This window comes from Rhinolophus sinicus, chromosome 16 (genome assembly GCF_057876585.1).
Source record: "Rhinolophus sinicus isolate RSI-liver-muscle chromosome 16, RSI-T2T, whole genome shotgun sequence".
Classification (NCBI taxonomy): domain Eukaryota; kingdom Metazoa; phylum Chordata; class Mammalia; order Chiroptera; family Rhinolophidae; genus Rhinolophus; species Rhinolophus sinicus.
Genome location: NC_142516.1, coordinates 135,553,019 through 136,129,734, shown reverse-complemented (window position 1 = coordinate 136,129,734; position 576,716 = coordinate 135,553,019). Strand labels below are relative to the sequence as shown.

At 40.4% G+C, this 576,716-nt stretch overlaps 6 protein-coding genes, 1 long non-coding RNA gene and 1 pseudogene across 32 annotated transcripts; 3 read left to right on the top strand and 5 right to left on the bottom strand.

Moving 5' to 3' along the window:
* The first annotated feature begins 42,415 nt into the window (after positions 1–42,415).
* On the top strand, positions 42,416–100,699 carry SH2D4A (SH2 domain containing 4A). Of its 2 annotated transcripts, none has more exons than XM_088793619.1 (11): positions 42,416–42,434; positions 42,926–42,995; positions 47,866–48,242; positions 58,960–59,119; positions 60,615–60,786; positions 77,299–77,379; positions 85,115–85,226; positions 86,897–87,089; positions 89,675–89,805; positions 98,079–98,299; positions 98,778–100,699. In XM_088793619.1, exons 3-11 carry the CDS (start codon positions 48,062–48,064, stop codon positions 98,868–98,870), a joined length of 1,344 nt encoding a protein of 447 aa, XP_088649745.1. In that variant the 5' UTR covers positions 42,416–42,434; positions 42,926–42,995; positions 47,866–48,061; the 3' UTR covers positions 98,871–100,699. The 2 variants fall into 2 exon arrangements, with proteins under 2 accessions (XP_088649745.1, XP_019597582.3); XM_019742023.3 differs by lacking the exon at positions 42,416–42,434 and adding an exon at positions 42,531–42,605.
* Positions 100,700–107,786: 7,087 nt separating this feature from the next.
* On the bottom strand, positions 107,787–406,913 carry CSGALNACT1 (chondroitin sulfate N-acetylgalactosaminyltransferase 1). Of its 10 annotated transcripts, none has more exons than XM_074329587.2 (10): positions 406,574–406,887; positions 263,424–263,518; positions 234,655–234,746; positions 187,692–188,622; positions 147,859–148,075; positions 139,674–139,775; positions 122,494–122,672; positions 121,456–121,550; positions 113,190–113,271; positions 107,787–109,762 (listed from the first exon to the last, which is right to left on the bottom strand). In XM_074329587.2, the coding sequence occupies exons 4-10, from the start codon at positions 188,323–188,325 to the stop codon at positions 109,473–109,475; spliced, it is 1,599 nt and encodes a 532-aa protein (XP_074185688.1). In that variant the 5' UTR covers positions 188,326–188,622; positions 234,655–234,746; positions 263,424–263,518; positions 406,574–406,887; the 3' UTR covers positions 107,787–109,472. The 10 variants fall into 10 exon arrangements, with proteins under 10 accessions (XP_074185688.1, XP_074185684.1, XP_074185683.1 ...); XM_074329583.2 differs by having other exon boundaries at positions 234,655–234,723; XM_074329582.2 differs by lacking the exon at positions 406,574–406,887 and adding an exon at positions 359,590–359,740.
* Positions 406,914–430,066: 23,153 nt separating this feature from the next.
* Positions 430,067–430,623, top strand: LOC148755112 (large ribosomal subunit protein eL21 pseudogene; annotated as a pseudogene).
* A 1,826-nt stretch (positions 430,624–432,449) lies between these two features.
* LOC109452841 (uncharacterized) lies at positions 432,450–455,039 on the bottom strand. Of its 2 annotated transcripts, none has more exons than XR_016019494.1 (7): positions 453,729–454,067; positions 446,705–446,812; positions 446,041–446,254; positions 437,904–438,001; positions 437,208–437,313; positions 434,867–434,925; positions 432,450–434,322 (listed from the first exon to the last, which is right to left on the bottom strand). It is a non-coding gene; the product is annotated as an uncharacterized LOC109452841 (long non-coding RNA). The 2 variants fall into 2 exon arrangements; XR_016019493.1 differs by lacking the exon at positions 453,729–454,067 and adding an exon at positions 454,836–455,039 and having other exon boundaries at positions 432,452–434,322.
* On the top strand, positions 454,083–484,338 carry INTS10 (integrator complex subunit 10). 6 transcript variants are annotated; one of them, XM_019742094.3, is made up of 18 exons: positions 454,083–454,394; positions 454,969–455,036; positions 456,864–456,967; positions 457,665–457,804; positions 459,318–459,399; positions 459,899–460,039; positions 460,465–460,636; positions 461,094–461,263; positions 462,595–462,728; positions 466,913–467,066; positions 468,401–468,483; positions 469,123–469,275; positions 472,040–472,148; positions 476,322–476,401; positions 477,526–477,688; positions 478,597–478,690; positions 481,711–481,788; positions 483,934–484,338. In XM_019742094.3, the coding sequence occupies exons 1-18, from the start codon at positions 454,266–454,268 to the stop codon at positions 484,088–484,090; spliced, it is 2,211 nt and encodes a 736-aa protein (XP_019597653.3). In that variant the 5' UTR covers positions 454,083–454,265; the 3' UTR covers positions 484,091–484,338. The 6 variants fall into 6 exon arrangements, 5 of the variants coding, with proteins under 5 accessions (XP_019597653.3, XP_019597655.3, XP_088649740.1 ...); XR_012495498.2 differs by lacking the exon at positions 481,711–481,788 and having other exon boundaries at positions 478,554–478,690; positions 483,934–483,986; XM_019742096.3 differs by lacking the exon at positions 481,711–481,788.
* A 6,866-nt stretch (positions 484,339–491,204) lies between these two features.
* Positions 491,205–522,734, bottom strand: HGSNAT (heparan-alpha-glucosaminide N-acetyltransferase). The gene is made up of 18 exons (XM_074329589.2): positions 522,465–522,734; positions 518,825–518,940; positions 514,353–514,489; positions 514,013–514,134; positions 511,607–511,676; positions 508,809–508,878; positions 507,981–508,090; positions 506,319–506,395; positions 505,128–505,158; positions 503,754–503,914; positions 501,687–501,802; positions 499,761–499,882; positions 499,238–499,364; positions 497,884–497,970; positions 495,673–495,750; positions 494,961–495,031; positions 494,767–494,879; positions 491,205–493,642 (listed from the first exon to the last, which is right to left on the bottom strand). Exons 1-18 carry the CDS (start codon positions 522,712–522,714, stop codon positions 493,461–493,463), a joined length of 2,040 nt encoding a protein of 679 aa, XP_074185690.2. The 5' UTR covers positions 522,715–522,734; the 3' UTR covers positions 491,205–493,460.
* A 997-nt stretch (positions 522,735–523,731) lies between these two features.
* POMK (protein O-mannose kinase) lies at positions 523,732–552,892 on the bottom strand. 10 transcript variants are annotated; one of them, XM_088793608.1, is made up of 6 exons: positions 552,335–552,351; positions 551,882–551,974; positions 551,350–551,439; positions 546,529–546,626; positions 545,216–545,515; positions 526,254–527,912 (listed from the first exon to the last, which is right to left on the bottom strand). In XM_088793608.1, exons 5-6 carry the CDS (start codon positions 545,495–545,497, stop codon positions 527,142–527,144), a joined length of 1,053 nt encoding a protein of 350 aa, XP_088649734.1. In that variant the 5' UTR covers positions 545,498–545,515; positions 546,529–546,626; positions 551,350–551,439; positions 551,882–551,974; positions 552,335–552,351; the 3' UTR covers positions 526,254–527,141. The 10 variants fall into 10 exon arrangements, with proteins under 10 accessions (XP_019597688.3, XP_019597687.3, XP_074185693.2 ...); XM_088793611.1 differs by lacking the exons at positions 551,882–551,974; positions 552,335–552,351 and adding exons at positions 547,230–547,295; positions 552,837–552,851 and having other exon boundaries at positions 527,002–527,912; XM_019742133.3 differs by lacking the exons at positions 551,882–551,974; positions 552,335–552,351 and adding exons at positions 547,230–547,295; positions 552,463–552,590 and having other exon boundaries at positions 527,002–527,912.
* A 2,610-nt stretch (positions 552,893–555,502) lies between these two features.
* On the bottom strand, positions 555,503–575,254 carry FNTA (farnesyltransferase, CAAX box, subunit alpha). The gene is made up of 9 exons (XM_019742115.3): positions 574,964–575,254; positions 572,407–572,492; positions 569,317–569,431; positions 567,827–567,931; positions 565,011–565,137; positions 563,307–563,455; positions 559,267–559,329; positions 558,151–558,322; positions 555,503–557,865 (listed from the first exon to the last, which is right to left on the bottom strand). Exons 1-9 carry the CDS (start codon positions 575,173–575,175, stop codon positions 557,743–557,745), a joined length of 1,152 nt encoding a protein of 383 aa, XP_019597674.3. The 5' UTR covers positions 575,176–575,254; the 3' UTR covers positions 555,503–557,742.
* Positions 575,255–576,716: the final 1,462 nt, after the last annotated feature.

Below are 576,716 nucleotides of genomic sequence, written 5' to 3'. Positions count from 1 at the left end.
CAAGTCTTTTTACTCCATGAAATATAGAATGAGCTTCCCATTGTATTTGAAGTTGGCCAACTTGAGTTCAAAACTCTCCTTTTCTGCTTTTGCTGAGGGAATGGAGAAGAAATAATTAACTCCTCTGAGCCTGTTTCTGTATCTGCAAATATGAATGATTATACTAATACTTGCCCTATATTAACCTCCTCTGATCCTAGGAAGTTTGAATGTGTGTTACAAAGTTATCATAAGCTACTAAGTACTAGACAAGTGAGAGAAAATATTGTCCACACTTTGGACCAGTTCCGTATCCAAGTCTGTACCACATAACATAGCAGTAACTTACATTCTATCCCATCATACTTTCTCATTGTTTTATACATTTCAATAATTTTTCCTCAGCTTGGCTGTAAAGCCTCCGAATGCAATATAGTATCTCATATTACTTCCATAAGCCCCCGAGCCCAACAACGAACATTGTCTTAATGACTGCTAATCAAATCTAGATGTGTTCTGGCTGGTAAGGTCTGGATTTGGGTCACGCTGGATTTAGATATATGAGCAAACGGAAGAGTCCCAGCCTTCTGTAAGTCTTCTGGAACAGGAAGGTCTTATACTTTTGGAAATCCTAGAAGACTGGGATCAAGGTTAGCATATACCTTCATGAAGTCTATGAAAATGGACCCTCAATTTGGATCTCACCTCTCAGAGCTATCCACTGAATTTTCACAGCATCCATTACTAGGTACACTTACTGAAATTGGAGAGCAGAAGCAAGGATGTCTTACAGACATCCAGAAATAATACCCAGAACTTTGGATATCTTTATCAGAAAGGTTAGGCTACCTAATCGTGATACGTTGTTAAAGATGGTCTGCTACTGATCTGCTTCTAAATTACTCACTTAATCTGAAATTCATTTCTCAGTTTTGTTTACTAGTTGGAGACCTAAAGAACATTTTTGCCTCATAGGTCTACCCCTAAAAAAGTCAGTTGAAGGGTTAAGGTTAGGGTTAGTGACAAGAAATAGGGTTAAGGCTAGGGTTAGTGTTCGTGCTACATTTAGGTTTAGAGTTAGGATTACAAGTAGGTTTGTGGTTCATGTTAGAGTTAAGATTCAGCTTAAGACGAGGTATGGATTTGGGCGTGTAGATTTGTGCTAGAATTAGTGTTAGTGTTACACTTAGTTTAGGATTGGGGCTAGCGTTAGTGTTAAGGCTACAGTTTAGGGTTAGAGTTAAGGTTAGGGTTAGGTTAGATTCCTAGATACAAAGAACAACTTTAAAAGAAGGTATTCTCGAAAACTCCACTTTTTATGGTAAAAGACGACAGGCCTTTCACATTTTTACCAACTACCCAGGAACTAGCAAAGCACTGTTGGGAAAGAAACTTCATTTCACAGCATTCCAAGATTAAATGCAATTATACAGTTTTCCATAGTTTATCAGAGTGTCTTTTAAATCTCGAATTCTGAAAGGGCAAGCAACACTACTAATGTCGATGTTAAGACCCTAAAGTTCAATGTGCAGACTGTATTCAGTTTGTACTGCTCTCTTCTCCTTCTGCTATAACTGATCCCTAACATAAAAGCTGATACTATTAAAGAAAAAAAGCCACGATCTAGAATCCACTTACATGTTACCTAAAAACTATATCTTAAAATAAGCACTATATACTTTTGAAGCACTAGTCATTTGTCAAGCACCTTAAACAGAAAACACATTCTACTTTTAATAGAATCATGCTTCCAGATTGTTAGATGTTGCTGTATCTCCAGCCCAGACCTGTTTCTCAAACTACAAAGTTGGATTTCCAATGAACAATTCTCTCAAATCTCCTCTGCATCCCCACTCTGTCTTCAATTAGGCCCTTATCGTCTCTTACCTATATCATTGCAACAGCCTCTTAAATAAGCTTCAAATAATTTTTCTGCTTTCAAGCTCTTCCTTGTCCAATCTGTCCCCCACATTGTCAACAAACTGTAACATTTTTGTCATGTCATCCACCCATTGAAAAATGTTCCCAGGTTCCCTTCTAGAGCCTCTTCTGTGAAAACTTCCTCACTCCTCTTTTCCCCTAGAATTTTCCAGTTCCTACTTTGTGTCCCACCATTCTTTGCACATCTATGGCTATACTTACCACACTTTATGACACTTGTCTTCCTGGAGTAGATGGTAAACTTCTGGAAGTTGAGACTATCTCACTTATTCTTGTACCACGAGTGCACTAAACAGTGCTGGCACATAGTAAGTGCCCACAAAATTTTGCTGAATAAAAAGCCTATGTACGGGCCTAAGTAAATGTAACTGTCACAGGTCCTCTTTATATATTTGTATGGCCAATCCCAAAATAAAACTTATGCTGTGTAAGGTTTCTTTAAAAAGCACACCCTGCATCTTAACAGGAAGTTTCAGACTAATAAACAGCTGACAGCACAAACTAAATAGCGTACAGTGAATCACCAGTTGACCGATTTCAATTGCTGCTGACTAGATGCAGGGAGAGAGTCAGGATGGAGACAAAAGATCATTCTTTATCAATAGAAGATTTTGCAGATGCTTGAAAGCGCTGAGTATCAGGACATTGCATGTTTCCCTCCACTGTGGTGAAAATTCAGTCATAGAGAAAGGTCATGACAAAAATGAATTTGGGAGTCTATGTGAATACAGAAACTGGATTAATACCAAATTTGTGGCCACAGACTGTCTACCACACCCTACTTCATCCACTTGTGTAATACAGAGCTTTCGTGTGGTGTTTTTAGTTGCTATTCATGAGGATATGATTAAAATATAATATAATATAATATATATATATATATATATACATACATATATATATATATATATATATATATATATATATATATATATATATATATATATATATTAACCACTGGCTGTCTGTACTACAATAGAACTGAAAACTAAGGGGTCGCAATTATAAAACGAAGGAGCTCAGCTGCCCATCTGCATTACAGAGCTGAAGACCTAGAAGCCACGCCCTGGGCACAGGCTGCATGTGCCAGATGCTTACCACTTGAAGCTTTTTCCCTCAGGAAAAAAATCTAAAAGCCCAGTACCTTGGAAGTTTGGATCTCCCAATGACAGCTTTCTCTTGAAAGGTGTATGTGGTCAGAGGAAGCAGAAGGGGATGAGAGGTGGGGACAATATACAAAGGGATCATGGCCTGACCATATATAAAAATAGAACTCTGACCCCAGTCTCTGCAGCAACCTGTTCCAAATGGCCAAGATTTGATCAATAAACACAAACTTCCCTAATGTTTCCCTGTCACCCCTATGCTTCCAACTCAGGACCAACCAGAGGAAGCCAAGCAAACTTCCCCCATCAATCATGCAGAAAGCTTGCCTCCTTTCCAAGTCAACTGCCTCCAATCAGCGCCTACCTGTAGCCTTCCCTGTTTTCCACTACAAAGCTTGCGTTGAAGTCTCTGTCCAGCACATGTGATGGTGGCTGACTCCTGTGCCCTCGCTAGTCTGAATAAATAGCCTTTGCTTGTTCTCATTTGGGTGGTCTTCGTGGTTTCCATCCTGGGTGTCTTTGAAGCATTCTGAGAGGCTGCTACATGTGACAGAAGGACGACTTGGTGTTGCCTGGAGGGGTAGAGGGTGAAAAGCTGGGATCTGGAATTGGAAGAAGGGGCGCTTTCGAGTTTGGTGGGAGTAGCTGGTGGTGCATGTAAAAGGCACAGGGTGATTTCTCTGACTGGGGACTGGAGGCCTGTGGAGAAATGGGGAAGGAGACCAAATGGGGAAGGAGACCTTGGGAAAGGAGTGTACTAGGCTTGTGCGGGAGCCTTGTGGCCTCGCGGGAGCAGACTGGCTCAGGGAGAATGTGGAACCTCAGCCGCCCCTGCAGCTCGACCCCACCATCCGAGCCCACCAGATCCTGGAGCTGGAGTGTGAGCTCATCCTCCTGCTGACGGCCGCCCATCCTGCCCTAGGAGCCTGAGCCCCACAGGGGAACCAGGCTTGCCAGCTGCTCCAGAGCACAGAGGTCGAGGTGGAGCCACGGCCCAGGTGAAGGGTGCAGCCCTGCTGCTGCTGAGGGTGGCGTTAGTGGTGCCAGTGACAGCCTCCGCCCGCCACTGGAGCAAGGAAGAGCAGCTCCGCAGCCTGGAGCAACTCATCAATAAGGTCTCCAGGTGAAGGAGGGCCCCGTGGTGGACCTCTTGGTGGGCGACATGGTAAGATCCCCTGGGGCAATATGCTCGGATCCTGGGGCACCACCGGGAAATGTAGGAGTGCGCCCTCATCTGGCAGTCAGAGATGCTGAAGAAGGCACAGACCCGCGACCCCATCCCGCTGTCTGGGTCCTAGGTAATTGGTGACTACACGTCCACCTTAACTCGCAAGCGGGCCTCTTCGGAAAGAAAACAGGACAAAACAAGAGAGTGAAGGCAAAATGCACTGATTCAGACGTTGCTAAGGCCAAAGAAAAGTCGATTCTACAAGTCAGTTATCCACCCGGTGCCAAGTTCGATTTGCTAATGGCTATGCTCACTTTGTCTTCTTAATGACAAACTCTTCATACTCATATATTCATAACTCCCATCAGTAATTAGTTCAGGGCTGATCCCAAGAGGCAGGCGTTAATTCCTCCAATATTTAGGCCTAAGCTCATGTACGCAGATCAGTTGTGCTCCAGCAATCAGAGAAAGACCTCAGGCTTTCTGTTCCAAGCAACTGAGTCATGGAGCATCAGGATGGTGGATACCTAGGAAATATGGATGGAGCACCTGCGAATCTATTACCAAGTATCCCTTGCACCACCCACATCTGCTGGGACCCCACATTAAGTTCACTCTGTCTGGCATTGTAGTGGCCAGTCACAATATTTAAATACATAAATAAATAGATTTTCTTCCCAGGAGAGTTAGTGGGACATGCTACAGACCCTGCTGTTCAGTTGCTACTAAAGCCATAATTTATATTTGACTCTTTCCTCTAACACACACTTTAGACTCGTCTCATTCTTGGCCTGCAGTTTTCTGGTGTACGTTGTTTGCCCATTAGGATAACCCAGACCTTCATCTCTGAGGAGTTTGAGACCCCAGTTACCATGCCTTTGTCATGGTACGGGGACTGCAGTTGTTCATTCATTTCTTTATTTAGAGCATTATGAATGCAGGGATCAAAATGCATCCAGGTGCATTCTTGAGTTTCAAATGTACTTCTTCCTGCTCCATTACACAGCAGCCATTCTATCTCCTCATGATAATCACAGGAAATTACACCTGTCTCTATAGCAATTCCTTTCTTTGCCAGATGGTCTACTGGCATGAGCAAGCTGAAATGATTAGGTTTAGGTTATAGCTTAGGTTTAGAGAAACTTTACAATGTCCCATGTTAGAAGTACCTCACTGGCTTTCACCTCCCTTCAGGCAACGAGGACCCAAGAGAGGTAAACATTTTAGGGACAGGATGTACAAATTCCCCAAGCTAGTTAGTCACCAGGAGTGATGGTGAGAGGGGCTATGCCTATTCTGCCTTTTGGTTCTCAGAGATCCATGCATTTGAACTCACTATGAAGCAATAACACATTATAATGGCTTTTGGTTAAAAACGTATCATACCTCATCTAGGAGGACAGCTCCCCAAACCCAAGCTGATGCCTCGGGCACACCCTAGCACATCCTAACACTTTCTTTGGCCAGCAGCTTCTACGCCGTGTGGTATATGACAGGCCCAGTGGATTGCATTGTCATGTACACATTGTCACAACTTATTTGCCATAAAGTGGGTCCCTTGCTCTGAGGCAATGTCAGGTAGGACCTACTGTATTAAATCAGACCCTCTGTGAGACCTCAGAGAGTGGTGCAGGCCAAGATACTGATGTATTTCTGTTTTGCTCTTACTCCTAAGGGATCACTCTTTTTCTTAGAGTATAGTCTTTGCTCTAGGAAAGGGAAACTCATCAATAGAAAACATATCAATGATAATAAGGATGGATTAAGGAGGAGGAGATAGTCCAATATAATAATCTGCCATTAAATGGCTGATTGGTGACCTTGAGGGATGAAACTATATACTACGGGCACTGTGGTACAAGCATATTGAATATGTAACTGGTGTATCAGACTTCCAGCCACAGTGTTAGCTAGCTCAGCTTTGGTGAGAGGGTGTCCATGCTTTTGGTCACGTGTATTGCCCTCATTTTTGCAACAATGGCTAGTCCTTTTATGGGTTGAACTCAATAGTATCTATATTCATAACAACCTTCAAAAAATGTTGAAGTGTCTGTAGTGATTTCCCCTTTTCATTATGTACCTTGTCTATTTCATCTTCTCACTTTTCCCCTTCGTATACTTTATTTAATCTTTTTCTCAAAACAGCTACTGGTTTTATTAATCTCTGTTGGCATTTTTCCTCTTCTATCTCATTAATTTTTGTCCTTATTCTTGTTTCCTTTCCTGATGTTTGTGTTTGTTCCATTGCTCTTTCTTCTAAGTTGTTTAGTTGAAGAGTTTACTGGTAATTTTTAACTTTTTTTTTTTATTTCCTGTAAAACATATTTCAGGTTATAATTTTACCTAAAAGTAATTCTTTAGCTGTTACACACATTTTAACCTGTAGTGTTTTCATTATCCCTTAATTTAAAGCCTGTAATGATTTATTTTCTCTTAAAATCAAAGCTTACTCAGTAATGTGTTACTATATTTCCAAACATAGAGGATTTTTTTAAGTTATACCTTGCTATTTATTTCCAATTTTACTGAATATACAATTCCTACTTGAATAAATCCTAAACTGCAAGTTCTCAGGGCTACTTTCTATCCCGAGCCTCGGCAGTCACAGCAGCATTTCCTTGTTCACTTCCTGTGTGGGTTCAGCCTTCGCAGCCTGGCTTATGAGAGGGGCTCACTCATACCTCTGCAGGCTGTGGGCCAACAGCTTCACCTCCTGTCTCCCCAGGGCAGCAGTGGCATCAGGCAAAGCTGCCCTGGTTGTCAGCACCCCTTTCATTCTTAGCACCTGAGCATGGCACTTCCTTTTCTGCAAGCTTAGTCCTGTTTTGCAAGGGCCATTTGCAATTTGCAATACAGCATTGTAAAAAGTTTGAAGTAGGAAGGTTTTCAGGTAATTTAGTCTGCTGTGTTGCTTATAATTGCAATGAATTCAAACAATACAGATGTGCATAAAATGAAATTCTATGTTGATATTATTAGTCTCTAGAGCTCACCACTGTGAACAGTGTGGTCTCTTTCCCACAGCACTTTTCTCTAAGCTTACACAGCCCTATGTGTTTGGGAGCGTAGTGACAGTGGGCCCAGATTCCTAGGCTCAGCTCTGTCACAAACTACCTGCGTGACTTGGAGAAAAATCATTCACATTTGTTGATCTGGTTTTCTCCTTTAGGAAATGAAGAGGCCAAGGAGATACTGAGATGCAATGTTAGTAAGCTCATGTTTTTCTCTGACTTCTTATTTAGTCTGTCCCTTTTTAGGTTTCTTTTTTTTTTTTTCATGGAAGTAGACTTTGGTTAGTAATGTATAACTTTTCTGTAATTAAAAATAAAATAAATAAAAGGATTCATGCTATGTTGAAGGTTGTTTTAAGCACTAAAAAAAACCCCTCTATGATGATCTGTATGAACAGTCCCGTTAACCTGGACAGGTAATTCCCAACCCTGCTGTACATTAGAATCACCTGGGAGTACTTGTTAAAAATGCAAATCCATGTTAAAAATATAATCCCGCTGGTTTTGAAACTAAGAGCCCTAGAGGATTTCAGTGAGCAGCAGGTGGCATGTGGAGCCGAGCTCTGGCCTCGGAATGTGGCCTCGCCAGCCGCAGCGGCACTGCACAAGGACACTGCTTACGTCACTGTTGAAACCGTGTGACATGTGAACTGTGAAGTCCTCACGCTGACCTTGGGCAAGATCCTGTCTGTCCCTGGGCCTCAGCTGCTGCTTCTCTGAAATGAAGGTTTGGATTCTCTTCCAACTCAGATATCCTACTCATTCATAATCCAGCTGCAGTGCTTCTTTGTACACAAACCTGTCCATAGTAGTCGGACATCCCTTTGCCCAGAGCTGGTCCTCTGCAGAACCTGATGTGACACTTGTCTCTCATATCCTGTGCTCCCAGGGCACAGTTCCATGACCCACCCTCAACCTTTGTCCTGCCTGAAAGGAAAAGATTTGGTAATCATACCTATTCCAAGGGGGTGGTGCCGTCTTCCCAGGGATGTTTATATTCCCAAAAAGGCCCTCGGGCATGGGCAATGTTTAACCCAAAGAAATAAATTATTGGTAAAAGTAAATTCCTGCTTGGCTGACATATGGGATACTGGAAAGTGGGTGGGGGGTTGCTTCTCTTTTTTAGATGTACCCCTTAAATGACCATATTCCCTGCAGATAAGGAAAGCCCTACTTGTGTATTAATCTAACATCATTAATTAATCCATTTTACTTTGAATGAGTCACAGCCCCTGTGCTCAGCACATTTAACCTACTGCTGTTCAGTAGGTTAAGTGTGTGAAATGCATTTTCAACTTACGATGGGTTTATTAGGACATAACCCCATTGGAAGTCGAGGACCACCTGTATTATTTTCCTCCTACTGTGAATAGATTTAGTTATTCCTTTGAAGAGTCTCTGAATCCCAAGTCATTAAATAATTAGGGACCCGAATGAGCACTGTTTTAAGACTCACTTGCTGCTTCTTAGACTAGAAAATGAAAGAGGCTCAGTTTCCTAATGCTTACCAGCCTTAGGGAAAGGACCAAGTTAATCCTTTTAATGACATCACTATGTTATAATTGATTACTGAGGAAGGCAAGGATCTCAGCAGTGATGTCTCTCCACTCATCACGTTACGTTCCCAGTGCTTTTTATTTGGGCGGGGGGTGGGGGGAATGTGAGGAGGGCTGGACACCTGATCAAAGCTGAAGTCTAGTCTCTGGGTTTGAGGAACTAGTCCATCTCTGCCATTTGGCTCCTTTTAAAGATGAGCAAACTGATTCAGATAAGTGAAAGCTCACTAGATATGACCTATTCTTCCCCTTCTATCACACTAACTGGAGGGTCAAGAATAATACAACGGCCTTTGACGTGTTATACTAGGAGTATACACTGGAATCGTCTATGGAACTTAAGAAAACACAGATGCCCAGATCCCACCCAGGCTCACCAATCAGAGCATTCAGGGGTGAGATCAAGGAATGTTTATTTTGTGTCAAGCCCTAAGGGTGGTTCTGAAGAGTACCTCTGATTAAGGACCACAGCATTGTCCTACACTCTACTTATACTTAGCTTGTTTAATTTACTTGGTTCATTTATTTGTTTCCCCCTTTTAGTTAGTCCAGTTTCTGTTAACACAGCATATCTGAAGCCAACATTTTGGTGCTTCACCAGGATTATTCTCCATGCTTACTTTGGCTAACTTACCCTGTGTTTCTTCACGATTGCAGTAGTGAGGAAGGCCGTATGCACTGATTTCCCACATGGCCTCTATTGACTGCCTCGTCTGTAAAAGGATCACATGACAACGCTGTTGGATTCCAGGATGAAATCCAAGGCTTGCGACTCTGTCCTTGAACAAACCCAGAAAGCAAGGTTTCTTTGGGGACAGTAGCATGTGCACTTGGTCCTGGAGTCAGCGACTTCCAGAGCCTCTGTGAGCCTCCAGTGCCGCCTGCTGGAAGTAGTTTTTATTTCATGCAGTTTTAGTCAGTTGAATGTGGTTAACCCAGAAAAAGACAAAAAATACGTAAGTGGTCAGCCAACCCCACTCATGCCCATATATTGTAGGCAAATAGAGGGCCACCTTATAAAAGGAAATTGTGCTAAAAGGCTAGAGGGGTGAAGGGGAAGAGAGAAGGAGGTATGAGAAAGGAGAATGGGTTATTACACTTCAGTTAGGCAGTCACTATGTTAGCCATCCTATGTATGCTAGCTCTAAAGCCAATGCACATTTAGCCAGCTTTGTGAGTTGCCCAGGAGTAGCAGTACCAATATTATATAGAAAACATATGCCCATTAAACAAAAACAGGAAAAGCAAGATATCAAAACCCGTGGACCTACTCTACAATCAATAAATATTACATTTTATGCCAACAAGAGGCTCTAAGCCAATCAAAACAGCTCTCTGCTCAATAAGTCTTTCAAAAATAACTACAAGGAAGTTACACCGCCCTAGGAACGACTCCAGCTACAAGCAAAACTGATGGGCTCGGACAGGTTCTGAGGAGGGGGATAAAAAGGCACTATTTCAGAGGAGTAGTCGTCTGGCAAGGAATGAAAACAGCTATTTTACACCTAGGAAAAATTTAATCTTGGGATAAGCCAGAAACCTTAAATAAAACACAAATAAAGATCCTGAGAATTTTAAGCTGGGATTTTTCAGTTCTATGACTATAAGTAGTTAAAGCAGCCCCTTGTGTGGGGTGCCATCATTACCGCCACTGTCACTCACAGCAGTGACTTTTTTGACAATGCCACTGCCGTGTCTAAGTATAGGTATAGGAATGTAAAACCTAGTTTTAAAAAGCGAAAATGCTTTACTTCTTCATTCCACGTCTAGTAAAGTCACTCATTCTGTTTATTCTTTTCGGTAGCATAGATTTCCCAAGTAAAACAATAACAGCCTTACTAGTAAAGACAAGGCTGACAATACCTTGAGAATAAACAGGCTGGGTTGGGGAGGGGAAAAATCTCAGAATTTTTCAAAACAAAGAATTTGGGACTCTTTAATGCACACGATGAAAGTCTAACGTCTGTCAATGGTTATTTAAAGTTTCTACAGAGACTCTGATTGCTGTGCAGCCCTTTTGTCTCTATAGCTTCCTCTGCCTCTCAGACTGGGCTGCTTCATTGTTCAGAAGGATCTGGAACCCTCCTCAGGTTCTTCAGCATTACTTAATAACTTAGGATGTGAGCTATTGCTGGTGGCCTCGTAATTCTAACCTTGAAAGGAAAGGAAAGGGAAGACATTGGAAATAACTTTAAAGGTTAAATCAATGTATTTCTTTTCTTCCTTGGCCACTCTCAGCCTAAATGGTTTTAAATGTCAGTGTGAATTAATATGAAGAAAATGAGCTTTGAAGACAGGGCGATGGGTTCAAATCCCATCCGGGTGGGATTTATGAGCTGGGTGACTTAGGCAAATGTAGTTCCTCTTTCTGAATATATTCATTCCTCCTATGTAAAATGGGAACAATGTGGTGCGTACCTAATGAGTTCTGCCTAACAAGTTATAGAAAGTAAATGAGAAAATATGATATGCTCAGCGAGTTCCAGGCTCATAGAATGGTCCTGAGGATAAGGGGTTGATGCAGGAGAGAGGGGAAGAAATTGTCAATACTCTGCTCCTACTTCATAGGGCAGATGTGGCCAAGGAACCAAGAGAGAGCAAAACGCATGCTGGGACCAGAGGACCTACACAAACCTGAAGTGCCATTCACAATTTTTTTAAATTATTTAATTAATTAAATTTATTAGTTTCAGGTGTACAAAGCAATCTAATAGTTAGACTTTTACAACCCTGACTAAGTGATAACGCTCCCTAGCTACTACCCCTCTGACTTCGTAGATAGCTGTTATAATACCATTGACTATATTACCTATGGTGTACTTTACATCCTGTGAACATACATATATATATAATATACATACATATAATATATATATTATGTATACATATATAATATATATAATACGCATATATTATATACATATAATTATAGTTGACATTCAATACTATTCTACTTTAGTCTCAGGTGTACAGCGCAGTGGTCAGGCATCTACACAGTACCCATCTGGCACCCTACATAATCTTTGCAACATTATTGATTATATTCCCCTTACTGTATTTCATATCCCTGTGACTATATTGTGACCACTAATTTGTACTTTCTAATCCTTTCACCTTCTCCCTCATCCCTATTTCCCTCCTATCTGGCAACCATCAGTTTTTTTCTCTATATCTCTGAGTCTGTTTCTGCTTTGCTTGCTTGTTTATTTGGTTCTTTACAACTCAACACCAAAGAAACAATTTAAAAATGGGTAGAGTGTGATGGCTCCCCACAGTAGAGGACCTGAACAGACATTTCTCCAAAGAGGACATACAAATGGCAAATAGACATATGAAAAAATGCTCAACATCACTACTTATCAGAGAAATGCAAACAAAAACCACAATGAGATATCACCTCACCCCAGTCAGAATGGCTATCATCAACAAGACAAATAGTAACAAGTGTTGGAGAGGCTGTGGAGAAAAAGGAACCCTCATACACTGTTGGTGGGAATGCAGATTGGTGCAGCCGTTATGGAAGGCAGTGTAGAGGTTCCTCAAAAAATTACGAATAGAATTGCCATATGACCCAGCAATCCCTCTCCTGGGTATCTACCAAAAAATCTGAAAACATTTATCCATCAAGATACATGTGCTTCAATGTTCATTGCAGCTTTATTTACAGTGGCCAAGACATGAAAACCACCCAAGGATCCCTCGATAGATGATTGGATAAAGATGTGGCATATATACACAATCGAATACTATTCTGCCATAAGAAAAGATGAAATAGTACCATTTAGGACAACATGGATGGATCTTGAGATTATTATGCTAAGCAAAATAAGTCAGACAGAAAAAGTCAAGAACCATATGATTTCACTGATACGTGGGATATAAAACTGAAAGCGACAAAGAAACAAAAACTCATAGACACAGACAATAGTTTAGTGGTTACTAGAGGGTAAGGGGCAGAGGGATGGTAGATGAGGGTAAAGGGGATCAAATATATAGTCATGTAAGGAGAACTGACTCTGGGTGGTGAACACACAATGTGATATATAGATGATGTATTACAGAATTATACACTTGAAACCTATGTAACTTTACTAACCATTGTTATCCCAATAAACTTTAAATAAAAAATAGATTAAAAAATAAAATAAATTTACAGTACAAAAAAGGAAAAAAATGGATTTATACTAATTATGTTTATGGATTTTTAAAGGGAACACACATGTGATAAATAATAATATTGAAGTTTAATAACAACAAATTAAGAAAAAAAATATTTAAACAGAGGAAAACATTTTAACTTTGCAGATGTTATTCAGATTCAGGGTACTAGCTTCCTAAGGCCACCATAACAAAGTACCAGAAACTGGGTGGATTAAAACAACAGAAATGTATTCTCTTGCAGTTCTGGAGGCTAGAAGTCCAGAAGCAATGTGGCAGCAGGGCCAGGCTCCTTCTGAAAACTGTAGGGAAATATCCCTCCTTGCCTTTCCCTAGCTTCTGGTGGGGTTCGTCAATCCTTGGTGTTCCTTGCCCTGTGATTTCATCACTCCATTCTTTGCCTTCACTGTCACATGGCATTCTCTCTGTGTGTCTGTGTCTTCACATGGCCTTTCCCCCCATGTGTACATCTCTTTTTCCTCTTCTCATAAGGACACCCTGTCATGTTGGACTAAGGACCCACCCCTACTCTCGTACAATCTCATCTTAACTAATTATATCAACAACAACACCATTTAGAAAAATTAAAGTCACATTCTAAGATACTGGGGTTTAGGACATCAATATATCTTTTTGGGGAACACAGTTCAACTCATAACATTTAGTAAAATATTTCATGTGTCATGGGAACTTATATTTGCACTTACCAAACAAAAGTATTGTACCTTGAAGTTCACACTCTGTTTACTCATAATTTTTGAAAACATCTAAAAACTCCAAGTGGCCACATGGGATGACAGAATTGAAGGACTCACATTCTGTTTCTTTGTTTTTACCATTTCTGTGCTATCTTTACTTGAAATCTATTGTTTAGATGAAGTGTGTGTATAACTGCCAGGGTTGGAGACACAGCTGTGACCCAAGTACGTTCAAATCATTCAAAACCATTATGAATTTATTCTCTGAGTAGAAAGCATGTAGATGCTTCCTCATGTATAACTGATAGGCTTGCCAGACAAAATACAGGATGCCTGGTTAAATTTGAATTTCAAGTAAGCAGTAATTTTTTCTTAGTGTGTCCCAAATAAGCTTGAGTCATAGCTATACTAAAAAATTATTCACTGTTATTTGAAATTCAAATTTAAATGGTGCCCTATATTTTTATGTAATCAATCTGGCAACCCTACACTGGGAAACCTCTGAATTAATTTTCATGTTGAATACAAGGTTTATTAAAGAGTAAGAAACAAAAATGTGGTAAGTTAAAGCTTTCATATGTATTATTAAAATTCAATAGAAACCACAACAATTATTTGGAATTTAGACTTACAAAAAGAATTTTTCAGGAAAAACAAAATTAGACATTATTTAGAATTGCTAAACACAGTGATAACAAAAAGCAATGTAAATTTTAGTTGGTTTCATCATTGTTTTTAAATTCTCTACAGACAATGCACCTTCTTAATGTCTGCTCACGAGGCTGGCCTTGGTACCCCACTGGCCTTGGTACCCCACTGACTGGGCATAATAAAAATCTTACATTGATAGGATGCTTTACAGTCTCTAAAACCCTCTTTCATACCCATTGTTTAATTTGGTCCTTGCAACAGCCCCTTGGAGAGGCAGAGGTGGTTAGAACAATTATGAAATGAACAAATATATGTGACTGACTTACCCTGAGCCATGCACTTCCTACGAGGCAGAGCTAGGACTTAGTCCTGTCTTCTGAAAGCCCTTTCTCCTGTACGCCTTGGTTCCAGTACTGGTATTGCCATTCACTAACCTGAGTCAAGTCACTGTACTTCTCTTGGACTCACTTTTCTCATCTATCTAAAAGGAAAGTGTTGGACCAGGTGATTTTGGGTGGGGGCCATGTAAAGGCATTCACTTGCCATCGGCTGGGAGCAAGAGAGGAGTCAGGACACAGGCAAGGGGAAGTGAGCTGGTGTGGAAGCATCACAAATGTCACCTCCTTCATTATTCGGCCTCAGAGCAGTAAATTGCCTTCCTGCACATAGAACACAATCTGCTTCTAAGACTGGAGAGTGGTGCTAAGGAAGCTGCTGAGAACTGCCCTTCATCAGTTCACACCCATGTATGCAGGCATGTGTACACACACATACAGAGAGAGAGAGAGAGAGAGAGAGAGAGAGAGATGCACAGTTCTCAGCACCAGTGCGCTGTGGATCTGAAGCTCCTGCCATCTAATTCCAGTGGTGTGTGGCCTAATCAACATGTGTGATCCAGTTACTTGGCCTCTATCATGGAGCTCTGCCATGCCTGCATCAATAGGTGTCTGTGCCATTGAGTTATTGAGCTTTAGTTATTGCCTTGTAAAGTGTTACGACACTATGTTGGTGTGCGTGCCAAGGAGGTATGGAGGGTGCGCTATGCAGAAAGAAGACAGGAGGATAGTAAGGGAGCACATGGAAGGCAAGCAGACGGGAAATAGTGCTTGGTCCAGGGAACCCTCTTATTGTCTTTATCTGATTCCATATGTTTGTTCAGGTGGGAGAGCCCAGGCCCCATCAAACAGGCCCAGAGGGACTATGGCCAGAGCAAGAGCCACCTGCACTACAACCCAGCACACAGTCTCCCTGGATCTGCCCCTAAGTCTAGGTAGGGATAGGCCAGATGATAGGCAGAGACTTCTGGGGGGACACATCACATTGCCAAGATAGCCCACTAGGCAGAAGTAGCCCCTGTCCTCTGAGGTCCTCAGGTCCAGGATACCTGAGGGCAGGAGGTGCACAGAAACAAAACAGTGCATGTGCCAGCTGCGGTGACTCACAATCCAGGTTCCCTGAGATTGGTCCTCAAATCTGGGTCACAGATGGGGACTTATGCGGGACACACTGGGCTGTCAGCATCCACCCTGCTCTTAACAGAGTAGCTAATTCCCCTTGATGCCAGATATCAAGGTATCTCCAAACCCGAGCTCCCAGAATCTAAGAAATCATTCTGTGCCTGACCAGGACTACTTGGGATGGCAGACACCTGGAAATCATGATTGCCAGCCAGGCCCCTATTCCTATTACGATGGCAAGGACATACGGGGCTTGGCAGTAATCACCATTCAAGCATCCTCATCAATGGTGCGGTGCTGGGGAAGGATGGTTGACTGAGTACAAATGAATCAGGGGCATCACTAGAATTAAATGACAAACTTTCTTCAAGGGTCTTAAAATATACAAATCGAAAACTCTACCAGGTAACACCCAGACTGTTCTGCAGAAAGGAGAAAAGTTGAAAGTTCCTACAGTACAAAAAAAAAAAAAAAAAAAAAAAAGAGAGAGAGAGCATTGTTGAGAAGAATCAATCCTGCATTCTTAGCCTCTGGATTGGTCCAAGATGGTAATCTTCCAGATGCCCAGTGGTCTGGATAACCATGTCAGATGGTCTGGACATGTGAACATTCTTTCCTAAGTTCTTCAGAGGGTTATCTATCAGATTTATATATACCTGCAGGCATTGATGCATAACTGAAAAGTTCAAAGTCTAAAGTCCTCAGGCTAGTTAAAGTAAAATAAAATTGATTCCTCATGTTGCTGCTTATTCTGATTTAGGTAATTTTGTTAGCTTGGTTATGGTGACTTCATTTTGTTTCTTCACTCTTTCCTCAGGCTGCTTCAAAAAGATGGCCTACTAATCACTGTGTTGTACACCTGAAACTAAGAGAACATGTCAACTGTAATTGAAAAATAAAAAATTATTAAAAAATAAAAAGACGGACTGGTGGGCGAGGGCAGGCCCTATTCAACAGGCCAAGAGTCTGATGTCTGGGGAGCCAAGTGCATGTTGGCAACCCTCTGTGTCAGCCTCCAGGTACCCTGGGATCAGTCCCCCAGTTTGGCACTTGTGGGGATAGACTGGGCCCCAGTGAGGATTCTGAGGGACTCACAGCAATGCCAAGGTCCATCCTGGTTCCAAAGCAGAGTTGCTTGTCTCCCTGAAGCCAGATGTCAGAGGAACACCTTAACATTGCCATCCTGGGCATGGCCAGGAAGTAGGCTGATGAGAGATGCCTGGGAGCCCGAAGCCCCACGGAGGCCCTGTGCATCCTCCCAGCACAGGTCCATAACGGGTCTGACTCAAACAACCTTTCCCATTCCCCATCAGGACTGCAGTGCAGGGAACCCTAGCTCCAGGAAGGTGGCCTACAGGACTGGGACCACCCCTATTCACACAGGTCTAGAGGTTCCCAGTGCTGGCAAGGGTAATGACAGACTGGGAAACAAGCAGGAACGTGTGGGGGACACACCAGGCTGCCAGGGTCCACCCTGCTCCAAAACAGAGTAGCTCATTCCCTTGATATTCAAGTAGAATGGGTGTGTGTGTGTGCGTGCGTGTGTGTGTGTGTGTATACACACCACATATGTATATATGTGTATACAGTTGACCCTTGAACAATGAGGGGGCTGGGGGGCTGGCCCCCATGCAGTCAAAAACCTGTATATAACTTTTGATTCCTCCAAAACTTATTTTTCCCTTGCTCTCTGCAGTGGATAGGTTCCAGGACTCTTGTGGATATCAAAATCCTCGAATGCTCAAGTCCTCAATATAAAATGGCTTAGATCAATGCATACAGTTGGCCCGCTGCATCTGCAGACTCCCAGCTGCCATTCGAAAACAGTACAGGTGTTTATTGAAAGAAATCTGCATATATATGTACCGCAATTCAAACCTGTGTTGTTCAAAGGTCAACTGTATATGGATATAAGAACTGCACAATAACAAATATAGCCAGTAGATACACTTCTTAATTCAAGACTGAATTGAGTAATATATTTTATCTCCCCTAGTTTACAGATTAAATCCCTACAATTCCAAAGCTGGCAGGGTACCATGAAGCTGACTACCTCCTATGTCAATGGTGGCTTTGTAAAACTGTGCAATCCTTTGGAAAGCAATTTGGCAATATGCGTAAAGAATCATAAAAATATTAAAGCCCTTTGGCCCATAATTCTACTTCTGGGAATCTATCCTAAGGAAATAATCCAAACTATAAGAAAAACCACATGTTCATAGATGCTCACTGCAGTACTTATAATGAAAAATTGGAAGCAGTTTAAATGCTAACTAATAAAGAATGATTATGGTACACCATAGAAAGAATATTATGCAGATATTAAAATTATTGCACAGGAAATAACATTAAGGAACAAAGCACAATACAAGGCTCTATTGTTATAACTAGTAAAAAGCTTAGAAGCAGATGTTTAAAAAATTACATTTTATTAAATTCAAAATGCATTAAAGACTGAAATGTAAGATCCAAAACCATGAAATTTCTAGAAGAAAATATAGGAAGTAAATTTGCAGACATTACCCTTAGTAATATTTTTATTGATATATCCCCTCGGGCAAGGGAAGTAAGAGAAAAAATAAGCATATGGGATTACATCAAACTAAAAAGTTTTTTCACAACAAAGGAAACCATCAATAAAACAAAAAGGCATCCTCCTGAATGGGAGAAGGTATCTGTCAATGATACATCTGATAAAGGGTTAATATCCAAAATTTATAAAAAACAAAAAAAACCCATTCAACTCAACACCAAAAAAACAAAGAACCCAATTTAAAAATGGGCAGAGGATATGAAGAGACCTTTTTTAAAGAGGACATACTGATGGCCAACAGACGTGAAAAAATGTTCCACCTCACTAATCATCAGAGAAATGCAAATAAAAACCACAATGAGATACCACCTCACCCCAGTCAAAATGGCTATCATCAGTAAATCAAAAAACAACAATGCTGGCGCGGATGTGGAGAAAAGGGAACCCTCGTGCACTGTTGACAGGATTGCAGACTGGTACAGCCACTATGGAAATCAGTATACAGCTTTCTCAAAAAACTGAACTGGAACTACCTTATGACTCAGCAATTCCACTCTTATGTATCTATCCAGAGAAATCCAAAATGCTAATTCAAAAAAATATATGCTCCCCTATGTTTATTGCAGCACTATTCACAGTAGCCGAGACATGGAAACCGAAGTGCCCATCAGTAGATGACTGGATTAAGAAATTGTGGTACACTTATACAATGGAGTATTACTTGGCCATAAAGTAGAATGAAATCTTACCATTTGCAACAGTATGGATGGACCTAGAGAACATTATGCTAAGTGAACTAAGTCAGACCGAGAAAGGCAAATAACATATGGTCTCACTTATATGTGGAATCTAAAGAATAGAATAAACAAGCAAACCAAACAGAAATAGTCTCAGAGATATAGAGATAAAAACTGATGGTTGCTAGATGGGGATGAGGAAGAAGGTGAAGGGATTAGAAAGCACAAGTTGGTAACCACAATATTTCCATGGGGATATGAAAGACAATTTGGGGAATATAATCAATAACACTGTAAAGATTTTGTAGGGTGTCAGATGGGCATTTGTCTTATTAGGGAGCACACTTCAGGGATGATGTAGATGCCTGATCACTGAAGCTGAAGCTGAATTGTATTGAATGTCAACTATAATTTAATATATATAGTCACAAGATGTGGAGTACAGCATAGGGAATATAGTCAATGGAACTGTAACAGCTGTATACGATGTCAGAGGGGTAGTAGATTGGGGGAGGGGGTTATCACTTTGTGAGGGGTGTAAATGTCGATTACATTTTTTTGTACACCTGAAACTAATAATAATAATAATATAAAAGAAAATTACATTTTATGAGTTAGGAGACTAGGTGACTTTCTTCTTATTAAATGTTCTACAATTTTCCTGCTATAATAAAAGTAAAATCAGAGCATAATCGAGTTAGAAAAGTGTACTTTGTTCTTTGCGATTCAACTAACCACATCAAAATGAAAGGCAAAATGTTTTGGCCTGCCTAATATCATTATTCACTTGTTAGTTTTTTTTTCCTTAATTGTTGACACAACAATTAAAGTATTAACAATTGTTGACACAACAATTAGCAGAAAAGAAAAACAAAACAAAACATTTGTTGAATGTCTTGGAAACCAAGCTGATTAAATGATAGCTAACATTCTGTCTCAAAATGGCCACTGCATAGAGCAGGCCAGGCCACACTCACACATACTCCACACAAGTGAAGCCCCAGGTCTGGGCTGTCTCCCCACCTGGGGTCTATTCAGGGGAGGTCAGTGTTCATGGGGAAACCTTTCTCATGGGATGCAAGGTCTTGCATCATGCAGAGGTATGGGACGGGCCCAAAGAAGAATCATAAATGGGATGAACACCAGTGTTTTCAACCTCTCGCTACCACGTCCTGATGAAAAATATCCTACTGAACTGTGTGTATTTCTACAACCCATCTCAAATTCCTCCTGGAACAAGATGATTATTTACATAAATAACATCTAGATTTTAAAAAACAACAAGAATTTACTCTATATCCAGCGCTATCAAAGGCATTCTGGTAGGGGGGTGGGTAGTAGAACCCTTAACAAGGGGCCTGCCTTCACTGGGGCCTAACATCTGGTAGGTGAGACGGGGCAGTGGAAAGGGGTATGAGAGCAGAGATATGACATTAAACCAAGAGATGAACAAATGAAGACCAGAGTCCTACTAGAGCAAGGAGAAAAAGGAAATGACAAGAAACGAGAAAGGACAGGGAACTGCAAGGCTGGGAGAGATACTAAAATAAAAAAAATGATATACTAGTGAGACAGGCTGCCTGTGGACCACAGAACCTAAGAGACATAACAGTACCGCTACAAAATAAATGGAGTTTTGGTTGGCTTTGTATTCCTGCTTTCTATTTGAGATACTAGGAAACTCCATCTTGATTCAAGTGTAAACACATCTTGTTCATTTTGATGTATTTGAGAAATTTCAATCAAGCTTCTTTGCACAGCACAGCATCCAGGTTGTCATTTATTTGGAAGAGACAGGTGATGGATAAGTGCAGCTGACTCAGGGCCTTCTGCATGCTGAGTTCTGAGGCTGCCCTGCCAGCGTGCGAGCCCATCAATCTTGGCCGTTGGCTGGCGCTTGCAGCCTCTATTGTTAGGTTGCCCAATATGGCTTTGGTCCTGGTCACAAGATCATTTGAAAGCTTAAACAGACACATCTAATAATTCCATATTCTGTTGTTTTTGTTAAGTGCTTGAATGATGAGTTAAGATATCATCCTTGAAGGCTATGGCCTGGGTTTTTAATGCAGATAAACTAAGGTTACTTCACTCAGCTGGCAAATTTAAAAGCTCTGCTATCTTTTCAAAAGTTCATATGGCACGGGGACAAGGATGTCAGTGACTTTTTTGCAGCAAATCGAAGACTACCTGGGAATCTCTGCATCAGTCAGTCAGCATCCATTGGGCATAAAGTCGACAGGAGGCACGTTGCTGGACAAGGCCAGTTACATCTGCTATTTACATATGGCAGGAACCCTGCTTTCAGAATGCTCAGGCTGGGCACCTTAATGAGATTGGACAGAACATTAAGTAACAACAGAAGAGTTCAATAACAGTGTGAGAAATGTGTGGCTGTTGAGTAGGAAAGTCACTAATACAGGTGAATCGCAAGGCCCATGTGACCATCCAACTACCATCACTCTGACCTGTCTCTCCAGTTCTCCCTTTTCCTCCCTCCGCTGCAACCATTCTGGTCACCTCCTGTTCTCTGTTACCTCCCACCTAAGGGCCTCTGTACAGTCTCTCTCCACTCTCTGAAATGCTCTTCCAGATGTCTAGGTCTTGCTCCTTCCCATTCTTTAGGCTTTACCCACGTTTCACTCTCTGAGGAAGGCTTTCTCTGGCCACCCTATCTATATTTGCAACCCCTTTTCTTATATTCTCTATTCCTTGCTTTTTTTTTGTCCTCAGCACTTACTACTGTTTAACCTAATATATGGTTTATTTATCTACATTGCTTACTATCCTTATCCCCCACTAAAATGTAAGCTCCATGAGGGCAGGAAATGTTGCCATTTTGTTATTGCTACATCTCCAGAGCCTAGAACATGTGTTGGGATACATGGCATGCATTCATAAATATTGATCAAATGAATGAACAAATGGTCTCTGTGTTCCTTGCTTTGTGCTAGGTACTTTACATGAGTCATGTATTGGAACCCTCTCAGCAACTCCATGAGGCAGATGTCATTTGTAGGAACCAAAATGTTTGTCCTTAAGGCCATGGTAATGTTTTGGAATCCTCATTAGGGCGAGGCCAACTGGATGTTTCCCCCAAGGCTTCATAGGGTGGGGCTCATCACCTCGGTAAATTTACTCTGGTATAAGGCCTTTGGCCTTGCATACTCAGAAACACTTGGCGAAATTTTCCAAACTGCCAATATATTCACTTACAGTGAGAGAGAAAACTGCTCTATGATCAGACGTGAGCACCACACGCCGTGGATATCCTTTCCTCTATAAGCCAGACCCACGCGGAACCAAACGATCTACCAATCACTACAGCCCTCCTGCATCCATCTCTACATTAGGACTGCCCCACCAGAAGCCCCACCTGAAGCTCACACCACTCTACACCAGGCCAAATCTCCTTCTGCCCTGGATAGCATTTGGAGGGAGGGCTGATCCCCTTCCTTTGCCCCTCTGTTTCCATTCTCTACCTTCTCTGTTCTCTTCTCTGCCTTCTTCTGTGGCCCAGGAGGCTGCCTTGGCAGCCTATATCCCCAGGTTCTCCTCCAATCAGATGCCAGTGGGAGGCACCAGAAAGACAACTGAAGGGCAGGAAGAGAATGAGTTAGGGTATTTCCCAAAATTGCCCATTGAAGGGTTATCAATTTGTCAGTGGCTATTAGGTCTAGTGATAGCATTCTTCTCTCAGGCCCCCCATCACCAGGATGGTAATAGCTCCCCACTGTGCAGTCTCCAGATACATCACCATCTCTTGTTGGTTCACTTAGCCCTATCCACACCTTTATAAATAATTGTTTATTAAATTCTCTTTAATTAATCCTTTAAGTGTGTCATCCGTTTTCTCTCAGGACCCAGACTGATGCTTACTGCCAAGGTTTGACTTGAAGTCTCTCCGTTGTCTGTACTTCAAAGGTTAGTAAACTGACCAACTCTCTTACCAACAGGAGCTTTTCTAGATCAGCACTGTCCAATAGAACTTTCTGTACTTATGGAAATGTCCCCGACTTGCACTGCCCAACATAATAGCCACTAGCTACATTATCTATTGAGCTCTTGAAATGTGACTAGTGGGGAACTGAATTTTTTATTTTATTTAATTTTATTAATTTAAATTTAAATAGCCATATGTAGTTACCATATTGGACAGCATGGGCCTAGCCACTTAGTCAAGAACTGCTGGCCTGGTTAGTTATTCATCCTTCAAATGACATATCTGTGTCTTTTCTGGTAGCAATCTTCCTAACCTCCAAGTTTTTGATGGAAAACTCACCATAGCCCCCAAGACTTACATCAATATTGTCTAAAGAGGGTTTGCAGTAGTAGTTATGAGAGGGAACCTTGGACTTCCTGTAGTCTGGGGCAAGTATAACAGGGCTACACAGGAATCGTTTCATGGGGTCCCAGTCTCTGCTCTGTTTCTGTTGGGGAAATGAAACAAAAATGTTCCCCTTTATCCAGATAGAAAAGAATTCAGCAAATAGATAATAATATAACAATGGCGAGTAAGTTCAGGGAGGAGTGAGTTACTGACTGAATTGGGGACAGGAACTGGACATGTAGAAGCCAGATTTTCTCCGCCTCTTAGGAATTAGCTGCCTGCAGGAAGCACACATTCTGCTCTCTCTTCCGTCAGGAAACCACACAGGGCAGGCTGCCAGGTGGAGAGATTGAACTGATCCATTGGGTATGTGTGTCTAATTCTAGAGCTCAGTGTCAGAGAGGGTTCTTCACAGCAGATAGAAACTGTGCCCTAGTATTTATCGGTAAGTAAGGAGTCATTTAGGTTCCCCATCTGTCTTACTCTTGTCTTATTTTTTAAGCGGTTCAGAACTTGGGAAAGAAAGAATGGTATTATTGAGACCATCCAAACACTCCAATTTAAGAGTCTGGTAAATGTTTTGTGATGTTGACAGTGCCATCGTTATGGCAGGCAGAGCTAGCAAAGGGGTAACACAGCCTTAAGAAGGGGCTCTGTGAAAGGAAGCGTGTACATGAAATGCAGGAGCAAGAAGACAAGGTAAGATATTATCACTATATATCTGAATTCAACATTGTTTTGATTGTTACTATTATCAATTAGGTATGTAGCTCCGTGACGGAACGCACTTTGTTCTGTTCATTGCTGAGTCTTTAGCACTTAGCGTCTGCCTGGCACATAATAGTTGCTGAATAAATTTTGTTGAATGAATAAATAAAACACAATTGCCAGTGGTAGAATTATTGACTTCTTTTACAGGTGACTACACTAAGGCCAAGGGAACTTGATTACCCAAGGAGAAACTGCTAATTCGTGGCAAAATTCAGGCTCTCTGGCTCCCACTCCAATGTTCTTTGTATGACAACATGTCTTCCTTTCCTACAAGCTGTCTCCCAACTTCAGGCCCTTGAAAAATTATCTCACCTTTAACCCAAATTACTTTAATGCTCTTTAATCTCTGACTTCAATTCTTTGAAGTAGTCAAAGCAGTACCTCTCCCCAAAACATGACTTGTTCACTCTTGTCTCTGAATCTCTATGCTTCCTCTTCTTACGATCTAAAATAGGCATGTCCTTGCCAAACCTGGCCCCTTTAAACCACCATTCAATCAGAGAAGATCCAAGATGTTGGAGTAGAAAAACACTGTGCCTGCTTCCTCCAAATAAACACATTAAAATTACAACTAAATTATAGATCAACCTGGAGAACCATCTGAAGTCTGGCTGAACAAAAGTTTTATAACTAAGTTTATAAAGAAGCCACATGGAGACTAGTAGAAGACATAGAGATATGAAATGGGCCCCAAACCTCGGCATGGTGGTTGAGAACCAGGAGGGATATATAGGCCATTCAAGTTTCCCCTGGAGGAGCAAGAGACCCCAGCCCCACACCGGCATCCCCTGCCCAGAGTACTGGTGCCAGGAAGAGGAGCGCCTACATCTGACTATGAAAAACAGTGAGGATTTCGACCATCCAGGTGGGACTGAAAGCTGTGGGGAAACCCAGACGTCCTTTTAAATGGCCCTCTCACAGACTCTTTCACTCACAGGCACTCACCTTGGTCTCCGGTGGAGACACAGTAACTCGGGGGGCATCAGAGGCATACAGGGGATAAACTGACATGTGTGGCTTTGAAGCAAGGGCTAGATGATGGTCACCATTTCCCCATGCAGCTGGGAGGTGGTGCCATCTTTAATGTGCTGAGCCCTCCCCCACAGGCCAAATCTGAATCTGATTGGCCAGGCGAGCTCCACTGTTCCACCCTGCTGACTCACTGGGAGTCAGCCCTACCCAACTCACCCAACACCAAAGGAACTTTCTCTGAGAGCAGCCAGCCCCACCTGCAGTGCACTCTTTCTTGAAAACTATCAGAGTCTGCAGGACCTAGACAGGCAGCAGCTGGCCTCCATGTGCTCTGAGACTTTTGCTAACTAGCTACAGGCTCAGCATTGGTACCAAACCAGAGTTTACATTAACCTGTTAACCACAACTATTCCCACTCTAGTAGCTCCCTGAGATCTGCCTCACCCAACTTGGGTACCCCACAAGAACTTATCAGGGGCTGAATCTTAGGGGAGGCAGAAGGTGGCAGCAGGCCTCAGGCTGTCCTAGCATTTTGAGAAGCTAACCCAGGCCTGGTACTGGTGGCAGCTGTCCTCAGTTTATAACAGGGCCTCTCCCATGTGTCTCCAGTGTTAACAAAGGCAGCAAACAACTGCAGATTGCTTTGTAGCTCCTACCAGGTAGTCCCTGGCAGGTCAGAGGCAGTGGGTGACCTGGGCCTTCATTGGAGCCCCTCGCAAGAGGCCCCAGAACCAACATACTTGGATGTTGGCTTCAGACCACAATAGAGCACCACCCAATTAGCCCCACAAGAGGCACACTCAAAGGGTGGTCTCAATAGGTACTAGAGCCCACTGGGGTGAATACCACTCAGTGGGGTAAGCTCCCACACACAGCTGTCTATCAGGGCAGAACTTTTTCCTGATAATTATGCCATTAAAGCACTTATTTTACCTATTTATATAAATATTCTTGTGAACTATGATTGTTTAAGTAGAACTTTATGTAGAACTGAAAGAAACTGATATGGCCATCCAGCTCTCATGGATGGGAATAGAAACTGTCCTTTTTATAAAAGTAATAAAATAAATTAAAATTGAAATTCTATTTTATTTATTTATTTTAAATTCTGTTGTGAGGAAAACTAATACATTTGTTTATAGGACATTAACTCTTTCAGAAACACACATTATTCTTTGACCTTTTAAAAGATGCTTTTTACAATAACTACTCCATTATATTCACAAAGATGGGCTACTTGATTCTAACTTTAAAACAGAAGTAAAAAGAGAAGACTTGTGGTTGCTTGGAGAATAAAAGAGAATATTTTCAAAATTAGTTTTGAAGTTTTGTTTACCATTTAAAGCTTAATTTTTAGCACCTAATGATAATTTCATACCTGTATATTGTCTACTCAACTTTGCAGTGATAGTTATTAGGTATTGTACTTATTGTGTCCCCAGCTGTCTTGGTGTGTCCTTAAGGAGTTTAAAATCAGGATGTAGAGATAAGACTTAGACATATGAAACAATCAAATAACAACCTAAGACAGAATAGATTTACATCCCATGGAGGTCAAGAAGCAGGAGATAACTATATAAATATGTTTATGATTTTCAGAGAACGGTTTCCCTCTCAAAGCATTGTACTGGTTGACCATTCAACAATCCAAATTATAAAGCACACTTAATGAGGGAAGACATTATGCAATGACTCTAAATACTGACATGCTTCATTAACTGCATCTTTTATGGGGGACTGTCGATTTTTTTCAATTGCTAGGTCTTTATTCCCTTGACTCTTTAGTTGTTTTTTTTTAATTTATTTTCCAAATATAGTTGACATACAATATTATATTAATTTCAGGTGTACAACATAGAGATTAGACATTTGTATACCTTACAAAGTGACCCCCCGATAAGTCTAGTATTCATCTGACACCATACATAGTTATTACAATATTATTGACTCTATTGTCTATGCTGTACTTTATACCCCCCTAACTATTTTTATAACTGGTAATTTGTTCTTAATCGCTTTCACTTTTTTTGCGCATCACCCAAACCCCCTCCCATCTAGCAACCATCAGTTTATTCTCTGCATCCACGAATTTGTTTGTTTATTTTGTTTTTTAGATTCAACATATAAATGAAATCATATGGTATTTGTCTTTCTCTGCCTGCCTTATTTCACTTAGCATAATATCCTTTAGGTACATCCATGTTGTCGCAAATGGTAAGAAGATTTTATTCTTTTATTATGGCTAAGTAATAGTCCATTGTATACATGTACCACATCTTCTTTATCCATTCATTTATCTATGGATACCTAGGTTGCTTCCATATCTTGGCTATTGTAAATAGTGCTGCAATAACATAGGTGTGCATATATCTTTTCAAATTAATGGTGTTGAGTCACATGGTAGTTCTATTTTTTATTTTTTGAGGAACCTCCATACCATTTCCATAGTGGCTGCACCAATTTATAACTCCACCAACAGTGCGCCAGGGTTCCCTTTTCTCCACGTCTCGCCAACACTTGTTTGCTGACTTTTTGATAATAGCCATTCCAACATGTATGAGGTGATAGCTCTTTGTGGTTTTGATTTGTAAATTAATTATATTTTTAAGTATTTAAATCAAAGAGAATAATTTTCAAGCCATGTTTCACAACCACTTAAATAACACCATTATTCAAGGAAGTTAGAAAAGTACAGAGGCACCTTAAAAAATTATTTCCCTTTGTGATGTCAGTTGAAAAGCCAGTTAGACAGCTTTACTTCCAGGCAGGTATGCTGGCTTGGGAAGCATAAGCTCCAGCCAGATGCTCACATACTGAGTGACTCAGGGATATTCTTGTCGCTTCGTGGCAGGGGAGGCCAGCACTACAGATAGATTATTGTCTGTGGACTCCGAGCATACTTTAGAATTGCAAATTGGTTGATGCAAATTCAAGAGGAATGTGAAATATGACAAAGAAAATTCCCAATCTATTTTTCACTCCAGGATTGCCAAATGTATAATGGTTATGGACACAAAGTTGGTAGTCCATTGGCCTGGGTTGGTATCCTAGCTCTACCACGCATTAGCTATGTGATCTTGAGGAAGTAACGTCTCTGCCTTAGTTTCCTCATCTGTAACATGGAGATAACAACAGGTTTACTATGACAGTTAAATGAATTGAAACATGTAAAATATGTGCCTGGCACACAGTAAACACTAAATCAATGTAAGCCATGTTTTTATTGAGGGCTGTTTCAATTGTTTACTAAGAGAGACACCAGTCTACACAGGGCAGTGGGCTCTGGACCCTTTTCCAGGACTACATCCAGTTGCATAAATCAGCAGAAGAAAAGAAAAGGTGAGCAATGACAAAATCAATGTGACTCTTTGCTGCATCCACTGTACATATCATTTCTGTCTACACATGTACTTACATTTTGTTGTCTATTCATGCTATGTGATCTACAGTCATGGAATTCTCAAGGTAGATAGCCTCCAGGAAGGAGGTAATAAACTGTGATTATTTAGTCAACTTCCCCCCCACCCCCCATTTCAAAGTATATGATAGGTAGAGGACAAAAATAGAGCCAAACAAAGAAAGAAAGGGGAGGGCATAGGAGCCTCTTAGAGAAATGAGAAAAGATGCTACCTCATCAGTGTTTTGAGTACTTAAATTAATCCTGTGACAGTTCAGTTGCCAATTGGACTTTTTACAAAAATAGATGGTGATTGGGACATTTAAGGTTCGCGTAATCTTTTTGCCCAAATAATCCTAGTCTTCTTCTATAGGATCCTAGTAGAAATCTACTTGAAGTCTTTGCTATGTCAATCTGAAGAAACCTTTTCTATCTTGCCTTTTTACATATTCCCCTACCTATCACTATTCTGAGACCACACTAACACTCAGCATTTTATGTTTTGACTGCTGGATTGGATCCTGGAAAATTATAACTAATTCAGCTCCTTCAGTTTAACGTGGACTTCCATGCATTTGTACCACTCCCTTTGGAAGTGCTGAGAGACAAGCTGGGGGACATGAAATGGATTGGAAAGGCTATCTGAATGTCAGAAAGGATTCTAGTCTCTAAAACTTCCTATGTTATATGTTATCAGCCCTTCACTAATCACTGTATAATGGGACCTGGATCTGATGTCATTTGACCTTCGGCAGACGGCAGAGTAGTTTTGAAATTCATCTAGGTGTATCATCATGAGAAACACCAGAAGGAACCTTTATATCTTCCCAGACCTTTGTTCTTAATGAGGCTCCAGCTACTTCCATCACTGATAAACGTGTATTTGACACATGGATACTACATATAACTGGCCTGCGTTTGGATTTTAGATTGATCTTTAAGAATGAAAAATAAGTTAAATTATTATAGGAATACATGTCTAGTCCTACTGACACAAAAGAATTTCTAGTCTTGAATCATTCCACACTTAAACCTCAAACCATTAGGTGCCTAGTTTATGAAAGGAAAAAGAAATTGACTGACAACTGGATAAATTTTGTCATGGACTGGAAAAAAAACAGACTACTGGCATTTCAAAATCTTCCCCATTTATTCTTTATTATAAATAGGTATAGAATAATTGTCAGAACTTGGAAATTTACTGCATATGTTTTTAATTCCATTTAACTCAGAATCTAGGCTAATTCATTGTCTACTTCTCAAGATTCATGAAACCGTAGAATTTTTTACCTTTAGTCTCCTTTCCTTGTAAGTTTTCCATTATGTAGATGAGGAAACTGGGGCTGGAGAAAGGAGTGACTGAGTCCTGGTCTCCCCATTTGTTCTGTTATAGCCAAGATAAGCCTCCAAGTATCCCCACTCCTCTTTCCATTCTTCAATTGGTCTTTATTCTACTACAAACTGTCATCTCTCTTGTAATCATGGGTCATTTCTACAAGAAAATAGTGTTCAGTTTATAGGGACTCATTTCCAAAAGTATAGGTGTTGTAGTTAATGACTAACTCATTACTTCCAAAACTTGAGCTACAAAACATTTCTTTTGTCTTCTAATGAAGTTAGTTTCTTACCAAAGAACACAACCACACCAGATGTAGGAAAGCAGAAGCCAGTCCCAGTGCTGAGGATTGTCACACTGAGAACCACTTGAGGAAGAAGGGAGCCTCCAAGCCACAGTGAATACAGCTCCCACCATGCCAAGCAGAGGGCAGCACATGGAAACAGTGCAGGAGAGAGGGGATGGTGGCCTCAGGCCAATAGATGGCACATCCCCAGGGAGGGGAAGGAAGCGGTTCCATTAGAGCTTCCACTAAGTTTAACAGAACAGTAGGAACCAGAGTGTACGTCACTCCATAGACTGAGAACCAAACGACTCCCGCCATCATGGAGCTAATAGTTCTTATTGAGAATGGCCTGTTACTCAGGAGCTACATGCCTCATAAATAAAAATAATCCTTTCAAATTACCTTAGTAAAACCCAATTAATTATATGCTTGCAATTCAAACATAAGATTTGTGCTTAAAAAACTTTATATTACTGCACTGCAACACGTTTGTCGTCTTTATTGTACTATAGTATTTACAGGCCGTAGCCCGTAGAGGGGACAGTTTATTAAATAAAGAGTCCAGATTCCACTGGTAGAGGGATTTCCTTTAGGGACCCATAACAAATCCAATGATTAATGAAAATAAAGAACATCTTTAGAGTTGTCAGAATCAAAGAGTCTTGGACTTATGACCTAACACTGAAAAAGAAAGTGCAAGATGAACAGTCCATGAAAGAGCAGAGAAGGACTGATGAGAACGTCCGGGGAGACCAGGAGCATGGGCACTCACAGAAGATAAAGGAGGAGTGAGTTTCAAGAAGGATGAGACAGCTCCAAGGTCAAAAGCAGTAGCTAGGCACTGTGAGTTGGGGATTAATTTGTGTTCATGGGATTTGATGAATTGGTGGACATTTGTTTGCCATAATAAAGGCAGTTTTAGTGAGAGGACGTGGTTGGGAGCACTGAGGGTGGGCCAGAGTCTGAGAGCAAAAGGTTGGGGGTGAATAGCTGATGAAATGGAAGCGCTTCATTTAATTTATTATTTCAAGAAGTTAGCATGAGAAGCAGGGGAGAGCAAATTGAGGGAGTTAAGGAAGGGATTTTTAGGATGCGAGAAGGTTGAGTATATTCATTGACTTAAGATAATTGTCAAAATAGAGAAAGACTCAGAATACAGAAAGGAGAGGCTATGATAGAAGATATGGGAGAAGCAGAAAGACGTGGAGTTTAGTGTGGAGATGAAGAGGATGACCTTCAAAAATAGGAGGTACTGTGATAGGAAGAAGATATGAATGGATATGGAGGTCGATACATTTTTAGGCAGGGGGATGAGATAGAAAGAGATTATAGGGGATGTTTACAACGTTTATAGCTGTCAAGTATCTTTTGATCATGTTAGGAATTCTCTACATATGAATCCTGCCTCCACAAGTAGAAACCAGGTCTCATTCCCCTGCTGCGAAGGTGCAGGCATGTCATCTAGCTTCTACCAGTCAGATGTTTCTTCATGAGATGTTGACTTGGAGGGGAATACCGTAAGGAGGTAGGTATGTGTAGATTCCATATTGCGGTAAGTGAGGTAAAGTGTTTATCTCTTCAAAAGTCATCAAAACAGAATTTCTGATGTCCACTCCTGAGCATCATCAGTGCATGGGGCAAGCTCAAGTTTGGACTTTGACAGTCGTGTTTGCTACAACCACCCCTATGGCATGGTGGAGGCCGGGTGGCTTCTAAGCTAGGTCTCTGGTCCTTCCAGAGACTCTCTGAACTACAAAATAACTTTATAACAAATGTGACATTCAACCAGTAGATTGGATTCTGTCGTTTGTAACGAATAACCTTGACTGATACACCCAGCATGTCTAAAAGCATCAATTTTCTCAAGAGAGGAGGTCATTTGCTGAAATCAGGAGGTGAGGGCTTGAAGAGTGCAATAATGGTTTAGAGTAGTGCACGAGAACACCTGGAGAAGAAGCTGACCCAAGACTAGCACAACGATTGATGGGAAGCCTGAGGGTCCAGCTGAAGTTAGGGCCATGACTCATAGTAGCCCTTATCTTCATTACTGTTTAATTTTCTTTCTCCAGCAAAGTAGGAGAGAGAGTAAGATAATTGAAAGCAATGACAAGAAATCAACCAAAGAAGATAAGGCTGGAGAGAGAAGAAGGAAAGGGCAGAATTTGGCTGATAAGCCCATAAAATTGGGAAATCAAGGGAATTAAAGTTTCTTTGAGTTAAAAGAGCAGTATAGTATGAGTGAATTCATGAGAAAGCTGGGAGATTAGTAGGTTGTGGACAGAAGTCACTATATTTAAATATTAGGTTTTAGAGATAGAGAAGATCCAGGTCAAGGACAGATCCAAAGGAGTAGAAGATGTCTCTGGAATTAAAGAGACCCAGGAATGTGTGACCTATGCTGTAGGATGAATCATCCACCTCTGTAGATGGTGAAATTTCCTAGAATGATGGCAGGAATTGGAGTGGAGAAAAAGACTGTATCAAGTGTCAACGTCTATGAATGAGATGTGGTGCTTGGGAGCTGAGTAGGTGACAGTGGTGAAAGGGATGAAATGGTATAGCCTAATGTAATAGTCTAAAGCTGTGGAATGAGCTCTAATACAAAAAGGAGGTAATAGACTAGAAACAGCAGTGGTGGGTGACAATATTTAGAAAGGAGACAAAGCCAGAACTAAGGATTATAAAACAGAAAAGTTGACATAAATGGGCAAAATAAGCTTTGGACTGGGGCAAAGCAACTTTGTCATACAAACAACTGTTTGTAAAACTAACAAGAAAGCAGGCATTCTAACCATAAAGTCTGTTGATTGTGGACACACTTTCTGAAGATAGACTCAGGAATCGGCCATGTATAGCTAAAGAATAATTCAACTTGTTAGCACCAATAGAAATTTCTTTCTCCTATCCATGTAATCATTTCCTTTTGTTTTCTCATAAAAACCCCTTGCCTTCACTCTGTGCTAGAAACATATTTGGGTTTCTGCCTGAATCTGTACCCCTGAATTGCAATTCTGTGATCACAGATAAATGCAGGTTGTCTCTCACTTTGGCTTTTCATTTTTATGTTAACAAAACCCAGTTTAGCAATAAATAAGGAAACAGACCAGGAGAGGGTGAAGGTTGTAGTAAGGTTCTGATTGTCCTTCATTTGGTAAATGATATTACCACAAAGAGATGAGATGTCCCATGAGCAATAACTGATCTCAAATTTTAAATGGTCTAATTTTGTCTAAGGTATTTCTAGGACTAATGTTCAGAACTCACTAAGCCACACCTGAGACCACATGAGACTCCTTCAGACATCTGAAGATGTTCCTACGTACCCCAAAGCATTCTTTTGTTTAGACTAATCATCCCAATTCCTTCCACTATCCTTCACTTAACTTATTCATACTTCTCTGTAAAAACTACACTTGGGTGTGATTGATGTCATCTTGAAATGTGGCACTGAAATCAAACAAAAATTTCCAAAGGCAATCTGACCAAAGGAGAATATAGTGGAACTATCTCACCTTCCCTCCCTACATCCTAATAGCTTCATGGAGTCAAATGAGAGACTTTGACATTATTTTCTGTGATGTCCTCATTCTTCCCTCCATTCCCTTCAAATGTACTTGTGCCTGAACATCAATTTGCTCATTGATAACAAGTGAGGAGAACAATATGAGTATAATGTTGGTGAGGAAGTTCAAAGGCAATGCATGGGTGATAGGTGTCTCATGGAACTTGCAGTAGCACTCAGGAGGCAGGTCATGAATATTCAGATTTTGTTTTGTTTGTTTAACCTGAACCTTATGTATAAAACAAGGAATATGTGACTTGCTCAGGAAACTGCTATCCTAATGCCCAAATTACTTCCTGGTTTAAATCAGATTAGCATAAGCTGAGAGCGTTAATGTGGCTTCCAGAGATGCCTAACCTATCTCCGTACAACAATTACACACTGGGAAATTATGATTCATACGAAAGGCACAACCAAAAGAAGTACTCAATATCCTGCTTCTATTTGGCACTCTATTATTTGTTAAATTATACCCTTAGGCTTAATAAAAAATAAAATCTATTAAAAATGTACTCTGAAGTCACTTATAGTTAACAAGTTGAGGTTTGTTTGATGTGAAACGATCACCTCTTTTCTAAAAAACAACCCAAGTTATCGTATATCAGACCATAGTCTCATCGTCAAAATACCAGATAAAACAAGGTAAATTGAAGTTAATAATAAACAGGAGGTAACATAGTTTTGGGAATGTAAGTTTCCAGGCTGCAAGATCTGGTTTGGGGCCATTCCTCCTAAATGTCTCTGCTAGTTAATGTCAAACACAGTGAAAATAAAATTAGAAATGAGAAATTATGAAGTGATGAGGAGTCATTCATAACATTAAAAAGTAAAGGAAATTTTAAATAAATTAATTATAAACATTGAACATCATATAAAATGTTAGATAAGAAGTCCTCAAAGGTATATTTTAAAGTAAATGAAACTGGAGAAAACATATCCACAGAAGATAGAGAGGGAGGCAGGCTGTTTGTACAAACATCATTAGATTGAGACCTGAATTCTAGTCTTTAATGTCCCCCTAAGTTTCCATGGGCAAGTCATTGTCCGTCTTGGGAGGGAGGAAGGGAGGAAGAAAGAAAGGAAGGTCTTTGTAGCAAGTACTACAGTGGTTTATTCTAATTTATAAGTTGTTCAGACACTCCACGTCAGACTTCTGCACAGAAACAAGCCATGCCAGGACACAGGGGAATAAACTCCGAGCTTCCCTGGACACACTGTTCATATTCCAGAGAGTTCTGTATTAGATTCTGTGGCAGACTGTTACACTAATGGTTCTCATTGAGTTACACCTTCCATATCCATGCCACTGTATAGTCCCTCCTGTTTGGCTCTGGATTGGGCCATGTGGCCTGCCTCAGCCAGCAGAACATCAACACATGTGCTATAACGCATTGGAACTCTCCAGTCCTCTTAGAATGCTGCCACTGCCATGTGAACAAATGGGTTTAGGCTCCTGGAGAGTGAAAGGCCACATGCAGGGAGTGGCCCAGATATTTCACCCTGTCCCAGGTTCCAGCCGACCCACATGAGTGAGCCCAGGCAAGACCAGCAGAAGAACCATCCAGCCGACCCACAGATCCATGAAAAATATTAAAGCGTTATTGTTTAATGTTGCGAAGTTTTGGGGGTGGTTATTATGCAGCAAAAGATAACTGATACAGCTGGAAAGATCAGGCCAGAGGACTAAAAATTTCTAATTAAGAAAATGTACCTAAAATCCTAGAGCCTTACAATCCTATTATGTGTTAAGCCTCACTGACAATCCCAAGAGCTTCTGGGACTGCCCCATGAATTTCCACCAGTTCCTTACAAATAAGCTATAGGAAGATGGAGGGAATATGAGATAAATTTTACCATAACTATCAGAGTTTGTCATAGATAGGACGCAGGTCCCTGCAAGTCGATGTAACATATTTTCTCCTGAACACTCACAGTTTTGTCTCTGTGGCCATTGTGGTATTTATACTTTCTACTCCTTTATTAAAAACATTGTAATTGTTTTTATTCGTGGCATTTTCCCCCTTTATATATTGTGCTCATTGCCATCAGGGACTGTTTCTTTTCTTTACCTCCCCTCCCCCAGCAATCACAGGAATTTACTACATTTGATAAATAAGCAGAAGCAATCATTGATTTCCTTTTCACTTTAGCAATGGAAACCACAGACCTATAGATTTTAAACATGTTATTTGAGTAGGAAAAGAAGGAAAAGCAGGAAAAGACGGAAGAGGAGAGCCACGTGTGGCTTCTGTTCTTAACTCAACTATCCCAGAAGTGGCTCTCCCCATTCTGTCTGTATTTTTTGCCTTACCAACAAAAAGTTTCATGATACAAATATGTAACTCTTAGGAAATACTAGGAGGAGCTGAAGAAAACAGAATTCCATTCTAACTATAATATCTAAGTAGAATCAAGATGAACATTTAAAAAACAAGTATTCTCTCGTGAGCATTTTCAGACCACAGTAAGAGTACCATCAGGGGAATGCTACACTCTTTGCCTCGATCTGTGTACTCAGAAATCCATCTCTGTGCAGTTAGTCCTTCATTAGGGATGACGGGGGATATACAATAAATAAAATGCACAAGTCAATCTGGAGGAATACGTAATCTAGTTGGAGAACAAAAAATAATGAACCTGTTGAAGACTAATTCAAGATGGTACATTACTAACATTGTAAGACAAATCATGTAAATAATGATCCTTCTGTGTCAGAGTTCTAGAAATGCTACGTATTTTAAAATAATACAAAGGGTGCCAAAAAAATGTACACCCATTTTAAGAAAGGAAAAAATTGTATTAAAATTATACTGATGGTAACCACTTTGAGCACCTCTTATAATTGCAGAAATCAAATGTGACTTGTATTCATCTTTTGTTATCAGTATATATTGAGTATTACAATTTTAATATGGTTTTTTCCTGTCTTAAAAATTGGTATACATTTTTTTGGGCCCCCTCTGTAGTTACTTGACGTGTGTCATTCACATCCTAGGGATAAAAGATTTATATCATTGCATATAATGAATGATAATTTGAAAATTAAGAAAATTTCAAGGGAGAATAAAAATAGAGGCATATGATCCTGTGGCAAGATAATAATATAATCCCCATGAGACTGTCCTTTCCATTCCTACAGAATAGCATCTCATCTCATAACGTTCAAGTTACAAGAGCCATTCCTAGGGTTAAGATCGTTCCACAAAACATATTGATAATTTCTTAGGTTACAAAGCTACTTAACCTTAATTTCCAAAAATGAGTTTACCCAGACTATTCAGGGAGGCACTGATTGTCCCTGGGCGAGCCCAAATTTAGATTCATTCATTTCTTCAACAAACATGTATTAAGTACCTACACTGTCATGTACTGGGCTAGGCTCTGGGGATACAAACATAATGAGACAAAGTTCCAGCCTTCCTAGGTAAGTAGGGGGAATGACAGAGTGCCAGAGGCAGTAGGGTGTAGGGGAAAGAGGCTTAGTTGTTAGAAGTCCTGCGTCTCAGGCCTGGTCCCACCACTACCCAAGCTACTGTGTAAACTGGTCAAATTATCGAATAGGTGTCCTCATTTGTCAGTTAAGATCAAAAGACCTGTCTCACCAAACATGTTGTGAGGATTGAATGAAATAATAGCTTAAAAGTGTTCTGGAATGTTGATCTGTACAGATTTATGGTGTCATTGTCATGAATAGCACACTCAGAGGACTAGAAACTATCTCTATCTGACCAGTAAGTGTCATCTCTTTAGTGACATACACTATTTTCTTGGAGTCTAACTAGGAAATAGTATTTTTTTAAAAAACAGTAAGACTAGAGCCTGTTCTTCCTGGGCATTTAATTAGACGTATTATTTAGCCAGGTTAGGAGGGTTACTCACCATGTAGCAAAACAAACAATACAATTCATGCTTTTAAGACAGCATGGAGCAGAAATTCCTCTTCTTCCATGAAAGACTCTCCAAATCATTTCTGAATGCCAGATGCATTCTTCCTTCCTCTCTTGTGTAAACCATGCCCCTATAAGAAAGGTGTGGATTCGAGGCTTCACAGGAAAGCACCAAAGGAAAGTAAAACTCACTTAAGAAATCAACGGGGTCATGTGTTCATTTAAGAAATCACCTGCATTCTCATTACACTCCTGGTATTGATTCCTCAGTTCCTTCTGCTGTTCTTCTTCCTTCTCCTAATGCTTCTTCATCTGGTCAGGATTTGACCTAAGGGAACACTCGGAACTGACTGATTGTTCCATCAATACCTGCTTATTATACTTAGTTGAGTCACAGCCTCAGCTTTGTTTCCTCCAGAGGGGCCTTGAAAGCTTAATGTGGTCTCTGAAGGTTTCCTACTGTGATCCAAGTGCTGTGAGTAAACTGGAGTGGAGTCCTGCACACCCCACATCTGGCCTTGAACTAGTGCAGCCGTGAAGGCAGCATCTGTCTGCCTCTTCAGCAAGAAACAGGTATTTTATGTTAGCAGAGAACACAGGTAATGGTTCTCTTCACTCTTACTCCTGAATTTGGTATAAGGTAAATGAGCTAGTTCATTTAACGTAATATAATAACTGTAAAGATTATGTGTCAGAAACTCCTTGTTTTAATTCTGGATATACCACTAACTAGCTCTGTGAAGGTTAACCTTGCTTTCCCCCCCCTTTTTTTTTTCAGCTGTAGAATGAGGTACAAATAATGTCCAGATTCCTTCTAGTCTAGATTTATTGTCTTTCAATGAGGACTTGCAAAGATGTAGTGTTCATTCTCAATGAGGGGCAGGTGTGGTTATATAAATTCTGAATAGATATAGACTCCTTTCTCTAAAGGGAGATTGCCTTCTTTCATATTTCCCTATTTGTATAGCATGATCTGTCATTTATTGGCCATAAGTTTCCACTATACTGGATACTGTACAAATTTCCTTGTCATTGAAATACTAACATGCCAATAAAAACCAACTCTCTGTGTCAAACTTAAATAATGGCATGCACTGTTGAGGCCATAACCTGACTCTTATTTAAACATACACCTAGAGGAAGATACAAAGTGTCCTATTTAACCCAAGGGTAGAATGAACTTCAACTTCCAGTTAGTGAAGAGTCTTCAAGCAAAGACTATAACTGAAGGAAGTGGGGAGGGCAGGAGTTCTAGGGGGCAGAACTAAGGCCACCTCCAGAAGAGACAAGGAAGTAACAAAGATCACCTGGAGCTATGTGGTGTGGGCAGGGAATCTTTGGGCCACAGAGGGAAGTGCCCTCTTCAACTAGAAGGCCAGAGGGAACATCTGAGTTTCATAACTCAGTTATGAAATTTTTCAACACACATGGGATTTATAGATGATGTAATACAGAATTGTACACCTGAAATCTATGTAATTTTACTAACAATTGTTACCCCAATAAACTTTAATTTAAAAAAAAAAAAAAAAGAAAGTTTTCAGGTAGCAGTAAAAGGAAGGAAAGTAGCAAATCTTAGATATATTGGGCAGCCATAGTGAGCCAAACACTGTCATCTCATGCATTACATTTAATTCCCACCCGATTAAATGATAGTCTGGGTTTGGTGGAACATCTATCTCTGGACAAGGTTATGGGACTTACTTCAAGACCAGAACCAAGAAGATGAACATCTAGTTTCATGCTTATTTTAGTAAAGTCTAGGGGCTGCTATTACTATGCCTTCAAAATTTCCCATCACCAATTAACTTTGTTTCCACACACTTAGTGGTTCCCAACCTTGGCCACACATTGGAACCTCCTAGGATGCTTTGAAAAAATGCTGATGTCTGTGCTCCATCCTATTCCAATCAAATAAGAACCTCTTGGGGAAAGGGGCAAAGGGACAAACATTAAATCTTCCTAGGTTATTTTAATATGCACTTGAGAACTACTTCTTTGCTCACTGGCGATAAACGCTTATAAAACTAAAATAAATTTGTGTACTTTTTGCAAAGATTGCACATAAGAGAGAAGTTAGGAAATCAAAACCTGATTCTGAAAGTGGTAACAAGGAAGAGATGAGATTTTGGTTTTATTAGCGTTAGGAGGCCTACTCAAAGCTGCCCCTGGGAATATCCAAGGAATGCCAGAATTCTAGAAAGAGCTTGCTTCTGCTCCTTTCTCAGAGCTTTGATGGGTAAAAAAGTAATGGCTACCACAGGCTTTGCACAGATGTCCCATGTCACTTAATGTAGGGGTTGCCCAATTCTATCCACAAGCCTCGGGTCAGCAGTTCCTGTGGGCTACAGGCTGCTTACCACTGCATTACAGAAACACAAAAAAACAAGGGATGTCTTCTCAGCAACCCAGACCATGGATTTGAGGAAATAATTCCATAAAAGTAATTCAAGGAAAAACATCACGAATTAGAGTAATCTAATTAATTCAAAGATGAATGTAAAGACCAATAATTTATCTTGATATTTATGAAGATGAAAAAAATAAAAGCCTGTAGGGAGTCACAAAGAAATGAAAATAGCTCAAAATCAATTCTAACTGCTGGCACAAAAGTGAAAACATCGAAGACTTTCAGTAAATGTTTTTTTATGAATGATGACTTGACAGATTTATTTTGAAACTTGATCAATTTTTAATAAAGTTGAAATATTTAGTCTTTTTCTTTCACATCTACTTCATATTCACTGTGAAACAAATATATAACATTAACTCTTTAAGAATTAAAAAAATGTGGCTCGGGTTTCTGATGCTGAAGATAAAATATGGCAAGAAAAATATTATTTGTGTTTATCCTATTTTCTTTTATAAGAATAAAACCTGAAGGTAACTTTCATTTTCTGTAGGACCTGAATACAAATCAACCTTATGAAAAGTAAAATGACAACGTTAAAAAATTAGTATATAGCATATAGTATATAGAGATTTAGCCTTTCTCTTGCAATGCTGGCTCTGGATGGGTATTCGGGCACCCCAAGAACACATGTACTGCTGACGCCCATCATATATGACACCCATCATACATGGCCAGTGGCCAGCCAACAGTAGATACTTAGCACCTGTGCCTGCCAAGACTTGGTTGCCCCGACCTCACATTCTATCAGGTGTGTTGTTGCCACTATGTGAAGGCAGCAATCCTCCTCACAATGCATCCTAGACCATGGAGCGGAGAAAGTTTATCTACTAAGAGCACTGGGCCAAAAGGAGTGAAAGAGCTATGAGGGCCTCATAAGTCGTAACAGAGCCACTTGATGATTTTTAAAGCAATATAAAACATTTTAATGTCTATTTTTGAAATTAAGAAAAAAATACATTTTCTGTTCCAGATTATGCCAGTAGAAAGAGGAAATACCAGGAGATGGAAAAGGGAACAAAAAGGGAAGGTGGTAGTGGAGAGGGGAGACAAAGTGAAGAGGATGCAGAAAGAATTACACAAATAAAAGGAAAAGAAGGGAGATATTTACAGATAGAGGAAAGAAGCATGGGAAGGAAACATGAGAGGAAAGGAAAGCGATACTGGGCTCCAAGTTGAGTGAATGATTGTACTATGCGTGTACAGTCTGAATTCATTTGGGCTGTTAACAGCCATTCAACTAACATGCACTGCATACCTACTGTATTGGTGTTGGAATGGATCCCCCTCAGATAAGGGGGGACTACTATACTAGGAGGTGAGGATCACTGAGGCTGACTTGGAGCTTAGGTAGCAGAAGAGGCAAAATCCATAACATAGGTATAAAGTGGTAACTTGAAATTACAGTATCTGATGTGAAATAATATAAGCTAATATGTTTAAACACTTACTGCCTCCAGGAACTGTTATGAGCATTTCACATGTATTATCTCATTTAACCCTCACAACAAATTAATGACGTAGGCACTGCTATTATCCAGAGGGGAAAACCAAAGGACAGAGAGATTAGTAGCTGTTATAGGGACTTGTCAGGACACGGAAGAAGACTGAGTGTGGAGAAAGTGGCTGTTATCAGTGTCCTTTGAAATTTTTACTGGCTGATGAACCACCCTTTATAGTTTTACAACTGTTCACTCCACGAAGTGTTAGAATTCATTTTCAGCTGGCTAACCAGATGCAAATGACACTCCAGCCAAAAAACACCCCAGAGGCCATCCATTTGACAAGCAATGGGAACCAAACCAAAACTAGAAATTCTCCCGATAGGATCCCTAGATTGATTCCTAAACAGTTAGATTTCTACGATTGATCTCTGCCCCAAGGCTCTTTCTAACAGCTTGGGCGGCCCAATATGAGTGTCTTCTGAAGTTTGGAGAGGCTAGGAATGAGAAAATTTCATTTTTGAACAGAGCAAGTCAGGCTCCTGAATTTATAGGGAGGCTGTGGAGAGCAGGACTGAATGCTCAATGTTCATTGCATCTCTTCTCAACCCGTGCGATCTGGGGTTCACCAAATCAAGTTGCTTTTCTCCAAATTAAGCTGTTTCTCTCCACTCATTCTGAATGTCCCTCTTCAATGGGAAATGCCCTTCAGTGTCTCTACTCTGCTTCTTCTCCACTTTTCCAAGACTTCCTTTTCCTATCCTCAGTCACCTTCTACCTTCATGCACCACCCCAACCTGTTCTTGCTGCAATTTACAAGATTCTTGACCTTCTTAACCCTTCCTCCAGATTTCTTTGATTTTCTTTCCCTGACGCTTTTGTTTTCTGTTTCCATCTTTCCAGCCTTTCTCCTCCTTGATCAAGTGCTACAAAGCCACACAGGTACTGGCAAGTACCTGCGCCTGAGAGTTTGATCATTTACTTAATGGCAACAAAAGAAAAAGAAAAAAAAAGTAAGCTCCAAGAGACGAAGGAGCAGAACCTGAGAGGTGAGCAGACTTGGCCCGCGGGACTCAGTGTAACTGAGAAGGGCCTGCCCGCCTCCGCAGGCTCCACCTTGCAAGAAACCTTGAGCTCTGTGGTGCAGATGGGGTAGGGCCGCTGATATTAATAAGTTCCACAGGACCCGAGATGGCAGGACGAGCCATCGCAGACTGCAGGTGGTTGTTTTTTGGGGGAGCGGTGGGGGACGCTGGCCTGCGACCACCGCCCCTTAGGCCAGGGTGAGTCCAGGACAGCAGGCCTGGGATGCAGCAGGCCGCCGGGCCCCGCCGCCGCCCGGCCCTGGAGCGTGTCCAGGGGCTCGGGTGGGGCCGCGAGCACCCAGTCAGTCACCCCGGCATGTGGGCCGCGGGTGGGGCGGAGCGGGCGGGCGGGGGCTGAGAGACGCTGTTTGCCAACATCTCACCGGAGTGTTTGTCCAGCCAGCCTGTGCGGCTCACGGGCGCCTCTCCCCGTTCCTCCTTCTCTTCCCCGACAGCTTGGGCGGCCCAACTGGACGTGGCGGGTGCGCGGGTCGCCTTGGCAGGCGAGCCCAGGGACCTTCACAGGTATGTGCCAGGGTGGAAGGGGAGGCCCAGAGAAGATTTTCTTTTTTTGGGGAGGGGGGGGAGAGGCGGGGGTCCCCGAAGGGGAGAGTGGAGGATGCGGGGCTGGGGGAGGCGGGCGGCGAGGCCCGGATCCCCACGGCCCGCGCCCCTCCCGCGACCCCTCTGCCACGCCCGGAGCAGGCTCAGGTGCGAGGCTGGTCGGCGAGCCCGGCCGCAGCAGGCGGGCGGCCGGTGTCCGGTGTCTGGTGTCCGGTGTCTGGAGCCGCCGGCAAGTGATCGGTGGCGCGGGAGGGCCGGGGGCTTACCGTGACGGTACGGGGGAGCCCCGAGGGGGACGGCCGCAGGGTGCAGGAGAGGCCTAGGGTCAGTTCTGGGCTGCGGGCGGGGCTCCAGGTCCCCGAGGGGCGTGTGCGCGCAGGTCAGGCGAGGTTCCGCCCGGGAGGGAGCTGGGGCGGCCGGGTGGTGGCCGCGTGGGAGGGTCTGGGCTGGTCTACATTTTCTGGACTCCTGTCGAATAACCCCCGGCGCCCCGCGTCTCCCCCCAGCTGCCCTGGCCTCCCGCGGCCCCGCGACGGCGCCCCAAGCCGTGGCGCGGCAGGGACTGCCCTGCTGACGAGCATACGCGCGCTTGTGGGTAGCGCCCTGGCGGCCTCCTTCGCCCCAGACCTTCCAGTAGAGTCCGGGGAAACGGTATCACCGCTCCAGCACCGAGGGTGCCCGGTGGGGTTGGGGAGCCGAGGGCGGAGGCCTGCTACAGACTCAGACTGTGACCCCCAGGCAGCTCGGTACCGATGACCTACCTCCACCAAGTGGGCACCCCGGCCGGCTCCTGCCCTCCGTTTTCCCGCTGGCGCCCCAAAGGGGTGGACGTGGAGACGACGGGACAAGTTACAGAATTTTTCAGTTTTCTCAGAGTTGTCTTTCCTTCCCCAAGAGTCACAGGGAAGAAACAAGCACGGCACCTTTCTCTAAACTTAGTCTCCTCACCTCCTAAAAGGCTCTTATTTGATTGCCTGTTTAATAGAAACGACTTAGATACAATATTTTTGAAGTGAATGATTAAGTGGAAGCATATGTGGGCATAGATTTGGCATGTGAGTGGAATTTTCTAGATAAATCCGTGTGTACAGTAATTTCAACTTTCTGAAGAATGGTATATATTTACAAAACTCACCAAATTGTTCTCACCTCTGGTAATTCACTTTATCCTCAAAAATGGCCCCTTTGCTGATAAGATTAATAAGGTAAAGTTGAGTCAGATAACTGAAAATCTGAAAACAGAGCTGAGGGTACTGAAATAATTAAAATTCAAACTATATTTTAAACATTAAAGTTATACTGTCCAGAGTACAATCTTTTTATGATTTAGGCTGTATCTCAGGTTGGGTTTTTATTTTTATTTTATTATTATTATTATTATTTTATCTCAGAGTCACTAAAAACACAATTTTTGTTTTGTAAAACAGGACTGTGAACGGTGTGAGTCAGGCCAAATCTATTATCCTGGAAAACAGCTGATCCTATGACCCTTTAGAAATTTATTTTTGGAATAAATAGCAGATGTGGGCTTGTGGCTTGTCATTTCTCTCTTAAGAAAAAAGTGCTGTAGAAGAAAACCAGTTAGCTGAGCTTTTTCCTTTTATTGGATCTTGAATAACTGGAAGTTTGCTGCACTCAATATATTAGTGGAAAGTCATTGGAATTTGAATCAGTGTCAGCAATGATCGTCCTATCAGGGAGTGAAAGTGAGAAAAACAATGATTGATTGATTTTCTCATTTCTATTTCCTCTACCCTGGCTCCAGTTGTCTCTGTAACTTCACATAGATTATCTGGCATAGTCCTCAAATTATAAAGATTCACAATGCAGGCCCTCATTTCATAGATGAGGAAACTGAATTCAGAGAAATGAAGTAACAGCCAAAAGTCACACAGCTCATGAGAACAAAGCTGGGAGTCCGGGCTGGGGTCCCTTGCTGGTTGTCCTGTGAGCTCCCTGTGCTCCTTTGAGTTTTCCATCTCCTCGCATAGGGGAGGAAAGAATTCATTCACACCAGTAGGAATCAACAGGCTTAGAATGGCGTGCATATTATTCAGCAGCCTGACCACCACCATTGTCAACTGAGTCCCCAAGTGTTCTAGGACACAGGGAGCCAGTGTCTCTCCCTCAAGATTCACTAGTTAACTTTAATGCTAAAAATCCATGTTTGCTACAAAAGGCAAACAAAACATTTAAACCATGAAAACTCTTGAGCATCACAGAGTTGCTGTGGAACTCTTCACACTTGTGCCATTTGTGCTACTCCTCGTGGTTATGTGAGTGGGGAAACGGAGAAAAAAGTGAGCAAACGACATCCACACCTGGGCCAATAGGACAGTCAGTTCCTTGCTGTCCTTCCCACGTGGGGTCTTTTCAACACCTAGACTCCCCTAAACTTAATCTACAATTACCGGGATGAGGCTTCTGCCAGAGAGGCATACCGTGTCATGCACCTTCAGTTAAGCGTTTCCATTGCTGCAAGAATTTGCTGGTCTTCCTTTGGAAATTTCAAGGATGGTACCACATCCTGATGATGCTCTGATTCTGGGCTCACACTGAAACTCCACTGTACTGTTGAAATATAGTCAAGCCGACTTACAGCCAGACTGCCAGGCTCCGTCACTGCCCATCTTCATCTGTGAAATGGGTCTAGTGAGGGATTGAACTCCAAGGGCTATTGTGAAGATTAAATGCGTTAATACATATAAAGTGCTGAAGGTAGCGGCTGGCACTGTGAATATAGGAGCTCTTATTACCAGGAATATTCTGGGTGAGGGAGAGGGGAAGATTGTGAATTTTGTACTTCCAGGATCTTAGTTTTTAGGTTCTGCCCATGTCATCACTGTTGCTAGGATTCACCTCATTCAAAATGGGGGACAGAGCAGAAGCCTCAGGCTTCATTGGGCTCCTCATTTTCTACCATGTTTTATTTCTGTGAAAGTCAACCATTCTGGAGTCATGGAATGGGCCAGCAGAAAGACGTTCATCGGAATGTCAAGGAGTCATTTATTTCGGTTTCTTACTACTTCATCTCAGCACTGGAATGAAGTATGCTGAGGAAACCAATTCTTCCTTTGGTTCCCATCATGTGTAGACGAGAGTGCAGCATCTGGAAACTTCTCCTTTAGTGTAAAGTTAGTGGGCCCCACTCTTCAAGAAGCTGTTAGAATGCAAAGGTTGAGAAAGCATCACAGGACATCAATTCTGTGGCTCTGATAGCCTTTGAAGCAAAATACAAAGGTTGGAAGGGGGCCTGGGGATAGGTTTGCCTGACTGAATTGGAGCCAGACTCTGCTTTTAATTCTTTTTACATTTTCTCTTAATATTTGTGTTCCGTTTGCGTTCTGGTAGTTAACTGCCGCAGGAGATTATAGGATACAGTTAGCAAGAATAGTTGTAGCCTCAATAAAGGTCCCTGCTACACAATGAATAGTTAGCGAATGGAACTATGTGCAGTGTATGCAAACCACTCTGGGGTTTAGCTATTGAACGTGCCTATCTCAAAACACTGGTGTAAATGGAGAAATCGTTTGCAAGGAAGAGGAGGAAGAGGGGGAGACCAAGGACACTCCCAAGGGGTTGGAGGACTATCACAATCTGACTGTGTGGATGACAAAGTGAAGGAACTAGGAGGCTAGGTGACTAGTCTGAAGTTCAAGTGCATTTTAACTTAGTTTGGAGACATGAGATCTGAGCGGGCATGGGTAGATGGTGAGATTACTGAAACGTTATTAACATCAAATTATTAGTTCATTTCTTAAGATTTTAGGTGATCCTGAAAAGTCTCAGTAAGCAAGCTTTGTCATGTATTCTATCATATTGAAACAAATTAAGTCTTTATCTTCCCCAGAATGGAAATGTAAACATGTAAACATAATTTCCTTCTGATTCCAAAAGTATGAAGGTTTGCTATTAAAAAAAAAAATCAACCAAACAGAAATGTGGAGAGTAGAATGAAACCTTAGTGAAATTGCCACCACCTCTTTCAAACAGAACCATTGTGAAACCACTTGTGCATGTACCAGTCCATGGCTGCTTTTTAAAGGAGTCCCTAATAAACTATAAAGCAAGGATCCTTTGTGATGAACCTAAAATTTACAGACCAGATCACCTCTCCATTCCCCCAGTTTATCTGGTGTGTAAATTTAGATTTTATTATATTAAGTTACCTGGCGAACTTCCACAATATACGTGAATGTTTTCTCCTGCACCTGCATTGTTTTCATGGTTCTAGTGGGTTGTCTGGAAATTGCATTATCTTTCTGTGTGGATGAAAGTACATAATTGTACTTATTCAGTGCTGCTTTTAAGGGAAAATGGGAAAATTGCATTGTGGTCTAATTTTTATTTCTTCTTTTTCCCTTCCTTGAGCATGGTTCTGTTTTAGTTTGGTTTGAGGTGGGTAATTCTGTGTAATCTCAAAAACAGTATGTTGTTTTGAAATAAGTTGTTTGGGAAGAGTCTTTTAAGTTCTTCCTGTGCCTTTTTTTCTTACTTCTTTTCTCAGCCATACAGTTGGTGGTTTGTTAGGCTCTGAAGTAATAATATGTTTGCTTGGTTGGGGGAAGGCCAAACCTCTTAATTTTTTTGTTTCCCTGAGATTGACCTGTATAAAGTTAGGGTTTGTTTTGTTTTGTTGATAAAGTATCTCTGGAAATTACGGGATAGAGGTTACACAAATGTTTAACAAAGCGTGCCTCGGCTTTTCTTCTCTTTTCCCCTGAACTGAAAAGCGATACTATATTTCCTCCAAGCTTTATTCATAAGCCTGTTCTTGCCCAGCGTTTACACATTTTAATACTGCCTGGTTTTTGGTTGTCGCTCTCTGCAGGTTTGTGAACGGCATTTTGGACAGGATGTTTGGTGCAGGGGACCAAGAGCCAGTTTGCTGAAATACTGTTCCTGTCATTCGGGACTGCAGGGAGTCTCTGAGAAGGGCCATCCAAGTGCCCGCCAGGTGCAGGCACACCGGGAGGCCATTTTCAAGAACTTTTGCCACAGGTGTAAAAGACTCCAGACCTGCAAAGATGCTGAAACAGATACTATCAGAGATGTACATAGATCCTGATCTACTGGCAGAGCTCAGCGAAGAACAGAAACAGATCCTGTTCTTCAAGATGAGGGAGGAACAGATCCGCCGATGGAAAGAAAGAGAAGCAGCAATGGAAAAAAAGGAGTCCTTGCCAGTGAAATCCAGACCAAAGAAAGGTAAACTTAGCTACGTCTCTTCTGTGACTGTGTGAGGAGAATGGCTCCCGGCTTGTTTTAACATTTCACATTAGTCAGAAGCAAGCTAGGTGTGAGTTCCAATTTGGTAGATTCACCCTAAATGTTACTGAGATTCGAATAGTGCAATTTATCAACTTGAAGTCTACACTTGCGTGCGCATACACACACACACACACACACACACACACACACACACACACAGCAACTACCCTGGGGTTGTGTAAGTAGATCTTTTACTCGAAACCAGACTGACCTTAAGCTGAAGTAAAAAGTCAACTGTAGAGTTTGATGTGAGGGGTTTTAAGGAAGGTTTCTCTCCCCCTTATTGTAACAAATACCTGGTGTTCTATTTATGAGCATACAAGGTCCTTGCTTCAGCATCTTTATAGAATTGTGTTTGCATTTCTTAGATTTTAAGAGATTTTTCTTTGAGTTATCTTTTTTTTTTAAAGGAAACTCCCTCTTAAAATACAAATACTGCTGTAAGGAAAAAATCCTAATACTAATTTTTCAGTGTGAGCTAATTTTTCAGATATATTTTTTTCCTGATGCAAGGAATCCCTTGGTCGCTTAAGAGGGCCTTTTGAGACCATGGGGGAGGAATTCTTTGTACATCAAGACTTAAAGTACATACATGCACAGTCATAGGAAAGCACACATTAAACACTCCCGCCCTCTCTCCCCACCACCATCGAATTCTGTCATGGATGAATACCTAACTTGTTTTTTAAAAACCCACAGCTTCCAAGGTCACTTACACAGGTATTCAAGACCAGTCTCTTCTCATTTTTTTTTTTACTAAGCTAAGGAAAATAAAATCATTTGGAGTTTCAAAGATTGAGAAAATGAATCTTACTCGCATGCTGGTATATATTCGCACACAGACTCAAAAAGGAAGTCAGTTTAGTAACCCTTACCTTATACTGCTTTTTGTGAAAGACCTTTTCCAATTTAGCCTTTATAATGACATGGAAATAAATATGAGTATCTCGTCTATTATTGTTACTGTCAATAGCAGCTATTCGCTCAATACCTGTTTTGTCTGACACTATGCAAAGCACTTTTACACACATTATATCTTGTCTTCACAAAACTTCTGCAGAAAAAAACTAGAATCAGAGAAGTGAGATATGCAAGGTCACACCTCCAGGAAGTGCCCAGAGCCATTGGATTTCATGGTACTCTACAATATCCAAAATAGAAGTTTTCCTTCAACAACTAACATGTGCAAACTGAAGCATAACCCCTTTAACTTTCTGAACTGGTCTCCATGCTTTATTTAGTCAGAGTTTATCAGATATAACTGGGCCTCCTTGGGCACCATGTTCACTGTGGACATAACACTGACGTGATGGGTGATTTGGGGGATAGGTGGAGAGCTGAAGGGTCCTTCCCCCTAGACTTAATGGCCCAGACTCTTTGTAAGACTGTAGGCTTCTTATGTTTGCTGAACTGATCACCTCGTGGTGACTTAGGATGGCTATTTCCGTGTCTTTGCTTAAATCCTTTCTTTGAAGAGTTCTGAATCTACCTCTCAGCAAACCGATATTACTTTATTAGTTAAATGATCATGAAAACAGTATACTAATACACACAGTGAAAGTTCTATCAGTAATTCATGGAAAAAGTTTATTACGCCCTTAAATGTAACCCTTGGAAAAACATATTTTGCACTAAGCTAGTTCCTCTTCTCTCTACAAAAAAGGAAAGTTTTTGAGATCTATCCCTGTTTCCCCTAAAAAGACAACACTTCTCCATATTCCTTCTTGTTCTGTCTCTGAAGATAAAGCCACAGATGGTACCAGCAGTGTTATCATGGCAGGTGCGCCCCAGAGGTATGTCTGGGCTGCAGACCTACTAGCCCCTGGCTCTTGTTTGTTGAGACACCTCACTGTGTGCTCTGCTCCTTTCAGGCCTGTGCTCCCTGCCTCTCCTGCCCCTGCCCCCACCCAACTTGTACTGGGCTCACTTAAGGGCTGCTTTTTCTTCAAACACTTTCTTCTTTACCTATTCTGTGCTCGATTTCCTAGCCAGGCTGAGACTTTGGAGACCGTCATTTTCTTGGCTCTTTAAATATCTGTTTGAGTTTGTTTGGTTTTGTTAGTTCAGTTGTTAGTCCAATACATTTCATTTTAAACATTTAAATCAATATATCTTATGTCTACCCTTCTACTCCTTTACACCGTTCTGGCTTACCACTTAACAGTGCTTTCATTGTCATCTGCTCATTTTGCCTCTACAGTCCACTGTGGTGATTTTTCAAAGCACATCACTAAAATGTTTGGTACTGTGCATCCCAGGTGTCTGTCCACCTCTTAGTAATCTTAAGTCTAAAGTAGGAGGGGGCTGAAAAACAATCAGAAGTATGGATTTAATTCAATAATAGATCAGAAAAGCACTTCAAAATGTGATTCTTAGGGAAAGAATTATAGTCCTCCTCTTCCTGCTGCGGTATAACTAGGGGTCTAGGGCTGTGTTGTCCAGTGTGGTAGCCACTTGCCATATGTGGCTGTGAGCACGTGAAATGAGGCTCGTCTGGATGGAGGTGTGCTAGGAGCATAAACGACCAGATTTCAAAGAATTGGTAGGAAGGAAATAATGTAAAATACCACATTAATAATTTTATATTCATTACAATATTGACATGATAATATTTGGGGTATCTTGGGTAAAATAAAATACATTAAAATTAATTTCACCTGTTCTTTGGGTGTTGTAATGGGGCTACTAGAAAATGTATAATTACTGACATTTGGACAGCGCTACTCTGTAAAAGTAGCACCAGCCAGCACTTACTGAGCTGATGGTATATCAGAGCCTGAGTTAACTATATTATCTCCTTAAATAATCACAGCCAACCTGAAGCAGAGTTACTTTTCACACTTTAGAGATGACGAAAGTGAGGCTGGGGGACATTAACTAACTTGGGCAGGGCAACAGCTAGTAGGTAATGGAGCTGGAATGGACCCTGAGTCTGACTCTGCCAAAGCTGGAGCTGTTGACAAATATACTGCATGTTGAGCTTACCTGGAGCTTCATAACAGTTACCGTTGTTTGCAGGTACCTTGCGCACATCTAAAACACATGCGTGCATTGGGGCTCTGCCATGGAGCCTTTATTCTGTGTGACTTTTTCTGGTAACACGAACAGGGCAGGCCTTTACTTAGTAAGAGGGTTGCCCAGCACTTGTTTCATTGGGTCTCTGGATTATCTCCCTGGGGCACCTCTTCTACCTCTTAGGGTTAAATACCACCTATACACCGTGACTCTCAAACCGATATTGCCAAGCCAGACCTCACTTGAGCTTCTGTCTCAGGGTTGTTTGCCCAATGAACGTCTCCACTTAGAAGATCCATAAGCCCTGCAAGACTGAGGTGCCACCAAGTTCATCAGCATCACCCCAATTCTCCCTACCACCCCTAGGCCCGACTCGGCCTCTCATTCTCTGTCATGATCAGGGCCACTGCTCTCTCCCTAGTCACCGAAGCTGGAAACCTGGAAGCCGCCCGGTGACTCCCTGACTTCACCGCACACCTAGATTTTACTTCATCTGCTCCATTCCACACAGCTGCCCCGACCCACCACACTGGCATTGTATTTGTTATTTCATTGAACCTTCACAAGAGTCCAGTGAGATAAACACTGTCCTTCTCATTCTCACAAGTAAGAAAACAAACTTAGAGAAAGTAATTTGTGTGGATCACTGGTGAATGCAGGATTTGAAGTCAGGTTCAGATCTACTCCAAGCCTGTTGTGAACCCTGGTCCTGGCCTTCGTCTGTCCCCCTAACTAGGAGCTTGAGAGTTTAACTGGGCTTGGTGTCTTGTGTGCACAGCAGCCAGGTGTGGATAATAACAGCTGTGCTTGCCTTTCACCTCCTGAGCTGGACTCCTCTCCTGACGAGTTCCCACTTATGTCTGCCACCACCCCTGCCCCAGACGGCAGCCCTGCAGGTTCCTCCACATCCACTCTGTCCTTTTGCCTTTGAAATAAACAAACAAATGTATTAAAGTTTTAAAAGATGGACTTGAGCATCAGTAACTACAGGATTATTACCCAGGTTAACAAGTCTAGCAAACAAGGAGGAAACGGACAGTCGTGCGTAATGTCAGGAAGTCCAGATAGGTCTCTCCTTGGTCTTCACTAAAATGCACGTGGGGTTGGATCTCGATTTCTTCTGGCCCATCCTGCTGTGTGAAGCCCTGGGGTGAATATGTTGGTGACCCCACACCCCAACTTGTCCAGCTGACTTCTGTTTATGTTCGTTATCCCGGCATTCCTTTGGGGGGTTCACCTTTTAGACTCCGAAGTGTTTCAGTTTGGACGATACAGTCCGAGGCTGTACACACCACAGGTTTTGCAGTCATGCAGACCAGTTTTGAATTCTGGTTTCTATTTCCCTAGCTCTATGACCTGGGGCAAGTTGTTTACCTCCCTAAGCCTCAATTTTCTTTCGGTAAAATAGGGTTATGATAGCCTCAGGTGATACTCTAAATATTTAATGGCAGACGTGGCACAAGCATCAATCAGAAGGAACATAGCAAGAGCACCCGAGTCCCAGGCGCCCCTGCCAGCCAGGCATTCCTCTTTTACTTTCTGAATCAAGGAGGGAGGTATCCAAGAGGAGCGGCCAGAATGGTGGAGATACTTGGGAGGGTGGGAGTTTAGAGAAATATATCAATATTTTAACAACCTGCTTTTCTCAGCCCTGATGATACCCCCATTGCATTTAAATTTGTTAGGGGTCCCCCTGGTGTTGATACTCTTCTGTCTTCTGTTAATTCAGTCCTTGACCTTCTCTTTGTGGGGATAGGGTATATAGCAGTCCCCCTCCCATCCATGGTTTTGCTTTCTGAGATTTCAGTTACCCTCAGTCAACTGCAGCCAGAAAACATTAAGTGGAAAATTCCAGAAAAAAACAATTCAGAAGTTTTAAGTTGTGCACTGTTCTGAGTAGCATGATGAAATCTCGTGCTGTCCTGCTGTGTCTTGCCTGGGACGTGAATCATCCCTTTGTCCAGAGTCTCCATGCTGTATATGCTCCCTGCTTATGAGTCACTTAGTAGCCCTTCCGATTATCAGATAGACTGTCTCAGTATCACAGTGTCGTGTTCTAGTAATTTTTTTACTTCATAATGGCCCCAAAGCCATTCACATAACTTTTATTACAGTATATAGTTATAATTTTTCCATTTTATTATTAGTTATTGTTGTTAATCTCTTACTGTGCCCAATTTATAAATTAAATTTTATTATAGGTATGTGTATATAGGGAAAAAAAATGTATATATAGGGTTCGGTACTATCCCTGGCTTCAGACATCCACTGGGGGTCTTGGAATGAATCCCCCATAGATGGAGGGGACCTACTGTCTAATTCTTCTCTCTCCCTTTCACACCCTCGCCTGTTGCTGTGGTAGGTAGTCCTTCTGAGTTGGGTCCAGTCAGGGTGGAGACCAGGTGCTGACTCTCTGAAGCACAGTCATAGCCCTGGGGTCCCTGGGGGTGGTGTTGACCTTCACCTGAGGGGATGATTCACACTGACACCCCCAGTCTCTCCCTCCTGCTCCCCTGCTGGGCCCACCACAGGGGAGAAACCAGACACAATGAGAGGTGAGCAACGTCTTGCTGTGACATAAGACTGGAATAAGCCTGGCCATTTCCTTGCCAAGGACAGGTGTCACCCCACTTCAAGTGATATTTTACAACACTGCCTAGTTAGAGGTTTTCTATGAGGAAGGAAGTGTGGATGTGAGTCTCTGCACAGCGGTTCTTTGTGCTGGGGTACCGAGCAAGACTGACCTACTGTTCTAGAAAAGTTGGTTTTAGAAGAAAGTCTCAAAGATCCCCAAGATAGCAAACAGGAAGAGCACAGCAGTATCTAGACATGATTCAAGGAGTGGGAGAAAAACTTATAATTAAATATAAGTGCTATGGAAAAGTCACTCTCTCAGTGTCCTCTAATTAAAGAGTGTATGTAATTTCAAGGTGAAGTAGACAAAATCCAGAATACCCGGATAGCATTAACTATTGACAAGAAGCAGTGCCTGCCCCCTTAGGATCCTTTGAGTTTATACCTTTTCCTTAAGGAAATACTTTGGGGGCAGAAATGTGGTTCTATGCATATCTGTTTTTAACTCTTATTAGACTGGAGCTTTTCTCCTCTCCTTGTCAACACTTTCTTCTTTACCTAGTCTCTGCACGTCCCTCTATCCATCCTTCCCCTAGCCTGGCCGTTGGCCCCCTTCCTCTCTCCCCTCCCAACAACCCAGGTGTAAAAGCTGTCATGTCTCCCCTATTTAAAGCAATCTCTCAACCATCTTTGCTCCTGAGCTGCTCTTTCTGTCCCATAGGCCTGTGTGCAGTGCCTGAAGCACAGCAGATGCTCGGTCAATGTTTGGTGAACAAATGACTGAACCCTCCTTTTCTTCTTCATGACGGAACTTCTCCAGAGCATATACTTATAGTCTCTGCCTCTTACCATCCCTTTCTGTCCCACTTCTGTAGCCTGTCCCCGACCTATCTCCCCAAAATTACCCTCCCTGAGGTCAGAGACTTTCGAAGACCTTGCTCAGTCTTCATCGCCCCTGCCCCTCATCTCAGCAGCGTGGAACTCTGTCCTCTCCCTTCTCCTCTCGTAGCTGCATGGCAGCGTGTTTTCCCCTTCTCCCTCTACATTATTTAGTTATTTGGGAATCAAAATCGTCTATTTTTTTCTTTTGAATCGAGACTCTCTTTTTCCTCCCTTGTCTTTTGCCTCCCGAATGCAGCACATGCTTTTCCAAGGTTCTTTTCTAGGCTTCGTTCTCTTTATGCCAGTGGCTTCGACGATGTTGTCTACAAAACAATTCCCAAATTCACATGGTCAATCTCCACCTTACGTCGAAACTCCAGTTCCATAGTTCAGATATCTACTGAAACTCTCCATGTAGATTTCTAGTAAAATTAAAAATAATTCTACATTTCCAAAACAGCTCATTACCTTACCCCTGAATCAAATGTATTTTCTTGATGTCACTGTTTCTGCTGACCTCCCACCGTCCTCCAGTCAGTAAGTTTCAAACTGTTGGCATCGTCTTTGAGTCCTTCCTTGATTCAGCCACTGGACCTTACTGTCCTGTGTGACACTGTCCTTTCCCTCATTCAGGCCCGGTTACCTCCGTCCTGGTCTTTTACCCCTCGTCTCTCCCCATTTTCTCTACCACTCACTCACTGATCACCCACCTCATGCCACCCTGCTCCACCCTGCATGCTAACGTGCCCTAGCGCTTCCTAAATCACTGCTCTGATCCCGGCACCGACAGCACAGATAGTCATGGACTCTGCACTGGCCGCTCAATCAAGAGCATGGAGCTAATACTTTTTGAGCATTTACCATGTGACAGGCCTGTGAGGTCGGACTTATTACCTCTGTTTTTATCAAAGAGGGAACTCAGATTCAGAGAAGTGAAGTGACATAAACATGTCACGTAAAAAGTTGGTGGAAACATTGGGATTTTAATACCACCTTCTGGCTTTATGCAGTGCAGGGCTAAAGTTGAAATCCTTTAGCCAGGTGTCTGGACCTGTGCCATGTGGCCCTCTGCTCCCTTGCATGATTCTCAGCCCATGGCCAGTGAATTCGAAAACACTCTTGCTCTGGTTGGAAACCTGCTTCCCCACAGCCTCCCATTGATCCCCTTGTCTGATCTTTGATTATGCTGTTATTTGAGTCGGGCACCAAACCCACTCCTTCTCTCTGTCTAAGTCCAAAATTCAACACAAAGAACTTTTCTTCTTATTTCTTCTCTGTCCTTCCAAAACAATTTCTCCATCCTCTGAATCCTCCCTGGACTTAAAGTCTAAGGTGGTTGTGAAGTATGTCCCCCTGGCCCTCCAAACGGTTAGTTCCTCTTCTTAAGCATTTCCATAGCACCCCTTAACACCCCCTCCCCAAGTGTATTACTTTTATAATGAATTAATTGTTCAATGTCTGCCTCCTCCAACTAGAATGGAAGTCCCCTGAGGGCAGGGGCTGGTCTGTCTTGTTCAGAAGTATCTGCACGCATCTGCCTCAGTCCCTGTCACATAGTAGGTATGCAATAAAATCCATTAAGTAACTAACCTGATGTCTTGTGCTTTCTCTCACAGACTCGAGGTGACTTGTGGGAGAATGGCCACAGGTGTTTTATCCCTGTCTCCCCTGTAGCATCTCGCTCTGTCTACATTGTGCTCAGAGTTAGGAACTCAGTAGGTTTGGGGGGAACGAACTACACGGAGGCCTTCATAGTGTTCCCTCGCCTTGGTATGAAGCGGAGTGTATGAGAACTAACCCTCATTCTACTACAGTGACTTCCCCACCCTCCCCTGAGGTTTCAGTGCGTGTGTAGGGCCGCTTGAAGCCTCTCCATTCTCTGCTTTCAGGCCCATGTCAGAGCTCCTGAGGGTCAGAAGTAGTCAGAACAGACGATCACTGTGTCATGAGCCCATTTTTCGCATCTGGCTCAATCTGACCTTTTGTGTCTAATTCTCTTTCTGCTTGGCCCAGGATTTCTTTATCTTTACGATACTCTCACCACCCGCCCCTTTTTAACAGTTCAAGACTCTGGTCCTCTCCTTTGGCTTTCTTCTCTCCATTTAGTAGTTTCTAAGCATTGTCCTCTGTTCACAACAGCTCTGGATTTCTCTTCCCCACCCTCTAAAGCAGTGCCTTATTCTGCTGCCTGCAGCCTGCTGGGCTCTCCGTGGACGTTTTTTACGGGGAGCGTGGGCTGTGCTGTACTGAGCAGAGCTGCTAGAATCCCTGAGTTCCCCCGTTTCCCTCTCCTGGCACTCTGCCAATCTCCTCTCAGGGCATCTTTCCCTGCTGCCCACAGTATTGGTAGAGAGTTCTTAGGTGAAGATTGAGAGATGGACATAATGAAAAATATTATTAGCTGTCCTGAGAGAGTGTAATAAAGGGAGTTTTATGAGGTACGGCAGCTTTCTAAAGTTAATGAGCCGTTTGGCATTTCCTGAAACAGAGCCTGAGCTGGCCAGGGCCCATCCCCAGAAGGGCACAGTCGAAATGGGTCTTCCCTTCCCTGGTTTTTTCCACTTGTGAAGCAGTGTGAGGTCAGCTTTCTTCAGAATGATAGCAACATTTGACTCCTTTTATAGTGAAGACTGTGATTCTAGTCCCCCACCCCGAGTATCCTATTTAAAACTTTATGATCCTGCAGAAAGTCTCCACTGCGCTGCACAGAGTGGAAAGCACCAAAATAAAGAACAGAGCTGACTTTGAGAAGGCTGCTTTTTTAACATAGCCTCAGGCAACAGTAGGAAGTTGGTCAAAAATACATGGGACAGAAGACGCTTTAATTGGAAACCTTCTTCTACTTAATGTAAGGAGACAAGACACAATCCCCATGTGGATTTCTAACCTGTAAGTATGGCCTGGCCTATGTTCCAGTCAGGTGCCCTTTTCACATACTCAACACCTCCGGCTGTCTTGGGGGCCTCAGCATGCAGGGATCTTGACTGGAACCAACTGTGGACGATAATGCCCTGGGTAGGTCAGCGCTGGGGCCTTTAGATTTAGGGACTGCAGCTCTTGGCCTTTCCCAGGTATGTTCCACCTTCCCTAGGTTTCAGGGAGCGTGACCTGTGTGGCTGTAAGGGAACTAGAATGTAATACAATCCCTGTGACCAGTTGTAAACAAGAGTTATTCAAGTAGCTTCACCAAGTATCACGCTACCAGTAATTATCTTCTCACAAGCTGGTGTGAATCTCTGAGCAGCCATATAAGTAAACAATAGGGGAGTGGTGATAGCAGTTAACCTCTCTTGAACTCCTACTATGTGGCAGGCAGGGCAAATACCTGGCATGTCTAGTCAACCTCCTCCCCACAGCAGGCCTATGTAGGAGATACATGTATTCCAGTTTTGCAGAGGAGGAAATAGAAGCATTAAGAGATTAAAAAATTTGTCCAAGTCACACAGCTAGTAAGTGGCAAGGCTAGGATTTACACGAAAGCCAGTCTAACTCTAAAATGCATTTTTTTTACCCAACAATGAAGCCTATAAAGATAGTGGAAACACCAAATCCTGGTGTAATTCTGACTCATGGGGGACGCCTAGACTTTAGAGGTTCTGGTATCTGATGGCACCGTGTTTCCCCAAAAATAAGACCTAGCCAGACCATCAGCTCTAATGAGTCTTTTGGAACAAAAATTAATATAAGACCTGGTTTTATTTTACTATAACATAAGACTAGGTCTTTAATGTAATATAATATAATATAATATAATATAATATAATATAATATAATATAATATAATACTGGGTCTTACATTAATTTTTGCTCCAAAAGACACATTAGAGCTGATGGTCCAGCTAGGTCTTATTTTCCGGGAAATGTGATAACTCTGTTAGCTTAAAGTTTGATGCAAACAATGCATGCTTTCCTCCCATCTCTCCTTCTCAATTTATAAAATGGGCATGTTCAAAAACCATATTCATCATATTTTAAAACAAACATTACTGTAGCCGCCACCCACTGCCACAACTTCCGTTGCTCCCTGGACAGGCTGCTTGTTCCTGGGCAGGTAGGAAGTGCTTTGCGTCATCTAATTTTTTTTTTTTTTTTTTCCTGAAGACCCTACATACTGTAATGATGGGAAACATAATAACCCCTGGCTAAAGATATTTGTTCAATCCAAATTTTGTTTTGCTTGCAGAGAACAGCAAATCTGTTCATTGGAAACTGGGAGCCGATAAGGAAGTCTGGGTCTGGGTGATGGGCGAACACCATCTAGACACACCCTACGATGTGCTCTGTAATGAAATTGCTGCTGAGAAGATCAAGCTAAAAGCAGAGCAGGAAACAGAAGAGCCCAGGTACGAGATCTGCAAACCAGTGGGAGACAATGCAGAGATGCCTCTGCTCACAGTGTCCGGTGGGAGTGTGGGCTGCGATTTCAGGGTCACAAAAGTAACTTAGATCTCTGTGGAAAGTTTCTTTAGACTTTTGGTGATTCCCTTTCTTCCCACATGCTATCAAATCAGCGGTCTCCTTTCCTCACTTGTCATTCCCATTTTGATCTGGATATGGTTTCCCCAGGGATCACAGGTTTCACTAGAACCGTGCTAGAGTAATGCAGGCCGATATACCTGAGCATCAGGAATATAAGCGAGAAATACAGCGACTCTTCTAGCTTCAGGCTTCCAAAGATGGCTTAGATCTGAGCAGCTGAGTAAGCAGGACCTAATAGGTGCTTACACCGAGCCGGGCACTGGGAATTCAAAGATAAACAAGGAGCTTCCAGTCTAAGATGAGAAACAGGCAGATACACCCCTACCTGCAGCCAACACAGACTGTATAATGCTATAATCAAGTTGTAAACAGAGCACAAACTGAGCCTGTCATTCTGATGCACAGAAGAGGTGAAATCTGAATTGAACCTTGAAAGATAAGTAGAGTTTTCCAGCTGCAGAAGGTCAGGAAGGAAATTGCAGGCAGAGGGCGTAATTAAAACCCCTAGACTTGACTATGTAGGATCCTTTGGGTCATGATGAGTTCTTCTGAGCATCTGGGGTACATACAGGAAAGTAATAGGAGACTGGGGCCATGCTCTGAAGTGCCTTGAAGGCTAGATTTAGTAGAGTTTGGACCTCATTCTGTGGGAAGTGAAGAAGTTTTTGAATAAGGAAGTGACATGAGCAACTGGAGATAGAGGAAGGTAAGTTGGGTGGTAGCAGTGAGGCAGATGAGGGATCCCCTCAGCGGGGTCCCCAGGGTGGCCTCTGCAAAGCCTGCTTTCCCTTGAGTGTTGACAGTCCTATCTGAGCTGGTGAGATGGAAACACACTCATGGACCTCACTTCAGTTCCCAAGGGCTGGCGAAGCTGCCCACCAACTCCTGTCACTTTAAAACTATCAATGGGCATACAGAGATAATGATTGGCTGCGTATCAGAGGACGGCATTAGGCTCAAGCAGTTTAGCTTCTGAATCAGAAGTTTGGGCAGACCGGGGTTCAAGTCCTGGCTGTGCCACTATGTGGCCTTAGATTATATAATTATGTGTATACGATATATACATACATAATATATAACATGTAATTATTATATATTATAACTACATATAATATACAATAATTATATAATTATTTTGAGCCTCTTATCGTAAAGTGAGGATAACAATGCCTTTCTCATGGGATTGTTGTGAATATTAAATTAATGCCTTTAAAATACCTAGCAAAGGGCTTGGCACCTGATAAGCACTCAGTAAAAGGTATCTATTACTGTTTTTCACGTTATTTGAATGTAGACATCTGTTTTGGAAAAGCTATGTTGAAGAAAGCTTTTGCTAAGTCTACGTTTGTTTCTCTTCAGCAAAACGAAGTCCAAAGAATTTTCCAATAGCTTAACAACAAAGCCACGCTACTGCGATACACAAGCACCAGATACCTGCGAGTCTCAGAACGTCTGTAAGAAAGCAGCAGAAGAGGAGAAGTCAGGGCCTGGCTCTAGACCAGCACTACCCCTTAAAGAAGAGAAGACAGCGGTGAGTCTTTTCTATCTGTAAATATGCAGTTTTATCCCTGGGGGAGATAAAGACATTAGGGCCACTGAGGTGAATATAGCTGAGTATCAGGATTTTAAACTGGTGTTTCTGGGGAAAATCCCTCTCAAATTAAAGGACCTGCTGTTCATTTCATTTTGGGGGGTGGGGGATTTGGCTCACCTGCTACTTTCCAAAAAAGTAAATAAAACTAAACAAAACAGAAAAACCTTTTTTTGGGAGGACTGAAGGTGCGAAGAAAGAACTTTAGGAATAAAATTTTGCATTTGAAGACATTTTCAAGATGTATTTTTCTCTGTCATGTGTCTTCTGTAACAGGAGTTTCCAGCTTTTTCTGTGAAGGGCCAGATAGTAAACACTTGACACTCTGTGAGCCATACGGTCTCTTTCACAACTGTGCACAAGAGAATGGGCATGCCTGTTCCAGTGAAACTTTGCTCCCCGAGACAGGCAAAAGGCTGGGTCCGGTCTGCAGGCTGCTGTGTGCTGACCCCTGGTCTCTGCCGGCCCATTGGTGATCTGGGTTGTATTCAGTTGAGTCTCCCCTTTTGGTTGAGGACAAACATCAGTACCTCTTTGGCTTCTTAGATTCTGCCCGTGGCTGTGGGCAGAACTATTTCCTCAACACAACAGGATTGTATACTCAGAACTGGTAGGAATTCTCTTATGTTTCAGGTGGTTTAAAAAGCTCAAACATAATTTGCTGCTTGGATTATAGTTTCGGAGAATAATACTACTGTATTATGAAGTAACTTCTTCTGCCAGGAATTCCATTACACTGAGAATTAACAGAGGATTTGCAGTTGTTTGACTTCCGTTCAGGTCCCCAGCTCTATGACACTGGTTATATGTCCTCTTGATATTTTTGAGGCTATCAGTGGGGGTACAGTGACCAGTCTTGCCTACTTCACAGGCTTATCACATGGCAAAGCATGCTGCTGAGTGTGTCATCTAATCCTCACAATGACATTATGACCTAGGGACTATTTGTATTTGTACACTTGATAGGTGAGGAAACTGAGGTTAAGTGTGGTTACTCCATTTGCCCAAGGTCTTACAGGTGATAAATGACTGAGCCAGGATTCAAACCTAGGCTTTAAAAAGGGCTATAAATATGAGGCTCAAAATATTTAGGGGTATAAAATTCTAAAATTTCGTTTACTGCCAGTGTCAGGCCTGGGTACTTCCCTCACATCTGCAATGAAGCACCCAGGCTACTCAAAGTAGTAATGCTAGATATGAATTTATTTTATACATAATAATAAAATACATGCAAATTGACTTAGAGTTTGCAAAGCTTTTACTCACATAGTTATTTCATTTCACAATACTCCTATGAAGTGGACCATGCAAGTATTATTTCTTTTGTACAGATGAAGAAATGAATGCTCACACAGATTAAATGATTTGCCCCCAAATCACAGAAAGCCCTCGTTTTTGTATATCGACTTTAACTGCCACTCTCATCATAACCTTGATGAATTTAAAACAGAATTCATCACCTTCCCAGATCTGCTCCTTTAGATAAAAACTCTGGTGAGAAACCAAGACTAGAGCTTTGGGAGTCATCCAGTATATGCTTCCAAAATGCAATTCAGGTTTGCACAGTAAAGATTCCCATGTGTCAACCATAATTTATTTTAACTATAACATCTAGAAGGATATTGTCATGTCTTTAAAATTTCATTGTCTACACAAGGCCTAAAATTTATTATAAAAAGAAAAATTATCAAGCAGTTTTTACTGAGCTTAGTGACCATGATACTTATCTGAATAATGATGGAAGGATTTAGAGAGCAATCAGTCTTCCAAAATTATAAACAATACTCAAGAAAAATCAGTCATAGGTTTACTAAAATAAAATGGTCTTGTTAGATTTGTAATAAATTTCCACGTGACAGATCATCGCCAGAAAATGTGCCCCAGGGGAATTCAACCTAAATCTTGATCAGCGCTGTAGAAGCTCTTTTGTCAGAGTCAGTTACTTAGAGGATGTAGTATTTCTAGTTAGTGATCACCCCTTATATTTGTACTGAGGCATAAGAGAAAGCTGGACTTCTGCATTTGTATCTGCCAGTGTCCCCCAGCAAAGTTTGAAACAATAGTTTGTAATCAGTTGCTATAAATACTGAACCCTGTGTTCGTTCAAGTCAGGTTTTTCCCCTCCATATAAATTATATATTTTCACAGCTTTCTGGATTTCAGAATTGTTAATAAGGGATCGTGGATCTGTAGTAGCTTTTTGAGCGATGGTAATATAATGAGAGCAAGTATGGTAAAATGTAGTCAGAAGAAGTGGGTTTTCATTCTGACTGTGTCTCTGCAAGATTTCGTTTTCCTTGCCTATAAAATGAGAGCCTTTTAAATGGCTTGCAGCCACAGAGCATACGTGCAGTTACCACCCATGCCTGCACCTATGGCAGACATCAGTAACCGATCACAGCACTCCTCCCTCTCAGCCAGGGCTTGCCCTCACACCCCTGCCCACGGACTGCCTCGGGCAGCCATACTGAGTCTGAGAAGTTAGCTGTAGACATAGGAGCTGTTTGCTGAGATGATTCCTCATAAGTATCCTTCCAGCTCTGAACATTCGTGATCCTGAACAACACCCATGCTTACATAACCTGAAGTAAAATATTTTCTCATATCTATGGTTGTTAGGTAGGGTTTCCATATTGTTTCAATGGGTAAGCCACACCATAAGTCTGGACTTTCCATATTCAAGCAGAAGTTAGACAAGGGTATGAAGTCCAAGCCCAGTAATACAGCGCCAAGGTTAACCCAATCTCATTTCTGGAAATAAGGCACAAATTATGTCTTCCTCAGTCAATTGGCAGTCCTATCCTGAGCTCTTCACCACAGCCTGCCACCCCCAGACTCAAAACTCTATCTCTTGGCCCACCTAGGACATAGCTAATCTTCTCACATATTAAAAATTAGAGCGCTATACCCTTCCCTCCATGGAACCAGAACACTAAAAACCCCAATTTATAGGTTTGCATTAGATTATTTTATACCAGTGTAACAGTGATTTATTTTATATCTTCATTAGCAGATGGCTTCATCCAAGGAACCCTCTTCTAGAACAATGAATTTGCCCCAATTCTAAAAGGTGAAGAATTTCTGATTCCCCCTTAGAGCCACAAGAAGCAAATCTGGGGATCTTGAGAAGAGTTGTTTGATCCCTGATTCAGTGTTTAGAAAATCTGTGGTTCTGTCTCAGAGCATCTTTCCACACACTCACGATAATCTTTACAAAATATTTTTTAAGAATATATTTATGTTAAAATTTTCATTTTAACAAAAAGATAGTCAAAAGTAAGATTGCCCGATTAAGTCCCAGATGCCTTGAAATCATACTGCTGACACAGTAGGTGACCTCCAGCCTGGGAATGGAAGTTTCAGCCCTTAGAGCCAGCTCTGTGACTTGGGGCAGTATTCTGGAAGGAATTTGTTCCCTCTATAAAATAGGGATTAAATTAGCAGCATTGTTTCTTTACAAAGGAAGCTGAGAAATTTATAAATGTGAGGATTCCTGCCCAATACCATCTCATGGAAGCGGCAAGACTTGTCCCCCGAATTCCTTCAATTATAAATGCTATTTTTATCATGAGCCCAGCCTTGGGCCTTTCCAATTTTCACATGTAGAGTTGGAAGCAAAGGGAGGCTGGGTGGTTAGTGAAAGCTGAGGAGGAGGCTGAAATAACGTTAAGGTTAGAGCTGTATGTGTGGTTTCTATTCTGAAAAGCTGTTGCCCTCTGCAAAATTACCTGCCTTGTCCTTATTTTTGACAATGGTGATAGCACTTGGGAAACTCAGACATGATGCTCTGCTTAATGTTTAGTGAGAGCGTTGTGGTTCTGAGCGGATCACAGTGAACACTCAGCGTTACTGGGTGCCTGTCACGGAACTGGAGGTGATGGTATGTGTTGGGATTTAGCTGTCACTCAGCCAGGTTCTGAACATGCAGGTTGGGAAGCAGATGCCATTTCCAGGCAAAGACAAGTCTGATGGGGAGTTAATAGGAGCCAGAAAAATGACAGGCAATGCACTGTGTGAGCAGACTCCCCCATTCCCAGGAGTTGGGATAAGAACTTGGAGTTCTCATCTGAATGGAGATCCTTAGTGACCCCCAGTGTGGACAGCCCTCTGAATGCAGCCAGTTTTTCCCCCCTTTTCTGCAAGAGAATTTGGGAGAGAACAGCTGTTTTTAGTGTGGTTGGGAGAATGGCAGAGAATGCTAATTCAAAGATAAGCCCCTTTGTGTTTCTCTGTTATATGTAATTTGTAGGCTGGGAACTCATTAATCAGAGGTTGCACTATCCTTGCCCCAAAGGGGACCTTGAATAAAACTATGTCTACTTACTTTTAGATTTTATCTCCAGAGAATTAGTCATTATTTTTACAGAAATGGCCTTCAGAGTGGACCACACTACAAAATGGGAGATTAAAAAAAAAAAAAAAAAAAAATAGAACACACACATCTAGGATTCAAAGCATTCCAAAAAAATAAAAATAAATAAAAGACCTTGAAGCTAGCAGATTAAAAAGTCTTGACCAAGATGCTTCCCCTTCATATCATCTTTAACCAAATGGAGTTAGAATTGAGACCTCTTGCCTCTTCACCTCTGCCATGTGCACACAGACACACACATGTTACACAACACACACACACACACACTTCTCACACTGCTACAAGGCTTTGATACTAGCTCATAAATCTGTCATTTCACTATAATAACTGATAACAAAAACTTGCCATCAAAATGTACATTTTGCTTGTAAACTTTACATAGAAACCGTCGTGGCTTTCAGTTATATTTTTAAGTGTTATTCTAATTCATAGCATTATGTTCCCATTAGTGGATGGCAGTGAGGGAACAACCCATAAAATGAGTTTCACACACAATGAAAGACTTCCACTTAGGTTTTCCTTCTTCCCTATCCCTGCCAAACCAAAGTTAAGCTTACTGTCTACTCAGAAACCAGCAGTTCTCTAAAACCGGATTTTGGTTGTTTGCCTTTATAAAGGAGAGATTCAGAAACAAGATACAAAGATCAGACCACTTCTTTAAAAGAATAGAAAATAATATGCTGAATTGTTTGGGGTTTTTTTTTGTTTTGCTTTCTGATCCTTATTCATCTCCAGGTGTTCTTGCATAGCAATCAAAGTTTGGGGTTTTATGTGGTTTGGGCATTCTATAAAGGATGACAAGCGGTATTTGAGCACAGTCCCTTCGGTGATTTAATCAGAAGTGAATACCAAAGCTTGATGAGTAGGCAGGGTGGAGAAGCCTGCACCCCGCCCCAGAGTAGATGCTCTGTGTCTGGACTTGGGGAAATCATCTTGGGACTGCCTGGCTCTTGTCTGCAGACAGCCATATTTCCAATCCCTGAAAGGGAGTTGGGTTCACACTTACAATAAGGAATCCCACTGTAAAGAGGATGGGAATGTGTTCCTGAGATGCAAGTTAGAATTTGGAGGATTGAGGTAGATGTGAAGAAAAAAGGGATAATCCCAAACCAATAATTGTTTCCCTTGTGTATACTCCCTTCTACTATACATGCAGGAAGCATTTCAATATTATTTTTGTAAGAGGTAAAGCATTGGGTATACCAACTGAAAAAAAATGAAGCATTAATTTTGGTTATTTTATTAATTCAAGGGTAGAACCATAATCAGAGAGTTACACAATTATCCAAGCAGTTCTATCTAACTGTAATAGAATTTCATGGTAGTTTGTAGAATAAAAATCTATATATGATAGATTCAGAAATCCTGCGCCTTAAAAGCCATTTAAGCTATTGTATTTTTAAAAATAGTATGTTACATGAAAAGCTTAATATAAAGTAAGTTACAAGAGAGGAAAACATTTCTAGTCCTGAGAGTTGTACATTATGAAGTTAGGAACACAACTTTATTTTGTATGCTTGCAAGTGATAATTGCAATAATTCACTTATCCAACTTACTAGAAGTAGTGTGCTGAGAAGAAAACTATGGAATCCTAAATTAGGAAATGTGGGTCCCTGTTGATCACTTAGAGTCAGTCATTTAACCTTTCTGGGGTTCAGTTTCCTTATCTAAAAAAATGGAGGTTACAAGGTCCAAGATGGCAGAGTAGATAAACGCTGTGCTTGCTTCATCCTGTGAACACATCAAAATTACAACTAAATTATAGAACAATCAACCTAGAAAACCATCTGAAGTCTAGCTAAACAGAAGTTTTATAATTAAGGGTATAAAGAAGCCACGTCGAGACTTGTAGGAGGGGCGGAGAATGCGAAACGGGATGGTCCCACACCCATGTGTGACGGATGAAAATTGGGAGAGCTATCTTGGCCACAGAGGTTCTCCAGGAAGGAGAGAGGGACCCCAACCCACAACACCAGGCTCCCAGCCCAGAGGACTAGTGAGTGGAAGAGAAGCTCCTACAACTTCTGGCTGTGAAAATCAGTGGGGATTCCAATCATCCAGGTGGGATGGAAGGCTGTGGAGAAACCCAGACATGCTTTTAAAGGGTGTTCGCAGGAACTCACCCTGGGTTCCACTGGAGGGACGGTGATTCTGGGGGTGTTGGAGACGTATGGGGAGAGACTGAGTGTGTAACTTCGGGGTAAGGACTAGAGGGACAGTCCCCATTTTCCTTGTGTGGGGCCCTTCTCCTGTGCAGCTGGCAAGTGGGTACCATGTTTCCTGTTGAGCCCGCCCCCATGGGCCAAATCTGAATCTGGCCTGCTGAACTCCACTCCTCCACCCTGCTGACTCATTGAGACCCTGCCTTGCCCAATGTGCATACAGCAGGAGGCTTTATCAGTGGCTGAACCTTAAGGCAGCCGCAGGTGGCAGGAGGACTTGGAGTGTCCTGGCCTTTTGGGGAGCTACCCCAGGCCCAGTACTGGTGGCAGCCATTCTCAGTTCACAGTGTGGCCTCTCCCACACACCTCCACGTACAGCACAGGAAGCAATCAACCATGGATAGCTTTGTAGCTCCTACCAAGTACCCCTCAACCAGTCAAAGGCAGTGGCTGACCTGGGCCTACACTGGAGCCCCTCCCAAGAGGCCCAGACCAACATACTTAGATGTTGGCTTCAGACCACAGCAGAGTACCACCCAATTTCCCCCACAAGTGGCACACACAAAGGGTAGTCTCAACAAGCACCAGAGCCCAATGGGGCGAATCCCATTCAGTGGGGTAAGCCCCCCGCACAGTAGCCCTTAAGTTGTGAACATGGCCGCACCCCATAGCCAGTCAGCTTGAGGGTCAGTACCACCCGCTGCCATGCCAACAGCAATGAAGGCTCAACTATAACAGGAAGGCACACACAAGGGATACTCCTGGAGCACCCGGCACAAGTGACCAGGGAGACTGTGCCACTGGGCCTCACAGGACACCTATGACAAAAGGCCACCTGGCAAGACTGGGAGACATAGGGCCCTACCTGATGCATAGAAACAAACAGAGAGGCAGCCAAAATGAGGAAACAAAGAAATATTTTCTAAATGGAACAGAAGAAAACTCCAGAAAAAGAACCAAACAAAATGGAGGCAAGCAACTTACCAGATACAGAGTTCAAAACAATGGTTATAAGGATGCTCAAGGAACTGAGTGAGAACTTCTACAAAGAGATAGCAAGCATTAAAAAATAAAGACATTGAAACCATAAAAAAGGAAACAGTCAGAAGTAAAGAGTATAATAACTGAAATGAGGAATGCACTAAAAGGAATCATGAGCAGACTAGATGAAGCAGAAGTTTGAATCAGCATTTTGGAAGACAAGGTAGCAGAAGACACCCAATTGGAACAGCAAAAAGAATCCAAAAAAAAAAAAAACTAAAAATGAGGTGAGTTTAAGAGACCTCTGGGACAACATCAAGCATAACAACATTCACAGCATAGGGGTACCAGCAGGTGAAGAGAGAAAACAAGGGATAGAGAATCTATTTGAAGAAATAATAACTGAAAACTTTCCTAACCTGGAGAAGGAAATAGACATACAAACCCAGGAAGTGCAGAGAGTCTCAAAAAAGATGAACCCAAACAGGCCCACACCAAGACACATTGTAATTAAAATGGCAAAGGAAAGACAAAGACAGAATCCTAAAAGCAGCAAGAGAAAAGCAGTTAGTTACCTACAAGGGAACTCCAATAAGACTGTCAGCTGATTTCTCAACAGTAACTTTGCAGGCCAGAAGTGATTGGCACAAAATATTCAAAGTGATGAAAAGCAAGGACCTACAATGAAGAAAGACCCCTCGATCCAGCAAGGCTATCATTTAAAATCTAAGAACAGATAAAGAGCTTCCCAGACAAGAAAAAGCTAAAGGAGTTCATCACCACCAAACCAGTATTACAAGGAATCTTAGAGGGACTCTTTAAGATGGGGTGGAGGTGGAGATAAAAAGTATGAATAATAAAATGGCAGTAACTATATATCTATCAACAGTTGTTTTCAATGTAAGTGGATTAAATGCTCCAATCAAAAACAGGGTAGCTGAATGGATAAGAGAACAAAACCCTTACATATGCTCCCTATAAGAGACTCACTTCAGATTGAAAGACACATACAGACTGAAAGTAAAGGGATGGGGAAAGTTATTTCATGAAAAAGGAGATTAAAAAATAAAAAAAGCTGGGGTAGCAATACTAACACCAGGTACAATAGACTTTAAAACAAGAGACAAAGAAGGACCAACTAATCTCACTTCATGGTATTTATTTGAAGAAACCAAAACATGCAACTTCAAGGGGACATGTGCATCCATGTATTCATTGCTGTATTGTTTACATTGGCCAAGATGTGGAGGCAGCCTGGGTGTCCATCAATGGATGAATAGATAAGGAGGATGTGGTACCTACATGAAATGGAATATTGCTTGGCCACGGAAGGGAATAGGTTCTTGCCATCTGCAGCAACATTGACGGACCCGGAGGGAATTGTGCTGAGTGGAGTATGTCAGACAGTGAAGGATAGATGCAATGTGATTTCACTTACATGTGGAATCTAAAGAACAAAATAAACAAAACAGAAACAGACTTATAGATACAGAGAACATTTTGATGGTTGCCAGGTGGGAGAGGGCTTGGGGGGGTTGGTTGAAAAGGGGGAAGGGATTAAGAAGTACAAATTGGTTGTTACAAAGTAGTTATGGGATGTAGGGTATAGCATAAGGATTATAGTCAATCATATTGTAATAACTGTGTATCGTGTCAAATGGGCACTAGATTTATCAGGGTGATAGATGAGAGGGGGTTGGGGGCAGGGTGAAAAAGGTGAAGGGATTAAGAAGTAGAAATTGGTAGTTACAAAACAGTCGTGGGGATGTAAAGTAAAGCATAGGGAATATAGTCAATAATATGGTAAGAGCTATGTATAGTGCCAGGTGGGTACTAGACTAGTCAGGGGGACCACTTCTTAAATTATATAAATATCTAACCACTATGCTGTACCCCTGGAATGAATATAAAATAATACTGAATGTTAACTTTAATTGATAAATTTAAAAAGGGGGGGAAGGGGAATAAGAGGTCCAAATTTCTAGATATAAAATAAATAAGTCATGGCGATGTAATGTACAGCATAGGGAATATAGTCAATAATATTGTGATAGTGTGGTACGGTGTCAGATGGTTGCTGGACTTATCATGGTGATCACTTCTTTAGGTATATAAATGTTGAATAACTATTGTGTACACCTGAAATTAATATAATATTGTATGCTAACTACAGTTTTAATAAAAATATTTAAGCAATGGAGGTTGCAGTAGCTATATATCCACTGGGTTGAATGTCAGAATCTAAATAATATACATAAATTATGCAAAGTAGTATGTATGACATAAATATTATTTTCTACTATTATTTATAGTTAGGTTCCTGTTTTCCATTGTGTCAAGCCTTTCCAAATTTTTAAGACTCTTTATCTATTCACTTAACAATCTTTTATTACTACTTTATACTTATATACCTTATATTTAATCATTACTTTATTCCCTCTGTTCATTTTTTTTTTTCCCATGGGTTATATGTCAGGTATCTCTCTGTTGAGAATGTAAGAGCAGCCTTTGAAACTCTTTCCTGTCTGAAATGCCTTGCCCTAACAGTCCTTACCAGTTCTGCATTATGGCATTTTCTGGGGATGTTACTATTCAGTTCTGCTGTTTGCACATTGCTTTGAGGGGCTGTTGGAAGAAGGTGTGATGAAAGTGGACAGATGTTTATCTAATATGGCAGTTCTATGCTTTAATATGCTCAGAATAAACTCAGACACTAAAGACAATGTATTATTTAAAGTTGTGCCTTAAAATTACACATCATATTCGAGTGGGCCATACTTTTAAGTCAGGATATCCAGTAGTCCCTATGCATAGATTTTGCTACAAACATTATTAGAGAAACAGGGAAAGGATTCCCCAAGGTATCTGTTGTCCTAACTCATGTTTCAGTAAAATCATTCCACAGGGACTGTGTACTGTATTTTCAACAGTAAAATTGATTGTTCCATTTTTCATTTTATTACTCTAGTTGGCCTTAGGAAAATATCTCCACTCTGTCTCTATTTTTATTCTTTGCAACTTTTATCAAAGCACAGTTCCATTATTCTGACTCTCTCATTGTTTTATAAAGAAAAAGCTAAATCCCAGTATATTGAAAACCTGAATATTATAGCCGTCATTGGGGAAAATCCCCTTTTATTTACAATGGCTGCAAATAGAAAGACCTAATTATTCCAGTAACCTGGTTAGCAAAATGGGTGAGTTATAGGCCATCTATTTTCAGAGAATTCAATTCAGTCTACCTTGATTAATATTAAAACTAGCCTGAATATGTTTTAATTGAAGAGAAAGTGCTGCATGAATTTATAATGTGTTCATTCATTCACCAAATATTTATTGAGGCTTTACTAAATGCCAGTGCCTCTTGTGTTTGCTGAGACTCCAGATACCAGTGAATTAAGCAGACATGGTCTTTGCCCTCAGGGAGGTTATTATTCTATCAGTCTATTAAGGAACACTATGGATTTAAGAGGTGTCAGAACAGGATAAGTAAATACTTAACCTAGTAGTTTGTTTTCAAAAGTAAACTCTTGATTTTAGCTCATTAATTCATGATTTTCATCTTCACCATAAAAATTGAGTGCTAAAAATGTTCCGTTTATTGGAACTTTCTGGTTTACTTGGAGTTAAAGTTGCTTGGCATTTGTTTGATTGCATAGCCCTACTTTTAAACAGAGTGAATATTAACTTAGATGCCAGAATAAACTGTTTTTCAAACTAGTTTTAAAAATGTAATTAGAATAATTCTCGTATGATACAGACTCTCTGGGGGAAATATAATTTGTAACCATGTAATATCAATGTTGCTAGCAGCATCTTTTGATAACCCAATTGCTTATGTAGATTTGAATTGCCATGCTTCTAAGTGTAATGGTAATTTAAAAAAATATATATGTATGTACAGAGGGTACCAAAAATGTATACACATTTTAAGAAAGGAAAATATTGTATTAAGATTGTAATACTCAATCTATACTGATAACAAAAGATGACTACAAGTCATGTTTGACTTCTGCAATTACAAGAGGTGCTCAAAATGGTTACCATTGGCTTATTTTAATAGTTTTCTCCTTTCTTAAAATGTGTATACATTTTTTTGGCACCCTCTGTGTGTGTGTGTGTGTGTGTGTGTGTGTATACATGTATGTGTATATATGTGTGTATATATGTGTATATGTATATGTACAAACACGCTCACATACCTACATACTATCCTTCGGTCAACATTGGGTGGGCTCCACTCCCAGATCTAGTTGGGTCTGCGCTGATTAGAGAGGACTTGGTGTCCACAGGAAGCCCACTAGGTTTCTATGCCATTGGCTTTCAATTTTTCCTTTTATTTTTTGGATCTTTTGCATAAATAGTACATGGCAGTTTTTATTTTATGTGTTTTACTAAGTTTGGGGATAACATTAGTTAATAACATTATGTAAGTTTCAGGTGTACAACTTTATAATGTATCTGTATACTCTATTGTGTGCTCACCACCCCGCAAGCTTAGTCTCCTTTCGTCATCACGTATTTGATCTCCTTTCCCCTCTTCATCCCTTGCCCCACTGCCTTCCCCTCCAGTAACCACCATTCTGTTGTCTGTATCTGTGAATTTGGTTTTTTTGTGTTTTGTTTGTTCATTTGTTGCTTTTTGTTTTATATATCTCGCACATGAATAAAATCATATGGTTCTCGTCCTTTTCCCTCTGAATTATTTCACTTATAACAATACTCAAGATCCACGATGTTGTCACAAATGGCAATATTTCATCTTTTTATGGCTGAGTAGTATTCCATTGTGTATATAGTATGTACCACATCTTCTTTATCCAGTCCTCCATCCTAGGACACTTAGCTTGCTTGGCTATTGTGAATAATGCCTATGTTCATTGTAGCATTAGTCACAGTTTTTATTTTTAAATAAAGCAAATATGAAGCAGATAAGATTGCTTTAACTCTGCCCATAGTTTCAACAGCTGCAGCAGTCTCTGTAATATAGCAGATGGGAGGTGACTGCAGGGGCTTGCATGCATGAGAGCAGAACTGTGTTTTCTTTGGGACACCTCACTGAAAGAGCAAGGTATAGACACGGAGAAGCCATGGCTTTCAGTGTCTGCTTTCCTATTAACAGGTCACCTTACTTTGGTAAAGCGACAGTACCTACTTTGACTCCTCCATGGGGTTGATATGAATGTCAAATGACATATTGGACTTGAAAGCGCTTCGTAAGCAAAAATTATGAAGGTAGATAGGCAGTTTCCATCCGTTTCTTGTGTTACAGATAGGAATAACTAAAGATCCCTGGAACACAGCCTCATAGGGATGCTTCAGAGAGGGCACGGTACCCTCTCCAAGAAGCCTCTTCATCCTTGCTGCCCAGTGTGGCCACAGTACTCCTGAGGTTGTCCCCCTCTGGTATTGGTGTCATAAATGATCACTTTTGAGCCACTAATCTGACTATGTTTAATAAGGAAAGCTCTTGTAGATCACACTATTTTGAGCCTATTTATGACTTTGCACTTGGTATATTTCATGGATTTGTAGAACATGTACATGCACCTGAATGAAACTGTTCTACACAAGTCTTAATGTAGTTTTTCATGTTATTTTAACACTTTGAAATAATAGCAAATTTTGGTTCATTTTGAAAGTATTTTTTAAAATGTGATTCCTTGTATGTGTGAATAGTTTTAGAGTTTACAATATGTTATAGACATATAGAAGGACTTGAAGAGAAGTATTAATTTGGGGGCTGGCTGTGAAACTAATCAATACCTATGCTAAAACTCTTATACTCAAGAACCAACTCTGAGTGTTGGTAACTGAAAACAAAACCTAAACCTTCAGGGAAAGATGTCAACTCTGACTGCACCAGTAGGTGGGGCTAAAGGTTACAGTCGTCCCTTAGTCCCTGGCATCACATCCTTTTCATCGTCCAGTTCATGTGTCGGTGCTTAGTGTTGACTTACTTTAAGAATATTATTAACCCATCATACCTCACAGGTGCAAAAGCAATGAGTATATTGAAAGTGCTAGTAAGAAAAGGAATACGGCAATGATAGAAAAATTAAGACTTAAAAAAACAAGTGTTGAGGAGACAATGTTGTATATGTATATAGATGAATAGTCGAGTTGAAAGAATAATTCTAAGAATAACTCATACAACATAGTGAAAGTTTTGTACCCATGCAAATGACAGTAATAGGCAAAGGATAGGGGAAGAAATGTTTGACAAAGTAGACAACACTTTGGAAAACATGGGTTAGAAGAGCAGTGTCAGATGCCTATTAGCCTGGTGCTAATTCAGGAAGCAACTAACAGTTTGTTCAGGAGTGTGAAGGCTGAGCGTGGTGGACGTGCTGCTGACAAAACCTTGGTCCACAGCTCTGCTAGTTGCCCAGGTCCTGGTCCTTCTGAAACAAACAAGTGGAGAGGCTGGGAGTGCAGCTAGCAGGGTTGGAGCCTTATCTCCTGTACTTGAGGAGGTTTCCTGCCCTGAATTTTCAACATAGAAGAAACTGATGCCCTATAGATCTTATATCAATGAGGAAAGGGAGAGTGAGCTTGGTTTTAAAGCTCACACCCCTTATAGTGGAAATGCATTCAGAGTCTGCAAGCCCAGTACTTTCAAAGTCATCTTGGATTTCTGAACAGACGAACTTACACCAAACCTGTTAGAACAGTTCTAACTTGTTCAGAAATAGAGGAACTGGTTACTGGTCTGTTCTATTTTAGATGCATAGCAGCTATATATCTTTTGATAATATTAAAATAAGAAAAAAAAGAGACAAAATATGGTAAGTAGCAAATGTGAAACCTACGGGATTCATGACTTTGCCAAGTAATAAGCATAAGAAATCTTTGACCTGCAATTCATTTTCTTTTCAGTATTACAATATTGACTTAATAGAAAAAGCATAAACTCTGGTTCAAGCAGCTGTGTGATGCAAGTAAGCTATACAACTCCTCTGAGATTCACTTTCTTCATCTGAAAGTTGGGCATTATGTTGCCCGTCCATCAGAGATGTTGTCAGGAATAAAAATAATACTGTCACTAACACAGTGCCTGGTGGTAGCAGGCCATTAGTGGAATTAGCGTTAATAGCACTCCCTGTGATTAGTGAAAATATCTCAGCAGAGAACTTGATACCCACAGCAACTGTTGTGACCAGCTTTATCAGCTAAGATAGTCTAAACTTTTGCAACAAACAGACCACAATGGCAATGGTTAAGACACAATAGAAGTTCATCTTTCTCCCTTATAACATCCAGGTTGAGTGTTCTGGTTCAGGAGCACTCAGGTCCACACAGCCATTCAGGGACTCAGGCTTTTGGTGGCTCTGCTGTCTCTAGTAGTAGCGTGAGTGCTATCATGATTCCAGCCCAAAGGAAGGGGACGTGGCCTGGAGGCATGTGTGAACGAGGTTTCAACGGGATAGAAGTGGCAAATACCTGTTATCACCTGCATTATATTGGAGAAAACTTATTCATATAGGCACACCTAACTGCTAGGGCAGCTGGGAAATGCAGCTTACATGTGTAGCCACTGTGAAAAAAAGGGGGGGGGGCAAAATTGAGGTAGCCATACTGGTTTATTACATAGCATAGTAATGATCCAAAGGTCCCTCTGTGCTCCATGCTGAACCTTGGTACCAAGCTTTTGCTGAAAATTTATAGAAAACTTCTGATCTATGCCATAATTCAGGAATGAGTCCTTAGGCACAAGGCATAAAATCATGGTAATGTGGAGTGGGTGGTTATATCAGGCTATACAGGGCATGTGTCTGCCCATGCTGGGACTTGGGCCAGACTCTGCACTCAAGCCAGGGACAGGGTGACAGGGGCCCGTGTAACTGACCTGGTTTTAAGAGGTACCTGGTGTGAAATGCCAGCTCTGTCACAGTGCCAGAAGGGTTGGCATGTGGCAGGCAGGAATGACACCAGGGAATCCAGGCAGTGGATCTGGGAACCCCACTGGCAGGAATGGCCTCTTGGGAAATCCATCTAGAGTAGCAGAAATCCAGATACTGGGCTGGATAACGGGGTCAGAGGAAGGAGAGGGGAGCAATATGATCAGGCAGGGAAAGTGGGCAGAGTGCCCAGGCACCAAACTGGTATTCTAGGCATGCCTCCAGTCCTAGATGGGGAGCAAGGCTAATGTAGTCAAATGGCAGGGACTAAGCGTTTCTCTTGTCTCACCTGAAACGGGATGGGTGGAGCAAATACCGTGTTTCCCCGAAAATAAGTTCTAGCTGGACAATCAGCTTTAATGCATCTTTTGGAGCAAAATATAATATAAGACCCCATCTTATTTTACTATAAGACCCCGTCTTATTTTACTATATGTAATATAAGACCAGGTATAATAATAATATAATATAATATAATATAATATAATATAATATAATGTAATATAATACAATACAATATACTATAATATAATAATATAATATAATACTGGTATAATATAATATAATACTGGGTATAATATACTACCAGGTCTTATATTAATTTTTGCCCCAACAGTCGCATTAGAGCTGATTGCCCTGCTAAGTCTTATTTTCGGAGAAACACGGTATTAAGAGAGGAAGAAGAGAATTTAGATTAAGGAGTAATATTGACATCTAGAAGTCATCCCAGGGGCCCTGGGACGTGCTGGGAGCAAGATGCCCAAACCCACTTGTCATGAGCAAGCCACCAGTCCTTGGCTCTGGGGCAGTAATTCATTTCTAAGCCCCCCTGAGGGGAGGCTGAGGCTTCACACCCTGTTTCCTCACTTGGGATCGGCTCTGGAACTCAGTTGCTGGTGGGAAACTTTGGTGACCCAGTTGTGAGGGTGGCGGCAGCATTAGACGACGTTGAAAGGAGGGAAGCATTAACAGATTATTTTCTGAAATTTCATTGCAGCTCTAAATGGTATAAAATGTGTTTCATTTAATTTTTAGTCACCCTCCAGTTCCTCAAGAAATATTCAACAAATGCTGGCAGATTCTATCAATCGTATGAAGTCGTATGGATTTCACCAGGTAAAAGATTTACATTCTGTCTTCGGGGGGCTAAATGCATAGTCATTCCCACTAATGGTTCACAAATTGGTATATTAATCTCATGCAGAAATGAAATTAAGCAGCACAACGTGAATCTATTTTTAAAAGCTTGTGGACATAGCTATTCATCTTTGCCTGTTTATCTGGAGTTGAAAAAGTCTTGAGTATCATGAAAAGAACAGATGCCAAGACGTGTCTGCTAGCCTCCTTACCAAAGATCTAAAACAGAGATGATATCCTGGGTGGTTGCAAATACTGAGGGCAGACTGATTTCAGAGAGTGATAAAGGAAGCACTAAACTTGGTGGAAATAGTGATTTCAGACTAAGTTGCTTATGTGTCCATTTTTTCTGTGAGCCTGTCCCTTTACAATGGGCAGCCTCTTGTGTCACCCATGTCCACTGTGCCAGAGCTCCTCCGGGCACTCAGATCTCTCTCTCGTCCATCCAGACGAGAGATTCTTTCTACAGGCCAAGCCCACTTCCTCCATCATGCTTGGCTGTCATTGCATCATGCTCAATTGTCATTGCATCATCCATTGCTCACAGTCAATAAGGCATAGTTTAGCACTTGGAAACAGTAATAGGATTTGACCTGCAGAGTGCTGAAAAGTACGAGGCTGTACAGAGAGGTTGTGACTGACCAGAGGCCTGAGATGGGGGCTGGGGTGGAGGCTGGCCCCGAGGCCTGCTGTTCTGTGGACAGTGCAGTTGATTCCCTGATTTATCTGTAGGGACACGCATGGATTGGGATAACTCGCGTGTCTGACACTTCAAAAAATCATGATGAAGCTGTGGAGCTGTAGTCCTGAATACTGCCAATGTAATACCTACGTACCTCTTTCTAAAACAGCAGCAATAGAGTATCGAAAGGAAATTTTCAGTGATGCTGCCTGGAGTACATTATGTCATTGTAAATGAAGACAGGTGAGAAAGACAAAGGATCTGTGTGTTCATTCAACCACTGTGCACTGAGTGTCTCCCATGTGCTAGGCACTGTTATGGGCACTGGAGACACAGTGAACAAAACAGGTAAAAGCCCTGCCCTCAGGAAGCTTCTATTCCAGTTAGGTGAGACAGATAATCAACAGTTCTATGAAGTCAGGTGGTCATAATTGCTATGGAAGAAAACAATTCAGGATAAGGGAGCTGAGGAATGCTAGAAGGGTGGGAATTGGTTCCTTAGAGAGGTGGTCAGAGAAGGCTGATCTCAGACGGTGATGTTGGAGTAGAGACCTGAAGGAACGAAGAGGGAGCTATGTGGATGGCGTTCGGCGGGGGTGGAGGAGGAAGTATTCTCCTGGCAGAGGGAATAGCAAGTATGAAGGCACAGAGGCAAGAGCTCACTTGACATTGTCAAGGAGTGGCAGGGAGGTCAGCACATGAGAAGGGATATAAGGGCTGAGAATCATATACATTCTTATAAGGAACTTGGTATCTAGGTGTTATTTCAAGCCATGATGAAAGCTGAGGTCATCTAGAGAATGAGTTTAGATGGAAAAGAGAAGTGGTCTGAAGTCTGAAGCACATCACTGTTTAGAATAGGCCTGAGGTTTCTTGTCTCAACTGGGGTGGGGAGTGGACTAGATCAGTAGTTCTCAAACATTTTTGGATGCAAGAGAGCCAGATTTGCACAGTTTTCACACCCTCTCACAAGAATGCCGAGGGTCATGTGCCATTTCTTCCTTTCTCTAAGAAAAGGATAATTTCTTATCCTTCTAATAAGAAATGATATCAGAATTCAAGAGAATGAACGAGCAGATAACTTAGCAAGCTTCTCTGTAGAACAAAGGTAACAAAATAGAGTCTTCCTACTTGAGGGGCACTGGGGAGGATCTAATGAGGAATGACCGGGAAGTACTTCCATCAACGGGCCAGATGAGAATGCTTTCTGTAGGAGACCTTGTGACAGTTCAAGCTGCTACCCCCGTCTCCATACCTCGGCACCTCGGCATCTGGTCTAGTGTCCAGCTTCAGCCCTGCTGCCTCTTCACTCCCCAGCCTTCACCTTGCCTTTCCCATGCCTGGCTCACAGTCCCCATCTTGGACCCATCTGCTTCCAGCAAAACATTTCTAAAGAGGAAATGATGGTTTTCTAAGTAGAAAAAGTAAAGATCAAGTTTTCTAGATGATTTGAATAAATACAGTGGTCAGGGCCAGATTTCATCTGCTATTACTCTGTGAAACTCATTGATTTTTGTCTCCTTTCCCACTGCGCCCATATATGATTACACTGAAGATTAAAAAGGAATATAATTTACTAAATATAGCACTCTCAGACATTTGAGTATTGTCTGCATTATTTTTTACTTAGATAGACTCGCTTTTGTAAACTTCTTGCTTTTCCTAAGCAACAATATCCATGGTGTCATAGTTTAATGTTATAACTATATTTTTCTAATCAATTTAAACCATTTTAAAATATGCATATGGAAGATGAACAAAGCTCCACTTTTTAAGTTTTTCTTATGTTTAAGCTTAAAAATTGCTAGCAGCATTTTTTCTGTATTTCAAGCTTCTAAACAGCTTCAGTAAGGGGATGGCAAATTTTAGCAGTCATCTCAAACACCAAAAGCTGTTTTTTGGTTTTTATAATATTGACAAGCCAAGGGGGCTTAGCTCTAGGCAGGGAAAGAAGGTAAGGGAAAAATGAAGCTTTTCAGGGAGGAAACCCAAGATGGCTGAGTAGACAAACGCTGTGCCTCCTTCATTCCAGGAACACATTAAAATTACAACTAAATTATAGAACAATCAACCTGGAGAACCATCTGAAGTTTGGCTGCTCAGAAGTTCTATAACTACAGATATAAAGAAGCCATGAGGAAACTGGGAGGAGGGGTGAAGACACAAACGGGCTGATCCCATACCTTTGTGTGGCGGGTGAAACTGGGAGGGATACCTTGGCTGCAAAAGTTCCCCCTGCAGGAACGAAGGACCCCAGCCCCACTCCATACTCCCCAGCCCAGAGAACTGGTGCTGTACTGGCGTTGGGAAGAGGAGCCCCTACAACATCTGCCTGTGAAAAACAGTGGGGATTCCAACCATCCAGGTGGGATGGAAGGTGGCAGGAGACCCAGTATCCTCTTAAACTGCCCTCACACAGACTCACTCGCTCGCAGGCACTCACCTTGGGCTCCATCGGAGGGTCGGTGATTCGGGGGGCATCAGAAGCATACAGGGAGCAGACTGAGGTGTATGGCTTTGAGGCAGGGCTGGAGGAGAGCTCCATTTTCCCTGGGAGGGGTCCTTTTCCCGTGCAGCTGGCAGGCGGCAGCCATCTTTAATGTATCGAGCCCGCCCCCTATGCTTACGGCCAAATCTGAATCTCATTGGTCTGGTGAGTTCCAGAACTCCACTCTGCTGACTCGCTGGGACCCCGTCCCACCCAACTCCCCCAGCACCAGAAGCACTTTCTCCGCTAGCAGCCAGCCCTGCCCACATTACACTGTTTCCTGGAAAACTATCAGAATCCACAGGCCCCAGGTGGGTGACAACTGGCCTCATTGTGCTCTGAGACTTTTGCTGAGTAGCTCCAGGCTCAGTACTAGCACCAAACCAGAGTCTACATTAACCTGGTGACCACAATGCTTCCCATGGTACTGACTCCCTGAGACCCTGCCTCACCCAACTTGCATAGCACATGAGGTTTTGTCAGCAGCTGAACTTTAAGGGAGCCGGCAGGTGGCAGCAGAACTCTGGGCGTCCTGGGGTTTTGCAGAGCTACCCCAGGCCTGGTACTGGTGGCAGCCATTCTCAGTTCGCAGTGTGGCTTCTCCCATGTGCCTCCAGGTTTAGCACCGGCATAAAAAAACCATGGATCACTTTATACCTCCTATCAGGTAGTCCCTGGCTGGTCACAAGCAGTGGGTGACCTGGGCCTGCATCAGAACCTCTCCCAAGAGGCCCCAGAACCAACATACCTGGAGGTTGGCTTCAGACCACATCAGAGCACTACCCAATTAGCCCCACAAGTGGCATACACAAAGGGCAGTCTCAACAGGCATCAGTGCCTGCTGAGCGAATCCCATTCCATGGGATAAGCTCCCCACACAGCAGCACATAAGCTGTGGGTGTGGCCAAACCCCACAGCCAATCAGCCTGAGGGTCAATCCCACCCACTGATGTGCCAGTAGCACTCAACGTTCAGCTATAACGTGAGGGCACACACAAGGGACACTCCTGGAGCACCCGGAGCAGGTAACCAGGGAGACTGTGCCAGGGCCCTATAGGGCACCTAGTACAAAGGCCACCTGGCCAAGACTGGGAGACATAGCAGATCTACATAATACATAGAAACGAACACAGGGAGGCAGCCAAAATGAGGGAACAAAGAAATATGTCCCAAATGAAAGAATAGGAGAAAACTCCAGAAACTCAACTAAATGAAATAGAGGCAAGCAACTACCAGATACAGAGTTCAAAACAATAGTTATAAGGATGCTCCAGAAACTCAGTGAGAACTTCAACAAAGAGATAGCAAACATAAAAAAGAACATATAAACTATATATATATATAAAAGCAGTCAGAAATGAAGAATACAGTAACTGAAACAAAGAATTCACTGGAAGGAATCACCAGCAGACTAGATGAAGCAGAGGACTGAATCAGCAATTTGGAAGACAAGGTGGCAGAAAACACCCAATCAGAACAGCAAAAAGGAAAAAAGAATCCAAAAATATGAGGATAGTTTAAAAGACTTACGGTACAACATAAGCGTAACAACGTTCCCATCATAGGAGTATCAGAAGGAGAAGAGAGAAGGGATTGAGAAGCTATTTGAAGAAATAATGACTGAAACTTTCCTAACCTGGTAAAGGAAATAGACATACAAGCCCAGTAAGTGCAGAGAGTCCAAAACAAGATGAACCGAAACAGCATTTCAAGACACATCATAATTAAAATGGCAAAGGTTAAAGACAAAGAGAGAATCCTAAAAGGAACAAGAGAAAGGCAACTAGTAACTTATAAGGGAGCTCCCAGAAGATTGTCAGCTGATTTATCAACAGAAATTTTGCAGGACAGAAGGGAATGGCACAAAATATTCAACATGATGTAAAGCAAGGACCTACAACCAAGGGTATGCTACCTAGCAAGGCTATCATTTAAGATCAAGGGACAGATAAAGTACTTCCCAGACAAGAAAAAGCTAAAGGAATTCATCACCACCAAACCAGTATTTAGTATTACAAGGAATGTTGGAAGTACTTTTTTAACCCAAATGGCAATAGCTACGCATCTATCAACAATTACTTTCAATGTAAATGGATTAAATGTTCCAATCAAAAGACATAGGATAGCTGAATAGATAAAAAACAAAACCCTTACATATACTGCCCACAAGAGAATCACTCAGATTTAAAGACACACACACAGATGGACAGTAGAGAGATGGAAAAAGATACTTCATGAAAATGGAAACAAAACAAAACCAAAAAAAAAAAAGCTGGGGTAAAGAGGGACCCAGTAATCCCACTTCTGGGTATTTATCCAAAGAAACCCAAAACGCTACTTGGAGGGGATATGTGCATCCATATGTTCAGTGCAGCATTGTTTACAATGGCCAATATGTGAAGGCAGCCTGGGTGTCTGTTGATGGAAGAATGGATAAAGAGGAGGGGTACATATATACAATGGAATATTGCTTGGCCAGGGAAGGGAATAGGTTCTTGCTATCTGTGGCTGCATGGATGGACCTGAAGGGTATTGTGCTGAGTGGAGTATGTCAGACAGAGAAAAACCGATGTAATGTGATTTCACTTATATATGGAATTAAAGAACTAAACAAACAAACAAATCAGAAACAAACTCATAGATACAAGAACATTTTGATGGTTGCCAGATGGGAGTGTGGGTGAAAAAAGGGGAAGGGATTAAGAAGTACAAATTGATTGTTACAAAGTAGTCATGGGGGTGTAGAATATAGCATAAGAAATATAATCAATAATATTGTAGTAACTATGTATGGTGTCAGATGGGTACTAGATTTATCGTTGTGATACATGGGAGAGGGTTTGTGGGGCAGGGTGAAAAAGATGAAGGGATTAACTAGTACAAATTGGTAGTTATCAAATAGTTGTGGGGATGTAAAGCATAGGGAATGTAGTCAATGATATAGCAATAACTATGTATTAGTTTGGTGCAAAAGTAATTGCAGTTTAAAGGGCTAAAAATAACTACAAAAATTGCAATTACTTTTGCACCAATCTAATATAATGCCAGCTAGGTACTAGACTAATGAGGGGATCTCTTCTTAAATTATATAAATATCTAATCACTATGCTGTACATGTGAAATTAATATAAAATAGGGGACATAAGAGGTCCAAATTTCCAGGTATAAAACAAATAAGTCATAGGGAATCTAACATACAGCATGGGGAATATAGTCAATAATATTGTGCTAGTGTGGTATTATGTCAGACGGTCGCTGGACTTATCACGGTGATCACTTCTTCAGGTATATGAATGTTGAACAACTATGGTGTACCCCTGAAACTCATATAATATTGTATGTTAGCTATATTTTTTAAAAGTCTTTTAAAAAATGAAAATACACAAAAGTTTAGTTACATCTGAAGTGAAGTACAGTTTACAAATTATCCCCATTTACATTAACTATGATTTCTATGATTTTAAAAAAAGTTTCACATCAAGGTTTGTATTTTAGTTGTGGTGAAATAATTTAACATCAAGAAAGTCTTTATCTTTCTAGGAAAACACAAAAGAAAAAAAATTCTCGTTTTTGAGATGGAGAATGAAATGAAGCACAGCCAGTCTTTCCTGACCCTCTCAGCGTGTTTCATTACTTATCTACCCAAGGCTTTTACTTAGTTCACCAAGTTGCAAGTTCAGTTTTCTTATGCTCAGAAGGCTGTACCAAATAACCAAAGTACTTTTTAGGTCTAAATGATTTGATGTGTTAGTTTCTCATTGGTTGAAAACTAATTCCCTGGAATGTTCTTAATGTTACAGAACTGTACACTTAAAAATGGATAGGATGGTAAACTTTAGGTTATGTATATTTTACCACAAAAATACCACCAAATTCCTTTTTAGAGGAAGACTCATGTTTCTTTTCTTATATTTTCCTTCTAAAGAGCGTGCTTTAAAAAAAAAATTTTTTTTTTTCTGTTTTCTCTTTTTAAAACAAACAGAAATTCCTTTCTGAACCACCTAAAATCATGTATAAGTACCACATTTTCAGACACGTGCTTCGAGGGCATGTGGAGATACAGCTGAGATTGCTCTAGGAATGTACTGTTATTCTGTGGAACCTGGCAGGTACTGTCGTGTTTACACTGGTACCATGCAACAGAGTTTACACACTACATCAGAGGATTCAATTTAAAGCAGATAAGTGCTATGTCTGAGGAAAATGAACATCTATTGAATTCTTACTATCTGTGACACACTGTAGTAGGCACTTTGAAAAAATTATTTCGTCCTCATTATAACCCTATGAAATAGTCTTAATTTCATAATTTTACTTAGAGGGAACCAGCCTGAGAGAGGTTTAGTAACCAGCCATGGAGCTGCAACCAGGTAGCGGTGGAGCTGGCTTCAAGTATGGCGGACACCAGGCTTTTCCCGCGACACCAACGTGCCTCCGCAGGGGCCAGAGGGAGTTAGATAGAAACCAGGTGTGCCTAGAGCCCTCCTCATCCAAGAAAACTGCCAGGGTCACTCAGTAGCGTTTGTTTCTGATTTTTTTAACAGAAGAAAGAATCCACAAAGAAAACACAAGATGAAGAAATAAAACAAATTGATGAAGAGAAAACCAAGCAGATTTATAAGAGCTGGAAAGAAGATTCAGAGTGGCAGGCATCATGTGAGTACCCAGAGGCCTCTCAAAGCAGATTGATTCATGTAATAAAATGAGCAATCTAGAAAGTACTTAAAGTGGTCGCTGAGTGATGTTTTAACACTGAATTATTACCCAAAGGCTTACGAACCACTTGTTGAATAGAAAGAGTCTCAACTCATCACCATCAAGAAAGGTTCTCAATTCATGTACCATCAAAGTTATGATATATCTATATGATGGAGTGGTATATAGCTATGAAAAAAACATGTTTCAGAAGAGTGTCTTACGACCTTGGAATATGTTACATCTTTTTAGCTTGCAGAGAAAAAAACATTATAAAATAGTATAAAAAATATCCTTCTTTCCAAATGTCTAAGTATATGAAGGAAAAGAACTGGAAGGCTATTAACATGTTAACATTAGTTTTCTTGGAGAGGTGGGATTCAAGATGACTTATGTGAATTCTTCTTGTTATTCTGTAGTTGTCTGAATTTTGAATAGGGAACACATTTTACTTTGTAATCAGAAGAACACAGGAATAACAGGCTGGATATATTAGCATCTCTCCCATGCCTGTGATCCAAACCCGACTCCTTTTGGAGTTAGCACTGCCAGAGATAAACCCCTCGGAAAGAAGTCAGTGCAGACGAAGGCCGAGCAGAGCATGCTCGAAGATGCTAAGTGAATTCAGGTTTGAAATAGGACAAGGGTTTCCATCTGACTGAGACAAAGAATGCTTAACTGCCACATCAGCCCTTGAGGAGTAGCAATGTTTGCAGGACGTTAAGAATCCTGAATTGATCTTCAGTTCCATTACAAGGACAATTTTTGTGAAATGAAAATATTTGCAAGATCCAATCACTTCTGTGCAGTGAAATCCTAACATCATGGAGCATCTCTGGCATCTCTTTGGAGTCAAACATAATAGGATTTGACCAATAATGCCTGAAGTGTAAATGCACTTAATAAAAATGATTCTTACATCCTGCATTAGAGTCCTTTAATAGTATGTTGCTAAAACAAAAGCAAAATAAAACAATAAACCCTCTATTTTATAAGGCAATGTTAAAAGGCAGCCTTGGGGTGTTGTTATGTGTACCAGCATGTTCTAGGATTGTCTGTGATAAGAATCACTTTACTTTTTGGTTTGTCAGCCGATTTACGATGGGTTCAGCTGCCAGTGGGTTCTGAGTGGGACATGCAGTGAGCCTCACTGCTTGTTCACCCTGTGCACAGGCTGAGCCACTGAGGAAGGAGTTCCAGACAGCCTGATCTCTGCTCGTGATTCACGGCATGTGACATCTGGAACTCGAGTGTGTGAAGGATATGACATCACCTCTTATTATTCAAAGACCCCCTTCCAACTGGCATCCTCACTCAGGCTGTGACTCATCACTTGGTTTTACCAACTGCAGGAAATTCTCAAATAATTCCACGTTTCTATCTTGTCCCTTCTTCCTCCTCTTCCTCCTCCCTCCCTCTCAGAAAGTCCCCAAACTCCCTTATAAAGAGGAATTCTGCAGGGAACGCTGGGCAGTTGTGCAAGCCCCAACCATCTGAATAATAGGTGTTGATGGTGATTGCTCATTGTTATCATCAGATGACAGGATCTGTTCACCAGCTGCAGTGTTGATTCTCCTGACCATCTCTGTGGGCTGATGAGGGCCTGTCTCAAACCTTTTTTGTTTTTCTAGTGCGAAAATCCAAAGCAGCTGATGAGAGGAGACGCTCTTTGGCTAAACAAGCCCGGGAAGACTACAAGAGGTTATGCCAAAAAGGAAGAAGTTGGGACGGACTGCAAAGTGTCCCACAAAAACCAAAAAGACCTCCCCTTCCACCCAAGCCTAAGTTCCTAAACCCAGCGGGATACCCTCAAACGCCTCTTAGGTAAGAAGTCACGGAGGTGGCTTTAAGAACAAGGATTGAAATGAGCTGAGTAAGGACAAATTGCATGACAGGCCTCAGCAAGCGGAGGGCGAGCTGGCTGGCTGTGTAACTAAATTCAGCCTCACCTCTAAGCCCGTCTTCCTGAGACACCTGGTCTAACACTGATCCTCTTCTTACCTGTAAAATGTCCACAGCGGTTATAATTAATATATCCAACAATATCTTAGTGAACATGAGCATTGAGTTCACTAATTTCCTGTGCCACTATCCCACCTTCACCTGGTGGCAGCAGGTGAGCTAATGAAGGGACAAGGGGACACAATTCCCAATATTTTCACTGCTCAGGATTAAAGGTTTGATGGTAACTCTCACTCTGGGCTACACAGACACACTCACATGTTGAGAATTTGGAAATGTTCCTTTTTGGAATGAACTTATTTGGTGATGATGGAACCTTTGCTTCCTGTGTGTGGGTAATTAGACAAAACAATTTGTTTTGGAAAATCCCTGAAGAAAAGCGCTATAATGTCATAGCAGACAACCCCTATCCCTTATGTTAACTGATTATAAAATTCTTTTCTCCTGGTTATAGATATGGGATGTTTTTCATGTTTTAATATATAGGAAGGCAATATTTAAAATAACCAGGAGAAGCCAGATATTGATTAGATGAAACAGAACTGTCTAAAGCCTTGCCTTCTGAAAGAAAAACTGAAAATACTTCTCTGTTATGAGAATGGGGAAATAAAAAACCAAACAAAAATTTCCCTTTGCTTGGAGTCAGTAGTTATCTTCAAGGTTTTTTCCTAATGGGGATTATGACCTCAGAGGAAACATGAAGGTGGACCTTTTCCTCTACTATAATTATTTCTATTTACTCAGCAGAAAGATTCCATTTTGGGATTTGGGGACCAACACTAAATGACCATGTTCTACAAAGTGACAGTTCGGGGAATGATTTTTATGGACAACAAAACAAGAAAGGTAGTCAGGAAACGGGTTTCCTTGCAGTTTTGTGACCAGGTCACAAAGGTGTGAGCTTCTGCACAGGGCCCTGTCAGGTACTCGAGCGTGTCTGCGTGCATTGGCCATGGACCTGGCAAGGGGGTTTGTGTACCCACTCCCATTCTCCAGGCTCTTCTGAGGGTGGGAGTCTGACTCGTAATGTGCCGTGGCCTGCAATATTTTTAGAGTACACTGTATGTATGTGACTGACAGCAGTGAAGGTGGCCTTATAAGGGCAATTCTTGTTCTAAGCTGTGCTTAGTTAGCTCATTTTTTCCGACTTAAGACACTTGCATGAAGTGCTTCTCGTGAGGCAGCCAGACTGGATGGTTTTAGGGCTGGCACTTTAAAGAGGGATGACCGAGGTCAGGTACGAGCCAGCCCAGGAAAACACAGAGACTAGCTGTCCTTGGGAGTTTTTGCTTGATCTCTAAAGACTTCCCAAGGGAAAAATACGTAATTTGAAAACTAGTAAGAGAATTTATTATATAATCTCATGTGTGTGTGGTGTCTCCTCCCCAGGAAAGTCAAATATTATAGGCTATTTTCTCCAAAACGTTATGTATGTGTGTATATATGTATATGTGTGTATACATGTATATCTGTCCATCTGATATGTATGTCACCTGTAACTCGTGGTAGCATGTTACCATAAAAACATAAAGAGCTATACTGTTGGTTTACATGACAGGACATTCCACTAGCTCATTCAGACTCACTTTTGTGTTTACATTGAATTCTGCTCAAAATTAATGGGCTGTTGTGTAGGACTTGGAAATCTGTTTATTACCTTGGCAGTGGTACTTTTTATAATGGAAATTGACTTAATCCCAGAACTGAATTGATTTCCAAATGCTTCTGCTGCATATATCTTTTTCTTACCTATCTTGAAACACTCTTCTTTAACTTTATATTTCTCAGACAGTCTTTTAACAGAACTAACCCTCTTCAAAGTGTGGGAAAGAAGAAACCAAGTCAGGGAGGTTAGTGGACAGAGAAAGAAGAGAAAATTGAATAATGAAAATGTTAGGAAAGAAGTTTATTTTATTGCATTTGATTTATTGTGTTTGCAAGTACATGCTCTCCGGGAAAATAGTGCTGGAGGTGGATTTCACTTTTTAATGCTTATTTTCTCAGATTTTAATTGGGAGTTAATGAAGCTTCTAATTCATACTAAAAATAAATTAAAATCTATGTGTTAACACAGCAGTAGCTCATACCCAAGACGAGCCCTATAGGACTGGAAGGACAAATGACAGATTTATCTTCCTGTCTATGCTCTGCTCTTGAGGAGTTGTATGTCAGTGTGTAAGGGGCCCACCTCCCATTAGCTCAGCGCATGTAATTAGATTTTCAAGCGTCTGTAGTTCTCATGCTCTCTCTCTCTCTTGCTCTCTCTCTCTCTCTCTGTGTCTTTCTCTCTAGATAGATAGATAGATGTGTATATGTATATGTGTATATATGTATATATATATATATATACACACATGTATGTATACACATATATATTTAAAGATTTTTGAAGGCATTGTTTTCAAATTAGTTAAATCTAACTTGAAAAATGGTTTTATAAACAACAGAAATCAAGGAGTGACAAGGACAGCATCCAGCTTTGCCCAGGAGGACATCATCCAATGGTTTAAAGAGGAGCAGCTACCTCTGCGAGCCTGCTATGAGAAAACCTCTGACACCATAGCCCCCTGGTTCCACGGTGAGTGCAGAGGTTCCCTCAATGGGACCTCATCTGATGGTGGGTGAAACTGCTAATCACCAGGAGAGCAAAAAGAATAAAGGCTTCCTTTTATTTGGGCTGCTCAAGAGGAGTCTTTGAAATGCTGTTCACACAGCAGTTCTTCAAAGGTTTCTCAGTGAGCCGCGTTCTCATGGTGCATTCAGAAAGCAGTCACAAGGACTGCATGCCCTGTGGGTTAACTTCCCACCACAAATAAGACACCCTCGGGTGGATAGGGAAAGCAGTGCCTCCTGTTTCCCTACCGTAGGGCACTTGATTGCATCAAATGGCACCGCCTTCGGTCCACGGTCCTTCGAGGGAGAGTCAGATATGGCCATTGGGTGTGGTGGGCAGGGCATCGGTCAAGCAGTTGAAAGGTTAGTGCTCCCATAACTAGTTGAGTGACCTGGAGCAAATCATCTTCTTTCTCTGTAGCAGATCAATTTATCTGAGCATCATTTTCAGCTATTAAATGAAGGAGTAGAACTTGCGGCCTTTAACTTAAAAATTCTGTGTTTTTGATCTTTATTTCCAGGACATAGTTAAGGCTACAAAGTGAGTTTGTTGGAACCTAATCAGATATCAGCTAATAAACCATTTCTTTATTTGACCCTAGAAACCTGATTAATTCAAGCCCTCTACCCAGCTCACATTTCACTGACTTCTCAATTTCTTGGACTTCCAAGTAAAGGGAAGTGGATTTTTGCTTCAATTGGCTTCTGTAAAGTCTGTGGCTAAATTGGACTAATTGGTTCTATGTACAACAAAAGTACTTTAAACAAAAAATAAAGTTTTCGCACAGAGGACACTTGTCCTAAAGGGTATCTTGGTTTGAATTATGTTTCAGTTTCTCTCTTTTAAGTAGTATCATCTGACACATAAATATATCCACAAAAGTAGGCTCCCAAACACATAACATAGCAAACTCTTTAAAAAAAAATTTATTTGGGGATAGGCTTTCTGGTAAAGGGCTGCTTTTGCAGTCAGAACATTACTGCAGAACTGTCTAGTTTTCCTTGAAAATATGTGTGCTTTGGCAATTCAGGCTTTAGTAAGTGTCCATTCCTAGAAGAACTCCCTCTCTCCTAGCACCAAGTTTCATGCCTCCTTCCTTTCCATTTTGTTCTGAAGACATAGGCAGAAAGAGTGATAAGAGGGTCAAAAGATGAACAGAACATGCGTCAATTACACGTTAGTCCTGGCTATCACTGCTTGTCTCATATTGCCTTTTCTGTTTTCTTTTTTAAGATAAGAACTGAGGAAATCAGTCACTTTGTAGTTTCTGTGTCATTGGGCAGAAGGTGCTGTCATCCCTGATTATAAAGGTGGCAGTTTATTTTAACGGCAAGGAGTAAGAAATTGAAAATATTAGTGGATGTTATTAAAAACCCTGGTACTTTAACAGGCAGTTCTGTTGTAAACAGTTGCTAAAAGCTCGGAAGACACAGTTGGACTAAAAATCAAGTTGGAACTTTGATTTAAAAATAAGACTCTTGAGTTTTACATATAGTAACTTATTAATTGCTTTGTTATTAGTTTATTTTCATTTATACAAATATTTGTCATAGTCATAAGCAAAATAATTAACATACAATATAACAATGTAATTAATAAATACATAGCCATGTTGTCAATATGAATCAATGTCTTCAATTTTAAGAAAACAAAATTTCACGTATTTCTATCCTAAAGAGAAGATGGATTACATATCATCTTGAAGTATAATTGTTTAATTTATCTGGGACCCTGTTTTGAAAGATTGGGGAGGAAATTCTTCCTTTCATTGTCATATACTCCATAAATTACCCTTCTTAAGTGACTGCTTTAGTCGCCTAACTCTTCACCCCACAGAAGTTCATACTTTTACTTTTCTCTTAATTAGCTTTACATAAGGATGGGCATGGGTAGGAGAGGACAAGGGAATGAAGACTACTGGGTCTCTGGTTTGTGGGGCTGGGTGGAAGGTGGCGTGCTGTCAATTGAGAGAAGCAACATAGGAAGAGGCGGAGACAGGAAAGGGGAGAAGAAGAAAGATAATGAGCTCATTTGGGATAAGTTGAGTTGGAAATATCTTTGAGGCAGTCATGTGCACTATCCATTTGGCAAGGATTAATGGATCAGTGCTAGAGATAACAGACTGGAGTCATCAGCAGATAATTAAAGGCATGAAGGGATGAGATTTTCCAGGAGTGAGTGGGGAAGAATGGTAAGAGAAGACCAGGGACAAAACCCTAGGGAACCCCAACATTCAGTTCAATGGCAGAGAAGAGTGGAGACTCCAGATCTGTGTCAGGTCTCTTTTCCCACTTGGGGTCAAAATGAAGCAAAATGGTATACAGCTTTGAAACATCCTTCCATGGGTGCATGCTCTGTGATGCCAGTTTTATAATTGGTGAAATAGGATGTTGCCTCTGAACTCCTAGATGGAGGAGCTTGATGAAACATCCCAAATGCAAGAGAGATCCTGAAATGAAGTACGGAACTCTACTTCCTGAGCATCTTTTCATGATCTTGAGCAAATCTAGATGTACAAAGTCTCCCCACATCTACTCTCTCAACCAGAATTTAAAGCTTTTTTTCACAGAGACCATGGGTCTCAATTTTCACTGGACTTTTGGTCCCACTGGTTATGTGGGGCTTGTGGGAGAAGACACTGAAAATATCCTCACATTCTTTTTCATGTTTTGCTAGTTTTCCCGAGAGCCAAAGCACATTTCTAGCTTCATGGATCAATTTGGTGTTAGGACCCGGATGGAATGATGCAGAAACTTGCCGGCCATCTCTTGGCTGCTTCCCGTATTTCTAGTGGGTTGGAGACCAGGGATCTAATTCCAGGTCACATGCACTCGTTTGACCCCAGGATACTTTCCACTTGCTCCCTGGGAAGGACCTCCCTGCAAATTCGTGGCCCACCTCGCTACACTGTACAATGACAGAATCATGCAGTCTCCATGGAATCCCCAACAGTTTTGGCAGAAGGCCTCGTGAAGGAATTTTGTAGTTGGTATTTTTCAAATTTTTTAATAATATGCAAATTAATGTCAGTTAATTTGGAAAATGTTTTACTCACAGTCATTTGGGAGGACTGTTGAAAATACTTCAATGTATGTCTTAGAGCATCTTGCCCTGCTAAGCCCCTTCAATGGGAAAAAATTCTGGACTTTATCATAATGTGAATAACCCATATCACCTATGTCAATCCCTTGTCTGGCCTCCTGTATCAGCCTCCTAACTGGTCTCCATCTTTCCTCTGCTGTCCCCTGTCCTCAACATAATCAAACTGCAACGAGCGTAAAACCCAAACTCCTCCCTGTGGCCACAAGAACCAACTTGTTCTGCCCCAGACATTGCTCATCTCAACCACATGCCCTACCTTGTTCACTGCTCTCCACCTCCTGTCTCCCTTCTGTCCCTGACACACACTTGTCCCTTCCTTAGGGCCTTTGCAGTTACTGTTCCTGAAATCACTCTCCTTATGGCCAACGTCTTAAGGAACTGGCTTACCTGACTGCAGAGGCTTGGTGGGTCCAAAATCTGCTGGGTTGTTTGCTAGATTGGAGACTCAGGGAAGACTGGCAGCTCAAGGGCAAAGGCTGTCTGCTTGCAGAATTCCTTCTTGCTCATTCGTCTCCTCGTCTGTGATTTGCCTTTTCACTTTTTGGCATATTTTGAGGCATAGACGTTTTTCATTTCAATGAGGTTGAGTTTAGCTACTTTTCCTTTTTGGCTTTTACTTATATAATACATAGTCCACCTATAATTTATTTTTGTGTATGATATGCAATATAGAAACCTAATTTATTCTTTTTCATGTGAGTGACCAGTTGTCCCAATATCATGCATTTAATAGTCCTACCTTTCTCCGCTGAGTTGTATTGCTACCTCTGTTGTATGCCAAGATCCTGTAGATGGGGATTACTATATATTTGTAATAATTCGTTATATCTAAGAGGGCAATTTCTCCCTCCTCTGACTTCTTAGAAATTGTCTGAACTCATTTTGGCCCCCTTATATGCTCACATAGCTTGTAGGGGCAACATGTCAAGTTTTATAACTTTTGTTGGGATTTTTGGTGGAAATGCATTGAATTTGTAGATTCATTTGGAGAGATAATTGCCATATTTATGTTATTGTATCTTTCCGTCCATGAACATGATAAATTTCTCCTTATATTTCTTTTTAAATCATTAAATAAATTCCCCATACAGAACGTGCACTTTTACCAAAAAAAAAATCAAAAAAAAAAAATCAAACTATATTTAGTCCCATGCATTTACAGTGTTTTGTTTTTGTTTCTATTTGGAAAAGGGTTTTTTAAATTATATAAGTAGTTGTTGGTAGTGTGAAGAAATTATCTTTTTATATAGTGATCTTGAATCCAGTGACACAGTTCAAGTCGCTTATTAATTCTAATTGTCAGAAGATTCTGTTGGAGTGGTAATTTTTTGAGGGCCTACTATGTGCCAAGCATTAGCTTGAGCACTTTAAAGGAAGTAATTTTTATTCCCACTTTATAGAATAAGAACCTAGGAACTAAGATGTTAAGTTCTTTCCCAGGCTTCTACTATAGTGGTGGCCGAGCCATCATTCAGGCCCGGGTCTACTTAACTCTAATGCCACCGCGTATCTGACAACTAACATACTGGGAATGCTCGTATCGTGCTTTTTATTTTACTTGTGAGATTTAATTTAGTGAACAATATACCACTGAGATTTGTTTGTCCAATAAATGAATTAGTTCACTAAATCTCACAGTCTGGTGAAGTAGAAATGTCAAGGAGACTTCACTCCGTACACATTTTGTCCTGTCCCCACCTGGGAGAATAAGGAAAAAGCACGCTTTTGTCTGGGTGTTGTTTTGCTCACTCCCAAATAGAATTCCAAAAAGCAGATATTTACTATTCTAATCTTTAATAAAATACCTCAAGGCCACAGGCATTTGGGGTAATAGAAATGCAATCTATATTACGATTGTGGTGGTAGTTACCCAACTGTACATTTGTCAAAACCAATCAAATCGTACTTAATATTGCTGAATTTTATTGTATGGAAATTGTCTCTCAAGCTGCTTTAAAAAAAAAAATCTGCTTAAAGCAAAAAGAACAAAGCCTAGCTTCAATAGCACTTACCTTCTGAACCCGCTGTCAGTGCCACTGTGTGCAAGGTGTCTCCGTTATGACCTGTGATTTGCCACAAAATCATTTTATCATGTTCTGGTGTCTCTGGAGATTAGATGGTGCCAAGATCCGGTGTCATGGGTAATAATTACAGATTGACAGGCTTCAGGCAGTTTGATTTACAGCTACTATATGACCTGATTTTAAAAGGAATTTGACCTTAACCCCGGTTTGGTTATAATTTCCCAGAATAGCTGTCATTTTAGGAATCCAAATCCATCTGGATAACATCCAGATGTTATAAAGTATAACATCTGCCCCATCTGTTGAAGTCACTTGGGATTTCAGAGTCAGACTGTTAGTAAGTCTGGGAAGGGAGAGAAACCTTTTTCCAGAATGCTGCTTCTCCTTCACTCCTGGTTTATCAGCCCCTCGGCTCTGAAGGGGACTTTTCAGTGTCAGTGGAAGATATCCTAGGTTTCACAGACAGTCAAGTCCAGAGTCTTCACGCCTTGGTCATGTGCAGTCCCTGGGCCGGCTGGTTACCTGTTGCCTTGTTTCAGCTTACAGTTGTTGTCTGTAATTTATCAGTGGGACCAGATGTGTTTAGAAAGATAAAACAGGCAAACAGAAGCCTCAGCCTGTATCTATCGGAGCATCTACCAATATCATTTGAGCACCTAAGCAGACAGTGCAGCTGACCCAACAGACTAGCTCAGCATCCACGGTGCCCGCAGTTTCCAGCGGCTCGGTCTCATCAGGGAAAGGGCAGAAAGGTGACCAGATGTGACGGAGCTCACGCGTAGGCACCACTAACCCTGCTGGGAGTGAATGCAGTAGAGATGGTAGCCCTAGAAGGGAGGCCATAAGTCGTTCTTATATTTCAGGGACAAGTCCTGCCTGTGAGTGGGGGGAACTGCCAAGCCTTTTCACCAGCCCCAGTTCTTACCCCTGCGACTCTCTGGGGTTGAACCTCATGCACTGCAACTTTAAGTTGCAGACGCTGGGGCCCCCCACTGGTGCATGGGAGAAGAGAAGGCAGGAGAAGGACGGGTTGTGGGTCTTGGCTGGGGGAGAACAGGTGACGTTTTTCAAATCCTGCCTTTATTAAAGGGCTACTTACAAAAGAGAAAATAGAAATGATTTTACTTTATGTTTTACTCTGGATAGTTAGGGTTCAATCTCAATTAACTATACTAATAAGACTAAAGGGCTATGATAAGCCATTGCCTTTTCAGCAGGAGGCTCTTTTTGTTCCTAATAATAAGATACTAAGTATCAGTTGTGGGAGAAGGCAGGGGCTTCTGTCTGCTGAAATGAAAAAGAACAGGAGGAGAATGCTGCTCCTCCCTCCCAAATCACAGCTCACTGAATAATTCCACACCTTCCCCATCTTCCCAGGATGTGTTTGTGCACTTTCTATATGTTTTGTAACATTGCTCATTCATCTGAAGAATCACAATAGGAATAAGAAGGGAAATCTGGAATATGAACCAAACCTAATGAGTTTTGACTAATTGGGGGAAAGTCTGGTCTGGATTAGCGTGAATTTATGAGGCACCTAAACCATACACACACACACACACACACACACACACATATGTGAAGAGATATCTATATATGAAGATATATAGCTCCACAAATATCTGTGTGTGTGTGTGTGTGTGTGTGTGTGTGTGTGTGTGTATACCAGGGGTGCCAAAAAAATGTATGCACATGATTTATATTCATCTTTTGTTAACAGTATATATTGAATATTACAATTTTAATATAGTTTTTCCTTTAAAATGTATACACTTTTTTTAATCCTATTAAATTTATTGGGGTGACAATTGTTAGTAAAATTACATAGATTTCAGGTGTACAATTCTGTATTACATCATCTATAAATCCCATTGTGTGTTCACCACCCAGAGTCAGTTCTTCCATCACCATATATTTGATCCCCCTTACCCGCATCTCCCACCCCCCACCCCCCTTACCCTCTGGTAACCACTAAACTATTGTTTGTTAGACACGTTTTTTGACACCCTCTGTATACACATAGACACAAATGTGCAGTCCCTGGGTGTGTGTGTGTGTGTGTGTGTGTGTGTGTGTGTGTGTGTGTGTGTATCAAGAGTTTAATTCTTTTGAATATATATGAAGATATATGTATATATACAGAGCATGCCAAAAAAATGTATACACTTGTTAAGAAAGAAAAAAACATTAAAATTGTAATACTCAATATATACTGATAACAAAAGATGAATGCAAGTCACGCTTGACCCCCACCCCAACCACAAGAGGTGCTCAAAGTGGTTACCATTAGTGTCCAGACACTTCTGATTACAGCAAACTACTGCATGAGCAACGTTAACCAAAGTGTCCACTTGTACACATTATTTTGGCACCCCCAGTATATAAAGAGACACACACTTTCCTTATTTTATGCCAATGAACATTCTTTAGGAGTAGACACAGTGGAGGGTACTTTGAAGAACCTGCATCCATCCTGGTTCTGTTACTAACTTGCTGACTCCTAGACCAGAGTTTCTCAACTCCAGCACTATTAACATTTTGGGTTGGATAATTCTCTGTAGTGTGAGGCTGTCCTGTGCACTGTAGGGTGTTTAGCAGCATCCCTGGCCTCTACGTACTGGATGTTAATAGCACTGACGCCCCCCTCCCACCCATAACACCCTAAAATGTCTCTCAGACATCGCCCTGGTTGAGAACCACTGTTCTAGACCAAGTAGGATCATTCCCTAGGCCATGCAGTTCTCGTGAGTAAACTGAGGGCATCTTCAAGTCCCCTTCCAGATCGAATACTCCCAGGATAACTGTCAAGGGTCCAACCAGACTGAGAAGCCATCTAACCCCTGTGTTGTTATAACTGGGTAATACATGGAAATGTGTTCTCCTGAGGGTTAAACATTTATGCTCTCGTTTATACTATCCATTTGCTTATGTAACTTCCCCTGCCCAGTCACCAAATACCAGAGGATGAATGATATTTTACTGTAGTCCTAAGAAGTCCCAAATGGACATAAAGTTACACTTATTTTTCCTAAACTTTATTCACACAGCTATGTTTAACAGAGAGAGTTTTGGAAATGATTTGGCTGAAATACCTGCTTTTCTTTTGCACAGGGATTCTCACAGTAAAGAGAGCAAATGACCTTCTGAGCACATGTGTGCCGGGCAGTTTTCTGATCCGAGTCAGTGAAAAGATCAAAGGCTATGCCCTGTCCTACCTGTCTGAGGAGGGCTGCAAACATTTCCTCATAGATGCTTCTACAGACTCCTACAGCTTCTTGGGTGTGGACCAGCTGCAGCACGCCACCCTGGCCGAGCTGGTGCAATATCACAAGGTGAGAGGAAGCACTCTCTGAATTTGCTCTGTGACCTGTTGTCCTGCAGCAGTTCTAACCATGAGAGGCAATTACAAGAAAAATGATTGAGACACGCAATGGGGGGTTCATCTTTGATAATTCCAATTGATAATCAAGATTATTAATTGCATTTCCTTTATCATTGAGCCCAGTTCCTCCTCAAATACTCAGGGAGACCCCACTGGGGCAGAGCATATAGGAGATGCTAAAAAACGTGTGCATATGTGGATCACGTCTGAGAACACTCTTAAGGTAGAATGCAAGCATGGGGGAGAGCATACATGACAGTTTGTGGATGAGGAATATCTTTTTTAAAATTGTCATAAACCAATAAAGCTTTGTGTCAATCAAGGGGAGGCAGGAAGCTATGTCGTCTGAGGAGGTAAGAAGGGCACGACATCATTATGTGTACATCTTACCAGCCTGCCCAGAATGACCTGTGCTGTCTGATTCACAGGAGGAACCCATCACTTCCCTCGGGAAAGAGCTCCTTCTGTACCCCTGTGGGCAGCAGGACCAGCCTCCCGACTACCTGGAGCTCTTCGAGTGACAGCCGCACTGTAGCATCCCGCAGCCTCCAGCTGGGCTTTCCTCTAGACAAACACTGCGGAAATGGACATTTGCATGTGAAGCCAAAAATCACCCTGCAGCAGAGCCAATACTGATCAATGGAAAGTATCCTTGGGATCCTACGGAAATCTCTCTTCTGCACAAATACTGGAGTCTAATGCTAAGAGGAAATTACCTCTGCGTTGTACGCATTCCAAAAGTAAAGGGAGATGAGTCCTAATTTCAGCAACTGCCTAAAATGAAGGACACAACCTTAATAATGTATGTAAGATAAAATGGACAAAGAAGAAATTGAACCCTTTTAGGAATGAAGGTGTACTTCAGAAACCAGTAGCTCATGGGAACTATTTCATGACCTTTACACTCCCTGTTGGCATCATCTCAAAAGCCTCAGGGGCCTGTTTACATGAAGTTCCATGCTGGCTTTGTGAAGCTGGAGAAAAGCTTTTACTGATGGCTGAGATGACCCTCCAAACACACTTCACTTACTATGCATGTTGGAGCCAGGATGTTAAGAGACGTACAAAAACAAAGTTGGGAATGTAAATTGAATGAGTTTTAAAATGTAAGATGAGACGCTTAACATGTACAAAAATACTATGGATTGCAAGAGAGTGAGAAAGCATCGATGAGCTTGTTTCCTCATTCTGGAGAAGCAGAACCCCGCTTGCCCTGTCTACTTTGGCCCTACCAGGGGCACCCCAAGGAGGGAGCTCATGCTCTCATGAGGTGTTACTTATTAGCGGTGACAGACAAGAACAGAATAGTGAGCTGTGTGGATACTACTTCTTGTGGGTAGAATTGTGTCCCCAAAAAAGATGTTGAAGTCCTAATCCCCATACCTGGGAATGTGACCTTATTTGGAAATTGAGTCTTTGCAGATGTAACAAGTTAAGATGAGGTCATACTTGAGTGTGTGTGTGTGGGGAGGGGCTTAATCTGTGACTGGCATCCTTATAAGGACAAAGGGATTTGAAAACAGAGACACATGCGGAGGGGAGAAGACCATGGGACGGCAGAACAGAGATTGGGGCGATACAGCTGCAAGACAGGGAACGCCAAGGGTCGCTGGCAGCCACAAGAAACCCAGAGAGCGGATTGTTACAGATTCTCCCCAGGGCCATAGAAGGGGACGTGGCCCCGCTGACACCTGGTTTTCAGACTTCTAGCTTCCAGAACTATGAGAAAATAAATTTATGTTGTCTTAAGCCACTGAGTTTATGGTAATTTGTTACAGCAGCTGTAGGAAACTAATACAGAAGTTTATGTAATTATAGAACCTGATGTGCATTATATACAATTAGTTTATGTATATTCCACCCTCCTCATAATGAAGGAAAAATCAGGAATAAGAATAACCTTCCACTGGCTCCATTCATCTCTGGGGTGAAGATTTGCTCAGTCAGGAATCTTATGCTCCACTGTACCCCAAATCCAATCTCTAGCCCCAGTAAGGGGGATAGCCTGACCAAGGAGGCATTGAGATCACTCTTCTGGAAAGATGGAGATTTACTCACACTTCAGGCCTAACTCCCTGTGCTAGCATTCTTTTAAAGGAAGCAGAAGGTGGCAGCAGTTTGTTCATGAGGTTGTTGGTTGTGTAAAATACTCATTGATAGTATAAAATGGAGCCAGGGCAGAGGGCAGGGTTCATGTGTGCACATGTATGTATGTGAGTGTTCATGGGTGTGTATGTGTGCATTAATGGGAAAGTTTTTCAACACAGATCACTGTTATGTATTTCTTGAAATGTTCCAGGTGGTTTTTATTGTCTGAGGGACAACGGTCAATTACAATTTTCTAAGGGAATCTGTCTCTCAGCTTTTGTTTCAACAGTCGTGTGATTCAACAGTCATGACATAGAATTGCACAGATAGCACAAGTCAGGAAGTCAGAAGCTTCTAGTCTGTTCCCATTTCTTCCCACCATTAGCTATGTGACTTTGGACAGGTCCCTTTACCTCTGTGAACCTCATTTTTCACTTATAATAAAATATGGTATTTTAATTAGGTGATCTTTACTATTTTCCTCTAGCTCTGAAATCGTAAGGTTTTGGAATGAATAGAAAAGTACCATATAGTCACTAATAATTATGAAGACCCAGCATCCACCCTCTGCCTAAAATTATTTTGGAGTAAATAAGTACAGTTACATCCAGATATAACCACACTGAGTGACATTCTACTGGAGGAAGACTTAGAAAACAGGAAATGGCCTGACTGAATTATCCTACCAGTACAAGGAAAAGCCGATTTGAGTTCTATACCATTTTATCCTATTGGTTATTGACACTCAGAAGAATAAACTGTTCAGTGTTTGATGATATGATGGCGAGGAGTAATACTTGAAAGTCTTAGGGAAGCAGAATGGGTTACAGGATTCAGACATTGGTTACAGCTAAATGGTGTTGAAGAGGCCTGAATTCTCATCCTTGCTCTGCTCCTAGACTCAGTCTCTCTGTATCTGACCCCAGTTATGGCCTAAGGCAATGCTGTCCAAACCCTGACCCTGGTGCCCCCTTCTGTTGCCTCAACAAGCCCAGAACCATGAGCTGCCTGCCCAAGGCGTCTTGGTCTGGGAAGTTCCCCTCATGCTATGTCGTGTTCCCCAATCCCAGGAACTCCTTTGGGACTGTGAGCAAATGCCACTCCCCGATCATATTGATTCTTCTCTCCCTCAGCTCCCTCAGTGAGATTCTGAAATCTCCTCTTACACACATCCCAGACTCTCTGGCTGCCATCTCCCAACTGCAAGACCCTCACATACCCATCAAACCTCCATCAGGTCACCTGTAAGGCCCCTGGTTCTGGTCTTCCGGCTTACCCTCCTGCAGTAGGATGCACAAAAAATTCCCTTGGTCCCTCAGTGTCACCAGCTGTGCTAAGCAATGTCAAAAAGTATTAGTAGGCTGAAACCTTACACTAAGAAGAGGAAAAACATAGGGGCAGATAAGAAGAAAAAGGAGAAAAAGTGAAAATGGGGCACCGACAGGGCACTCAAATATCTCAATGCCATTTATACCAAAAATTGCCTATCTAAACCAACACTTTGGAATAAGCCATAGTTTTAGTGTAAAGTAATGGCATGTGCTAATGTGGCATGAAATCTGTTTTTAGATTAAGAAAAGAAAAACATTCATGGCCTAAATTTTTGCAATTACAACTTTCTGTAGAGGCAGCTTTCTTCATGCACTAGAGTCCAAACAGATGTTATGGCCCTCACACATACATACCTTGGGACTCCTGCCATTTGGTGTGTAGAGAAGACACACCAGGTAGGGAGGGTATGCTTGAAAGTGTCTCTGTGGGGCCTTTTTGCTTTCATTTTTGTCAAGAATATGATAAACGCTTTCAGACTGCATTGCTTAGGTCTTCTTTTAGAACACAAGTTTTCTACAATTGTATCTTTAAATAATGATTCTGTCTGAACTGTGCTTTTCCTTCCTTCAAGAGTAGCTATAAGTCTTACTTAGATTTCCCTTCTTTGCCTTCCATTTCTGTAATCACATCCTCATTGCTTTCATCTCTCCATCATTTTCCATTGTATTCAGGAGAACTTCTCATCTCTCTCTTTTCCATTGTCACAGATCACATTTTCTGCAGTGTCAATTCTGCCCTCACTGCATCCTGTATGCATTTTAGTACAGTTGACCTTTGAACAGTGTGGGGGTTAGAGGTACTGACCCCCTATGTAGTCAAAAATCATGTATAACTTCTGACTCCACCCAAAAATTACTAATATCCTGTGGGCTAGAAGCCTTACCAATAACAGAAACGGTCAATTAACACATATTTTGTATGTTATAAATATATTATATACTGTATTCTTAAAGTAAGTTAGAGAAAAGAAACAAGAAAACCATAAGGGAAAATAAATTTACAGTATTTATTGAAAAAAAATCCACGTATAAGTGGACCCATGCAACTCAAAATGTGTTGTTCAAGGGTCAAGTGCACTTCTATTTCCAGTTCACTTGCTATGCTTCCCTATCTTCCTATGCAGAGATCTTTAGACTTCCTACTGCTGCCCCAGATTAAAAAAACTATCAGGAGGCTTAAATGATAAAAGCACCCTCTTTTTATTGTGTGGTAAAAACACATGGTTTGATAATGAGAGAGCCCATCAGATTTGGGGTGAGATCCTGGTTACGTCATTAACCAGCTGTGTGGAATCTTACCAACAACAGAAATACTAAGCCTGTCTGAGTGTCAGCCTCTTTAGCTCTGAAACGGGAGTTACTAAAGTTACCCATTGGGTTCTGGAGCTTAGAAAAGAAATATGTGAAGTTCCTGACATATATAAAGTTCACCACAAATGGGAGTTATTCCTACTGCATCGTGGGTTCAACAAAGCCAGGATCCACGCTCCCCATGCTCTCTCTTTATCAACTCAGTTTACGTAACCAATGACCCATGTAGCCTAATGGCCCCTTTGTTAAGAGTTTCCGGGATGAATTTTAAGGGGGAAAGGGAAACTTTTAAAGAGTAAAGGATATAATGATGAATCACACAATATATTAGCCAGTTGACTTGCAGAGAAATGGCTCACTAGGTTGGGATTTGAAATGACATGGCGAGGGCATTCTTAATGTCTGATTTTGACAGCCGCGAAGTTAGCAGTGGCCAGTCTTTACCCCCACATTGGCCATTGACAAACTGTTTCAGTTGCTCTGGGATTCCTGATCTCAAAACCCCAAGTATTTTCCTCCCTTTTTGACAAGAAGACTTATTACGAACCCAGGTCTTTTTTGGATTAACTCTGCCTTGTCTCCCAAATAGGTCAGGAAGTGCCAATGCTAAGCCAGATTGCCACGGGTGGGGCAAGCTCTGTCAGTCTAAGTCAGCTTTTACTTTTCTCCAGTTGAAAGGATGCTCCTTCATGTCGTCTTCCCACCAACTGATCACGGGCGCCCTCCACGCACGGTCCCCAACAACCAAACATCATGACCAGCACCATATCTTCTGGGGGTGCTCTCAGCGGTACGCAGGAACTGCAGGAAAGCCTTCCCCACCAAGCCACTCCCTGCCATTCCTGACCGCCCCACACGCTATGGGTGTCATTTTGTCATGGCTCTGTGTGAGGCTAATAATTAGAAGAACAAGTAGTTATACACATTTTTTCCTTCAGCCTTTCTTTGAATTTGAGGCTTTTACCACTTGTTTTTAATTTTTACTTATTTATTTTTAAACTTTTGTTTATCTTCCTTAATCTTTTCAAATGGGGTTTAACATCTTAGCAGGCCAGGTGATGTTTATTGTTGGCATTCTTGAAACGCTGGAGTTGGAGGGGGTTTTGTAGTGGGCCGGTGGTGGGGTTGGAAACTACTCTATTCCCCTCATTTTAAGCTCAGGCGTCTGACTTTCAGGTGGATGAAGAGTCAGGCCAGTTCACCAAGTATCTCGCCTGGGGACTTGGTAGCTGGCAGGCCAGGTGCACAGCTAGCCGCCAGGCCAAAGGACATCTGGTGAGTCCTGGACAGAGGCTGCTGAAGGTGGCCTGGCTCTCCTTGAACCTCTGGGTGACTGTAGGCAGAGACGGCCCTGAGTCAGCACAACACCCACTTCTCTGCCCCGGCAGCCACCTGTGCCCCGTCCCTTAGAAGATCAGACAAGGCAGACATACCCCAGGGCACTGGGGTTGACTGCTCCAGAGGGCGTGTGCAAAGGATCAGTAACGCAGAGACATTTTGAAAAGCACCTCTGCTGACTGAAAGCTTTTCTGTGTTGAAAAAACCAACACCCAAACCCCCCAACCAAATGGCACAGTCCCCATAGATTTTGGCAGCAATAACAAAGCACTGAGTCCTGCCAGGAGAAACAGCTTTGAATTCCAATATAAAGCTAATCAGAATATGGATCATACAAAGCTGCCAGTTATTTGATGGGTGTTGGGAGTAAAACACTGAGGGGGGAGTCCCTTAGATGGGTGGGTTTTACTCCCAACAATGTCAAATCTTTTTCAAAAAGCAAATATTCGCACCTGTCTCCCTCCAACTCAAGGCAGCTTCTATGTCTAAAGCCTTGGGATCTTGCTGGAGAGCCAGCTTCCAAGGCTTCAGATCCCTAACCCGCTGGCAGTTACACAGCAGCTGGGGGGCGGCAGTGGCCAGCTCGCCTCAGTGTTCCCGGATCACTGTGTTAACAAGTTTTCATTCCTTGTCAGCAGATTCCTCTGGTGGGGCTGGACAGCAGGGAAACAGTGGGAAACAGAGGCTCAAGAGGACAGGCTCTGGGCCCACCCCAGGCCAAAGCTCCTGCCCCTTCACCCACCATAACCTTCAAGGCCCCTGGAGGTGGCGGGGATGGGACAATGACGCCTGAGCCCAGAGCCAGCGGCTTTCATGCCGGGCCTCTGGGCCAGTTCCTTACCATTTCTGACTCGGTTTCTGCACCTGGAAAATGGAAGAAACGATATTACTTACCTCAGAAGATTGGTGTTCTGTGCATAAGGTATCTGGCTATGAGCCTTACTTCAGAAACCTCTAACGCCTCTCCATTTCCCAGGGGGTCATCAGCTCCAAATTACTTAGCATGGAATATAAGGGAGAAATTATCCATTATATTTTACATTCTTCATAACCCTTCTTTAGATAGATTGAAATTGTTTTCAGAATGACAGACATAAAGGCCAACAGTGCACACATGATGGGTTCACAATCTCTAGTGTGTGACCCACGATAGCCTTCTGGTTATACACCAGTGGTGCTGCGCGTGGGGACTTGCGTTGACATGAACACCTGCCACGTGCCTGACGTGTCCTAAGGACTTCACACTATTCACTCATTTAATCTTCACAACAACCATATGATATAGATGTGGTAGCATTCCTCACCCTGACTGAAGAAAGGGGGTACAGCGACACTGAGTGCCTGGTGTAAGACTATAGAGGTTGCGAGGGAAACAAGTGGAATTTGAACCCAGCAGTCTGGCTGGAAAAGCCATATTTTCTACCACACAGAACTGAACCCTGATAACATCGGAAGATTTTCCTTGAAAAAAAAAAGTGTTAAAATTAGGTTCTCGGGAACTATTTTCTTACTTTTCAGGATTGTGTATTATATCTATTTGGTTGAGGCAAAATCTTAAAAATAGGGCTGTGTGAAGTTCTGTGTACCTGCTGAAAATTCTGAGGGCTGATTTCATCTTCATCATTGATGTGTAGAGAGAAGCAAGTTGGCCACATTTATGAATACAAAGGAGGGGCTAGAAAGGAGATGACTGGAGAGAAAACTGGCCCAAGGGAACAGGTATGTGGCTCGGAGGCAGTGCTGGTAAATAGTTAACCGTAGGCTGGAACTGGGTTGGGGGGTGGAGGGTGAGAGGGGTGAGTCCTGGTGTGTAGCCTTTGCCAACGGCCAATTTCCATGGTGTAAATACTCCCACCATGGTTGACTTCAAGCTCCCAACCTGCCCTTCCTTAGTCAGGAGTCGGAAGAGGGGCTAACAATTGGCTCTTACAAGGCTGCGTCAGCTCCAGTGAGATGACTGGGGCTATTTACTAGGCAATTTATACACAGTAAGAACAGCAGGAGGCTGCAGAGAGTTGGAAGGGGCCTAACACAAGCCTAAGACTCAGTGCTTCCCTGGCAGCATCCTCCCTTCAGAAGATGCAATGTGATGGCTCCTTCAAGCTGCAGCTTCATTACAGCTGCCCTTTGCTGGCTAAGGTTAAACTCCAAGCCCCTAATTCTGTTTTAGTGGGGCCTTCGCCAGTCCTTCTTTTGTATATGTCTTGGGGCACACAAAAAAATGCTATGGACTGAATGTGCTCTTGCAAAATTCTATGTTGAAGCCCAAATGTGATGGTATTAGGGGTTGGGGCCTTTGGGAGGTAATTATAGCATTCGCGTGGAGCCCCCATGATGAGATTTATTTCCTTTTAAGATCAGGAGGAAAGTAGCCTCTGTTTTCTCCCAGCCGTTTAAGATAGAGGGAGAAGGGCCCTCACCAGACACTGGATCTGCCGGAGCCTTGACCTTGGTTTTCCCAGCCTCCAGAACTTTAGGAAACCAATGTTTGTTGTGTATGCCACCCAGTCTATGGTAGAGCGGCCCAAACTAAGACAGATTCCCTCTTGCATGGCTTTAATAAGGCACTTACCTTTTGATAGAACTGTTTTGTCTGGCTAAGGTTTAAAAAGAAATAAATGCGATTAATATTGCACTATTTCCTCTTCTTTTCAGCTACCCTCAGCAATGTATAAAACCCAATTCTTAACCACTGTCTCAGGCATCTGTGTTACACCATTTAAACAAGCACAAATGACCCGCTAGCCCACAGAGTGCAGCCTGGGACTGCGTCACCCGTGGGATGCTTAGACCTGCTTAACTCCGTGGTCAAAACAGCTGCTCCCTGCTGCCAGCCTTGTTGGAAATGCATTCTCCTGACATTGGGAGAATACGGGCAGAAGTGTGCAGGTCAGTCCCACAGAGACATCATAACCAGTAGAAAGACCAGACATGTGCCCTGAATCTCTGAATCACCATTGAATGTGAAAATATGAAACAATTAGATTTGAAAGGGGGCTTAGAAATAATTTTTTAACTTCTAACTTAAAAGGACAAGTAAATTGTATTAATGGCCAGGTTTATCTTTATGGTTCTCTCCTCCCTCTAGACCAGTGGTTCTCAACCAGGGGTGTCGTTGCCCTCCAGAGGACATTTGGCAATGACTGGGGACATTTTGGTTGTCAGCTTGGGTGAGAGACATTCATGGCATCTAGTGGGTAGAGGCCAGCGATGGGGCTAAATATCCTACAGTGCACAGGTCAGCCCACAACAAAGAATGAGCCAGCCCAACATGTACATAGTACCGAGGCCGAGAACCCCTGGTTTATACACAAAAGACTGTTTTCCAAACACTAAAGAAATAGAGAAATGGCATTCTTACTCGAGGAAGAAATCATAACCACAAATCATATTTTATTAGCTGTCCAATGCCACCTTCCATTCATGTCTGTGTTTTAATTAAATTGTATGAACTACCAGTACAAATCAATACAAATGCATTCTTCTTTTTTTTTTTACACACCAACAGCTTGAATGTTCTTGAAGCCTTTAAACAATGAGCTGACTGTGGGCAAACAGAAGACAAGGAATCGGAGAGATAATTAGCTCATGCATCTGGTGCTGGCTAATAAATAAATTTTCATATGAATGTAGAAACCACTCAATATTAACTGCATTTATTATTTTTTTAAATAGCTGGAAACTTTAATAAAATGCAATTTTCAGAAGCATCGTGGTGGCTGAGTAGAACTGCTTCATTTAAAAAAATAATAAAGTTACTTCCCCCTAGACTGGGGTGGGTGAACATGTAGCAAAATCTCCCGTCCCACTAGCCTCTGGCAGATGGAGTGAGCTCTCACAAGACACATTTTCCTGCAATTCTTCTCATGGAAGCCAGAGACAGGAAGAGCACCCTGCTTTGAAAAGCGGTTGTTTGCTTCATACAGTATACTTTGGTTTTTTTAAACAGGTAAGAAAGTGGTCCCCGGTTCTCCTGAGGAGAGAATGTGTTTTCTGACTTTTGAATTAACGACGATACCACCAGTCTGAATGAGTTCCTTTTTCTGTTAAGGTGAAAAGTATATTTTCCTTTCCCTCCAGTGATCAGTTGCTCCTCTTTGGAAATATTCTTCAGATAAGTATGTTTATGTCTTGACCTATCAGTAGCCCCTCACCACGCCTTCCATATGATGGAGTGCTGACATTCGGTGCCTGACAGGATCAGCATTTGGCACGTCCTGGGGATGGGTGTCGTCGGATATGGTATCAGTCTGATGCTCTGAACTGATAGTTCTCATAAAGTATCTGAAAGTATCTTCTTTAGAAGTGTAAAAATATATGCTAACTTGTGCTCTCTTAATGAGACTTGCAAATTGGTCATCAAATAAGCAAAATATAACTCATAAGCAAAAAAAAAGTGTGTTTTTAAATAAAATTAACAAATGAAGATGGTTAAAACTACAACCAAAACGATGAACAGATTATTTTTGGTTAATCATAAGAAGACATGACACACTAGTTATAGTTTTCTTTCTTTTTCAGTCCGTTTGGTTCTGCTTAATATACTCACAAGGATCGCAGTGAGGGTATCTTTGAATTTCACACGATCTCCTTGTCTGCCATCTGATGTTTCCGCATTCCAGGACACTAGAGCCCTACTGATTTATGTAATCACTCGTATGAGGAGAAATTGGCTTGCCTTTCATTCCAATGAACCTTCTATATAACTGGCCTTCTTTCATGAAGATTTCAGTGAGCGTAGAAAACAACAGATCTCACTTTGCTGCAAACACAGTAAAACCTTCCTGCCATTAGGCTTAGAGTCTCACAATCATTCAACCTTTGTCAGACACTGCATGGGAGGCGTTTGGGGTTCTCTGCAGGGAAAGTGGGGAATTTTAATTCCTGCTGCATAGAAGCCCAATAGGCAGAAATTGGAGGCTCTCTCCAACTTCTTACTAATCAGTCAAATTCTTTTTTTGCCCTTTATGGAAATCTTTTCCTTGTTGCAGCCACTTGTCTGGTAATTGCAAAAGGAGAAAACTGAAACATCTCCCCCAACCTGTCCTGGGGAGTTCATGTTTTTTTGCTGCCTGTCTTCTGTTTCTGTTTGCGAAGGTGAGCCTCTATCTCGTGCCTGAAGACCAGCATCCCCAGCTGCCCGTGGGAGGCCTCGTTCATGGCCTTGGACTGCATGCACATCTTGTACTGCTCAGGGGTCAGCTCGTCCACGCAGCGCTTCTCGTGCCACAGGTGGAAGAGTCCCCGCACGGGTGTCCGGACCACTATGAGGTTGCTGTGGAGATACTTGCGATAGAGATGCACGTCCTCTCCGCCCCAGCCTTTGATGTCCAAATCAAAGCCACCTGTCAGGAGAGAACACGCTGCTGAATCATGCTGTGCCTGCACCTCCTGATCTATACTTGGTTTCCTTCCCGCACCAGCACTAAACTTCGCATGAGGAGAAGCTTGTAGGGGAGATGTGTTTCAGCACCCCTCCAGATTATGAATGTCCGCCCGGGTCAGGGCACTCAAAATTCTCACAGGGGACCTCCATGGCAACCTGCACTACCTCCTGGAGATAACAAGACTGCAGACAGAATCCCCGACATTTGCCTGCCTTCAAGAGCTATCAGCAAAGCTAATGACCAGCCCTAGTCTCAGATTAAGAGCTGCAACAGCATCCCGACTTTTCAACCTGAAACCTCCAAGTGAAAATTCATGTGTTTCGGTTTCAATGGGGCCTCCCCCTGCCATTCCAAATGGAATAAACCAGAGGCTTGCAGCGTGAAAGAGTAAAACAGAATCTCAGCATGAAAAAAACAATATCCCCTAAAAGCACTCTTCCTTTCAGAGACTAAAGTAGCCCCGAAAGGCTGTGTGTCCACAGGCTGGCGAAATGAGTCATGTTAAAGGGACTGGCCTCACAGCCAGTTCTGAAGTTCTACTCAGAACATCTGTGCCACTTTACAATGGACTCCTTCACAGAGTGAGGAATGGCCCCCTAAACTCTCACCTTTGTAAACTGAGATGCCCCATGTGTGGGGACAGAGCCCCAGAAAGCAGTTTCCAGGCTCTAGGCCTCACATAGACAGGTGCTAGCTCAGGTAGTAAATGGCCATCAACTGTGATTGGATGGCCATCAGCTGTGGCTAGTTGGCCGTCAACTGTAACCAGTGAGCCATTGGCCACTAATACAACTGCTGTGGCTATGCTAGCAGAAAAATGGGGGCTAGCAAGAAGATGGTGGCTGAGTTAGCAAGAGCGGATTGCAGTTAGGATGGCGGGTTGCGGACAGTATGGATCCAGCCTCCAGTGAGAGTATAGTGCCGCCAGTGAGAATATACTAGTATGACTCCACTATCTATGTCTCCGTGGGTGTTCTTTTTTGGCCTCGCCATATCCTGCGTTCTCTTGTGGGGAGCGGGAGCAGAGACCCTGCCTGGCACCCTGCACAACAAATGGCACAGCGAGCAGGGTCTCCCGCACGACAAATGGAGCAATGAGCAGGGTCCCCTGCACGACACTATGTCTTTTCCTAACCGAAAGCCCACCGTGTCCATGTAGAACCAAAGAAACACTGGTCTCTTTTTGTCATTGTTCCTTCCTCACCTAGGCGATTTATCAAACCCTTACAAGAAACAGTGAAGTGATTCTCAACATCTTTTCTGAGTTACCACCTAGCCAGCCCCTCTGTCCTCTGCAGCCCCCAAGCTACACTGCTCTGATGGAGGCTAGGGACAGGAAGGGGGGTTCACACATGGGGAAACCCATACCCTACCCACTGGCTATGTGTATGAGTGATCTGTGGCCCCTCAGTCGCGTGCAGGTGAAGAAAGCTGTACCATTCTGAATCAAGGGTCTAGAATTTAAGTCTCGGTTCTCTTACCTCTCTTGAGTTTTGGTTTCTTTATCCAGAAATGAAGTAGGTATCATAACCAAATGAGATAGTAGTGTAACTTGGTTAGCTGTACTTGATTTCAGCTAAGTAGCATTATGATTAATTAAACAGAAGGTGCTCAAGAAAACGCTTACAAATAAATACAAGATTGCAAAGAATGACTGGGGTACAAGGTGACCCAAAGATTCATTCTGATGTCATGGCAAGAGCTTACTGAGGAAGAGCATGCTTCCCAGCCTGCCTTTCCCACGTTTGTCAATTATAGCTGTGTTCTGTCTTTAGAAAAAAATATTGTAAATTTGATAAACATACATCATCACAAAATAATCTTTCTCTGTACATAGAGCAAGGAAACAGAGTTCCTTGAAATGGAAATTTCCTTTAGAAATTTTTTTAAAATATGTCATTTTGGGAAATTTGATATGCACATAATCATTTAAGATTATTTCTTAGAGAAATCAAAGAACATCCATCGTTCACTGCCAAGTATCTGAGGGAGGGCACCCACCACTGAGAGCCCGATGTCCTGGGTACTCTGCTGCTTCTTATGAGAAATCACTTCAAGTTTTTGTTTGTTTGTTTGTCTGTTTTTTCTTAATCTGGTGATTTCTGTGAGGGTTCTCTAGTCCCTGTAGACCACCACCTTACCTCTGAACAAAAACCTGGGGATGCTCAGCTAGACTCACTGATCTTAGAAACAGAAGCTTTAGGCCTCAGGCCGGAGTGGGAGGAGATAGACCAGGAGAGAGCAGGGTGAGCAGGCTCTGGGAGGCCCACAGGGAGATGGGAGTCTCCATGCTGTGGGCGGGTAGCTTCCCCAACCCTATCCTGGTGCACGGTCCACCCTGAGTCCTAAGCCCAGATCAAGGTTTCTGACCTGTTCATTCATAACTGTGGCTCATGTAGAAGCCATAATTCTAGTCCCTCCAGAGACATATGAGTAAGTACCACCATGAAAGGTGGTGTGGAATTTCCAAGGGGGACAGAAGACACTCTGTTCTCATCCTGACCATGTCCCCCACTTACTGTGAGATCCCTTTGCCTCTCAGAGCCTTGGTCTCAACTGCATCCTAAGGACCTTTCCTCTCTGTGCACTGGGGACCCGTGTGTGTGTGTGTATGTGTGTGTGTTTGTGTGTGTGCATGTATGTACATGTGCATGTTAACAGTGATTGTACACTTAGAGCTTGACACTTCAAGCATCTCAAATTTTCAAAGGTTCAGCTGAGAAATCTGCATCATTTCTGATATGTGATTTTCCAAAATTCCCCATGTTGTCCTTATTTCTTTAATGTATCCTCCTATTGTGGAGGCCCACGGTGTTCTACACGAGAGGGTGCAGGAGCCAGACCAGGTTGGAAGAAGGCAGCACTGGAGGGCTTGCTTAGAAGCTGCCTTTATGTAACAAGCTGCCTTTTCCTCTCAGATTATATGCCTTATTTGGGGTGACTGAGTGGCACTGGTGGAGATTATAGGGGCTAATGTGCCGCACATTCTCAAACCCCCTCTTCGTCCAGCCTCAAGTCCATGATGAGAGGAACGGCCTTTTCTTTTCTTTTCTTTTTTTTAAATTTATTGGGGTGACAATTGTTAGTAAAATTACATAGATTTCAGGTGTACAATTCTGTATTACATCATCTATAAATCCCATTGTGTGTTCACCACCCAGAGTCCGTTCTCTTTCCATCACCATGTATTTGATCCCCTTTACCCTCTTCTCCCATCCCCCACCCCCCTTACCCTCTGGTAACCACTAAACTTGGCCTTTTCTTAGGAAGTAGCACCACCTTTGCCACCAGACTTCTTGGGACCTGATGCGCTTCCCTCATGGCCTCTCACTGCCCTCTAGGTGGCAGTAGAGATGCAGACTTGTTGCAAGTCCGTTGGTCTTACCTATATTGATGAAGTCTGACCGATACTGACATGTCATCCCAAATCCAAAGTCTCTCCAAAATCCAGTTTCCTTCTTTATGACCTGCAAGGAAATCACTGTCATTTGATGAGGAAGGGCAAAATGGATAACAATAAATAGAGAGTATTCACAACCTCGTCTGAGCAATGTGAAATAGGAAGCCCATCCCAGCACTGATGCATAGCCACAGCCCTGTGTGGGAAATGAAGATGTATTTGAGTCCTTTCTGACGGTTAGGAATAGTCAACTCACCAGTCCCAAAACGGGACTTGTGATTTTTGGCACCTCTGGCTGGAATGTTTCTAGGGTGTAGGCATGAAAACACACACACACACACACACACACACACACACGCGCACGCGCGCACACACACACACACACACACACACAGGCAAACCGGAGAGCAAGGTTTTGAGCAGTACCATGGAAAAGCCACCTACGTGTCTGGCCCAACACCAGTGCCAGCGAGAATTGGAGGCCTCGGCCCCTCACACAGGGCCGGGCAGGGAGCCAGCAAAGGGCTCAGGAAGTTGAGAAAAGGGATAGAGAACAACTCAGAATTCAGCTGCCCTGGCACAGTGCACAAACAGGACTCCCTCAGGGAATAAAAGGAAAACCTGAGACTTTAGTGTGTGACTCTGGCTCCGCAAATTCTCGCTTGCTGAGGATAAGGGCACTAAGAGTCCAGGCTCTGAAGAAAGACTCTGTCCATTCATCTTTAAACTATTTTAAAACCAAACTGCTCCAAAAAGCATCAGCAGAGGTGCCAGGCGGCAGGGCTGCTGAGAGGCCATCCAAGCAGTGACTGTCTTTAAAAAGCAAAACCTGGCCCTGCTCAATCTCTCACTTTGCAAGTAAATTTCCAATGTACTTGCTGAAGCAGCAAGACTTTCTTTTCTTTTCTTTTTTAAATTGCTTATATATTTTTGGCTGAAGTAATTCTGGGAATGGTTTGGGGACCTACTTTAATAGTTATTTTTCATGATTCATTCTTGTAGTTAACATAGGTGCCTCGACGAAAGCAGGGGAGGGGAGGCTGCAGAGGTCCCCGTCCACTCGGATTTCTGCGTTTTCTGTCTGGGCCATCTGGTGCGCTAATTAGAAACAGTGTGTGTGGGTGGGAACACCAGCGTCTTGTCCCAACTTGACCACTGGCTGGCCTTTTTGCCTTAGGCAGGTCCCTCACTTCTTAGAGCCTCTATTTCCTTTCCTATAAATGAGGAGTTTGAGCTAAATCATCCCTAAGGTCTCTTCCAGCTCTAACATCCAAACATTTATCCTATTACTGCTATTCTACCTCCCTGATGTTTGCCTTTATCTATACCACACTAAATTGCACTTGACAAATGGCTTGCAACAGGGCTGATGAACTTAAAAACTCTTTTACCCTGTAACTTATGAAAGCATCTTATTTTCACTCCAACCTACATATAGATGTCGCCTGTACTACTGTTGGCACACATCAGGACTGCCTAAGGGAAAGAAAGATCAAAAGAGGTTTTGTGGTTTACTATGGTGCCCAGCACAATGCCCTCCAATTCTTCTATAGAACAATATCTCCCAAGTGACAAGACAATTTCATCAGAATCAACTGGAAAGGTTTTTCAGGGCAGGAAGATCTGGGAAAATCTCCACTGAGTCATCTTTTAAAAAATGGTTTGTTTTGTCCCTGTCGTACCAGGTACACTGTTTCTGGTGCAGCTAGTGGTTTAATATCCTTTCTGCTGGCCAGGACACAGACAAGTACTCGAAGCTCCTGAATAAAAATGGAGTCAAAGAGAAGTGTCAATATCCAAAACTTCAAACATTTGGCTAAGGTATATACGGAATCTGAAAGAGAAAGCTCCAAACAGGAAAAACAATGGGTTGGGGTTTAGGAAGAAAGACAAGAGGTAGCTGTCCCAGGACTGGGCTAAGTGAATGTACTGCCTAGCAAGGCTGAACAAAGTGAAGAGTGACCTTCAGCTGAGGACAGTGTGACAGAAACAAACTGATTTGTGAGCTGGAGAATGAGCTATATAAACACTTATTAACATCGGCTTTAAAGTTGGCAAGCCACGGAAAGCCACTATCTGAAGAGCTCATTGAAATTTAGCCCTTGGTGGGAACTGATTTGGTCATGCGCACAGCATGTGATGTCGGGGCAAGATGGAGTGCACTTATTAGAGTTCACTTATTAGAGGTTCTACCACCCCCTCCCCAACCCCGTGCTGAGTCACTAACTGGAGTGGTGCTCTCAACGAGCAGCCTAGCTGGGAGTGAGCAGTCTCAAGTGTACATCAGATCACAGCATGTTGCCATTTAAAGCCCTGCAGTGGTTTTAACTGCATTCTCCCTAATGCAATTAGAGTAAAATCCACAAGGAAACCTCTAGCCAGCAAAGGCCCTACATGACCTGGCCCCTGCCTGCCTCGCCAATCTCATATGCCCTTATATACAGACCCCTTATATTCTGCCCTTCCCCATGCACCAGACTCACAGGTCTCCACAGCTGGACAACTGCAGTTCCCCCTTTCTGGGTCACCCTTTCCGGGCTCACTACTGGATTCTGCTCCAATGCCATTTCTCAGCGCCATTGTCCTGGCCCTCCCGGCCCATGTCAGCACTCCCCACCCCTGTCACTCTCTACTCTGTCATCTGGTTTATTTTCTCTATAAACCAGACTCTCTGAAATTATCCTGTTGCATTTGTTTCTCTGTTTGCTGACTGTCTTCACCAACCACCACTGGTAAATGTAAGCTTGGGGCCTTGGTCTTGTTCACAGCTGTGTCTGCAGCACCCAGGCCACTGCTTAGCACACAGCAGCACTCAATAGGTTCTGAGCCTTTAAGCAAAACAACACATAACAAAACCAATTTTACCACAGGCTGATTGATATAAACAGGAGTTGAGTTCCTACAGCATCTCATCAACATTATAATAAAACAATGTTGAACAAAACGATGTTATCTGAGGACCTGCTGTCCCTGTTCAAGGAACAATGAGGAGCAGTCAGAGGGCAGACACAGCATGAAGCCAGTGGAAATAGTCGTGGTTCCTATAGGGAATTCCTGTCAGCGAGTGGTTCAAGGAAGTCCTGGCAGTACCAGTGGGGAAACCCTGAGAATTGTGTGGCTCTGGACCAACAGACAAAAACATTCTCACTTCCAGGGGTCTAAGCAGAGGGCTTCACTTCTTAGAACCTTTGCCCAAGCATAAGGAGCTCCCCCATTCTGTTCAAACATTGAAAAGATACACACCAATGATGTCTAGAGGAGGAAGAAACCCTGACATACCTGAAGAAACCCTGAGATAAAGATTAAACTTTCAAAGAAAAATAACTCCTCCTCTTGTCCTGAATTTCACCGATCAGTTTTCAAGTGCTATCTTCATTTTTAAAAATGTCTTTTAAGGGCTGGCCTCCTCTCAACTCTCCCCAACACCCTTCCCCTCCCCTCCTTAGATTCAGCAGAGCACTGCAGGGCATAAATACACCACAAAAGGATAGTTGTCAGGCCTGCTCTCTCACAGGAAATTTCCAGACCTGCAGCTCTGTGGGCGATTCACGTGATGGGGGAGGGGGGATTATTTTCTATTAGGACCAAAACTCAAAGCACAAATCAGTGTCTCTCCCCCAAAGACGTGGGAAGGCGGCCATCATGCAGCTGCATGGTTTAATGGCGCTGACTTTGGACAACTTCCCATGAAGCAATCTGGGCCCTAAAATAAAATACTCAGGCAGAGTATTTACTCTAAATCAAAGAGAGTCTCCCAAGCACCGAGGTTGTGTCTGAGCAGCCTCACGTTCACCAGAAACACCAGTGGTGTGCATGCAACCCATGCAGTCCACACGCCCCACGCTGAAAAGGCTTTAGGCCTGGTTTAATGCTCTGCTGTTGCCATCTTGAAATTCTTCATAATTTTTGAACAAGGACTCTGAGTTTTCATTGTGCACTGGGCCATGTCGTGTATGTAGCCAGCCCTGTCCGTGAGGGGCAGTCACCCTGAACTCCAGAGATTTCTGTGGCTGGGCTGGGTGCCTCCTGACCCCATGCTGTACGTTCCTTGTTATCTGGGCCCTTAGGGCTCCGTGATCACACCACACAGGATTCCAGGGGGCTGCATGTGGTACGCATGTGCCCTGAGGTAAGGCACAGTGCTGTGACAGTTTCTAGTTCTTGAGAAATAAAGTATTCTAGAGCCACAGCTTTCAAAGAATTGGTTTAAGAATGGACACAAATGCCACCTATTCCAAGATTTGTACTAACCCACATTTCTCTACAAGTCTTCCTTTATCTGCATAAAAAAATGAAGTGCCTTCTGAAGAGTATCATGCTAGGCAAGGAATCATCCAGGTGCCCTCTGTTCTAGGAATCCGTACTTAAAGCTAGACTCCGTGCCCTCCGGGAAGCACTCTGAGGCCAAAGGGTGTGTCCCCTCAGCATCTCAGCCCAGTCTCCATCATGTGGTGGCACTTGTGTGCCCAACCCTGCCACTTAGCAGTCTGGGCAAGCGACTTATGCCTGCGTGCTTTAAGTTCCTCACCTGTGAAATGAGCATAATGATGCCTCTTCACCTTCCTTAGTCATGCGTGAGGTGACGTGGGCACAGTGTGGCTTATGAAAGGCGGATGGATGGCATCTGTTAATGTTACTTTTGGTACTCAGTTACTTTTTGGTCTGCTTCCCGAATAAACAAAAACAGACAAAAAAAGGATGGACTATGTCTGGTCAGCAATTTTTAGAAGTTTAAACATAAATTCAGATTATTGGTAAAATACCTTGGAGGCAGGTAGAGAGGTAAGGCTTTAATCAGAGAGGGGGTTATAACAGCTATATGTGATGTCAGAGGGATAGTACTCTTGGGGGGGTTATCACTTTGTGAGGAGGGCTAATGTCTAATCATTATGTTGGGTTGTACACCTGAAACTAATGCAAAAACATAAAAGTAAATTTAAAAAAAAGTCAGAGAGGGAGGGAGGATAGAAGGCAGCATACCATCCGCACAATGAACAGAGTAGCACAAGGTCACCAGACTGAAACAATGGGTGGAACAAACAGCAGACTGAGATGTCAGGCACTTCAGGCAGTGGAATCGGTGAGGAGATGGACCTGAGGTGGAAGGAGACGAGGACACACTGGGCAACGTGCTCCTGGCAGAGCGGCGGGCTGGGGTGTCTATCGAGCTGGAATCATGCGCCAGGTGCTGGTGTTTGCAAACATTTTCTCTGTAATCTGGTTTAGAGTCAGTTTGTGGAGGGCAGAGAATCCCAGCAAGGAATCAGGGTCGCAGTGCTGTGCTGAGCCGGCCAGGACAGCTCAGCAGGACTGTGCAAGTCTCTTGCCAACTCTGTGTTCAGTGACATCACATCGATAGCCTGAAATAGGCCACAGTGGGAGTATTGACACCACTGAAAATGGCAAACGCTATGAATCAGGGCTTTCCTCCGCCCCCTTTCAGAGAGTGGGTTGTTAAACATTTACTAGCACACCACTGGCTTTACGCCATAAGACTTTCTTTTAATGGAATTAATCTGCATTTTGGAAATGCATCTATGGCAGAGGGTGAAGGAAAGACTGAAGTATAGGGGAGGGAAGGAATCTATAAGAAGCAGTAAGAGGCTCCTGCCGTGGCCCCAGCAAGAACCGACAAGGCTTGAACCAGGAAAGTGGAATGTCCAAAGATAACAATTATTGAAATTAGAGTCATTCCGCTCTCAGAGAGCTACTTCTACATGAAAGCATCAGAAAGTTTTATTTCCGGTTTAAAACTCAAAAAATTAAATAGTAGGTAAAAGCCCACGATTTCACGTACTACTTATTAATAATGGTCTGTACTCAAAAGTAAAGAAACAAGTAATCTGAACACACACACACACACACACACACACATACACATACACACACAAATCATAAGTTTGGTTCCTTCCTTTTGTCTGCAGGCAAAATGTTACCAAATGACAGTGGCAGTAGCCAGGAGAAATAATAACTAGCACATTGACTGTGAGGTCATATTTGCAGGGCTGCTGGAAAAGGTTGTCTACTGTTTGCATACATAAATAACTTCTGTTATAGCTACATTCTGGATCTATGTTCTCCCTTACCTCTGACACTGATGTACTCCAGGGAAGGCTATCAAGAATGTATAAACATATATGCATCATATCTTTCTAGACTGAGCCAAAATGAACCCTTGGTAGGAAGTCTTTCCTAATTTACCCCTCTCTGATCATTACTTTTTATTTTATGCCTTCTCAGCTCCTATGCAGTCTATCTCCAGTATATTAGTTACTGTGGTTTGATGTTCTCCAGTGGAATTTCTGTCAGGTCATTTCCTTTATATTTCAGCTCTCACTTAGACCCTAAGCAAATCTATTTCTACTACACTAGAGTAAGGAGATCCTAGTTTTGGCCTGAGCTCTGCTACTAGCTGGCTATGTGATCTTGGGCAAGTCTATAAAAAAAGAAGAGAGTAGGTGAGATGATCTCGCAATCACCTGAGCATATGAAACTGTTTCAGTTCTTCTGACCCCTCCACTAGCACCTAGATTAGTTCTCTGGAGGCAGCAAGTGCTCAAGAAATGGCTCATCCAGTAAAGACCATAATCAGCACTTTTCTTTTTTAGATGAAGACCCGTTCATGTCAGAGACAACTGCTGTGTTTCTCTGGACTAAATAGTCATATACTAAACCCTAAAAGATCAGACTTATGTGGTCTAGGAAAGGTCTAAGGTATATTTAGAAGTCAATGTAAAAGGTTGCGGCATAATTCAGAAGTTCTAGCTGTGGACACAGCCATGTGAGTTCTGGTTCTGGTTTGCCCGCACCATCCTCTGGCTTCCCTTTGCACCTGCTTCCCTGCAGGAATGGTAACAAAAGGATAAAACGTTTAAACTGGGAAATGGAAAGAATTCCTTGCAAACAAATAAGGTCTTTATGAGTTTGAAATCAAAACATTAATCATATTTGATGCCAAATGTAAAGTGGTATTTTATTTAAAATCAAAGGAACTTTTATTCTGATTGGTTGAAAGAAAATAAATGCTGTATCCCATTTCCCCTTCAAACCCTAATAGAAGCTGGTATTAGAATTTCATTGGTGGAAGAGGAAACTATATTATTACTGCACTGTATGGCTTGGGTCCCAAGTGAAACCATGTGAGGACATGGATGAGGAATAAACCTTGTCCAACCTGAAGAAACTCAAGCTGAAACTTTCTGGAACAGATCATTAGATCAACTGCCAGAGGTTAATTGGAGAGGGGCACAGGATATGGTTGGAGAAACAGGTTTTGCTACTCTGGAAGCTTAAACACAGAATCTGTCCTCCAAAAGAATTTCATTAAACACATATTTTCATGAAAACCAGCTTACTCTCCCATTGCACAGAATCATGAGAGACTTGGTCCTATCCCATCTTCATGTTCACATGGCAGATTTCCTTTCCCAGGCCTATGAGGTTCTCAATGGGAAGAAACATGACTTTGCCTCAACAGGAGACAGAGCTACTCAAGGCAGTGAAGAACAGACAGCCCCCAATTTAGACACTCCTCTGAGATTCAGCCTGAGTTAGAACACAGCTTCAGATGAGCCCAGCGGATCTCTCTGCAGGAAAAGATCACAGCCCAACTTGGGGACTGACAACAATAATGGAATAGTCTTGGAGAGGCATGCCTACATGTGGTACAGAGACCCTCTTCGGGCTTGTCTCTTCTTCCTGTTCCCGGCCCTGCTCGCTGCTGAATGGAGTAACTACTGCCACGACCAAGGAGACATCTCAGTGCACAGAGATCCTTGGTGGTTGTGTGGTTCCACTATCTGTGGTGGCATGATGGGAAGGGCATTGGATTTAGTCCCTGTTCCCCCAATGAGTCACTCACTGTGTGCCCTGGGGTGAGCCACCCCTTTCTGACTTCTGTCAAATGGGAACAGAAATCTCACCTTTCTTACCTTGCAGGATTTGTTTAACAATAAAGAGAAAATGTGTTGCATCCATAATACAATAATACTAGTTTCCAGAAGGAAACTATGAAGGTGTGAAATTACCTTTCTGTAAGGTACTGTTCCGATTTATTTTCCACTTTTAAATATTACAAGCACTTTTAATCAACAAGGCAGTGGGAGCAAAGGCCAGAACATCTGCCAAACTTAAAAATTACTCCGGGGATCAATTCACAGATCTCCACTCACCTTTACTCATGGTCAGGTGCCCTGGTAATGAAAGACATGAAACACAGTCACACAAAGGCACCTGCGGGGTAATTACTCACCAGCTGCTGTTCTAAGGGAGGGACGGCATCGTGGTGGCTATATATTATGCCAGGATTGTACTGACTGAAAAGGACTGGATAAAATACTTTCTTCCCTGCAAACCGGAAAACAAACATCTCCTTACAGCAACAGATAAAAAACTATTAGGTTTGTTCATTTATATTCAGTCTTCTGAAACATCCCACATATTTGCATGCACTTTCTGCTTCCGTTCACTCAAGTCTAAAACAGGTCTTAGAAGTCCTGTAGCAGGTAGACCAGATGGACAGACTGTCAAATATTTCTGACCTGTTAGCACAAGAGTGATGTTCAAAATGTTGAGGGTCAGTGGCTCTGGCACAGGGCATCCACCAATTGGAGTGGGTGTGAAAGAGAGTCCTGGCACTCTCTGCCCTGCCAGACATTAACTCTTTAACTGCTGGCTCGTGGGGCAGTCCTAAGAGTTGCCAGAGGCCGGGGTGACTTAGGGCAGCAGTAGACTGAGGGAGCCCGGGCAGTTGCTCTTTACCAATTTACATGAAGAGTTTCAATATTTTAACAACTGGAATGCCCATTCCACTAGTTATCAGCTGAATATCAGTCTTGCCTGTGAGTCAAACTCTGTGAAAATTGTTTTCAAACTGGGTTATTTCTGCTCAGAGCCCTTCCTCCTTTGGCAATTGCCCACCACTGTTCTTTTCCCATTGGTTTCAGGAGGTTTTCCAGGTCTTGTCTTCTCCCCCACCACACTTTCTCCTGCAGATGTTCACTAAAGCTGACCACCCAGATAAAAATGGAATAGAGGTTATAAACATGAACTTGAGACAAAGAGTCCCAGAATCATGATGGCCAAAAGGCCTATACTGGGACACCAAAGGAGAAATCAAACCAAGTGATTTTTTTTTTTTTTTTCCTTTTCTTGGTCATTGGGGTAAAGCAAGGCTGATTCAGAAGCATGACATCAGAGTGAACTGTGAAGAGAATGATGCATGAGTGTGAGAAAGCTAAATGCCACCCTGAGGGAGAAAAAGATAACTGCCAACTCCACAGATCCTTACCTGGCTGTGTATTCAGCCTACACGTATTGAGGAATTCCGAGGTGAAGTAGATGTCAACATCACAGAAAAAGAGAAGGACATTGCTGCCCTTCCAGAAGCGGGCTCCAACATCAAGTCCTTTTCCGCGGGAAAACTCTCCATTCAGTTGGATGAAGGTAAAGTTCCTGAAGTTGGCGGCTCTAAAAGGAAGACCAGACATAGTTACTCATGCAGCCTTGCTTCCCAGGCCTACAGAATCCCCTGGCAAATATGTGGCCAAGGTCCATCCACATCTCGCCATGTTTCTTTTGTAACCCTGAGGGCACTGAGACTACCCAGCATTTATAGAATGATCCAGACTCATCGGAAACTCATTGGGATTAAAGGTCCCGAGAACAAACACCTAGTGAAGTTTTAACACCAGTTTATTTCTTGCTTCTCTAGTAATTTCCCCCAATGGACAATTGTACTGTCATGATTAATGAATATTTCTTGTGATGGAAAAAACTTGAACCAGTGACGATGGAAAGTCTCCTAGAAAATTTCCATGCCTCCTGAGCCACCCGAATGAAACCACGGGGCCAAGGAAATAAAATCCCATTGTAACGACCCCACCCAGCATCTTCTCACCTGTATTCAACTCCAGGAGCCAGACATGATGGTCTTGATATATATCTATCCTCAAAGAGATTTAAACCTGGATTCCTTCCCCACCCTCAGGTAAAGCAGCATTACAGAGAAAATGACAGACTTGGATTCAGAAGGCTAGGAGTGTCTTAGGCCAGGCTCTCCTGCAGATGAACTCTGTGATCTAGGCAAGCCCATTCATCTCCCAGAACCTCAGTTGCCTCATCCGCAAAATGGGAATAATAATACCTTCCTTAACTGTCTCACACAGTTATTAGCTAGATAGACACTGCCAAGAATATAAAGTACTATGTAAGCATCAGCTATTGCTGTTATTAGCACAGGCAAAGATTCCCAGGCCAGTGGTAGTGAAGTCAAGCTGTTTCTTCACTTGGCTGTTTTTTCCCAGGAACAGCAGAACCTTCTGAAAGGGGGCATGTCCTAAGCAAAAGATCCAGGAATTCGTTCAGTACCTAGTGGGACAGGGGTGGTCCTGCTGACATCACCCTTCTTTTCATATTCTGAGCCCTCCCTCCCTTCTACCTGGCCCATCCCCATCCCCCAACTTCTCACTAATCTTCATGTATTCAAAACAAGCAAAAAACCCATTTCCATTTTTTAAGCTTTGTGTTCCCAGTAATAGCTTGGGTAAAAGTCAACACAACTATAGAGTCATAAACTCTTCAAACGCTAAGATGTATTTGTATCTGGTAATTTAATCAGTGGAACTAGTTCTGCTACCCCTTCCTTCCTTGTCTTAGCATTTTTCAGATCCATGAGTGAGCTTGGTTTTTCAGCTTTGGAATCCGTGGGCCTAACCTTGTCTGAGTTCAATGCCAGACATGGTTTTTCAGATTTAGATCAAGGCTGGAGGCCTGGTGATGGGAAGGGCACTGGCGTATGAGTCAGGAAACCTGGACCCAGGGCCTAGAACCACGCCTGGCCCGCATGAGGCACTCGATAGATGTTTGTGAATAAATGTGTAAACAGATGAATGACTCTAATCCTACCTCAGCCTCTGATTTATTGGAGGCAGGTCACTTCACTTCTCTGGTCTGTTTCCTCATTGTAAAATCTGATGGTCACAAAGCTCCAAGGCCCTTTACACTCTAAAATTCTATTTTCTGCACTTTTGCATTCCATTCAGTACTGCTCTCCATTTGGAGGGATTTTCCTCCTCTCTCAGAACTTGATCATGACCCCTTTCTCTGGCAAGGTGGCCCCAGTTCCTATTTTCTGTGGGCAGCATGGAGGCGATGCCCCACAGCCTACTCAGTCCTTGGTCTGGCCCTCATGTAGACAGCTACCTGCCTGTCTCCAAAGATGCTCAGGTGCAGTCATCGTCATCTGCTCCGGAGGGATCTACAACCCAGCTCCTGGAAGGCAGGCTCAACCCACTTCTCTATTCGCTCAGTTTTTAGGCAAGTTTTACCCTTGGAGATGCCTGGATTTTTGCCTGTTCATCTAAGGGAGTCTCTAGCCACGTCTCACAGGACTCACCCACCATCCTGGAGCCCGTCTTTTTTTCCCCAGGCAGAGGCAGGTCTCTTTCTTCACTTATCTCAGGGTTCGTGTTCTTTGAGACCCTCTCAGACTGCAGGGAGACCTGTTAGCTATTTTTCAGAGCAGGGAGGACTAACATGCCCAAATACAATGAAGGAGCAAGGCCTTCCTCAGTCAGGCTGTATCTGACTCATAATATCGGGACCTCCTCTAAGATGTCTTACAGGATCTATCATTCAAGAGCTGAAATATAAAAATGCTTTATATTTGAACAACAGCAAGCAACTTTCATCAAAGAAGAGGAATGCAGTTCCCTAATGCGTTGTGTTAAACGAACTGCTGGATTTTCTCCTTTGAACATCCTACAGTCCATTTGTGTAGATATATGAAATATTTACAAAAGTCAAGTCATGTTGACTACTTAAATAAGACTGTAAGGCAGCATTAGAAACTGGAGTAATAGCATTAAAGATATGACAAGCCTGTAGGTGATCAATATTTGAGTGCATGGGAGAAAGTTGAGTGCTACAAATTTAGAGGGGAGAGTGGTCATTTGGCATATACACTTACCCAACATGTAATTTAATCTAGCTTGTTCTGTCCACAAATTTCCCAAACCCTGGCTCAAGCTGCTCTTCTCTGCTCTGCCACAGCAGGGGGTGGAGAGGGGCACAGGGCTTGTCTGTCAGTCAATGTCACTGGGAAACGGGTGGGGAGAACACTGTGCCTGGAGTCTGAGATGACCTCTATTTGGAAGACTTTTTTTTAAAAGTGATAAAACATTAACCTCTATACTTCAATGTGTAGCCCTTAGGGAAAGAGAATTCAGGAAAACGGATGCTGGGGGACTCTCCATAAGGCCTAATGCAAAAGGCAATCTGCTTCCTTTCTCTACATCCAACCTCTCTGCAAGGATGAGATGCTCCATCTTATATCTGTGGCACTACGCAGTCTGGATATGCATTTCAAACCCCTTCTTCAATTTGTCCGCAGGCCATACAGGAAGCCCCAGGACACAGTACCCAGTTCTGTCCATTCACTGTCCACACAGCAGCCCCTACACCCCATGGAGCCAGTGCACACATGGCACCAGTGGCCTCTACGTCCCCCCCTCACCTGTACATAACCCTGCCCGGCCCAGCGCTGCATGGCTTCTCATCTACCTTGACCAACTCTGGCCAGCAGGAAACATCCATTGTTACTGGCCTGGCAGCACACATATGTGTTGGCTCTGTGCTGATGGCCTAATTAGGGAGCTGGACATCAGTGCACACAGAAGCAGGGTGGGGACAGAATTACTGCTGGCCTGGGAAGCACCATCAGCCGGTCATGGGCTCTGGAGAAGGCCCAGGGCTAACTGCGTCGTCCACCTGTGGTTCCCAGTGTGGCTGCCAGGTCACCCTGCTCAGTTAGGAGTCCATCCACAGATGGATAATGGTACTGCCGTCCCTCCTGACAACTGAACCCCAGCACGTCTTATAGTTAACCACTACCTGGGAGAACCCCTCTTCCTCCTCTCTTGCCATCAGGAAGGGCCTCTGATCATGAACAAGTGTTCTCCACAAAGAAAGAGGGCTGAGCTGAAAACACCAGAAAAAGAATCGGAACAACTTCACTTCCCCTCTTTTCCAGAACACAGAGATGAATACATGTCAAATACCTGGGCCTGGAAGTGGGATGCCCTCCTCTCATCTCAAACTCATCAGCACCAGCTCCAGGACACAGGATGCAAAGGGAAGAAGAGAAATTGGCTTCTGCGAGACAGCTAGGCCGCTTCCCTCAACACGTCCCACATCTTCACTCAGAAACACTTCGCGTTGGGCAGGGGATTCGCTCACTAGGCCAGAGCACCTCCTGCTCAACAGTACACTAAACAGTGTATTAAGAGGCAGCCACACCATGCAAAGCAAGGACACATTTGAATGCAAAACACTGATTTGCCCTACAGCGGTTTGACAGTTTGGGATTCAAAAATGTGTGCAACGTGGGCATGAGGCTACAACCCCAAAATGCAGACCATAGAAGTACACAGGCAGGGACCTTGTTTTATCCTCTGTCTATTCCCCCATCCCACAGTGACCAGCCAAAAGATGGTGACCGATGGCATGGACATGGCTGGCACCTCCTGTCTCTGCTCGCCAATCCCTCCCGGGAATTCATTTTCTCCAACCTCTACAGTAAAAGTCCCACTTCGTGGCCCATGTCATGTTACTGCTTCTCATGCCTTGCTGCCAACTGAAGTCCCTGTCTGGGCTCCCAGGCGTTTTGCCCAGTCCTCCTGTGCCCGCTGCCCTCTTGTGCCCTTGCTTGTGTAGACATGCACAGGACGATGTGGCACACTGTAAACCTTTAGGACAGGGGCTGCCTTACTTGATTTTCTAACTTCAGAGGCTACCGGGAAGGTCGTTGCACACACAGGGACAGAGTGGATGATCCATAAACACTGGATGAATCCAGAGATGAATCAATGGGAAACCCTGAGGCACATCTCAGATCTGTCATTATTGAGGACGATGTCCCAAGATGCTACCTTCTTCCCTCAGATGGGCACTGGAGAAGCGTCCCACATCAGAAAGAGTCTCAACCAACAGATTCCGCAGGACCACAGCACAGGCACAAACCCAAGCTTTTAAGAAGTTGATAAATATATAAATAACAGAAAAGAAGAGAGCTGAGAAAAATAAGATGCAATTTGGTTAGAAATATTTAATTCCCCCCATTCAAAGAAATGTAATATTTAGTGGCATGCCTAAAGAAATGGACTAGTAAGGAATGGGCATTTTTCATGACAGAATGAGAGCAATACATCCTATACTGTGTGATTTCCTATTATGAATCAGAGTTTGCAGTTTCAAAAGGCCACATGATTACTCATAATTATTTCTTCTTCTTTTCTTCTTGAATTGTATTATTTGCTGATGAAACGCTTGAATTTCTCATTCAATTCCTTTCTTTTATATAAAAAGTCTGGTGCATGGGGACTTCTCTAAGTTATATATAATCATTCTGATAAAGGTTTTAATGACCTGAGAAAGCTACTGTTTCCGCTAGAGATTTAATTTCTCTAATTGACTTACATTTCCCAAAATTGCTGGATTAAAAATGATAAAAGGTCTTGCTGTCTAATATGATTTACTCTAGTACAGACTTCTTCCCACCACTGCAAGGAAATTCTCTTAATATGACATTTCCCACAATAGCCCTTCACTTTTAAAAAAAAGCACTTAAAAATTTACATAGAAACCAGTATTATATTCAATGTATAATTTATAGTTTTAAATCTAACAGCCATAAATGTTGAAACTGCTTATGAGTTCTACTTACTGAAGACATTTGAATACAGTAAAGAATTTAAAGTAAGCACTTTAAATAATTAATTTAGAAGTTTCTAGAGTCTGAGCTTATACAAGCCTGTTTATACAATTCTGTTTTAGCCAATACACACACACGCGCACGCAGAAGGTGCCCAAAAAAGTATACACATTTTACAAAAGGAAACAGTATTAAAATTGTAATACTCAATATATACTGGTAACAAAAGATGAATACAAGTCACATTTTACTTGTGTAATTACAAGAGGTGCTTAAAGTGGTTACCGTCAGTGTAATTTTAATAGTTTATTCCTTTCTTAAAAAGTGTATATATTTTTTGGTGTGTATGTCTGTATTCCTAAAGACTCTACCAAAAAACTGCTAGAACTAATCGAGGAATTGAGTAAAGTTGTAGGATACAAAATAACAATGAAAAGCAGTTGTGTTTCTATACACAAACAATAAATTATCTGAAAGAGAAATTAAGAAAGCGATTCATTTATAATGGCATCAAAAACAATAAAATAAAAAGAAGTATCGGTACACGCTACAATGTGGATGAACCTCGAAACATTATGCTAAGTGAAGAAGCCAGACACAAAAGGTCATATGTTGCATGATTCCATTTATATGAAATACCCAGCATAGCTAAATCCATATTTTTTTCAAATGTTTTTCCTGTATGTATGGAGCGGGTCATGTGTTTTTGCGTATCACATTGATTTTTGTTGAGTAAATCTTACATTCATAGGATAAATCTCCCTTGGTCATGGTGTATAATCCTTTTTATATGTTGCCAGATTCAGTTGGCTAGTGTTTTACTGAGGACTTTTGCATCTAATATTCATAAAGGATATCGGTCTATAGTTCTTTTTCCTTGTGATGCCTTTTTAAAATTTAGTTTTTAATTATAGTCGACTTACAATATTATATTAATTTCAGATGTACAACACAGTGATTAGATATCTATATATCTTACAAAGTGATCACCATAGTAAGTCTAGTGAACATCTAACACCATACATAGCTATTATGCTATGTATATGTTGACTATATTCCCTACGCTTGTGCAGTCTTCATCTGGGTTAGAGTATCAGGGTAATGGCCTCATAGAATGAAGTGGGACGCGTTCCCTATTCTATATTTTGAAAACTTGTGAAGCATTAGTATTAATTAGTCTTTAATGATTGGTAGAAATCAGCAGTGAATCCATTTGGACGTGGGCTCTTCTTTGTGAACAGTTTTTTTATTACTATTTCAATCCATTTACTTGTTATAGGTCTAGTCAGATTTTTTATTTCTTCTTGCAGAAAAAATTTCAATAGTGTACAAAAATTTGTTCCTCCATTCCCTCTCCTCACCTTTGTATTGTTATTTTATTAAAGTATCTTTATGTAAGTACACATCAATCCAGATTTGTAATTATTGCTTTATGCAGTTGTCTTTTAAATCATACAGGAGAAAAGAGTTATAAACAAAAATACATTTATACTGTATTTTATATCCCCCTACGTAGTTACTTTTACTTGCACTCTATTTCTTCACCTGGATTTAAGTTTGTATCCGGTGTCCTTTCATTTCAGCCTCAAGGACTCCTTTTCATATTTCTTGTAAGGCAGGTTTGCTAGTGATGAAGTTTCTCAGTTCTTGTTTATCTGGGGATTTCTTAATTTCTCCTCCATTGCTGATGGATGGTGTTGCTGAATATAGAATTCCTGGATGAGCATTTTCCTTTCAGCATTTTGAATATGCCATCCCACTTCTGGCCCCCCTGGTTTCTGATGAGAAGTCAGCTATTGATCTTGTTAAGGAACCCTTGGACCTGATGAGTTGCTTCACTCTTTTTTTTTCTTTTTTGTTTTTATTAGTTTCAGGTGCACAAAATAATGTAATAGTTAGACATTTATCATTTATATCCCTCACACAGTGACAACCCCCCGCCCCCTATCTACTACCCCTCTGACATCGCACGCAGCCATTACATTTCCACTGTCTCTATTCCTAATGCTGTAGTCCACTTCTTGTAACCATGTGTGTGTGTGTGTGTGTGTGTGTGTGCGTGTGTGTGTGTGTGTGTGTGTATATATATATATATATATATATATATATATATATATATATATAAAATTATAGTTGACATTCATTATTGTTCAGCTTCAGCTTTAGGTGTACAGTGCAGTGATCAGGCATCTACATCATCCCTGAGGTGGTCTCCCTAATGGGACAAGTGTCCACTGGATACCCTACCAAATCTTTACATTATTGATTTGAGTTGCTTCATTCTTGCTGCTCACAAGATTCTTTTTCTCTTTGTTTTTGTCGTTCAACCATTTGATTATCATATGCTAGTGTGGGTTTTTTTGAATTTTCCTACTTGGAGTTTGTTGAGTTTCCTAGATGTGTAAGGTTTTCATCCAATTTAGGAGTTCGGGGCTATTATTTCTTAAATACTTTTTCTGCCCCTTTCTCTCTCCCCTCTCCTCTGGGACTCCCATTATGTCTATGCTGGCACGTGTGATGGTATATACCACAAGTCTCTGAGGTTTGTTCATTTGCTTCATTCTTCTTTAGTTTTGTTTCTCCAACTGGATCACATCGCTGACCTATCTTTAACTTCACTGATGTTTTCTCCTGCCTGTTTAAACCTGAGGTTGAGCCCTCTCCCCACTAAGTGAATTTTTCATTTTTGTTATTTTACTTTTCAACTCCAGAATTTCTATTTGTTTTTTATAACTTCTATCTCTTTATATGATGAGACATGGTTCTCATACTTTTCTCTAGTGCTTTAAATATGGTTGGTTTCTTTTAATTCTTTGAACATTTTTAATACAGCTGTTTTAAAGTCTTTGTGTAGTAAGCCCAATACCTGGGCTTCCTCGGAGACAATTTCTAATGATTTTTTTTCCCGTACATGAGCCATTTTTTTCTTTTTATGGATACCTCATAATTTTTTTTTAACTAAACATTTTAAATAATATAATGTGGCAACCCTGGAAATCAGAATCTCCCCCAGGGTTTGATGCTGTAATTTGTTTTTTGTTTGTTTAGTGACTTTCATGAACTAATTCTGTAGTCTGTAATCTTTGTTGTGTGTGACCCCTTAGTGGTAAGCAAATGATTAAACAGAGATTCCTAATTTCCTGGAACCAATGAGTCTCTAAGTCTTTGCCAACGGACTCCGTGTGCATGTTGGGGCATGCCACCAAAACTCAGACAGGCAGTTAACAACCTACCTGAGCCTTACACAGCCCCTCAAAGTCACCTTCTTGCACAGCCCCTCAAAGTCACCGAGAGGTGAGATGTCAGGGCCTGCTCAGGTCTTTCCTAAGTATGAGCACAGCCCTCAACATGTGCCTGCCCTTCTAGATCTCCAGGATTGTCCTGGAGCTTTTCAAAGCCGCTGTAGAGATCTCACTCCCCAGCTTCACCTTTTAAGCTTTTTGGTTAGTCTACTGTTTGCCCCAAATCTTACCTACCACTTTAGGCAGCCACAGTTACAGACTTTCTATAATTGTTTTTTTTTTTTTTTGACAAATACCCCATGCAGAAAGGGCTTTTTCCACTGGGAGAGTTCTGAGTCAGGTGAAATAAAGACAACTTTGTCAGTGGAGTCTTCCAGGGAACCCCCAGACAGGTCAGATAAGGACAGTTCTCTGGGAAGGGTGCTTTAAAGGAGCTCTAGCCCCATTTGGCCCCTGGTGGCTGCCAGGCTGTGGTTCTTGCTGTGCTCCTGGGCTGCTGGGTTTCAAGGCTACTGAAGAGCTGAAGAGGGTGGTGATAATAGGGCAAGTTAAAGCTCCACATGGCTCCCGGCTCACAACAAAAATTCCATCATTTTTCTAGGATACACACTTTGCAGATTGTTGCAAGTTTTGTTTAATTTCCAGAGTTCTTAAAAGGCTGACTCTGACCATTTTAAACAACTTTCTCATTGCTTTTATAGAGGAGAGTGTTTGCAGAGGTCTTTATTTCACCATTTTTGCTGACAACATGTTTTTTTTTCTTTTAACTGTTGCCATTATATTCTATTGTGTGATCTTAATATCATTTAATGTTTTCCTAATACGTATATTTTCCCAACGTATTTATATGGAAAAATTTTAAATCTTCAGAAACGTCAGAATAGTATAAGTACTCACCTAGATTCACCAAGTGCTAGCATTTGCCATACATTCTTTCTTCCCCTGAACCATTTGAGAGTTAGTTGCAGACATCATGACAACTTCACCCTCAAAGGTAAGTATCTCTCAAGAAACAGGACATCCTCCTTTACAGCGTTATAACAATATAATAATCACACTCAGAAAACTTTACACTGTCACACTGCTATAATCTATATATTATGTTCGAATTCTAAACGATTTAGAATGCCTAAAAACACAGGCCCATCGCAGTAAAGAGCTGGAACACCAACCAGAAGCACGTTTAGCCTCTGGCAAATACTGGTGAGATGTCACAGGCCTGAGATGCTGCCTTAATGTGCGAGGTGCTTCCCAGGATGCAAGACTCCTTATCTGCTTAGGAGAGATTCACTATGTGGCTTTTTTCATTTTAGCAGATGAGATTATCTAAAAGTTCCTCATTTAAGAAAAAAATTAAAACAAAGCAACAATTCTGCTCAAATTTCAGAAATAAATCAAAACAGAACAGAATGGAAAGAAACCTCACCCACCACCCCCGCCACCCCAATTTTCTTTTGGGATATCCTGATAAAATCTTCCTGATGGTATAGTGCATGTCAAACAAATCACTTCAAAGAGGTGTCACATGCTGACACATACCATGGCAAGGTAGGTCTCTGACAACACACAAAAAAATCCTCTCTTATGTCACATACTTGTGATGGCAGGGCAGTGTCTCATTTCTAGTACTTCAATCTCAGAGCTAATTCCTCTGAAAGATGCTTTTGTGTCCTCATGACTAGACAAAGATAGATTTGCCATGTAGTAAATGTCAACTGATGCTAATTCATCTACCAGTTACAATGTTTTGTAAATTTTCTAATACAGCAGGTCCTCAGTGCCATTCCACTGTAATGCGGATGAAACGCCATAGAAAGTTAACACTTATTTATATCAATTAGCCTGTGATAACGTTAGTTTCATTATACATTGTTTCGCTTAACGTCACTGAACCTATCGATGACATTAAGTGAGGACTCGTTGTACACAGCTCCAAGCAAACGTCAACCTAAGCCAGGATTCCTCAAACTGTGAGCCATGGGCCACCCACATCAGCATCACACGTGGAACTTATTCTAAGTGTTGGTTCCCAAGCGTCATCTCAGGCCTACTGACTCAGAATTCCTGGAGCTGAATCCCAGGAATGTACATTTTAAAAAGCAACATTTTTAAAAGGTTATCCAGAGCACATCTGTATTTGAGAGCCACTGAGTTAGGCTTTAATCTGGAATTAACTGAAGCTTAATATGCAAGAGTCTGTATAATAAAAATCAGATATTGAGAACTGATTTGTACTGTTTTCAATGGCAGTGGCTTTTAAATATTTTGACCACAACCCTTACAAGAGAATATATTATACAGTACACACACATTCGAGGTCCAACAATTAAGTTCACAAACTTGTTGCAATGATGTTGCTAACCTTTTTTGACATCAGAGGGGTTATTCATTATGAATTTGTACCAACTGGACAGTTAACCAAGTTTACTATTTGGATGTGCTGAAAAGGCTGCATGAAAAAGTTAGACAACCTGACCTTTTCGCCAACAATTCATGGCTCTTGCTTCACGACAAGGCATCGGCTCACATGGCACTGTCTGTGAGGGAGTTTCTAGCCAATAAACAAATAACTGTACTGGAACACCCTCCCTACTCACCTGATCTGGACCCAAATGATTTCTTTCTTTACCCAAAGATAAAGGAAATACTGAAAAGAAGACATTTTGATGACATTCAGGACATCAAGGTAATACAATGACAACTCTGATAGCCATTCCAGAAAAAGAGTTCCAAAATTGCTTTGAAGGGTGGAGTAGGCACTGGCATTGGTGCATAGCTTCCCAAGGGGAGTACTTCAAAGGTAACACTACTGACATTCAGCAATGAGGTATGTAGCACTTTTTCTAGGGTGAGTTCATGAACTTAATTGTTAGACCTCGTGCACACACACACACACACACACACACAGAAATTTCAGTTTCATGAAACAATATATATCCTTACTACTTGTGAAGCACTCTGATATCTTCTATCCTATTCTATTTCTATTTTTAAAACACTGAACATAACCCACTAAATCTATTTCACAACCTTCTAATGAATCACAAACTGCAGCTCGCAAAACACTGATCTATAGCAATCAACTGAAAAGTAAATCTCAATTGAGGAAGCATAAACTGAGAGAATAAAACACTGCATAGTCGTTAAACTAGATTTTTAAAAGATGTGGTTAATATATATATACATTTAGCTGGATCTAGAACCATTTAATCACAATACTGATACCCAAAGGAAATAAATTTCATTTAGACTGATTTCAAATCTTATTACTTTCAATTAACAATTATGCATTTTAGAAGAGAGTTTATTGGAGTGAAAATTGGGTGCAGTTTTAAGACTGGGCGTCCTGGAAGTTCACAGACAAGGTTCACATCCTAGTCTCCCACGTGTAGGAGATGACAACCTCAGTTAAATCTTGCTAAGCCTCATTTTCTTTATCTATGAAATGGGGCTAATAACAGCATCTATCTCATTAGTTGCTATGAGTATTAAATAAGATAATCCATGTAAATGATTATTTGTATTCAAAGATAAGATGCATTTACACAAAAGTTTTATCATCCTAAAAGAAGGTAAAAATGACATTTAAATAAAACTTCTTACATAAGTTTTCATAAAGATTACTATGGGTACCAGGCTGAGATGATAGGTAATTGGGAAGGTTCATCTGGAAGGTGGAGTGGCAGTGCCGCAGTGTGGAGTCAAGTCAGGCTGGCTGCAGAGGGGGTGCATTCCTAGGAGAGGTGGGCCGATCAATGTAACACCATGGACAGGGCAGGACACACCCCAAGGCATTGGGGACATCAACACTGCAGTTGTCACCAGTTAACAGAATGAGGACATCAACACAGAAAAAAAAAAATGCAATTCCAATTAATTTTGTCAAAGTTTCTGTAGCGCTGCTTTAAAACACTGATCGATTCAGTCTCTAGCATGAAGTAAGCCCTACCATTCAAATGATTTTACTTTTCTTGTTTAGATTCTATTCATTCTTTGCTCACCAAGCAACCTTCTGATTGAGAATTCAGCTTGCCAGGTAATTTGATATGGAGAAGAATGCCTTGATAATAAGAGTCCTTCAACATTCTAGTCAGTAAAAAGGGCATTTCCCACAACAATGCCTAAACTAGCCTTCCATTTATCCATCAGACTTGTGTAAATGTGGTCATATGTATCTATCAGCAAATGTCTGATCATCCTTTGATGTGCTCAGAAGGTGCCAAACCCAAGAGGACTGAGGTTCTCAACCCTCGCTGCATTTTAGGGTCACCTGGATAGCTACTCAAAAGCACCTTGGCATGGACAGCTGCCTGCTGTCCTCTCATGGGAAATCCCTGGGGTGGACCACCACTTTCTCAGACAATGGCTCTCAATCCTGGCTGTATGCTAGAATCATCTGCGAAAATTTTTAAAGATCCATGCCCACGGATGGACACTTTCAGAGATGTTAAAACCTATCCACTGTGCAGAGGACGTGAATTCTAATAATGCATGCTCCTCATTCCTAAGCAGAAATGAAAAGGATATTGCAATGTACTGCAGTCAGGAGATTTCTGTTTCACTTACATTTAGGATATTCAACTACTTTATTCTCTTTGGTCTGCCTTTGACAGGATCCATAGCTTTAAGCTGTTACTAGTTTTAAACTTTTAATTCCTTATTGACTGAGAACAGAGGTCAGCAAACTTTTTCTGTAAAGGACCAGACAGTAAAGTTTAGTCTTTGTGACTCATACAGTCTCTGTCACAACTATCCAACTCTGAAGTTACACCACAAAAGCAGCCATAAACAATATGTAAACAAATGAGCGTGCCCACATTCCAAGAAAATTTTGTTTACAAAAACAAGTGATGGACGAAATTTGGCCAGCGGACTGCTTCAGAATGTTTGAATAATTGTAATTAGTATTCTGATCATGTGCCCATTAATACAAAATTAGTAAAAAAGCATCAAACTAAATGCAGAAAGCACACTCAATCTTGGAATCTTCTCCTTTGACTGACTATCGTCCTATTACCATTTACCAGAAGCTCAAAACAGAGGCCCTGTTTATATTTAGACCGTACGGACCTATTCAGACTATTTCTGCCACTGAGTATTATTGACAGCCCTCCAAACCTTCACTTACCGAGAAACTACCTCCCCAGTTACTTGACTGAAACCCTGCAAACCTCCATAGCAAGCAGAGGGGAGCATGCCGGTACCATTCCAGCTTCCTCACTAGTAGAAAACACCATAGATATTTACTTACTAAATAAATACTTGTATACTTATTGTGGTAGGAAAAGAAATCCATCTCTGCTGCTTTTGAATATATTTATTCCCCCATGCAACCAATCAACAAGGTATAAATACAAAACCTTAAGTCTAAAGTTTTTAAATATTTTCTGTTCACTCTTCCAAAAAATTGAAGAAGAGACAGTACTCCCTAACTCATTTTATGAGGCCAACATTACACTGATACCAAAACCTGGTAAGGACAACACAAAAAGAGAAAACTACAGACCAATATATCTGATGAATACAGATGCAAAAATCCTAAGCAAAATTCTAGCAAACAGAATACAACAATGTATTAAAAAGATTATTCATCACGACCAAGTGGGGTTCATCCCCGGGGCACAAGGATGGTTCATCATCCTCAAATCCATCAATGTGATACATCATGTAAACAAAATAAAGGACAAAAATCATATGATTATATCAATTGATGCACAAAAAGCATTTGGGAAGATACAACATCCATTTATGATTAAAACACTTAACAAAATAGGTATAGAAGGAAAATACCTTAACATAATAAAGGCCATATATGACAAGCCCTCAGCTAATATCATAATTAATGGTGAAAAACTGAAGCCCTTTGCTCTATGTTGAGGAACACAACAGGGCTGTCCCCTATCACCTCTGCTTTTCAACATAGTGTAGGAAGTCCTTGCCAGAGCAATCAGGCAAGAGAAAGAAATAAGAGGCATCCAAATTGGGAATGAAGAAATTAAATTGTCACTCTTTGCAGATGAAATGATGCTATGATGCTATATATAGAAAACTCCACCAAAAAGCTATTAGAAACAATTAACGAACACAGTAAAGTTGCCGGCTACAAAATCAACGTACAAAAGTCCACTGCAATCCTATATACTAACAATGAAATCTCAGAAAAAGAAAAAAAAAATTCCTTTTGCAATTGCAACAAAAAGAATAAAATACCTAGGAATAAACTTAACCAAGGATGTGAAAGACCTATATGCTGAAAACTATAAGACATTTTTCAAAGAAACTGAAGAAGACACAAAGAAATGGAAAGACATTCCGTGCTCATGGATTTGAAGAATCAACATTGTTAAAATGGCCATATTACCCAAAGCAATGTACAGATTTAATGCAATCCCCATCAAAATCCCATAGTCATTTTTTAAAGAAATAGAACAAAAAAATCATCAGATTTGTATGGAACCATATTTGTATGGAATACCCAAAGCAATCCTAAGAAAAAAGAACAATGCCGGAGGTATCACACTCCCTTATTTCAGCTTGTACTACAGGGCAACAATAATCAAAACAGCATGGTATTGGCAGAAAAACAGACACACAGACCAATGGGATAGAATTGAGAACCCAGAAATAAACCCACATAAATATGGACAGATAATTTTTGACAAAAAAAGCAAAAAACATACAATGGAGAAAAGACAGCTTTTTCAATAAATGGTGCTGGGAGAATTGGAAAGCTACATGCAAAAGAATGAAACCGGACTGCTATCTGTCACCTTGTACCAAAATTAATTCCAAATGGATCAAAGACCTAAGCATAAGACCTGAAACAATAAACTGCATAGAAGAAAACATAGGTACTAAACTTATGGACCTTGGGTTCAAAGAGCATTTTATGAGTTTGACTCCCAAGGCCAGGGAAGTAAAAGCTAAAATAAATGAATGGGGCTATATCAAACTTAAAAGCTTCTGCACAGCAAAAGAAACCATCAACAAAATAAAAAGGCAACCAACTGAATGGGAGAAGATTTTTGCAAACAGTGCCTCCGATAAGGGGCTAATATCCAAAATATACAACTCAACAACAGAAAAACAACCCAACTGAAAAATGGGCAGAGGACCTGAAGAGACATTTCTCCAAAGAGGACATACAAATGGGAAATAAATGTATGAAAAAATGCTCAACATCACTAATCATCAAAGAAATGCAAATAAAAACCACAATGAGATATCACCTCACCCCAGTTAGAATGGCTATCATCAATAAGACAAATAGTAACAAGTGTTGGAGAGGCTGTGGAGAAAAAGAAACCCTCATACACTGTTCGTGGGAATGCAAATTGGTGCAGCCACTATGGAAGGCAGTGTGGAGATTCCTCAAAAAATTAAGAATAGAATTACCATATGACCCAGCAATCCCTCTCCTGGGTATCTACCCCAAAAAATCTGAAAACATTTATCCATAAAGACATGTGTTCCAATGTTCATTGCAGCTTTATTTACGGTGGCCAAGACATGGAAACAATCAAAATGTCCTTCGATAGATGAATGGATAAAGAAGTTGTGGTATATATACACAATGGAATACTATTCGGTGGTAAGAAAAGATGAAATAGGACCATTTGTGACAATGTGGATGGATCTTGAGATTATAATGCTAAGAGAAATAAGTCAGATAGAAAAAGTAGAGAACCATATGATTTCATTGATATGCGGTATATAAAACTGAAAACAACAACAGAACAAGACAAATAAATGAAGGAATAAAAACTCATAGACACAGACAATAGTTTAGGGATTACCAGAGGGTAAGGGGGGAGGAGGCATCTAGAAGAAGGTAAACGGGGTCTAATATATAGTGAGGGAAAGAGAACTGACTCTGGGTGGTGAGCACACAATGTGAAATATAGATAATGTATTACAGAATTGTACACCTGAAATCTATGTAACTTGACTAACAATTGTCACCCCAAAAAACTTTAATTTAAAAAAAAATTTTTTTCTGTTCAACTGAGTACAGTTCATCAAAGATCCTGCCCCAACCATCACTCTGGCTCCACCCCAATCTCTCAAAATGCACAAGGAATGAAAAATCAGAAGAGTGAGACCATTTGCTAAGTGGATGAGATCCAAGTATGGATATCACTCTGAGCCTTACAAGCTGTGGCTGAGATAGAGCTCACTGCACAGCTGTGCCTTCCCTAATTCCCATTCTGCAACATAAAAGCCCCGCATCTGCAGTTCTGAGAATGATGACATCCAGTCACATGGAAGCCCAAAAAAGCCGGTGCTTCCCACCCTTGCTGCTCATGGCAGTTTATCCTAAAATCAACACACTGCACAGCGAGGACTAGTGTCAGGCAGGGAGGGTGCAGAATTCCCCCTACACGCGGACAGAGACCAACCAATCCCCTAGTTCACCCACAGTATTAAAGAAACTAAAACGAAAGCAGAAGTTTCAGGCTTGGATGCGTACAAGCTCAGTTACCATGCCTCCCGATTACGGCTCCACAACGTACTTACTTGGAAGTGTTTTCAAGTATTCCTTTGACCTCATTCATTTCTTCTTTCCCAAAGTAAACAACGGTTAGATGAATTCTCCCATCCTGCTGGATACATGTCTCCCTAGAAAACAAAAGACACGTATGTCTGGAGCTATTTGCACAGTAACAGGCAAGGCCCAAACAAATGCCTGTTTTGTAAAGTACAAAAGGGTCTTGAAGAAAACTGAGTGCAGAGATAGGACAGTGAGACATTTATGGCTGACCGTCACAGTTACCTGTATTTGTATTGATTTTACCAAGAAAACAATGAAATTTAAATGTGTAGATCTGGTAAATGAAAACTCAGATGCAAGAGGCCGTAAGTCCAATCTGCCATAGGCCTAGCCCACTGGGGCCATCCAGTGTCATGGAAAGGGCACTGGATCCGACCTTTCTCTGCCATAAGAAGTCTACGAAATATAGAAGACATAAATTCCATTTTACAGGTGAGAAAGCTAAAGCCCAGAGAGGGTGAGACCAGAATCCTTGTCTATGGCTTTTCTTGCGTGTGCCAAAGACAAATAGTCTTAAAGCCTGAATGAGCACAGGCAAAAAGACATTCTTTTGTTTACGACTCTAGAAACCCTTGGTAACACCTGGTGGCATGACTGTCTGAAGCAATGAAAAGAGAGGAGGCACAGTTGCTGTGTCTCACCTTCCCACGCAGACACAATTACTGTTACTAGTTCTCCATTTCTCCTCTGTGGAACTCTGACCGTCCCAGGTACCTGGCACTTGATGTTCTAGGGCCCCGACAGCCCTCTCAGGGCCAGGCCTCTGGCTCACGGCTATCTAGAACTGCATTCCCCACCAAAGCTTACCTATTATTTGCCCATGACCTGTTCTCTCAATGGTTACACCTAGCTAACCTAGTAAGATCCTCTGCTGAGGGTTTACTTCATATATAGATGTGTCATATGTGTGCGAATGTATGTGGAGATATGTGTATGTGAATGTATGTGTGCAAATATACGTGTATGTAAATATGTATTTATGCATACACGTATGTGTGTACACATAATTTTAACAGTTTTCTGGAAGCAAGTTAATGGAAAGATTCTACTAGTGGGATGATATTTTGTGATATATTAATATGCTGCATATCCTTCCATTTTATTCCTTTTGTCCCTGTGTTAGCTACTTTCTTTAATGCCCAGACCACAATCCACATCATAGCTTCTCAGAAATTGGCAGAGGCCAATTTATGACACTGAAAAGGGGTGACTATCTAGCTGAGGTGGCTGGGAGAAATCCAAAGAAATAGAAGGCATGGTTCCTGTTCTCAAAAAAAATCTTATGTAAGGAACAAAATAAAATAAGCTCAAATAAAATAAGGACACCTCATGGCACTGATAAAAAGTAGAGAGAATTCAGAAAAACGGCAAACCCTGTGGGCTACAATGGCGGGGGCCTTGAAGGATGGGCGGGGTTTAAAACGGTAGAGAGGAGGAAGACGAGAATTCCTGGTGGAAGAAAAATCAGGAAAAATTACATTGACCCTGGGCAAGAGGCACACTGGGGTCACCCTGGTCACAGGTATGGCTTTGAGAATTCTGTTTACTTCCTGTGGAAGTAAGGTAAGAGCTACCTCTGAAACCCAGACTGATGGCAGAGCTCTTAGAAACAGGCAAAGGACCAGAAACAGACGCCCGGGATGTGACAACGTGCTTCAAAACTGAGAGCTCCCTCACAGCCCCGGTCCCTGCTGACTGAATCACCACCCACCGACAATAAAATTCTCGGTACATAAAAGATCCCTTCTGCAAACTTGCAAGATAATGCTTTAACTTCCTTTGCCAGGACAGAATAAAAGTACACACACACAGTGCCAAGCACCCAAAAAACCGTGCTTTAAAATTGTGTGTGCTGTTGGAAAAAATCCATCCCAGAATCAGGAGAAAGTCATTGTGGAGCCTGAATAAAAAGGGTTTTCGTTTTTCTAGTAACATCTTTGCTGGCGTCGTAAAAAAGCACTTCCTGTTTCCAAGGAATAAAACAGACACCTTGGACCTTTACTTTTCATTCAGCAGCTGAGACTTCCCAAAAAGGCAAAGCAGAATCTGTGTGAGGTCCACCTCCAGGGGCCCATTCCATTGATTCATTTATTCCTTCCTTCATTCAGCAAACACTAACCAAACTAACACACCAGGTGCCAGATACTCTACCAGGAGATCTTAAAAAATGAGTAAGATATATAATATTTCTGCCCTTGAGAAGTTCCATGAAAACATCACTACCTGCCTGAATTACCTCGTCATTTTTGTATTTTTCAAAAGAATTCTCACTAGACTCTCTCCCAAACGTATGTGAGAAAGAGTGTGTATGTGGGTGACCGTGTACATGAAGGTGTCTGTATTTTGGTATAATTATTTGTACATGGACACAAGCTGCCTAGATCCCTGGAGACAACTTTGTTTGCAATGTATTATTCTTGTTGGAGTAAGATTTTAAAAGAATCATCATTTATGGTCCCTGTTGGGGCCCCAACCATCCAGTTTGCCTGGGATTCTCCAGGTCTTAGCCCTGAAAGTCCACTTCCCAGGAAATCCCTCAGTCCCAAGCAAACTGGGACAACTGGTCACCCTACCTGCCTCAGGGACTTTACAGTGTATTAGAAGGAATGGACAGTTGAAGAGCTATAATGTAAGGCAGGATGGAATAACTGCAGTAATAGCTGGGTGGTTTACATTTTAAAGGAGACACACTGGAAGGATGTTTCCATTAAATCAATTTCAAATAGTGACCATCACAAACCATGTACCCAAAATAGTGGGAAACAGCAAAAGTCTTGACCAGTAAAAGGGACATAATCTTCTGTCTTAAACATCACAAAGAGGATGCCAAAGAAAGAAATGAAGGATTCTATTCTAGCCTCACGGAGCTCCCAGCTCCAGCAACGTCCTCCAGAAGAGGAGCTGGAGAAGCAGCTGGGTGGCGAGAAGGCAGCCCAGGGGAATGGCTGGTCTGGGGAGAGGCAGGAACCCCAACTCCTACTTTGGGATCTCAGTACAGGAAGAGCCGCAGCAGAGTATTTGGTCTCTCCACATCATGTAGAAAATAGAGAAGGAAGGTAGAACTAACCTAATTGTGTTTTGTGAACTAACTTCTGCAAGAGGAGGACTTGGCAGAACCAAAGGATAAAAGATCATCATTAGCCAACATCCCTCATAAGAGTGGGAAGAGGGGAAGGGATGAGAGACGCTGACAGCTGGAAGCAGTACTTTACATATGTCCCCCCATGACACACGCACACCATTAAATAGAAGGCCAAAACCTTATCTCTTTTCCTCTTTTCCACTTGTGGGAGTTTTGGAAAGAGCCTCTGAAGACAGCAGGTAAATGAGGTAATAGAAGTAAATAAATAGGGCTGAGTCTCTTGGATGTTCCAGGCCTCAGGCCTTAACCGATGGCCTGTTCTGAGAGCAAAATACTCTGCCCCTCAGGGAAAAGATCCACCCACAACTAGGGAGAATGAGCTTGGTACAGCTCACAGATCCATTCCAAGGCTCAGAAGAGCCACAGGAATTGGGAACCTCCGACAACGGCTGCACAAAGCCTCAGCTGAGTTCTTTCTCACCGCTACCCATTCCTTCAGACTACAAATGAAGTGACTAGAACAATAAATACCCTGTCCTCAGAATATAGCTAGGAGTCGGACACAAACAGTTCTCAGTCAAGACGTGGAGGTAGCCAAGGAGAATCTGCCCCTACGTCAGAGCAAACAGTCTGGGTGGCCGTCTGTATGCAATGCAGAAAAAGGATAAAGAGAAACATCATAACTACCACATTTTAAGAGTAACAACAAAATTAAAGGGAGAGAGAATTAAGAAAGCAATAGTGTTCAAAAAGCCAATGAAAACATAGTCTGAAAGAAAATAGAACTCAAACAGAAGAAAATGTCTTACAAAAAGTGTTTCACACTTTCTTTAAAAAAATGTGAATTTAATAAAAAAAAAAAAAGGTTCAAAGAGGAAATGACGAAAACAACAGATGAAGGTTAACAGGCACATTCTGTGCTCAGAAGAATACATTGGTAAACAAAGCAAACAGAAGTATTATAATAAAATAAAAATAGCAAGGCACAGAATAGAAACATGTGAAAACCAAATTCATCATGTAAAGGAAAGTCTTATGTGAAAGCAGATAAAAGAGAAAGGCCTTAAAAAATAGAGAAGCTAATAAGTGGAGAAGACCTAAGAATATACAATAGTGTCTGAAAAGCAGAGAACCCAACAAAGCAGAAATATGAGGTGTGATCAAAAAATACGGTGAATATTTAAATACCCAATATTAGAACACCCATAAAAGCTCCCTGAAATGAAAGAATCCGCATAACTAAAAAGAAAACTGAATTACAGGAAAATCTGAGAGAGACTAGACACTCAGATGAGACATATCCTGATGAAGTTATTATAATTCAAGACTAACAAAGGACTTTTTCGGGCATTAAGCAAAAGTTAAAGTAAGTCATTTTCAGGGCTGACAAAAATCAAGTTGTCCTAACACTTCTCCATGGTATCATTAGATCCATGAAGAATGTCTACAGAGTCTTAAGGAAAGAGTCTCCTATGTCTGGCAAAGTTATACTTAAACTATAAAGATAATAAGTAGACATTCTATTCTCAAGCACTTAAGACCCTTCATGAAATAATTTCTTGACCATGAAGTCTAGCCAACCAAGACTTTACGAATGAACAAGCTGTGGTGGGAGGACAGCTAATAAACACACTAAATCCTCTTTAATATAGGAACTGTGGTGCAAAACAGGATGTAAAGGTTCCAAACCATGACAGGGTAAAAATAATAGATAGTTAACAAAATTGGAAGATGAGACGTAGCAGGGAGAGAAAGTATAACCATGTTGATTTCCTCCTCTTATTGCAATGTTTCAATCAATCCAATCTGAAATTAAAATGTGCAGTAAAAATACATAATAATTCCAATCTTTTCGGTTTTGGAAAATCACTTTTTTAACTTCAGAGGGCTCTCTTAGGAACTAGTATCTCTTACAGCAGAGAAACATTTTCTTAAAGATCAGCAATTTCTTCGGTTATATGTCAGATTATCTTTTACACATTTAAGTAAAATAAATTTTAATTTTTAACTTAAAAATAGAACATATAGTATATCTCATGTGATAGTAAATTATTCCTAGCTAGCAAGTTATTCTTCTATCTTCATATATACAAAGAACGGTGCCGAGAATGGTGTTCAATTAATATTAAAAATGGTTAATTTGGGGAAGCAGGGCCAATAGTGAATTTTTAAATAATTGATTCCTTGGTGTGTTGTATATTGTTTAAATATCTTTTAATATCTATATATCACTTTTACAAACTAAAAAGTCATGTTTAAATTATAAAAGCCCAAAATAACTTTCGTTGAATATTTAATGAAACATAAAATATATGTTAACTATATAGAAACTTACAAAATAGAGAGAATCTGAAAGAAGGAAATAAAAATCACTCATTGTGCCATCTTCAATGCCAACCACAGTTAGCAGTTTCCAACCTTGGGTTGGATGGGACTTCATAACCACAACATCAAATATTTAATAAATAGCCCCTTATATTTTCTCCCAATACTTTTTATGGTCATATTAATTGCACTTAAATATTTAATTGACCAGCATTTACTTTGGGTTTGGTGTGAAGTAAGAGTTAAACCTTTTCTGCTTTGTTTGGTTAGTTGTGCTAAAGCCAGGCACTGAGCAGTCCATTCTCTGCTGGCTGATTTGAAATGCCACTTTTACTGAATTCTGACATAGAATTAAACACCCTCAGGTTTGAGTATTCTCTCTCATCTCATTTTTTTCAGATACCTCAACACACTCAAAATCCCCTAGACTACAGAACAAACTCCCCACTCAGCCTTCTGCTCAAACATCTTGTCATGGGAAGACTTGCTTATGTCCCACTGTCCCTCATGTCTCTTTCTGCTGTAGCTTCTAGCTCTGTACGTATGACTCGATCCTACTCTCCCTGAAGGCAAACACTGCATTTCCAACTCGTCTTCTTAGCCTTCCATTTAGTCAAGTGCCCAACACACACACAGGCCCTCTAAACAGCCCACCCACCAACAAGTCTCCCCACCCACCCTCCCCTGCCTATGGGCAACAATCCCAAGAGTGAAAGTCAAGAAAAAGGCCCCAGGATTTTTGTTTGTTTTTAAAACATCATTTCACCATCTCAATTTTGGAGACTTGTAAGCTACTAGATTTACTTTTTTCACCAATATTTCCCTTCTAGTTTTATTCCTATTGTTAATTATTTGCAATCCTCATGATAGTAAGACAATAAATGGCCAGTCATCTATACTGAAGAGAATCCTGCTATTCCAGGCCCCAGAGTCCCATGCAGAGAACTTGGCCCTTCACTGAGCAGACATTCCTTAAGGGCAAGCACCACCTTACCAAGCCAAACACACTCAGAGACTGGCCTACGTGCTGAAGCAAATCTCAGGGCCCTTAATCTGGCAAGCTCTGGGCAGCCTCCCAGCCAAAGGAACTTACTATAAACTAGTCCTAGAAATGGGCACACCAGCTGCTTGGAGTAATGATTTGACTTAATGCCCAGTGGCAACCACAGGCTCCATCCCTCTTAGGATGTACTGCTTAATCCACCAGTGGCACTCTGCCATTCCAAAGAGAAGACAGAGAGAGAACATAGCAACATCAGAGAAAGGCTGAGAGAAGCCAAAGTGACACAGACACTTCAATACTGGAGCCAGAAGAATACAGCCTACAGTCAAGTGATTGTATCCACAGGGGTATTCTACAAACTGGGAACAAATGGAAAGACTGGCCTACCCTATTCTGCATGATATCACCACTAAGGGCACAACTCCTGAACCTGGAACAGAAAAGACAAAGGGAGTTGTGCTCCCTTTCTTCACATACTTGAAAGGCTATGATGTTTAAAAGAAAATGGATGTGTTCAGTCATTTCTTCAGAGGCTGGAACTAGACAACTTGGGTAGAAATTTCAGGGCGGTGGACATCAGGTCATAATAAAAGTGGGCTTTCTGTCTAGAGCTGGTCAACATAGAGGCAGCCTACCTTGTGAAGGAGGTAGTTATCTAGTACACGCACACACCACACACACAACACACACACACACACCATAGAGAACTGTGTATCAGGAATGCTATCAAGGGATTCTGAACTAAGGGAGAATTAGACCAAATGAGTTCCAAAGGTCTCTTCTAAGACTACTGGATCCTGACCTTAAAATTTAATTAGAAAAGGGTTACTCTTCAAATGTAAACATTTTAAAAAGAGTATGTTTGTTATCCAGAATTTTGAGAAGTATCAACTACACCCTTACACTGCACATTCCTGGCTTTTAATAATGTGAATTCAATGATAAAAAATTAAAAATAAGTTCAATCTTCCAAGATTTATAATTAGACGCATATGACTTTCTATCTTTAAAACCAGCTATCTAAGCAAGTTAGCTGATTAACCTCAACCAGTAAGTGAATATTAGCCATAATAGCTTATAAGATCCAACATTGCACAAGAGCTTAAAGACACACATACTAAAATAACAACTACATTACTGCATCTGAAAATAAAACCCTACTTAGTTTTTTTGAGTAGCTACAAAAACGAGTGCTTGGAAACTTCTTGGCACAATTCTTAATTTAATATCTGAAGAGACATGGGTTAAAATAAAAAAATACATTCGGATTCAATCCACTCCAGCTGCTGCTAGAGCAGGACAGCAAACGAAGCCAGTCCAGAGTTGAGGGAGTACATCCTCTAGCACAAGTCCCTGGCCACGTGGGCGCTCACCTCTGACAATCTGGGGGACGACCCAGTCCACTGATGAAATAGCACGGCCCCTACTGTCCTCAAACCTGAGCCCAAACTCAATTAAAACTGAACACAGCAGGCAGGAGGCCATCTATGCAGGTCCTGAGGAAAAGCCAGTCCTTCCTACTTTTCACTTCTGAAGGTAAATGTGCTTATCTGGCAGCTTTCTAATTGCTTTAGGGAAAGGCAAACGCAAGTGATAAACTTTATATGAAGAAAACAGAGTTAAACAAGAAGAGAAAGGGGCCTTTGTACTTGGCCCCGGGAAATGAGAGAGATGACGGGAAATGATATCAGCATTTAACACACAGCACATTGGGGAAGATAAACAGGTACAACAAACAGACCTGAAATTCTGCATGAACTGTCGGAACTTGTCCACCCTCTTTGCCAGTGGCACAATAACGTTGATAAGCATGTTGGCCATGTTGAGTTTTTCATTTTTTACTTTCATGATAGGTCCAAAGGGTCGAAACAAGACAAGTCGTCTGAATTCGTGCTTGTGGTCCCCTTTGAACGTGAGCTCATACAAAGTGCCTTTATCCTTTTCTGTGCGGTAAATCCCTGTTAACAGAAACGCAAGAAGAGAGAGTTGTAAAAATTAGCCTTAACAACAACAAAAACATAGTTTTCCAATGATTAATGAAACATTTGTATATGTAGCTCCATTTAATTTCTCATTAAAAATGTTATTAAAAGAGAAAAAAATAAAAATGAGAATAAAGATTGAATTGATCAGTTGAAAAAATAATTAGCCTTGTCTGCTGAGGGTTTTAATAGCTAAGATCTAGCACAAAAAGCCTTTTTTAAAAAAATTGAATTAAGATTAAATCCCTACAACTAATAATTATTAGAAAACTCCAAACGCTCCCACTTTAAAATTCCGAAAGAAATCAAAGTACCATTCATTTAAAAATCACAGCTATGAAGACTTCATAAAAACATGGGGAAAAGTTTGTAACATTGGGTACAAAACTGTATTTAGAGGCATCAAAGAAAGGACTATAAGAAAATATGTCAAAATAAGACTGGTGATGTGGAGTCGAGTTATATATTTTTTCTTTTCTGCTATTATATACATTTTCTGCAATATGATTAAATAATCATTATAATTATTACATTTATTTAATTTAAAAAATGTGTCAAAATTATCATAGAAATTATAGCCATTTCAGATGACCTGTCTATACTAATCTATTCAGGGCCAGTCCCATGGGTCATGTAGCCCTCTGGAAGCTTCCGGAAGCATTAAAGAGGAAAACACATAAAATACCCAGCACAGTAGCAGGCACACATTTTATTTAATTTCATATCACCTTCCTGCCTCTGAGAAGCAGCAGAGCTCAGCGCCTCACAGCCAGACTAGTCTATTTATGACTCCAAACTGTGCTATACTCCATGGCACTGTTACTGAAACGCCACACACTGTCACTTGTCAGGTTGAAGATGTGACCCAGCATCTCAGCTCAACTCTCAGGGTGAGCCTCCCGAGGACGTGACCCGACAGAACTTCCCTACACAATCCTCAGGCACTTATGCTCTAATGCCTTCCCTGTAGCACCAGTTATTGTTGGTGTTTTTTCTATAATCAGAACCAAAAAAAAAAAAAAAAAAAAAAACCCATAAAATTCAACAAATCACCAGATAAACGTCCTCATCTCTTATCTCTGGTCTGCCATGTTTTCTATCCCATGTCTCTTCCTTCCTTTTAATCCCCAGGTTAGCTGGAATGCACCTCCCAGTCTTTGAGAAGCTACAAAAGTAAATTTCCAGGGGAAATATCTGCCTATAGTCAGATACACTTTCTGAGGTGTCTCACAAACCACTTCTCTTTTTTTCCTCATCCTCCCTCCTCTTGTGTGGGAACTACAGGTCTTCTTTACAAACACTGCCAAGTTCTTTTCTCTGCTCTTTACCTCACAGGAGCTCTTCATCCTATAGCCCCGGTTTGACAGCTTCTTTGATCCTGTTCAGTTTGGATCTCCTTCAGGTGCCACAAAGAGGAGATTGGTACTGCAAATTTTCACAGTGTCATTTCTCACTGCTGTCTCACGGGCCTGCCTAGAGATTCAAAATGAGCCAGCCGCTGGCAGTGGGCACGGATGATTGAAGGGCTTGAAGGAGAGAGTTACAAGGACCAAGTCCTCCTCTGAAGCCTCATCACTTCCCTGGGTGACAGGGCATACTGCTCAACAGCCCTCAAAGTCAGGGAAGTTGACAGAAGTTTTGCTGAGCTCGTGTTGGAACAAAATTCAGAGTCCCTGCAGGGGCCATTCATAGAAGAAAGGAGGGGGTTCATTTCTTAAGAAGCTCAAAGGATGTGTGTGAAAATGTGAAGTGGTTCCCTTCAAAGCCTGTTAATTCTTTCAGGCAACTAGTACTCATTGAGGAAACAGGCTCTTCCCCACCTCTAATGTGTTTACAGCAGCAGCGGGGTTAAACCACCAACGCCCAGCGTCCACATAAGGTTGTGCTGAGTCACAAAGGAGTCGCATTTGGTAACAGCATTATCTGACCAACCGAAATAGGCCTGCTGGGGTCCTTGGCTGCACCTTGTCAAGTTTCTGTTATTCAGAGTCAGCAAGCATACCCTCTCCGCGCAGCAATAAACATGGAAATGGCTGCTGACAGTTTAACGTGCAGATAAAAATGTACGTGGGCTGGGGATTGTTTTTTTTTCCAAGGGAGTCATTTTCTTTCACAGCACCAAGATAAGCATCATTAAGTTTTTAAAATCTAAATCCATCGATTTGAAAACACAGATGGAAATATACACAAAGCCATCTCAAGAGATGGACATGTATTTATCAGGAGCCCAGAGAATGTTATCATTCTTATTAATAATGATTCTTATAACCACGTAAGAATAGCTATCTCTGTGGAGCAGGCGTCATCAGCCCAGTGTGACAGGGAGCAGCCTTTGTTAGGTTCCCAGGCATGGCATCCTTACTGTCAGGAAGGCCAGGACACCCAGGCCGATGCATACACCACAATTTCTGCTGCTTTCTCATTGTCTCCACATCCTATGCCTTGAAACAGCTGTTATGCAACTTTTTAGCATATTTCCCCATCCTCTGCCTAATTAAATTAATTATGTCTTAGAAATCTGATTTTAGATCCCTTCATTCCATCTATTTTAAGTAAATTATTTAAAACTCTCTTGCAACCTATGTCCACTAAAACCCACACCCAGCCATCCGCGCACCACACCCACAGGCACATGCTCCCACACCTGCACACACACAGCACTCTGTCTTCTTCTAACACAAAGGACAACAACTTAAACGGACCCTGTGCCTCCTGGAAACCTTTCATGGTAGAAACACAAAAGGACTGACAGAAAGGGGGGTGAAGCATGCTGAGGCAGGAATGGCTTCCAGCCTGTAAGCTGGCAGGCACAAGCAAATGCAAAGCAAATCAGCCACACAAACACCTTCCTTGTAATGTTTTATAGGATGGTATTATTTTTAGGCACTGTGCAAATCAAAGATCAAAATAGGAACTTTGAAGCTGGCTTACACTTTGGTTTAGACACCCTAACTGGCATCCTCTTTTCTCTTCTTTCCATACTTACTTTGAGTTTTGTGTTTCCGCTCTCTGGGCAGGCATCCTAACGTTCGTCTTACCCTCCTCAAGGGGGCCAGGGCCTAGGATGACCAACTAGGTGGGGACACCTTCAGGTAGCCAAGATACGGCTCCATGATCTGCTTGCTGCAAATGTCTATTCCTTTGGGAGACAGGGAGCTAACCAGATGCAGTTGTCCACTCTACATACTGTCTTCAACGTAAGACCTCACAAATCATGATGCCGAGGGTCAAGGAGGTACCACTCTTTACCCTCACATCCTCACCCTCACTCAGTATGTGTGGACACAGGTTGTGGCCAGCGCTGCACTGCTGAGCCCAGAAGTGCCTCCACTTTCATCCCTGCCTTTCCTACTTCCAACATGGAGCTAGGTCTCCTAGTCGGATAACTGCAGTCTTCTGCTGACCCATGTCCCACCTCCAGGGCCCAATCCATCCTGCAGATACCCTGTGACCCTTAGCAGTACTGCTTTAATCCTGCTTTCCCGCTAGCTCGGGAGCCCTCACCAGCTTCCCAAAGCCTACAGAATAAAGTATCAATACCATGGCCAGGCTTTAAGACCCTCCATAATCTGGCCCCAATCTACTGTCCTAATTGCAGGTCTTGCTTCTGCCTCATGTGAAATCTGGGCTCTAGTCAAGCTGATTTACACTGAGCACATACAACTACTTTTCCCCCAGGAGAAACGGGAATGCTCCTACAATGCTGGTCAGGAATGTAAATGGTGCCGCTGCTGTGGAAAACAGTGGCAGTTTCTCAAAAAGTTAAACATAGAATTATCATATGATCCAGCATTTCCACTTCTGGATGTATACCCAAAAGAAATGCAAACGGAGACTCAAATAAGGACTTGTACATACATGTTCATGCAGCATTATTTGCAGTAGCCAAAATATGGAAACAACCTCAATCCTCCATCAAAAGATGAATGCATAAACAAAACATAGTAGATATATACAATGGAATATTACTCAGCCTTAAAAAGGCATAAAATCCTGATATATGCTACAACATGGATGAACCTTGAAAACATGCTAAGTGCCAGTCACACGAGGACAAATGTTATAGGATTCCACTTACATGAGGTACATAGAATAGCCAAGTTCATAGAGATAGAAAGTAGACTGGTGGTTACCAGGGGCTGAGGGAGCAGGGAATGGGGCCTTAATGTATAATGGGTACAGAGTTTCTGTTTGACATGATAAAAAAAGTTCTAGAAATGGGTAGTAGTGACGGTTACACAACAATGTGAATGTACTTTATCCTACAGAACTGTATACATAAAAATGGTTAAAATTGTAAATTTTATGTTATGTGTATTTTACCACAATAATTGCTCTCCTCTGAAAAGGCCTTTGTCGAGATACTTTCCCACCATTCTACCTTTCCTCCTTCCACCCCTTCTAAATCTGACCCTCCTCCTTTGGGAAGATTCCACGACACTCTCAATCCAAAGTGATTGTTCAATCCTCCAGACACTTCGGCCTGAGAGCTTTCAAATTCTTCTCTGCTGACCTGCTTTTGTGGTACATGAGAACATGAAAGGACTTTAGCAATCATTCTTCCCATTTTACAGATGAGCAAACTGAGACACAGAGAAGTTGTGATTTTCCTGTGTTCACCAAACGTGTTAATGAACGACTAGAACATACCCTCTGTGTAAGGGTTTACTCCCTTTCATATGCAACATGAGTAACTCGGAGCATAGAAAAGAAGCAGGAACATGAAAAACAGAAGTCAAAATACACGATAGAAAGTCTGTAGTAAAGACCACTGCTCTTAGCTCATTTAACCACAGATAATCCTCACATCCACCCTTAGCGCTTTTCTTTTACTTTAACACACAATAGTAACAATTGTTAAATAACAATCATCTGAATTGATAGTCTGTAACACATTAAATTAGTAAATTTTGAAAGGGGGAATTATCATGAAAAATAAAAATTTCTAACAAGAAAAAAAAGAGTATATAGGAAAAAAAAGTCTATAACAGACAGAAATACTGACAGTAGTAAATAGTGACAGGTCACCTCCTGTCAGCAGAGGAGGAGGCAAAACATTATTTTTAAAAGAAATTTAAATATCTGAGATCATTTAATATAAAGAAAAAACACTCCACCCATGTAAATTGCCTTTGAAGACATCACTGTAAGAGTACATACTTATTTACTCTGTTATACTCCAAGAGCACATTCTTCTTAACTCTGTTCAAGAAGAGAAGCAGAGAAATACTGAGAAAGATTTTACTCCAAAATAGTAATTTTACTATTTTGCTGTTTCAGTTATCTAGAAAATTCTGTTCAGGTGGAATATCTCATTCCCAGACCACATGAGATAAATGAGACTTCATTACAGTGCCATCCGTTCTCAGCTCTATTTTTTTAGAGAAAGAATGGTGTTTCCCCGAAAATATGATCGGGTCTTATATTAATTTTTGCTCCAAAAAATGCATTAGGGTTTAATGGTCAGGGGATGTCATCCTGAAAAATCATGCTAGGACTTATTTTCGGGGAAACACAGTAGTAGACATTGACATTTGTGAAAGTGATGTCCTAAGATTGCCATGAATCCCCAAATGCTCACGTGCTATAATGTCCATAATTTCTTTCCATTAAAAAAAACACAAAAACAAAGTAACCACTTTAAAGCTTTTCCTCATCTGCTGGGCTATAGAAATGTCTGTATGCAGCTTTCTCCTGCATCAAAGTGCATCAGTTCATAGAAGCTTCTGGACACGTCCTGACTCAAATTTATCACCATTGCCAACTTCCACTAAACCTTTCTTTAATTTGATAAAAAATGGTTACACGGACTGATGTCCTTGCTGAAACAATTCACGAGTCACCTTTACTTATTTCTACTTTTTGCATTTGGTGTATATTTATTTATGCCATAGATCCAGGCAGACTAATTCAATACTTGTTTCTCAATCACAAATTTCTAAGAGAAGACCCTCACTCACTTAGAGTTCCTCCTTATTACATCACTAGTACTAGCTGTCGACTTTCTTTTCAGAGCCATTTTCCCCCCCACAAAACTATAACTTACCTATCACTCCATGAAAGCTTTCAGTACTGAACAAAAAGGAGGGTGTGAGGCGTTATGATTCCTGAGCAGCAGTGGGCTGGGCTCCTCACCAGGCGACCCTCCAACCTCACACGACTCCTATTCACTTGACATGGGTTTTTTTTGTCCTTATTGATTTTTCTTGTGGCTATTACTTACCGTGGATTGTGTTTTATATTACAGAGATAAAGATGAACATGATAAAAATCACTGTGCTTTCAGAATTCACATTCTATAGAGCAAGGCAGGAAGGTAAACAAAAAGGCATCAATAATATGAGAACTGCCTAAGAGAGTCTGCCCAAGGTGTAAGGGAAGAGAGAGGAGGGCGTCTCCACCTGCTGGAGGGTGAGGACAGTTTGATCTTGAAGATATGTCAGCAGCACTGAAGACTGAGTGGGTGTCTGCCAAAACTACAACAGCGAGAGGGCATTCTCCAGGAAGATAACAGCACAAGGAAAGATACCGAGAAAACAAAACAAACAAAAACCAACCTGTTACGTTTGGCAAACTTGAGCCAGTTCAGCAAGGATGGGGTGCAGAAGGTGGGTGTGGGAGAGAGGTGGGAGCTGGAGCTGGAAAGTCAGGTAGAGCACCACACCGGCCCACAGCCAAACTGTCCTAGAGAGCAAACTGCCCCGGAGCTGGGGGAGCGTGGTAGGTGTTTAACAGGGGACAGAGGAGATCATTCCAGCACCATTACCTCTCAGTGATGTGAAGCGTGGATGGATGACAGGGAATGAGATCAGAGAGCAAGGAAAGAACCATAATGATTCAGCAAGAAATGATAAGGCAGGAGAGCTGATGAGAAGTGGAAAGAGCTCGAGAGAACTTGCTTAGAAATAGGATGGCAGGTGAGGGCGAAGAAGAAATTAGTGTGACCCTAGTTACAGGTGAGAAAGGGGTTTCACGTTAAGCTTTGGATGTGCTAATTTGAGGAGCAGCACGAGGAGGTCTGCACCTCAGCAGACAGGCCTTTTTTAGACAGAGTAAGGCGCCCCCAGCCTATAATAAAATGAAGCTGTGGGTGCGGGTCAGACCAGCCAGGAAGACTGCAGAATGAGAAGAGGGAGCCCAGGATGCAGACGTGGGCTATCCCAACCCCGAGGGTGCAGAGTGTGTAGATCCTCAAAGGAGACCGGGAGGTCTCTGGCAATGAGAGAAGCACAGAGAAAGGCAGGAGGGAGCAGCAGGGAGGCCACCGGTGAGGAGGGGTTGCGACACTGCAGCTGTTCCATCAAGGTTAAGTATGACGAGGACAAAACGGGCCACTGGATGGCAAGCAGGAGATCACGGGTGAGCTTACAAATAATGGTTTCAGAGAAGTGACAGGCATGAAGCCAGCTTCAAAAGATGATGGGAGATGAAGTGGCAGGAGTGAGCTGAGTGAGACCTTCTATTTCCTTGAAGTCAAGTTTATTCCTCCCTCAGGACCTCTGTTTGCCCTTACTTTCCCTTTGCCTGGAATGCTTTCCCCTCAGGCCCTGGCATGGCTGATCCACCTCCCCTTTTAGGCCTCAACCCAAAGGCCACCTCCTCCAAGAGGCCTTCCTAGTCTCACTCTCTGAAGCTGCCCCCTCCACCCCACCCCAGTCACTCTCGGTCACCTCTTTCACATTTAGTCTTTTCATCACACGTTATCTGAAAGTGTTTACTTATCCACCTATGTATGACTGCTCCCACCACTAGAAGGTAAGCTCCATGGAAACCAGAACTCTGTTTCTCCAGGCCTAGTGAGTATCTGCTTCACAACAGGAAGGGTGGGAGGGACGGAAGGAAGGTGCTCCGCTAAGAAGGGAATGAATGCAACAGAGGAACTTACAGAGTTAACAGTGTTTTCTTTAAAAAAAAAAAAAAATAGGAAGAAGACACAAGTCCTTCATACACTGAGAGGCAGGAACAAATAGAAATAGATAATGAAGATATAGGGATGGAATGAGAAAGTGAGAGGTGAGTGGAATCTACACTCAGGGAAGGACTTGGTGTTGGACAGAGAAGGGTCCCCTATTTCCCAAAACAGGACAGAAGGAGGAGCACAGCCGTACAGATTGTGCAGGATTGAGGCAAGGAACCAAAGGAACACACGAGACCAAACGCTGGTTAATTTCTCAGTGAAGCAAGAGAAAGGCAGCGCTGAGAGTGAGGGGCTTCAGGGTGGGGTACAGGCTTTGAGAGGAGCGATGAAGGGCTGGGATGGTGGCAGTGGAGAATGGGAGATGGAGTGGGGTAAGGACGTGGAAAGGAGGTACAAAACAGCACGAAGGCACTGCTGGTCTACACAGCAAACGTGTACTCACCTCAACATGTACATTCACAGGGACTTTCCACCAGCAGCATGAGAGCAGGGAAGGGAGGAGAAAAGACAGTGACTCACTGATCTAGGGCTGGGCTCTGCAGGGAAGCTGTGGAGCGCGAGGAAGTCGGAGCTTGGGAAGAAAGTGGCTGAAGGGAGACACAGTGGGGTCCAGGAGAGGGAGGAGTAAAGCCTAAGGAAAGGCAGGGTCAAAGGACTCGAAATGGGTCAAAAGGAGAATAAGCAACAAAGAGACTGAAGTCAGAAACAATAACAGAAGGCACAGGGGGGGAAATTTCAGAGGATGTCTAAGGTTAATGAAAAAATGGGGCTCTTCCAGGAGACGAAAGGTCCAGAATGTGGCTGCCCTGGAAATCAGGCGTCTGCACTTTCTTTCCCTCAGTGCTCTCGTGTGGGCCAGACCAGATGATATGCTGCTCCAGACCCCAACTACACAGATACCTTTTTCAGCCCGAGTTGTTATTCTTCAAGGATAGCGGGCTTCTACGAAGAAATGGCAGCTCTCTCTCTTTCCATACATTTACTTTAAGAAACCGATGGTGAAAAACTAAACAGACTAGACACCTACCTGCACTAACTAGAGTTTAAGAGTGTAGACAGCAGTGGAGGAGACGGAGATAGAGAATTCTGTAGAGATTCCAGAACAAACATCTGAGGAAGGGAAGTCAGAGCAGCCATTATCAGGGTATGTTTCTGAACAGCTGTGAAACTTCCTCTCAAAACACTGTGGGACAGAACATCCAGGATGTTGTGGGAAAGCAGAAAATTTAAGATATAGGCAACAGCAATGAGTAGGAGTTAAAAGGTCAAAGACCAAGAAACGTGTGTCCATACTATTGTCTTTGGTTAACTGTTGAGCTTGTCTGTGTATAACAACTTAGCATCTTATTGCCAAAATAGAGGACACACCGCCTAACTGTGTTTACATTTCCCCGACCCAGGTCTACTTCGCAAATAGCATCTTAATTCTAAAAAGCCTTCCAAAAAGGTAAGTCATCTACCCATTTCCTTTTACAGATGGGTGAATTGAAGCTTTTATAGAAGTGAAACAAGTAACTTGTTCAAGGTGACGAGTGGTCGCTCCCCGAGTGATGGGCATAATGACTGAATGTAAGAGCATGTCACGGTCACGCTCTTCAAAGCCAACTTAACTTTACCATCCAAAGGATGTTTATGGCTGCTTTCCTTTCTGATCTTCCTTTCTTTTTGAGATTGAGTTTTGAAGACAGAAGAACATCAATAAATATACCTCAGAAAGCTGATCAACTTTCCAAAGTGTATCAGAAGTCAGCCTTAAAACTCACCTTAGAAGACTAAGAGATTATTGATTGATTCATTGACATCAGTTTCCTCAACTTTAAAAACATTGCAATTAATACCTATTCTTCATAGGGCTGTGGTGAAGATTAATACATGTAAATATGCAAACCTGGTACATAGGAAATACTCAGTGATGACAGCAACAGCTATAATGATAACAACTGTCATTCCTGTTATTATTATGACATCCCACTTTGCTCCATGAGCCATTTAATGTATTACTGCTTTTGGTCACACAGGTCAGGACTCAGGGGCAAGCCCTCCTCCCACTGCACTATGTATGCACTGGCATTAAATATGCGAGGAAGCTGAATCCAATCACTCATTTTTTAAAGTTGCCACAGTGGATCTAGAGATGTGAGGATTCTTGACATTCTGGTAGAAAGCCTGATGACAGACAAATTAGCACATATAATGTTTGAGTCCAGGTAATTTTTTAGCAATATTACAATAGGATTTTTTTTAGCTGTTGCTTGAGTAACCCATTTCTAATGTATAATATCAACTGGAATTCTCCAATCATCGAGTCCATAGCCCTGTATCAGATACCATATCCTTTTATCTGACTAACTGCCCCTTCATACTGGTTAGCACTACCCTGCACCTGATCACACCTATACTGCCCCCAATCATTAACATAATCAGAATAGCCTCCTTCCCGCTGCCAGACATGCCCAGTCTCCTGGCTTTTCCAGACAGCCTCTGTGCTTGGCCAACACTTATGTCAGAAACTCAGGTGTAACCCTGACTATACCACTGACTTTGTACCACCTTAAGCAAGATATTGAATGACTCTGGGGTCCTACTTCCTGGTCTTAAAAATCGAATCACAGTATACGTTGAAAGCACCAACATAACTACTTTGTGCTTCAAGGAAAATCATAAGTTGCATCTCTTATAGGCATTTATTTCATTTGACTAACTCACCTAATTAGTCAGTGGTAAGAACTCATTTTAGCTTTACGAATAGACTATAAGATTGAATCACTGGACATCTGAAGGGGAAATGTGTATTAGTGTGGAACTTTTGAACTACAAAGCAACCACAGCAGACAGAAAAGCAAGAGAAGACTCTGAAGGCCTAGAATATAGGTCACATTTTTCTACCATCATATACACTAACATGTGTATTTGTGTATGCCCATACGAACAGCCAAGCTTTAGAAAATACAGATTCTTGGGCCTCCCACAACCCTCTTAAATTAGGTCTGAGAACTAACTTTTGGTAGTTCTCAGTAAGCTTACTGGCTTACTCCAAACTGGTGCAAATGTTAGTAAAAATGAAAAATTAGCCATTGTAATAAGTAATAATGATCCAGATCAATCAAGTTTCTGATGAGAGATAAGCTGCAACCAAATGCCTGCTAAACACACACTATGACAAGGCTGGATCTGTTCTCCCTGTTGCTTCTGTTGTGGTCACAAAAGGGAGAGGAACTGGTGCTATCACCAACCAGGAAAAAATCGCATGAAAAATACACTTTTAGACCCCAATCCTTTTTTTTTTTTTTTTTTTTTGGTCTTTGAACACCTATGTCATACTATAGAGAAAGTTTGGTGCTATGGCCTAAACCCTGACAGTATTTCACATGAAATCAGAATAATGTATCATTTCTTGCAAACACTCAAGGACCGCAAGGGCAGCAAGTAAAGGCGGGATGATAGTGAATGATGGGCTACGCTTCTGTTCACCTCTTAATCCACTCACTCATTCACTCAACAATCCCTCAATAAGCATCTTCCATTGTTGGTAATAGACTTCAGTATATACAAATAAATAAAACATGGACCTGCCCTGGAGGACACAGAAACAAAAATGAGCAGCTGTAGCACTGAGGTCAGGGTCAGGGCTGCTGATCAGGAACCCCTAACTCTGCCTGGGAGATTTAGGGTAGGCCACCCAAGAGACGCAAGTCACAGAGATGAGTTGAGGGAGAGGAGCTTGCAGCAGGCAAAGGCAAGAACTCTCCAGGCAGCTTGACCAACATATGAAATAGTGCACGACAGTACAGAGGAAGAGCATGGTACATTCAGAAAACTACAGAAGTTCAGGAAGGCTTGGAGAGGGGCCCGGTGAAGGACATGGCAAGACATGACGGTCCAGGCAGGTTCTACATCTCAGAAGGCCTTGTTAGTCTTGCTAAGGAGTTTTACATCACATAGGTTTTTGTTTTGTTTGGATGTTGGTTGGTAGATTTTCTTTCTGACAATCACCATAGCTAAAATATAATAATCTGAATCTTAAACTATAAAAAAGGATGTTATAACCACCATAAAGTTTTGGGGGGAAAAAACCCAGAGATTAGCTTTCAATTGGAAAAATAAATCCTATGCCACACTTTCTTTGTGTCCTTTGAAACACAGCCTTGAACATGGACGCACACCTCAACCTGATCCTTAAGGGAAAGCAGAACATATAATAAGAGTGTAAACAGTGTTTTTCCTTTGGGGTGAAAAGCACACCAGGAAACAACTTTAATACTGACTATTGGGGGGTATGAGGTTTGTCAACCCAACAGGAACTTCTTTTTAATATAATAATCTTCTCAGAACACCGAGCTGTTTTGGTCATGCTAAACCGCTGTAAAGTGGCAAGTCATACAGTGACACCTGTGTAACAAAGCTAGGGAAAGGTATTGTAAAGACAGTCTGGCTCAGGAGAAAGAGAGACCTGAATTTCAACTCCATTCAACCATTAACTTGCTCTATTACGTTCGACAAAGTCAATTCTCAAAGCATCAGTTTCTCCAACTGTACAACACAGGCACTAAACAATACAAACTCACTATGTCCATGAAATAACAATAAAGAAGAAGAAACACAATTGTAATCTTCAGATGATGAGAGCAACTGTCTCTGTAAAATTCTTCCAGTAACTTCAGTAACACCCTAAAACTGAGGGTGTACTGCTAAAGTATAAAAACAATTCCACAAGATATCAAAACAATGTGGTCTATGAGAAATGCAGTTTTCAGATGACAGTTCAATATAAGGAATTTTTCAAACTTAGAGAATTATATGAATAGGTAATAGTTAACCTATTTAGGTAGAACTCCCTAAATTTTTTTTTCAAGTAAATCATGACCCCCAAAATTATTTGACAAGGTTCCCTTCAAGGGGAAGAATCTATATCCCCTCCCCTCAAACACGCATAAGTGGGCTTGTCACTGCTTTTCCTAAAAGAGTACAGCAAAGTGATGCAGCACCCACTGTGTTTGCTGGAACATTTCCTCTTGGAGCCCAGACTGCCATGTGGGAAGAAGAATGCTGTGAAGAAGCCATGCTCCAGGGACGGGCCACATGTAGCACTCCAGTTAGCCGTCCTGATCCTCACATCATCACAGCCCAGCTGCCAGATCTGCGAGGAAATGAGCTTTCAAATGATTCTAGCTTCCAGCTGTCGAGTCATCCCTAGCCTTTTAGCCTTCCCAGATAAGGCCCCACACGTGCTGGAACAGGGACAAGCCATCCCCACTGTGACCTTCCTGAATTCCTGGCCCACAGAATCTGTCAGCATATGAAAATAGTGATCTCAAGGATCTAAATTCTGGAATAATTTGTAATGCAGCAATAATAACTGGGATATAAGTAACTGATAATGGCATGTAAATATGCAATGCTGTTCATTAAGAGTAGATGCAAACATTCATAGTCAGTTACTGTACTTGTGGCATTATCTGTATCCTCTTATGACACACTAGACATGTGCCAGAACATAAGGCTACCCAACCTCTGCATGGAGTTGGGCAAAGGGAGTTCCTCAGATAGAACTAAAAGTTTCCTCAGAAAAAGGTTCTCGGTCCACCAAACACATGGACAGATGGGCAGCTGAGACCCCAAAATCCCACTCAGTTGAGCATGGCTGCAATAAATTTAGCCTAGAAAACTTTTCAAGTAAATGATATTAAACTCTTATTTTGGCCATAAAGTCACACAAATAAACAAATACCCCTTGGTAAAGTACCCACTAATAGTCATTTTAATTTAATCTCATGATGAACTCTTTAAAATAAAAATGTAGCCTGGGTATGTAAATAGTTAATTTGGGAGACATAAACTCTAACATACCAATAATTACCTTAAGTACAAATGCTCTAAATACACCACTTAAAAGGAAGAGATTGGCAGAGTAGATTAAAAACAATAATAACAACACAACTATTGACTATTTACCAAAAAAACCTCCCTTTGATCCAACAAATGACATAGGTATGTTGAAAGAAAGGGGATGGAGAAAGATAGACAATACAAACATTAATTTTTAAAAAGAGTTGGCTATTTAAGATAAAGTAGACTGCAGAACAAAAAAAATTTACTAAAGACAAGGAAGTACGTTACACAATGGTAAAAGGATCAACCCACCAGGAAGACACAATGATCCTAAACGTTTAGGCACCAACAAACAGAGCCTCAAAATACATAGAACAAAAATTGATGAAACTGAAAGGGCAACTCCACAACCATAGTTGGGGACTTCAATCCTCTTGTCAGAAACTGATACAACTACTAGACATAAAACCAGGGAGGATGTAGAAGATGAAAACAACACAATCAACCAACAGAATCTAGTCAACATGCACAGAATACTCCACCTACCAATAGCATAATACACATATTTTTTAAGCACCCGTAATATTTTGTGATATGAAACAAACCAACAATTTTAAAATAATTGAAACTATAGAGTGTCCTCTGATCATACTGGATTCAAAGTAGAAACCAATAACAGAAAAAGAAGAAAATCTCTAAACACATGGACGTTAAACAAGATACTTCTAAATAATCCATGTGGTCAAAAAGGAAGTCTCAAAGAAAATTTTTAAAAAATACATTCTACTAAATAGATAACTTGCTATATAAGGTTGTTAGATATAGAAGAGTTGGTATTATCGGACATTGAGTATTTATCATTTTGAAACCATTGATTTTAAGTCATGTTTCTGACAGTGATACACAGATCTGTTATCTGTTAAGCCATTCACAACAAAAGTATGAGTAACTGTGCTTAAACATTCTAGAGTGGTGCCTGGCACGGTACAGGCGCTCAGTAAATATTTGTTGAATGAATCAATGTTTGACTTTCTCTCTGTGTGGACTCTCTGTGAGGCAGTAGATAGGAGAACATAATCCACAGCCAGGGTGCACGGGCTCAAGTTCCAGCTGTGGAATCTTGGGCAAGTGACCGAACCTTTCTTGCCTCTGTGTCCTCACTCATAAAATAAGAACGAGAATAATAAAAGACCTATGTCAGAAGACTGTCGTGAGAATTGAAGTATATATATATATCGCACTTAATACACAAAATATTTTAAGCACTCAGTAAGTGTTAGCTATCATATTATTTGGCGGTATGGGAAAAAAATTCAGTCCTCCCCAAAGAAGGTCATGCACTCATTAAAGAGAGAGGGGCAAATATATTTCACAATGCTCCACAAAGAGTGTCACCATTCTCAGGGACGAGCCCCCTGAATAGGTATAGGCCTGAGAAGCGTTACTTGTGAGGCTATACTAGCTCTAGATCTTGGTTCCCTTAAAGCCATGGTTTACAACTGTGGCTGCACACTGGAATCCCTTGGGGAGCTTTAAAAATACTGATGCCCTATTCTGATTTAATTAGTCTGTAGTGCAGCCTGGACTCCCCCAAGAGATTGTAATGTGCAGCCAAGGTTGAAAAGCACTGCTGTAGGGAACACGATTTCAGTGCTTCCACAATCTAGCGATTCCCAAATGGAGGCAAAGTCATTCACAGGCAGTCAAGGGGCACTGGTCCTCTGCAGAATGATTCTAGGAGTTAAGTAATGACAAAAGTAATGCCTCCCCTTTCTCCACCACTGAACAGCTCCATGGCACTAAATTGCATCAGTAAAGGAGCATTAATGTAGCAGATACCTAATGTGACAGAGGTTTTTATCCCTTGGAAACCAAATAATCAAATAAAACAGGAGTGAACAACATAGAAATCAAAAGAGCTTCCAGCCCTCTGTGCTTGTTACTCTCCTTAAAATGACCTTAAGTACACTGTGCATCTTTGCCACGTGTGTCACAGTAATGGTCCTGATAAGCCCTGGTTTTCCCTGTTATATAAAATCCATTTCAGGTTAGTGTTTGGATGGTGGACATTTCTATAAGAACATGGAGAGAAAATACTGGGAGCATGCGGAAACCCTGAATACCCAGAGAACGGCTTATCTGACCGTGTTAAAAACATGGACCACAAAGAGAAAAACCCAAATGGCAAATGGTCTTATGAATGACTGCTGTTATGAGATGTGGATTGTTATGATGGAAAGAGATGGGATTGGGAAGAGATATGAGGAAATATTATGCTTCGTGACAGAGTCCCCTCTGGGAAACTTGCATGAAAGTTCTCTTCGGGGTCCAGGGTCCCATCCATTACAATAAAGCTCGTAGCCCTCACAGCTGCCACTGACACAGAATAAGATGCCTCAAGGGTCACAGCTACAAAGAAAAAGACTTGAGACTCTGTCCTCTTTTGTAGGAGAGTCTATTCTCCAGGTACACCAGTGGGAAAGGTCTCAGAGAACTGAAAGACTCAATCCATGGTGAGAAGCAGGGTTCTCAAAGTGTCATTCGTGAGCCAGGGGTCCAAGTGCCCTGCAGACTGGCCTTTGGTTTTATCAATGTTAGTAATTTGATATAGCTGGATTTCTTCTTCTTTTTCTTTCATTGTTGTCGTATGTACATTCTAGATACTTCATGCATCATTTTTCTCACTAATTCTGTCTTACTCTCGTTTATATGCTTATGACATCTTAGCTGTAGTACTTAAGGCTTATGAAGAAATCTGGTGCCACACCAAAGGAATACCATCCAAAAGCTGTTAAGAAGCGCTGCTGTAAGCAGGCAAATATCCAGAATTAAGGGACATCTGTGCAGATGCAGATACAGAAAACATGAACAGTTAGTGTTACTCATTAAGTACCCTCAGAAGCCGTGAGATTTATCCAGGACCTGAGGGAAAGCCACATTACCCGACTTAGGTTAAAAAGATTCCTGTCCGTGAATAAGATCAATGCCTACCTTCAGGAAAGAACTTTTCCCTGCATGCTGGGACTCTGAAGAAACCAGGTGATGTAAACAATGGGATGACAGACACCTCTTTGCAGCAGAGCCCTAAAAAAATCATTCTCAATATGGTAGGTAGGCTATTTTCAGTTTGCATTATAAATAACTACATGAATGCATATTTTAGTGGCCTCCTTCATAAATCCAATTAGGAAACAAGTAGTGTATTTTATACAAACGTAGCAAAGTGCACAGACGCAGAGGCATCCTGGGAATCTAATTTTCTGAGCAATGTAATGATTTGGAGTGTCTAGCGCTGAGGAGTAAAATGAGGATGTATAAAGAATGGCTCACCTCTCTGTGCTTCACACCCCCACCAAGCCTACCCCAGCAGTGAGTGATCTGTGAAACAAGGAGCAACAATGACAACACTGGGAGGAGAGAAGAGGAATCTTTAATTCCTCTTAAATGGGGAGACTGAAGTTTTCACAGAGTGCCAAGCCCAGGCAAGATCAATGCATTCCACCCCGCTCTCTGCTGCTCTGATCTCCCAGGCGAGTGACGGACGCCAGGTCCATGCGCTTAGTAGGTCCCCTGCATCAGATCATGTCCCTGCACAAGTCCCTAAAATGTTCCTCACTGCTGGAAACATCAAGTTAAAATTCTTTTTTCCAAGGTTTAAAGGCTGTCATTCATGGAAACCACCAAAGTGTCCTTCCATAGATGATCAGACAAAGAAAATATGGTACATATATACAAGGAATACCACTCAGCCATAAGAAAAGACGAAATAGTGCCATTTGCGACAGCATGGATGGATCTTGAGATACCATGCTAAGCAAAATAAGTCAGACAGAAAAAGTCGAGAACCATATGACTTCACTTACATGTGGGGTATAAAACTGAAAGCAACAAATGAACAAGACAAACAAAAACTCATAGACAAAGACAACAGTTAAGTGGTTACCAGAAGGGAAGGAGGAAGAGGAGGGTAGAAGAGGGGAAAGGGGGTAAAATATATAGTGATGGAAGGAGAACTGCTTCTGGATGGAGAACGCACAATGCAATATATAGGTGATGTATTATAAAAATGCACACTTGAAACCTATAATTTGACTAACCAATGTCACCCCAATAAATTTCATAAAGATAAAAAAAGTAATAAAAAAATAAACAAAAGCTGTCATTAATCAGACACTAGCCTTAAAAGGTGACAGGTTCTCATGTGCAGTTAATAAAATCACCCACTTTACAGTCACATCTTTCTCCTATGCAGCCTTGTTGACCACTGCTCCAGGCCGCTGGGCCCCTCTGGGCCCTGGATTTTTGCCCTCTCAGTCTGCCCCACATGCCCGGATGGCACTTCCTAATCATTGCCCAGTTTTTATCTTCATGCGTTTACAATGTCTCATTTTCCTGACTAGAATAGGGATTTGATCTTTTCAAATCTTTACTACCCATTATGAGCTAACAAATGGGTAGACACTTAGCAGGAGCTAATTGAATACACGTGGACAGGTGTGACCTTAGGGGTTGTAATGTAGTCGGGGATACAATGTCACAGTTCTCCAGCTAACCACCCTGCTGAGGACTTCAGCAAGGCCACCTAAGCTCCCCTTGACCCCCAAATCACAGTACGGGGCAACATCCAAGTAGACTTTAATACCACTCTGGGAGAAGAGTGTGCAAAACGGGGGATGCAAATACATTTTTATAGTCAAAACTCATTTCTGTACCATCAGTGCACAGCACAGCAGCTGGATCACAGAACGTGCTCAGTGCATGTCTGCTGTGTGATTACGCACCTGTTACCTCACTAGACCATAGATGCCCTAACAGCAATTCAGAGTTTAAGTCAACAAACATGTGCTAACACTTTATGTGCAAAGCTAAAAATTATGGAGATATGGGGATAAAACAATATTTTCTCTTCCTAAGTAAAGTTTTTTAACACACCTAGAAGGATTCAAAATAATTTTTGAGGATATCAAAATGGAATGGCAGGAATGGTGGGGATCTTTCTTTTATATACACTACAGCTACCTGATCAGACACAGGCAAACACACTCATTCACCATGAGCTCTTTCCCATATGTCTTCTATCTCTCTCATTAAACACACACACACACACACACACACACACACACACACACACACACCCTGACCACATACACACAAAGCTCAGAAAGCTACTGCTTTTGCTTTCCTCTCCTTCACTGCTAAGCACCTAGACCAGTACTGTCAAATACAATTTCCTGCCATGATGGAAATGTTCTCCATCTGTGTTGTCAAATGGCTAGTGAAAGTGAAAAACTGAATTTTTAATTTTATGTAATTTTAATTAATTTTAAATAGCCACAAATAATGAGTGGCTACATGTTAGACAGAGCAGCTGTAGGTCATGTGGTCTATATTCAAAGGCTCCACTTCCTCTCCTTACTTTCCTTGACTCATTGCAATCTTATTTCTGCCCTGCCATACCACTGAAAATGTTTTCGCCAACCCAGCAGCCAATGATACCCATCGTTAGTTATAAAGGAGTCTACCTCCCAAGAACAAATCGTGTGTGTGTGTGTGTGTGTGTGTGTGTGTGTCACACACACACAATCTCTCTCTCTCTCTCTCTCTCTCTCTCTCTCTCTCTCTCTCTCTCTCTCCCCCCCCCCCCCCAGAGTCTTCCCATCTCTAATAATAACAATCTACCCTTCCAGTTACATGGGCTAAAATCCCCAGAGTCATCTCTGACTCCTCTCTCCCTCTCATCAATCCATGAGCAAACCACGCTGGTTCTACCCTCAAAATGTTCCCCAAACCCGACTACTGCTAAGCACCTCCACTGTCACCATCCTGGTCCAAGCCACTACCATCTGCTGCCTGGTGACTGTGATAGTCACCTAATGGTCTCCCTGCTTCTACCCTGCCTTCCCACAATCTACTCTCAACACAGCATCCAAAATAATCCTTTTGAAATGTGAGTCAGATCATGTTACCCATCTGCTTAAAAATGGCCAGGGTCTTTTCCATTCACTGAGGGTAAAATCCAAAATCCCCACAATGGTCCCCACAATGTGTCCCCTCCCCTGTCTGACCTCATCTCCTCCTCCTCTCTCACCCCCTCCGCCCAGCACGCTGGCCTCTCACATGTCCCTCCACAGGCCAGTCAGCACACCAGCTGCTCCTTCTCTCCGGAACCCTCACCCTCCAGATGTATGAATGATTTGCTCCCTCACCTTTAAGATTCTGTTAGTTGTCACCTCTCAACAAGGCTTCGTCTGACTGTCTTTTTCAAGATTGTAGTATTGTCCCCAGCAGCCCCCACTGCCCTTAAACTCCTTTATTTTTCCCCTATAAAGGGAATAGCCTTTTCTCTTACCATCTAATTTGCTTATTTGGGTTCATGTTTATACTCTTCCCCAACTAGAATGTAAACTCCACACACTAGGCTTTGTGTCTGGGTTTTTACTTCTGGATCCCCAATCCTCTAGAACAGTGCCTGGCACTTAGTGGACATTCAGTAATGTTGTTGATTGAATGGGAACTAAAAAGGCTATCTACTATTTAATGCCTGTGTGAATGGGTCTCAGGATTTACTGCATGTCCTCCTAGGAAGGCAACACAAAGAGATATCCACTAACCATTATTTTTGGGGGAAGAAAGTTAACCTACATTCAGATGCCAACTCACACCTTTATATGATGCTTCTCTTCTGAAAAATGACCTCAATTTTTTCTCAAACTGACAACTCTAAAGGGCTTAAATTTTAATCCTGAGAGCTTGTGCTTTAACACTTACTCACGTTCTGCCCCAAAGACTTATCCATCATGTTAACATTTTAAAAACAGTATGAAATCAAGCAGGTCCTAAAACACAGTCTTCCTTTGAAAAGACAAACAATTTCACAAAAGACAACCAACACCCAAAAGAGATCACCAGTTCACCTCCCAGCAGTAGCTATAGTATCTGGGAATAAAAGGGTGAGTTTCTTTTAGTGCTGCTCTTACTTAGTCAAACCAGTGCCAGATCCAAAGAGCAAGGGATGCCCTGTCTCCCTAACAAGGATGTCTCAGACACAGCTTGCCACAGGAGGAAGGGGCCGCCACAGGTCAGGACCATCGAGGAGTCTTCACCGAGTGCAATGGTCAAAACAAATGAGCCCTGGGCTAGAGAAACTAGAATCTAATAGCAATTAACATGATGACTGGAAAGTCAATGAGAATAATGGGTAAAATTCAAGACAAGAATATGCTGGGACTTTGAAAGACTCAGCTCTTTTTTCAAACTCCTTTAGGCGAGAGGCCACAGCCCTAAGAAATTTACCTGCAGCTTTGGCTAAGGGATTTGGTGCTCGTCAGCTGTTCACAGTTCTCGGCTCAGAAGTGTCTTTCCACATGCCAACTGTGCTATCCTGCCAATGCCATCCATCTAATAGGATTCTAATTAGGAAAATATTGTAGGAATCATGAAATCATGGCACTCTCCAGCCAAAGAAGGCTTGGGGCTTTAGAATGGAACAGCAGCCCAAAGAACGAAACGAAGAATGAAAACCCACCTTCCAAGGCACACGGAGATAAATGTGAGTAAATACTGATATTCATCCCAGATCTAAAATTCTCCACATCATACACTTCCCAAGAGATACCCTGTCACTTCAACTGACACCATATGCACAAAAACTGTGATGACTATACTACAGATATTTTAAATACGACCACTGATAACCATAAAATTAACATTGGGTTAGATCACAATTCTAACTTTGTGGGAAAAAAACCTCAAAGCTGCTTCACTGAAAAACTTGTAATTCTGTTTATATGAAATGGTATGTTGATGAGTCAAGAAAGGAAAATGTACCTATCACTATCTCAATGGTATCTTAGAAGAAAAACAAATCAACTATAATTCAAGAGGGTCTGAGGAGCCAGGGAAGGGGTCTAAAAACTTTCTGGGGCTATGAAAATGCTTTCCCCAAGCCTACCAACAAATAACAAGAACAGTAATAATAATTATTAACATGTATTGTGCCAGGCACTGTTATAAAAGCATTGTGTATATTAACCCATATATTCCTTGCAACAACTCCATGAGGTATTAATACTGTCCATTGTACAAACAGAGAAACTGAGGGGCAGAAGGGTTGAGTACCCTGTCCACATGACACAACGGGTTAAATGGTTCAAATGAGATTTAAATCCAGGAAGCCAGATTCCAAAGCCAAACTGATGAGAGAAGACAGCACAGGGATGGGAGAGTCTAATAAATGTTTCCTGATATGTTGGTGTCTGCCCGGTTCCTGGTACAGAGTTCCTGAAACCCTTGTACTTTCCTGGGTAATAGGTGCGTCTTCTGTTTTAACGAGGCAGCTCTGGATGGGCTCCTGGATGGCTCCTGAGTGAGAGCTGGTCACCAGAAAGACCAAAAGACCAAGTCATGATTAGAAGCTTGGAATTCTCAGCCTAACCCCCCGCCCCCCACTTTCTTGAGAAGGGAGAAGGGCTGAAAATGGAGTTAATGATTGATCATGCCTGTGAGATGAAGCCTCCATAAAATCCCAAAACAATGGGGTTCGGAGAGCTTCCAGGTTGGTGACCAGATGCAAATCAGAGAGAGTGGCCAATGTGGCGAGGACATGGGCGCTGCACATCCTTCCCACATACCTCACCCTACGCACCTTTTCCATAAAGATGTTCATCTGCATCCTTTGTCATATCCTTTTATAATAAACCAGCAGTCTAGTAAGTAAATGTTTCTCTGAGTTTTGTGAGTTGCTCTAGGAAGTTAATCAAACCCAAGGAGCGGGGTTATGGGAACCTCCAATCTGTAGCCAGACGGTCAGAAGCACAGGTGACAACCTGATCTTGCTGCTGGCATCTGAAGTGGCGGGGGGGGGGGGGGGGCGTCGTTTTGTGGGACTAGGCCCTGAACCTGTGGAGTCTGATGCAATCCCCAGGCAGACAGTGCCAGAATTGAACCGAGTTGTAGGACACCCATCTGCGTCAGAGAATTGCTTGTTGGATGAGTGAGGAAGCCCCCCTCCACCCCAATACACAGATACACTGAAAGAGAAGTCAGTGGGGTCTGCACCATCAAGTGTCCCATCTTGTATTTTCAGTGGCTCCCTTGACGATAACATCTTTCCCTTGCCCCATGAAACAGAGTGGAGGATGTACCTCCAATTTTGAATAAAAACAAACATAAAAACTCTCCTTCCATTTTTTTGCTAGGAACCTTTTGACTAGAGAAGCCAAGCTGAGCTGCTATCTATAAGCTGTAACAATTCACGTACACACATTTCCTAGCCCTACGAGTTCTAACCGAAGCCTCTGTCCACAACTTGAATGGCATAAACAGAAGTGAAATTCTGCTCCAAGCTCAGAAAATGACCAATTGCTTCCATGGACTAATTACCACATGGGCCAGCTGCCTTCACAGATCATCTGTTCACTTGATGTCCCCAAAATATCTCTAACTTCTGGGATTCGAGGACAAGAGCCAACACCATTCTGAAAAACGCCAATTCTGATCAATCGTCCTGCTATTCCATCCGACTTTCCAGCTCGTCTTTAAATAGCACACGGAACGCTACTAATTTAGGCATTCTAAATATATGGCACATAATACACACCAAGCTACAGATGGAAGGCCACGTATGAGAGGCTGCTGCAGCTCACGCCAGTTTTCACAAACTGTGAAACATATTTGAAGGAAAGAAGGGAAAAGGGAGAGACAAGCTAAAAGAAAAAAAAAGTCACTGTGACAGTAGGGTCTTTTTTAAAGAGAAGAAGAAGAGATGTTTTGTTCTCTTTCCTCTTGACATTTAAAACTCCTATCCCTCTCATAGGACTACTAGGAGGGCTTGTAAACAGGTTAGAACGCGGTGTAAGATGCCACAAGGAAAGAAACCCAGACGGAGAACACCACAGCTGCTGGCAATGTCAGTTGAACAGTTTCTGTCAAACTGTTGTTTGGGGTCATGCGGACCAGGAGCCACCCTCCTTCAGAGCTAAGAGATGAGGGTAAACCTCTACCCACTTGGAGCTTTAAGTTGAGTTGTTCCCTCCGGCCTGGATACCTGCAATCGATCACAATGAAGGCAGAAGTGGGACTTAGGGCACAAACAAGCTGTGTTCCGACCTTGCAAGAGGCTTATAATCACTTTCCTAAAAACAGTCCTCTCTTTGCGGGCTTACTGCCTCTTTCAGTCTTCATATTTAGGATAAGGATTAGTTAAGACTTAGAAAGTGACCTACCATTTTTTTTTCTTTGTAATTCTCCGGAAGGACTAGGAAGCAGGAAGGAAGTACACTAACACCACCACCTGGAATTCGGTGTCTGTTTCAACCACTAGACTTTGTCACTTTGAGGAGGTCAAACAAAGTTTATTTTTTAATCACGTCTACCTGATTCAAGCACTGTTATATCTTTTTGCAAAGTATAAGAGCAACAGATTTCAAAGTAGAATGTCTGGTAAACATAGCATCACCTATAATTCCACCGAGGAATAAAACTACAAATGCTTTGATATAGTATTTTCATGCTCTCAATCTTTCTTGTTTACATAGGTAGATATAAACTTCATAATTATTTTCACAATTAAAAGTATAGTTTTTCTCATGGCATAGGCTTTCCTCATTTTACTTAAGAGTTACTGAGTAAATGATTTTTAGTTGCTACACAATATTCCACTACATAGATACTACATAAGGTTACCAGTCTCCTATTGTCAGACATTTGGGTTGTTTCTATTTATTCACTATTATAAATACTTCTATAATGAACATTCTTGATATAAATATTCATGGACATTTCTGAGAATAAATTTTCAGAAATGAAAATACTAGGAAAAGGTATGAACATTTTAAAGGCTCTTGATACAAATTACCTTACACAATAGTTGCACCAATTTATACTCTTCATTACTCAGTATAAAGGTTCACTTCACCTCACCCTCACCAAGGCTATGTATTATCATTGTCTAAACAATGGCAATTTAACATTCTACTTTTGTTTTAACTTTCATCTATTTCTCACTATATATCAGGCACTTGTGATCTCTTCATATTTTGTGATCTATTCATATCTTTTGCCCATTTATCCTGCGTGGTGTTTGCCTAGATTTAAGTTTAAGCCAGTACTTGTATCATGCTCATGTGTATCTTTAACCAAATAAAGTAAGGACTTTTTAGATTTCACTCTTAGCATCTCCTGTGTGTCTCTCTGTTGTCCAGTAAATTGCAAAGGACATGACTGATTCGGAAGGGTACTGAGACATACTTTATAGCCATACCCTTTATATTAGGCTAGATAGTCTGCTGTATTTCATGAATTCCAGTGTAATGTAGTTTGCGGGTAGAGGTTAAAGAGATTAATAATTTCATTGAACATGGAGGAAAGTCCAAAGTACACTCTGTACTATTAATAAACTCTCTTTACTTATTGACTATAAACATATTCATGATTTGAGGAGGTTCAGCCATGAACTTGAAAATGAATAACGTGTTTATAAACTATAGCCTTATAGGAACATTGGGAACTTCTAAGAATCCTTTAGAAAATGTCTAGAAATTCATAAGATTTAAATAACAAAACATTAACTACATGAGAATCATGAAGGCTCCTTTTCAGAGAAGCATACAGCCCTCGTTCTGAGATCAACAAACATACCGTTGGGCTATGCCTGACATGCAGTGAACATTCAATAAATCTTTGGATGATAAATTCACCAGCCTCTGCAGGTTCTAGCGCAGTACTCCTGATCTCCTGATTCAGATCTAATCTCCTGCCTGTTTCATGGTGTCTCGTTGAACCCCAAACCTGTATCCATGTCCAACCCTTGAACTCTGTGCCATCTGCTTGGGCCAGCCTGCCAACGGGGGCCAAACCTTGCCTGTGTAGGGCCTGATGCCCCCGTCTGACTTGGTTTTGCCCTAAAGGCTTTCATAGTAATGGCATATTCCACTTCAACACCAGCTGGAGGCCCAGCTGTGTTTTGGTCTCGTGGCTGTTCTATCCTGCCAGCCCACGGACAGCCACCCACCCAGCCGTGGCATACATGCCTTCGGTTATTATGCTTGAATGTTTAGCCTCAAAGTAATGATAGCACGTTTAGAAAATTATTTCCAAATTGGAAATTCATTTTTAAGGCAATCAGTTGACTATAGTCAGAAACATGTAAACAGAGGTTTTTCATATTTCTGTCTGTTGAACTAATCTTATACTAAAAGCAAGATTTAGGTCTTCTTTCTTTCAGCCTCAGCCCCAGCTCCCCTGCCCAGGGTCTGCCCATATTTGTGTCTTGTATAAGAAGGGTATGATTTAGCACTTACATAAGTGGTAAAGAGATTTGACATCAATAAATACCATAGCTGCCTTAAATTCTTTTGTGAGAAAGCCAGGATATAAATAAACATGTTCATAGTAGCTTATTCATTAAACACTCCTGAGAAATGTCTGTGGAAAACCCTATGTCTATGGCTAGAGCTAAAGAATTACCATCTCCTGCACAAATCTTGCATCTCTCCTATCCTCCTATCCCACTGACAGAGCCTCAGCTCAGCAGCCTTCATCACCTCACTATTCTTAAAGTCTTTCCATGCTTCTCCCAGCCTTCAGTCTCTCTTGTTTGTTTGTTTGTTTGCTTGTTTGAAGGACAGAGTTTGTGTCATATTTATTTTTATCTATTTATAAGTGGCTTTATTGAGATATAATTCACAAACCAATGTACCATTTTAAAGTACAACTTTTTTTACTATATTCACAGAGTTATGCAACCACAATCTAATTTTAGAGCATTTCATCTCCTTAAAAAAGAAACCTTATACCTATTAGTAGTCACTCCTCATCCCCACCCACCTGGAGTCCTAGGCAACCAGTAATCTACTTTCTGTTTCTATAGATTTGCCTCTCTGGACATTTCATATAAATGGAATTATACAATATGTGGTCTTTTGTATCTGAATACTTTCAGTCACCATAATATTTTCAAGGCACATATATGTTGTAGTGTATATCAGTACTTCATTTATTTCTATGGTGAATAATTTTCTGTTGTATAGATATGTCACATTTTGTTTGTCAATCCATGCATTGATTTGGGTGTTTCCACCACTTGGCTATTATGAACAATGCTACGATAAACATTTGTGTATAAGTTTTTGTGTGAATATATGTTCTCATTTCTCTTGGGTATATACCTAGGAGAATTATTGGGTCATACAGTAACTCTATGTTTAACATTTTTCCCTGTAGAATAAACTATAAATCCTTAGACAGCATATAAAGCCCTTGATAATTTCTGACCATGCCACCTTACAGATAATTCTCTCCCCTCTGTCACTTATTTAAGATATGACTCTGGTCTGTAATAAACCTGTATACGTGGGTGTCCCTGTATATGTGGGTGTCCCTCCCACTAGGCTCTGGGGCTTATAAGGGGGTAGGGACGATGCATGTAACTCTGTCCATACCCAGCACTGACAATGCCTATTACACAGGGCACATCCAATGAATGAATAGACCACTGAATATCCAAGTCTTTAAAAAATCTCAAAGCATAAGTCTCACTGTCTCCCATTATCCATCTATTCTTACATTTAACAAGCTGCGAAGTTTCAAGTAGTTCTTAACCTAATTACCTACTCCTGCAATTTAATTTCCTCTTGGCTCTGTTTTCTACCATCAGTATCCTCGCTACTAAAACCTCCAGATGAAGTCACCTCTCAGAATTGCATTACCCATACCAATTGAAAAACCAAATAGAACTCTCCAAGGTTGGAAAGGTCTATTCCTTCCCTTCATCCATGCCCACAGTAAAAACCAGAGGCTGGGAGCAAAAGGAGAGCAGGGTAGGATTCAGGTAAGCATTTCCACGGTGGAGCCTCTCTTCTCCTGCCTCAGCTGCTACAGGTCCTATAATGAGAATGAAATCATCTGGGCAAAAGGCTCAGCAGAACATTCGCTCTGAAGAACAAGCCCACATCTCCCTGTGGATGCCGACTTCTGATCAGCAACCTCAATGGAAACAGATGGGAAGAGAGAGGAAAGACGCTCCACATACCCTGTGTCTTGCTTACAGTCAGGATAATCTCAGCACTGCCATCCATCTGCTCCCTCTCCCTGGGTAAATCATGGATTCTGACTTGCGATGCAGAGAAATGCTGGCTGCGCTACAACGACATTTACGATGCAAAGGAAATAGCAGGGAGTAGTCCTCTGTTTACAAATGGGTTGTGTTCAAATGTTTACCTGTAACTCAGAAGAAACAATATGATCTATTGTGGCGAAATCTTCAGATCAGCCCACAAAAAACTCTTGAATCCACTATGTGCCTGCGGCACAGCATTTACAGTGCTATATATAAATCAACCCAAGCATCTAACTGTGAAATACACTCACAGTTATAATTTCCAAAGTCAGAATGACATTTTGAATGAGAGAAGGGACTAACCCTCCCCCACAGGACAGGTGGCAGACTGCGGATGAGGGAACTCTAAGTCCCTGGTGATAGCTCCTTAGGGCAGAGGTTCCAGACCAGGCGAATGGGTGCAAGAACAGAAGGAAGCAGAGGTGACTGCCTGGGACAGGGCCCAGAGGAAGGAGCACAACAGAATTAGAAGGGAGTGTAGAGTCTCCGGGGTTGTAAAGTCTTGGCTTTATTTTCTAACCAAGGGTTTGTAGGATGGGGATAAGGAGATAAGGCAGCAGGTGTAGACACTGCAGCCACCAATGTGTCCCCAGGAATGCAGGGGGAGGCGAAATGCAGGAAAAAGTGGATATTTGAGGCAGGAACAAGATAGTACCTTTTCCCTTCCCCCTCCTACCCTTTTAACTCCCCTCATCCAGCTAACATAGGGCTTGTAGCAACACTGGCATGAAGGATACAGGGTTTGTAGGTAGATTAAGGTGGAAGGAAAAAAGGAATGGAAAATAATAACCTCAGATTCTGGAATTGAAGAAGACAGGGATGGCTTAATACCTCCAGTTTGGGGAAGTATGCTTGTGAATGATAAATTGTGACAAGAAGAATACTTTTACTTTTTATGATAATACGGCATTTGAAAGAAGAAATCCAAGTGCCCAACATGTCGACATTAAAACTCAAATAAAGAAGAGAGAGATGATACAAACGTAGAGTTTAAGGCAACAATTAGGCCATTTCTTTGATTCATGGCCACAGAAGAGAGATCACGGGGATTGATGTTCTTGCTAAAAGTAAGTCTAATAATGGTTTGCGAAGTTACCGCAAGATTCCCACTCATAAGGAAAATCAATGCAATTCAGTTCTTTTACACTGTTGCATTGTGCATGATGGTTGAAACTAGACTGTGAGAAGAGATTATCGCCTTGTAGAGAAATGGAAGTAGACAACATAACAACAGGGTTTAAATTATTACTTTAAAAAGTGGTTTCACACTTCTGCTTCCACTCCAGGACATAATGAGCCTGAAGAAGCATCCCTTAAAATGAAAAAGAACCAGACTAATTTCAAATGCAAGACTTTTTTGAGCTTAATGGAGAGCTGAGGTCACAGAATAAATAGCTGGCCCCAAATCTGAGATGAGACAGGAATCTTCAGCACAAGGAGAGACATGTGAGCGCTTGTTTACTGGCGTAAGTGTAAGTGGACAATGGTAAGGAAAAAATTAACAAAATGCTGAAGGCCAAGTACAGGCTGGCAGGACAGGGAAGCCTCTGGGGTTCCAAAAAAGTAAAGGAGTCTGGACTCTCTTGCAGGATCTTTCTCCAGGAACCTCACTGGGTACTTGCAGAAAATTCAGAAAGAGCCATAAAAAAGTGTCCATACAGTACAGCGCCCAGGGAAGGGGACAGCAACCATGGGGGGGGGGGGGGGGGGCCAGAAACTCCTCCCAGACCCTTCTCTCCTGTGTCCCCATGGAACAAACATCCTCACCCTCAGGGAACTGGTGACAACACACTGCAGCTAGGGGAAAGGAGGAATAACAAAGCCTTATTCCTGGGACAGGAAAACTCCCTAAGACCCAGTGACACAGCGACTGCATAGGACTGAGATAACAAGTCACAGCAGAACTGCTGGGATGGGACAGGAGAGAAGCACAAGAAGAGGTCCTTGGAGGTGCAGTGCAAAGGGAAGCCCCAAACTGCAGGGCTGAGCAGACAGCTCTCAAAGACACCTCCACCCTAAACACAAAGTATCACTAAAGGAATTTGAAGCCTGGGGTGTACTGAGGGTAACCATAGCAACAACAAAGCTCAACCCTAGTCCAACTCCTGACTAGATTAACTTGCCCCCGCATCCACACAAACATTAAAAACCTAGGAAAAAGAAAAGAGAGCCATTTCCTGGCATAAACCCTATTTATCTTAGTCTCTACTAACTACACATAATGTCCAGCTTTCAGCAAAAAATTATGAGGCATAAGAAAAGGCAAGAAAAAAAATCTGAGACACAAAATAATCATTAGAACCAGACTCAGATATGACACAGATGCAGGAATTATCTGACATGGAATTTAAAATAAGATCAATATATTAAAAGCTCTAGTGGAAAAAAGTGGACATGTGTGATCAGATGGGCAACTCCAGCAGAGAGACAGAAATTACAAGAATCGAATGGAAGTGTTAGAAATTAAAAATACAGTAATAGAGATCAAGAATGACATGGGGGGTGGCTGGGTGGCTCAGTTGGTTAGAGCACGAGCTCTCAACAACAAGGTTGCTGGTTCAATTCCCTCCATGGGAGGGTGGGCTGCGCCCCTGCAACTAAAGATTGAAAATAGCAACTTGAAGCTGAGCTGCGCCCTCCACAACTAGACTGAAGGACAACGACTTGGAGCTGGTGGGCCCTAGAGAAACACACTGTTCCCCGATATTCCCCAATAAAATTTATTTTAAAAGAATGACTTGGATGGGGTCATCAGTAGCCTTCTGTCTGCTGAGGAAATAATCAGTTAAATTGAGGTGGGTCAATAAAAGTTACTCGAACTGAAACAGAAAGAGAAAAAAATGTGAAAAAAAAGAAACAAGGCATCTAAGAGCTGTGAGGCTATGTCAAGCAGTGTGACATACACATAATTGGAATTCCAGCAAAAGAGAGAAGGAACAGGGCACAGAAATATTTGAAGATGTACTGGCTCAGAATTTCCCAGAATGAATGACAAACACCAAACCATAGATGTAAGAAGTACAGAGATATACAAAAACAAAACAAAGCCTTGGCATAATTTAGTTAATAGTATTACACTAATTTTATCTTCCTCGTTTGGATAATTGTACCATGATTATATAAAATGTTGTCAGTACAGAAGGCTGGGTGAAGGGTATACAGCAACTCTCTCTGCTATTTTTGCAATTCTTCTATAATTCTAAAATATTTCAAAATAAAAAAGTTTTTAAAAATGGTTTTAGTGTTAGGTACTACATTGAGAATGTCTCAGTTATACCTAGGACAGAAAATGAAAATAACTTTCCAAAGAAGCTACTCTCCTTATCCACTTACTCCCAACTGCTGGCATTTGTGTTCTTAAGTTTGAAGTAATTCAAATTTGTGGTCTGTCCCAGGAACACAAGCATTATTTATGGTATTACCTCAATGGAAAAAAAATTGTCCAATACAAATGACTAATTTACAGTGGAACTTTAAGAACAGAGCAGGGGCCGGGCCCCATGGCTCAGGCGGTTAGAGATCCATGCTCCTAACTCCGAAGGCTGCCGGTTCAATTCCCACATGGGCCAGTGGGCTCTCAACCATAAGGCTGCCGGTTCAACTCCTTGAGTCCCGCAAGGGATGGTGGGCAGCGCCCCCTGCAACTAGCAATGGCAACTGGACCTGGAGCTGAGCTGCGCCCTCCACAACTAAGACTAAAAAGACAACAACTTGAAGCTGAACAGCACCCTCCACAGCTAAGATTGAAAGGACAACAACTTGACTTGGAAAAAAAAAAAAGTCCTGGAAGTACACACTGTTCCCCAATAAAGTCCTGTTCCCCTTCCCCAATAAAATCTTTTAAAAAAAAAAAAGGAACAGAGCAGATTTGTAAGGTGAGTATTATATATACCTTGGATTTTATGTAAACTTTTCTTCCAAAAGGTTTCAAGCAATTTCTTTCACACACATTGATTGTGCAGTGTATACAACGGGTATGGGAGCAGAGAGCTGAATGAGATGTGGATCCAGCCCTCTGGGCGTGCACTGCATACAAGGGGCAGTAAGAGGGTGGGGAGGCCAGGGAGCTCCCCGTGCTGGCAGGAGAACCCTCGTGGAGTGAGACTTCTCTAAGGCTCACTTAACTGGTTCCCAAATGGGAGAGACTGCTATGAAGGCTGTGCAATTAATGAATAAGAAAACCTACTGTGTACAGATTACTGTTGCTGGAAGTTGTTCTCAAAGACTGGATGAATATAAATGAAGAAGATAAGCCCAGTTGGGGAATGAGAAGTACCCTCAAGCACAATACACTACTTTGGAAAGAATGAGAGAGAACTTCCAGCTGGAAGAACCAGAAAAGATTTCTGAGCGGGATGTCTTACCGAATGTAGGACACTGGGTAGAGAGGTGAGGAGCCCCTGCTTTTTGAGTGAAGAAATGTGCTCAGGGGAAGAATGTCAGCATACAAAAAGGGAGTAGGAATTCAGCTGCAGGAGGGGAAAGGCCGGAGGGAGCAGTAAGAAATGAAGTTGAAAAGGTAGGTTGGGATCAGATCGTGGAGTCCTCCAGGATTGCCTACACTGTGGGTTTATATAAAATCCAAATCTAGGAAAGTAGGATATTTTGGAGAATATAACAGAAATGCAAACACTATTTCTTCCCTTAAGGAACAGACAAGCATGCCAAACAGCTCCTTAAGGGGTCTCAACTAGAAATTTTGAATTCAATATTCTCTCCTGACTCTTTCAACCCCCCTGGCCCTTTCCATAATGCCATAATGATTCTGAGAAGAAACACATGTCTGAGCAGGTTAAATAAAGCTTTTTGTGTTAAAGGCTCCTACATGCCACATGCTCTTTTCTTAGTTAAGTGAACAATTTGTCTTCCACTGCTTCTTCCTGTGTTTCTGCTTGTCTCCCCCAGGATCTCATGTTTTTCCTTCTCTTCCTATCAGACTTTCTTCCCAAGAAAATTTATACAACTCACCAGTGTAGCACCTCCCCCAAAGGTGTTGGCAACCATGGATGTGCTTTTAAAAGAAGACTTTTGCACATCAGTCTGAAACCAGAGAAGCGTGTGTGTTGGGTCAGAGACCCTGGGAGGTGAGAGGCTGCACAGTGAGGAACTAAGGTCTAAAGTTCTGGCATCTTGGCCCTATTGCTCACCAGCTGAGTGACTTTGAGGATTAATTAACCTCTTTGTGTTTCAGATTCCATATTGACAAAATGAAGATAATGAGTGTGTCTACATCACTAGTGGAAGAGGGGATTAAATTAATTAGTGTTTGTGAAACGTCAAAGGTAGTGCTCAGTGCACAGACATATGGCAGCTAGAAAAACTGATGGCAGTCCCCATCTCTGACCACTGGGACCTCCAAGATCCTGCAATTGTTTGAGCATTTGCAAACCACAACAAGTGGGAGGAGTAGGAGGGATATTTGGGACCTAAGAGCTGAGCTCCCTGCCTCCTGGAAGGAAGAATCTTCTAATTCAAGATGTAGACAATCCCTGCGAGCTGAACTTCTACACCCAGCCCTCAGGGTCTTTGTGAGCTACATTCCTAGTGACTCTTGGGTCCTGTTTACTGGTCTCCACCCTAACCCTAGCGCCCAATCCTATTCCTGAGTAAGTTGGCTTTCTGATATCCCACCCTGTGCTGCCAATCTGTTCCCCACCTCATTCCCGTTCTAGTAACCTCTTCTTACTCTTTGACACTGGCTCTGGTCCCACTTCCCAACATCTTCCTCGACCATCTACTTGCATCCAGCCACCAGTTGTGAAGCCCGCAGATCCAACAGTCAGTTCGTCCCACCAAACCCTCATTCATTCAGTTTTGTATCCCCACATAGGTAATCAGGTCCTTCAGGCCCGAGACTGAGCTTTATCCCCCTTTCCCAGCCCCCAAAGCATCTGGGGACGTTCTGCACACATAGCAGATGTCCCATCCATATATGTTGACTAAGCCTTGATGCAGGAGCTCATCCATGACTCTAACCAACTGGAGGTCTAGCTAAAAATTACATATTCTTTCTGTGAATATCACTTCCTACCCAACATGGCTGGACAGGCTGAAGTCTGAGCAGCAACCCCCACCACACCATCGGGGCTGCACCATTCATGTGAAGGTGACCCCTTGCCTGCCTATCTTCCCCCACCCCATCCACTCACATGCATCCTTCTAATTTGTGTGAGGCCCTGTTCAGGTCCTCTCTCCATCAAGCCTTTGCTCACTACTCCCAAGAAAGCCCAGTTCCTCCATCTTGGACAACTCAGAGCATCACGGCACTCTTCTATAGCATATTCTTAATAGGAAACAGAAGGCAGGAAGAACAATGATACCTCAAGTTTTTAAAAAAAAAAAATCTCCTGGGAACAAAATTGCTTTGAATGAATACAATAAAAATAATAACAAAAGCATCATTAGAAAAAGTCAGACTTGCCAGCTTCTGCAGCCTTGCACCAAAATACCCAGTACACATAGGTGTATGTCAAACACAGATTCCATTTGTCCCAGCCCAGTGAAGGTCAATACAGCTGACCTTCAGATAGGTGTCAGGACTGCAGAGTTATCTTCTGGTTCTACCTCCCTCTTTCTTTACCTTTCCCTCCTGTCCTCCTGGCTACTTAGTTTGCAGGACTCAGTGCAAAATGGCAATGTAGGCACAATGTTCAAAAATTATTAAAAATTTCAAAGTATTCAGCAAGAGCAGAGCATTTATTCTAGCATGGGGCTCTTCTGCTCGTCTTGATGGCAGGTTGGGTTCCTGCTCACTGGCAGAAATCCAAGGCTGGTTGACTTCCTTTCTTACTATCACCACAGAAAGAATTCTATGAAGCATCGCTTCACACAATTTATTTGAATTTAAGTCTCTTATCTCTGATTTCGGGAAAACAAGCATTTTTCCCTCCTTCAAGGAACGTAAAGCAACAGCAAACACATGAGGAGAATTGTGGGCGGAAGTGACACAGAGGAGACAGGGTGAGGTCACATACATGCAGGCCTGCTGGGAACTTAACAGTAAACCAATGTGTTCATTCCAGGGCACAGTGGAGTGAGGGATGCTCGAAGGACTGTCCTGATTTCTAACGCCCTCGCTTCCCGGAGATGCTGGCTGAGAATGGAGACCCAACTCAGGACCTGAAGTCCTTTTGCTGTCCTTCCTGCCAGTTAGTCTCCCCATACCATTTTCTCTTCCATCCACACCCCAAACACAGGTTAGGCCCACTCACTGTGCCGAATCCCCACTCTCCCTTATTTCTTCACCAAGACCCCCAGATCCTCCCCCAAATGCCCAGAAATGCATCTGAATGCCTGCCTAACCTTTTCTACCCCAAGTCACAAAGTTTCTAACAAAGAAGCATATCACTGAAATGTACACTGAGGAAACGGCCGTTTCCTCTCCTCAGAGTCCCAAGCACCTTGCTCTCAAACCCCAGGACCTGGAACTGGATTTGACTTGTCTAAAAAAGCTTTAGCAAAGTGGTCACAGGGTGTCTGTTAGAGGTTATGGTGAGACACAGACAATGGAAGTCAAGAGCTCAGGACCTTCACACCTTGCCTTAGCTCCCCAGAAAGCCTGAGGGCTTGGCTATAGAGCACAGGAGGTTGGGATTATTGGGCAGACAGCTACTAAGGTTTTAGAGCTCTTTCCATATCCCCTTGTTTTAAAATATATCACAGGGTGCCCTCAAAACCTTCAGCTTCCTGTGGATGATGGCTTGGCTCCCTCTCACTCCAAAAATCAGTCTTTTAGTATCTGACCCACTCTTGCCACACTAACCATTCAAAGCTGGAGGAGTGTGCGCTGCACAGGCTGGTGACAGAAGAGCAACCCCATGGAGACAGTTGTCACAAATGTCTCACACAGGATTCATTTATCAGATGTTCAGATTGTAAAAGAGGAATAATTCAGAAAGCAAAACTGTTTTATGGAATGACATCAAATTTATGTCTAAGAGCTCTACTTAAAAATGTTAAATCAAAGCCAAAAGTTGTGCGACTCAGAGTCTGTATATCCCACACTGAAGTAATAACTAACCCACAAACATAAAGATTTTCTATTTACTTGAGGAGATACACAGTTAGGCATCCTAAGGCACAGAATCTGATCACGTTTTTCTACTTTTACTTCTTTTCCCAGACAGTTGTAAAAAAATTTATGTGAGAATGTAGTAAAGATCATGTGAAGTGCCACATGGGCACTGGACGTATCAGGGGGATCACTTCATAGACTGCGACAGTCAGGAAGATGCCTGACCACTGTGCTATCCTCCTGAAGCTGAACTAGCATAATATTGTATGTCAACTGTAATTAAATATATATATACAGAGGGTGCCAAAACAATGTATACACATTTTAGGAAAGGAAAACTGTATCAAAATTGCAATAATATGTACCGATAACAAAAGATGACTACAAGTCACGTTTGATTTCTGCAATTACAAGAGGTGCTCACAGTGGTTACCCTGAGTGTAATTTTAATATAGTTTTTTCTTTCTTAAAATGTGTATACACTTTTTTGGCACCCTCTGTACATATGTAGTCACGGGATATGGAGTACAACATAGGGAATAGAGTCAATGGGATTGTAACAGGTATATAAGATGTCAGAAGGGTAATAGATTGGGCGAGAGGGGTTATCACTTTGTAAGAGGGGTAAACTATTACATTGCTTTGTACACCTGAAACTAATAAAAAAAATTCATGTGAGAATCCAACGCAAAAATCAGTGCCAAGAAAACATCTGGGGAAATTGAAAAGGAGACAAATGTTGTTCCCTGTGTGCTTTAGAGATAGATCAGAATTAAATCAATATAGGTAATAAATTAGGTAGTTGTCCATGTGGTGCTCTCCCCCTGCAAGCTTCACAGAATTGTAGAAAGGGGCCACAGTAAGACCAGAGTGTGTAAATAATCTATCTGAATTGCTCCTTTTATAGAGGAGGATCCCAAAGGGTAGATGGCATTTCTTGGGTCAACCGGCAGCGTAGCTGGCAGAGCATCCCTCAGGAATGGTTGCTTGACAAAGCTAAGAAGGAAGGAAATTGAAGCAGTGCTTTGTATTTGGCACGAGGCCGGAGCTGGGTAGAGCTTTGGAGGACACTGAGGTCCAGTCTCTTATTGACAGGTGAGGAAACTGAGTCTCAAGGAGTTTAAGGGTCTTTGTCAAAGTCACATACCTCCCCATGTTTGTGTCATCATGCGACCTGTGTCACAGTTAGCTTTAAGTTTTACATAACTATTACCATCTGGAAGCATTCCACGGTCTTTTATTACTATTTCTTTAAACACAAAGAATCCCCATTTTTATCCTACTCATTCAAGGTTCAGTAAATCTGTCACCCTTGTTTAGAACTCTGAGAGTCTCACACACCCTCCACTTGTAACCTAAAATTTTTCCATGGACTTCTACTAAATCGCTCCAACTTTTAGACTACTGACACCCCAAACACAAAATCAGTCTCTCTAAGGTTATGTTTAAAAACCCAAATAAGTTATTTTAAAGATACACTTCACACTTACAAGGTCCCATCCCTCGCTTTAACTCATAGAAAACATTTCAAATCAGACCCTTTCTATTCCCTCCTTTCTCCTAAATAAGGTGTAGATCAAAGAATCATGAACCAGGATTGAAAACATCCTCAAATGTAATTCTGTCCAACCACCTCTCTGAGGCAAGAATTGTGAATTGTAACTGCCGTGCCAAGTACCCATCAGTAGGTGACAGAATTCTTAGGGCGACAGGAGTCCCACTTTCCTTGGCAACATCACTATATGAAAGTTACTCCTTATGTTGAATTTATCTCTACCTTCCTGCAGCTTCCTCTGACTCGTGGAATCTTTCATAACGCCCTGTTTCCTGAGGATATAAAAGATTGTCTCCACCATCGTTTGTGACAAGAAAGAAACACATGAAATAAACTGTCCTTCTCATGACAGTCAAATGTGTATAAATATATTTCAAGTGTGTGTGCCTATTTACTCATCACATGAAAAAAACTGTCTAGACTGTCACCAAATTTGGTGGACTGATCTGCCTTAAAACACAGGCCGTGTGTGGCACGTGGAAGCAACATGGTGTAGCTATGATTACGGTGCCTCTGACAGGAAGTCAGTCATATCTCAGAGCAAATAAACTCAGGGCCAAGAGGCCGGTGTCACTGCTGATGGAGAATGAGAGGTCTTATGTATTAAGATACTGTACTCAGGAAAGCAGACAGAAATTTCAAATATGAATGCACATGAAAAATCACAAGGGCAAGCATTCCAAACTGCAGGTATTGGTTTGTAATCAAGTTCTTTTGAAACTGCTTTGTAAGTGGGCAGCTTTTGTAGCGCTCCAGGGTGGGCGGCAAGCAGGATTCAGTTTTTAAGGATGTTTAACAATTTTTCCCTGGGGATCAGCTAGTAAGATAATATATGTGGAAATGTTTCATAAACTCTAAAGCACTATAAAAACGGATGCTGCATCATCACATATTTCAAACTCTTACCCGGTGGGCACAATGTGCTTATACTTGCTAGCTGCCAAATGTGCTGGGCATTTTTAATGCCTCATATAAATGAGTAAAAAGAAAAATCCTGACACCAAAAGCTTGATCTTGTAAAAGATTTCTTTACCTGGCTTTAGGGATATGAAAAATGATACTGTAGCAAAATTGCATGCATTTGGGCGCACATATAAAGTGGGGAAAAATCCTAAGACAGGAAAATGTCCAAAGAGAACAGGCATACCGAGCAGTGAGAGGGTTTTTGATATGACTGAAGAGAGTCTGTCCTGCGTGTAGGCTGATGAGATGGTGGTTATAGCACCGAAGTGGGGAGTGGAGCAATATGAACACAGCTACGTGTCTGGGAAGCTGGATTAGATTCTACCCAGAAATGGGAAAGAACTGGATGCTCTAGAAGGCAGTTCCTCTCTCAAATTATTAGCTGATTTGTGAACCAGTAACAGTGGGAAAATTGATAAGAAGACGATACTAATGAGTCTTGCGAGAGACTAGACAAGGCTGCTTTCTCCTAAAGTTAGACACAATCAAACACAATGTAATACTAGGTTGTGCTGTGCCTATGAAAAAAGCCGAGCCATTCGCCTCACTAGGTTCCAGGTTCTCTGGTGATCTGTGTAATACACGCTAGTGGCTAAGGATACAGACTCTGGAATCAGACGTCCCTGGTTCAAATCCTGCCTCTGTCACTTGCTAACTGAGCAACCTTCAGTAAATTGACTTACTTAACTTGAGCCTCCGTTTCCTTATGCCCTAATGAGAAGAAAGTGCATTAGTAAGTGTAAAGTTCCTAGAACAGCGTGTGGCAGGTGTACAGGTAAGTGTCTGCTATTCTCCTGTTCATGGGCCTGATAGCTGGGCCCAATCTCTAGAAGTGCCTCTGAGAAGGGATCGAGTAAAACTGCTTGTCATACTCTATTTGGGTTGCAGTTTTATGTTTACATTTTGTTTTATTTCATTTTTATTTTTTAAATGAAAGCAAGAAGTACTACTTTCTTCTGCCAAGGGACAATGAATCTGTCCACTCAATGACTGTGGTTTCCATGAGAAAATAAGTAGAAACAGATGTTTCTGAAAAATGAAAACCTATGCTACATATTTTTAGTGTCACTCACATAAAACTTTCTACCAGCCATCCCCAGAGCCAACCGCCAGCCTCGTGCAGCTGTGACCTGCCTGGGTGCCTGGACCCAGATGCCTTTTCTTCTACTTTCCACCCCAATTCACAAACTTGCCAACCTTCTATGAAATCCGAGGCCGTGTAAGGACGCTGATTTGGGCTGCTCTCTGCAGGGCTGTTCAGCGTCTCCAAGGCAGATTCAATAGCTTCTACCAACTCATCCCGCTTGTCTTTCCTCACAGGTTTCTCTTCGGGGTGGCGGGTCAGGCCCGTCTCCAGCTGGTACACTTTCTGCAGGGTGAAACTATCGAAAGGCACAGCGGCATACTCAGTGGCCAGCTTGACACCAGCGTGCACCTCCGCCTTGTCCACCTGGGAGAGCAGGAAGGCCAGCAGGTCAGCCTGGTTTTTCTCAGGGGGGCCCCGGTCCCGTCCCAGGCCCACAGCATCACTGGTGTGAAACTGCGCATTCTTGAGCTGCTCGCTCCTCTCCTGCAGCTCCTCTTTGAGCTGTGCTATCTGTCTCTTGAGGCTGTTGATATAGTTCCGGTGCTGTTCCTCCCACTCCTGCAGGACAGCCTGGTACCCTTCTTTCCCCGTAGGGCTATTGGCCCTGGGCAGCCCCAGCTGTTCCTCATTGCCTTTCGGAGTGCAGGCCAACATGTAGAGGACGGAGATGGCACAGCAGAGAAGCACAAGCAAAATGACCACCCGAGAGATCCACGCAAGCAACCCCCGACGAACCATCATCATTCAGGAATCAGCCATGCGCCCAGAACTGGCGACATCCCAGAATGCCAGGGCGGGGCGCCACGGAAGGGCTTCCCTGGACTAGACCACAGGAGGCATGCGTCTGGGCCCCCCTGAGCTGCTTTCATCCATGTCTTTCTACAACACGTCTTGTCCCATGGACTCAACCACCATGTGAAGCAGTTTTCCTCCTTCTGAAGGATGACCTTCCCGGCAGAAGCAATGAGTTAACTGAAACCTCCAAGTTTTCACATGTATACCCATCATAGCCTTCCAGATGTGCAGCAGATGACAAGGGACCTGGGAAGAGACCAAATGACAATAACACTTAATCAAGATAATAACACTCTTATGTTCACTAGGGCAATCAATACTCAACAGACCTCCCATAAGGTTTATAAAAAATGCTTATGACAGGTGGTAAAATATTGTTAATTGTAAATCAGAGTAGCACATATAAAGAACAAAGGATACAGAAAAAAGATTGGAAGGAAATGTTGCAAAATGTGAATTCTCTTTGGGTGGAAGTATAATGGGGATTTTTCTGCTTTCCTGTATTTTTCTGTATCCTGCAAATTTTCTACAATGGCACTTATTATTTTGATGGTTAAAAGGGAAAAAGCAAAAGTTTAACGACTTGGAGATTGCTGGCAAGGACTTCTCCAGCCTGCCCAGCAAGTGTGGCTGCAAAATATGAGGCCTGTGTGGGCCCACCTGTGTGCCCTCATTCAGGGCAGGGCTAAAAGCTGGCTCAAAATGGTCTTCAAGCTTACTGATGACGAGGTGGGGAAGCAGCTGAAGGTTCAAATAGGGCAATAATAAAAGTGGAGGATAACACATTCATGAGTCAAGGGGACAGTTGTTCCAGCTAACTCTCCAATTCTGCTTGCAGACAAGGGATGATGAGTTTACCATAGAAAGAGGTGGAGTTGGGATTTGAACAGTGACCATAAATATTGTCTTATCAGGACTCAAATCCCAGGCATGTCTCTGCTCCAGCCTCTAGGAGGAATTCTGTGTCCTGACCGCCCATCAGGAATACCCAGACAGATCTCGGGGCCTTTCATACGAATACATGCTCTGCACCTCAGCTCCAAACCCCTGTAACAAATGAGTCAACCTGACTCGCCTTTCCCATTTCCCCAGGCATCCCCGCTCCCTGCTCCACCCCTGATGGACCCACAACACACTGCCTCCTGTGCTCTCCCTTCCTTCATCCTTTTCCTCGTCTCCCCTTATCCATCTGAGCTAGAAAAAAATGAAAGAATGATAAATGGAAAATAGATCAAATAAAGTTTCTTGTCTAGAGAGATTTTATAAAAGCTTCCCAGATGCATCTTTTTCTATCACTTCTCTTAAAAACAAGCTCCCTGAAGGTACTGTATCCTGGCCTTTCTATAGAAATTTGACATTTTCAATAAGCCATGTGAAAACTAAATTATTCTTTACGTAGTTTTCTCCCGACCCAAAAATTCAGATCCTGGGGCAATAATCATCTCATTTACTGGTGATCTATCCCATTTAGTGACTGGAAGGATTCCAGTCAATTAGCAACTTCAGGACCCCTGGGAGAAGAGAGAGATGTTCCTTCTAGATTCTCTCTGTGCTGATAATACAATAAACAAGGAAAGCTCACTGACTCTGTGATAATTCACCTGCTATGGACCATCGCCTCATATGCAAGGTCCTCTGCCATTACCCTGGTGATGCACTTCTTACAGATACCATTCTCTTTTCAAAGTAGTTTATTTCATAATTTTCCTTAAAAATGCAACACATAACATTCTCTCCACTAGTTCCCTGGGCCTAAGGATTCTCTCTCCTATAATTTAGAACAATACACAGTTATTAGTGCTAAGTTTAAAGTGCATGTTTAGCCCTGGAAGCCTTTTCTGTCTGATGAAAATCTTGGGATTTGTATAATTACTATAATTCTGTGATTAAAACCATCTCAGCTTTGGTATTCAGGCACCTTGCTGTTTTTAATGAAATCTTCCAGATGAACTCATTATATCCAAGTATTAAATTACCAGTGAAGACATGTTATCACATTATTCTGCCACTTTAAAGACTTTTACTTTAAATGGATTGTCATTAAAGACAAAATAAGCAAATCAAAAAACAAAAATGGAACATTCAACACAATTTATTGTGCTGCAGAAACAAAGTATGCAATCTTTCTAACAGATATTTTTAATGGAACAATTGTCACATTTGCGTAATAAATTAAAATCATGTTGGTTAACTGAAGCAATGTATTAAAGCTACGGCTAAAGAAACTTATAACTGCATAATATTTATTTTGTTCTGTTCCGTAAGTCTCTTTAAAGTTTAGTCTGACTTTTGAAATTCACTAGAATAAATTTCAACATTATTTAATATTCCATTCTCTAGGATATAAAAGGAGGAAAAAAATGGATTTTAGGAAGAAATGACTTTTTAAAAAATATTTATTGGGGTGACAATTGTTAGTGAAATTACATAGATTTCAGGTGTACAATTCTGTATTACATCATCTATAAATCCCATTGTGTGTTCACCACCCAGAGTCAGTTCTCCTTCCATCACCATAGATTTGATCCCCCTTACCCTCATCTTCCACCCACCACCCCCCTTACCCCCTGGTAACCACTAAACTATTGGGTGTGTCTATGAGTTTTTGTTTCTCATTTGTTTGTCTTGTTCTTTTGTTGTTTTTGGTTTATATAAACCAGAAGAAATGACTTTTAAAAGACATAATTAAAAACTACTGCCGAAGAAACAGTAATGAATTTCTCTTTTTAAATGTCAGGAGCAGATAATGTATGTCAGAAACAAAATTCTGCATCCATTAACAGACAAAATGTTTTCTAATGATTCTAGTAATCTAATCTGTAATCAATAGTAACAACTGGCCAAACTACGGAGGCTGGGAGTATCTGCTTGCTGAAGTCAGGAGGCTTATCCTCCAGATTCTTGCTTCAATGAAGACTCCGGGTTTTTCATTTGGCAGCACAGAATGTCATTCTTAAGAGCAGATGGTACTTTCCCAGCTCTATCGCATACAGGAAAGAACACCTCTGCAAGATGTAACCAGACCAAACGTACAGCTAAGCTACAAAGGCACTGCACAATCTCTCCCTCTCTCTGCAGAGGTATTCGGAGAATTAAAGAGTTAATGTGTATAATGTGTTTACAGACTTGCAGATGGAAAGCACCATGTAATTACCAAGCACTATTACAAGTTAGAGATGACAGTGAAAATATAGCTTTATGGGCTCATGGCACATTGTGCTACTATTTTGAAACCTTAGAAAAGGCACGTAGACTTTAGACTAGCTTGGCCTTTGGGGTAGTTGGGGACAGGGAGGGAATGCAGAGCAAGAGGAAGCCCTGTCAATAACCAATCTTAGGACCTCTATGAGAAGAGAGACACATATTCTTTTTTCTTTCTTTTTGTTTTTTAACTATAGAAAACCTTTTGTGCTGATGAGGTTTCTTGTCACTTTAATTTTTGAATGTCCATCCTTGCTAATTGTGTTCCCCAACATTTCCTGTCCCTGGCTAACTCCTCGAGGACGGTTCTGTGACTGTGGTGCACCTTGTCCAAAACACTGGATTCAGATCAGACTGAAGGGAACAGCATGCAGGCACAGTGGCGTTGCTGCCATGCTTACAATTTCTACTTTGCAATCTTTGTTTTGAACAAAATGGTGGGAAGAAGGCTTCTTCATTGTCCACTGTGAAGCCAAAACAGTGTTGCAGAGCAATGCTTTCCCATCTGCACCCACGTCTGAGACCACCTTAGGCAAGGTTACTCCAAAAGCTCTTTGACTGGAAAAAGAGTTCTCAGTGCAGACTGGTGTTCCATCACCCTCCAGCCAGAATCACCCTTCCCTGGGGTGTACAGGTAGGGGGTTGCTTAAGGAAGTTACAGCACTTTCTGTACATTTAAGGCAGAGAGTCTGAAAGGCAAGTGGACTGATGCTGAGGGGTCCAGAAATGGAGTGGGTTCCTCAGACTCCAGGTGCAACTTGTCTGATATCTCTGACATCCAGCCCAGACCTGGACATCCTCCAGGTCTCCGAATAACACAGCGATGACCCAACGATGGGTCAAAGGCACAGTCTGCTCTATCTAAGATACTGTCATCATTCATCCTTTTCACAAGTGATTATGAAGCACCTACTATCTTCAGTGCACTGTGCAAGAAGGTACAAGAGATGAAAACATAAGCCAAGCACAAATTCCAACCTCAGCAAGTTTATAAGCCTGCAGAAGAAGGAATTAAGGCCTTCTCAAATAACTATTATGAGCCTCAAAGAGACAAATGACATTAAAATAGATATAGTGTTAATGTCATGGTCTTACCTATCAAACGTATGTGTATTGAGGAGGGGGTGGAGGGTTTGAAAACAGAAGCATAAATAAATAAATTTTAAAATGACTAAAGTTTAAATGCTAGGAATCAACAACACTCGTTACGACTCGATAGGCAACTGGCTACAAAAACTGTTCCCCATCTCATCTTAGAATGGAAGCTTTTAGAGGGTGAAACCAAGATAGGTCTAAGTTTGGTCCAGAATCTAACACTTAGCCAAACTGCGGACAGTGAAAATTAAAATTTCTATGGCTAGGACAGAAGCAGCTATTAGGATGGGTGTATGGATTTCACTCTACGATCCTGGTGAACATTTTGGTAAGGAGAACTGTGTACTATGACAGAGACTTGCCAAGACGTGTCTATTAATGTCCACAAGAAGCTCATTAATCATGAAGGGCTCTGGGAGAAGCTCCGCTGATGACCTGCTGTCAGGGTCAACAGCAGGCAGAAGGGACGGTGGCTTCATGGTGAGACCAGGTCAGGCAGCTACTACAATGACAGGCCTTGCGAGTGATAAAACTATTCAAAGAATGGCAATTAATTCTATAAGACACCTCCACACAATGTGTAGACACAGCCAAAGGGGCCGATAGGGGGAAAAAAACAAGCAGTGTCTACTGAGCCAGGAAGTGGCAGACCAAAGCCCAGCAATGCCATGTGAGTCTATCCCACTTTGGCACACACAATCAGCTCTTTGATGGCAAGAGCACCGGCTAACAACCTTCAGTCAAAGAATTACCTGTACTAACAGAACATAAATTGAGGTCATAGCTCTTGAATAAACAGACCATCCTGAATGTGTGTGGAAAAGGCGTCATGCAAGGATTCTTATTCAAAGAGTTCTTAAATGCTTTTAAAAATGTACATAAAGCTAACACTGTAAACTTGACTCAAATACGTGGCTTCGTTTAGAATACCCAGTACCACAGGTTAACTGCTGTATGCAGGGTGCGGTAGGCAGCTTCCAAAGTAGCCCTCAAGGATTCTGGCTTCCTGGCTTTCACACCACGGTGTTTGCCTCCCACACTGTCCTGCAGGGTGGATGTCAGTGAGCACCAACTTATGGCAGAAGTGGAGAGAAGTTCTGCACCATTCAACAGCAGACAGACAAAAGCCAAGATAAGAGCTGAAAGACCCTGAACCTCCCAGCCCTGCTCTCAGTTATATATTCTGTTTACAGACTTTTCTTTCTGGTTTTTTCCCTCACCTGCGTTCTCTTAAAGGAAGTGAGTATATACAACCAACTCCAACTGCGTTGTCGAGTCCACAGTAATCTGCCTCTTGTACACACTTAAGTAGTTTAGTGCTGAGGTACTTGCAAAGAAGTTTAAAAGGCCCGAAAATGAGCATAATAAGATTTCATAAGCTCCCTGAACCATATCCACCTGGAAGCTTTAGGGCAGGGTTTCTCAGATGTCACAGGTCTTTCTAGAACTTAGGTTCTTTTCTATTATTAGTATTATTTTATTTGATTGGAGTAACACTGGTTAAGAACATTATATAAATTTCAGGTGTACAACTTCATAACACAACATCTATATACTCTATTGTCAGGTTTCTTCTTTCCAGTGAGTCTTAAGTTAGCATCTACTCATGTGCCAAGGGCTTTATCCTCAGGTGTATTCTTGGTAGCAACTGAAAAGCTGAAGCAAGGAGGAAAGCAGATCAGTGTTACTGTCTGTACATGAAGAGGTGCGGAAGCCACACCCCTGAGAAAGGACGGGCTGCCACACGAAGTCAGCAATGAAACATCCAGAGTGTGGAATTAGCCTGGAAGAGTCAGAAGCATTTCTCCTGACCCCCTCCAGCCCTGACACCAGGCTACCTGGCCTGGACCCAAGGCTCCCCCCTCACACAGAACGGAATCTCCAAGGGTGGGGTGCAGCATGGCTCAGACCCAGCAGTTTACACTGACCTTGGCATTCCTCTGACCTTGGCACTCAAGATCATCTGTCTCTAAACTTATTAAACATAAATAGCACATTCCAGGAAGTAAATAACTTTTGAACAAGTACATATATGTAATTTATTCACTTATAAGTTATATACAAGTTTTACAGTAGTGGTGTATTATGTAGTCACACAAAAAATGCCCTTAAAAGAATGAAGTGTAAACTGTTTTTAACGTTTTCTCACCCTGATGGGCCATCCTGAGCACCCCAGGGACCCTGCTCCAGGTTCCTACAAAACTGATCCCGATTGTGCTTCAAGTTTCCACGGGACAGAGCGCCTGCCACAAGTGATTCCAGTGCTGGGCTCCTCAGGGTGACTTTCCTTCCTCTGGACCCCACTGACTCCATACCAGGGTCCCCACCACCTGCTGCCAGGCCTGTGCAGCAACACACTTCCCTCCCTTCCTAACCTGGAACACTTGGACTCACCCCTAAGATGGCCCTCAAAGGTCTTCTCTATAACCCAGCTCTGAGCTCCAGGGACCAGCACAGAGAGCCCAAAGGGATGGCCTGATTCCTTCTCACTCAGAAATTTCCTAGTTGGGAGGTATCCCTCCATTCCCTCAACTCCACTTTGACCTCCTGGAAGAATCATTCTGATTCCTTTTTCTTTCCTTGGAAGCAGGAAATGGGAAATGTAACAAAAAGGAATTGGCCTCTGCTCATTAGAAAATGAAGGCACAGAGATGAATTACAACCCCATGTGGCAAAAAGGCAGGAACCAGGTGCAAACCCTTTTTGCCATTCTCCTTTGTTTTCATTTTGGTTTTTAATTTGCTGGGAACCTTCGTAGAGAAGACTTAATAGAGACGGTCTTCCTGAATATGCGTAGGTTTTTTCCATTCCCCCTACGCCCCTGTGCCACCTCCAACCTTGTTTCAGTGAGGATGAAGGCAGTTAGTCAGCACAGGAGGTGGCCATGGGGGTGGAGAGACAAGAGAAGGCACAAGAAGGCACTTCAAGCAACTTCAGAGTAAGGAGAATAAACTTGGCAGGAAGCTGTCTCAGGGATACATGCCGGCTGGGTCAGCTGTCAAAACCCTACAAAGAGACCTGGACCTCAGTCCTGCAGGGCTTCTGGTGGCTGGTGGAGCCGCCCTGCCCCACAGTAACCAACCCTCGAAACCAGGCTCATAATTACAACCACTTTGTGAGTATTTACTGTGGGTCAGGCATCATACGAAGTACTTTATAAACATTATCTCATTTAATCCTCCAAACAATCCCATGAGCTAAGTCTCATTATTCCCACTAAAGAAAAGGAAACTGAGGCTTAGAACAGTGAAGTAACTTGCCCCAGGCTCACAGCTGGCAAGTGGCCAGACCCAGTTTTTAAATCCAGCTCAGTCTGATGCTAAAACTCTGCTCTTGCTATACTGTTCATCACCCTTAATAATCCTGAATAAAGCTGACATGTCGTTCTGCACCCAATGTGTCCAATTTTTCTTGCTTCTGAACTCATCATGAGTCTTCCTATTTATGAGCTTGTGCGGCTCTTCAGATGTGGTACTGAGCATTGTTTCTCTCTATGTAAGTTTTTGCCTCCCCAGTTAGTTGTGATTTGCATTTCCACATCCCTTACCAGCTATGCAAACTCACACTATTCTGGAAATAACACTGATCCTGCTGTGCCCGGTGCGAGCCTTGCTCTGGCCCCACAGGTGGAGCCAGGGCAGAATTCCCCTGCAACTTTCAAGTGCTTCTGAGCAGATGCCAGGAGCTTATACCCACATAGCAGCTTAAAGACAGCTCAATTAAAAAGCATCCTGGCCAGTGGAATTTGTAATCAACCAAGGGATGTTCTTCTTTGAAAGGAGAAAAGGAGAACATCTCTCGGTGGGTTAAGATGTGGGTTGGCATCACTATGCAATTCTCCGCTGCCAAACACTGAGTTCTGGCTTCTGTCCTACAGAGCACAGCAAATGAGACGCCATGCAATGGCCACGCAACATGTGTCAACGATATGCTCATGCTCAGGCAGAAGCCATCCCTGACATGGAGAGGCAGGGAAGTGTGCCCCCAGGGAGACCAGGTCCCAGGTCACCCAGCACCGCTTCCAGAGAAATGCGTGCTGTTAATTAACAAGGAGGGGAATAATTAAAAGTGAGGCACGCTTAGCAGCCAAGCACCTTCTAGCTAAGCAATAAGTATAAGGCATATGCCAGGTAGAGTTGCTGAGTGGCAAACACCAGCTCTGAGGTGAGGTCAGAAGGGTGAATCCCACCTCACTGTGCAGTGAAGGCTGAGGTGGCTCCCAGTGAGGTGGCTCCCGGTGAGTTACAGCAAAGGCAGTAGAGAGAGGAAGAAAGGAGCCAGCCTCCTCCTTCGTGATAAGATGACCCACTCACCTTATCAGCAGAGAGGAGCAGGGAAGAGGAGGATGAGAAATAAGGTTTCCCAAATGTCTCTACCATGTGCCAAGCAATGGTTTTAACATTTCTGGGCACAGAACTCCCAGAATAAAGCACTATGGGAAACCCAATTCATTAACAGCTAAAGGTAGAAACGCTCGCTTTGGGACAAAGGCAGTCAGTCACCTGGTGTCCTTTTGGGCAGGTCGCACAAAAGAGAGGGCTCCACCAAGGACCGTCGGGGAATCACGACCTTGTGTGTTACCTGCTGTCTCCCCTAAACCTCATGTGAGTCATGAATCCTGTTCTCCGAGACTAGGAGACTGAGGTTTGGGGAGGCCGGGTTACTTGGCCACACGGCTAGCAGCCTCCACACCCCAAATGCCACCACGGTCATCTACTTTAATCAGCCTGACATTGCAGAGTGCAGACAGGGCTACACAACCTTGCAGAATTCAAACCAGAAAGGTGACGCAGTGCCTGCAAGAGGGAGGCCCCAGGGAAAGAGCAGGAACGTTGAGGACACATGCAGCAGGGAAAGCCTTAGAAATAGGACAAAACATAGCCTCTCAAGAGAACCGGAACACAGAAACCAGGCTTTAAAAGTGCAAAATGGCGCTCTGACCTGAAGGCGGGAGTTGGGGAGATACATACAGCACTCTCACCCTTCTCCATCTTGGGCCCCCCTCGCTTAGACTCGCTGCTTTAGTGCAAATAGTGACAACCCATAGAACTGGCCGAAGACTGTTTTTCCCTGGCACTTGTAGTCACCTCGTGGCTGGTGTGTGCTGCCTTCTCCCAGGGATGTCATGCTGTCCTCTTCATCCCCAATCCTGGGCATCAGTCAGCACAATGCGTGAGTTTGGTCTGCCCCTGATCTCATGAAAGTAGGGAGTGAGCACAGTGGGGTCTCCAGCCCCAGCAGCACGGCCCAAAGGAACAACCCCTGGAAACATCTGGAATCAAAAGGTGCCGACACCCTCTCTCGTGAGTCCTTTGCTGGCATGTTTGAAGTGAGAAGGGTTAAGAAGGAAACTGCTACTTTTAGGCAAGACAAAATAAACAGCCTAACTCTTCTCAGTTCCCCTCTTCCTTCTCCACCTACAAGGAAGACATCAGCATACAAATAAGGGGCTTTCTTTTAGAAAGTGGTTATTATATAACAGGACTAGAGAAAGCACGGATTGTGCAGAATTATTTTAGGAACCCTTTGAAACTTGATCAGCGAAGCTCTCTCTCTTTGTGCAATCTATCTGAGTATAGAAATAGAAGAAGTAATATAGAAAAAATTAACAGGAGGATGCCCACTACTATAGAAATGCAAGATGTATTATTATTTTTCACCAAAAAACCTAGAGCTTATTGCCAACCATATCTGTGAGGGTCTGGTTCCAGCCCACCATGCCTCCAGGACCTCTTCCGGCATTCCTTCCCTACCCTTTCCTCAGGTTCCCAATCCTAAAACCTAGTGCCACCCCTACCTTGTAGTCAACTATCTCTCCTGAGGGGGTTAACTGATTACCAAGGGGTTCACTCAAAACATTTTAAGATACTACTCCTATAAAGACATTAGCTGCAATAGACATGGTCTGACTTCTACACAAGACAGATGGGACACAGTACTTACTTAATCCAAGTTTGTTTTACAGTTTAATACTATTTAGCATTCCACTAACATGTTCTCTCTGCATGACTCTTAAACTACTCCATGCTCTTTCTATAAACTTTCACTTTCTTGTCTATGACCCCACTCTATCTGCATCTTCCTCCTATCTCTCTGATGATGTCTCCTATGAGGCAGGTTCAATTAATGTCATACCCATTTTGCAGATAAGGACATTGAGGCAGATGTTAGTCACTTGCCCGAGTCACCCAGCAATGACATTGCAAAACCGGCTTTCTAATGTAGGCAGAGGATCTCTGTTGTCTGTGCTCTTGATCACCAGGCCACACTGCTTCTCTATAATTTACTATGAACTTTAACAGAGGTGTGTTCATTGTAAAGGGAAATCACAGAGATAGAGAAGGTTGACCTGCAAACGCACAATGCCTGTTCAGAGTGTAAGGGGGCAGGAGAGGAGCTGGGACACGTTGTATAGCAAAGGGCCCCATGGAGAAGAGAGCCCTCACCAGAATCCGACCATGCTGGCACCCTGATGTCAGACTTCTAGCTTCCAGAACCATGAGAAATGTTTGTTACTTAAGCGAACAGTCATTAGTACTTTATAATAGCAGCCTGTGCTGACTATGACAGGCCCTTATATCATAACAGGGAATTTAAATTTTATTCCATAGGCTATGGTTCGCCAGCCATGTAAATTATGAAACAAGAGAGTCACATGATCAAAAATGAATTTTAGCACATGGACAGTGTTGAGATAGACTGGAGAGGGAAAGGCCGGCATTAGGCAGACCAGGTACAAGGTCATTACACCACCACAGTGTTCTAACTAAGGGACATGGAGGCAATAGCTCTAAATGCAGGGGGAAGTGTGAATTCAAGAACTACTTCTCGGGTACCATCTCCAGGACTTGGTGACCATCCACTTGAGGGGGGAGAAAGAGAGCATCCATTGAGAATAAGGCCCAGGGTTGAGTGTGTGACTCAGAGGATGGAGCCACCATTGAAAAAGAACACACACAAGAGAAGACTTAGCAGAAAGATGAGTTTGGTTTTGGACATGCTGACTTGGCGCTGCCGGCAGGAACGACAGAGAGGAGGAGAGGACTTTGGAAGGAAAGCTCTGCTTGCATTCTTCCAATCTGCCAGCATTCTTCAAATTGGCACCTGCTCTGCAATTCCTGCACTGTGGTAAGACTTCACATTTAGATTTGTGTTGACTCCCTAAAGGGCTTTCTTGTCTTGGACCTTCTTTTGTTCTATCAGTGTCGTTCAGTGGTTAAGAGCACAGGTTCTGGGTACAACCCATTTGAGTCCTGCAGTATGTGGCTTCTCTTAGCGTTTGTGTCCCCAACACGGCGAGCACAGAGGGCCTATCTTATAGGGTCCTTGTGAAGAGTAAATGAGATCGTGCGTGAGATGGTCAGCATAGCACCTGGCACAAAGTTAATACGCAGTCAACGTGAGCCAAAATAAGGCCAAAACTCCATGAGAGAGACAAGCCTGGCATTCCCATTGTTTTACTGATGAGAACAAGTAGCCCAAAGAAATAGCTAATGTTCATACAAAAGTGACGAAGCTGGTTTAAAGCTCGGTCAGAACTAGAACCCAGAACTCTGGACTCCCGGTCTCAGGTCTCTAAACTGCAAGCCTCAAATTTTAAATCAAAGTAACTCATTAGGGAGACCACCTCAGGGATGATGTAGATGCCTGATCACTGAACAATAACGAATGTCAACTACAGGTTTATATATATAATATATATATATATATATATATATATATATATATATATATATACACACACACATATATATACATATATATACATATATATAATGTATATAGTTACAAGAAGCGGAGTACAGCAATAGGAATAGAGGCAGTGGAAATGATGTAATGACTGTGTGCGATGTCAGAGGGGTAGTGGATGGGGGGAGGGGGGTTGTCACTGTGTGAGGGATATAAAAGATAAATGTCTATTACATTGTTTTATTCACCTGAAACTAATTTTTAAAAAACGTTTAAAAAAACACACAAAGTAATTCTCTCACATCTTTATCTCCAAAAGCCCACTTTGTTTTTAAAAAGAAAAGAACAGTAGTGTATTTGAAAAGTTCTCCCCACACTGTTTACCCTTAAACAAAGCGCTACTGATCTCATTCGGGTTGCTGGGAAAATTTTAAATGGTAATTGCATGTGGAAGGCTTAGCTCAGTGTCCAGGCACAGTGGAAGGGTACGGGGGTGGTTTTCTTTATGTGTCTTTGTCACCATTTAGGTCTCAGGATGGTACATCTCACAGCTGTACCCATGAAACTGTAAACAGCAAGCAAACTTTTGTGACCACAGGACTGGCCCCTTGGACACTGGGCAAAACTCAGCTAACTGTAGACCTCCCAAGTGACTATTAAAAGGGCAGCAGGTACTCTTTGGGAGAAATCGCAGAACCTCTAACGATATTTTTGAAGTACAATTTTCCAGTAGCTCAAAATGAGATGATTCAAATCACCAGTGTTCTAATTTCAGCTGCTGGCACTAGAGATATTCCTGGGGTTCAAAAGAAATTTTAAAGCAACAGTAAAAGCTGCTCCCCAAAATAAGGCTTCAAGATGTGTCTGGTGAGAGGAGTTCCTCAATCCCCTCTTTTGACCACATCACTTTCCTGATATATATAACAGCGCTCCGTTCCGAGCTGCCCAGGATGAGCATAAAATGCGTCTTCCTAAAAGGTACGTTGGAATGGCATCCTTTTGACTACCCACGTGACTCTGCAACAATTGCTAAAATTATTACAACTGTACTACACAATCTCCAAGGAACAAAACAAACACAGAGTTCCATCCCATGCTGCAACAACAAGGACGTGTGTTGCAGTGGCCACCTGTGGAAGACGAGCAGAGGTTCCAAAGCCACCCCACGCTTGTTCCACACCCCATCCCTCTTTACTGGAAAGGTGGCATCTGGGACTCTCCTAAGAAGCATATACACCATAGTAACATGAATCCAGAAAATAACTTTTCTGAAATTCAGCAATGATGTTATAACGAACATGAATTTTATTACCCCAGCCATCAAATATGTATTGAAGGCTGAATGTGTAAAAGGGACGTGTCGACTATGGTAGGGGATAAAGAGAAGGGTCAGCTGAGGTCCTCGTCCTCATAAGGATAACAGGCCAGAGAGGGACAGGTATACAAATAACGGATTCCAGGGCAATGTGAGCACTCATTAGCAATGTGAACAAAAATACTGCTGTATTTCAGATGAGGGAAAGACTGTTCTGGTGGGAAGGATCAGAGAAGTTTCAGATGAACCTTTCAAGGTGGGTCCTATTTATTGGGTAGAGATGAGGATGCTTGGGAGAAGCCCTAAATGATCACGAATATAAAATATGCAGCAGATCTAATTAAGGGTTTTCCACTCCCACTCCAATTCCACTAAATTAAGGATGCATATTGTCTTCATAAAAAAGGGGGAAAATAGAGAATTCTAAAAATTCACCCCTTTATTGACAGTGTCTCATTTTTTTCTAGATATTTTTCTGATCTAATTGTATCTGGAAGTGTTCAAACCTTTTTCATAAGCCCCACGGCAAGACGGAGATGCAACGGACCTTGTCAGAGTCCTTATTTATTTTTTTAATATTAGCTCTCTATGTAGAAAGAAGAGCCGGATTTTTTTTTTTTTTTTTTTTTTTTTGAAACCAAGCGAATGGGCCTCACAGTTGACATAAATGCAATTAACCCATGGAGTAGTGAGTCTAAGGAGGGCTCAGCATTTCAGGAGCACTGCTTTATCTCTATTAAAAGCCTATAATGAGGAAGATTTTTAACGAGTTTCCTTAGCTACTGAGGGCTAACGCTGTTGCTTGCTAACACTTAGCAGATGTTTATTTCCAACTTTCGGGCTCAATGATATGACTGACATAAGCAAAAAAATATAAAGGGAAGAGTACCTTTGTCAAATATTCTACAACATCAGCTGAAGATTCAGACAAAAGACGCTGAAAAGAAAAAAAGGAAACCATCTTCACTGCAGACACTAGTAAACCAGCGCACTAGCTCTGAGAAGCAACCAAGGAAATCTATAAACAGTATGAAACACACGCTGACCACAGCTTCGGGCCTCAGCATTGCACATAATGTATTGCTTTGTTGCGTCTTTATCTCTAGCACTTCAGAAAAGCATACCAGTCCCTTCAATACAGAAAGTCTGTGTTCTTTGTCTAATTTATTTGCCAGGCCAAGGTCTCCTTCCAGGCCTCACAATCCCAGTTGCAAAGTTGATAATAAAAATTAGGAAAAAAAAGTAGTGTCAATTTTCTTTGAACAAATGTGAAAATGCTTTGCAGAGTATAAACTTAAACTCACAATGGGTGGTATCATTACTGCTTTTATCTTCATTATGACTGGCACTAAGAACTTGCAGAAGTTTCAAAAGGATATCTCAAATTAGGAGGTGAGAATCAGGAAAGATAAATCCTTGTTTACATAGGAATTGCAGTTCAAGCCAGGTCTGTTCTCAGGTCACTGGCACTGCGTCTCCCTCCCAGCTTTCTCCTCCTGCTGGCTGCCTCTCAGCAGCATCCCCTATACACACTGCCCATCCCTACCTGGCACCAGGTGTGTTCTGAGGGCCTTCCCTGCAGAGCCCTGTCCCAACAGCCACTCTTAGCTTCTTTCCTTCAGAGAAAGGGCAAGCAGCTGGCAGAGACTGCTCAGTGTGTGGTCTGGTTCAAAAAGATGAGTGGCAACCACTCATAAGCCTCACTCAGGAAGTTGTAGTAAATGACCCAGAGGGAAGTTGCCACCCACCTGAGAGCAGCACGAGAGCAGATGGCCCTGGGAGCGGAGCTAAGTCAAAGGAATGCCCAGAGCCACAGGTCCGTAGCCAGAGCACCTGGTGAGCACCAGGCAGGTGAGGTCAGAGGTGTCTCCTCTCTGCTGCTTGTTGTCAAATCCCACCTCCCATCCACCTGTCCCCTGAAATCCAAAGGTTCTAGGGGAAAAAACATGGCACCGGAGGCAGAACCCCTGGGTTCCACCCCAGAAGCTTGCATCCCTTAACTTGAAGGGTACCATAGCCATTATTTAAGAACCCTCAACTTTAAACTTGTAGATACATTTAAGATATATAGATAAAAAAAATATAGAAAAAATGGAAAATGCTTATTTGACTGATAAGGATGTTATTTAAACTATTCAGAGTCATAACCCAATGAAGTCAATCAGAAATGAAAATAAACCATTTCTGAAAATATCATGTAATTTAATAATGATTTAAAAAAAGCTGTGTACTTTAAAAACTTCAATCTAGATACTACTTTCCTGGAATATATCTTGAGTAAAATATAACCAGATTAAAAAAAAATACTTGGATTACTCTTTGCAATACTAAAATTACCAAAGCTGTGGTCATTCTGGAACTGGACAAAATGCTAACAAAGTCTTTAGACAACAAGCAGTTTAACAAACATTTACTGAACACTCATGAAGTGCCAAGTCTATTTCAAGGTATTAGATATCTACATCTATCTGTATATAGATGTAGATCTATATGACGATACTTAGATGTACAGATAGACATATAAATATAGACCAAGTATAGATACATAGACAAAGATAATATCTCAAGATATAAAGATGAATAAGACAGAGTCCCTGAACTCAAGGAGTTTATAGTGAAGGAGACAGACCCATGAACAGATAAATCAATGAGCTAATTGTTATGATAGAGGAGCAAAAAGGAACAGGCAATTAACATAGAGGAGGGGAATTCATTCCAACCTAGAGGGTTCAGAAAAGGCTGAAGGAGATGATAACTGAGCTAGGTCTTGAAGGAGTTTAGCAAGGCAGAGAAAGAAAGAAGCGAATGTCAGGGGCTTGGAGGCAGGACACAGTATTGTGCATACAGACCACCATGTAGACCAGTCAGGGTGGCCAGAGTGTCGGGTGGAGCTATAGGTCAGGATGTGGAGAACCTAGGACATCAAATTTAGGGAGGAGACTATGAATTTGGTCTTGGACATGTCAAGTTGAAGTGCCTCTGAAACATCCTGGTAGAGATGGTGAATAAGAATGTGAGAGAGGAAGTCTAGCCTGGAGATAGAGATTCAGGGTCATCAGCATATAGATGGTAATCAAACCATGTGACAGAATGAGACAACTTGGGCAAAGTATAGAGCAGGAAGAAAATCGGGTTCTGAGTCTGTAGGAACTCCACCCCTAAATGGCCAAGAAAAGGAGATGAGCCTGCAAAGAAGACCGAGAAAGAACTTTCAGAGTTCCAAGTTCACTATACTGTTATGAATTTGGAAACAAAGGCCCTGAGTGGGTTTCAGCCTAAGGATTCCCATTGCTATCCATGACTGAGTAGGAAAGGCTGCCTATTCTAGGTTCAAAGTTAGGAAGTCCATTTCTGTCACATAACCAAACCATATTCTGCAAACTAACCTTGTAACTAAGCTGATATTTTGGTCTCCATCTGCCTGAATACAATTTCTCAACTTGTTCAGAACCGTAAAGAAAAAAAGAAAAAAGAAAAGCAACCCCTGACATTCAGGAGCTACTCTGACATCCACAGCAAGGCCATGTATTCTCCTATTAGACATAAACCATCTCAAAAAATACCAGCCTCGGGCAAGGTTACTCTGAGACCGTGATAAAAAGAAATAAGACCATGTCATAATTTTGTCTAATCAAAACAAAAGCAAAGTCAGTGTGTCATCCACAAAATACCAAACACCCCATTTCTGGGCCAAAATGACTGACTGCTACTTCTTCACCAGTTACATCTTTATCCTCATTCTAGCCTACCTCCCCCCAATAGATACGATACATTGAGATCCTTAATCAGAGAATTACCACTGCTTTCTGACAGCATGGCATCTAGAGCAAATCTCCCCTTCCTTAGACCCTCCTGCATATCATCCAACTAAAACCCAAATCCAAATAACAGGTTTTCTCTAACACCCTCTTACTGAGACAACCCATGATTCTCCATGGTACGTATTCTGCCTTGCAGCCATGAGTAATAAACCTAGTATGCCCAACTACTATGTTCCCGATGGTCTTTGACTAGAGGGAACTGACAGAACTCAGATGTGGAAGATACATATACTGAGTCCTTAATGCCCCACAAACACCAAGGTCAGGACAGTTACCTCTTAGGAGGGGAGAAGTTGAATGTGACTGGGGAGGGGTATTAGAGCCTTTAGAAGCTCTATAAGGAAACAGGTGTTAGCATTGCTCAGATTTTATTTCTTAAACTAGGCTGTGAGTATACAGAGTTGTCATATTCTTAAAATGTTTAAGTCTTAAATTTTTAATAATATGCCTTTAAGAAGAAGGATGCACAATGACTAACAATGTCAAATGCTGCTGAGAAATCAAATAAGCTAAGAACTGAAAAAATGCCACAGAGTTGACAACATGGAGGTCATTGGTAACTTAGTGAAAACCTCTTTTAGTGGACTGATGGGGGTGAATGACAGAGTGAATTAAAAGAGTGGGAAGGTAATTGAGACAATAGAAAAATTTTTTGAAAAGCTTAGAAGAGTGGGCAATAGTTGGAAAGGTGTGCAATAGGGGAGAAGCCCACGACATCCTCCTAAGTGATGGGATCTACGGGCTTCAGCTCAAGACAGGTCACAGGTGGGCGGGAGCTAAATGAAGAAGAGCCCTCGGTCTCCTGTCTCATTTGCCATTAGTATTTGGGCTCTGAATAGCATTTAGTTGGTCATCATTGCAACCCCCACTCCCCCCAATACTGACTAATAAGTATCAGGAATAGGAGTGAACGAAAAGATGGTAAGGGGAAATGGTGCTTACGTAGTAAAAAGCCAACCCCAAACTCATAATATCTGCAACTCTTTCCTGAATAACATAGATAAGCAATAGACTTTGCATTTATAGTTTAGTCTCTACCTTTATAAATTATAATTGTGATATATAAACTTTACTAAAATTCAGATGCCAAACTCTTGCTTTCAAAAATTGTGGAACCGACAGCAACACAGAAAAAGGCCAACTGTCCACAAAGTTTGCAAGACTTTACATCTCACCTCACAGACATTCTAATGAGAAAGGAATTGGTGAAAAGAAGAATCACACAACATGAGTGATGGGTACAGTTTTGTTCAACACAAACATTTCACTGCAATGTGGCATCTGTGAAGCTACTGCTGCCAGCACAGCTGGACTGCAGCTGCAGCCACATCCTCTGCCACTCTCCACAGCAGCTCACTTTACACACCTGCGGCCCGCGGGGATCAAGGACAAGCCCAGAACTTTAGCTATGCTCTGGGTTCTAGGACTCCAAATCAGTGGTTACTAGGTAAACCTGCCATTTCCTATTAAATGAAAGCATGACGGTGGTAAATTAAAAACATTAAATTAATTCCAGGGAGCTCAAAACTCTTCACAGACAAGATTATTTTCTAAGTCCTCATGATATGCTACTAAAAGATCACATAGCTATCATCCTGATGTTAGAGATAGAAAACCATAAATCCCAAAAGCACAACCTTTATAGATGAATGCAAAATAATTAATCAGCATGCCAGAATATTCACCCATATCTACACGTAATTAAAAAGGAGATACATGTTAAATGGAATAGATATTAATTTTGCCATGCCAATCAGACGTATGGTGAACCAGTGAAGAAACTCCAGAATGCTCAGCCCTAACGAGATATACAGGTTTGAGTGAATCACTTCCTTTACTTAAGTTCCCTTATTTAGAATAATTCTAGAGCTAGGCTAGATATTTTCTGATGTCACTTTGGTTCTCAAACAAAATTTGTGATTCAGTGGCATCTCCACATCCTCTTACCATCACCTCTTTTACCAACTAAATAACCTTGGCAAATCACAGACCTTCACTGGGTCTAAGTTTCTCAAGTGTAAAATGGAGGTAAAACCTTACCCATCTCCAGGCAGCAGACCTGAATATCTCACTGTTTAAGATGTAGCCAGGGTGAAATTTTATATCAACTATAACTTCTTTGGAAGAAAAGAACTTTATTTTCTACAACTGAATTCAACTTTGCTTTCAAGCTCTAGAGAGCATGGAGCAGATCGCCTGTCCTCCCCTGTTCTGATGTACTCACTGCAATCCAGTGATTCTTCTTGGTCAGATTCGAATATTATTGTATCAGTCACTGCCCAGTCCAAAGCATAATCCCTTTCCAGGAGACAGTGCCCCAAGTTTTCTCCTGCCTTCTCCTTCCCTTCTCCCTGGATGCACAGGCTCCTGGAAAGGAGTGGAAGTGCCTGTCCCCTTGGAATCTACTTCCTGCCTGCTGCCTGAGTTTTTCTTTTCCATTCTCAAGAAAACAGTCTTGATGTCACGTCCTGAATCAATACTATGGCTTATTGCAAATTCTATGCTTACACTGTCAGCTCTAGCTTGTAGAAAAGCACAGATCCGTTTTTGTTGTTGTGGCGTTTCCTTTTTTCTCTCTCCCAACAAAGCCTAGCTTTTGGAAACATAAAATGCTTGCTTTCAGATTGTTGTCTCACTATGGACCTTAAAACAAACTCTCAGTTTGACCCAGGAAGCCTAGCGACGGCTGCTTTATCCAGGCAGTACCCACGCTTCTCCAGAAACAATAAAGATCCCAGCATCAGTGGACGGAAAGCTGCAGGCCAACGAGGAACAATTAGGATTACTGGGAATAAGAACACATGGGTTTGGTATTTTCCAAAACAATATGCACGACACAAAAGCCTTTTTGTATATGTCTTCTCTTTTCTATTCCCTTAAACATCTCTCTGTGAGGTTTGATCACTACAAAGGAGCTCCCTAACCGGTCTTCCCACTCCACGTCCTCCTCCACAGTTGCCATTATAGATTTACTGAACGCACAGCTTCAGTCATGATTTTGAAAAACAAATAACTGGAAAATCCTCATGCTGACCTTCAAAGTCCCTGTAAGGTGGACCTCTGCCCGATTTCCAGCCTTGCCTTCTACCATAGTCCAACGGTAGGAGTGCTCAGCTGACAGGTGGTGCCTGGGAAGGCAGTGCACTCCCCAGCTCCATGGATGCACACATTCAGGCTGGTGAACCCCTTGGCTGGTGAACCCCTAGAGCACCTCGTTCTCTAGGTATCTGCTAACATGCCTGCACTGAGAACCACTAGCCCTGACGACAATGTTTGCACAGACCCCCCCACATCTCCGTCCTACAGCTAACTTAGAAAAGCGCTGCTTGTCAATCATACTCAGTCCCTCCCTACTGCCACACCTTCGTCCACGTTGCCATCTTTGTCCAAAACGGTCTTCTCTTCCTTTCCATTCCCTACTTTTAATTGATCCCTTTTCCAATCCTATTCCTTCCTCAAGACTACCTTGAACGCCTAATTGTTCAGGAAGCTTTTCCTTACTGTTACACATTCTACCCCGCTTAGTCTCAAGCACTTTGCTTGCCTCTTTCTCACGGCTCATAACGTATTCTGTCTCACACCATACATTTTTATGTACGCCACATCCTCCTAACAGACTGTTAATCCTTTGAGAGCACAGACTGGATCGGCCCCTTTGTACACCAGCAGCACAGAGGGCACAGAATAACATGTAGTTTCAACGTGGGGAGCATCTACAAGATATTTACAAAGCTCCCTGCTAAGTATAGAAGAAATGTATAAAGATCCTTTTCTTCGAGGAATGTGCAATCTAATTGGGGGAGCGGGGGGGGAGTTAGATATATGAAAAACAAAGCCTAAATAGAACTTCTTAAAAATTCCATATTGATAAGATTTTCCAAAACCATGAGGGCGGGGGCAAAAAAGAATCTTTAGGATTAAATAAAATGTTCTGGCAAGTCTCCCCTGACCCTCCTCCAACATCAAATCAACTGTTTTGAGGTACTCAGATCCAGCAGTCAGTCTTCTTTCCTAAAGGTCTCAATTTAAAATAAGTATAATAATGAAAATATATCCTGTTCAGTGATATGTGAAAAACAGCATAAAGTTTTAAAAAGCACACTTGATATCAGCAAACTCATATTTGGATATAATGTAAGACTTTGGCTATAGCTACCGCATAAGGGTAGTTACATAATGAAGAAGCAAACTACAGGGAAATCAAATGCCGATCTCTTGCACTGCTATTGGGAAAAAACACCGATCATGACCCTGCAGAAGCCATTAAGCCAGGGGCCAGAAAAGATTAAATGAAATCCACCAAGAACTATTTCTTGGCAGAACTAAAGGCAGAAGGAATAGAAAATTGAATCAGAAATGGGAAAGCCCCCAAGTGACCTAAACTCACTCATATATATTTAAAATGCACAGGGAACGCCAGTTTAAAGAGGCATAAAAATGCCTGGAAGAAATCAAATAATAATAATAGACAGTTTATTAAAACTAATCTTGCATGTGGCAATATTTTTTCCTCTTCAAGTCAAGTGGGGATTTTGTAATCCAAACAGTTTTGGTGATTATAACAATATATTTTGTTTATATCCATTACACTTCACAATAGTTCTTCCCAGGAGAAGCTTCAAATCCCAGAAAGCTGCTAAAATATACCAGGCAGCTGACAAGCCAAAAGATGTTGTTGGGTTACAGTAGGTGAGGACACAGAATTAGCAGTGAGGACGAGAGAAGTGTTTAGAAAGGAAATAGCAAAGGCTTAAAACCATCAGAGACAAGGGAAAGAATGTGTAAAACATAGGTTTCTAATACATTTAAAATTTTTCAATCTATGGTATTTCCAAATTACAAGCCCTGTGCCTATTATCCGCAAGTAGACTACATCATATGATAAATAAAAAAGAAACATTCTCTCCCATGTTTAATTTTATGGAATAATTAGTGACGCTTTCCAGCTCTCTAAAGGCCTCCTAAACACTTTTAAGAGTGTTCCCCCAGCACATGAAAGAAAGGGTTCATCATCCAAGCTGCTCCTTAAACTATTTCTAAAACTGATGGTCTAAGATAACTTAGTAATTTACAACTTCTGTTCCAATGACAGCGGCAAAAAATGAGATAAAGGTTGATTGATACTTAAAATAGACCTCCTTGTAATAGGTGATTCATCAACTAAAGTCTCTGATTAAAAGGTTTGGAAAAAAATATACACTCAATCTCAAAATCACCAGTTCAACTAAATGCCCATTAATAATAACAATAACATTTTAAACATTTGCAATCATTTAAGTAATGATTAATAGACCCAGATTATCAATTGAAAATTAAGATTTTGTTTCTTATAACGGAGCTAAATGTAACACTCCGATTCAGTTCCTGCAAATCTAAAAACTAAACATGATTTCAATTGCAAGATGGTGACTTGAACCGAGGCACGTAAGCTAATGTAATCCACCATATTAACAGGCTATAAAAGAAAAATCACACAATCATATCAAATTGGTGCAAAACAGCATTTGACAAAATTCAGCATCCATTCATGTTAAAAACTCTCAGAAAACTAAGAATAGAGGGAATTTCCTCAACTTGATCAACAGCATCTACAAAAAACATACAACTACCCTTATACTTAATAGTGAAATACTGAATTAGGAACAAAGCAAGGATCCCCTTTTTCACAACTTTTATTATTGATCATTCTAGCTAGTGCAAAAGTCAAGAAAAAGAAGTAAAAGACATAAAGATTGCAAGTGAGGAAATAAAACAGCTTGTCTTTGAATATAATCAATAATGTAATAACTACATATGCTGTTAGGTGGGTACTAGATTTATCGGGATGATCACTTCATAAGTTATATAAATGTCTGATCACTATGTTGTACACATGAAACTAATATAACACTGAATGTCAACTGTAATTGAAAAAAATAAATAAATCTGAAAAATACTCCCCATATTAGCAAATGGCATGATTGTCTATGTAGAAAATTTTTTTAAAAATCAATTGTATTTCCACATACTATCAATGAACATGTGGACACTGAAATTAAAAATACAGTAACATTTACGAGCACTCAAAAAACTAACATACTTAGGTGTAAATCTAACAAAACATACATGACCTATGTGCTGAAAACTACAAAATGGTGATAAAAGAATTCAAAGATCTAAATAAATGGATTAATGATCAGAGAACAAACTCATGGATTAGAAGACTCAACATAGGAAAAATATAAATTCTCCCCAAATTGTTATACAGATTTAATTCAACCCCTACAAAAATCTCAGCAAAATTTTTTTATATACAAGATTATTCTAAAAATGTACATGAGAAGGTGAAGGAACTAGAATAAACAATTCGAAAAAGAAGAATAAAATGAGAGGAATCAGTCTACCCATTTCAAGAATTATTATATAGCAACAGTAATCAAGACTGTGATACTGTCATAGGAATAGACACACTGACCAACGATACAAAGTAGAGAAACTGAAATAGACCAACTGATAGGCCCAACTGATTTTTCATAAAGGTGCAAATGTAATTCAATGGAGGACCAATAGCCTTTCCAACAAATAGTGCTAAAGCAATTGAATATCCATCACCCCCCAACTGCCCAAAACAGTATCTCAACCCAAATCTTACACCTTACACAAAAAGGAACTCAAAATCGATCACAGATTTAAATGTAACATGTTAAACTAGAAAGCTTTGGAGGCCCGGGTGGAGCAGACATGGGAGAAAATCTCGAGACAAAGAGTTCTTTGACTTGGCACCAAAAGTATGATGAATAAATAGAAAAACCGACAAACTGGACTTCATCAAAATTTGAAACTTCTGTTCTGCAAAATATTTTCTTAAGAGGATGAAAAGATAAGCTACAAATGGGAAAGCATTTGCCAACTACATATCTGACAAAGGACTAGTATCTAGAATATATAAAGAACTCTCAAAACTCAACATTAAAAAACACAAATAATCCAATTTAAAAATGGGCAAAATGACATGAACATTTTGCCATGGTGGGAAACCAGCCAAGAGGCCAGGCAATGCTCCGAGCAAAAGATAACAGTGGTTTCAATGAGGACAGGGGCAATGGACATGAGCAGAAGTGAATGAACTTGAGCTCTCTGTTGGATATAAGGTTGAAGGACTAGTCAATTTGGATTGGGAAGTGAGAAGAAGGAGGTGTTATAGACAACGTGAGCCTTTGGAGGGTTTAATTTCCTGAGCTGAAGGAGACCGGAAGGGCTACAGGATAAGAGGAAAAACCAACAAGACGTGCTTTGGTCAGGGCAAGTTGAAGATGACTATGAGGTTTGTGGAAACGGCAGGTTTTGTATAACTCTGTACACTTGGGTCAGGGTTATAAAGTCGGTCTTCCGCTTGTCCATTTGATCCTGTAATGACCCCACACAGACTTGGTGTCTCTTCTCTGAGCCCACCAAGCTCGCTCTCGCCCTCAAGCTCGTACGCATCTCTTCTCTCTACTTGGAATATTCTTCCTGAGACATTTTCCCCTTAAAAACCCAGGGCCGATCATATACCAGAAAGTACTCTGACTCCCAAGCACTTTCCCTCACATTTTGTTTCATTTTCTTCATAGAAGAAAACTGTCTGAAATTTCTTAATTATTGTCTGCCTTCCCCCAAAAAAGTTAAGTCTATTAGACCAGGGATCTTTGGTATCTTATTTTCTGCTGTAATCTTAGTGCTTACGACAGGATCTGGCATACAGAAAGCACTGAGTTAAGTCCTTTTTGACTAGAAGGAAGAGAGGCGGGGAGGGAATTTAGACCAAAGTTTCTATAAATCATGAATATCAGAAGGACTGTTAAGTAGAAAAAGTGTCCTCTTAAAAAATGCCAAGTAACGTAATGCAACCATGACTGTCCTGATAAATACATGCTTTGCAGAGTAAAGGAAGTGGTTGTCCTACTAAATACTGCACGCGTCAGGCTATACCAGGAATATGATGTACAACACAGCAATATTTATCCTTGAGGGGAAAAAAACTGAAATGACTGATACTAGCAGTGTTAGCGTGGTGACTGTGATTTGCCCTGACTCATTCTATGAAGTGACGCCCCTCCTACACCCCCTTCTGAGGGGATGGCCTTGGCCAGTGAGACGGCCTTGGGAGGAGGGGAAGAAAAGCAGTATCAGGAAGCCTGGAAAGAAAGCTCTGTCGTAGAATGGTGGTGAATAGCTGGGCCCATCAGACTCACCCCTCTTGAATGAATAAACACGGAGAAAATTAGTCAACTGGTTGGTAAAAGTTAGACACACAAAGAGAGTAGCACAGCAACAAAACACAGATTAACGATTACAAATTCCTGGTACTGAATGGGTAATAAGACAACATCTTTACAATTGCCCCAGATCCTGAGAAATGGACATTGCTGGTTCTTGTGGGATAACTGCCTCCCTCATGTGTTTCTCGACAATTTCTCAGCTCCATGCATTATTTGGGAGTTTGTTCTTTGTTAGCAAAATAGCCTAACAACCTAAATATTCAGCCAGAAAAACCATGTCCTAGCCAGTTAATTATGGTCCTTCCATCTGTCAGACTATTATATGAATGCTTAAAATGATTGTTAAAAGGGCTGTGTTGCAACATGGGGGGAAAAAATAGTGATGCTATTATGTCACCTGGGGCAGGAGTATAAAACAGGTCTGCCACCCACACCTCTCCCCTTACCCCCTGGGTTCCCAACACATTGGCTCACTGTACAGATATAAAAATGACTAAATCTGAGTTCCAAGTTTCTGGCACATGCTTATAATAAATGCTTACAAATCTCTGTCAGTGAATAAGTGTGCATTGAGATTATACCTAAGGAGAGACTTACGCATAAGTAAGAGATTGCAAGGAAAAACAACCAAAATGATCATTTCCGAACTTCTTAACAGGTGAGCCAGGTTCTTTGTGATCTGATCTCCACTTACTGCTCCTGTCGCAACTCTCAGCTCTCACTTCTTGGATTCCATGCTGCAGCCATCCTGATTTATGTCACAGATGTCTCAATGTGTCACATTTTATCCTCACCTGCAGAGCTTTGTCCATCCTGTCCCCTCTGCCTCAGAAGTCTTTCCTCTCCCTCCACCATCTATGCCTGAATCATCCCCATGTCTCCCTCAGCATCAGCACAGGTGCCACCTTCCAGGAAGCCTCGATGGACCCCAGGTTAAATGCCCCACCCATGTGCTCACCTAAAATAGCTCCTCAGCTACAACTCCGCTGTGCTTGTCTGTTCATTCAACCTCCTCCCCTACCCTGTCTTCAGACTACACGTTATTTAAAGAAAGAGCTGTGCCTTATTCATTGTTGCCTCCACTGTGAGTCGTGCCCCTATCAGTACATATGGGGAAATTATACATATTTTCTCTGGGTAGTAGGGTAATAAAGAATTTTTACTGTTGTTAATTTGGCTCTTACAGGTTTTCAATAGTTATTTTCATAAAAATGTATTTTGTAGTAGAAAGTAAATATAATTCTTGAATGCTTCCATTTTCCCATTTCTTAACATGAGTGTCTGGAATGGAAGAATGAAGGGCCACTTTTAAATGAAGTCCCTTTGGGCTCATGTCAAATATTGCTCTTGGCAGTTCCTATTTGAATCTCATAGCATTTGACAGAAAAGGTCTTCAGTTATCAACAAGTACTGGAATGGAGGCAAGAGGAAACTTTGGCATGGGTAGATTTTATTATGGAAAATATTGCCTATCCAAGGAGATTGTCTAGTGTTTGATAGAAGAAAAGGGAGTATTTAAATGAAAAGGAGTTGTTTTCTGAATATGCCCAAGAAAGAAGAGAGAAAGCATAAGGAGAGAGCCTCTCTCTCTCTCTCTCTCTCTCTCTCTCTCTCTCTCTATCTCTCTCTATCTCTCTCTCTCTCGTTCACTGAAGCCTATTAGGTAAGCCCAAGGAAAAGCCATTTAAATTCTCTATAAAGAAAACACTGTCAGTCAAATCAGAGCTGTGTCACTTAAGCCATAATAAGAAGGGAAAAATGTTCATTTCACAGAAGATTGAAACTGTGTCAGTGGCAAAGGGATCATTAAATATTTTAAACAACAGGCTCAATGGTATGGTTCCTTATGACAAGTCCCAGATCTCTCAACTTACTTTCCTCCTCTCCTCCACAAGTACTTTCTGCCCTCCCTCTTTTCAACCTCCTCAGGTTTCGAATGACATCTTGAGAAATCCTAATGGAGTTACAGAGACAAGAGATGATGATTAATTTGTATGGGGCAGTTTTAAGAATCTATGTGGAGGAGCAAACCACATTCTGTCTTCTAGTATAAAAGAAAATAGGCAGTCTCTTTCTGCTAGCCATTTCTTCACCATTCCATCATTTTTACTTATTTACTTACTGACAAACCTCTTAAATCATTTGATTTTTCAGAATAGTTGTTATTCAAAACAAAACCAAAGTAAGAAGACAACATAATTTCTTAATTGTTTTAATTGCCTAAATGACCCGAAAACTGTTGAGTTAATTTTATAAAAGTTAACTGGAAGCACTTTATGAAGCCCTTCCCCTAGATTCCAAGTCTGTTTCCTGATAAATCCAATTTAGTTTTCATACTTCAATAATGAAATATCGAAGAGGTAAGAGCTATTCCTAGGTCTAGACAAAGCTACTGGCAATAAAACCAATTTAAACTGCATGACGCCCACATCCGAGAATTTCAGAAGTCGTCACCTGCATGTGCAAAATGTAACCCAGATTATGACTGAATTGTAATTTTAAAAATATTAGGCTCATGAGACTTCTAAAAATAGAAGTATATTATACAAAGAATCCTTACATTTTCTCATCTTTGGCTCCAGATACCTTTATCAAATGCAAAGTCTGATCTTGATGACAGTTCAGAGAAACAGTCACATTGCTTTTCCCCATCACTATCATTTAATTCATAGCATTTTTGTAAACTGTCTACAAAAAATGAAATGCAGGCCTGTGCAAAAAAGTGTTAGCATAGCAGGCCTGCGGCTGCTGTCCTTAGAAAGGCCTGCTTGCAAGGCTGGTCCTTGGCTGGCATCTGAGAACCTGGCTTGTCAAAAGCTCCCTATACCAATATGAAGAACTCCCTAACTGATATGGTTGTTTTGATGTGTCTAAGCTATCTGCATAAACAATGTGATTTACAGTGACTCCTGTTTTCTTTCTGAGAGCCTGGAATTTTAGTAGGGGTTGCAAGGCAGAGAATGCTTACATGACCATCCCCCCAATAAAAACACAAACTCAGTCTCAAATGGGCTTCTCTGGGCAGAAACACTGCAGACAGTAAACTGCTTTTTTCACTATTAGGGAAGGTTCTCTCTGTGTGAACTTGCATATAGACAGCATCCTGGGAAGACTGCACACGGATTCCTCCAGACCCCACCTGTGTCTTTCTCCCTTACGCCTGCCTATGTCTCCTTGCTGTGTCATTGTAACCCACCTTAGCCACAGTCTGACTATATGCTGGTCCTGTGAGTCCTAACAAATCACCAAGTAAACGTGTAGATGGTCTCAGGGAGCCCCAAAACAGGGCTTAAAACAAAATATTAGCTCTTACTAGGTAAATATTTTGTGTTTGTTGATTTTTCTAATGGGGAAAAGACTGCCATCATTAAATCCAGCCTACATTATAAGCTGATGTTAATGTAATTGATTGATTTTCTATTATGGAGACACAACTATAACCTTTTACAGGTTGTTTGCTGCTATTTAGTTCATGGAAAAAGAATAGCTTTGTGACCACAAGGACATATATGACTGTCAAACTACAGATTTAGACAAAGCCCAAATAATAAATCTGTTCCTTGCCAGAGGCAACAAAATAAAGCAGAGCAGACAGCTGGAATATGTGCTATGACCACAGAGACTAAGGTTTTATTTCTCAATTCAATCTTAAGAAAAATATAGTTTACTAGGACTCACCTCCGTTGCTTTTTAAATATACACTTTAAATGATATTGGGAACAACTTATCACTGAATAACTTTTATTACTGAAATACTAACCATAGTAAACATGAAAACTCAGATGTTTAAAATAAGAATATGAAATTTTGTAATTTTTCTCCAATGGTGAAGAAAAAAGACAACAGAAAGCTTCCTGATAACTCTGAAAGACGAAAACTCTGTTTTTTACTACTTTAGAACTACATAAAACTAAATAAACCAAAGACGACCCCAAATAAATATGCACTTGCTTGAATGACCTTTTTTAAATCACTCTGATGTTACAAACCCTAAAGAGGATCTAAAACTGGCTTGTGCAAATATTTCATTGTATTTCTAGAGGACAATGGAATATGGCCCCATAGCAATGCTGGGAGAAGGCCAGGGGTAGATTAGTAAACCTCTATCAGCCAAAAGTTCAAACAATTCTTGCATGGAGTTTTGACTATATAGTAGGTCTGATCTTCTTCGCCCGTCCTGCTGGAAACTCGGGACCCACAACCTCATCCTTCAAATGGAGGCTGTGTATCCAAGAAATAAGAAAAGCCCTCTGAGGAGACAGCAAAGAAAGAGACTATAGGTCATAGACAGGACTTTAGGCCTCTTTCCTTTCAAAAAGAGAAGTTTTCAGAGACAAAGAGGGGAAACCATGGGAGAAGCTAGCCCATTCTTTCAGACACCTTCTACTTTCAATACCGTGGCTCCTAGGATGAGGGTGAAGTCACAGCTACCCAAAGATTCCTGGGGGTAGGGCCGAAGCACAACAGGACCATTCCCATATCATCCCCCAGGCTAGAAATACATTTTTCTCCACTGGAACTGTTAAAGTCATATTTCTGGACTTAAAGGCCCAAAGGCCAATTCTCACTTATGCAGGGAGGCCTATTCACAGCAGTGAAATGGCCACCATATTTTATGTCTCCTCTGCTGCAGCAGGATGTAGGGTATTCACTTGGTTGAGCAGAGCTGAAAGGAATGAAATCCCAAATAAATATTTTTCTGTAGAACAATGAACATTTAATTGAAGATTTAAATTCATAGATAAGATGATCATAATAAGTGAGATTGTGAGAATATTCACACAGACTTATCTTGAAAAACCAGCCTTTTGCTTATGACTCTTTTTTCGATGATAACTGATGCTGAGAACGTATAAAATGCCAACATTGCTCTTGCCAAATGAGTTACTGGATGACAAGTTTGCTGACAGCAAGGACTTCGCCTTGTGTTATTCCTTTCCAATGCCTCAGAAAGGGCTTCAAACATAATAAGCCCTCAATCAATATTTCTGGATGAATGAAATGAGTATATTAAAGAGACAGATAGTAAAACAATAGGGAAGAAAAAGCTTTGAAGAAGTAAATGAGTCAAATTATCAGACTAAACTACAATATGCTTTCTCCCCAAAGTCTCCAGGCAGCCAAGGATGGAAGACTCTGAGAGGAACTGGTGAGGAACAGCTATGGCAACCCCATTTTTCTAAAACAACAAAACACAACACCAAAAAAAGGAACTAAGCAAAGCACATAGTATGTAAACTGAAAGTATAATTATGGGGTACGATGGAGTTCGAAATCCAAATAACCCAGAAAAATTCAGCACACGTAGTTACCATAGTGCCGGATAAAATCACTACAGTGCTTTTCATTTAACACAAGGGGGGGGAAAGTTTTACAAGGAAACAAGGCTCAATATGTTTTTCATATTTAATTCAATTACACAAATTGATGTGTATAAATTCAGTAAAGTAAAATATTTACTTCTTAATACTTTAACCCAGTTTCCATATTCTTGAATCCTAGGAACCAAAAGCAATCATTTCCAACCCTTTTAGCTAGTTCATTTGGTACTTACTTTTTTTTTTAACAAATATTCTTCAACGGATATTTCTTATGCATTTTTCTAATTAGAATTTATTGGGGTGACAATGGTTAGTAAAATTACATAGGTTTCAAGTGTACAATTCTGTAATGCATCCGCTATATATCACATGGTGTGTTCACTACCCAGACTCAGTTCTTCCATCATCATATATTTGACCCTGTTTACGCTCATCCACCACGCCTCTCCCCCCTTACCCTCTGGTAACCATTAAATTATTGTCTGTGTCTATGAGTTTTTGCTTCTTTGTTCATCTTGCTCCTTTGTTGCTTTCAGTTTTATATCCCACATATCATGAAATCATCAGTGAAAACAGTGTAATAGTTAGACTTTTTCTGTCTGACTTATTTCACTTAGCAGAATAATCTCAAGATCCATCCATGTTGTTGCAAATGGCAATGTTTCATCTTCTCTTATGGCAGTTTTTAACATCTATTGGCTTCCTGCTGTGGAAGATGAAAATTTATCTCTCTTCTACGTATACTTCTGTGCACCCCACCAAAATCCTCTCAATTTATACATATCACAATTTTTGGTTACAATAATACTCAGTACTTCCATTACATTATTGTGTCTGTTTAAACACTGTTCATAACTAATAATGAATGTCAACTATAATTTCATATATATATATTTACAAGAAGCGGAGTACAGCATTAAGAATAGAGACAGTGGAAATGTAATGGCTGTATGTAATGTCAGAGGGATAGTAGATGGGGGAGGGGGTTACCACTGTGTGAGGCCATAAGAGAAGATGAAACATTGCCATTTGCAACAACATGGATGGATCTTGAGATTATTCTGCTAAGTGAAATAAGTCAGACAGAAAAAGTCTAACTATTACACTGTTTTGTACACCTGAAACTAATTTTAAAAATCCAAAAATTAATAAATAAAAATGAAAATAAATAAATATTGTTAATAACTGAGCCCAATAGTATACTATATTTTTCTTGTACAACCTTTTATTTTTCTTCTAACATGATTACCTTGATTTTCCATTTGCTTGATTTTTTTTCTTATGTAGCTATTTTCCCCATACTATAGTACAGAAATAGAAAACTCATCTCATCAAATATGAACACATTAGGTGATCTTTCTGATTTGTTGTTGCTTGTTTCCTTTTCTCCTGGAATCAGATCCTCTTGTCTAATCTGGAAAGATTATACTCCGGGCCTGACACAAGTGATATCCAGGTGTCACCCTGGAACTTCCCTTTACCTCCCATCAGGGAACTTTCTTCACTTTCTCCTACTATCTGCATAATTTTTGGCTTATTCTCTCATTTTGGTACAGCACCTCCTCCAGGAACTACCCAAGAAAGAGTGTTTATGGGAGGCCAATTTTTGAGACCTTTCATGTCTGTCTGAAAATAGTCTTATTCTGTCCTTGCATTTGGTTGACAGTTTGGCCAGGTACAAATTCCAAATTGGAGATTATTTTCCTTCAGCTTAGGAAAGTATAGCTCTATTTCTTCTAGGTTTCATTATTGCAGTTGAGAAGCCCGATACCAGTCTACTTTTTTCTCTGTTAAAACTTTTAGGAAAAAAATTATTTTATTCACAGACTTTATCAAATGTGTCTTGGAATCGGTCCTTTTCTCATTCGTTGTGCTGGGCACTCAATGTACCCTTTCACTATGAAAATTTATGTCCTTCAATTTGGGGAAATTCGTATCATTCTTCTACAATTTTCTCCCCCCCAATTTTTTTTTCTGAAACTCTTATTAATCAGATTTTAGACTTCCTAAAAGAAGCCTCTTATTTCCTCTTTTCTCTCGAGTTTGCTGTCTCTGCCTTTCGTTCTATTTCCTGGGAAGTGTCATCAATATTCCAACTCTCCACTGAATTTTTAATTTCTGCTATTATATTTTTATTTCCAAGCTCTTTCATGAATGCAATATCTTCTCTAATCTCTCAAAGAACATCTATTATGATTTTTGAAGATTTTTTCTCCCTGCTTTTCCCTCTTTTTCCTCTGAGCCTCCTTTCCTGACTGTTTATTTGTTTTGGTTCCATTCCTTCATGACCCACAAATACGCGGTAATTCTTGTCTGTCCACTGTGAGACCTAAGAAGCTGAACCTATGTGGTATGATTGTGTAGGAACCCAGCCATTGTATGGGAGAACTCCAAATGTCTTTTCTCCTCAACTGGTCAGTTTCATTAGATGAAGAATCTTCTAATCTTCTAATCCAGGGATAAGAAATACTATAAGCCTGGTTGTCAGAGTTCTGGGTGCCCAGAAGGAAGACAGCACTTTTCCACATGCAGATTTTTATGTAATATTCCTATTTTCTCTAAGTTGTCTTACCCATACTCTCATCTGTTTCTTGTTTCCACGTCCAGAGCTACTCTGGTTTAATTTCTCTAAAAAATATAACTACCAGGGCTATCTGTCCAGCCACTGGAGCTAGGAAGGGGTCTAATTACCCCTCATTCAGGCTTTCCACCCATCACCAATTTTTGACTTCACCCTTCATATCTGTCTTCTAGCACAGCTTGTGGTTCCAAGTGCAGAGCCTTCCATGTCTTGACAACAAATCCATCTCTTCTAGTTGGCTTCCCACTCTGTGGACACTTGGCTTTCAATTTTCCACCTTCTGCTAATCCAAGTCCCATTTATCCACTTGCTTTCTACCTTCCAAAATTTGTTGACATCCTTTATCCACCAAGCCTCATCTACTATTTTCTTTGTCTATGTGGGTTTATACCTTTTTTATTTGTTACCTATCATTTTGGTTGTCTTAGGAAGCAGAGATAAACAGTTACATTCAAACGGTCACAGCCATAAGTTCAAAAGTCTTTTTATCATGAAAAAAATTCAAGTTAGAAGTCTTGGGTAGACAACTCTCTAAAACAGAGCATCATCCCTATTGGTTAACCAGCATTTGGTCATACCTTGGCAAAAGTGTTATGTTCAATTTTTGAGTCTATAAATCATAATTTACAGATGACATGGGAAGAATTTAGATGAGATAAAAAACAGTAAATAGGTTATTTGGAAACTGGCTTAAGAGAAAGAGCTAAACAAACATATTGGGTTATACCACAAAGAGAAGGCTGACGGATTTAGCAATGACCATCAAGTAGTTGAAGAATTATTATAGACACAGATGGTTGGCCCAATTTCTCTGTTTCCATTTGAAACAGAATAAGAAAGTGGACTTAAGACATAGCATAAGGATAATTCACTGACAGTGAAGTATATTAAATATTACCAGGAAAGAGTGTGGAATTTTCTTTTCTGGAATTATATTAAAAGTGAGAATGGTCTACTTCATAGAGGTAAAATCCTACACTAAATGACATTTAAATTTCTTCCAGCTGTATGTTTCTTTTCTTTCCAATAGACCTGTATGCAGAAAATAATCACTGCTCTTCCAAGTTTCCTTTTTTTTCCTAATAGAAGCATTCTTCTTGGAATAAGAAAGATTGTTTCTAAAACAAGTTCAAGATTCACACTTGCAAGTTCTAGTAACTTTTTAGCAAAATTAAAGATTGACTTTCTATACATTAAAAGCATGACTACATTCAAAAGGTGGGTAGCACTTCAACACTGAGACAAAAAATAGCATCACTCCAGTTTTAGATTTTGCTTTGCAATAAGTTGCACTTTAAAAAAGTAATAGTTTCCTGGTATAAAACAACTCATGAAAGTAAAGTCAAACTATAGCTAAGCAAAATGTTTATAACATCAGAAGGTAAAGTATTTTTCCTTTCCATTTACCTTTGAGAATATACTAAGAGCAGAATGGTGGCTAATAAGGAAGCCATGGGGAGGGACAGAGGCACAGGAGGACGTCCTTAGGACAGATGGAAGCCACATCACAAGGACATGGCAGAGGCTCGGCCACATGAAGCCCTGCCTCCATCACATGCTTGATTTTTATGTTGTTGTTAAAGAAACATAGGTTTGTGTCTATTTGTCTGTAGTACAAAGATTTGAACCTGACCTCATACCACACATAAGGATCTATTCCAGGCTGGCTGAAGAACCTAAATGTGATAGACAAAGCTTTTAGGGGGGGAAAAAGGTGCAAATTAATACCTTCATGACCTCTGATTAGGAAAAGATTTCCTAAATAAGACAGAAAAAGCACTAACCACAAATATTGATCAATTGGACCACAATAAAATAAAAAAATCTATTCATTAAGAGATACCCTAAAGGAAGTAAAAAGGCAAATGACAGAGTGGAAAATAATGTTTGTAACACATACAATTGACAGATAATTTAAATCCAAAACACATTTTTTAAAAACTCCTACAAATGAAAAAAGATAGCTCTATAGTGAAGAAGAAATCCAAATGTCCAACTGACATGTAAAAATGAGTTCAACTTCATTAGTCATCAGTAAAATGTAAAGAAAAACTACAATAAGATGCCATTCTATGCACACCAGAATAGCAAGTTGTTTTCTTTAAAGTTTATTGGGGTGACAACTGTTAGTAAAGTTACATAGATTTCAGGTGTACAATTCTGTATTACATCCTCTATAAATCACAGTGTGTGTTCACCACCCAGAGTCAGTTCTCCTTCCATCACCATATATTTGATCCCCTTTACCCTCATCTCCTACCCCCTCCTCCCTTACCCTCTGGTAACCACTAATCTATTTTCTGTGTCTATGAGTTTTTGTTTCTCATTTGTTTGTCTTGTTCTTTTGCTGTTTTTGGTTTATATACCACATATCAGTGAAATCATATGGTTCTCTGCTTTTTCTGTCTTATTTCACTTAGCATTATAATCTCAAGATCCATCCATGTTGTTACAAATGGTCCAATTTCATCTTTTCTTACCGCCAAATAGTAGAATAGCAAGTTTTAACCTAACAATATGTTGCATAAATTGGTATAATCCCTTTAGAAAACTGTCCGGCAGTATCTAGTAAAACTGAGGATTCTCATGCTCTATGACCAGCAATTCCATTCCTCAATATATACTTAGAAGAACCATGAGTACACATTTATCAGGATAGAGCCTTCCATGTCTTGGAACAATAGCTGCATAAGAATATCCCTAAAAGCATTATTTAAAAGTGTAAAAGTGGAAACAACTCAAATGTCCATGAGTAATAGACTAGCTAAATAAATTATCATATATTCATATAATGGAATATTTTGCAGCAATGAAAATAAATGACCTGCAGCTACATGTAACCATGGGAATAAATCTCACAAAAATGAGGCTAAGTAAAAGAAGCCGGACACAATGACTCCATTTAAATGAGTCTTTATTGTGATTCTACTTATTTTCAAAAAAGTCATTGGAAATGCATTAGGAAGTAAAACTATAAAGAAATCCAAGGAACTAATAATTTTACAAATCTGGTGGTTACTATGGGGTGAGAGCGGTTCCTTGGGGGTGGGAGAGACTGGAAAAGGACATGGTGATGCTTCTGCAGGGACTGGTGGCATCTTGTTTCTTAATCCAGACAGTGGTTACATAGCTGTTCACGTTAAGTAATTCTTTCAGCTGTATATTTAAGTTTTTATGTACTTCTCTTTACCAGCTTATATTTCAAAAATATAAATAGTTAAGATAAACAAATATAGCATTACATACATTAGGTTCTTTGGCTCCTTCTCCCATACTCACAAATACTGTTAACAATTTGGGGTATATCCTTCCAGATGAGCTTGCATGCTTTTTATAACAAACAAACAAAAAACCTACTGAGAAGGAATCCAAAACAGAATCATGCAATACCAAATTCACTGCAGAATTGGTAGATGTCAGTGTACATCCTTCTTATCTGAGTGAATGAAAATTTTACTGAGATGCCTAGAACTTATAAGCCATTACAGCAAGGTCCCAGGATACAAGGTTAATATACAAAAGTAAATCACTTTCTTATATACAAGCAATGAACATATGAAATTTGAAACCAAAAACACACCATTTACAATTAGTGCCTCAAAACATGACATATTTAGATATAAATCTAACAAAATATGTAAAAGATCTATGTGAGGAAAACTACAAAACTCTAATGAACAAAATCATAAAAGAACTAGATAAATGGAGAGATGTTCCATGTTCATGGATAAAGATTCAATATTGTCAAGATGTTAATCCTTCCCAACTTTATCTATAGACTTAATGCGACCCCAGTCAAAATCCCAGTGACTTATTTTATGGACATCAACAAACTAATTCTAAAGTTTATAGATGAAGGCAAAAGACCCAGAATAACCAACGTGATATGGAAGAACAAGTTAGAAGACTGACACTACTTGACTTCAAGACTTACAATAAACCTATAGTAATGCAGACAGTGTGGTATTGGTGAATGAATAAACAAATACATCAATGACACAGGCTAGAGAGCCCAGAAATTGACCCACATAAAACAGTTAATTGATCTTTGACAAACAATCACAGGCAATACACTGGAGCAAAGACAGTCTTTTTAACAAGTGGTGCTGAAACAACTGGACATCCATCATTTAAAAAAATAAATAAATCTAGACACACCTTTCACAAAAATTAACTCAAAATGTATCACAGACCTAAATGTAAAAAGCAAAACTATAAAGCTGCTAGAAGATAGCATAGGAGAAGACCTAGATGAACTTGGGTTTGGTGACTGACTTTTTAGATACAATACCAACGGCACAATCCATAAAAAGAAATAAGTCATAAGCTGGGCTTCATTAAAAGTAAACATTTCTCCTCTGCTAAAGACAATGTCAAGAGAGTAAGATAAGCCACAGACTGAGAAAAAATATTTACAAAAGACACATCTCAGAAAGGACTGTTATCCAAAATACACAAAGAACTCTTAAAACTCAGCAAGAAAACAATAACAACAAAAATATATTAAAAATTGGAAAAAGACCTTAACAGACACCTCACCAAAGAAGATATTACAAATGGCAAATAAGCATGTGAAAAGACGCTCTACATCACATGTCATCAGGGAAATGCAAAATAAAACAACAATGAGCTATTACTACACACCTACCCTATTGGAATGGCCAAAATCCCAAACACTGACAACACCAATTGCTGGCAAGGATGTGGAGCAACAAGACTTCTTATTCACTGGAAATGCAAAATGGTACAGCCACTTTGGAAGACAGTTGGTGGTTTCTTATAAAACTAAACATACTCTTACCATACAATCCAGCAATTGTACTCTCTGGTATTTGCCCAAAGGAGTTGAAAACTTACGTCTACACAAAAACCTGCACATGGATGTTTATAGATGTTTTATTCATAACTGCCAAAACTTGGAAGCAACCAAGATGTCCTCAGTAGGTAAATAAATAACTGTGGTAGGTCCAGACAGTGGAATATTATTAGTACTAAAAAGAAATGAGCTATCAAGACATGAAAAGACATGGAGGAAACTTGAATGCATATTATTAAGTGAAAGAAGCCAATCTGAAAAAACTATATACTGTAATATGAATCCAACTGTAAGACATTCTAGAAAAGGAAAAACTATGGAGACAATTAAAAGATTAGTGGTTGTGGGGGTTGAGGGGGAAACAGATGCTAAGGGATGAAAAAAGGTAGAGCACAGAGGATTTTTAGGGCAGTGAAAATACTCTGTGTGATACCATAAATTTGGATACATGTCATTACATGTACATAGAACGTACAACACCAAGAGTGACTCCTAATATAAACTATGGACTTTGAGTGATTATGATGTGTCAATGTAGGTTCATAATTACCACTCTGGTGAGGGATGTAGATAATGGGAGAAGCTATGCATGTGTGGGAACAGAGGGTCTATGGCAAATCTCCGTGCCTTTAAAAGAAGTTTTAAAATGTAGTTATTATTCTCAGAGAGCTAAGAAAATATTCTATTCATAAAATAAGTACAGGATGCTACAGACAAAAACCAATCAATTGATTGAATACATGAAGAAACAAATACACAAATTTTTTAAATCAATAAAAGTTTGGAAGATAAAGCAGAGAAAACCTTCCAGAATAAAACAAAATAAGAAAATATAGGCATCTAAAGATCATTTCCAGTTTGTCCAACCATGTATCATCTAATAGGAATCCTAGAAAAAGTGTACGGAGAAAGTGGGAGAAAATTAGTATGGGAAAATTGGAAAATGAATGAAATAAACACACACACACACACACACACACACACACACACACACACCCTTGAACATAATATGGAGAAATTTCAGAACCCCAGAGTGAAAGAGAATATCCTAAAGTTTTCCAAATGGAAAGCATAGATCACGGGCAGTTGGACTGATATCAGACTTATTGGCAACACTGGATACCAAAAGGAAACAGTATCTCAAAGCTCTGAGAGAAAATCAATTTATCAATTTATCAAATAAACAGTACCAGTTTTGATAACTGGAAAGTCAGTGCACATGACAGAAGGAGATGGGGAAGGGGGGAGAGAGAAGCTAAAGGAAATGATGGAGTTGCTAAGACCCTCACTCACCCTGTAAGTCAGGGACCAAGTGATCCCATCTAAAGGTGATGAAGCATGATATAAAATAGAACTATATTACTTAAATTACTTAAATAGAGGAACTAAAGGTTGTGATACAACTATGCTGCATAAAGGGCAGGAGGAGAGATGGGGAGTGTGGCAGGAAACCAGAAGACACTGTCTGTCCAGAGTGACAAATGAGGAAATAACAGTTTAAATGTAGTACTTCACAATACCTACCAGAAAAAGCAGTTACAGGGGTTAAAAGTAGTTCCTTTTGGAAAGAAGGAATGGAGGTGGGAAGGGTTGAGGCAAGGAAACCATTGTCTCTCTCTCTTTTTTTTTTTTTTATTGTAAGCCATTGCACACTATTTGACTTTTTAACCACGGGCGTGAGTTACTTTGATAAAAAAAAATTTTTTTAAAGAAACTTTGTTATAACACATATTTATAAGTTGGTATTGATCTGCTGTTGTAAGGCAAAGGCTGTCAGTGACTGAGGGATAGATGGTGGGGCCACCAACCAAGACAGCACGCGGACAGAATACCAGGCTGTGGGGCAAAATGCAGCACCCGGCTGAGAAGCTGTAGAGTTTGTGGGACCTGTGGCATACCCGGGAAGGAATCACTGCATAGACTTGCACGTGCAGGGCAAACGCTCAAAGGAGAGGTTTGGGCTGGAGGTGACAGTTTGACAGTCATCTGTCTACAGGTAGGTTAAAGCCAAGATTATGAGGGAGACTATCCAGGACGAACATGTGGTGGGATTAAAGGAATGGGCTAAGGATGAAACCCTAGAGAACATCAATGTCAAATGGAGGGAGAAGCCTGCAAAAGAGAACCAGGAATGTTTGGTGTTATGGAAGCCAAAGGGGTGGGGTTTGAAGAAGGAAAGTAACCAACTATCAGATGCAATAGAGAGGGCCACTTTAAAGGGCCATAACTCCCAAACTTTTCAAGATTTCATATGTTTCCCATAAGCACTCTCTGACCTAAGTATTTGAAGTCTATCCAATAGACTGAAGCGTAATTCCCACATATCTAATAAGGAACTAAAACAAGACCTTGATACTGGCTCAAGTGGAAACATCTGTAAACATTCAAATGCATCTGTGCAGATAAGGTGCTATTTAGTGCTCCAAACTATACACTCTCAGACCTCACTTGGCATGTTACAGGTGGTTAGGTTCCAGGGGAATTAAGTGATCCATTTCTACTCATATTTCCTTACAAAATAAAAGTTATTGTCACCCTTACAGACTCTGCCTAAAAATATGGTATGTCTGCTTCGTGGGAAATAGTCAACCTGTGTAACCCATTGAAAATGCAACTTTGTTAAAACATACCCACTCTGCACATTCCTCCTCCTGGTAACTCGGCAGTGGGTGAGAGTCACAGAAACTAAACAAGTAAAATGCTCCTCTTCATTTTGCCTCTGGAGCCCCATTTTAAAAACAGCCATCTGGAATGTGTATTCAGTGGTATATTTTTCCCTCAAGGAAAAGAACAACAATAACACTGAAAGTTGTGATGATAAGCCTGCACAATATCTCGCATTAACAAACTACGTGAAAAGGAATATTTTATTAGCTGATTTAACCTGTGTTCCTTTTACTTTAAAAGGGGGAAAAACAGACACCCATCAGTATTCACGAAATCCAATGGCTCTGCCTTTGGCATCAATTCAGAGTCAAGACTCAGTGTCACTGCACCACAGCTAGGGAGACTGCTCTCCAATAGCGTCATTCTCTAGTCCATTAATGAGCTGGCACAATTGGAACTCTGCATTATTGGGACTGTTCTGTATGCAAACTCCTATCTGCTGCAAGCAGGCACAACCTAATAGATTCTCTTTTTTTTTTCCAGGATAATTTCTTTGGTGCCAATACACAGAGCTACAGTAGTCATACTAATGCACCATCAATCTTGAAGCAAATCTAACCTCAAAAACAGTAAGCAATTTTCAGGTCAATGCAGAGATTAAAGTAGAACATTACGAAGTTTCCAGATGTAAACCAAAATTGAGCCAGGTGCAGACATTTATGGAAATCTGATACCAAGTCAGTGACACCTGGGCAGGTGTGCTATAAACAAACTTTCCACCACCACAGATGAAAAAGGATCGTTTGCCCAGAAAACAGTCTTAAATCTTGACTTGAACATCCTTCAGAAAAAAGAGCAAAATTAAATCCTGGAAAAGCATTCTAGTACAGTTTAGTCATGTGACAGGGGACAGGCAAAACTGGTGAGGAGCCTGGATTTCCCTTACATCCCACATCCAATACTACTGCAGATCTTGTTGCTCTGCCTTTAAAACATATCAAATCATCAAGCTGTCACTATCTTACTCCTTACTCCAAATTCCCTATCTTCCTGGTCTCTCACCATAAAGCTGCAGTGACCTCCTCACCATCAGGCCTCTTCCATTTTTGTCTCTCGGCAGCCTATTTTACAGCAGCCAGGGTGTCCCTTTCAAAACTGGAGTCTTGTGTTAGTTCCCTGTTCAAAACTCTCCAATATCTTCCCCAAACACTTAGAATAATTCCCAAAGTACAGGTGACCCTTAAACAACACAGGGTTAGGGGTGCCAACCTCCTGAGCAGTCAAAAATCCGCATATAACTTCTGACTCCCCAAAAACTTTACTAATAGCCTACTGTTGACCAGAAGCCTTATCAATAACATAAACAGAAAATTAACACATATTTTGTACGTTATATGTATTATATACTAGATTCTTACAATAAAGTAAGCTAGAGAAAAGAATGTTATTAAGAAAATCATAAGGAAGAGAAACTATATTTACAGTACTGTATGTATTTATTGAAAAAAATCTGCGTATAAGTGGACTCACGGAGTTCAAACCTGTGTTGTTGAAGGATCAGCCATACTTACCACAGCCTCCAAGCCTGTCTCCCACCTCAAGGCTCCCCTTGCTTACCTGCTTTAGCCACACCCACTGCCTTGCTGCTCTGGGAACACACGAAGCATTTGCACTTTCTGTTCTCTTTTCCTACAACATTCTTCCTCAAGACTATCCACAGGGATATCCCTGCATTTCATTCAGGTTTTGCTCGAAAGTCATGTCCTCACTGAGACTTTTCTTGACCATCCTACCCAAAACAGCATTCCCTATCACTTCTGTTTCCTTCCCTTGCTTTACTTTTTTTCTCGCCACTTGCCAATGCCTGTCATTTTATTACATAGCTCCTTGTTTATCGCCAATCTCCTACTTTGGAATATAAACCCCACGAGAGAAGAACTCTGTTTGTTCACCACTGTGTCTCCAGTACGTAGAACAATTTCTCACCCATAATAGGTTCTCAATAAATTTGTATTGAACAGAGAAATGAAGAAGTAAACAAATTTAGTCTCAACTCTAATAATAAATGCCTTTCTGGTTTTAGGCAAATCACTGTTTCATCTTTAGGATAAGAAAATTAGACCATATGGTTGCTAATGTCTCCGCTCATTCTAAAACTCTAATATTTCCTTAATCAGTTGATCACCACCACAAAACATTAGGAATCTACCATTTGATTAGTGTATGTATCAAGTTTGCTGTAAATGTTAATAGCTCAGGTGCTCATTAAAACTACTTCTTAACACACTTTAATTTTCCTTTTTTATGGATTAATAGTTCTTTAACATATCCAATTTGTTTTGAATTAACCATAGTATCATTCCATAAATATATATATATATTCATATATTGATATATACTATATATGCACTCATATGAGTGCATAAATATATACGTATATATTATGTACGTATTATATATATTTATATATTATGTATTTATACATATATGTATCAGAGAAATATATGTCTATATAATTGCATAGCCACTCCTGTGAAGTGGTAACCCTTTTCTCAAGCTGGCTACTTGGTTCTTTGTTCTTCCCAATTTTCTTTTTTCTTTTTTTTTCTAATAACTAAGAATCCAAGGGTCCCTATAGCTAAGCAAGTTATATCAAGATTTCCAGGTGGTTTCTGAACATGCTTGAAAAAGAATATGTTAACACAGAAAAAGAAATGTAGATGATCTGGAAAGCTAATTAACATCAATCAATTATATATTTTATATCATGTGGCTTTATCTAGATTTTTATTTTTTTAATTTACAACACTTGCCTTTTGCTTCCAAAAGTGAAAACTATTTCTAGAAAATACACTACTCAATTATATACTCAAATTATTAGTGTCATGAGTTATCCAAGAAAAATTCTTTTCATGCTGACATTTAATTTGGAGATTGAAATGGAATAATGAACAAGTTTGAAATCTAATTACCTAAAAAAAAGGTTTTATCAAAAGTTAAGTCCATTACATACATGTCACCAACATTCTTGTGAAGATATTTTGAAAAGAACTCTTTTTTCCATGAAACAATTTCTATAAAGGAATTTTCTCATTATTAGCCAAACTGAAATGTCTGAGCACAACTTGAAATTTTCCAAAGGAAACCAGTTTCCAAATATTTGATATTTCTTGAGCTACATGTGTGGGTAAATAGTTCTATTTCAATGCAACTGTGCGTTTCACAACAAAAAAACAATTCCTCTTCCAGGCCAATAGGGAAACTCATGCTAGCATGCATTGGAACATAAGCATAAGAATATTCACAACTGCATCATTTGTACTCTCCAAACCATTAACAACCCTAAGAAGTGAATAAACCTGTCATATTTTCATTCAATGAGATACTATATGGCAGTGAAATGGAACAAGCTATTCTGGACACAACAAAATAAATGCATCTTACCAACCCAAAGTAGAGCAAAGAAGAAACAAAACATGTACAGCCTGACTCCAGGTCCAGGATTCAAAAATAAGCAAAACCAAATGACATTACTTAAAGAGTGATGAGATTATTTTTTAAAGCAAGGAAACTATTATCATAAAAAGAAGAAGAGTGGTTACTTGTGGGAGCGGGAAGAGCTGTGATCAGGAAGGGACTGTGGAAGGCTGTGGACAGTCTGGCAATGTTCTGGGTTACACAGATGTTTGCTTTCTAATTATTCATAAACCTATACAATTATAGTCTGTGGACTTTTTTTGTACATCTGTTGTATTTTATATTGAAAATAAGTCTGTAAATTTTAGAGCTTCATTTGGGGCTATATTGAATAAATGTTTCATTAGCAGAAACAAGTACAATTAGAAAGGAGAATGATATAAAATAGACTAAGAATAAGAGTAGATGCTATTTCCTATGTATTAGTCCCTCTTCTTGGTCCCACTGGGCTCTTCACTTGGAAGCCCTCCATTGCATCACAGAGCCTATGAAAAACTTTATATCCGAGTGCTGCTTTCATCTCCTGCTAGAGTTCACTTCAATCCATTGTGCTGTGTGGTACAATGATCAGGATCTATGTGCAAGCCTTTCCTTCCTTTATAAGGGCAAAGAGAGAAGTGGGGAGGGGAGGGGCAGGCAGCATAAAAGATTGACCCCATTTGCCTTCTAACTAGAAACTATCACAAGGCCAAAAGCAAAAAGCATTCGCTGTGAAGCTAATTCTATTTGCAGTAAATCAATAGGGTGAGGAAGGCCAATGGAAGCAACAGATGGCTGCAGTGAGAGGAGAAGCCAGCAGGGACCAAGGAGGCAAGAAAATAAGGGGACTGTGAGCCAGAACAGGGCCCAGAAGGGTTAGGGAGGAATCATTGCTATTCCAGCATCAGGCTCCCTATTTCCCCCATTTCTCACTCCTGATCCCTAGAATATCTTGACCTTCCTTCATCCTGCATCCCAAAGCCTCTGCTCACCTGACCCGTGAGGGCTGAGGGGGCAAGAGCTGCTGTGGCCCCTCTCCGAGCACTGCCATCCTGCCACAATCCTCAGTCTTCCTACAGCCGAATTAGAAGCTGGGATTCTGGTGAGTCATATCAAATGGAGCTCAGGCTTTAAGATATTTCATTCAATCTTCAACTTTGAAAAGGTTATTCATGGTCATTTAAAGTATGTTTTCTTATTAGGCTAATTTGCTCATTTCATAAAAATTCTTTAGGCTCACACGCAAAAAAAAATATTTTGAAGTTCCCATTTACACAGAGCAGTAATGAACCCCGCCCCCCAAAAAAGTCATTTGCAACATACAGAAGGAACCAGCAAATCATAAATGACCTGGAGTTACCTTTCACTGCTCCCACTCTATGAAAGCCCAACCTCCACCCTCTACATCCATCATCCAAAGTGCCCAGTCCAACTGTCACTGTCATCTTCCTTAAATCGACACCCTCTCTGCTATTCCCCCAGCCACTGCTCTATTTCAGGTCCTCGTTCTCGGGCTCTACCATCACTTAACCACAGTATCCTCATAAGCACTCTCCCTGCCTCCAGTCGTTTTTTTTAAATCTACATTCAGGGTCACTGGACCAAGCTTCCTAACCACAAGTCTGCTCAGACCCCGCTAAGCCTCAGACGGATTCACTGACTCTCCAGAGCTCACAGACGGTTAAGCCAACTTGCAATAGCACTCAAAGGCCTTTGACCTACCCTCTCAGCCTCTTCCCCACCACGCTGCTCGCCACAGCTGCTGCTCTCCCCTCCCTGACTCCAAGCCTGGAAGGTGTGCCTCTACTGCTCTACTCACCATACACCTGCTCCTTCAAATCACATTCCTTCCACTGGGAACTCCTCCGCCTTCATTTGATCCTGTGTTCTGTTCACCCGCAAGACTGTTTAAATTCCAGGTGAAGTATTTTTTTCACTTACCATGTCCACAGCCATACTCTTCATTTTCCTCCAAATATCTGCTCCTGCCTTAGGCTTCCCTGTCTCAATACATGGGGCTACCATCCACCTGGTTGCTCAAACCAAAAAGCTAGGACTCATCCGTGATGCCTTTCTTCCTCTCCCCCCATTTGCAGTCCATCAACAGTCCTGTTAGAACGGCCTCCAGAATCTTACCCAAGTGATGCCTTCTCTCCGCCCCAGCCACAGCCTCCTCTGCTTTAGTTCTGTGATCCCTCACCTCTTCTCCACAAAGGAAGCAGAAAGACCTTTTAAAAACACAAAGCCGATCACATCATTCCCCTTTTTAAAGGACTCTGCTGACACACCATTGATTTTAAAATAAAATTCCTTTACTTTTCAAAACCCTGAATTACCATGCTGGCTTCGTATTAGGATTCCCTTGGGAACAAAACAAAACAAAACAACAGCAGCAATGAAAATGGATACCAGGTTCCACCCTCAGAGATTCAGGTTTAATTTGTCTGGGGTGAGATCCAGGTAAGTTTTTAAAGTTCCTACAGATGTTTCTAATGTGAAGCCTGGGCTAGAACCACAGAACCACGTGACCAGCCCTAACTCCCTCTCTGACCTCATGTCTTCCCAGACCATTCACCCACTGTGCTTCATTATTCGGTTCCTCAGCGAGGTCAAGCTTATTCTTTCCTCGCTGCTTTTGCAAGAGCTATTCCCACTGCCTTGTATGTTTCTGCACCCTATCTAGCCCATCCAAAAGGCTCACTCTTTCACATCCAATCCTAATTCATCTTAAATATCACCTCCTTAAAGAGGCCCTCTTGGATCACACCATCAAAAGAAGCCATAGATCACTCTAGCATATTTTATTTTAGTTTCCTGCATAGCACTATCATTCTCTAATATTTCCCTTGTTCAGTTATTGTCTATCTTCCCCACTAGAACATAATAAACGCCATGAAGATAGAATCCTTATCTGTGTTGCTCATCAGTTTCCCAAGTTCCTACAACGGTGTCTGACACGTAGGAGGAATTTGGTAAATATCTGTTGGATAAATGAGTGACAAGCAAGTGAACATGTCCAGGGCACCTCTATCTATCATGTCACACTGTGCTTTGCCAATAGAAGGAGCTCAATGAGTCCGTTCCACTTCAGGAACTGAAAATAACCATTGTATTACAAATTTGGCTAAACTCTAAAGATAATAGTCATCCTTACCGAAAAATATCATTTTCCTATCTTATAAAGAGAGAATAAAGTATTACTTTAAAGACTAAAATCCAACTTTCAGAAAAGTTCTAAAATTGATGAACATCATACAAAAAAATAACCAGTCTATCTGCCCCCCTAGTGAGTAAATTTAAAATAAAGTAACCTTTCAATTTTCTCTGACATAAACTGTCTCCTCTCTAGGCAACATAGCACGGCTGCTTACTCGCCAAGCTACAGCTACTACATTCTTCAACATGTAAATTTTCTAAATTAAATCTTTTAACCTATTAACATATTTATGACATTCATTTACATAATCAAGTTGTTAGAGATACCTTTCAAATTCAAGGTCCTCTAATAATCCATTTTAGTGACAATAAACAGGAAGTTCAAAGGTTAACCGTGAGAGATATTCAAATATTATTTTCTCTACTTCCACTTACTGGGTACTAAAAATAGAGGCACCTCTATTCATACATTAAAGAAATTCAAGGTTGATCTAGTCTCTCATTGCCCATTTCAAGATATATTGAGAAAATCATCATCATCAAAAAATAGCTTCTATTTTTTAGTGGGCTGAATGGCAGTCTCCAAAAGGATATGTCCACAACCTAATGTCTAGAATCTGTGAATATTATTTCTCATGGCAAAAGAGTGAATATTACCTTATATAGCAAAAAAAATGATTAAATTAATAATCTTAGGAGGAGACGCCTATACTGGATTATCCTGGTAGGCCCTAAATGCAATGTATTCATGTATCCTTGTACGAGAGGCAGAGGGGTTTTGACACGGAAGAGGAGGAGGCAATGTGATAAGATGGAGTGAGGCTGCCAAAAACCAACAAATGCCTGGAATTTCCAGAAGCTACTAGAGACAAGAAATATATTCTCTCCTAGAGCCTTCAAAGGGAACACAGCCCTGCTGACACCTTGATTTTAGGCCTCGTTTAGCCTCCAAAACGGAGAGAGTAAATTGATGCTGTTTTAAGCCTCCCAGTTTGAGGTCATTTGTTACAATAGCCACAGGAAACCAAAACACACTTAACTGATAATTAATATGTACTAGACATTATGAAAAGCATGACATAAGAAATTTGACAGCTATCAAAAAAAAAAGTTTTGCTATCGAAGTAAATAAATTTCTTTAACATTTACATTTTAAATAAGTACAATTTAAATATATTCAATTTCCACTTTGCAGAAAAGATCTAGACTATGGTGCTCCACTGTCATTATTTGAAGCCACGCACTTGATGTCTCTATAAGGTAATTTCCCATCTGAAAATATAAGATTAAAATTCTTGATTCTCTCAAGGTTGTAGAAATAATGTGAAAATAAAAGGATGACAACAGCTATCTCTCAAAGATTCATAGAGGCTTAGAGTTAAAATAACCCTTGAAGAGTATTTAATGTCAACCCTCATTCTAGGGAAGGGAACACAAAGGCTCATGAAGGTGAGGCCCTTGACATGAGACAGCCAGAAACATTCCAGTTACCTCGATTTTGGCTCAGAGTCCTGTGCCCAGCAATGACTGTCTATAGAAGGATGAGGATGATATTCTCGATTCACCCATACTCTGCCTTCTTCCACCAGTAACAGGGCTGAGCTTTCTCTTATTCAATGCAAACACCTAGTCAACTTCAGGGCTAATGGCAAAACGTCAGGTTGAGATACAGATTGTTTCAACTGAAAAGACTCAAGCCTAGGCTTGATTGGGGGGGAGGGGAGGAGGGCACCGAATGACAAAACAAAAACTTAAAATGTACTGTGATGATAATGAGCCAGTCCTTGCTCAGAACCAGATTTCCACCAGCACAAAAAGGAAGCCTTAGGCAATTGTAAAGATCAATTCTTGCAGTGTCAATTAGCCAAGAAAGAAAGTGAAAGGATCTGCCTGGAACCCATCCCAGGTAGTAAACAATCTAAAAGATAGGTCTTAATGAGTGTGAGTCACTATTGCCATCTTTTCACTAAAGAGACAGTGTGTGATAAAAACCATCATCCAATCAGGATAAACAATCTTAACAAGTGGGGATAGGAAGCAACTTCCTTAATCTAATGAAGGGTATTTACAAAAACCCTACAACAAGCATCATACTTATTGGTGAAATGTTAAAAGTTTCCAATAATAAGATAAGGACACCCACCATCACTTCCCTTCAACACTATACTCAAGATCTCAGCTTATGCAGTAAGACAAGAAAAAGAAATAAAAATGAAAAGGAATGGAAAAGAAGAAATAAAATTGTCATTATTTACTGATGTGTGATTACATGTATAAGAAATCCAAAAGAAAGTACAGATAAAATATTAGAATTAATAAGAGATTTAGCACAGTTGCTAGATTAAAAATTCAATATGAAAAAGTCAACTGTACTTCAAAGTACCAGCATAAAGACTTAGAAAATAAAATGTTTTAAAAAGATACCACTGACTATTCTATCAAATACATAAAATATCTAGAAATGGATTTAACAAAAGATGTGTAAAACCTATAGCAAGAAAATTATACAAATTTACTGAGTTTTCTAAAAGCAACTCAGGTGTGTGCATAGGTTTTAGTCACAACAAATGAAAGAAAAATAAAATAGATTTAATTATCACCATATCTTCTTAATCAAACATTGGTTTTTGAAATCTAGAGGTATCTTGATGTGTCACATAAAAATTCTGATCAGACAGTTGCAGTGTATGTTTTATTAGTGGAGGAGAATTCTTATCATTATTCCATGTTTTAACTAAACATTGAAGAAACATTTGAATTTCCACACTAAGTACTATATTAACTGTGCAAAACAAAAAGAATTTGTCCTATAGTTTTACAATGAACATAAAGAAAATCTTGTTGGAACATAAGACCTGAAGTAGCATTTTATGGATATATATAAAACCAACACATCTCAGATTCTACTAAGTCAATCCATTTAGAATAAGTGGTCCAAACCAATCGATATATTTTCAGGTCAGTTCATCCTTGCATAAGAATCATTTGAAATTTCTGCCTTATTTTTTAGGTGGAATGAACAACTTCCCTTAATGTGATATTTATAAAGTAGACTTCTCAAATTTCTCCATTAGCCTGAAAGCATCAAAAATCCAAGCATCAATGGTTAATTCCTTTGAGATAAGACACTACGCCTCTTGGAATCCATTTTTAAAGAAAAATACTTCTTGAAGGTGGTAACATAAATGAGTTACTATCCAATTTTAATACCAAACTTAATTTACCCAACTCAAAAGCAAGATTTTGGGGAATCAATTCTGACAATGTAGAAGAGAAAGGCAGGGCACTTTTAGGAAGACAGATCCAGAGTATCAAGTGCTTCCATTAGCCATATGGGTTGGCACAGTGAGGTATCCTGGAAAGTACAAAGTTAATGACATTACAGTGCTAAAGGAAAAATGAAAAGATGCTAGAGACAAGCATAATGTACTTGATAATTCAGCCAAGGAAGCAGTCCTGCTGTCAAGACACATTTGAGAGACTATCGATTATGGCACTTTACCATATCCTGACTTGCACTGCTGATGGCCTATTCTCTACAGCACCCTAGTGAAATATGGTAAACACGTGAAAGCAGGGGTTATGTTTTATTCTCTTATAGACCCCACAGCATAATAAAGCACTTTGAATACAACAGGTACTCAATAATATCATTTGATGAATTAAAAATTCATTTAAAAACCAATAACTGAGTTCTGGGGATATAAAAGTTGTATTTTTAAATTAGTGTATTTTTTAACATTAAAAGTTGGCTTTTGAAAATACTAAGTGTTGACAAAGATGTGGAACAATTGGAACTTGCATACACTGCTGGTGTGAGTCCAAGTTGATACAACCAATCTGGAAAACTGTTTATTAGTGTGTTCTAAAGATAAACATAGGCCCACTATATGACCCACTAATTCAAGAACAGATATATTTTCCAGAAAACATGTACAAGGATATTCAGAGCAGCTTTATTCATAATAGCCAAAAATTAGTAAGCACAAATTGTCCATCAAGACCATTAGAATGGATAGATGTAAAATGGATATACATACATTGTAGTATATTCATTCAATGGAATACTACATAGCAACAAAAAAAGAACAAACCACTGCCATATGCAACAACATAGATCAGTCTCACAGACACGGTGAAAGAAACCAGATACACAAGAGTACATATCTTACGGTGCCGTTCATATGAAATTAAAAAACTGGCAAAACTAATCTAAGATGTTAGATTAGAGGTCAGAATGATGGTTACCTTTGAGGGGAGGGATATTAAGTGTGAGACAGGGGTGAATAGGGAGGCTTTTGGTGCTAGATGTGTTTTAAATCTAAATCTTGATTTGTATTGTGATTACACAGGTATATTTCATTGAGCTGTACATTTAAGATTTGTGTACTTTACATAAATTACACCTCATTAAAAAGGTAATAAAAAATACTGGCTGTTTTCCAATGCTTAATATTTGTTTTAATCACTTTAATTATGGGAAGCCAATTTTCTTTAAACATATTTTTGCTCAAATTGGCTACAATTTGAGTGTCTGGACACTTGACAGGACCTTTTAGCCAATCAAATAAGGAATAGTACTCTCTCCCTTATACAGGTATAAAAGCTGTTCTGTCTCAGTAGTTTGCTCTTCATTAACATATAAAAAGAGCCCTCATCAAAATGCAGACATAGATAGAGAGCAAGAGGTAATGATGACAGGCGCAGATATGAGTAGCATCACCAACTTCATGATTGAAGGGCCCCCACAGGGTTGAAGGCAGTGGCTCACACGATCCCTGAGGTCTCCACTAATTTAATAAGACAGGTACAGTGATGTCTCTGATTCTGGAAGCTCTGTATTTTATATGCATGAAATACTCATGAATTAAACCCCCTGTCTTATATGAGCCAGTGCCTAGCTAAAGACCTGTTAATCAGAGAGTCATAGAAATCTAGAGTGGGAGGCACTGGAGAAAGTTATTATTGACATAGTCTGGTGTCTATATGGTGTAAGTACATAAGGTGATTGAGAGCAGTCAGCAATCAGAACCAGGAAAAGAGTCACTATCCACGACCACCTCTTTCTCCATTGACTAATGTAGCCAATATGGCATTTGCATTAAAAAGGTGTTAAACATATTTTAAGTTAATGATTAAGACAGAAAGGAGTTTTTTTGACAGTAACTCAAGATGAAAATTAACGATATTTGAAAAAATTCTATTGAAAAGCCACAGAGGACATTAGCTTTCACAACCAAAGTCCATGGAAAAAATGGCCTCAGCTATTTCAGCCACTGACTTTTCAGAGAACTTGAAAGCAACCTACAGTCCATCAACAAAATGGGAATAGAAACCTTTGCTCTTTTTACTACCAGGGAATAGCTGCCTGAAAAGCTCATAAAACACTTATAAAAGTGTTCTGAAAATAAGATCTAGCCAGACAACCAGCTCTAATGCATCTTTTGGAGCAAAAATTAATATAAGACCCAGTCTTACTTTACTATAATATAAGACCTGGTATAATATAATATAATATAATATAATATAATATAATATAATATAATACCAGGTCTTATATTAATTTTTGCTGATTGTCCGGCTAGGTCTTATTTTCGGGTAAACACAGTATGTGATAAATCTGAATTTCTTAGAAGATATTATACATTTTCTATGGGGCCTAGATAGATAAATTGGATTCATTTAAAAATCTTTAGATTAAAACTGTGTGCATTTTTACCAAAAATCAAGTCATTATATTATTTTCTTTCCCTTTAGCTGGCTTCCCTCATGAATGGGAACACATTCATTATATGTCACATCACAATTTCATATTAAATGACTAACTAACATCATCCACCATCAAGTGTTTTTCTCATATTGAAAGCAGTGAAATATGCCAGTCAACTGGAAAAAAAAAAAACCTCAGCAAGAACAACAAAAATATAAATACTTCCCCTTAAAATAGTCATCATGTTTATGTTCTTTTAGTTTTAGAGCTCCATCTCCTCACCCGCCACTGCACTGAAGAACCACTTCCCCAGAAGACCTACATGTTTATCTACAAAATTTCATCTCCCATGAAGAAAAGGATGAAAATTTTCAAATTCGTGCCACTAATTTTCTCCCTTTCCTGTCATTCTTCATGGGTATTATACAGTGATAGAAAAGTCGTATCTTAGGCTTATCACTGATTCTAACAGAAAAATCGCAGTAATTTTCAGAACACGTTAACTCAGGTAGTCAAGAAAGCAAAAAGCAACAAGATTCAAGAGTCCCTTCTAGGAAACTAGCCTTCCTGATATTAAGGGCCAATTATCAATAAATGGACAAAGGCTTCTTTAGCTAGCCAAAGAAATAAAGCCAAAGAATCACTTATTTGTACATATTACTCACAAAGAAAATATTTTAATTCAGCAAACATAATAAATCATTCCAATAGTTCAAACTAATTCTATTTACCAAGTGCAAATAAATAATTTTACCTTTTGGGAGGATAAAGTTTCAAGGCACACTTCCTATACAAAAGAAAGGGAACTGAATAGCAAATGCTAAAAATGGCGTTTTATAAGGATTATTAAATGTTTACACAACTTAATGTTTTGTTATTTGGGGTCACATATGACAATTAATACTCAAGTTCTTCGTGGTAGTCCATAAAATACAGAAGATAATTATTTTTCATTCTGTTCCAGTAAAGAGAAATAACGTGGAATGAGATATAGTTGAGTCCTTTTTCTAGAAAACTAACATAGTCCTAAAAAAATCATATTTAAAAAGCAAGAAGATACTACAAGAGATTCAGAGCCAAAACTGTACTTGTACAATCTGTGGAAATGACACTAAATGAGAAATACATAGAGGACAAAGGATGAAACGAACCAAAAGCTGGTTTGCACGCCCCACCAGTAGGTCATTTAAAAGGATACACTCCCACAGCTGCAGCCTCCCGAGTTTTACTTTGATTTCAAGACATGAAGAAGATGAAGTCAGCTTGGTTCATCCTCTCCTCACCCATCTAGACACAGCACATTAGCCCTGATCCATCCTTCCTTCAAACACTGACTGTCTGCATACCCAGTATGTTGAACAACCACACTGCAGAACGTAATCAAAACAGACCTTTTTCTCCCTCTGCCCTTCTAAATATCTGTCAGTGGGAGGTGGCCTTCCCTTGCTCCAAATGAAAACTTAGGCAGGTACTGGGTCCTTCTGTTCACTCTTAGGTAACTAGAGTCACTGAAATTCATAAAACCATTGTAATTTGGAAATTAGACTTCCCAGTCCCTTTGAATAATCAATACTCCAAATCTGATTTGGAGTTCCATCCCCCCTTCCAGGGCTAGGCTGGTTTCAGACCCAGATCATGGGGAACATGTGGGTCAGGCTTTCTTTTTTTTAGCTGCTGATCCCCTTGGGTGTGGGGATGCAAGGAAGGAGGAGGAAAAAGGAACAAGGAAGTTCTTACTAACCTGGTTCTGCTGGTATTATCCCATTCTCTGAGCCTGGCAGATATATGAAACTCATTCTTCTTTGTATGAGCTGCTTTAGTGAGCTCTTGGGAGATCTCATTGCTGGAAACCTCTCTCTTCCAGGTCCCTCGACCTGGACAAATGTATCTCAGTGCCATCAATCTCCACAACCCTTAAAATCTGGCATCCATTTCCAGCCTCTTGCTTCTGGGGGCCCTCTGACTGGCCTAACTTATCAGACAGAACCAAAGAAGACACACTGCTCTCATGTGTGACTCACCTTTCGTGCGCAGACAACAATCATTTAGCTTCTCTTGGCTCCACTAATGTTGCTGGTGCAGGCAGATGGCAACGCCAAAGCACAAAGCTACAGCCAGCCCATCACTGGCCACCTGAGATTCAGGAGCCCGATGGCACGGTACCCTCCAGCCATCCAGCCATAGAAATTTTGCTCCAAGGAGCTCACCCCCATCCCATGAGTTTGAGGTAAGAGGGCTGGCTGTACCTAAAATCCTCTCTCCTCTACACAGTCTGACCGGTTTAGAGCTATGGGGCTAGTTTTCAAAACGGTCTTGTCTGCCAACTCACACGTCTATTAAATTTGGATCCTTAGTGGAAAATATAATTTTAAAATTCCATTACACCTCTCCTTTATAACCAGAGTGGCCGAAGAGGCTCAACTTATTGAGTAATAAAACCAGTGGTTTTGTTTTCTCCAATAACTGCAACCACTAGCTGTACACTGTGTATCCCGCTGGAAAGGGAGCAGCTTTTATTCTCAGTCCATCCCAAAATGTGTTAGTCATTTCAGGCTATTCAAATAGTCTAGTATATGCAGCACCACCATGAAGTATTCTTATCTAAAAATAATTAAACCTGAATCTAATTGAGTTTCTAAATCTACTTACCAGCTTACAGGTAATATCGAGACAGAGAAAAAAGTTAAATGTCACCACTAGGAAACAATCAGTCAAGAGGGTGAAACTTTTTTTAGGACAAATGAATGCTTCTCCATCAAAGCAATGTCAAGAAGAAAAAAAGAGAGTGAAGTCGGGGAAAACTGCATAATAAAAGAGACATAAAACGTAGTATCCAAATGTGAAATGTGGGCCTTGATTACCTACAAATTTGAAAAGCAATGGTGAAAAGATATTTTGAAACACTTGGGGAAATTTAAATGTGGACTGGGTATTATATTATATTAAGGAATTAATATTAATTTTGTCAGAAACAATAATGGCATAATGGTTTTTCAAAAAAAGCCCTTATCTGTTGGAAATATACACAGAAGCATTTACACGTGAAATGACATAACGGCTAGGATTTGCTTTAAGATATCCCCACAAGAACATTTTAATAAAAGTTAGAGAAGGAATAGATGAAACAAGACTGGCAAAATATTGATAACTGTTGAGGATAGGTGATGGGTTCATGGGCGTTCACTATATTCTACTTTTGTGTATATTTGAAGATTTTCATAATAAAAATTTTTTTTTAATCCAAACATTTCAATCTCACGTTCAATTCTAAGATCCCCTCCTCTGCAGAGCAGGCCAAACTAGTGATTCTCATGGCTCAGAAGGACGGGTAAAGGCAAAGGAAGAGGTGCTGTATGCTTTCCACACCCCCTCTCTCTTCCCTGTGCTTGTTCCTCTGACAACAGAGCCCAGAAAGGATAGCAGGAGACTTTTCCATCAGTAATTCGTTGTCATTTTCTTCGTTGGTACCCTACTGTTTACATGACTAACACCCATTGCAGGTGATAGAGATAGACATATGGAGGCCCCAGCAAGCCTTGCTAGCAGGGTTCTCAATCCTGAGTAGCAACTCTGGGCATTGATGCCTCTTGTTAGAACTGATTGCATCTTCCAGTTGACCCTCAGTTGACAGCATCATGCCACCTTGTGTTACTATGAGAGCCTTTTCACCTCACCCAGTGACTGCCCAACTTAGTCCGTATGTAGACCAAGGCCAATACGTTGGCAAGCTCATGAGTGAAATCCCACTTGCATATCTCTCAGAGACCATGAATTTGAGGAAGCTGTCTTATTTCCTCTGTAACTGGTTATACCATCCTAGCTTCTCTCAACAACGCTCTGTACCACACTCCATTAGCACTGGAATAGGTCAGCAAGTCCTATAGCTCCGTAGACACCCAATAAGAGAAAGCACAAGTAGTCTTCCACTTCTTGGAGACCCGCGGAATTTTATGAGGAATCTTCTTGCCCTCCTCCTCAACCTCAGTGTGGAAACATGGGCACCTGCAAGCCCCCTTAGCCTCCCCGCCCTCCTTTGGGAACAAGAGAGGCGTAATCATTATTCAGAAAGCTCGGACTCAGAAACTTCCCTCCTTCTCTATCCTACATCTCAGCTCGTCAGTGGTGAAAGTTTGACAAACTAGTGCCCCTTCTTAAACTTGGAAATCGACTGAGGGTTGTATTGGACTTTTGAGAACTTATAATTTTGTTCTCAACAGGATACTAGCTCTACTGTTGGGGCTGGGGGAAGTGGTATAAAATATATCTCAGTTAGCACCTCCCACTGCCCCGCTGCATCTAGCAGGTATCAGGTTACTAAGCCAGGCAACGAAAATGTGAAGGCAAATAAGACGCACTCTCACTGGCTTTAAAAAGCACAAGAAATGAATGTGGATACAGGAGCTGCCACTTCCCCGCTGTCTAACTTGAGTAAGAAACTAGAGCTGATGTTGGAGTTACGACTTTGTGTCTGTAACCAGAAAATGAGAGAGGTGGCTGGGATGACTTCCAGATCCAGGAGAACTGTCAACCAATGACTGGATGAAACTACTGGCAACATATGAGTCCAGCCCTCTGCCACAGTTAATTTGAAAGGAAAAGAAAGAGCTAGTTGCCATGTAAGATAAGTGGATCCTGTGGGTGTGGTTATGCTGAATGGAGTGGTGGAAACAATTATGCCGCACCCACAGCCTGACTTCACTTGGCCCACGGGCTGGCGCAGGTCCAGGTCAGCCATAGTCTCCCTGGTTCAGGGGCAGGTGGTGGGCACAGGCCATCTCTGAGGCATCAGGCAGCAGGCAGGAGGCAGATGCCTTCCCCAGTTCTATTCCCCTAGTCACTCTGCCACTGGCATTTAGAATAATTTATCATAATTTCTAATGTTAGCTCTCTCAAAAGCCCAGCCCTGTTATGTGAGCTAGGCCAGCACACAGTTAGCTGAAAGGACTCTAGGATAACCCACTGCAATGGGCATTTGCCATGCTCTGGGAATTTCTGTGCACCTTTCTCATCCTTAGGAATCACGTGCTTATGAGCCTGCTGACCCAAGAAAGAAGACATTTATTGTCCCAGCCTCTCTTCCATTTGTGGTGAAACATTACCTCTGGACTTTAAGTGAAAAAAATTAATTTTTATTTAAGTCATTGTATGGAAGGGTGGGGGTACCTTAGCCTGTACTCTAATACACAAGCAAAAGGAAGAGATTCTGTTCTACAGGACTGCAGACCATGTCATTCTGTATGACTTAGAAATTTATAGTGTGTGTGTGTGTGTGTGTGTGTGTGTGTGTGAGAGAGAGAGAGAGAGAGAGAGAGAGACTGACTTCAAACTGTGTTATACATCCCTGTCTAGCCCTGTATAGCCAAGTTCTCAAACAGTGTCAGCCCTGGCTGTCTCCATTTTCTCTTCTCTCAATTCCTCAGTCTGACTTCCACTTCCACCACTGCACTCAAACTGCCCTTCCTGAGGTCACCCCTCATTTCCTTTCCAAAGACCTGATTGTCAGATGCTTTAGGAGTCAAGTAAACAGAAATACACCAGCCTGAAACTCCACCCCAATCATTATAATTGTTTACTGTATCTAGATAAACAGCTTTATCTTACTGCCCACCAAAATAATACACACACATACACACACACATACACACACACACACATATGAAATATTCTGTAGAGGAAGATAACAGCATCCAGACAGAGATTCTGAAAATTTTCATACACAATGTCAGGCACTGAATAAAAAAATCACAAAGCATGACAAGAGATCAAAACAATGAACAAAAACTAAGATAAAATATAGATAACATATAGACTCCAGGTGTAATATCTAGGTGATCTAGATATTACAATTTTCAAAAAGAAATTTTAATGTAACTATAATTACTACTGTGTTTCCTTGAAGATAAGACCTAGCCAGATCATTAGCTCTAATGCATCTTTTGGAGCAAAAATTAATATAAGACCAGTATTATATTATATTATACCCAGTATTATATTATATTATATATAGTATTAAAATAGACTGGGTCTTATATTCATTTCTGCTCCAAAAGACACATTAGAGCTGATGGTCTGGTATCTTATTTTTGGGGAAACACGGTATGTTCAAGAAAATAAAGATGGAAAATTTCATCAGATACCTGGAATCTATGTAAAAGAATCAAATGGAAATATAATAATTGAAATGAAAACCAACAGATGAGTTCAACAGCAAGTTAGACATAGCACAAAAGGGGATTTTCAAATGAAAGAGGTTGTCAGTAGAAAATATCCAAACAGAAGCACAGAGAGAAGAAAAAGTATTGAAAATACAGAAAAGAGCTTAAGTGGCATGTGAGACAGAAATAAAAGAACTAACATACCTGTAACTAGAATCCCAAAAGGAGAAAAGAAGAGACAGAACCAATGTCTGCAGAAATAGTCAACAAGAGTTTCCAGAACTGATTAAAGATATTGAGCCACAGATCCAAGAACCTCCATGAACCACAATTAGGGGAATATAAAGAAACCACACCTAAAGCCCATCACAGACAAACTGCTGAAAACCAAATATAAAGAAAAGGTGTTAGAAGCACCCAGAACTAGGGGTGAGTGGGGGGAGGTAGTAATGGCACATATAAAAAGCATAATTAGGTCTGACTCATAGTTTCAAGCTCAATTTTGATAGCCGCTCTCACCCACTTAGCTATTAAGTGCAACTAAGGATAAAAGGTTAGATAATAATGCCCTTTTAAAGTCTCAAAGTTAAATTTTTTTTATTAATTTGGGGCTGAATGCTGTAAGATATAAAATGTGGCATATAAATTCTTTACTTTCTTTCTTTTTTAATTTTAAAAACCTGTCATTTACTCTATAAAAACAAAAGACTTATATTGAAGGCTGATGCTTCTCTAAGTCCTAAAATGAATATAAAAACACATCAGCTACTGAGTATCAACAGTATACTAATATATTCTCATAATTTCACTTTCCAGAAAACCAAGGCCCATAAAGTAGAAAATAAAAATGAATTATTATTCTGGTCTGGTGAGATTGATCTCTTAACAGGTAGACAGAGAGCTGTTCTTGTAGATATTTAAGAGTGGTGAGCTCATCATAATTTCAAAAGATTCAGAAATTTATTCTGGTTTCCCCAACAACTTAGGAAATTATTCATCTTAGTTAACAGGAAAAGAAATCAGATGCAAAAGCTTAAAGATAATTTTATGATAATAATCCACCAGCCCAGGCTCTGTTGGAGCTATCTATCTGTCTTGTCCAAATTAGTCCTGAAATGCTGGGCCAGAAAAACAAGGCTTGAAAACACAAGTGTCCTGTCACTTAGCCCTTCCTCAAGAAGGTCATTACTGTTACTAGGCACCATGGCTGACTAGCTCTCCCCATTTACTGGGATATTACTGTTGTTCTGATAAATGAGAGCATAATAGAAGAGTATGACACTTAGACCATTCAAAATCTATAATGTACGTCAGCAACACTATAGTATGCAGGTTGAGGAAAAGAATCCCTGTTACTCATTTTCCCTCAAAATCTTGACATGTTACTTTAAAGAGCCTGAGAGCATCTACTAAAAACCAACATTTTCTTTAGCTCATGCTAGAAAATCATGGGTGAAGAAAATCACCCAGCTTCAGGAGTACACACCTAACAGAGACCTGGTCAATTGAGCAATTCAATCCCCCAGCCAGAGTCACAGGGTTAGAGATGGCTGGCCAATGAGAGTCATTCTTGGGATGTGCTGGAAAGGCTGGGAGAGAAAGGTGCTAACCCTTCAGCTAGACTTAGATCTAGAGATGCTATTACCTTTTTCTACTACTTAAAAATGAAGCCAACATAAAAAGAAGAGCCCTGAGATCTGAGTCTCTGAATCAAGGAATCCCAGAAGCCAATTGTCCCTGTGTATTTACATAAACCAATACATTCCCTTTTTCACATGTGCCATTATGAGCTGGGTTTTCTTTCTCTCGTAGTAGAAAGAGTCTCAACTAATATGCTCACTCTGAAGAAAGGCAATCATTTTAACAGGTTTCGTTGTGAAATGCCTCAAAAGATTTCTCAACTGGGAGACTTGGTGGCTGGAGTGGACCAATAGCCAAATTAGACCACAGAGGGCAGACACTGACAAAAACACATATACTTTGGAGAGAAAAATAAATTCTAAGCTGCACCTAACCCAATGCAAAACTATGGAGTATATATGGTATCAGACTAGCCTTTAACATTAAAATAAAAGGAAGGTTATTTGATTCCATGCGAAGTGATCTTTTCCCAAAACTTACTATGCTACCAAAATGTCTCAGCCCTTACTGGTAATAATAAGCAAATAGAATTCAGAACAACAGAGAACTGCACTGAATTTTCACTAAAATTAACAATCCCTATAAATCCAATTACTTTGATTATATAGGCCTTGCTTGGGACTATGCTCATTTGCAGGCATTCAGTGTCAGCTTATTTAATTCTCCAGTCACCTTCCTGCTCCCTTGCACTAGACAAGCCACATAGCTTCCACATTTGGGTTGAAACTGCCCATAAAGAACCAATGATTGCTCTGTGGTAACTGAGCAACAGGAATAAAATTTCAAAGGCTTCCAAATTCTGTTGGCCACCTGCTCTTACTTTGGGTTTGAGAGAACACAAACCAATGAGGCTGAACACCGACAACTGTCACTCTCTGCAGCCTGCAGCTTTTGGGATGTGTTTATGTTGCTTGGTTATGATTAAATGACACATAAGAAGCACCAACTGGGCCAAGCGTAAGAGCCTGCTACACTAAGAGGTTTGGCTAAAATGTTTCTTAAAAACACTCCAACTAAAGGCAACACTATCTACGGTGACAAAATAAGAAGCTGTGCCTGCCACCCACCAGCCTTGGGACTTTTGAAAGATCACTCACCTCTATGGTTTTTTCTCTGTAGAACATAAGAGTCAAACTAAATGATCACCAGCCAGAGGTAATATTTGAGAAATCTGTGATCCCTAAACCTGGAAGCTTACAGTCACGTGCCTCCGAGGCAATGGTATTTAATAGTCTATAATTAAGTTATGGAGACAATATTACTCATACTGCATTTTTGCAGGTCTATGGTGATTTTCACATTAGAATTTAAAACTGAACTGTAATAAAGTATTTTTTGACAGAGTAAGGCTTAGTTTGAATTTTGAATTAAGAGAAAGCTTAGGCTAACAGTTAACATTGAATTAATATTTTTTAGTAATGTTAGCTTTATATCACACAGTGTTATTCTATTTCCTCCACGAAAATGTTTATGCCATTACAAAGTTCTAGCTAATGACATTAAATTCAACACATGAGACACACTGCTAGTGAATATTAATTGCTTATTCAAAAACCAATTGCCTATTTATAAAATCAAAAGAAGTATAATCTACATATACTCATCAGAAAAAAGTAAATGGATCCTCTGCCACCATATTCTTTTTCAGAGTCTATCCCAGAATGACTGGTAACAGAAAGCATTTTCAGTTCCATGACAGTAGCACTATATCTTTCTGAGACTCCATATCTCATCTGTATTTAAAGAACTGATAAGGAGTACTTCCTAGGGCTGTTATAGGGAATAAATGAGGAAACTACATGTACATAAAATAGATTATGTAGTGCTTGGAACACTATACAGAAATTGATTCCCTTTTCTTTTCTGTGGCTCACCCTTAGGTGAATCACTTCAGAGCACCCCAGAGAGAATTCAGACCAGTAAATGTTCTCCCCTCCAACCATAAATTAACAGGAAGGGGGCTGCTTTCCACGTGATTTTACAGCCTCTAGTAACTACTGGTGCAATTTCTGTGACCACGTGCAAATGAAGAAGGGAAGGCGCAAACGGTCCCCAGCAAAGCATCTCATCGACCACATGAAGACAAACTCGATGCCCTTGCTTCTGATTAAACATTTAGCCACTGGGGCCTTTTCCACAAGCTATGACACACCCTTTGCAGCATAGGTAGATTTGGTAGATTCCGACGTAATTCCAGTGTCCGACGTTCTCACCTGGGTCCTTTCTTAGAAAAATCCACTAGCGCAGCCTGGAGCTGCAGTCCACGACTTCTCTATCTCTGTATTAGTTTCCTGAGTGGTTACTATAAACCCGCTATCTTACTGAGCTATTTCCTGCCTGGCTTCTCATGGTATGATGGGAAGGAACCGAGATTCTAGAGGGTGTTGAGCCATGAGGTATAAGATGAGAAGAACCATAATAAAGAACATTTCTCCAAGAGGACATCAGCTCAAGCTCCACATGACCCAATCACTAGCTCACTGACAAAGCAGAGGACTGGGTCTGAGCAGCACCCACCTTGTGGAGCTCAGGACCAGGACCTTTGACATGCTCCTCCTCTTTACCACGTCCTTATGCCCTCCCAGCAACCTCCAGGACCACACCTGCAAAGGAACGTGCGCGTGCCCAGGCATGCAACCCTCGGGAGGGGGACCAGGACCTCTGAGCCACACCGTCACATCAGATTTCTTCCAACATGAAACCAATTCCCTTTAGAATTGTGAAGTGGAGACACCATCTACTACAGCCTTAGAGAAAAGAAATTGAACTTAGAAACCTCTTCTAAGTAGAGTGATTCCCAACGTCTAGAACATGTAAGACTACTTACAGAGCTTCTCATAACGGTAGGTAACAGGCACCACCTCAGACACACAGAATCGGAAACTGTGGCGATGGGCTCGGGCATCTGTATGTTTTTAGAGCTCCAAATCAACGGTTGAGAAACACTGGCTTAGTCTATGACTACTAGTAGGTGCAAATCAAACTCAGAATTAGGTTTTCCATCATGGACGGCGTTTCTCTCAAAGGCTGGTTGGCTGTACGCTGTTCTTACAAAGGTTAAGAAATGTCATGCTGGAAAAGATTTCTATAGTCAAGAAGGCCAAACATTTGCCTTTACAACTCCCAGAACCTCTCCTAGGTCAAGGTGCCTTGTATCCTACAAGAGACAAGCACATTATATGGTGTTTTCCAAACTTATCTGACCACAAAAATCTCCTTTTGAAAAGCATCCTGTGGCACTAGTCATCTCTGGAAAACACTTTGGGAAGTACTAGTCTGATGTAATGGTCCTCCATTCATTGTCTCTAGAGGTTTCCTGAAAGAACAGTGTGGTGAAAACATTCATTTCAAAACACGTGTGCGTTCGGGCCTCCAGGGCCGGAGAGCAAGGGAGGGGCAATCTTTGAAAACTGACTCCACTTGGAGACGAGTTTAGAATCAGGTGGTGACGATCCTAGTTCCCACTTCCCCCCACCTCAGAGGCAACTCAACACTTCTCTAACTTGGTCTGAATATAAACAAGCATAAGGGAAAATGGTAACTACCAAGCTGTGAATGGAAATGAGACTGGGCACACATCACCGAGCTCCTTGGGATACAGTTGCCAAGTGTGTACACCTTGTCAACAATACTGCAACCCTCCTTCTATAAAGATGATGCTATACAAGCCCCGTATGCTGTTATTCTAGGAGCTGGCGGTAAGCGCATAAATGCCTCTGTGTTACAGGAGACATCCTTAAAAGGGAGGTCCCTTCCAAGCCTGGGTCAGATAATGCCACAGTTACCAAGGGGCATAACTTTCTTCTCTGTGTTCCCCACCATGGGAGTCAGAAATTGAAACTCTCAACACAAGCAACAGACATTGAGCTATGATAGGATTCATATTTGTACTCGGTTGGTGACCAGCATTTCAAAAGCACAACCACCAAAAAACAGCCACAGACAGGGTATTCAGTCGGGGATGACAAAGATATTAATATCATAATACTACTGTCCTTAATATATTCTAGCCAGTGAGACTTTGTTGCAGACATTACTTCTGTAGATCATTATTTGATTCTGAGTAACATGAAATTAAGTTTATCTAAGCAAACTTAAAAAGAATCCAGTAACTCACATCTTACCAGAATACTGATCACCTAAGTATAAATATTACTCATAAATTATAGTGTGCCCAGGCATTCAACCAACATTTTTCTGAGTGTCTCCTATCATCTACAGTTTTCTAGGAGTTGGAAAAACAGCAGTGAACAAGAAATGAAAAATGTGCCCTCCTGAAGCTTTTATTCTAGATCTAGGAACCCACATTTTTAGCAAGATTTTGGGATTTCTGTCATTTCCATTTTCTTTCAGGGTGTATTCATGATTAGAACTCCTATCTCCCTTTGATCCCCAAAATCTTGGATTGTTAGAGCCGAAACAAATGTCTTCAGCAGCTCTGTGCATGGCCTGAATTCCAGGCAGGTGGGCAGGAGACCTAGAGGGTAGTAGCTGTGTTTGTAGGTATGACCTTGGATGGTCCCTTTCCTTCCCTGAGCCTCGGTCTCCTCAGATGTTAAACGAGGACTGGATTCGAGTGTGACTCAAGCACAGTAGTCTAGAGGTGTATGGAAACGTAGTGGGGGGACGGACGACATTCTGGCTGACACGATGGCTCAGTGGACTCAGGAATGCTGGAGATCCTGCATGTCACAGGACAAGGCCAGCCCAGGTCACAGAGCTGGTGAGACCGAGCTAGGGGCAGGACCAAGATCTGCTACACTCAGTTTGGGGCCCTTTTCAGGACACCATGTCATTCCATTCTTTTAAAGATTGTCTAGGGTGACATCCTCCCTGATTTCTGGTAATTTGAAATAGGCCAGGTAAGGCAGTTGGAGATGCCTTGAGCGGGAAAGCCGTCTGCCATGATCCTCGACTCAAATCCTCAGACTGGCTAGAGCAGGTCACCTCTAGTTATTGTTCTAAACCTACCTAGATTTTCAAAACATCCCCTGATACCTCTCAGGAAAGTCTTTTCATAGCCGAAACTCAAATATATAAAATTATTATGTCACCTAGATCTAATTTCTGCTAGGATCTAGCTAATTTGCACAGCTACTGTATCTTCTTACACAAGGATGTAAACCTCATTACAACCCTGGTTTTTAGAAGATTTAAAGCATTCTTCCAAAGCCGGAAGGGGATAATGCTAAAATACTTTACAAGCAAATCATTAATCCATAGAAAATAAGTAGATTGTAGGGAGATTAATAAGTAAACCAAACCAAAAAAACTTAAGTTAAAAAAATCTTATCAAATAAACAACATAGTTAGACAGCTAATCTTCTATTCACTGGTAAGCAGGGTATGATGCAATGCTGTCCAAGAGGTAAAAATCAGGGCTCTCTACCTGAGATGTATCAGAAATGAAAGACGGAATTTTCATCCTTTGTCAGTTAGGCTGAGATATCTCTGCCTCCTGTCCATGTGTGCTGAAATTGCAATCTGGCTCCTTACAGTTCTTTAACCACGATCTTGCCCTTAGGGCATATATTTGGGTGGCTGAAGGCTACAGAAGGATTATAAACATCTTCACAAAGATTCTTATCCCTAAATCGATGGTTCCCAAACTGTGCACCGAGGTACCTCAGTGCACCAAAGGGAGTTCACTGTGGTGTTTCAGAATATTTTAAATTTTCAAGCAAAGCACAGTGCTATTATACATCTGTTGGGTATCATGCAAACTGCTAGCTCAAGGTAGTCACATTTCAACGATAGCTCGAGCTACATTCCTTTTGATGGTATCACATCTTTGCGAAACTACATTTGCAGCAGTTACTGTGATAAAAAGCAACTGCTACAGAAAATGAAGTGGTGGTGTCTAATCCGATTCTTAAGGTTTAGGAGCTGTGCAGTGCCCTACAACACACCCCATTATTAAGTAATTGTGGTTAAGAATGAGATAAAACTATTTTTCTTTCAATTTACTGAAATTTTTTTCTTTAAACAACTGCTCAGTTATTAGGACATAAGCTAGTGGACCTAACTACCAAATGAAAAAAAAAACTGTTGGCCATTTCTTTTAGTCAAGGGGTGTTGGAAAAATTAATGAGGCACTAATGGCATCATGAACTGAGAAAATTAAACCTCTGACCTAAACATCTTGGTCAAGCTCCAAAATAGGGCGGGAATAGGAAAGTTTCTTTTTCAAAGAGCAGATATTTGGAAAAAGAGATCAGCTCCTGGGCCTCCTCCTTGAGCAGTCACCGTGGCCGCAACAGCTGCAGTGGCCCCTGGGGAAGGGTCAGGACCAGCAGAACTTCAGCTCCCCAAGTTGTATGGCTACTGCCACCTTTCTGGAGGATTCAAATATGGGAAAGATCTGGATTGTTCCCAAGTGTCCCAGAAGACTCAGCTACAGTGGCTCAAGGACCACGCTATGGGCTCCTTACAGACAAGGACGGCCACTCTCCTCCTTGAATCTCCAGCACCTCGCAATGGCTGGCTTATGGTGACTATCCCAGCCACCATTTGTTGAATTAACTAAGTAACCAACGAACAATTGAATTCTTTCAATTATGTAAGCTGGGAAAGGCAAAGGGAGAGGGCCGTGATCAGAGATTCTTATTTTCCATTTTAGAATAATGTAAAAGTTTATATCATGTTAGTTTATATTGAGACCAGTATTGATTGCATACCTACTATGGGCCTGGTCCTTCACAAAGATTCATCTCAATCCTTACAACAACTCTAAAAGATACCATTCATTCCATTTTTCAGATGCAGAAAGTGGAGGGCAGAGGGGTTACATAACCTGTACCCACTCACATTGCTAATGACACTGAAGTTCCAATCCTGATTCTAGAGCCCCTGTGAAGCTAAAGTGCCTCTGCTCTAGAAACAGTCAAACAATGACCCCCAACACCAAACCACCCAATAACAAGAAGGGAGAAGGGCCATAGTCATAACCAAGTGTGCCCCTAAATTAAAGAAGAAATTCAGCAGAGAGGGCATGCCTAGATAATACCTTTAGTTTGCTTCTAAAGGGAATTAAACTACCTGAATAATCTTAGGAAGATACCAAGGTGTAGACTGCAAGTTACCACACTGGTGGCCATGTATTTTTGTTTTTGTTCCCCAAACCAAAATGAGACAATTGGTAGCTGGAAATGAGAAGTGTGGTAAATAGGATAACCAAGAAGTTATTTTTCTGATGCACTTTTGACTCTTCCTCAAAGTGAATAATTTTTTTTCATTCTTATACTTTTTGGTCTCAACTTTCTCCCATGATTTTATTCAGGAATAAATTAAGAGACCTTCCTTGAGGGGGAAGGTGTAGACTAGCAAAAGAGCTAAGTAGAAAGATACTTTTTGAAGGCTCAGATCCTTCACCATACATTTTACCACCTTCCTTATCACAACAGCAGGAGGTTCTATTCACTACTCAATCATATTCACTCACTAATCTTTTATTCAGTAAACATTTGTTGAGCATCTACTCCGTGCCAGGCATTGTGCTAGGCACCGAGGATGTATAGTAGTCCCGTAGGGTCCAGGACCCTCAAGAAATCACAGGCTAGTTAATAGGAAAGAAAGGTAAGAAAATCAAATGGCAATAACACCATTTAGTGAGTGCCATAAATGGAGAAGTTAACCCAGAAAGTCAGCCCAGGGGTAAGGGGGCCAGGAAGCAGCACCACCTAAGCCAACTCTTAGAGAATGAGTAGGACCTGGCCCAGTCAATGAGCTTGGAAGGACATCCCAGGGAGAGGAAAGAGCAAAGGCCCTGGACCCGGCGAGAGAGGGTCATGCTAGGAAGTCACATGAGGTTCAGCATAGTTGGCACACTGGAGTCCGAATGACCCTGGAGGTGCGGAGATGCCACGCGTCGATTCCGAGCAAAGATGCACTTAGAAAGGCCACTGGGATGGCAGGGTGGAGGGCAGTGAAGGCAGGGAAACAAGTTAAGGAGAACACAGCAGGAGTCCAAGTGAAGAGCGAACAATAAGGGCCTGAGCGAACTCCAATCCCAGATGATGGAGAAGAAAAGAGGTGGACAAATTTGAGAAGAAGGGGTAGGCAGAATGATGGCACTTGGCGACAGATCACGTAAGCGTGGGGAATGAAAGCAAGGAAGTCAGGGGTGCCCTCTGGATTTCTGGCTCAGGTAACTGGGTAGAAGAAGGAGGATTGGGCTGGTGACTGAGGTAAGAGCTTAGCTGGGAACATAATGAGTGGAGGGTGCTGGTGGGATATGAGGAGAGATGGCCAGGAGTTTGCGACAAGGACAGTAATGTGAGCTGGGGGAACGAATTTGGAAGTCAGCAGTACAGATGAAAGTTTGCAATTTAGACTGGAAAAACTACACAGATGATACAGAATGAGAGAACAGAAAGTATAGAATGCTAAGGGAATATCAATATGTAAGTGATAGGAAAGGGGATTATGCAGGAACATCCAGAGAAGTAGGGGAGAAAAACTAGAAGAGCTTATTGTCACATTATACAAGCCAAAGGAAGTGAGAGTTTCAAGAATCGTGGTCAAATTGTCAAAGGCTAGAAAGAAATCAAGTCACACCTGATATTCATAATCTGGCTTTCTATGTATTAAAAATAAGAATGAAGATGTCGTATATCAAATTACAGTGAGATGCACAATAACACTGAAACCGAAACACACAACAAGGACTTCAGGGGAAGAAGAGTTAGGTGATCATATAATGTAAAAACAACACAACCAGCCCACATATAACAACACAACCAGCCCACATATAATCAACTAATCTGCACACAGCTACAGTCTTCGTTCCAACTTTAGGTCATGACTCAAATTAGGACAATTTTCCAAGGCTATAAGCGTTTTATTTCGCTTTGTTGCAATAAATCATCACAGAAGTCAAATATTATAAAGCACATGATGGTAGTCAACTTTAATTTAATCCTTCCCCGCACATTCCCACCCCCACCCTCACCCATCAAGACCTCTATTCCTTGGCATATATCCCACGAATTTGGGACAAAATTGACTATTCAAATATTTTGTAAACTTAGGAAACACATTTAATGATACAAGTAACCCTGGCTGCAAGTTTTTATTATACTGTATATGAGATTTTGGGTTCTCCTATCATTTCTGTGGGAAATTCTTCTAATAGATTCCTTTCCTGTTTAAGTTGGCCTAGTTGATTTGTGTTCCTTGCAACCAAGAATCCTATTAAATAATATTCAACATTTTAATTTGCCAACCAATAGAATTTTAAATATTAACTATCATTATATTCTGAAAGAACAGATATATATTTTAAATTTTAATACATAAGAAAAAAGGCCAAAACCTCAAAGTAAAGGTTATTCCTTTAAAGTAAGTATTAACTCTTAGAAAACATCACCGTTTTTTTCTCATTTCCCTGCAGATGACTGACACCTTCACCCAAGACTGTATTCCAACCTAAGAATTGGCATATTTGGTAACCACAAAGTGCATTTAAAGCCTAACACATAGTAAGTCACAATATATGTTTATTGAGTTGAAACTATGCAACTCTTTATTAAAATACTTAAGTGTAAACATTAACCAATATTTCTAATTACCACGTATTTCTAAAGAACTTCAGGAAAAAAATTGAAGTACCAACTTGGATTAGTTCCCAGTAGTAGAGATGAATTTTGTTTTTTTCTGGTGGCCTTGACCTTACGATCATGTTTGTAATACTGTAAAATCTGAGTAACGATTGAACTGGAAGTTTCCAGAAGGTTAGCATTCTTTCTTTTGCCCACCCTCCATCTCTAATTTTCACGCTCACTTTTCCCTCAAACCCTTACACACAACTCCATCAGACCTTGCCTTCCCTTCTTAGCAAACATGTCCCTAGGCTGATGGGATTCAAGTTTTGCTTTAAATTCTTCAGGAAAGATATTACGCAGTAGATCAGAACCTTTGAGTGAAAAGAACTTCTTCCTAAGTGTCAGCTGAATATTTTGAAATTGTGCTCTTTCAAGCACCAGAGTGTAATTTACAGTTTTAGAGTCATGATTTTCCACATGAAAGGTCCATTAGTGTGATGAAAAAAAAAAAAGAAATGACTGAAGTAGCTGCTCCTTATGAGTAATCAAATCAAACCCTGGAGTTTGTCATGCCCTCTGCCTGTGACAGAGCAAACATTTCTGCTCTTAATCATAAAAATAAATTTTTAAGTGTCATACAAGTATTTCTGGATGAGTAATAAGATCCTATTATCTTTGTTGACGACAAACAGGTGAGGAAGTGGGTAATTTTCAATCAGATTTTAACAGCAAATTTAAGCAACAATAAGAAAAGGAATAACAAGGCCTAAAATTAAATTCCAAAGATCTTACCAATGTAAATACAGTTTGTTTGTTTTTTTACTTAATACATTTTCAAATAAAAAGTGATTTAAAAATCTGAGCCAATGAAAAAGCTCAAGGAAGGAAACATCCCAAAATCAAAGAAATTCCTTTTGATTTTTTTCTTTTTCAGTTTTGAAAGGATTAATTACCTTTTTTAAAGCAAGGTCTTTGACTTACTCTTTGTTATTTGTAATTATGGTAAAACACACATAACATAAAATTTACCATCTTAACAATTTTTAAGTATACAGTTCATTGGTGTTAAATATATTCACATTATTTTGTAACCAGTCTCCAGAAATTTTTCATCTTGCAAATTTGGAACTCTATACCAATTAAACAACACTCCATCCTCCCCACCTCTCAGCCCCGGGCAGGGTTCTTCCATGTTGTAGCATGTGCCAGAATTCTCTCCTTGTTCAAGGTTGAATACTATTCCACTGTATGCATATTCCATATTTTGTTTATCCATTCATCTATCAATGCACACTTCGGTTGCTTCCAACCTTCCTTGACTTAGTTTTTAAACAGTTTATTTAACTAAGCAGGCACTGGTACTGGAATCAGACCACCTGGGTTCAACTCCCTCACCTCCATGGTAGCACAGAAAATACAAAGGTTAAAAAGAAAGAAGGTAGAGGAAAGATAAGTACATGGTGAAGGGCTCAGCAAATTAAAACACTGACATTGCTAGTTTCTGATGAGAGTTTTCGGATACCAGAAATTTATTCAAACATTTGTTTGTCTATATGAATATGAACAAACATGCCAGATGCTGAAAATGCAGAGACAGTGCCTCCTTTGAGGGCAATGATGACTAAAGGACAGACTTCTAACAGGTAAACACTGTAAACAATAGGGAAAAATTAGGGGGCAAAATGGTCCAGCCTTCCTCTAGGCCGGGGCTCTGGAAAGCCTTTCCAGAGCTGAGTCCTAGAGAAAGAACAGAGTCAGGAGGGGACAGAGGAGGAAGGTACTGCAGACAGAGGTCAGCAGAACAAGATGAGGAGGTGACAGGGTGAAGCATGGGCTCGCAGGTGAGAAACTAACTTGACAGAAAGGGAATTTCAATAAGCAGAGCACCAAAACAGAATAGAAGAGACAAAAAAACAAGGCTTAATGAAGTGTCAATTAATAGGAAGAAATGAAAACCCACTGGAAGGTATGCATCACTGGATACCCATTCTGGTGCCAGTGTTACTCTCCGGGCTGTTGGATGTGCTACTTTCATCTGTGGAAAACAAACTGTGGCTCAGGAGTATAAATTAAAATTCGAGCAGCAAAAGCTGACACTCATTAAAAGCTTACAGTCCCTTATGTCACATCTCATTCCATTGCATGGAAATGTTTTTAAAAAGCTAAAACATGTCCAAAAGAAGGCACTTTATAAAATACAAACTGATCCACTCAATTCTCTGGGTTTTCAAATATGAGCAACTTGCCAAGTTACCACATTATAGTTTTATGTTAGTATTTGCTTATAATACCCCCTTCATCCCAAAAAATCAGCTGAATCAGCTACCATTGTTTGTTATCTGGTAGTCGTCCTTCATGGGCTCATAGAACTGCAAAGACCTACAAGGTTATTGTCTGCAAATAAAGTTTCTATTCCCCAGAAACTACACAAGGAACTAATCAGACCACCAAAACGAGAACAAAGAGCTCTACATCATGCTTAGGGATGAGTCCAGGAGACCATCATGCAAACAGTAATGATCATGACATGTGCCGGTACGGAAGGACGTGGCAGGGGCCAGAAGAATAAGGCAAGGCACCCTCAGGTTGAGGACATCCCTTTATTCACTTTCCATTCACTCACTCACCCATTCATTCCTTTCTTCAGTGCTTCATGGGCACCAGCAGCTGTTTCTCCTTGACAGGAAGAAAGGAATTAAGGGTGTATGGAAATGGGGATACATCTCAGGGTAGGGAGAGACAGGGGATGCATCAACAGGGCACAGAGTGAGGGTCAAAATATGGAGAGCAGCAATTCGCAAAGAAGGAACCATGGTGGAACAGGCTCTATGAAGGACGTATGGAGGACACTCTATTGCAAACCTTCTATGGCCTAATGCTGTCAACTATTTGAATCAATCAAATCTTTCCTTGTTTGGATTCCATGACCACCGTGCACTGGTGTGGATTTTCTGCCTACCAGAGGATAAAACAACCCTGTTTCTCTTGTCCCAATTTACACATTTGTTTCTTGCAGGTCTGGTGAAGATCCACTGCTGATGGTCCACACTCTGAGTCTGTAGGGAACTCAGGCAGTAAGGGGCAATTCTTGGAAAACCGGCTTTCCCAAGCTAGTACTGCCAAGGTGGAGCCTCGGCTTCCTGGCGACATGCGTCTCTGCACAAGGACCCACAGCTTGGGCTGGACAGCTCTACCCTCCTGCCACCCAAAAGTTCCCCCCGTCTTGCTCCTCTAATAGCTTCCTATTAGAGCATGAACATCCTATAACTTTGCATTTGCCCCAGACGACCTCAGTCAGCTTTTGATTGCTTCTCTACTTTGTAAAGTTTACTTTGGCTCTTCTTACTGTCATCTCAAGGGTTTAAAAATCATGGTCTACATGGTGCTCTAATGACACTGTTCCCCTCTACATCATCCAAAGCATTCACAAAAACAGTAAACATCACAAGACCCAATATTAGAACAATTCCCTATGGCCCCCAAGTTGGCTCTGAATCTCTCAGACCTCTTAGCCACTTGATTTTCTACTCACTAAAGAATTTGTGAAGAATCATTCTTTGGTTATTTTTGTTTGTATTAACTTTTGGCCGAGATTGTTTTTATTTTTCTATTCTTAGTAACTAAGATGCAATCCCTTTTAAACTCCTCATATTCTACTGTTTTAGTACAAAATAGTTCATTAATACAAAATCAAATGTTTGGACTTCCACTCTTTTATCTTAATCAGTACAACAAAAGGAAAAACAAACAAAAAAAATACAAAATCTCTATAGAAATACGTTAAATGAAGAGGAAGGGTGAAGGGAGTTTCTCGAAGGTATGCATGTGCTAAACACAGCTTACCTATTTTCATTTTTATGTGTGTTGACTAATTTTTAAAGAAAACTAAAAAAGATTCACTCTGCTGAAGATAGAAACCATATATATAACTTTCCATTTCATACTGTTGCATTTCAACATTAATGATGTCCCTAAGGTTTGTTTTCTTTTTAAGTTTAGTCTTACCAGATGTAATAAAATATCTTATTGCAGAGAAACTAAAAATTACTGGTTACAAGAGCAGAACTAAAACAATGTTCCAGAGATTTACATTTGTTCCCAGAATAAAACTACCATATGATCCATTGGGGTACTATTTTCCAAGCATTTTAGAAAATATACCCCTAAGATGTTATAAGTTAGAAAGCAAGATCATCCTTCAATTTCTTATTAATAATTATTTTATTTTAAAATAATTAATTATTTTATTAAAATAATTATTTTGTAGAATGGTAAAAATTATGGTGCCCATCTGATTTCGGGCCAAATATTTGAGAAACTTAATGTTCTGTCACAACTTCCAAAAAGAGAACAAATGCTCCAATTCATGTAAACAGATTTTTAAAAGAAACATGTCATTTCTCTAACGACATTATTGGTTTAAGTCATTTCCACTTTGAGAGGAGATAAATTCTGAAGAAGTTGGTCAAGTTAAATGTAGATTATAGGTTTTACAAAGTGAATAAAAGGATTCAAGGCGATCAAGTAATTGTATTACTTTGAAAAAGTATTCCTATCTTTAAAAAATAATTTGTTATTAATCAAACTATTTAAAGTAAAATGAAACTTAACACATTTCAGACACAGCCAGAATATTAAATACAATTGTGACCAAACAAAGGTTTGTTTCATGAGTAATTTATGCTTAACAGGCTCACTTACCTGGAAGTATCAGAAAAGAAGGTTATGGATGCAACTACATCATTCCTCCTCTGGGTAAAAATACCTTGGCTTCTCTCCTTGAAATGGAAAGGAATCTAAAATATAAAAATAAAATACAATAAAATAAAATAAAAATAGGAGGTAGCCCCGATGAAGTTCCATGTCTTAAATGTAGGTGATATTACAAAATTATAACATTTTTAATCATTTAGGATATAAAATACAATTCATACAAAGTATTGCCCCAAAACGCAGAATGGTATTTTCCCCTACTGATTTTAATGGGTAAAATACAAAATATTTCTTTAAAATAAAACATAATCAAGGTTTTAAAAAAAAAAATGGTAAAAGCCATGTAGAAGTGCATGTTAAAGCAAAGCAGTCACATTCACTTGATAAAGAACCGAAAAGAAGAAGAAAAGAAAAAGCAAACCTCGCAAGAAAGAAACGTGCCTACTGCCCACACGCTGCGTCCTAACTCTCTGCTGGGTTTCTGGGCTGGAGCAGCACTGAAGCCACTGGGCTGCCAGGTTGGGGTCAAGACTAAAAGTGCTGCCCCCCTCTGAATGGACTGTGCTCGGCGCCACCACTTTCCTTTTTTTTTTTTTTTTTTTTTTAAATGGTTCTATGGAATGAAATGTTTTAAAATAGCAAATCCTTCTGGAAGTTCTCCCGGAGGGAAGGAAAGGGTCCACACATTTCAAAAGGGTTGGAGGCTGGCAGGAAAGCCCAGGTCCCCGGGATGCGCGTCCGACCCGCAGAGCTGCCCCGCCCCGCCTGGTCCCGAGCGCGGCCACTGCTGCCCCCGCAGCCGCAGGCGGGTGAGGAGCGCGAGCTCGCAGCAGGGTGGGCGTGCACGCCGGGCCCCCACGGGACAGCCGCCCCTGCCCCGCCTGCCCCGGCCGCGCGTCCCCTCGCGGTCTTCCCAGCAGAGTGAGACAGGCAGTGTTCAGCCACGCGCCCCACACCATCCCTACCTTGAAGGAATTCCACTGGAAGACACAGATGTGTCAAAGAAGATAAAAGCAGATGGAAAAGAGGTGCAAGCACAAGAGGCTGGAAGCAAAGACAAGGAAAATATCCTGGAAAGGGACAAATCCCTCCTGTTAAATAAATGTTAATAATGCTACCTTCAATTAATTAATGCAGAGTTGTCTTTCCCAAGAGTTTTCATGATTTTATCTCATCTGTCTTTATCATTCAAGTAATAGCAAAAAATAAACAATGTGATTGTTCCTGCTTTACATGCAGGAACAAAAAAGGTGCAGAATGGTGACACACGGCCAAAGGAAAGACATAAGCTGCTCAGGTCTGTGACCACCAGCCCCCTTTCTCTATGGGGAAAAGCCTGCTGGTGACTAAGGAAGACCTGCCCCGTTTTTTGTGTTTTCCTCCACCTCAATTTAAAGGTTTGCTTAGAGGCATTGATATTACAGTCAGTTGAAGTGTGAGGTGTATTACTATGGAAGTTTAGAGTCCATTTTTATCCACACTGTTATTACCACTTTACTGTGAGTTTAATGTGAAAGTGTGTTGGGCCAATCGATTCTCTCAGCCTCCACGGCCTGCCCTCTACTGCAAGTTGGGGCTGCAGCCCTGCTTCTTTTGGCTTTGCTCTCACCACGCACTTCCGTCTCTGCCTGGCTAATTAATCTATGTCTAAATGGAATTGCAGTTGGCAGAAAGGCAGCAATGCCAAAGTGGAATAATCACTTGGACCCGAATGTGAGTTGTTTTCCATCCTTGACAACAAATAATGTTACTCTAGAGCCTGCAGGCCATGAGTTGAAATGAGTTTATAATTTGGCTTCCAATCTCACATTCTCATTCTCCACCACTCCAATTTTTTCCTTTGTCTTTTAGCATGCAGGGGGCAGTTTTTTGAGGCTAAATCTCTGATGTAGTCTTTACTGATATCCTTAATGAATATTCTTTGCGATCTAAATAAAAAGGAGGGAAATCTACATCATTGAAAACCACACTTGTTTTAATAATGAAACTAAGTAGACTGTCAGTTCATACCTCTACATGGTCATTAATAATCTAATTTGTTCTTCTCTCTTCAGCAACTTGAAGAGAAATGTTCAGTTTTTTCATCAACACACAGTAATCCACATTCATCCAGCCTTTAAGTGTCTGGTCCTAGCAATGCCAAATTGCAGGTTAAGAGCCATAGGATGGCTCAGCACCTCCCTCTTTTCCTGGTAAAGAACTCATTAAAACTCTGATACTTGGCTCTGGGAAGTACATTGTCTCCTTAGCAGTTACAAACATCATGTTCCCCAAGAAGGTAGTCATTTGAAGCTAGTAATGGAAAAGGAAAGAGACAGGAAGGCAGAAGCACTGACAAGACTCCCTTCAAGATCACTGTGGAAGGGGAATTAGCATCATGGAAAATCACCAAATGTGAACCACAGGTATGCTAAGGAGAAGTGGGTGTGTTCAACTGGACACATCTCCCATTAGCAGAAAGGGAAGGAAGCTCAACTGCACACCCACAACATGCCATATGCTGTGCTAGCTGCATTTCATATGAACCCATTTAATCCTCATGACACTGCTATAGATATGTGCACTAATATTCCCATTTTACGGGTGAGGAAAATGAGGTTCAAAGGTGTTAAGAAACCTCCCCAACTAGTACATGGTAAAGCCAGGATATTTCTGACTTCAAAAGTGAAGCTCTAAAAAGGAAAAGGAAAGCAAGCCTTTGCTTTTTCTATTATGCAACAGTGCCTTATCTGCAAGTACTAGTCCTCGTGTGTACTTCTCTAGCAGAAGCAGGAACAGCTGCAGTAAAGTGGTAACCTGGCAGTGATGCCATCAGCATCCAAAGGCTGTCATTGGAGCAAACACTAACATAGACCCTCCCCACTCTTCTGAATCCTTCATGCTTCGTAAGAAATCACAATGACAAAACACATTCTTGGACAAATCTTCCTGAGTATCAAAGAAATAAGGCAATAAGAATGTGCTAAAAATAAAAGCTAAATCTAGGAAAGAAACTCCAGGTACATGAAGCAGATACAGTACTTTGCTTTGCCCAACCTAGAAAATAATTCTCAATGATATTCCTCAGTCTAAATACTTGTATCCAGGTCTGAGGTCCCCTCTCCTGTCATCTGATTGATGCTCAGTGTGTTCTCGATTGTTTGGCATAGAAACTGAGGACTATTGGAGGAGCTTCTGTGGTGGCTTCACGCGTTTTAGTTATGGTAACAAGGGTTTTAGTTATGGTAACAAGTGGGCAAGAGAAAGCAAGATGTGCATGAGAGTGTCTGGGAGAGCGTTCGTGGAAAATCATATACTTGGGTTTTGGAAATATCCCAGTTGAGATTCTAAAGGTTGGGAAGCCTGCCCCACCCCACCCACAATAATAAGAATTTGACATACTACAATTAGCAGTACTCCTTTGTCTCCTTAGCAGCTACAATTTTTATTGTCAGATTTTTATTGTGCTAAAAGAAGACTACTAAAAATCAACTTTCGAAAAGAGCAGTTGAAAATCAGGATACTGAGATCAATAATATTTTAACAATCTAGGAACCCATTCTATTTAATGTACAAGTAATAAGTGAAAGTTCCCAGTATTTTCATTTCCAAGGAACTTCAAAAACACAACTGGTCCAATAGTGTGACAATACCCATTCATGCGCCTTAAGTTGCAAGGCTTCCTCACCTTCACAAATGTAAATCCTTAAATCTTTAGTCCATCTAGACCAGGGGTGTGCAAACTGCGGCCCGCGGGCCATTTTTTATTGGCCCATAGAAAATTCCAAAAACATATTTAGTTTACTTAAATAAACCAGGTGAGGCAATACGTACTTCACCTCGAGTGAGTGGCCCGGCTGTTTGTGTATTTTACCGCATATGGCCCTTGGTGAAAAACGTTGAAAAAAGTTTGGACACCCCTGATGTAGACTATATGATGCATTGATTCCTGAAATGTGAAAAATAAGAAGGGAAGGCTAAAAAGCCTTTTCATCATCAGTGTGCCTAAAATAACAAACGAAAAGCAACAAGAGACTAGATATGTGTCTGCCAACAAAAGATGCCTAGTGAGTTTTTTTTGCGGATAATAATGTATACCTTTTTAAATCTTGATGGTAATGTTTTTATTTGTATAAATCAATAGAGCCCTCTCTGTTATAGCACTGGGAGGCAGACCAGGGATAGGGTCAGGAACGATGCAACCAACTTTTAGAACTATCTTTTTCAAGAATATGTTTCAGAAAAGAAAGTGCCCTTGGATGCTCCACATTCCATATCTCATGTTACTATATTCTTGACCACATTCCTTCCCCATTTAATAATTTTACTGAAAATAGTATGTTTTAGGGTACAGCTGACTTTTCAAAGTCATGAGTTCTTCCCCCAAAATGTTGTTCTCTGTTATTCCGTGAAATGAAAAACAGGATATCTGTTTCCTGGTCTTGTGTGTACGGAAGCAGACTAAAAAGATTTCTCTTTCTTATTCGTAATCCTTCCTGTGAAGGTCACTATTATTTTCTTCACTTCAATTTCTCACTCTGATAAATGGGGATAATCTCAGATACTATTAGCAGAACTACCAAGACTATGAACAAAATTTTATTGCTAAATTATTTGAAGTCTCTTTTAAAATGTATGGGTTTATTATCATATTAAAAAGTATTACGTAATATCAGGGTTGCCAAAAAATGTACACATTTTAAGAGATGTTATCTGTATATTACTTTTCGAAGTTGAATTGAATTATGGTAGCAATGTGTAGTATGAGGTTCACTCAAAAGATGGCGTTCATCAAATGAGTGCTAGTGTCATTCATTGTATTACAATTTTGATACAGTTTTTTCCTTAAAATTTATATATATATATATATATATATATATATATTTTTTTTTTTTTTTTTTTTTTTTTTTTTTTTTTTGCAACCTCTTTATTTTCCTTATACTCCAAAGATTTAGCAAGTGCCTCCCAACCCAGGCAGAGGATGATTGTGAGGTCCCTGTTTGAGCCATTTTCACATTATCAACATGGAATCACTAACATGATGAAGAATGAAATGACTCACTTGCTAACTAGAGCTACAAATAATGTGCTGCTAGAACATAAAGAAAGAGTCTAATTTGGATTGGAGAGGATCAGAGTTATATCTAGTCTCTTGGAAAGAAACTAAATTCTCTTTTTGCCATTAGTTGTAAGACCAATAACACAATCTTTCTCATAAATCGGTTAAGATGCAGACATATGGTTGATGTACCTCCATAAAAGAGAGCTATGTTCCAGCACACAGTCTGCAGTGTCACAGTTTCCCTCACATGCAATTGTTCATTTTATGAGACACCCTGTTCCAATAAATTCTTCTGGGCCAAACCTGCCCCTCTTAGATATTGCAGCTGCTCAACACATGTTAGATATCATCACAGATGCCAATGAGACATGAACAGTGTTTCAGGGAGATCTGTTCAACTTAATTGTGTGCAGAACTAGAGACTGGGTTTTCGTCTGTTATGGACTGATTGTGTCCCCTCAAAATTCATATGTTGAAACTCTAAACCCAATGTGATGGTGTCTGGAGGTGGTAAGTTTGGGCGGTGGGGTAATTAGGTCATGATGGTGGAGTCCTCATGAGTGGGATTAGTGCCCTTATAAAAAGAGGCCAGAAAGCTAGATGGCTCTTTTTTTTACCATGTGAGGATACAAAGAGAAGTCAGCTGTCCACAACCCAGAAGAGGGCCCTCACCAGAACCTGACCATGCTGACACCATGATCTTGGACTTTCAGTCTCCAGAACTGTGAGAAATGGATTTCTGTTGTTGATAAGCCACCCTGTCTATGGTGTTTTTTATAGCAGCCTGAGCTGACTAAGACATCATCTTAACTGCATTACTACAAGACTTTAGACAAGTCTATAATTTTTGAGTTTCTGTTTCCAAATCTGAAAAATAAAGGGGTTGATTGGACTAAATCAGTGATTTCAGTGAAAGAGGTTGATCTTTATCTGTTGCTTCCCCACCCCCACTGAGAATTCCTGTGTATAAGAAGATATGTTACAGATGGGAACACGCTGCACAGACAAATGATAAATATGCAAGATAACATTTAGACTTAGATGGTAAAACTAGGGAAAGGAAAGTTAAACACATACAAGCTCTTGTAAGAATTAAAGTTATGGCCTTCCTGAGAAAGATTTTACCAAGTAGTTGATAACAGGTAATTTGACAATCAAAACCATGGGTTTGTACATAAAGCAAGTGTTACCTCTAGTTCTGGCCTTTCTGACACATAGCTGGCTGGTAGAGTCAGGTAAGCACAATTCTCCATTCAGTAAAGTAAACTCACCCAAAGAAGACACAATGCTCAAGAAGAATAGCTCATCAAGGATACAATGTCCCAGGCAACAGGGACCCTTACATGAAGCAGCTCAACAAGAACAAATCATGCATTTCAACACCCTGCACACTAACAGATCAGCTCCAACAGAACAGAAGTAGCAACATGGAGAGGGCATGAGTATGTGGTTTATAAATTCCAGGTCTAGTCCCAGTTCTGCCAGTGACTTATTGTTTGACCTTGGGAAAGTCACTGCAACATAGAAATGTGGACCTGATCATCTCCAAGTTACCTTCCAGTGCAGAAACTGCACTTAACTTTTTACTGTTCTCCATAAAAATCTATCTGTTATTAGAATCCTTGTAGAATTTTTAAGGTCAGTATATACATCTCAATTACGGGCTCAGTTTTTAAATTCCTGTATTCCCAAGCTTCGCAGGCAGAGTGCACTCAGGATAACTGCCCAGAACACAACTTTCAGATGCAGAATGGGTAACATTTGTTTTCTCTGGCTTTATGATTCCCTCTGGCTAAATGCTACTCTCTACACTGCCAAGTCTCCACACTTCTGGCACTGAGGCTTGATCTATAGTATTCATAGGGCTGGTGACATTGTGATAGATGAAGAAATTAAATCTTTCACCAAACTTGAACGGACATTTTGAATGGGAATTTTCATCTTCTTCCTTCCCAGATGCAAGAATGTCAACAGTTGAGAGGTACTCTGATGTTGGCAAAAAGTCATTACAAAAATGGACTTGCCTCCCAAATGCTCTCTCATTATCTTGCAAATGCATTACTTTTGTTGTATCAATTTTTTAGTTTATTTCATGTTATGCTCCAGCTGAGAGGAAATTGAGAACATACTGTCCACATTTTCAAAAAAGACTGTAACATTAACAGAATAAATATTTCACCATGAAATGAAAATTATGTGTAAATATTTATATTATTGAATTTATTAAGTTAACTCATTGGGTTAAGCCAATGGAAGGATGCTTTCTTTATACTGAGAGCCAAGGAGACAAGAGAACATTTTATTCTCAACATTCAAATAAATAGTAATACTGCTTATAGACACCATTTAAAAAATATGCTTACAGAATGTAAATGGGAGTTATTCTCAAGTAACCTACAATTGCTGTATGCTATTTACTATGTCTACTGAATAACAATAAAATGGGGAAAAAAATAGGAAACATATTTCATCAATAAATATTTTTAAACATTTAAAATTTGTTTTCACTCCAGTTAAGCAAGATAGGGTAAAGAGGGAACAAAGAAAAACTTATTGGAATATTAGGCAATAAAAAGAAATGAACTGTTTGTACACATATCAACATGGATGATAATTATGCTGAGTGAAAAAAGCCAGACAAATAGGAAACATACTGTATGATTCCATTTATATAAAATTTCAACAGATCAGTGTTTGCCTAGGAATGGGGATGGAGAGTTGGGAGGGGTCAGAAGGGACCAAAAGGGGTAGGATGGCAGGATTACAAAGGGCACATGAAAAATTTCCTGGTGATATATATATGTTCATTATATTGATTTTCGTGATGGTTTCATGTGTATAGCAAAACTAATCAAATTGTATACTAAGTTTATTATATATCAGTTATACCTCAGTAAAACTATAAAAATGATTGAGTACAGAGACAAAAATCGGGAAAAACTTTAAATAAAGAGCAGTTAAAATTTGGGAGTAATTAAGATACTCGTTGGATGAAAAGCTACAGAAACAATAAGCTACACTAGACTACTGAAGAAAGATTTCTGATTTTTGGAAGTTCAGGAGGTTTTACAGTCCCAGAAAAGTCTATCTGAGCACCCAAGGGCTATGCCTAGACAATACCTATCTCTCTCTTACCAAAAATATTTTTTTCTGTTTCCTTAAGATTTTTGACATAAATAGTTCCAACTACTCTCAGAGTAGTAACAACAATAGCTAACATTTATTGAGGATTTACTATGAAGTAGGCCCCAAGCTAATGGATTATCCCATTTAATCCTCACCTAAAAAACCTAAGAGATGGGTACTACTATGATCCTCCATTTTACAGATGATGATATCGAAATTCAAAGCCATTAAATAACTTGCTTAATATCATCCACCATCCCAGTGGTGGGTTTGGGATATGAACCCAGGCCAAGCTCCTGAAATGAAATTTCACTCCCTCTGCTAGACAAACGGGATCCTGGAACGATGCTGTTGATCGTGGTTTGCTGACTCGCATTTCTGACGGCTTAAAGAAACTGTGCATCAAACAGCTACATTTCTAAGCCTGAAGTCTAAGCTTTTGCACGGTAGCAGCAGAAAAGGTCAGTAATGAAGTGATGGTGGAAGGTAGGGGGAACTGCAGCAAGGTGGAGAGGGAAAAATAATGGCCCAAAACCAACAGACTTGGTTTTGCCCGTAACTGTCAACTTGGGCTAGCCATTTCTCCTGAGTCTGTGTCCTCTTTGGTAAAATTAAGGGTTTAGATTATTCAAATTCTAAGACTCCTTCAAGCTCTGTGATTCTGCCAGTCTACTTTTGGGGAGTACTCCTTACATTTTGTAACTTGGGTCAAAAATTTTCCATGATACCAAACACATTTCAGATACAAAGCTTCCTCCATCCCCTGAAATACCAGGATGCCTCCCACACCTAGCAAATTCCTTCATTATTTCCCAAAGAGTACTCAGTTCCCAAAGGCCAACCCTAAAGGAAGACCCAAGGCAAAGAAGGAAAGTCTTTAACCAGGAGTCGCCATGTTCTCTCAGGCACGCTGAAAATCTTTTTCACTTCAAAAACACTACAGAGGAGGTTTGGGCTTTCAGGTGATGAAAAGAATATACCCCCTACCCAGCAAGAAGCTCATTCTGTTTTCCCTGTGAAGCTTCTGACTTGAGGTGATCCAAAGTATTTAGTATGTTGTGGCGATAGGTGACAGACTCCATTTATTTCCATTCCTATTGGTTCTCTAAAGTGGCTATTCTCTCTTTGTACGAAAAACACATCATTTTCTCTTTTTAAATGATAGATTTTGTGACCCTTTGGGGAGACATAAAAAAAAGAGCAACTAAGTAAGGCAATTGGAAACCATTTCCGCATCTATAAAACATTCTCTTTTATCACAAAAGAAAAGAAGAAAAAGCAGCTGGAAAAAAAAAAAATGTAGCTGACAGGGAACTTGATATCTTTAAGTACAACTTCTCTCATGAATTTTCATCTTCATATTTTGGGGTTTTAGCTAACTTAATTATTTCTGGGATAAGCATTTCTCAAGTGTGATAACTACTTCCACAATACATTGCTGAGGCAAACTCTTAAAAATATACATAAAGAATATAATGTCTATTTTTCTATAACTCTATCTATATATCTGCTCTACAATTTTTATTCTGTATTTTATACATTATTCCATAGATACCCTGTTCTATCTCAGAACATACTTTCTTTTTACTTTTTTTTTATTGACTGATTTAGCAATCATTATACTACAGTAGTTTCCCCTTATCTGAGATTTCACTTTCCTCAGTGTCAGTTTCCCACAGTCAGTCAACCTCAGTCTGAAAATACTAAATGGAAAATTCCAGAAATAAACAATTTATAAATTGTGGGCCATTCTGAGTAGTATGATGAAATCTCAAACTGTCCTGCTCCATCCCACCCAGGACATGAACATCCCTTTTGTCCAGCATCTCCACACTGTATATGCTCCCCAGCCCCCTTGGTCACTCTTTGCCATCTCAGTTATCAGGTCAAATGTCATGGTATCGCAGTGCTTGTGTTCAAGTAACCTTTATTTTACTTAATAATGGCCCCAAAGCTATTCACATAACTTTTATTACAGTATATTGTTATAACTGTTCTGTTTTATTATGAGTTATTGTTGCTAATCTCTTACCGTGCCTCATTTATAAATTAAATTTTATCATAGGTATGCATAGTTGGACAATTAAGTTCACGAATCCTAGAAAAAGTGCTACATACCTCATTGCTGAATATCACTACAGTCATTTTCAAAGCACTCCCCTCGGGAAGCCATGAACCAACACCAGTGCCTAGTTCGCCCTTCAAAGCAATTTTGGAACTCTTTTTCTGGAATGGCCATCAGAGTTGTTATCATATTACCCTTGATGTCCTGAATGCCATCAAAATGTCTTCCTTTCAATATTTCCTTTATCTTCGGGTAAAGAAAGAAGACATTGGGGGCCAGATCAGGTGAGTAGGGAGGGTGTTCCAATACAATTATTTGTTTACTGGCTAAAAACTCCCTCACAGACAGCGTCATGCAAGCTGATGCATTGTTGTGATGCAAGAGCCATGAATTGTTGGTGAAAAGTTCAGGTCATCTAACTTTTTCATGCAGCCTTTTAAACACTTCCAAATAGTCAACTTGGTTAACTGTGTTTGTCCAGTTGGTACAAATTCATAATGAATAATGCCTCTCATATCAAAAAATGTTAGCAACATCATTGCAACAAGTTCACGAACTTAATTGTTACACCTCGTACGCATAGGAAAAAAACAATATATATATAGCGTTCAGTAGTATCCACGGTTTTAGGCATGCACTCAAGGCCTTGGAAAGTATCCCCGCAGATAAGTAGGGACTACTGTATAATAAACCAAAAATTAAGATACAGATCAACCTTTTCCCACATAAAATCAAAGATTTACAAAAATCACGTCCAGCCTTCATCATTGCACAAACATAGTTTTTACGTGGTTGTGTTCACTATGTGCACACTATTTTCTACTTTTTTGCCCAAATTCTCCATATATCTACTTAGTCCATATATCTGTCATTTTAAATGGAGTGATATTCCATTGTTTTGTTAAATGGTTTAATTAGTGATCTTTCAGCTAGTTGTTTCCATACGTTATTATAATCCAGTCAAGTATTTTTGAATAAATACATTTGTTTTTCCTTTTTGAGCTATTTCCTCAGGCTGCAATTTGAAAAATGAGATGAACAGTTTAAAGACCATAATCAGCTGGGTAATTTTTATTATAAATTGCCAGGTGGCTCTCCAAAAGAGGTATTACCAATGTCACCAGAAAAATATGAACCTCGCTTTTTCTTCATAGTCTCTAACACTGGGCTTTTTGGGTTTTTATCTATTTTAGAGTGATTTCAAAAGAATGATGTAAAGTCTTATAGTTCTTTGAATCTGTCATATGTTTGTTTTATATTCTCTTACTGCCCTTTTTGAAAAATATGTATTGATCACCTACTACATGTCGGGTGCTTTATGTGCCTTATAACTCATTCAATACCCCTGACTGACTCATAAATCTACAAATTTATTTTCACTAAGGAAACTGAGTCTCAAAGGTTAAACAATGTGCACAAGATTCCAAGGCTAATATGTGATGTTGTCAGGATTCAAACTCACTATTTACTTCCTGTGGATTCTCCATTACATCATCCTGCCTCATAATCACAACCTTTAAACATCTTGACAGTTTTTATTTTCTTCCCTTTCTTTTTTTTAATTCTTATGTATTGAGGTATAAAATACACCGATAAAGTGGTTAAAGTACCCTCATCTTAAAAGTATAACCCAATGAATTTTTACGTACTATACATGATGTAACCACCACATGGATCAAGATACAGAATCTTTTATTAGCTTAGGTCTTTCCTTTCCTTTCCTTTTCTAACATAGAGTGGTTTTGTGCTTCTCACTCTATGTAGGGCCTTGTACTGAAGCTATGCAAATAGTGCTAAATAAACTGTTTAATTATTAAAAGCCAAAACTAGAAGTGACCTCAGAGAGTAGGTGTTCCAATCTCTTACACTTCCAGGTGTGGAACTGAAGCCCAGAAAGAAAGTGACTTATCCAGGATCTAACAATTCAGAGCTGTTTCTGCCATACCACGCTGCCCTCACCATGTTGCCCTCCACCCTTTACATGAAAGACATAGTAAAGGATAACAAAGAAGGCAGAGTGCATACCAGAGAAAGGGGGCCTACATAAAGAGTTTTTTATTATTATCTTTATTTTAAGTTAGTCTTGAAGTAATCAAAGGATCAAATTAGTGGAGAAAGGCTCATTAAGCTGACCATACTGTAAAACACTACTTTTTTTTACATTAAAGTATCAACGCCTGAAATTCAATGAGTTTTGCCCTTCAGCGTAGTCTACTTGGGAGGAAAGATAGTTATTCCAATAATGCTCCCTTGCTCAGGACTTCTTTTGAACGCCTCCTTTTAGATGAACTTTCAGAGCTAATTTGAGTCAAACAGACAAACCAATTTTAGTTTTAAAAACCACAAAATTAGCAATAACAGAATAAAAACTAGATGTGTTTCTTTTAAATCACTAGGGGGAAAAAAAGCAAAAATAAGAATTCATATAACAAAATCACCAAGTCTGTGATTTTGATTACGGAATCTGTCAAATATAACAATAAATGTGAATGGATTAAACATCCCCAACAAAGACATAGATTCTCAACATCCAATTATAAGCTGTTTATAAGACAGGCCTAAAACCAAAAGACTCACAAATCTAAAATAAAGGAAGGGCAAAATGTATCCAGAAAACACAAATGAAAAGAAAGTTTGGGTGGCAATATTTCTATGAAACAAAGCATAATCTGAGGCAAAAGAACATTTAAGTAGACAGAGAATACGTGAAAAATTTCAACTTCACTAATAATAAAAATTCCACTTTGAAAAAACCAGTTTAACTTTTCAAACTGACAAATATATTTTAATTGTAATATTTTTATCACTGAGGGTAGAACCAAATAGCTACATCCATATGCTACATTAAAAAGACTATAGGGAAATGGTCAATACAGTATGGATACATATGATGGAATAACATGTAACGATTAAAAGTCATGTTTTAAAAAATGTTTAATGAATGGCAATGTACTCATGTAATACTAAGTAAAAGAAGCATACACAGGAGGACTTCAATTTGTCTTAAATAAAATATACATGTGAGATATTTTTTAAATTAAAAAAATATATACCAAAATAATACTCCAGTTAAATTAAGGGACATCTTTAGTTTCTACTTTCCCCTATGAGGAGGGGGGAAAAAGGGACCTGAAGTCCAAGATAAATGAAAAGATAGGATGAGGGGACTTGGCTTCCTTAAATGAATTCAGGCATCCAGACTTCCTGATAGACAAACTCCATCCCAAGGCACTGATGAAGGAGTCGGAGAAAAGATTTTTTTGTATTGGACTAGCCCTCTAAACCTTCTATCACCTTCAGGCTCTAAAACCCTATCATTTTTAGTGTTTTCTTCCAAGGACTGGTTAATGTTTCACTGGAATATAGACTGTGCTAATTTCCTTTTTTATTCTGTGCTTTCCAAATGAGTATATATTACTTTCCTAGGCAGAGTAAGTAAACTAATAAACAAAACAATAATACAGTTCAATCACCCACTTTGTTCAAAATCTGTCCTACGAAGACACAGATTTGCCAATGTTAGGAAAAAGAATGCACAAGTGCTTGAGAATAATTCTGAACAAAAAGTTCCAAAAATATTTTAAGTGAAGGCAGTCTCCCAAAGTATCTTCATTGAATTACTTTGCATTCATTTTGATGTATATATTTTGACATGTTAGGGTATCTTAAAATAAAAGTCTACTGATTTATGTTAACATGTCATTTGTTTAACAATTTGAAGGAAGACTAGATAAGCTTTTAAAAGAAAGACTCAATAAATGTCACTTTATTCCTATATGCTTCAAATGAAATTTGTACTAGCTATCATGATTAGAAAATAATCAGATCCCAGATCTTTTGGTAAATTCTATCTCTTTGCACAATATATAACAAAAATAAATTATAATACAAAGGGTTATCAAGTGTGACTGTAAAGTTGGTATTTATAGAACTGAAAGAACCTTAGCAATCATGGCATCCAACTTCCCATTCTACTAGAAACCACAGTCCAGAGAGGTGAACTGACCGGCCCAAGTTCTCAGCTAGCACTTTTTCCTAGCACAGCTGCATCTGTAATCTCTTCAAATTTTCCTTTCTGCTGGATTTACATAATGTAGTTATCACAAACGTCCATTTTCTTCCACACAACATTTTACCTCAGAGGAGAAAAGAAAGGCAAAATTGTAATGGAGTGGAGGGCAGATGATTCAACAGGCAAATCCGTCAGCTCTCATTCATCCAACAGGAGTGTATGGAGTGCCTCCAAAGTGTCAAGTCCTATGATGGGGCTACAGTCCCTGCCCTCAGGAAGCTCACAGATGATCTGTTCCCCCACATCTATACAGCTCAGAAAAGCCATGGAGTATGAGAAGGCATGCACAGGGTGCTATGGGAGCAGAGGGAAAGAGCATCTAATCAGATGAGGCTAATCAGACTCATACCTGAAAGACAGATGGGAGTGCAGATGAGGGAAGAAATAGGAGATAGGAAAAGAGCATTCTGGGCAGGGGGACCCATGGAAAAGCACAGACATAAGAAAGGATGGCAGAGTGTGGGACCCGCAAAGAGTCCATGGCTGGAATTTCAGATGCCTATGGGAAAGTGGAAGCAGGTGAGGCAATAGAGGAGGCTGGAGACCTCCACTAAGTAAAGGAATCACGTCCTAAAGGCAACGGAGCCACTAAAGAAATTTATGTGAGAAACCGAAATGGTCCTATTTTTGTTTTCAAATGCTCATTGTTGGGTCATGGTGAGGCTGGGCTGGAGAGGTGAAGACCCAAGGGGTAGAACCAATCAGGAGGCTCCAGTTACCAACTGAGGACTGGGGACCTGCATCAAGGACAGCTGGTGCCAGACAAGGGACAGGTTTAAGAACTAGCTAGGCATGCAGTCTAGGCATGGTGATCGTGTTCACGTGGGGTAAGGAAAAGGGAAGAGTTTATTCACAGGTTCAAGTTTCTTCTTTTTCAAAAAACATTTTTGAATCGTTCACACATTCATGTCACAATAACACAATGGCTGCGACCTCAGACTTTAAATTTCAAGGGATACTGACTAAATTCTGACCATCAAAAGGGGAAGCGGAGGTCAGTTAGGTTACTTGAGAAACAAAGGAGAAACAGCACAGACCTGTGGACAAGTCACAGAATAATATAGTGGTTATGGCACCAGATGAACTTGGGTTCCAGTCTCTGTCTGTCCACTTGAAACGTTGGACGTTTCCATTTTAAATCTCAGTTTTTTCATTTCTAAAATGAGGATAATGATGAAAACTAGCTAAGGAGGTTATTCAGGAAGTTGAAAGTGCAAAATGCAGCATCTGATACAATGAGCACTCATTAAATGGTCACCATTATTACACAGTACAGAGGATTTCCTAGGCGGGAAAAGAATTTTTTTTTTTTTTTAATTTAAAATATTAGATTTTATTGTTAAGATATCCTGAGTTCTGGGAATTGAGCAAGAAAGAGCGTCAACACCCCGGTAGGTAGCAATGGACTTAAAGTTATTGTCAGATGCTCCTTCTCACTTTCAAGTAGGGTCACAAAAAAAAGTCTTCCCATGGGGACAGTGAGATGCTCCCACACCCCAAATCTTTCAGAAGAACTCTGGGAATTAAAGCTTAAAAGATGATGACACAGGAACACAAATCTTTTAGGCAAAAGGAGAGGAATTATCTATTTTGTATTTTGAATAAGCAGAAAACTTAATACTATGTTAAAAAACTGTAAAAATATTATGAAAACCTTGAGGTCTTGGTAGTTTTGACAGAGATAATAAGGGGACAACTAGTCCAGGTTCCAGGAAAACCGTATTGTATAAAAGAAACGTATAAGGAAGCAATTGCTGTATTTAAGTCAGAAACATCTGTTAACTTTCATCCTAGGATTCTTAAGGAAGTTGGTAGCTACAATAACAGTGCTTTTTACTGCAGTTTTGGAGGCGTTGGATCAGTGGTGTGCCGACCAGTGTTTAACAACTAGCTCTCCAGGAAAAATATTGCATGGATATCTCTATCTTATACATAGTTCATTATAAATTTTATGGATATAGAGTATTAGTATATAATTTACAAGTAAAAATAAAATATACACTACTCTTTATCATGATTTCCATATAGCTGATTCATTCATTAATTTTTGCATTTCTCATCTGTAGAAAACCTATGGTTGCAATTGACCAACGAGAGTAGTTCCAACATGAATGCTGATATTTTATTTTACATTAAGAGTAAAACAACACATCACTCATTTATCAATGGTAAGAGTGATTTTTTTTGCTAAATCAGATAATTGTTTTTGAATATTAGAAGAATATTTTCACAGTTTTTTGTGCTATTCATGATATAATGCTACAGACAGGAGATACTGTTAAGTTCAGTTGGCAATTATCTTGATTATTTTCTTAGATCTAGACATCAAAACAATAAATTATGCCCTGATATATAGTCAATACCCCCATGAATTAAGTAGTCCAACATGCCCAATTTCAAGCTACAACATGACCACCACTGAACATTGTTTGGAAGAAATACGCAGTAGCACACCGTTAAGTAACATTTCCACCATCCAGGTACTTCACTGGTGCACATTTACAAACTCATTCTCAATGCCTTCATCTAGGTCTTCAGTAAAAGTGTGCCACCGTTTGTTGAACTTGACAAAACATGGTGGTTTTATTGTTTAAGGATCATAAATATCCATGTTTGGATGTTGAGAGGTTTGTAATTCCAAGGATTATCTTTATTATACTTGGCTACCACACTAAGACATGAGCCCAGTCAGTGGTGTACTTAAGCTAGCTCATATTGGCCCACAAGAGATAATTATTAAATGTTTAGGAATTTTGCAAGCTGGTTGTTAAATACAACCACTATTAAAAATAAATTACATAAACTTATAATTGAATAAATATTTAAAATTTAAAAATAAAAATATTAAAGGTTCAAGATTTATCACTTCTTATTGATTTCACTATATTTTACTATTATCTATGTTCTTGGAGGTATTCAACATACATGGAAATAGTAGCATATAGGTTTGGGAGGGGTGTAAGTAGAACTAAAGTATTCTAAGGTTCTTGTATTGTTCAGAAAATGGTAAAAGTACTAATTTGTATTAGTCTTTAATAAGTCAAACATGAATTTTCTACCCTTCCTAAGACAGAAAAAAAAATACTAAAAAAATATATAACTAACAAGCCAATAGAAAAAAAGAAAAAAATGAAAAAGTTTTAAAATATTTAAATGAAAGTAAGGCAAGAAAGGAGAGAGAAATGAATAGGAATAGGTGGGACAAAGAGAAATCAGACAGTAAGATGGTAGATTGAAACTCAGTAGGTTTCACTGAAGACAAACAGACTAAATGATCTGATTAAAAGACAGACTGACAAACTAGATACACAATAAAATTTAATTTTGCTGTTTTTAAGAGACATGCTTTAAATTAAGGATACAAAATGTTTGAGAGTAATAGGATTTTTAAAAATGATATACCATGCAAACATGAGCCAAAGGAAAGTTATAAGAACTATATTAATCAAAGTAGACTCTGAGGGCAAAAGCACTGCCATCAAACTAATATAACACTTCTGTATTGTGGATGCATGTAATAATATGGCTTAGAAACATATAAAGCAAAAAGTGAAGGAACTAAAGGGAGAAATAATCTTAAGCAATAATCCATAATCATAATGAGAGTTTAACACCTCTCTCAGGAGTTAATAGAACAAACAGGAAAAAAATCAATTTTCTGTCCTTTTACTTTTAATCTCTATATATATTTAAGAAGTGTCTATTATAAGCAGCATAAAGTTGGTCTGAAACATTTGTTAGATTGAATAATACTATTAACACTTTTTAACACTATACCTAACTGTAGAATATGCATAATTTTTAAGAGTAAATAGAATGTTTATAAGAATTCACTACATGCTGGACCAGAAAGCATGTCTCAACAAGACTGAAATTACATTGAGTGGATTCACTAATCACAGTAAAATTAATCCAGAAATCAATAACAGAAAACTGGAAAAATCCCCAGGTGTTTGGATATTAACCAATAAACTTTGAAATAATTCATGAATAAAAACTACTTAGAACTGAATAATAATGAAAATATAAATCTTTCCACAGGGAAACCTCCAAGCCTAGAAGGGTCTTTGGATCCTTCTAGACGGATATCTGCTTCCTTTCAATGATGTGCTGACCAGAGATATCTTTCATTGTTATTAATGGACCATATACTGAGTCTAGGCCTAAGAAGGAGCCTCCACCCAATCCTAGGTCTAGGAAATCATTTGAAGAAAACAGTTAAATACCTTGGATCTGGAGGCTGTGCAGCCACCCCATGGAATGCAAGAATCTTCTTCTATTTCAGTGAGAGATGGTGTGGTTAATTGTGGGCTAAAAATACTGTGGTTTTCCTTCCAGTGCCCAGCATTACTCTTCCAGTGGTAGAATGCCCACCCACCCCCATCTAGACTATTGGCACCACCTCCTCAACATGGTCAATGCCCTGTAGATGCCATTCTAGTTCCAGATGGCCTTTACCCTAAAGGGACTATTATCTTGACATTCACCTGGATAAAGGACCTGCCTTCTGATGCTTGGGAATTACAGCTACACACAAAACATACATAAAAACCACAAATACACAAAAGCCACAAAAATATTCTGACTTGAAAAAAATATGTTTATTCACCACAAATGAAGATCTCCTCATGCAATAGCCTCCACTGAATTACTTGCACGCTTTATGATGTATTTCCTATAGCTCATATAAATCATAAAATATTTAGAATGTTACAACAAATATAATATTCAAAACATAATTTTAAGTTTTTAAGCATCCAACAGTATATTAATTGGAGGAATTAACACTAAGTGCTTTAAATCTCAACAAAGGTTGAGTTCTCTTTTGAGTCACCATCTAATGGAGTTAACGGGGGGCACTCTCCTCCAAATGGTGACTCAGGGAATCAGGCAGCTACCATCCTCTTACTTCAGTGTCATCCTGGTATCATGCAGCTAGCAGAAGCAGAAGAGCAGTCAGGAAGGTCAAATCAGATCCATAACCTCGAAGCCTGGAAGTGACATACATCAGTTATGCTCACATTCCACTAGCTAGAAGTAGTCACATGACCCTACCTAGATGCAAAGGGACTGGCAAGTAGTCTTTCCAGAGATCAGGAGGAAAGTGAAATGGTTTGTTAAACACATAAGACTGTCTCTGACTCAAAAAGATATCAAACCTCATAGTCCATGAAGGAGGAAGGGGGAAATAGGAAAGAAAGGAAGCAGCATGTACTAATTTGGGATACCAAGTTTAACGCTAAGAACTTTACACACACACACTATGTTTTAACAGAAAGAAAACTGGTGAACCAAATGCCATCATCCCCATTTTATACATGAAGAAACTGACGCACAGAGTTATTAAACATGTGAGGAGTTGAACCCAGGTCTATCTGACTCCAAGGCCCAAGTTTCTTTCTTGATCATCTCAGGTTGCTTCAACCTGAGCCCATTTACACCACAGTCAATCAAAGTGCCTCTTCCAGCTGTGAGTTCCTGAGTCCCACACCACACTTACTCAATAAGAATCTCCAGAGTACAGGGACCTACACTTTTAACAAGTTTCCAAGGGGACTATCCTTGATCATGTTCTCTCTGGATTACAACAGTGAAATTCTAAATAATCCCTTTCAGGAAAGTAGAAAAAGAGATAAGATTCAGCAGATTTAAGAGAGGGCCATTGAAAGTCCGGCAGACCAAGGAATTAGAAGCCACGGACAATTGTCCTAAATCAATTAACCTCCTGAGTGACTTCAGGAAGTCACTTGCCCTCACCTTCAGAATCAATTCTAAAAAAAGACTACATTTTTTCCACTGAAAAATGTTGGAATTAGGATAAATGATCGCTAAAGCCCCCATAGTCTCTATGATAATGTGAAAGCCATGAAGTGAAACAATAAAACAAGCACAGAATGAAGAAAGTAGTAATAGTAACATTTAAAATAACATTTAATCCCAGAAAGCGCTTTTGTAAACATAGACAAGCTTCTCCTAAAATTTATATAGAAAGGCAAGAGAACTAAAATAGCTGAAAACAACTTTGAAAAAGAAGAATAAAGTTAGAGGAATCACAATACCTCATTTTAAGCCTTACTATATAATCACAGTAATCAAAACTGTGCTATTGGCAGAGGAATAGACATATAGATCGATAGAACAGATTTAAGTCCCCAGAAATAGCTCAACATAAGTATGTCCAATAGATTTTTTACAAAGCTACAAAAGCAACTGAATGGAAGGAGAGTGTTTTTAACAACTGGATATCCACAGCAAAAAATAATAATACTAATTTCAATCTGAACCTCACATCTTCAACAAAAACTAAATCGAAATGGATCCTAGATCTCAATGTAAAATGTGAAAATATAAATCTTTTAGGAAAAAGCATAGGAGAAAATCTTTGTGACTAAGGCAAAGAAATCTTAAATACAACACCAAAAGCATGATCAATAAGAGAAAACAATAAATTAAAAACTTTCTCTGCAAAAGATCATACAAAGAAGATGAAAAGTCAAGCCACAAGAAGGGAGAAAATACCTGCAAATTACATATCTGACAGAGGACGTGTATTCTGAATATACAAAGAACTTTCTAAACTCAACAGTAGGGAAACAAAGAATCCAGTTTTTAAAATGGGCAAAAGACTCAAACAGACCTTCACCAGAGAACCAGAGAGAATATATGGATGGCAAATAAGTACATAAAGATATGTTCAACATCATTAGCCATTGGAGCCATTGGGGAAATACAGATTAAAGCCACAATGAGATGCCACTTCACCTCTATTAGAAAGGCAAAAATAAAAAATAGTGATAACACCAACTTCTGGCAAGGGTGCAGAGAAACTGGATCTCTCATACATTCCTGTTGGAAATGTAAAGTGGTACAGTCACTAGAGAAAATAGTTTGATCGTTTTTTTTTAATGTTAAACATACACTTAACACGTGACTCAGAAATCACACTTTTAGGTATTTATTCTTGAGACATGAAAACCTGCTCACACAAAAGGCCCATGAATTTTCATAGCAGCTTTATTTGTAATAACGAAAAAATTGAGAACAACCCAAATGTCTTTCAAGGAATAAATGGATAAATGAACTGCGATACCCCCATACAATGGAATACTAATCAGAAGTATTAAAAAATAAAAAAAAATGAACTACTGATACACAAACAACTTGGATGAATCTCAAGGTCATTACATTCAGTGAAAAAAAAAAAAAAAAAAACAGTCTCAAAAGGTATGATCCCACTTGTATAGAGCAGTGGTTGCCAGAGGGCAGAGGGAGAGTGTGACTATAAAGTGACATCCTTTGTGAAAATGGGACAATTCTGTGTCCTGACTGTGGGGTGGTTACACAGATCTAGACATGGAATAAAATTTCATAAAACTATGCACACATACACATAAACATACAAAAGAAGGTATAAAACGTGGTGAAATCTGAATAAGCTCTATAGTTCAGTTAATAGTGTATCAATATTAGTTCCCTGGTTTTGATAAAGTATTATAATTAAGGAAGACATTTTCATTGGAGGAAGATGGGTAGAAGGGCACATGGGAACTGTCTGCGTATTTTTTCAACTTCTTATAAGTCTAAAGGATTTCAAAATAAAAGGTTAAAAACAGAAAAACAGCTAATATTTGTAGAGTACTCTCTATGTAGCCATGTTGTTCTGAGAAATTTATATATATATATATATATATATATATATATATATATATATATATATATATATCAACATACTAAATATTTAAATCTTTGCAAAAGGTAACTGTATTCATCATGTTTTACAGATGAGGAAACTGAGTTTCAGAAAAGTTAACTAATTTGGGCAAGGACACAGTTGATAAGTAATAGAGGTGGGACTCCAATCCAGAAAATCCAGTTCCAGAGCTCTCAGTCTTAGCCAATAAGCAACATTTTTTGAGGAAAAACAATGAAAATAAAAAAGGCAGGACAAAGAAAAGGTCAGAATAAAAGTCAGTAATATGGAGGAAAAGAAAAAGAACACAAGAATACAAAGAAAAGTGAACAAGGTCATGCAAAGGCCCTAGGAGTGATCTTTCTGGCACATTCTGTGTGTCAGTTCCCTAGGAAAGGATACCTTCCATTCATTTGGATCAGTGCATCTCCAAAGGACTGAGGAAAGGCTGCAGAGAAGTAAGGAACAGTTTAAAAGGCATTTTAAAAGGAATATTTTAAAATAGGTCAGAACAACTGGGGTTATTTAATCGAGAGGAAATCAAGAAATGGTTTAATTACCAATTATGAAGGCTTTTGAGAATGTGTCCAGAGGATATAGAACAAATGAAAGGAGACTTAAATTGAAAAACGAGGGTTTAGTCTGACATGAAAAAATGTTTTCCTGACCATCAGAGGAGCGATAAAGCTAGAACAGATGAGAGGGCAGTTGACTCTTCTGTGACCTTCAGGAAGAGAAAACTGAAACTGGCATTTCATTCTACTGAAAGTTAAACCTATGCAGACAGCGCAGCCTGTCCTGTGCCAGGGCCCCATAGAGGGCACTCTGTACATGTTTACCTGTGTTAATCAGCTAATTGTAAAGTAGGTGTAGCCATTCATTCCCATTTTACAGATAAGGAAACTGAGCTTCAGAGAGGCTGAGTACCTGAACTAAGTCCCTTCCGCTGCCCAGGGATGGACATGTGAGATTCGAACTCAGCCTTCTCTGCCTTCACAGCCCAGACCTTTCCACTATATTGCACACACTGCTAAGCTTGGATACTGCCTGCCAGCATAAAACTAAATCAAATAATCAATTATGGTCCTTTCCAGCTGCAAAAATATCTAGTCCTCAAATGCGACTAACCTGATTTTACATCAGCTCCATCTCTATCAGGCTCTTCTTTTCCGAACTCAATTTTGTCCAGTAAGTTAACCTATGTTTCTAATTATCATTCTTCTCACAACATCCCTGTGGGGTATGACAAATTGAATTAGAAGAAACAGAAGAGAAAGAGGAAGCACAATGACTCCTATTTTACAGACGAGAAACTGAGCTGCCCCAGTAAGTCAAGCATAGAATCAAAATTGTGTATGGCTGGAAAGAGACTCGGGGGGCTGGGGAGTACAACCTCCTGAAGATTTCAAAATAGAACTAGTACAGCCCCGTGGAAGCCACCACAGTTGGGCAAACGGCCAACTGGAAGGATTCTTCTCATCCAGCCACCAGGGGCTCAGTGACAGTCATTGGCTCCCCAGCCTCTGCCCTGCACACATGGTTACTGTACCATGGTTAAGATGTCAGAAAAGTTTTGCCACCGAAGTTCCCCAGGTGTGTACCTATGTGTGTGTGTTCCAATAAAACTTTATTTATGGACCCTGAAATTTGAATTCCCTACAATGTTTTGCTGATTTTTAAAAAATGAACAGACTTTATTTTTCAGAGAAGTTTTAGGTTTACAGAAAAAATGAGCAGAAAGCAGAGTTCCCATATATTCCTAAGCACCTCCCTCAACTCAGCTTCCCGTATTATTAACATCTCGCATTGGTGTGCTACATTCCTTACAACTGAGGAACCAATAGAGATACATTCTTATAAACTAAAGACCGTACTTCACATTAAGATTCACTCTTTGTGGTGTATAGTTCTACGGGTTCTGCCAAATGCATACTAACATGTATCCACCACTACGATATCATACAGAATAGATTCATTATTCTTTCAAAAATCCCTAAAAATCCTGTATGTTCTGCTTGCTCATCCCTTCCCACCCCAGCCCCTGGCAACCACTGATCTTTATACTGTCCCCAGGGTTTTATTTTCTCCAAAAGGTTATATAGTTGGAGTCATACAGTGTGTAGCTTTTTTAGACTGGCTTCTTTTACTAAGCAATATGCATTTAAGTTCCTCCATGTCTTCTCATGGTTTGGTAAATCTTCATTTTTTTTTAATAAAATTTTTTTCCTAATGCAGTCTTAGGTTTACAGAAAAATGGATTAAAAAGTACAGAGTTCCCACATACTGCCTCTCCCCACACATACACAGTTTCCCCTATTATTTCCAACTTGTACGGGTGTGGAACATTTGTTATAATTGAACCAATATTGATACATTAGTGTTAACCAAAGTTCATACGTTAACATTAAGACTCACTGGGTTTTGATAAATGTATAATGATGTGTATCTGTCATTAGCTCATTTCTTTTTATCACTGAGTAATATTCCATTGTGTGGATGTACCACAGTTTATCCATTTACTGTTGGATGATATTTTGGTTGTTTCCAGTTTGGGGCAATTATGAATAAAAGTGCTATAAATATTTTTGAGCAGGTTTTTGTGTAGCAATAGTTTTCAATTCATTTAAGTAAATACCTAGAAGCATGATTGCTGGATCATACGATGAGACTATGTTTAGCTTTGTACAAAACTGCAAACTGTCTTCCAAAGCGACTGCACCATTTTGCATTCTCACCAGCAATGTATGAAGAAAGTTCCTGTTGCTCCCCATCTTTGCCACCATTCGGTGTTAGTGTTTCAGATTTTCTCCATTCTCATAGATGTGTAGTGGTCTCTCATTGTTGTTTTAACCCAGGCATGCATTTTTTAAAGTACACTGTTCAACTCTCTAAGGTAAAAAGGAAGCCCTGATAAACTGCACAATAAACTACCAGAATTCAGCCCATAATTGTGATTCTCAGAAATTCCAATCAACAAGAAGGCTCTGTTGAGAGAGAGAAAAAAAGAAATTATTTAAAACAATTCCTATTGCTGAAGGCAGGGCTGGTATTACTTGGTAACTGAAAAACACTGAGCTTGAAAACGCCGAAGCAAAATTTCTCCCTTCATCACTAATACTCGTATACTAAAGGAAACTTTCAAAGGCATGAGGACACCTGAAGTACAGAGATAAAACCGGTTTTCTATTGATTACTAGCCACACGAAGGCATTTTCTTTGACAATGCTGGATTTGGCTTTGTTTAAAATTCTTCTCCAATTTAAACAAATATTGTGCAGTCCTAAATTGCTTTGTCCTATTTCTAAGACACTGAAAGTTGTGGATAGCTTAGGGGAGGGAGGTCTGGGTTTTTTCCTTCTTCTATAGCTTATCCAGATGTTCTCTCACACTTTTTATGGAAACTGGAGCAACAGAATGATGGGAAGAAAGTTTTTCCTGTGTATTATTACACCTGTTATGGCTTGAGTTATCAAATAGTGAAAGATATTTTCTTTCTCTATTTATTCCAAAGCAGCATTTCATACCTGCATGTTTATATAATGGTTTTGATGCTCATTACCTCTACAAAGATTCAGGCAATAAAGTACAAAAAAATTCTTGAAGAAAGAGAAGTCATTCAATATCATATTTTTTCCAAACATGTGAACTTGCCATAGTTAGACTTTATGATTATGAAACTTAATATAAACAAAAGTCACATAACCCACTTAGCTTGAAAATTATTGGCAAGCATCTTAAAATTTTAAATGGCCCGTTTTATGGTCTCATTCTTAACAGGCAAGATATAACCACATAAAACAGGTGCTTTCTGCTCAACTATAGATCTGGGGCTTGTGGCAGCTCCTCAAAAGCCTTGGAAATAGTCCATAATTAGGTGGCAAAGATGCTTGAAAACTTCTCCAAACCAAATGGCAAAGCATTTGAGAAAGTATCAAAAAAGCATTTGCCAGGAATACGCATAACATTTGGAATACCTTTTCTTTGTGCTTTTATAACTGCATTTTAAAGACTACATTCAAATTCTTCGGTTCTTAACCACTGACTATATACAAGAAATGGTGCTAGATGTCTCCATATTTTATATGGCAACAACCTCTAGTATGAAAAAAAAATCAAATAAAAAGCTGAAACATCCACACTTTAGTAATGCCAAGAAAATTCTCCCCATTATTTTACTGTCAATCTAAACAGAGTGACCATACATTCTGCTGAGGTCTTTTTTAAAAGGAAATCTGGGGGCTAGTAAAAATAAAATATTGCATAACTTTTTAAAAATTTCCATTGAGATATGTCTGGCCCAGAGAATACACAATTATCATTGTGAACTGAAGGTACCTTCACCAGGTCAACCATATATCCTTACTCATTGTGGTGGGGAATCTCTAGGACAGGACAGTTGCAGATGTTTAATACAGTACCAAGTAACTGGAAGAGTTTTGTAACACATTTCTTCTTTCCTTTTTCACCCTACATCTCGATAAACACACTACTTCCATCTACACCAAAAATGGAAACTTTTCTAGCATACTTTAAAGGGTAGAATTGGGTCGCCCCAAAAGATATGTTGAAGTCCTAACCCTGGGTACCTAATAATGTGACCTTATTTGGAAATAGGGTCTTTGAAGATGCAGGGAGGTCATACTGGAGTAAGGGGGTCCCTGATCCAATATGGCTAGAATCCTTATAAGAAGATGGTGTGAAGACACAAGGAGAGAACATGATGACAGAGACAGAGGTGGGAGAGATGCAGCTGGAAACCAAGGAAGGCCAAGAATCAACAGCTACTACCAGAAGTCAGGAAGAGGGAAGAACTCTCTCTCCTACAAGTTTCTGAGGGAGCACAACCATGCTGACACCTTTCAGACTTACAGATTTCAGACTTCTAACAGCCACATCTGTGTTTTAAGTCATTCAGTTTGTGGCCATTTGTTGTGGCAGCCTTAGAACACTAATACACAACATGACCAAATGGAATTTATCCCTGGGATGCAAGGAGAGGTCAACATATACAAAACAATCAAGGTGATGCATCACATTAATATAATGAAAGATAAAAATCACATGTTCATCTCAAAAGACACAGAAAGAGCATTTGACAAAATACATCTTTTCATGATAAAAATGGGTAACAAACTGGGTATAGGAGGAACATATCTCAACATAATAAAGGTGATATATGAGAAACCCACAACCAATACCATACTCAACAGTGAAAGGTTGAAAGCTTTTCCTTTAAGATCAGGAACAAGAAAAGGTGCCTATTCTCACCACTCTTAATGAACATAGTACTAAAAATCCTAGCCAGAGTAATCAGGCAAGAAAAGAAAAAAAAAGGTATTCAAATATGAAAAGAAGTAAAATTGTCTTTGCGTGCAAATGATGCAATCGTATATAAAGAAAATCCTAACAACTTCACCAAAAAACTGCTAGAATTCATCAGTAAAGCAGCAAGATAAAAAAATCAACATGTAGAAACCAGTTGTGTTTTTACATACTAACAACAAAATATCCACACAAAAAAATAAAGAAAGAAAACAACTCCATTCACAATAGTACCAAAAACAAAAAAACACTGAGGAATAAATTTAACCAAGGAGGTAAAAGATCTGTACACTAAAAACTAAGACAGTGATGAAAAAAATTGAAGAAGACACAAACAAATGGAAAGATATCCCATATTCATGTACCAAAAAATTTTATATTGTTAAAATGTCCTCATTACCCAAAGCCACGTACAGATTCAATGCAATCCTTATAAAAATTCCAATGGCATGTTTCACAGAACCAGGAAAAAACTATCCTATGGAGCCAGGAACCACAAAAGACCTGAAATGGTCAAAGTAATCCTGAGACAGAAGAACAAAGCTGGAGGCACCAAAATTCCTGGTTTCAAACTATACTATGAAGCTGTAGCAATCAAAACAGTATGGCATAACAATAGACACATAAACCAATGGGACAGAATCAAGAGCATAGAAATAAACCCATGCATATACAGTCAACTAACACTTGACAAAGCACCAAGTATACACAATGGGGAAAGGATAGTCTCTTCAATAAATGGGGGGATATCCCCTCTCACTAGTCAACATAGTACTGGAAGTCCCAGCCAGAGCAATCAGTCAGAGCAGGAGAAAGAAATAAAAGGTATCCTTCAATAGATGAATGGATAAAGAAGTTGTGGTATATATACACAATGGAATACTATTCGGCAGTAAGAAAAGATGATATAGGAACATTTGTGACAACATGGATGGATCTTGAAAGAGTAATGCTGAGCGAAACAAGTCAGAGAGAAAAAGCAGAGAACCATGTGATTTCACTGATATGTGGTATATAAACCAAAAACAACAAAAGAACAAGACAAACAAATGAGAAACAGAAACTCATAGACACAGACAATAGTTTAGTGGTTGCCAGAGGGTAAGGGGGGTGGGGGGTGGGGGTGGGAGATGAGGGTAAGGGGGATCAAATATATGGTGATGGAAGGAGAACTGACTCTGGGTGATGAACACACAATGGGATTTATAGATGATGTAATACAGAATTGTACACCTGAAATCTATGTAATTTTACTAACAATTGTCACCCCAATAAATTTAATAAAATAAAATTTAAAAAAAAAAAAAAAAAGGTATCCAAATTGGGAATGAAGAAATTAAACTGTCACTTTTTGCAGACGACATGATTCTTTATATAAAAAACTCTAAAGACTCCACCAAAACACTATTAGAAATAATAAACAAATACAGTAAAGTTTCAGGATACAAAATCAATTTACAAAAATCCATTGAGTTCCTATATAGTAACAATGAAATTTCAGGGGGGGAAAAATGGAACAACAAACAAACAAAAAACTTATTTTGCAATTGCAGCTAAAAGAATAAAATACCTAGGAATAAACTTCATAAGGATGTGAAGGACCGATACACTGAAAACTGTTAGACATTATTAAAAGAAATTGAAGAAGATACAAAGAAATGGAAAGGTATTCCATGTTCATGAATTGGAAGAATTAATATAGTTTAATGGCCATATTAGCCAAAGCAATACATAGATTTAATACAATCCCCACCAAAATCCCAATGGCATTTTTTAAAGAATTAGAACAAAAAAATATCAGATTTGCATGGAATCACAAAAGACCCCGAATAGCCAAAGCAATCCTGAGATAAAAGAACAAGGCCAAAGGTATCACACTTCCTGACTTCAATTTATACTACAAAGTGACAATAATCAAAACAGCATGGTATTGGCAGAAAAACAGATACACAGACCAATGGAATAGAATTGAGAACCCAAAAAAAAAAAAAAACCCACATATACATATATGAGCAGATAATTTTTGACAAAGGAGCCAAAAACACACAATTGAGAAAAGAAATCCTCTTCAATAAATGGTGCTGGGTAAATTAGAAAGCCATGCATAAAAGAATGAAACTAGACTGCTGTCACCATACACCAAAATTAACTCAAAATGGATCAAAGACCTAAACGTAAGACCTGAAACAATAAATTGCATAGAAGAAAGCGTAGGTATTAAACTTAGGGACCTTGGGTTCAGAGAGGATTTTATGAATTTGACCTCAAAGGCAAGGGAAGTAAAAGCAAAAATAAATGAATGGGACTATATCAAACAAAAAAGCTTCTGCACAGCAAAATAAATCATCAACAGAACACAGAGGCAACCAACCAAATGGGAGAAGGTATTTATAAATAACACCTCTGATAAGCAGCTAACATCCAAAATATATAAAGAACTCATACAACTCAACAACAACAACAAAAAAAACAATCCAATTAATAAGTGGGCAGAGGACCTGAACAGACACTTCTCCCAAGAAGACGTACAAACAGCCAGCAGATACAGCTAGTGAAGATGCTCAACTTCACTAGCTCTTAGGGAAACGCAAATCAAAACCACAATGAGATACCACCTAACACCTGTTAGAGTGGCTATTACCAACAAGGCAAGTAATAACAAGTGTTGGAGAGATTGTGGAGAAAAAGGAACCCTCATATACAACTGGTGGGAATGTAAATTGGTACAGCCACTATAGAAAACAGTATGTCGTTTCCTCAAAAAAAAATTAAGAATAGAATTACCGTACATCCCAGCAATCCCTCTTCTGTGTACCTACCAAAAAAATCTGAAAACCCTAATGTATATGTACCCTAAGTTCATTTCAGCATTATTCACAGTGGCCAAGACATGGAATCAACCAAAGTGTTCTTCAATAGATGATTGGATAAAGAAGATATGATACATATATACAATGGACTGTTACTCGACCATAAGAAAAGATGAAATACTGCCATTTGCAACAACATGGGTAGATCTTGAGATTATCATGCTAAGAGAAATAAGTCAGAAAAAGTCGAGAACCATATGACTTCACTCATATGTGGGATATAAAACTGAAAGCAACAAATAAACAAGACAAACAAATAAAAACTCATAGACACAGACAACAGTTTAGTGGTTACCAGAGGGTAAGGGGGGAGGTGGATGGTAGATGAGGGCATAGGGGTCAAATATATGGTGATGGAAGGAGAACTAATTCTGGGTGGTGAACACATAATGCAATATATAGATGATGTATTATAGAACTATACACTCAAAACCTATATAATTTTACAATGTCGCCCCAATAAATTTATTTTAGAATTTTTTAAATGATTAAATAAATATTGTAAATGGTGTTGGGAAAACTGGATAACCAAATGCAGAAGAATTGAATTGGTTCCCTACCTTACAACTCACAAAAATGAACTAGAAATTGATTAAATACTTAAAATTAAGACGTAAAACCATAAATCTTCCATAAGAAAACAGGAAAAAGCTCCTTGACACTAGTCTGAGCAGCAATTTCCTGGATATGACAACAAAAGCATAAGCAACAAAAGCAAAAATAAGTAAGGAGGACTACCTCAAACTAAAAAGCTTCTGCACAGCAAAGGAAACCATCAAACAAAAATGAAAAGACAACCTACTACTAAATGTGAGAAAATATTTGTAAATCGTGTCTGATAAGGGCTTAATATCCACAATGTATAAAGAACTCATACAACTCAATGACAAAGAAAACAAATAACCTGATGTAAAAACGGGCAGAGCAACTGAATAGACAGTTTTCCAAAGCAAACATCCAAATGACTAACAGGTACATGAAAGGCTGCATGACATCACTAACCAACAGGGAAATGTAAGTCAAACCATAATGAAATATCACCTCACACCAGTTAGAATGGATATCATCAAAAATACAAGAGATAACAAGTATTGATGAGGATGTGAAGAAAAGGGAACCTTCGTGTATTGTCAGTGAAAATGCAAGTTAATCCATTAATCCAGCCACTATGAAAAACAGTATGGAGATTCCTTAAAAAATTAAAAAAAGAACTACCATATGATCCAGTAATCCCACTTCTGGGTATATATCCAAAGGAATTGAAATCAAGATCTCATAGAGGTATCTGGCAATCCCATGTTCACTGCAGCATTACTCAATAGCCAAGATATGGAAACAACCTAAGTGTCCATCAATAGATGCATGGATAAAAAAAGATGTGGTGTATATACACAAGAAAATATTATCCAACCATGAGAAATAAGGAAATCTTGCCATTTGAAACAATTTGAATGGAACTTGAGGGCATTATGCTAAGTCAAATAAGTCAGACAGAGAAAGACAAAATCCTGTATGATATCACTTACTCGTATATGTGAAATCCAAAAAAGCCAAACTCAGAGAAACAGGGAGTAGAGTGGTGGTTACCAGAGATTAGGGGTTGGGGGACGTGGAGAGATGTTGGTCAAAAGGTACAAACTTCTAGTTACAAGATTAACAAGTCCTGGAGCTCTAACACCCGGCATGGTGATCATAGCTAATAATACTGGATCAAATACTTGAACGTTGCAAAGAGGATAGATCAAAAGTATCCTCACCACAAGACAAAAGGAATTATGCAATGAAATAGAGGTGTTCTCTAATGCTGTGGTAGTAATCCTTTCCCAATATATAACTATATCAAACCAATACATTGTACATGTTAAACTTACACAATGTTATATGTCGACTGTATCTCAATAAATCTGGGGGGTAAAAAAGTTAACCATAAAAAAGAAAACTAATACACATAACTTGTGAAAAATGGGTTCTGGTGTCATAGAGGGGTTCAAAACCTGCTGTCCGGACAAACTCTCATGGCATTCAAAGCTCCTGTGGGAATGGCTTGCTATAGCAACCCCTCCCCCAGGGCCAGAATCCTGCCCAGTACCTGAGGCGGTGCTGTGCTACTTGTCCCCACACCTCTCTTAGCAGTGACAAAGCCTCCAGGAATACGGCCTAAAAGTCTATGGGCACAGTCCATGGGACTTGGGACTTTGTTTTTTGTTTGTTTGATATTTAATACACATGAAGTATGCTGGGAAATTCATCATTTCACCTTAAAATTAAAAGGTACCTAGAATATTTTATGCCATATTTATTAATCTTAAAAATATTTTTTTACTGATTTTATACATCTGAAATAGCTTTGGCTTAAAAATTGTTGGTATGGATTGAATTGTGCTCACCCAAAATTCATATGTTGATGTTCTACTCCCCAATGCAACAGTACTTGGAGACGGGGCCTTTGGAAGGTAAAAAGGGTTGGATGAGGTCATGAGGGTGGGGCACTCATGATGAGATTAGTGTCCTTTTAAGAAGAAGAGACACCTGGGAACAAGCTCTCTCTCTCCATCCGCCCCCCTGCCCCGCCCCATGTAAGGGCACCCAAGAAGGTGGAAGTGACCAAGCCAGGCAGTGTCCTCACCAGAAATCCACCATACTTGCACTTGGGCTTCCAGCCGCCAGAATTGTGAGAAAATAAATTTTTATTGTTTAAGCCTCCTGGTGTATGGTATTTTGTTATGGTACCCTGAGTTGACTAAGACAGTTGTCATATACATGTGAACACAGTTTAATAAAATGATGAAAACACCTCAAACTCAGTAGTAATAATCAAATATCAACAGGGTGAGAACTCCTTCGTTGGAAGTTTTAGGTGCTTTAAATACAACAAATGTCTGAATGATTGTGTTTCTGTGCTCCTTTGCTTTCAATAATAAATAAGATCTGTTTGTTTCATGTTTCACAGTAATTTCCTCTGCACGAGGTTGGCTAAGATTGGCTGTTAGAGCAGTGCAGACCAGGAGGAGGGGAGAGGGGAGGAAAGGGCTCTCCTGTCTTCTGAGCACCACCACTGGTTGACAAGCTCTGGCCTGTGGCTGGGCACCTGCCAGAACCTCAGTCAGTGATGCCAGTACAAGGCCATGGCACGTTAGGGTCAAGGGCTTGGGTGAATTGAGGCTGCTTCTCTGTCCAGCTTCCCTCACGCTTACTCCTTGTCTATAGCAGCCAAATATCAACTGCCCTGGCTCCCATGCATCTCTGAAATCCGCTCCATTACCTCGGCTTACTGAGGTCGCTTCATAAAGGGATGGGAAGAAGGGAACAGATGTGAAGCGTCCAGAGCGGGATATTTAGGAAGTCTTCCCACTTTCCTCTTCATCCTTTTACTTCTCTGCTCCTTTCATGCTTTTTAGAAGGCTTCTCACACAATTTCTCAAATTTCATGGTAATGTTTCCAGAAACGACGTAAAAGAGAAGCCAGAACCCCCAGAGAAAACAATCCTCTGGAATCAACACCACTTTTGCATAGTTGGTGTCATTTCATAGAGAAGGACTGGCTTTCTTTTATATTCTATGTTTCTGTGTCTCTGAAAAGTATTGACAGGTTCTACAGAGACACAATTGGTTTATTATTTTTTATACACCTCGATAAGACAACCCATCTGGCCCAAACCAGCATTCACAGCAGATGAGGTTCACTGGTGCCACATATGGACAGCCATTAGTGCTTTCCCCAACTGTAGCGAGATCTTTGTAACATCCTTCTACAATTCTCTATTCAACATAAATAGCTTGAGAATCTTTCTTCTCAGAGGCTTTATGACGTTTTTGAACTTGATTGTGTAATATATCATTTTATACCATTTGAATATGGGTGCTTTTATAGGCTAATCAGAATCCTTGAGACAATGGTCTCAAATGTATCATTCATTAAAGAAAGAAATGACTTATGTTGTATCATCTATTTTCATTATAATGTCTTAAGGAAATTGTTCTGCCTTTTAAAGGCTCTCTCTTTCCTAGTTGATATGCAACAAAACCACCCTATTCTTTACCATGAAAAACCTTTATTTTCTCAAGTTAGAGTTGGTGATTTTAGTATTTAGTAATAGCAGCAATCATTCTTTTTTATTTACCATACGCAGTTGGTAAGATTTTTATTTTACTGTTTTTCTTTCCACTTTAGGGTAATGTGCTCTTTTTTGTATGATAATGTCATAAGCCTCATTTTCCCTTCTGTTAGGTCTTGATTATTCCCCCAAAGGCTGATTTTTAAAATGAAAACATTTAAAATTTAATTTTAGCAAAACGCTTATGTGGTCACATGCATAGATGGGAAAATAAGCCTACGGATACTGTTAATATTATTCCATGCAAATTAAGCCTAATGCAGCACACGTAGTAAGCAGCTTTCCTTAAGGGCTGATCTAATTGTAAAACTGAGACTAAAGATTTTAAGAGGTAATATAAGAGTGAGGGCACTTAACTAGGAATCAGCTTGTCACTGCTATTGGAGGACTGACTTCTGAGTATCATTTTTATCTGACACAAAAAATTGCAGCCTAAGAATTATTCTTATTTTATGAGAATCTACTCTAAATTAACCTGACCAGCTTTTTCTTGTTACTTTTTAACAAACGTACCAGAACTGGTACCTGTTGCAGACATTAGCTGAGGTTGGCCGAAGGAAATAGTTAAACAGCTCCCTTTATGGTTAGCTGGAGCCAACTCACAGGTTGAAACAGATAACGCCTTTAACTGAAGCCAGAGGACAGGTTACAGGAAGTGTCAGTTTCAGGAAGGCAGGAAGTGGCAGTGGATCAAGCTTAGTGGTTTGACAACCAAACTGTCAATTCCTTGAGACTAGGCACTAAGAAAGATTTATCTCTAGCTTAACAGCCCCAAGCCTATGGTGAAACATTCCCTTCCCGCCTCTCAACACACCTGGGTCCACCTCTCCCTTCTGGTCTCAGCTGGAATTTCAGCTCCTAAGAAAGGCCTACCTTGACCCGCTCCTGCCCGACTGCATTTACTGCTACAAATGGCAGAGCAGAGAATGTGAAACACACAAGCACAACCTGCAGGGAATAAATGGACATAAGGCTGCCCAGAGTGAGAGCCACACCCCATCAATACCTACTTGTGTTTGGGTTCAGCCTAACTCTGGACCTACCATTTTCTTTCTGCCCTATATGATTTTTAATCTCACTTGGCTCATTATTCTAATTAATTCTGGTTCTCAGCAGCATCAAATAGGTGCTCCCAAAGTAAAGTAAAAGAAACTGGAGGAATCGGAAAGGAACAACAGAAAAAAGAAAAAAGGGGAAAGAGGTATTTGAAATGTATTATAATTGAATGAAATTTAAACGCACAAAAGACTGACCCACCTGGGATTTAAACAGTTTTGGGAGATCTTTGCAAGAAGTGATTATGTAAGTGGACTAAAAAGAACAGGAACAGAAAGAAGGTGCCACCACTAAGTGGTTATTATACTTCCCAAAACTAAGAGACAGTGTCCTTTCCCTGCTCACCACCATGAACCAGCTGAACTAGGCCTCTGGGAAGACATTTTCTATTTTCAATAAATGATTATTGTTTTTATAGACCACATTCTAATATAAAAGCACATACGAAGACTTACATAACTCCAAGGTCAGTTAAAACCACCACGTATATAATCTGCCAAAGGCTTTTAATACTCTAACTGCCTACTTTCTCTGTCCTTTTTCTGATCTTTTATGGCTCACCAGTAAAGAGATGTGTCATCATGATCTATTTGCTAACGAATCCTCTCTGTCTCTTTAGAACTCTGAGAAGGGGAAATTGGGAGTAAATGTAAATGTTTTCCTAGGCCCTCTAAAAGTACAAAATTAAAGAGGCCTGTTATCCTGTAATGAAAACGTTCTACTCAAATGAAATCTCATTTTCAAGTGATCCAACTGCAGAACAGTCAACAATAACAGGCTTTATGTCCAAATGGGAGAGGAGGAGAAAGGCATAGCATGCTTGCCCTTGGTTAAGAAGGGTTATATTTAAACAATGAGGGATAAACATGTCCATAAGATGAAGTCTGAGAAAAATATGCAGGGTATTTTTTTTTAATTAATGGAAATTTTGCTCTCAAATTTCCACAGAAACCTTTTTCTTTTCTAGTCTGGCTATTCATTGCACGATGAACCACTGCCAGGAAGAAGTCAAAGGATTGTAAAAATCTATTAATCACATCTGAAGCAAAGTGGGGCAAAACAGACGTAAAATCAGGGTACCCCCCAGTGGACTGTATGTTCTGGTATGATTGAGCTGCCAGGAGTACTGGGGAGGAGAAATGCATATAAAACATCAAGATTGGGATATACTCAAAATAGGAGATAAATACTGAGAACTACAACATTACCCCAAGTTTTGGAGATAGAAAGCTGGGGCCAGTAACTGAACACATTTTGAGGAGGAAAGAAAAAAAAGTTTTCCTCTCCTCCCACACCGGCAAAGGAAGAGGGCTGCTTTTCTTAATTAGGCCACAGAAAACATGCAACTGACCCACTCCATGTCACCATAAACAGATGGCAAAATATTAGAGTTTCCTGAATTTACAGCGACAGATCCATTTGCATTACCTAGAAATGTTCTTTGGTACACTCACTTTTAAAAGAACAGTTTTTAGAAACTTACATAATAAAAAACGGGGGGAGGAAGGGTGATTAGAAGGTGAAAGTTAACAAAATTTAGTTGAAATTTAACATTTCAGTCTAATGAAATGTCTGAAAGATTATACCAATAAAGTTAAGCTTTATATTGTAACATATAATATATTCTTTTGTTAAGTAAAACACCTAAATGTACCAAGATTATTTAAAGGGTTTACTCATTCTTTGTAAGAATCTTGAAGCTTGCTGCATGTGAAAACCTACACAAGACCAATGCATAAAGCAGGTGTCAGTAGTAACAACATTATACCTTGTTCATACAGTACTTTGTGCTTCTCTGGGTGCTGTTTTACCTATTACCTTGTATTACCATCAAAGTAATTATTATTCCCATGTGAGGAAATCAGTCCACAGAAGTGGTTTAGCTACATGTAAAAGAGAGTCAGTGCTGGATCAATCCTATAAAGCAAGATTCCCCAAACCTGAATCTAATACTTTTATTATTCTCCCCCTCATTAAGGCCAAGTTTTCTTTAGAAGAAAATTAATTTCCTTAATAAATGTAGTATTGCATGGTGTTTAAGAGTATGGGCTTTCAAAACAAACGTTAGTTCCAGGCCTGTCATGCCACATATCAACTGTGTAACTTTGGACAAGTAACCTAGCCTTTCTGGCCTCAGTTTTATCATCTGTGATATGGGGATAATCGTATAACGGACCTACAATAGCCATTATCATTATACACCAATTTCTGGTTTTCCTCCCCTTCCCAGCATACAGAACACTGAACTTCTCAGTCCCCCAGCAGTTTGATGGGGCCACATGACTAGTTCTGACCAATGAAATGGGAACAGATGTATGGCAGGTCACTTACAGGTTTGCACAAATGAAAAGTCCATGCATGATGCTGCAGCCTCTCTCTTACTCAGCCTTGGGTTGCAATGGCAGAATCATGCTGAGATTGAAGCAGCCTGGATCACTGAGTCACCTCATGGAGTGCTATTGCCCAAACTACAGTGAATTTTGCCCTGTTGAGTAAAGCTCCTGAAACTATGGGGTTGTGACCACAGCATAACTTAACATATGCTGACTAATGCATTCCTCATGGCTTTTTTGTGAAGATCAAATTATAGATGAAGTTCTGAATACAGTGCCTTGTACAGTCACCAATTGATACGTCAGCCCCATTATTATAGTTGTAGAGTGTCTAAGTGTGAGAACTAGGATTGTAATCTCAAGACACTTAATTTATAGTCCATTTATTCCCTCAACAAATGTTTATTGAGAATCTATAATGTGCAAGGCATTATGCTTAGAACTGAATATATAGAGATGAACAAGATAGATACTGTAGTTCATATGGTCCCAAGGAAAAAATAAGTCTTTGAAAATTGTCTAGAGATTTCCAGTCAAGATGGTGGAGTAGATAAATGCTGTGCTTGTCTTCACTCATCAACACATCAAAATTACAACTACACTACAGAACAACCATCACTGAGAATCACCTGAAGTCTAGCTGAACAAACGTCCTACAACTAAGGACATACAGAAGAAACCACGTCAAGACTGGTAGGGGTAGAGACATGGAACAGGCTGGTCCCACACCCCCATGTGACAGTTAAAAATTGGAGAGGATATCTCAGCTGTGGAGTGTGACGGGCCAGCCGCCACGAGTCGATCAGTACCTGAATGGGGGAGTGGGAATGAAATAAAAGACACACACAAATGCTAATGCGGCCGGTCTTCAGTCATGCTGAAGCCCTGAGTTTATTATCTCTAACCAATATATACAGTTTGAGTACGTGCAGTTAAATGAAGAAGATATGCATTATCTCAGCGAAAGTAAATCTTTCCAGCCTCAACCTTACTTTGACATAGAAGATACAAGGTCACTGAAACTCACAAAAGTAAATATCTCAAGGAGACAGAACCTACCAATTGTCCAGAAAGCCCTTAGTTTTCTGTGTCTGGGAACTGGCCGTTTTCACCACATTCCTCAGCAGCCGTTAGGCGCTTCTCAGATAAGGCAGAGACAATGTTATGGGGGCAGAAACCGAGCCAGTCTGCAAGGTTCAGGGTTGCAAGAAACCATGGCTCCCCACAGTGGAGGTCCCCCCTCAAGGAGTAAATGCTCCCAGCCTCACACCAGGTTCCCATCCCAAGGTTCCAGTACCAAGAAGAGACATTCCCACAACTTCTGGCTGTGAAAACCAGCAGAGATTATGGCTGAGTGAGACTACAGCAGCAACAGTCCCAGGTGTTCCTCTTAAAGGATCCATGCACAGACTTTCTCACAGATAGACTCAATCACTCTTGGCTCCAGCACTGAGGCAGCAGCTCAAAAGGTGCTAAAGACTTACAGGAAGGAACTGAACGATATGGCTTCAGGGCAAGGGCTGGAGGGTCAGCTTGTCTTCCAGACAGAAGTGCTGACAGAATCCATTGTTACCTTGTTGAGCCTTCCCCACTCCCAGCATGCAGACTTATGGGGGTGCTATATCTGAGGCTCCATCAATCCAGCTAACATTGTTTGACTTGCCATGATGATTCCCTGAGACCCCACTCCACCCATCTTACAGGCCCACCCAAGTTGCTTCCAGTGGCTTTTCCATGTGAACAACCATCTTGGTTCATGCCGTGGACTTTCCTAAAATCTCTCAAAGGTTCACAAACTCCATACAAGCAGCATCTGGCCTCAGTGTGCCCCAGACCTCTTGCTGAGCAGCCCAGCACTGGTGGTCACCAGCCTCAGTTCACAGCTTATCTTCTTCCATTCACTCCAAGCCCAGCATGGTGGTAGTCATCTGCAGATTGCTTTGTGGCTCATTCCAGGTGGCCCCAGGAAGAGCATAGGCTGTGGCTGAACTTGACCTGCAGTAGGGCCCCTCCTAGGAGGCCCTGGGGCCAGAACACCTGGTGGCTCTAAGGATGACACACCCAAAGGGGAGACTGGGCAAGCACCAGAGTCCCACTAAAGGGAATCCTGCTTTGTAGGGTCACAAGGGAGCTCCCATAAGACTATCAGCTTATTTCTCAACAAAAACTTTACAGATCAGAAGAAATTGGCACAAAATATTCAAAGTGATGAAAAGCGGGACCTACAACCAAGATTACTCTACCCAGCAAACTATCATTTAGAATCAAATGACAGATTAAGAGCTTCCCAGACAAGAAAAAGCTAAAGGAGTTCATCAACTCCAAACCAGTATTACAAGGAATGTTAAAAAGGACTTCTTTAAAAAAAAGAAGAAGAAAAATATAAAAGATATGAATAATAAAATAGCAATAACTATGTATGAAAAATTACTTTAAATGTAAATGAATTAAAATAAATCAATATAAATGGATTAAATGCTCCAATCAAAAGATGCAGGGTGGCTGAATGTATAAGAAAACAAGACCCTTACATGTGCTGCCTACAAGACTCACTTCAGATTGAAACACACACACACACAGACTGAAAGTAAAGGGATGGAAAAAGACATTTCATGAAAATGGAAACAAACAAACAAAAATCTGGGGTAACAATATACCAGAAAAAATAGACTTTAAAACAAAGGCTAAAATAAGCCACAAAGAAGGACCCAGCAACCCACTTCAGGGTATTTATCTGAAAAAACCCAAAACACTACTTTGAAGGGACATGTACATCTATATGTTCATTGCAGCATTATTTACAATAGTCAAGATATGGAGGCAACCTGCGTGTCCACCAATGGATGAATGGATACAGAAGAGGTGGTACATATATACAATAGAATATTACTCAGCCATAAAAAAAAATGAAATCTTGCCTTATGCAATAACATGGATGGATCTAGAGGGCATTACCCTGTGTGGAGTAAGTCAGACAGAGAAAGACAAATGTTATAATATTTTCACTTATATGTGGAATCTAAAGAACAAAATTAACAAAACAGAAAAAAAAAACACAGATACACAAAATATTTTGAGGGTTTCCAGGTGGGAGGGGGTTTGGGGGGTGAGTGAGAAAGGGGAAGGAATTAAGAACACAAGTTGGTAGTTACAAAATAGTCATGGGGAGGTAAAGTATAGCATAAGGAATATAGTTAATAGTATTGTAATCACTATGTATGGTGTCAGATGGATACTCAATTTATCGAGGTCATCACCTCATTACATATATATATGTCTAATCACTGTCTTGTACACTTGAAACTAATATAATGTTGTATGTCAACTGAATTGAAAATAAGAAATTGAAAACTAAAAAAAATTATTTAAAAATTGTCTAGATATCCCTTTCTGAGAGAGTTTAGGTACAATTCTTCATAAGTATATATGGATATGTTTTAGTGACTTGGAAAGGAATGAAGTCCTGCCCTAGCAAGGATTTGAGGTATGATAGCACCCCTCTAAGAAGCTCCCAAGGCCTCAATTCAGTGCACACACAGGACTCACTGAACCATCCTGCCTGCTGATGAGAGCTCTAAATGTCCAGTGCAGCTGGTGGAAATCACTAAGATATACAAGTGAAAGATCTCTGATTTCCATGAAGGGTATTCTAGAGAGCAAATATCTTATTGGCATTAACATCTCGCACCACATCCTCTAGCACTTGCCAGGCACGGCATCACTATAATAAGAAATATTTGCATATACAGCTCACTTGATTATATACATATATATATATATATATATATATATATATATATATATATATATGTATGTATTTATATGTAAATATAAAATACACATATAAATATCCCAGTATTTTAATCTTATTGTTTTCTCCTTGATTCTTAAAACTATACTTTTCTGAAGCAGGAAACTCTCCAAAGACTCCTTGGAAGTCAGCTGCTAGAGTATTCTTGACAGAACACCAAACTGCTGCTCGACATGTTCTCAATATAATAGCCTTGAGTCCCTGATACAGCCATGTTTTCATTTACTTGGGTAAAATGATTACATCTGGAAAATGTATATACTTGGACTTGAAACTCAAAATCAGTACCCTTCTGTAACAGAAAAAAAAACACTATTAATTCTAGGCATATTTCTGCTGAATTTAACAGTGAAGTACTATAGCATTTCTCGGGAGTCAATCTGTCACACTCAAATCTAATTTAAATTTCCAACAACTTTGCTTTAGAAGTTTTTCCATGAAATTTGGTCTTCGCCTGACTCGCCTGCTGTAAATTCTATTAACCAAACTCTGAAGGCCTTACACTACTCTTGAATAATTCTACACTTGGGGGAAAAAAAAGATGTGAAATCTCTAGCAAACACCTTCTATATTTCAGAAAGTAAACTTATGAGCTTTAGACTTAAACTTCGGTTGTTTTTCCTTTCAGATTATCCAAAAGGCTGGATTCAATGCCTGAACAATCATATTTTCCAAGACACACAAGAGAAACCCTAATGAAAGCCCTTAGTTTGGACCCACCCCGTGAGACTTAGGCTGCTTAAAGATGAAAACACCTCCCGCTTGGTCCTCTCCTGCCCTTTCTTCCGCAACTATGCGAGCATCTAGAGCAGAGGCAGAATCAATGTCATTTTTCTGTCTCATCTTTCTTAAATCTCTCTTATTTAGTTTTTGGGTCTCCCCCAATACAGAATCTACCCACATTACCAGTAACAGTGACCTGTAGATCCTGTGTGTGTCTTTTTCCAACCATCACTCCTTTCCTCACGTCTGCTCCCAAGATCTTGCAAATGTCTTCAAGCTCCTTCAGGAAACCTGGTAGCCGCTACTGGACTGCTTCATCATCTCAGCCTGCTACATACGCACTCCATGTCCCATCGCCAAGAGAGTCTGGGCTTTCTCCAGTGATAACAGATGGGCATGTGGAAAATGACATAAATGGAGCCATTTCAAAGTAGAACCAGAGCAGCCATTCCAGTGGAACTGCCTTGCATGGCTTGCTCCTTAAACATCTGAAATGTTTGAACTGGGCAAAATAACCTTTGGACTGGGACAAAGCAACACTATCTTACACACAACTGTTTGCAAAGCTAACAAGAACTCAGGCATCCTGACCACAAGGACTGATGATTATGGACTGTCTGAAGATAGAATCAATAATTGGCCACGTATAGGAAGGAATAATTCAACTTACTAGTACCAATAGAAATTTCTTTCTTCTACTTATGTAAGCATTTCCTCCCATTTCTCATAAAAATCCCTTGCCTTCACCCTGTAATAAAAACACACTTTGGGTTTCTGCCTGAATCTGTGCATCCAGAATTGCAATTCTTTCTAATCCCTGATGAATTCTTGTTGCCCTCATTGTGGCTTTTTATTTTTAGGTTAACAGGTGTTAATCAGATAATAAACCAGATCACATCAGATTAACAAAATGCCTCAATCTACTAAGAAGATGTCTACAAAATAGCACTACTACTAAGGTTTGGAGTGCTGGGGCCAACCTGGGGCGTCTAATTGGAGTGCTTCAAATATTCCCCCATGGGCAGTTGCTGACCTCACCAGCCCTACCTCAGGAAAAGGTCATTAAAATGAGATATTCCCACAAGCAGATGAGATCTTTCAAAAAGAACTACTTTTTTTTTTTTTTTTTTTAAGTTTCATAACACACTTCAAGGCATTTTTAAAAACGTATTAAAAAACATTTTGAAATGGAGGGAAAAAAGAAGGGAAGAAACCAAACCTGTAAGCATTCATTCATAGTCTCACATACCTTAACTGCATTAAACAAACAAAAACCTTCCCAGTCAATGTGCTGAAGAGGTAGCAAGTGATGAAAGCTATGACACAGAACTACCTGTGAACTCCACGTGCTTTCTGTTTGCTTGCCAGTGCATTGCTGCGCGATGCCCCCAGCAAACTTTATCTGTAAGGAGCCAGACAGTAAATATTTCAAGTTTTGTGGGCCCCATAGGTTTCCATTGCACATTCTTCTTTGGTTTATTTTACAACCCTTTAAAAGCGCGACAACTTTTCCAGCGGAAGAGCCATTTACTAGCCACATTTGGCCACATGCGATCATTTGCAGGCTGTAGTCACACAGTTCTGACTTACAACACCTCTGGTGCTTAAACAGCGATGCATGATGACCACCTCGGACCTGACAACAGTACTGATTAAGCAAAATACAGAAAATTAAGAAGCTTTTGTTTCAAAGGAAAGTTCCTTTCTAGATAGATACTGAAAAGTTTAATTCTGCCTAAATCATTTTATTGGTTTCACACAATTCCAATAGAACTCCCAGAGCTGTCTGGGTTTCCTTTTGGTTTTTATTTTGTTGGTTTGGATTTACAGTGGAAAGGGAGAGGTCAGGGGAGATAGAGAATTTGATAAAATGACTGTATATTTTAAAAATTAAAAGGTTAAAATAGGTAAGTTCTGGACAATAACTGTAAGAAGGAAAAAATACAACCTCTCAAATAATAAAACATATTATAAAGCTACAGTAATTAAGAGTGTGATTCTAAGGTAAATAAGAAACAGAGCAATAAAATAAAATAGCATAGAAACAGACACTAAAATATATAAAACATGAATACATGATGAAGTAATGACAGAAGACTGTGATGGTTTATTTAACAAAAATATTTCTGGGTCAACTGATTATCTATGGGGCAAAATTAAGTTAGATTTGTTTTATCTTAAAATATACTCCAAAATAAATTCCAAGTAAATCACAGGGGTGAAGTTTTAAAATTCTACTAGAGGAGCTAGAAAAAAATATATAGTTAAATATATTTTATCTTCTTTCTGTGTGGGGAAAGACTTTATAAAACTATGGCAGAAATCTCTCTCTCTCTCTTTCTCTCTCTCTCTCTGTCTCTCTCTCACACACACACATACACACACACACACACACACAAGATAATGGACCACTTAAAAATTAAAATTAGTAAATTAAATCAGTAAATTTATTTTTACATAGTAAATTATATATTCTATATTATAAACTATTTAGTAAATTAAAATGCTAAATAAAATTAGTAAATCAAACACACAGAAACATCAAAAAATTATTTAAAGATGAAAGCCAGCAACTAATTAGGAAAATATTTTCAATAAAAATAATGGAGAAAGCATTGATAACCTTAATAATATAAAGATCTCTTATATACTGTAAGAAATATACTAGACTTCAATAGATAAAAAGTAGAAGGTTTTTTTTTTAAGAATAAAAAAGTTAGTATGCAGATTTAAAAACATTCAACTTCACTGGTAATCAAAGAAATGCAAATGGAAACAGCATCATTAGTTTTTGTTAATCAAATTAGCCATGGTAGTACACAATGCCAGTTGGGAGTAGTGGGTCCCAGGTTCTCACCCATGGCTGGCTGGAATGGAAATTTGCTCTGGTAAATAATTTGGCAAGCATTATATATCAAGTATCTTTAAAGTGGTCATACTTTTTGACCTATTCACTTTGAGAAATCAATCTAAATGAAACAAGCATAAACCTGGACAAAGATGGATGCATTAAGATGTACATTCATAAAACTGGAAACAATTTAAATGCCTAACACTGGGGAATGATCAGTGTGGCATATACATACTATGAAATACTATATTGCCATTAAAGTTAGACTCATAAAGACTTTAGAATGATGGAGAATTTCTTATGACCTATATTAAATGAGAAAGAAGAACACAAAATTGTGTACGTGTTGTGATGTCAGATATGATAAAATGCATGCACACACACACACACACACACACACACACACACACACGAAAAAAGAAAAAAAGAAAATACCAAAATGATCAACAGCATTTATCACTAGAAAATGGGATTATAGGTGGTTATTTTATTCTTTAAATATTTTTATATTTCGCACAATATATATTCATTTCCTAATCAGAAAAAAAATATACCTTAAATACCACCCTTGATCCCTCCAAAAAAAGACAGTAAGATTTTAAAAACTGTTGATACTCATCAAGCCAAAACTTATTCTAAGCCATAATTACAGAACTGAAAATGATCTCAAGGTCATTTCCTAGGTTAGGCACCTAACCTAAGATCCTATATTGCAGATTAAAAATCATTATAAGTATTTTATGAAACTGAGACATATCCTAAATTTATCAAGGTCTTATCCCAACTTGCAGTCAGCCCAATATTAATAATATTCCTTTGTAAATATCAGCAGAATGTATAGGCAAGACACAAGTCTCAGAGGAAGAAAACTAGTGTCAATAAAAGGAAAGGATCCGTGTAAAAATCCTGTAAGCGGTAAAGTTTAATTCATTAAAAGGAATATAATCAATAACCTTGATTTTATATTATTAGATTGTCAGAGCAACATGTTATAATTAATTTAGGTCTGCTCTCATTGTAGCAAGAAGCTGGCAAATAACATTCACCAGTTACTTGGTTTTAATATAATGAACAAAGGAAACAAAGTGCTGGAATTACTAACGAATCAAATAGAGAGAAAGAAACAACACTAGGTCGTGTGATGCAACAGTATGAGATACAATAGTAGGGAATACCTAAGACACCTTCCAGTGAGGACACAAAGGATCTAATCCATATGTAGATAACAAAAGGTATAGAAAATACTCAAGTAACAAGTTCATTTTAACAGAGAAAGATAGGCTGTGGGGAAAACAGTGTAGCTTGTGGAGTCACACAGATAGATGGGGGTTGGAGTCCCAATGCACGCATGTACAAACTGTGTGCTCCTTAGCGAGACTCTTAACCTCTCAGAGCATCCGTTTCCTCAGCTGCCAAACATAGATGGTAATTAACCTTGCAGCGTGGGTGTAAGGTCTGAGATAGTAACTACCAGATACCTGGTTCACAGCCCAGTACACCTAACAGTGAATGGAGTCCATTACTCTCTTAGGAAAGACCAGTGTCCACAGCAGCCAACCACATGTCCCTGATGCTGTGGTCACTGCTTTCCCTTTCCCGGCCGGCTAGCAGGCACTGGGGAAAAGGCTTGCTGGCAAAGAGGCTGGAACAGGTAGGAAGAGAATGATTGGCAGTAACACTGAGTGGTTATTTATAGAGCCCAGACTCTGACAGTCCCTGTGGGTTCCCCCAGGAGGGGCTGGCCTGGACTCTGCTCCATCACACCCCAACCCAGATTCAAAACAGCCTGGAACAGAACTAAGGACAAAAGGGGTAGAAAAACAGCAAAAATAATCGCCATAGGAGGAACAAAATAACCAGAGAAGTGGGGGTGGAGGTGAGGAATGCACATTATATAAAAATATAATAAGCCATGTAATTACAAGAAAAATGACAAATAAATTAGGACTGAGAAATCAACAAATCTAGAATAAGCTTTTAGAAAGATGTTGAACACAAAAGGATGAAGAAAATTGGCAATGATAAGAAAACATTAATGAAGACAAAAATCAATATTACTCAGTGGAGAAACAAGAGAAAAATACTAGAAATACACGATAAGTATGTGTAAGATAAGAATGCTGCCTGGTGCACCAGGATCCTAAGAGAATTAGACAATGAGCGTGGAGAGAGAGAGAGAGAGAGAGAGAGAGAGAGAGAGAGAGAGAGAGAGAGAGAGAGAGAGAGAGAGACTTGCAAAGCTCCAGCTATCACTAGTAGCTGATGAAAGATCTGGGTAGAATTGTGGATCACTGAAAAGTTACAGGGCAATTCTGACAACTTGTCAATGGATTAAGGTCTGTTTTCAGAGAAGTAATAAAGATAATTTGAGGAGATATTGAAAATCATTAGAGACATTAAAATTGATTGTAACTATACTACGGGTAGTTAAACTAAAACTAATAAGGAGCCCTTATTTAGCAAAAGCAATTGTGTCAGACAAATGTGATGGCGCCTTACTTCGGTTTAGACTCTTCTGTGTTTTCCTTGCTAAAGAGCATAGTGGATAAGGAAGCACGATCTCCAGTGTGAGGAAGAGTGTCAACTCTGGGTGTGAATCTCAGGTCTGTTCCCTTATTAACTTACACATGTTCTCCTCTCTAAGCCTTAATTTTTCATCTTTCTCATTGGTGTTTGTGACAATTAACAATTGACAAAAAGACCTAGCATATAGTAAGAGCCACATAAATGGCACCTGTTGTGAAGCTTAACATCTATTGTGTTGAGCTAGATTCTAAAGAAGGAGGAAAAGACACACTTCCTCAATGTCAAGATCTTGTCAAGTTACCAAGAGGAAAGAATGACAGCCGTATTGAAAAATAGTCTGGTGCTCGACTCCTCAGAAAAACATGCATCATCTCCTTTGTCCTGGCAACAAGGCTAGCACCACATAGCTGAGTGCTTCAGCTCACCACAGAGCATCTGTGAATCCTACCTGTCTATTGGTCCCCTAAATAAGAGTAAACCTTCTGTGATCCCATGGCGTCCCCCACAGGGGGCCTCACAAATCCACAGCAACCAACCTTGGGCATCACAGGCCACCCTGAAGGTTATTTCCTGGCGTCTCATAGCAACAAGGGCATTCCTACCAGGTTGGAAGAGGTTAACTGAGTGCCCTCTCACTGTGTATCACCTTCACCGACGACATGTTCAACACACTTTGTACGCAACAAGCAACAAGTGTTTTCTGATCAATGCCAGTGACTGAAAATGGTCATGTGCTTATGAGCCTCTTGGAATGTAAAGTTATCTTTGTTTCTCTTTCAATTCTTCAGCTTTGAATATTCAGAAAGAACCTAATGATCATCTGCTAAATGGATTAAAAATGTACGTTTCGGTGCTAATCATAATTCTCACCACAGACTAGAGTTGTGTTTCAGAAGAGCAGTGGATGATGTACTCTGTAAAATTCAGTGACTGAATTGGTTACAAAATGTAAACTAGATAAGAGGAGGATTGCAAATATTTTGAATTGCTCAAAATATTAAGTGAAGGTCACATGGTATAGGATACTAGATTCTGGTTCTATTTATTTTGGAGATTATATTAATATTTACTAATTAAAGTCTTTAGAAGAAATAGTTTCGCCTACATCCTAAATAAAAGCTGTACGGTCAGCTCGGCTGACTGCAAGAATTGGTATAATGAGATGTCTGAGTAAAAGAAAAACGCTCTCTATGCTGTGCCAATCTCAGAAAACAAAGGCAATAGACAACACTGCTAAACCAACACACTTCAAGGGCCATTGGACAGACCAGGCACCATCGAAAACTAAAACATGAGATACATTGCTGTTCAGAGGTTTTCCAAACTCTTTTGTTTTGTTTCAGCATCTCAAAAACACTTTAGGAGTAAGTGAATATAAAGACAGTTTGTTGCACATTACACAGTTCCACTTTAAAAACAGCTCACCATAGCACTTTGTTGCTCCTCCAAACACTTAAGAACAAAGTATTCTCTTCCCAGTCCTACCCACCAACCTATTCCAAAGAATCTAGCAATCTTAACCAAATTTCGAAATGTGTATGGGGTTTTTTTAAAATATATTCATGAACAAAATTGTATTTTTAAATATTAAGTCTGACTGTCAAAACAAATATGAGAATGCTTTGCTGGTAGAAGTATACCATTCTGTGGAGGTCAATCTAGCAAAACTAAAATATATGTGTGCTTTGACTCTTTCTAGATTCTAAATATTTCTGGAAGATTATTCTACAGACACACTAGCCTATGTACACATGCCATTTCCCCAAAGCTGTTTATAATATCACAAGAATGGAAACAACCTAAATGTCCACCAATAAGGGTCTGGATAAATAAATTATATTTATAAAACAGAATACTATGGCGCCACTAAAAAGAACGAGGCAGTTCTATACATAATAAAATGAACCAATCTCTACATTTTGAGGTGAAAATCTCAAATTGTTAAGTTAAAAAAAAAAGCAAGGTGTCTATAAAGTGTGCTACTAGTATTTATGTATAGAAATGATAAAGACATAAAGAAATGCTCTCATATAATATTAGTAATATTTGTTGAGAATATTCTGCATGCCAAAAATTGTTCTTAGCACTTTACATGAATTATTTCATTAGTTCCTCTCAGCAACTCTGAGATATACCATTAATATCCCCCATTTTACAGATGAGAAAACTGAGGTACAGGAAGCATAGTAACTTGCCCAAGGTCAGAAAGCTAGTAGCCGAGGTTCAGATTCTGTGTGACCCCACAGCTCACCCTCTTGGCCACGACTACATTAAACCTCCTAGTCCATATGCTATCTCTGAAAGTGTTTATAAGAAACTAGTATGAAGAGTTGTCCCCAAGGAAGGAACTGACTGGCTAAAGGCGAGGGTTGGGAATGTTAACTTTTCACTGAACCTTCTGAATTCTGTACATGTACATGACTCATCCAAAAATAAATAAGCGTAATTTTTTTACTTACTTCTACTATGCCTGCTTGGATTATTTGGCAAGAAGGACAATATGAATTACTGTTATAAATTAATTATCTATTTTTTAAGAAATGCTTTTTATTCGTATATTTACTTGTTTCTATATTTAATGAGCTCCTCATGTTTTTCAAAAACTTGAAAAAATGGTAAATAAAACTTTATTCAGTACAGAACTCATAGTTATGCCTACGAGCAATTTCCAAAATAATCAAAGAGGAATGATAAAATATGCATACCAAAAAAATAGCATTAAATCTATTGCTACAGGTGAGGGCTGAGGTTGTTGACTACGTACTACAGACTATCCCAGACTCTTATCAAAGACAGTAAAAGCATTCAGACTTTGTTATTTCTACATAAAGAGAGAAATTAAATGCATTCTAGGGAGCAGAAAGAACAAAAGCATACTTGATCTATCACCTAATTATGGTCTATCTCCAATGATAACAAAGAAAAACAGGAAAAGTTTTCTGATAGGGAAAATATTCATCATAAAATATAAAACCACACATACAAAAGGTAGAAAAGTTCTGTGAGGCAGGAGTTTATCTGAAATACAAAGTCAATATCCAGAGTAGCACTTCTCACACTTTAATGTGTTTATGCCTCACAGGGATCTTATTAAAATGCAGATTTGGGCTCAGTAAGTCTGCATTTCTAACAAGCTCCCAGGTGACGCCTCTCCTGCTGGTGGGCAGACCACAGTTTGAATAGCTAGATAATACATGTAAGTAAATACAGCTGCAATCTGACAAATTAAGTTGTAGAACTAAATTGCAACTATTAAAATCTTAGCCCCTTCAGAAGCATTTGAAAATTCAGCAAAGAGATAGATTTGTATTGTCTCTTGAAAACTGAGCAGTGTGACATAGAGGGGGAATGTACCTGTAAATACATTGGTTTCAAATTTGGTCAGTAATTCAAAGTGGAATTGAAAAGATTCAGGAGAGGATCTGGATTCAAGAATGGTTGAGAAGGGCTAGGAATTCGCACACCATTTTATACAGAAGTGAGCAACTGCGAAGCACTTAAATGTTTTCAACTTAATCAGAAGTCATCTGATGATCACCAATAACATGACCAGCAATTGTGAAACACAAGATGCTAATGGCAAGGTCGATATATACTCCCTGTCCTCCAGGAGGTTAGATGTGAAGACCCTACAGGAGGCCCCGCCTCAGCAGGGGTCTCTCACAGGAGACAGATTACACTGGGACGTGTGTGTGTGTGTGTGTGTGTGTGTGTGTGTGTGTGTGTGTGTGTGTGATGCCGACAATACATTTAATTGCTGAGGAAATGAAAAGCAAAGAAACAAAACCACTAGGATAAGGAATACGTATGTGGTGGTTTTGGTAATGATTTCAGAGAGGAAGAGAGTCTTGGCTTCCTAGAAAAGAAGCAAGCCAAGTAAAGCAGAATAAAGCAGCACATCCTAGGTCGTGGAATGAATGGCACAGGCAGAGTCATGAGATGCTCTCCTGTCTAGCACACACCTCTTTAGGAAAAATGGAGACAAAGTTGTATTTCTAGGGAGGGACCAGAATAAGTTTATATTTAATCTAATTTACAATTGTAACTGTAGAAAGATCCTGAGAGAGGAATTATCAGATAATTCTAAGAGCATGCAACATCAGGAGAACGCCAAAGAACACGGACGGAAGAAAAACTGGTCTCAGAGATGGCTGGGGGAGGGAGACATCCTCTGAAGTCAACATTCTCTCTGAGCCTCGGTTTTATCAACTGTACAGAGGTCAGCAAACTTTCTGAAAAGGGTCAGACAGTGAATAGTTTAGGCTTTCCTGTTTCATGCAAAAGCATCCATAGACAATATGTGAATGACTGAACTGGAACATGGCCATGTTTCAGTAAAACTTTATTTTACAGAACAGGTACAGGCGGGTTGGATTTGCCAATGCTCCTGAATTGTAAAGTGGGAGTGATAACTTTCCTAATGTTAAATATTTCTGGATCAAGATCTAGGAGGGAAAGTTGATATAACTGATAAGTGACACTGATAACAATTCCAATATTCATTGACTGAAATCATCTACCTCCGTCTAGAAACATTTGCTCCCTCTCATCTTTACCCCCATCCCTCCTAATTCACAGGTTCAAGTGTCTCCTCTCAGCCACCTCCTACCCCCTCTGGGACCTCACTCCTTCGATTATCTTCTCTTGTATCTTCGACCTCCCTCTCTGCATTGCGTCTCTCCATCAGCATACAAACAGCACAGATCTATCCTGCCGCCAAAAATAATAACCACCACTTCTTTGACGATGTCCCTCTACGTCTGTATGTCTACCACTCCATTCAAAGTCAACTTCAGGAAACAGGAAACTGTACCAGCTTTCCCCACTTCTCAGCATCCACTTAAAATCTCTGTGTTAACGGGCTTTTGACCCCACTACGCTTCTGTAAGAGTATTTGCTAAAATCAGTAGGCACTTCTTGGTCACTAACTTACTTGATCCCGCTCTAGCAGTGGAAACTGCTGAGTCATCCCTTCCTTCAAACTCTCCCACTTGTCTTCCCGGACACACAAGCTTCTATTGCCCCGGCCTCTTTGGCCTTCAGCCCTCACATGCTACTCTTGCTGTTCCCTCGAGCATTTCCATTCACCAGGTTTCTGCTTTGAACCTCTTCCCTGTCTGTGTAATGATTTATGGAATATAGGGTTGAGAGTCATAAACTTGTTATTCTAAGTAAAGCTATGGAGGTAAAATATGAACTGATGAAAACTGAATCCATTGCCTTCTCTTCAGACCTGCTCCCCCACCCCCTATTCACTGACTCCTCCTCAATGGAACCAGCCTCTGCCCAGTTACCCAACCCAGAATACTTCTGTTCTCCTCTATTTCTCTTCTTCTTCAGCCCATATTTCCAACTGATGGTCGTCTCCTGTAGCTTGAATTTTTCATCGTTCTCACATCTTGCCAAATGGCTCCAGTGAGGACTTCTCCGTCTTACTCCGCCCTGAGCTCTCCGCCATGTTGACACTATTGCGTAGGCCCTCAGGTGGCACCCCTCCCTCTCGGAATGCAGAGGTCCTATCCTCCCACCTCTCTGGGCATATGCTCCCACTGTCCCCTGACAGCTCCTTTCTCATGGCCTGGTGTGTGTCCCTATGTCCTGCCGGTGGTCCTGGTCCAGCCCCACAGCTTTCAGTCCCATCTGTGTACATGCCTTCAGTCCTCAGGCAGGATCTGGAGCCACACATGGCTCCTGAGCGTCAGGTCCCTGCATCCAACAACTCACCCACATCGCCACTTAGTTCTCATAAAGTGCCCAACAGTGGCTGTAGTTTCTGACTGCCCGGCATGTCTCCTCCATAACAGAACACCTCTTCCTTGTGAGGAAGCCATCCTAGGTGTCATCCCACTGAAAGAAGGGTCCCATCTGAGCCCTGCACCCCTGGCGGTGTGCCCACTGCATGGAAAGTGCCTTGTTTCACATTCACTGAAAACACACCTACCACCTACCTTTAGGGTGCTTCCAAACCTGCACACCAGGATGTAAACGTTAGTCATCACATCACGAATCGTCACTGATCATAGTATTGTCCAGCTGTTTCTCCAGATACAAAATAAACAACAGGAACTAGAAATACTGAGTCACTTTCCTACAAGGTCATATCCCAGCAATATCATAATGAGCTTTAAATTTCAAATGAGATCGGTAAAGACTTAGGTCACATAATTTGTAAAACATACCCAGTACAAAGCAAATTTTCCACAAGTCTCAGATAAAGCAAACTTGAGATTTTAAAGAAACCATTTTCTCAGTTCTACTAAAAAATAATTTTTCAAAAGTTCAAAAATCACCTCATAATGGAAAAGACTTGCAAAGGAAGAAAAGATTGTGACATACATTCACTCACTTAATAAATTCAGTAAAATATATTAGGTAATAATCAAATAAATTTTAGAGCAGTCATTTTAGTATGGCCTAATTGCTCTTTTAAAAAACAGTGATTGGTAGAAATCATTTTCCTGGACTAGTATAAAGATTTTCCTCTGGAATAGAGATCTCTGACTCTGTTATGAACAGGTAGAGGTTCTGCCAAAACATTCTAAACTTCAGACACTGAGATATGCAAAAAAATCTAAGTTCGTTATAACGTAAGATGCCATTACCCAGAGAAGAATTTTACCTACTTTGACCTTTTTCTGAACTATGCATGTGAGATTTAAAGAACCTTTATGCACCATACAAATTGCTAGCCTTTTTTAATCCTTTGTTTAGTAGGTTTGCATCCTGTTATTCAATAAAATTCTTTCCTTTAATTATTGAATAAAAATATTCCAATTGTCTGCTTAAGGCCTTCCACTGAGTGCTATGGAAATAGAAATACGAATAAAACATGCAGCTATCAGTCTAGTAATGGAGATAAGACCGAAAAAGAGTCAATAACAAAAAGTAGTAAATTTGTAATAAATGGACCACTGCTACTAATTCAGAAGAGAAGATGCCATTTGGAGTGAGCATGGGGAAATAAGGGATGCCTTCTCAGAGGGTGGAGTATGTTAGTAAGGCACTGCAGGCGGGGCAGGACTTGATGGGAAGAATGGGTTGGGGGGGTTGCATTTCAGTCAGAAGTGAGGGCAACTTGTGTGTCACACAGCTCCAAGAACACCATTCACTTCACAGTTATTTTGGATTTTAATGTTATTATGAAAATTTTCTGACCAATAGCAATAAAGTTTCATGAGAAAGGAGTACCTTCTTCTAATTTGCACAATGCCACGGTATCAACAAGCAGTATGGCTACCTCCCAAGGACTGATTGAAAATTTGACTGCCTCAAACCCTGTGAATACACAAAATAAAATAAAAAACTCCCCTAAAATCTGTCATCAAAAACTCGCCCTCACACAGGACCTCAGTCCAAATTCACAGTGCCTGGGTGGCCAGGAAAACCTCAAGCCAAAAATTTGCTTTTAGGTGGTCCCAGGTTGGTAGAAACCGAAGAAATCTGACAGCAGCAAACAAATTCTCTGGAGAAACCCACGTCAATCTAGATGTCCAAGCCCTACAGGTAAATATTCAAAAACTGAATTCACACTTAAAAACCACAAATATATAGGAGGAACCAGTAGAAACCTTCCTCCCCCCCCAAAAAAAAAAAAAAAAACAAGATCAGCAGATATTTCAGATATTGGAATTATCAAACACAAGATATAAATTATGGTTGAGGAAATAAAACTAGCAATTAATAAAATGACTAAGAAACAAAAAAAAATTAAAAACAAGTATATTTTTTAAATAACTAAATAGAACTTTTAGAAATAAAAGCATGTAAGATAAGGGAGATTTAAAACACAAAGGATATGTTTATTAGCAGACTAGACACTTATGAAGACTTCATTTTGAACTCTTCTTGAACTTGAAGAGTTCAAGTTCGTTTTGTGAACTTGAAGATAAAGCTGAAGAAATTATCAAGAATAAAGTGGAGAAGGACAGAAATGGACATTTTAATGAGAGGTTAAAAGACATGAGGATATTGACGATGTCTGACAGATCCAGTGGATTTCCATGAAAAAAAGAAAGAGAATGATCAGAGACAACATATGAAGAGACGATGGCTGGGTATTTTCTAGACCTGATGAAAAACACCCATCCAAAGATACAGAAGACCCAGTAAATCCGGAACGGATTCATTATAAAACTTCCACACCTAATATGTTGTAGAGACACTACAGAATGCCAAAGATAAAGGTATCTTAAAAGCAGCCAGAATGAAAAACAGATTACCTTCAGTGGACCAACAATTAGCTAATTTCTCAAGAGCTATAACGCAAGTCAAAAACCAGTGGAGTAATGCTGAGCAAAACAAGTCAGACAGAAAAAGCAGAGAACCATGTGATTTCACTGATATGTGGTATATAAACCAAAAACAAGAAAAGAACAAGACAAACAAATGAGAAACAGAAACTCATAGACACAGGCAATAGTTTAGTGGTTGCCAGAGGGTAACGGGGACGGGGGGTGGGGGGTGGGAGATGAGGGTAAGGGGGATCGAATATATGGTGATGGAAGGAGAACTGACTCTGGGTGATGAACACACAATGGGATTTATAGATGATGTAATACAGAATTGTACACCTGAAATCTGTGTAATTTTACTAACAATTGTCACCCCAATAAATTTAATAAAATAAAATTAAAAAAAAAAAAAAAACAGTGGAATAATACTTTCAGTGTAATGAGAGAAAACAAATGTCAATCTAGCATTAGTACAGGCTAAGGAAACATCTTAAGAACAAGGGCAAAATAAATACATCATAAAAAGAGTATTCTAGAAAGAGGGAACAGAAAGTACAAACAGAAAGCCTGGAGATGGGTGCATGCTTGGGATATTTGGGAAAGGTCAGCCTGACAGACACAGAGTAAATGAAGAGGAGAGCTAGGAGATAAGAACAGAGGAGATCCACAGGGCACATTACATGGGCTTTTTTTTTTTTTTTTCTTCAGTTACAGTTGACATTCATTATTATTTTATATTAGTTTCAGATGTACAGCATAGTGGTTAGACATTTATATAATTTATGCAATGATACCCCAGATTAGTCTAGTACCCACCTGACACTACAAATAGTTGTTGCAACATTATTGACTATGTTCTCTATGCTGTACTTCACATCCTCATGACTATTTTGTAACTACCGATCTGTATTTCTTAATTCCTTCACTTTTTCACCCAGCTCCCCCACATCCCTCCCCTCTGGCAACAATCAGTTTCTTCTCTGTATCTGTGAGTCTGTTTCTATTTTGTTTGTTTGTTTATTTTGTTCTTTCGATTCCATATGTGAGATCATATGGTATTTGACTTTCTATGTCTGACTTATTTCACTTAACATAATACCCTCTAAGTCCATCCACGTCGTCGCAAACACTAATATTTTATTCTTTTTTATGGCTGAGTAATAGCCCATTGTATATATGTAGCACAATTTCTTTACCCAATCATCCATTGATAGGTACTTAGGTTGCTTCCATACCTTGGCTTTTGTAAATAATGCCATAATGAACATAGTGGTACATACATCTTTTCAAATTAATGTTTTGGAATTCTTTGGATAAATACTCAGAAGTGGAATTGCTGGGTCATAAGATAGTTCTATTTTTTAAATTTTTGAAGAACCTCCAAACCATTTTCCACAGTGGCTGCACCAATTTGCAATACCACCAACAGTGTACAAGGGTTCCGTTTTCTCTGCATCCTCACCAATACTTGTTGGTTGATTTATTGATGATAGCCATTCTAACAGGTGTGAGGTGATATCTCATTGTGGTTTTAATTTGCATTTCTCTGATGATTAGTGACATTGAGTATCTTTTCATATGTCTATTGGCCATGTGTGTGTCCTCTTTAGAGAAATGTCTATTTAGAGAAATATCTATTCAGGCCCATTTTTTAATTGGATTTTTGGGGGGGTTTTGGTGTTGATTTGTATGAGGTATTTTTTAACAAATTTTGAATATTAACCCCTACCAGATGTATCAATGGTGAATATGTTCTCCCATTGAGTAGGCTGTCTTTTTGTTTTGTTGATCATTGCTGTTGTTGTGTAAAAACTTTTTAGTTTGATATAGTCCACTTGTTTATTTTTTCTTTTGTTTCCCTTGCCCAAGGAGATTTAGCAGAAAAAAAATATCACTAAGAGCAATGTCAGAGAGCTCACTGCCTATGTTTTCTTCTAGGAGTTTTATGGGCTTTTAAAGCTAATTTTAAGGATCTGAATTTCTCCACTGGGAAAGGCAGTGGAGGGTCCAATAAGCCACATTGGCTGAGCCCCCAGTGAGTATGTGTCTGATGCAAAGAAGACTCAGGCATCAGCTTTGTGGTCTAACTAGTCGGTCCTAAGGCTCCTTTCAACCTTGAAATCTTAGTCAGGCAGAACAACAATAGAAGAATTATGGTTAATTTTTATTCACCCAACCATACTTTATTAAGATATGTTTCAAGATAATAACTACCAAGGAAAGTCAAGAGGAATTCCAAAATCCAAGCAAGTCTTGTGCTCCACTGGATTTTCATCAGCTGTTGCAGGCTTCAATTCCTTTAAGGGAATTCTGAGGCTAAACGGTAATACATAGCGGTCACCTTCTAATCTATAAAACTTTATTTGTGTTGAATAGGTTATTGGGGTGTGATATGCAAAAGCCAGTACCTAACGGCTAGTTATATTTGTTGAAGTTGTGAATAACTAGCTTCATAAATGGTTTTTCTATTAATCTAAGTAATGAAATCATTTGTTCAATTCTCACTGATAAAGTAAAGGTTTGGGTTTTTTTTGGGGGGGGTTGTTTGTTAGTTTTTTTTTTTAACAACTTACATGTCTTTGTCACGTACATTTTCTGCAGGATGATTTTGGCATTTTAATGTCCAGTGCTCCTTTACGGGAATATACGAGTATACATTCTGGGCAAATTTATCAAGGTCTAGGTCTCTCCCAGAAGAAGAGTGTGCAGTGGCATTTCTTTGCCCACCATCTTAAATTCATACCGAAAAACAGAACTCTACAGCCCAGTCCCGCTTTGCTTGTCTTCCATTATTTCCTGTCTATAACTCTCAACTGAAAGCAACTCTTTCTTTGCCCCCGCTATGTCACAATCCTTTACTGTGCTTTTCCCCTTGTCCTAGATGCTCTCCACACGCTCTTTGCATCAACCCAACACATTAATTCCCAGCATCAATTCAAACACTTCCACAAAGCCTTCTGCAAGTAATTGTGTGTTTCCCACAAAGTGGAATGTTCCTTAGGAGTAGACAATTAGTCATAAGAATCACCCAGAATTTGTATCTCTATACTGGCTCCAAAAATATTTGAATTGAATCTGCCAGACCTCATAAATCACCGTGAAAGTGTTTTTCATGAAAATCAGATATCATTTTAAATCCTCATTTTCTTTTTTGCATAGTAAGAATATAGAATGCAGACCCTGTTAATCTCTACCTCGATTGTTGGCTAAAGACTGGCAGATCCCTCAGTTTTGCTTAATGTGTTGCCTAGAACGCCGTCAGCCTAGACTGTGACCATCGAAGCACAGAACCCTCCAGCAAGGCACCTGCAAAGAGACAAAACTATGCTTTCTGCCAACCACAAGTGCCCACCTTTTCTCTTTGCTGCCTGAAGAGATGACAGCAAATTATGGTAAAAATAATAATGGCTCACATTTATTGAATGCTTATGATATGCCAGACTCTGTTCTCAGTGCTTACTAGGTAGTCATTCATTTACTACTCTAACTACTACAAGGTAGGTACCATAATTATCCTTGGCCTCTGGATGGGGAAACTGAGGCAGAGAAAAATTAAGTAATTTGCCCCGTCTCACAGGTAGGATGTGGCTGGGACTTGATTTAAAGCTGGTCAATCTGTTGGGCTCTAACGTTCATATTCTTAACCATACTTTCATACACGTGACTATAAAGGTCATGCTGTACTATCCCACCCATTCTGCCATGGGATCAGACAGGATAAAAATGGCTGTTCCACAATTTAAAAAAAAAATTTTAAATTGAAAATTTTTTTTTTAAATTGAAAGAAAGAAAGAAAGAAAGAAAGAAGGAAGGAAGGAAGGAAGGAAGGAAGGAAGGAAGGAAGGAAGGAAAGAAAGAGAGAAAGAAAGAGAGAAAGAGAGAAAGAGAGAAAGAGAGAAAGAGAGAAAGAGAGAAAGAAAGAAAGAGAGAAAGAGAGAAAGAGAAAAAATATGAAAGGGTGCAGCAGATTTAAGAGTGCAGACAGGGGGCCAGAGAATCCTGAGTTATAATCTCGGCTCTTTTAACTATTCGACCTCAGGCAAATTACTTAATCTCCCTAAGCCTCAATTTCCTCATCTGTAAATTGGGGATAATTACACCTTCTCTCACTGCAGATGAGTGGCAGAAGTAGGATTCAACCCATAATCTTTCCATAACACTGTGGTGCCACATCCTCCAGAAGGTTATAATCTTGCGAAAGTGTGGGGAATACCAGTGCTTCGCTGCTGTGGGCTGGTTTGGAGGCAACTGTACCTCCAACCAGAACTTCCTGGCCCCATCACATCTAAGAAGTCTGGGGTTCCGAGTTACTCAGGGTGCCATCACACAAGACACTAGAAAGCAAAGAAAGGCCATCCTCTTTCTCATGAACAGCTCCAGTTAGCTAGTGTTCTCAGAGCCCACCTCCACACAATGCCATCTATCAAAAGGGATGGCACCATAGATGAGAATTACCAGCACCCAGAGCACCAGCGTCTCATTTGCCCCGAACAACACACTCCGTCCTACACACAGCAAAGCACAACATCCTTACATAGAGAATTCGTCCCCCAAACCTCCTAGAGTGACTCATTCTGCAGGGATAGGGCCTTCCAATCCTCTCAGTCTAAAGGAGTGCTCACAGCCTCATTCCTCATCCTTGGAAACTGAGCAAAGGCTCCACTCAGAACACGTGAAGATGAGTCACCAACTGGGCAGTTCCTCAGCGGAACGCTGCAAAGTCCTTTTACGTACTCTCTCTGCAGCACCAAGTCAGGTTGTTTACAAAATGAAGATAAAAAATCAAAATGAAGAAACTGTCTAGAATCTAAGGAATGCACCAAACCAACAGTGTCTGTGTGAGGGTTCTGGGATCATGGCTCATACTTTTGTTGAAATTTTTCAAATGTTCTGTAATATAGTACTAATATCTCTATGTAGTTTTTTGTTTTTGTGTTGATTTTCTTAAGTAGCACAGGCACTATATAGTCTGGATTGGAAGAGACATCAGGATTTGCATTCATTCCTGATCTATGTCATGACCATCGGAGCTATGCCCCCTATAAAAATAATGGGAGAGACATCTAGAATATTGTTATTGTGGGAGGATATGGCTATCCCTTTTCATGAACCTTGAATGTCACACACATCTGTACTTCTAATGGAAGTAAGTTCTAACGAATGTACCATTGACATATAAAGTCACAGGTATGTCCTGCCTTTGCATCTCCTCAGTAATGAGTTTCACGTGTGAATAATGTCTCCTCTTATGAAACTTAAACTTTTTTTTTATATATAATTTATTTTTTAAATTTATTGGGGCGACAATTGTTAGTAAAATTACATAGATTTCAGGTGTACAATTCTGTATTACATCATCTATAAATCCCATTGTGTGTTCACCACCCAGAGTCAGTTCTCCTTCCATCACCATACATTTGATCCCCTTTACCCTCATCTCCCACCCCCCACCGCCCTTACCCTCTGGTAACCACTAAACTATTGTCTGTGTCTATGAGATGAAACTTAAACTTATTTTGACCCAACAATACCCTTTCATCCTAATATTTCAAGATTTGGTAAACAAACTCATATTCCCCATCAACGATTCTCCTTCCTAACTTTAACTATCTCTGGATCAAGAGGTTAGATATTTTTAGAGTCTCCCTACTGGCAGCAACTCCTTTTCTACCTATCATTTAAAGTTGTCCCTCTCTGCATTTTCACGGCTCCTGCTCTTTGTTGAAATTTAGTAACTAAAAAAAGTACAACATAAATTGATGTTCCCAACACTCTTACTGATCAAAAAACTTCAAAGTTAAAATGTTACAGTGGGGATGGCCAGTTTGCTCAGTGGTTAGAGCGCAGTGCTCATAACACTGAGGTTGTGAGTTCGATTCCCACGTGGGCCAGTGAGCTGCAACCTCCACAACTAGACTGGAAAAAGAAAAAAAAGTTACAGTGACGTTTTGATTAAAAAGGTTTGCATCATCCAATAATTGTATGCAATCGGAATAGTAACTGCGTATTATTAGTAAACAGTATTTCTTCTTCATGGAAGAGCCTCCTATTAGTCTACCATTTCCTCTTTCCTGATCAGAAACCTTTAAGTCCTAAAAGGAAACACACCTGCCCCCACGCATGCTTGTGTATAGGAAACATATTAGGAAGAGGTATTTGCTTGGTTTCACTCCATTGATAACAGCGGCCGACACTGGTACTACCTTCATTAGGCTCTGTCACTACCATCCATTGTGAGTGATGGGGAGATGGCAAAACCATCTGCGGTGGCATTAGCACAGCTGCTATCTTCTCCCCCAACTCAGGAGGCCACCGCCGCCTCCAGCCACTCTGGCCGTTCAGCCACTCCCCAGAAAGAAAATGCCTCTGCCTCTAGCTCTCCACCCTATGGATACCCCCAAAAGTCAACCCCAGGTATTACCTGCCTATAATGCCAAGCACGTCTGTAACAACAAAAGAAGAAGAAAAGAGCTAGTGCTACACAAGCCTGGAAGAGCACGAAAGCAAGGATGTCCAGTAGTCTCCTCTTAGCCATGGTTTTACTTTCCTCAGTTTCACTTTCTTTTCAGTTACCCACAGTCAATCACAGCCCGAAAATGTGAAACGGAAAATTCCAGAAATAAACAATTCATAAGTTTTAAATTACCCACTGTTCTGAGTAGCGTGATGACATCTCGCAAGTCCCTCTCCATCCCTCTGTCCAGCTGCGTGCGCTCCCCGCCTGTTCGTCACTTCGTAGCCGCCTGGGTGTTCAGAGAGACTGCAGGGTATCGCAGCGCTTGTGTTCAAGTAGCCTTTATCTTACATAATAACGGCCCCAAAGCGCAAGAGTAGTGATGCTTGTGATTCGAAGATACCAAAGAGAAGCTGTGAAGTGCTTCCTTTAAGTGAAAAGGTGTGTACGTATAGGAAAAAACATAGTATGTATAGGGTTCAGTACTATCTGCGGCTTCAGGCATCCACTTGGGGTCTTGGAATATATCCCCTGTGGATAAGGGGGAGCTACTACTGTACAATGTTCTCTGTCCATGTATCTATTATGTTTCTCATCAGTCATGACCACTGTGCCTCTACAATGCCACAAATCACCCCCCCCACCCCCAAATGTTAGGAAACCACTTCCCTGGAACAACATCAACATATTGAAAGATAACAAAGATGAATTTTTCCATCTTCCATGACTTAAGATCAGGTCTGCACTCATGGTATGTTTTCTAATCTCCTACCACGGCTTAAGGCTAAAATACTATGAAAACCCTATGTTTTATTTGATGATGACTTTTTGCTTGTAAACCCTCTTCCCTACCCCCAGAAAATCTAAAAGCAAAATGTATGAAAGTCACTCATTATAACTAAATGTATCTGGAGCAAGTCATGAATTTAAAACAAACAAATAACCTAACACCCCAATTTGCCTTTCCTTCTACGATGGGGGTTCCTACAATGGACTCCCTTTCCAACATCATAACGTTCATGTTCTCATGAGCTGGGATCAGACAATCATGGAGGTGGCAAAGGAGGCCTTACTGACATGCCAGCCATGCATGGCCGGGGATGGCAGCATATCCTTAAGCTTCAACAACTCAGACACTGGACGAAGGTATAAAGAATGATTATCAATTAGCGGTGGGGAAGGAGAGGCTAGGAAAGTGTATACTGTATGATACTTAAAGACACAAATGTACTACCTGAAGCAACCCAGGGAAAATGCAATAAATACATTTCTGTTGCGTAACAAATTTTAACTCATCAAAGAAGTAATCTCGGGAATGAGAGTTGAGAAGAGCCAAAAAGATAACTCAGTCTTCCTCCTCCCAATACTACAATTCTCTCCTCTTAATGGTTGATAGGACCCTGAAATTGCCTGCAGATCTGCCTTTGACAAGATGGCAATTTTAAAACAATAGACAAACGTCACTTTCTGCACAAGACCAAAAATGACACTTTCCTATTAGCAAAGACTTTTCCAGTTACCAGAAGCAGAATTCTCGACTGGAGACACGTCCACAACCAGGAGACTCGCCCATGACCGTGGAGGTGCCTGTGCAATGGCGTAGGCTGGGCCCTCAGAAATAAAGCGGTTTTGTTCTCATTACCTCTTAGTATTGATATATACTCTCCCCAAATGTTCCTCAGACTCACATTTATGCTGAAAACATTTCCAAAACTGTAAATCTAGGAGTGGAATGAAGGTATTACTGGTTTTATAGGGTTATGAATAAAGAAATGGCATTTGACTCAGCATCTACCTATCCTAACTGATACACTGAGAATTTATAAAAAGAAAATACAAGTTTGTTTGTAAAAGTATTTACTACTACATTGTGTTAAATACCATGGTTCTTTCAGGCTTTTAACAAAGTGTTTAAAATAGTTACAAAGTATCTATTTATAACCAGCTTCCCTCCTAAGATAATACACAGGCGCCAGAACTCAGAAGAAAGGATCAAGCAAAGGCAACTGTCTCAAAGGTACTCAGGTTATGAGTAGACTTTTGGTGAAATAAATGCTCTTATTCACAGCCTGTGTTGAAATCTCACTGCATAGTGATGACTCACCACACCTCTTCCCAACATCAAGCCTGGAATGCCACCAACCTCACCACTGTCATCACTGACTTAAACGCTGGAGCAGAGCCATAGTCTACCAAGCAAAGAATTTGGTTCTGCTATCAAAAGCAAGGTAGACCAGTAGCCTCGGAAGAGATGGTCCTCTCCCCTATAAACCTCCCAGAGGACATGAATTTCCCCCCATATTATGTAAGGGTGTGGGTTCGTTCCATTTGGAATAATGGATAACTAAAAATGTATTACAGACCACATTCTCTATTCAGGTAAACTTATTTTGACTCCCAAGAGGTAACCTCTTGGTCTCAGTTCCCCGGATGAGGTCAAACACCTACATTCATCTAACCACACTCTTGGTGATGTTCCAGACTTCCGATCTTCATTTCTCATCTTTCCACTCAACGTTTCCTCATCTTTCTACATTTTCTTCTGACAGCTTTCACATAGCAGTCCAGATTTAGGTTATTATTATTGCTTTCGGAATCATTTCCACTTGCTCGTCTGGTTTAAATCTGGGCAACCTTCAACTTCCTTTATTTGTGTGAAATGTTAAGTAAAAGAAGGGTGTTCTATGCCCTCCTAAAATAAAGCTCACAGAACCAAGATCGACATGCTGGAGGAAGAGGAACAGGATATTGTATCAAGGTTCTTCCCACAGCTCCAAAGCCCAAGTTATTGGCCTTTTGCAGTCAGACCATGAAGTGTTAGTGCCACAGGTAAATTAAAAGCATCCAATCCATTTCCCTCACTTTACGACAACGGGAATGGAGGCCCAGAGAAATTCAATAGCTTGCCCCAGGTCCTATGAAGAAAACCCCATCTCTCTAACTTCTTCCTATTCTAGTTAGTTACTTCACCCAAGTCATTTATTAACATTTTCTCCTCAAAAGACATAACATCTATTTTGCCTTAGTACTTAAAGTGTGAAATGACTGAAGTGTTACTTCACACAACAATAAAGAAACAGGTCAGTACGATGACATTCCCTTGGAACAAAGCATGACTGGACTTTGGACAAGAAAAGACTCTAAATCCAACGTGACACCAATGACAGTAAGAAAAAGATATTTGCAACTCAAAATCTAATGTCTCTCGCTCAAATAAGGAGTGCTTTCAAAAAGCTAACAAGGTCATCGTCTGCTTGGTGAGAGAGAATGTGAAAAATCAGAGGCCATAAATCACTATAATTTACACCACAGAGAATGGAATATAAGATTATAGCTTCCACATAGTTTCATTACAGAAGTATTAAATATTGGTAAGAATTCAAAAATTGTATAAAGCATATGACAAAAGTATTAAATCCTATGAATGATCATGGAATTTTCTTCAGCTAAATATTTTAAAAGGAAATATTAAAGTACAGATTGTAACTCCTCTGAAAATGAGCATTGTGAAATTAAATGAAACTGCAATCCTTCAAATATTAGAAGCTGGAAATGCATTTAAAAAGTAAAAATCTGAGCAGCATATATTATATCTTTTAATTTTTCCAGGGGCAGAGAAAAACACTGGTCCCAAAATGTAAAACACAATAATCTATACAATGAAAAATAGTTTTGACTAATATTTTTTCTATTTTTCTTTCAAAAATGCAAAAAAGAAAGGTAAAATCACACATAATCTCACCGTTTCTTTTAAAAATATGTAGAGTAAATAGAGACTGTCCCTTCCTCCATTCCTTCAATGCCACCCTCATCCTGGCAGCCAACTCAGGAATGCAGTTTGGGGACAGATGTGCCCCTCATCTTGTTTCTCCACTCACAGAGCCCCAGCTCTCTCTCTCTCTCTCTCTCTCTCTCTCTCTCTCTCTCTCTCTCTCACACACACACACACACACACACACACACACACACACATGTGTACATACACACACATACACACACACATATGTACATACACACACATACATACACACACAATTTTACAAAAATAGATAAACATTCCACATGGGTCAACTTGCTTTCTTTGAATATATTTCAGAATTTGTAAACTAAAAAAAGGAACAAGGTGAATTTTTTAAAGTAATACAAAGAAAGAACTCAAGTGGTATCAATTACTTTCTGAGTAAACTCAAACCCAAAGATTCTTAGCTATATACTTCTAAACTGCTAATCTATTTTAAATAAGAAAATTGTATAAGTCACATAGGGTTAGGAATGCCTACTTGCTAAACCTCTTGAAATACTCTGAAAAATATTTGATGAACTTCTACTAATCCTGGCAGGAGTTCCTCCCCAAAAAGCTTAAAAAAAAAAAAAAAAAAAAAAAAAAAACTTGTTGTAGATGACTAATTATTGACTCTGAAACAAATTCTGCACAAAGAAATAGACAGAAATAGCATTAATATCAGAACACTCACAGTATATGTGTGGCATCAATCACATTGATAACATTCTGAAAAATCATCATCAGGTTTCTGATATAGCTTCTTAGAGTCCAGATACATGGATTCTATTCCAAAACGTTTTAAACTTTTGCTATATGGCTTTGAAAAAATAATTTAACCACATGAAATTTACCTGCATTTTTCCAATAGTAGTTGGAACAAATCTGCCAATTCAAGCACTCATTAGTCCAATCCAATAGCAATGTAACCACAAGGCGGGGCAGGGAACCCTGTGTTTCTGGGAGCAAACAATTTTCTCTTTGATTTCATGTATCCTTGTTTAATAAATTTCTTTCTGATATTAAAAACACTACCATAAATACCACAGATATCAAAAGCATACGGTTACTCTTCTATTTATCAAACCACACAAAAACTGTAAGCCTTTTCTTTGAAAACCCATTTCTAATGTAGAATATTCAAAGGTTTCTTGGGAGACTGAAAACAGAGCTTCTTAATTCAGCATGAAGGCTTTCCATGTCACCCAAATCTGCCTGTTAGTTTCATCTCCCACCCGCCTCGCCTGCATGTTCCCTGCCATCCTGGCCAGGAACAACCTACTATTCCCCTAAATGCCTTCTCCCCTCCCCCTCTTCAATTTTGTTACCTCCACCTGCGATCCTTTATTTCCTCCACATCTATAATCGCTCATCTAACAAAATTCCTAATTCTGGGCTCATCACAGTGTGCCCTGCTCCATGCACGTTAACCTGCCCCAGGTCACATGCAATCTCTTCCCGACCTCCACATTCCCTGCAGTGCCTATTGCATGCAGTACCTTATAAATAGCATCTCAATAAATACTTACCGAATTGAATCATCTGTTGTCTAATACCCTGCTTCCAAAAAAAAATCAATCTGTAGTCCCTGAATGAAAATTGTACAATTTTAACAGCAGAAAGTTACTGTAGCCAAGTTATATCCTGAACATTGCAATTTAGTGTATTAGCTTTTTAAATTATTAACAAAACATCATTAAATATATATGTGCATACATATATAATGCCTTCTAAGGTGCTCGAATCATTGCCTCTATATTATTCTTATGCCATTTCTGAAGAGTCAGAAACATTTATTCTATATATGGGAAACCAAGTACTCACCAACAAGTATGTGATATCAGCTTGGAGACCAGAACTGTTTACGTGCTATTGAAGACAAGAAAAGTGGAAAATAGAAACCTTTTTCTCAAGCAGCTTGTCATTTACTTGCAGAGAAAAGATAACACGAGACAAGTGGAGCATATGTGCTTAAAGTATTCCTATGGTTTTTGTCTCAAAATAGATTCTACTTGGCTCCCAATAATGGTAGCTTTGGCCTCTTCGGTTAATGTGCATTGCAAACATGGCTTCCCTGAAGGCTAGCTGTGAGAGCCATGAACTTAGAATGCCAGGTGGGGGCGTCCTTGAGTGCTGTGTGCTTGGCACACTCTGTGAGTGCCATTGGGAATTCAAGGGACAATGTGGCCAGAGGAGTGACAGAAGGCCCTAAAAAGAAAGCATGATTCAGGCTGGCATTTGAAGAAAACAAAATGTGAAATGGTGACCAGGAAAAATACGGCCTAGGAAGGGGAAAGCAGGAGCAATGCATGGAGGCAGCCATAAGCATGGGATGCAACAGGAGAAATGGCTCAAAACTCAGCCACCAGTCAAGTGCTGAACCCAGACCAGAGCCCACAGGTCCTAAGGTCCAGCTAGAGAGTGTTGTCCGCACACAGCTGAAAGGCGTTAGTTCTGCCCTCTTCAATCATCCCTGCAGCCATTTCCTCCAGATAAACTAGTTGATCTATATGAGGACTTCGTATGCAACAATATCTTTTTAAGCTTTTTCTCTGTGATTATAGAGGTAGAAAATTTATAAAAGTAAAGAGAAAAAAATGACAACCATCTATATTATAAGCTAGCCACAGTTTCTTCAACATTTATTCCACAATTATTAGTAGTTATTAGGATCTGCCATGTGCCAGACACTTTGTAGGCTTTTTGGATGCATCAGTGAGCAAAATAGACCAAAAAAAAGAAAAGAAAAGAAAAGAAAAGAAAAGAAAAGAAAAGAAAAGAAAAGAAAAGAAAAGAAAAGAAAAGAAAAAATCCCTTCTACAACTTGTATCAGGAGAGAAAGACAGCAAGCAATAATATGAACAAGTAAATTGTATAGTACGTTAGAAAGCAGTAAATATGGATGGGTAAGGAGCAGAGCAGGGTAAGGCCTCTGGGAATGCACATGGGGCGGGGGAGAGTGGCTACAATTTCAGCAAGGCAGTCCAAGTGGGCTGGATTGAGAATGCAGCATTATCAAATTGAGATCATACTGCTTTACAGGCTTTTCCCCCCACTTATTAGATGGTATTTCCCATGTCATTAAATATTCTTTTGCAATATGATTTCTAATGACTGCAGAGAACTCCATCTTGTGAATGTACCGTAATTCATTTCACCATTCTGATCTATGGGGCAATTATATTTTCTCCTTTTTTTAGCTATTATAAATACTGCTTCTGTTGCCTCAAAAGAATTGCAAAGAAGGGAAATCACACAGAACTGGGTGCAAACAATATTAAGGCTCGTGTATGCTTGAACTGCGCAGGGCAGCAACATCTTGAAGCCATGTGCCCAGACTCTTCCTCCTGACTTCCTGGCAAGGTTCCTGCCTCCCACCTGACAATCTTCTCATTAGGCTCACAACAGGGCTCTGGCTTCCGCATCTCTCCACCATCAGCTACTCTGTATTTCAGAGAGGAACTCTTCCCTAGATGCCTACCGAGCACAGTGACTAGTATAGAGCAGGACATGCAATAAATACATACTGGATTAATAAATGAACAGATAAATGAGTGAGGATTCAAAAGACACTCTGGCTTTCATAGCGCCAGAGAGATGCTTAGAAATGTTCCCTCCTACTAAGGCTTCCTTCCACCAAGAGAAGTGAGTCATATCTCAGACATATATAGAATCTTCCTAACAGAGCTGCAAAGTATTTCCTTTAGGATGCTGGAAATTGTTGTATGATGTGGACAGTTAAAGAATACTATTAACCATCTAAATTAAATGCTGAATAGCACACAGGGACTGTGCAGAAAATACTTCCATTATTTTCCCTGTTTCTAGTTACTTAAAGAGAACAATTATATACTATGTTACTCTCAAAACATAAATGAGAAGTGTATCTTTTAATAGTTCATAAACCACTATTCATCCTAAATTCTAACCATGACAATATTAAACTGCTACTCTCATAAATAAAAATGAAAAATGTATACTGTCACATAAAGAAGAAGGAAAAAGCCTTAAATAATATGTATAAAACTTGGCAAACGAGAAAATACTAAACTCAAAAAGAGCAAAAAAAAAGAATTACAGGACTCATCAGTTATTCACTACCTGAGCTGGTTCATTCTGGGGTCCTGCTACAATGACAGTTTCATTGTGGAGGCAATGGGAGACTGAGTTGTCAGTGCTGTATTTCACTGTTAGAATAACATCCTCAAAATCCTCCTTTCTGAAGTCCCATTTCAGAAGTTAGAAGTAAATCCAGAAAGCCATCTCAAAAGAATTCCTAATTTATAAGGTAGCCTTAGAAAGAACAAGAGGCAAACGTCCTCTTACATTCACCAGTGGTAAGAACACACACCCAGGGTGACAACTGTCCTTTCTGTGACTAACCCATGTGGTCATTCATTCACTGCATTTGAAAATGGACTCGGATGGAAAGAATAAAGGTGAGATGGATTTCAGCATCCTCACTGGATTTCGGGTTTAAGTATTTGAGCTACGTAACTACTGTATCTTCATAACCAACCTGGCTGTGCTTCAGAGATGCTGAAAGTAGAGAAGGTGAGGATTCTAGCCACAGCAAATTACTGTTTAAAGAAGGTGAGTTCAGGAGAGAGGTGCAGGCAAGAGATTGAATCTGCGTGTCAACAAAAGGGATTCTAAATCATAAAACTACTTCACTGGTGAATGCCCATGATACTCATCCTTCCTCTGACTACAACTAGAAAATCTGGACAAGGTACAATAAGCAACTACCTAAGAACTATTAAAAAAAGGAACCAAAAGCAGGCAGATTACAGCTACAGTAATTAAAACAGTATGGTACCAGCATAAAGACAGATATATAGATCAATGGAATAAAATAGAGCCCAGGAATAAACCCTCACATATATGGTCAAATAATTTTTGACAAGGGTGCCAAGACCATTCAATGGGGGGAAAGACAGTCTTTTCAACAAATGGTGCAGGGAAGATTGAATATCCACATGCAGAAGAATGAAGTTGGACCCTTACCTAACACCACATACAAAAATTAACTCGATAATGGATTAAGGACCTACAAGTAAGATTTAAAAGTACAAAACTCTTAGAAGAAAATATAGGACAAAAGCTTCATGACATTAAATTTGTCAATGATTGCTTGGATGTGACACCAAAGGTACAGGGAGCAAAAGGAAAAATAGACAAATTGGACATCATAAAAAATTTAAAATTTTGTGCATCAAAAGATAATCTCAGAGGTAAAAGGCAACCTACAGAATGGGAGACAATATTTGCAAATTATATATATGATAAGGAATTAATATCTGTAATATAAAGAAAACTCCTAAAACTCAACAACAAAAAAACAAAAACCTGATCCAAAAATGGGCCAAGGGCTTGAATAGGTATTTCTCCAAAGAAGATGGGCAAATGGCCAATAAGCTCATGAAAAAATGTTCAACATCACTGATAATTAGGGAAATACAAATCAAAACTACAATGAGATACAACCTCATACCCAGTAGGATGGCTACTATCCAAAAACAAAACAGAAAAAACACAGAAAACAGCGAGTGTTAACAAGAAATGGAAACTGGAAAACTGGAATCCTTGTGCAGTTAGTGGGACATACAATGGTGCAGCTGGAAAACAGTACGTTGGTTCCTAAAAACGTTAAAAATAGAATTACCATATGATCCAGCAATTCAACGTATGAGTACATACACAAAAGAATTGAAATCAGGGTCTCAAAGAGGTGTTTTTACACCCATGTTCATCACAGCATTATTCACAATAGCTAAAATGTAGAAGCAACCCAAATGTCCATCAACAGATAAATAAGCAAAATGTGGCATATACATATGATTAAATATTACTTAACTTTAAAAAGAAAGGATATTCTGATATATACTAGAACATGGATGAATCTTAAAAACATCATCTTAAGTGAAATAAGCCAGTCACTAAAAAAGACAAATACTGTATGATTCCACTTATATGAGATACTTAGAATAGTTAAAATCAGAAAAGCAGAAAGTAGAATGATGGTTTCCAAGGGCTGGGGCGGGGGGTGAGGGGAATGGGGAGTCATTGTCTAATGGGTATAGAGCTCCAGTTTTACAAGATGAAAAGAGCTACGGAGATGGATGGTGGTGATGGTTGCACAGCATTATTAATGTATTAAATACTACTGAACTGTATACTTAAAAATGGTTAGGATGGTAAATTTTATATTATGTGTATTTTACCACAATAAAAAAATGGGGGGGGGGAGGCAGAGTGTGGAAAGGAGGCAAAAGTTGGCAATTAACCTGCAAATGGTTAATTCCTTTCTCTCTCTCTCTCTCTCTCTCTCTCTCTCTCTCTCTCTCTTCTCTTCTCTTCTCTTCTCTTCTCTTCTCTTCTCTTCTCTTCTCTTCTCTTCTCTTCTCTCTTCTCTTTAGGCTTTGCCCCAAGGGTGGGACCCATTCACAGAGGTCCACAGTCAGATAAATCTCAGCTAGAAAATCCATCTGTCTCACTCCTGTGAGCCAAACAGAGAGGTGAAGGCTAGAGAAGGACATCCTCTATTCTGCGTGTGAACCCACCCAAGTCTCAGGTTCACCGCTGAGTTGCACATATGCAGGATACAATACAGAAAGCAGAGGCTTTGGAAAATTCAACCTACACTGAGAGAGGGTCAGACAGAACTTGTGGCCTAAACCGAACCATGTTGATTGCCTGCTAAAACAAAAAACACCAACATTCTACAGGGTTACAATAGGACCCAGCATTTATACAACATAACATTCACAATGTTCAGGACATTGCAAAATTGCTTGATGTACAAAGAACCAGGGAAATGTGACCGGTTCCCAAGGGAAAAGATAATCAATAGATGCCAGCTCAATATGACCCATATGATAGAATTTTCAAGTAAAGGCCTGAAAGCAGCTATTATAGCTATGTTCCACGAGGTAAACGCTCTTGAAATCAATGGAAAGCTGGGCATTCCCAGCAGAAAAATATAAACTATTAATAAGAACCAAATAAAAAATATAGAACTGAAAACTGGAATATCTATAATCAAAAACTCATGGGGTCATCGCAAAAGCAGCATGCAAATAAAAGAAGAAAAGTCAGTAAACTTGAAGATCAATAGAAATTAACCAATCTGAAGAGCAGAGAGAACAAATATCAAAAAAGTAATTTAAAAATTCAGCCTCAGGAACTTACGGAACAATATTCAAGATCTAATAGATATCATTATAATTATCAGAAGGAGCAGATAATGAAACTAAGACCAAAAATAAATATTTGAAGAAATAAAGTCTTGGAACTAGATAAGAATGTCTGTAAAATAAGTAAAGAGATAAAAGAAGGGACCTAACAACTGAGCCTGGAAATGTCCAGTGTGGAGAGGAAGAGAAACCATGAACAGGGACAGAGAAAAGAAAAGAGAGGAAGTGAACTGAGAGGCTGGGTACTGGAACCAAGGAAGAAAATCAAGGAGAAAGGAATGAAGGATTGTGCCAAATGCTGCTTATGAATCAAGTAAGGATTGAATCAAGTATGATAAATAAGGACTGAGAACCAACCATTAACTTTCACAATGTAAAGAGTTATTAAATGACCTTGATAGCACATGTTTGGTAAAGCGGTAGGGACAAACGTCAAACTAATAAGGATGCAAGAAAGACAGATAAAAGAAATGTACATATTCTTTTGAAAGTTGTATGGTAGAGAAGAAAATAGAGTGGTAGCTATAGACAGAAGTGGGTTCAAGCGCACATTTTTCAAGATAGAAGATATTTCTGCTGATGGAGCTGATCCAGTAAAGAGGAAAAATTAATGATGCAGTGAGAAAAGGACCAACTTTAGAAGAATATCTTTGAGTAAGTGAGAGGAGATACAATCCAGTGCAAGAAGGGCAGGCCTTGGACGGGCATATGGGTAAGAGTATGGATGGTTTAGCAGGAAAGAAATCAGAGTCTACAAGTATACATGGGGTGGGGTTTTAATTTCAGCACTGAAAAGACTGTCTTCAAAGTGTTTTTAACTTCATCAGTGAAATAAGAAGCAAGGTCACCGGCTGATATTAAGAAAGGGTGAGGAGCTGCTGGAGGTTTGAGGAGAAAAGAAAAGGTGTGCAAAGTCACTTTGAAGAGTGAGAGAGTACCTGGATGGGAAATCAGCAGGGTTGTAGGTAGAAATGTTAAAAGTCACAGAAGATTGGGACTTTCAAATTGTCTAAAAAACATTATACCCTATTAAATGCTGCTCAGCTACATTTCCTAAGTCATTTCCTCAGGGACTAATCCCAAATGTTATCACTTTAACCTCAACACCCAGCATTCAAGGGCAAAGGGATGGGCAGGAGGTAGAAAGAGGTCTCTGTTATTTGCTTTGTGGCCTAAAGGAGATCAGATGGTGAGAATTAGTGTGAAATACTGAAACCTAGCCAACAGACAAAGGTCAGGAAAGGGAGAAGGAAACTCCAGACTGAGAATTCTTCAGATAACAAGGTCAGAACACAAAAGCTATTCCAGGAGAAGCCACCAAAAAAAAAGGGTAACTCAACTTTAGAAAGTTTTGTCTTACTTTGCCCTCATAGCTGAGCAGCTACTGATGGTGTTTGACATACATTCAAATCAGACACCCAATAGAGAAGGTGAATAAGCCTAAGGCATGTTCCTATGCCCCCAGTTTATTTTTTTTTTAATTTATTGGGGTGATAATTGTTAGTAAAATTACATAGATTTCAGGTGTACAATTCTGTATTACATCATCTATAAATCCCATTGTGTGTTCACCACCCAGAGAGTTTATTATTTTTTTAAAGCAGAAGGTCCAAGATTAATGGTGTACAGGAAAAGTTCAAGAAAAAAGCCATAACTGAAAGGACTACAAAGCTGCAGAAAGGAATCAAAAGTAATTCCTAGTATGTAACAAATCAAAAATGATAAAAACATTTTTAAAAATAAGAAATTCTGTACCTCTCAATCCACGAACAAGAGCTCTTCAGATATGAAACAGATTCCTCTGGAGTGACAGCAAATACTCCCAAAGTAAGAAGAAGGCACCAGAACACACAGGAAACCTGTTAAGGAGCAGATAGGAGGAGACTCCTGGCAGTGACAAGGAATCCCTGATTACAGCGACGACAAGAATGAAAAGCACACAATTAGTGACCAATCCCTGCAGACAGCAGGCACGGTGCTAGGTGCTTTTACATATCTATCGTCATATCATCCTGACGATCAGTATCTCTATTTTACAGATGAGGAAACAGCCTCACGGATGTTATGCAATCAATACCACAGAAACGAATTTCTTAAAGTTCTGAAAAAACAGTAGTTACTATTCTGTGTATGAGAACTCTTAAAGGTAAGGAAAGTCAGGACTGCTGCAGAGCATGAAGAAGTTCCAACAATTTAGCTCCACATACACCTGGATCTCCCTGTAAAATACGGACAAGGACACTGAGAACGTTGACCAAATGCCTCTGTGGTCACTTTTAAACTCTAAAGAGCTATGATTCTTGCTTCTCTCTTCAAATATGGTCTCATTTTAACAGGGTCACATGTATGAAAACCTAAGAAGCACCTGTGGGATTGAGGTTCCTGTGCCCACAGGTGGATACTGGCAGCATCCGCCGAGGTCCGAGGCCATCACAGCCCCTGCACACCTTCCATGAGCTACCTGCCCCCAAACACATGCTGGTGTCAGTCCTCTGGTCATCCAAACGGCACTCTGACATCGTGGCCGTGACAGGACAGAGCCCTACGGCACAACCAGACGCCTAGCTCCAGACCACGCTTTGTGTTTGGCTTTTATATGCATCACTTCACTTTCTCTGACAGCAGTTTCTCACCGATTGACACAAGGGAAGTGGGCTAAAATCATGGACACTTCGGAACTGAAGGGAGCCCTGCACATCAGGTTAGATCTAATTCAATTCTTTACTGATGTACACAGAGCACCTATCAGATCCAAAATTCTAAAAATAGCGGCCACAATGACAAACATGTTTTGTTCTGAAAGTTCATTTGTAAATCAGTTATTTGAAACTGGGAATGTGCTTCTGCACAGAAATGATGTTATTACGGGTAGGTAGGTCTCCATGCCAACCCACAAAAGCCTATTTAACTTGTAAAACTGAATATAGGACTACTACAATACTATCAGAGCTCACTGAGGTGCAAGGGCGGTATCTCCAACCTCCCTGGAAAGCCCCACTGCCTCTGCCAAGCTGCCACCACCACCCATCGTCAGGAAGAAAGAAACTCTCAGGCAAAAAAAAGGAACAGAAAGCAAGAATAGAAAGGAAATGGAAAGACAGTTATTGGGTGGGTGTGGGGAGCAGAGGCAAAGAATGAGGACCAGCCCAGGAGATTTCTAAGAGCAGAGTAAGGGGAGAGAAGCAGAGAGAGAGAAAAGCCATTTGCCCTCCATTCTCCCCCAAGCTCACTACTGGCTCCTTTCATCACAGCAGACCCGTTACCACCAACACCAAAGCCACATTATAACGAAGAACTGGGGACTGGGAAGGAGAGGGGTCTGAGACAGGGACAGGACACATCCACTGGGTGGACATCAGATGAGTGGTGAATCTGTACGTGAAATGCCCACAACCCGAATGTCATAAAAGGGCATTTCTAACAACACAATTTGGCACATCCAGGGCCTTCATGCTCAGGCCGCCTAACTCACCCCTACGGAACCTCATCTGCCCTGGATGAGTTGAAGCTTCCACCTGCTCCATCCGCTCCTCCCGTCTCCATCGCCCACCCTATGAATCGGAGGCTGAGTGCCTGCCCTGGACACCACGCTTAGAGGGCCCCGCTCACACCTCCTTCAGCCACACCACATCCATGGGGCCCCGGGATACTCCTACACAGATCCTGCCCCATGTTCCAGACGATACTACAGGTCCCTGGGACCTGCTTCAGTGTCTGCCTGGGTCCATTCTCTCATGGGTGGACCATTCCACCAGTTTGTACAAGGGAGGCTGTTTGCAGAGTGTGCAGACAGACTCGGGACCTGTGGCCAGCGATGTCGACGTGTACCAAAGGGGGATTCTGGACAAAAACTTGAGGAGTCCGAGAATTCTAAATTTAAATCTGGCCATCCAGGTCATTATAAAGGTATACGTATCAAGATAGGAGGACAGAACTAGATTAAAAGATATGTGAGCTTACTACGTTGAAATATTTATTTAGACATGTGGTAGGGGAACCTCCATTTGTACCCCTGCCCCAGATGCAGCAAATGTTAGGGGGTGTGGGGCTATGTCTCCTCTCCCTGCTTTTGGCCACCAAGCAATGTACTATGAAGGTGTAATCAGAATGCTTGCTAATGAGTTGGCGAGCTCACTTACTTCCCTTTCTTTAGAAGGGAAGGCTCTTCTTCACTAGAAATAAATGGTCCCAGCACTACCCAAACAGATGGGTCCCCAAATTTCACTCCCACTGGGGACACTTCCCTCTGCTACACACCCACACACGTAAGACCACAAAGATGACTCCTGCCATTGCCACACCCCTGGGACTTGCAGTCTTTCCCCTTCTGGTTCTCCTGAAGGAGACTCACTAATGCATACCAGATACAAGCCCACAAATTATGCTGCTTTGGTGTGAAACAATGTTCACGTAAAATGGTCTAAACCACAGGTAAGTCATAGGTACAGATCTCAGGTTACTCACTTCCGTGCGGTTCAGTGCCATACCACAACACAGCCTGAGCAAGGCTGCTGATGCAGGATAAGCCTGTCTGCCCCCGTTTGAGATCCGGGTCTAAGCAGCCTTCCCAGCAAGCACAGATAAGGGACAACACAGTCCTGTTATCCATTCAGACACAGGGAGCTGTAACAGGGTTCCCCACAAGTCCAAGAACAGCTCGCCACGCAGCAAACACAAAAACATGTAGGAATCCCCATGATCTGTGCTTACCTCTGGCTAGTTCAGCTTGGTGCAGTCCTTTACTCAATGAAGAGCAAGTAGGACAAGGTCATCCTAAGCACAGTGTCCCTTTAAATAACCCTGGGGAAACTGATTTGCCATGTCAGACAGAACAGACAGGGTAACTAGTAAGCAGCCGTGGACTATCACAGGGCTGTAATCAAGTTAAATGTCAGATAAGGAGATGTGATTTGATCAGTGCTAATAAATTCTACTAGTTAGTTGTGTCTTAACATTTACCCTCCTTTGCTCATTCACAATTACTGTGATCAGTAATCCTGCCTGATCAGCTCACCATAGCCTGGCGGCCTCCCACAGCCTAGGAGCCAGTCATTATAGCATTTTATTAATCAGACACCACTCCAAAAATGAGTTTCAAGAAGAAGCAAGATAAAAAGGCCTGACAGTTGAAAAACTATTAGAATTACTAAGAATTTGTTAGAATTACTAAGAATTTGGTAACATAGCAAATGCTTTTTTTTTTCTAATGAGCTTATGCTTTTTTTTTTTTTTTTTTAATTGGGGAATTAGCTCCAAGTCATTGTCCTTCAATCTGGTTGTGGAGGGCGCAGCTCAGCTCCAAGTCCAGTTGCTGTTTTCAATCTTTAGTTGCAGGGGGTGCAGTCCATCATCCCATGTAGGAATTGAACCGGGAACCCTGTTGTTGAGCGCTCGTGTTCTAATCAACTGAGGCATCTGGCTGCCCCTCTGGAAGTTCAGCGGAAGCTCATTGTCTTCAGCCTAGTTGTGGAGGGTGCAGCTCACTGGCCCATGTGAGAATCAAACCAGCAAACCTGTTGTTCTAACCAACTGAGCCATCTGGCCATCCCAAATACTCTTTTTTTTTTTTTTTTTGAAGGCCTTTCTACATACCAACAATGGCCAGTTAGAAAAGATTAAGGGGAAAGATGTAAATCCCTTTCATAACAAAAATGAAAAATAACTACCTGGAACTGAACATTAAAAATTTTTCAAACAAATGGTATTGAGACAACCGACTAAGATTTGGGAAAAAATAATGATAAATTAGATACCTACTTCAAAACATTCACCAAATTAAACTGTAGATCTAACAAAGATAAGACATGAAACCATAAAACTATAAGAAGAAAATGCCAGGAGATATTTATATCATCTTGGAGTAAAACAGGAATTCTGTGTCACTCCTGCGAGGGAGAGGCCCACGTTCCCAGGCTCTCAGCTTAGAAGAGGTGCCTCCTCCCTTCACCACACCCCGGGAATCCAGGGTCTCTCCCCTGCACTCTGTCTCCCACTAAGCCTGGGAAGCCAGTGACGCTTAGGCAGCAGGGCTCCTCCCTGACCGGGGCCCTGGGAAGACAGAGAATTCTGGGCAGGGAGGAAAGGCCAGGTTCCCATCTGGAAGATTTACTATATAAGCTTTTCTGGTCAACTGCCTAAAGAGAGCTCAGAAAGAAAACAGGGACCTAAATCTTCAAAGCTTCAGTGATTTCTTATGATTCCTTTTCTCGTTCTAAGTAAATATTCACTTTTGTATTTAATTCTGTATTCAAAATTTTTCTTAAAGAGAAATTAAAATTGCATAAGCGTCAGGCGCCACAAAACCTGGCCCCATCACTGCTTGCACACTTTCTGACCAGCACTCACACATTTTGCACAATCTACCTTGCTACAGCAGGAATGCACTTTGGAAGAAGTTGTTGATAAGTATTCATTTAGTAACTATACATTTATAACATGGATGTTTATGGTTATGTTAAGGGCACAACCTTTAAAATCAGGTAAACCCCTTTGAGACTTGATTCCCTTTTCTATAAAATGGAAGTTATAATACCTTGCAAGTTGGGGAGACTTGATGAAATCAGCTATGCAAAACTATGAAGAACAGTACCCAACACATGGTAATAAAAATTTAAGAGGAAGAAGGTCTAGAAAAATATATGTTTAAAGTGGTTATTTCCGGGTGGCAAGATAATAAGAATTTTTTATTTCTTTTAATTGCGTTTTCTAATTTTTCTTTACTTCCTTTAGTTTATTTGTGTTTCTTAATCTATTGTCAATAAGCACATACTTTTTGAGAAAAAAAGAAAAGTTATTTGGGGATGTATTAATTAGTTCTTGGTATTAAATGGCTCTGTAAAAGGAGCAGTTTCAAAGTAAACTACCCAGACTTGGGAGCTGACCTGTCATGCAGGCCTGTAGGACTGAACAAGCTGCTGATGGATTTGGACAAGAGGGAAGGACCGGGGTATAGATCCTGCTCCTTGCCCATCACCATTGCTGGGCCCAGTGTTGTCCCAAATGCAGAAGTGGGATAGAAGGTGTTCAGCCGATGAGCCCCTGACCTTCCCAGGTCATGGAACTGAACAAGAACCACCGGGGGGGACTCAGAACAGGGCTGCCTGTGGTACCCACACCAACTGGTAACTATTTTTGCTCAAATATTCCTCATCTGCAACTCTTGGTCGCTGAGATTTCCCAATCTAGTCAGCATGGTCTTTCACGGAAGGATGTCTCATTACAAGGCTAACGTTGACATATCAGACTGAGCAGGAGGAAGTGGTTTGGGACCAGGAGGCCTGGGTTAACATTCTATTTCTGCTAGTTAACAACTGAATGACCTTGGACAAGTCAGTCAGCTTCATTGAGGTCATGCGATCACCTGTACAGCTTGAATAATAGTATCTACCTAGACTAAGACATCAAAACAATCAGGTACCTACATGCTCTAGTGAACTGTGAGGTGTCTCACAAAGGTAAAACAACAGTGATGACATTCGCTAGTCATACACAACAAAGGCAAGAGAACACTGGGTCTTTTCCTCCAGTAAACCAGCCATGGCTAATGGAGGATGGGAAACGTCCGTGTTCTGCCTCATGCTCCACCCAAGGAGCGGGGAGACTGATTAATGCCTCCAAAAGGGAAGGCAACAAAGAGTACGAAACCGAAGGCAACGTGGAGGTGACCCAGCAGGTCTCTATGTCACTCAGGACTCTTGGTAACAGGCTGCAAATAACACTTGCCAGCTTGGGAAAACATTAGAAGACTGGCTAAAGCTCACTCTCACTTGATCCATAGGAGTCACCCTCTTAAGGATCCAGGCAGCCCACAGGAGTGCTGCTGTCACTGCCATAAACAGATCCCATCATCTTTCCTCTCTGAACTGCCCACTCAAGACTCAAAGTTCCAGATAGGCTGTGTTGGGAGGTGTGTCTGTGCCCCATCAGGCCAATGCCTGCCTCCTACCAAAACGACAGACAGACAGGGCGTCATGGAAACAGAAATGACAGCAAAAGCCAAAACAAATGTGAGCGCTGGTCTGAACGCCACACTCGGATCACATGGAAACATCAGCCACATAGAACTCAGGCTTCCCCACAAACTGGGGTTCGCACCACCTCTCCCTCACCCCTCATTAGCACAAAAGAAGACAAGCTTGCCAGGCCAGAGCAGTTGGGAAGGTAGCAACCCCAGAGAGGGACAGCATCAATCCAGTAACACCCTGGGAAATAACAGGGAACAGAGTCATCATGGCTGCAGGACTAGAAATGGGGCCCGTAATCAGTTACCTCTGTCTCTCCCTTCTCTGACTCCATGTCCAACTTAGTCACATATGTCTACCTGTCACACTTGGCACAGAAATTTCTGTCAGGGACAAAATCGTATACAACACAGAGTGCACGTGGTAGGAAATGCTAACACTAAAGCTAAGCTTTTTAAATGCCCTCTCTGTTATTTAAATGTTATTATTGCACTTTCACTTTATTCACAGTATTGATAACTGCGAAAATGTGCACAGTATGACCATAGAGGGACTTCTGCTCTACTAGAATGAAGTACACATCATTGAGGCCTCCAAACCACCAATGAGCTTTTCGCCAGTTACCACCCTAAACCACAAATTCCTCAGCCAAACATTTCCTCATCAATCTCTATATATGATCACTTCAACACACACGCTTCCTCCGCTGAGCAGAAAAACTTAGGAAATAAATGCACAACTCGTGTCTCATTCTTTGTTCCCATTAGGAATTTTGGTTTAGAAAAGATTATAGTTGCTCTAAAAGAGATGCTTTATTTAAAAATATTATATATGCGTGTATCACAATAATCTAAATGTGTAGTGGTGTACCAGTGTGGCGCAAATATTGAAAAAGGAAATTAACTAAACCTGAAATTCCTTTCCTATAGCAGTTAATTAGCACAAATTACAAACTGAATGACATTACTCTCTACACGTGGTGTGCCTCAGACCATCGCCACACTAATATGAATGATTCCTGAAATGTCTTCACCCATTGCTCATGTGTCAAACAAAATTTGGCTTCTAAAGATACGCGGTTCACAAATGAAACATTACTCTTCCTTTATTTACTTCAGTCAGTGGTTTTTACTCCTTAGGAAAAAAAGAAATAGACTCCATATAGAAAGCACTGTTATTACTGCGTCCATTACAATGGTAGGTCATGAAGCAAAAAACCATTGCAATTTTTCAATTGCTGACACTTCTAGGCCAATTTCTTATATAAGTCAAAAAATGAAAAAGTGACTGAAGCAGACACTATATGACCCTCAGAGAGAGAGAAAAAAAAAATCATGTTTCTAATAAAATGTAAACACCCACACTGGCCTAAGGAACTAAAAATAATCAGTTCCTCACATTTTTATAGTGCTCTGCAGTTTACAGTTTTTACAGTTTAGAAAGTGCTTTTACAAAAGCCATCAATCTCACAACCTCACTCACAACATCTCTTTGAAGTAGGTATCCAGTCTCTACTTTATGGATAACCATTTTGCACTCCAGTGAAAATGACTCTCTGACTAGATCAGTATTTGGTCTCCTGAAGCCATACAAGCCCTGGGTCTCCCTAACGGCTGTTGTGTTTCAGGTGATTGGGGGGAAATGGGTGGTTTGTTGGTGCGGTCTCTGAGGTAAGGGTGAGAGAACCCAGGAATTCCAGTGAAGGTCACTAGGGCTGGCTCAGCATCCATCAACGTGGAAAATTGGTTTTTACTTAAAATTTCCTTAGTCTATTGTAAAACAAAACAGCAGGCCAACAGCCACACACTGAAGGGGAAGGAAAACGGCTAGCTACCACAGGTGGTGAGCAATCACCGTGCACAATGTTTTTCTACTGGCGGAATTCCTTTGTTCTACAGCAAATGTTTATGAAGTGCCTATTGTGTACAGCACTGTGCCAGGATCTCTGCACTTAAGAAAATCTAGAAGAGAAATTAAGTCACATAGGTGAATGGGGAAAATACCACCTTACATTTTGTACTGGCTCTTCTCCTACACTGTACAAATTCTCCCATCCTTGAAAAAGAAAAAATACAAAAAAAAAGAAAATGAAAGCTCTTGTAGCCCACTCTCACCCTCTTTTTATTGCCATTTCTCTCTTCTTATCTCGGCTAAACATTTTGAAAGGACCATCCATAACTGCTGTATCATCATCATCATCATTCATTCAAATTTTCTGGTAGCCCTGCAGTCTGACTTCCATCCCTGCCACCCCAACAAGACTGCCCTCCCCAAGCTCACCTGGGCCCACCGCTCTGCAAACCTGATGAACACTGTTCAGCATGGACCTAACTAATGGGCCAAGATGGAGTCCAATCAGGCCACGTAATTATGGGTAGCAGTGCAGCCTCACCCTATCAATAAGGGACCAAAAGGCTTTCATTCAGAAGCCACCGTTAAATGTTCATCAGAGGCTCCTATTAGGGTGTGGCAGTTTTAAAACATGTCGTCAAACTCTTTGGCACTCTTCTCATCAACAAGTAGAGTCTATCATCCCCACCCCTCACTACTGGCTCACCAACAAAGCCCAGCAGAAGGAATGTCAGGAGACTTCCAAGGTTGTCATGAAGACCACATCATAGCTTGCTATCTGGTTCTCTTGGGGTGATTGCTCTTGGAACCCAGCTACCGTGGTATGAGAAAGCCCAGGCAACCCATGGAGTGTCTTAAGTGAACAGAAATGTAGGCCCCCTAGCCCTCAGTTCCAGTTGAGTTCCCAGTCTACTACAGCTAGAGTCAACTCACCAGCCATGTGAGCAGCCATCTTGGAAGAGGATTCTCTTGCCCCTCCTCCCCCACCCTCCCATTCTTCTCAGCCCCCTCCCTCTAGTGAAACACTCCCCCTCCCCCGATGTACATGATGTGCAAACCTTCCATGCCAAGTTCTGACCAAATTACCTATTTGTGAATTCAATAAATGACTATTGTTGTTCTGAATCACTATGTTAGGGGAAGGTTTGCTATGCAGCAATAACTAATATACAGGACTATAGAAGACCTTGGCTTCTTGGTAAAAATTCTAAAAGAAATATTGTGAGAATTTTCTATGCATTAAGACCATCATATAAAATACAATACTATATTTTAAAGTCAACTGGAAAACTACTGGTACAAATTTACCAGAATCCGAATAAAACTGTGTTTCAAAAAAAAGATCAAAAGCAGTTATTTTCTAACAGATTGCCTAATATTGACTGGGTAATTTATACATGAATACTTTTGGAATCGATTTCTAAGTAACAGAAAATATAATTTTACATCTTTTCTTTCCAGATGGCAGCATTAAATGCATTTATAGCCAAGTAAAACTGTTTTTACATCTTTATTATCCAGATTATCTATATTGTTAGAAATTCATCATTTTTTCTGATCTAATCCAGTTCCCAGGACATAGATTTCTCCACTTTGGGTCTTAACTCACTATTTCTGCAAAGGAAACATAATAGAAGCTACTGCAAATGTGATATATAGAACTAGCTGACAGCAAATAGCTCACATTTCTCCTACCTCAGAATCTGGCTACAATTTACCAAAATGAAAAAATAGAAACCATATATAAAACAGCTTTTTCCTTTATAAGCAAAGCCCACTTGTAAAAAACTACATGAGCTATTCAAAGTCACATGATCATAGTAGAGCTCTTTAAAAATACATGGCTGGAGTTCACATTTGCAGTTTGTAGATGGAAAAATAAAGATACTCTGAATTAATAATTAATATATAATCGAAATCCAGTAGGGAAGGAGGTGGTGTGTTATGCACACTTTCTCACCCTTTTTTAATCCTTCAAGCCCCGGGTCTTCCTGTGGGCTATTTTGTTCAATGGATGACTTAGAAAATAGGTAGAATTTGTTGATGAGGTATTTGAGATCAGGGATGAGGAGAATTCATGACTCTGTGAAGGTCACTGGGGAAGGCTGCAACATCCATCAACATGGGAGACTGATTTTATTAAAGATATCCTTCCTTGGTTCATTGTGAAACAAAATGCCTGGCAACAGCCCACACACTGACATAGAAGGAGAGATGTCTGATCATGGTGGTAAGTGCTGGCAGAGAAGGACCCAGCACAGAGTTCAGCTGGTCATGCAAAGCGTCCCTGCCTGAATGCCAAAAAGTGGGATTTCTCACTGCCTCAGACAACCCACCAGCCTCAGCCAGCAGGGGCATTTGTACCAAAAGGTAAAAATCCACTAACCAATCCACACAGGGTCCAGTTTTTTAAAAAATGTTACTCACCAATTCATTGTCACCAAAGAATAAAATTTAAGAGAGAAATTCACCAGAACTGGAAGACCAAACTACAAATTCCACAAGTGATCAATGGCCTGGCACACCAAGGATGGCAGCAATGGGTCCTGCAGAACCAAAGCCCTAATGATGGTCCAGGCCTGGAGGGGACACCAACAGCTGACCCAAGCAATGACCTGCATATATTAATAGTTCAATAAACAATTGTTTTCATTGTTACAAATAGCCAGACTGAGTCAGCTTACCTCCTCCCTTCTCTGCAATGCAGATAATATAATGTTCTACTTACAGTGTGTTCAATGTCTGTGATGATGACAGTGGAGATGTAATGATGATAATGGGAGGATTAAAATTGGCAATTTTTCTGTACAGAGTGACTGGAAGGGAGACAGAGACCGGAAGATGTTCTAATTTATGGCTGAAATTTGTATATACCTCAGAAAATTGTTACTTCTGTAGCCATCCAGTACATAAAGGCATGAAAGGAGCCTTTTTATATAGAATTTTTCCTTATTTTAATACTCATTGTCACGGAGTTGTTTATCACTCATTCAGAGAGTCTCAACCACTTAAAGGCAGGTTTATGGGAGCCCTTGTCAAAGTCCAGCTGCTGAGCCTTCACACGGGATAGGAATCTAACAAGAGTGCCTGCATCCTGAAAAGGTGCCACCTCTGCCAAATCTGGCTGAGCTTCCAGTGGACTGGAGAAGAACCACGGTCACCTGACACAAGAAGGGCTCTCAGGGACAAGCCTTGGAAAATCAGAGAAATCTGATGCTCCAGGTTCTTCAACCCTCCCTGAAACACTTGCTCTGCTGCTCCAGTAGAAATCCGTTAGGCTATGACCTCCCAGTGAGCCTCCCTCCAACCCTGCCCCAGCCTGTGCCTATGTGCTGTCGTATGTCTGTTACCAGTTTGACCCATTCCCTGCCTTTCCCCACTGCAAATTACCTTTCCAGGCTCCCCAGCAGTGGCTTTGTCTTCTCCATGGTTTCAGCTCCCCTCAGACAGGCCTTCCCTCCCTGGTCCTAGCTGTGTCTGGGAGCTTCTGTGGAGATCCGGCTCTTAGCCTCCAGTAACCACACTCCCTTTGCTCTTTTTTCCACCAGCCTCAGAGGTGGTAGTGGTTTCCTGCTATTGCTCATCTCTGGCTGACTTCATCGGCCCCTATTTGGCTTTCAGAGCTTCCAAAGACTTTCATAACTAAGTCCTTGCATTAAAGGGCTTCTATTTGATGGCATGGGCCATGACTAATGCAGTTTCCTCTCACATCTTCAGTCTTGATTGTGCTTTACCTGATGCTTGCCCAACTGACTCAGCTTCCTACCCAACACTTTCCTTAGTGCTGTCTTGTCTTATGGGGAGCCCCTGTTCATATCTAGGCCTTTAGTTCTCACTTCTCTATGATCAACCAGTTTTGACACCAGCCCATGCAACTGTGCCCTGACACCAACCCCAGCCCCGACCAACCAGCCTTGAAACCCACCTAACTCCAGCTCTATCGGGGACTAGACAGTCTCTATTGGCATTTGCCACCTGTCCTTCCTTGAACTTGGTAACACACACACTGAGGTTCTCAATACATATTTTTACATTGTAAACTTTTTCCTGGAGCAACCATACACCACTGATGAATAGGCAAAAGTAAATGTGTGATTTGAAATATCTAACTGCCCCAAAGTCACCTGATATTTTCACAATATTCCACTTTCTTTTGGCTAGAAAGATTCAACAGATGAAGAAATTAGAGTCAGAACACAGCGTTCCAGAAAATGATGATGCTATCGGCAACTACACACATAAGTGCAGAATGTACAGTATTAATGACTGTCCATGCTTAATGCTTCAAGTTTTGCAGAGAGATCTGCCCCCATTTCAAGTCTTGCATTCCAACAACAAATCACTGAACTATCATTAATGACCAACCTTAGAAAGTTCAAGTCTCAATCAGTTTTTCAAAAAGATATATATATATATATATATGAAAACAGAGACAATTGCATATAACACAGATCATGGTGTTGTTGGCTTGGAATCAGAACCAGGATTGGCAAATGCAGTGAGTGACTTTCCTGGACAGACAAGCACTATAGTTATACACGTTGCATACTGCACTACTACTACAGCTTTGGAACTAGTGTCCATGAGACCTTCTAGAATAGGAAAGGGTGCCAGTTACCTTACATGTTAAATAAACTGCTACAAGTGATGCACTACCTTAATATGTGTTTTTGAGCCCTTTTGTGATTACTCAGCTATTCTCAGTTTGCCCTTAAGCAAATGCAGGGGATTGTCTTAAGAAATATTACGTAAGTAAAAAGAAGAAAGACAAAAAAAGAGGCACAGATTTACACGTTATTTTCTAAAACGATCCACTGCACAAATGCACGAGGTCCCCAAGAGTTTGTGCCACACCGTCTGTGCAGCAAAGATGGCACCCAGACGCACCATGTCTGCAAACAGCCAGCACCCCTCCTATTTGACAAGCCTGGGAAACCAGATGCTGAGGAGCCCTTGGGCTGACACAGGATTCCCATCTCACTTCATATTTGGGTGCCAAGAGTAGTATTTTAACATCCCCTAACATAGTGAACAATGATGATGTAAAGTCCTAATAAAATCTGTCTACAGAAACATCGATTCAGTGCACTTTCAAAGTACATTGTTACTATTTTCCTAAAACCACTGACTTAATTTCAAGTTTCTATATAATTGGAAATAGTTTAAATCATAATAACTTAATTTCAAAAATAAGAATTTGGACTTTTATTTTTTTTTTCCCACTCATGTTTCTGGATGATTTCATCCCTGAAAACTTACAAAAGGGAAAATTTTTCAATTAGGAAATTTTAGCATAGGGGTCTTGTCCTGGCTCCTTTCTTTGCTCTGCCACTGTTTAACTGTAAGATCATGTGTGTTTCATAATCTCTCTCCTGGCTTCATTTTCTTCCTTGTAAACAACGTGGTTGGCCTCCTCCAGGCCTAAACTGTTCCGATTAAAATGACTATACAACTAATCTGAAAAGATATGTGCACACCTATATGTTAATTGCAGCATTATTTACACTAGCCAAGATATTGCTTGAAACAAAGTGTCAACAGATGAATGGATAGAGAATATGTGGTTTATATATACAGTGTAATGCCACTCAGTCCTAAAAAAAAGGTGAAATCCTGCCATTTGTGACAACATGGACCTTGAGGGTATTACGCTAAGTAAAATAAGTCAGACGGAAAAAGGCAAAGAGCATTTTAATTCACTCATATGTGGAATATAAAAAACAAAAACAAAAAGAACTCATAGTGGCAGACAACAGAGGGGAAGCCTAGTGGAGGGAGGGCGAAAGGGATAAAGGGAGTCAATTATGTGGTGACAGATGGAAACTAGACCTTTGGCGGTGAGCACGCTGGAGTGTAGACAGATGTCAAATTATAACGTTGCACACCTGAAACATATATTATAAACCAAAGTTACCTCAATAAAATATTTAAAAATAAAATGACTGTACAAATGGCTCCAGAATAATAACCTAAGAAGTGTAGGTTTTAATTGAAGGTAAATATGAAGCATAATGAAATAAAAACACTGGCCCTTAAATTTCTAAAATTATTTTGGAGGCTATGTTGCAGCTTGGGCAAAGGCTGTGAATATAAAAGAAACAACAATGTAAAGGCAAAGGAATATGTGTGCTTTATCAGGTTGGTGCAAAAGTAATTGAGGTTTTTTTGCCATTATTTTTAACCTGTTAAACCGCAAATACTTTTGCACCAACCTAATAGAATAGCTTCCAAAAGTTACTAACATTTCACATGATGTAATGCACATGTCTTTTCTGTGTGCTTTTTTTTTTTTTTAATTTGGAAGCGAAAGCTTTTTCCTTCAGTACAGAAGATTTTGTAATATTTCTAAATGATCTAGCCCTACAGCATTTGAGGAAGAAAAAAAATCAAACATTACACTACATAAGCTTTCATCCTGTCACAAAGCCATTAGAGCTAATGAAAAACGATGGCATTGTTCAGTTTTATTTATAGTTTCTCCTTAATAAAATAAAAAGTGCACAGAAAAACATTCCGAATATAAATTTTTAAAGACTTAAGATCTGAGACCAGTAGCAAAAATATGTATGGCAGACATAGGCTTACAGCCGTTTTTGAAAAATGTGTACAAAGAATAGCTTATGGCTCCATTTGAGTTTTGCCTTTTTTCTGAGGCATCATGAATAATTAGCTATCCTGCAGTCCAGACTACTGTCATCAGGGATTTGGGGACCCAACAATGTGGAAAAGATTCTGTTTCCAACTTAAATTTTATACAATCTCTTCTAAACCCTACTAACTAACCCCCAGTATAACCTAGTGAAGCAAGACATTGTGCACCATATTATTTAAGTCACCTACCCTCAAACCAACCAACTATGCATTACCCTAAATTAGGTCTAGAAACAGAAAAGAGAAAAACAACATTTGTTTAGCACTTGCTACCCAGTGTTTCACAAATTTTATCCCATTTAATGAGACAAGTATGCCCAAACCATTTTACATTTTTTAATACCCACCCATCATAGTAATAACAACAACAGTAACCTTATTTAAAAAGCTCTTTGAGCAAGAATCAGCAAATTTTACTAGTAAAAGACCAAAGAGTAAATATTTTAGGGTTTGTGGGCCAAGAGGCAAAATTGTGGTTGTTACCATGTTTCCCTGAAAATCAGACCGGGTCTTATACCATATTTCTCTGAAAATAAGACCAGGTCTTATATTAATTTTTGCTCCAAAAGATGCATTTGGGCACATTTTCAGGGGATGTCTTATTTTTTCCATGTACAACAATCTATATTTATTCAAATACAGTTATGTCGTCTTCTTCTGGAAAATAGTCATAATGTACTAAATGCGTCCGTCTGACTGACAATCTTAACTGGGGCTTATTTTCAGGGTAGGTCTTATTTTGGGGGAAACATGGTATGTAGTACTTATGAAACAAGAGAGCACACAAATTTCCTCAAATTTGTTATTGACAAAATTCAACAGGTAGTAATAACTGACCTACTGATAAGGAAGAACAGAATTCTTTGGGGAGGGATAACATTTCACTTAATTGAGGTTTAGAGTTAGTTCCCTACCGTCAGATCGACTGTAAATATTCATTGGCAGAAACTATTCCTAGCTCGTGGGCAGTGCAAAAAGAGGAAACCGGCCAGCTTTGCCTATAGTTGGCCAACCCTGCTTTACACATTACAAAATGTTTTCACTAATCATTCATCCAACTAATAACATTCATTATATTTCCTCAGTTATTCTTTCAAAAAAATATTTGAAGAGTATGTACCACATGCCAGGTGCTTCACTAGACCAGGGGGATACAGAAATGGGCAAGTTGGGGTGCCTGCACCAGGAATACAAGAGTGACTTAAAAACAGGCCTGCCCTCCAGGGGCTTACTGTGTACTTGGAAGAGAGTATGCTGATGCCATGGGAAAGAGAGCTCTGAGTCAGGTGGGGACAGGGCAGTACGAGGAGGAAGTGGCCACCTCCATCTGACAGAGCTGGTGGTTAAGAGCGCATGGCCTAGAATCAGAATGCCTCTTTCAGATCCCAGGGCGCTGCGTGCTATCTGTGTGACTCTCGGTAAGACATTTAACCTCTCTGTGCCTCCATTTCCCAACTGTAAAATGAGAGTGATGACAATAATGGTGACTACCCCACCGGTACCACAAGAGGGTTGTTGTAAGGACTCAGCAAGTTCACATAGAGCATTTAGAACAGTGACTGATATGTGGAAAGCACATGCAATAGTTAGCTGCTCTCATTATGACAGAAAGGGCTGTGACGGAGCTAAATCTTAAATGAATAGTGGGAATTTCCCAGGAAGACAAGGTGGAAAGAGAGCCTTCCCGGTGGAAACTAGTACAGGCAAATGAATACAAGCATGAAAAACAACCCGGAGTGGCCTGGTGCAGCTCGAAAGTGAAGGGTTGAGAGACAGGAGATGAAGATGGTGAGAACAAATCGCACAGGGCTTGTGTGTGCCATTCACAGGAATTGGTCCTTGGTCACACAAACAAGGGGACGCCCGAGTTTTAAGCAGCTGAGAGCATCAGCATGGTACAATCTAGCAGCAGAGTGGAGGACAGCCAGGAGAAGGCAAAGATGGGGACAAAAAGACTAGATAAGGGGCCACAAGGAGAGCTGATCACAGAAAAAGAAAAATGGTGGTGAAGATACAGAGGAGGTGAGGACTTAAGAGCCCTGGGGAAGCAGTTTCACCGTCATAGTGACCCTTAGCTACGGGCCACAGGGAAAGAAACGAGGAGGAGTCAGGAATGACACCCAGATCTCTGGCCTTGGTAAATGATGAATGGTGGGACTGATCTCCATCATGGGAATTCAGGCAGAGATGTAGTAATGAACCTGGAAGGGCTTTAGACAGAACAGTGAGCCAGATTAGCATTGGGGGACATCTGGCGATATTCCCTACAAGATAACTAGGCACAAAATGGCAGGGCTGGACAGAAGTAGAACAGAAGGAACAGCAAGATTAACCATCAGGAAAATCTAGAGATGGGACCAAGTGCACCTGGGGTGGGGATGAGCATCAGAGAGTGAGTGGCACCGGCATTCCGGGAATGGAGCGCCAGCAAGCACGACACTGGGCCCAGCTGCTGCAAGGCTGTCACCGGGGCGGAGTGGAGCAGGAGGTGATGAGCTTACTTTGGGACACATTGACTTTAAGGAGCTCAGAAGCAGTTGAAAGGAGGAGTCTGCAGTTCAGAAAAGGAGGTCTTGAAATACAGATTCCAGGGTCATCAGAGATTATGTGGTGGGTAATTTGCCCCCCTGGAGAAAGGAAGAAGGATTAGAGGAAGGGGAGAAACCATATACTGAGAGAACGATCTAAAGGGGAAGGAAAACCAACAAGAAATGGTGTCCCAAGAACCAAGGAGGAAGGTCAGGAATGGAATGATAAACACTGACAAATGCTGCAAAAAGGAAGATGGAGACCATCTCTAGATTTGGCCATTAGAAAGCGAGAGCATCAGAGACGTTTTCAGGGAAACTTAAACTTTAGGGGGTGAAGAGTAAATGGGAAGTTTACAAGGTGGCAGCAAAATGTAAGCTGTTGGAATCCCACTTCTGGGTATGAAAACACTATCTCGAAGAGCTATCTGTACCACCTGTTCACTACAGCATTATTCACAAGAGCCAAGACACAGAAACAACCTAAGTGCCATCAGTGGATGAATTCATAAAAAAAACCTGTGATATATATACAACATAATATTATTCCACCATAAAAAAAGAATAAAATCCTGCAATTTGCAACACCATGGGTAGACCTTGAGGATATTATGCTAAGTGGTCACTTAAGTGCAGAATATAAAAAAGCTGAATTCATAGAAACAGAAAGTAGAATGGTGGTTGCTAAGGGGGTGGGGGAAATGGGGAGACATTGCTCAAAGGGTACAAACTCCCAGCTAAAGGGTGAATAAGTTCTGGGGACCTAATGTACATCATGGTGACTATGGTTAACTGGTGACTACGGGTATAATATTTTAATATTATATACTTCAAGAGAGTAGATCTTAAATGTTATAACCACACACAAAAATGGTAATTACGTGAGGGGATGGCAGTGTTAGCTAACCTCACTATGGTAACCAATTCGCAATATATACATGTATTAAATCATCACATCGTGCCCCTTAAACTTCCATGTGTTGTATGCCTACAATATCTCAATGAAACTGGAAAAAAATCCAGCCTGTTGAGGGGGTGACAGGGGCAGAGAGAGATTGTTGCAAATGACCAGTCCTGTGAGGCGTCCACTGCTACGCCTTTTTTACAGGTAAAGAAAATAAGAAATTTACCCGTGGTCCCTCAACTAGAAAATGGGAAAGCTAGAATTCAGTTCCACGATGTCTGTTCTTTGTACCAGATGAATGCTCTTTGTACCATAACACTTTGGAAATACCATGTTTTGGGTTAGGATGTGAGAGGAAACCTACAGCTAGGAACAATGGGAATATTAACAAAAATGCACATGTATTAATGCTTTTAGCTTTTCCAGGGCAATAAAATTAATACTTGAGTAAGCACATAGCATAGGGTGTTAGCTCATCAATATCCCTACAACCCTTCCAGACAAACATTTATATTGTACAGAAAATGAAACTGAGGCTCACAGGCTAAGTAATTTGCCAAAGGAGGCACAAGAATTAAGCAGAGGAGCAGTGATTCAAAAATAACTTAATCTGGAGGCACTGCTGATATGACTCTAAAACTTAAGTAGGTACCTCACACCTATTAGGAGGTCTACTATAAAAAACAAACAAACAAACAAACAAACAAACAGAAAATAACAAGTGTTGGCAAGGTTGCTAGTGGGGATGTAAAATTGTGTAGCTACTATGGAAAATAGCATGGTTGGGCCTCAAAAATTGAAAATAGAATTACTACATGATCCAGCAATTCTACTTCTGGGTAGAAACCCCCATAAATTGAAAGCAGGATCTCAAAGAAATATTTGTACACCATGCTCATAGCAGTATTTGTCATAGCTAACACATGGAAGCAACCCAAGTGTCCTAAACAGATGAACACATAAACAAAATGTCTATCCATACAACGAAATATCATTCAGCCTTAGAAAGGGAGGGAATTCTGATGCATTCTACAATGTGGATGAATCTTGAAAACATGCTAAGTGAAATAAGCCAGTCACAAATGGACAAATACTGTAAGAGTCCACTAATACAAGGTATCTAAAGTAGAAACTCATAGAGCCAGAGTAGAAAGGTGGATACCAGGGATTGGGGGTAGGAGAATGAGGAGTTATTGTTGAATGGGTACAGAGTTTCAGTTTTGCAACATGAAGAGTTCTGGAGATGGATGGTGGTAATAGTGACACAATATGAACTATACATTTAAAAATAGTCAAGATGGTAAATTTTATGTTATGTGTATTTCATTACAATTAAACCAAAACCTCAGTGGGTATTATTTCTCATTTTAAAATGAGATACAAGGCACAGAGAGGGTAAGTTGTTTTTTAAATTACATAAATCGTTTACTGCAGATCAGAGCCTGTAACCTACCTCCTACTTCTGGGTATGTGATATTACATAGCACTCATTTGTCTGCTTCCAACTTTGACTCTGACTTGGGGTTAAGCAAATCATTATAACTTGTTGCCCAGTTGTGTTCTTTATGTATAAACCTTGCCTGATAATCTTTCTTATGAACAGAATCAAGCTAATTTCCTCCTTTTTTCTACATTTCATGATGATATCTATAGTGGTTTTTTTTATATTACTGTCAAGGTTGACCTGTCTGTGGATGGAAATATGACAGACAGAATACGGACCATACAACAAAGCCTTCCTCATCATTAGTCAGAAAGCACCTACTATGTGACCCACAAAGTCTGTCTTTAGGTATAAACTAAGACCCCCCCCCAACCTTACCTACACTGACAATTAATTGAGATCAAAACATCCTATGTTCCCATCTCTTTCTGTAATTGTCTTTTTTTCTTGACTAAACTTCTTAAGGGCAAAAACTTAACATATGCTAAAAAATTTTAATGACTGAACTACCAGAAGCTGTCAATCTGGAGAAGGCAATCAATGGCTAACTTAGAAACAGACAAAATTCTTGAAGCCCTTGAGGTAGCTTTCCTGACATGAGGTCCCACTGTGGCAGAGACCACTTGCTGCCCATACAATATCCATCCTTCCCTTTTTCCGTAGTAACAGAACATCTGTATTTTTGAGGGGGGCAAAATGCCTGGGAAAAGTTACTTTTCCCAACAGCCCTTAAAGGGAGAGATGGACAATAGATATTAGTAGAAGTCCTTCGGTGGAGTTTCTAGGAAGGAATTTTAAAGGGAGCTTATTCATCAACTCGCAGGTACCCTTTTCACTTCCTACCCTTCATTCTTCTTCTTTCAATGACACAGACATGATGGCTGGAGTTGTGACAGCCATAATAAGCCCAGGAAGGAAGGAGACCAAGCAAGGGAATCTCAGTTACCCTGACATCCTGAAGACACCAAAGCAGTGTCAGCAACTATCTACCTCCAGTCTTCCTGTTATGTTAAGGAAATAAATCCTCAGGAGTTCAAGACCATGTAGTGGGATGAGGCGGGGGAAGGGGGACAAAATCTGTTACTCTCAGCCAAACACAAATTCTAAAGGGGTATACTTAGGATACTGAAAAGATCCTGCATTGCTCTGAAGTAAGACACTTAATTTGTTATAAATAAATGTCACTGGATGATGATGACGACGACGTTAACCTGAAAGAAACACATCCGAGGTGGCAGGCACTGAGCACAGAAATGTTAAGTAATTTACCCAAGACCTCATGGCTAATAAGTGGTGAGACTGGGCTTTGAATCCAGTCAGTCTGGCTCCAGAATCCATGCTTTTAACTACACAACAATAATATCAAACACACAGACTAATATACACTGCAAAACTAATCTCCACAGATACACTAATCTGTAAAAAGTTTTACTGATTCATTAAAGAAAATTCTTATTACACATCATCCCTAAATTGCTCCTCTATTTGAGAAATTATTTCTTGTAGGTCTGGCAGAATATTTGGCGGGTTTCCTAGCTGCCGTACATGTTACCTTAAATACTGCGTGGACCATTAACATAGTCTCCTGACAGACGTCTTCCCTTACTGCCATCCACCACGGCAACATTCATCTCCCGAAAATGAAGCTTTGACCACATCACAGCCTTTCACAAATGTCTTCAGTGGATCTCTGTTGCCTGAACAAAATCCAGTCTTTAGCCTACATCTGCTCCAGCCCCTTTCCCACTTTCCAACCACGCCCCTTCACACTCCAAACTCTCCAGCCAAACTAAACCACTGATGTGCCCTGTATTCACCTGGGATTTTCCATCTCAGACCTGGGCACATACTGCTCAGTCCACCTGGTTGCACAATCTGTCCCGCCCATCTCCCTGCTCCCTGTGTCCTCACCAGACCTTGCCCTCAAGACCCAAGTCAAATGCCTCCCCTGGCTCATTAGTGACTCCTTCTGGACAGGGCTGAGTTGCCATGGATCTGGTGCAGAGGAGAAGCTCTGGGTTTCAGAGTCTCCCCAAGAGGGTGTTATCCAGCCACGCAGCATCCCCCACCTAGACTAGGGCCAAGGACAGGATCCCACGCCTCAACTTACCTTCCTCAGCTCCCTCCCTCTCCTGGTATGCTTTCACCTCCCTCCATGTTTTATCTGATCAAAATCAATGCCATGGACTGTCTTCAAGCTAAAAATAGTTCACAAAAGGGAAACTGTTAGAAAGCAGAAGAAAGGAGGCCACAGAAAAACTCTTATCAGTGCCCAGGGGTCCAGCCAACATCGGGCCTTTCTGGACCATTGACCAAAATCATCCAACTCAGGGAAACCCAGAAGGTAGCCCACTCAAGGGAGTGACCTCATAAGAAGGGGGCTACTTGTCCTAAGACCCACCGGTAACCGGAGGACGGACTACTACCCACTACATAAAATCTTGTGTAGGGAAACAGTTTAACCAAATACAAAGAATCCTTTTGTGGCTTGGGAGTCTCACTGATTGATGCAAAGTTATCAGATTCATTTACTTAAAACAACATATTTTAAACCAACTCGTGCACAATAATCAAACCTAGAGATCTTAGATATGACTAATTTCAGTTCTCCTCAAGATAAATGACAGCTAACGGTGTTATCTAGGAAACTGCCCATTCACGGTATGACTAAGATTTGCTTTTCTTCCCTCATCTCACAAGCCACTCTCTGGATCCTCCATACAGTGTGGATGTCTGACCATTCCATTTTCCTAGCTATCGGCTAGCTACTGATTATTTTGACTTGCTTTTTTATCTTTTATTTGATTATTCTGATTTGCTTTTATAGCCCCCAGTAAGCCTAACACACTACACTGCACATGAGAGAGTTTTGTTTTTAAGTTTTGACTGAAGGAAAGAACGAGAATGCTCTCAATTAGCCACATTTAATGGTTAATTGGGCAATTCAGTTGGACAGTCTCACTCTCTTCTCTCTTTTCACCTCCTTTACCCCTTGAAAAACAAGGCAATAAGTGAATGGGCTGCCAAAGAGGAGATAAGAAAAGTAATAGGGCATTTGAGTCATACACTCTTCTGGACCCTTGTTAATTGGAGGTTAGATGGATTTTTCCCAAAGCACCACTAATACTGTTTTTTGTTTGTTTTAGTTTAAAAATAGATTTCTAAATGCTCTCCATCTTACCCCACCCCCAATCATACACAGCCCTTATAACGTAAACCACAGCGTAGAGGAGAGTTTATACCCCTCTTTCTTTGTCTGTCAGTGAACCCACAAACCCCTCCCCAATTTAATATGTAATTCATTTAATCAGGATAATTCTGTTACTGGCTCTGAAGGGATTTCACAAAAGAGCAAAGAGTCTTTGTCCCTGTGGAGTGTGAGCCAAAGTCCAGCTCAGCCCATATCTGTGTTGTGGGGAACAGAATTTCCTCAACATCCTCAAAGGAAACGTTATTTCCTAAAAGGAAAACTGCCGTGGAAGCTGATAGTCACCGCTGGGAGCAGTCAGGCGCAGTCATGCTGGCCATCAAGAACGTGAAAAACACAAGCACTGAAATCAGACACAGGAATATACTGAATCGGTTTTAAAGGAATACCTATTCCTAGCCTGAAGTCCACAAAATACCCAGAAGAACCTCGTTTTAGCCTCCAACCACGAGGGAAGAAGAGGGATAATTTTCATGGAGAAAGAATAAATAGGGATAATAAATGTCTGTGGTGGCAGCATCTCGGGGCATCTGGAGGTCAGGGTCTGCCCCCCACCGCACAGGCTTTGTGTGGTTGGTCCTCACTTCCCTCTGCATCTTATCTGAGTGGAATCAACACCATTGACAGTACTCAAGTTAAAAATACTTCACAAGGAAATTTGGAACTTTAAGGATGTGTGAGAAAAATGCGGGAGGGGGGCCCTGCGGAAGCTCTTACCAGCACCGAGGGGTAACAGGAGGCTTGCCTCTCTGATCTACTGACTGAAAGCAGCCAAGCCAGGAAAATCCAGAAGGTAGTTGCTCAAGAAAAAGTAGCATGAAGTTAAACAGGATTTGAGAACACCAACAGTGTGGGTGGAAATACTGGTACCAAAACCAGGAAATCCTCTGATGGCTGACAGATCAAGGAGTTCTACATCCAAAAGTATAATTGAGCATCACTGATTACAACGTTTAAATCTCAACTAATAGCTCTGTGAACTAAGAGACCCAATAAGACAACTGTCACCAACCTACTTGCTCTAAAGCTGCCTAATTTAGATTAAGGACACACATGTGGGATAGGTTAGCAGCCAGAAGAATGACACCTCTACAAGCCTCGGTACCGTGTTTCCCCAAAAATAAGACCGGGTCTTATGTTAAGTTGTGCTCCAAAAGACACATTAGGGCTTATGTTCAGGGGATGTCATCCTGAAAAATCATGCTACCATGTTTCCCCGAAACTAAGACCTAACCAGAAAATAAGCCCTACTGTATTTCCCCGAAAATAAGACCTAGCCAAACCATCATCTCTCATGTGTCTTTTGGAGCAAAAATTAATATAAGACCTGGTCTTATTTTAATATAATGTAAGACCGGGTATAATATAATGTAATATAACATAATACTGGTATATTAATTTTTGCTCCAAAAGACACATTAGAGCTGATGGTCTGGCTAGGTCTTATTTTCAGGGAAACACAGTAGGGCTTATTTTCCGGTTAGGTCTTATTTTCGGGGAAACATGGTAATACAGTATGAAAGATGGGGACAGTTTATATTTAAAGAGTCATTAATCAAAAATGGGGAGTCAGGGATAAGTTCATGCTGGTGTAGGCGACCTCTGTAATTGATCACCTGTCAGAACACTTCTAAGAGCAAAGGCGTTCACTGTTAATAATTGTGCTGGGACAGCAGATACAACCTGGGACTGTCCCAGGCAAACCAAGGTGTAAAGTCAACCTGCTCAGGGGCCACATACAAATATAATCAATAATGTTAGACTAATGTTTAATTAACAAGCTTTTTAAAATCCACCCTTAAAATTATATTAAATATAAACAACAAAAATACACGATAGCTCCACGCTGAGAAAAGACAAGGAGCTAAGCAGAATCAGAGACAAGGGCAGGTACTAAGGAAGGGGAAGAAGATAGAATCAGAGGGAAGGTCAAAGTAACAGATCACATTGTCCTGTTTTATTTCTTATGTTTTAATGGTTGAACCATGCAATATTTCCCACATGCAAAGGAACATATATAGTGCATGCATATAAGTTATGAAGTATACTGGTAAATTCAGCACCCACAAGCCCACCACCCATCTCAGACACAGAGCAGCCCCAATCCCATCACAGCCCACACGAAGCCAGTTCAAGGCGACGTACTTTAATCTCTATTAGTCAGGCACTTTGAAACTGATCCATCGGTTAACAACTACTCCAGATTTTTGGATCTTTTCCTGAAACTCATGCTCTCCCATGACTAGGGTATTCCCGGCCATACACTGAGGAGGGGAGGCTTCCTTCTCAAGCCGACCAAGTGAAATAAAGCCAAGTAACTCCAGCTCTTCACCTAAACAACCTGCTGCTCAGCGTTCACAGCGAGTTAGGGAGGTCACATTCACAAGGTGTGCATGAACCATTACATTAAAGGAACCCAGCGAAGACAGTGTGGAACGCAAAGAGAAGTGCCGTGTGAGATGGAAGAGGTGAGAATGACTTCCTCCTCCTTACCTCTCTCCACCTTTTCTCCATTTCCACTCACTATCCTACCCACGCCCTGTGAGTTTTTAAACCAAGAGAGCACAGAAGCCCAGCGATCGAGAGCGTAGCCGTCAGCACTGAGTAGAGGGGCTACAAGTGTCCCCAGTCCTGAAGAAGTCTAACACCCTCTCTCATCCCTCTCATGGTGTCCAAAAATGGGTGTACATTCCCATTCCATCACTTTCCACCTATGTTCTCTTGGACACATTAACTGCCCTTAGCCTGTTTCATCACGTGTGTGTGTGATCATACCTATCCCACAAGAGAAGCTCATCTCAGGTAAAGTATATGAATGTTCCCTAAAGCTTATTATTATTGTGTACGTGTTTGTCTCTGTATTTTTGTTTTTACTATTACTATTCATTAGGCGATCCTGAGGGCAAGGTCAGGAAACAGGGCCAGGGCTGGATTCAAGGACATGTTGCCCTACATTCTGGTGAAACACTTACAAAGAGAAAGGTACAGCTTTTCAGGAAAGAAGTTAACTCTTCCTTAGGTGTTTGAAAAGGGACTTAAATTTATGCTCAGTGGCCCTTCAATGCATTTTGATATTAAAATTCAGTCTTATTTAATAAACATTTTATATATATGTATCAGGCCACGCACCATGTTGGGCACCAGGAATGCAGTGATTAAACAAGAAAGCAAGGTCCTGCCCTCAAGGGGCTTATATTCCAGTGTGGAGAGGAGAGACAATAGGCAAGTGAACAAATTAACAGACAATTTTAGATGACTCTAGTGCTCAGAAGGAAATAAAAAGGATACAGTGCTTCAGTCTGGTGAGGGGTGGGAGGACTCTTTTAGCTATGCTGGCCAAGGACGGCTCATCTGAAGAGGTACAATTTGAACTAGAGAACAGAGTGATTCTGGTAAAAGGACAAGCAAGTGCTCCTGGGCCTGGGAAGTTCATGGCAAGTTGAAGAGCACAGAAGAAGGCCAGGATGGCTGAATGCTTTCAAGCAGTGCTTCTCAATTTGGGGAGCAGTACAATACCCAGGACAGCTCAGGAGCCACTGATGCGTGAGTCTGTCCCCACTGCCCCAGAGATTCCAATGCAATTGTCTGGGTGTGGCCTGGCCTTGGGGAGTTCTCCAAGCTCCCCAGGTGTCTCGTAGGTACTGCCCAAGGTGAGAATCACCACAGGTAATACTATATGTAGGCTCAGGGCAGAGCCCTGAGACACCCGGAGATTGAGGCCTTCCTCTTTTAAAGGCTGCTTCAAAACTTTTGCTCCAGTCAGCAACTATACCCAACATGGAGTGAAGGCCAGGTGAGAGGGTGTGTCCACAGTAGGTGAAAATGAATAATGACTTATTTTCACCTCACAGCCTGGAAGGAGGCAAGACACTATGTGTGAAATAGTTACTCCTCCGAGGCTAGATTGTTCCTCCTTAAGGAATGCTTCTAGGAAACCTGCAACTACATTAGCTTAATCCATATTCCTGATTACCTGTGACTTCTCATTTAAAGTGTTAAAAAAAAAATACCAAAAAAGAAAGCGTAAATTAATTGTTGTCTGTCATTCCACAAAATGCAAAATTAAAAACTAACACAGCCTGACTATGTATGAGGAGTGAATAGGGTTTGTAACCTGTACGTCAAGAAATAAAGACCAGTTGAGAGTTGGTTGGGCAAGGTTGTGGCAGCTTTCTAGTTGATTTTATGGCATATATCATAAAGCAGTAAAATCATCTGTAAAAAGGATGGTTCCTGTAAAAGAAGTAGATCATTTTAACGATTCTATGCTTGGTGACAAGAAGCACACCAAATTCACCATCGTGGTTTCCTCTGGGGAGGGAGGAAGGAGAACAGAGTGCATTTATCAGAAATATTTTCTTTCTTTCATTTAAAAAAAATCAGAAGCAAACATGGCACAATATTAATATTTATTAATTCTAGGGGGTGACCCATGAGTATTTGTTGTATTATTCTCTGTACTATTCTGTATGGGGGGGGGGGGAGACAGAAAGAAGAGGGAACATGTTTGAAATGCAAAGATTCTTCATTTAACACTTCTTGAATAATGTGTTAAATTGGGCTGAAACCCTATAATTATTTCTTACCATTACTGTTTGCCAGTTTTGGAGGCAATGCTCCTGAATTCATCATTAGCATTTGTGCTTCTGTTATATTTATACATGAGGGCTAAGGAGAGTGCTATTAAATACCTCATAGATTGTCTATTTCAAATTCTCCCTTTTTATTCAACTAAATCACTGCCTTAAGCTTCTCTCTGACGTGATTCCTAAAAATACTACAGAAAGAAGGATTAATAAGACAGTCTCCCTTTTCTCCAAGGAAGACCGACTCTGTGGTTTACGGCTACACCAGAACCCTGCCGCTGTCTTACAGCCTAAAATGTCCTCTTTTCTTCCCATCTTCCAGCACACTAGCCCATCTCTTTTAAGAAATCTTGCCTGGTTATTCTCCATCCACTCTGATAACTCCTTTATCTCTGAATTCCCAAATAATGGTTTGTGCTGGTTTGTGAGATCCTAAGCTATGTCATGCGGAAGTATCTCTAGACCCTGTGAAAGTATAGAGAGAAGTTGGATGATTTCTGCTCTCAGGAGGGTGAGCCACAGTGAACAAATGGGGATAATGAGCCACATAAGAGACACAATTATGTGGGGAGCATGAAAGAGAGAGCAGCAGTTCATGAAAGACTTCAGATAGGAGGTAACATTTCAATGGGCCTTAGATGCATTTCAATGGGCCTTAGATGCTGAATTGTATTTTCCCAGAAAAAAAAAAATTTGTAAAGAAGGACCAAAACTTAGTAGACATATGAGTTGAATTGTGCACCCCCCACCACCAAAAGATATGTTGAAGCTCTATCCCCCAGTACCTGAGAATGTGACCTTATTTGGAATTAGGGTTGTTGCGGATGTTATTAGTTAAAATCAGGTCATATTGGAGTATGCCCTTCTACTGTGTTTCCCCGAAAATAAGACCTAACCGGAAAATAAGCCCTAGCATGATTTTTCAGAATGACATCCCCTGAACATAAGCCCTAATGTGTCTTTTGGAGCAAAAATTAATATAAGACCCGGTCTTATTTTCTGGGAAACATGGTAAGAAGACAACCATGTGAAGACAGACACACAGAGAGACCACCAGGGGAAAACAGGAAGAGATGGGAGGGCAGCAGGTCTAAACCAAGGAACACCAGGGGTGTGGGCGAACCACAGGAGGCTAAGAGGTAAGGAAGGATTCTCCCCCTACAGGTTTGAGCGGGAGGATGGCCCTGTCCACACCTTGATTTTGAACGTCTAGCTTCCAGAACTGAGACAATAAATTTGTTTTTTTAAGCCACCCAGTGCATGGTACTTTGTAATGGCTGCCCTAAAAAACTAACACAGCAGGGGATCTGAAGAAAGGGAAAAAGCAAGGTGTGGTAAAAGGGAATCACAGAACATATTCAGGAAAATTCCTCCCTCCAACTTGTAGAAAACTTGTGTCGTAGGGCACCTCACTTTACTTAGAATGAGCTTCCTTTCAACATCTTCCTCTCAGTATCCAGAGGACTCTCTTGCTTCATCTCCTTTCCTTTTAGCCTGTCTTTAAAAAAAAAAAAAAAAAAAAAAAAAAAAAAGAGCTGTATCTCCTTTCAAAGGCTAACTCGGCCACATCTAAACTTTATCCAATTACTTCTACTCATTGCAATATCTAATAATTTTACACTTTTGTTGCCTGTTGGGTAGTCCACAGATGCTTCCTGCAATTCCACTTCCTCTCCTCCAATTCGCCACCTGTGGTCTTCTCATCTTTTCCTTTTTTTTTTTTTTTTTTGAGATTTTATTGGAGAAGGGGAACAGGACTTCACTGGGGAACAGTGTGTACTTCCAGGACTTTTTTCGAAGTCAAGTTGTGTCCTTCCAAGCTTAGTTGTGGAGGGTGCCGTTCAGCTTCAAGTTGTTGTTCTTTCAGTCTTAGTTGTGGAGGGCGCAGCTCAGATCCAGGTCCAGTTGCCGTTGCTAGTTGCAGGGGGCGCAGCCCACCATCCCTTGCGGGAGTCAAGGAATCGAACTGGCAAGCTTGTGGTTGAGAGCCCACTGGCCCATTTGGAAATCGAACCAGCAGCCTTCGGAGTTAGGAGCATGGAGCTCTAACCACCTGAGCCACCGGGCCAGCCCCTCATCTTTTCCTTTTAAAAGCAGCCTATGTTAGATTCTTCTACTTTTTCACTACCTGTTTGCGACTTGACCCTTTGTTAAGATGACCTCTCCTGACCCTCTATTGAAACTATTCTGGAAAGGTGCTGATTACACCACCTGGTCACTGACTCTTATGGACACTTTCATTTCGTTCTCCACAAGTTCTCTGCATTGCTTAACACTAACATCAAGTAGTTTCTCCCTACTTGAAAGGCTCTCTTATTCTGGCCCTTGGAGGAATAAACTCCCCTAGTTCTCCACTCACCAACCTGACTGCTCTGCTTCTGTTTCCTTTATTGGCTCAAGATATCGTAGGTGCTCCTTTCCTATGTTACCACTGCACTTTGTATATTCTTCCGTTACAGCAATTATTCTCAGTATTTGCCCTAGGGTTTACAATAGACATTTTCAATTAATCAGGGCTTACCTCTGAATAATATACCACTCCAAGGTCCTCCATAGTGAAAGGACCTTACTATGGTATGTTCCTAACTCCTCACTCTCATTATTTGTGCTATTGTTGTCATATCTTTTAAATGGTAGGTTAGAATGTACAACATTGCAACAATTTTTGCTTTGGACAATGTTTTCTTTTAGAGCAATCGAAAATAGGAAAATCTGAATTTTATTTTATCCTCATTTATTGCATTTCCAGTGCTCTTCATTTCTTTGTACAGATCCAAGATTCTAACTGGTATCCGTATCCTTATGCCTTATGCCCTTTCTTTAACATTTCTGGGAGAGTATGTATGCTGGCAATAAATTTCCATAGTTTTCGTTTGTTTCAGAAAACCTTTCTCTTTCATTTTTGAAATACATTTTCATTAAGCATAGAATTCTGGGTTGACAGCTCTTTTAGCACTTTAAAAATGTCACTCCATTGTATTCTATCTTGTATAGTTTCTGAGGAGGGGTCTGCTATAAGTCTTATTTTTATTTCTCTGCAATGTGCCTTTTTTTCCTCTGTCTGCCTTTAAGATTTTCTCTTTTTCTTTTGTTTGTAACTATTTGAATGTGACATGCCTAGGTGTGTTTGAATGTGACATGTCTGGGTGTGTTTTGTTTAGTTGTATTTATCCCGTCTGGCATTCTCTGAGCTTCTTGGATCTGTGATTCAGTGTCATTAATTTTAGGAATTTCGCAGCCATTATTTCTTCAAATTTTTTTTTATTCCCCATTCTCGCTCTCACATCTACTTATGGCATTCCAGTATATGTTTGTCTGATGTTATCCAATAGCTCTTGGATGTTCTATTTTTCTTGTTTTGTTTAGTTCTTGTTGGTTTTACTTTTTTTTCTTTGTGTTTCAGTTTGGATAATTTCTATTGACCCATCTGATTTTGTACATTGCCCACCTTTTCTATTAGAGCCTTTAGCCTATTTAATCATAGTTATTTTAAACTCCCTGTCAGATACTTCCAACATCTGTGACATACCTGAATCTGGTTCTAAAGATTGCTCTGTCTCCTGGGGTGTTTTTTTCCCCTTGCCTTTTCATGTGCCTAGTAATTTTTTATTGAAAGTTGGGCATCTTGTGTAGAAGAGTAGAATGAGGCCAATATTATTTTAATGCCTGTAAACAGGAACACTCTCTTTCTGTTAGGCCTTAGTGTGAGGATTTGAGCTAACCTAATTAGGAGTTGGGCTGGCTTTTGAGGTTTGTTGTTGCTATGGTTATCCCCTGTGCCTCACAGGCTACTGATATACGCTGTGTTCCTGGTGAGGGTTAAATGCCAGAGTCTATTTATTTTCTGATGACTGCTGCACCCTCAACCTTAGGTATTTCCTTTGCATTGTGCCTCAGAGAAAGTCTGCCTCTTGCAAATTACTTATCATTCCATGCTTATTAGCCTGATGGTGGGTGGGAGTGGAGAGTGTCCTCTGTTGTTCTGATGAAGCCTCAGTCTTACACAGCTACTGTATCTCTGGGTCTTGAGGGGGTGGCCTACTCAGTGATCCTGCCCATCCTTCAGTGATCCTGTCCTCTCCTGAATCCATCGTCCTGAATCCAGCTTGTAATCTTGCCTCTTTCCCAGGGGTTGAGATTTTCTTTCCTGTGTTCTTCCCCCAGCTACAGTGAGATTGCACCAATACACTAAAGATGATGGTGTTTGTTGCCCCTCTTCCAAAATAAAGATGTTGTTCTGTAGGGAAGGTACAGGAGAATTTAGGTAAAATTTCTTGCTCTTCCCACAGCAGCTTCTGTTTCCTCCCCCAGTGCTGCCAACAAGGAAGACTTTCTCTGGACTTTGTCAATATTCTCTATGATTGATTGATGTGATTCATGGAGAAAAAACTTCCAACAGGGTGAAGATCCCTCCCCCCCCATTTTTGCATCCCCAAGGGGCCTCACTCACTTTCACCAGTGCACACTCAGCCAGCCTTCACCAATTCTCCAGTCACCCCAGCTGAACTCTTTTTACCAGTGTCTAGCAGCTTGTTGCCCAAGCAAGTGGGTGGCTGTGTCTCATCTCTCCCTGCAGGGGCCTGGCTCTCCCTGTGTTCTGGGCCTTGTACCCTCAGCACTTCCATCAGTTCGAGATTAGTTGTTAACTTGCTATCTGTCCAGCTTTTACTCATTGTAAGGTTGACAATGAAGCTCTTTCCAGGTCTTTGTATACTTCTGCATTTCCAACTGGAAAATGAAATGCCTCTTTGCATTTTCATCCTATTCCCTCGACCAAGAATGACCTTCGTGATTATCTCCAAATACCAAAATCCATCTCAAATATTACACATCCATCAAAAGTGCTCCTCAGTTCTCCCATTCATAAGTCAACTCCCCTTCCTCCGTGCTCCGGAGCACTGCATTTGTACCTCTCTTTTTTTTTTTTTTTTTGCACTTAGCATGTGCTATCTGGTATGTAGTATGTCTTACCTCAGGTAATAGAATATAAGGTTTTCCTATGGTATCAATCTTGTCTTATTACTATATAATTATTCTACATATGCTTATCTTGTATCTTAAACAAAACCATTTGTTCTTTGATAATACAGCACAAACTTTTCCTTTTTAAAAACTTCATATTTCCCTTTTATACTACCTTACACTCTCTTCCAACCTCCAAATACACAGAGCACAGAAGTTAAGCTTCACCTGATCCTTTCTGCTGGTTATCAGAATATAGTCATAATTATACATGATTAAGGGTCAGCAGTTTTATTAGAGCCACAGTTCTCCTCTCAGTAGCTGTGTGGCCTTAGGCAAATGAGTTAAACTTCTAAGCCTTAGTGGGGATAAGTGGGGGGAAAGGTAATACTTAATTCACAGGGTTGTTGTGAAGATTAAATGAGATAATGCATGTGATAAGCACTGTACAGATGTTAGTTTTTTGTGTAGTTATCAATTTAAGAAATAATCACTTTTGGCAGAGAGGAGGAATGAAATGAGATTTTACTGAGTCCCAAACACAGTGCTGTTTCATTCTCTATTTAATTTAAGCCTCATAATTTCAAAGGTTTGTGTATTATCATCCAAATTTTGACACAAGGAAACTGAAGCTCAGTAACTTGCTGAAAGTCACGTAATTGTTAAGTGGCAAAGTCAAGATTCAAGTCTAGCCCTCCGAAGGCTGTTCCCACCACCCAGCACTGCCCCACCGTCCCCACTGGGCCTGGCGATTGTGTGGTGATTTCGCAGCGATTCTGCTCATGGTGAACACCAAGGCTTCATAAAACCGCACAACACTGGCCACTTGACACAAACCCTGTGGCTATGAAGATGGCATTTCACGAAGCATTGGGGTGGTAAGCAGGGAGCTGAGTGGTGAAATGCCCATAATCCTTTTAGGAAAGTCCATCCAGAAACAGAATGTGTAATCCAAACACTGGGATCCATTGTCTCTGAGAGGCTTCAGTCCCGGTAACCTCGCAGGCACTGTGGAGGGACAGGATGCCTCCTGAGCAGGCACAAAGAGCTCAGCATGCCACCCAACCACAGAGGAAATCTGTGTATAACTCATCTTTCCTTTACCTCCTCTCGAGTTGCCTCACCAGGCTCACTGAGTAACTAATAAGCAACTTTAATTTACTTGGAAGAAGCCACTGTAATTATGTCTCATTCAAAACAGGTTCAAGAGAATGTTACTGCGACTGACAGAAGCGAAGTACAAACAAATTTACTGTGTCACTGCTGACATGGCCTATATAGCAAAGATTGTTACTTTCTTCTTATGACTGCAGAAAATCTCTTGGGGGTGGGAGTAGGTCATAGAGACACTGGAGTTATACAAGAAGAGTTCACTGCCCGGCCTCCAGACTGCGTCTGTGCAGGTCTATGGGTTTTGACAAATGCAACAAGTCATGTAATCACCACCACAATACCATAAAAAACAATTCCACCACTCAAAAATTCTACCATGTTTCCCTTTGCATGGTTTTGGGATGAGGGTAACACCAAATAGCTATCATGCTCGACTTGAGTCCCTGGTTTTCAGAACCCAGTTTCCCGAGCTCCTGGTTGGGACCAAATTAGCAAACAGGGACCACAAACCCATATCTTATTTCTGTAGCCTATTTTCTTCAAGGCTAGAAATCATTTCCAGTTTCTCACACTTTAACCCCGTAAGTGTTCCCTAGTCTAGCCTCGGGCACTGCTTCATGGCAGGAACCAAGAATCCCTGTGGCCAAGAAGCCCTACAATGCTCCCTGCCCTGTCCAGATGGCCACACACGAGAGCACAAGAGGCAGAGGCCGCAGCATACTCTCTCTCTGCAGTTCCAGAGCTCAATGCTGACAGTCCCAATTTATAACGCCAGAAAGGTCCGAAACATAACAGGCTTTCATTTCGTATCCATTTTCCTATTTACAACGTAGAAGCCAGAGACTGAAGTCGAAGCAAATTTGCACAATTCCTATTCTAGTGACACAAATGCATGGCCACAGGAAATGCATCTGTATTTTCAAAATGATCTAACTGAATACATTCTCTTTTCTTTTTTCTTGTCATCAGTGCACTTTTTTATTTTATATGAACTAATAATTATTGTAGGCAATGTTTTCCCATCATGAGCACTTAGTAATTTTTCAAAATACTGCCTTGATCATGTCATTTCCCTGCCCAAAACTATTTCACAGTTTGCCATTGTGGACCTGATAAGCCTGAACCACTTAGCCATCCCTACATTTGTCCACATTGCCTCCCATGACACCTCCACACAAAGTTCTGCTCTGGCCAAACAGAACTTACTCCCACCTACTCTACCACTGCTCTTTCTGCAAGTGTCACCACCCCCATTAAGCCCTCTCAGACTACTATGAACAGGAATACATTTCCTCCCTCACTTGGATTTCTAAGACCGAAACTCCTCATCATCCTAAGCCACCTTGAGCTGCTATGGCTGTTGACAGGTCTCCTCTCTGCCCTGCAAGATCTCTAGAAGGATCAGAGAGATTTGAACTTCCCTTGAGTAACTGCTCGTCTTTGCCTTATGGACACTGTAAACTGGATAAGGGATTATTTCCCTTTACCTGCCGACTGCTACAAAGCTCAGAGCTAAATTTGTATCCTACTTCTAACAAGTATACAAACTCTATAGTAAATTCAGCTTCAGCCCTTGCTCAAATCATAGGTCCCTAGCCTTAGGTTCTCTTTGACTCATTTGTCTTCCTCGCTTTTATCTTGCTATGTGCGTGTATTTCTTTGGAGAGAGGATGAGAATGTGTAAGAAAGAGTGAGGCTCTTCCTGACCGTGTCTGATACAGACATCCCGCACTCTCCATGATGCAAAGCTGGCAAGAGGGATCTTCACTTGCTGATATTATACAAACACGTATCTGTCAGTTAGCACAAGCTCTTCAGGATGCAACTATGTGACCAACCAGGACTCATGATTACTTGACCCTGTTACAGGAAACCACGCTGAGGCCCTGATCTGGCCCAAAGTAAGAAATTTCCTATTCATTCAAAGTATTTTCAGAAAAATGACAAGAATGTCCGTTACTAGCCAACATGATCTATAGATTCAATGCACTCCCTATCCAAATTCCAATGGCATTTTTTTACTAAAATAGAAAAAACAATCCTAAAGTTTGTATAGAACCAGAAAAGACCTCAAATAGCCAAAGCCATTCTGAGCAAGCAGAACAAAGCTGGAGGCATCACACTTTCTGATTTCAAAAAATATTACAAAGCTATAGTAATCAAAAGAATATAGTATTAGCATAAGACAGACGCATAGATCAATGGAACAGAAGAGAGAGCCCAGAAATAAACTCATACATATGCAGTCATCTAATATTTTATAAAGGTGCCAAGAATACACAGGGAGTAAGGGACAATCTCGTCAGTAAATGGTGTTGGGAAGACTGGATATCCACTTGCAAAAGAATGAAATTGGACCCTTACCTTATGGCATACACAAAGACCAATTCAAAATGGATTAAACACTAAAAGGCAAGTTCTGAAACTGTAAGACCCCTAGAAGAAAACATAGGTGAAAAGCTCCTTGACATTGGTCTTGACAATGATCTTTTGGATCTGACATCAAAAGCAAAGGCAACAAAAGCAAAAATAAACAAGCTGGACTGTATTAAACTAAAAAGCTTATGCCCAGCAAAGGAAACCATGAGCAAATGAAAAGGCAAACTGCATAATGGGGGAAAATATTTGCAAATCGTATATCTGATAAGGGGTTAATATCCAAAATATATAAGGAATTCTTAACATAATAGCAAAAAAACAAATTTTAAAAATGGGGGGGGCAGCCTGGTGGCTCAGGTGGATGGAGCTCCGTGCTCCTGACTCTGAGGGCTGCTGGTTCGATTCCCGCATGGACCAGTGGGCTCTCGACCACAGAGTTGCCGGTTGGGTTCCTCGAGTCCCACAAAGGATGGTGGGCTCCGCCCCCTACAACTAAGATTGAACGCAGCACGAACTGCCTCCCGGATGGCTCAGTTGGTTGGAGCTTGTCCTCTCAACCACAAGGTTGCTGGTTCGACTCCCGCAGGGGATGGTGAGCTGTGCCCCCTGCAACTAGCAACGGCGACTGGACCTGGAGCTGAGCTGCGCCCTCCACAACTAAGACTGAAAGGACAACAACTTGAAGCTGAATGGCACCTTCCACAGCTAAGATTGAAAGGACAACAACTTGACTTAGAAAAAAGTCCTGGGAGTGCACACTGTTGCCCAGTGAAGTCCTGTTCCCCTTCCCCAATAAAATCTTAAAAAAAAAAAAAAAAAATCCATTAAAAATAAAATGGGTAGAGGAACTGAATAGACATTTTTCCAAAGAAGATATACAAATGGTCAACAGGTATATGAAAAGATGTTCAATTTCCCTAATCATAAAGGAAATGCAATTCAAAATCACAAAGAGATATCACCTCACACCTGTTAAGATGTCTGTTATCAAGAAGACAACAGATAACAAGTGTTGGTGAGAATGTACAGAAAAGGGAACCCATGTACACTGTGGTAAGAATGTAAATTGGTGCAGCCACTATGGAAAACAGTATGGAGATTCCTCAAAAAATTAAAAATAGAACTACCTTATGATCCAGCAATTCCACTTCTAGGTATTTATCCAAAGGAAATAAAATCACTATCTCAAAGAGATATTTGCAATCCCATATTCATTGCAGCATTATTCGCAATAGCCAAGAAATGGAAACAAGCAGTGCCCATGGACAGATATATATGCCATGTATATATAACACACACACAAAACACAATGGAATATTAGTCAGGCATTAAAAATAAGAAAATCCTACCATTTGCAACCACATGGATGAATCTGGAGAGCATTATACTAAGTGAAAGTGTCCAAACAGAGAAAGAAAAATACTGTATGGTATCACTTATATGTGGACTCTTAAGAAAAAACAAACAAACAAACAAATATATATATATATATGGCCAAACTCATAGAATCAGAGTAGTGGTTGCCAGGATCTGGGAGTAAATGGGGAGACACTGGTCAAACTTCCAGTTATAAGAGAAATAAGTTCTGAGGATACAGTAAGCTAACTATAGCTAATAATATTGTATTACATACTTGAAATCTGCTAAGAAATTAGATCCTAAGGATTATCACCAAAAAAAAAAAGTAACAATGTGAGGTGTCAGATGTGTTAATTAATTTGATTGTGGTCATCATGTCACACTGTATATGTATTCCAACTCATCACATTGGACACTTCAAATATATTACAATTTTATTTATCAATAACATCTCAATAAAGCTGGGGAGGAAAACTACAAGAAGATAACGAACACCAAAAGTTAAACCCTCAAAATAGTCTTCTGATGATGCTAAGAGCAGCCTCCAGCAAAAATCCTGTCTTATTATTGGGTCTAGACCTTGATCTTCCCTCTTGCTATGTAGCTTCTTGTCCAGAGTTAAAGCCACTCATTCGGCAAGTGTTTATTTGAATCATTCCTACATGGGATCGTGTCTGACAATGCGAACTGCCTACCTTCTCCTTTCTCCCTCACCAACAGAACACCGATTTTGCTCCAGGCAGCAATGTACCCTCCTTTAAAAAAAAAATCATTTCCCCAGCTGCCTTGCAGCTAAGCATGGCCTACTTCTGGCCGGTGAACGGTGGGCAGAAGCCTACGGGTTGGGCCTTCCAGGACAGCCATCATTTTCCTAATGACAGCAGGAGCACACTCTGCTGGCACAGGCCTTTGACCTCCCATTTCCCATTCTTACTGCTTGGAAGGCAGAGGTAATGACAGAGTTCCAAGAGCCATTTTGTAAACCTGAGAATGACAGAAAAGCAGAGTGGAAAGCTAAAGGACCCTGGGACACTGTGACAGGAAGGCGCTGCCGCACCAGCCCTGGACACGGCATCTGCACATCTTGCTGTAGGAGAAAAATGAACCCCTGCGTTTCAAGCCAGCATTAAGTTTTCTATAACATGCATCCAACCTCAATCCTCAAGTAACGCAGGGAAGCTGGTGTACTTAATAACGCGAGATAAATAAGACTTGATCCCAGTCATCAAATGGTAATAAGGTATCGGGAGAGAGAAGAAACTCAGAGGAATAGTCATAAGACCAGATGGAACGTGACTGGCACATGAGCCAGAGCTGGGGCACTAAAGTGAGTTCAGTGGAGGGAGAAATGGCTTCTAGCTAAAAGCACTTAAATTGGGCCACTTCACACTAAAATATCACATTTACTCCACCTGAGAGACACTGTTCAATCCAAGAGAATAAATCTCTACTACTGGGGCTGTGGGCATCTAAGCATCTTAGGGGGTATTTCTGAGCAGCGGCACCCCTTCCATGGCCAGGCCTGGACATGAGAATGTGTCACTCTGATTGTCTGTCTCCACTGTCCCTCCCCTTCTCCCTTCCATTCACCCACTTTTTCTCACAGTCCTAAATATGTGTTCTCAGGGCCTAAAGGGGAAAATCTTTCCTCCATCCCTCAGTAGATGATTCTGGTGCTGCTGGTAAATGCCCAGGAATGCCCTGGCAGAGCAGCTCCCTGAAAAGGGTTTTGGTCCCACGTTTTAAACCATCACAGCAAAACCCTTAAAGAGGAATTTGAGGCTGACACCTGCACTGAAGGTGGCCCTGCCATGGTAGTAACAATAGTTGTGGGCAGAGGCCTTGAGACTCTCTGAGCTCATCTGTAAGGAGCTGCACAGCTGGACATCCACGAAAACGTGCCAGGAGGGCTGCAGCACTATTTTCCCAGATGACACGAGACCTGGGCAATAAGTATGGGTTCTCAAGAAACAGTAACCAAACTGTTAGTGCCACTGGGTCTCTTCCTCTCTGCCAGAACTTGGTCACCCTGAAATGTTCCCCATTGTCTCCATCCAAGGCTGGTGCCCACAAACCAGGTGGCAGATATCTGCCATGTCTTCCTCTTGACTCACCAGGTGAGTCCTCTGTCACCAGCCGTCTCCACAACCTACTGCTGAGGCTGCACCTTCCACCAGAGCAGGGGGCCTGTCTCCCTCCTCCACTCCGAGTCCCTGACTCACCCACAGTCCCAGCTGGGGGCACTACTCCTCATCCTCCCACAGACTGCACACAGGCCATAAACAACACTGCCCTGAGCTTTCCGACTCCCTGTAGACGCCGTTTAGTGTTCACACGCTTTGTTTGGAAAAGCACCAGTATGCACTGGGACCCAGGTCAGGCCAGACATAGGGCAATGTGCTGGGTGTAAATTCCACTTTCTGCTCCAAAGCTGACCACTGCCACTCACCCTCAGGGCCATCTTGCCTAGTATGCACCGTTTCTCCAGAGGTTTCCTGGTCCTCCAGAAAAATAACACCGTGGACTACAAAACTGGTCCTCCAGACATGCCAAACAAACCCCACATTCCCCAGCCAAGACCTCAAGCCCTCTGCCTCTGCCTACCCCACACATATAGAGGGATTCTGCTCAAAAAAGTCTGGAAAACACAGTTTTCTCCATGAAATCAGTAACTACAAAAATGTTTTACATAAAACACCTAGGATTAACAAGTCAACAGAATTCTGTTTGTCCTCTTAAAAGGTTAAATTTGAAAGGCAGCCATGTCTTCTCACCATATCACATAGTAGAAACATACGCATTACATTGAAAACACATTTACATCTAATGAGCTGGACTATATATGCAAATTATACATGCTAATTGGCTTTGGCTGTTTCTTTTACATAAATATTTTTATGGATCATGAAGTGTATTCCTTAGCATATTAATTTCAAAAGAAAAATCAATGGCTATAAAAACAAATCCCCTGGTGCAACCAATGTAAAGGTTTAAAACTAAAACGTTGCTATAGTACAGTGTCTTCACATGCTGGCTACCAACCCCTAGAAAGTCATCAATTCAAGCAAAATATAAATTTTGTATTGAATTCTTTCTTTCTGTGATTTAAAGTTGACTGATTGATTCTGGGTTAAGTACTTACCTTGAAATGCTTACATTTCAAATGTTTTAAAATAAGTATTTACATATTTATTTGTTTATTTATTAATTTTATAATGATATGGGAAAAAAAGAATGTAAAAGCCAATAAGGGAGCAAAAGGAACCAGGCCTTGAGGCTACACTGCCTGCCTGTTGACTGCTTGCTCCCGGAAACTCACAGAGCACAGTGTCTGGCACAGAGAGGGGCTCAATCAATATTTTTATATAGCTACATCCATGACTGAGCTATCTGCAGAGTCTTATGATGCCTTTAGCTAAGTAAAATAATACTAATGGCTAAAATTTCTTGGATGCTTCCCATCCAGGTACCCTAAAATGTAGGTCATCTCTCCCACTGACAGGTAAGAAAACTGAGGCCCAGCAAGGTTAAGTAATGTGCCCAAGGTCAAGTAGTTATTAAGTGATTGAGCCAAGATACAAATGCAAGTGTGGCCACAAAACCCTCACCACCGCCTTATACATCACATCTCTCTCCAAGTGCCCATGTGCATATCCTGATGAATGTGCAGAAAGGACCATGTGGCCACGGATACAATCTGGCCAGCCCCCCGACTCACCCCCCCACCCCCCCAGGAGCTCTCACAGCCCTGGTGATTCAGCACAGTGCGGAATCCTGATGGGGCACTGGCCTTGCACATCCAGAAACCTAACAAGCAAGTGCAGAGTCATCACTCAGACAGACTCAGATTAACCAAGCCCACCGAGCTGGGCATGATGGGAACACGAATTCTTCTGCGATGGGAAATAACAGCACAGGGACCAGCACTTCTGCAAAGTAGGAAAATCTGCGACACGAGAAGCCTAGTAATCATCAGGAGGTTCCTGGGGAAACCAGAACAAGGGCGGGTACAGCCATTTCACAACTCTTTTCAGAGCAACTAGACTGTTTGGATTTCACTGGCTGCCATTACCTGCCACAAATCCCTGCTCTGGGGACAAAGTGTGGAGAGGCAATTCCAATGTCTGGGGAAAGATTTTCCCTTCTCATTGTCTCCACCGTAGAGCAAGCCTCCTCTATTTGCAGATGCTACCTAGTTTACTCAGTGAGGTTACTGTCCAGCTGAAGTCCCGAGAACCCTTCACGGCTTTAAAGAGACACAGCATTTTAGGCTCTGACCTGAAGACTCAACAAATTGATATCAAAATTTAAGGTCAACCCTTAGTTCCCTTTTTTTCAAATTCTTATATTTGGGAGGACTTTTGGTATAAGCCTATACCAAATACATCATGAAAATAACATCATAGGTGTGTGTTCAATATTTTTAACATGCTAATAAAAGAAAATATGCCATTAATAAAAATATAACCATTAGCACTACATGTTAGCATTATATATTAGCACTATATATCAGCATTATATCTGTGAAAACATCGCATTATTTTCATGCTATGCAAACACTAGATACTATTCTAAAAAAGAATAAATGTTTATCTCACACCTCAAGGATAGCTGACTTTGTTGGTTCTCAGGTTAGAAGAATGGAACAAAAAAAGGAAATGGAATTTATAAAACTAACCACTAAGAAGTGGATGCTACTGGGACAAAAAGAGAAGATGAAGGCAGGGGGAGAAGAGTAAGTCAACAGGTTTATTTTCTAGTTCAAGGATACAGAGGCAACGGTTAGCTCCTCCTATACTGTGTAACTTTCTTTTTGGAAAAAGTGCCTCCTTGGAGAAGCTCATAATTAAGCTTAATGATACACCTTCACCATTTAATGGTACTGTGCATGAGAAAATTCTATAAACACTTTGGAAAATTCAAGTGGCTATATTATGATCTGTAAACAAATTCAAATAAAAATAAAAACAGCTGGTTTGAAATAGACCTCTTACCTACAGTTCTACTTTCAACTGAAGAGTCTGTCCTTAAAGGGTAGGTGATTTTTTTCTATCAATGGAAGTAGTAATATATTACCATTTATTTTGAGAAAGGGGGCTTCAAATATCCCATTTCTAAAACCTTAGGATTTTCTGCCTCTTGGGTATATTTGTGCCTAAATTCCTCCCCACAAAGGGAGGTTTTCGCATAAAACCTCCCTGCAGGCTTCCCAGTTTCCAATCCCCTGAGCAAGGCTTAGCCAGAGAAGCAAGACCGGCCCAGCAGCACACTTGTATTCATTCCTCTGGCTGCTGCGACAAATTACAACCACAAATTTACTCTTTTACAGTCTGGAGGTCAGAAATCCAAAATGGGTCTCACTGGGCTAAATCAAGGTATCAGAATTTCTTCTGGAACATGGGAGAATGTTCTAGGGGAGAATCCATTTCTTTACTTTTTCCAATTTTCAGAAGCCACCTTCATTCTTTGGTGTTGGCTCCTTCCATCTTCAAAGTTAGCAATGACTGGTTGAGTTTTTCTCACATTGCATCATCTGGTTCTCTGTTTTCTTTATCATGTCTCCTTCTCTGACTCCTTTAAGACTTGTGATTGCCTTGGGCCCACCCAGGTAACCCAGAATAATCCCCCCCTCACATCTGCAAAGCCCTGTTTGCCATGGCAGGTAATGTACTCACAGATTCCAGAGATTAGGATGTGGCCATCGTTGGAAGGCCATTATTCAGCCTATCGCAATACTCTCAACTAATAAATAAGGATTGACAAATTGTAATAAAGGTGCAGGGAGTTCAAAACAAGGCACAAATATAAGTCTGTTCTGCTCAGATGTCCTAGGTTCCACAGCCTTAAGGACTGTACGTGTATACATGCTATGTGCTCTGCATGTCATGCCTTTGTGTCATGACCTCTCAGCAGGTTAGAGGGCTGGCATGAAGTGGGGAGTCAGGTGGAAGAGAGAGAGCACCACAGGCACTTGGAGCCCATGCTCCCTTCTCAGCTAGTGATGTACAGCTCTCCAGGCCCACCCTAAGTGAGCAGGGAGCTTGACACATAGCCTGCGCCTGAGCCCTGCTGCCTCTCGTAGGGCATCATGGTGGGCTGTCTGACACATAAACTCCAACCTTGCTTTTTGCCCATGACTCCATCTACCCATGACCACTGCTGTTTAGCTTGACCCTGATTTCATCCTTACCCAATAAGCTACGTCAGATCAGAAAAAAGCACAGCGTTCTCTGCAAGTGTGGATAATGGGCCATTTTCTGATGGGAGGAGAATTCTAACACACTAAGCAAGCATCTTGTCGGCGCAGCCTACCCTCCACACTACCCTGTTTCCCCGAAAGTAAGACCTAGCTGGACAATCAGTTCTAATGCATCTTTTGGAGCAAAAATTAATATAAGACCTAGTACTATTATATTACATTACATTACATTACATTACATTACATTACATTACATTACATTACATTACATTACATTACAAGACCCGGTCTTATATTATAGTAAAATAAGACCAGGTCTTATATTAATCTTTGCTCCAAAAGATGCATTAGAGCTGATTGTCTAGCTAGGTCTTATTTTCAGGGAAACACGGTATCAGAATCATTACCTGCTGGCTGCCCAAGACACGGGGGATCAGGCAGCTTGATAAATAAGATAGAGCCCAAGACAGTGAATGACAGACCTGAATTTCTGCGAAGACTCTGTGGCCATGTACCTAGGGAAAGTCATGGGACCTCGAATTTCCTAACAAAATATTGGTAATTCTGCCTGAATCACGTATATGTTAGGAAGCATGTAAGCTCCACATATTTGGATTAAAAAAAGTTATTGTAAGTAGCTACAAACTTAAGTGAAAATTAAATTTTAATGCAACAATATTCAGGACCTTTAGTAAATGAAATAGCATTATGGTCCTAAAATGATGCATAATAAAGAAAAAGATGTTTATTTAAGACACAAAAAATTGTAAGCTATCTTAAAAAGTATGGAACATCCATGTAATCTTAACATTATTTTGTGAAATGGGGGAAAAATACTTATATTTGGAATGGGTATAAAACTGTATGAACAATATAATATTCACTATGTAAAAATATATTAAAAGACAACAGAAGGAAAATGTTGGCAGAGATTTCTTTAGTTGCAAACAACAGGGACCAATTCTGACTAACGTGAACAAAAGGGTTTTTATTACAAAACTGGAAGCTCAGGGGGCTTGAAAGCTGGGAAGCTGAGCTTATAAATAAATAAGTGAGAATGAAGGTGGCTCAAGACTTCCAGCTGGGAATGCTGGTCAGGGTAACACAATTTGGAATAACTGAGCTCCCGCATTTTTAATCTCTATGTCATGCTCCTCAAATCCCTGGAGACGAACCCAGCCTGGGTCACACACCCACCCCAGGGCTAGGGGAGGGCAAGGCACCTGTTTTCAATCCCACCAGACTCTATCCTATGGGGACAGATGTAATACCCCGAAAGGAAATTAGAGGGCTTATGGGAAGGAGAGGATGATGGCAATTTCAAATAAAACGTCTGCTTCAGCAGAATTAGGAGTGCCTTTTTTCTCTTTTTTAAGTATTTTCTTTACTTGCCAGGTTTCTTATCATGATGATATGTTATTTTTATCAAGATAATATCACGGTGATCACTTTTTTATGTATATAAATGTTGGAGAACTACGGTGTACACCTGAAACTACTATAATATTGAATGTTAGCTATATTTTAATAAAAATCTTTAAAAAAAATAAAAGATATGTTCTCCCTTTTTGTACACTTGGAGACTACTGGTTGCCCATCAAAATCTGCTTTTCCTTCAATCCTAAAACCACAGTTAGGTTACATTTCCCATCTTTCCTTGCAGATAGGTATATAGGTATGGCCACATAACCAAGATAGATGTGACTAAGCTCTCTACAGTGGAAGATGAGCAAAAGTGCTGCACGCCACATCTGGACCAGGGAAACCTCAGCACAGAAGACATGAAATCTCTGCACTTTCTTCCCCTTCCCAATGGGTGGATTCTGAACATGATCACCACCCAGCTCCCATCATAAGGATGACAACTGTTCCCTAAAGAAGATGGAGCAGTGACTTGCAAGGAACCTGAGTCTTTGAAAGACTCCATGCAGCAAAGTTGCCCTCCGTAGCTGGCATGCCCACCTCAGACTCTATGAGAAGGAAATAAAAACTTATATTTCCATAAGCCACTACTATTACTGTTTAGTCTCTTTGCTGTAATCCCCTGACCTTATTCTAATTAATACAACAGGAGCAAGATGTCATTACAAGAGAGACAGTAGTTCTACTTGCTATGCTCTGAGAGGCTGTGTTAAGTAGTGATTAATAGTGTACACTCAGGACTTACTGCCAGGGCTTAAACCTGGGCTCCACCACTTACTAGAGACAAGTTATGTAGCCATTCAGTGCCTCAGTTTCCTCATCTGTAAAACGAGGCTAATGGTCATACCTATCTCACAGGGTTGTTGTCAAGATTAAAGGAATTAGTCTATGTAAAACAAAAGTGGTTAGCACAAAGGAACCACTATTATAATTTCTACATTATTTCCCCAAAAAAGTAATCTCAATTTTACAGTCATATTTCAGCTATTTAATTTGGAAAAAAATTAACACATCTAGAGGTCAGCCCAAAATATAAAAAGTAAACAAGGATGAAGGCCAAAATATCAAGCATTCTTTGTATAGCAGGAATTACTAATGCTATTGCAAGAATGATCTTTTTTGAGAAACCCAAAGAAATGCCTAAACTCATTGGTGTGAGCAGAAGATAGAGTTTTATTCTAAACTCTTCTGCTTCAGAGTTCTGTGATTTTAGGTCAGACTTTTATCTTATTTACTCACAATCATTAAATCTGAGCACGTGCGTGCACAACACACACACACACAGAAACACATGCGTACACAAACGCACACACACACACACACACACACACACTCACTGATTTAGAGGCCACATGCTCCCTCTACATTGCAGCCCACGATTTACGCAGTTGTGGAATAAAGTGCTATTCATTCAATGAAGAGGCATGGTGTTGCCGCATAAAAAGGTGGCTTGTTAATTCATTTCTCCAGTTTTAATACTTGCAACTTCTCCCCAAAATTCTGGAATGTTTCTAGGTGTGTATTACTGTACTGTGGAAAAAAAATTAACACTTTCCTCAACCCCAGGAAACTTAACTTTCCTTAAGTCTGGGCCTTTCAAGAAAGTGAAATAAAAAAAGAATTAAAATAAAATTGTCCTTCAGGTAAGCAGCCTGATTTCTAAGGAGCTATGGGTTTACAAATGCCATATGAGTAAACAAGTTTACTAAGGGAAACATTTTAACTTTTTTAAGCTGAATATATTTTCCCAAGACAATTAACACAAATTTCCTCTTATTTCTTCTCACAAAGTATCCCATGGATATTTCCCTAACAGTATAAACCAGTTAAACCAGAGACTTACCATATTCGATCAAGTGTGAGTTGAAATGTACCACTGTTGCAAGAAAGGAGAGTAGTATCTTTTGAAAATCAATGCATACACTCATTTTTCATTTCCCCAACACCTTCAGCTCCCTGCAGGGAGCTCAGATGAGCTCTCTGCAGGAGAAACCAGAACACGAGCAGGGTCACGGTGCTGATATCACCTGCCATCCCCTGTGTGCAGAGGGGCACACCCACACAGCTCCTGGCAAGCTGGGGGTGCCCATGCAGCCCACCAGACTGGAGACCTCCTAGGTAAATCCTTTCAAATCTTTCTGATGGTGCCCACAGAATATTTAGGGATCCCCAATCTACAATCACAACTCTCATCTGCTTGGGTTATAGAAAAGCAGAAAACTCATTCCCTGAGAAATGCAAAGCCAAAATCACATTAAAAGTCATCAAGCGGGGCCGGCCCGGTGGCTCAGGAGGTTAGAGCTCCATGCTCCTAACTCCGAAGGCTGCCGGTTCGATTCCCACATGGGCCAGTGGGCTCTCGACCACAAGGTTGCCAGTTCAATTCCTCGACTCCCGCAAGAGATGGTGGGCTTCGCCCTCTGCAATTAGCAACAGTAACTGGACCTGGATCTGAGCTGCACCCTCCACAACTAAGATTGAAAGGACAACAACTTGACTTGGAAAAAAAAGGACAACAACTTGACTTGGAAAAAAAAAAGTCGTGTGCACACTGTTCCCCAATAAAGTCCTGTTCCCCTTCCCCAATAAAATCTTAAAAAAAAAAAAAAAAAAAAAAAAGTCATCAAGCTTCCTTCTTGAGACTGTCAGTATCACCACTCCCATATCCAAATGCTCTAACCCAAGGCTTATGAAGGCAGAGATAGAACAACTACTGGGAAATGTGACACATGGCTCCCCACACAGCTCCTGGCTGGCTGTGGAGAAGTGTAATATGCAGTCAGTCACTAAGAAAATTTGCATACTGAAGGACTTCCAATCAAGTTGCTAATAGAGAAACTGATTATGCTAGATGATTAAAAATGTTCTGCATTGTTAAACTTGTATTATGGACACGCTGAGGTCAGAATTGCAATGTTTTAAATAGACTGCTCTTTTGAATGGACTTTATTGAAAAAGTAGGGAGGGGAGTGGAGATGAACAAAAAAGGTAAAATGCATAAGGTGAACCCACAGGAGGGAATAAGTAGGTCATTGTCCTGAGCTGATTGCTGTCTGTCCTTGGGTGCAGAGTCGTGGATCTGGGTCCGTCTGGCAACTGCTCTTCTCAGGCCCGCTGAGCTACTAGAAAATCCAGGACTCCTGCGTAGGAGCGACAGCCCACACGGCCGCGGAGCGTTCAGATGGTCCCTGCTCATTCCCCTGACTGTGTTTCTAGAGCAGTGTGTCATTTAAGTCACTGGTATTTGTCAGCAACACTGAAATAATTCCGTGTCCCATCATTCTAATTATCTTCCAAACTAGACTCCAACTGCTACTGGCCAGAACTTCCTTACTAATTCGGAACCATGGTTCCTGGGCAGCCTGAATTCACTCTCATGCACCACGCTTGGGAGGACGACCAGAAGCTGGCCTCCTGCATTCTTTACGCCACCAGAACACATTCTAAAGCTTTCGAGGACTTTGAACAGATACCCCTGGATGGAAGAGGGGGAGAACTCATGGAGGCATCATGGAGAACTAACTTTGACGGGCTCCCCACTGGGATTAGAGAGTGTGAGAAAGTGGAAGGAGTCCCTTAAAGAAAGGGAATCATGAGCCCTCTAAAGATGGGTGTTTTGTGGCACATCATCTTACAACTTAAAGACCTGAGAAACTTGTGATGCCACCTTTTCATAATAAAATTCCACAAGGCTAGCTAGAACACAGTGCCTTGAAATAACTAGTAATAAAAATAAGGTCCTGAAGGAGTTTTGGAGGTGGATGGTGGCAGTGGTTGTACAACAATGTGAATGTACTTAATGCCACTTAACTCTATCCTTAAAAATAGTTAAGATGTTCAATTTTATGTTATGTGTATTTTACCTCAATATAAAAAAAATACCACAAATTTTTTAAAAAGTTCTTGCTTAGGCTTTAATTCTTGGTCAAGAAACAGCAGATATTTACTCGTCAGCATCCTCTATAATTTTATTTCAAGAAGATCTTTTAAACTGTCGCCATGGTTAATAATTTAGAAAATAATTAAAATGTTGAATCAAATAATAACCAAGTTGTCAGGCCACACTGCAACTCTATCTTTGACATTTCAATTATGTAGGGCATTAGAGTTTTGATCTCCATAATGCATTGATAGTACACAGAAAACAAGGCCATTTCTTTAAGTGTCATTTGCCAAACTCTTTCTTACAATCAATTCTAAATCTTCCAAGTTAAAAGAATTAGGTAATATCACAATCTGGATTAATCTAGCTTTACTCACATCTCCCCTTTTTGTAGAAATTAGTGTGCTAAAAATAGCATGTTTTCAAATAAACTAACATAATGGTTTATTGGATTCCTCCTACTGTCTTGGATGGACATTAACTAACAAGAAACATCTGCACTCAAAAATACCATTTTTAATTTTTCGAAATACAGAAGTTAAAGAGTTTTTAATTGTTTCCACAACAAGAGCCACCAATTTAAGATCAATAAATATCTATTGTGGTTAACTCTATTTATCAGCTACCATAAACTATGTCCCAGAATTAGTTGCTGTGCTCTGAGGACAATCTCTTGTCCAGAAAACCAAAACATGAAAACAAATCCTGACTCACCAGTACTTGACCTCTCACGTAGATATTAAATTTCCTCAACACTGAATTTGGAATAAAAAGCAGCTGTATCTTCATGTGACTTTTCCCCAGCACCAGCACAATAGCCAGGCACATAGCAGGGGCGCAATGAACGTATGTTAAAAGAATAAACAAGGAAAATAATATCAAGGTTCAAAAGTTTACAATATGTACCAAAAGTAAGAAGTATTCACAGACACCTTACTTTTGGCAATAGATCAAGTTGCAAAAATGTTACATCTGTAGCTCTTAATAAATTATGTCATTTCCATATACACTGCCTTGTTGTATGAATTGCTGCCTGTATTACCTTGTGTTACTGCATCCAGCTGAGGAAAGTTTGGTGGTTGATATTTTTTAGAATATGAATGATTTCCTAATTTATCTATTTTGTAACTTTGATGATATTAGATTTGTTGTTGTTGATGATGGTTTGTTCTTTTTGAAAGTAGAACATTATATATCTCAAATTTATTTTGGAGGTATAAAGAGGATAAAATATAAATAAAAAGGGGAATACCTGTACCTTCAAATGACACTTAACAACCCTGTATGCTGACATATTGGGAAATGGCATCGAGCTGAAGGAGGATTTCTGAGGGTTAATAGCCTAATTTGATAAGGAAGAACATTTGGACAGAAGTGGGGAGAATAGGCAGTATCAACCTAACAAAACCCATTGTTGTCTATTTCTTTTGGTCTACCCAGCTGTGCTTTCTATGAAAGTATCCAGTAAATTCAAGTTAAATAAAAATAAAATCCTATCCATATATTCTAAATACCCAATTTTATAAAGCACTCTTGTCAATTTGGAACATGCTCCTTGGGGTATGTTACATTACAAGATCACACCCAAAGCCCATGCTCTACCATTGTCAACGGGAAATTCTATTTAAGTATAAAATAGATTCCATTATTTCCCACTTCAAAGATCTGTGCTCTCCATTAGCAAGAATAAATCAATTCCCTGTCCAGGATAACCACCAAGTTAAACTCCATTGTTTGCAACTGTCTGATTTAGGAGTCAGCAGCTGGGTGACACATGAAGTTTTATACCGATATGGGTTATCCCTAACCTCCTCCATAATTACTAAGGCAGAATTTGAATCAAAGGGAAACCGAGGCAATGCACAGGGTACCCTGTGTGCTGCAAGGCCTAGGTCCTTCTGCTGTTAGAGGAACACCAGTGCTAACTTATGCACGCTTTTCCACATGCACGAATACACATACACATACAATGACTTTTTGCAAGTGAGATTCAAACAAAGACACACTTTTGGAGAAAATCAAGGAAAACTTTTACATGACCTGGGCTTTAGGTGCTTTTCAAAGAATGATTATTAATTTTTAGGTGTGAAAATGGCATGATGATTAAGTATAATAGAGACCTTATCAAATTGAAATACATAGGTATATATTCAGGGGGTATGTGTTCCTCCCGCTACTCAAGGGAAACTCCGGTAGGTCCCATAATTCTCTGGCCACTTACAGGTAACAGAAAGTCCTCAAGTTACTTTAAGTCACAAAACACAATTGTGATTCAGAAAACAGAATGTTCAGGTCAACATATTAATTGACCCTTTAAATAAGGGTTCTCAAAAAAGAAAGATTGCTTGTTCCACCCCACACGCCCAGCTAGAATCTGTGTAGGTGGACCGCGGGCTTGTGTCTTTTCTATGCACCTCCTCCCCCACTTACTAGAATCTGCCACTCTCCCCTTCAGGGCTGGAACAATTGGACAAAGATCATTTGACTGCTACTGCCACAAAAATGGAGTGACACACTGCTGGCTGCCTCCCAGTATCCATTAGCCCCTTTCTCTTTACAAAAAGAATCCAGTTTTAAGCTGGGCCCATTGCTATTCAGCAACAAGGTTCTATTTCTTAGCTTCTCTTAGAGCTGGGGGTGACCCCATAACTGAACTACTGTTAATGAGATATAAGAAAAAATACTGGGTGCAATATCCTGAAAGTATCCTTAAAAAGGAGAGAGCAGACCCTTCCTCTGCCTTCGCTTTGCTCCTGCTGCCTGGAACATAATGTGATGGCTGGAGCTTCAGCAGCTTCCTCTGACCGTGAGCATGAAGACCACACCCACGGACCGTGGGAGCAGTGACCTTGGAGGTTTGTTCCTTATAATTGTGTAGAGCCAGCATTCCAACCCTGAATTGTCTACTTTCTGACTTATTCTATGTAAGAGAGAAATAAATTTCTACTCTGTGTTACCATAGTTCTATCACTCCTATGCAGACAAACTCACTCCTCACTAGTATAGATGGCTTCATACTCTCTGCATCGGTAGAAACTCAAACGCAACTCTCTGTCTCTCACGGGGACTTTTGTGGGTTCTCCCGGGGCTGCCCTCAAACTCTTTGTGATATGGGTGATGCATTCAAGTCCCCTATCTGTCACTGCCCACCACCACCACCTAACCCCTTTAATTCACTCCACAAGCTCTCTGCTGGCTCTGCCTCTTGGATAGAAGTCAACGGGTTCACTGACCTCCTCCTACCCTGCAGACTGGCTCTCCATCCCTGCATGAGCCACATCTGATCCCCGGGAAGCACACACAACCACTCCAACAAACTTGGCAATGGAGGGAGCCCTACCCCAGCAGCTCTCTACTCGGCCACACCACTGTGTTCTTGAGGGAACACAGAGCATGCTCTCCAGGCATCCTCTCTCCAGGCTTTGGGTGAGGGGGCAGCACCCCTCTTCACACTTCCTGCAGTGAGAAGAGATGATGCAGACTGACAGCAGAGCCTTCTCCAAATAAATCCCCTTACAAATCCTGGGTTGATGTTCTTTATATGCTCAGAGTGAGGAAGATTTTCAAGAGCTGTGGACTCAGTGTTCAGCGATTTCCTTTGAAAATATCCCCATTTTGGTTTTTCTCACAACTTATTTTAGTAACTGCTATCTAGATACCTTGAGGCATTAGTCAAATTTTCCAATTCAACACCCTGTCACAAAAACAATAAATTATGTGGGAATGTACATTTGTTGTAAAACTATAAAGAAAAGCAAGGAAACCATTAACACAACATTTGGAAGAGCTGTTATCCTGGAGTGGGGGTGGAGGTAGAAGGAAGGAAGGAAACATGACCAGGAAACATATGTGAGGGGGAATGTTCAAAGAGAACGTTCTAGATGCTTATCTGAATAGTTATTCCCTTTATTATAAATTAAAATGTTCACACATGTTATACATACGCATATTTATTCGTAACTTATGAATTTAAAAATAAAGAGAACAGACAAAAGATAATATCTAAACTCCACAGCAAAACAATTTGGAAATAAGACTGCACTCTGAGAACTAGCCTATGAATTCAACACAAAATGGAGGGAGCTAGTCAAAAAGACTTTTACAAGTCGCTGAAGGATTGTCTCCAAGGTTCGGTATTGCTCTGAGAGACTTCTCTAGTGGTGCTTAGTTCTGTGGCATAGAAAATGCCCTTAGCATATCTAATCTACTTAGTTGTCTGGATGACAGATTAGGAGAAAATATTACAGAGATGATCACTGGGACCTCACAGCCATCTGTAGTAGAAAAAGTCTGCAAGCCCTTGGAGCTGAAAAGGCCAAAAACTCAAGCGAGATGACCCCACTCTACCCAAGGTTGTCTGAGCAGTAGGGACATTTTATAGTCTTCTGAAGTCTCTCTGCACTAGTTTTGTAATTGCAAAAACAACTTTCTGATTAGGATCTGGCTTCTGTGGATCTTGTCTGTGGGAAAATAAGCTGCTGATCATGTAGATTTTATTGTTGTTATTAAGGCAGTGTTCACTTTATTATCATTAACGACGACAGCTAATATTTCTTGTGTGCTTATCCTACTTGATCCTCACAATGATCTTAATTCTATTGAAAGGCAGCATGGGAAAGTGATAAAGAGCAACAGACTGCCAAGATTCAAGCCCTGGCTCTAACCCTTAATAGGCTTTTTAGGCCTCAGTTTCCCTATCTGTAAAGTGGGAATAATAGTAGTACCCTCATAGGGTTGTTGTGAGAAAGAAATGAGTTCATTTTCCTAAAGCACTGAGATAGCAGCTGTCACACAGTGCATACAATACAAAAGTTTGCTATTTTTCCCATTTTACTCAGAGTGGCAAAGCAACTTGCATAAATTCTATAGCTAGTACATGACAGGTAGTCTAACCCAAATATATTAGGTGTCAAATCCCACGTGCTTAACCACCATGCTTGCTATTAACAACTATGAGTTATTTGTCACGGTAAATTAAGCCCTGTGCCTTCTGGATTCTCCTCCACCTTGTTTAGAGATGACTTACTCAGGGCCTGATGGTGGCCACTGCAGGCTACAAAAAGCCAGACTCTTGGCCTTTGAAACAGAGGATTCAACTCTCCAGCTGAGCCTAGTCAGCTCAGCAGCAGCCAGCCTTCCTGAGGATAATCACAGCTGTTGGCTCTCGTGCCAGACAGACTCTCTGCTGAACTATAAGGATTCGCAAAGGCAGGCACTGGTTTTGAGTTCTCAGTTTCTAGCAATATGCCAATTAGGAAATATAAAATGTGTATTCTTCTGTAACCCCAGATAGATTCTGATTACACCAACTTTGTCTTCAACTGATTGTCAGACAGCAATCTTTCCTGCAAAACCTTTCTAACCTATCTATGCCACGGATTGCTATACCTGTAAAGGGCCCAGGAAATGGGACTTGGTCCAAACATCACCATCTGCCAAGGGTCCCCACTGTCCTGAAGAAAATGTGCAGTGAACGAGGTGCTAGCACCCACGTGAACATGGCTGAGCCACTTGGGTCTCTGAGCTTCAGCTTTCCCATTTAGGAAGCAGAAAAATTAGGCCAGATGACCTAGAAGTTCGCTTCCATTCTTTGTTCTTTATGTTTTCATTCAGAGACAAATCTCATTTCAATTTGACCATATTCAAAAACAACTCAAAATCAGTTCTCCCTCTAAGGAGACAGATACATGGCTTTCCATCATGCATAAATGGAAAGCAATGCCTTTGCTATTTGCAATTGTGAAGGGACAAAGGCACTTTCCAAAACCCCAACATGAGCTGCTGGGACCACAGAGAGACCTATTAGCCTGATAACCATACATGACATGAAACTTATGGCTTAAGATTTTCTCCCTGAGAATAATAATAAAGCGGGCCTCTTCCTAATCTGGCTCCTGCCGATCAGTGTGCGAGCATGTGTGTGCCTGTGTGTTTGCGCGTGCTGAGAGCAGACTGCAGATTTTTTTTAATGTAAATAATAAATGAGAAAGTACTGTGAACACCTCAAAAAAAAAAAGACAACGTGCCTTACAGAGATTGTCTCAAAATGATGCTAGGTAACTCATCAAAGATACTAGAGTGATTCATAATCCTATTTTTGGCCCTGTACTAACAAAATGCTTGCTATTCAATCAATAATGCAAATAAATTTTTGAATTAGATTGCACAGAAGAAATAAGTTGAAAGAATAAGAATGGACCACCACAGGCACTTTCAGGAGATAGTGGTTTGATATCTAAAATTATTCTTTTTATCAGTAGCATGTGTAAAATGCCACTACTTACTGGTTGGTTTTCTCTTCTTCCAAATATTATTGTAGCTTGTATTTTTATCCTATTTTAAGATTCTTTAATTTAGTACAATTAATTTTATCAGATACATGTGTTCAGAAGCTTGGTTCATGAAAAACTGCAAACTATAGATAACAAATTTCTGCACTCATTTTATAAAAGGTTTCATAACCTTTGTAGCAGGACCCTTCTTAATGACCCAACAGTGCTGAATCCTTCATCAAACTTTCATGCACTGTATTTGGTACACTGGACTCTGAAAGGAGGGAGGGAAAAAGACAAATGATCCAGGAAGCTGAAGGATGCCATAGGTAATGACCAGGCTACTCTGAATGATAATGCCAGGCTTGCACTGAACACTTTGCCTAATTAGACTTCACACAAAGTGAAAAAAAAGAAAACACTTTAATATTTAACAAGCATGATGATGCAATCAATGTACACAAATCAGGCCTGATAAGGAATACTGCTTATTAAAGAGAGAGACAGATGGCTATGGGAAAGGTATGGTCATTAAATGTAAAATCTCACAGGCTCCAACTGTGAACACCAGCCACGTACTTTCAAATTATCACTCCAACCCAGAGATTCCATGCATTATTTAGTCCTCTCACTCAGTGGACTATAGATATACACACACCATAGATTTAACAAAATAACTTGGTTCAAGGGCGGCCGGATGGCTCAGTTGCTTAGAGCGCAAGTTCTGAACAATAGGGTTGCCAGTTCGATTCCCACATGGGCCAGTGAACTGTGCCCTCCACAACTAGATTGAAGACAACGAGCTGCCGCTGAGCTTCCGGAAGGGCAGTCAGATGGCGCAGTTGGTTGGAGCACAAGCTCTCAACAACAAGGTTGCTGGTTCAATTCCCGCATGGGATGGTGGGCTGCAGCCCCTGCAACTAAGATTGAGAATGGCAACTGGACTTGGAGCTGAGCTGCACCCTCCACAACTAGATTGAGGGATAACGACTTGGAGCGGATGGGCTCTAGAAGAACACACTGTTCCCCAATATTCCCCAATAAAAAAATTAAAAAAAAAAAAAACTTGGTTCAAATAGATCATCTTTACTGTTTCTCAAAGCTGTCTTCTTAACCACTTTTGCTGCTGTCAACATCCCAGTGAGTCAAGATGTCCAACATCTCTTATAATCATTTCAGTTAGATAATTAGTCCTCCTTTTTATTACCTTCAAGAATACTTAATGTGTTGGAAGCCTTCCTGAGACTATTAAATCCATCCAGCATACCACAAGATTATGAATATATAATTTGTTTATAGATAGCTTTTAAGAAAACACAAAGTAAGAAGACAGTACATAGGAATACAGCCAAAAACAGGCATGCTTATGAACTGAAAATTATAGTAAAAGAGATTTATAAGGGTAGGTTATCTACTTGGTTTCTCCAAGGTCAGAATGACCCTCAAATACAGGGATCCTAGAAGGCAATTGGCACATTCGTGAACAGTTTCTTACAAACCCTGTTGTCTATTAAGTGGCTGAATTCATTCATTCCACACATATTTATCAAGAACCTAGTGTGCCTATGCACTGTGGTACACTCCTTGGAAAACGTCAAAAAACTGTGCAAATTAGGGTCTCTGCTCCAGGAGTCCACAGTCTTGTCCAAGTATGACATAAACGCAACACAAAGCCCACCGCCATATAACACTTGGTTACACTTGATACCTATGGAGGTAGCATAGCAATCTTGAAAGTAGGAGCTTCAATGGCAAACAGGCCTATGGTCAAATGCTGGTTCTGTCTGTCACAGTCATCTGACCCGGCCACGGTATTTCAGTATCTGAATCTCAGTTCTTCAAGTATTTTTGTATGTTTTTTTTCTTTTTAATTCCACAAATTAAGTGCTTCAAATAGTGTTTAGCTTATAGACTTCTTCCTAACCACCTGCCATTTCTGTATTCCCAGAAGAAAATGGGCCTCATTCTCATAGAAAAACCAATTATTTAACCCCTGACTTAGCTGCAAGGACACCCAGAGAAGATATGGATCTTATCTCTGCTTGGGCATAAACAATCCCATTTTTGACTTGTGTCCCTAACCGAACTCCTCCAGAACTATTCTTACCAAGTGTTTCCAGAAAGATCATGGATTTTAAGTGCAGAGAACAAAGGATTTCAAATTTGAATTCACTCGCTGGATGTGTCCAGATGAAGCTAAGATCATTTAGAGTCAATTTGATTCATGAAGCTTATTGCCATCATTTTCGCTTCTGATGTTATAAAATCAACAGGAAATAAAAACCAATCCCCTTGGCCTTGAAGTAGGTACTGAAAGCTTACCATCCCCAGGGAAGATGTTCCACACGTCATTAAGTCATAACTTGATAATATATTCCCTAATTTGTATTCCACTCTACTGTGAGCTCCTTGAGGTCAGAAACTCCTGTCTTTTCATCTACTTAGTTCTAGCACTGAGCACAGTGCCAAGCACATGGTAGGAGCTCCATAACTCCACTCTGAACAGATTCTGAGAGCAGGCAATTATGTAGGTGGCATCATTGTAGAGGAACCTAAAATAACCTGCCAGCAACTATGGTACTTAAGGATATTGCATGGCCCATAAAGAGCAGCATGGAACAAAAGGGACTGGGGTTCCATTCCTAATACGGTGATTCCATTAAGTAACTGGGCCATCTTTGTTAAGTCACTTCACCTCTCTGGGCTTCTTTCTGTTCATTTGCAAGATATGGAGATAATCCAAATGATCTCAAACATGTTATTATCTCTGCAAAAATACTAATGCTGAACCAAATGATCACAGAGATCATATTTTTGTTGATGTAATCTTGCTAACCAATGGCCTTCCCATTACTTCTAACTCCAACAAGTCATTAGCAACGCTATTAAATGAGGTCTACAAATCCTCCAGGACACAAGTGTCCATTTCAAATGCATGATTATACCATTTCAAAGATTTTTAATGCACATAGATAAAATAAGTGAATCTGGCCAGCTTTAGTTAAAGGTTCCCCATTCATTTTCATTCCTAAGTGATCAGGAACCGCAGTTCACTTCACACTGGCAAGACATTTGCCCCCAAAATAATCAAATGGTCACTAATGAAGATCAGAAAAGGAACTTAAAGAAGCTGGTGCCTCCCACACCACTTCACCCAAGGCCGGACCATCTCCACAGTGGAACAAGCACTTCCACATGCTTTCAAGCAACCAGACAGTTCTCCAAAGGACCAAAACCCACCTTCCACCGGCCCCACCCTGGTGAAAAATGCAAACACTAATTGGTCACCCTATGGCCACCAATAAAATTCACCATTTTGAGAGGATAGGAAAGAAATTGTAGTCCTGGTCACCAGTGAAAAGATCATTTCTACAGCTGGTTCCTGAGGCCACTGTCTTGACTGGGAGAGAAATCAAAAAGCTTATAGTTCCTGCATCTCTTACCTCTTTCCATCAGAACATGAACATGAAGACATCCTCTCTGCATAAAGGGTCTAAGGAAGTGTCCTCATGGCCTCTGTTAGCCACACTAATATTGGCCCAGGTACTGGTCCGATTCATTCTCAGAGGAAGACAAAAAGGCAATTCCAGTAAAACTGGATGAATTCTCTTGTATACCCAAGGATATTCATGGAAAACATCCTCAGCGTTTTTAATTACTTAAGTGAATAATATATTCTCTATAAAGAAAAATGACTTTTGAGACAACCCAAAAGCCAAGATGTTGAATCAGATCCAAAAAGTAACTAGTTCCATGCTCAGATTTTGGCTCGGTCACTATGTGGGTTGATGGATGAATCCATTCACAGTCCATAAATTTCATTGCTTTGCATTCGAATAGCGTCTGAGTCTAAACGATTATTAGTTTGTTGCAAAAGTAATTGTGGTTTTTTTCAATTATTTTTAACCTTTTAAACCACAATTACTTTTGTACCAACCTAATAAATTCCTACTTTAGAGATTAAGGACTTCCTCTGGAATCCTTTTTCCACCAACTTAGTTGCCTCCTGCAGCAACTTGTCTAACACCTCCATCTGGAGGAGAGAATTTTTTTTTTAAATCCTCAAATTCAGCTCTGTCTTGTTATTCAGGCCCAGAAATCTATGTGCCCAGAAATCTAAGGGCCATGAGTTTAGTGGACGTGGGGGGAGGAACTTCCCCCACCAAAGACATGCTTTAGATAGAAGCTAGAGCTTACAGGTCAGAGGTACATCCAAAGAAATATCCGCCCAAAACACAAGTCTCTTCCCTTGGTTTCCCATTATGTAGTCACAAATGTACTTAAATAAATCTTATTTCTATGCAAATAAGATATCCAAAGCTACTCTGGGTATTTTGAGTTATTTTTGTCTACGGAAACCCAAGAGAAGTACTTACTTCCTATCATTTGCATATAGAGCACATGAGAAATAAGAAAAGGGCAGCTACTATCCTTTGACAGCTAATTAAAGTAGCCAAGGGATATTAGGAATTCATTCTCTAACAGCAAGTACCACTCACTGTCTCGCTCTCCTCAGTCCAAGACTGTTAAGCTACGTAAGGTTACTGAGGGTGGTTTTCTAGTTCCCTTATCATAGTGATACGTACACAGTGCATGTTCAAGACACATTGGGTTGTAATCATCCAGAATTCAAGACACTAAAAAACTATCCAAGAGTAGAATTAGAAGATTCAAGGCGCAGGGCAAACAAATACAGAACGCTCCTCCTCGTCTTCCGAATATACCTGAGTCCTTGTTTTCTCTTCCCCACTTCCTTCCTGTGCACCTGTCATAGTAACAGCTGATATGTATTAAGTGTTAACCATGTGCTAAGTAGTTGAGGTAAATTATCTAAATCCATCAAGATGCATAGGCGCTATTACCCTCATTTTACAAATGAGAAAACTGGGATCTCAAGAATTAAATAACTTGCCCGAGATCACAGTTAAGAGCAGAGTCGTGAACCTGGGTGAACTGACTTTACTCCCAAGCCCATTCACCAGGTACTGCTTCCTCCTTCCATTCACTGTTTCCCCTATTTTCTCACTGATTAGAATGCTCAGCGTCCAATTGTCCCACCAGTCCTCCCAAGGACCATTTGAACTAACTTGGATTTCATTTCAAGGGCTAGTCTTCTTCCTACAAAGCTATCCCTGTGTTGTTTTCTTAAAGTTTGCTTGCTTGTTCGTTTCAGTTTAATATACTCTATTAATTCTATAAAATGGGCTTTTGAAAATTACTGTGACTTGCTTTAAAGTGTTCCCAATACTGTTTTTAAATTTTGTGCATTTTTTAAAAAACCATGAATCAAGCTTCTCTTGCACCTGGGCAGGTCTGTTTGCTTATTCACAGAAGGACTGGTTTATGCCTATATGCCAACGCATAATAAATAATGAGTCAAGGTCTCCTGCTCCCTGGCTGAGGTAGCCGGTTCTGAACTGTAATGATTTTGTAAAACCCACACTCCCTCCCTACCACCCACTGAATCTACCCTGGACACCAAACAAGGCAGCTCATTATCATCAAACCACTAGGAACATCTCTCTAAAAATGTTCTCTGATCTCAGAACCCATCCCACTCTACAGAAATGCCAGCAGGACTCTATGCAGGGGCCCCCGGGGACCTGGCTCCCTGCCACACTGTGAAACAGATCTGGGTGTGTTTAACCAAACCTCCAACTGGAAAAAATAAAAAAGGCTTATTTTCCTGATACCAGCTACCCCTTGAAGATCTAGAGAGGAAACTGGCAACAACTAATAATTTTGACTTAGCTCCTTGCTGAGAGAGGATGTACTACTGCTTTTGGGAAAACGTTGCAGCAGACCAGGCAGCTAGAAGTATATAACAGGCATTGCACCAGCTGCAGCGGGATACAGGAGGGCTGTAGACCTCTTCCTAACTCTTCAGCAGCTCCCAGCTGGCCTAGACTACCCATCTGAGCCACGTGACCCAACCTCATGTCCCTCAAGGAAAAGCTGCTTTCCGCTATGGAAGGCAGTGTGGAGGTTCCTCAAAAAATTACGAATAAAATTACCGTATGACCCAGTAATCCCTCTCCTGGGTATCTACCCAAAAAATCTGAAAACATTTATCCATAAAGACATATGTGCTCCAATGTTCATTGAAGCTTTATTTAATATTTAATATTTAATATTTAATATTTAAATATTTAATATTTAATATTTAAAGTGGCCAAGACATGGAAACAACCAAAATGTCCTTTGATAGATGAATGGATAAAGAAGTTGTGGTATATATACACAATGGAATACTATTCAGCGGTAAGAAAAGATGAAATAGGACCATTTGTGACAACATGGATGGATCTTGAGATTATAATGCTAAGTGAAATAAGTCAGACAGAAAAAGTAGAGAGCCATATGATTTCACCGATATGTGGTATGTAAACCGAAAACAACAAAAGAACAAGACAAACAACTGAAAGAACAAAAACTCATAGACATAGACAATAGTTAAGGGGTTACCAGATGGTAAGGGGGGAGTGGGGCTCTAGAAGAGGGTAAATGGGGTCTAATATATGGTGAGGGAAAGAGAACTGACTCTGGGTAGTGAACACACAATGTGAGACATAGATGATGTATTACAGAATTGTACACCTGAAATCTATGTAACTTTACTAACAATTGTCTCCCCAACAAACTTTAATGGAATGGAATGGAATGGAAAGGAAAGGAAAAGGAAAGGAAAAGGAAAGGAAAAGGAAAGGAAAAGGAAAAGGAAAGGAAAGGAAAGGAAAGGAAAGGAAAGGAAAGGAAAGGAAAGGAAAGGAAAGGAAAGGAAAGGAAAGGAAAGGAAAGGAACAGAAAAGAAAAGAAAACAAAAGAACAAGCTGCTCATATTCTTGCCTTGCTCTCCACCTAGATCCTAAACACTTTCCATTCAGCCAAACTCAAACTTTGTTTCTGGCTTATTCCAATTTCCATAAGATCTGAGTTCTCAGCTACTCCCCTGAATAGCCTCACCCTTACCCCCTAGACCCAAACATTATTCTGCACCACAGGCACCTGTCCTGGGTTCAAAGATGCTATTGCCTCCTGGAAATGCTCTTCTGGCCAGCCTGGGTGACAACCCAGTGTGATAGGAACCCTACGCTGGCCCCAGCTCACGTATCACCCAACACCACTGCCAGGTCTGTCGCAGCCCCCAAGACAGAGAACTAGAAAGTAACATTTTAGATGAATTAATCACAGTCTACCTTGGATTGTAGATATTTTCCTCTCTCCCACCCCTGTCAGTGTGTGGGAGGAGGGAGACACAGATAAGAAGGAAGAAGAGGAAAGGCATCATCATTGATTAGTACCTCCTACCTCCAGTGGCTTGGCACTTTTCCTATACATCTCATTTAATTCTTACAACAGCCTATAAGGTATTATTATCCTCATTATGTGCACAAATAAACTAAGCCTTAACATGGGACCAGGACCACCGGTTAGTAAGTGGTAGACTTGGGATTCAAACCCCAGGATTGACCAACTCCAAAGGCTCAAATTCTTTCCCATCTATTGCAATCTTCCCCATCTTCTAATCTCTGTAGTACTAGCAAAGTGCCTTTATATAAGAGCTAAATAATAAATATTTGCTGAATGAGTGCACGAATGGTTGACTCCAGCATTCGCACCTTAATATTCTGCAACCCACACACTTGATTTTATTCATATATTCTGCTTACAATGTGCCTGTGAAGTGCCTTAATAAGAAGTTAAATATTGTACAGAAATAACTTATACTACACTGTATTGTATTTTGAGCTACTAGAAAAAGCTATATACATAAAAATCTATAAATAAAAAGTGCTAAAGCAGACACACGGATAAAAATTCATTTGTCATCTTGCTCCATCCTGTCCAGAAATGGATACAAATAAAATAATCTAAGAAAAATCAATGTTTTCACATTTTGTTAACCCTCAGAATGCTACAACATTTTCTAGGCTGCCAATTCAATGAGTATTTATGTTGGAAAAAATAAGCAAGGTTATAACTGAGGTTATAAGCTCAAGTCCACAAGCCAGGCAGATGTGGACTCAAGGCCCAGGTCGACGACTTGTGAGCTGACCTTGGGCAAGTAACTCACTTCTCTAAACCTTGGTATTTCTCATCTGTAAAATGCAAATAGTAACAGTGCTGCTTCCTAAGTCGGCTGGACAGATTTAATGAATAACTCATGGCCTACACTTAGCAGCTACCAGATAGTTAAGTGCTCCGTAGGTGTTAGCCATTTTCATCACGTGAAGAGAAGAACTGTCATGGAAGTGCAATAAGAAACCCAAAATGAATCACTTGCTTTTGAAAACACTATTATAAGCACTAAGTTCACCTGAATTCTCTGTTCTAGATTGTGATTACTAGAAAGATCTACCCTGAAAGCAATGCCATCAATAATGATAATGATGATGATAACCAGGCCTGATATATTTCTCATTTACTATGTGTCAACCACTTTTACAGACAAGAGCATCACTCACAGCTGTGCAGAGTGTGCCACACAAGAATGCCCAGTGGGAGGTGAGTGGGGCTGAGGTCCAGTCCACTCTCTGCTTACCACGCCACACACCCTGACACAGGATGGCCCACCACAAAGGGGCATCTGGTGGGCTAGCAGCAGCCGTGTTTACATATGTTAACTGATATATTACCTTTCGCCAGTTTCTAACAAATGGGAAACAGAAGTAGAAAGTCACTTTGGAGAGTACTCAGGACCTAAGGGGAAGCCCATCATTTTAGTACCGTCATGCACCACTAAACAGGGATACAGTCTGTGAACCACAGCCTGAGGTGATTTCGTGGTTGTGCGAACATCATCAGTGTACTTACACAAACCTAGATGCTATAGCCTACTTGGTGCTGTGCATTTATACGACTGGCAGCGCAGTAGGTTTGTTTCCACCAGCATCACCACAAACATGCAAGTAATGGGTTGCGCTAGGATGTTATAATGGTTACGATATCACTAGGTGATAGGAATTTTTCAGCTTCGTGATAATTTATGGGACCACCATCATATATATGATCTGTCATTGACGAAAATGTTGTTATATAGCACATGACTATAATTTCATTAACAGAGTAGAAATACCCCAAATCACTAGTGAACAACTGTTAAGCCACACAGTGTGTACCCAAGTGCCTTGGGAGCTGAAAATAGGCAGGCCCTCGTCTTCAGTATAAATAGACAATTCCCATCTGCCTCCTCCCTGTTTCCTGCTTCCCTTTTCCTCCATCATCTCAAATGTCCTTGTGTGCGAAAATGAAACAAAGCATCAGATGTGACCCCAGGATAACCAAAGGTTATGTTTTTCATTGTCTAAAAGTAACAACAAAAATTATCTGTCCAGCAAGGTCATGTTTCACTAAGTGATAGGTTCAAAACATCCCATTGCAGATTCTAGTGAGCCGTCCCTCCAGGGGGCACCTCCCAAGGGCAGGTTCCTAAAAAACGACTCCCACGCACAAAGACTCATTCATTTCCTCCCACCTCGGGCATCCATAATCTTGGTCAGCTCAAGGGCTCTTGTCCAAACTGAAACGCCTCATTCTACATACAGCTTTATACATGTCATTTGGGCTTAGACTCAGCTTCCTTCTGGGAAGAAGGAAGAGGAGCAGGGTGACGACATGGCCTTCACTAGCTGGATATTTGAAGGTGAAAGCAATACTCTTCCAGTTCTACAGAAGCATCAATTTTTGCAAATGGGACTTGTGTAATTTTAAATATGTTCAGAATCCTAAAAATGCCAAAAAGTTCAGCTTAATCGGAGGGAAGCGATAATAAAAATTGTCTATGACATTCACACAAAAGTTATTCTTCTTACCCGGTTCTCTAAAGAGTACTGATCTAGACTTAGGTAGAAAGACAGCAAGGATCAGATTGCCTTGTTTTAAAATCCCACCATGTGAACATCAGAATTGGATGTCTAAGAATTATCTGAACACAGAGGTGTTCTGCTAAGAGAAGAAACTCTTAGGGCCTGAAATGCACTGAACTCTTCCCTAACTGTTGTTAATTTTTAAAAATTAATGGTGTTTAAAAAAAAAAAGATTTCACAAAAGAAAAAAAAAATTCATGGTGTTTAGTTTGTCACTGTAATTAAATTTCACTGAAAACCTGAAAATATAGTATCTTTTTATTCATTTCAAACAATATGGCAATATTTTCAGTAATAATGTTTGCTTGCATATATGGTCAGTATCTTTTCTACCAAATAGCAAGTTATTTCTGACAAATAAAAACACCAACACACCTTAAAGTTGTTCAAGTCTCAGGCCTGACTAACTTCATTCAAATTAGAATTTAGAAACAAGAGGTCTTTTCAAAAACTCACAGAAGAAACATGCCTTTTAATAATGCATCTCGGAATGTAATAAAACATACGTTTTAAAGGTGGAGTTTAATGTGGCTGCCCCTTTTAAAAAGAAAAGACACCAGGAGCTTCCACTGACCAGATAAAATTCCTTTTTATCTATAACAAAATTCATGTTGTTGTTTGTGCTACAAGTGCCTATCTAGGAAATAAAGCCACTTTAAAAGATAAAAATAAGTTCCACCAAAGACATATAAAAGAAAAAACTTAAAAATACTAAACCAAAATAATATATTTGATTTTTAGAAGGTTTTTTAAAATCATATATTTGAATGTAAGGATGTACAAAGTAAAAAGCCAATTCTTCAATCTCCTTTAAGCCTTTAACTCTAAAGTTATTCCAAAACGGTACCCAATTTGTTATTTAAGACCGCTTTCATTTATTTTTAGGCCTTTGGTAATGCTTTTCACACAAGGTTGCTCTTTTCTAATAAAGTATTCTATGTCGAGAACCCAGAAGTTAAATTCCTTTGCTACCTTAAAGGACAGAATAATGGCAATAAGTTTCCAGACGGTGGTGATACATGAAGCAGAGGAGGCCCCTAGTGGTGAAGCCACCTCTCCAATTTGGCTTTGTAGATTTTATAAGACGGCTTCAACACACGAGGGCAAAATCAATAGGTAATAAAGTCTACCTGAGCTTTGCTTCTCTAATAACCTCTATTAGCCCTAAAATATAGTAGGGCTATCATTTAGAACCCCAAGGTCCTTTCATCAGGAATATTTTTTCTTTAAGAAAAAGGTTGTGACCTGAAGAATAACTCCATTACGTTCTGTATTTCAACTCAACAAATATTTATTAAGCCCTGACACCCTGCCAGGCACTGAGCTGGACATGGAGAGTAAATAGGAGCGATAAACACCCTCACGGTGGGCCCTTTTACTTCTTTTTGATGTAATAGCATTACATTAAGGACAGAGCTACAACCATATGAAGATTGGGAAGTACAATTCATCATCAGATGACCCTATGATGGATTCTTACCAACAGGAAAAAACGATATATTGCCCAGAGCAACCTGAAAGTGTCAGCTCCTCATTTTCAAATACAGTCTGAGGTGTTTCAACAGATGATGGTTGAAAAAATAAATGAAAGTTAAGATTGCAAAGAAGAAGGAATTTTCAATTTAAAAAATTATGTTGAAACATGCCAGAGTTGGGGAGTCCTAAAAGTAAAGAAAGATAAAAGACAAGAGACAACATTGATGAAGCACTTATTGTGTCCACAGGACTAAATTCCTAAATGTTATTTCATTCTGCCTAACATCTCCATAAGGTAAGGAATATTATTGGCATTTTACCAAGTAGGAAACCCAGGCTGCAAAAGGGTAACTGACTTGCCCATGGTCATACAGCTAATAAGTGCGAGAGGCCACTTGGAGCCCAGGTACCTGGGATGGCAAAGCAAATGCATAGTGAGTCCAAATGTCGAGACTTTGCTTTGAACCCCATCAATACAGTTTGCAAACAGACATGAGATTTGGAACACTAAGATGAACAGAATTATAGCATCTCACTATTATATAACTTAGAGTACAGATAGTATGGTAGTGTAACGCAGAAGGGAGTGCCCTACAATGGGTATGGCCCATCTCTTGCTTTCCAGGAATTGACATTCTCAGGGTACACAACGGACGATCCCATAACTTATTGTGCACATATTCAGATCCCTTGTTATGACTAAGGCTTTGCATTTTTGCTTTATGCTCCTATTTCCAAGTTTCAAAGACTTTTCTCCTTCCAATTAGCAACATGACAGCACCACACGGGGCTTATTAATATTCACTGCTGCAAGTAACAGTACGATAATTATGACTTTCTTGTATGAACAATGTTCACGAAAATCCAAGCAATCTGGTAGAATTTCATTTACATTTCTAGTAAAAATATGTGAAAGAACAGTTAATTATCTTTATTATCGAGACCCATCTAGTGACATTTCAGTAAAAACTACTCCAAGGCTTTGAAATCAGAATAAAAGTGGAATTTGCAAAATAACTATCATTTATTAGTGTCCCCAAGGCTCACTGTTTCAGTATGTACAGTGCTATTCAAATCTTTTCCTCTCCCATTACTCTTTCTCTGCTCATCGATGAAATGATAACTTCAAAATTGTTGACGGTAGTGCAGATGCAGGAAGTGTCTCGGAAACAACAACTTTGCCTGCTCTTTGTACAGCTTTCCTCCTCCTGCCCGCCCTTCAAACCCCCGGTACCCCCCAGAACATGCCCTCGAATAGCTTCTCTCCACTGGACGCACATAGCATTTCGTCAAGGCATCCTCGATCGCAACGACTATAGCCTGGGTCTGAGACAGAAGAGTATGCTGCCCACCGGCCACCCGCGGCACGCCTCCTCCACGGTCTCCATCACAACACAAATAACACACCTGTACCAGCAAAGTAGCCACGCGGGCACATGTCAGGGCTACTTCTTAGTGGGGGTAGGAGAAAGTCATTAAACAGCTAGACGCTACTAAAAAGGTTGGTGAAGCCAAAGTGACCCCCGGCGTGGCATCAGCCAGGACCCTCCCTGAAAACCTCCTCCGTGTCCCGCGCGTCCCCCTGAAGGCGCCGCGCCCTCCCGGGGCCGAGCAGCCCGAGCCCCGCGGCGCCGAGCCTCCACCCCGGCTGCTCACAGCTCCAGCAGGCAGGACAGCGGGAGGCCGGGCGCCGCACCATCCTCCCCGGCTGCAAGAGCCGCCCAGAGGTCGCGGGCTGGGGAGCGCAAATCATACCGACGCCCCCACGCGGCGCGCCACACCCTGCTGGCCGCGAACGGGACCCCACTCACCCCGAGGAGCCCCCCCGGGCTGCCCCGCCGGCTCCTGCTGCTCCCGCGCTGCTGAACTTTCCCTCCTGCGCGGCCGCCGCGGGCTCGGCTCCACCTCCCGCTCCAGCAGCCGCGGAGCCTCCGGGGACCCGGAGGGCGGGGAGCGGCGGCAGCGGGCGGGCTGAGTGGGGGCTGCGAGGCCGTGATCCCGGGCTGTGGCAGCCGGGAGGATCGCGCTTGCACGCGCCCACCCGCTTCCCCCAGAGCCCCTCTGCAGTGCGTCCCTCTGCCCGGTCAGAGCGGGGCGCCCTGGCCGAAGCCTGCCCCTCTCTGACGGGGACACGCTAGGAGACCAGGATCCCCTGCAGCTGGGAGGTTTTGCGTGTGACTGGTCACTGAGATCCGGAGAAGTTGAGGGAAGGGGTTAAGACACTGGTGTGCCCTGGGTGCCCCAGGAGAGGGGGTCGGGTGTCTATTCTCTTTCAGGGCCGAGTTCCCCAGACCCCTGCCCCCCCCACCCACCCTGTTTCCTTTGCCGTTACGGGGCTGCCCTCCCCTCCATGAGCCTACTTACTCACAAAAACTTTGTAAATTGGACTTTGGAGAATGAATTCTTTAGTCAGTCTTTGCGGCTCTGGTCAGTTACACGGTCTTTATGAGAGCTTTTATTTACAGCGAAGGTCAGAACCCGCTTAGCTCTGAGACCCCACCACTGTGGGAAAGTGATGTCTGCAGGGACCCCTGACGGCCACTGGAGGGCCTACGGGGAAGAAGAGGGGAAGGATGGAAAACAGGTAAGTGGGGTATTGAGTAATAAAAGCCACACACACACACACACACACACACACACACACACACACACAGGCACACACCCTCGGGGCTCACGAGTGCCTTTTATGTGGAAGTGCTGCAGCACTTCTCTCAGGGAGAGGGAATTTGGGAGTATCATGATCCCCAATTCTCACTGTATTGAAGGAGACTCAGGAGGAATCAGTGTTAGGCTGAAAGAGGTTCTCTCTCCACCCCTACAGATGCAACTTGTAAAGGCCCTTCAGCTGAACCGTAGCAGAACCAGAGGTAGTAACCAGTCCTATGATTCCTGGTGCTGTGCCCCTTCTACTGTTTGTCCATCAGAATACCCAAAGTTCCCATCTGGGAGATTGCAGGGTACCAGATTTTAGGTGGGTACAGGGTAGGAGTCCTGGAGGCAATAGGCAGTCCTGAAGCAGCCACTAAGCAATTATTTACCTGTGGGTAATATCCTGTAAGTAAACCTTGCTTCCTACCAACTCCCCAGCCCACCTGGTCCATCATCCTTCCAACCCAGGCTGCCCTGGGATCTCAGGTGGCTCTGTCCCCACCCCCACACCTCTGAGTGAGTTAATCATCCTTGTGACATGATTGGGGTTTAGGGAAGAGGAGAAGCTGGTGTTTACCAAATGAATGAAAAATACAACATCTATTCTGTTACCGCCGCCCAAAGTGTTTCCTGGTGATAGATGTCATAAATAGTTAATCCAGCATCCACATATATGTAGGTACAAGTCATTAGCCAAGCCTCCTCCATACAGTGTCTCACAGCAGCCTGGTGTGGCAAATCATATGACAATCCCCACTGTGCAGCTGGAGGGGCCACATGAAGGTTGGGGTTAGTGATGAGTTGTGTAAAGATTAGAGCCTACGCAATCAAGTACTCTTTGGGTACACAAGTAACCTCTTCAAAACCTTCCAACTGTCACCAAAACATTCCCACTCCTCCACGTATTATTGATAGGTGAGTTGTTAAAGCATTGATTTTCTTTCCTCCCTTGAGATATCCCCCATCTTTATGTTCCGTGATGTCTCCAGAATTTCTAAATAATAGGGTTTAAGTGAAGAATCTGGTTTGGAAGGGGGGCCAAGGACTTGAATAGAGGTGGCTGTACTGGCACATCAATGGACCCAAATTCTAGGCTCATGTGGACTGACTTGGGGAAGATGGAGGAGGCACCCCTGTTGCTACAATTGTCTCTATTCCTGTCATCTAGAAGAAAAAGGGAGATCAATCCTGAAGTAATCAATTACATTTCCTTTAGGGGCTGGTAATATACTTATCAAGGTACCTGAAGAAGTTTTCCAAACTTTTTCAGCTAGCATACAAATACTCATATATCAGCATAGCAATGTACATATCACTATGTGGCATATCAGTATACATCAATATATAACAAGAGGCATAAAGCCAATGCTAGCTAAGGGCTTGGTGCCTCTAGGTATGTCTTGACAATAATTAGTACATGAAAAAATAAGGGATTTGAAAAAGTGAAAACACTACAAAACTAAGTAATATCATAATGTGAAAAAACATTTCTCTGCACATACTACCCAGAAAGAAAGTTGACATTTCCATTGCTATTTAGTAGATATTATTTGGATTATCTTTTGGGGGCCATCATTCTGAAGCAGTGTCAGTCATCCTTAGTCTCCATCATTAGCAGAAACAGCAATGTATGAGGGGAAAAGACCAACCCCTTCCCTCTGCAGGTCCCACTCCGAAACGATGCCTAACAGAATTGAGACTGTGAAACCAGTGGAAAGATGGGTTCCTTTACACTTCAAAGACCAAAGGACCAGAAAAACTGGGTTGAACATCAAAGCCAGATGTTAAAAACCAATTTTTAAAACTTACTAGAAAGAAAAGGCATGTTTCCTACATGGATTTTAGCTTTTAGCTGCAGTGTTCTTATATAGTTACACATTTTTCATAAACATGATTTAGGAATCAGAATATGTGATTTGAATTTCCAAGCACATTATAAAGGCACCTTAATATGGTGCTGATAATGACCTTACTTATTTCCAGTAACTTCTATACATTCTCTCTTGCTAGTAGAGAATATATAGAAGTTATTGGAAATAAGTTAGGTCCTGATGCCAGAGTGATTTTATCCCCTTGGGGACAAAAGTTAGTCCATATAAAAATATATGCTAATAGTGGTTACCAGAGGGTAAGGGGGTGGGGGTGGGAGATGAGGGTAAGGGGGATCAAATATATGGTGATGGAAGGAGAACTGACTCTGGGTGGTGAACACACAATGGGATTTATAGATGATGTAATACAGAATTGTACACCTGAAATCTATGTAATTTTACTAACAATTGTCACCCCAATAAATTAAAAAATAAATAAGTAAATAAATAAAATGAAAGAGCAAAAATATATATATATATGCTAAACAATACATACAGTGTCAAACTTTTATACTTATAAAATGCGTAATATATTGCTTCTCGGCCTTTTGGCTAAGATCAAGTGTAAAATGCATAATATGTACATTATAACATATAGCGTTTAAAAACTTGTTTCAAATATGTACTGCATAGGTATTAAACTTTAAGTACAGAAATATTTCGCATAGGTCAAGATCAGACTTCTCAGCCTTACCAGGAGCCTTGAGAACTTTCACCCAGAGGTCCAGAAGCTGAGAGAGCAGTTGTGAAGCTCATTCATAAAACTTAATTATGAGACCCACTCAGGCAGTCACTTAAGTTGTGTTGACTCTTTACATAGCTCATAATCAGGCTTATCTGATATCTTAGATCACAGCAAATGTGCTGTGTAGTCAGAGGTAGCTCATTAGATGGGAGAGGTCTGTTGTACTAAAGCATAAAGACTTGCCAGACCGTACTACTGTGAGTGGTGAGTCATTGAGATAAGATCTAATTATATTCCATATAGTCTACTTCAGAAACCTTGAAAATAAGCAATATATTTCCAAATAGGTTTTCATTTAAAATGAGTAAAATAAATAATATTGGACCCAAAAAGGCAAACTTTGCTTTTCTTGAAAAAAAATCACATGTGTTAAAGACCTCATTCCATAAGCACTATAACTCAAATATAGTCAGGCTTAATTAATCTGTGTTGACTGAAGAAGGGATGCATTTAACTTCTTCTGGATGTTTTCCATTGACATCTTTAATTCTACACATCAAATCAATGAGTTGTTCATAATGTTTTCAATCTTACACTCTCCATTGTTCATATTGTTTCTCTCCAGGTCAATCCAGAAAGAGGACCAGGAGAAGATGTGCTCCCCTCATGGCATCCCAACTAAGCTCTGTCTCCAAATGACAGATGACTGGAGCAGTGCGACACTGTCAACAGTATAACTGAGATTTCACGTTAACATCCATCTAGTACAGCAAGTGCTTCATAGCTCAAGTTTTCCATTCTACTTCTGTGCACTCAACATTGCCACCCCCTTGTTTAAAGAAGGAAACAACAGGGTTAAAGAGGGAACTACAGAAGAACAAGAGCAGGGAAGCACCACTGTTTAATCCACATCTGCTCTGTATCTGCCTGTCAAAAATCCAGATACCTAAACACAGATCAGCTCAAAACTGTATCTTTTATTTCTACAGTAGTTGCACCAATTCACCTAGATGTACCCTAGCTCACCCAGGCCTTTCTTCTTTTTGAAAACCAGGAATACTGGTTTTCAAACATTTCCCTTGAGCAACCCAAGTCACTATGGTCTATAGAGAAAGGGTCCTCTAACTTTCACTCCAGTTTATTTTTTTTAACTCTGATGGATAGACTGTTTTAAATTATCATTATTTCCTTCCAAGCATTATTAGCATCTTTTTTGAGGGGGAAAAAAAAAAAAAAAAAAAAACTAGATCGTTTATCATTTAAGTCAATATTCGCAAAGTCTTGTTCTACTTTCAGGACTCACTCTGTGCTCTTTCACAGCTTTACATATACACAATGGTAAGATCTCCATTAATAAGAGAATATGTTTCAAAAACACACATTATTGTAAGAATCTTTATTGCTAACAGTAGAAATAGGATATATAAAGGTATATTGAAGGATGTTAGAACAGGGGAGCTACTGTATACAATATTAACACTGAACAGGGAAAATGGCCAAGTACAGTTGAAATCAATAGATCCAAACACAAGAAATGCCTAAAGGAGAAGCAGCAAGTGAGATACCACCAAAACAGAAACGAAAAAGACATAGAAAGGCAAAGATGATGCTGATGCGGGAAAACTAACCTGACCAATTTCAAACGGGTATTTCATTGCCTTTTTGCGTATGCATTTCAAACCTATGCAGGCAAAGGAGTCATCATGTATAAGCACACACATGTGTATCTGAGGGTGAACTTGGCCTTCCAAGTAGATGATGCCAGGATTGATTCCCTTGCTCTCGGAGGTAGATTTGGCTTTTTTGGAAACACAACCAGAAGATGTTTTAGTTAAACTGTTATTCATCCAACAACAGTATGTTAGGCAGTGAGTGTGTTCCAGGCACTGTGGGAACTACAGAAATGACTCCGCACAGGCCTTAACCTCAAGGAACTTGACTAGGAAAGACCCAACATGGTATTGTAGAAATTCAAAGGGCAAAATGGAAAGAGAGATCCCAGAGGCTGGCTTCGTGTTAGAAGTGGCTTTTCAGATAGATCTTCAAAGACGAGTAGGATTTCAATGGGCAGAGAAAATAGGAGGGTGGCACCCACGAAGCGTGATGCCTGACCAGTTGAAGGGAATGGGAAAGTGCTGCACTTTCCTGAAAATGGTGACCCACAATGACGCAAACATAGGGGATGTTTAGGGAGAAAAGTAAAAGTCTAACAAGTGGCCTGACAGGGGAAAAAAAAAATCTGCCTAAGACTGGGAGAAGGAAAGGTGAGGGATATGAATACATCCTGAAACTCCCTGAACCGGGCCAGAGGAAGACATGTTTAACACCAGTTCATGATTGTGGGGGGCTGGGAGGTGGAGGGGAGTTAAACTACTTTTGGGATTCCCCTATATTAAATTCTCTGAGACTTTGAAATGAAAAAAAATCATAATAAAACATACATAAATAAATAAATAGTGGTCTGAGCCTAGATTATGGGGGGTTTGAATGCCAGATAAGAAATGTATTCTATGAATTTCAGTGGGATGGGAATGTGTGTATGTGAGCAGGCGCTGTTAGCTGTCTAATCAACAGCTTTTCTTGCTTGCTGAAGAACCCTAATTTTATTCAGAGTCCATCTCCGTAAGGCCCTGAAAGGGTGGTAAACACGCCCCCAGCTCTGGGTGGGAGTGTGGGAATGAATCACAGTTGGTTTAGACTAACAAGAAAACCAATCTGAAAAAATGGCTGCACTTATGGTATCTGGAATACCCCAGAGGAGAGGTTGTGTTATCAATTAGAAATAGAGATGTAGAGCTCTGGATAGGCCAGGACCAGAGATAGAGAGAGAATGCTGAGTCTTCCCTGTAAAAACGTAATCATGTAAATGAGAATGAAAATATTAACTAAAGTGTCTCATGTGAAATAAGGTGGCGGAGAGCACAATTCTGGGAACATTTGAATTAACAGGACAAGGAAAAAGGGTTTTACAGAGCAAACTGGGAAGAAATGGGAGAAAGATAGGAAAACCAGTGGTGTGTCTGAGGAGCCAGGGAGCTTCAAGAGTTGGGTGATGGTTACAAACATAAAATTCTGTAGTGTCCATGGGTTTTTGTCAGGAAGCTACTGTAGCTGTAGATGAGCCATTACCAGCATTTCAGCAAGCCAACAGAAAAGGTGTATTTATTCACAATGGGACAGCATCTGCTAACTAGAAAAAAAAAAGTTTCTCTGTTTTTTACTAGAATCGTATAACATCTGTGCGCTGACATGTCACAATGGGCCCAAGCTGATTCGCTGCTGATGGCATCACAGGACTTTCTGGGGTGTGAATGGTGACCCTGTCACTGTGCACAGAGTATTTAGCACATTATCAGTCTTGGCCTAAAAACAACAGCCAGAGTGAAGTAGCCAGAGCAGTGAACAGGGCATAAGTGTCTATATAATTTTCTTATGGTTATTTTTTAGCATCACAACCATGTCAGTAATTCAAGCAATCAGGTAAATGTATTATATCCCTTTGATAATGGTGAATAGGATCAGAGATGAAATAGAAAAATAATGAGACTAGAAATGGAAAAAGTCGTTTTTGTTATAGGATCTTGAGGTCTTTCATCTGCAGACCAAGCTGTGTTCAAGGCCTGAGTTTGTCCTAAACAAATATGGTAGTCTGCTAGGATCCACAGCCCCACGAAGGAACAAAGTGTCCTATTGGACTTGCTGCCCTCAATCTGTATCCACCATGAGCATCTCCCTGCCAGCAGCTGTACCCTTTCCCCTCAGCACTTGCTTTTTACAGGCAGTTTCAAGGATTGGGCTTCGTTTTCTGGAGGAATGAGTCCTCCCCTGAGAACAACCTCTGCTTTGAAGCTTGGCTATCTGACGTGGGCCCTGATTGCTTCTCCTTTTGTTTTCCAGTTTCATTCCTTCACCTACAATACCACTCTCTAACCGAATCCAACCTTGACAATCCAAGCAAAATTAGTTTAGATTTCTGCACCCAAACTCCTGTTGCCCACTCCCACACCCCCTTAAAGAAACAGCAACATCACTCAGATCAAAGTTTTCTGTATCCCTTTGGGCATTGTGGGCAGGACTGCTAGCCAACTCTCAGAAGGGCTAACTCTTCCATTTGGTTAGTTCAAATAATAATAATGTTGTTATTATTATTATTACTACTATTATTAAGATTCTGGCTTTTACCATGTTCTAGGCACTGTTCTAAGCCATACATACATTTACATACTTCCCACACCCTATGAGGAAACTGAGGCTGAGAAATGTTATATGTCGTGTTTCCCCGAAAATAAGACCTAGCTGGACAACCAGCTCTAATGTGTTTTTTGGAGCGAAAACTAATATAAGACCCGGTCTTATTTTACTATAATATAAGACCAGGTCTTTACATAATATACTACAGCGTTAGAGCTGATTGTCTGGCTAGATCTTATTTTTGGGGAAACAGGGTAGCTTTCCCAACATCATATAACTAATAAGCCCTGGGGCCAGGATTCACACCCAGACCAGCTTTCTTTCCCCTTGGACACACGCCTGGGGTTCCCATGTCTTAGCCTGAGATAAAAGTTCAGATAACTAATGAAATCTTTCAAAGCAGCATGTCTACAGGGAAAAATAATGAAATAGGTTCTTTGTGGTAGAAAAGGTGGGAACCATTGATCTCTCCAATACTTCCCGGTAAGCACAAGGTAAATCCAAAATGGAGACCTGGCCCACCTGACTCACAAACAAGTGCTCTTCTGCTGTGCCACATGTGCTCTTCTAACATTCTAAATACAACTGATTGGAGTTTTTAGGAAGTGAAGTCAAGTATTACAGTGGAAAGTTAAACAAGATTTTAATTAATGGATCTGCTTCATCATTTGTTTTATCCTTTAGTCACATGATGCTATGTTTTGTACTCTGAGGTGACAATCAACATCATTTATGTACTCTCCACTTATTAAGCCAACAACTAGAGTCATACTAACAGTGTTTACCTAAGCAAATAGAGAAGCTTTTGTGTTTCTTTTCCTTCTCACAGAACAGATACTTCTTGTTCCTTTTTTTTTTTTTTTTCAACCAGCATCTTGGAAGACGACCAGTCCCAAGACTATAAACAGAGCTTCCCTCCAGATAGAGCTTTGATCGTGATTGGGCAGAGAAAGGTAGATGGCTCCCTCACTGATAAAGGGCTTTTTGAAGACTCTTACATAATTGCTGCTATGTGTTAGAGAATAATGCCCGGGAGAAGGGAGAGGGGGGATTACTGCTTATTGCTGTATGTACAGTTCTATTTTTTTCTTCAGAGTAATATTGTGATTACAGATAACATAAGAAAATAAATAATTGCACAATATTACATTGCAGATGAATTTCATCAAAGGAGAATTGGGCATTTGCCCTTTAACTTTTGGGTAATTGGCACGTATTGCCTCTTTCCCCAGGGAAGGAAGAGGCTGCTGGAGCCAACTCTTCCTAGGAAGTCTCTCAAAACTCAGCCAGCGTCAGCACTGGCTAGATTCCTCCTCTTCCAATCCTACCACCCAGCAACCCACTCTGGAAAAACTGGGAAATAACACCACATTTGGAAGTGGTTAAGATGTTGTCACACGTACACAGGAAAATGTTTCCCAGTCAGGGTTCCCTGCGGTCATCTCCTTCCAGAAGCCCTAGTGCAGCTCTGAATTTCTAGTTACAATTAACTGGAGATGAACTGTGGCTATGTCATTTTAGACTGGGGTGGGGTTAGGGTAAAGAGTTCCAAAGTCTATTTATATAATAAAAGCATACCTAGTCATAGCTTTTAGATTGTCTTTCTTCAAAGGGATAAGTCAGAGCCGGACAAATTGAGAGCCCAGCCAGGCAGCTTCTTAGAGTAACAGTCTATATGAGGAGACTAACATATCACTAAAATAAATCAGAACTATAGCCCCAGTTAGCCTGAGTGAAATGTAATTGGTCTCACTATGCTTGAAATAGATGACATTCTGGAATGGGCAAGCAAACACCCCCACACACACACACGCACCCCTAATTAATCTCCGTTGAGTATTTTGTCAATGTATATGTACAAAATAGTTATTAGTTGCCTTTAGCCAAAATTCTGAAAGCAAATAATGTATGGCATAACATTTACTAAAGTGAATGAGTTGTTCATTATCCAAAACTTTAAAACTTTTTATATACCTTCTATGATGTTGTCTGGTTCAGAAAAAAATCACAAAAAGAAATGAATGTACAAACAAGAACTGCAAAAAATGAAAAACAAATTCAAACAAATTTATCATCAGCCAATGAAGTAAATAAATAAGCGATTCTACCTCTATACAATGTTCATTACTGTACGTTAGTTTCTTCCCACTCCCACTAAATAAAGGCAAAGTGATTATTTAGAGATTAAAATTTGAGTGTTGTTGCATTACTATCTTGCTTAGGAGTGTGCAAATGAAAATCTAGCCAATGTCAGAACCACTCACTTTTTTCACCATCAAAAAAATGAAAGAAAAAAAAATGGTTTCTAACCCTTTGGAAAACAGTTTGGCAGTTTCTTTAAATGTTATACACATATCAATCATATGACCCAGTCATCTCATTCATAGATATTTATCCTAAAGAGAAGGAAATATATCTCCAAACAATTTGCACATAAATGTTCACAGCAGCATTGTAATAGCCAAAACTGAAAACAACACAAATATCCATCAACAGTTGAATGAAAAAAGAAGTTGTGGTCTGTCCATACAGTGGAATACTACTCAGAATAAAAAGGAATGAACTACTAAGACTCTCAGCAACATGGATGAATCTCAAAACAATTACGCTGAGTGAAAGAACTAGATCAAAAACAATACACTTATATAAATTCTAGAAAATGCAAACAAATCTGCAGTGACAAAGATCATTGATTGCTTGAGTAGGGGGTAGGCCGGAAGGGATAGAAAGGAAGAATTACAAAGGGGCATGAGAGACTTTTGGGGGTGATGGATATATTCACAGAGTTGATTGTAGTGACAGTGTTGTCAAAACTTAGTAATGTGACAACTCAGCCAATTGTACACTCCAAATATGTATACTTATTTGTATATTAATTGTACCTCTATAAAACTATTTTTAAAATTAATTTTAAAATTTACAAATGGGTCTCTGCGTTTGAAAGAACACATTCTGTATCTTGGTGTCGGTAAGAACCAGGAAGAACCTTTGATGCTGATATTTTTGTTCAATGGCTAAAACAAAAATTCTCCAAATATAGTAAGCATAAGAATATCTGAGATGCTCATTGAAATGCAGACTCTTGTGTTTCACCAGAGGTGTGCTGGAAAATGTTGAACAACTAGCTCTCGAAAAAAACAAAACAAAAGCAAAATAATGTAGGCATTGTATAATACATAAATATACATTTTGCTGATAAAAATGATGTGTAGTACAAAATTTACAAATAATAATGCAACATTCAATGTATTTAAATTTGTTTTTGTAAATTTCATAGTTAATTCATCCTTACAGAATGCTAACGTGATTTTTGCCAAACTCTTATCTCTAGCCAACCTATGGTTGCCATTGATGAAGATGTGTAGTTCTAACATGAATGTTGGTTGATTATTTCCATTTACATTAACGAGTAAAACAATAGTAAAACATCATTTATTAATGATCTGAGAGACTTCTTTGCTGAATTGAATAATAGCTTTTGAATATTGGAAGAGTATTTCCTCATATTTTATACTACTCACAATATAATGGCCATAGCTATGACACTTTAAAGTTTAATCTGCATTATTAACATTTTCTCCTCCACTTTCTTAAGTGTGGACAATCAATAAAACAAAACCCAATAAACCAAACACAGTTTCCATGGTGTAAATTTCCATGCTGTAAATGCTCCCACATGGCTGATTTCTAGCTACCCCTGAACACAGTAGCACACCATCACATTGTATTTCCACCATACAGACACAATGGACATAAATAATCTCAAGAACATAGATAATAGTAAAGCATAGAAAAGTCCATAGGAAGTGATGACTTTTGAGTATTTATTACTTTTGTTTTTAATATAATTTATTTAATGGTAAGCTTATATAATTTAATTTTTAATGATTTTTAGTAATGGGCTCATAAAATTCCTTAAAATTCAATAGTTGGCTCTCAGCCAATATAATTTGGTTTCTGCAAACCACTGCCTTCACCTCAGTCCTAAGGAATTAGAGCCTCTGAGATTGGGGCTCAGGAATTTGCATTTTTAATATCTCCCAAGATGATTCTGGTGTAAGATGGTGGTAGAAAATCTAATTGCAGTTTTTTTTGTTGTTGTTGTTTAGCTGGTAAGTAGATAATCTACAGAGGCAACATGTTATGGGGAAAGAATATGGGATTAAGTATTAGGAACACTAAGAGTCTCACTCTAGCTCTGCCACTAATTATATGGCCTTGGGCAAATCACTAACCCTCTTAGTTTCCCAATCTAATAAGGAGGGAATGGAACTAAGAAAAGATTAGTAGATGTAATTTTCAAAAGACTTACATACTGAAGTATTTATAGGTTTAATGATCTGATATCTATGATTTGCTTTAAAATACTTTAGGCAACAAAGAAAAAAAGTTGGGGCCAGAGGTAGATAAAGATTGGCAAACTGTCTTGGTGATGAGAACAGGAGGATTTATTACACTATGTTCTCTACTTTTATGTTTGAAATTTTCCATAATAAAAATTTCTTGGAAATTCACATCAATTAAATGCTACTTATGCAAATTGGGAATATTGAGACATTTTGCTAACTTTCAATTTTATTTTCTAGAGTGTCCTAATTGCAAAGATTCAATTTTTGAGGGCTGTGAAAAGACTTAACAAGACATGATTCTGATGGTAAATGTATGAAAATTGCATTTATTGATCTAGTATTAAGGGAAAACAATAAAAAAAAAATTAATATGTTGCACATCATTCTTGGATTTCTAAACTCTTTTATGGAACAGGGGTCAGAAACTAGCATCTATTGTACTATGGATTTGATGCTTAGGAATCTGATCTACCTCAAAGTTGCAGAGAAAATCAATGGCTGAGCCTGGGTTCCAACCCCTGACTTTTGGGCTACAAAGTCCATGCAGCTATTTCAGTTTCACCAAGCACCTAAGGCTGCTGCTGTCCCAAGCGTGCATCAGATGGAACACAGAGAAAGAGGGTAAATGGGTATGTTGACTTCCAGGTCAAGCTGCAATATTCTATTCAAAATACATCCTGCAAAACTGGGGGCAAGCATTACTGCAGGCAATTAAAAAACCAGCCACAAAGAATCCTCTAAGCAGGGTTTAGGCTTTTGAAAAACTGCTTGTATCACTCTCATTTCCACTGATTTTTTTCAGAATGAAAATAGTAAAGAAAGGGTAACATAATGCAAGTCAACAGTATTTTCTTTGTGTCAACTAGGCTGACACTTGATACAGATTTAAGCAAATAATAAACATTCAATAAATGTATTCGGCGGAATTTAGGTAACCTTAAACATTTTTAGCTATTCATGCTAAATAATATTAGGCAACATTTAGAACTTTCATATCATAGATTAATTTAGTAATTTTTTATTCATCTAATTATCAATAAATTGTTATATCTATAATGCTACTTAAAATTTTCAGTTTAGGAATTTGTAGGCCCCTCTTTTATAAATTCTACACAATAAAATTAAGTCCATAAGCATCAGTTAAAAGACAAATTATTAGAGTAATATTTTAAAAAGCAACACCCAACTATACTACAAGAAACCAACTTTAAATATAAAGATACAAATAGGTTAAAAGTAAAAGGGTGGGGTCAACTATAATATAATTGAAAAATAAAAAAATAAAATAAAAGGGTGAAAAAAGAGACACCATTTGAACTCTTACCAAAAGAAACCTGGAGAAGCTATATTATTATCAGACAAAGTAGTCTACAGAACAAGGAATATTATCCAGGCAGAGGGGCATTACATAACAATAAAGGAGTCAGTTGCCAAGAAGACACAACAATCCTAAATGTGTATGTACTGAACAACAGAGGTTCAAAGTACACAAAGCAAAAACTGATAGAATTGAAAGGTGAAATAGAAAATCCACAGTCCTTGAGTTTACCACAAGGTCTGGGAGCTAAACCTCAGAGTCTCACATTAAGCTGGGTGTTCTCAAGTGGGCTAATGTGGTCCCCCTTTAGTAGCACCTTCTGGCATTCACCAGACAATAAAAACCAATTCTTTCTTAAGAAAGCACCCTTGATTTAGGCCCTCGGGATTCCAAGTGATTAAAGTCAACCAAATCTGAGCTCATAATTCAAGTTCACCAAACACATAAGGAAATAAACCAACATAAACAAAAGTCCATAAATAACAATAAACGTAGAACTCCAAAAACTTTAGTATTTGAATCACTAGACACAGAATATAAAATAAATTTGTATGAAGAGGCAAAAATTTTGTATAAAAGAGGGACCAAAATGAGCAATGAGAAAGCAACAAAACATAGAAATGGACCAATAATTTTTTTCAAGGACCAAATATATCTTTAAAATGTAATCATTGACACTAAAACCTCAATGGATGAGCAAACTGGCAGAAGAGATGTAGTTGAAAAGAGAACTGGCCAACTAGAGGATAGGCTCGATAGCACTGATTGCTGCAAAGAAAGACAGAGAAGTAAAGAATGTGCCATGGACCAAGTAGCATGAATGAAAATAAATCTCATTCCAGACACATTTTTGTGAAACTGAAGAACATGAAAGAGAAAAATATTTTAAATGCATATCATTTATTGTCCAAACTGGGGCACTTTCTTGGAGTCTTTCTCCTATGACAACGGGACTTAACCTGGGCTGTGCTGGACAAACATGGAGGCAAGGTCATCCTATAAAAGCAGCCTGTGACATAAGACCACGTCCACAGAATGACAATTAGACTGACAGCAGACTTCTCGCCTGTCGTAATGGAAGCCAGAGAACTGCCAAATATTATCTAAAAACTGCTGAGAGCAAACTATTACGGAGTTTGAATAACAAACTCAGAAAAATCTGTGTTTCAAGAATGAAGCTGAAATAAAGACATCTTCAGGTAAACAAAAACTGAGAGTTTATTTCCACTACATCTTCACATAAGAAATTTGTAAAAGATTTTCAGAAAGGAAAGAAAAACAAAAACCTGCTGGGGGAGCTAAGTGTGAGATGTAAGAAGCAATGAATGAACAAAGAAACAAAGAAATTGGTGAACATGTGTGTGGGTGTGCCTAAAGCAGATATTACCTTATAAAATGTCTAATTTGATGGGTAAAAAAAAAGAAAGATGAAATGCTGGACAACAGTAGCATGTAGTTGGAGAAGAGTGGTCACACGCAAATATTCTAAAGCTTTTTTGACCCTGGGAGAAAGACGCTAATTAACTTTAGATTAAATATGTATGGTAAAATACTAAACGTAAATACTAAAATAAGAGAAATAAAGTATATAACTTACTTCCAAGCCAGTAAAAGAGGTAAAATGGATAAGAAAAAAATTTAAATCCAATAAAAGAAAAAGGGACAATTAACAAATCTGATAACACCAAGTATGGCAAGATTGTGGAGTTATGGGAATTTTTATACATACTTTGAAAACTTGGCATTATTTTAGAAAAGTGAAATACGTATACTCTATAACCTGGCAGTTCCACTCGGTATGTATAGTAGAAAATCTTGTGCACGTAAGTATAGAAACAAGATTGTTTTTAGCAACATTGTTCATAATATTAAAAACTAGAAACAACCTTATATTAATTTGCTAGGGCTGTCATAACAAAATACCACTGGGAAGCTTATGCAACAGAAATTTATTTTTGCAAAGTTTTGGAGGCTAGAAGTCAGAGAGCAAGGTGTCAGCAGGTTAAGGTTCTTCTGAGGCCTCTTTCTTCTTGGCTTGCAGACGGCCCCCTTCTTGCTGTGTCTTTACATGGTCTTTCCTCTCTGCTCATGTACATCCCTGGTGTTTTGTGAATGTCCAAACTTTCTCTTTTTATAAGACACCAGTCAGATTGGATTAGGGCCATCCTAAGGGCCTCATTTGAACTTGATCACCTCGTTAAAGATCCTATGTCCAAATCCAGTCACCTTCTGAGGTGCTGAGCATTAGGGCTTCAATACATGAATTTGGGGAAATATGGCTCAACCCATAACAAACCCAAATGGATAGCAACAGGAGAACAGATAAATTTTGAAATAATTACTCAAAGAAATATTATACAGCAGTAACATGAATGAATTACAATTACATGTGGTAAGATGGATAATGTTGGATGGAAAAAGCAAGTCATAAAAGACTACCTCCATTATGGTACCATATTTTATATAGGAAAAGAAAAGCAAAACTAAAAAGTATATTATTTAGTGATATGTACACATAAGATCATTATTTTTAAAAGGCACAGAAATAATAAAGATAAAATTCAAGATAGTGAATTCTTGAATTCTTCTTGGGGAAAACCAGGGTGATGGGACTCAGGGGGAGCCCACAGCACTGGAAACATTCTATACGTTGGGTGATGAGCTTATGGGTATTCATTTAGTGCATCGTTACTTATATATGCTTATATTGTCATATATGTAATATTTCTATATAGAAGATATAAATGTTTATAATTACTTATACATATTCTTTTATATATGTCAAATATTACCTAGTAATCGGTATGAAAAACATCTCTTATGATAACATATTTTCATGTAGATCTATTTGGGAATGGATGCTAACTGATTTATACGATTTCATAGTTGTCCTGATTTATTGTTATAGTCTTAGAATACTTTAGTGGATGGTGTAGAATTATAAGAAGTCTTGGTAGAGACTAGAATGTGTCTTTTGTACGTGATTATTCATATATCAGACTTCCCATCTTTCGCAGATCAAACATATTTGTGATTTTATACCATGCATAGCAATAGCATAGTCAGAATCTACCTATGTCTTTTAATGTCCTTATCCTTGAAAACTGTTATGACAGTATAATCATACTGATTACTTTCTTTAGAGCTGATTTCTCAACCTCAACATTATTGACAATTTGGGCCAGATGATTCTTTATTGTGGTGAACTGTCCTGAGCTAGGATGTTTAGCAGCATCCCTGGCTTTCACCACTAGATGTCAGTAGCACACGCCTACCCTCCACCCCAAGTCATGACAATTAAAAATAAAATAAAAATAAAAAAAGTCACTCTGGGTGGTGAACACATAATGGGATTTATAAATGATGTAATATAGAATTGTACACCTGAAATCTATGTAATTTCACTAACAATTGTCACCCCAATAAATTAAAAAAAAAAAAAAAAAAAAAGTCTCCAGACATTGCTAAATGTCCCTTGGAACAAAATCACCCGTGGTTAAGAACTATTATTCTAGAGCATTCCTGATGCAATGACACTTACATATCCCACACTGGAATTAATTTTTTCGTATCTTACTCCACTTTCCTTTTTTGCCAAATAAATCAATTTTGTTGCTTAATGTAAGATCTTAATGTAAGCCACCCAAACAATACTGATCATATTATCACGTTCAAACACTAGTAATAACTAAATCTGATTTTTTTTAAATGTTTTACTTCACAAAAGAGTTGTGGATGTAAAGTGAAGAGAAGGCACCTGAGTTTCTCTGTGTTGTCCTGGTAATAAACCTTAAATTTTAATCTTCTGCAGCTGTGGATAAATCCATGCTTTTACTTAAATTTTTCCAATTATGTCATAGACTATAAAATACTATGCAGAAACTTTTCTTTCTACTTTTTCATACAAAGCTCTTTATACATTTACAATAAATCCATTTCTTAAAATGATTTTTTCAGAAATGAAATTATTGGCTCAAGCTTATGAATAGTTTTAGAGCTCTTGGATGTATTGTCTTTACCAAAGGATTACACCAGTTTGTAACACCACCATCTCTGGTTTGAAATAATACCACAAACTAGAGAAGTCTGTTAAAACAATAACACTTTTTCCAACCATCTTGAGGATATTGGCTATCTCAGTTCTTTGGAATACTTTCCAATTTCTATAAACTTAATTCCAGAAACCCAATTTCTACAAGGAAATTTCTTCAATATGATAAAGGCAATATACAAAAAACCCACAGAAAACATCACACTCAATGATGAAAGATTGAAAGCCTTTCCACCAATCAGAAACAAGACAACCATGCCCACTCTTGCCACTTCTATTCAACAGAATACTGGAAATCCTCACCAGAGTCAGTAGGCAAGAAAAAGAAATAAAAGGTATGCAAATTAGAAAGGAAGAAGTAAACTTATCTGTTTGCAGATGACAAGATCTTATATATAGAAAACTCTAAAGATTCCACACAAAAACCTGTTGGAACTAACAAGTGAATTCAACAAAGTTGCAGAATATAAAACCAACACACAAAAATCATTTCAATTTTTATACATGAGCAATGAACAATCTGAAAAGGAAATTAAGAAAACCACTTCATTTACAATAGCATCAAAAAGAATAAACATTTAAGAATGAATTTATCTAAGGAGGCAAAAGGTTTTTACACCAAAAATATAAAATATTCCTGAAAGAAAATATAGAAGACATAAATAAATAGACATTCTGTATTACTGGAATGGAAAATTTAATATTGCTAAGATGACAATACAATCCAAAGTTATCTACAGATTCAACGTAATCCCTACCAAAATCCCAGTGATGTTTTTTTGCAAAAATAGAAAAATCCAACAAAATTCATATGGAATCTCAAGAAACTCCAAATAGCCAAACCACTTTTTAAGAAAATAACAGATTTAAGGAGAGATCCGAGATGGCAGAGTAGATAAATATGGTGCCTGCTTCCTTCCAAGAATACATTAAAATTACAACTAAATTATAGAACAATCAACCTGAAGAATCACCTGAAGTCTGGCTGAACAGAAGTATTACAACTAAGGATATAAAGAAGAAGCCACAGCGAGACTGGTAGAAGTGGTGGAGACGTGAGCCAGGCTAACCCCAAACCTCCGTGTGGTGGTTGAAAATAGGGAGGGAGACCTCGGCCACAAAGGATGCCTCCAGAGGAGCAAAGGACCCTATCCCCACACTAGGCTCCCCAGCCCAGAGTACTGGTGCCAGGAAAAGGAGCCCCCACAACATCTACCTGTGAAAAACAGTGGGGTTTCTGACCGTCCGAGTGGGACAGATAATGAAGGCTGTGGGAAACCCAGACATCCTCTTAAACAGCTCACATACAGACTCACTTGCTCAAAGGCACTCACCTTGGGCTCCTGAGGAAGGACAGTGACTCGGGGGGGTGTCAGTGGCATATAGGCAACAGACTGAGGTGTGTGGCTACGAGGCCAGGGCTGAAGTCGCCATTTTCCCTGTGGGAGGTCCTCCTTCCAAGCAACCTGCAGGCAGCTACCATTTTTAATGTGTTGAGCCTGCTCCCTATGCTAACGGCCAAATCTGAATCTCATTGGTCTGATGACATCCTGAACTCTGCCCTGCTGACTCACTGGGACCCCATCCCACTGAACTCCCCCAACACCAGAGGCACTTTCTCAGAGAACAGCCAGCTTCCCAAATTGCAGTCTTTCTTTAAAACTATTGGAGCCCACCAGCCCCAGGCAGGTGACGACTGGCCTTGGTGTTCTCTGAGACTTTTCCTGAGTAGCTCCAGGCTCAGCATGGCACCAAATGAGAATCTACGTTAACCTATTGAACACAACTGTTCCCACTCTAGTAACTCCCTGAGTCCCTGCCTTACCCAACTCACACACTGCATGAGGCTTTATCAGCGGCTGATTTTAAGGGAGCTGGCAGGTGGCAGCAGGTCTTGGGGGTGTTCTGGCTTTCTGCAGAGCTACCCCAGGACTGGTACTGGTGGCAGCCATCCTCAGTCATAGCTTGGCCTCTCCCACATGCCTCGAGGTTTTGCTCAGTCAGCAAAAACTGCAGACTGCTTTGTCGCTCTCACCAGGTAGTCCTTGGCTGGTCACAGGTAGGGTTTCTGGGCGGGAATTCCCACCCATTCTGGGGAATTTTTTTCGCATTCCCATTCCCGAATCCCAAGATACAAACTGTTTTCTGTTCTCCACGATGAATCGTTTCCACAGTGATGGCCAATACTACCAACCACTTAGGTTCAAGGAGGCAAATTTCCCGATTTCCCGACCAACTTTTCTAGGGATTCGGGAATGAGACAGCAAAAAAAATTCCCCAGAGTGGGTGGGAATTCCCACACGGAAACCCTAGTCATAGGCAGTGGGTGACCTGGGCCTGCACCAGAGCCCCTCCCAAGAGGCCCCAGAACCAACATACCTGGAGGTTGGCTTCAGACCACAGCAGAGCACCACCCAATTAACCCCACAAGTGGAATACACAAAGGGCAGTCTCAACAGGCACCGGAGCCCACTGGGGCAAATCCCACTCATTGGGGTAAGCCCCACACACAGCAGCCCATGAACTGTGGACATGGCCAAACCCCCAGCCAATCAGCCTGAGGGTCAATCCCAACCACTAATATGCCAATAGCAATAGCTCAACTATAACAGGAGGGCACATACAACCCACACAAGAGACGCTCCTGGAGCACCTGGAGCAGGTGACCAAGGAGACTGTACCAAAGCCCCACAGGGCACCTACTACTTAAGGCTGCCTGGCCAAGACTGGGGGACGTAGCACATCTACCTAATACATAGAAACAAACACAGGTAGGCAGCCAAAATGAGGAAACAAAGAAATGTGTCCCAAATAAAAGAACAGGAGAAAACTCCAGAAAAAGAACTAAACAAAATGGAGGTAAGCAACCTACCAGAGACAGAGTTCCAAACAATGATTATAAGGATGCTCAAGGGACTTAGTGAGAACTTCAACAAAGAGATAGCAAGCCTGAAAAAGGACACAGAAACCATAAAAACGAACCAGTCAGAAGCGAAGAATACAGTAACTGAAACAAAGCATGCACTGGACGGAATCACCAGCAGACTAGAAGAAGCAGAGGGCTGAATCAGCGATTTGGAAGACAAGGTAGCAGAAAACACCCAATTGGAACAGCAAAAAGAAAAAAAATCCAAAAATATGAGGATAGTTTGAGAGACTTATGGGACAACATCAAGCATAACATTTGCATCATAGGTGTACCAGAAGGACAAGAGTGAGCGCAAGGAATTGAAAACCTATTTGAAGAAATAATGACTGAAAACTCTCCTAACCTGGTGAAGGAAATAGACATACAAGCCCAGGAAGTGCAGAGAGTCCCAAACAAGATGAACCAAAACGGCCCACATCAAGACATCTTATAATTAAAATGGTAAAGGTTAAAGACAAAAAGAGAATCCTAAAAGCAGCAAGAGAAAGGCAACTAGTAACTTAAAAGTGTTTCCTATAAGGTTGTCAGCTGATTTCTCAACAGAAACTGCAGGCCAGAAGGGATTGGCACAAAATATTCAAAGTGATGAAAAACAAGGATCTACAACCAAGACTACTCTATGCAACAAGGCTCTCATTTAAAATCAAATGACAGATAAAAAGCTTCCCAGACAAGAAAAAGCTAAAGGAGTTCATCACCACCAAACCAGTATTACAAGGAATCTTAGAGGAACTTCTTTAAGATAGGAAAGAAAAAAAGATCAAAATTATTAATATTAAAATGGCAGTAACTACATATCTATCAACAATTGTTTTCAATGTAAATGGATTAAATGCTCCAATCAAAAGACATAGGAGGGGAAAAAAAGACATAGGAGGACTGAATAGATAAGAAAACAAAACCCTCACATATGCTGCCTACAAGAGAATCACTTCAGATTGAAAGACACACACATAGACAGAGAGTAAAAAGATAGAAAAAGACATTTCATGAAAATGGAAATGAAAAGAAAATCTGGGGTAGTCGTACTTATACCAGACAAAATAGACTTTAAAACAATGGTTATAACAAGAGACAAAGAAGGACCCAGTAATCCCACTTCTGGGTGTTGATCCAAAGAAACCCAAATGCTACTTTGAGGAGACATGTGCATCGATATGTTCATTGCAGCATTGTTTACAATGGCCAAGGTGTGGAGGCAGCCTGGGTGTCTGTCTATGGCAGAATGGATAAAGAGAAGGTAGTGTATATTTACAATGGAACATTGCTTGGCCATGGAAGAGAATGGGTTCTTGCCATCTGCAGCAGCATGGATGGACCTGAAGGGTATTGTGTTGAGTGAAGTATGTCAAACAGCAAAAGACAAATGCAATGTGATTTTGCTTATATGTGGAATCTAAAGAACAAAATAAACAAACAAACAAAACAGAAAAAACTCATAAATACAGAGAACAATTTGATGGTTGCCAGATGGGAGGGGGCTTGGGAATGGGTAAAAAGGGGGAAGGGATTAAAAAATACAAATTGGTTGTTACAAAGTAGTCATGGGGATATAGGGTATAGTATAAGGAATATAGTCAGTAATATTGTAATAACTATATATGGTATCAGATGCGTACTAGATTTACTGGGATGATAGATGGGAGGGGTTGGGGGACAGGGTGAAAAAGGTGAAGGCATTAAGAACAAATTGGTAGCTATAAGATAGTCATGGGGATGTAAAGTAAAGCATAGGGAATATAGTCAATAATATGGTAATAATTGTATACAGTGCCAGGTGGGTACTAGACCAGTAAGTCTTAAATTATAAGATCACTTCTTAAATTATATAAATGTCTAACCACTATGCTGTACACCTGAAATTAATATAAAATGATATTGAATGTCAACTGTAATTGAAAATTTTAAAAAGGGGGGGAAGGTGAAGGGAAATAAGAGGTTCAAATTTCCAGGTATAAAATAAATAAGTCATGGGGACGTAATGTACACAATAATATTGTGATAGCATAGTATGGTGTCAGATGGTTTCTGGACTTACGGTGATCACTTCTTTAGGTATGTAAATGTTAAATAACTATTGTGTACACCTGAAACTAATATAATATTGTATGTTAGCCACATTTTAATAAAAATCTTTTAAAAGAAAAAAGAAAAGAACAAAGTTGGAAGTTCTCACACTTCTGGATTTTAAAACTTACTACAGAACTTCAGCAATCAAAACAGTGGGGAACCAGCATAATGACAGACATATAAACCAATGGAATAGAACATAGAGCCCAAAAATAAACTCTCCCATATGTGGTCAACTGATTTTCCATAAGGGTGCCAAAACCATTCAAAGGGAGAAAGGACAGTCTTTTCGATAAATGTTGCAGGGAAAACTGTGTATCCCCAATACCACGTGCAAAAAAATTAACTCAAAAATTTTAAATATGTAATCAAAGACTTAAACTTAAGAGCTAAAGCTATAAAACTTTTATTAGAAAACATAGGTGAAAATCTTCATCATTTTGGATCAGGCAATAATTTATTGGATATGACACCAAAAGCACAGGCAAAAAGAAAAATAAATAAGTTGGATTTCATCAAAATTTAAAACTTTGATGGATCAAAGGACACTATTGAAAGTAAAAAGACAATCCAGAGAATGGGAAAAAATATTTGTAAATCATATTATCTGATAATAGATTAATATCCAGAACACATAAAGAACTTCTTCAACTCAACAATAAAAAACAACTCAAGGGGCAGCCCGGTGACTCAGTTGGTTAGAGCCGGAGCTCTGAACAACAGGTTGCCGGTTTGATTCCCACATGGGCCAGTGAGCGGCGCCCTCCACAACTAGATTGAAGGACAACGACTTGGAGCTGATGGGCTCTGGAGAAACACACTGTTCCCCAATTATTCCCCAATAAAAAAATTTAAAAAAAAAACCAACTCAATTCACAAATGGCCTAAGGACTTCAATAGACATTTCTCTATGAAAGATATACAAAGGCCAATAAACACATGAAAACATTCTCAACATCATTAGTCATTACAGAATGTAAATCAAAATTAAAATGAGAATATCACTTTACATCCACTAGGTTAGCTATTATTTTTTTTTAAATAGCAAGTATTGGCCAGGAACTAGAGAAATTGGAATCCTTGTGCATTATTGGTGGGAATTTTAAATGGTGCAGCTGCTGTGAAAAACATTTTAGCAATTTCTCAAAAAGTTAAACATAGAATTAGTGTGTGATCTAGCAAATCCACTCCTGCTTTTCGGCCGGGACCGCCATCTTCCAGTAATTCGTCAAAATGACCAACACAAAGGGAAAGAGGCGAGGCACCCGCTATATGTTCTCTAGGCCTTTTAGAAAACATGGAGTTGTTCCTTTGGCCACATACATGCGAATCTACAAGAAAGGTGATATTGTAGACATCAAAGGAATGGGCACTGTTCAAAAAGGAATGCCCCACAAATGTTACCATGGCAAAACGGGAAGGGTCTACAATGTTACTCAGCATGCGGTTGGCATTGTTGTAAACAAACAAGTCAAGAGCAAGATTCTTGCCAAGAGAATTAATGTTCGTATTGAGCATATTAAGCACTCTAAGAGCCGAGATAGCTTCCTGAAACGGGTGAAGGAAAATGATCAGAAAAAGAAGGAAGCCAAAGAGAAAGGTACCTGGGTTCAACTGAAACGCCAGCCTGCCCCACCCAGAGAAGCACACTTTGTGAGAACCAATGGAAAGGAGCCTGAGCTGCTGGAACCCATTCCCTATGAATTCATGGCATAAGTGTAAAAAAATAAAAGACCTCTGTAAAAATATTTCTCTTAATTGAGTATGGCGTCCCCTCCCCCAAAGAAATATTTAAAGAAAACTTTTGTGTCCTAAAAAAAAAAAAAAAAAAAAAAAAAAAATCCACTCCTAGGTATATACCTTAGATAATTGAAAGCAGAGACTTAAGCAGATATAGATACCCATACACAAATGTTCATTGCAGCATTATTCACAATAGCCAGAAGGTGGAAACATCTCCTGTGTCCATCATCTGATGAATGCATAAACAAAATGTGGTCTATACACACAATGGTATTGAGCCATAAAAAGAATGAAATTGTGATACATGCTATAACACAGATGAACATTGAAAACATTACGCTAAGTGAAATAAGCCAGGCACTAAGGGGAAAATACTGTATTTGTATATAATTGTATATAAATTCCATTTTTATGAGATTCGTAGAATAGGGAAATTCACAGAGACAGAAAGTAGAACAGAAGTTACTAGGGGCTAGGAGAAGAGGAAAGGGGGAATTGCTGTTTAATGGGTACAGAGTTTCTGGTTGGGATGATGAAAAAGTTTTGGAGATGGATATGGTAATGGTTGTACAACATTGTGAATATACTTACTGCCACTGAATTATACCCTTTAAAATAGCTAAAATGGTAAATTTTATGTTTGTATATTTACACAATTTAAAAAAAGTGAACAGATAGTTTGAGATGCCAACTGCACAATTAGGCAAAATCAAAATCAAGATGAAACATTAAAATCAAATTTTTAATTGAAGAACCAATATTTGAAAATCTACTCATCCACAGGTAAGTTGACTATCATTAAGCCCTAGTCTGACATGATTCAGCTAGATACTCCATCACACCACATTCTTTTAAAACCTTTAGATGACAAAATTTAGGCACTTACCAATTTCTAGAAGGAAAAGATGTGGTTCTTAATTAGGAAACAAGAGGACCTAACTTTTATACTTAAAAAAAAAGGCACTTAGAAAAATAAGGGTAAAAAATAAGGTATAACTTTCTTTAATAATAGTACTCTGCCATATATATGAAACAGACTACAGATAAGTCCTTAGTTTCTTCATCTGTAAAATGGGGTTAGCATCACCTGTTCTGCACCACCTTCTTTCTCTGCCTTGTCCCTCCCCACATATCATTGGCAGGTAAATGCCTGAGTAGAACTCAGGTTCTCAAATGAAAAAAAGAAATGGATAATCTTATTTTTTTACTTTAATTCATATTTAATACACATCTTAAAAGATATATAGCACTTTTTTTTAATTTTGGGGGGGGGGCGGAAAAGACACTTTTCCCAGGGATGCACACATAAATTTTTCTGTGTTTATATGACGGAAAAATCTAGTCTTATGGAAGTATAACACCTATCTTTATGTAACACTTTTTAAATATAACATTAAGTGATACACAAATCAATAGAACAAGAAACCCCATACTTTATAACTTTATACTTCAGAATTTAAAACATGATAATGGAGGCCCTGCGAATCATTGGGGAATACCAGGATTATGGGGACACTTAGTTCACAATTTGGGGAAAAAATGTATTTAGATCATCATCTCACTATATATATATATATATATATATATATATATATATATATATATATATATATATATATATACTAAGTTCTTGAAAAACCAAATTACATTTAGATCATCACTCTACCCTATATCCCCAAATAAAAACCATAATAAAATAATAAAAACTAGCAGAATAAAGAAACTTAGTATTTACTGAGTCTTTAAATGAAGTCTTTTTTAAGCTGAAAATATTTTTTTCCTAAAGCACAATAGAAAAGATCAGCAAATTCAACTGCAAGAGTAACAAAAGCAAAATTAAATGCTAACAAAAAGAAATATATATATAATATATATAATATATATGTAACAAGAAATATATATTATATATATATATAAAACAAACCAAAATATATACGTGTGTGTGTGTGTGTACATTTCTAGCAAGTACAAAAGACAAAGGTGGATATCTTTGCTTCGTAAAGAACTCATATCAAACTCATTTCCTCTCATCACCACAACCACCACCGAAAAAGTTTAGCTCCTAAATGTTAAAGGAAGGTCTGGATATATACATACCAAACCAGTCCTGAGGGAGTAAGATTGAGGAGATGTAGTGAAGGAGGGGAGTTTCTGTTTTTATATGTATCTTGTATCATCTTAATTTTACAATAAGTGTACATTACTCTTGCTATTTAAAAAAAATACATTTTTAAGATAAAATGCAACACCACAACAAAGAAATAATTCATAAAAAAGGAAATAATACCAGTAAACATGGGTAAATGATTAAACTCCATCATTACCAAAAAGAAAGTAATTAAATATACATTATCATTTTGTTTCTGTCAAATTAGAAAAGATAGAAAACATAATTCCCAGGGTTGTTATATAAAGATGATGATGGCAATATAAATTGGCACAACCCTTTGGTAAAGCAATTTGAAAATACATTCAAGAGCTCTAAAACTATTCATTACCTAGGGCCAGTAATTTCATTTCTGATAGATCCATTCTAAGAAATAATTCATTCTAAGAAATAATCCATCTAAGAAATAATATATAAAGCGCTTTACATTAAAAAGTAGAAGTAATAAATGTCCAACAATATGGAAATGGTTAAATGAATTATATACATGCATTCAATGAAATATTAGACAACCAGTGAAAGGATACTGATAACATCCTATCAAAGTGAGATCAAAGAGTACATAGCATCACAGAAAGAACTTTTACGAAAAATCAGAATTCTAAACTAATTATACACTACAATTATCACTACATAATTTTTTAAATGCCTATACACAGAAGGAAAGAAAGAATCAGAAATTAATGTTTCAAATGTTACCCCTCAAAAATGGTTTTATTTTTATGCATATAAGCTCTTAACACAGGGCTGGCACTTAGAGTGTTAAATAAATAGTAGCCATTATTATTGCTCTTATAATCATTATTAATGTATTTTTTATTTAATGAACATGTATTACTTTAAAATAAACATTTACTTTAAAGGATTATTTACTTTAAAATAATCCTTTTGAAAAGCATTAAGAACTAAATATTAGTGGCGGTGACTCTGGGTAGTGGTAACTGTGGGTAATTTATGTATTGTTTTTTGCTTGTTTTTTTCTGAATTTCATAAAAGAAACACATTTTGTTCGTATAAATTTTAAAGGATTTTAATGTTTTATGGGGTTTTTTAACACATATATTGAACATGTCGTTTTTACTGATCTGAATACATTGCTGTCCTTAAATTCACTCTAAGTCAATATACTGAATCATATTCACTACAATATGTTGATATTGGTCAAGGTAAGGATTCTAGAAAGAGAAATTTACACTTTTTACACTATACACTTCTGCAAAGTTTTACATTTTTATACTTAACATGTATAAATGTGTTATTACCTGTGTATGTTTCAAAATCATTTAAAAGAAAACTTGAGGAAAAAAATACAACTCCCTGTTCTCAGACTATAATCAAGGGCACAACATACTCTTGGTAATAAAAGGAACCACTCGACTAGTGATCTCAAACAGATACACAGATTTTAGGGAAGAGATTACTAGTATTTAGAAGGTAGTTCAGGAAAAGAGAAAAGCCAAGTAGCCAGTTATTTCTTCTGTTTGTTGTCTTGGTAACGAAGGCAGCTGTATGAACTGTTTTCTGTTATTTTCCAATCCTGTCAAAGAAAACAATTTTCAAATGGGAAAGTAGATGTGCCAAGGGTATAATTAATCACCCTAAAAATGGCCCATGAAAATAATGTCAGTGGACCTAAAGATAAAAATGAATTCAAACAAAAGAATTAGAAAAATATAAGCCTAAAGCCGGAGAGTGTTACACTTTATATGAAACTATATAATGTTACACATCATATGAAAATCACAGTAATATGAAAAATTTTGCAACCGACCAAAAATCTCTATAGCTGGAAACAAGGAGGCCCAGACAAGCTTACTCAGAAACCAGCCAGAGTGGGAAAAAGCTTTCTGGGGCCAAAATTCCTAATACAAAGAAATAAAACTGCCACTGGTAAAAGCTTCAAAGAGTTAAGAGTATGACTTCATGGGATAAACCCTTCTAAATGGAGTCTGTTTTCAACAGCCATGTGTAAAATGAGAAATTAATTCTACCAGAAGTAACTCAATCAAGAAAACAAATCTTTATTTGCAACTAACATTATGGGGCTGTATTAGTATAAGGACACATCACTAAGCACTTACATGTACGTAGATTTCGAAAACAGGTCAGTGACAGTCCATCACCCAGGTTCCACCAATGCCTGTGAAGTGCAAATGTAAACAAAGACAGATTGCTCTTAGTTGGGTTCGATTTGGGCCTTGTTTCAAGTCAGCCAAACTTGAGGTAACTGAAAATGTTAGCCACTTTTTTACTACACTTTGAGACTGTAGAAAAGATTAGGAAACTTGTTTTTTACTTTTTTTTCCCACTCTCCATATCGCCCAACACAGATGAATGATTACTCTTTTAGTGACTCAGTATGAGCCTCGCTAGGAAAATGTCAGCGAGAACAGTAATTGAAAGAGAGATGTCCTCAGACTCAGCCAATTAACAGACAAAATGAGCAGCACTATCATCTGGGTAGGCTGGTGTTCAACAAAAATCTTCTAGGCCAAAGACGTTTCCAGTAGATAGACCACTGTGAACAGTGCGACACCAAGAGTTTGTTTCTGTGTGTGCTGAGTAAGAGGTGGAAAAGAGGGAGCCAGTGCACTCTGCGGGCTGCATGGTCTGCCTTCTATTTTAGATTTGTGACGACCCGGTGTTGTTCTGTGATGATTTATGTGCGCGTTTGCTTTTTTTTTTTTTTAATCTAAAAACTTTCAAATACATATTTCCAATGTCAAAATTTAACAAAAAAAAATCTTCGAGGCCAAAAGTTTCCTGAAAGAAAGCGTTTACTGAGCCATAAGGTAGCCAGAAAAAGCACCAGGCCCTGGGGTAAGTAGTCTATACCACTTGCAGCAGTAAGGCTAGATGGAGGAGAGAAGCATGTCTTCCATCCTGGACCTGACAGGGCTCCTTTATGCAGTGGGTTGGGAGGAGAAAGATGTAAGTTGTTTTGAAAGGATTCACATTGGTTTTAGATAAAAGGGGAAGGAGAAGGTGAAGCACAGAAAGGTTTGGGATTGGGGCACAGTCCGCAAGAAAGAAGTATTTGCTGCTTTTGGATTGGTTGTGGGCAACAGTCCAGAAATTTCAGGCATAAGAAAGATGCGATGGGATCTGGTGGTCGGCTATTCTTTCTAGATAAGAGCTGAAACAGCCATCTGGAAGCTGATTCCAATTTTCCACATACATTCAGGATGTGAGCAGTCTTTTGTTGGTTTCCTCTGTTAACTGGTTAATCTCCCTGTCTTTCTCTGATTCTCCGACCCATTGTAATTTAATTTGGGACATCTCAATTTTTTTCTTTTTTCACTAGCTTGAAAAAAATTGGTTTAACTTAAAGAAAAAAAAACCTCAGATCGTCCTAAGAACCATACTTTTTGAGTTACTCTCTACACAGGAAGAAAAAACTTTGAGTTAAATTACAGGCCTTTTTTGCATATTTAAAAATAAAGTTTCCATTTATTTTTCTTATCACAAAAGTAAATTATGCTCATTGGCCTCCCCTCCTAAAAAAGAAGGAGGAGGAAGTCTTGAAGGAAGGGGAGGAGGGCAAAAATAAATAAATAAATAAAAACCAAACCTGATACAAGCAAAAAGAGACGAGTAAATGAACACAAGGCCCAATTGCTTAGCTACAGCCATTGTGGACCATCTTGGCATATGTGAGTCCAGATTCTTTTCTTAGCATGTACAAATTCCCGCCCAAATATACTATTTTATAAACTTTTTCTCACTTAAAAATGTATATTGTGTTTTTCTCTTTGCCTTTCTCTTCTTCTTCTCCTTCTCCTTCCCCTATTGAATAATTTGGTCCATGAGTCACTGGATCATTATGTGGTGCTGAGCAAGACAGGCATCAGTGGGGCTGAGTGCCCGGGGTGCGGCAGGGTAGCATCGCCCAGCGGCCAGGAAGGATGTCAGAGTCTCACAGGGTGAAGAAGGGATGGGGGCATGGGGAGTGACATTGGCAGCTCCATTGAAATGACAGAAGCCAAGTGGGTGAGGAGGATGGCAGCAAGAGGGACAGCCTGGGGATGCACAGCGGCCCCTGGCAGGGAGTTGGAGCCAGAAGGGTGAGGAGGGCATCTGTGAAGGGGTGGGCAGCAGCGGTGATGGGAGACTGTCTGCATACATACAGGGGATTAAACTAGTAAATCAATATACTGAGGATAATGGGAACCAGGTTTTTCAGTTAGATAAGGAAGGTACTAATGTGGAAAGGGAGAAGAATAGTGTGAAATTTGTGGTTGTGGATTGAAATTGGAGATATCAGTGTGAATGTATGGTTTTTAACATCATCATTTATGAATATATGTGTGTACAAATATGCGAGCTGATGGATGTGGTAACTAGTTGAGAGGACTCCTGTCACAATGTATTTTATATATTATAGACTGTATTGCTTATAAACAACAGAAATTTATTTCTCACAGTTCTGGAGGCTGGAAGACCAAGATCAGGTGCCATTATTCCAGTTTCTGGTGAGAGCTCGCTTCCTGGGTGATACACAGCTGTCTTCACCACTCAAAGGACCCACCTGCAAATGCCATCACATGGGGGATTAGGTTTTAACATAGGAATTTGGGGTGGGGGAGGACACAAACATTCAGTGTCTGGCAGATACACAAGGGCGTAATTTTATAAAAGTCAGGATAGTGGTTACTCGTTGGAGGAGGGGAAGAAAGATAAGGATGGGCACATATGAAGGAGGCTCAAGGACACAAAAGTTCTGTGTCTTCACCTGGTAGTTGTTACAAGGATGTTTGCCTCAGAATAACTGACAAAGCTATGCATTTGTTTTGTGTGGTCTTGTATATCCGTGTTTTATTTTACAATGAAAAATTTTTTAAACATCATAAGCAAAATTAAAAGGTAGACTGAGAAAAGTAGATATACGGCAGCAAAAGATTAATAGTCTTATTTTATAATAATCTTTTCTAAATTAATAAGGAAAAATATTAATATCTCAATTAAATAATGAAAAAAGGTCATTCATAGGAGACTTACAATAGTCAATAAACATAATTTTAAATGTTCAACCATGCTAATTATTAAAGAAATTCACATTCAATCAAAAATAAGAATATTGATTGCTCAACTTGGAAAAGATTAATAAAATGGCAATACCTAATATTGAAGATGGAGAGAATTAGCATTCTCCTACAATGCTGATGAGAATCTGGTTTGTCATAACTTTTTTGGAGAGCAATTTGGCAACATTTAACCTTAAAAAAAAAAGAACACCTTTTAAATGTATGCATTTTATTTAAATAACTCTACTTTTAAGAATTTAACCAAAAGAAAGTATCATGAACATTTGAAAATGTACATTTACAAAGACATTTAGCAAATCCTTATTTATATTTTATAAAAACTAGAAACAACTAAATGTCCAATAATAATGAACATGTTAAATAATCAATTCAATGGAATCTTATGCATAAAAATAGAATGCAATGGCATTGAAAATGTTTATAAGATATTGTTTTGCAAAAAGCAAATTTAAAAGCAATATCTAGTGCAATACTTGTTTCCTTTTAAACATTTTTATTGTTCAATATAACATACATAAATAATAGTGTACAAAAGAAACAGGTATAGCTAATTTATCGCAAAGTGAGTATCTTATAACCATCATACAGGTCCAGAAATAGAAGCATTGAAGCATTCCAGAAGTGTCCTCCTGCAAACTCCCAAGCTTTACTTCCTCCTTTCTCTACAAATAAAGCACAATCTGACATGATTGTAATCATTTCCTTACTTCTCTTTATAGTTTTCCCACTGTGTATATATATCAGTAAATGCTGTAGTTTATAGTTTTGTCTGTTTTCAAACTTTATGTAATTGGAATGATATGGTATGTGTCCTTTTATGTCCAGCCTCTTCTACTCTCTGTTCTTTTGCATACTGGTAGCTGAAAAAAATAAATTTTTAGCTATTTAGAAAGCCTATCTAAATAGCTGCGTGAATATACCATGGTTTATTTATTCATTCTGTTCTTGAAGGATATTTGGGCTATTATGAATAATGTTATTCCGAACATTCTTCTATATGTCTTTTATTGCACAGGAGCACACATTCTGTTGAGTAAATATTTAGGGGTAGAAATGCTAAATGAAATGATATATGGATCTTCAGTTTTAGTAGGCAATGTCAGTTCTCTAAATTGTAACCAACTGACACTTTCGTCAGCAGTGTGAGAGTTTCCATGGTTCTACATTCTTAATAATACTGGTTATTGTCAGTCTTCATAAATTTTAATAGTTTTATGGTTATAGAACAGTATCTTGTGATTTTAATTTGCATTTATTTTCCTTATTTCTAATGATTTATTGACCATTTAGACATACTCTTTTATTAAGTACCTGTTCTAATCTCTTGCCCATTTTTTCTATTGGATTATTTACCTTTCTTTAAACGTATAGACTATAAGTAGAAAAAAAATATTTTTTTTTAAAATGACTGCTTAGATATTTCATCATGGTAATTATAGTTATTTCTGAGTGATGGAATTATGAGTTGTTTATATTCTCTTCCTTGTGCTTTTCTGTACTTTCCTAACTTCTTATAATAATTATGTATTATTTTCAGAACATTAAATATTGCACAATTCTAATGAATAAAAACAATGGATTTTTGAAAAGGTACTGTCTAAGGAATAAAGTTTATATACTTAACTGTTAAATTTATGGGATGTTTAGATGATTTATGGTAGTGATTCACAAACTAATCCAAGGTGTTCTACAGCCAAAATTGAAGAATAGTACCCTTTTCCAATTTGCAACGGTTTCATTTATTTTAATGCCTCACAATCAAATTTAAGACATCAAGTTATCAGCCTATATGCACATCAATGAATTATTAATATGCCAAATAGGATCTAGCAGAAACAAAAGTTATGGAAGTGCATAATTAGGGCAATCAGACTCCTCTATCAAGATGAATTTCTGCTTTCACTCTTATCAGAACTCCTATTAATTCAGCAGCTTCTAAAATAAAAGTATTTGCATCTTGACAAATCACAAGTTAAAAGGTTATAGATTTCTCATACTCTGAAAAATTAATTACAAATATTAATTGAATAATAACTATTCCCAATAGTACACAGCTTAGAAAAGAAGAATTAAAACATGATGCTTGACCTCAAAGAGGTTGCCATGTAATCAGAGAAATAAACAAGCCCTTATGAAAATAACAAAATGCATGAGAATGTATAAATGATGTAGGGAGTTAAAGGAAAACAGATTCCCTACAGCAGCACAAAGCCTTAAGGAAATGCGTAATACAAGAGGGACATAATAAACTTTGGGTAAGTATTCTTTCCTCATTATTGGGGTTGATCACTGTGTCACGTCATAGAGGCTACCACACAACAATATAAGATTTTTGATCTAAAACTTTGCTACCCTCCTAATGTTATTATAGTAGCTGATCAAATGGTTTCAAGATGGTCTATAAGCTACAGTTGCTGTGCTCAACATCTTCTTCATACACAAAAATATGCTTTCTCTTGGCCAAAATACCAAGTATGCCCTTGCATTGTCGCAAAGCATCCATTGAAGAGGAGTGACCTCCGGTCTCAGTTTGCTGAGACACCCCTCAAGGAAGCTTTACCGATATCTTTCCATGGGGCCTCAGTTTGCTGAGATACTCCCTTGTGAAATCCTGGGAAGAGCTCGGGGGGAACAAACGGTTCGGCAGCTGTAAGGCAACACTGCATGATCTGGAATATAACTTGGAGAAGCCCTTACAATGTTACTAAAAATTAATTTCCAGCTATCACTCTCAATAATTTTAAATTCCACATAGCAACCTGATGTCAGTTTTTATAACTGTTAAATTAGAATTTTTATGCTGAGAATTTAAAATGAACTAATCCAGAATGTAAGACTAAATAAGCCTGGGTTGTCAGTGATGATGGCTGGGTAGAAAGTGCCAGGAATTTGTCTCTCCATCTGGACAACATTATATTGGCAAAATCTGTCTTATGTAATTATTTTAGAATTCTATAGTCTATTCAAAGGTTAGTAGCTTCCCGGGGAAGATGTGCCTGGTAAATTGCAGTTAATTTTGATGGATTTCAGCCTAGTGCAGTAGTGACTCCTCATTCTCCCACTCCCCAGCGCGTGGAAGGGGGAGTGTGTACACAACTGTATCAGTGTGTCCCTAGATGGCTTGCAGGAGCCAGGGTGGCAATAGGACTTTGTCCTCCAAACATCAAGAATCTTTGTTCTGATCACACATTGCTGCTTCTGATCATGAAGGTGCAGCCACAGAAGCAGGCAGTCACTGTGGCAACTCCCACCACCATGGTTTCATGTTCCTCCAGCTGAAGCAACTTTCAGGGGATTTAAGGAAACAATGGCTATTTTATTCCCTTCATTTTTCCCTTTTGCCCCTTATGGGGACCAGACATTTAAGGATTAGTTATATATGGGGAAATTTAGAAAGTTACCACTCATGCCCAAAATGCAGGCTCAGAAAATACCTAAGACTTTAAGTTTACATCTCAGGCTGATCCCTGACACAGAGATACCTACACTAAATTTTAAAAAAAGAAAAGATGAAGAACAGCAATCCTAAAATTTGTATGGAACCACAAAAGACTCCAAATAGCCAAAGCAATCTTAACAAAGAAGAACAAAGCTGGAGGCATCTCACTTCCTGATTTCAAACCATATTACAAAGCTATAGTAATCAAAACAATACGGTATTGGTGGTATTGGTATAGGATCAAACACATTGATCAATGGAACAGAATAGAGAGCCCAGAAATAAACCTATGCAGATATGGGCAATTCATTTATGACAAATTTATACTGGAGAAAGAATAGTTTCTTCAATAAATGATGCTGGGAAACTAGAAAGCCACATGCAAATGAATGATACTGAACCCTATCTTACAACATACACGAAAATGAACTCAAAATGTATTAAAAATTTGATCATAAAACCATAAAACTCCTAGAAAACATAGGCAGTAAGCTCCTTGACATAGGTCTTGGTGATGATATTTTGGATTTGACACCAAAGCAAAAGAAGAAAAAAGCAAAAATAAACAAATGGAACCAGATCAAACTAAGTTTTACACAGCAAAGGAAACCTCAACAAAATGAAAAATCACCCTGTCGGATGGAAAAAAATAGTTGCAAATCGTATATCTGATAAAAGGTTAGTATTCAAAATATATAAAGAATTTATACAACTCAATAGCATAAAAACAAACTATAAAAAGCTAGCAAACATATGAAACAACTATCTTCACACACTGGGCAGTATACAGCATAGGACTTCAATTCTTACAGAAAGTACACAGTAAGTAAGTTCCAAATCCACCCAGACTTTTTCTCAGGAGGCATTTTTCAAAAATGCGGCCCAAACAGGGAATTGAACAAAGAAAAAGATATTGGAATTCAGAGCAGCTAAGGCAGGTGAGATTGGGGGAGTAGGTTTTTGGAAAGGAAGGAGATGTAGAGAAAGAATCCCAAAAATTTGCATAGGGGTTCCCCTGGAGTCCTTTTACAAATCCTAGGCTATGTACATGAAGAGTGAAGCTCTGAATAGCCTATCAGAGAAAGGGAAAGTTGAAGAGAAATATCAGGGATTTCATGGTGCTGATGAGACACTGACCCAGCCCAAAAGCAAATACATTAGTCAATCTCCTTGCCGTTCAGTTCAGACACCAGAAACCCCAATGTGTAGAAGTAATGACTATGTCCTAGCATTGAGGGCAAAAATTGAATTGATCAACCTTAGAAAAGCCTAGAACTAAGCCTTGGTAAGGTCAAGGTGGTCCATGTTAATTTAGATACTTGCGAAAATAAAAGTCAACTCTTTTAAAGAAAAGAAAATAATCCAGAGCCTCTAAAACAAATCAAGTGTCCAGAATACAATAAAAAATTACTAGAAATGAAAAGAAAGACAAATGTGATCTAGAATAAAAAGTCCATCAATAGAACAGAATTAGTCAAGAGAAAGAGACACACAGATGCCTCAAACAGAAAGATAATTATACGTAAAAGAATCTAGAGAAAAGGGTCGATATAATGGGTGAAGAAATAAGGAATTTTAGGAGAGTTATAAAAATCTACATATATAGTTTCTACATGGAAACTCAAAAACTGAAAAAGAAACAATATCTGGCATCTAAAGAACACAACAGAAAAAAGGATTAGTGAACTTGAAGATAGTTCTAAAGAAATCATTTAAACTGAAACACAAAGAGTAAAATATTAGGAGAGAAAAAAAATCAAAGCCTCAATGACCTGTGGGATAGTACCATATGGTCTAATACATGTGTAAATTTCCAGAAGGAAAAAAGATAGAAAATGAAACACAAATAATATTTGAAGAAATTTTTCATCAAAATTCCAAATTTGATCAAAAAAGAAACCCAAAGACAGGAAAGTCAATGAACCACAGCCAGAAACAAAATCACACCTAGAAAGAAATCTACCTACAAAGAAAATCAGATGTAGGCACATCATAGTCAAAATGCTGAAAATCAAAGATAAAGATAAAATTTTAAAAACCAAGCAGAAGCAGAGGCTTGAAGAGACTCCACATTCATAGCAGCATTAAGTGTCCATCAATGGGTGAATCAATAAACAAAATGTGGTACATACATACAATGGAATATTATTGAGCCTTAAAAAGCAAGGAAATTATGACACATGATACAACATGGATAACCTTGAAGACATCATGCTAAGTGAAATAAGCCAGTCACAAAAGTATAAATAGTGTATGATTCCACTTATATGAAGTATCTAGAGTAGGGAAATTCATAAAAAGACAAAGTAGAATGTTTGTTGCCAGGGGCTGGGAAGAATGAGATATGCATAGGCTGTTGTTTAACAGGTATTACAAGATGAGAAAGTTTTGGAGATTGGTTATACAATGTGAATATACTTAGCACTAATGAACTGTACACTTAAAATGCTAAAACGGTAAATCCTATGTTATATGTATTTTACAACAATTTAAAATTTTTACTTAAAAAACTTTTAAGAAGCAAAACAAAATTTTAAAAGAAAAGATATATTACATGCAAATGAACAACAATAAAAATGAAGCTGACTTTTCATTGAAATTAATGGAGACCAGAAGACAAAATAAGGGCATCATTGAAATGCCAAAACAAAATAAAAACTATCAGCTATCAACCTAAAATTATATATCGAGTGAAAATATCCCTTAAAAATGAAGGTGAAATTGGACATTTAAATAATCTGTTGCCTGCAAACTTGCACTATAAAAAATGCTGAAGAAAATTCTCCAGGTTGAAGCAAAATGCCATATAGAAATTTAGATTTGCAAGAAGGAACAAAGAGTACTGGGAATGCTAAATATACTGGTGCAGATAAAAAAGTAATTTTATTTGTTTCTTAAATTCTTTAAAAATCAAACATTTGAGGAAATAAAATATTGTAGCAGAGGTAATATAAGTGACAATAATAGTACAAAGCGCAGGAGAAAGGGTAAATGGAATCTGCTGCTTTGTTTTTACAAACTTCAAGAAGTGGTATCATAAACAAAGAAAAAAATGCGATGAAATGTTAGAAGGATTATAAGGGATTTGCACACAAAAGGAGCAAAGAAAAGGACAATCCTCAGTCCCTCACAGTAGATAGTGAAGGGCAGAGGGCTGCTTATTTCTCATTCTGCACCCTTTCCTGACTGCCATGTTCCAGATGGCTGACCTCTAAGGACTGCATTAGTTGAGTTCCCTTGCCCTCTAGCTTCTGATTAGGTTCATCCAATGGGAGCATCACAGGATCTCAAAAGGACAGAAGGAGAGAGAAGTAGAGGATTCCTCACCGACTCTCTCTTCCTGTATCAGCGCAAGAGCTTTGGCAGTGGCTATACCCCTCTATGACAACAGCTTCTGCTCAGATGTCTCTCCTCCATGACCTCAGCATTCATCCTTCAGGTCAAGGTGGGGTAATCCAGCTGTTGCTGGTTCCTGTGCCCTTCAATATCTTCTGTTGGTTCCCTTAATTCTGTCCACATTTCTGTAAATAGTCCCTTCACTAAATCCTTCAGAAATCCTTTTGAGGGTACCATTTTTTTCTCTTGGGACTCTGCCTGATAGAGTAAATGATATAAAGAGTAGCCTCATAAAACAGACTCTAAAGATGGAATTCTGGGTTTCACATACGTGGATCTCCCCGAGGGAACTAGAACACTGGAAATCTGTAGCCTGCTGTGCATCAGGATTACTCAAATGATGGCCCACCGTGGCATGGGATGGAGTAGAGTGGGGAGAAAAGATGGAAAATCATTTGATTACTGTGGCTGTAATAAGTAGATTAGCAGCTTTGAAACCGATGAGCTTGGTGTCTTGAACTTTCAACTCAAGGCCTGCATTAAAATCAGAAAGCATCTATGATGGCTTCCAAGGAATTCGCTATCTCTTTGCTGCCAGGATTTAATGGCTGAAGATGGGGTGCCTATTCTGCAAGACTCACCCTATTATCCCTCATTGTCTCCAGGCGTACAAATAGAGTTACATTTTAGAATGGCAGAGTATTTGCATGGTCTTAGTCTCTTTACAGTTTATTGTTGCAAGGAGGGAAATGGTTACAGTGAAGTAATCAAACAACACCTTGAATGAGTGATCAAAATAAACATCTCCAAGGAGGGGGCAGATGGACATTGTATCCCTCCAGATGTGATACCCTAGAAGAATGAGAATGCATAGTTGGATCAAACAGTGAGGAAGGCTCAGAGGAGCCCAGAATGAGGAACTTTAAAACAAAAGGAGGGCAGCTACATTCTTCAAAAATGTCAGTGTCATAAAAGACAAAGACGGGCTGTGGAAGTATTCCAGACTCAAGAACACTACATGAAAAGTAAATGCAATACCTGATCCAAGACTGGATTCTTTGCTCGGGGGAGAAAACGCTATAAAAGACATTGGGTCAATTTTAAAAATTGGAATAGACATAGTAGATTAGATAAAACTTTATTATGGTTAAATTTACTGAACTTAATAATTGTCCTGTAGCTATGTAAGAGAGTATCGGTATTGTTAGAAAACACATATTGAAATATTTAGGAGTAAAGGGTCATGACATATACAGTTTACTCTCAAATTATATAGTAAAAATACGTATTATACATATATATATTGAGAGAGAATCCAAGCATATGAAATAACAATAAGTGAATCTGGGTAAAGGGTATGCATTAGATTGCTGGGGCCTCTGTAACAAAGTACTACAAACTGGGTGGCTTAAGCAACAGAAATTTATTGTCTCACAGTTCTGGAGAAGAAGTCCAAGGTCAAGGTGTTGGTAGGGTTGGTTCCTTCTGAGGGCTGTCAGGGAGAATCTGTGAGGGAGCCATTCTCCTGGCTTCTGGTGGTTTGCTAGCAATCTTTGGTGTTCCCTGGCTTGTAGATGTATCACCCTGACCTCTGCCTTCATGATCACATGGCTTCTCTGTGTGCTGCTCTCTCTGTGTCGGTATTTTCCCTTTGAACAAGGACACCAGTCATTAGGTTAGAGCCACCCTAAGGACCTCATTTTAAGTCGATTACCTCTGTGAAGTCCCTATTGCCAAATACGGTCACATTCCAGGTACTGGGGGTTAGGCAATATATCTGTTTTGGGGGAACACATTTCAACCCATAATAGGTATTTGAATAATGTTTATACTCTTTTTAGTCTTGTAACTTTTCTGTGAGTTTGAAATTATTTCCAAGTAAAACGTGTGTTTTTTTTAAGGAAAAGAAATTCCTGTATGGTCCAGAGAGTGAGTTACAAAAGCTACTCCAAGAAGAGATAAAGTGTATCCCAAAAGAGTTGCAGGATTCTGCCAATTCACATCCACAAGATCCTCAGAATGGATAATAAGGGCATTGACCAAATAGGGCAAATTATAAAATTAGATAAGGCCACATTTATCAATATGAGTGCACTTACCAAGAACGCAAGATTCAAAGTGTCCAGTGGCGATCTAGGAACTGCCTTTCAAATGGGCGTGCTTTCACTCCAGCAGGCCGTATCAGAGGCTCCATACAGCATCCTCATCTGTCACAGACATTTTGAATTCTGTTACAATAGTTGCAGACCCCTCTTTTGCTTTGGCCCTGAAATGGCTGTTAGAATACTGCATGGCTGTAACAGTTTGCTTGTATAGCTGACTGAAGCCTGTTTAAAGATGGCCTAGACTGAGACGCTGGAATTTTTCTAGCATATGTTAGAGAAAGGAGTGTGATGGCTTCCTGAGATGGGAAGGTTGGAATGTTGGCATTAAGTCATTATGTGCAGCCTGCTCAGCCAGTCCCTGCCTTACAACCCAGGAGTGCCCAGAAATGCATGAGGGACGAGAGCACCAGCATCCATAAAAATCCTTATGCTGAGCATCCTCAGGAGGGCAAAGATGCTGGTGGGAGGCACTGCCAGAGAACTGGGCTTCCTGATTTCAATGGGAATGACGGCATCCCTATGAAGTGGAGATTAGGTGGCAGGACTTAACGATGAAAGACAAAGTAGGCACAATTACCATAATAAGGCACAAGGACAGAGTGGCAATCAGAGCATTTTGGCTCTCAATGTCCCTGGAAATGGCTAACTGATCAGAAAGTTCCCAGGAATAAAATAGATAGGCAGCCTGGTAAGGTATGGCTTGATCTATAAAACCAGAGAGAGTCTAAGCCAGGTGAGCAGAATCTGACTGTAAGAAAAGTACTCAATTCCCAGACTCCAGTCAGCTTATAGATCCAGAGTTCCAGAGTTGGGGGCCAGATCCCTTTTAAAAAAGGACTCTGCAAGTCAGTCACAATTTTGTATCATAAATCTTCCTTAATACTTTCTGCAGAGGGATCTGCAGCCATTTACCAGGGTGAGTGGGCACTGGGAAAAGGAAAATCCAGACTTCCCAGAGTTATTACATACTGACTCTGAATTAACGTTGACTCCTGAGGGTCCCCAGGAACCCCATTGGTCTACTGGTCAGGTGATAAAGTGGTATATTGATCCAATGAGAATAATGTATCGCACAGTGTGTCTGACACACCTCACAGGAAATGAGCCTGTCATTATTCTCCCACAGACGTGCTTAGCAACCAGAAGAGAGAATCCTCATATTGGTTCCCTGACTAATGGAGTAGGAGCCATTTGTAGGAAGGGTAGAGTGAGAGACTCTGGAACTACTCTATCTTGTCAAAACAGTAAACAAAATCGACACTGTAGCCTCAAGGAGAATTGCAGAAATTAATGCCACTACCACATATTTGAAATATGTTGGCATGGAGAAGTGGGTGACAACCAAATGACAAGCTGTACTCAGGGGCAGCCTGAAAACACAATGAGGGAAAAGTCTCCAGTAGGTGGAACTTTGGGAGTTCATCTGATGGTCCACTCTGGAAAGACAGTCTGAGGTATAAATCTCTACTGACATAGGAAGTGGCTAATAGACTGTGTGACAGGTCAGGGACTTGGAAAGAACAAAATTGGAAGATTGGTGACAAAGAGGTCTAAGAGAAAAGTATGTGGACTCTCAGAATGGGTGCAAAGTGTACAGGCAGTTGTGTTCTATGTAAATACTCCCCAGAGGACACAGCAAGAACAGTCAATAATCAGATAGAAACAAGATGATTCCTCCTGTGAACGTCAGTCAGTCTCTTTCCCTAGCCATCTGGTGTTTGCTCAATGGATCCATGGAAAAAGTAGCCATGGTGGCAAGAATGCTACGTGTGGGCTCAACGTGAACTTCTCCTCACCAAGGATAATGTGACTAGAGCTACCACTGAATGCCCAAACAACAATGGCAGAAGCCAAAACAATACTCCCAGTATGGCACCATTCTCACCGGACCAGTCAGCTACCCGGTGGAAAGTTGATTACAGTGGAACTTTTCACATCATGGAGGTGGGAGTGATTTGTCCTCATGGGAATTCATTCTATTACAGATTCAGATTTGCCTCCATAACACTTCTGCCTACTCTATTATTCATACATTTACAAAACACCTTATTTATTACCATTGTATCCCATACGATACCACTTCAGACCCAAGAACTCATTCTACGGCAAATGAAATATGGCAGAGGGAACAGGTCCAAAGCATTCACTGGTCTTATCCTGTTCCCTAATAGAATGATGGAATAGGGTCTACTGGAGGCTTAGTTAGGGTATCAGCTAAACCACATCCTGTGAGGTAGGGGTGGGTACTGTCCGATAGACACATTATATGCTTTGAAGTAACCAAGGATAAGAGGAGGGAGTGGCCTCTCAAATTATACCTAATAATCCACTAATGGAATTTTTCTTAACTGTCCCCTCAGTCTTGTGCTCTGAGAATGTAGAGGTCCCAATTCCCAAGGGAGAAGGGTTCCACCAGGAAACACAGTCATGTTTCCACTGAGTTGGAAGCAAGACTGCCACATGAACATTTGGGGCTCCTTATACCACTGAACCAATAGGCAGAAAAGAAAGGGGGTTACTTTATTAACCAATGTTTGAACCTAATTACCAAGGGAAAATAGTAGCTGCTATACAGATGATGCAAAGCGACGATGTCTGGAATCCAGAGGATTCATGAGATACCTCTTATTACTCCCATTCCAATAATAATCACTGTGTTAGGTTGGGTACCTAGAAGTACCTGAGACAGGGATTTGGGATCACACGATTTATTGAGGAAGTACCCTTTAAGAAAAACCTCTGAAGGGGGAAGTAGGGAAAGGAAGGGGAAAGAGCCGAGCATGGATATAGTCTCAGACCAACCTAGCTCTGGCACATAAACTATACTGTAGATTTGCCCCTCTCCAGGCAAGGGCACTAACTTTTTGTGCCCTAGTCACTCCTTTGGGATTTACTAATTTCTCAAGGAAGCTGAAGGCATTTCTCTAGAGAAGGGGGCAGCTGTGAGCATTTAGCAGCCAGTACTCACACAGTAGGGGACAGGTGTGACTCCTGGTAAAGAGGATCTGTGCAGGACACACCGCATCTACTATAATCAATGGGAAACCCAACAAAAAACATGTAGAAGTAGTAGAACCAGTGGAAGAAGAACAAAAACTGTAGATGTGGGAATTGATAAGGCAGATTCTCTGAGGAAGCCAACAGTATGGGATTTTGAGCACAGGGGAAGATTTTGGCCTTGAACAAAAGGGACCCTTTATCCTCTGAAACTAGCGGGAAAGAAATTTGTGTAAAATTAGAAGCTTCATGCAAATTTGTCAGCAAAGGATGAAGAAATTCAAAATTCACTTAAATTTTATTGATAGCCTACTATTTAATACACATCTGGCATATCTTAGGGGCTGGGAAAGTAACAGTATAAAAGACAGGTCCCTGACCTGATGGAGGTTTATATCTGGTAAGTCGTCATTATAAGAGTATAAAAGACCATGGAACAGAGGAGGGGTGGGGCCAGAAGATTTTCATAAGAAAGTGTTATCTGAGAAGCAAAGAATTAGCCCCTTGGCAGCGGGGAGTGCTCTCAGCGGAGTGGAATTGATGGTACACATGAGTGTGTAGAGATAACAGAGAACGCACCACATGAAGAATTGAAAGAAGTTCTGGGTCAGGGGTGATAGCAAAAGGTAAGGCAGAGGGTAGCTACACACCATATACCAGCCCAACTGGAAACCATAAAAGGGTTTTAAGAATACATACATGACCAGGCGTTTGGTCTTGAAACATAAAATAGGGCCATGGGGTCCAGAATTGAAGGTGTTTAAGGCTTACCTGAGTTTTAGTAAAAGGCAAAGTCATTGGCTCAAGGTGAAGAGTTTGAGCACTTGAGGAAAATGACCAAATACAGTTGACCCGTGAATGGGTTTTGAACTGCCCTGGTCCACTTACACGTGGATTTTTTTCAATAAATACACTCAGCTCGTCGCATCCGCAGATTCCACCTTGGATCAAACACAGTATTTTCGCATTACCAACCACAGATTCCCAACCATGAATTGAAAATACTGCTTTCAACCCGCGGTTAGTGGAATCTGCAGATATAAAGGGCTAACTGTAGTTAAGTTTTGGGGGAATCAAAAGTTATAGCTGATTTTCCAACTCGGCAGGGGTCAGCATCCCTAACCCCACGTTGTTCAAGAGTCAACTGTAGTTGGTGAAAGAATGGAAGGTGGAGTAGTTGAGAGCCGCCCCCCTAAAAAATTGATACTAAAACCTGGAACTTGCCACAGCATCAACCTGCACACGTGCTATTATTCAACAGAACTTAGCCTCCTGGATAACCTGGAGCAATCAGTTACAGGTTCAGTAATTTGAAGAGTAAATACAGTGATAGGGTAAGAATGCAAAGAAATTGAACATGGTGAGTGTGCAAGCACAGACTTTAGTGTGAGCAGGAAAGGAGTTAGGTCCAGGAGAAGGCAGATAACACTAGGAGAAAAAAGTAGGAAAGCAAGGGAATAAAGGTCTATAAAGCTGAAATTAGGGAGAAATGAGGAAACTGCTGAAAAGAACCAAGTAGGGCGTTGAGGGCAAGAAAATTAAGAGATTTATGTTTATTGAGCTTTAAAATGGAAGGTTTTGAAATGGAAGGTAAAAAGCAATATAGTGTTGAATACAAATCACCAGACTGAGTTCAAAGAACTTAAGGAGGGATACTGGATCCTGGGCATCTTACATGACCCAGAGGTTGCGTGGAGAAGGTCAACCAGGGGCCCAGATTCTCGGTGAGGCTGCAAGATCACAGCAAGGTGGCAAAAGATGTAAATTCACTTGGTGTGGTACCTCCTGTCGATGAAAAAACATCCAGCCTAAGAGAAATCTTAAAGAGTTTATTTGAGTCGAATTTGACAATGGCTGGGAAGCAAAATATCAACAGATTGAGAAAATGTTCTGGAAAATGGTGGTTTTGCAACTTATTTCATACATTAGAATCAAAGGAGGAGGGTTACACAAAATCCACTGGGGTGGGAGGAAGCAAAGAGGGGAAATCTCTGAGATTGGATAAAAAGTAAATTGGATAGATACTTCTTTTACATTGGCGGGTACAGGACAGTGAATAGTTAGCATTTTACAGCACATAGAGATGGTAATGGGGCAAGAACAACAATGAGGGATTCTGTAGTTTCCTGCTCTAGTGTGGTGGGTTGTGAGGGTACAGAAAAAGGGATTACTCTGACATTCCAAGGGTATGTTATTTTAGATGCAAAAAGACAATAGACAGGCTCAGTTAAGGTCAAGATTGACCTTTGTCAAGGAAGCTACAGGCCAAGGATGTGACTACTGGCCACGACCCACTTTTAGTTAGGAATTTTTATATTCAGACCATCCTATGTGGTTACTTTCAGTCTCTGAGTTTGTAGGGCCTGCCATGCAGGCCTTCCCTGAGCTTGTCAGGTTTACTATGTGGTCCCTTTCATCCACACTCCTTTCTGTACTTTGGGACGCCAGCGTGACACCCTAAGAGAAATGTTTAGCTGGAGACCTTTCCAAATTAAGAAGTTGGGTAGAAAATAGCCACGAATCTTATATTGCATTCTGGCAAAAAGTCAGAAGCAATCTTAACTGACTGGTAGCTAAAGTAAATACAGAGTTCCCGTATTTAGCTCCTAAATTTAAAATTTTAATTTACAATGGTTATCTAATAGAACACTAAAGAAACGAAGACTCAGGAACAAGTGTACAGTTTTGTTTTGATAATTCTAGACCCAAAACATAACGTTTAATGACCAAATCAATCATTTTTGCCATTTGAAAATTCCTATGTAAACTATGTACATTAAAAATCAGGGAAATAATGAAAAAAATATTTAAGCCAGCAATCTGTTTTTATGACCTACACTTTGTAAGAGTTATCCTGATCTGTTTATATTCAATTTTCTACCTTCTTTTCTACAAAGCCAAAAGAATTTTATCACTGAGCAATCCTGGCCTACAAAGTGATCACAAAATGAGGCTGTGCCTGTGCGTAATCAGAGGATATTAAACAGCACCTTTGGAACCACAATGCTCCCTTGAGTGCAGTCACTGTATCACAGAATGACTGAGGTTAGCGCAGCAGTGACTCTTACCTAACGATATCAGTGAGCATACTAATGAAACAAAATCAAATTTAAAAAAAAAGCTGAGTAAAAGGAAAGATATTTAAAGGTACCTTTTTTAGAATGGTATAAGCAAAATAAAAGAGCTCAGACATTCATGATTTGATAGCATTGGTACTTTACAGTGTTCCTTTGTGCCTGCCCTTTTTGGTACTTACATCTAAAGCTAGCACAGTAACTTTAAGAATGTCTACTTATAAATTATTAGAGCTATATATTATACTTTACATATAACCATAGAGAGTGTATATTCATATTGATTTAAAATATTTATATTTCATGTATATAAGTACATAGTAAATTTTTTTATGAGCAAATCAGCTTTGAATCCTTAATCTCTTAGTTTTAAATCGAAGATATCAGCGGTAATGGAACTTGCTAAAATTTTTGTTTCCAGAACTTAGACTGAAAACACTGATGAACTATTCAGAACCCACATTTTGGTACATTCCTATTAGGCAAATAAATACTGCTTCCTCTGGCTCTTAAGTGCAGCCTCCCTTCGGAGCGGAGGGAAATTATTTTGTTTTCCTTCCCTAAGTGTAAAAAAAAAAAATCGAGTTTTTGTGAAAATGTCATTGATTCTGGTTGGAGGAGATTCTTAAAACAGCATATTTTTCTGTAGGTCACATGTCCATAACATTGTAAATCCCTTGCTGGGACAGGGACAATCATCTCTGTAGCTCCCACAGGATGCGACAAAGCACTTTTCAAGTACTAATTACTGCAATTGCTCAATGTGTCTGTTGAAAAAAAAACACCTGCGAATAAAGGCGTATCAACAATAAAATGTGGACGTACTTAGGAAAGACAAAAGCCACCAGAGCAAACACTAGGCATCACTATTCCCCTCTGTGTGGAACACCGTACCCAAGCCCCAAACGTATCTCGTAAGTCTATTCCCAAGGGGAAAGTCCTTCAACCTTTCAGGGGCCGAGGGGGCTCCTCCTCGCCGCCTCCCGGACTGCGCTCTGCTTTTCCTTCTCAAACTTCTTCCCGTCCTGATCCTGGGCCCCAGGACCTCGGGGACACCCAGGGACCGCCCATCCCCCGGTACTGCCAGTCTACCCCGCGCCATCCGAAAGCTGACGCAGAGAGGCTGCGAGCCCAGGGCAAAGTAGCCCAGCAACTGCAGGCTCCCGCACATGCTCCCTGGCTTGACCAGGTCTGGGCGAAACCCGCAGGAGTGAGAATCCACTTGTCCACATTTTGGAGGTCACCTGGAAGAGTCAGTACAAATAGACTATCTCCGCAAAGGAGGAAGGGACCTGAAGGTAACTGAGAGCCGACGGGAGGAGGCTTCTCACAAAACCCGGAAAACCTTCCCGGATCCACTCCGATGGCGTCCTCGCGACCCCGGACATGCGCATTAGCCTCCCTGGCAGTGGCGCCGGTTGGCAGCGTCTCCGGAGCCGGAAGATTCGGCCACTTCAGGCCGGCGGCCCAACACCTCGTGGGCCATGTCGGCCCAGGGTGACTGTGAGTTCCTAGTGCAGCGAGCCCGGGAGCTGGTGCAGCAGGACCTGTGGGCAGCCAAGGCTTGGCTGATCACGGCCCGCAGCCTCTACCCCGCCGACTTTAACATCCAGGTGAGGTCAGGCCGTGCGCGCGGCCGCCTGCGTGGAGGTGTGATCCTCTCGCTGCGCCTGGCTGCCGGGGTCGATCGCCTCCTGCCGGCCCGCCCCCCTCTCCCTCTCCTTTCCCGGGTCTCTCTACACCCCCCCCCCCCCACTCACACCCCCTTCTCCTACACCTTTCACAAGCCTCCCCGCAAGGCCAGCACCTGGAGCTGGAGGTCGGGTCTGGTAGGAGGCGTGGGGTGTGTTATGCAGCTGTGTGGCCACGACAGCACATCAGCGCCGCTAGGAAAGGCCACTTGCTCTTTCATTCATCATGATGGCAGCCATTTGTTCAGCGCCTGGTACTTTTGAGGCGCTACTCCACTAATCCCAGGAACCGAGCGGTTATAAGTGAGCCCGAGGGTCACACTCCTAAGCCTTGTGGCCCTGTGCCACCCGGTGATGCTTTACCTTCTGGTCCTCCATCCCCCATGGGGGGCGTGGGAGAGCCGAGTGCTCGGGGAAGGCCAACTAGCGACGTGGGCCGCGAGCTTCGAGCAGCCCCAGCGGAGGTTGTGACCCACGGGTCTGATCTGTGTTGCAGTATGAGATGTACACCATCGAGCGGAATGCAGAGCGGACTGCCACCGCCGGGAGACTGCTGTACGACATGTGAGTGGGGACTGTGGACTTCGACTTTCACTGCACTGGAGCTCTCGTGAGGTTTTGTGGAAGTGGGCGTTGGGAGAAGAGGTTCAGGTTCATCTACATCCCCGGTGCCTAAAGCTTACGTAGTCAGGAGTCTAGTCCTTCCGTTACTTGCTGACATGTCTTCTGCAGAGAAGTCTTCTTATGTTTTGTGTTAAAACTTTTCTATCCAAGAACTTATTTTATTTTGGAAATAATACATGTTCTTCGCAAAAGTTCAAACAGGAATGAAGAATAGAGAATAAAAAGTGAAAGTCCCTCTTAAACTCAACCAGAGTTAAGTTTTGTGTATACAGTGAAGTCCTCAAGTCACGTGGATAGGTTCTTGGAAACTGTGACTTTAAGTGAAACAATGTATAAGGAAACCAATTTTGCCATAGGCTAATTGATATAAACAAAAGTGAAATTCCTAGATGTATTTCCATTCACAAAAATATCACCAAACTTCTAAATAAAGACCCAAAATACTTCTAATATTAAACATTGAAGTAAATGTGAGCTATACATACATTTAAGAAAGATTAATTAAAAGTAAGATAATTGTTTTCCAACTTGCTGCTTCCAGTTCAGTGGCCAGAGCCTATCCCAGCAGCTCAAGGCAGGACCTGATACCCTTCCAATGCAGGGCACACTCAACACCCACGCACACTCAGACTGGGACAATTGAGACGTGCCAGTTCACCTTTTGAGCATATCTTCGGGATGTGCGTGGGAACCAGAGTACCGGGAAAAAACCTACACAGACAGGAGGAGAATGTGCAAATTCCATGCATACACTGGCCCCAGCCAGGAGTTCATTTTTTTTTTCTTATCAACGTTATATAATAATGAAATGGCGTTATTTGAGGACCAGCTGTATGTATGTATGTATGTATGTATATATATATATATATATATATATATATATATATATATATATGTACACAATATATATAAATAGATTTTTGGGGGAGAGAGGGATTACAAAGCAAGATCATACTGCTCATATTATTCTCTAGTTTGCTTTCTTCAGCCACTGTAATGGACCCTTTCCATGTTAATAGGTAGAGATCTTTTTCGTTCTTTTTCATGTCTGCATAGTATTTCATAACCACTCTTTTTACTCTTTTTTAGAGTTTCCAATTGTTTGAAATTATATTCAGAGTGTCAGTAACACATTGGTCAAAAACACATTGGTGTTTTTCTGTAGAATAGAATCTTAGACATAGATTTTCATAGTCAAAAGGAATGTACATTTTAAATTTTGATAAACTATCAAATTACTGTCCAAAAATACTATTCCAATTTATATTTCCACTAACAATGTATGAGTGCCCATTTTCCCACCCTTGCCAGCCATGGATATTATCAGTCTTATCAGATTTTAATTTTTGCCAGTGTGATAGGAGAAAATAGTATCTTGCTATTTTAAAAAAAAAATGTGTTCATTGTATTAATAATAACACTGGGTATCTTTTCAAATGTTCTCTTTAGCTATTTGTATTTTTTCTGTGATTTGACTTCGCTAACTTTTTCTTTGGGTAGTTTTTTTTTCTTGTTGATATTTAGGGGTGCTTTACATATTATGGTCACTTGTCTTTTCACTTATAAAAACCTCTAAAGACTTGTGAGTACCCTCATTTTCCTTAATTAGTTTTTATTTTTACATCTTTATTTTGGTTTGTTTTGGTACATCTATGTATTCATTTGGAATAAAGAAAAATGTGTTTCTATCCAAATGCTAATGTTTTTTATTTTTTGAATATATATAAAATCTGACATTTTAATTTTATGCATTCATTTTAAAACTAGGTTTGTGAATTTCCCAGATCAGCCAGTGGTGTGGAGAGAAATCAGCATTATTACATCAGCATTGAGGAATGAGTCACAGGATAAACAAACCCAATTTTTAAGAAGTAAGAATGGAGTGCCTTAATAACTTAATGGTATATAAATAACTTGGAATACCAAATTAAATAGAGTAATTTCACACAAAAAAAGTCACATCTGTAGTATTGGTACCCATATGTATGTCTTATTCTTGGCAACTGAAGGCTGTACAAATGTCACTTGGTCCCTTGAGCATTTGCTTAGAACCCTGTAAGCTTCCTAAAGGATGTGGATTTATCAGTTAACACAGAGAACAGATATATTTTTAACAGGTTTTACAATAATCAGAAAATATCTGTAAATTAGGCAAATCTCCACAAAACAGAAGAGAAACTTTTAATAATTTATGAACTTTCTTTAAACCTTTACTCTGTGTTGGTTGCTGTAACCAGTCAAAAATTTCAAATTCTGATAAAAAAGAAAGTAGCCCATTTAGATTGTTTCAACTTAAACAAGTTTATTTTCTTTATCTTAGCCAGCAACAGGCACTGTTGTGACCCTTCTCATATATCATTCTTGTCTTCTGGATCCAATAAGGCCTCCATATGTTTTATGGTCATTCAGCAAATGTCTTGTGCCCAATACTATCTGTCCCAAAAGCCTTCCAGGTTATAGGTGAAACCCAATTTATGTTCTATATATGAAAATGCCTAACTTCCACCTTTGCTTCAGTATGGTCTTTCTGAAAGAAACTTATTTTAAAATTAAATGTGTTGTGTACAGGTTTATTTGAAACTCTTCCTGGTCGGGTCCAGTGTGAAATGTTACTAAAGGTTACGGAACAATGCTTCAACACATTGGAACGATCAGAAATGTTGCTTCTACTTTTGAGACGCTTCCCTGAAACAGTGGTGCAACATGGGGTAAGATGTGAATCTTTTCCTTTTTCTTAAGAGAAAATAAAGTTGATCAACAAATTCATCAGTATGGTTAGGAGCTATCATATATATTATTATAAAGCAGAAATTGTGAGGAACACCGGATAAGATTGAACTTCACTCAAGGAATCTTTGTCAGTAAAGCTAAAAGGATGACACTGTTATCAAACTTTATAAATTTCTAGTAGAAGTTGTCTTATCAATGTAAGGAAGCAGTCACCAAGTTTTGACAGTACAATCTTTAAAGTACAGTAAAGTTTTTGAAAAATAATCTTATTCCTCTGTATTCAACAATGTGTTTGAATTTAAATGAGAGCCATAGTTCGTTTATGGTCTTGACAGATATGTTTCTCAGATGCTTTTTCCCTTGGAACACTGTTTTTCCTCCGTTCCTCCCCTTATAGCTGTAATAATTATTGAGTGCTACTGGCAGGCATTGGAAAGTGTTAGGACTCTCCTATTCTCCACAGACCCCTTGAGTACACAGATGAGGAAACTGAGTCTTAAATATGTTAGTAACTTCCCATAGCCAGTAAGTGGGAGAATCAGGATTCAAATCATTTGTCTTTCCTACCTCTTCCTAGCTTCTGCTGGTCACTGACAATCTTTGTCTTTCCTTAACTTGCAGCTATATCTGCCTCCATTGTCACATGGCCTTCCCTGTGTGTCTGTGTCCCAGTGTCTTTACATGACCTTCTTATAAGGACACCTGTCATTAGATACAGGTCTCACCCTAATCCCATATGACCTCATCTTAACTAATTGCATTTATAAAGCGCTTACTTTTTTATAAGATAAAATCTGTATAAGGTCACGTTCTGAGGTTCTGGATGGACATGATTTCTTGGGGGAACACTACTCAACCCAGTATACTCCTTAATCATTGTTCTGACTTTTAACTTTCTGTGTTACATAATCTTTCACGTTGGTTGACCGCCAACCTTGTGCATCCCAAATGGTCAAAAGGAAGCTACTCAGACACTTTAGTAGATTTTGATAAGCTAACTTTCTACTATGCTAGGGCATCAGTAAGGGAAAAGTGGCCTTAAAACTCAAACAGTTGTCCAGCCTAGCCCAGGATGTATGACTAGCTACTCTGGACAACTCTTGAAAGTGATAAGTTTTATCTACATAATATATCTCGATTTGGAGAAAAGGTTAGTTTCCACATTTCTTAGAAAATCTCTATATCTCTATTACCATTCTAACTCTAATTCCAGTGCTTCCTTTAAGTTTTTGTTAGCGTCTTAATTTTACTAGTTCTGAGGAAAATAACTGAGATAAAGTGATCTGTGGTCAGGTGAATCTGGTGTTCCCTTCTGGGCTGTGTTGCTGATGCCTTCTTTTGTTTCCTAGTCTTTAAAATAAGAATATTTGTGTCTCAGGGAAATTTGAGTATACAAACTATGTGGTGAATTAAAAAATACCCTGTTTCTTCAAATAATTCTGATGTCTTAAACTGTAACACATTTAAATGATTCATTGTATTTTGAATCAGGTTGGCCTTGGGGAGGCACTGTTAGAGGCAGAAACTATTGAAGAACAAGAATCTCCTGTTAACTGCTTTAGAAAATTATTTGGTAAGAAAAATTGTATTTTGTTTTAATCCCATATGGTAAGTAGAAGATGTGGGAGTAAGCACCATTTCAGGGATCAGGTCATTTGTGGAAAACATAGGACTTCTCACATTATGAAATTTAGATCCTTGTTTATTTTTTCAGTCCAGTAGGCATTTCAAACGATTTCTAAATTTATATTATGTATTATTTGATCCCTTCCAAAGAATATGTGTGACTATGTATTAAAGTATGAAGTGTAATAATAAGCAAACATTTGAATTATCACCCAATGTAAGAACTAGACCTTTATCCACAGTGTACAATCTGCTTGTGTCCCCCTACTGACTATCTGCTGGTGTCCCTCTGCAGTGCAGTTTTAGAATAGATGTGCCATAAGGGTTTTTTTCCCAATATATTTTAGGTATTACATTAAGTGAACTCTAAAAGAATTTTTTCTGTTGTTAGAACCCTAGGGCAGACAGGTAGCTCATTGGTTTTTTCTTATTTTTCTCTTCAACAGTTTGTGATGTCCTTCCTCTAATAATTAACAACCATGATGTTCGATTGCCTGCCAATTTATTATATAAGTACTTGAACAAAGCAGCCGAATTTTATATCAATTATGTCACTAGGTCTACTCAAATAGAGAATCAGCATCAAGGTAAGTGGGAATCGCCTAGAATTTTGTTTAGACAGACTTTAGTAAAATTGCAAAGTCAGAAATCCATCATCATTCTGATTATTCTCTGGATACAGACCAGTTTGATAGTGTTTCTAAAAGATGGTTTCTAGAAGAAAATACTGTAGTTAAGAGATGAGATTTTTCTGGAACCGATTTTACCCCTTGATTGAAACAGTCAGCTTGCTGAACTGTAACGTAGTACACTGAGCTTCATATACATACCGCAGCTCAAAAGTCACTTTCTGCTATAACAATGGCCAGGTGTGGGTCCTTGAACAAACACATAACATATTGAGTTTCTATGCTCTTGCGTTTGAATGGGGAGTCAGACTTTTTTTCCTCTGTCAAATACCATATAAATAGTAGTAATGCTAATTGTAGGCTACTTTTTTCCCACATCTCAGGTGCCCAAGAAACATCTGATTTAATGTCGCCTAGCAAACGTAGCTCTCAGAAGTACATAATAGAAGGGCTGACTGAAAAATCATCCCAGATTGTGGACCCTTGGGAGAGGTTGTTTAAGATTTTGAATGTTGTTGGAATGAGATGTGAATGGCAGATGGATAAAGGAAGACGGTAAAAAATTGTTCATTTTTAGAACTGCCTAACAAATCTTTTGCTAGCATAATCTCAGTATCATAAAAAAAATAAACACTTTTTAGAAAGCATCTAATGTATAGGTACATCTCTCTTTGGGCAAATTCTGTAACACTCAGTATCTATGTAAAAGAAGGTGATTTTTTCACTTTATTAAAAGATTTACAACGGAAGTATGAACTATTAAGATGGTGTTGAGTTTGAAGTACTCCTTGGTGTTCAGAGGAAAGAGAAGCTATTTGGCATGTTTATATCATGAAATCTTAGTCTGATCACTGCTCTAATTTAGAAGGGGAATTCATATCCATATGCAGACATAAAGAATAATTTCACATGCCTAGAGCTACATTTAGTAGCTCTATTGGGGCATTTCTCTAGATGCTTTGCTGACATGCCCAGAGTAATTAAGTAAGTGTCATCCTCCTTCATCTTTCAGAAGCTATGGTGATATTTTACATAGAATGAAGGATCTCTGCAGATACATGAACAACTTCGATAATGAAGCTCATGCAAAATACAAAAACCAAGTGGTTTACTCCACCATGTTGGTCTTCTTCAAGAACGCATTCCAGTATGTCAATAGCATACAGCCATCTCTCTTCCAAGGTTGGTTTAAGCATTTCAGAGTGTCCCAAAATACTGGTCTCAACCAGGATGGTGAGGAAGATGAAAATGTTTACCTTAACATTGTTCTTAGATCCAAATAGTTGTGGGGTGATGCCAGTGCTTTTTAAGTTATTGTTGGTTATTCTGTAAGTACATGCTCATTAAAAATTTCTGTATCAAAAGATGAAGTGGTACTATGAAACTAAATGCAAATATTGAATGCCTTTACTTTAGAAAAGCAGCAGATGTAGCAAAGGATTGAAGTAGATTTCACAAAGACTTTGCAATAGACAAAGATTTTTAAAATAATATATATGCATAAAAACTCTAGAAAATGTGAAAAAGAGAAAAATAGGAGAGGGAAATCTCCCATCATCCTTCCAGTATTACACAGCCCTTATTTTTGTGTATTGCCTTACAGTCTGTCCTATATTTAGATTTGTTTGGAATTTGTAACCATAATGTATGTGTAACTTTGTAGCTTTACTCTTTTGGGTAATTTTATGATTCCTGAGTGTTGTAAATTTGTAGATATATAAGAACAAATAAGAGGAAGTAACTTTCACTTGTAATACATCACTGAGGGAGAAACTGTTAACAATTTGGTGTCTATCTGCACAGTCTTTGTTTGCTATACATACGAGGTCTGACAATTAAGTTCGCAAACTCATCTTAGAAAAAGTGCTACATACCTCATTGCTGAATATCACTACGGTCACCGTCGAAGTACTCCCCTTGGGAAGCTATGCACTGACACCCGTGCCTAGTCCACCCTTCAGAGCAATTGTCTGATGTCCTTTGCAATTACCCTTGATGTCCTGAATGTCATCAAAATGTCTTCCTTTCAATATTTCCTTTATCTTCGGGTAAAGAAAGGAGTCATTGGGGGCCAGATCAGGTGACGAAGGAGGGTGTTCCAATACAGTTGTTTGTTTACTGGCTAAAAACTCCCTCACAGACAGTGCCGTGTAAGCTGGTGCATTGTCGTGATGCAAGGGCCATGAATTGTTGGCAAAAAGTTCTGGTCGTCTTTTTCACGCAGCCTTTTCAGCACTTCCAAGTAGTTAATTTGGTTAACTCTTGTCCAGTTGGTACAAATTCATGATGAATAATCCCTCTGATACCAAAAAAGGTCAGCAACTTCGTTGCAACCAGTTCGCGAACCTAATTGTCAGACCTCGTACGTACTTGTTTGTTTACCTAGTTGGGGCCACACTGAACATATTATTAATGACCTATATTTTCACAACACTTGAGTAAACTTTCACCTGATATTAAGTATTCTTTTCCTTGCTGCATTTGTAAGTGTTGGTGTTTTCCCCCATCCATAGGTCCTAATGCCCCAAGCCAAGTTCCACTGGTTCTTCTTGAGGATATATCAAATGTGTATGGTGATATAGAAATTGATCGTAATAAACACATACATAAAAAGAGGAAGCTGGCTGAGGGAAGAGAAAAGACCATGGTAATCCTTTCTGATATGATTATTTACAGATTATATGTTTATGGTTTGCTAGAAATAAATCTTTGTAAAACATGGCTTTGGAGCTAAATTGATAAAGCTTAGATCTTTTAATTATAGAGTATAATTACTATATAAACCAGTGGTTCTTGACTAGAAGTGATTTTGCCCTTTTAGGGACATTTGGCAGTGTCTGAGGACATTTTTGATGGTCAGCTGGGTGGGGAAGGGTTGCTATTAGTACGGGGTGAGTAGAGGGCAGGGACAGGTGCTAAACTAATTCTACGGTGCACAGGATAGCGCCCCCACAACAAAGAAGTATCCAGTCCCAAAGGCCGAAAGTGCCGAGGTTGAGAAACCCTAGTATAAGTTATTTATACCTCTTTTCACTGAATGGCAATCAGTTAAATTTAAAAGGCAAAACCAAGCAAACTACATTGGCTATCTAGAGCAGGGTGCTGCGAGTACTGGTCTCAGAATGGAAAGTACCTGGGCATTCAGGGTAGGAAGTAATTATAACGCAGGAGAGATGGTGGAAAGGTTTTACGAAAGAGGTCAGATCAGCCTTGAAGGATGAATAGGGTTTTGTCATTTGGAATTGAGAAGTAGATTTTTGTTGAGAGGGGATAGAACCACATCAGTCTTCTCATTTGTCCAGGCAGCTGACGTGCAGGACCCTGATTTCCAAACATTTTGTAGAGAGGAGAGTCCTTTCTGTAAAATCTTTAGTGGATAGCCAGTGTGTAATGTGAAAGTGGAGACATGAAGGGCCCAGTAGTAAATATTTTAGGCTTGCAGGCCTTAGGATCTCTTGCAACTACTCAGCTCTGCTGTGACAGCCATAAACAATGGTAAACAAATAGTAAACTGGCCATGTTCCAATAAAACTATTTACAAAACAGGGTTTGGCCTGCAGGTCCTAGTTTGCTAACCCCTCCTCTAGTTGAAATGCCCAAGGGGAGCCTGGAGTCTCACCCACTTTTTCTCCGCTTCTCCTCTCCCAGTGTCAGTCCCCTTAACCCCTCTTTTTCAGTCCTTGAGTAACATTGTACTAGACCCTGCCATGATGAGTGACGTACCGTAAGATCAGTTTAATCTATAAATGTCCATAGATGTCTCTATAGACTATATAATATAGAATGGATTGGAGCAGGGAAGATGTAGCTATTCTGAATGTTTGTAAAGTTATTAACCCTTTTAACAAACTAAAATGTTTCCTCTCTGTAAAATACATAAGTGCACAATTTTGCAAATATTTCAGAGGTTGACAGGTTCTTTGAAATCCGACCATGAACCCCAGATTGAGAACTCTGTGCTCAACAGGCTTTCCCAGATGCTCTCTGTCTATTCTTTCTTTCCTGACATTCCCAGGTTGGGTAACTCGTTTCTGAGGGTGTGTGGTATATCCAGGTACTTCGCATTAAGGCCTCAGACACCTCTTTCTTAGATAACAGGTTGCATATTACTAGTTTTATACAAAAGCAATGCCATGTCCCCATATGTTTCAGTATATGTGACATAGCCCCATCCATCCATTTCTCTGTCTTACACTTCCTCCCCGTTCAAGCCGTCCCAGTCTCTTTCCTGGGTCATCAAATCAGCACCTTGTCTCCATGCTTTCATTCTTGATCTCCACAGTCTCTCCTCTACCCAACAGCCTGACTCATCTTTTTAAAACATGAATCAGACATTCATGCTTTACTACCTCTGATGGCTTCCCATCACGCTTGGAATAAAATCTATGCTCTGCACTTCAGCTTCCAAGCCCTTGCCGAGCAAGCCCTTGCACGCAGCAGACGTGTTGGTCTCTGTGCTCCTCTAGCACTCTGAGCCCGTCCTGCCTCCAGCCTCTGCCCCTCGCAGTGTGCACAGGTTAGAGTGCTTTTCTCTGCCAGGCTGGGTTGTCCTTCAGTTCTCAGCCCAAATATTTCTCCAAGTCCTCCCCCGAACGCCCATTAAAAGCCATCCAGTTTTCTCTCTTGATTACTCTCTTAATTCCCTGCATAGCCCTGTTGCTGTCTGTTTTTCCTTTGTTGTTTGGTTGGTTTACTGTCTGATCCTTCACCAGAATACAAGCCGTGTGGGGCCAAGGACATGGTCTGTTTTGTCTACCCCTGAATCCTATGCCTCAGAATAGTGCCTGACGCACAACAGGTTCAGAGCCTGAGCCACAGTAGACATGCAGTAATGTCTGGAGAGGGAGTGAGTGCCCATTCTTCTCTCAGGTTTGGCCTCCAGTCTGTGGCAGCGCTGTTGAAACCTGGCTCACATGTTCCTTTCCCCTTTTCACCTCTCTTGTGTCATCTACCACGCTCTGCTCCCATACCCTGGCCCTCCAAGCTGTCTGGGGTTTCCATCCATCTTTGTGTTCACTCTCTTCACTGATTTCATTGTGCTGGCCATTCTGTCCCACCTGATGCAGGTCCAGCCAGGTCTATTTGTCCGTTCACATCAGAGGACATACTTGATGATCCATGAGCTCAACTCATAGCCAACGTCTTGTTTTACTCATAGTATTGGGTTTTTTAAAATAACCTAGCATCTAAAAACAAGGAGACTGCTTGTAACAGTCCAGATGTCTGACTTCCCTTTAATAATTATAATATCTGGTAGCGCTGGTCCCTGATGGTGGCCCACAACTGGACTGGGTGGAGGCTGTTCACGTCAGATGGGCACCCAGCCTGATTCCTCTGCTCACATGACATGCCAGGCAGCTGGACTGGGTGTGGCGGCCAGTCCTCTCCTGTAGGTAATATGTTCCTACCCGCACACACTCCTGTGTGTTCCCTGCGGCCAGGACTCTTGCTTCTGAGCACCCTCTCAGAGCTTCAGAGTACTTTTCCATTTCAAAATCAGTTTCTTGAAATTCTACAACCTCTTTGGAACTGCAAACTAATCCCATCACACCTGAGGTCCCTTCCATAAACCCCTGATCTCGTTTTGAGGCAGGAATGTTTTCCAATGAACACACCATTCATTTTAGTATATCTTACTAGATTGCCAACACGTAGCAAGGAACAGGACCCTGATGAAATAGGATACCTGACAGGTTTTGATTGTGAAAGCGACCTGGGTATGTGTCATTCCTGAGGGAGGATAAGAATATGAAGCTAAATGGTGAGGAAGGGGAGGGTCCTCAAGCGTCAAGAAAGCAGGAGAAGACTAAGCTCTGAAAGTACGGGAGCAAGGTGGGTAGTGGGAGGGAGGTGCCTGGTTTTTCGGAGATTAGCTTGAGGAGGGGCGCTTTTAGCTAAAATGTTTGTACATATTTATAGATGATCTTAGTGGGGTAAAAATCTGCAGGAGAACTTAATTTGGGCCATTGAATTAATAAAAATGACCTTGGTGGAATATAAGATTTAAGAATTTCTTAGCCAAATAATATTAAGTGGAGTTGTTTTAACCTTTACTTTTTTGTCTTGTTTTGTTTGGCCAAATGTCTGACCACACCTCGTGACATTTACACTAGTAGCCTTTCTTTGAGTTCCTCTCTTTTCTTTGGTTTTATATTGAGGTGAAGAGCAAGAAAAGTAGGAATCTTTTTTTGTAAAATACAGAGGGCATTAATAGTAGATAAGTGCAACAAATGTGACTCCCGGCTGGACACCTTGCATTGCGGGAGCAGAGCTAACGAGCGGGTGACTATTAGTTATATGTATGAAGTGAAAAAAAGATAAACAGCAGTCGTTTCTATGAATTATTTCTCAGGGGACTCAGGCTTCAATTTTATTCCATTACATGACAAACTGTTATTTGGAAGCAAATTAAATAATGTCACATATTGGGAAAAAAGTAAACTACAAAGCAGGCTCTACTTAATTAAGATGTATCTCTGAATATAAATTTTTAATTTTTGGCTTTTATAACATTGATAATGTTGTTAAATTATTGGAAGTTTTAACTCTATATCTTCGCTCTGAAGCCAACATAAGCTTAGAATTTACAATTGGAGAAACATAAACTTAATTTTAAAAGTAAAACTTGTATGTGTTAGAGTGAAAAGATGAAAAATTTGTATTACTTTTTAAAACTAACTTGTTAAATTACAAAAAAAAATGTATTCTACTCATGATAGTATCCTTTGATATAAAATCCATATAGTAACCAGAATTGGCAGCAGTAAACATAATGTTATGGTATATGATTATATTGATACTTCAGTCATGTTCTTCACATTTTCTAAGCAGAGTTCAGATGATGAGGACTGTTCAGCAAAAGGAAGGAATCGTCACATTGTCGTCAATAAAGCAGAACTTACTAACTCAATTGAAGTGTTAGAAAGCTTTAAATTGGCCAGGGAGAGCTGGGAGTTGCTCTATTCCCTAGAATTCCTTGACAAGGGTAAGAATATGCTTGTCATGTTAGTGCTGTTTAATTCTTTTATATAAAATCATGCTAAAAAAATATGATTCTACTTGAAATGCTAAGTTACTTGTGGCTAATTAAATTGATTATAGTAGTTCACACATAGGATTCTTTTTGAGCGAGATATGTAATCAGTTATTAATGTTCAAATAACGATTTATCTCTTAGCTTCTATTCTAAGGGTATATTATAAACAGGGTTGGGTGAAGTTTGAGGGGAGTTTTGGGTCTTCCATAATTTGTATCATTGACCTTTTTGGGGGTTGTCTGTTTTGTGCTTTTGTTTTTGTGTTGGGGGGGTGTATTTTGTTTGCTTTTAATTGTTCTGTCCTATGGCTTTACGTCTTCCTTAAGCCACATGTAACAAAGAATACAGAAGGTAATGATATTTTTATCTGCGTTAATTGCACAGCTTAAAAAACTCAAAATCCAAACGCTACAGAAAGCCGTTTTCTTTTCAGTATAGACAAGAAACTACAGGGAATTTTATCTGTATAGTACCGGGGGTGCCAAAAACATGTATACACGTGACTTGGATTCATCTTTTATTATCAGTATATTTTGAGTATTACAGTGTTAATACAGTTTTTTCCTTTCTTAAAATATGTATGCATTGTTTTGGCACCCTCTGTATTTGAACTATTAAGTATTTCAATATTGGAAATCTCTAGCACTTCACTAACCAGCGTATTTTTACTGCACTTTGGAATCAAGGCTCATTACTTTCCATTTAGCTAGTAGACATTCCTCTGCTGGCCTGCTTCTGTCATATGCCTACACAGAGCCCTTGGTCCGATGTGTCATGTCATATTTTCTACTTAAACAGAGCATCATTCAGTTTCTCCGTGTCACATCCAGAATTGTGAACTCGTATGTGACTTTTGGAGGGGATTTTCCCTTTTATAAATTAACATTTTTAAAATGACTAAAACTCTTAGTAGGGTCATGTATCTATTATTTTAATTGAGTGAAAATAAAGTAATACCTTTTTCTGGGGAAAGCAGAGTAATTTTAAAAAATAAATGAGATAATATGTGAAAAGCATTTTGAGCAGTTCTTGGCATATGGCATGTGCTTAGTAAATGTTGGTGCCTAATAAAAATATTGCTTGTGTTTTACTGATAAGTATTTTATGTTCTAACTTTACATCTAATTGAAATTGTAGACCATTGTTTAAGAAATCAGTCTAAAGTTACTGTCCATTTTTTGGTAATTTGTCTCTGACAATTATTATCTCTTGCTGCATTTGTTAGTTTTGTTTTCTGCTTCTGTTACATATTTTTGGTAAATTTGCTTTGAATTCTCACTCAGAATTTACCAGAATTTGTTTGGCATGGAAGACGGATACTTGGCTTTGGTTAAGAATCTTCCTCACTGATATGATCATCTACCAGGTAGACGAATGCATGTGTTAAGTACCTGTGTCTTACACAAGATGTGTGTGTCCCTTTTGTGGATTATTAGTCCATGCTCTGAAGACAGATGTTGCGTCTTCAGTTATTTCATTTCAAAATAACTCCTGAATGACAAGGCTGCATCTTGTGTTACGTTTGGTATGTCCAGTCCCACTGCTTTATAAAAGTAAGATTTTTACTTTACAATAAAAGATGAATACTTCTTAACCCTACCCCTTTCTACTCTGGTGAAGTCTGTCTGCCTTGCTGTGCAGTTCTTGAGCTCCTTATACCCGGAATGGAGAGAGCAGATAATTCACTAACGGGATGGAGAACTTCCAGCTTTTGTTGTTGAAATGGACATGTTACTGCTTCCATCTTTCATAAAGGAGATGTGGTATTAGTAGTAAAATATTTGTGAAGAAGTGGTGTATTCAAATGTACTTTATCAAAAGGCTTCCGTTACTTTATGTAGTCTTAAGAATTAAAACCAGAAATACTTGCTAAGTCTCGTTTTTTGTCCTAGATGATCAAGCAGAGGTACCTTATTTGTAGTTGTTTGCTAGTTGCTTAATTAACTCTGGAGATTCATTTTTAATGGCAGTGTTTTTTCTCTCCATGCTGTGATGTCTTTCTAAGGGTCAATATAAAAAGGCAATAGCCAGCCTGCATCATTTAGCAGCTCTCCAGGGATCGCTTCCTCAGCCACAGATCACAGGACAGGGGACCTTGGAGCATCAGCGGGCCCTCATCCAGCTAGCAACTTGCCACTTTGCTCTAGGGGAGTACAGAGTGAGTACTGCGCGCCCTGCACGGGACCCTCAGATGCACTCAGCTACCCTGGGCTTTCTGTCTGTCCTAGAGTGGCTTTTTAATTTCATGCATGTTTACTTGAAATTTGGTCTTTCTGCCTAGATTTATTACCTAATCTTCTGAAAAAGCACAGTGATTTTGTTTCACTTATTTTTCTCTTTACTATATAGCTTTCCTGAAATTAGACTTTGTGCTTTTCACATTTCCTATTTTTTCCTTTTTGTTGGAGGATGATTTTTTTTTTTTTTTAATCTGGAATCCCTTTAAAGTGGAATCTGTCTGTTGTACTTGGACAGAAGGGGCCTTTACTAAGCAGGAAATGAGGATTTTGTTAGCTTCCCTGAATCTCATATTCTCTTTTTCATGGTGATGACACCTCCTAGGGGTGTCGTAGGAGCTGATGTAGAAAGTCTTCTGTTTTCTCTGTGATTGTGAGCCCTTCCTACCACAGGGTGGGGACAGTGTTCCTTATCTGTGAATCTCTCACAGCACCCATCACAGTAGTTTGCACAGCTCCGATACTTAATAAATGTTTGAATTCAATTTAAATGGTAAATATGTTCTTTATATATATGTAGATACTGTATAAATTTAAAACCACAGCCTAACACACAAACTCTGATTCTTATCTGTCTGTATGTTAGGTTGATTACTGTGTGATTAAAAATGCTGAATTAAGTTTTTTAACTTGGACTTTGAAATGTGATTTATAATTTGCCAAGAGTTTTAGAAAGAAAAAATTAGAGAGTATGTATAGACTATGTGCATTTAAAATTGAAAAGGCTTTTTTACCGTCATTTGTGTCATTGGGTGCCTAATGCTAAGTTTCGATCAATTCCTTCCAAGATCTTCAGACAGCACATGTTTACCCACACAGATACACATATGTCATGTAGACTTAGACGGCTACACAGCCGTTCTGCATTGTAGTAGAAACTGTAAAATAAACCAGGAGATTGATTAAGCTAGGCAAACGCCTTCTCTTTGAGGGCTTCAGTTACAGCTCTAAGCTGATCACAGTTGGGCCTACATTTTTGGTTTCTAACTACTGCCTGTCTTCAGCTCAGACTCAACATGTCCAGAGGCAAGTTTCCTTAGTTCTCTGGCCCTTCAACAGGAAATGGTCAAGTCATGGTTGACTCTTACTCTAGCTAATCTTTCGGATTCTTCCAGTATGATACTAATATCTTTGCTATAGTGCTTTTTATTTCTAGTGCCACCACCCTAATCCATGGTTTTTAACTGAGTTTTTTGCCTATAACCTTTTTTCCATTCCTATAAATGATTGTCATTGCTTTCTAAAATAATTGCTGTCATCATTCCACTTAATTAAAAGATTGACTTTCTAAGTACCCAGAGTTGAACCATGGTCTGGGGTGGAGAGCAACGCAGGATATGGGATCTGCCTTTGAGAACATATAATTTGAGTTGGAGAGAAAAGTTTAAGACAGTTAAAAATCAAATATTAAGTGGTATGCCTCAGACATGTGCATAATAAGCATTCACCAGCGTCCATTTAGTCAAGACAAGATTTATAGAAAAGGTTGGCTGGAGGTGGGTATTGAAGGATGGCAGCATAGGACTCTGGAGTACAAGTTTTAGTCCCACTACATATTAGCCCTATGACCTGGCGCAAGTTATCTCACCAGACTGTCTAACTCAAGTTCAAGTTCTTAAGTACCAAGCTGCCAGTCTCTTGAAGCTAAAGCTTCACAACCTTGTGGCCACGGGGGGATTCTAGATGTGCCAAGGTACCAGCCCCTCAGCCCTCAGGGCAGTTAGTTGTGGCTTAGGGCAGCTAGAGCCCCCAGGGCAGTTGCTGCCAGCTCTGGGCAGTCTTACAAATACTATTTTCTATAAGTGCCAAGACATAAAAAAAAGTTGAGAAGCATGGATTTAAGATTCTACTTCCTCATCTGCAAAATGGAGAAAATCAGAAGGTTGTGCCTGACACACAGAAAGTGCTTCCTCAGTGGAATCTGATTGTTGTTATTAAAGTCTGAGTGGGTAGATGGAAGGTGAGTGGTGATGCCTTACTCCCTGTGGACCCCAACCAGCCTTCTCCAAGTAGCACTGGAGGCCTTCTCTCATCCCGCAGCTCTGCATCTGTGCGGTCGTTTTTATCTGTATTTCCTAAACCACACCCTCCTTCCCCTCAAGTAAATCACCTAACCTGATATACAGCCCTTACCCACATCTTTCTCTCCACCTCCGAAAACCCTTTTTTCTTTTCCATATTCCAAATCCTTCCCCCTTTAAGCCTTAGACCAGAATAACTTGCCTGCCTGCTAGTTTAGCCTCTTTGTATTTCTATTTCATTTTAAATTATGTTCTATATCATTACTATTTAGTTTTCTACTATAGATCCTGTTTCGTTAATTTTTCTATTCAATGAGTTAGTAAATATTTTTAAGAAAGGGACATACTGATTTTGGATGCCACTGTGCTGTTTAACACCTTGGCAGTTTAATTACTTTTTAAGTTTTGCTTTTTTTTTTTTTTTTAACAGCAGAGAAATGAGTTATGCTCCCTCAAAGGTCTAGTACCTAGATTCAATCTTACTGTTACTTTTCTACAGGCACTGTTGTGCAGACGGTAATGGTCATAGAAAGAATCTCGAGGCATTGCTGCAGCCCTGTGTGTGCACACGTTGCCCAGTTTTATGCAAACATTTCAGTGTGATGTTGATTTGGGTTCAGTTTCAGAAACTTCAGATTAGTTCCTTTTGTCTTATTTTCTTTAGCTGACATGTGAGAAAGTCCTTGATTTGATGTGCTACATGGTACTCCCCATTCAAGATGGAGGCAAATCACAGGAAGAACCCTCAAAAATAAAGCCCAAATTTAGAAAAGGTACAGTGACAAGTTTTATTTTTATTTTATGAAAATAGCTTTAGGACTGAAGGCTGGGAAATTTTTATAATTCTTGAGAAGATAGTATTGTGTGGAGTGGGTAGATGCCTGACCACTGCACTGTACACCTGAAGCTGAAGCTGAATAATATTGAATGTCAACTATAATTTTATATATATATATATATATATATATATATATATATAGTCACGGGATATGGAGTACAGCACAGGGAATAGAGTCAGTGAAATTTTAATAGCTATATACAATGTCAGAGGGGCAATAGATTGGGGGAGGGGGTTTGCCACTTTGTGGGGGGTGAAATGTCTAACTTTTGCATTGTTTTGTACACCTGAAACTAATAAAAAAGAAAAAAAAAGAAGATAGTATTGTGTGACCTGCAAGGCTTGACAAATTGTATGAAAAGTTAATCCCTTGTCAAGCGTTTTCTTGGCTCTGATTTCATAAGCAGCTGTAAATTTGTCTTTCCTCCAAAGTTCTCTTCATTTCTTGAGTTTGTTCTCTCTTCAGTTGGGAATTCCTTTTCCTGCCTTTACCAATTCTAAGAAAACTTGTAGGTGATTAGTTGAGTATGTTGTAGCATACCCTTCTTGGGCTGTTCTGAGCTTCAGGTGACACATCGCTTGAAAACTATATAAATTTAGTTGTAATGCTTATATAAGAAAGGAAGAAGACTCGCTGTCAGTGATCTTAACTTTCACTTTAAAAGCAGAAAAAGACAAGCAAATTAAGCCCAAAGAAAGTAGAAGGCAGGAAATAATAATGTGAGCAGAAATCAATAAAATAAGGAAATTAATAAAGCCAAAAGTTGATTTTGGCTTTATTAGTTTGTTAAAAATTAACAAAATTGATAAACTCCTAACAAGATTGCTCAGAAAGACACTAATTACCAGTATCAGGAATGAAAGAGGGAATGTCACTACAGATCCTACTGAAATCAAAGGCCATTAAGAGAATAAGTTTTGAGTAACTTCATGCCAATAAATTCAACAATTTAGATGAAATGAAAAAATTTCTTGAAAACACAACTTACCAAAATGCACACAAAATGAAATAGAAAATCTGAATGTTCTGCTATTGCTCAAAGAAATTAAAATTTGTTATCAGAAGCCTTCCCACAAAGAAAACTCCAGGTCTAAATGGCTTCACTGGTGAATTCAATCAAGCATTTAGAAAGAAATAACACCAGTACTACACACAGTCTTAATAGAGGAAGAGGGAACGCTTTCCAATCCAGTTCTTAAGGTTCCCGTAACTGATTGCAAGACCAAACAAGAGCATTATAAAAAAACATTAAAAGCCAGTATCCATCATGAACTTAGATGCCAAAATCCTTAACAAAATAAGAAGGGTAATACTCGTACATATGCCTAAGTATGTCAGGAATGCAAAAGTTGTTTAACATTCGAAAATCAATCACTGTGATTCACTACATTAGCAGATTAAAGGAGAAAAATATATGATTATCTTAATAGATGCAGGCAGAATTCAATTATGTTTACATTTATCACTCCTGATTTTAAAAATCTTAGCAAACTAGAAATAGAAGGAAACTTCCTCAGCATCATACTTAACTATGAAATACTGAATGCTTTCCCCAAGAGCAACAACAATACAAGAATACCTGCTCTCACTGCTTCAATTCAACATACTGGAGCATCTAGCTAATACAATAGGCAAGAAAAAGAAATAAAGGCATAAAGGTTAAAAAATACTGCCTTCATTCACAGCTACATATTTGACAACATAGAAAGCATAAGAAATCTCCAAACAGAATAACATCAAGAAACATACTTAGGGATAAATTGAATAAAAAATGTGCAAAATCGTGTTTGTAGAGCAGAAGACTCAATATTGTTAAGGTACCAGTTCTCCCCAAATGTGTCTATCCATTCAGTACAATCCCAGTCAAAATCCCAGCAGATTTTTTTTTTTTTTTTTGTAAAAATTGACAAGGCTGACTGTAAAATTTATATGGAAATACAAACTACAGTAGCCAAAACAGTTTTGAAAAAGGTGAACAAAATTGTGTGACTTAATCTACCTGATAGCAAGACTTAATGTAAAGCAACAGTTATTAAGACAATATTGGCATGAGTGAAGAATCTAGAAACAGACCCACACAAATATTGTTAAATGATTTTCAACGAAGGCGCCAAAGTAATTCAGTGGAGAAAGGAAAGCCTTATCAATAAATGGTGCTGGAACAAATGGATTTTTATGTGGGGAAAAAAAACGAGTCTCGACCCTTATATTATTCACAAAAGTGAATTAGAAATGGAGTATAGACTAAATGGAAAGGCTAAAATGATAACATTTTTTAGAAGAAAAGATCTGCAACTGATAGTAGATAGATTTCTTAGGACACTGAAAACTTTCTAGAAGAAGAAAGCATGACAGTTTTGATAATTATTAAAGCTGCTTGAAGTACATGGCAGTTCATTATACTTTTATGTTTACTTTATATATGTTTGAAATTTTCTATAACAAAAGGTTTTAAAATATACATATAGCCCAGACCCCTTCAAAAATGAAGTTTCTCTGTGGAACAGAAATAGATGAGGTGGGTAAGACTTGACCTAGGAGACATCAGGACTTATTTTAAAGGTATAGTAACTAAGATAATCTGGTATTGGCAGAGAGATTGACCAATGGAACAGAAGAGAGAACCAAGAAATGGATGGCATTACAGTTCAGTGGGGGAAGAATGAATTCATCTAAGTGGTACTGGGACAATTGATTACCCAAATGTAAAAACAACAACAATGAAAGTGAGATCCCTCCTTCATACTACACAAAAATTCTTTAAATTTTATGATTTAAATATGAAAACTAAAACTTAAACTTGTAGAAGAAAATCTTTGTGCCTTCTAGGTAGAGAAAGATTTAGCTACCAAAGCACACACCGCAAAGGAGATGATCAAGGTTTTGGTTTGAAAACCATTGCCTAAAGTTTTTTCCACAAGCATGGAAGAAAATATATGGGGGGAGGGAGGTTGACACAGTGTGAGGGATATAAATGATAAACATCTAACTATTACTTTGTTTTGTGCACCTAAAACTAATAAATAAATAAAAAAAAAAAAAAAATATATATATATATATATGAATGTTTAGTTCAGCATTGTTTATAATAGTGAAAAATTGGAAATCTCAGTGTCTGCCATAAAAGAATAGATAAATCAATTGTGGCATATGTAAACAACAGAATACTGTGTAACATTGAAAATTGGAGGAGGGGGCAAATGGGTGAAGGGAGTCAAAAGGTACAAATTTCCAGTTATAAAATAAGTAAGTCCTGGGGATATAATGTACAGCATGGTGACTATAGTTAGTAATACTGTATTGCATATTTGAAAGTTGCTCAGAGAGTAGATCTTAAAGTTTTCATCACAATAAGAAAAATATTCTGTAACTATGTATGGTGATGGATGTTAACTAGACTTATTGTGGTGATCATTATGCAATACATACAAATATCAAATCAGTATGTTGTACACCTGAAACTAATGTGATGTCATATGTCAATTATGCCTCAATTAAGAAAAAAATCAATGACCTAGAACTACAGGTATTAGTATCAAAAATGTAATTTGCAGAAGGGTACATATGCTATGTCACCATTTACATGGTAGACTGAATACATGGAAAATATTCCTGTGTTGTGTGAATATAAATTTCTGCATTAAAAGTATGCAATGTGCATAGGGATGATAAACACCATATTCAGAATAAAATTTACCTCTAGGGAGGGAGGAAGAGAATGGGATCGGAAAAAGTACACGAGAAGCTTCAACTGAATTTGTGATAACTTATATTAAAACCTTTAAAAATGAAAGCAAAATGTTAACATTTTTTAAAGCTGATTGGTGAGCACACTGGTGTTTGTAATATTCTCTCTACATAATTTTCTGTATATTTGAAATGTTTTCTAATAAAAAGTATTTAAGCAAGCTTAGGAAAGAAGATTGATAAATGAAGTCTAGAGACTGTTCAAAAACCAATTTCACCTTCAGTAAATATAGTTAAGGCTTAAATGTATGAAATCATGCAACTGTTGCTTGTCTTTTTTTTTAAGGAAAGCATCTTAAACACATGCTTTTCAAAGCTATTTTCTTTGGTAATGACAAATATATTGTGGACTTTTGTTAGGTTCGGATCTGAAGCTCCTGCCTTGCACCAGCAAGGCTGTCATGCCGTACTGCCTGCATTTAATGTTAGCTTGTTTCAAGGTAAGCTTAAAGGTGATGAGTGTGAATGTTCATTTGTCATGAAAGACATTTAATTTGCATTGTTGTTCTGATGATCTGGAATGACTCGAATTGAGAGCCTTGAGAATGAATGTTAGTTTAGTCCTTTTAAAGTGCAGGTTGGTATAGAGAAGAATTACGTGGGCTAAGAATTAACAAATATTTATTAAATATTGTCTGTACTAAGCAAAGATCAGTACGAAGTGATCCCATCCTTGAGAAGTGGGACAAACATGCAAATAATTGGCTTGTAGTAGTGTTCAGTAAATATTTTATAAATTAATATACAAGTCAGAATATATTAGCTACAGAAGAAGGGAATATAAATGTAGTTGGGTTCATAGAGGGGTGATAAGTTTATTATCATGAAGATATGGTGAGTGGAAGCATTTTAGGCATCAGGATGAACAGCAGCAAAGGCCCAGAAGGAAGGTTAAAGACTGTTGGCTGCAGGTATTATGGGACCTTAGAGTAGGCAGGTTTATGAGCGAGAGAACAGTATCGCGTCTCCACTTTAGGGCAGTTAATTCCAACCTAAACTCATCATCAGAATCTCTTGGGGTGACAGAAACAATTTAAAGGTGATTTTAGACATAGCTGCTCATTTAGAACAAAAAGTCCTTTGAAGTTTCTCCAGTTCACATTCCTGTTTCCTTCCTTGTTGCCCACGGCCTTTCTTTCTCCCTGGTCCATGTTCTCAATCCCATCTCTCCCAGATGGCTTCTTGCCCACCCTCCAGCCCCACTGTCTCCTTAAAAGAAATCCCCAAATTCCTCTATTTATAGACTGCTCAGCTTTCTCTCTCCCTTATTTCCAAATTCAGAGCTTCAGGCCCACCGTGCCTGGCTAGGTCCCATCAAGATGCTCATGTAAACGCGTTGCCAGCGACCATTTTCACAGCGCAGGGGTAACCAGGGCTCCTCTGGTCAGGACCCACCCTCCTGCGTGGGCAGTTGTGATGTTTGCAGGGCGGGTTTGTTTTCTGCTTTGTTCCCTTCTTACTCATACCACAGCATTATTTTTAAGGAAGTGATGATGTTTGGTGTATTTCAGATTACACCGTGATTCTTTTTCCTATCGTGTCTGCATACGTCTTTGTCTTGCAGCTTAGAGCTTTCACGGACAGCAGGGACGACATGGCGCTGGGGCACGTGATCGTCCTGCTTCAGCAAGAGTGGCCACGGGGAGAGAATCTTTTCTTGAAAGCTGTCAGTAAGATTTGCCAACAAGGAAATTTCCAATACGAGAATTTTTTCAATTATGTTACAAGTATCCTTTTTCTTGTTTAAGCATAAGAAATTTTGATCTTTTTTTTTTAATGAATTCTAGGTAGAAATAATGGTTTTCACTGGGGGAAAGGGAGAAGAAATGGAGGATTAAAAATGGGACTTGTGAAAGTCATAAAAGGCTTTAAAGAGGTAACGCAAGGAATCAGGAATGACTACCCTGTTCCATTTTCCACTTCCAGCGACTTCAGGAAAGTACCCAAGATGCCTGAAGTAATAGCCTACAGGTTCCTGATAGGCCCAGAATGGCTGGTTTGGCCATAGACTATAATAGTTCAGCCATAGAATATAATAGTGGTCTTCGTCTAACAGAAGAGGGCCTCCAGGGGCCTCTCCTGGGCCATTGCTGTCCCCTGGGGTCGGGTTGGAGCACTGCAGTGGCTGTCCCAGCTGCCACTGGGTGTCACCACAGATGCTTCCCAACCCAACAGTTGCTACCAGGGATAGGGACGTTGGATTTCATACTGTCTGTTAGGGAAAGACCACCTTTGAATCAAAGGTTATGCATCAGTTTGGTATTTATACTTTATTGCTTATCTTAACACATTATTTTTGAGTTGCAAGGAATCTCATATCCTTGTCCAAGTGCCCAGAGCAGTAATTCTTAACCTTTTTGGGGGATACAACACCCCTCCTCCTCTTTCATCTCTTATTAAGAAAATAGAAGTTTTTGCTCTTATGACCACATAGCATGTTTGATTATCATCTTTTATCTTTGTGAGGTAGTTTGGTCAGTTTAAAAATCATTAGTTTTAGAATCAGGCAGACCTAGGTTCCAGTACTGACTCTACAATTGTTAGTGGGATTACTCAGTCACTACAAGCCTGTTTCCTCATCCAAGAGACCAGAGCACTTTGCTCTTCATGTGGTTAACCTGAATCTGGCCTGCAGATATTGATATGCTGGAGGAATTCGCCTACTTAAGAACTCAGGAAGGTGGGAAAATTCATCTGGAATTACTACCCAATCAAGGAATGCTGATCAAGTAAGCAGACTGTCTCTTGCCCTCCCATGCTAAGTGCTCTCCTTCTGTGTGCTTGTAGGACATACTTGTAAATTTACATACCTTTCAAAAATTTAATAGAAAGGAATCCAAACCTGATCTCTTTTTTTAAGAGTAGGTTTGATTCTGGATACCTTTCCCAAGACTTCCCATTTCCATAGCTACATTTCTGATAACATGTTGCTTCAATTGGGGTGTTCCTGTTACTTTTGAAACTTTTTCACTAGATGACAGTCTCATTCATGGTATCTTTTCCGTTCCAAAATTTGCAGTTTGATTCTATAAATTTTTTATTAGACTTAGAGTGCTGTCAATTAAGAAAATCCATGCTTAATTGTACCTGATTAGGACAATTCATTAGGAAAAACTACAAACGTTATTTATAAATTGCACTTGTTCAGTATTGAATTGAAGCTCACCTAAGCTCTCCTCATTGCTTACATAGAAAGCAATAGAAAAATACATAAATATTTTACAAAGAAAAACAGCCGGTCTAGACCTCCAAGAGTGCACCTGCCCCAATAAGTGATGGTGGGGTGCTTGGCCTCAGGCATGCCGCCCTACACCGAGAGAAAGTTAGTGACCATTTATGATTTTTAAATAGCTCATAAATCTTGCTTCTATCCTTTAGTCCTCGTTGTAATTTGGATAATATATCCTCTGTGACTGAAATGCCACGCAGTGTGATTTTCGTACTTCCTCCTTTGCACCCTGCATATTCAGCATGTCTTCAGTCAGTGTAGAGCCACTGCAAGAGACTGAACCTGAGTGAGAAGAAAGTGTTGCTAAGGCTGAACACATTTTCCTTTTCCCCTCAATTGTGAAATGAACAAGTTTTCAGTCGTTGAAAGCCAAAATCCACATCTTGTTCTATCTTTGTAGAGTCTTAGAAGTCTGAGAGAGGAAAGTAAGAGATGTTCATTCTGGATATCTATAACCTCAGTCATTCGGTGCATAGAAACAACATGTCCGGTCAATAACAGAGTCTTGTGGAATCCAGTCTGAGGAATGGGAAAATTAAGGGGGGGGGCGGGTTCTTGTCCTTCATCTTGTAAATGTTATTAAATACTTTAAACATATAAAAAAATGCTTTTTTTTTGTTTGTTTTTGTTTTTTTTAAACATAAGACCTTTATACATTAGGTTGCTTCAGCAAGATGGACTGGACATGCTCATCTTCCCATCTCCATTTACTTCCCTAAGACTGTGAATACAAACTATGGGAACAATAATTGCAGGTTCAAAATATTCTTAACAGTGTTTGAGAAGAAAATTGCTTTTTGACATGGGAGCCTCCGTAACCCCTTTTGTGTTGTGATTTCTTTTCTAGGTTTTTAGGCTGGATATACAAACATACCTTTAATAGTTTTTTAGTTAATTCAAATTAACACTAATGATATAAATTATTATAATATAGAGCCAGCCTTAGAACCAACTTCATCTACTTAGGATTAAACCTATGGATAATTCTCACTTTACTTAGATAATGCTTAACTGTGGAAGTGGGAGAGAATGGATTGCCAAAAAAATCAACAGTGGAATCTCAGTTTACTATACTGGGACCTTTCTTTTTTAGCCAGTTTTTATTAAGCTAAACAGTGACCTGGATTACATGCAGAGAACCCCGTGGACAAGGAATGAATCAAGTAACTGTTGGACACCCAGATAATATCACTGTTATGCGTTGTTTAAGGGCAAGGCATTGATTCACAGCGTACATTTCTAGGCTATGAGGGATAATTCCATGCTCCCACCTTGGTCATTATAACCCTTAATTTCTTCTAACTGCCCTGTAGAAGACCATTAAGCCTCATAGGAAACCTGCTTCCATCAGTTTGGAGGCAGGAATTGGCGTTGTTATTCAGGGAGTTGACATTGTAGGAATTTGTCCTGTCTTCACTGTGTGAGTCTCAAGGTTCATTTAAAACCAGCATTTCAAATTACTTATGCCTCAACTACAGTGGGAAAAGCAAACTGCATACGCCAGAGCACTCTTGCTAATTGAGGTATGATTGGAACCTTGAGTAAAACTATATTCCTTTTCCCTTTGGGATGCAAACAAATTCTCTGAGAAGCCACTGAAGACCTTTTGGGGGGCCCCTGCCGCTTAGTGGCAGAGATGTTGTAAACAGTGTACAGTCCCTCCCCTTGGGTAAGGTTGTGAGTCCGTCCTAGTTGTGGCATCTCGGATGCAAGCAGGTACAGTACGAACACTGGGGCACCTGGGGCCTGCCTGACATTTTGCTTTTATGTATTGTAAAATAGAGAAAAATTTCTATGCTGATATTTGCAGTATCTTAGTTGCATTAGACTGGATGAAAATGGAAAACGGTGTCTTGTGTATGCTCTGAATAGGGTGGATAATGATATTCTATGAGTTGATCACCCAGCTAATATACTAAATCTTTGTTGTTACAGAATTCTGCAAAGCCATGGGTCCCAGACTCTTTTTTCCCCCATTTTTCCTTTTTTCAGTACTTTTTGAAATTCAATCTCAACCTTTCTTTATCAGGAAAATTGCCAGCCCCTCTAGTCCTCTTGGAAGGGCCTCTTCACTTTGGGGCTTCAATCCTGTCAAGGATGGTTACAAAAAGTCACCAGGTCTATTTCTGGGATTGGCATGGGCGTGAGAAGAGTGGAGAGTGAAGGATGCTGGATGTGAAAACGTGTCTTCTCAAGTGTTAACCCCTCTCCCCACCGCCATTCAGTTGCATCTCATCGTCCTTCCTCAGTGGTTGCTTTTTATGCCAAATCTCAAGTGGGCTGAGCTCGGAGACCAGGAACCAAGATGCCTGTGGACAGGCCTCAGCAGCGGGTGCAGTGAGAGGGCTCACTAGCTTCTCCCCGTCGTCCTGACACAGCTGCAGCCAGGGGCCGGTGGAGGTTAAAGGGTTTCTGTATAGTCTGCTTCTGGTCTTGTGCATTTTCTCTGGCGTGTTGTTTTTGCAGTGCAGGGTGAGTCGGTGTGGGTGTTTGAATGCTGCTGTTTGCTGTTTTTTAAAGGCCTTCTAGCCCTCCCATGGGGTTACTGCAGCAGGAATTCTTACCTGTGCTTCAGCCCAGCATACAGACTGCTGACAGGTACCAAGTGGAAAAACACCTGCTCATAGTGTGCTGTTATGTCAACATGTTTTACTGCCCATGGTTTTCAGCTCTTTGTTCCTCAGTGCTCTTCTTCATGCTTTATTTTTTTAATTTGTTCTGCATTCCTTGGCAAACCATCTGGTTGTAATATTGTAACATTTCTTATTTTTTCCCATAAGTTGCCAGTGTTTTTGTGTTCGATTTAAAAATCATTATGGATCTAGAAAAACATGCAAGTTATATAGAACTGTCAGATTTAAGTGCACATTAGGCACTAAACTATGATTCTCTTTTTATAAAACATAAGGCATTCAATTATAACTACATAAGGATGCCGAAGCTTATTTTAAGTACATTTTTATTGTTGGATTTTCATATTAGTGACCAGTGTTGAGGTTTTGATCTCAGCAGGCATTAGCACAGTATTTGCCTGCCATCGATACTGGTTTTTAGACCTTAATGTTACAAATTGAAAATATTTGGTAGGCTAGAATGTCATGTTTATTAGCTGATTTATCTTGTTAAACCACAAAAGTTAAGTAATTCTCTTCTTCATCAAAATTTGCCAGAGGGATAGAGGCTCTGATAGAAATATAATTGCGTTGTGTTGCCCTGTCGATATGGCAACAGTACCATTGAACCATGACCAGCAGGACACATTTTATTACGCTTTGCTTGTATTATGGGAAAGTCTGCTTTGAACCATCAATACCCTTGAGCTTACTGTCCGCACATACCAGTAACTTGGTTGGTTAGTGAGTCAGCTCCAACATGGGGTTGCAGTAAGATCAGAATCTCAGGACAGCATAAAATGGTCTGCATCTGTTCCCCGTGGGAATCGGCCTCGGCCTCCCTGACACGGTGTCCTTGTTCCCGAGTTCACCAGCCAGACGTGACTAGAAATGTCCACAGAGAACTGTGTGTTTCCTCCATGGCTTGGCCATTTCACTGCATGTTCTTTAAAATGTCCGTGGGCAGTGTGGAGTGGCCAGAAGTATCCTTACGAGTCTCGACAAAGCCGGGGTGTTTTTCTTCTGCTGCACTGCAGCCTTGCTTCTGTGGTACTTCTATGCTAAATTTTTTAAAGTCTACAAATTTTAAAGCACAAACATTTTAGAGTGGTTTCAACAGTTTTATTTTGGCCAATACATAACAATCCAATTTTAAGTCTCTGTCACTGTGTCTGATGCAAGTGAAGCAGCAGGGGTGGGGAAGGGAGATGGCTTCTATTTGTCTAAATCCACCAAATTGCTGAACTAGTAGTTAAAACGCCTTTCCTTTTAACCGAACCTGTTGGATTTTGCTAGATTATTCTTTTCTTTTCTTCATTTTGGTGGGATTTCCTTTGTGATTTCCTTCTCTAAAGCACAACTTTTTGGGGTATAATTAGAGACCTTGCTTGTGTTCCCACCTGCCCTCCCACCAATGTGCACGTGGAGCAGATCTGGTGTTCACGTGGCTTTCGCAGGCCATTGGCTGTTCTTCATCGATTTCTGCTTCTCTCCCCACCTGTGCCAGACTCTTGTCTTGGGACCCCCAACTCCTCCTGCTTCTCAAGCAGACATGAATCTGGCTGGGCTCACCACTTAGAGGAGCTGTCCTGTTCTGGCAGCACGGGGACAGAGACATGCTTGAACCCCGGTGGCTGTGCACAATCCCTGAACCTTTCACGGAGCACCGGCCCAAGGGGCCAGGGACCCAAGCTCAGTTTGGTGACTGGTTCATTGTGGTTTTCCTCCTCCCTGCTGCTGCCTCTGCAGTCAGCTGGCCTGACTAGGCACGAGCTGTGTGCTAGTGTGAACAGGGACCCAGTCGGCCCAGAGTAACGGAACTGTGCACAAGTCAGCATAGGGATGCAGAACGTCAAAGCTGCAGGAGTTCAAAAGCAAAGCAGGTGACATTTTACCAGACATTTAGATGTTTAAAATATCCTTTTACTGAGTGGGAAAGATGTCATTCTAGTTTTAAGTCTTTCTGAGAAGGATTAGGCGAAGGGGTTGGTTGGTTAGGGCTATTCTTTTTTAAATTGTTTACTTACTTATACTTAGATTTGAGGCAGGCCTTCCTCCTACCCCAGAGACCCTGACCAGTGATGTCAGCACTAACCGTGGTATCCATCTGTTTCCCTGTCACTGCCCTCAGGCACCACACGGTTACTCGGGGCATCACCAAGGGTGTGAAGGAGGACTTCCGCCTGGCCATGGAGCGCCAGGTGTCCCGCTGCGGTGAGAACTTGATGGTGGTGCTACACAGGTTCTGCATCAACGAGAAGATCTTGCTTCTTCAGACTCTGGCCTGACAGGAGACCTTTCTGCTACACAAGTCATAGCCGTGTCATTTTGGGGGAAGACATAAAGCATTGACGAATGTTGCTTTATGACTCTTAAAGAGAAGAAAACTGTTCTAACTCCTTGGTTGCCTAAAAGTAGTTCCCAAGAGTCTGAGAAGCTATTTCTATTTTTAAGAGTCATTGTTTTGTAATTTTTGTAAAACAAAAGAATCAACCTGTTTTGTAAATAAAAATCATCCTAAATTTGCAGTTTTTAAGATGTTATCTCAATTTTTACGAGTTTCTAAACAAGGGTGCACTTTACTTTTAAAAAGACATTATTCTTTTCATAATCTCAAGATTGATTTTCCATACTTACGTTAAATATTACATATCAACATTATATTTTCATTTGGGAAGTTTTAATACCAAAAACCTTTATGCCAGAGTGAACGTGAGTGAACTTCTGCTGAAGGAGCCATGAGGGTAGGGGTGGGGGTGGGGGTCTGCCAAACAGTCCAGGAAAAGGAATGATGGAAGGGGAGGCACCTCCCTATTCAGGCCTCAAGACAGCCCTGCTACTGTGCCAGGGCGGCCTAGTGCTGTCTGCCGGTGCTCTGGGGCCAGCCTGCCGGGCTTCCAACCCTGGCTCTGCGCGGCCCTTCACTTGCCATGTATTAGGGACAAGTTAGTTTCTCTGTTCCTCAAGCTTTTCAATCAGAAAAACAAAGGTAATGGCACTTACAGGTTGTTGTAAAGACTAAATGCGACATCACCTGAAATACTTAGAAGAGCATTGTAATTGTTCGACCAGTGTTAGCTGTCAGGCTTATTTTTTTCTTTTGCTGTTCCCAGAAATATATCAGATAAACAGCAAACAAACATTTGTTTCTGGGGCTATTTAAGAATGAACGAGCTAAGAAGTTATTCAGTTACTTTGCATAAAGAGATGTAGAAATCTAACTAAGACCCTTTTTATAGGTATATTAAAGTCAATAAAGTGGTTTAACTAATAGACATCTGATCTCAGGAAATACTTCCTCTGGTTGATTTTACAGTGTATCAATATAATATGAGTAGATTACAACTATATAAACCATCCTATTGTTTTTCTCATGGAGTGTGTTGTCCTCCAACTGCTTTCAAATTAAACACACACTTACCTCTTTGTTTTACTAACACCCTCCTCAGATTGGTGTTTGGGAGAAGCATATATCAAAACAAGACTTTCTAATACCCAAGTCGTTAGGCACCAGATAAAAAAGGATCATTTTTTTCTTAATTTAGTGGTGCCACTCCTGTGTGCCACATTGCAGGGCAAGTGGGAGGGTGTGACTACAAATAGGTTAAGAGACAAGAACAAACCAGTCTTGAAGTGGTAAATCAGAAAAAGAACTGATTTCTACAGAGAAAGTCCCAGTAGTCAGGACAGAATTGCACCAGAACCCAAAATGGTAACAGACACTGTGGGAGCCATGTGCCAGGCACGTCAGGGAGCAAGGCCACCTGTCCTTAGAGCTAGCATTTTGGATGGAATTCTGGAAAGTAAAGTCAGCATGATAATGGCATCTTTTGTTTATTGTAGTGTTTAGACATACACAATTAGATACGGTGTTTATGAAGACAGGCAATGTATAACAATGCAAATATCCAGTATTTCTACCAACTTTGAATTTGGAAATGCATGTATCCTGAAGAAAAACATTATTTTGGAACTAATCCCCAACAAATACTGATTACCAAGAGAAAAATGTGGGTTTGCTACACTCTGGGGAAGAGTTAGATTACACATGAGAGAGATCCAAGATGGCTGCATCCTTCCATGAACACATTAAAATTACAGCTAAATTATAGAACAATCAACCTGGAGAACCATCTGAAATTTAGCCAAACATAAGTCCTATAACTGAAAATATAAAGAAGCCACGACGAGCTTGGTAGGAGGGGCAGAGAGGCGGAACGGGCCCTAAACCTCCCTATGGTGGTTAAGAATCAGGAGGGATACCTCAGCCATGGAGGTTCCTCCTGGGAGGAGTGAGGGACGTCAAACCCACACCAGGCTCCCCAGCCAGAGAACTGGTGCCAAGAAAAGGAGCCCCCACGACATCTGGCTGTGAAAAACAGTGAGAATTCTGACCGTTGGTGTAGGACAAAAGGCTGCAGGAAACCCAGACGTCCTCTTAAACAGATAGCACACAGGCTCAGTCACAGGCACTCACCTTGGATTCCAGCGATGGGACGGTGACTCGGGGCCTTGGAGACATATAGGGGGGTCGGACTGAGAAGTGTGACTTCAGGGGGAGGACTGGAGGACAGTCGGTATTTTCCCAGTGAGGGGTCCTCTTTCTGTGCAGCCATCTTTCTTATACTGAGCCCGCCCCCACAGGCCAAGTTTGAATTTGACTGGCTTGGTGAGCTCCAGTGCTTCGCTCTGTTGACTCAGCTGGGACCTGCCCTCCTCCCCCATTCACAGCCGCACAGCCGGAGGCACTTTCTCAGAGCACCCAGCCCCTCCTGCATTGAACTCTCTCTAGGAAAACTGTTGGAGTCCATGGGCCTAAGGCAGGTGGCAACTAGCCTTGTTGCACTCTGAGACTTTTGCTGAGTCACTCCAGGCTTAGCACTGGTACCAAACCAGAATCTGCATTAACCTGATGACCACAATTCTGACCACTCTAGTGACTCCCTGAGACCCAGCCTCACTTAACTCATATACCACACCAGGTTTTATCAGTGGCTGAAGCTTAAGGCAGCTGGCAGGTGGCAGCAGGCCTTCAGGTGTCCCAGCTTTTTGCAGAGTGCCCCAGGCCTGGTGCTGGTGGCAGCCATCCTCAGTTCACAGCATGGTCTCTCCCACATGCCTCCAGGTACGGCATTGGCAGCGAACAACTATGTATTGCTTTGTAGCTCCTACCAGTACTCCCTGCTTGGTCACAGGCAGTGGCTGACCTGGGCCTGCACCAGAGCCCCTCCCAAGAGACCTCAGAACCAATAGACTTACAGGTCAGATTCAGACAACAGAACATTACCCAAAGGACAGTCTTAACAGGCAACAGAGCCCACTGGGGTGAATCCCACTCAGTGGGGTCAATCTCCCGCACAGCAGCCCATAAGCTGTGGACATGGCCAAACCCCACAGCTAATCAGCCTGAGGATCAGTCCCACCTACTGATGTGCCAATAGTAATCAAGGCTCAACTACAATAAGAGAGCACACACAATCCATACAAGGGACACTCCTGGAGCACCCAGAACAGGAGACAAGGGAGACTGTGCCACTGGGCCCCACAGGGCACCTACTACATAAGTTCACCTGGCCAGAACTGGGAGACATAGCAGATCTACCTAATACATAGAAACAAACACAGAGAGGCAGCCAAAAGTGAGGAAACAAAGAAATGCATCCCAAATGAAAGAACAGGAGAAAAATCCAGAAAAAGAACTAAATGGAAATGGAGGCAAGCAACCTACCAGATAGAGTTCAAAACAATGGTTATAAGGATGCTCAAGGGACTTAGTGAGAATTTCAACAAAGAGATTGCAAGCATAAAAAAAGACATAGAAATCATAAAAAAGAACCAGTTAGAAGTGAAGAATACAATAACTGAAATGAAGAATGCACTGGAAGGAATCACCAACAGACTAGATGAAGCAGAGGATCGAATCAGCAATTTGGAAGACAAGATAGCAAAAAACACCTAATCAGAACAGCAAAAAAGAGAAAAGAATAAAAAAAAAATGAGGATAGTTTAAGCGACCTCTGGGAGAACATCAAGTATAACAACATTCGCATCATAGGGGTACCAGAAAGAGAAGAGAGAAAGCAAGAAATGGAGAACCTATTTGAAGAAATAATGACTGAAAACTTTTCTATCCTGGTGAAGGAAATAGACATACTAGCCCAGGAAGCACAGAGAGTCCAAAACAGGATGAAACCAAACAGGCCCATACCTAGACACATTATAATTAAAATGGCAAAGGTTAACGACAAAGAGAGAATCCTAAAAGCAGCAAGGGAAAGGTAACTAGAAGTTATAAGGAAGCTCAGCTGATTTCTCAACAGAAAGTTTGCAGGCCAGAAGGGACTGGCAGGAAATATTCAACATGATGAAAAGTGAGGACCTACACCCCAAACTACTCTACCCAACAAAGCTATCGTTTAAAATTGAAGGACAGATAAAGATCTTCCCAGACAAGAAAAAGCTAAAGGATTTCATCACTACCAAACCAGTATTACAAAGAATATTAGAGGGACTTAAGACAGAAAAACAGATCAAAATTATGAATAATAAAATGGCAATAACTACATACCTATCAACAATTACTTTCAATGTAAATGGATTAAATGCTTTAATCAAAAGACATAGGAAGGCTGAATGGATAAGAAAACAAAACCCTTACATATGCTGCCTACAAGAGACTCACTTCAAATTGAAAGACACACACAGAGACAGAAAATAAAGGGGTGGAAAAAGATGTATCATGAAAATGGAAATGAAATGAACAAACAAACAAAAAAGCTGGGGTAGCAATACAAAATAGATTTTAAAACAAAGGCTAGGAGGCAGCCGGTTAGCTCAGTTGGTTAGAGCACAATGCTCGTTAAGACCAGGGTTGCTGGTTCGATCCCCACATGGGCCACTGTGAGCTGCACCCTCCACAACTAGATTGAAACAACTACTTGACTTGGAGCTGATGGGTCCTGAAAAAACACATTTAAAAAACAAATTTTGAAAAGTTTAAAAAACATAACAAAATAAAACAAAGGCTTTAAGAAGAGACAATGAAGGACCCAGTAATCCCACTTCAGGGTATTTATCCAAAGAAACTGAAGCTACTTCTAGGGGACATGTGAATCCATCTGCTCATTGCAGCCTTGTTTACAATGGCCAAGCTGTGGATGCAGCCCGGGTGTCTGTCTATGGAAGAATGGATAAAGAGGAGGTGGTACATATGTACAATGGAATATTGTTCGGCCTTGGAAGGGAATGGGTTCTCACTATCTGCAGAAGAATGGATGGACTTGAGGGTGTTGTGCTGAGTGGAGTATGTCAGACAGAGAAAGACAGATACAATAATATTTTGCTTTTATGTGGAATCTAAGAACAAAATGATCAAACAAAACAGCAACAAACTCATAGATTCAGAAAACATTTTGATGGTTGCCAGATGGGAGGTGGGTGGGAAGTGTGGGTGAAAGAAAAAGAAGGGATTAAGAAGTACAAATCGGTTGTTACAAAGTAGTCATGGGGATATAGCATATAGCATAAGGAATATAGTCAATAATATTGTAATAACTGTGTATGGTGTCAGATGGATACTAGATTTGTTGGGGTGATAGATGGAAGGGGGTTCGGGGCAGGGTGACGGGATTAAGTACAAATTAGTAGTTATAAAATAGTCATGGGGATGTAAGGTATAGGGAATATGGTCAATGATATGGTAATAACTAGGTACAGTGCCAGGTGGGTATTAGACTAGTCAGGGGGATCACTTGTTAAATTATGTAAATGGGTAATGATTATGCTGTACACCTGAAATTAATATAAAATAATATTGAATGTCAGAAAAAGGAAGATTAGAAATAAGTAAAACATCTAATCATTCAACTCAAGAACCTAGAAAATGAATTAAATAAACCAAAGAAAGGAATTAAGAAATTTAAAAGCTGAAATTAAAGATAAAAAGAAACAAACTACAAGAACTAATTTAATCAGTAAACCCAACAAAACTTTTCTTTAAAGGCATAATAAAACAGCTGGAATTTTGTCAAATAGGATGAAGAAAAAAAAAATCAAACACAAATTGAAATTGTCCATAACTACAGGTATTAAAGATATTAATTTACAGGATAATGTACGAGGTCTAATAATTAAGTTCAAGAACTTGTTACAACGTTACTAACCTTTTTTTGATATCAGAAGGATTATTCATTCTGAATTTGTACCAACTAGACAAACAGTTAACCAAGCTTACTGTTTGAAAAGGCTGTATGAAAAAGTTAGATGTTCTGACCTTTTCGCCAACAATTCATGGTTCTTGCATCACGACAATGCACCAGCTCACACAGCACTGTCTGTGAGGGAGTTTTTAGCCAGTCAACAAATAACTGTCTTGGAACACCTTCCCTACTCACCTGATCTGGCCCCCAATGACTTCTTTCTCTACCCAAAGATAAAGGAAATATTGAAAGGAAGACATTTTGATGACATTCAGGACACCAGGGTAATACGACGACAGTTCCAATGGCCATTCCAGAAAGAGTTCCAAAATTGCTTTGAAGGGTAGACTAGGTGCTAGCGTTGGTGTGTAGCTTCCCAAGGGGAGTGCTTTGAAGGTGACCATAGTGATATTCAGCAATGAGGTATGTAGCACTTTTTCTAGGATGAGTTCACAAACTTAATTGTCGGACCTCATAATGTAGACATTTCTATCAATAAAATATAAAAACCTTAAAAAAATTTAGGTTATACCAATATGCAACTAAAGACAGACACTGGCAATGTGCTTTCCCATCTAGTTTTACACTCCCAAAGGTCTTCACCACCTTCCACATAATCATGGGCTTGGTCAATCCGGGTTCCCTTGTCAGTGCTGGGTTTGCAAGTCAAGTGTGGCACTTGTAGCCAATAAGACACCGGGGGAAGGATGCTGAGGCTTCTGGGGAGGGTTTCCTGGCTAATATAATTATGAGACACACAGAAGGAATGCCCTCCCCTTCCAGTGATTGTCTCGTTTGCTGAGTGTGTTTGGCTGTCACAGAGGCAGTCATCTCACCGCCATGAGATGAAGTGAGCTGGCTGAGTGCAAGCGGATAGGAGCCAGCCTCCCTTAGGACTTTCATGTGAGAGAAATTTTCCTTCTAACCCGACTGAATCAGGGTTTCCTGTTCTTCATGGGTCAAGACATCCCAGTTTGAGAAATGCTTCTGGATAACTCATCCGGAGAGGCCCAACGGGCTGTACTTGCTAAGACTTGGGGTGACACAACTGTGACCATCCATCATGACTCATTGCCAACAGAAGGGTAGCAGCAGGTTTCCTCAAAGATAATTGTTCCCACACACATTAGCTCCCTGAACATTTTCATGGGGCACACCAGACACTAATTTTATCAGCACTGAAATATTAAAAACAAAACAAGCATTGTGTTGCTTTAATGAATGTTTATTTAGTTAGTGCCTGTTAAGTACGAGACACTGTGTTTGTAAATGCAGATGAACAGGGCATAATTCTTGCCCTTAACGAGCTCACAGTCTAGCATGGGGAACTAGACAGGTACACAAATAGCTACCATACAAGTCATAAAGTGATGAGTGCCATGAGCGTGATCCCGTAAAATACTCTGAGAATGCAGAGGAAGAAAACACCATTTTTGGACGAGAATAAGAGGTACCTTAGAAGTATGGGGTTTAAAGTGACAGGTCATATGTAGATAGGAGAAAATTAAGAGGAAAAGTAATTCAGGAAGACTATAATCAAAGTCAGAAGCAGGGAGTCCTGACTGTGACGGAGGTGGGAGGACTCTAGATGGGCCCAGAAGGTGGGGGAGGAAAGCTGGAAATGGGTGTTGGGCTCAACTGAGGATGGTTACGCATGCCAGGCAAAGCTGTTACAACTTCAGTGTAAGGTTCTATAAAGAGGTGATCTGCTCTGAGCTCCGCTTCATAAAGCTTAATCCAGTTACTTTACGGAAGGAGGGACTGAGGGAAGGAGGCCAATTTAAAAAGAATTACAAGAGTCTAGACTAGAGTAATAAGGTAGTGACAATGAGAATGAAGAAGATACAGGGGACGATGGAGACAGAATTAAGATTTGGCAATGACTAAATATGGAAAAAGCAAGGAAAAGGAGGTAGGTGGGTGAAAGATGGCAGTGTTATATTGAGACGAGAATGATCCACCCACAGAGCTAGGAAAATCCAAAGAGAAAAAGGTTTGAATTCAGAGGAAGAAAAGAGGGAAGAGCTGAGCCTGGATATGGTAGATGTCCAAGTGGGGGGTTCAGCAGGCAGTGAGAGTTGGGATGAGAGTTCAGGATAGAGGTCTGAGCTGGAAATACACACTAGGAAGTCATCCATGCAGCGGTGACAGTCGAAGCAACGTTGAGATGGCCTCATCTCACCACAGAAGGATGCTCTAAAGTACAAGCTATCGTCACATTTTCCTTAAATACGGAATTCTCACAGAAAATTCCTAAGTATGATGATGCATCACAGGAAAAGTGCTGTTTCTCTTTGTGTGTCCTCCCATCCTCACTCCTGAGAAACTACTTCCTCACTTTTGTGATTCCAAGCAGGAAAGCGGCCTCCACTGTGGAGGGTCATTCCAATGAGAGTTTTTTAAACTTTCATTATCATTTATTTGGAAGAGTTTTCCATAATAAAATTATTTTTCTAAGGATTTCAGAAAAGCTACTGATGTATCCCACCTCATGGGGTCTAACTAAGACTTGGAAGGGAACTGAGAGGCCATCACTACCTCCCTCATTTCACAGATGACGCAACCACGGCCCAGACAGGCCAAAGAACTTGCCCAATATTTTACGCATAAGGATGGCAAAGCTGGAGCCCAAGCAAGACAATCTGCTTTACTCTCTTCCATAGCTACATCCCTGGGTACCACCTAGGTACACGGAGAGAAAGACAGGGAAGTAGGTGGGTGGTCAGGATGGATGGATAGATAGGTAGACAGACAGATGATTGATAGGTTGATAGATACATAAGCCGATAACTAAGCAAGAGTGGCTGAAAATAACACATCTGTATTTCAACATTTTTTTTTTTCAAGTGGGGAAAAGGAGAAAATGGCTTGATAGAAAGGCATTTTTTTTGGACCCACCAAATGCCTTGCAGATCTGAAAAGGAAATGACCCTGACTTTCTTGAAATATGAAACTTCACTTAACCAAAAATTATTAGACTATATTATAACACATCACATTCAGTATGCTTTATAGTCGGCCACAACAAAAATGATGGCATTCTTGGTTGGCATGTATACACATGGAAGGGCAGTTTGCAGGAAAACTAGATCAATTAGAATCAGATCCTAGTTGTGTTTGTTTGTTTTTCTGTCACTGAAACAAAATGCCCATGGTAATTCCCTTTTGAAAAGTTAACCGAGAAATCCTTAGAATAAAGTTCCAAATCCATCCACTTACAGAGAAGATGGAGAAAAAAGACAATTTACATTTCAAATTCCTAAGTCCCACCTACGCAGGCGGAGTTCTGATGAGCCGGTCACAGTCCGTTAGCCTGAGTGCACCATCACCTTCCCCAACAATCTGGAAAGACACATCCTCCTCAAGGTTTTATAATTAATGAGTCCCTTTGATAAAGGCTGCTTCGATACTCCCCCCAAGCCCATCAGAGTCTGCCAGCAGCACACTTCAGCCGGAGCTGTCAGATCTTCCAAAACACCTTCTTTCTGTAGAGAATGTAGGCAATGAGCACCCAGAGAGCAGTGGCGACGATGTTCTGAATGAGATGCTCCTTGTGCGACTGGTTGTCCTGCAGCCTCCACTGAAAGGGGAAGTAGTTCTGGAAGACCTCGTGCCCCACGTACACCAGGATGGAATTCATGCCTGAAGGAGAGACGCAGACGATAATGTTCTTCTGTGTCACATCTGATCATCTATTGAACTCTTAAAATTTGACTTTCGTTCAGTGAAGAAAACGAAAAGCAAGCACTTGTATTATTGGCTACTGCCAATCCTAGACACTTACGGGTCAACTGTATCAAAAAATTATTGAAAATATTCATTTTTATAACAATGTAATTCTTGAATGCTAAATCAGAAAGCCAAAATTATTAACTTATGGGGTGGCCGGATGACTCAGTTGGTTGGAGCGTAAGCTCCGAACGACAGGGTTGCCAGTTCGATTCCCACATGGGCTAGTGAGCTGTGCCCTCCACAACTAGATTGAAGACAATGAGCTGCCGCTGAGCTTCCGGAGGGGCGGCCGGATGGCTCAGTTGGTTAGAGCACAAGCTCTCAACAACAAGGTGGCAGGTTCAATTCCCACATGGAATGGTGGGCTGTGCCCCCTGCAACTAAAGATTGAAAACAGCGACTGGACTTGATGCTGAGCTGTGCCCTCCACAACTAGATTGAAGGGCAATGACTTGGAGCTGATGGGCCCTGGAGAGACATACTGTTCCCCAATTAAAAAAAATTATTAACTTATATTTTCTCATAGAAAACTTGAGGTCCAAAGAAAGTAGCTATTACTAGAATCAGGGGGCTGAAATGAGCCATTGAAATGATCTGGTCTGTCAGTCTCCAGGTAGAACCGCATTTAAACCATCTGCTTGTCTCTTGATAATGTCTCTTGATATTTCTTATGCATCATCTGTAAGGACGTGCAGTTACATTAAGAAAGAAAGGAAGGCCCCATTTCTGAAGCATTAGAAACTGGATGATATGCCCCGGGTTGTTTCCGATCCTCTACAATTTGGTATTACCTGAGGAAACAAGTGAAGCTTGTAATGACCCCACTGTCTTAGTGGGTAAAATGGGGTGACTGCCTGGGAACAGGCCAGGGACGTCCTGTGTAGCCTGGGACTGCGTGGCCTCTGCCACTTTCTCCCTCAGCCTGCGATGTGGAAACATGCCACCAGAGCCATGGCTCAAGGCCCCGGCACTGGGTATGCTCGGCTGGTCTCTGGTCACCATCATTGCCTCCCTTTGGGTTAGAGGTGACTTACCTGGGTACAAGAATGGGGCTCCTGTCCACAGTCCCTTCACATCCACAACGGGGTATAGGAGGAGCAGGATGAAGAAGGCGAAGGAGCTGAGCGTAGTGATGTATGAAATGGACCTAGGGGGTGAACGAGGTGTCTCAGCGCTCCTGGGGGCGCACCCGTGTGAGCACTAAAATGACGCCGTGTTCTATACCTACCAGAGATTTTTGTTTACTGGAATAAAGCCTTCATTTTCAGAAATTTTCGTGAAAGCAGCAGAGATAAGCCCCTATAACAAGGGATAAAGATGTTAAAGATGTCTTACGTATCATCTCAAAAAACAAATATGTTCCAAAACTGAAAAATATTAGTTATTTAATTATTCAGGAAGGGCTGAAAATTGTGTCTGATATTTTGTTCTCTGAACTGGAAAAATATTTTTAAGATGTGTAACTAAAAATATTCTCCAAAAAATATTGTTTCAGCATTCCTCTGAGTTGAAGGTAAAGTAAGTGATAAATGAGGTGAATCCTGAGAGGCAACACGATGGCAAGGTCAGGGGTAAAAGGAACAGTCAATCTTACAACTCTTGTCACCTGTACATTTGGAAGCCGGTGTTTGGAAACCTGTTATTTGCCTGGTCTTTCTGGTATGGTTCCCTACCAGAACCCACACCTCAGCTCCATTTCTTCAAGCCTTCCTGGCTGGCTATTTGATGGCAGACGCTGACTTATATGTAAAGACATTTTCCTAAGAAAATGAACCTGAGAATTTAGGCGTAAAGATTTGCTCCTCGCTGTTACTGAAGTGAAGAATGCTACCTGTTGTGATGTGGTGACAGCTGATAGACCCGTGTTGCTAAACATCTTTTTCTTTTAAATACGTGTGTGTGAAGAAAAGGAATTTTAATGAGAAACGTTAGTTACTTACTAGAAAACAACACCAAGCAGTGAATCTAACCAGGATGCCTTTGGTCTGATCCTTGTAATACAAGAGTATTTTTCCTGCCTGGAAAAGCAAACACAGCATGACCAAGAGAGTCACCTAAAGTATATTCTTATTTCATATCCATCCACTGTCTTCGTTACTCACAGACTCATCTGCCAGGCCCACTGCTAGAACCCTGGGATTACAAAAAAGAATGGCACGTCACCACTGCCCTTGACTCACGGAGATGGTGAGAGGCACATGGGACCACTGGGTGGGGAGGGAGTGACGTTACAGAGAAGGGCAGTCAAGGTGAGGCTATGAGCATAAAGCAGGAAGAGTGTTCAGGCAGACGGGAACAGCATGCACAGAAACATGTCAAAACAGGTGAAAAAGCCCAGCATCCCTGAGGTGCTATAGGTAATTCAGAAAGGCAGGAGGGTGAGGCAGGCAGGTAGGCATGTAGCTCTCACTACGAGGCACAGGCTTTCTCCCATAGGTGATGGAGAGCCAACCAAAGTTATGCTCCCCTGCCCCCAAAAGTACCAAGCGACCAGTTGAGACTGGCCTGCTGGATTGCCTAGTCTGGAAGCAGTTACAGAAGAGGGACAGGGACAGAGGTGGAACCGGAGGCAGGAAAACATTTTAAAAACAGTAAAATCTGAACTTTGCATAAAATTCCCCCCAAATTAGGAATTAATTTCTGAAAACATCAATGTGTAAGAAAATGTTAACTATTTATAATAACAGCTAAATTTTATGAATGTCTTGTATGTGCCAGTTCTTAGAACTTAACATGAATTAAGTTATTTTATCCTTTTCTCACCTTTATGAATTAGGTGCTATTGAAGCACAGAGGGGTCAAGTAACCTTGGGCGCAAGGTTACCCCACCAGTAAGTGGCCGAGCTGGGTTTGAACCCAGGCAGTGTGCCCCAGGTCTGCACTCAACCTCAGGCCAGGGGCTCCCGCAGGTACACATTCCCCTAGAGTGTGTGTAGGGCTTAAATGGATATGTGTAAACTGTGAAGTGCTACAAAGACAAAGATGGTACTTCTAAACATGAAATTAATCACTAAGATGTATACCCTTTAGACCTGACTAACCGTTATAGGAGCCACTGGCCACATGCAACTACTTAAAATTTAATTTAATTAAAAATGAAATAAAATTGGCGGCCAGATGGCTCAGTTGGTTAGAGCGCAAACTCTGAACGGCAGGGTTGCCAGTTCGATTCCCACATGGGCCAGTGAGTTGCGCCCTCCACAACTAGACTGAAGACAAATGAGCTGCCGCTGAGCTTCCCGAGGGGTGGTCGGATGGCTCAGATGGTTATAGCATGAGCCCTCAACAACAGGTTGCAGGTTCAATTCCCGCATGGGATGGTGGGCTGTGCCCCCTGCAACTAAGATTGAAAATGGCGACTGGACTTGGAACTGAGCTGCACCCTCCACAACTAGATTGAGGGATAAGACTTGGAGCTGATGGGCCCTGGAAAAACTCACTGTCCCCCAGTATTCCCTAATTTAAAAAAAAATAAAAAAAGAATTGTTTTTCTTTAAAAAAAGAAATAAAATTAGAAATTCAGTTCCTCAGTCATGCTAGCCACATTATGAGTACTCAGTAGCCACACAGACAGCACAGGGTAGAGTATTTTCATCATCACAGAGAGTTCCCATTAGCTCTGCTTCACCCATGTTTTCCCTCTTCCAGTTAGCTCCCCTCAAACAATGGTTTCAACCACCAATAAGAACTTAAAGAAAATCTAGACTGTTCAGAATTTAAACGAAACTGTATGTGAGATAAAGCAAGAACCACCCGTATTGACTTTGGCATAAAATATGCAAAACCTGAAACAATGCAACGTGTACACAACTGACATGGTGGCTTCCCAGCGTAACCGGTACCCAAACACTCTGCACAGTCTAGTAGAGAAATCTTTTATCCAGAAACTGCTGTGCCTCCATTTCTGAGATAATCCATATGAACAAGAAGACTTTCTTTTGAGAATATAGAAATTATACCTAAGTATTTGAATGTGAATTTTAGCAACTTCTAGTTGTGACAATCTGTCAAATATACACAGAAGTTATTAGACCTGTAATATACAGATGATACACTTTCAATGAGCTATTTTAATGAAATAATTTTTTGAATTAGTGATGAAGCAATAATCACAGTCAGAAAAAATGTATCTGAATGAAATGAACAAATACCTGAACTCCTAAAAATGCCATCACGATGGAGTTGATGGTCCCTAGGATTCCTTCTGGATCGTAGGCCACCGTGGTGTGATAAAGCACCTTAACAAACAGAACAAGAGGGCAGCACTCACTCAGCGACTGCAGAAATCCACACAAGCAACCCACAGACCAAATACAAACTTGAAGACACCCTAATATTCAATACGTTTGCTTTAGCTGCAGAAATCCATTGCCAACCTGTGGGGATTATAGGCAGAATATTTCTGGCCAAGAAAGTGTATGGGGTGTGACACTTCACAAGGGAACACAGAGCCCAAGGATGAGCCATGGTCCAGTGCAGCCACTTCAACTTCAGGTGGCTCAGGGGACATGCCTAGTGACACAACACACCCCTAACCAGTTTCAAACACTATATATAATGTCATCATAATTTTCAAGTGTATTCTTTTTGGTCAACCCTATTGTAACAAATCAACAGCTTCTTATCTTCTTTTAAGGTAAATAACATTTAAAAATACATCTGTATTATTTCATTATAAAATAAATGTTATTGTAGAAACAGTAGAAATTTGGAAATAAACAGTGTAGTGGATACCACCCAGGTATCTCCCCCACCCCACCCCTGTCAGGACTAAAGCCTTGTTCCCCAGATGTTAGAAGTATGAATGGCCAGTAGCTCTCGGCCAAGTCCATCTTCTGTATTTGTCCTTAAGAAAGCTGCCTCTCCAGGAGTCACCCCCGCTTGCTGGGGGCAGTCCACATCCAACCAGGGATTTTAAGGGCCTGATCCCTCCCTTCAATTCAGAATGACTCTGAAGGGCCACCCCAGCCGGCTATGAGATTAGCTGAGGACTTCATGCAACTGCAATGCAGTCCAACTACTCCCTCTTTCCTTCCTTCCCCGGCAGGTGTTGCTCCCCAAAGGACTGCCTGATAAACTTGCTGCACATGAATCCCTGTTTCAGTCTGCTGTCAGGAAAAGCCCGAGACACACAGAAAAGCCCGAGACACACTGAAAAGCCCGAGGCACACAGAAAAGCCCAAGACACACTGAAAAGCCCGAGACACAGAGAAAAGCCCGAGACACACAGAAAAGCCCGAGACACACAGAAAAGCCCGAGACACACTGAAAAGCCCGAGACAAACTGAAAAGCCCGAGACACACAGAAAAGCCCGAGACACACAGAAAAACACGGTACTAACCATTTGATATTACAATGCATCCTCACTTACCAGACGATTTTCAAACAAAAATTGGTTCCCAGCATAGTTTATTAAATGGACAGTTTCAAGTTGGCCCGCCCTTTCTACTTCCCTTCCCTTACGAGCTAAGCGTCCAGGTCTAAGTGCGAGCAGCGTCACTCACAGTCGACGAAGGGTGCTGGTAAAGGTGATCATCTCCCAGAAGCAAGCGGTCAATGTAGCCAGCAGCTCCTCCAGTACAATTCGGATACTTCCCCAGATCTCCGATGCCACCAGGGCCAAGATAACCACTGCAGAGGGGAGAATACTTAGCTGACAAGACTTCAGAAGGGATAGGGATAAATACTGGCTGTGTACGCAGCCCAGCAAAGAGCCTCAAACATACACACAAGCCTGGAAACCCTTCCAGCTCCATGAACTCTCCCCAGTGCTCTCTTGACAGCCCCCCATGTTAAGGCTCAGAGGCCCAATGTCCATTCAAAGTGACCCTGAACAAACCTCATGGAGACACTCCTCTGGACACACACGAAACTCCTCTCCCAATACTAAGTATGCCTCAGGGAGAAGGAAGAGTGGAAGAGGATTCCTCTGACTTGGAAAATTTGAAAGTACTCATGTAGCCCCAGAAACTGAGACTTGCCAGAAAATGACATGCAAAAAGAGATTAGCTACACGGGTTCACTTACGTAGGGCATCCAGGAACAGGTAAGAAGAATGTCAAGGCCAGCCAAATGCTTTCCAGCATCAAAATGAAGAGCCACTGGGGCCAGCTGGATGTAATGTCTTGAAGAGAAGAGCACCTTCTCTCCTGAGTGAGGGGCAAAAAGAAACCTATGCAAACTAAATGCAAGTAGAATGGAAACTAATATGCAGTATATATATTTGGGAAATTCCCTGGGATTCTTCTCTAGGACTTTACGGTACTAGTATAAAAATAGATGCATGGTTATTTCATATGTATTATGCGGTCTAGATGTTCCCGCTCTATTAAATACCACAGTAAAACATTAGTTAAAAAGAAGTCAATGGACAATTCTATTCCTTTACCCAAGAGAATTGAAAACAGATGCTCACAAAAACTTGTACACAAATGTATATAGAATCATTACAATGCATAATAGCCAAAAAGTGAAAACAAGTCAAATGTCCATCATTTGAATGCGTGGATACACAATATGGTGCATTCGCAAAAGGGAATGTTATCCACCAAGAAATCAAGTCATACATGGCACAACGTGGATAAATCTTGAATCTTGAAAAATACTTATGCTAAGTGAAAGGAGCCGGACACAAAAAGCCATATATTATGATTCCATTTACATGAAATGTCCAAAAGAGGCAAATCTGTAGACAGAGAGCAGATTAGGAGTTGCCTGGGGCTGGGGGACTTGGGAGGGAAGAGGACTGGCTAATAGTGAGAACAGGTTTTCTTTCGGGGTAATGAAAATGTTCTAGAATTAGATAGTGGTAATGACTGCAAAACTCTGAATATACTAAATATCACTAAATTGTACACATCAAACGCCAGTTTTATGGTACGTGAAATATTATCTCATTAAAGCTGTTCTTAAAAAAGAAGTTAAAAAACAAATTTTAAAAGGAAAATGAAATTTAAACTTTTGGAGCTATTCTAATTGAAGGAAGAAAGGTGTAACCCACCTTTTCTTGGTGTCCCACCCAACCCACTGCTCCACCCTGGTGGCCATGAACGAGCCTCTGCAGACCCTCAGCTCCCACAGGTGGCAAACCAAGCCCTCGTTCACCTGCACAGGTCTAGTCTCACTTCACCTTAAGGAAATCTACCATAGAGGGTACGGATACGCTGATGGGGAGGGCAGGGGGTAAAAGAGTAATGGTTAAACACACTACAGGAACATATAACCCAGCAATCATTACAGGAAGACACAAGAAAATCTGAGAGTTGATGATGAATTTGCTAGTTACATGTACAGAAAGAAGTTAGAAAATATAGCTCAACTTATTGTTAAGTGGGACCCCAAAGGGAAGAGTTTAAACATTTCCACCTGAATTTTTACCTCCATTGGGGAAAAAAAAATAGCTGTCACCTTGGTAAATTCAGCAATTTATGGCAAGATAGAAAGTAATCACAAAAGAGGGGACTCTTTCATATACTTCCTACAAAGAAGAAATAGCCAAGTATATACTGACATTCTCCCATACCCTAGCTTGATACTTTTTCTCCAAGTTAAGCCTGTGTAACTTTTGTATAGATACGGATGTTTATGTGAGTTTTTGCATATATCTTATACCACAAGGAATTTGAAAAATTAGCAGTTAATGCCCCAAGAAACTGAACCAGCAAACTAAAAGATGGTGATATTATTTAATTCCATCCATATGCATTTGATTACTGTACACTTCAAGATTTGTTAAGCGGGTACATCTCATGTTATGTGTTTTTTACCACAATACAAAAATGACTGATATAAAGACAAAATAAAAATAATGAATTGAAGAAAAAAATAATGCATTCCACTAAGAGTTAAAGAGTCTACTGAATTACAACATTACTCTCAGAACTAAAGAGAATTCTGAAAACTATACACTGATATTCCGCCCCCCGTCTTTTTTTTTAAAATAAGGTTTCTCACCGAGGCACAACTGTCAGGCACAGGTTTTGCAAAGATGAGCTCTAACACAGCAACCACAAAGTAAGTCACACCCAGCCGCTGGAGCACCCCAGGGATTCGCACCGTATCCCAAGACACTGCGGAAGGTACAAGTTAGGTAAAGGTTAGCCAGCATGTCTCATTTCCTCCAAAGACAGAATTACTTTTTCTAAAGGGGAAGACACACCTATATGGCACCTGAGTAAGACTTTTTTAAGCTCTTAGATGGAAATACTACATATGGTCAGGAGACATGGCTCAAACTCATAGCAGGAAGTGGTCAGCTGGGAGACTGGGATGAAAACAGAAGTGTCTTCCTAAGGTGTGGGAATGAAGCAAGGATGACCCCTGACCCTGAAGTTCATTTCCTGGCCCTTTCCCATTAGGATTATAGATTCAACTCTCACATCCATGAGGAACTTGCAGACCTAACAAGGCCAATGACTGACTCTACAGGCTACATGACTGTATCACTGGAAGAGTATAATCCAATAATGAACCCTATAATATATCTTTCTGGGAGCAGTGGCCCACTTTTAGAGATCCATCGAATCAACTTTTATGTGACACCTTCCCTTGTGACCCCCACTGGGGAGTCTAATGCCTAAAGACTTACTGCTTCTTGTCTGAGGGGTTTCATTTGGCTGTTATCTAATAATTATGTCCTCCTTTGCTAATGACACTGTAAGCCCCCTGAAGACATCAATCACTGCTTGTGGTACCAAGCACAGGGCTTACATCCTTGCCTCAGCTTTCCCGTCTCCCTCACACTGCTAAAACAATGACAGAGATGTCATTCCTTCCTAGTAACCCAGTTGACATACAGGTGGTGACAAAGGTGAATTCTTGAACTACCACACAATAGCTTTATTATGAAAGCTGATGGTGGGGGGTGGCCGGTTAGCTCAGTTGGTTAGAGCGCAGTGCTCTTACAACAAGGTTGCCGGTTCGATCCCCACATGGGCCACTGTGAGCTGTGCCCTCCACAAGATTGAAACAACTACTTGACTTGGAGCTGATGGGTCCTGGAAAAACACACTTAAATAAAAGTTAAAAAAAAAAAAAGTTGATGGAACCACAAAGTGGCAGGAGGGCAGCGTGAGCACCGGGTGGTCTGGTCTGCTCCCTACTCTGTCCTTCTCTACACTTAGCTAATCGGGAGAAAGCACTTCAATCTCTCGTGGCCTCAGGCTTCGTTTGCACAACAGAAGGGTTTGGGTGATCTTGGAGGCTCCTCCCAGGTCTAAAAGTCCAAGATAACAATAAAAATGCCCAAAGTTATACAAGTATTATACATACTTTCCTAATACCTGTTCTTTTTTTTTTTTTTTTTTTTTTTTTTTTTTTTTTAAAGATTTTATTGGGGAAGGGGAACAGGACTTTATTGGGGAACAATGGTCAAATTGTTGTCCTTTCAATCTTAGTTGTGGAGGGTTCTGTTCAGCTTCAAGTTGTTGTTCTTTCAGTCTGAGTTGTGGAGGGCGCAGCTCAGCTCCAGGTCCAGTTGCCGTTGCTAGTTGCAGGGGGCACAGCCCACCATCCCTTGCGGGAGTCGAACCGGCAACCTTGTGGTTGAGAGGACGCACTCCAACCAACTGAGCCATCCAGGAGCTCAGCGGCAGCTCAGCTCAAGGTGCCGTGTTCAATTTTAGTTGCAGGGGGCGCTGCCCACCATCCCTTGCGGGACTCGAGGAATTGAACTGGCAACCTTGTGGTTGAGAGCCCATGCTCCAACCAACAACTGAGCCATCCGGGAGGCAGCTCAGCTCAAGGTGCCGTGTTCAATCTTAGTTGCAGGGGGCAGAGCCCACCATCCCTTGCGGGACTCGAGGAATTGAACTGGCAACCTTGTGGTTGAGAGCCCACTGGCCCATGTGGGAATCGAACCGGCAGCCTTCGGAGTTAGGAGCACGGAGCTCTAACCGCCTGAGCCACCGGGCCGGCCCCTACCTGTTCTTTTTTTGCAGGTACTTGAGATGGAGGAATTATACCTCTTTTGAATTACAACATGTAGTTTCTGTATTTCAACCTAAGGGGAAAAATACTTACATGGACCAAGGCAATAATTGGGGTTCACAATGATAACCCCTATACAGATTAACAGGAAACTCCTCCATGCAATTTTCCCCAGCAATCTCAGTTTTGAACACCCTCGCTGCAGTATGGAAGTCATTGATAGAAAAATTGAAGATCCCATAATAAATACAAACCTAGAAGAAGGAAAAAACCCCAGCTATTACTACGTGGCCATTTCCAATGTTTTTTGTCTATATTTCATTAATATGTTATAATCTACTACATAGATGAAGCAACTGACTTTTTAGAGTAGCCAATTACTGAAATGACATCCAGTTAATAGTGAAGGAAAAATCCGAATGTAACCCTGTGAGGTTGTAAGGTTTGTGCTCCTTCAATCCTGTCTTAGGAGGAAATCATTTAGTATTGAGTGAAATTTCCAAGGACAACTGTCCCATTCAGTTATCAGAGAGAAATGATGGTGAAGATGCTACAATCCAAATAACCCGAGTCATTCACACGGCCTCAGTGCTTGAGAAACAAACCACACATTTCAATCATTTCTAAATTCACTCTTGATCCTGAAAGAATGAAAGCTGTATTATTTTCCTTTTCTTTTACTATACTAAATTACCTCTTTAAAAAAAAGTTGGAATAGTAAATTTTCTAATCATTTGGCAAGGGGTTAACAGAGATGACAGTTGCTCTTACTGCATGCTTGGGGTCCCCTGGCTTCCTTTCTTAGGTCACCTAATCAGATTAAAAACCTTCAGGAACAGGAACAGGCACCACGCCCCTTTCCTGCAGAGGAACCTCATACAGACGATACATAAATAAATACCAGGTCTGCAGGCATGTAAAACTCCCTCCTACCCAAACTCATCTCAAAAAAGAACCCCCAGCCGCCCTCCCTGAGTTCATATTAGTAATGAAACACAAGGGACCAAAGACATAAACCAGTAGCCAGGACTACCTCCTAATGATGGAGCAAAATTGCTTAAAGTGTCACAGAAAAGATACAAATTCCACATTGTAAGGAGGTCAGGGTCCCTCAGATGATCAGGGATAGAGTTTGGTTACCCTACTATTACCCTAAATTTTAATTGAATATCATTGCCCTGTTATATACTTAGCAGAATTCCCTGATACCAATATACTGCATTTCTTTTAGGAAATACGACTTTTATACTTATTTTCAGGATTAGTGGAATTTAACTACATATTCAGAATTTAAGAATTATTCAGCAACAAACTTTCAGAAAGACCTCATAACAGCAGAGACCTGTGAGTGACACGGGCATGAGGCCCAGAATTCAAGGCTGGTCTCAGAGAAAGGCTCCAGCATCAGCTGAAAAGAAAAACTTGGAGATGACCTACGGAAGAGCTGATGTTAGAGTGCGAACTCACCATGGGAATACTAGGTCAGCCACTGTCAGTCCTGCAGAAAAACAAAGGCACAAAGAGTAAGGAAAAGGATTCCAGAAGGTAAATAATTCCTAAATCTGGAACGGCCCCATTATATTCTCATATATATGGAAAGTAAGAATGTAACTGGGCCCAGGAGAACCACTGTGAGGTCTGACAATTAAGTTCGCGAACTTGTGGCAACGATGTTGCTAAACTTTTTTGATATCAGGATTATTCATTATGAATTTGTACCAACTGGACAAATAGTTAACCATGTTTACAATTTGGAAGTGCTGAAAAGGCTGCGTGAAAAAGTTAGACAACCTGAACTTTTCACCAACAATTCATGGCCCTTGCATCATGACACTGCACCAGCTCACATGGCACTGTCTGTGAGGGAGTTTTTAGCCAGTAAACAAATAACTGTATTGGAACACCCTCCCTACTCACCTGATCTGGCCCCCAATGACTTCTTTCTTTACCCGAAGATACAGGAAATATTGAAAGGAAGGCATTTTGATGACATTTAGGACATCAAAGGTAATACGACGACAGCTCTAATAGCCATTCCAGAAAAAGAGTTCCAGAATTGCTTTGAAGGTTGGCGTCGGTGCGTAGCTTCCCAAGGTGGGTATTTCAAAGGTGACCATAGTGATATTCAGCAATGAGGTATGTAGCACTTTTTCTAGGATGAGTTCGCAAACTTAATTGTCTGACTTCATAGAAGTTTGTCAACAAGTTTATATATATAAGCAGTGCTACTCAAAATCCATTCTTAAACCAACCACCGAGCCAGATTCATAGCTATTACTCAGGACCACCCACACCAACCTCAGGTCAATGGCACCCCAAGAAGGACCATGAGTCTTAGACGGCATGTACCTGGCTGTACTGAAAGGCACACCAGAATATGACAAGGATCATTTACAACTAAGTTCTTAACATCTTCTGCAGAGTCCTGACAGTAGAGACCTTTGGAATCTACGTGTTGTTAATAGCCAGGCATTACAGAGCCACAACACATAAAAGGAAAAACAAAACTAAAAGGCTAACAGAATTATTCAAAGGTCATTCTATGGAGGCAGGAGCTCGGCGGCTCAGAGGAGGCTGCTGGGGCCTCATCTCTGGAGCTCCTGGGGATGCTGAGTGATTCTCCCATGTAATCAGTGCTACCTTCAGCAAATATCTTACCATTCCAACTCGCGTGTTTGAAGTACCAATATTTTCCTCCTCCATAATTAACGAAGACCATGAGGATAAGAGCTAGTCTGTAAAGCAAGAAAGCACGCTTTCAGGGCTTGCGCAAGTGACAAGGAATGGCCCAGCTGCCACAGACACACTCATACTCACAAGGTGCAGTCATGACACAAGAGGACACTTAAAGAGCAAGAAACTATTACTTCTAGTCACTATAATTAGGACACTACACTAAAGTCCTTCTGTTGCCAACACTTCCAACGTGATGATGTCTTAAGAAAAATTTACACTGACACTAAATTTTGTAACTTGAAAACAAAGCAAAACATTTCTAATTGCTCAATTTTGTGCTAATTTTTAGGTGTCTCAGGTTCAAGAACTGTAGTAGAAGGCATAGTCACTACAGTGAAAGCTGAGGGTTCCAATCTGTGTTCCTTCTTTCTTACTAGTCATAAGACCTTGGGCAAGACTCCCATCAGTTACATACCTCAGCGTGCTTCTCTGTGAAAGAGGGAACATACCTCACATGGGGGCTGCTGGGACTATTAAGGACAGTAATGTATATTATTGCGCCCAGCCAGGGATTGGCACATTTTAGGTACTTAATAAATGTTAGTTCCTGTCTGTCTGTGAATGTCTCATCTCCAGAAGGGGCAATGAGAATCAGAAAGAAAAATACAATAAAGTCAATTCTGAATATGCTATTGCTTGATGCTAATTCTGTAGAATGTGGGAAATGAAGACTTTCCTATGTTAATGGGGTAATTTGTGGGGACCCTGAAGCCCAACTGCCTAGAATCAAATCTTGGCTGTCTCACTTAGTCTAAGTGAACTTGGGTAAGTTACTTAACTCTATGGCTCAATTTCCTCATCTGTAAAACAGGCATATTAAAAGTATATACCTCATCAAATTGTTGAGTAAATACAGACAAGTTAGAACAGTGCCTAGCACATACTGAGAATTCAAAGATTGTTAGCAATTATTACTATTATTATGATTGTCATTATTATCTGGCTTGAAATACACACACTGGGAGTACTCAGAGTTCTGAGGAGGCTGGGACTGAATTATAAGGTTATCATTGGAGTTTAAAAGACCCCGGAGGGTAGAAATGAAAGACCTGATACCTAGATATTTATTTTCAGCTATATAGTTTTACACTCTATTATCAGAGTTTGGTCCTGGCCATCATTCTTCTACCAGGACTCTAAGATCATAACAATTTACTGTCAGTGGTGAAGGATGGGAACTCTTGTGTGTGCGCTGGTGTTTCACGTCTCGAGTGGCGCTTCTCAGCTGCCAAACTACTGACCAGGTGTGGAGGTGCAGACAGACATGGGGGCCCCACGTTTAGCTGCTGCCCAGTGTAAATGCCCTAAATCCAGCAGAATCTACATACCAGTGGAAACTGGTTTGTGCCTTGTCCCACTACTCCTTTCTAGCAACATACTACGTGGGCTGTCGTGACAGTTTTCAAGTAAGGAGAGGCTGCGGATTTATTTTTACTGCAACAAACCCTTTCTACCATTGAAATTAAAAGATACATAAAATACGTTGAGTAACAAGTGTGTTTATGTGCAAACACGTCATCCCAGACGGCCCGTGCCCCACGCGTTACCAGGCAGCCCCACGTGTTACCAGGCAGCCCCACGTACCCCCTGAACGTGTCCACGCAGCGCAGGCGCAGGCGCACAGCTGACACACGCCACGCTTCCGGCTGGGCGTCGCCGCCGAGCTGGTCGGCCCTGCTTGGGGAGCCCAGCTCCTGCAGAGAGACAGCGAGAAAGACAGGACAAATCATAATGCTAAGGAGTAAAGGTCATTTTTCTGTATTTTAGGGAAGAAATTAACAGAGTGGAAAGCTAAAGATCGTTGTTCTGAACAATATTTTAATTTGTTTTTGTAAAGATCCCATCTAGAGGTTTGTTTTTTTTCACTTTATTGTGTGTGTGTGTGTGTGTGTGTGTGTGTGTGTGGGGGTGTGTCTGTGTGTGCCTTCTGCGGAGCTTGCAGTAGCCGTGATGATAAATGACCACAGAGACCTGGTCCATATGTGCGTCTGGTACAAGCGTACAAGCAGATATGTCCATAATGAACTTATTAACGCAAATAATATGTTTAATCATCTCAGTAGACCATCGCATTTATAGATTCAATACTGATGTCTCTTTTGTTTTAATACTGACACTCGCAACTTAACTGGATCGATTCAACGGTGCTGGCTGCAGAGAAAAATGTCTCCACTGCGGGCATCACAGGACAGCCCGCGTTCCAGCCTCAATGAAGAAATACAAGGGGACAGTGCCCTTCACAGGAGCTGAGAGAAGGCTGCTCTCTAATAAGAATACAGGACACGTGGCCTGGCCTTCCATAATATAAACAAGATTAATTAAACCAGATAATAAAGATTATTAAATAGGAAATTATAAAGTCCAAATCTAGAAAACCACCCAGACCATATAAGATGCATTCTAGTAACTCACAGAATTAATGAGGCGATCAGTTTCCCGAGAATTTATTGCTTTAGAAATCCAATTATTAAAGTCATCCAAACTGTAAATAAATAAATGGCTCAGTTAATTTATTCTCTTTGGCAGAATTTTCAAAATGACTGGATATCATATTGAAAGAAAATTTAAGTCCATATCCCATACAAGTCCAAGAATTAAACATTTTTAAGTTTTTTAATGAAACAAAGGTAGAAATAAAAGTTTATAGCAGCAGTATTTTTAAATGCTCGACGCTTACAGCATAGTTTCCTCATCAGTAAAATAGGTATAAAGATAGAGCCTTCATTCAAGAGTTGTTGTGAGGGTTTAATGAGATTATTATTCCCTGTAGCTAGAATTATTAATAATACTATTAAAATTAGAATAGGAAAAAACTGCAAACCACCAAATGCACGCAATACAAAACTAACTAAACACAGTATATGACAGCTGTGACAGGATGAGATACAGCTATTTAAGTAACAAGTGGGCTCTGTGCCTGCAAAGAAATACAAATATAAACTATTAAAAAAACAAAAAGCCAAAATCCAACATGCAGACTTGATTACATCCAAATAAAATGCATGTATGCAAACTGAGAAAGTTTGAAAGTAACTTTGGACTAATTCAAATAATATATTGGGATCTTTTTTCTAAAAGGTTACTTTAGTTCACAAAGATATCCAGATGATCTTAAACTGATTTACATGATTTAAGATAAATATATTAACTGGTTTTTCTTTAAAATGAGATTTCTACTTGGAAAACAATCTTTGAAAAAGTATATCTTAGCCTGGAAAAAACAACCCCACAAACGTTTTATATAAATTTTGCATATTTGAATTATCCAATGCATAGCATTTTTTCCCCTTATATATATAGTTTTTTATCACGGGACATTTCAAGCATACGAAGAAACAGAGAAACCAGTATAATGAATCTCCATGGACCCACCACACAGATTCAACAGATATCTACACACAGTCAGTCTTACTTCATATATACTCCCACCTACTGCCCCTTTTCCCTGCCATCTTTAGACTGATTATTCTAAAGAATCCCAGTAATTATATCATTTCATCCATAAAATACTTCAGTATGTAATCCTAAACGATAAGGACTCCTTTCATTTTTAAACATAACTACAGTATTACCATCACATTTTAAAATATTATCAGTTTCCATATTATCAAATAGTCTCATACATTTTTCTTAGTTTTATTGTTCAAACCAGTATCCAAACATGATCCATATATTCAGTGCATATATTTTTAATTTCTTCTCTTTTTGCCCACAACTTAACTCCTATTTCTAGCTTATTCAGCACTGATAACATCACTATCACATGAAAAACATTAAAACAGAGACATCTAAAGAAAAGTGAAATGGAGAAATTAAAAATATTTTAAAATTTAAAAATTTAAAAAGCACTTAATTTTCTCGTATATGCTTGCTCTCCAAGTAGGCTGTATTCTTACTACTTTTTCAGATTCTTTTCTGGTTCAGACAAACCTGAACTTCCCGAGACTTTCATGGGCATGCTGGAAAGTGATGGGGCAAGAACAAGGGACTCTTGCTTTGCCAACAATAGCGTTCTGCCCTCAGGCTGCAGAATCACATGCAAAGAAGTTTCAATTCCACAGTAGGGTGAGGTGGCATTTCTTCCCTTTGCAAGAGCTTGATATCAGCTATCAATTACTTTACAAAGTGATGTAACAGATGCATTCATATTAAAAGCACCAAATGAAAGCAACCTACTAAACTGGAACAGTATTTGCATCTTATCCAAAGACTGACAAGATAATACCTTAATTCAAAGAAATGAAACCTCTGCTAGGATTATACTCTGTCCCCAAAAAACAGTTTCTCGGTAAAACTCTGCTTCTAAGCATCCCATAGTTCTGTTACCCCTATACGCAGTCAGGTTTCTCCTACATGGAATTATTTCTAAGATGCACAAAGGTAGACGGTCAGAGTGCATAAAATCCCCAGAGTGGCAGGGTTTCCCCAAGCTAGCAGACTTAAAAGCTAGGTTCTCTTTCTTCCAATTTGGATACAGCTCACCAGTAAAATCTTGTGGTCCTTCCTGAGATGCTAACAGGCTGAGCCCATGAAAAACCAATCTTATTCCTTTTAAAACATGAAAGACCTTTCCTTTGAAAGGCGATTTGCCAGGCCTGGATTTATTTCACTTTCTTTTTCTTTTCCAGTGTACTAATTCACTCTCACCAGAATCACTGGCACCCAGGCTGAGGAGAATTCCCTCCCCAGGCTGCTAACCCTAACGGGGGGAGGAGTCCACGCTGAGGTCCACAGGCAATGCACCTCACCCTCCATGTCTGCTGCCAGAGGCCCAGGCTGGCAGGAGCTGGGAAGCTGGCCTAGAGGGGTGGCCTCAGGGCTCAAGGAGCTGGAGAGAAGAAAGAAAAGCCCAGCTTGGCAGCTGCCTCCTAGAATCATCACAGCCCACTTCCACTGGCTATGACGCAGGATATGAGATGCTTTTAGGAAATAATTATTCAAGCATTTTCTTCAACTTTTGCAGTCATTTGGGAGGCTGGAAGGCAAAGATCCATTAGAACTAGGTTATCATTTCTCTGAAGTCAGGGGTCATCTCTAATTCTACACTGAATCCCTAATGCCTAGGACTGGACTGGGCATGGTAGACACAGTCAGCGGTCATTTGATCAAAGAACAACGGCCATTTGAAGGGTCCAACTACCCTTTCTGAATATATTTTCTCTATAGTCTACTTTCCCCAATTTTGTCCTTCCCTAATAACACCTGCTTACCTCAACAAGAACCTTAGAAAGCACACTGCAATGACGACTGCCAGACCAACAAGGAAGGCGATAATCACAGCTATAAAAATAACAGAAAACACAGTATCACCAAAAATGTCATCATAAGCATTAAAGGTGTCACATCATTACATTTAATCTGTAAATGAAAAATGTAAACAAATAAAAATGGACACACATGGGGGAAAAGAAGCCTACGTTCGTACGCTACATTTCCTATAAACAACTGAAAACACTCTTCATGAGGGGAGTGCTAATTTTCATCATGAAAAATATCAAACACACAAAAATACAGAGAATTGTACAATTAACCCACATATCTCAGCACCTAAATTCTAGAATTATCAAGATACTGTCACTCTTGCTTTAACCTATTACCACTCTCCTGGTTTTTGGCTGTTTTTTTGGCCTAAAATGTTTTTAAGCAAATCCCAGACACAATGTCATTTTATCCCTATATCTTCAGTATGTATCTCTAAAGCAAGGTTTTTGTCAAAGATGTATCAGCATCATACAACTCCTAACATGAGAAGGGCACAACATCACTTCTGTAATGACCTACCACAAATGCATTACTTCTACCTACTTATGAGAAAACAGAAAGTAAATCCAAATAACAAAATACGTAGCCAGTCCTCTTTAAAAGTGTCAAGGTCATGAAACACAAAGAAAGGCTGTGAACTGTCCTAGATTAGAGGACGATAAGGAGGCTGAGAATTCAATGCACTGTACAATCCTGGATTGAATCCTGGACCAGGAAAAAAAAAAAATTTAAAACGGACAACTGGAGAAATTTGAAAAGTCTGTAGATCAGTAACTAGCACTGTATCAATGTTAAGTTCCTGGTCTCAATAATAGTATATGGGATAATTATACTACGATTCTATCATTTAGGAGTATAAGGTACCCCTAAAGGTGGGTAAAAGGTACAAGGGAACTCTTTTTTGCAATGCTTCTATAAGTCTAAAAACTATTTCAAAATTAAAAGTGTCTTAGAAATGGACCTTTTGTTATATAACCACAATGTCATACAAAATCAACAATAATTCGCTGGCTAACACTGAATCCATATTCAAATTTTTCTAGTCCCCAAAATGATTTTTTGTAGTTAAGTGTGTTGAAAGCAGGATCCAAACAAGGTTCACATCTTGCATTTGCTTAAGTCATGTCTCTTAAGTCTCATTTAGTCGTAAACTGTGATTGACTTGTTTTAAACAACAGGTCAGCTGTTGTCTATTAGCATGTCTCTAGATCTGTCAGTATGCTGTCTCATGGTGTCACTGAACTTGCTCGTCTATGCTCCAAATGTTCTGTTAATGGGAGACTAGCTGTAAAGGCTGAACACGTTCAGCTTTCTTGGGAAGAACACGTCCCGCGTGGTGGTGTCCTTCCCACCCCACATCAGGAGCTCCTCCCGGGACAGACCACATGCCTGATGTATGTGTTCAGCTGGAGAAAGCCTGTCCCTTTTCATCTGATGATTTTCGCCTATAGCAATTATTTCATTAGGGTTTGCAAAATATTCTGCCCTTTATTAGCTGGAATTCTTCTCTAAAGAATTTACCCTCATCATCTAGGACTCTTTGGTTATCCTAAAATATAATTTAAAACAAGAAAGGCAGGATAAATGCTTAGATCTTTCAACTGAAAATTTTACAGCACACTAGTTAACATCAGGTGTCCCTGTTACCTCCAAAGGCAACCAAAGTATTGTTTTTGTTTTTGTTTGGGGAGGGGGAAGGGTCATGCTCTTTTAATTCTCATAATGAACTCAGTGGTTTTGTTTATTCAATGTGTTTTCATCAATTACATTCATTATTCTTTTTAATACTTAAATTGTCCCATGTTGGCACTTTCATATTGGTTCTTATGTTCTTTTGACATGATCCCACAGTGTCACTATGACTAGTACTTACTAATGCCCCAGGGACTTATTATATTATCTAATGGGGGGCTCAGAGTGACAGATTTTATTCAGTGGAGTAATTAGAGAATGAATGGTCCCTTCTTGACCTAAGGAGACCTCTGGACTGTCAATGTAAGATACATACAGGAAAACCTATACCCTAAACCCCAAAACAAGGACAGATACTTCACAGTCAATTGTTCTATTTCTAGTTTCTTTCTGCTACATTAACTTTTTTCTCTTATTTATGCTTCATAATTAAACAACTAAGAGAATATGTTGATATATCATATAATTTTGTTACATGTCACATAATTTTCTTGGTATTTTAAATACCAATGATAATACATACATTATAAATATACCATAACTATGAGATAGACAACCTATAATCCAGGTTTTAAATTACACAAACTGTCACACACAGTACTCAAACACTAAAACCTTTGAAAAAACAAATTTTAAAAAATCAGCAAAGAGCGTATACATACGAAGGTTACTGTCAACTGGATTCTTATTGACAACTAGGTCACAACCAACGTCATTGACTCCATTACGGACGTGCTTTACCAAGAGAGAATAGTTTCCGAATTCGCCAAATTTGTATTCCAGCCTGTAAAGATTAGGTAAAATTAAGAAAAGTTGATTAGATTAAGGGGAAAAGGAGTTGGATTTTCCTCATGTCATGAAGGCAGAGTGACAGGCTATTACTGAGTGCAGACCAGGAAAGATTCGAAAAAAATATTTTGAAGGAAAAAAAGTTAAAACCAAATAGGAAAAAATATATATATAGAAAATGCAGACTTCAGGTATAGCAAAGCAGGCACAAACCTACAAACTTCTTTCTCTTTCAAGGTGTCGTTAAGTTGCAGGATGGATCCGTGCTGGGTGCTCACAGCAGTAGCTGCAATGCTGGGTTTCCCAGGTTCTGCACTCCCAGAGACATTTACCAGCACCTGAAGCAAACACTACAAAATAAAAACACAAGCGAGCTGTCAGAGGTGTTTGAAAGTCTGTTGGTTGTTGGAGGCCGTGAACATCCAACTGAAGACCCTGAGATGACTTTTTCTTTCATACTTATGAAAAAACTTTTAAATTTCAGTATTTTAGATAAAATTTTCCTATGTGTTGCTATGGAACTGTACAACCTGCATTCATAGGTATAGTTTTCACATAATTAACACATACAGCATACATTAAATTTTGCATTCTATTGTTTTGATTATTATTTAACAAATTTCCACATTGCTACCCAACATGCATATGTGTATTTTTACGGCTGCATTATATTCCATCAAATATTATAACTGTGAGTTTTTAGTCTGCTTTTTAAATTTTTTATATATAATTTATATAAATTATATTGTTTTTAAAAATAATTTAATTATCTAATTATAGAATAGAAACATTTATATTTATAATTTATACTGTATGTAATTTATATAAGTTATATTGTTTTAAAAGATCTACACATAATGCTCTTATTCATTTAAATTCTTCCCCTAAGATAAATTTCCAGAAACAAAATTACTGGATAAAAAATAATCATTTTAATGGTTCTTGTTACATGTGCCAAATAGTACTCAAATAAGAAAAATTACAACAATGTATTTATTTCTCATTAGCCTTCCCAGGATTTAAAAATCATTCTTCTTTTTGCTCATGTACTAGATATTTATGATATCACAGCATTAAGACTACATTTTAAAATTATCAGTAGATTAAATAATTCAATATTCTTTTGCTATTTTGTTTCCTATGGTGTAAGCCATCTTTTAAGACACCAAATTCCCTTGAACATAAGTATAGAAATATGTTGTCCTCATATACTGTAATATTAAACTTTTAATTATCAAATATTTCCCCGTTCTAGTGCTTTCCTTTTCATCTTGTGATAGTGTTGTTTTTAATACAAGTTTTTAAAGTTTTATAGAAATACTACTCTGGCTTGTTATTTCTTCTATTGCTTCATTAGTTTAAAAATGTACTCTGCTTTTTTTAGTACTTTGTAAGTTTGTGAAGGTTTTTAAACTTGGAGCATTTGACAGATGGTATATAATTATTCTAAATACCTTTCCCTATGGTTTTAATTGTAATATGTTAAATTCTTATGTAAATTAGCTTCTGCTTCTTATACTGACTTTGGGCCTGGTGTTCATTTCTCTCTTTTGGCTACATAAACAATTGTGGCTTGTAATAGAGCTTACCTGGTACACCAAGTCTCTATGCTGCCCCTTCTCTTTCTGGGCTGTCCTTTGATTCTCTTGCTCTTTACTATTTCATATAAATTTTGGAATTATTTATGCATATTCTATAAAGCATCATTAATGTATTAGCAGCAATTATGTTAAATGTATGAATTAACTTGGGAAGTATTGCCATTTTTCCTACGTTTGGTCTTCATATCAGAGTGCATTGGCTGTCACTCCATTTAACCTATATTTTTCCCCATTAAAATTTCATCATTTTCTTTAAATATGAGCTCTAAAAATTCCTCAAGGGTAAAAATATGTCAACATAAATGAATCTTTCAATATGCTAACTTATTCTATTCGATAGAATTTCATTAAAGATTTTTGAACTCATTAATTAGAAAGATTGGCCTGCATTTCTTTTCATATCTTTGCCAGATTTTAAGATGAACGTTCTATCTATACTATAGAATAAATCAGATATCAATCCATCATTTTTGGGGGGGAGGGGGAGGTTAGTTATATTTAGTGTCAATTTATATAGATTGAGAATTACTTATTTGAAAATGTAGAAAATTTTACCTATTTTTAGGTTGAGAAATTCATTGTAACTTTCAAGATTTTTTAATCAGTTGCTGATCTATTTTTGTTCTCAATTTATTGAATTAATCTTTGTATTATATTTTTTTAAGGAAATCAACTGTTGAATTTAAAACTTACCGGCTTATAACATTTCGTCGGATCATAAATATTTTAATTACAGGGCTTATGTGTATATCTTAATTTCTAATTTTATTGATTTCCATTGTTCTCTTAAATTTATCAATAATTTACCAATTGTGTGACTTTCATTTTTTTAAATCACCTCTTGACCTGTTCCGATTTGAATTTTTTGTCTCATTTTCACCTACTTACTATTCAGCCAATGCACTGAAGTAAGTTCACCTACTTACTATTTTTATTGCTTCCTTTTTTTCTTTTTGTTTGGAGGATGACATTGTTTGCTTTCTAAAACCTTGAGATCCCTACTCAGTAGCTTTGCATTTCCCCTTTTCTTTCTGATTTAACATAAAGCAAGATCTTGAGAATGGAGGGAAGTGAGTCCCAGCACTACTATATAATAACTGGGTAACCCAGGAAAAAGTCACTTTACTTCTCTTAATCCCAGCTCAGTATCACCAATCAGACATATCTCTACTGGATTGTTGTGAGGACTAAAATGAAATACAACATATGTAAGACATGGAGCAGGCCCTCAGTAAACAGCAGCTGCAACTTCTATTATCAGCATTATCATTAGAAACATTTAAATAAATTTTTGTAAGAATTGCTTCAGCCAGATCAAAAATTTTCTATGAAATATTTATGTTTTTTCTATACAATACTTATATTTTCCTTAAACAAAATCATTTTTAAGGTCTTTTAAATTAGCAATTTTTTTCTTGACTTAGTCTTATGTAGTTAATTGTCCTGATTTTTATTTCTTCAATATGTCACCAGCATCACTGTTTTGTACCAATGATCCTACTTTTTTTATTCTAAAGATGCTCTTACTTACCCTAGAGCTAATACCTGACAACGCAGTCTTTTCCCCCCTCAACTTGTCTTCCAAATATTTTAGACCTTTATTAAGTCTTTTTAGAAGATATTTTGCTCATTCTTGAATTATTTATGATTCTTGTGGCCTTAAAATTTAGCTATTGTTGATTTTTTCAGTTCTTATAGGTTAAATCTTTTCTGTCTCAAGCTACCTTTTTTTTTTTTTTTAAATAGTAGTCTGCTTTATTGGACCATTAGGAAACACTAGAAACCTGCTACTTTTATGAGATCATGCTTTTTTTTTTTTTTTTTAAGAAGGGCCAGCTCATCGTGGCCCATGCGGGGATTGAACCTGCATCCTTGGTGTTATTAGCACCACGCTCTAACCAACTGAGCTAACCAGCCACTCCTGAGCTACCTTTTTTAATATTACAAATTTTCTCTGTTTCACATTGCTTTACAAAGCTTTCAGTGGGTTTAACCAAATAGAGGAAGTCTCATGTGCTGCTGCATCATCTTTTCAGCTGGTACTCATACTAGGGGTACACTATACATCAAATTCCTCTTCTGAAGGTAGTACACCCAAGCTCTCAATTTTATTTGGAAATAAAGAATATTTTATTCTACATGGAAGAATAGCGTTGTCCTCAAAAAGCAACAAGGCCTAGAACAAGGGTAAAACCTTCAGATTAAAAAAAAAATTATCATCAGAGAGGCAGATTCCTGGAATTATTGCCATTGTCTCAACGTAAGTCTCCCCACTATCCTCACCACTCTTGCCCTTGAAGAATATCCCAGTATCTCACTCCCTTCTGGCCCAACAAGAGGGTTATGCATTAGGCAGAGAAGTAAAATAAAATACGGCCTATAAATTTTGCTTATCACTGAGAACTGGGTTTTTTAAAAGATGGGTAGTGGAGGGCCGGCCAGATGGCTCAGTTGGTTACAGCGCGAGCTCTCAACAAAAAGGTTGTTGGTTCAACTCCAGCATGGGATGGTGGGCTGCACCCCCTGCAACTAAAAGACTGAAAACGGTAACTGGACTTGGAGCTGAGCGGCGACCTCCACAACTACTGTGTTTCCCCGAAAATAAGACCTAGCCGGACCATCAGCTCTAATGCATCTTTTGGAGCAAAAATTAACATAAGACCAGATGTTATATTACATTATATTATATTAGACCCAGTCTTACAGTAAAACAAGACTGGGTCTTATATTAGTTTTTGCTCCAAAAGATACATTAGAGCTGACTGTCTGGCTAGGTCTTATTTTCAGGGAAACACGGTAGATTGAAGGACAATGACTTGGAGCTGATGGGCCCTGGAGAAACACACTGTTTCCCAATAAATAAAATAAAATAAAAAGATGGGTAGTGGAAAAGATAAGAAACTGATGTCGCTCATTGCTAGGCATTCTCCCTGATTATATTTCTTCTGATTATATAGCCTGTTTGTTTCCTTACCTATAAAACTGAAGTTAACATGTGGAGGGCTTCAGGTATGAGAGCATCAAGGATCGTACCAAACTCGCCCCAAAGTAAATAAAATTGTGAGCATGACCACTTATACGTACATGATAACACCGTTCAGAATTCCAGTAGACAATCAAGTTTGTCCCAAGTAGTTCATTATGGATGAGCAACAAAGCCTGGTCCATCTTCAGCTCTATATGCCTTTTTTTGTCTAAGTCTGGTAAGAATTAGAAAAAAAAGTTTAAAAAAGAAAAAAACAAGACACCTGAAAGATGTTTTAGAAACAAAGTAACCCTGTGTGAACCATGGCTTCACAGGAGTGCTTCTCAAACGTCTGCACTCGGGTTCTTTGGGGTCTCTAACCCCTAACTTTGTGTACACACGAATGTACACACACACACACACACACACACACACACACACCTTTTGCACAGGTGCCTATACTACAAATGAGGACTCAGCCAACACCATTCACATCCAGTGTGGAAAAGGACCATGTAGGGACCTTACATTCATCAAGTGCTAAGATTCTGATGGGCACTGAATTTAGCAGTTTCCATATATCTTCTATTTGATAATCTGACAGCCTCATTAGCCAGGTATAGTCTCCATTTCACAGGTGAAGAAATTAAAGCTCACAAGGATTAGATAACTACCCATGGCCACAGAGTTTTCCTGTGAAATCACTGTTTTGAACCCAGTTTGTATGATTAGAAAGTCCAAACTTTCCTCAACTGAGTTACTCAGCTCTGACTGTGGCAAGGGCAGCATGAGACCTGCAGAACCCCAAACCTACTAGATTAGGACATACAGGGAAGCAGGGTCCCTGGGAGATTTGCACTTGCTTTAAAGTCTGAAAAGCTCTGCTTTATATCACTTTGGTTTGTAGTTCTGAATCTCCTACTTTCCATGGTAGATTAGGGGCAGGTAAGGAGAGAGAATAAGTCAGTCTGAAGGGCAGAAAGACCCACTGCTCTGTATTGCCTTGGCTTAGAGCTTCCCCCCACTTTACTAGATGCTCTTAGGAGTCCACGAAGACATGCACATTCTAAGTCTGCCAAATTTGGAGGAAAACAAAGTGAACTATTACTGGCTAAAGTTAAAGCAAAATGTTTCATTGAGACCAAATAGGCCATTTATGTCTATTATATGAAAGAAAAATTAACTTACCCTTTAACTTCTAGGCAAAGGGGGAAAAAGGGAAACTATTTAATAAAACAATTAGGAAGGTAATAATCTAGCCTCTTTTATTTTGCAATATGAAAGCTTATTTCAGGGCAAAAACAAAACAAAAAGATATTAAAGTCCTGGCCCCACCCCAGACCAATTAAATCAGAGTCTGTGCCCGACCATCATGATTTTTAAAATTTCCTCCCCAAAACAACAAAAATTCTGAAGTAATTGCAATATGCAGCCAATATTTAAGACAATAGCTAGAGAGGCTGGGAGTGCAAAGCCAAGAGATTTTGACACCTTTGTACTTTTTTGCATTGTTTGAATATATTTTTGTAAAAACACAATGAGTCTGTATTTCTCTCTCTCTCTCTCTCTCTCTCTCTCTCTCTCTCTCAAAGGACACAATTCTGAAACCATATAATATGACACTGAAATTGAACCTGACGCTGTTTCAAGAAAAAGCTGCCAACTTTCCACACAGATGACTTTAGAAATACCAGGGTAACACTCAAGGAGCATTATCTACAAAAGAACAACACTCCCTTCCTCTTCCTGTCTACAAAGTCTTGGTGAGGAAATAAACCAAATAAAGCCACCTTTCAGTAGTCCTGGGGTAACTGTACTGTTTGTATATTAGACTTTTATTTCATTTCCAAATATTTAATTTCTGGTTCTAGCTCTCTGCTCAGGAGTGTCTTTGCTGGACATATTTTAAAAGACATATTCTACTTAATTTTTTTTTCTTTTGATGTAAACGTGAGTCCTCAAATCATATGGAGTTCTTAGTAGGAAGTTGTCCAGTCCAAACCTGCACTCCAGGTGGCACTGAAAGTCCAGCTGTCTTCTCAACACAGCTTGGTGAAGGTGGGGGAGTGGATCACTTAAGAATACTATGTTCTCACCCACTACAGAGAATTACTATTTACAAACTACCTTTTTCCCTAAAATAATTGTCATTATGAATTGGTGCTAAAATACAAAGAAAGAGCATTGTATGGGATCTGTCCCTGACTGGGCAGATTATGTAACCTCTTAGGCTCTGTTTCATCAAAAATGAGGGGAGTGGATGAGATTGAGCTCCGGGGTGGGAGAGGCACCATACAAAACATAATCAGCTGAGATGCTTTTTCAAAATCCATTCTGTCGTCGCCCTACAAGATTCTGATTGGGGAGGCACAGCAGTTTGAACTACACACTGATACCAAAACCCTCGTGTCCTGACACAGAAAAGGGGATGAAAGGAGGGATAAGACACGTAGGTCATTCTCACCTTTTCAGGTGATAGTCCGACCTTCCCCAAACGCTGACCGAACAAGACTTGCTCCACTTGGCTGATCCCACAATTTCTGACCAAAGCATCCCTGGGGAGGAGCTTGGGCCTAGATCTTCTAAGGCCGTGGCTCCTCGTCTCTGGGGTCTAAAGGAAGGCCCTGGAATGTGTATTTTCCACCATGTCCCCTGCTGAGTTCAGAGACCAGCCAAGTTAGGGAAACACTAGATGAACTGAGTGCCTGTCCTGCCCGCCGCACATTAGAATCACCCATCTGCCCCGGCAAAAATACCCCAGCCTGGCCCCTCCAGGCTGCGAACTTCTCGTTGTGGCTTCTCAGCAAACAGCGGGGTGCCCGCGGACCACGACCTCAACCGCTTCTCCCGTCGCCTCGGAAATAAAAGTCGCCCTAAGGGAGGCGGGGGGGGCGGGGGGGGGTTCGCTCGAATTCGGACTTCGAGTTTTAACCACCAGCTCCTGCAATTACCGCCTCCTGCAGAGTTTAATTCCACTTCGGCCCTTCACTCGGGAGTGGAATCCCAGCGCCTAGCGAGGCCCTACGGGGCCCTGCTCGGTGCCTCGGCTGATGCACTCGGGCGCCCCGCAACTCCAGCCACAGGGCAGGGCGGCGCCCTCACTCCAGATTTCCTGCCTTGCAGCGTGCCACCCGCTAAGTCCTCTGTCCTCAGGGGAAGGGACTTCATTTGTGCGGAAGTCCCGCCATACAGTGGACTAGATGAGGGGTGCGTGACGGATACACCCCTCTTGGCCAGTCCGCCTCTTACCTAGCTTTGCATCTGGGGGGAACAGGTCTCTCGACCAAAAACACTTGACTACCTGGACAAAAATCGCCTGAAGACGCAGGATGCCCCGCAGCCTCGGGGCGGGGACGGGGGCGGGGGTCGGGCGGAGAGCCCTGCTGCTCTGCCTCCCCGCTCCTGGAGAGGCCGGCGCCCGACTCCCGTCCCGCTTTCTCCGTCTTTCCCCCTTCGGGTAGGTGCCGTTTGGACACTGGGGCCCCCCACTGCGTGATGCAGTCCCACACTGTGCCTGCGACAGCGGCCAAACGTGCTACCCACAAGATTCCCGGCCCGGAGGTTCTCACAACCGCGTAGTGGAAACAAAAACTAGTTTCGAAGAATGGCTTTTCCGAGCGCTCGCCTGCCCAGTGTCCCCAGCCGAGAGGGGGCGCCGTGTCACCCGAGGGAGGAGACTAGCACGTCTCGCGGGCCCGGCAGCCTGAGACGGCGCGGGGACTGCCGAGCCACCCTGCCGGAGCCGCGGCGCGCACTCACCTCGGGGCGGCTCGGCCTCGGCGCCGCGCTCCGGGGAGCCGCCGGGGGCCAGCAGTGCGGCGCTCAGCACCGACGCGGCCAGCAGCAGCGCAGCCATCGCCAGGCCCGCGCCCCGCGCTCCGCTCATGCCGCCTGCCGCCTCCACGGGCCGCCGCTCCCGCCCCGGCGCCGCATCCGCGGCCGGCCCTCCTCCGCCGCCGCGCTCCCGAGCTCTGCGCTTCTCCGCGGCGGTCGGCCGCGCGCCCGTCATCACCTCCCTCTCAAATGCCGTCACCGCCGCCTGAGTCACCCACGGAGGCGGGGGGAATGCAGGAGCCCAGGGCGGTGCCGACCCGCGCGGGAGGATCCGAGGGGCCGGGCCACTCCCGGCCCTACGCTCGGGGACGCTTACTAAGCGAAGAGCCAAGGTTCTCTTTTTCTGGCACTGTGCTTTTTGTCCTCGGGGGTGAAAATCATCCAGAAGAGAGGCTTCCCGCAGGCCACAATCCACTGCTCCCGTCTCTGACCACTCCCCTGAGCGAGTCTGCTCAATTCCTTCGTCCAGCCATTCATTCACCATACAAATGGGTGTTAGCGTCCTCCGTCCACTGTTTAGGACATGCCGTGGTAAGACACGCATAGTCCCAATCTTAAGGCGTTTATTATCCAGAGGAAGAGATGAGACATAAAAGCCACCAGGTGATACCACTACTTTAAGGAGCTTTTTGCCAATCTCTGATACAGTTAAAGGCACGAAAACACAATAACCCCACGTTGCACTCCTAGCTATATATCCGGAAAAACTATGACACATACAAGAGGACGTGTACAAAAATGCTTGTAGCTGAGTGATTTGACATTGCAAAAACCTGCAAACAATCTAAATGTCCATTAGTGGAAGAAATAAACTGTGGCATAATATATACAGCAGTAGAAATGATCTAGAGTTGTATGTATTGACATGGATGAATCTCAAAAATAAGACAGAGGGGGGAAATGCAAGTTGCAGAAATGCAGTGTCCGTCACATGCAGAAATACCTTCATAGTAACATATGTAAAGTGTAAAGCCAAGTAAAACAATTCTATGTGCTGTTTGGGGATATACTCCTATGCATATGTAATAAAAGTGTAAAGACACATGGAAAGATAAACCCTAAACTTACAGCTAACATGACGCTTAAAAGACCAAATGTTTTCCCCCTAGGATCAGGAACAAGCCAAGGACATCTGCCCTCACCACTTCTACTCAGCATTGTCCTGGAAATACTAGTCAGTGCAACACAGCAATAAAAAGCATACAAACCGGCTTTATTCAAACATGGCATGAATGCATGTGTCTTAAGGAATCTCTGCCCACCCCCCAAAACTACTAGAACTTATAAGTGAACGTTACAGAATTCAAAGTGAATATACAAAAATTAATTTTAATTTCATATCCTAGATATAAACAAAACTGGAACTTGACTTTTTAAAAATAGCATTTACAATAGAATTTTAAAAATACATCAATTTAACAAAATAGGTATAAGACCTGGACAATGAAAACGACAAAACATTAATGAAAGGACTTAGAGACCTAAATAGTTGGAGAGATCCACCATGTTCATAGACTAGAAGAGTCCTTACTATTAAGATGCCCAATCTCCCCAAATTGATCTATAGATTCAGTGCAATCTAAATAAAAATTCCAACAGGTTGTGTGTGTGTGTGTTTGTGTGTAAACTGACAAATGATTCTAAAATTTATAAGGAGATGCAAAATGATTTTGAAAAAGAAGAACACAGTTGCAGGACTTACACTACCTGATTTCAAGATTTACTATAAAGCTGTAGTAATCAAGATAGTGATAAGGATAGCAATATAGATCAAAAGGATCAGGCAGAGAGCCTAAAAGTAAACCCACACAACTGGTTTTTCACTAAGTTGCCAAAGCAATTTAATGGGGGAAAGGATATTCTTTTCCACAAATGATGCTAGAATAATTGGACATCCACATGGGAGTGGAGGTGGGGGGGAGGAACAAATCTTGACCCTTACCTCACACCATATACGAAACTGAACTAGAAATGGATTATAGACCTAAATGTAAAAGCTAACACTGTAATATTTTTGGAAGAAAATATAGGAGAAAATCTTCATGAACTTGGGTTGAGCAAAGATTTCGTAAATAGTATATAAACCATTTAAAAACACAAATAACAGACACTGTTAAGAAAATGAAAAAAGCAAGCCTCTGGCTGTGAAAAGATTCCCAAAAATATACATGGTAACAGACTTAATTCCAGAATATATAATGAACTCTTACAATTCAATAATAAGCAAATTATTTAAAGATGGGCAAAAGATTTAGACTCTACACCAAAGAAGATGTGTGAGTGGCCTATAAACATATGAAAAGGTTCTCAGCATCACTTATTTTTGGGGAAATGCAAATTAAAACTACAATAAGATGCCACTATATAGGCACTAGAATAGCTAATACTAAATGGGCTGATTATAACAAGTGTTGGCTACGATGTGTGGAACAATTGGAACTCTTACACATTGCTTATGAGAATATAAAATGGTATAGAGAGGCTTTGGAAAACAGTTTAGAGGTTTCTTATAAAGTTAGATATATACTTACAAACATAGGACCACTCCTAGGTATTTACCCAAGACAAATGAAAATACATCTGCACAAATACTTGCATTTAAATGTTAACAGCAGTTTTATTCAATAATAGCCCCATAATAGCCCTTTTATCCATAATAGCCCTTTTTCTGGAATGGCCATCAGAGCTGTCATCGTATTACCCTTGATGTACTGAATGTCATCAAAATGTCTCCCTTTCAATTTTTCCTTTATCTTCGGGTAAAAAAGATGCCATTGGGGGCCAGATCAGGTGAGTAGGGAGGGTGTTCCAATAAAATTATTTGTTTACTGGCTAAAATCTCTCTCATAGACAGTGCCGTGTGAGCTGGTGCATGGTCATGATGCAAGAGCCATGAACTGTTGGCAAAAAGTTCAGGTTGTCTTTTTCATGCAGCCTTTTCAGCACTTTCAAATCGTCAACTTGGTTAACTGTTCGTCCAGTTGGTACAAATTCGTAATGAATAATCTCTCCGACATCAAAAAAAGTTAGGAACATCATTGTAACAGGTCAGATCTCGTATATTGAGTATTACAATTTTAATCCAGTTTTCCTTTCTTAAAATGTGTATACATTTTTTTTGGTACCCTCTGTAAAAACCAGGTTTTTACAATGGTGTGCCATTTACAGATGGCAAATTTGGAGCAGACAAGAGTTATTTGGGAAATGTTGAGTTTGAGATGTTCTTTGTATGGACGTGTTTTCAATTCTCTTGGGTAAATACTTGGGAGTAGAATTGCTGGGTCATTAACTTTTTGAGGCAACTGCTAGGCTGTTTTCCAAAGCAGCTGCATCATTTTACATTCCCACCAACAATGCATGAGGGTTCCAATTCTCCACGTCCTGGTCAATACTTATTATTGTCTGTCCTTTTGATTACAGTCAGCCTAGTGGGTTGTCATGTTTTTATAACAAAGGCAATAGTTAAAATACAGTGGGCAAGCATATCCTCTGATCAACCATAGAATCCCGCCAACCATAGGAGCAGGCAGACTAGGGATAACGATGCTAAAACCAGGCTAGCCCCTGCTTAGGGTGCCCTCTCTGACCGTTAGAGGCAGACCAGGGCCACCAGCCTCACCCAGGAACCAGTTAGAAATGCAAAGTCTCAGACTTACCGCGTCAGAGACTCTGGAATGAGGCCCAGGTCCCTGTGATTTCCATGATTCTGCCTCTCAGCTTTAATCACCTTATTAGGGATGATTAATATGCACCAAATCCATCATCCCCTGCAAATGAGGAAGACAGTGACCAGGAGCTTTTTGAAGGATTCACTCATGCAACTTGAGTGGAAGGGTTTGACACTTTCCAGTAATGAGTGACAATGTTGATGTAAAATGTTCAAATTAATTAACTTTGGATACAGAATACTCAGCTGGAAGGTAAACAGGAGTTTCACAAGTACCATCCAAGGCAGTATCACATATCATTTCCTATATACTTGCTGTTTTATATATTCCTTATCCGTTCAAAATTTCAAAGAGCATGCTATAATAGTTCTCCTTTAGCTCACGGGAGGGAGGATGGCAAAGGAGCTTCACGGAACAATCATTTAAAACAGTAAAGATGGCCTCGCCCATACCATGTGAAACGGGCCAGAAATACTCCCATGACCACGTAGATAGATTACCATCTAAAAAAATGAGGAAAAAACAGTTCTTTGGAGAACTACTCTATGATTCTTTCATATAATGCCATTTAAAAATGTCTACATTTCTTACAAGCTTACAAACTCAAGTTATTAGGGTGAAGCCTCTTTCTTTGTAGCTCTATTTTTGTTACTTCCTTCAGATACTGGTTAGATTCACTGCTTCTCTGCATCTTCACCTGGGAGCCACCAGCGATAGAAAGTGAAGCCAGACTTAAATCAAGCCCGGTTTGCTCTTGCTTAGCAACTTCCGCCCAGGTTGCTGAAGAGGCAGAAGGGTCACACGTGCACACGGATGTGTGATGTGTAGAGGAAGAGCCACATGGCTGAACAGCACAAGCTCACTGTCAGAGCAGAACCACTGCAACTAGTCCACGTGTCCCTTAAACCCCATCCTTCACTGACTGGACTAGTTTTCAGAGCATTTCTCTTGTCTGAGACACCGTGGTGTCTCTGAGGGAATTCAAAACCTTCTGGTAAGTGTCCAGAATATCCTGAGCAGTGGGTCTCTCTGCAGGAGTCTGGCTCTTACATGCCTTATGAATATCAAACAAATGGAATCGGACCATATCACTTCCTTCGACATGCCCCAAAAGGAAACTGGAGACATCTGGAATTTTCCAGATGTCGATCTTCTCATCATACGAGGGCATGAGATCATCGTGAAAAGACATGTCCTCTCCATAGGGCCACAGCTGCTCTGGAGCCACGAAATCTCCGTGCAGCTCCCTGTGGCCACACTTCACGAACGTCCCTGAGCTGTGGTTCACCAGGGGCAAGGCGTCCAGGTCGTTCACCACGATGCTAAAGTTACTCGTCAGCAGGTACTGGGACAGCGTCTTGGGCAGGTCGCTGGAATCGCACATGACCAGTGTGCCCAGGGGACTGTGGTGCAGGTAGTTGATGATGCTGACGTAATCCATGGCCAGCTGCAGCCTGTGCTGCCACGTGTTCACACTTCGGTACTTGGAAAGGTTTAGTGTTTCTTCCAGGCTGCTCAAGGACCCTAAGGGGTGATACTCAGTGAGAATAGTATTGTCATCCTCACAGTAGCCGAGCAGTGTGACAACATGTCTACTCTGCAGAGACTTCAGCATCTGCAGCCCGTGGAGGAAATCGTCTTTCAGCTCCAGACTGGTGAGCCGGGAGAGCGCGACTTTGCGTTCCTTCCACTCCGACAGAAAGACCTGAAACAAAGCCACAGAAAACATCAAACCCAGAACCTCACCTGGGTTAGGGAGCCAGGACGCAACTCCACAAACATATTGTAAGTGCCGGATGTGGTACAGAGGGTACAGAAATTAGTGAGACACAGACCCAGCCCTCCATTCGCTCTTGGTCTAGTTACAAAGACTCACTCAGGAGCAAACACAGGACACTCAGCGCCCAGGGTAGGAGGCAGCAGGGCCCACCTGTGATCAGGGTGCCAAGGGCCATCTGCAGAGGGTGCTCCTGGGAGTTGGTCTAAAGGATGATGGGGGCTTGTGGGTGGAGGTAAAGCATGGGGAGCACACTCCCAGGAGAGAGGGCTGCATGTATAAAGGCACTGAGTGGCACACAGACTGCCAGTTCCAAAATACTGCAGCACAAAGCGGGAGAGGAAGGGAGAGGAGAGAAGACTGGAAAATCCCGTGTTGGGAGTCGAGCCTAGACAGCCCATCACGCATAACAAGATTACTCATGAATTTTAAAAGGTAACATAGTAAACCACAAATAGGAATAGTTCTACGTAAGAAAAACATTTTGACATGGTCTGTGGGTTTGTGTGACTTCAGCTGTAAAAGCAGGAACTGAAATACCACACAAATAGTACACCGCCCACAAGGCACACAGCTACCAGAAGAGCAACTGTACAGGCCTGCCTTGAATTCTGCATCGTTATTAGCTAGGGAAGGACTGCAGGAAGCACTGTAAATAAGAACCTCATCCTCTGCTTAAATCCCCAAAGGAAAGGCAGAAGATTACAGGAAACAGGCTTAGAGGTCACTGCTGCCCAGGCTGCTTCTGCCCCCAGCAGGCTGTGACTCTCTGGGCTTCTACTTGTTCATTAAAATAAAGGTTACATACAGTCACGGGATATAAAGTACAGCACAGGGAATACAGCCAATGGTATTGTAACAGCCATGTATGATGTCAGAGGGGTAGTAGGCTTGGAGGGGGCAGGGGTTATCACCTTGTGAGGGGTGTAAATGTCTAATCATTACGTTGTTTTGTACACCCGAAACTAATATTTAAAAAAATGAAGTTTATGGTTTTCAAAAGCAATTTAGGGAGTTATTTATAAAGAGCTTTCATTTAACATCTGAGTCTAAAGTCCATCTAAGGCAATAATCTGAAATAGATAAAAACGCTCTAGGAATGAAAATCTGGCATTATTTACAACAGCAGAAACTGGAACCTAGCCACCTATCAAAAAGTATGGGGAGTAGTTCAGTTATGGTAGGATCACTCAAAAGAATATTATTTGGTCAGCAAAATGTATAAATTGATAGAGTTTTCACAGATAAAAGTGCTACAAATGAAAGAGAATACAAAAATTTTTTTACATTATTGTTGTAATTGTATAAAATAACACAAAATTACATTGAAATTGAAGGAAATAGGCTTATGTTTCAGTTCTCTTTTTATGGTAAGATTCTGGGTGATTATTTTCCTTTATATCTTTTAGTATTTTCCAACTTTCCAGAATGAATATATCTTACTTTTATATTTTAAAGAGAACTCAAAAACATATCAAATGGAGGTAGGCTAGAGGACTTTGAAGATTTCTTTTGGAGTTCCAGAAAAATGGCGGAGTGAGGTGAGCCTCTGTAAAGCTCCCCTGGAATTTACAAAGAATCGAACAACAAAAACTCCACAAAGGACTCCCTGCACAGCAGACAGGCAAGACGAAGAGGCCCACTACCGACTGAAATCACCTACAGGTGGGAGATTCGTGTGAGTGGGGGGAGGAGGAAAGGGAGAAGTGCGCGGAGACGGAGCCGCGCGGGCGCAGGACTCAGACCCAGCTCAGTGCGCCGAGCTCGCTGCTTCCCGGAACTACCGCAGCTGCGAGTGAGGGAAGGACTCGGACTGCTAGGGCTCCGACAGGGCTCCACAGGGCTGAGGGGACAGCATATAACACGGCTGAACCCAACGCTCGCGGCAGAGACCTCGGAGAAAAGACTGAGGGAAAAAGGCTGAAAACGATGGTTTAAGCCCGCACTGCCGAGCAGAGAACGGAGCCTTAGGCACTGAGACTAGCCGCCCCCTCTCTACCCTCCATGAGCTCGCCCCGCCCCCACCTGCCCGGTGCTAGAAGCGAAACAGTAGCAGTGTCAGATCAAAACAACAGAAAATTTGCTATATTTGAGAACTGTGGCCCACAGACACAAATTCACAGCCGAACTAGTTCCGGCAAAGTGGAGAGAGCTGTGGAAGCAGAACCGGCTGTGGTGGTGGTCGCCGCCATTGCTCTGGGCCACCTCTCACAGCTCACCCCGCCCCTGACCCCAACTATCTGGGCAGATCCCTGCAGGAGTAAACAGAACTGCTGAAACATACGGGCTCTGAATCAGGAGCTGGAAGAGCTTTGGAACATCAAAAGCTCTCCGCATACCCACCGGGACACTGCGCCCTGTGACCTAGACAAACTATTAACAGAGGAGAAGCCCGTCTCCCAGGGAATCCCCCCAGTGTGTGAGAAGCTGGAATAGTGCAGAGAAAACATAGCACTACCTTGTGAGAGAGGAAAAAAAAAAGCCTGCAGTCGGAGAAAAAGTAAAACATTCTACCAACAAGTACTGGAAAACAAAAGAAAGACCTCTTCCTATCAACTTGTTGCAGAAGTCACTCCTGTAGATGTCTAGGAAGAGAAATAGTAAACCAGGAATCGCCATGAATAACCAAGGCAACAAGATAGCTCAGAAAGAAAGTGAAAAATCTCCAGAAAAGGCACTTAAAGATACAGAAATATGTGACTTAAATGACAGAGAATTCAAGATTGCAGTTCTGAAAAAACTCAACGAGATACAAGAAAACACAGATAGGCAGTTAAATGAACTCAGAAACTCAATTAAAGAACAGCATGAGCATTTTACGAAAGAGATTGAAATTTTAAAAAAGAACTAAATAGAATTTCTGGAGATTAAGAACTCAATAGAAGAAATTAAGAAAGAAATACCCAGCTTAGATAGTAGAGTTGACCAGATGGAGGAAAGAATCAGTGACATCGAAGATAGAAACCTGGAAATGACACAGATAGAAGAAGAAAGAGACTTGAGACTTAAAAGAAATGAAAGAACTCTACAAGAACTTTCAGACTCCATCAGAAAGAGCAATATAAGAATAATGGGCATACCAGAAGGAGAAGAAACAGAGAAGGGAACAGAGAATATATTCAAACAAATTGTCGATGAGAACTTCCCAAATTTGTGGACAGAACTGGACCCTCGAATCCAAGAAGCAAATAGAACACCTAGATACCTCAATCCCAAAAGGCCTTCTCCAAGGTACATTGTATTGAAGCTGTCTAAAAACAACGACAAAGAAAGAATCCTCAAGGCAGCCAGGGAAAAGAAGACGGTAACTTACAAAGGAAAGCCCATTAGATTATCATCAGATTTTTCAGCAGAAACTCTACAAGCCAGGAGGGAGTGGAACCAAATATTCAAACTATTGAAAGAGAGAAATCATGAGCCAAGAATAGTATATCCAGCAAAGATATCCTTTAGATATGAAGGAGGAATAAAGACCTTTCCAGACATACAGAAGCTGAGGGAATTTTCTAATGCACGACCTGCACTACAAGAAATACTAAAGGAGGCTATTCGACCACCATCAACAGGGACAATTTGTGGCAACCAAAACTCAAAAAGGGGGAGAGTAAAAGCCTGAACTGGAATATGGGAATGGAGAAAGTAAGCGTGCTGAAGAAAATGGAATACTCTAAATATCAAAATTTCTTTTACATAAACTTAAGGGTAACCACTCAAAATAAATCCAGAACTGAAATATATACTGAAATAAAAGAAGAAACAGAGGGAAACATCATAGAATACCACCACACAGAAATAATAGACAACAACAAAAAGGCAAAGAAACAATGGAGACACAGCCTTACCAGAAAACTAAAGATAGAATGACAGGAAATCCTCACATATCAATAATCACCCTAAATGTAAATGGACTGAACTCACCAATAAAAAGGCACAGAGTAGCAGATTGGATCAAAAAACTAAACCCAACCATATGCTGTCTCCAAGAGACACATCTCAGCTACAAGGACAAGCATAGACTCAAAGTGAAAGGGTGGAAATTGACACTCCAAGCAAATGGTGCCCAGAGAAAATCAGGTGTAGCCATAATGATATCAGATGAAACTGACTTCAAGGTGAAAAAGATAACAAGAGACAAAGATGGACATTTCATAATGGTGAAGGGGACTGTACAACAAGATGACATAACAATCATCAATATTTATGCCCCCAATCAGGGAGCACCGAAATACACCAAGCAACTACTAACAGAACTAAAGGGAGAAATTGACCAAAACACAATTATACTAGGGGACTTACATACATCATTGACAGCTATGGATAGATCATCCAAACAGAAAATAAATAACGAAATAGTAGCCCTAAGTGACACATTAGATGAAATGGACATAATTGACATTTATAGAGCACTTCATCCTAAAACATCAGACTATACATTCTTTTCTAGTGTACATGGAACATTCTCAAGGATAGACCATATATTGGGACATAAAATCAGTCTCAACAAATTTAAAAAGACTGAAATCATACCATGCATATTCTCTGATCACAAGGCTTTGAAATTGGATATCAACTGTAAAAAGAAAGCGGGAAAAAACACAAATACATGGAGACTAAACAACATACTTTTAAAGAAGGACTGGGTCAAAGAAGAAATTAGAGGAGAGATCAAAAGATACATAGAAACAAATGACAATGAAAATACATCCTACCAAAATTTTTGGGATGCAGCGAAAGCAGTTTTAAGAGGGAAATTTATCTCATTACAGGCCTATCTCAAGAAACAAGAAAACTCCCAAATAAATAACCTCATGTTACACCTTAAAGAACTAGAAAAAGAAGAACAAGTAAAACCCAAGGTCAGCAGAAGAAAGGAAATAACAAAAATTAGAGCAGAAATAAATGAAATAGAGAAAAAGACAATAGAAAAAATTAATGTGACAAAGAGATGGTTCTTTGAAAAGATTAACAAAATTGACAAACCCTTGGCTAGACTTACTAAGATAAAAAGAGAGAAGACACTGATTAACAAAATCAGAAACGTACAAGGGGAAGTTATCACGGACACCACAGAAATACAAAGGATCATCCAAGAATACTATGAAGGACTATATGCCACCAAATTCAACAACCTAGAAGAAATGGATAAGTTCTTAGAAACATATAGCCTTCCAAGGCTGAACCATGAAGAACTGGAAAATCTAAACAGACCGATCACCAGTAACGAAATTGAATCAGTCATCCAAAACCTTCCCAAAAGCAAAAGTCCAGGACAAGATGGCTTCACTAGTGAATTCTACCAAACCTTCAAAGAGGATCTAATACCAATTCTGCACAAACTCTTCCAAAAAATTGAAGAAGAAACAGTACTCCCCAACTCATTTTATGAGGCTAACATTACCCTGATACCAAAACCTGGTAAGGACAGCACAAAAAAAGAAAACTACAGACCAATATCTCTGATGAATACCGATGCAAAAATCCTAAATAAAATTCTAGCAAATCGAATACAACAATGCATTAAAAAGATTATTCATCACGACCAAGTGGGGTTCATCCCCGGGGCACAAGGATGGTTCAACATACGCAAATCCATCAATGTGATACATCATATAAACAAAATAAAGGACAAAAATCATATGATTATATCAATTGATGCAGAAAAAGCATTTGACAAGATACAACATCCATTTATGATTAAAACACTTAATAAAATAGGTATAGAAGGAAAATACCTTAACATAATAAAGGCCATATATGAGAAGCCCTCTGCTAATCTCATAATTAATGGAGAAAAACTGAAGGCCTTTGCTCTACGTTCAGGAACACGACAGGGATGTCCCCTATCACCTCTGCTTTTCAACATCGTGTTGGAAGTCCTTGCCAGAGCAATCAGGCAAGAGAAAGAAATAAAAGGCATCCAAATTGGGAATGAAGAAGTTAAATTATCACTCTTTGCAGATGACATGATGCTATATATAGAAAACCCTAAATAAGCCACCAAAAAGCTATTAGAAACAATCAACGAATACATACAGTAAAGTTGCTGGCTACAAAATCAAAGTACAAAAGCCCATTGCATTCCTATATACTAACAATGAAATCTCAGAAAAAGAAATACAAAAAACAATTCCTTTTGCAATTGCAGCAAAAAGAATAAAATACCTAGGAATAAACTTAACCAAGGATGTGAAAGACCAATATGCTGAAAACTACAAGATAATTTTAAAAGAAATTGAAGAAGACACAAAGAAATGGAAAGACATTCCGTGCTCATGGATTGGAAGAATCAACATAGTTAAAATGGCCATATTACCCAAAGCAATATACAGATTCAATGCAATCCCCATCAAAATACCAATGGCATATTTTAAAGAAATAGAACAAAAAATCATCAGATTTGTTTGGAACCACAAAAGACCCCGAATAGCCAAAGCAATCTTAAGAAAAAAGAACTATAATGGAGGTATCACACTTCCTGACTTTGGCTTGTACTACAGGGCCACAATAATCAAAACAGCATGGTATTGGCAGAAAAACAGACACATAGACCAATGGAATAGAATTGAGAACCCAGAAATAAAACCACATAAATATGGACAGATAATTTTTGACAAAGAAGCTAAAAACATACAATGGAGCAAAGACAGCCTCTTCAATAAATGGTGCTGGGAGAATTGGATAGCCACGTGCAAAAGAATGAAACTGGACTGCTATTTGTCACCATGTACCAAAGTTAATTCAAAATGGATCAAAGACTTAAGCATAAGACCTGACACAATAAACTGCATAGAAGAAAACATAGGTACTAAACTTATGGATCTTGGGTTCAAAGAGCATTTTATGAATTTGACTCCAAAGGCAATGGAAGTAAAAGCTAAAATAAACGAATGGGACTATATGAAACTTAAAAGCTTCTGCACAGCAAAAGAAACCATTGACAAAATAAAGAGGCCACCAACTGAATGGGAGAAGATTTTTGCAAACAGTGCCTCCGATAAGGCGCTAGTATACAGAATATACAAGGAACTCATGCAACTCAACAACAAAAAAACAAACAACCCAATTGAAAAATGGGCAGAGGACTTGAAGAGACATTTCTCCAAAGAGGACATACAAATGGCAAATAGACATATGAAAAAATGCTCAACATCACTAATCATCAGAGAAATGCAAATCAAAACCACAATGAGATATCACCTCACCCCAGTCAGAATGGCGATCATCAACAAGACAAATAGTAACAAATGTTGGAGAGGCTGTGGAGAAAAAGGAACCCTCATACACTGTTGGTGGGAATGCAGACTGGTGCAGCCGCTATGGAAGGCAGTGTGGAGGTTCCTCAAAAAATTACGAATAGAATTGCCATATGACCCAGCAATCCCTCTCCTGGGTATCTACCCAAAAAATCTGAAAACATTTAGAGATAAAGACACGTGTGCTCCAATGTTCATTGCAGCTTTGTTTACGGTGGCCAAGACATGGAAACAACCAAAATGTCCTTCGATAGATGAATGGATGAAGAAGTTGTGGTATATATACACAATGGAATACTATTCGGCGGTAAGAAAAGACGATATAGGAACATTTGTGACAACATGGATGGATCTTGAGAGTGTAATGCTGAGCGAAATAAGTCAGACAGAAAAAGCAGAGAACCATGCGATTTCACTGATATGTGGTATATAAACCAAAAGCAACAAAAGAACAAGACAAACAAATGAGAAACAGAAACTCACAGACACAGACAATGGTTTGGTGGTTGCCAGAGGGTAAGGGGGGTGGGGGGTGGGGGGTGGGAGATGAGGGTAAGGGGGATCGAATATATGGTGATGGAAGGAGAACTGACTCTGGGTGATGAACACACAATGGGATTTATAGATGATGTAATACAGAATTGTACACCTGAAATCTATGTAATTTTACTAACAATTGTCACCCCAATAAATTTAATTAAAAAAAAAAAAAGATTTCTTTTGGATCTGAGAAGGGTGGTTTATTAATGGAAAAACCCAGGTAACTACACTTGACCCTTAATATTCAAAGGGGAAATCTTTCAAGGCCTTCTCAAAAACCCACGCTTGAGAAATTTCATGATGTATCATCATTTCTATTAAAAAGCCATTTTGCTGCGACAACATGGATGGACCTAGAGGATATTATGCTAAGTGAAATAAGTGAGACTGAGAAAGATAAATAACATACGATCTCACTTATATGCAGAATCTAAAGAACAAAATAAATAAAACAGAAACAGACATAGATACAGAGAACAAATTGCTGGTTGCCAGATGGGAGGGGGTTGGAGGATGGGTGGAAAAGGTGAAGGGATTAGGAAATACACATTGGTAGTTACACAATAGTCACAGGGATGTAAAGTACAGCACAGGGAAGAGAGGCAATAATGTTGTAACAACTATGTACAGTGCCAGGTGGGTGCTAGACTGATCCGGGGGATCACTGCATTAATTATATAAATGTCTAACCACTATGCTGTACACGAAAAACTAATATAAAATAATCTTGAATGTCAACTGTAACTGAAAAACAAATTTTTTTAAAATGTATTTTAAGCCCTTTTTCTCTGCCTGCTACATTCACTGGAAAGTTTCATGAATATATTTTTACTTTTATATGGAACACGTTCTGTCCTTAGATTTGCATCATCCTTGAATTTGATATTTGACTCTAACAGCAAATCTTACTTTTTGTTGCGCGCCCTCACTGCCTTAGACCCTCCTGCGCATGGTCGTCACCAGCACTAGCAGATGGCTTTGCTCATCAGCACTAGCAGATGGCTTTGCTTTCCTGGGCCCTTCCTCCCCCCACCCCACCACACCTCCCCCACCCCCCCACCCCACAAACCGTGATCCCATTAGGGAAGCTGCTACAACTTATTGCTACATTTATTCAGTAGTGGGTGGGGGGAGGGTCTCATCACAGGCCTCAGGACTCCCTCCTGAATCCCTGTGTACGTAGTATTCATTTTTGTGCCTCGGATAAATGAAAATGATTAAATCTGATTTATTATTAAATATTATTCGTCTTTGGGATCACCCACAAATATATGACACATCCAATATAAAATATTTGTTTAAGAGTCATTTGTCAGCAATCTCCAATTTGTTGCTTTTTAACATTTTCTTAAACTCTTATTTGGAGAGAACAGCGTTACTGTTGTTTTTTTTCTTTTTTAATTATAAAACCAATCATGAATACTTTTCTTGGTAATTTTCAAATACAGAAGTAGACATCTTTCCCCCTGCATTTACTTACCCACCGAAAGGAAACTTGTTAACTGTTCAGTTGGTAACTTCCTAGAAGTTTTTCTATGCTTTTATATGTATTAATGTAAACTTATAAAATAAGATTTGAATTTGCCATTATGTTAAACGGGATTATAACATGCATATCATGTTGCAACTTGCTTTTTTCATTTAACTGACCCCTCAGAAATCTTTCCCATATGTACGCATAGCTCTAGGTCATTCTCTTTAAAGCTGTATAATATTTCATAGTATGGGTGTACTACCTATGCGAGTGTATTTTCAGTAACGTTTTACAGATGATCATTTCTTTTTTAAAACTGAAATATAATGTAATAAAAATGCATAAAATTTGGAACAGATGCTGTGAGAATGAATTGGGTTCTCTTTCACATCTAGCTCTACAATTTTGTATAGCTCTTTAACGTGATCTTATGTGATCTATTTTAAAAAACTTGACGGACATTTAAATGACTTCACATTTTTTCTTACTAACAACACTGCTACAATGAACAGCATTATATTTATATTTCTGTAAATATCTGCAAGTATTTTCATAAGCTAGGTAAGCAGGTGGATTACTGAATGAATATTACTGCCCTCCAAGGTCTGTGCTAACGTGCCCTTTCACCAACTGCGCATGAGAGCATCTTGTTTTCCAGTCTTATACTAGATGTTATCAATCTTTGTAATCTGTGCCAATCTGCTGGATGAAAAACATTTTACTGTTCCAATTTAAAATTCCCTGATTACTAATGAAACGGAGCACTTTTCATTTTTACTGGCATTTCTGACGTCTTCTGTGGAAAGATGTTCTTTGTCCTTTATCTAATTTTCTATAGGGCTATTTACTTTGTGTTTATTAATTTCTAGGAGCTCTTTATAGATTATCCATGTGATCTTTTATTATAAATATAAAGGATAAACTTTAGAAAATGATCAGCTTAATTTATATGTTCTTTTACACAAAGAACTCAACTGTTCTGTAGGCAGATCTGTCTTCATTCATTTAACAAGTACTGTTGACCTTGAACAACATGGGGATGAGGGGCGCCAAGCAACTGTGCGGTGGAAAATCTGAGTACAACTTAGATGGGCCCTCCACATACATGGATTCCACCAGTTGATCCTAGAACAACTCAAGTTTGAACTTTTGTCAACTGAACAGTGTGGGTTAATTGAAACATCCACGTATAAGTGGACCCGTGCAGTTTAAACTCGCCTTATTCAAGGCCAATTGTATTTATGTCAAAAATTATTATAGCGAAAAACTGAAATAAATCTCTGCCGCTGTGTAACTTACATTCTAGTGCAGAAGGTAGACAGTAAATAAATAGGAAATGTACAAAGTATACAGGAAGGTAAAATCTGCTTTGGAGAAAAATTAAGCAAGGAAGGGCTTACAATTTTATATAGTGTCGAGGAGGCTCTCACTGAGGTGACAGCTGAGCAAGAACCTGAAGGAAGCAGAAGAATAAGCCATGCACTATCTGGAGGAACCACATTCCAGGCAGAAAGAACAGCTAGGGGGCAAAGTCTCAGGGAGGGAGCGTGCCCACAGGCGGCCCATCAGCAAGGCCAGGAAACTGCAGCTGGAGCGGAATGAGCCAGGGGGCATGGAACAGAGGCTGGTGAAGGGGCGCAGACCTTGTAAGGCCTTTCAGTTGTTGAAAGAACTCTGGCTTTTACCCAGGGAGAGACAGAACCACTGGAGGATTTGAGCAGAGAGACACTATCTGACTTATAATTTAATAGCAACATTCCAGCTGCCGCGCTGAGAATAGACTGAAGGGGTTGGAGTGGACTGAAGCGTGGAAGCAGGGATCACTTTGGAGGCTACTGAAATAACCTAGGAACAAGATGACGGTGGCTTGGTGGCGAGGAAGGGAATACGGGTAGAAGTCTGAGGAGTAGTCAAATTCCACATCTCTTCTGAGTGTAGAGACAGCACAGTTTTCTAGTGGACTGAATGTGGATGTAAGAGACAGACACCAAGGGTGCCTCCCAGGCTGGGCACCTGAGCAACTGGACTATGAAGTTGTCATTAACTGTGACAGGAAGAACAAAGGAAGAGCAGGCTGAGGGGGCCAACCTAGGACATACTCGGTTTGAGAAGCCTTTCAGATATCTAAGCAGGGATGCGGCACAGGCAGTTGGGTAGAAAAGTCTACAGAGTCCAGGGGAGAGCTCTCAGTGGCAGACAAGGGCCCAAGGTTGGATGAGGCCACCCAGGGAGCAAGCACAGATGGAGAAGAAAGGTCCAAGGTTAAAAGGCATGAGGTGGACCCTAAGAGGCAAAGGAGACTGAGAAGTGGCCACGGTTATTTCATACTTTTAAACACATAATTCATGTAGCATCTGCTCTCCAGACAGCCTTGAGCATTAAAAATAGGTTAATAAGATCCTTCTAAAGGTTACACACAACTAGAGGGCTAAAGCATCAAATCCATTCTTCTGACAGGATCCAATCCAAAGTTTACGGCTTTTTAATGTACTCTAACTTTAACGGGAAAAAACAACAACCATGCAACTGCAAAATCTCTGACCGTGATTTGTGATCTCCGAAAGTCGCCATCAGGGGCTGGACGTAAGAAATGACACGAGGCCACATCATGTATCCACACCAAAACTCAGCTCATTCCACAACACAACACGGTATCATCTGCATCATGCTTTGGCAGTCTGCCGCCTGGAAGAATCGCTTCTGCTAGAATCTTCCTTCTTCCTCACTAGTACTGTTGCCCCAAATCTATGTTTCAGAAAAAGGGCAGCCCCCTGAGACATGGATATTGCTGTCCTTGAGATAACTGGCAGAGTATGTACCCAGTTTTTTAATGCACTCTTGGGTTTAAAAATCTAAAAGTACTGACTCCCCAACTGCTGTCCCCAGGGTATAAGATTAGAGATGGAGAGAGCAAGAGGTAGAAATGAACGTTTACTTTGTACTTTGCCTCCTTATGAATATTTGAACTGAATGGACTGCTTTTATAATTAAAAGAAAAAAGGAAAAGCAGTGGGTCCAATCTGCCTTTCAGGGGCGAAGTTCATCACTGCTCCAAGCAGAGGACACATGCCCCCCCGCAATTCCAAACACAAACCAAAAATACATAGTCTGGGGAAGAAAGGTAGGGTGTTTATATATTAAGGAAACCATCCAAGTTAAGCCGATATTTTATTTAGTCAAGATTTGATTAATGAGCCTTTGACTTCCAGCCCCTAAAATGTGTTCTATGAACCAGGCACCAGGCAGAGGACACACCTCTGTGCCTTCGGGGAACTTACATTTATAAGGGAGACAGCAAACCAGACCATAGAAAAGAAGTTCATGGTGGTGATATCAGGGCACGCCTCTTAGAGAAGTGGCATCTCAGCTGAGACCAGGAGGATGAAGAGCTGACCATGTCAGAGATGGAGGAAGAGAATGTCAATCAGAAAAAGGCAACGGTAAAGGCCCTGAGGTGAGAAAAGGGCTGTTTGATCAAGGAACAATAGAACGGGTAGGGTGGCTGCAGAGTGGGGAGCAGCGTGTCTGGCGTGAGTTCAGGAGGCAGGCAGGGCCCAGATCGCGCAGTGTGGCACATCATGGGAAGAAGTTTGGACTTTTTTTCCTAACAGCAATGGGAAGGCTCCAAAGGGGGTTTAAGAGAATGCCGTGATCTGAACTGTGTTTAGAAGATGACTCTGCCAGGTGCGTGGTGAAGGGCAAAAGTGGAAGCAGGGACAACTGTTCCAAGGCAGCAGATCACAGTGACTTAACTACAATCGGTCAGAGGACACAGGTTATCAAACAAGTTTGGGACACTTTTTCACACTGTAACTGATGGAACTACCTCTTGGCTTAGTTAAGTGGGTGGTGGTGAGAGGACTCAAGATGCCTCTTAGGTTTTGGCTCCAGCAACTAGATGGGAATGATGGCACTGACTGAGGTATTAAGGCTGGGAGAAGAACAGCTTTCAGAGGGGAAATTACCAAGCGTCCCATACTGGATGGACTTAGATGCTCCAGAGGCCTCCACAAGTAGCGATAGCGAATAAACAGTCGATGTGTTAAACAAATCTATGGCCTAGGGGACAGGTACAGGCTAGAAATACAAATTTGGGATCACCAGCATATAAAATGTATTTAAAGCAAAAGAACTAGATTCAATCATCTAACAGTATATCTGAAAAAGACCGAGAGAGAGGATCCAGGAAGGAACCAAGATGAATAAGGTTTCTCAGCCTCACCACTACTACTGACATTCTGGGCCAGACAGTATTTGCTGAGGGTGAGGGCTGTGCTGTCCTTGGAGGATGGCTACCAGCACCTCTGGCCTCTACCCACTGGATGCCATAGCACCCACTCAACCTCCAGGGGTGACAACCTCAAATGTGTCTCTATTCATTGCTAAATGTCCCCCTGAGCAGCAGAATTGCCTCTGATTGAGAACCACTGATTTGGAAGCAAGACTGGGAACAGAAGCAGGAAAGGAGAGTAATTAGGAATGGCCAGTGAGGGAGGAGGAAAACCAAAAAGAGGGCCAGGCTTGCAGGAGAGAGGAGGTGTCAACGGGCTCAAAGGTTGTACGGAGGATCAAGTAAGAGGAAGACAGAGAACCGTCCAACAGGGAGCTTGCTGGTCTCTGGAGAAGAGCAGTGGTGGAGTTTGGAAACCGTCCTGGAAGAGGACAATAGAATGAATGGAAAAAGTAGTTACAAAGAGTAGTTACAGAGGAAGAGGGAATCAGGGAAGAGGATTTTTTGTTAAAAAGGGTGTGTTTGTACACTATTAGGAATGATCCTCTGAGTAGAAAAGAGTGATGATGCAAGAGAGAGGGAATAACCAAACAAAAGGGAAGCCGTGAGAAGTCAGGGACAGCACCTGAGCTGGAAGTTTCCTAGGGCTGGCGGTGGGAAGATGAGGAAATTCCCTTTGGGTGGCTTCTTACTTCATAATAACTTATGTAACAAGATCATTAGTTAAGACAGGGGTTGGGGGGTGTTGAGGAAATATCTGTCTCAGAGAATCGGAAGGAAAACTTACTAAGGGAATAGAGAGGCCCGCTGTGCTGTGCTGAATGCACGTCTGAGGCTTGTGGTCACGCATTCAACTGCGTGGCTGTGCTCAAGTTCGGGTGCATAGTGGGATCAGCCAGGTTTGGGGCTCTGCAGCCGGGCATGTTAGAGAGAGATATGCAAGGGACTAGCTTTGCAAGCATTTGTGCAAGAGAGATGAGGACAATGGCCATGGAATCTCTGCTGTGGGTAAATCGGGGAGTGCAGACAGGGGAGTGTCAGAAAGTAAAACATAATGGGGTCAATAACTGCAGGTGTCCACGAGACTTGGGAATTTTTGAAGCAAACGTGCTTGGAGACGAGGTGGGGATCAGAGAGTGGGACATCAAGAACTCTGGTTACAGAAATTCCTGCTGAGAACCCTATGTTTCCCAGCTTGGGGTGTCAGTGAGGAGGGGTACTCACGTGGAGAGGAAGGAAGCTGGTCGTGTGCAGGGGCTGTTCCAATAAGGGCCTGGAGGTGGGATGATGAGAGTGGACCCTGGGCCAGAACCTGCATGGCGCTGAGGTTTGAGGGGGGCAAGACAGACCCTCACAAATAATAGCCTGTGCTCAAGGCACTTTGGCCCTGAGAGCAAGTTTCAGCCAAAGTCACCAAATATCAAGGTACCAGCCTTCTAGTCACACTTTAATAAACAAAGCTCATTCCTCAGAGTTAGTGCCACATTATTAAATCTCATATTTGGACGGGCATGATTTGTAGAATCAAGTCTGTCCTCAAACAACAAGGATTTGCCATCATCAAAGCTACTCAAAAACAAATCCTTCAAGGTGAAAAGCAATTCCAAAAACAGAAATTAAAAAATGTTTCAAGTGAGTCCAATAACACGGAAACACGTGGGCAGCCCCTCAAAGTCATCCTTTGAAGAAGACAGAAATTAACTGCTAGGACCTCTTCTCTACTTACATCCCTCCCTGGTGATTTCTTTCACCTATTGCTTCCAATACCACCCCAAATGCTAGATTTGTACATCCAACGACCTGGGTGACATTTCCACGTGGACATGTAAATGGCCTTCGCACGTCCACCTCATGCAGTCACAGAATCTGTTCCTTCCCATCTTCTCCACCTTGGGTAACGACAACCCCATTCTTCCTGCTGCCCAGGCCAAGAACCTTGCAGTCACCCTCTCTTCCCCTTATGCCCCACATCCAATCTACTGGGAAATACTACTTGTTCTAACTTTCAAATACGACTGAATCCACTGATTGCTCACTATGTCCACTGCTAACACCTTGGTCAAGCTGTGACAATCTCTTCCCTGCAAGGCCTAACCCATCACCACCCTTTCCATGCCTTGGTCTACTCTCCACAGACGGACCATCTCACCCCTTGACTCAAACGGCGCCAACGGTTCTCCAAGTCCAGCCAGGCCCAGCAGGACCAACCACCAGAGGCCCTTGTCTGGCTACCTCTCCTTCTCATGCTGCCCCCTGGGCACACTGGCTCCTGCATGGGCCCCAGACAATGAGGCATGTTCTACCTTGGGGCCTCTGCTGGTACTCACCTTTCCTACTGGAGCATCTTTTCCCCAAATATCCACATAATCCCCTCACAGATCATTCTGACCACCTAGAGTAACAAGCCTGCTGCTTGCCCTGCTGTCTTCATAGCACACGTCACAAACATATTCTATTACACAGTTTCTTATTTTCTTGATAGTCTGACTCCCCAACTAGAAAGCAAACTTGAAGGGTCTGTTTCCTTCACTGCTGCACCCCTAGCACCCACAATGAATGAATGAACTTTTAAAAGAATGACTTAGGGGCAGGAGGATGGCTCAGTTGGTTACAGCGCAAGCTCTCAACCAGGTTGCAGGTTCAATTCCCGCATGGGATGGTGGGCTGCGCCCCCTGCAACTAAGATTGAAAATGGCAGCTGGACTTGGACTGAGCTGCGCCCTCCACAACTAGATTAAAGGACAACGATTTGGAGCTGATGGGCCCTGGAGAAACACACTGTTCCCCAAGATTCCCCAATAAAAAAATTTTAAAAAATAAAAATAAAAGAACGACTTACCTTGTTTTATGGTTTTACTTTATATAAATTCCTTTCCCTTCTCCCTAACTGACTTCTTCCTGTAAGACGTCTCCTTCCTACATTCAGGGAAGCAGCAGCCTTGCTGCTGCAGTCTCCCGAAAGAAAGACAGCAGTTTATCAAGCTGCTTGCTCCCTTCCTTCACCAATCATTCAATACACCCTCACAAAGGAACTGTCTTGGTTCAACAAGCCTTAACTGGTTTCTAGAGTCACTCTGTTTCATCAGTAGGCCTCAGTTGCCATGGAAACGATAAGCATCAAAATACAGCCCAAACTGGTTGCCAATAAGACAAGGGTTCTTGTTTGAAGTTTCTATTTGAGAACTGAATTCACCCCTTTGGTTTCTCAACATAAAACCTTTTTTAAAAAAATCAAAATAATACCATCATAGAGTTTTAAAAAATAATAACTAATAAAAGGCCCACAATCTTCTTTCACCATAGCATGATTTCTATTTTTATATTTTTTACACAAACACATAATTTTGCAGTTGAAAACAGTGTATTGTATAATTTTGTATTTTGCTTTTTTCACTTATCATCAAGATTTTTCTCACTCTGCATGGATTCCTAACTACACTTAATGCCTGCAGAATATTCTATCAAGTGGTTGGACCATAACCAATGAACCATTCCCCGGTAATTATTATTTCCAGTTTTCTGTAATGATAAATAATAAAGCAAAGTAGTCCTTTGTGCATTTAGCTTTTGTTCGTCCGTTGGATTATTTTATCAGGATAAAGCCCCAGATGTGAGATCACTGGGCTCAGGGTAGAAACATTTTGTTGGCTCCTGACACCTGACGCTAAGCTGCTTTCCCAAGGGGCCACCCTTCACACTGTAGGGGTAACACAGAAGTAAATCAGGAACTCACTCTCTTCACAGCTCCTTCCCCAACACGTTTCAACTGCCTCACTTCTGTCCTCAGCTCCTCACAAGACAGCCATGGGGAGCAGTTTTTCATCGGTCCCATTCTGAAGTAACCATAGGGACAGTGAGTGGGGTCCACCGCAGCACGTGGAGGGGAAATGAAAAACCGATCGAGGCAGAGGTAGAGGAGCGCGTTCATGAGGGCTGTGCCCAGCAGCAGCCCCACAACGGGGGGCACTCCTCTGTGGGCGGGGCCTTTTCTGCCTTCCTGAGGTTTCTTTTCCATGTTATCCTCCGTGATTTCCTAAAATATAAAATGAACAAGAAGTAATAACAGTCAGTTTTTATTTCCATTACGATGTTGTGATGACAAAGGATTAAAGGGGGCACACTCTCTATGCCGCTTCTTCTCAAGGATCCTGTACGCTTCAGTGTCATTATGAGGACAAAAGAGGTACCGAATACTAGGCTCACACTAAATGCTCAGTCAGCTGTCTCAGAATCATTATTTTTTATTACAAACCACAGTCTGGGTGCATTTACCTTAGATTTGATTAGAAAGGAGGTGTCTATGCGTGTCTGACTCTGTCTTTGACTGTCCCCCAGTGTTCACATTGTAGATCTTTAATGAAGCGTTAGTAAAATGAAAGCAATCTGTGGATTTGTTAGTCCAGTGGGGCCGGGGCAGAAGACGGACAAAGGAGAGCAATAGATTAGTTAGGGCGGTAGGTGGAGGCTGGAATGTGGAGGGTCTCTTGAACCCAGCTAAGGAGTTGGGATGTTACTCAAAAGCTCCTTAATGTTTTTAAGCAGCAGGTATGAAAGGTGCACCCGGGGTCGAAGAGACTGAGGCAGGGAAACGGGTTCGAAGGCCCTGGCAATAAGCCGAAGAGCTGGAGTATGGGAACTACAGTAACGGTGGTGACACTGGAGAGAGGGGAACGCAGAGGCGACCACTGCACTAAGTAACCACTGATGAGGTGTGGACATTCACTAATCGAATGGACGCTCGCTCTGACACTGCAGCCCGTGTGAGGCCTGTGGTGAAGGCAGGCATTGCAGCTTTAGTTGTTGGATGGAGGAGGGGATGGAGGGGAGAAGGCTGGGAAAGAAACCCAGATGTAGGGTGCCTGACACTCAGGGTGCTAGAGGCGGAGGCTATTTACGAACCAGAACGGATGTCAATACTCTGACAAGGGATATGGTCACACCAGTGTGTGATGGCTGAATATCAGCACTAGGATGCAAGGGGGACACTAGTGACACAACTGATCCTGTGCTTCTCATGTCTGAGATACCTGTGACATGGAGCATTACCTTCTAGGTATGTCTTTCTTGTACCAGCTTAGGTCTCCAGCCAGACACCTGGGTCAGGCAGTGTTCTGGTCGGCCCTGGACACTGGTTAGAAAGGACTCTGCCACAAAGTACAAAGGAGGAGCTTTGTTAAACACAAACTGCAATTCTGTACACAGACAAACGGCAATAATCCCAATGCCCACCTTCCCCAGGGGCCCCCTCGTGCCTGGGTGTCCCTCAGGCTCTTCATCCGCAGCACGTGAGCAGCCACAGGGAAGCCCTCCTGCGGCCCAGCCACTGTCCTGAAGCTTGTCTGGGCTCAGCCCGTTTCCTCACCAGCCTCTTTGGTCTCAATCTGCTCCCTCTACCTCCATCGCTATCTTCCGGCTGCTCACTCATTCAACACATACATCATATGACGCAGCTGCCACCTGCCCAATCCTGCTCTAGGCACCCGGGACATGTGAGTAAGTAAAACAGACGTGGTTCCTATCCTCTTAGCTTAGGGAGAAACGTCATGGGGCTGACAGACAACAGACAGGTAAACAAAAGTTTATCATCGTATACTGTGATGAGGGTTCAAGGATAGAGCGTAACTGGGAGGGAGCTCCCTGCATGAAGCAGTCCAGGAAGACCTTGCTGAGGCTGTGACAATCACGCTGAGACTGGAAGCCAGAGAGGAACCAGCCACACAAAACATCAGATGAGAGCTTGTTCATACCTTCTTCTGGAAAAAGCAAAATCCACCTGCCATTCATCCAGGTACAACAGAGAACGATCAAGCCAGCTGCAAAGTTAACAGGAAACAGCATTTCTCCTAAGGACACATTGCGGCTATTAAGCGTCAAACAACCCTCTTCTGTGAATGACGACTGCTTTCTCACTCACTCAGAAACTTTGTTCTCTCAATCACAGACTAGCAGAAATACTGCAGCTCAAAGTCCCATCAGGGAGACTGAAGCATCCAGCTCTTGCCTGGCGGAGCTAAGTGGCTCTGACACAGAGAAGCCGCCTCTGTTTCCAGCCTGGTACAGAGTACAGACGAGCAGTTCTAGAGACGACACTATGCATACGTATGAACGGTGCAGTCTCCCAGGACACCCTGAAAATCAGACCAAATACTGGCCTCTTTACAGACAGCTCTCCTTGGCTTTGAGCCCATCAAAATACTGCTTTGTTTCAATTTTGCCTAAATGCCACCTGTCCCCCAAATTCTGTAATAACTCTCTCATTTCCTCTGACTGAGACGTCAAGTTCCACTGCTGTGCAGGCTCACTCATTGCAACGGATCAATACACCTGACAGGCTGTCCTTATGGCCTAGGTCTCCCTCTCCTCAAACTTTGCCACCTCCTTCTTTACCCTCACGCTCAGCTGATGATCTTGTCTCCTGTTTTCCACAAGCCCCCAACACCGTTTCACAGCCTCCTGCCCCCTGTACCTTCTCTCTCCTGTGACTATGAACAAAGAGGCCCTGTTCTCAGCTCCCTGCCTGTGCACAGATCCCTCCCTCCCCACCTGCTCAGCAGGTGTCCCCTCTTCTCCTGAATTATGACCAGTGTGTCTGAACTTCCCCCATCATTTCAAACACCTGCCCTTCACTTTCCGCTCCAGTTTTTGCCCGATTTCTCTCTTCCCCTTCTGGCAAACTCCTTAAAAAACTATCTATACTCACTATCTCCATCTCTCTCCGTTTTCTTGAGCTCACTGCTACCTCACCCACACTGACGGTATCAAGGTGACCTCCCCGTTGGTAAACACAGCAGGACCGTGTATTGTCACAATCCTGGTCTTGACCTCTCAGCAGCATTTGGCACAGCTGATGACTCTCTCCTTCTTAACACTTTCTTTACTTGGTTCCCTGGAAACCACACTCTGGCAGCTCCCTCCTGTCTGGCTCTACATGGCAGAGTGCTTGCCCCAGGCATGACCTCAGACTTGACCTCTTCACTCACTGCTAGGGTGACCCATCGACTCATGACTTTCCACGTCCACCTCCACCTGCCGATGGCTCCCAAATGTCCAGCCTCATGAAATCTAGACTTGCTTTCCTGACACCTCTATTTAGATGTCTGAAGGACAACTCAAAAGTATTGTTTCTCAACAAAAAACAACAACAAATAACTCAACTTAAAAGTGGGCAGGGCCGGCCTAGTGGCTCAGGTGGTTGGAGCTCCGTGCTCCTAACTCCGAAGGCTGCCAGTTCGATTCCCACATGGGCCAGTGGGCTCTCAACCACAAGGTTGCCAGTTCGATTCCTCAACTCCCGCAAGGGATGGTGGGCTGCGCCCCCTGCAACTAGTAACGGCAACTGGACCTGGAGCTGAGCTGCACCCTCCACAACTAAGTTTGAAAGGACAACAACTTGACTTGGAAAAAAGAAGTCCTGGAAGTACACACTGTTCCCCAATAAAGTCCTGTTCCCCTTCCCCAATAAAATCTTAAAAAAAAAAAAAAAAAATGGGCAAAGGACTTGAATAAACATTTCTCCAAAGAAGACATACAGACATCCAATAGGCTCATGAAAAGATGCTCAACTTTATTAGTCATCAGAAAAATGCAAATCAAAATCACAGATCCCACCTCACAACTGTGAGGATGGCTGTAATCAAAAAGTCAGACAATAACAAGTATTGATGAGAACGTGGAGAAATAGGAACCCTCATGCATTGTTGGTAGGAATGTAAAATGGTGCAGCCACTGTGGAAAACAGTCCGGCAGTTCCATAAAAGGTTAAACAAAAAGTTACCATATCACTCAGTAAATCCACTGCTAGGTATATATCCAAGAAAACCTACATTCGTGTAATTACTTGTACATGTATGTTCACAGCAGTGTTATATTCATGATAGGCAAATAATGGAAATAATCAAACATTCATACACAAAAGGCCACATATCACATGATTCCATTTATCTGAAATATCCAGAACAGGCAAATCCAGAAACAGAAAGTAGCTTAGTGGTTGCTGGGGCTAGGTGAAATGGGAAATGGGGAGTGGCTGCTAATGGGTACAGGATTTCTTTCTGGATGAAAATGTTAAGGAAATTGTAACAATGGTTGTGCATAAACTAAAAATCAATTTAAAATAGCAAATTTTATGGTATGTGAATTATGTCTCAACCCCCACCCCCACAAATTGCTGTTTTCACAGTGTTCAGTCTCAGTAAACGATAACTATTCTGCCAGATACACAGGCCAGTGAGGGCGCCCCACCCCCACAAATTGCTGTTTTCACAGTGTTCAGTCTCAGTAAACGATAACTATTCTGCCAGATACACAGGCCAGTGAGGGCGCAGGTCAAGGGTCAGCCCAGTGACATTGCTCCCTCTAAGCAGGGAAGGTTAGAAAGGACGGACTCTTCTACATTCTGTGTACTTTTTCCTAATTAATTAAAGGAAATGCTGCTTTGCTCGCCCCTGCTGTCATTAAGAAGTGCTCCGTAAAGCCGGGCTCTACTGAACTGCTCCAGCGTCACTCAACAACCTCCCTGCCTTGAACCGATGCCCCCCTGCTGTCCCCACCGCCTCGGTGGGCCCAGCAACATTCTGATGGTTGCTCACTCCCCTTTCTTATAAAGATTCTAGGCTCAGGGACAGCCGGTTAGCTCAGTTGGTTAGAGCACCGTGCTCTTAACAACAAGGTTGCCAGTTCAATCCCCATGTGGGTCACTGTGAGCTGCGCCCTCCACAACTAGATTGAGACAACTGCTTGACTTGGAGCTGACAGGTCCTGGAAAAACACACTTAAATAAATAAAAGTTAAACAACAACAAAAATACTCCTCCTGGTAGTAGTATCACAAAGGAATTAAAAAAAAAAAAAAGATTCCAGGCTCACGTCTTTCTTTGTGGCCCTTTCTGCCATCTTTAGGGACTTCAACTGAACTCGGATGAATTTTACCACTCAGGCCTCACAGTCTCCTGAGCTTCCTCCACCAGTACCTGATCTTTAGAAGGTGCTCTCAAAGACACGGGCAGAACAACTGCCATCTCTCTTCTACAACATTTAAAGTAACAAAACGTGTTTCCCTTAGACCTGAGGTCAGGGACCAGCAAACTTTTCTCTGTAACAGGCCAGATAGTAATTACTTAGGTTTAGGGGCCAGAAGTTGAAATTGAGTTGATAAGCACATCACTATGACTTGTGCTACACCACGCAGCAGTGAGAGGCTACGTACCGTCTCTGTCACAGGTACTCAACTCAATCACCAGAATGTAAAAGCAGCCCCAAACACTATAGAAGCAAATGGGCACAGCTTTATTCTAACAAAACTTTAGTTATGGACACTGAAATTTGAATTTGATATAGTTATCATGCGTCATAAAAGACTGTTCTTCTTTGAGCCTCCTCCCCCTCCCCCACTTCAACATTTTCAAAGGCAAAAAGCATTCTTAGCTCACAGGCCATACAAAAACAGGTGGTGGGTAATAGTTAGCAAAGCACTGCCATAGGTGATGATATCCCTCTAGGTCCCTTGCAGGCCACATTTCCGTTCCATACACTCCCTCTATGTAAGCTCATCCATAAACATGGCTTTCGTGGCCATATGAACGCTGATTTCCCAGATCTTTCTCCTATGCTTCACTCATCTGGCTCTTCAAAGTCTAGGACGTGGCTCTCCTACCCTCAGCGTGCCCTTCTCCAGGGTGCCCGCTCTGTGACAGGCACGCAACCCACCCACTCACATAAGTCACAAAACAGGTGACTTGCTTTCTCCTTCCCCTAATCTGTAAACCAACCAATCACCATGTACTGTCAAATCACCCAAATCTCTCTCAATTTGTTCCCTTCTCCCCTTCCCTGGCACGCCGCCCTGGTCTAAGCCACCAGCATCTCTTACCTGGGCTTCTGCAACAGTTTCCTACATGGTTTCCCACTTTCTGTTTTCCGATCCATTCTCCACACAGCAAATAGGATTTTTTTTCCTTTCCTGAAATGTTTCAAGCACAGAGAAAACTGAAAACTAAGATCATGAGCATCTATTCAGCTTTGTCAGGTAACACTGCATCATATTTCTTAAGACCTTTTTTAAAGATATAAAATATTATATATAGTTGAAGCCCATTTGGATCCCTCTCAGTCCTATATTGCTCCCTCCCAGGAAGAAATCACCACTCACAAGTTGGTGTGTCAGTAATTCTTAAACTGTGGTTCCTGGACCTGCAGGCATAGCCTCACCTGGGAACTTGAGTCCTCACTCTAGACCTAGTGGATCAGAAACCGAGGTTGGGCCCAGAACTCGGTGTTTTGACCAGTCCTCCTGGTGATTCAGACGCACACTAAAGTTTGAGACTCACCGGTGCACATAATTCTCATACATGCGTTTTACTTTCATGACATGAGCCCCTTTCTTAAAGAATGCTTTAGCTCACCTCAACCCCTGACGGGCTTTTTTCTCTTAAAGGCGTATTTCTGGAGTAGGCTGCCCAGATCTTGGGATAAGGCCGTGTGGCTGAAGGAAATTTCTTGCCCAGAAATAAACAAAAAGGCACTGAAAGTTACTGGTTCTGAAAAATACCTGGCAAGTTAAGGAATAACGACTGTGGGACTAGTTAGGTAGCAGAAATTGAGACACTGCTGAGACACAAAGGATTCCTGACATTGATAGGAAAAAGTTGGTAAACCGGGGAAAAACTGGGAACCACTGCTCTACACTCACAGCTTAATTAAAAAAATAAAATAAAAGCAATGGAATAAAATTAGTTTTTCACCAATTTACAAAACATGTTATATAACCTGAGAAGAAACGGATTAACGTCACCCACCAGAATTTAGACTGGAATCCTATTTTGTTACTAAAGCACAAGGTACATTAAAATAATTACGTGAAATATTCCGGATGCCGACTTAGCCTCAAGTTTCTATAGTAAAAGTAAAGGATGGAGAAGACAAGACTACTAAATAAAATGGTTAAATCCTGCTTTTAAAAAAGAGCGGCATGTTTCCACCTAACCCTGAGCTTGCGCCTTGAGGAAGCCAGCAGCGCTGGCACGAATGACCCCGTGCAGAACAAACGCCAGGGAGACGGAGCTGAAGCCTGTCACCGCGGAGTGCCGGTCATTTCAAGTCCAGCTCCCGCACCGGGCAGGACGCGGGGGAGAGGGGGGCGGGTGGACGCCGGCTGGACTCGGGGCGAACGTCCAACAGGCGCGGCACAGCTACCTGGGCTTGGGGGCGCGGACCGGGCCAGGGGCAGGTCCCGCAGGAGACCGAGCTGCCTTCCACGCCCGCCCGCCCGCCCCGCAGCCCCTTGTCCCTCGCCCGCGGCGTGCCCTCCATTTCTCTCCTCGCCATAAACCCGTCCCCGCCCCGGCCCGCGGTGCCTACCTGCGGCCCCCGGCCCCGCACGCTGCGTCCTGCGCCTGCGCGGCCGGAAACCCGCCCCGGCGGGGCGAGCGCGCGGCTGCCCCCTGGTGTCCGCCTCCCGCCGCGCCCCTGAAGGCCCGACGCTGCCCGGCAAAGCCCGAGCTTGAGCGCATCCCAGATTCCAACCCAGGGGCACGGATCGGTCAATCTCCTATTCTGACTTCTTTCTGAACGTGTGCGGAGGATGATGTGTTGCCCTATCATTGGTTTAGTCCGGACGCCCAGGCTGGAGCTGGGTACGGTGGAGAGGAGTTGTAACCTCTAGACCCTTCATAAAGCTCCCAGACAGTGCAAAGCGGTGGTTTCCAAAGAGTAGTCCTCAGACCAGATGCTGATGCTTAGTATCTCCAGGGAAATTGTTAGCCGTGCACCTTCTCGGCTCCATCCCAGACTTGTGAGGGAGGTAGGGTCCAGCAATCTGTGCTCTAACCAGGCCTCTGGGCGATGCTGATGCCCTGAAGGTTGAGAACCATTGGTGGAAGGGAAACTCAGGGGTTTAGCCCAGAGCAGGAAAGCTGAGCTTCACTCATTCGAGGGCCCCAGAGAAGGAGCACTGTCTGGAAAAAGGGAAGGACGCTGGAAGGCTCAACACATCACACAGGTGTTTGAACCTGGTGGAAAATGAGGGGGGAAAGGTTGAGACCTTGAAAATCCGGTATACGATCCTATAACTCTGCTTAAATCAGAAGTGTTTTCTACTTCTACACTGACACATTTTCTAAGTTTAGACTCAAGAAAATAACACGACATGCATTAAAAAAAACGAGTTTGTACTGGTAATCCAAACAATGAAAATTAAAAATAACTAGAAGCACAGCAGCTGGATGGCTCAGTTGGTTAGAGTGGGAGCTCTGAACAACAGGGTTGCCAGTTCAATTCCCACCTGGGCCAATGAGCTGCGCCCTCCACAACTAGACTAAAGGACAACTACTTGGAGCTGATGGGCCCTGGAGAAACACACTGTCCCCCAATATTCCCCAATAAAATTTATTTAAAAACCCCAAAACTAGAAGCTACTTCCCTATCAAATTGGCAAATAGCACAAAGAATAGTAATGCCTTCTGTTGATGTACAGAATCTAAACGATTTCCCACATGCATACATGAGTGTAAATTTGTATAACCTATACCAACTCCTCCAGTGTAAAAAAAAGCCTTAACAAATCCCCTTTCTAGGAATTTACCATGTGGAAATAACTGAATACGTGTGTAAGATGTATGTACAAGAGATCTTAGGGAAGTATTGTTGATAAAGGATGTTTATAGGAGGGGGAAAAAACCTTAAATGTTTAACAGTAGGACTTTCTGAAAGAAATTATATCCATGCAACCATTAAAAATGATCTGTATAATGGGTACAGTTTCAGTTTGAGAAGATGAAAAAATTCAGGAAATGGTCGGTGGTGATTGTTGCATAATAATGGGAATGTACATAACGCCACTTAAAATAGCTAAAATGGTTAAGTGTTATGCTATGTATATTTCACCTCAATAAGAGATGCTGGTTGAGACCCACTGACTTGATATAATTGCCCACGAGTGGGTTACAACCCAATTTGGAAAACGTTGATTTTTGTAACATAACCTCCAGAGGGAAATGTTCTGGACTCTCTTGTTAATTTATAAGTTAATATTTAGGATATAATCAACAATAAAATTTGAGTTTAAGCCCTCACAGAAGGATGTAAGTAATCAAATTTGTCCTTTTTGAACTCTTCTTGACTCCATCAGGCAACAAATCCCTCCTGCTTCTGTGTTCCCAAATAGTATTTCTTCAAATAGCCAATAAACATTTTCAAGGTACTGAGGTGCGTAGCATACTATTGGTCTCAAAACAGGTCCCTGAGGGTAGAGACGATGCTGTCTTACTCTTTTCTAACTCCAGCTTTTATGTAGGTAGTATCTATTTACCATATTTAATTTTTTAAAATTTTATTAATTCATTAATAAAGCAATAGACTCATTACATGTTAACAAATCTGCTGAATTAATTTTCCAAATTAAGAAAAAAGGAAAAATGGCATTGTTTCACATTTTTGCAAATCTCTTTAGTCTGACTTAATAGAAGTTATCTAGATTCTCATACTTCTACATTCAATCTGTTGCAATATGGTGTTTCAGTGGAAATAGATTTAGAAAAACCTAGACTCATATACATGGATATATAGTTGGAAAGGGAGTATTTTAATAGCCTTTTTAGAAGTTGTGGATATTCTTTGATACTACATTCAAATTTGACAAGTGGTAGTTCCTCAAAGGTTAGTTGCAGTGTGGAATCTGCAAACTTATCAATGTACTTTTTGTACTGTTACACCTTGTAATTCGGATTGTTTAACCATGCACATTACAATCAGATAGGTCATTTGGAAAATACTGATTTGTTGAGTTATGCAGCTCTCCCAATTGTTGATATGTTTAATTATACAATATAAAAAATGGCGTTTATTAATATCATCACTTTGATTTCATTAGAGAGGTTTCTAGGTATTAGGAACCTGTCAGGCTTACCATGGTAGATTAAAATTTTTACTTGAAAGCTCAAATTTTATCATTGGCAAAACGCTTAGTTGTTTTCCTTGAAGTGACAAACTTCATTCATTATTGAGAAAATGCATGCCAGCCATCCAAGTATGAATAACTAGTTTATTAGTTGTTCATGTGAGTAAATGGCACTTGATGAAAAGCAGCCTGTTCAGCCCACAACTTACACATTACACAAATGCTTTTCTTCAAGACAACCACAAAGATATGCTTTATACATACTTCCATTCAGTCACACAAAATATTCAAAAGACAGATCGAGTATTGTGAACATGATTACTGATTCATCAAAGACATTCTTCAGTGAATGCATGGCAGTGAAGAATACGACTACTACGTAACACTGCCTTGGTTAGTGCTAAGGCACCAGCAGTTTTACCTACCATTGCTTTTGCACCAACTATACAAATAGCAACACAGTGATACTGCTATTAGGCAAATAATTTTGAACTAGAAGACCCCTTCAAAGACCACATTTTAACTGTAGGTCCAATGAAAGAAGGGCACTGCTGGGTCTATGTATCCAGTTGCCCATAAGGAGATGGCCCTCATTAGGAGTATCAGAGTCTGAAATCATTATACATTTAAACCATGGAGCCTCCTCACCTGATTCCATGTTCACTAAGCAACCTTTTGATAAATGAATTGCCACTTTGTTAAACTTCAGGCAAAAAATGCCAAGTGGCTAGGCTGATGTTAACTGTTTGGTCTGCTTGGGTTACATTTCTCAATGTCAATTAGTAAATAGTAAACTGCCATTAGGCTTTTTATTAAACAGTCTCTGTGAGCTTTGTTGAGATTCAGCAGCCCTGAATCCAATCAATTTTGGCACAGTGATGAAACAGTTTCTGAGAGTAAATGCTATCTTATGAAAATTTCTCCATATTATTTTTGTTCTTTACAATACTTACGAAACAGTCTACATAGGGATGATACTTTATGGCAATTTCAAACATAAAATCAGAGATTTCTGGAGTCTAAAAACAAAAACCCTAACATGGAAAATGTTAAAAATAATACCCTATTTTCACCAGGAAATTTGAATTAAAATATTGTTATTTTCTGAATTCTTGAGATGACTATTCTACTCTATATAATTTCTTTAGTTGTAGTTTGGTGCTTTGAACATTGAAGAAAAATTCTTTATTGATAGTGAGATTTAATTATGTGCAGGTAAGAGAAGTAGCTTGTTTAACACTTCAACGCCTTCCTGTCTTCCTGAAATGCAGAGGATGGAAAGCTATAAACTACATTTCCCCGATTCCTTGGCAGTTAAAGAGTTTTAGATGTCATTTAGTTTCTTTCCAATGAGATGCACTACAGTGAGCCTTTAATTTGGAGCTGCATGACATGAGAAGGGAAGCAGATGAGCCTCCATGAAATGTGGCAGAGGTAGACAGTCATGGAGCTGGTAGCCTCATTCAGCAGTTTCCTGATCCCAGCACAGGCAACAATGTGATGGTCAAGTTCTGTAGTAGTGTGGCTTTGAGATGTATTAGGCTGGTGCAAAAGTAACTGCGGTTTTTGCAATTATTTTTAACCTTTTAAACCGCAATTACTTTTGCATCAACCTAATTATTTCTGAAAGGTTAGGCAATTATTCTGTGAGCTATCTACATATCTTAAACTACCTCTAGTAGATTTTGTTACATACAGTTAAGAACTGACCATTTCAAATTTTAGACATTTTCTTTAACATACTCATGTTTCTGGTTTCTATAGTTTTATAGTAATATTTTCTTCCTCAATGGCTTAAGCCGAGAAAAATGTCCCTGTACATAGTTAAATGATATTAAAAAAAAAAAAACTACTATGGCATTGTTTTAGGATACATCTGTAATTTTATTACAAAACCATTCTTTTGGCATTAGTTGGTTACAGTGATAGCAAGATACTGTGAGTGTGGCATAGCAGCTCTAATGTAACAATTGCATTCCCTGCTTCCTGAACCGAAACTTAAGTTACCTCATATCCATTACGTACAAGTTACCTGCAATCATTAATGCTCCAAGTCCTGATGCAGATACCATTGAGGGAGGAGGTGATGCTAAGGGGTTAGAGTAAATGTTGATAAGACTACAAAACTTCTTTTATGGGATTTTCTGTTTCTTCTTCCTCCCCCCGAATTATTTTGCTTTAAAACAACAGAATTAGTCTGAATAGCAGCAGCACCCCAGGAGCATCGTACTTAATTCTAGTTAAAAAGCAATACCTGTGCAATGTACGTTTTACACCACAGGCAAAGGGAATGATTGCTCTAGTTTTAAACTCTTGCATTAGAGTCTCTTAAAAAAATAAAAGCACTCCATCAAGTTATTCTAGATGATGTTATTGCTGTACATTGGTTGGTGGGTCACTTTCTGTGCTGTGTTTGCTTTGAAGGGATCTTCCGATATATCTCCAATATTCCTTTCTTATAGTGTCCTTTTCTTTAGCTAGGATTTCACATAACTAAAAATGAAAAACAAAAATTCATTGAAGAAAATCTGTAATTCATCTCTAGGGCAAATGCTTTTGAGCTAATACAGTTTAACACAGGTCATGTTCAAATGAGATACACTGCTAGAGTCATATATTATGTTTACTAGTGACATGGGTATTGCCCTAAACTGCAGAAATCGTCCTGCATTGAATTCTGAGTCATCGGAGTTGAAAAGGGGCGTGATCAGTGGCACTGAGCAGGCCCAATTCTGAGCTATCTGAAAGAAAAGCACTGAGTCCCACCCACCAGCTTACCTCTAATGCCTTATTAAGAATGTCTTCCTTGTTGTCACACTGGTTTTCCAGCATATCTTCATAGATATCCACAAGAAAGGCAATTAGGTAGGGAGAACTGTGACTTGGTTGTAAATCAAGTAATTGGTTTAGCAGATTGGGATATTTGGAAAGACCACGATCCTGCAAAATCCTAAAAAGAAAATTATCCTCAGCTTTCAGAAGGAAGAATAAAAATAGTAGAAAGAGCAAGAGGAAACAGCCCCTGTGACATAGCAAGAAAAGGAGACTTATTTTGAATGAATGAGGATGAAATGAATTGAAAATTTTCAACTACATGTGTGCTTTACCATGGGCAATTAAGAGCTGAGTAAAATTAGTTTAAAATAATAATAAAATTTAAAAGTCACCCTTTTAAACTCAAACTGCAACACAAAATTAGAGCAAAAATTAACTATTTTATTAAATTAAAAAGTGAAGGAAAAATACAGGAGAAATGTTTGTTTCTTCTTGAGATGGTTTCTTGTCCCTTTAGCTCTCCACATATTATAGGCCCCTACCCTGGACACATTTCTCAATGTGATTGGGCTCCGTGCTTTGTGCTCTTTGGGCCTAGATTCCCTGGAGACCTCTAAATACATCAGGGAGCCTGGTTATGTCAGTGGCCAGGCAAATGAAATATTCTCAGTTTAAGGAGTGAGACTTGTAACAGGAGAGCTCTAGAAGTAAAAACAGAAAGGCTGGCTATGCATCTATCTGTGCTACCTGCTTGTAAACAGTCTGCCTTGCCTTTACTGTGTTCCTGAGCTGAAGAGAAATTGAGTGTGTATATTCCGTTCTCTGACATAAAGACTACAGGATTCATAAACACAATTATAACTGTTATTGTTTATTCACTACATAATTTAAAAATTGTGCTGGTATATGCTTGGAAGGTGAAGAAAAGGGTAGAGGGCACTCTTCTTGGGTATTACCTTACATTTCTTACACAGAAGTGAATACTATTACACTTCAGCTCTTAGAGAAAAAAGGAAAATTCTTCAGTATCCTTTTGGAATCTGCTTATGGAACATATTCCATGATGCATCACATTAACAGATTGTTTTTTATGTAAAACAAGCAAAAACAACCTCTTACCCTTTCAAATAGTTCCATGCACTTTCATTATGTGGTACTAGTTTGATCATTTCCAGAGTGTACCTGTAAGAAAACAATGTCTATTTTATACACAAATAAGTATGTGTATAATTTTAAGAGCAAAGCAATAATTAGAAACAGTTTTAATGAGATTGTGGCACAGCTTAGATATATGCCTTCACTTATCTCTCGTAGTGGTACTTTGGTACTTCTCTAAGTCGTATCTAAATTAGAGAGTCCCTCTTGTCTGTAGTTGTCAATTCTTATTTACATAGTTCCTCCCTACTGTATATTTGTATCCAATTCTGGGGAAGGACATTTAATTAATATGAAGAAAGCTCAATACACAATAGAAAAATAAATTAATGTGGGAGATTTTAATTTAGACTTTTCCTCTAAACGAAATGTCATCTAAAATAAGGCGATTTTCCTTTTATTGGTAAAACAATCTTGGGTGAAAAGTCTAAGATCTACTTATGTTCAACAAACCCTTGAATGAAAATGAAAAAGAACTATACAATCTTAGGAGCTGCAATAAAAAATAGACAGCATGGAAATTATATAGACAAAGAATAAAAATAAAAAACCAACACAAATGTGTATTACTTACATTCCAAAACAAGATTACTAGTAAACTATGATGTGATTCCTAGTCAAAATGAACACTCCCTGCCTTTCTCTTCTCCTGAACCATATTATTAAATTCAGATCCAATTACAACAAACTCCAAGAAAGTTACAGAACGTTGCTTCACTATATACTTGCTCAAATGAGTAAGTCACTGACTAAAGTTTAGTAATCTTGCTTTTGTTGCAGTGTTGATACAAGTTTTTTTTCACAGAGAGTAATAAACTCATTCAATATTATCCAAAGGTTTTTTCCAACTACTTTTACATGACCTAATGTTTTAGTTGTTAAACCATGTTGCGCAGGTATTAACTAGTTCTTATAGAAGATTTTTAATTTCATTTTGGCAATACCAAAAAAGTGTTTTTACATACATGCAATAAAGTATTATGTTTTAATGGTTAAAACATGGACTGTGACGTCAGATTGCCTTGCATCAATCCTAGCCCCATCAGTTATTATCTATGTGCTCTTAGGTACATTACAGAACTACCTTGAATCTTAAATTCTTCATCAGGTACATCAGAGTGTTGTTATGAGAATTAAATAAGAATTCCTGCCATATAGTAAATGCTTGATAAATGGTAACTATTATTAATAGTACTAGTAGATTATGTACTCAAATGATATGGCCATGATACATTAAGTGGAAAAAAGCAGTGTGTATAATAAGACTACCTAGGCTACTGTGCATAATGTTTGCAAATGTATTTATAAGGCTTGGAAGCATTCACACTACTTGTAGCTTACCCTAAAGAATGGGATATGGAAAGAGGGAGAATAAGAGAATTTTGAGGTTTTATTTTATACAATTCAGTACAATTCCCCCCACAGCTAGGCTATATTACTTTTATAATAAAAGGAAAAAAAATACAAAAAATAATCAGCTATATCTATCTGTATTCTTAGAGTTAAAAGAAATTAAGAAACTAAATTCTAGATAACCACAGCTATTCCTAACATGTTAAATATTTATTTTACCTATCTGAAGGGTATAGTGAATCTTAATTATAAAAAACTTAGATGCTTGGCTGATTATCTGTTTCTATTCGGTAGAAAAAGCTAGTGATCTGCCTTTGAAGACAATGAGAAAAGTTTGCATTTTCTAAACTCTTCATATTCAATTTTGAAATACCTTATTACTCCTAACCTAATATAGTAAGTTACAGTAAATAACGAATAGGGAATACCAAGGGTGCTAAAAAAATGTATACACATGACTTGCATTCATGTTTTGTTATCAATACATATTGAGTATTACAATTTTCATAGTTTTTTCCTTTCTTAAAATGTGTATACACTTTTTTTGGCACTCTCTATATTTTGAAATCCCTAATCATTAATTGGGTTAATTCAAGGTAGCAGTCAAGGTAAACTGAAGCATTCTACCTTTTGGCAAAAAAAGCTACTGAACTTTCTAAAGGACGACACTTTACTTTCCTTCGGAGCACTTTTTTTCTAATCCTCACAACAGAATACCAACTCTAAAAGAAAAAACAAGGAGTTAATAGAGTGCTGAAAGATGAGTTGGAATTGTCTATAGTTAAGCCGCAGTATTTGGGTCTGATTAAGAATAAAAAAATTATTTCATAAGTTCACTGTTATTCTTTACATCAATCTATTCAATAGTTCCCTATGATGGAAATGTTCTTTATCTGTGCTGTCCAATATGGTAGTCCTACCCACATCAGGGTACTAAACCTTTAAAATATGCCTAGTGCAACTGAGGAATTTTTAATTTTATTGAATTTTAATTAATGTGAATTTAAGAGCTACTTGTGGCTAGTGACTACCATATTGGACAGTACAGCTTTGGAGAGTGGCGCAGTAGAAAGCATACGTGTGCCGGAGGGGTATGTATGTAGCTGCTCCGGACAGAAGCCCAGAGCACAGAGTTAGTGCAGGACACTGGATTGTTGGCTCTTATTTTTTAAATGTATTATCACCAGACCCCTGTGTAGAATAGATAAAAGAGCTAGCGGCCCTAATCCAAGCAGAAGTAAGGCAAGGGAGATGACAGGCAGATGTGCCATTAAAAATCAGCTCTTTCCAAGAGCTGTTAAAATAACTTATATAAAAGGAGAACTGACTCTGGGTGGTGAACACACAATGGGATTTATAGATGATGTAATACAGAAATGTACACCTGAAATCTATGTAATTTTTCTAACAATTGTCACCCCAATAAATTAAAAAAAAAAAACCTTATATAATTAAAATTATGAGTATGGTCTCATGAGGCTATGAAAACAATAAACATGTTCAAATTTAAAAGAGACAGAGCTAAAACAAAATCAGAAAAGAGGTGGCTATTAATGTTTATGGATATAATATAGAAATTCATGCCAATTCAGAAACTTCTAGCTCTTATAACAGCTTTAGGTATGCTAGACCAGTAGTTTTCAATTGCGGATGATTATGCCTCCCACCCACCCGGGACATCTACCAATGTCTGGGAACATTTTTGTCACAACTCACAACTAGGGTGGGGGGGATTGCTACTGATACCGTGTTTCCCGAAAATAAGACCTAGCCAATCAGCTTTAGTGCGTCTTTTGGAACAAAAATTAATATAAGACCCGGTATTATATTACATTACATTACATTATATAAGGCCCGGTCTTATATTGTAGTAAAATAAGACCGGGTCTTGTACTAATTTTTGCTCCAAAAGACAGACTAGAGCTGATTGTCCGGCTATTTTCAGGGAAACATGGTACACAGATGCTCCTTGACTTACGATGAGGTTATGTCCCAGTAACCCTATCATAAGTTGAAAATATCTTTAAGTCGAAAATGCATTTAATACACCTAACCTATAGAATGTACCTTAGCCAAGCCAGTTTCTACTGAATGTGTATTGCTTTCACAACATCTAAAGTCAAAAAATCTTAAGCTGAACCATCAAGTCAGGGACCATCTTGACAGGGCATAAAGGCCAGGAATGCTACCAAACATCCTACAATGTACAGGACAGCCCCTACAACAAACCATATATGGCTAAAAACCATACACTAGAGTAACATGGCACCTGGGGATTATCATCTAAAGTGCAACAGAATTCAATGAGATAGTTTTTAAATAAATAAATAAATAAATAAATAAATAAATAAATAAATAAAACAAATGAGGAAAGAAAGAAAAAGAAAGCTTCCTAGACACTATAAACTCTAATTTCTTCTCAATCTGTAGTAGCAATAGTATTTCAAGAAAGTTGAGACACTACGAAGTAGAGGTATACTATATTATTTGTAAATTTATCGTTATAGATTTCATCTAAGTATTCTGTCCTATTAGTTCCATGAGGGTAGGACTGGGGGCAGTCTTGACCTTTGCTGTATCCCCAATGCCTGAGATATGGTAGGCACACAAATATTTTTTTAATGAGTGAACAAGTGAAGGCGATTACTAACTGGACTTCTCTCTCCAATATAGCACAATCATTGTAGCCAGTGGTATTAGAAATTACGAAGTATCTTTGGTTCCAGACAGAGTTATTTCTCACGTCCTCTTTAAGAAGTTGGTCTACATACTGCAGCTCATTATCCCAAAGTTTAAATTCCTAAAAGAAAATAAATAAAGTATCCAATTAGAAATGTCTCATTATTTATAAACAATAAAAATAAATAAATCAAATTTCAGCAAAGCTGAGAAAGCTGAACTGAAGATGTGGGACTCAGCTCAAATTAAGAGGAAAGTGATAGTTGTAGGTCAAGAAAATGGAGAGGGAAAGAAAGTATTCAAAGACAAGGGAATGGTCATGAGGAAGGGAAATAATTCGGAAGAGAGAGCAGCCAAAGTGGCCTGTAACTCAATACCATCCTCTTGAGAATAATTTAGATACCAAGAGGCACGTTTACACTATTTGACCCAAGAATTATTTTGAAGAACTAAATCAAAAGCAAAAAATAGTATATCTAACTAAATGCTCATTCACTGTTTATGGTAAAAATTTAGAAGGGAAAAAAAAACATACCTCAGTAATAAGAAAATTACTAACTACTGTGTATTAATTTGACGTGATTTGATATTAATATATAAATGACACTAATGTATTAAAAATGTACATATATGACAAAATTACATTAAAATACACACAATTAGATTTAGACAAATTGTTTACATTATAAAGCTGTTTTAATTAAAAAATTATGGGGAGAAGCAATAAAGACAATTTGAAAAAAGAGGAGAATGATCAAAACTTGTAAATGTTGTAAAAGTTGGGGACATTAACTATGAAAATGCTCCTAGAGTTGTATTTCTTATTTGATAATACCAAAACAGAATTTCATAAAAAATAAAAATAGTGAATATCTTTAGAAAATGTATCCCTTTAATCAAATTTAGAAAAGTTTAGAATTTTAAATTTAAAAAATTTTGGTGAAATACTTTTGGTATAATGAACAGTACAGAAAGTAGAAATCACTGGAAAAAATTCACAGGAAACACTAGAATTGTTTGCTAGAGTAAATAAAATGACCAGAGTAGGAGTTATAACTATTCTCTTCTATTCAGGATTTAGCATAGAATTTTAACAAGTGGGTAGAAATAAAATATATAATAGTTACTGTAAAATCACAATCCAAAGTTTATGTATGCAAAAACCTTAGTGTGTACTATGCCCGTGTTAATAACACAGCTGTTATTAAAAAATTACAACTACTTTTTCTATTCAATTTGCTAACAAATATGTGATGCATATCTCATCTAAAAAAACATTAAAAAGTTACTATTCTTCTTCAATATGAAGCTATTCACCAACATATCTCAAGAGATTATAAATGTTAACCAACATGAAGGATGTCAGGTTTTAATTAAGTATCTTAATAACTACTAATAATTATATATGTATTGTTAAGATCTACCGTGTTTCCCCGAAAATAAGACAATCAGCTCTAATGCGTCTTTTGGAGCAAAAATTAATATAAGGTCTTATAAGACCTTATATTAATTTTTGCTCCAAAAGACGCATTAGAGCTGATTGTCCAGGTAGGTCTTATTTTCAGGAAAACAGGGTATATGTATGTTTCAGTTCAGAAGTATCCTTACAATTTAATAGTAATTGTAATTATTTGAGTTAAAAATAAAAATCTGAAAGCACTGTAATAAGGCAATACCTGAATAACCCACTGTCGATGTTGCCAGGCATGATAATTCTTTGCATCCTGATTAAGAATATCAGCAATAAACTCAAGCTCCTGAGATGGATCTTTTAGCCATTCCACTAATACTCGCCTATGATGCCTAAAGCCAGGAGAAAAAGGGAGAGAAGTCTGTGTTAATTTACTCAAGAACTAAAGTATCAGCTGCATGTGCTATGCTAGGTGATGTGTCTTAAACTTAAGAAATTCATCTCTAATTCTCAAGACTCTATTGGAGAGAAAAGGTAACTAGCACAAAGGAAACACTAAGAGAAAAAATTTCAGAACACTAAGTTGAAAAAGACAAAACAGTGATTTATGAGTAAAATGAAACCAAATAGTTTACAGCTTAGAGAAGGTTTATCTCAAGATAAATCTAAAGTACATTAACCTTCTGACAACCACAAAATTCTGTCGAAGAATTTTGAAACACTACCAGGTGGCATAATGAGACTATAGGAAATGTAATACCATTTATAAGTATAGAAGCTCCTCTGGTTATAAATAGGCTGTCAGTTGTCCTTAAGTCCAAGTGTCACCATACAAGCAACTGCTTGCTCCACCAGTTCATGGCCAGAATTAAATTCACTTCTACTCTGTCAAGTAGCTATGCCAAGTTACAAGTTTGTCAAAAGAGAAGTTTTCCACCTTGGAAATACAAAAAAACACCCCTATCTACTTGCTATGTCTTCTTTTCTCAACAGCCAAGCCTCATATCCCATTTATGATTCAACTCATTATGTGGTTTCTTTCCTCTTCCTACCACTTCACTCCTCACCCCTCGTGGGAAGACTGCTCATGCCAAGGTCACTCAGTAATATCTACCTAATTATCAAACCCACTGGTCATCTTTTAGTCCTTACTTTCCTAGACCTCTCAGCAGTAACTGATAGTGCCATCTCTCCTCTTGGGTTTCTGTGACAACACTAACTTTGGTTTCCTTTCTCGGTCATCCTGGAACACTTTTCTGCCTCTCAACTAATGATGCTCACCAGTGTTCTATCCTCAACCTTCTCCTCTAATTCTCCCTGAGCATCCTTATTCTTAGCTATGACTTCAACTCCAGATGAGCATTTTCAAGCACGTACTAGACAGCTTTATACACAGGTTTTCCATAAGCACACCAAACTTCATTTGTCCAATACTAAACCCATCCTTTTCCCAGGAATGTGCTGCTTTGTCTTCCAAATTCCCCAGGTGGCTGACACCGCCATTCACCCAGTGGTCAAGTCAAATATACAGATACCACTCTCCATCACTCTTCCAATCATTTAAACTTCAAATCATGCTGTTCCAAAGCTCTTCTCATATTGATCCTTATCTTCTCCATATCCCACCACTCTCATAGCCTATATATTTCAATGGCCTACCAGGACTGTGAACCTATTCCATTTAGGTACCACCCTGCTCTCAGGATAAACCTTCTAAGACACAAACCCAATCATGTTACTTCCTTAATTAAAATTTGTCAGTAGCTCTCCACTGTCACTAAGCTCAAATCCACACCCCTTATCAATTTTCATAAGGCCCTTCATGATTTTATCCCATGACTCCCCAAATACACCGAATCACATGGAACTACCGTGTTTGCATGAAAATAAGACCTAGCCGGACCATCAGCTCTAATGCGCCTTTTGGAGCAAAACTTAATATAAGACCCGGTATTACATTACATTATACAAGGCCCGGTCTTATATTAAAATAAGACCGGGTCTTATATTAATTTTTGCTCCAAAAGACGCATTAGAGCTGATGGTCCGGCTAGGTCTTATTTTCAGGGAAACACGGTACATGCAATTCCCTGAGTCCATTGTGCTCTTTCTGTCATGCCTCTCTGCAGAATAATCTACCTCAGAGGTCCTTCCTCTCAGAAATTATCCTTAAATCTCAGGCATAAAAATAGGGTGGTGTGTGTCAGTCATTATATTGGGGGAAAGAATGGCAGTAAGTCCCGCACTATGAGCAGGCAGTCAGGGCACAGAAGGAGGAGACAGCTCTTGATGGTACACCATGTCACTTCTACTTCACTACCTTCACCATCACCACGTCCTCCTCTTCCTCTACCACCACCATGACCACCATGACCACCACCACCTCTTCCTTCCCTTCCTTTACCACAAGAACAGCAGCCACAGTAGCTTCCATTCATAGGATGCTCACTATATCCTGGGTGCTGTTCAAACTCTTTATTTCTCTTCCTCTTGCTCCAAAACTTCTTTCTTCCCATTGTGTTCTGTTCCCCTCACAAAGTTATCCATACTCTTGTCTATGTTAATTTAAGGACTTAATTTCTAGAACAAATACACTCTGAAAAAAGCTTTACCATTACGCTTTTCAAACTTCATTGTAAATGACTGGTTTTATTATTTGTTTTCCCTGTTAGACTGTGTCTGGTTCATCTTTGTATCTTCAGCATCAATACAAAAATTTTGAATAAACAAATGAAAAGATCAAATACCAAAAAGTCATTTTTATGACACACTGAACAGAAAACATTTTTTCAGATTTGTTTATTGAAAATTTTTTCTGACTCCAGCAGTATTACATGCTAATGTCGAAATTTTCAAAAATAATAGTAGCAAACATTTCAGTGTTAACTATAGGTCAGGTACCACTTTAAGCACTAAACACAAAATTATCTCATTTAATCTTTCTAACAACTGTATCAGGTAACATTAGCTCCAACCCAAAGCAGTAAAATTATTAAGAAACAAATAATTCCCTATATTTACATCATGCACTGATAGGTACTATTAGCATAGGGACATATTTCCTTCCTATTTTCATCTTACCAAACTTGATAGTTTTTGGGCTGTTCTTCTATTATTGCAGTGATATAGTTCATTTCCTCATGTAGATCCTTTTGAAGTGACTTTAAGAGAACTCTTCGAAAATGCCTACAATAAATGTCAAGCATTCAAAGTCTCATTACTCCACATAAATTACCTAGCTACAGTATCAAATAAAGCTACAACAACATAATTAGACTTTTTTTTTTTGTGGCTGTCCAAACTCATACAACTACCTGGTGATTGCAAGAATGAAGTATTTAAAAAGAAATTTTTTTAAATTCCCATTTGGCAACCCTTCCCCTTTGGCAACCATAAGTTTGTTCTCTATACGTATGGGTCTGTTTCTGTTTTATTTTGTTTATTCATTTATTTTGTTTTTTTAGATTCCACATATAAGTAAGATCATATGGTATCTGTCTTTTTCTGCCTGACTTATTTCACTTAGCATAATATCCTCTAGGTACAAATGGCAAAATTCCACTTTTTTATTGCTGAGTACTATTCCACTGTATACACTACATCTTCTTTATCCATTCACCTGTTGATGGACACCTAGGTTGCTTCCATATGTTGGCTATTACTAGTAATGCTGCAATGAACATAGGGAGGCATGTAACTTTTCAAATTAGTGTTTTTGTTTTCTTCGAATAAATACTCAGAAGTGGAATTGCTGGATTGTATGGCAGTTCTATTTTTAAGTTTCTGAGGAATCTCCATACTGTTTTCCCTAAGAATCAAGCATTTTGAAGTAAAAATAGTGAAAGGCAACAAATGTGAGATTGAAGACAAGACAACCAAATAGTAATTATTTCCAAGTAATACTCGGTGTTCTATTACATAAGAATCAAAGGAATCTCTTTCCCTGTATGGCATAGCTTGTTCATTTAGATAATTTTTTATATAATTAATTCCATTATGAACATTATCACATATTTCACTTTTAAAACCACCACAGAGGGGTGGAGGAAAAAAAAACAAACAAAATTTTACTTATCAATAAAAAAAATGTAGTGGAGAATGAACTCTGTATCTTCCATAGAAGGAATAATGTCTAAAATGAAAAAAAAGTTACACTTTAATTCAAGAGAAAAACAGCCAAGAGATACTGCCTCTGGGGAGTGGGACTCTGGGAGAAGGAATGGGGAAGAGACTCAGTGAGTTTCTGACTTCTAAACTCGTGTGTGAATTATTATTCTGATAAAAAGTCCAGTTAAAAAAAAGAAAAGCCTGGGAGTGGCCGGTTAGCTCAGTTGGTTAGAGCACGGTGCTCTTAACAACAAGGTTGCCGGTTTGATCCCCGCATGGGCCACTGTGAGCTGCGTCCTCTACAACTAGATTGAAACTACTTGATTTGGAGTTCATGGGTTCTGGAAAAACACACTTAAAATAAATAAAAGTTTGAAGGAAAAAAAAGAAAAAAGAAAAAGAAAAGCCATCCGAACTAAAACATGAGACATTTAAACAGGACATTAATAATGTGTATTACTTACCACACTGTGTAATTGGCTGCATTTAATTCAATAGCATCTCTGGTTAGTTTAAAAGCTCGTTCGCTTCTTTCATCACGCTGCAGAACAGCCCGGAAATAATCATAAACATCTCTAACTGGAAAGAGAGCACAAAAGTGCATTAGGACTGTCTTTCTTGTTTAAAACTAGCATTATAATATAAAATGTTAAATCTTCGAGGAAAGACACTTTATTGCATTATTTAGAATAAGCAAAACAGTCACATGACTGTGTGAATGCCATCCTGATAACGCTTTAGTGTCAGAGCCACAAAGTTTCTAAAACTTGTGTCTTTTTTCACTCAACATTGTTTGTGAAATCTGTCCATGTTGCTAACAGATCTAGATCCTCTTAATGGTTATATAGTATTCAACTGTATGACAGTGATACCTTTTATTTATCCATTCTCCAAAACAGGAATGTAGAGGAGGAAACAGGGGTACAGAGAGGATAAATATTAAATAACTTGTCCAAGGTTACAAAGCCAGTAAAATTGAAATTAGAATTTGAACCAGGTGGTTTGGCTCTGAAGTCTGTGCCCTTAACCACCTAGTACATGTCTTCTGATGCCATATGCCAGTGAACCCAGAATGTATCATAGAAGCAGCACTTCAAGGTTGTGAGATATGGGTATTTTCCAGTTTTACATTCTGCTTTCCAAAATGACTCAACGTATGAAAACTACCATCTGAAATGTATGTTTCTGTTCGTATGTCCTAATACCTGATATCATAGAGTTTTAATCTTTGCCATTTAATTCATGGGTAGAAAATGGCATTCCCATTTTATGTTGCATTTCTCTCATTCATAAGATTTTTCCCCCCTATTTAATGGCCAATGGAATTTTCTCTTCTATGAACTGCCAGTTCATATCCTTGGTCCATTTTTTGGTTAGTTTGTTTCCTTAACCTTTTGTAGGAATTCCTCCTAAAGTTCTAAATAACAATCCTCTGTTTTGGATGGTATTAGGTTGGTGCAAAAGTAATTGTGGTTTGAAAGGTAAAAATAATTGCAAAAACTGCAATTACTTTTGCACCAACCTAGTATTATCTTTTCCCATACTCCCACTTGCCTTTTAATTTGTTCATGGTGTCTTCTGTTAGGCAAATTTTAAATTTTGATATACCTATCAATTTTTGATCAGTAGATGATATTTCTCTATCTTTTCCTTTGTGGTTTCTAATCATGATATATAGAGGGTGCCAAAAAAATGTATACACATTTTAGAAAGGAAAAAACTTCCCCTTTTCCTGTTTTAAGAATGCGTTGTATGCTTGTTCTGCTAACTCCTGTCTCACGTGCATTGTTTGGTAGACTTCTGCGGTGAGAGTGTAAACTGTTCCCACACCACAGCAGAAGCAGCAGGACTGGTAGCTGTGCGAGGCCTCCCGGATATTCCCTTGTGCACATCACACCATGTGTCTCAAACTTATCACAAAAGCGTGCAATCGTTAGGCATGTTGGAGGTTCTCTTGCATACTCACGCCTCCATTGTCTTTGTACTTCCACAATATTCTCAAATTGCGCTCCACTCCTTGAACAACCATGCTTCTGCCATCTTCTTTGACTGTCCTGCCTGTTGCACAGTGATGCTAGCATTTATTTGATTAATACCATCTTTTGAGTAAACATCATACTACACATGACTACCATAATTCAATTCAATTTCGAAAAGTAATACATAGATAACATCTCTTAAAATGTGTATACATTTTTTGGTACCCCCAGTATATTTAAGAATTTAAAACGTTGATTTATTTTTTTTAACCTGCAAAAAAAGGTCTTATTAAATTATTTTTAACCCCAAGAGAAAAATATGATTGTATCAGTTTCTCCAACATCTTTGTTATAGGTACCTTATGAATCTGAAAAACTTGTGGTTTTCGTGTCTCTGATCACTAATGATATTAACGTCTCTTCACAGGTATTTTTATTTCTTCTAGTGAATTACATCTTCACATATCATATCTCTTACAATGTGGAAGTTTTGCATTTTTATACAATTATATCTTCTGATCTTTTCCTTACTCAATTCTGAGTTTTCTATCTTGCCTACTATTACTTTTATTCACCCCAAGAATGAAAGATGATTTTCTAATGTTTGCTCCTAGTATATTTATAGTTTTGTTTTAGAACTTTATTCATCTGTAATTTATTTTCATGTAAGATTGAGATAGGGATATAATTTTGCTTCTATCCAAATGCATAGCCAACTATTACAAAACCATTGATTAATCCATCTTTTTTATATAGGCATGAGATGTCTTTTTTATCAAATATTAAGTTCCCATTTATTATTGATGATGTATTTTTAAGTTCCTTATTAATCTACTCATTTCTACCGCAGTTCCACATGTCAAAATTATTTTTAGTAGTATATTCATATTTGGTAAGGCAAACCCTTACTTATACCATTATCCTTCCTTTTCAAACATTTCTTGGCATTACCTCATAATCAGAAAAAACAATAAATGCCTTTCTTATAACAAAGCCTTCACTGAAATAAATACCATGCACACACACACACACACACTACAAAACTAGCATTCCATTTTATTCATTTCTTTCCTAGAAGAACAACTAACAATTAACATTTGCATGACCTTCAATTTACAAAGCATGTTCACATTCATTGTGAAAGAATGATACTTTGTCAAAGAAAAAGTATCATTTTAATATCAGTAAATGTATTCCAACTGGCCTAACACTTCATTGCCAAAACATATTTCAAAATGCTCATGTGTCAGCAACCAAAGTTTATTCTAAATCAAACAATAACTCATTTATATTGTATCTTATACGCAGATTAAATAGTAAATGAAAAGCACAATCTCATAATAGCTATTATGTATTATAATGTAACATTCATTACTTAGATTTAGAATATGTCCACTCTGTGCAAAATAAAACTTTTAATCATGAAATAAATTACAAAAAAAACACAATGTTAGCTTACTATAAATCATTTAAATCTTTATTAGACAAAAATCTGTCATCTACCTAACAGGTGTGAATTTCAACTCTACTACTAAGTTTGCCTTATAGATCTTTTCCTAATACAAATAAACTTACATTTTTCACTATAAATGATCTGGACAACTGGATTGGGGCCATCGTTCTGCGGCACTGGATCTATATCAGCCCATTCTGCTCTGTCCCTGAAATGTATGTATTTTTTCAGTGATTATATTCAAACACATAAGAAAAAGAACTCTGGTGTTTTCAAAAATGGCAACAATTACAATTACATTAATACTTATGAACACTACTCATACTTACAAATACTTATGAATAGTAGTTTATAAATATCTTAATGTAACCATGGTTGGATTCTTCATGACCAAGTTTTTCCACTTTGCTTTACATGTTAAACTTCAAAATAAAAATAATATGAATCATCTTCTAATTAAATAAGTTAATAAATTAATAGCTTTCAAATTTAAAGTTTTTATTTAAATGGAAAAACACATTTTTGTAGCAAGTACACGGCAGTTTTAAATTAGAAATCAATCTAATTCATCGTGCTAACAAGACTCTTTGGAGTCAGTCAGCGTTTTTAAAAATCTGAGTAACAATTTACTAGGAATTAACATTTTAAAATCAAAGTAAACACTATTACTTAACTGTATACTGAGAGGTGGTCAAAGTGGTCATTAGAAAGCAGGCTTTGGAATCTGACAACTGTTTGAATTGGAATATTGGCTCTACCACCTACTAGTTATGTGACCTTGAAAAAGGCTCTACCACTTATTAGCTGTGTGACCTTGAAAAGTTACTTAATTCTCTGGGCCTCAGTTTCTTCATTTATAAAATGGACGTGATAATATTACCAATGAACCTTAGAAGGCTGTTTGGAGGATTAAGTGAGATAACATAACATGTGAAGCACTCAAAATGTGCATAATACTAAGCATACAGTATACGGTAAATAACTATATACAGTATATATACTCTAACATACGTATTAGCATTTAGTCTATAGTAAACATACTATATATTACTGTGCTTAAAATATTTATGTGCTATATATTATAAATATAGCATATAATAAATGCATATACCATGTTTCCCTGAAAATAAGACCTTGCCAGACAATCAGCTCTAATGTGTCTTTGGAGCAAAAATTAACATAAAACCCGATCTTATTTTACTATACTATAGTAAGTACAATAAGATCCGGTATTATTATATTATATTATACTATACTACATTATATTATATAAGACCGGGTCTTGCATTAATTTTTGCTCCAAAAGATGTATTAGAGCTGATTGTCCGGCTAGGTCTTATTTTGGGGGAAACACAGTAGTAAGCATCCAATGACTACTCTCATTATCAATGCTAAAATAACATTATAGTGGCAACAATGCGTGCCTACAGATATTTGTGTGTGAAATGCCCAGTGTGATCAAATTTGTTTTAACACTCGTTTATATTCTTTTCCTTTCACCAATTTTTTAGTTCTCTATACTGATCAGCTACTGACAGCAAAGATTCTGTGGCTCCAGACAATCTCAAAACTGTGTCCAGTATATAACAAGAAATACAGGGAAAACAATTACCTGAGGGGTGGGACCTAGAGCCTGGGGGAGTGTCATGAGAAAGGTAAGGCTGTCATTTAATCACTGGGAAATCAGACACAGCCAAGTGAACAAGCTGACTATTTCACAATTCAGAGAGATCTGAGGGTTACAGAGCCACCCTAACCAATTTACATCAGTAAAACATTAACTCCAGTACCAAATCTGGATAGTGACTTTCACTCATTCATAAAAACAAGGTAAATAAGCCATCTAATGGCTTTACGTAGACCTACACAAATCAAAAAATAAGATCTAAGGACTTCTCACTTGTCTCTGCAGGTTCCACTGGAACTAGGGAACCAGCATTATTCCAAGAAAGCAAAGAACTGATAGGGACAGGACTGGGAGTTGGCAAATGTGGGCAGGAAAGGAAGGGAGTTACAGCAGTACGCACGCTGCCGACTACACAGCACTTGTATCACGCATGAGGTGATGCAGGGTTATACACGAGTTTAAGGAACAAATAACTTTTCGTTCTTGTAGCCTTACTCAATGCCTGGAGGACGCTAGGCGCTAAAATGTTGACTGCAAGTCCGACAGGTCTTATACTGTAGCTCTCTCCATTTCAGAACAAACCGAGGGAAACCCTTACACCGTGTTTTTAAGGTGAGCAGATCTGGACCTTATTTAAATCACCATTTCCTGCCAGGTTATCAAAATGCGCCCAACCCTTTCAGTATTCAGATTATCAGGCTCTCTCTGTCGGAGCACGCAAGAGCGCGGGAGATTTCTTAAATTCCTGAATCACGGCACCCAAACAGCCTAAGAAAGTGCTGTCCAGTGTTCTGTAGTTTCTACGCTTCTTGGGGTCCCGCCTGTCCCCCGGCTCTCGGGGACGGCACTGGCTCAGGAAGCCGCAAGCCCTACAGGAGCGCGAGGGCCGCGGGCGGGCCCTGACCCGCCGAGCGCACGTCCCGCCGGCGCGACACCGAGGCCGCGGAAACTTCAGCCAGACACGCTGAGGCCCGAGAAGCCGACCCCGAACCGCCGCCCAGGTGGAGACCCCGCCTTCCAGGGAAGGTCCGAGGCCCCGCTGTGGGCGTTACCTGTACAGGACATAGGTAGGCGAGTCCAGGCTCAGGAACCCGTCGTCCATGGGGGATGCCATCGCCTCTCCGGCCTCGGCCGCCATCACTTCTTCCTGCTGCTGCTGCTGCTGCTGCTGGGGCGGCAGGGGGTGCGGCTGGGGCGGCGGCGGCTCGGGCTGACCAGGCTCGCTGCCCTGCGCAGCCTCTCCGACCCCCTCAGCGGCCGCCATCTCGGCTCAGTCCGCAGCGGAGCTGGCGGCGAGGCCCCGCCCCTGCACGTCCCGCCTCTCGCTTTCTTCCCGACGGGAAGAGGCTCACTTCCGGTTTCCTCGCTTCCTATCATAGAGATGCAGGCCAGAGAGTCCCGGGGCGGCCACCCTAGCTTTGGTCGTATTTGATGGGCGCTTGTCAGGGAGTGAGGCTTGGCCTCTGTCTCTAGAGGTGCCAGAGTTCCCATTCTCAGCCCATCTGTAGGCCTTCCCAAATGCTTATAGTTGGTACTTAGTATGGATGTAAAAGGGGCCACATACTAAACCTAAGCTCAGAGGCGGCCTGCATGGCAGGTCCTACAAACTCAAGAGCTCAATAGTCACCACATAGGACGTCTGAACATAAAAATTCCTAACTAAGAGCTAGTCGTGGCAGGTAGTCACTTCCTAGGCCTGTAGCTTCCTTGACAAATGCCAATCTTTATCTTAAGTGAGCCTGTCTATTGTCTTTTTGCATCTAAGATAACATACCTTTGAAATGTGCGAAATCTTTTCCATATGTACTTCAGGACACACCCAAGCACCAGAGCACGAGACCACAGAACCCCTCATTGTTACATTGTTCCCCAATACCATCTCTATGTGCTATAAATGTTAACTGTCCTGTACCCACCAATATAAAAGCATGTTTTACTTTTTATCCAATCCCAGAGATTTCCCTGCTTTGCATTCTCCCATCCCCTTAATGTACCACCAATGATTTCATGTAACCCTTATGTCTAATGTATCAAATAAGCTGAAAAGCTGCCATTCTACGGAGCATTTTCTCAATCTGTTGAGATTTTTGCTTCCTTGCAATTGTCGTCAGTTAGGCTCAAATAAACTAAAAATTCTCTACTGGTTTGGACGTTTGTTACATCGATATTGGGAACGTGCTAGTGTTTAGATTCCCCTCAGTAGGATTGATAGTTCTTCCTTCTTTAGACAGAGTCCGAGGGGCAGTGGATAAAGGCAGCTGGCCGACAGCTCAAGACGAAACCCTCCTCCCTCCTCCATCTTGAGGAACTAGCCTCCAGTGCTCCACCCACATTAACTTTTTTAAGGGCATTTACATTCCTTTTATACTTTTTTCTTTTGGATACTAAGAGTTTATACTGCAGAATTTAAGTAATCCGGTGTTTTTTTCTTTTGAAATTAACGTTCCAATATAGTTATGTTCTTATACACATAACTAATATGTGTATGTTATAGGAAAGGTAAACATTTGTTTAACTATTTACTACCTATCATTTGTCAGGGTTGCTAATGGCAGTACATAAAGTCTCTGCGGGCGCAGTTTACATTCCAGTGAAGGGTAGTAGAATATGCCACCCTAAAATGTCTGTAGATGTTCAGGATGTAGTGCTCCAAAATATGCTACTTTGGTATATTATTTTGAGCTGTGCTTTCAAAACAGCAAATGGAAGGACGAGTATTCTCTGAGTCCCCCCAGCTCCCCAGCCCGCACCTGTATGTGCCTAAGACATATCCTCCAAAAGGAACTCAACTACTCAACTGTCATA

Excerpts from the sequence above, each read along its gene's own strand:
- INTS10 (XM_019742094.3), top strand. The coding sequence starts at position 454,266 with ATGTCGGCCCAGGGTGACTGTGAGTTCCTAGTGCAGCGAGCCCGGGAG. Across the intron at positions 461,264-462,594 it reads ACAGCCATCTCTCTTCCAAG|GTCCTAATGCCCCAAGCCAA; the intron begins GTTGGTTTAAGC and ends CCCCATCCATAG. Across the intron at positions 462,729-466,912 it reads AGGGAAGAGAAAAGACCATG|AGTTCAGATGATGAGGACTG; the intron begins GTAATCCTTTCT and ends TTTTCTAAGCAG.
- CSGALNACT1 (XM_019742117.3), bottom strand. The coding sequence starts at position 188,325 with ATGATGATGGTTCGTCGGGGGTTGCTTGCGTGGATCTCTCGGGTGGTC. Across the intron at positions 148,076-187,691 it reads GGCCTCGGATTTCATAGAAG|GGATTTACCGCACAGAAAAG; the intron begins GTTGGCAAGTTT and ends TTCTGTTAACAG. Across the intron at positions 113,272-121,455 it reads CTCCCTTAGAACAGCAGCTG|GTCATAAAGAAGGAAACTGG; the intron begins GTGAGTAATTAC and ends ATTTCCTTGCAG.
- FNTA (XM_019742115.3), bottom strand. The coding sequence starts at position 575,175 with ATGGCGGCCGCTGAGGGGGTCGGAGAGGCTGCGCAGGGCAGCGAGCCT. Across the intron at positions 563,456-565,010 it reads ATCGACAGTGGGTTATTCAG|GAATTTAAACTTTGGGATAA; the intron begins GTATTGCCTTAT and ends ATTTTCTTTTAG. Across the intron at positions 558,323-559,266 it reads GCATGGAACTATTTGAAAGG|GATTTTGCAGGATCGTGGTC; the intron begins GTAAGAGGTTGT and ends TTTTCTTTTTAG.
- SH2D4A (XM_088793619.1), top strand. The coding sequence starts at position 48,062 with ATGCTGAAACAGATACTATCAGAGATGTACATAGATCCTGATCTACTG. Across the intron at positions 59,120-60,614 it reads CAGGAAACAGAAGAGCCCAG|CAAAACGAAGTCCAAAGAAT; the intron begins GTACGAGATCTG and ends GTTTCTCTTCAG. Across the intron at positions 89,806-98,078 it reads CATAGCCCCCTGGTTCCACG|GGATTCTCACAGTAAAGAGA; the intron begins GTGAGTGCAGAG and ends TCTTTTGCACAG.
- HGSNAT (XM_074329589.2), bottom strand. The coding sequence starts at position 522,714 with ATGACGGGCGCGCGGCCGACCGCCGCGGAGAAGCGCAGAGCTCGGGAG. Across the intron at positions 511,677-514,012 it reads TCCAGTTGACAGTAACCTTC|CTGTGATTATCGCCTTCCTT; the intron begins GTATGTATACGC and ends TTATTTTTATAG. Across the intron at positions 493,643-494,766 it reads AGCCCCATTCTTGTACCCAG|GCATGAATTCCATCCTGGTG; the intron begins GTAAGTCACCTC and ends TCTCTCCTTCAG.
- POMK (XM_019742129.3), bottom strand. The coding sequence starts at position 545,497 with ATGGAAAAGAAACCTCAGGAAGGCAGAAAAGGCCCCGCCCACAGAGGA. Across the intron at positions 527,913-545,215 it reads GGGAAGGAGCTGTGAAGAGA|GTCTTTCTGTCGGAGTGGAA; the intron begins GTGAGTTCCTGA and ends GCTTTGTTTCAG.